The sequence below is a fragment of the Heptranchias perlo genome, chromosome 30 (genome assembly GCF_035084215.1).
Source record: "Heptranchias perlo isolate sHepPer1 chromosome 30, sHepPer1.hap1, whole genome shotgun sequence".
Lineage (NCBI taxonomy): Eukaryota > Metazoa > Chordata > Chondrichthyes > Hexanchiformes > Hexanchidae > Heptranchias > Heptranchias perlo.
In genome coordinates, this window is record NC_090354.1 from 9,334,878 (window position 1) to 9,750,927 (window position 416,050).

The 416,050-nt window shown below is 43.9% G+C and overlaps 4 protein-coding genes and 1 long non-coding RNA gene across 12 annotated transcripts; 2 read left to right on the top strand and 3 right to left on the bottom strand.

Moving 5' to 3' along the window:
• Positions 1-24,727: 24,727 nt before the first annotated feature.
• On the bottom strand, positions 24,728-57,603 carry LOC137300112 (uncharacterized). Its single transcript, XR_010958029.1, has 3 exons — positions 57,517-57,603; positions 55,399-55,519; positions 24,728-24,937 (listed from the first exon to the last, which is right to left on the bottom strand). It is a non-coding gene; the product is annotated as an uncharacterized lncRNA (long non-coding RNA).
• A 1,307-nt stretch (positions 57,604-58,910) lies between these two features.
• LOC137299885 (thyroid hormone receptor alpha) lies at positions 58,911-315,251 on the top strand. 3 transcript variants are annotated; one of them, XM_067968857.1, is made up of 10 exons: positions 58,911-59,392; positions 138,582-138,644; positions 214,983-215,200; positions 262,398-262,462; positions 284,741-284,841; positions 287,053-287,200; positions 293,796-294,001; positions 299,729-299,875; positions 302,163-302,421; positions 303,410-315,251. In XM_067968857.1, exons 3-10 carry the CDS (start codon positions 215,148-215,150, stop codon positions 303,658-303,660), a joined length of 1,230 nt encoding a protein of 409 aa, XP_067824958.1. In that variant the 5' UTR covers positions 58,911-59,392; positions 138,582-138,644; positions 214,983-215,147; the 3' UTR covers positions 303,661-315,251. The 3 variants fall into 3 exon arrangements, with proteins under 3 accessions (XP_067824958.1, XP_067824959.1, XP_067824960.1); XM_067968858.1 differs by lacking the exon at positions 58,911-59,392 and adding an exon at positions 138,173-138,446; XM_067968859.1 differs by lacking the exons at positions 58,911-59,392; positions 138,582-138,644; positions 214,983-215,200; positions 262,398-262,462 and adding an exon at positions 266,138-266,208.
• A 10,846-nt stretch (positions 315,252-326,097) lies between these two features.
• Positions 326,098-347,744, bottom strand: nr1d1 (nuclear receptor subfamily 1, group d, member 1). Its single transcript, XM_067968856.1, has 8 exons — positions 347,305-347,744; positions 340,806-341,072; positions 339,643-339,731; positions 338,272-338,416; positions 335,698-336,344; positions 333,613-333,798; positions 328,408-328,618; positions 326,098-327,674 (listed from the first exon to the last, which is right to left on the bottom strand). Exons 1-8 carry the CDS (start codon positions 347,321-347,323, stop codon positions 327,478-327,480), a joined length of 1,761 nt encoding a protein of 586 aa, XP_067824957.1. The 5' UTR covers positions 347,324-347,744; the 3' UTR covers positions 326,098-327,477.
• Positions 347,745-358,879: 11,135 nt separating this feature from the next.
• msl1a (MSL complex subunit 1a) lies at positions 358,880-375,247 on the bottom strand. 4 transcript variants are annotated; one of them, XM_067968853.1, is made up of 9 exons: positions 374,448-375,247; positions 371,818-372,041; positions 370,073-370,452; positions 369,117-369,173; positions 368,259-368,323; positions 363,310-363,377; positions 361,730-361,854; positions 361,442-361,514; positions 358,880-360,221 (listed from the first exon to the last, which is right to left on the bottom strand). In XM_067968853.1, exons 1-9 carry the CDS (start codon positions 374,979-374,981, stop codon positions 360,131-360,133), a joined length of 1,617 nt encoding a protein of 538 aa, XP_067824954.1. In that variant the 5' UTR covers positions 374,982-375,247; the 3' UTR covers positions 358,880-360,130. The 4 variants fall into 4 exon arrangements, with proteins under 4 accessions (XP_067824954.1, XP_067824953.1, XP_067824956.1 ...); XM_067968852.1 differs by having other exon boundaries at positions 361,715-361,854; XM_067968855.1 differs by lacking the exon at positions 369,117-369,173.
• Positions 375,248-386,072: 10,825 nt separating this feature from the next.
• Positions 386,073-409,539, top strand: casc3 (casc3 exon junction complex subunit). 3 transcript variants are annotated; one of them, XM_067968860.1, is made up of 13 exons: positions 386,073-386,230; positions 391,246-391,273; positions 392,033-392,085; positions 394,958-395,116; positions 397,019-397,170; positions 399,048-399,224; positions 400,390-401,093; positions 403,196-403,257; positions 403,694-403,874; positions 404,467-404,565; positions 405,865-406,070; positions 406,832-406,994; positions 408,840-409,539. In XM_067968860.1, the coding sequence occupies exons 1-13, from the start codon at positions 386,084-386,086 to the stop codon at positions 408,851-408,853; spliced, it is 2,145 nt and encodes a 714-aa protein (XP_067824961.1). In that variant the 5' UTR covers positions 386,073-386,083; the 3' UTR covers positions 408,854-409,539. The 3 variants fall into 3 exon arrangements, with proteins under 3 accessions (XP_067824961.1, XP_067824962.1, XP_067824963.1); XM_067968861.1 differs by having other exon boundaries at positions 406,832-406,954; positions 408,840-409,538; XM_067968862.1 differs by lacking the exon at positions 406,832-406,994.
• Positions 409,540-416,050: the final 6,511 nt, after the last annotated feature.

Consider the following 416,050-nt stretch of genomic DNA (forward strand, 5'->3'; position numbering starts at 1 on the left):
CCTAGGCCCTAAGTTCTGGAATTCCCTCCTTAAACCTCTCTCTCCTCCTTTAAGATGTTCCTTAAAACCAGTTTCTTTGACCAAGCTTTTGGTCACCAGTTTAATATCTTCTTATGTGGCCCGGTGTCAAATTTTGTTTGATAAGGCTCCTAGACCAAAAATAACAAATTGTTTCAAGTACTTTCAGACAGCTCATTGTCATGATAAAATGCTACATAAATGCATGTCCTCCTTCTTTTCCAATAGTCATTGATGCACCCACGCTCCTGTTTGGGCTTAAATAGTTGAGTCGCTTTTCCAATGTCTCCTGCTTTGCTCCACACTGGACCTCTGCTGACTCTCTCTGGTATGTTAACCGCAATGCTCGCTGATCTTCATTGGCTCACAGTCCAGCAACGCCTCGATTTTAAAATTCTCATCCTTGTTTTCAAATTCCTCCATGTCCTCGCCCCTCCCTATTTCTGTAACCTCCTCCAGCCCTACAACCCTCCGAGATCTCTGTGCTTCTTCAATTCTAGGCTCTTGTGCATTCCCGATTTTCATTGCTCCACCATTGGCGGCCAAGCCGTAAGCTGCCAAGGCCCTAGGCTCTCAAGTTCCCTTCCCAAACCTCTCCACTTCTCTCTCCTCCTTTAAGACGCTCCTTAAAACCTACCCCTTTGAACAAGCTTTTGGTTACCTGTCCTAATATCTCCTTAGGTGTCTCGGTGTCAAATTTTGTTTGAGAACACTCCTGTGAAGTGCCTTGGGACATTTTACTACATTAAAGACGCTATATAAATGCAAGTTTTTTTTTTTTTATTTGTTCATGGGATGTGGGCGTCGCTGGCAAGGCCAGCATTTATTGCCTATCCCTAATTGCCCTTGAGAAGGTGGCGGTCTCCCACAGTGCTGTTAGGTAGGGAGTTCCAGGATTTTGACCCAGCGACGATGAAGGAACGGAGATATATTTCCAAGTCGGGATGGTGTGTGACTTGGAGGGGAACGTGCAGGTGGTGTTGTTCCCATATGCCTGCTGCCCTTGTCCTTCTAGGTGGTAGAGGTCGCGGGTTTGGGAGGTGCTATCGAAGAAACCTTGGCGAGTTGCTGCAGTGCATCCTGTGGATGGTACACACTGCAGCCACTGTGCACTGGTGGTGAAGGGAGTGAATGTTTAGGGTGCCAATCAAGCGGGCTGCTTTGTCCTGGATGGTGTCGCGCTTCTTGAGTGTTGTTGGAGCTGCACTCATCCAGGCAAGTGGAGAGTATTCCATCACACTCCTGGCTTGTGCCTTGTAGATGGTGGAAAGGCTTTGGGGAGTCAGGAGGTGAGTCACTCTGACCTGCTCTTGTAGCCACAGTATTTATGTAGCTGGTCTAGTTAAGTTTATGGTCAATGGTGACCCCCAGGATGTTGATGGCGTTGGTAATGCCATTGAATGTGAAGGGTAGGTGGTTAGACACTCTCTTGTTGGAGATGGTCATTGCCTGGCACTTGTCTGGCGCGAATGTTACTTGCCACTTATCAGTCCAAGCCTGGATGTTGTCCAGGTCTTGCTGCATGCGGGCACGGACTGCCTCATTATCCGAGGGGTTGTGAATGGAACTGAACACAGTGCAATCATCAGCGAACATCCCCATTTCTGACCTTATGATGGAGGGAAGGTCATTGATGAAGCAGCTGAAGATGGTTGGGCCTAGGACACTGCCCTGAGGAACTCCTGCAGCAATGTCCTGTCGCTGAGATGATTGGCCTCCAACAACCACTACCATATTCCTTTGTGCTAGGTATGACTCCAGCCACTGAAGAGTTTTCCCCATGATTCCCATTGACTTCAATTTTACTAGGGCTCCTTGGTGCCACACTCGGTCAAATGCTGCCTTGATGTCAAGGGCAGTCACTCTCACCTCACCTCTGGAATTCAGCTCTTTTGTCCATGTTTGGACCAAGGCTGTAATGAGGTCTGGAGTTAAGTGTTCCTGGCGGAACCCAAACTGAGCATCGGTGAGCAGGTTATTGGTGAGTAAGTGCCATCATCAACAATCTGCCAATTTTTTTTTAATTGCGCATTCAATATAGAGTTGTGTTACCATGGGGACCAGCCAAGTTGAATGTGACTGGACTGCACAAAACACAGCTGTGAGTTCCCAGCCATCTGTGTCCTGAACCCCATTCCTAAAGCAGTGTCTAGTACAGTGACAAACTTAGTAATGTGTCTGTAGCTCCAACTGATCTAAAGAGAAGTGGGATCAGTTGAGTTTGCAGTCCACCAGAGCAGCTGTTCATTTCTTTAATAAAAAATACTCCCTGGACAGAGAAAGGCACCAATCCTCCATTACCCCACCCCACCTAACTTTCACACCACCTTTCCTGAAGATGCCATCTCTTCTTGGGCTATAATTCCATTAACACTGGCAGGCCCTCCAGTGCCTTACCAAAGTTCTCATTCTTCATATGTAAGTCTTGACAGGGACTGTTATGTTTTCCAGCATTGTGGGGCATCACAGCCAAGCCTGATCCTGTGTGGACTATCCAACAATGGGCACTGTATAGCAATGAGGAGTGGGAACCCTGGCCTCTGCTGACTCCCGGCAGGCCTGGCTGTTGGGTTCGGCCAAATCGGGCCTCCCGATTTTTGGAGTTACAATTGCGTCACGACACCAATGGCACAATTGGGCTGTGACGTTTGAATATAAAGTAGGCTCCCACCTGCCTGAGGCAGGTGGCCCTCCTGCGTTTGTTTTGTGGTGAGTAAAAATGGCAGCGGGCGGGAATGTGTCAGGAACGTGGCACGAACCGCCTGACCACCATATTAACGTCCCAACTATCCCGCTCGTGCCTAATGAGCTGGGTTAAAATCCAGGCTATTATCAGCAGTAATACTTCAGCATCTGATAACTGAACTGCATCTTCAGTGTTCTATCTGGAGCCGTCTGTTTCAAACTGATTGCTGATTGAGACCTTGTCAGATACTGATTTTTAAGGAAGTGTCTCTAAATTACATGCTCAAACTCGTGTGAAAGATTGACAATTATTGAATGTTTAATTCATCCAAATTTCATAGTTGTCCTTTTAAAAAATTAGGTGACACTGATTGTTAGTTTGGATGGGCCATCCATTAATTTTAATAGTAGTGCCCTCCTCTCAGGAGGTTTTATTAGTGACATGGGGCTTTGTTCAATGCCACCATTTATTACATAGAAATATAGAAACAGGCCATTCGACTCAAAGGGTCTGTGTCGGTGTTTATGCTCCTCACGAGCCTCCTCCCACCCCTCTTCATCTAACCCTATCAACATATCCATCTCTTCCTTTCTCCCTCATGTGCTTATCTAGCTTCCCCTTAAACGTATCTATGCTATTCCGCTCAACTACTCCTTGTGGTAGCGAGTTCCACATTCTTACCATTTTTTGGGTAAAAGAAGTTTCTCCTGAATTCCTTATTGGATTTATTGGTGACGATCTTACATTTATGGCCCCTACCTTTGGCCTGAATCAAATAGGACACTTATTGAAATAAACGAACAGTTATAAATGCTCCTACTACATCATCGCGATTTGGGCAGATGGCATGGCGGGTTATACTTTTGCTTGCACACCCCACCTTCCCGATATTAACACTATCTTCCACCTTCCTCAACTTTCCTTTTTCTTGTATTTTCCGTTGCACTTTATGCATCGTCCTCCCTCATTTATTTTATCAAAACTCGCTAATTTGGCTATTAAATGGGATTTGGTTAAAAAAAAAGTTAAATGAATTACACTTAACTAAAAGAAAAAGCATGCCAACTGTAGAGAGGTTTCAGCTGCCATTTCCGTATGGATTTTGGATGCGGGTGGCATTCGGATCAGAGAAGCTGATTCACTTAAACAAGGTTATTTTTCCACTGATCTCCAGGCGATCCTTCCTGATCTGTTATGCTAGCACCGGAGCTTTGCACTGAACAGCTGTTTGGCTCAATCTGCAGCTGACAGTCTCAGGTTTCTTCCATAATCAGGATTATTTTCCCCAAAACAAACACAAAGCAATCTATCAAGGACTGCAACACCAAAACACACTAATACACAGCTGCAAGGAACCTAAGGCTCAGGCTGGCGTCATCGTATACAATAGCCCTTTTCCTTTCATTTCTCCCACCCCCCCCTCCCCATCTATTGTTATTAACTGTGTTCGTCACCTGGCTTCTCAACCCTTTTGCTATCGACTTAATTTATGAACACATGAAAACGACAGGCAGGAAAAGACCAGCGGGTCCATCAAGCCTGTCCCACAATCATGATACCTGGAGCCTCAGGACGAGACTCTTGATTCCCTCCCACCACAACCTCCTCCTGCCCCCGCAGCCATGTAATGGGTTACCTGGATTTCAACTTACACTAATAGGGAGGAAGAAAAGTGTTTTTCATGGATCAACAAATAAAAATAGTCTGGGGGAAAAAAAATCCCATATTCGCACATAGTTAACACGTTCTTTTTACGAATGCATTCGTGCATTGCAACTGGAACAATTCTTCCCCTTTCGGTTTAGTTGAACTTGGTCCTATTTGCTTCAAGCCCCACTAGGGATTTGAGTGCATAATCAAGGCTGACATTCCAGTGCGGTACTGGGGCAGTGCCTCATTGTCGGAGGTTTCGTCCTTCAGATGAGACGTTAAACCTGAATAAGGAGAAATTCTCCAAAATTGGACTTAGATTGTTGGTCTACTAGCGATGACTGTCTCCTTTTCTACAGCACATCCCCTACAACCTGGCACCACATGACAGGCAGCTCACAAAGCTATATACTGAAACAGATCTCATCATCACTGCCACAGGCTGCTTAGCAAAGCACCAACAACAACAACTTGCATTTATATAGCGCCTTTAACATAGTAAAACGTCACAAGGCGCTTCACAGGAGCGATTTTCAAACAAAATTTACCACCGAGTCACATAAGGAGATATTAGGACAGGTGACCAAAAGCTTGGTCAAAGAGGTAGGTTTTAAGGAGCGTCTTAAAGGAGGAGAGAGGCACAGAGAGACAGAGAGGTTTAGGGAGGGAATTCCAGAGCTTAGGGCCTAGGCAGCTGAAGGCACAGCCGCCAATGGTGGAGCGATTAAAATCGGGGACGCGCAAGAGGCAAGAATTGGAGGAGCACAGAGATCTTGGAGGGTTGTAGGGTTGGAGGAGGTTACAGAGATAGGGAGGGGCGAGGTCACAGAGGGATTTGAAAACAAGGATGAGAATTTTAAAATATTAAAATTTTAAAACCAATGCTACTCACTCACAGAATCAGACCACTGTTGTGTTCATAAGCCACTATGCAAGGTTCACTGCCTGTGACTCCGTATTATGTGCACCTTACACTGATTGTATTATTCCTCTTTGTACTTTTAGCTCTCCGTTCAATTTATTGTCTAATACTTGACCTAATTCTTGGAGAGGAATACATGTGTATGTGGACAAAGTACAGCAGAACATCATTAGGATGTTGTGAGACTCTAGCCTACAAGTTCAATGGCGTTTTGCAGATGTTAAATGAGCACCTAAGCCTCCATATGCAAATAAGGGGCCTAATGCCTATTTGAGGCCCTCCCCGCAACAATGGTTTGCCCTGAGGCAGACAGAGTAGCACCGTCTGCATGCAGGAAAACCAGGTCTACATGCGGCCTAACAGGTGGCCCTTAAAGGGACTGCTGCAGGCTGGCACCAAGGAGGTAAGTTTGTTAAAAATACTTAACTGAACGTGAACACATTCAGACCACCTGAGCCGCTGCCAGCCACCGCTTGCACCCCCTCCCCCCCTCCCCGGATCGCGACCTCGACGCCCTCCCCCTGATCCCGCCCACCACTACCCTCCATCCTGATTTCCACCCTCCCAGTTGCGTCCCCACCCCCAACTCCCGATCTAGCCCTCTCCTCCTAGTCGCTTTTCTCTTTAGCTAGATCTTCCAAAGAAGTCTGTATTGCCAGTTCTGACCTGGTTGGTTTTAAAACAAATATTTAGCAAGCTTCCAATTCGATAATTAGTGCAATGTGGAGACTTTCTTGCTTGTCTTCACATTAAATCATTCTCTGCGCTCCTCCAATTCTTGCCTCTTGCGCAGCCCCGATTTTAATCTCTTCACCATTGGCAGCCGTGCCTTCAGCTGCCTAAGCCCTAAGCTCTGGAATTCCCTCCCTAAACCTCTCCGCCTCTCTATCTCTCTGAACTCCTTTACGATGCTCCTTAGAACCTATCTCTCTCACCAAGTTTTTGGTCACCTGTCCTAATATCTCCTTATGTGGCTCGGTGTCAAATATTGTTTGATAACTCTCCTGTGAAGCGCTTTGGGATGTTTTACTGCGTTAAAGACGCTATATAAATGCAAGTTGCTGTTGTTGCTGATGTTGTTGACAGTCAGGCGAGAATTCAGCTGTTTTATGTGTTATTCAAGCTCTTGTGTCACCATGGGGAACCATGACTGTGTTGGCCCTACATCTTGATTTTCTGTTCTCACATTTTCTGTTTCATTTGGGTTTGTTTATGTCTTGTGCAGCAGCAAAATATGTGTTTCCTCTTAATGTTGCCCTGGCAACCTCCCACAGCAGAAGTGGAAAGATCTGCAGTGCTGAGTTGTGAGCTAAGATCTTAGCTTATGGACAAATGGAAAACAAATTAAGACTTCAGAACCTGATACCAAACTTTGTCCCTCATCTCCTCTCCCCCCTCCCACCCTCATAATACCCTAGAAAGCTCAACTCCAATACTCCATTACCCCTCGTAACTCAACAAGCTTGTTCACAATTTCAGCACTTTTACCCTTTGATGTTATCATTGGGATTCAGGGTTGTTAGAAACGCACAAGGGAGCACTGTGCATGGTCGGCTAGACGGACCAACGGTCTTGTCCTGCCTGAAACAGTTACTATGTAATCGTTCATCAATTGACAAGCCCACAAATATATCGGGCCAAAAATTACTGGAAAAATAATGGCAGATTCATGGCGCCCACTGTTATTAATGCGTAAAAAGTCCAGCAGTTTGTGGAGAGAATGAGATACGCCATGAGTTGCGAATTGCCACAGATTGATGGATGATTTGCGCCGCTCCGCCATTTTCCTTGCGAAAACATGAGCTCGCCATCAACCTTTGCACGAGTTTTAAGAAATTGCTGGATTTGCACCATAAATACGAATGAATCTGGCCGCAGATATTTAGGGTTGCTTTCTCATGTCGTAATGATGTAATTTGTGATCCTGACATGAAACTCAACCTCTCCAGACCAGAAAGGGAACAATTGAATCTGTGGAGTCTCACACCTGCAGGTAGTAAATTGTTCCTACAGGTTTTTTTAAAATTTTACATTTTTTTTCTTACTTTTCCTTTCTGTCTCTTTTTTTTCTCTCTCTCTCTTAATCCAATCTTTCTTTCCTTCCCTTTATTTCTCTTTCGGTATCCAATTTGACTCTAAATCACTATTTCCTTCTCCGTTGTTCACTCAGTTTCTTTACCTATCCTTAAAGTTCATTGGTTAAGGAGATAGACCATTGGACCAGACATTCAAGAGGTCCCAAATGCCCCATTCACACTTCCAACAATTTGCGGCACAAAAATAATACGACTTGAAGGGTGAGGAAAGAAATCCAATTCACGCTGCTCAACACGAGATGTGCCCTCCAGCAACTTTTGGCCCTTTGTTAATACCACAGATGCCATTGTTCATTCAACCCATTAGTTTTATTTAGCAGAAAGAATTCTTTCAGCAATATTGTTGTCATGACATTGCAGGAACATAGAAAATTTTAGGAACAGGAAAAGATCTTTTGGTCAATCAAGCCCATCCCTTTTTCAATTAATCTCAACCCCCATCTTCTCACTTTATCTTCTACCCCCTTTTTCTCCAAAAACATAGCTGGTTGGCTCTTAAAGCCATTTATACTAATTTGTTCAATAGCCTTTGCTGGTACCACCACCTTTTGAATGACATAGTTCTGCCTGATTTCCCTATTTATCCCTGATATACTCAGAAATTAATGTGAAGGATTTGTGTCAAACTGCATTAAATTAATTCACCTGTAAGTGTTCATTGGCATCATCAATTTGCTGCCTCTCCTCTGGCATTGTTTCCCCTTTCAAAACAGCTGATTTTACCCATCTCCTTAAAAAGCCCCACCCTCAGTCCTCTTCAACTACCATCTCATCTCCAACTTTCCTGGAACATGCCATCAACATCAGCTCCAAGCCCACCTTGCCCACCTGTTCTAATCCCTTACAGTCTGGTTCCAGTTCCATTCACAGCACCAAGACCACTGTGATCAAAGTCATCAACAACATCTGTGTGGCTGTCGTACTTTATCCATCCTTGTCCTTCAACACAATCAACCAGATCATCCTCTTCCATCATCTCTCCTCCATGGTGCTGTTCTTGCATAATTCAACTCCTACCTGTCCCAACATAGCTAGCAGATGTGTAATGGTTTCTCAAATGTGCCCCAAGGTTTCATCCTTAGCCACTTTCTAATCCTCATCCATATGCTGCCTCTTGTTGAGATTATCCTTAACCACGGAATCAGCTTCCATATGCATACCAGTATGTTAGCTTTATCTCTCCTCCACCATCCATGATTCAATGACTGGTGCAGTGCCATCCCACAGCTTGTCTGACATCAAGTCGTGGATGAGTGAGGATATTCTGCAGCTTAACATTGGGAAGACTGAAGCCGAACTGATTGACTCCTGCCAAAAACTTCACAGCTCAGCCTCCATCATATTGCTCTTCCTGGCTCCTCAATCAGGCTGAACCAGATAGTGTGCAGCCTCAGCGTCCTTTTCAATCCCGAGATGAGCTTCAGACCCCATAAAACAGGGTACAGCAGTAGAGTGGATATGGTACAGGAGCAGTAACCGAGATGTCATGAGTTCAAATCCAACCATGGAAGTAATAAAACAAATCCAATAATTCTGGTAATTTGTCGGCTGGCACTAGAAAAAGTGACCATGAAAGTTGTTGGGATTGTTGTAAAAACCCAAGTGGTTCATGAATCTCCTTCAGGGAAGCGAACCTGCTTACCTGGTCTGGTCTTCACAGGACTCCAGTCCCACTCTATGTGATTGACTCTTAAATGTCCTCTGAAGTAGCCTAGTATACAATTGTAAAAAGTAAAAGAGAAGTAACTTTGAAGCCCCACCACCACCTTCTCAAAGCACCTAGGAATGGGCAATGCATACGGCCTCGCCTGCATCACCCACATCCCAAGAACATACATAATAAAAAATCCACTTCCTGACCTATGTTAAGTCCTGCTCACCTCTCACTGCTGTTCTTGCTATCCCTTGACACACACCATCAGCTCTTCCACCTCTGGTCTACCCTCTCGCTCTGCTCCACCATCGCTGGAATAGCCTACAATGGGGCACGTTGGAACTCACTTCCTAAATCCCTTTACATCTCTTTGTTGCATCTCCCCACCTTTAAAAGCTCCTTTAAAACCTACCTCTTTGACGATAGGCATCTCCCCTGACCCTCCTTTCAACTCCCGTTATAAAGCACTTTGGGACAGTTTGCTATGTTAAAGGACTTTATAAGTGCAGTTTTGTTTTGGAACAACATTTTCTTCCTATGGACCCATGGCGAAGAATCACTGAAGAGACTACACGATAACATCAACAAGTTCCATCCCACCATCAAGCTCACCATGGACTACTCCTCAGAATCGGTTTCTTTCTTGGACACACAAATCTCCATCAAAGACGGGCACCTCAGCACCTCACTCTACCGCAAGCCCACGGACAACCTCACGATGCTCCACTTTTCTAGCTCCCACCCTAACCACGTCAAAGAGGCCAACCCCTATGGACACGCCCTGCGAATACACAGGATCTGCTCAGACGAGGAGGAACGCGATGGACACCTACAGACGCTGAAAGACGCCCTCGTAAGAACGGGATATGACGCTCGACTCGTCGATCGACAGTTCCGACGGACCACAGCGAAAAATCGCATAGACCTCCTCAGAAGACAAACACGGGACGCAACCAACAGAGTACCCTTCGTCGTCCAGTACTTCCCCGGAGCGGAGAAACGACGCCATGTTCTCCGCAGCCTTCAACATGTCATCGATGATGACGAACACCTCGCTAAGGCCATCCCCACACCTCCACTACTCGCCTTCAAACAGCCACCCAACCTCAAGCAGACCATCGTTCGCAGCAAATTACCCAGCTTTCAGGAGAACAGCGTCCACGACACCACACAACCCTGCCACGGCAACCTCTGCAAGACATGCCAGATCATCGACACAGACACCACCATCACACAAGAGGACACCACCCACCAGGTACATGGTTCATACTCCTGTGACTCGGCCAACGTTGTCTACCTCATACGTTGCAGGAAAGGATGCCCCGGAGCATGGTACATTGGCGAGACCATGCAGACACTGCGACAACGGATGAACGGACACCGTGCAACAATCGCCAGACAGGAGGGTTCCCTCCCAGTCGAGGAACACTTCAGCAGTCAAGGACATTCAGCCACCGATCTTCGGGTAAGCGTTCTCCAAGGCGGCCTTCGAGACACACGACAACGCAAAATCGTCGAACAGAAATTGATAGCCAAGTTCCGCACCCATGAGGACGGCCTCAACCGGGATCTTGGGTTCATGTCGCGCTACACGTAACCCCACCAGCGAAAAAAAGTTATCTGTTTTTAACACAACGGGTCATTCTCTGTCTTTCTCTTCCTTTCGGATGTTTCTCTCTCTCTCTCTGTCTTTTGTTCTGGCCGTTTGTGTATTCGGTGGTCCTGTAGGTAACATCACTCTGTATGAACACTTTGATTGCCTTGACAACGGGCAGTTGGAAAGGTTATCTGTAATCACCAGGTATTGTTCTCTGACTATAAATGTGGTAACCTTCCATGGAATCCCACACTTGCTCACCTGACGAAGGAGAAAGCTCCCCGAAAGCTTGTGATTTTCAAATAAAACAGTTGGACTATAACCTGGTGTTGTAAGATTCCTTACATTTGTCAACCCCAGTCCATCACTGGCATCTCCACATCATTCAAAATAGACACAGTGCTGGATTTCCAGATCAAAAGATGTTTTTTCTCAGCATTCAATCTGCTGAAGCTAACAAGTTTTGTTTCAGAAGCTGCCTTTGATCTAATGTAAAATATGAACTTTATGTATAGCATGAGATGGGATGGCTGGGCAGGAATGATTGATCCAGACTAGCATACCATAGTTGTCTTTGTATTATAAAGTGTGTAAACAGTCTAATGTAGCATGGCATCATTTGTATTTAAAGATATATGAAAGGCACTTTTGTTTGATGAAATTAGCTGGCAAGCAAAGTTCCATTGTTAATTGTATTTTAGGGATTTTGTTGTCAAAGCTTGACAGGGAAGTCTAACTTCAAAGAACATTTTGGGCTTAAAGGCTGCAAAATTGGACAGTTTGAGAGGGGTCAGTGGTAACTGGTGGTCTGACCAGTCCTTTAGAGGAAGCAGATCGTTTCTGAAAAAGGAAACTTGGGGGTACAATTTCCATGGGGGGTTCTCCTGATCTTCCCCCTTAAGACATGCAGAAACCCCGGAGTAACAGTGTAAACACGTTAATATCCATAATAAAAACTCCCCAGTGTCTCACTTGCAAGTTGAACAGAAGGAAATAGCACGCTGTGAAAAATTGAGTATTTAATGTAGTGTGGAAAACCAGAGTTATTTAATGCTGTTGCAAATTTCGAGTCTGCACTAGATATTCCCTCAGGATAATTTACTCTCAGGCTGGAAGGTCAGCTGGGATCAGTGAGGCATCTCCGTCGTGGGTGGAAATCCCAGCTCCAGAGGTGTGTCCGAATTGGGGGGGAGGAATGGCTAACATATCTGCCAGCCTGATTGTTGGCACAGTATTTGACAGGGAGGGCACCATCGCACTAATTCTGATCCTGTTCACCCATACTCCCAGTAGGAGCGACTGGGTAACAATTAGGAGCATAAACCTTGGCCAATTTTCTTCTATTTAAACTAAGGGTGCTGAGGGCTAGTTTAGAGACCATATCCTTACTCCTGCTGAGATCAGCTAACATAAGACAAACCACGGATCAAAACTGGAACCTTCCTGGTCTGATGGGCTCGGTTAATTGTTACCTTCACCAGCTGAGGCAAGGATACAACACTTTCAACGTTCTTCCCACTCCCCATGTACCCTACAACCACAGGCAACCTGTTAGGCCTCTACCAATGCGTCTTGATTCATCAACTAGGAGAGGCACAAGAGTGGGAAAGGAACAATATTCTCTCAAATCTCACTGTCCTTTGCCGAACAACGACTCACAGCAATGCAATTGAGATCATAAATTCAGTGAGTTGTGGAGGGGGGGATGCAAAGAAAAACAAAATCAAACTTTTCCTGCAAAACTGCTATGGCATAACACACTTGTACACCAATGCACTGCACCATTATAATGCTCTGTGAGGGTAACCCCTCAACTAAGGTAGCTTGAGTACATGTAAGAAATACAGCTGGAGCATATAAACAAAGGTTCAATTAGAGCTGCAAGATCTCTACCTTCCAACCTCCGCCCTCCCCCTCCTAAAAGCACGGACATCGGCTAGGGTACCGTTCCACAAGATGCCAGCCAACTGGTGTTATCTCACCCAAGTGGCCAATCTTCATATGTGAGCATTGACAGAGTGATCAATCAGGGGAGCATCACAGCCATGCCCATTCCTATCCACACATGTACACGTTCCAGCAGGAGTCACTCGGCAGTGATGAGGAGCGAGAACCACGGTTGAATTTTTCACTGTCCTGGCTGAGATCAGCTAACTCAGCAATGATTGAGAATTAAGCTTGGGGCCTTCCTGGCCTGCATAGCTCACTCCATTTACCAAATGAGCCAGTGGGGAGCGTATATATATATATATATATATATATAAATATTTTAATTACTAGCAGATTACCCATGGCATTGCACATGGTGAATTGACGGTGATGGGGAAGGTAGTGCTTTCTTCCTGTAACACAGGTACAGGAAGTTCATGCTGTACACAAGACTATTGTATCATATGTAGACAAATCTATTGTTTTCTCAGACATAAGATTATTTTAAGACAAAAATGCAGTGAAGTGAGTTTTGTTTACAAGACAACTCTACACTGTTATAAAATGACAAATTTCAACAGTTTATCCCACAAAAAAAATCATCCGTACAGCGTTCTGAGATATATGTTGTGCAGAAAAAGAATTTTCAATACTGATATTTTTCTCTCTTCGATCAGAGGAGGACACATTTTGGCATCTTCCTATTTGCCTGTTTATTTCACTGTGGGCAAGTATCCCAGTAGACAGATTCCAGGTGTGTCACATTATACACAGCACTGGTTCGCAAAATGTCATTTTATAACAGTGTAGAGTTGACCTGTAAACGAAACTAACTTCACTGCATTTTTGTCTTAAAACAATCTTATATTGGGGAAAACAAATGATTTTACGACATCATTTTGCAGTCAGCCACTTGGAATACTGAGCCCCCCCCCCCTTGGGATTGCTTCACTGTGAAATATGGACACACTTAAAATAATTAGACAAACAGGAAGAATGCACAATGGATGTGGGGTGAAAACGGCAGTGTTATGAGGTGGATTTCTCCACAACAGCAGCACATGACTTGGCACAGGCTTCTGTTTTTGAGTAAGCTAATGCAATTTGTATTTTGGTAAATTGGATACAGTTGCTCTACAAAGGAGCCTAATTATCTGGTTAAATGTCTTGCCAGAAACAGTTTCTGGGCTTGTAAATAGAAAGATGTATAATAACATGACAAATAAATATTTTAAAAAATCAAAACTAAGAAGAATGAAATGCAGATAAGAGTCTCGGATACAAGGCAAGCTCATGGACAGCCAACATGCTGGGGTTTCATTGCGACATATTTGACTTGGACTAATCCCACCTTTTCCAGCAACCTACTCGATCGAAGGTTTTCTCATGTGACAACATTGGCCCTTTAAGCAGGTATTTTCTTCGAAGGTTTGTTCTTCTCACCGAGGATATTTTAGTTGATATGTCAACCAACCATCCCAGCTGGCCTTGCCCTCCAATCTTCCCAAAATTAGGAAAAAAGTGGATGGCAAGGTAAATTATAATATAAGCCAACAGACAACTCCCTTCTCACACAAGAACATTATAACTTGGGGGTAAAAGCAACACATTTTAAATGATGGTTATTAACTGGGTTGGGGATTTCAGTGAGACATTTCAGGGGATGAACGAGAACATGGGACAGACCACAATTGCAATTAATCCTCTCCCATTCTGCTGGACTTAAACAGGCAGAACTGTTAATTTGAGGGGACGAACTCTTGTACTTTTGGCATAATGTAGTAGTTGCTTCAGTAAAAAGGAACATCCAAATCTGGGTAAGATTTGTTATTGCCTGTGAGCTAGTTCATAAGCAAGTCTCCTTTTAAATTTTATAAGATATAAAATAAAGTTTTCAATTTAAACAACAACAGCAAACAACAACCATTTATATAGTCCTTTTAACGTAGAAAAGAGTGCCAAGATGCTTCATAGAGACATAAGGTAATAAATGGACACTAAGCCAAATAAAGAGATATTAGGAAGAATGACCAATAGCTTGGTCAAAGAGATGGCTTTTAAGGAGGAGAGGGAGATTTAGAGGTTTGTGGAGGGAATTCCAGAGTGTGGGGCCTAGGCTGTTGAAAGCATCGTCATCATTGGTGGAGCAAAGGGAGGGGAGATGTACTGGATGCCAGAGTCAGAGGGATAGAGAGTGGAGGAGGGGTTGTAGGGCTGGAGGAAGTTGCTGAGATAGGGAGGGGCAAGGCCAGGAAGGTATTTAAACATCAGGATGAGAATTTTGAATTCTGAGGCATTTCCAGACCAACAGCCAATGTCGGTTAGCAAGGACAGGAGTGTTGGGCAAGTGTGACTTGGTGCAGTTTAGGATATGGATGGAAGAGTTTTGGATAAGCTATTGAAAAATCTTTGTTTTTTAAAAATTAATTCTTTCCTTAGGAAATGTAAGATTTTCTATATAATATCCTCAGATGGTTAAGTGCTATTTAGTTGTGATGCAAGGCGTCCCTACATTGTTCTGACAATACACTTCGATCATTACCTCAGAAAAGCAGCCTACCTATGTGGCATTTCCATTCTCTTTATCCTGAAGAAAGGACAAATACCACTAAAGCTCAGTCTGGTTGTAACTCTCAACAGTAATCAGAGAAAGCTAATCTTCCTTTCCTCCCTCAACACATGATTTTAATCCAGGCTTCACTGATAAATCATTGGTCAAGCATTCATAAAAAATCTAGGATTTGCTGTACTCCCAATTATTTATGTTACTGTCCTGTTTCCCCCTCTGGATCCCCACTTCTCTAACTTGCTGGCATGTTTCCTCCTCCTCAGAGGACAGAGAAGAACTTCTCCACAATCCATCAGTAGAGCACCATAGCTGGCCAGTTGGAGATAGAAGAGGAAGGATCCTCTAATCTAGCTACAAAGTGCATAACCTGAGCAGGCTTTTCTAATAGAGGTCTTTAATATAATGAAAGGGTTTGATCGGGTGGACGCAGAGAAAATGTTTCCACTTGTGGCGGAGTCCAAAACTAGAGGTCATAAATATAAGATAGTCGCTAATAAATCCAACAGGGAATTCAGGAGAAACTTCTTTACCCAAAGAGTGTTAAGAATGTCAGATGCGCGACCACAAGTTGAGGCAAATAGCGTAGACACACTTAAGGAGAAGCTAAATAAGCACATGAGGGAGAAAGGAAGAGAAGTGTATGCTGATAGGGTTAGATGAAGTAGGGAGGGAGGAGGCTCATGTAGAGCATAGACCAGTTGGGCTGAATGGCCTCTTTCTGTGCTGTAGTTTCAATGTAACTTGATGTCTGCACAAGAACTGTCATAGCGTGGATATCTAAGCTCAAATGCCATCCCAGGTTAAGATATTTGTTCCTATGATTGGGATCCGAATAGTCTATCCTTGACCTGCAAAACAACTCCAGAATTCTGGGACATTAAAAAAAAATTGCACCACTCTATGTAGAATCTTGCAAGAAGTAATTTTATGCAAAGCAAAGAGACAAAGCTGTCCAAAATCTTAAGTCAGATCTTGTTCTTTTCACCCTGTTCTTCCTGCTCCCAGCATAAGGAAGATATCTAAAGGAACGATTAGAGTGTTGATAAAACAAAAAAGAACAAAACAAACCAGAGTCAGCTGCCAGAAAGTAAGTCTACAGCTTTGAATTATGAAACAGTCCTTGCCAAGTTTCTGCCTTAGTATTATGTGGTAAAATGAAATAATATTGCACATCAGGTAAATATAAAACCGAGCCAAAACCCAAATAGACATGGATTTAAGAAGTAAATTGACAAATTTTGAATCAATATGTTCTTATCTTTCAACAATGAAATTGCTTTGGAATAAATCTATCCATACAGGAATGTGATATGACCTTGCTACTTGTTACAGGCGCTGTATGGCTCTCATTGTAGGCCTGGTTTGCAGCTGTGCGCTGGTTTCTGCCAGGAATCATGATCCATGACTCATGAGGCATAAGGGCTAAGGATAGCTCTTATCACCCAATAGCCAGCCTGGTTAGAATAAAGGCAACACAGAGGACTGGTGCAGAATGAAAGAGTCATGACTGCTGCCAGGATAGCGGGCACTGATCTGCATGTTACGCTACCTGTAGTCACACACCAGCTGTACTTTGAGGGAGTGGAATCTCTTTCGATTGATAAAGATGCCAGGCAGGTGATAGGGAGCAGGCAAGGCAATGGGCACGCAGTTTATGGCACCTTGAACCTTGAGAAAGCCTGCCATGTGGGCGAAACCTAGTGCTTTCTTGTCCTGCTTTGCCCTGTCCATAGGGAAGAAGATGTAGGTGTTCCTTGTGGCGTAGAGAGCCTTGATGAATGCCCTGATACATTGGTGTACTGTGAGTTGTGAGATGTGGCTAATGTCACCTGGTACAGCGTGAAAGGAGCCCGTGCCATTAAAGTTGAGGCCCACAGGCAGTGCTGTCCATGCCCCAGTTCGAGACTCGAACTGTGGCTGCAGCAGGTGAAGTGAACCTACCTGAGACTTTGCTCCTGAGCAAAGGATATGGATGTAGATATGGCCTCCTGTGCAGTTCCCTCCTCCTCTTCCTCCCTCTTCTGGCAGCTGCTCCTGCTCTGTGGTATCTTCCTTGCAGCTCCACCTCGTCCTCGAAGGCAGCCCTATGAGACCAGCAGCCCTATGTCTGCAGCCAAACTATTTCTGAGGCAGCCAAAAACCGTGCCAGACCTGCAAAATCTTTCTCTGCTTGGACAAAGTGAACTTTCCAGAATAAAAAAAAACACAAAAAAACCTCCCACAAGTTAACCAGCAGCCTGAAATGATAAACCAGCAAATAAACCTGTACGTACTGCATGATCCCTTTAAGTATCGCCGGTGAGGGGGTCTTTCTGCTGGTTAGCGCCATACTATGCTGTGCAAGTTCAGCATGTGGCAAGCAGGGCATTCTAAAGTGGAAAACAGGTCTTGCAAGAAGCGTAGGACCTTAATTTGAATAAAGTATTTCCCTCTTTAAATGTTCCCGACAAGAGTTCCTGACACGAGCGCAACCACCTTTACCAATACGGAGGGTGGCACCCTTCTGTCTGGAAATGCATGCCTGCTTCCTACCCATCATATTGGGAACTTAGTAGGTCTGTTAGTGCCCAAAAAAGGCACTGTGCAGCTTAATTTCTAGACCAAATTACCTATCTGTAAATCAGATATCAATTTGAGTACGAGCATTTAGAAATGTTCTCTTAAGAGCCAATGTTTTAATTAAGTAACACCAGTTAGATCCAGATTGAGCAAGTGTGTAGCTCTGCAAAATGGAGTTAGCAATGAATTGTTCAATGTTTAATCTGTGTTTAAACAATGTTTATTGTTTAATCTTAATAAACCTAGTTATTATTCTTTAATCATTTGATTTTGATTACTGGGAACTCTAAAAACAATTTAACAGAGCAATTTAATTATAAGTACGCTTATCATCTCAAGACAATGCACAGGTAGCAGGAAGGTATGCTGAGAGGAGATAGGGCTACTGGCTCTCCTCTAAAGATGTGTTAGTAAATTTTTGTCAAATACACACTCCTGGAACATTGGGAAATTGTGCAAATGCAGCCCATGATGTTTCACCCCACATGGACCGGAAAATGAAGGGCTAGGTACATGTGGTTTCCTGATATGTGCTGTCCGTGGATGAAGCTCCACGTCAGGAGTACGCAATCGGAAAATACACCTTGTGTTACTTAACTCCCGACTTTCCACCTCCACCCGATGGCTAAAGGGAGAATTGAAGAAATTCATGATATAGCGATTGATAGATTCAGTGGCCAGCACTGTTCATAGTATGGTACAGCACAGGAGGAGGCCATTCAGCCCATCGTGCCTGTGCCAGCTCTTTGAAGAAGCAATCCAATCAGTCCCATCCTTCTGCTCTTTCCCCACAGCCCCGTAAATTTTTTTACTGAATACTGAAATTAGAAATTAAAGAACAATAAGATTATAAGAAAACTCAAGGGCAAGAGATAGACGATTCAGCCCCTTAAAGCTAATCATTCTAGCAGTAGGATCCAATTCCATTTTGAACCTGTTTGCCTCTACTGCTTTGCCAGGCAGGTTATTCCAAATGTTTCGCATTCTTTGTGGAAAGGCATTTTTTCTAAAACTTGTTTTGAATTTAGTTTTCAATCATTTAAATTTATCTGATCTTGCTTGCCTAACTTAGCTTAACGTAATATTCTGAGTTCATCTTATCTCTATCTTTAAATACCTTATAGACCTCAGTCCTGCAAGCAAGCTTCAGAATCTAAGATTGGATTCAAAGAAACCAAGTTGGTAAAACAATGATCTTCTGTCCCCAATGTCTTTGGCATCCATTGTAAAGGGTACTTAATTTGCTAGTGACACCTAGTGACACAATATCAATATTGTTAAAGCTAAAGTTGCATAATATAATTGGAATTGATCAGCATAGCAACACTGCAAAAATTACCATTGGGACACAGATGAAAACCCATCAGAGTTGCCTTCCTTAGGAAACCTGGACCCCTCTATAGTTTCCATTAGGTTATTCAACATTAATTACCAGTTGGTCTGGAACCAAGGACTATGGGTCTGTAAGTGAGTCTCTTACTTGCTGCTATTAATGTTACTCTGGCAGACTGAAAATGTTGTTGAAGAAGGAGCAGGGCATGAGCAGGAGAAAAATCAAGATTATTTTCCCCCCACTCAGCTTAAGATTACACCACATGATGTCTGAGTGTTGAATTTGCAAACCAGGCCAGTCAGGAGGTGAGATGTCTTTTGAATTTCATGGACAATCTTTTTTTCCTTCTTGTAAAGCTGGATCATGAACTTTAATCTACATTAATTCTGTCATGTGTCCCACAGCATGTTGGCCAGAGGCTGCAGAAACCTATTGAGGTTAATTCGAATTGCTAACAAAGACACTGACCTTTTGAACTGAGGTGACCTGGAGTTCAGTCACTGGTCTGAACTGGCCAGAACCGGTTTGAATTCGTTCCGCTTCTTACAGGGACAAAGGAACTGTGATGAGACACCAGTCCTTATTTAGAAAAGGGGTATGAGGTGGATGCTACCTAGGCCCTTGGAACAGAGCCAATCAGGGGATGACATCGATCACTCCAGCAACTTTGAGCCAACCAGAGAAGACAGCATCATTCGAAAAGACGGACTTGGGAATACAACTGAAGAATTGCTGGCTTGGTCCCAGTGTGTTTTTGAGGGAGACACCGGAGACTAACCCTCGTGGAAGTGGGAACCCTACGTCAGGGACGTAGAGACTACGTCAGGGATGTAGAGACGACGTCGAGAGTGAGGGAGCGAATTGCCTGGCCAGCAGTATCTCTCCTTTCCGGGTAATATAATATCCTTTCTATTCTGTGACACTCAGGGAGTGTTATCAGAGAAACCTAGTGGGTGTGCGTTTAAATCCTAGTTTGAGTATAAAACTGTATAACCTGCTGTAAACTGCATGCCTATATCTAACTAGACGTATAAGCGGTATGTACATGATCTAATAACGTTAATAAAGTGAATTGAGAATTAAGAGAGAATTGACTCTTCCTCTGTGTACTAAGCCAAAACCGTTAACCGGTGACTTCCGGTCAACAAGCATTAAATAAATACTCCATCATCTCGGGCCACTCTGCTGGCACTGGTTTAATTGAATTCTATTTGAATGAAATGTTTTAATAAAATCTTTTCTTTCTTCCAAGGCTTGCAAGAGTCTAGAAGGAAGGCTAAGTCCACAAAAAAGGAACAAATAACTGCTTCTTCTCTCTTTGCAGAATAAATTCCTTATTCACTTATTCAAAGTATTCACCTTAGCTGATATTTTTCTAGGGTAGAGATAGAAAGGGCAGGTTAGGGGGGATATTTTTTTCAGCTTAGACCATATTGACTTTTTGTATTTATGTTTTCAGATGTACTCTTGCCAGTAGGTGACCTTTGAAGAATCGTTCAAGATGTCATTGTGATGGTCTCTCTGAGAAAGACGATAGACTTGCATTTACTGAGCACCCTGTCCATTTGCTCTGTTTTTGGTGGTATTGGTTGAGGTAAGAATGTTGGCCATGACACCATGCATAGCCTCAAACTTAGAAGAAAGAGGGTGAAAAGACAGTTTAGATTTAACAATGTTGAACTTCCACAGGGGCATCCAAATCATCCTTGAAAACCCGGGAGAAATGGTTCAAACACGTTTCCGTGAATCCTCTGCTGAAACTTTGGCGGACAATCAGGACAACTCCTGTGGAAATTCAACCCTCACTACTTTATGCAGAGAGTGATGAGCGCATGGAATGGACTATCAAAGGAGGCAGTGGGGGCAGAGTTGGACAAGTACCTGGAAAGAATTTGATAAGAGAGGCATTGTGGCACATGATATTTCCTAGCCATTGGTACTGGTCAGAAGGACCGCAGTGATCTTTTCCGGTCCTGTATATTCCCATTTTCTTTGAACACTGGGAGGAAAATGTTGGCCAGAACATCAGTGCTCCTTTCAATATTGAACAGTCCACCTGAATTCACAGATAGGACTACAATTTACATAAATCATCTAAAAGATGGTACCTACAGCAAAGCATCGCTACCTCAGCACTGCATTGCGGTGTCAGCCTGGATTATATGCTGACGTTCTTGTTGAACTCAAAGCCTCAGGAGCAAGTGTGCTACCAACTAAACCAAACTGACACTCGAATGGGATGGAAATGTGCAGTGATGTTCATGATAAACGGACCTATAATAGTCAGAAGAAGTATTTTAAAGGGTAATCTTCTCAAAATAGGAAGCTGAGTAAAGAAGAGAAAGTAGATTATCTGTAATTGAGGTAATTGCTGTATAATAGCATGGAATAAACTGAACAAGCAGGCAGCTTCAAAGTGGAAATACGTGGAAAATTCATCTGATGTGCTACGAGGAAATGGTTAACTGACACGTGGCTGGCCTGTTTAAGAATCAAGACACAGGAACAAGAAGAAACTATTTGGCCTTCAAGCCCATTCCATGCCTTTACTCTACCAAACCTTTTAATTATGAGTGACAGTAATACAAAGTTGTGGCCTTCATTCTCTCATCAGGTGTCCCTGTCCACCACAGGTCCTACTGCGCCCCATGACACTCAAGCTTTCAAGTCCTTCCACCCACGTTAGGTGCCCCCAAGTCCCCCTGACCAATGTGACTTTCGGCTCCCAGCTGTCAAACATGTCTCTGGGACTCCTTCCTGCCTGATGTGTCTCCATGTAAAATATATCTGTTCCCTTCAGCGGCAAGAGATTCAGGGGAAGTAGGGATAGCTCAGATTCCCTAGTGTTTTGAAACTGGCGTTTTGCCTACATTGAGAAGAGGCTAGTTTTAGAGCAGCAGCAGGTTTGGGAACAGCAACCCCCCTCCCCTCCCCCCAACACTTTCAGGCTGTATTCGCAGCACCATTTTTTATTGGGAGAGTAAAAGCAAGAAGAAACAGTGATATTTTATATGAAGGTACGTTAGGTGGGAGGGGGAGCGCTGAGGTGGAATGGCAATTGGGCATATGTCTCGAGCACATTATAAATTATGCACAGATTGAGCAATTACGTAAAAACCTTACACAAAGTCAAATTAATTTGTTCAAATTCATTGTTTGTAAATAACAATTCTAAAGCAGTGGCCACTTTAAGAATGTGATGTAACTCCTTCCAAACACAGCGAAATAGGCTGAAAACAGATGGGATTCCTCAATCACAAGAATCTAGCAGCTCCTTCATGTATTCCGATATTTCTAGTGACACAATGTTTCCACCAGATTCACAGTTGAAGGGACAGTTCTATTATATTCCGAAGAAAGAGGGCTACTTGAGTTCCAAAGGAAGGCCAGTTCTTGTGACCTTCAAGGAAAGTTGTGACTACAGGCTAGTTACTGGGGCCTGCCAGTTCTCTCCAGTTGTGGTTCTACAGACTTCGATGCAATGAATTTTCACCATTCCCCAAAATAACAGGAGACTTCCAAAGTGGCCATGCAACAACAACAACAACAACAACAACAACCATTTAGATGGACTTGGTGCGTGTTAGGATACCAGCAGCAGAGTTTTGGATGAGCTCAAGTTTATGGAGAGTGGAAGATGGGAGGCCAGCCAGGAGAGCATTGGAATACTCAAGTCTCAAGGTAACAAAAGCATGGATGAGGGTTTCAGCAACAGATGGGATGAGGTAGGGACGGGCGATATTACACAGGTGGAAGTTGGCAGCCTTAATGATGGAGAGGATCTGGGGTCAGAAGCTCAGCTCAGGGTCAAATGGGATGCCGAGGTTGCGAACAATCTGGTTCAGTCTGAGACAGTGGTTAGGGGCGGGAATGGAATCTGCGGCTAGGGAGTTTGTGACAGGGGTCGAAGACAATGGCTGTATGCAAGGGTTGTATCAAGAATCTGGCAGAAAGTGTGAATGTGCCACTAAAAATTAAAATATGTGGACATTATTTTCTCCAAAACAAGATGAATGCCCATATTCAGCACACATACATGATTCTGTTTAATTGATCCTTTACATATTTTGTTCCCTTTCCTGTCTCTATCACATCTGTGAGAAAGCACCGCAGAGCTGTGTAGTTCATTGCTGCAGCACAACTAAGTACATATTTCTCATACTGAAAAGGGTGTAGTCTCTATGAAAAAGTGCCTGGCAGACTTTCATTTTGCTTTTAAAAGAGGTAAGAGATCTGAGATTGGAATCATTTTTATCATGATGACAAAGGGTAGGTTTGGAACATGAGTTCTTCTAGCGTTCAGCTTCATGCAATAGGAATGTGTATCGGGGATTTAGACACAAGGCATCATGCCCTGCACAAGGTTCCATCTATTGGCGGATGGAAAATCATGCGGGGCACACTGACCTCTGAAACCCTGCAGTCACGCAAAACTCTGTGCCAGGAACGTTATTTCCTCAAAGTCTACCCCATCACATCCAAGTGACACAATGACACATTTCAATTTGAACTATTCCATTATTTGTTTGCAACAAGTGAAAAAAAAGATTTGCCAAATGTGAAGAGAGTGGGCTTTTTGAAATCTAGGTCCAATGGTTCTTATTAGCATCACGTGCAGCCCATGAAACTGGGTTGGGAAATTCAGCAATGTTGCTAATTTATTGTATTCATAAGGCACAACGTGCATCTGTGCACATGGGCTGAATGAGTGTAAAGATTTGTACAAAACAATATTAGCATTGCAGCATTTGTGCTCATGTAAGTTGTGATTGATCATCGTCCATCATGGGAAGATGGAGCCCTTGGAGTGTCAGCATCGGCACTGAGTTTTGTGTGGAATTTACTTTATCCTTTAGTGTTGTCATCAGCAGAAAGAAAGGAAGAACTTCCATTGATATAACGCCTTTCACGGCCTCAGGACACCCCAAAACACTTTTCAGTCAATTAAGTACTTTTGAAGTGCAGCCACTTTCGTAATGTAGGAAAGGCGGCAGCCAATTTGTGCACAGAAAGGTCCCACAAACATCAATTTGATAATGACCAGATAATCTATCTTTTTAGTGATATTGATTGAGGGATAAATATTGGCCAGAAAAAAAAGTCCAAATATCCATTCTACAAATCTTTCTTTTAATATCTTTTATTGACATTTTTCTACCCATTTATTAGTGACAATCAGCGCAAGGTGGTCGTCTAACTATGTCACCCTTTTGTGGGTTAATTTAAGAACTTTAATCTCACCATTTGTGAGCGACTACAGATATTTCCCTGGTGAGAGGGTATCACTGCTGTCCTTGGTACAAAGATCAATGCGTTCAGAACTTTTGATGTAATTACATTCAAGATTAAGACAGTTTCTGCTTCAGGCAGTTCTGAATTTTCTTTTAAATTTACTTTTATAATGAGCTTTCGTTTAGCTTTTGGCTTTGAAGATGGTGCAGATGTTATAATGTACTCCTATGACAACCTTAGGAATGAACATCAAAGGCACCGTTATTGAACAGTGATTCAAAACAATCATATGTGCAACATAGGATGGTGAGGCCATGGAGAGTTAATAGCAGATCAGGCCAGTGTTCAACATATTATATGTTATTATGGAAAGTTCTTCTGGTATTGAAATTAATGGGCGCGACTTGTTCAAAGTGATTGTTTAACGCTCCAAAGCAGTTGATGTTATTTATCTCATCCATTTGGAAAATGTGGCGAGTCAGTTAGTCACACATGAATTGTTCACTTCATTTTAATTTCATTATGTCGGAACTTCCTACACAAAATATCTGGCTTGAGGCAACCCCTGAGCATCAAAGTTTCCAGCGTAAAGGATGAGCACTATCAAATGCCATCAACAATTCCAACCTTTCACTTCAGCTTCCTCTGCGATTCTTGTTCTTTAAACAATGCAATATCATCTGTATGATATTCTGAAAATGAAATGCATGGAAATCAGAAGTAAATAAGAGGTCCCTGATCCGATCCGCTGTCTGTGCTTAGCTACCTACTCTCAAGCTGGGAGGGTGGAGCAGTGGCAGTCGTACAATTGGACTTAACACTGCTGAGGTGGGAGACCAACTAGGTTTCCAGTGACCCTTGCGGTATGTATGCATGGGTTTGGGCATTGGATGAGAATAGCCTCACTGTCGACCTCACACATGAAGAATGTCCACTTGGGCAAGGTACCACAGGGCAACTGATTGTCAGGGGTCTGTAACCCAGCATGATTCAGCATCTTCATGAGAGAAGGGGAGGGAGAACATTGCACTGTAACCTCAAATTTTAGATCTACCAGAAGCTCATGCAGTATCTCAACTGCCTGACAAATAGGATAATCAGATATTGAATTTCAAGACATGAAACAGCTTACCACCTTTTTGTTTAGGATAGCTGCAGTCCAGTGAAGGGGTGGATTGATGGATTGGGGGAGCACAATCATGAGCACTTGGAGGTGGTTGAGAATAAGATCAAAATCATGCAGATGATTCAGCAAAGACATGATAATTGGGCAGAACGCAATGCTTGTTTCTGAATATTTCTTTCCATTGGCCTATGGAACCAACCAAATATGTTATCTTTGGAAATGATTGAAATGCGAAGGAATAAGTTTTAAGACAGATGATAATTGTCTAGGTTAAGTAAAGTTACATTGGACTTGAGCTCAGCTTGCCTTGAGGAAACCTTTAGAATCATAGAATTATACAACACAGAAGGAAGACATTCAACCCATTGTGCTGGCTCTTTGAAAGAGCTATCCAGTTTGTCCCACTCCGCTGCTCTTTCCCCATAGCCCTGCAAATTTTTCCCCTTCAAGTATTTCCTTTTGAAAGTTATTATTGAATCTGCTTCCATCACCCTTTCAGGCAGCACATTCCAGATCATAACAACTCGCTGCGTAAAATTGTTCTTCCTCATGTCGCCTCTGGTTCTTTTGCCAATTACCTTAAATTTGTGTCCTCTGGTTACCGACACTTCTGCCACTGGAAACAGTTTCTCCTTATTTACTCTATCAAAACTGTAATGATTTTGAACACCTCTATCAAATCTCCCCTTAACTTTCTCTGCTCTAAGAGAACAACTCTAGTTTCTCTTGTCTCTCCACGTAACTGAAGTCTTTCATCCCTGGTACCATTCTAGTAAATCTCCTCTGCACCCTCTCCAAGGCCTATATGGAGGTTGAAGTAAATATAATGACCAGGTCACCTTGATACAGGAAACTGCATCTCAGGTTTATCCGGTTATTTAACTACATTTTACAGCTGTATTTTTTATGATTGAATTTGGTCAGTTTTCTGTTACATTATGCAACCACGAACAGGAAGGGAACTGTGCAAGTCTCAGACCACGATGAAAGGGGCTGCATCTGGTAGTAGTAGATAGCAGGATTATAGGGGTAGTTAACTGGATTAAAGCAGCCAGGAATGGTGATGTATTGTGACAATTTAAAAGAATGTATTAATTTATTCACAGGATATGGGCGTCGCTGGCAAAACAGGCCATCCCTAGTTGCCCTCCAGAAAGTGGTGGTGAGCCTTCTTCTTGAACCGTTGCAGTCCATGTGGTGAAGGTACTCGCACAATGCTGTTAGGTAGGGAGTTCCAGGATTTTGACCTAGTGACGATGAAAGAACATTGATTTATGTCCAAGTCGGTGTGGTGAGGGAAACTTGGAGGTGATGGTGTTCCCATGCACTTGCTGCCCTTGTCCTTCAAGGTGGTGGAGGTCGTGGATTTGGAAACTGCTGCCAAAGAAGTTGCTACAGTGCATCCTGTCGAAAGTAAACACTGCAGCCACGGTATGCCAATGGTGGATGGAAGGGATGTTTAAGCTGGTGGATGGGGTGCTGATCCAGCGGACTGCTGTGTCCTGGATGTCGTCAAGCTGCTTGAGTAGTTGCAGCTGCACCTGTCCAGGCAAGTGGAGAGTATTCCATCACACTCCTGACTTGTTTCTTGTAGGTGGTGTAGAAGCTTTGAGGAGTCAGGAGGTGAGCCACTCGCCGGAGAATAACCGACCGCTCGAGTAGCCACGGCATTTATGTGGCTGGTCCAATTATGTTCCTGGTCAATGATGACCCCCAGGATGTTGATGCCATTGAACGCCAAGAGGAGGTCGTTGGACTCTCTCTTGTTGGAGATGGTCACTGCCTGGCACTTGTGTGGCACAAATGTTACTTGCCACTTATTAGCCCAAGCCTGGATGTTGTCCAGGTCTTGCTGCATGCGGATATGAACTGCTTTATTATCTGAGGAATTGCGAATGGAGCTGAACACTGTGCAACCATCAGTGAACAGCTCCACTTCTGATCTTATGATGAAGGAAAGGTCACTGATGTAGCAGCTAAAGATAGTTGGGCCTAGGACGCTGCCCTGAGGAACCCCTGCAGCAATGTCTTGAAATGGCTGAGACTCCAACGACCACAACCATCTTCCTTTGTGCCAGGTATGACTCCAGCCACTGGAGAGTCAATGGGGCTCCAGACCTTATTACAGTCTTGGTCCAAATATGGACACAAGAACTGAATTCCAGAGGTGAGGTGCGATTGACTGCCCTAGACATCAAGGTACCAAGCAAAACTGAAATCAATGAGGGTTGGGGGAAAACTCTCCATGAGCAGGTGTGATCTCCCAGGCCCCACAAGAAGTCCTTTTGCTTCCCCAGCCCCGGCCTTGCCTCTCCATCCCAGCACCAAAGCCCCTGCCTGGTGCTATCTTTATGCCGGGCACCGTTCCCTTGGCTCCCCAGTGTCCTCGGGCTCCCAGCCCGATTTTTGCTTCCGCCCGCCAGCCAGGATGTCACTCCTGCCGGTTTCTGGTGGGAGACTGATTTGGATTATTTAAACGGCCCAGACCTCACATTAAACTCTCCGTGGGGGCTTCCCTCCTACCCTGCACCTCTGTACAACACCCCCTCCCCTGCCCCCATTGGAAAGACTAGAGAAGCTGGGGTTGTTCTCCTTAGAGCAGAGAAGATTAAGAGGAGATTTAATAGAGGTGTTCAAAATCATGAAGGGTTTTGATAGAGTAAATAAGGAGAAACTGTTTCCAGTGGCAGAAAGGTCAGTAACCAGAGGACACGGATTTAAGATCATTGGCAAAAGAACCAGAGGTGAAATGAGGAGAAAATTTTTTTACGCAGCGAGTTGTTATGATTTGGAATGCACTGCCTGAAATAGTGGCGGAAGCAGATTCAATAAGAACATTCAAAAGGGAGCAGTATAAATACTTGAAGGGGAAAATTTGCAAGGATCTGGGGAAAGGGCAGGGGAGTGGGACTAATTGGATAGCTCTTTCAAAGAGCTGGCACCGGCACAATGGGCTGAATGGCCTCCTTCTGTGCTGTTTCATCCTATGATTCAATGATTGGGCTCCCCTCGTTAAAATCAACATCCATATCTTTAACATTTGCTTTTGTTGTTTATTTTTCTTTTCTTTGTTTTCAGTAACAGATGTATCAGATATCTGCAGAACGCTGAACAAATGTGGATAGTATCAATGATACAGGAATGAAAAAGAGTATCGTTAACTGCAGGTTAATTGTCCAAGAGACATTTTGCTTAGACTGGATGATCCCAGTGACAGGAGCAAGCCACTGGTCTGGTGTCTCAACATCAACCTTGCTTACAGTGTGCGTGGCCCACCACAATTTATGGACATCACAGTGACCTTTCTATAGAACCAAGGAGCCAGAAAAATAGGATAGAATCAATGACCCTTCACTCCTTATTCCATCAGTGAATCGGTTCCCAATACAAAACATGCTTGATTGATCTCCTTGTAATGTCTTTTGAGAGCAGGAAGGTTACTGGTTCCATTTGAGTTTATAGAGCCCCAAGGAGTTTTTGAAACAAACAATTTCATTTAAAGTCAGAATCATGTCCGTTAGAGGCTTTTTCTGCTATAAATGTGTCTGCACTTTTTCCTTACATATACTGTAAATCCAGGGTATAAGCCGCACATGTCTATAAGTTGCATCTCTGTTTTACATAGAATTAACAGCACAGAAACAGGCCATTCAGCCCAATGGTCTATGCCGGCGTTTATGCTCCACACGAGCCTCCTCCCTCCCCTTTTCATCTAACCCTATCAGCATATCCTTCTATTCCTTTCTCCCTCATGTGTTTATCTAGCTTCCCCATAAATGTTTTGTTTTACAATTGCACTGTAAACTAATCTCCTATACTTATTGGGTAGGGACTAAAATTGGCATGAAAGTACAGTGTGTACACCAGTATAAAGTGGGGCTGTGTGTTTGTAGCTTTCTTATATACGCGAAGGAAAGTGAAGTAAGGCAAAATAACTGAGATTCGATTACAACTGTTACCCTGTATGATCTTAAGCATTGACTTCAGTGGAAAGGTAAACCGGGCGCAGTGTATAACCGATCTGCCATCACCAGCCGACTGCCACCGCTGAAAGTCTACTCTTGGCATCCAGCTCAGATCACAAGGTAATCCTATTGTTGCACCCTCGGGTGACGATATTGTATGATTAGATATTGGGCGGTACGGGCACACTCTTGAATACAAGATGCAGGGACCATTTTACGTTGAAACTAAGATAATATATAAGGTAGAACCGAAATTTGTAAGAGGCGTTCTCCACTTCTGCATTACAGAGAAACTTCACACCCATGTGAGGCCTTGATAAAAGCCCTCCAAACTTCCATGGATTTTAAAGACTGTTGCCCACATTATGATCTAAGGAATTGATCTCATCTTCAAAGGGCTGCCCAACTTGGTCTGTACTGTTGAATTTTATGCTTCATTCCAATCTAGCCCAACACAATAATACATTTCACAGTAATGAAGAACATCTTTGCCTTCTCATTCCCAATATCTTGACACCACTCCTGCACTTTGAAGTACTCACAGTTCATTTGAAAAATCCTTTCAGCGTTGCTTTTGAATTCAAAAACCAAGAAAATCTAGCAATTTGCTTGATCTCTTGTTTTTTGTTAACCTGAAAAATTTTTAAAAGTCTGGATATATATGGATGTAGATGGTAAATTTGAATGCAATTGCAGTAGCACATATCATTTGTTGTTTAACATCTATATGCAAACTCAATGGGCCCGATTTTAACTCTCCCTTCCGTGGTGGAAACCGGGCAGGGCAGCACTTAAAATGAGGGCAGCTCTGATCCCGCTGCCTACCCGCCGTCTCCCGATGTTAACCTGCTCTTTTGAGCAGGACACCCACCCCAAGCTGGCAAGGTCTTGTTTAAATTTGAGGATAGTGGCATTGGGATCCAATCTGCCATTTAAGTCCCAGGCCTAAGTGGAGGAGCAGTGATGGCTTCCCCATCAGGCCAGATCTGCCGGGAGCTGGATCGTAGGCCAGAATAGGCCCACGCAGGTAAATCTTTAAAATTTTATTTTAGGTATCCTTGTGAGCCAGGAGGAGCAGGCTCACTGCTCCTCCCCCTGATTACGCCCAGAACCCCCACCCCTGGCCCATTTCCTGACTACTGGGGTCCGTTCCCACGAGTCCCTGGCTGCGAACTCCTGTTGCCCCGATTCCCGCTCCCGCCCACCGGGAATTTGGGCAGGAGTCGAAGAAAATTTATGCAAATTACATCCCCAGATTCCCCGGCTGTGCCGCCCGCTTTGGGGCTCGCCCGCACCACACCCGCCCCGCCTTTAAAATCGGGGCCAATGTATTTAATTAAGTTTATTGTAGGAAAGACAGAACCATTTAATTGCTTGACTACTGATTTTGCTGGACTCAGAGAGAACAAAATATATTTTACCATATCTTTTTCGCTCATTACTTGAGCACAGTGCAGCTGTTCCTACTTAAGTTTGACTTTAATGATATACTATCTGGCCTGAAGTGCTCAGATAATATCATCATAACTGGGCCTGGCTGGTAGCCCATGGAATTCTTACGGTCTAGGCTTAGACCTTAAGAAGTGCCACTGCCAGAGCCCCTTTGTGGGCCTCTTATCCTTGACAACATATTTACCCATAATCCTTGGCAAGAACCACAGGTGTCCTGAAAAGCCGAGAATCAGATTCATTTCAAAACTTTTATATTATTATTATTTTTTTTGCCGCTCATATAAAATGTGAAGATGTCAGGGGCTGGGGGAAACAGTTTGCTCTTTTCTTTTTGGAAAGCAGTCAAGGACTACAGCAAAGATCTCTCCCACTCGACAATGTGTCTTCATGCCAAACCTCAGAAGTAGTACTCACCCTGAGTTGGTGTAATTTTTTCTCCCCCCCTCCATTTCCTACACCAGTGATCACTATGCCCCCTTTGCGAGACTGCAAGCTCAGAAACACTGGCCAGGACTTTTCGTTTTGGCAGAATCCCCGCACCTCTTCGTCAGAGCAAGAGTTCCGCCGAGCCCTGTCCTGGACAGTATTCAAGGGTCACAGTCATTTACATATTTTAGTCAGGGTCCAGCCAGGATTCCCAGTTTCACTGAGAAACCTGCCACAGGAAGGGAGGGAACAATCACTGCTGCAGGCCTTAGGCACCTGTTGCACTGTATCAGGGTCAATTACCCATGGGGCAGCTTAAGAGGGCACTTGCAAAATTTGTAATAGTTTTTTTTCAGCAAAATTGGAAGGGCTGGGAGTTCGTTCCAGGGCGATTGACTGAACTCCCTCTGGGCCCTTTAAAATTTAAATCTCCCTTCCACACGCCATAGCAACACTGGATTCCAGGAATGCACAGACATTCCTAGCGATTGATGGGAAATACATTGGATGATGCATTGTAGTCATTTGCATTCCCTTTAAATACACCTGCCCATAATTTGAGATGTTGGGATCCATTAAAAGGTCAATGTTGAGCCAAAATAGTGAGGCGATCCTGCCACTTTACAAATCACTGGTGCGACCGCACTTAGAATATTGTGCACAGTTTAGGTCGCCACAGTACAAAAAAAGATATTGCAGCTTTTGAAAGGATAGGAAAGAGACCAAACAGAATGATTGAGGGGATGGAGGGATTGGATTCTGAGGACCAATTATGTAAATTGAGCATGTTCTCGCTGGAAAAGAGAAGCGTGAGAGGTGATACGACTGCTGTTTTTAGGATTCTAAAGGGACTAGATAATGTAGACAAGCTATTTCACCTTGTCCAGAACAGCAGAACCAGAGGACACAGCCTGCGCTCGAAGGGGGGTAAATTCATTTCAATTAACAAGAGGTCAATCTATGGAAAAGGGTCCCGAGGGAGACAGTGGAAGCAGATAGTACGTAAGAACATAAGAAATAGGAGCAGGAGTAGGCCATACGGCCCCTCGAGCCTGCTCCGCCATTCAGTAAGATCATGGCTGATCTTCGACCTCAACTCCACTTTCCCGCCCGATCCCCATATCCCTTGATTCCCCTTGAGTCCAAAAAAACTATCGATCTCAGTCTTGAACATTTTGGGATACAGCATATGAGTAATTGAGACATGATGTGGTAAATGTAGCATGCTTGGGACGAACTGGTGACTTTGGACCTATGGTTCCCACAGCTCTCCACCATTGGGGTTTTCCTTGGGTCATATCTGGGTCTATTGTCGCCTAATTGATAAAGATTGATTGCTATGATTAGTCAACAACCCCATTATCATTGTATCATGTGACTACCAGGAAGGTAGAAGGCGAAATAGAATCATAGAAAGGTTACAGCATGGAAGGGGGCCATTCGGCCCATCGAGTCCATGCTGGCTCTATGCATGAGCAATCCAGCTAGGCCCACTCCCCCGCCCTATCCCCGTAGCCCTGCAAATTTTTTCCTTTCAAGTACTTACCTAGTTCCCTTTTGAAAGCCACGATTGAATCTGCCTCCACCACCCACCCTGGTAATTTATTCCAGATCATGACCACTCGATGGATTAGATGGATCTTTCTTCGTCTAGCCATTCCTATGTTCCTATTTTCTGTCCAAAATCACTTCCAGCTGAAAATCTTGCAAGCTGGTGCTGCAACTTTGGTCCATTTGAGTTACGCTGAGGAGCCATAGTAAAGCCAGCAGAAAATCCTGTGCTGAATTATTCTTTGTTACAGACTTGTGGACACAAAGAACTGGGTCTGTCGTCCAGTTGGGTGGGACTGCGCTCACCTGGTTCCATTCTTATCTATCCAGTCGTAGGCAGAGGATCACCTGCAATGGCCTCTCTCTCCGCTCCCGCACCGTTACCTCTGGAGTCCCCCAAGGATCTATCCTTAGCCCCCTCCTATTTCTCATCTACATGCTGCCCCTCGGCAACACCATCCGAAAACACGTTAGGTTCCACATGTACGCTGACGACACCCAGCTCAACCTCACCACCACCTTTCTTGACCCCTCTACTGTTTCTTATTTGTCACACTGCTTGTCCAAGATGAGCAGAAATTTCCTTCAATTAAATATTGGGAAGACCAAAGCCATTGTCTTCGGTCCCCGCCACAAACTTCATTCCCTTGCCACCGACTCCATCCCTCGCTCTGGCCATTGTCCGAGGCTGAACCAGACCGTTCGCAACCTTGGTTGACCCTGAGATGAGCTTCCGACCACGTAACCGCACCGTCACCAAGACCGTCTACTTCCGCCTCCATAACACCGCCCCTGCCTCAGCTCATCTGCTGCTGAAACCCTCATCCATGCCTTTGTTACCTCTAGACTTGACTATTCCAATGGTCTCCTGGCCAGCCTCCATTCTTCCACCCTCCATAAACTTGAGCTCATCCAAAACTCTGCTGCCCATATTCTAACTTGCACTAAGTCCCGTTCACCCATCACCCCTGTGCGCGCTGACTTACATTGGCTCCTGGTCCGGTAACGCCTCGATTTTAAAATTCTCATCCTTGTTTACAAATCCCTCCATGGCCTCGCCCTTTCCTATCTCAGTAACCTCCTCCAGCCCTACAACCCTCTGAGATCTCGGCGCTCCTCCAATTCTTGCCTCTTGCGCATCCCCGATTTTAGTTGCTCCACCATTGGCGGCCGTGCCTTCAGCAGCCTAGGTCCTAAGCTCTGGAATTCCCTCACTAAACCTCTCCGCCTCTCTATCCTCGTTTAAGATGCTCCTTAAAACCTACCTCTTTCACCTGTCCTAATATCTCCTTTTGTGGCTCGTGTCAAACTTTGCTTGATAGCACTCCCGTGAAGCTATATAAATGCAAGTTGTTGTTGGGTTACATTGCTCAAATTTATGTAGGATCATGGCAGCAAGGAGAGAGTGTAGACTTCTATCAATCTGAGCTGGATTTAAAAACCAAAAGGCAGGGTGTGGCAATCCACAGCACCATCCAGTCCTTCAAGCCAGAGTATTCCATTAAATAGAAATTATAACGTTGCCAATGAAGTTTCATTATCTTTTGAAGCAGAGGGGGAGGAAAATTATTTTAAAATTATGCTTTTATTCAATAGCACATTGAACTTAAAAATTATTTTAAAATTATGCTTTTATTCAATTGCACATTGAACTTAAAAATTGCCTCAAATGAGATATCAGATTGTCCAGTCTATAGCTATTACAGCTATTTTGTTGGAAATGTGCAATTACACATAACTACTGCCTGACATTAGCGTGCAATTCTTTTCTTTCTTCTCCTGTTAATTTACTGTCGTAAGTCATCAACTGGTCTAAAAGATGTAATAATCTGAAATAAATGGTTTAACATCCAGAGATGACCCACTGGACCCAATTTTTTTCTTTGCTGGCAGCAACTGAATTAAAAATGCTCACTAAAACCCCATTAAGGCTTTGGCAGCAATTTAGAGAGCATGAGCTTCATGTTTAAGTGGAGGGATTCATTGAAAAGGATGTAATGGTCTCCAGAGAGGTAACAGTCTGAGCTAAATTTGGCCCCAAAAAACAGGCTAAAGTCTCTGAAACAAGCTAGAATCTCTGAAACAGGCTAGAGTCTCTGAAACTGAGCACAGTAAAATATCAAAAGTGAAAGCAAAATGCTGCGGACGCATCTTTTAGACCAGTTGATGACTTACGACAGTAAATTAACAGGAGAAGAAAGAAAAGAAAGAAAATGCTGGTCAGGCAGCCTCTATGGAGAGAGAAACAGAGTTAACATTTCAGATCAATGACGTCACGACTTGAAGTGTTAACTCTGTTTCTCTCTCCTCAGATGGTGCCTGATCTGCTGAGTATTTCCAGCATTTTCAGAAAAGAAAGTGGCTGATTGATTTCATAAGAGTGGCAATCTTGGTCAGCTAAGATATTTGACACATGCACAAACCCATCACCATGCTCAAGAACTTAAAGACCAAATTTCTAAGGAGAGCGCTCCTGTGAAAGGATGGGTAGTTGGATGGAGTACAATGGGAAGAAAAAAAAAATTGGATAAGGCCTATTATTGGGTGCGGATAGCACGATCTGCAATTAACCCGTGCCGATGATCCCTGCGCAGGCAGAATGAGACATTTGTCCTGTCTGTGGACTTACCTTCAAGCAGCGTTGAAAACTAGGCCTTAAATGACGATTCAAGTAAATGCACACTTTCTACCAGCAAGGGGAGCCCCAATGTCTTAAAGGGAGGATGGATGCTAAATTGGGCCATGTAGTGCCCGTTTCCAGCGTGATGTGCGCCAGGCGCTATCTTGGTATAGGAGTTAGCACATGCGCAAATACCGAACGCTGGTTAGTAGCGTTTCCTAACTTCACTCCTGCACATCCTGGCTCTAAATGTTGAGGTATGTCCCTGCGTCCTAGTATTCGAGTATAGGAGACCTCCAAAAATAGTTACAATTGCATCAGCAGCCAGAAGCAATAATCCAGCCACTAACCTGTAAATCCTGCATGGTCCCTTTAAATAGCGCTGGTGGAGGGTCCTCCAAGCACTCTAAGACATGTTCAGATGGTCGTGGTTAAGACTGTGCGTTAAGTTCCAAAATGGTGTCTATTACTTTAAGTCAGCGTTGCACACTGATTGTATCCATTTTCTCCTTACTTTACATGCTGCTGGCGTTCGGTATTTGCGCATGCGCTAATACCTATACCAAGATGGCATCCGCCACACGTCGCGCTGGAAACGTGAGTGCGCACCCAAAAAACCATCTTGGCACTTCGGGAACCCATGTAGCGCCGACACAACGGGCGCTATATGGCCCAATTTCTAGTCCAATGTCTCTGAACTGGGACACGGGGTTGGATGCGGGAGTGTGACTTTTGAGATAACTTTTGGGGAAGTGATGGTCTGTTGAAAATCCAAATGTCACCTGTTTTCCCCTTTGAAGAATAAAAATCTATCAATTGTAAAATAAACCAGAATACATCACTTTTAATGAAAAAGTTCAACATTTCCCAGGGCAGCATATCCTCTCCCCAGCATACCACAAATGCACCATCGACTTGGTCACTTCAACATTGGGAACACCCTCTTCAGGCTTTTGTGTACTTGTTTTTTTTTGCTCCAATAAAGGGAAGGAATGTTGGGTATATCTATAGTTTATGTTACAAACCCTGCTTAACTTGCTGTTCTCACAGGTCATAGGCCTGTTTACAGGGCACTTCTTCAGTTGTCAGCTTTATGGGGGCTTTCAGAGTTTTTTTGAAGGGGTTGGTCAGCTTTTGCTAGTTTCCTAGGTCAGCTTGTATCCAAACATCTGTTGGAGACCAGTTGTTTAGAAGTATTGTCAAAGGACACCTTTGCCTCCTATTCTCTTATTGGCCAATGCACTATGTGTGCCCTCTCCCCTCTCCCCCACACAACCTTACTTGTGCATACAAGTATATGTGTTCGTGCGAGAGTGAATGAGGTGGGGCAGTGAGAAGACATACATTTTTTTTAGTGAACAAATCCACTAAGATTAGTTATTTTATAAAAGACTAAACTACTTGTTCAGATTAAAAAGTACAAACCTGTGCTTGCATTTTCCCATTTGGCAACTCTGATCTTCATTTGTTTACACTGAATTTCACTCAGTGCTTTAAAATGGGGAATATTAATAGGACCCCAGAGCCTGACAGTAGTATTAAAATCCCCTCACCACCTATTAGACCTAGATTTGCACATCACAATTCTGCTCCATAATATTTGAACCAAACAGTGAGTTTTTTATTCATTACAATGCAAGAAGTTTTGAAGATCACGCCCCTAGTCTGTAAAGCCACAAATGGAGGGAAATGTAACCATGCACAGTGACCATACAAAGGCTGCAACAGTGCTCCTGGAGGTAAAATAAAGCACTACAACAAAAACTAAGATTGTTTTAATTTATCGGCTGACAGATGGAGTATTTTCCTGCCCATTTCTTTAATGCCATTTTGGTGAAGTAGAAACCACAAAGAACATAAGGTCAAGACTGGTAAATGTTATTAAACAGTTAGCGTAGATTAGCAATGAAAATTGCTCGGGTAAACCCGTTCAGTTGTAAAGGAGGTGCTTATGCCAGCATCTGAGGAGTGGGTGTAATCTCAGGGTTTTGCTCCTTCTGTGTGCTACTTTTAATGGATTAGTCACAATGTTAGTACTATTCTAACCCAGTTTAAGATAAATGGGTTAATGACTGGTAAAACAGCACACAAAGGAATTTAAAAGAAACACACTAACTGTTGCACTATAGCACAGAGGAAATTAAACCCCTTTGCTGGATGTATCGTTTTATGGTCTTCATCCAACAACAACTTGCATTTATATAGCGCCTTTAACGTAGTAAAACGTGCCAAGGCGCTTCACAGGAGTGTTATCAAATAAAATTTGACACTGAGCCGCATATGGAGATATTAGGACAGGCAACCAAAAGCTTGGTCAAAGAGGTAGGTTTTAAAGAGCGTCTTAAAGGAGGAGAAAGAGATAGAGGGGTGGAGAGGTTTACGGAGGGAATTCCAGAGCTTAGGGCCTAGGCAGCTGAAGGCACAGCCACCAATGGTGGAGCGCTTAAAATTGGGGATGCGCAATAATTGAGCATTGAGCCAGAATTGGAGGAGCGCAGAGATCTCAGAGTGTTGTAGGGCTGGAGGAGGTTATAGAGATTGGGAGGGGTGAGACCATGGAGGGATTTGAAAACAAGGATGAAAATTTTAAAATCAAGGCGTTGCCAGACTATGGAAAGGCAAGACTTTTGCACTCATGTAGACAATATTTAAGGGAAAACTAGATAAATACATGAGGGAGAAACGAATAGAAGGTTATGCTGATTGGGAAAGATGAAGTAGGCTCATATGGGAGGAGGCTCAGTTGTGCCAAATGGCCTGTTTCTGTGCTGTACATTCTATGCAATTTCAATTGTAAACTGGATGCAAGAGGCACAGACTTTATTTCCTTTTTTATATCACCTCAGCATGAAGAACATCACCTTCCCTTCCTCCCTGTCTCTAGCTTGAAATTTGCAGGCCTTTAGCTCAAAGTCCCCAAGCCTCAAACCCAAGCCCATCATTTATTTAGCCGCTCTCCTCATGGCCCAACATGGACATGCAGTAGCCCGTGCAACCTTCAAGCAGATCCTGAGAGGAAATCATATCCCCATTCAATTGGTTCCTTGCATAGAATCGTATACAGGAACAAAGGCGGTAGCTGGAATCGCCTCACATCCTCTTTCTCGTCGTTATTTTAGTGACATTCCAGATGGTGCTTTACTACATTCCAGATTTTTACCTGACCAAACTCAATTTCAAAAGGAAAGATGCTCATCATCATCCTGGAAGCATGCTTGCAAAAGTTGGCAAAAGCTTTTCTTGAATTATTTTAAATCCAATGCTTTGCCACAGAAGATTAATGCTCTGTAAATTGATAGTCTTTGATACTGTAAATCTGAGGTTGCAATCTACAGTAGCCATCAAGTGACTGGGGAGAGATACATCAGGAAAGGGCTGCAGGAAGTTGGATCCATCTTGGAATGAAATTTGCAATTTGAGACAGAGTATGCCGTGTGTTTCCAACAAAAATAACGCATCTTTATACAGAATGTATTCCAGCAGCAATATCCACAAGGGAGTGGAACAAACGTAACAAATTAATTTGTAATTTCAGAATAGCATACAGTATTTCAGAAATTATATGCGGTTCTGTCCAATTTGGCTGTAACTATCAAACAAACTTACGAGACAAAAAAAACTATGATCTGTCAGGATTAATTCCCCCCAGTCTGTACTGAGTTAGTTAGGCTGCTACAGTTGGTTTCAGCACCCCCGGGTTAGTGGAGAAAGACAAAAATAAAAATAAAAAAATGGCCAAAGTTCCCTCTCCCATTTGTTATCCGGTGACCCCTGCTGGGACGTGCACTTGGGTGGACATTGGGTGAGGAGAAATTTAGGCTCAGTAGCGAATAGCCTGCTGACATTCACTGTCCAGGCACGCACATGAAGAATGGCTGCTTGAATAAGGTACTGGAGGACTGCCAGTATTCATTGGACCACAGCTCAACAAGAATCAGTACCTTGAGAACAGTGGGCCAGGAAAAGTAGAGAACACTGGGTGAAAAAAACTGCAAGAATTATTTTTATTAAATATTTTGTCACAGTGGAAACATGGAGGTCCCAAAATTGCACAACTGTTCTGATGGACTTCTATTCCTCCATGGCCATCAAGGGAAGGGGCACAGGGCCAAGAGTGGGGACTCGCTAAGTTGGGAGCTCCCATTCCTAGGGCCTTAGTTAGGACCCAGTGTACAATCGGTACAGGTACTCACCAGGTGTATCTAACCAAAAGGGCAGAAGTGGGACCTACCTGGGTGTCCAGCCTGGGGTTGAGGCCTAGACCCTAAAAGATGAGGGGAATTTTTTTTTTGGAGGTGGGTGATTTGAAGTGACTTCCTTTGTAAAGGGGGCCACCCAAATTGTTTACTACAGGACTGGACGCTGCACCCATCAACCCTGGGCTGGCCAGCGACTGCCACTGTTGCTGGAGTCTTCAAGGGGAGGGTGTCGCAGATGTTTCCACACCGCCAAAGGCCCGCTCTTTCCTCTGACCGCACGAACTTCGGCAGGGCCAGTGATAGAGCTCCTTGGCGGGCGGATCCCAGCATAATTGCCTGGATTGCACCACCACTGATTTTGGGTCACACTTTCTAGGTGACTTGGAATGTTTGTATAATTACAGCTCCCAACAAAAACGTGCCATACTAATTGAGTTGACTAGATGCCATTGAGGGGATACAGAAGAGATTTGCTCAGATGAAACCAGGGTTGAGGGGTTTTAGTTATGAAGAGAGATGAGAGAAACTGGGGCTCTTTACACTGGAACAGAGACGATTAAGAGGAGATCACATAGAGGTGTTCAAAATTGTAAAGAGGTTTAATAAGTAAATGGGGAAAACTATTTCTGCTGTTCAGTGGGTCAGATAACTAGAGGGTATAAATTTATCTAAAAAGGACAAAGTGAAAGCGTAAGAGCATTTTTAAAAATTATTATGCAGAGGGTTGGTAAGACATGAAATGCTCTACCAGAAATACTGGTGAAAGTAGAATCTTTAATAGCTTTTAAAAGGGAAGTTGGTAAATATTTGAAAAATAAAAATTTAAAAAGGCTTTGGGGAAAGGCAGATGAATGGAATTAAATTGCTATCCCTTTCAGAGAGCTGACACAGGCATGATGGGCAGAATGGCCTCCCATTGTGCAGTAAAAGTCCATAATTCTAGATATAAGGCTAGTAAGTACCAAATCAAAACCCAAACAGATGCATTAATTTAGGGCTGTGTTATGCCAGTACAAAACTAAGTAATCACAGAAAAACAGCATTCAATATAACCATAAAACAGTACGTGGTATGTTAAGCATGTTTTGTGTATCTAAAAACCACTTCAATGCTATGAGGGTTTTTGTGACAGAACTCAATATATACCTTTCATTAGGGATCTGTGGGGTAAGTGAGACTGGAATTTGATTGGGGGGGGGAGGGGATCAGAATCACAAATGCTTTTCTATAACGGGTTAAAAATGCAGCACAGAAGAGTTTGGAGCCAAAGTCCTTTAGAATAAAGATACTGTTACAACAGAACATTACAGTGAGGAATGGACTATTGCTGAAAGGCTTTTCAGTACTTTCCTGCATCAGTTTTGGGAGCCAGGCACATGACATAGCAGAATAGTTGGGATGGGATTACATTTTCTGTCTGGAGGATAACGGCTATTCAACACACAGTTTAGTAAATAGAATATGATGCACTGGATTATCAGTCGCACAGTTCATTAAACGATAATGAACTTAAACAGTTTATTGTGGCTGAATACTGTGCAACAAATATAGATGCAGTACAGCATCCAGTGTTCCAATGTACCCTAGCTCATATCAGTTCATATAGGATCCCTGGATAACTAGAGTTAATCCATTCAGTATTTAATCCCTTTGCGATTACTAAAATAACACAAGGAGTGAAAATGTGACATGTGCAAATTATCCATCATGCTTACTCTTGATTGGTTGAACAAATGCAACTTGCATTTATATACTGCCTTTAATATAGAAAAAGATCTCAAGGAGCTTCACAGAGAAGTAATCTTAAAAAAAAATAGACTCAATTCCCATTGGTAAAAGGATAGTTTTCTAACTCAATGCACTGCTCAAAGCCATCCTTTGAAATGTCTCACTGTCTATTAGACAGAGCTGGATGTTACTGAATTACACCAGAATGAAGCACTATGTCGATGATATCTATCTTTCAGTCAATTTTCTGGACACTGCAGCAGCCATTTTGAAACACGGTTCAGTAACAGACACGTGATAATACAAGAGGCAATATAAGCAGTTTTGGGAAAACACAATGTGACAGCTTCATTGCAGATAGATCAGACATTTGCACCAAACTCCACAATGTTTGTAGACTTGGGACAGTTTCTAAGTAATTCAACATTTGAATTCATCCGACTTAATTCAGCTCTCATAGGTTACAATGCAAATAAGTTGCTAGCAAATTCAGTATGGAAGAACAGTAGCATTTCTCATTGCAGTAAGACATTCTAAAATAACGGTCAACACTTTAGTCGCAAATTTTTTAAAATACATATTTTTTGAAGTTTGATACAATTATTAATCTTTAAAAAAAATCTTCCTATAATCCTTATCCAACCAGGTACGGCCTTCATTCTTACTTTTTACAGGGCAAGAGCTTCATTTGTGTTGTAACAGCTTCAAAATACCTGTGTTTACATCATTGGAAAGATAAATGCTATAATAGAGAGTAATGTACAGCAAGTGTCTCTGATACAGTGAGCTGAACTGTGGCACTGTGGGAACACATTGAGTCAGGTTCCCCACAGAGGTGAAAAGAATACTGCACGGTTACCTTGTGCTGCTCTCTAATGTGCCTTCAAGGTGCTGCCTATTGAATGGCATTGGCAGAGATCTGGGAGAAGATTTCCAGCCTGTCCAATTGCCTAAGGAAGCTGACTTGCTCAGGGATGCTATTTCACAATGTAAGCGTGCCGTGGGAGGTGTGGTATCTTGCTATTGTACATTTCTTCTGTAAGGTGTTAGGACAAAACAAAAGAGGTCACATTTAACAGCATGCTTGACGTACTAGGTCTCGCGTTCTATTTAATGTTAGCTCATTACAAACTGGCAGAATGGTGCAAAGTCATTTTTCCTTTTTACAAATAAAAATGCTTACCTCACTTATTGACCGAAACAAAAGCATCATAATGGCTTCAATAACTTTTTTCCCTTAAAACTGTAATTGCTTGCCTGTTCCTGTTTTCACAGCTCTTTTATGAGGCTATTTTCACCTTTATGGTGCTTAGATGCCAACACCATATTAAAGTAATGCCTATTAATATTTATTGCTTCCAGCCGCTGTCCCACCACTAGCCATTTCAAAGAAAAATTTTGAAAAAGAGGCCCTGGTGAAAATGTTCTGTAATTGTAGTCGGGCAACTCGAGGAGGCCAGCGATCAGTTAGTTGAGCTGTCCCTTGAAGTGCAGTTTTGCTCCTCGTTTCAAAATGCTTTGAAAGCGAGCAGCAGGCCCCATAATTTTCCCCTTGATGCTTCAGTGACAGCCTCCTGTCACTTTCATCCTGTTGATTTCCGTTCTTCCAGTGCACGTGACAGTTAAATCCACGCCCGGTCTGATCCCTGTTCGAACTTGGCATGGCTTGCACTACCGAGTTCAGATTACAATGCAGTCTCAGCATGAACTTGGCAATGCAAATACATGAGACACATTGCAAAGGACTGGCAGTCTGGATTGATGTCAGCAGTTCATAGTAAAAGTTGCAAAGTGGATAGTTTGGAGTGAAACGTACAATGTAGTACTGATAAAAAGAAAACAAGAACATATAAAAAATGAAGCACAGTAGGTTGACCAGAGGTGACTACAGTTTCAGGTGTGACCCTTCATTAGAACTGGTTGGGTACCATGGAGAAGCTCCTTATATAGGATTGACCAGGATAAGTCAGGTCATTGCTAAGAAAGGAAAATAGAGGAAGTGAAAGCAATGGGTAGAAGATAAGGGTTCAGGTCTACTAACTACTTTCACAAGGGTGCTGCTATTGGCTGATTTTAAAAAAGATTCATTCATGGGATGTGGGCATCGCTGGCAAGGCCAGCATTTATTGCTCATCTCTAATTCCCCTGAGAAGGTGGTAGTGGGCCTTATTCTTGAACCGCTGCAGTCGGTGTGGTGAAGGTACTCTCACAGTGCTGTTAGGTAGGGAGTTCCAAGATTTTGGCCCAGCAATGATGAAGGAACGGTAATGTATGTCTAAGTCAGGATGCTGTGGTGACTTGGGGAGGAACTTGGAGGTGATGGTGTCCTAATGCACCTGCTGCTCATGTCCTTCTAGATGGTGGAGGTCACGGATTTGAGTGGTGTTGTCGAAGACGCCTTGGCGAGTTAATAGATTAAAGGATTTTAAAATGCTGGAAAGAGGAGTGAGCACTTGGAGATGTATCAAACAAATATAGCAACCAATTACCAAATGAACAGCAGGGAATTACTGTCTCACAATAACAAAAAAGACTAACAATTTTTGAAAGATCAATGTTGCAAAAGAAATGTAGCATTTATAATGTTAAATTAATTGAATGCACCGTTATAATAATCTTTCACCAGAAAAGTCTCTTAATTTACTCCAGACGGCATTCACAACGGCTCATCTGGCTAAGACAGTGAGTAGCTGAGCCTCACAGACTATGTATGTTCCAGATTTGATGTGTCGTCTGTGTCAAGTTAATGGATCTCATTTAGAGCAGTTGGAGGACATTACAATCCTCCTCAGGGAAGTGGAGAACAATTAAACATCAATCAAATCAGACTGGCTTCCAATTCCAGATCGCTATCCACAAGCCACTGGGTATGTACGGACTTTGAATTTGGATCAGACTCAGCTGTGATGCATCCCACTATTAAATAGCCCATCGACAATTACCTTCTAGGTTCACACACGAAGAAGTGCTCCTCGGGTGAGGTACCAGAGGGTGCCCAGCACCTACAGAATTGTACTCCAGTAAGGAGTCAATGCAGCCGATTTTTTTGGCGTTTGATTACAGACTTTTACACATCTATATTCTATGTGGCTCCTGAAATAATAGTGAATGCACCTTCTCAGATGCCCTTCACTGGGACACAGTTCTCCTGTATTCGTAAACTGTGAGTGAAGCTCAAATTACTTCTAAATTTATTCAAGCTCCAAGGCTGGGATACAGCCTTGTAACACTATCCGATCAAGCTCTTATTTACAACATTTATAAAACACTGGTTTGGACCCAGCTGGAGTATTGTGTTCAATTCTGGGCACCACACTTTAGGAAGGATGTCAAGTCCTTAGAGAGGGTGCAGAAGAGATTTACTAGAATGGTGCCATGGATGAGGGACATCAGTTTTGTGGAGAGACTGGAGAAGCTGGGGTTGTTCTCCTTAGAACAGAGAAGGTGTGACGGGAGATTTGATAGAGGTGTTCAAAATCGTGAATGGTTTTGACAGAGTAAATAAGGAGAAACTGTTTCCAGGAGCAGAAGGGTCAGTGACCAGAGGACACAGATTTAAGGTGATTGGCAAAAGAGCCAGAGGCGATGTGAGGAAACATTTTTTTACACAGCGAGTTGTAATGATCTGGAATGCGCTGCCTGAAAGGGCGGTGGAAGGAGATTCAACAGCAACTTTCAAAAGGGAATTGGATAAATACTTGAAGGGAAAAAATTTACAGGGCTAAGGGGAAAGAGCAGGGGAGTGGGACAAATTGGATAACTCATTCAAAGAGCCAGCACAGGCATGATGGCCGAATGGCCACCTCCTGTGTTGTACCTCCTATGATACTATGATGATGTATTAAATCTGCTCCCTTGCCATTTGAGAATGCTTCTTCGACTATCATCTGCAGATTTTGCTAATTGGGATTGTACATCGCCACCGTGGCATTGATCATCAATTGCCAGCGCAGTTATTATTAATTTTAAAAAGGAATTCTTAAAGATTCAGTATCATGGGCTGTTGTGACAGCTCAGTGGGTAAACGCAACACCTGTTGTGGTACTGAGAGAAGCTTCCGACACCTATAAACAGCATTTGTGTCGATGTCATGTAAGAAAAAGACAGGAATTGGTTGAGATGTTCCCCCGGCCAAAAGCTGTGCTGCCACTCACTCAGACACACACATCAGGGCAAACCAGTCTTGCAGTGGGGACTTCAAACAGGCGTTAGGCCCCTTATTTGCATATGCAAAGGGCCTGACGCCAGTTTCAGCCATGGGTACTGCATACCGATTTTGTGGCCTTAGCCAATATGACGGGAAGCAAACTTCCAGCTCGTAATGAGCGTGCATTTCCTGCCTGCCATATTGGAGACTTAGAAGGCCATTTTGCACCTGAAAAATGCAGATTGTTGAATTTCTAGACCTACCAGTCTCCTAGACGACAAGGGATTTATCCCCATCATAAGGGGTACAAATGGATAGGAAACCACATTTGAAAAGGAAAATTGCATGGATTTTTACAGTTGCTTTCACGTAACGTACTTGTATTTGCATAGACAGAAATATCCATGTGCTTCACCAAGGAGAAATAAACACTGAGCAGTAGAGTTAGGAGAGATGACCAAAAGCATGGGAAGAGAAGACAGAAGGGTTTAGACAGGGAGTTACAGAAGGCCTGGCTGAGATACAAGAATGCACATAAAAAAGGCCATGTGGCCTCTCAATCCCACTGCTTCTATATCATGAACGTTTACCCTATTATTGACTCCACCCATTAAAGTGAGAGGGAAAAGTTCTACATAAATACTCCCTGATCCCCAAATGTAATCAAGTAAAACAGAATATTTTACTCCCATCTATTCACCATTGGCCCATTGACCTCCGTGGATAACATACAAAATGGAGGAAAACAGGGAAAATGCCTTCAAAGAACACACAAGTAAAAGAAAAAGAAAAAATTCATCACGCCTCCACAAAAGTTCTTGTCATCAGGAAAACAACAGAGTTCCAATCCTGTTCTGTTAAGGTGTGGTGGGAATAGGTCATTTCAGCCTTAATTGGATTAATCCCCCAACCTCGCTGCTTAGCCTAGCCACTCTTACACATCGGGGCTCGATATTAGGAGGGAGGCGGGTTGGCAGCGGGGGGTCGACTGGGCGCGTGGGTAACGCGCCCAGTGAAGTCAGGGTGCTTCGCTCGCGATCGCAGCCTAATTGAAGGCGCTTACCTTGGCTTCTGGGTTTCCGTTCCAGACCCGCACTGCGCACCCGCATCACAGGCTGTCAGCAGGAAGAGCCCTATTTAAAGGGGCAGTCCTCCAATGCTCCTCCTGCAGCTAAGAAACAATTTAGGATCATGGAACAGGCCAGGGGCAAGGCTGCTCCAAGGTTCTCTGACTCCTCACTCCAGGTGCTGCTCGATGGGGTCAGGAGGAGGAGAGAATTTTTTTTCCCATCGGATGGGAGGAAGTGATCTCCCTCCACCACCAAGAAGGCCTGGCTGGAGGTGGCCGAGGAAGTCACCAGCAGCGGCAATGTGTCCAGAACCTGGGTGCAGTGCAGGAAGTGATTTAATGACCTAACCAGGTCAGCCAAAGTAAGTATACTTACGCATTCTCCCACACTCCATCTTCCACATCACCTCCACCACCACACAACTCCTTCTGCACTGCCACCACAACGCTCTCGCATCACTCCTCACATCCACTCAACTATCATCCTCACCTTGCCTGCACGTACTCACCGCCCCAGTTCCCATTCGAACATTACCACGCAACCCAATCCTCATACAATCTCATGGCTATGTCTCACACGCACCCTCCCATGCATCTCCCTCACGCTCACCCCCACCCACACCAATGCATGCAGCGGGTCACCATGCAACCATCATTCAATCACGCCTCTGTGTTTTGTCTTGATAGGAGAAGAGATACCAGAATGCCCGGGAGAGGGTAAGGACCGGAGGGGGCCCGCCACACCAGGTGGCCTTAACAGATGCGGAGCAGCAGGCACTCGAAATAAGCCGCACGCTGGAGTGCCTGTCCGTGGCGGATGCCGAGACTGGGAGTGCACAAGCGGCTGGTGACAGAAATCTAGCACTCAGCACTCATGATAGCAAATGATCTTAGTATCACTTGGCATCTGCAGCACCTCAACATCTGTCCACATGCTTAATATTGCTTTCTGTTCTCTTGCAGGGCCATCTGCGACCGCCGTGACGGCAGAGGGCGATTCCTCAGAGCACCTGCCGGCCTCTGAGGGGGCATCGTCACATCTGAGCCAGCCATCCACCAGCGCAGATACACACACCTTGGTGGGTCCCCATCCTCACTTATTTGGGCTTGCACATGGCGAGTCACCACGCACATGTGAGCGTGAGCAGATCCTGGTGGCAGGGGCAGCCATGGAGAGTCCGTGTCGGTGGGAGCACTCTTCTCCAGGCTCTGCTCAGCTGGATCCAGATGCTGAACCCTGGGGGCCAGCCGTGAAAAGGAGAGTCATCGAGGGGCAGCAGCACATTGCCGAGGTACTGGAACAGTTGCCACGCGCACTCTTCACAATCGCGCAGAGGATGGAGGAGTCCAACTCCTGCATGAGTGGAATACTGTCACAGGGACGTGAAGGCATCTCTGAGATAGTGTCGTGGGTAGGTGCGGGAACGTCTGCGATGGAGGAAAGGCTAGCCTCCATTGAGCGTCAAGCACGGCTCAACAATGAGTCCATTCAGGCCCTGACAACGGCCGTTCGGATTCAGGGTGAGCAACATTCTGCCGCCTTAAACAGGCTGACAGATACATTACAACTGGCCTTCCAAGGCTTCACACAAGTCCTCCAAACTGTTGTCCAGCAGGGTGGAAGGAGTGATGTGGGCCTGGGCCAGGAGAGGGATGATGGCGAAAGGGGACATGGAAGTGAGGATGCCACTCAAAGCGCACCCACGTCTCACCTGTTGCCCCCCTCTCAATCAGAACCCGCAATGCTGCCCCCTCTCCAGGTGGCCGAGTCTGCCCCTGCACAGGTGCAGGTGGAGCAGTCTTTGGAGGGGCCCTCACGGCACCGAAACCCAGAGGGCGTCCACGCAAAGCATCTCATTGGTCAGGGCATGGACAAGAGCAACCTGCCACTACCTCTGCTGAAGCCACAGTGGTAGCACCACGTAGGGGTTCCCGTAAACGTAAGGTGAAGGTTTTGTGAGCACAAAGGGGATGCACAAGGGTGTAAGACAAAATGTCATGTTTTTGATTTATTTTCGTTTGTTTTGCAAAAAAGCATTAAAAATTGTTATCACCACTACTGCCACGTCTTTGCAAATCTTGTCTGGTTTGTGCAATAACGCCCTTTCCTGAGGATCACCACGAAGACCCACAACTGATGCCACCCATTGTGTCACTGCAGAGTGGGTGTAGGTGTATTTGCAGGGCTCTTTTGTGCAGACGACTGAGAGACGCCGGCGATGTCCCCGGTGGCACCCTGGAAGGACCCGGAGGAAAAGAACTTGAGGGCAGTGGTGACTTTGACAGCGACAGGTAAGAAGATGCTATTCGGGCCAGCCGGGAGCAGTTTGGCATGAAGGAGGCTGCAGATGTGTGCGACTACATGTCAAGTGGCTCTGAGCCTCCGTGTGCACTGCTGCTCAGAGAGGTCCAGGAAACTGAGCCTCGGTCTGTCGACCCTGTGGCGAGGGTAGTGCCTTCTGCGACGCATCTTTCTCTGCGGTTGCCCTCCCTCCTACTGTGCAGGTGGATGTGTCACAGCACTGTGTTGTGCAGCTCCACGTGTCAGAGGTGGACGGCGTGGCCGGCGAGGCTGATGATGCTGTTCGTCCTCTGAGGAGGTCATGACTGCAGCTATGGCGGCTCCCATCCGGAAGATGTACATTTGAGGGGGTCTGCAAGGTAGGTAAATGTGTCTGGACAGCGGGGTTGAGGTTGCAAGTTTGTGAATTTTAGTGTTAGGAGGAGGGTGGTGCAGGCCAAACTTTATCCAAAGTGACAGAGTGGCCTCCTGCAATGAGTGAGGGTCTCCCCCCACCACCTGTCACATGGACCTTTGCTGCTGCCACAGGCTGATGGCTGCAACACGTCCATTTCAATTTGGAGTGTTTCCTCCAGTAGGGGAAACGGTCTCAGTTTAGATGGAAATCCCACCCCTCCTAAAATATCCTACAAATCAGGTCTGCTAACTACCTGAACTATCAAATTAATTGGTTTAAGTGGGATCCCACTGACTTTAATTCCCGGCGGGAGTCCCGCATGCAGGGGCTGCGTGCGCATCTCAGCGCGTCACTGGGAAACCCGGAAGTGGGCGGGTTGGAGCCGGGCTCCCGACCCGCCCTGGGAATCCCCAATTTTCGGAGCCCCCGCCGCCCCGGTAACGAACCCACCCGCTCGGATGTCCAAAAATCGAGCCCATCATCTCCTTCTCTCCCTGTTTTCTTCAAACCTCAACCCCCACCCACCCCCCTAATCAATCAACTGAGTTTTACATTATACTGCAAAAAAAAGTTGTCAGTGCTTTGAATTGTGAATTCATTGATAGTGATTGAAACACATCACACATAAATCAACATCCTTTTCAATAAAGTATGCTTCAGGAACTTAGTGTAATACAACTGCAACTACAGAAAGTTCTTGAGTGTCGTGACTGAAATAACTTACTAGTAATCCAATTGCAGCCTCAAAAACAGAGCCACTGGTGAACAAATATCTGCCAATTCCCGGCTACCGTTGGGAGTCCCCTGTATTTTAGCCTTTCATCTATTTGTCAGGACTGGAGACAAAACCTACAGGATTGTTTAAGTAGCTGCCCTCTTGTCAAAATATAAATAAATAAGGGTCTCGTTGCTGTAGATTGATTGACCTGTTCACTGCTCAATAGAGTAAGAACGGGAAAAGTCGTTTATGCCTAATGAACCAGTTCTTTTTATTAATAATCTAACCACGTCCTTCTCACCAAACCCCTTCTCTCTCCCCAGAAACATACACAATTTCCTTCTGAATCCAATTATATCCCTTTCCTGTAACTTATTCTGAAAGCCTGTTGGCCTTTGGATAAAAAGGTTTGGTCTGATTTCCCTTCTACCTTCCTAAACGTGTCCCCTGTTATTTGAATCTTTTGCTTATACTGAACAATTTATCTGTATCACATTTTTCTCCTCACTGCATTATAAGTCTGTAATGTTGAGGTAAATTTAAGTTGTTTTTTTGTCTCATGGAATGGCACCTGTTCTCACTGAATGTTCTGATTAATAATTCAGTTGACTGATGAGCACTTACTCACCTGATCTTTTTCACTCTAACTTTTTATATTAGTTGTCTTTGTCTATTAACAGATTAAAGCTGCCAGTTGGAATGCTGTCAACCCACTGGAGTATTAATACAGTGGAAGTGCAATGAATGGACTGCTGTGTACAACACAGGAAAACTAAACTGTTACTGTTGACAGGAACAGGTCTTTCATTATACCCTTATCTTTTGTTACAAGCTGTAATCCTCTGCAATCATTCAACCAATTTTAATTGATCACCTGCCAAAATAAATGTTGCATCAATTGCATTTGAGCAAGTCCAGCCATTATATTAATGTAACTGTGTGAACCATGAATAGCAAATTAAGTGGCATAATTCCTGGTTATATAGGTCAAACTCATTAAGCTCATGTGACCAATGAAACAGAGAAATTTATACGCGTTCTCTTGGGACTCGGAGTGTATTCATTCCTATTTGCTTGTTAACAGGGTGTGTTAACTCTTATTTGTTGCTCAACAGTAGATTCAGCTGAACTCTTCTTAAAGGGGCACCATCTTCATGGAAAAGTGTTTGGCAAACTGCTCGTATTTGTTTCCCAGCACATGATGTGGTGATATAAATCATGTTGAAATGCATCATTGTGCCAACAGGACACAATGTTATTATGACAAAAATGGCTCATGACTCTTTTGGCTCTTCAAACAAAAATGGTTGCCAAGTATTTGTTCATGAAGATACAGATCAGCCATGATCTAACTGAATGGCTCGAGGGGCTGAATGGCCTACCCCTGCTCCTGTGTTCCTTCCTAAGATAGTGCTCCTTTATAAGCCTCTTACTATATAAATATTTCCCTCAATTTCCTCATTCTTTTTTGACCCAGTTCAGGACACGAATGTCAGGCAGTGATCAGCCATCAGAAAACTCACTTGCAGTGCACCATGAAGGACATAGTCACTATTTCCCTTGCAACCAAAGATGAAACATTATTTTGGTCCTGAAAGGCATTTTTGACTGAGCTGTGCAGCAAGAAGGTCTTACAAGGCAAGTCATGATGTTTATACAGATAGTACCATGTGATGACTCCATCAAGTGCGCAATTAAATTGTGCTGGTTGATGATTTAAGGTATGAATTGGTCTTTCAAATCAGTAATACAAGTGTGTAGATAAAAGTCCCAATCTGTACAGCTTTTTTCAGAGTGGAGATGAGGAGGGAACAGAAAAGGAAGCTTGTGAAGAAACTAAATTTCAGACAATCTAAATTTGAGGGCATGAGATTATGCATAAAAACATTAAAATGGGAAGAAATATTTAGAGGGGAGGATGTTGAAGAAAATTGAGAAAGTTTTAAAGGGATTTTTTAAAAAAGATACAAAAGCAATTTATCCCTGCAGGATGATTTGATAGAAGTATTTAAGATGATGAGGGGTTTGGAAAATGGAGATTCAAATACATTTTTTTTTACCATGACGTAAAGGAAAATGGGAAATTAGGCAAATTCTTTTCAGTAAAAGTGTGATAAACACATGGAACAGATCAGCAATAAGATAAATTCTTGTTAACAAATAGGATTCAAGATTATTAGACTTAGAAACGTATCAAGGTAATTTTGTGGGTAATTAAATGGCCGACATGGCCTGCTGGTCTGCACTTGCCTGAAAATTGTGGCCATGTAAGCAGGTTATACCTAATTTAACAACAATAGTGCTCTAATTAGATATCTAGACAATTAATAAATTATTATAGTTATTATGAAAAATTATATCTCCTCCGGTTAATATAATTCACAATTGCATTACAGAGTTGATTGTCATGAAGAATACATGATTCAGAATGTTGACATGCTTTTTTTCATGCCTTTATTGCTTTTTTTGTGTGGGCACAATGTCATTCTCTGTGAACACAGATAAATGATTAAGCTTGTTGCCTTTAGTCTCTTCTGCGAGCCCAGAGTTAAAAGGGTCAATTTTAGGATGGCCGAGCGGGTGCGTTCGTGGCGGGGGGGTTGCTAAAATCGTGGAATCCCGGAGCAGGTCTGGAGTTCGGCTCCAACCCGCCCACTTCCGGGTTCCCCAATGATGCGTGCGCAGCCCCCGCATGCGACAGAGTGGCCTCCTGCAATGAGAGAGGGTCTCCCCGCAACCTGTCAAATGGACCTTTGCAGCTCCCACTAGCTGGTGGCTGCAACATGTCTGTTTCAACTGGGAGTGTTTCCCCCAGCACGGGAAACACGCTCTATTGAGATGAAAATCCCACTCCTCCTAAAATATCATGTCCATCAGGTCTGCAAATGACCTGAACTATCTAAATAATTGCTTTAAGTGGGATCCCGCTGGCTTTAATTGCCGGTGGGAGTCCCGCATGCGGGGGCTGCGCGCGCATCTAAGCGCGTCATTGGGGAACCCGGAAGTGAGTGGGTTGGAGCTGGGCTGTGGACCCGCTCTGGGATTCCCCGATTTTAGCAACCCCCCCCCGCCACGAATGCACCTGCTCGGCCATCCTAAAATTGACCCCTAAGTCATACAGGAAGGTTGCTGGTTCAATTCCAAATCAGTGCTAAGGTAGCTGATCTCAGTGAGGGCAGTCGTAAAGGCTGTACAATTAGTCTCACTGCCCCTGGGGTAGAGAAGGGAAAATTAGCGAAACTCCTGCAACCTGATTGATCTCCAATGGCTCTTGCAGAAAGAGTAGGTGTGAGGACAGGAATTGGCTTGACTGTAATGTCCTCCACATTTGGATAGCCTATCAACTCTCATTGGCAAGTCTCACACATTATTCACACAGAAATAATGGCCATTTAAATGAGGTACCAGAGGGTGACTGAAGCCCATGGAATCATACCAAAGTAGGGAAAGGAAGAAGAAATAAATTGGTTTCCTTTGAAGAATGAGCCATTCGCAACTCCTGAAATAACTGAACCTGATACTCCAATTCAGTTTTACAGTGGCTTCTGGTGTTGGGATCTATTTGTTACCATTTGGTATCTGATTGTAGAATCCACCTGGTATCTGTCTAGTACAGGGATTTATTTGGTATCGGTTGATCTGCAAATCTTGTATCTGTGTTTTCAGCAAAAGATAATGACTGTCTATATAAATCTCCATTTTTTGATGAATATTGTACATTGGAGCCCCTTCAGTGTGAAGACAGAGCTCCTTGTAGTTATACGATCCAGAAAGTGCCAAAATAATATTTTAAAAATTAACTTAAAGTAGGAATTGCAGCAACATTGCACAATTCCTTCAAAGGAAACAGCCCAACATTTGTAATAGACGCTAATTCATCTTGACGTATGAATATAAAAGAACTATGGACCTACATTTTGTTTCTTAGCCAAAATGTTCACGGTAATCTTTGAATCTTCAAGCATTCACCTTCTGCCCTACTTAATTGCCTTTCTACGATATTCAGAATGAAAATTTAATGTAACATTTTTGCTGAAGTATGACATAAAATTGAAAACTTAGCTTGATGGATAAAAGACTTTGTTGCTTATAAGACCGAATTAATCTTTGCTAATAGTTTAGGCTATCCATTTTTTTACTTGAAATAGAACACAAATTTAGATTCATGATGGTTTTAGGACTTAGATTTGCCCGTAGCCAGTGGAATCACAACGGGACAATATGCCTGAAACAAGAAAATAAAGAAAGGAAGGAAAAGAAAGGAAATGGAACAAGAAAAAGAAGGAAAAGAAAAGAGAGGGTTTGTATCTATATAGCACCTTATCATGCCCTCAGAACATCCCAAAGTGCTTCATAACCAATGAATTACTTACAAAGTACAGTCAGTGTTGTTAAGTAGGCAGCCAGTTTGCATACAGCAAGGTCTCACAAACAGCAAATGAGATAAATGACCAGTCAATCTTATTTTTCAAGTGTTATTGGTTGAGGGATGAACATTGGACTTAACACTGGGAGAACGTCCTGCTTTTCTCTAAGTAATGCCATAGAACCTTTTACATCCAATTAAACAGGCAGACATCTCATTCAAAAGACTGTGCCTCAGACAATGCCGCACTCCCTCAGTACCTCACTGAAATGTCAGCCTCAAGCCTTAGATTTTGTGCTCAAGACCTGTAGTGGGGCTGAAATCTACCATCACATAAATCAGAATCATTACAATTAGCCCCAGTCATTCTGCTGCAATCTGTGAATCATGTTCTGCATCATGTTGAATGTGTGTCACTCCCTATGATGCTATTTGACTCTATCTCACACCACTTCCCATGTTCCATGATTCCATTTTGCTTCAATCTACACTACCTCACTTTATTTTGCTCTACATAACTTCCTTTTGCTTCACACAATTTTGTTTTGCTTCACTCCACATGGCTGGCCTTCACTGTACTTTATTTCAAGTCCGCATTTGCATTGCTTGAGAGCTCAAGCTGGAAGTGCATTCCCATGCACTTGCACATGCCTTACTGAACAAGCCTCTGGCTGTCAACCATATGGACAATAGGAAGGCTCGGTTATTTATAGACCTCTTTTCTGACTTAAACAGAGCCTATTTGTAACTGCTTACAAATAGGTGATCATTTTGCTAAAATTAAACTGTTGGTTACCCAAGTTAGACTCTCCATGGGAACCACTGACCTGTTCCATAAAGCAGGAAAAATACCAAGGGAGTCTCACTATTGTCTGGTTAAAAATTGTTTGTATCTGAAGAAAACTGTAGAGCTTGTTCAGTGACTACTGACGTAGAATTTCCACAGCCAGTTTAAAACATGGCTGGGTAAAATCAAAATTTATTGAGTGACACTGAGGACCCTGAAAATGAAGATTTCTCCAAGACAAATTAAGGATTGCTTCCTTTAAAAATATACATAGAAGTACTTAGCTGTGATGGTACTTACCCGCAGAGCTACGATGTGCAACATAGCAACTTTCAAATGTGTCCATATTAGTTTAACCACAGGAAATAGATTGCAACTGCCCTTATGAGACATGCCGTCAACTTCAGACCCAGTTCACTAGCTGAAGAAGCAGAAAATCAACCATAGTTCAAGAAGCAGTTAACAGAATCAAGAGTTGCAAAACTTTTTGTGGGATATCTGGAAATCTAAAATAAACAAAAATGTTAGAGATGCATAGCAGCTCAGGCAGCGACCGAGAAAGACAATCTAATAAATTGTAATAAGTATATGGGTAAGCATAATCTTGGCTCAATTTGTAGCACTCTTACTTCTGAGTTAGAAGATTACAGGTTCAAACCCCTCAGTGAACATGAGTACGTAACCTAGGTGCAGTACCGAGGGAGTACTGCATTGTTGGAGGTGCCTGCTTCGAATGATACATTAAAGTTAGGATTTTCTGTGTCTGTGCTGCCTCGCTCACGTTTTCTGTCCATTTGAATAAATGGGTGGAACATCATGGGCTGGGTGGTACAGAAGCACAAAATCCCAGCCTAAACCGAGGCTCTGTCTGTCTGCTCAGGCGGATGTGAACGAAGGAGAGCAGGGAATTCTCTCGTGCACCGGCCAACTTTAATCCCTGCACCAATGCCACCAATCCAGATTAACTGATCATGAATTAATTTGCTGTTTGTGGAATTTTGCTGTTTGTGTTTGCCTACGTACCAACATAACTACACTTCAAAAAGATAACCATTGATTATAAATCATTCTGGGACAACCTGAGGACATGATCAATATAAGAGCTTTCTTTCTATTGTTTCAGGTGGGAGTCTTCATCAGAACTATTCTTAAAATAGTAGGTACGGTACTGTAGTGGTTATGTTACTAGACTAGTAATCCAGAGGCCGTAGACAAATAATCCAGGGAATGTGAGTTCAAATCCCACCATGGCAGTTTGAGAATTTGAATTCAGTTAAAACAAAATCTGGAAATTAAAAGCTGTTATCAATAAAAAAGTGCCCATGAAGCTATTGGATTATCGTAAAAACCCAACTGGTTCAATAACGTCCTTCAAGGAAGGAAACCTGATGCCCTTACCCAGTCTGGCTGGATATGTGACTCCAGCCCCAGACAAACAGGGATGACTCTTAACTGTCCTCAGAAATGGCCTGGCTAGCCACTCTGTTGTATCAAACTGCTACAGAAGTGGTTCAAGATGGCAGCCCACCACCACCTTCTCACGGCAACTAGGAATGGGCGATAATGCCAGTCTTATCAGCGACCCCACATCCCGAGAATTAATTTTTAAAAAATGAATTTCTTATGAAGGGCTCTACCTGAAACCCAAAGGCTGGCAGATCTGTGTGTGGTCCCAGCATTTTTTGCTTTTATTTAAGCAGTGGTATATAACCAGTTAAAACTTACAGCTTCTCTGTCTCACCAACCTGTTTATTACTAACATAAATTAACCAAAGGCTAACTTGATGAATTTTTTATTGTGACGGAAAGAAGCTTCATATCATTTGAGTTATGAAAACTCAGACAGCATTTTGTAATTCACAGCATATATCAAATAAAATGAAAACAATTCAATCTTGCTTATTTCTGCAGAATTCTGGACACAATTCTCAAAAGTTCCTTTAATGTATGTTGGCCAATTTATAGCTAGGAAGTGAACAGTCCTGTTCAGCCTAAGGGAGTAAGAGGTTGAACTGCCATGTCTTATTTCCAGGCTTTCACCCAAGGAGATGACATAAAAAGCCAAAATGTAGAATTGGTGCCTTTTTAAATGGATGGATATCTTTTCATTAAGAAATATTGTTATGACTAGTTGATGATTATTAAGAAATAATCCGAATACTGAAAATTACTAATAGAGTGCTACTGAGTGCACAGCTCCTGGAATAATTTATTGTTGAGATGTACCCTCAAGAAAGTAGTATCCCATAAAACAGAATAAAAAGGGGAAAAAAAGAATTTGGCACTTGTTTTTTTTTCACTTCTACCTTAAAACAGGAACTCATACATAGGAACAGGAGTAGGCCATTCAGCCCCTTGATCCTGTTCTGCCATTCAATTAGATCAAGGCTGATCTATATCTTAACTCCATTTACCCACCTTGGTGGCGCCAGCAGCCCTGCTGTACCTCACCAATATGTCCACTCTGCACTTGTAGCCTGCCAAAGTTCATCTAGTCCCAATTGGCTGTGGTGTGGCCCTAAAGGAGAGATGGAAGAATGTTTTTGGCATCACTGTCGAACCTAATCATGTCCTTGTCCATTGTCTGCACGCACGTACTTTCCAGCAGGCCATCAGTGAATAGCCATCAGGACCCTAAATCTACAGGGAAGTTAGGGACAGAGACAGAGGGAGCATGTGTGCATGTTAACCCATATACAGACTGAAGTAATATTGAAAACAGACCATTACAGGATTTATAAAACAAAACATGCAAGATATATGTTGGGCTGTAACCAAATAACCCAAACTAACAATGGTCAGTCATGCCCATTTCAGCCAAGTGTGGATGTAGAGAGATGAGAAAGTGAGGGCCTGGATCTTGAAATTGATTTGCTGGGCATGTACAATCAATAGATCTGGACAAATGGATGTGTGGGTCTCAGTTGGAGAGGACTTGGGCATAGAGACCTGGATTGTATGGAAAGGGTACAGAGGAGATTACGAGGATGTTGCCAGGACTGGAGAATTTTAGCTATGAGGAAAAATTGGATAGGCTGAGCTTGTTTTCTTTGGAACAGAGGAGGCTGAGGGGAGATTTAATTGAGGTGTATAAAATTATGAGAGGTCTAGATAGTGTGGATAGGAAATACCTATTTCCCTAGCAGAGAGGTCAATAACCAGAGGACATGTATTTAAAATAATTGGTAGAAGGATTAGAGGGGAGCTGAGGCAAAATGTTTTCACCCAGATGGTGGTGGGGATCTGTAACTCACTGCCTGAAAGGGTGATAGAGGCAGAAACACTCAACGCATTTAAAAAGTACGTGGACATGCACTTGAAGTGCCGTAACCTACAAGGCTAGGGACCAGGAGCTTGAACGCGGGATAAGGCTGGATAGCTCTTTTTCAGCCGGCACAGACACGATGGGCCGAATGGCCTCCTGTGCCATAAATTTCTATGATAAATAGTACAATTATATAGACCAATTGGAATGGCCAAACTTGAGGGTGGGGAATTGAAGCTCGGTATATTGTGACCCTTGCACATTCGTAACGTGCACCTACAAACTGGACAAAACGCCTTTCCACTGGGAATGTATCTGCAAAGGAGACTTTGTAAACAACTTTGATTCTATTAGTGTAACATCTGATCTAAAGAATGCAACAGGAATTCAGGTCCCCGTGTGTGTCGATGAGGTTTCCGTTTTCAATTCGAATACATGTGTATGGGTTCCAGTGGCTCTGAAATCAGCACTATTCTTCCAGTTTTAAAGATATCTCAGTACGACCGTCCTGGTAGCCTCCAGATGGCAGCTGTGGTCTTATTACTGACGCACTCACATGGGTATCGAGCTCCCGGGTGTTCAACCGTGCTACCCCAGCAGAGCAGGGCAGGGCGACCCCACACCTCTCTTTCACTAGATATTTAATTTAACCACTGATCGCGGAAGCTCGTTTTAGCGCTTGTTTTTTTTAAAAAAGAGGCTCTCTGTCCTTTTAAAGTCAGCGAGAGAGCGCCAAACCGTGGAGAAAAGATTGGGTGTATGAGAGAGACAGGCAGGAGGCGGAGTCTGGAACCTACTTTCGGTTTGACAGCGAGGAAAGAGAGAGAGAGAGAGAGACTGAGATCAGGACAAACAGAAATCAGAGGTGAGAAACAAAAAGGAGGAGGACGAGGGGGGGGGGGGGGCGGATAAACAGCTACAAGCTCCGATACAAAGTACCCCGAGTGAAACTAACCAACACCTGACACTCTGAAACCTACCAAGTCCGGGAGAAACTGACAAGCCCCGGGAAGACAGCAGGAAACTGCGGTAAGTGCATAAACATCAAACTAGCTCTTGCTGTAATTTAAACTTGGCTCAAGGATTTAAAATGATCTTGCGATAGATGGACTGAACTTCCGAAACAAAGTGCAGTCAGTTCTCCGTGGAGACTTTTTGCTGATGACATCGGAACTTGATACAGTTTGTTTGTTACAATGTATGATTTCCTGAAGTGGATACTTCCCCCCCCCCCCCCCCCACCCCCGCGAATCGGAGTCTGGGGTCGAAGCGCCGTCGCCTGTCTGAAATCAGTGTGTGTGTGTGTTTTTAAACAAAAATATAAGAAACGCTTTTACTTATATCATGATTTCAATTGAACAGACCCAGGTACATCACAATTGGCGCCGGTGTTCGATCGCGTCGGGGGACACCTCGAGCTGCGTGACCTTTAGCGACCGTGCAACTTTTGTAAAATAATATATAGTTCGCTCCGAGTCTCAACACCCGCCCGCCCACTACACACACACACACACTATGAGCATTGGCCCTGTGTACATGCATGGAGGCCGATGTCATCACTCGGACACGTGCGAGTTGCTGGGGGAATCTTCAATGGTCGGGAGGTTAGATGTCAGTGTCAGTGTGTGTGCGCCTCTCATGAGGCTACGGAAATAAAAAAGCAGCAAACTGTCGAAGAGACGCAGAGCGGACCTGTCAGCAGCTGCAAAAAAAAAAGAGAGAAAAAGGGGTCAACATTTCAGGCAGAGACCGTTGGTACCAAAGATCCCACAGCGAGACGTTAAGACGTCTTTCATCTTTCAGACGCTGGCAGACCAGGTGTGTATTTTAATTCAGAATTCCAGCATTTGCACTTTAAAAGAGATAAACTGGCCAAACTCCTGTGGCGTTCCTCACAGTAAGTTGGAGCGTGCACCGTATTATAAGGACTGGTGGCCATCATTTCATGTAATGCACAATGTATTATTCTGCTGCTAAGGTGTAAGGTTGTGTAACCTCCTGAACGCTTTAATTTCTATGCCAACTTGAAGTCAGAGATCAATTGCTCTTTAGCAGATCCTCAAGGTCAATTTGGGTTCAGCAGAAACTAGCAGGAAATGACTGATTCTCTTTTTGAAAAAAAACTCTGATCCAGAAACTGTAATAATTTATATGGCACGTTATCATGCTGAAGCACTTCACACAATAAATTTATAGGCACAGCGGAGCAGCAGTCAATAAAGCAAGTGGAATATTGAACTATGCAGTCACAACATTAAGCACCAGGTGGAGAAAGTTGTGTTTAAACTGTGCAATGCAGTGGTCAGACCAAGCTCCAGATTATTAGGTCCAGTGTTGGTCTGCGATATACAAGACTATACAATCAGGCATTGCAGGCAAAATGCAGTAAACTGACCAGGTGTCATCATGCTGCTGTCACTTCATTCAAATTTCACAAAAACAAAACAGAAAATCAGAAGTACAGAAATAAAACCATACCACCTCCTTAATAGTACAATGTGAAACCCATAAAGAAAGAAGCTTTTGCCAGGCTTGCCATCTTAGAACTGTGCTACCCAAAGGATAAAATACTTACATTTATATTAGTGTTTTCTCATGTTGACACATCTACAAAACGCCTCACACAAGGAGTGCAGTGATTGTTGTTATGCAGGTAAATGGGGATCTGTAGTTGTGAGTTTCTATTTGCTTCCTGATTGACTTTGTTACCCTCATAGCATTTGCAGATGTTCAGGAAAATATTATCAGCTGTCCCACTACTTAAACTCTGTATGACAGCAGAGACTGATAGTAACGACCATTTGAGGTTGCAAAATACTTTTAAAATGTTGCGGTACTTTGTTAAAGCAACAGGATTTGGAGAGGACCTGCATGTAAAATGTAATTTTCTTTATTTGTTCTTGGGATGTGGGCATCACTGGCAAGGCCGCATCCCTAGTTGTCCTGAGAAGGTGGTGGTGGGCCTTCTTGAACAGTTCAATCCTTGTGGTGATGGTGCTCTGACAATTGTGTTAGGTAGGGAAGAAACTTTTTAATACAAGATAATTCCTTGAGAAAGTATATTCCATAGTTTCCTGATGGCTTGTTTGGTAAATGCATTGCCAGGTGTGGTACGGGCCAGGTTTGATATTGTCTATGTTGAGTTATCTAACTAATGCAGCAGAAGGAATAGGACCACTACAATTGGCCTTAGTTCCCTTAGGCTAAGGAAGGGAATAATCAGGTAGAGTTCCCACTCCTGACTGTTATACAGTGACCCTGCCCTAAAGTATGCATGCACAGATGCCAGTTGAGGACAGGTTCAGGTTGAGGTGAGAAGCCCTTCATGATTTGATAGCTTGTCAGCATTCACTATCCAGGCTCACACATGATGAACCGTTTCTTGGGCAAGGTGTGGAAGGAATGCCGGGACTTGTGAATTGTACCCCAATAAAAGTCACCACCTTCAGGAAAGGAGGGGAACGTTTTGTTGAAAAAGATGTATTCCATGACTTAACAATATAAGCTGTGTTAATATTTGAATCAATAGTCAGTTATGAGAAAGTAGAACGCTCACAAGAATAATTTTGGCTAAAAGCATGTTTGTGTTTGCTGCTTACTTATTTTTGAGAGCATCTATGTCCCGTAAAGAAATTTTGTAGAATGTTAATCACAGTAAAAATATTATATGAACGACATTACTAATCTCGAGACAGATCTCAGAAACCACTGCGCTGAAGGAATCTTTGAATAAGACTTAGTGTATATCTGGTTATTTTCTGCAAACCAATGGCTGATATACAGTGATCATGCTCACTGTATACTGCCTTTATCCTTTAATATGATAATCTCTGGCAGTAAATGTTTTGGGACTGGGAAATCTAAGGCTTAAGAGCTCATTCTGTCCGTGCTCAGCACCCCTGTGTTACGATTCAGAAAAAACAAGAGTTCTTATTCCCGCTTGCCAACAAGTAACTCCTGTTGGAAATTGCATATCTGTTGAAAGTTGAGTGACAACAGGAGCAGGCTTAACTGTGATGCCTCCCATACTCAAATAGCCTGACTCACTGTCTTGGTTCCCCCAAGAAGACTGGTCATTTGGGTTAGGTAAAGGAGAGCATCTGGGGTGCATGAAGTGATACTCCAGCAGGAAAAGAGAGCAGAAAATTGGAGGGGGAAAAACCCTCTTCACCCACAAACTCCACCTGTATTATAAAGAACAGAGCTAACTGACTCTATGTCTAGGCATGGTCACGGCAATGTTGATAAAACGCATGAGTTCCATTCTCACGGTGTACAACATCACCCCAAGCCTTCAGTAAGTTGCTGCCTTGAAACATATTCCAGCCTCTATGGCATCCCATACAAAAATATCCTTTTTTACAAGGAATACAATGTTTTAAAAAAAAGGACACTTTGTCTAGAAATTACTTTTGGTGATAAGAGCCAAATGCTTAACACATTTGCGTAATATTCCTCTGTCCGCTATTTCAATGGGGTCATTAACATCTCCGCTGAAAGGGGCAACACAATGGGCTCGATTTTAGGGTCGGGTTTCCGGCGGGTTACCAGCGGGGTGGCCCCGAAAATCCCGATCTCCGGTCATGTGACCGGATCGCGACGAAATCCCGGCCACTTCCGGGTACCGCGCTGACGTGCGGGGCTGCGCGCGCAAGCCCCGCTGGTGGGAATCCCGCAGGCAATTAAAGCCAGCGGGGTTCCACCTGAGAGTACTTACCTTGCTCGTTGTGGTCGGTTAATGAGCTGAAGCAGCTGTCAAAAGAGGAAGTGTGGGATTTCAGGTTCAAGGCAGTGAGTTTCCCACACTGGGGGAAACAGACTCCCTCCAACCAGGCGTGTTGCAGCCAGCAGCCTGTGGCAGGTGCCAAGGTGCGCTCCACGGGGGAGAGCCCTCACCCACGCAGGAGGCCACCGCGTCACATAGGGCAACCCCTGCCCTCCACCACCCCCCGCCAAGCCAGAGGACAGACCGACACGAAACTGCAGCCCCAGTCCGAGGAACCACACACCTACCCTGCACAACCCCTCAGACCAACACCTGCCAGATGGGTGGTGTGTGGACACCCTCGGAAGACGAAGAGCATGACCAGCACCAGCAGCCTCGCAGTCCACGCCGTCCGCCGCACAGACGTGGAGCCCCCCAACACGGTGTTGTTGCACGCCCACCTGCACAGCAGGAGGGAGGGCTACCGCAGAGAGAGACGCGTCGCAGAGGGCACTACCCTCGCCACAGGGTCCACAGACCGAGGCGCAGCTCCCCGGACCTCTCCGAGCAGCAGTGCACAGGGAGGCGCAGATTCGCTCGACATGTAGTCGTGGAGATCTGCAGCCTCTTTCATGCCGAGCTGCTCCTGGCTGGCCCCAGCACCAACTGCTTACCTGTCGCTGGCAAAGTCACCACTGCCCTCCACACCTTCTCCTCCGCATCCTTCCAGGGTGCAGCCGGCTACACCGCCGATGTCTCTCAGTCGTCTGCGCGGACGAGCCCTGCAAATACACCTGCACCTACTCTGCAGTAACACGATGGGTGGCATCAGTGGTGGGTCCTCATAGTGATACCCAGGAGCGGGCATTATTGGACACAACGGACAGGATTCGCGGAGACATGGCAGTGGTGGTGTCAATATAATGTGTGCTGTTTGTTGCTCTGAAATTCAATATGGGTAACACCCATGACAAACCCTCAGACACCCTTGTGCACCCCCTTCATGCTGATGAGACGTTTGCCTTACGCTGCCTACTGCACATATGTGATGCATGCCCTGTGGCTGCAGCACAGGTGGTGGCAGGTTGAGTGAGGCTGGCCGTGAGGGAGGTGCACGAGAGGGTGAGTATGGGATGGAGCCATGAGATTGTATGAGGATTGGGTTGCGTGTTAGTGGCAGGGTGAGTACTGGCGAGGTGAGTAGGTGGAGGTAAGATGAGGACGGGGTGTGAGTGGGTATGAAGGGTGATGTGACAGAATAGTGTTGGCGGTGCCGAAGGAGATTTGGGGTGGGGGCAGTGTTGTGGCAGACGGAGTGTAGGGGAAAGACTTCGTGTTCTCACTGTGGCGGACCTACTGCGGTCATTGCAGTGCCTCCTGCACTGTATGCAGGTGGGCCATATGTTGGTGGCGCAGGTGACCCCCTCTGCCACCTCGAGCCAGGCCTTCTTGGTGGCAGAGGCAGGCCGCTTCCTCCCGCCCGCCGGGGGGAAGATCTGTGTCCTCCCCCTCCTCCTCACCCCATCTGATGATAGCTGGGGTGAGGCATCATTAAACTGGGAGCAGCCTTCCCCCTGGGCTGCTCCATGCTGCAATTTGTCCCATTGGTTGCAGCATCTGTCAGTGGAGGACTGCCCCTTTAACTAGAGAGCCTCCAGCTGACAGATCGTACTGCGCATGCGCAGCCCGACCGACGCGCAGGCCAGCACCATGGACCCCGGAGGAGCAGGTAATTGATTCCTATTAGGGTGTTGCCTGCTACGATCGCGTTGGCAACCCACTAATTTCGCCGTCCGCGTTTTCGACGCTCCCGGAGGACCACCCGCTGGGAACCCGCAGGCCTGCTAAATTCGACCCCAATGTCTCATGAACACGATAAGTCGTCAGCCACTATTACCAGCAACAGCTTCTGTGTCTAAATATTTTTTTTCTGTAACATGGCAGAGTAACCACAAACATCTTAAATAATAATACAAGGATAGACTTGAAAGTTGTTTTCCTCAGGAAATTATCCCCCCTCCAAATTCTTTTCCCTTTCACTCCTTAGGACACAATTATGCAGGCACCAGCCATCCTGTGGTACCCTGCTAAAATAGTCATTCTTCTCGTGTGAGCCTCATTAACAAGTGTCGGCAGAAATTGGCATCTTAGCCAAGCCTGATTCTGTCCTGCTGAACATCGACAGATGTGCACTTGCCAGTAGTAGCTGCTGAATAACAATGAATAGTGATTCTTTCCCACCCCCTCATACTTAGCCAAGGCCAGGGGCAGCAGGGGTGCTACCTTTACTACCACACACTGGCCTCCGAACCTGGGACATTCCTGGTATGCCTCAGTTCCAAAATAGTCAGTGCATTTAAAAACAGAGTCATATCGCGCTCCCATTGTTGTTCCATAAGAACACATTCAAAGGTCTATTATAACCATACCTGAAAATTTACACTTGCCAGAGTTGAGTTAATTTACCCCTTAGCTGGACCTGAACAGTTTAAGCCTCTCACCAGGTTGAGTGATATCAATGCATTTATCAGTTGCAAATGCAGATAAAGAACCCAGTCCTTCATGGGTTCTTTATCTGCATTTGCAACTGATCTTTTCCAACTTATAGCATCTTTTTCTTACTCCTAATTTCTACTAACACCTACCAGCAGTGCACTGTATTTATATTTTCAAATTAAGTTCCTCCAGTTAAAAGTTTGAGTAAAGTTAATTTGGGTGAATTTCAAAAGAAAACTCTACTAGTGGGAATAACTTTTAATAAGAGCTTAATGCATTTGATTATATATGCCCCATCCTTCCATACTATGGTATCGAGCTTCTGCCACCCATTGCCATACCCCCTCCTTCAGCCAAGGGTGGAAGATGCTGGGTTGTAAACTTTTTTATAGGTACTATCAACACTACGTGATGTTACTCTCTAATTGCCTTTTGGGGCGAGATTCATCTTGCTCACTTTTCCTTCCCTTCGCCCCTGCCCTTTCCAGTTCTAACTATGCATTTTGAAATATTAACCTTTCTTTTCTCTTTTCAAATGCAATGGACCTGCTGTGCATTCTCAATGCTTTCTGTCCTTGTATCATATTTCTGGCCAAGAGCTAATCAACCTAGTTCAGGGGGAAACAAATTCAAATAACAGTTAATTGGGATTATACTCTGACACTCTGCATGGGAGATCTCTGGATGGGCTTGCTAGCATATATTCAACTGAAAGGGCCAGTTGATAAAAAATTATATCTCAAGAGTTTAATTTACCCTCTTTGCAGTGGGCCATGATTTCTGAAATTGAATCTGCTCTCAATTAACATTTAATTCAAATAGCACTTCATCTTTCCATAGAATGCTCACTTAGCAGTTAGTCACATTGCTCAGAAAAGAATCTAAAAGTATCCGATCACTGTTCAGGGGATGGGTGGGAAAGTTTATGCTAAATGCCCTGCTCAAAGAATTCCACTCAGCCGCTCCACGTTGGCCAGCAGAAGTTTACAATGTGGTGGATCGTGTCACTACACCTTACTTTTGCAAACCTGTTGAAGTATTTTGCAAGACACTTAAACACATCTGTTTTTTTTATACAGAAGACACTCAGGCACTTAGGCTACACTATTTGTGATCAAGTGGTTTTGGCACTTGGTGCTAAACCAGTCACAAGTTCAAGTCCCAATGCTACCTGTAATTCAAACTCATCAGCGTCTTGTTGAATTAATTTTTCAAACTCACTGGGTCAGTTTTTGTTGGTTTCCCAACCACACCACCAGTTGGAATACGCATCTTAACTGTACTGTTCCATTTTAACATTGCCCTGCTTCCCCAGTTCAGTTGTCCCTCAGCCAGCTGATTCAAGGCATGGTGTTGATCGCAATCTTACCCACTTGCAGAGACTGAGGTAGGAATAACTTCCAGGTGGTTTAAAAACACAAATAAATAGCTAGATTACTTAACAGATTTTAAAAAACCACAGAGGCCATAATTGGATTCAAGGGCCAGAAGTTGTGCAGAGCGGCATGGCAACGCTGGCTGCAGCTCCTGCGAATTAAATTAACAAATGTATTTACTGCGGGCTCTGTGGCCTCGACTTGCTTGATTTTGAACTTTTAAAAAATTGTGCGCTATCAACTCATCCTCTGAGCAGGGTAAGTTGATGTGCAAGGAACAGTCTGTGAGAATAGAATACACGCCCCACAAAATCTGTCAGGAAGAGAAGTGACGCCCACAAGCAGGTAAGCAGACTTCATTCATTTAAAGCTTATATTCTGGAAGTCATTGTAAACAAAAATTTCAAATTTTTAAAATAAAAAGCCAAAGAAATAATTGAATTAAATTAAAGAGACAGAAGGGAAAAATAAAATTTTTAAAAAAATGTTTAAATTTTTTGTTACTGACCAAAAACTATTCAAATAAGGAGTAATATGAGACTCCACATTTTTAAAATTTAATTTTTAGTTGTTTGGCTGTCATTAAGACTAACCGCGCTTTTAAAACTTAGTTTAGACCTGGTATTTTTAAGCGTACCTGTTTGGTGGCGTAATTAGTTACTTTCCAGCCGGGCGGATGATCAAGTTTGCGATTTTTCAGTGATTTCAATGATTGCAGTGTGCGATGGCCCTTTAATTCGAAGCTGTCAAATTGCTGGCGCACCAATAGGAGCAAGTTCACAATTTCCGCGTTTTAGTGCGCGTGTGCAAACACGGGAACTTGCTTTTTCGATTCGCCATTGAAAACGGAGAGCGCTGTTGAGCTCCTCTGTTATTTCGGGAGCAAGTTCTGCTCCCAAGACTGACACAATATTCACTACAAGCATTCCCTCAGGTGTCCACGACACCTAATTAAGCAATAAATGTAAGAATCCCTCAGCAGGCAAAACAGATGTGCCACTAATAATACACCATGTCCTGAGTGGCCTCTGTTTATTCAGTGCACAGGAGTAGTTTGTTATACTTAACGCCAGTAAATGAAAATTCTGAGTAAATAACTGGAAATCATTCAATATATGCTAAATCATTTTCTGCCTAGACCCATAATTTTCACTCTTGTGAACGGAACCGTTTTGGCTGTAAACTACTGTCAAGTGGGTCAATTATTTTGCCACATTACATATGATAACGGGTTTGTTGTCTGCATTCTGCACATGCACTTTACCCCACAGTGTGCTATAAGATCCTTTTTTTTAGTAGCTTACCAAACTACAGAAAATTAAGCAATGTCAGGGCAAAACTCTTAATATTTTGGGGGAAATCTTTTCCTTTCTAATTCAAAAGCCCCCTAAAAATCTGTGCAGTGTTTCACAGTGCTGATGAGGAAATACAATATTGTTACAAGCAGGGAATTGACTGTAATATGAATACACACTCCCTCTATCTGGTTTAGTTTTCTGAGCACAATTGTACCAGTTATTGTTTCAGTTTTAAGCATGTGACACCCCGTGTTGAAGTGTTGTGAAAATAAGACTTGTGGAATTTTTGGAACCTATCATTGAGCAGCATTTAAGCATTCTTCCATAAAACGAGAAAATTTTACGCTTCATTTTCCAATAAACTACCTTTCACTCTCTCCATCCATTCTACCCACTCCCGGTGTTCCTTCATTTCCCACCAAGAATGCAAAATTGGGCAGCCATAAAGCCAGCAAAGTAAATAGGGTAGTCACCTTTTGCCAATAACAAGGGGCAGAAGAGGGGAAGGACATGAGTTAACTTGAATTCTAGGCATTGGTTTTTTTTAAAAATTGTTCTAGGAATGTGAGCAACACTAGCTAAGAAGCTTTTATTATCTAGCCCTAGTTTTCTGAAGGAATTAAGAGTCACCACATAGAATTACATATTACATAGAATTGCATAGGATATACAGCACAGAAACAGGCCATTTGGCCCAACTGGTCCATGCCAGTGTTTATGCTCCATACACGACTCGTCTCATCCTGCATCATTTAACCCTATCAACATATCCTTCTATTCCTTTCTCCCTCATGTGTTTATCTAGTTTTCCCTTAAATGCATCTATGGTATTCTCCTTGTGGTAGCGATTTCCACATTCTAACCATTCTTTGGGTAAAGAAGTTTCTCCTGAATTCCCTATTGGATTTACTAGTGACTATCTTATATTTATGGCCGCTAGTTTTGGTCTCCCCACAAGTGGAAAATTCATCTCTACGTCTACCTCATCAAACCCTTTCATAATCTTAAAGACCTCTAACAGTCTTTAAGAGTGGGACCGGAGTCACATGTAGCTCATACAGGGCTTGCAATTTCCTGAAGGACATTAGTGAACAAGTTGGGTTTTAAATATCAAAACAGGAGCGTTCATGGTCATTTTTTTTCATTTAGAGCCATGAGGTGCAGGAGTGAAGTTAGGAAATGCTTCTACACGCAAAGGGTGGGAGACGTTTGGAACGCTCTTCTGCAGACGGCAGTTGATGCTAGCTCAATTGTGAATGTTAAATCTGAGATTGATAGATTTCTGTGAACCAAGGGTATTAAGGGATATGGGGCTAAGGCAGGTATATGGAGTTAGGTCACAGGTCCGCCATGATCTCATTGAATGGCGGAACAGGCTCGAGGGGCTAAATGCCACTGCCACTTGCTGCCTCCTGATATGCGCCACCTTCTCCTGCAAGAAAGTGAGACATGTGTCTGGGTGATGTGCCTGTCATGGTTGAATAGCTGCCAGTGCGTGTGGCTTGTGAGTTGTGAGTGGGCGGCTTGAAACATGGTAATGTGTAAGGGTGAGAGGAAGCATCTGATTGGAAGAGTTGAGTACTGATGGAAAGAGTTTGTTGGTATGTGGGGGATGGGGGTGTAGTGCGTGATGCAGTTGGTAGGAGACGCCACTTGACAGTTGACCTCACTCACCTTGACCACTCATGTCAAAACATTGAACTTCTTCTTGCACTGTATCCATGTTCATGATGCTGTGCGCCTGGCATTGATTTCGTCCCCGCTGCCTCCCACTGCCTTTTGAGTATATATCTGGAGGGCCTCTTGCCCTCCCCCTGCGGATATAGGATGTCCCTCCTTCTGTCCACCTCTTGCACTCAAGGTCTCTAGTGCATCAGCAGAGAACATTGGTGCATGTGAGAATCCCTACGTGGTCAGTTTTCGGTAAAATATTAAGATGCCTACGTGGCAAAGAAGCAGAATGCAAAATGGTTAGAAAGGGTTAATTAGTTAGTAACTGAGATTGGTACAGGTGGCCTGGCCTCCTGCTGGGCCATATGTTTGCTTAGTCAGCAGGTTTGCATTGTCTTATCAATGTAGAGTCTTTGATGTGATTCAAGGACTGGTCTGAATGTCTCCATGTTTATGGCAGATCAATATAGGTAACGAGCTTAGCCAAAGTTGAAAGACATTCCAGGTTGGAAGGTGAGGAAGTATCCCCTTTGATGTCTAACAGCAGCATGATCAGCACATGGACGATCTATGATTGGCCGGCAATAATGTAACCTCGCATGGCAACCTATGCCCGGCTTATGATTGGTGTTGACCCTCGTTAAGTATGTTCCAACTCCTATTGATCTGTATAAAAACGTGTGGATTTCTGTATGTTTCTTGTTCTTGCTCTGCCAGCATAGAGGGACTCTATCAGGAGTCCAAATCAATGCTGCAGGCTAAGAACCCTGCTATTAAAGTTGTGATGAACTTTAAAATGTATTCGACTCAGTTTTTACTGAACCAGACTGAGGGGAAAGAATCTGGATCGTCACATGCACTCTCGCAGGCCTGGTACCAACTCCGATCGGCAGATTGGTGAGGTCTGGCATGCAGATTGTAGGATGTGGGACTTAGTAGTGCGCAACCTTTATTCAATGTTATAACATAACTCATCAGTGTGTAAACATAGGGATGGGACCTGTATCTGTGTTTTACGTGTGCGATGTCTGATCTCCGTTCAAACTCCGCGCAGACAGTAGACTGTTATTTTCAGCAAATAACAGGTACCAGATACCTTTAAGAGATTTCTAAGAAACATCCTACCTTTAAGAGATTGAGCTCCCTCTGGTACTGGAAAGTGCAAATTGCATTGATTCCACATGCAAGGCCTGGAAAGGAAGGCTGATTGCAGGTAAGTCCTCGGGTGGGTCCAAACTTGCGTCCTGCCTGCGTAGGGTCCATCGGGCGCGAGGTCGTACCGCATCCGCTACCCCCGCCCGAAACGGATCCTTATCCAATTTTTCCCCCAAGATGTCATTAAGGTTTATGACACCAACTGTATTCCACAAGTGTGTTAAAGCCTTGTGACACATTCTCTGCCATTTGTTATTTTCTATCCTGCTGTTGACGTGCCGACCAGTACAATGACATTGTTGTACTGACTCCTTTTTTTCCCCCCCCTCCAAGGGCAGGTCTGATGTTTACATTTTTGTCCCACGTCCCTATTTGGCCCCAATATTCCAAAGTACCTTCGAAAAACTTATGTATTTTAAATGGCAATTCCACTCTACAAGAAATTTCACCCTGACTTACCGCAAATAAATTTCTCCAACTTATCTCGCGGACCTACATTGGCTTTCTGGTCCCAAGAAGCTCAAAAAAAATGTGGACTTGTTTTTCTCCATGTTACTAGGAGGTGTTAATGACACCTTCTTCCATTTGGATCCCCCTCTCCATTCAACCTGCAGCGGCTGAAAATTTTGATTTACATGGAGGGGAATTAAGGACAAGCAACAAAACCAAAACTGCCGTGAGCGGTGCAATGTCGGAGGAACAGAGCCCGGTCTCTTCCGTCAAGAAGCAGCAGGACCAGACGGGGGATAGGTCGGAAGCTCGGGGACAAAACAAAAGTAGTAACAAAAACAGTGGACGTCTCACTGAAAATCAATTAAATATACCGATAAAACACCAAGGTTTGGAGTGCGAACGCAAAAACATTGGTAAAAATAACATTTGGGGACCCTGATTATTTTAGGAGGAGGATCTAACTAGTTAAGTTTATGCCGAGTTTTACATTTCTGCTGTGCTCAAATTGAGACCTACGGCGTCCGAAGGCTACTTGTTTTCCTTTTGCGGTATGCCCCCTCTCTTACCTCCAGTAATTGTAGGGCCCAGTGAGGAGCCAACATCTGTGAGAAAACGGCATTTTGTTTTCTGCGCTTCCCACCTCCATTCGTGGGACCCACAACACTTGCCATTGAGATCGGGGAGGTCAGGGTGTTTATCTTGTGTCTGTGCCAATAGGTGCAGCACTGCAGGCTTGCCATTGGCAGCATACCGTCAAAGTAAAGGTGCCTTTAACTTCCAAGGCATGATGATTTTCAGAGGGGCTGATACTGTGTAGGTCGCTCTGTGTTTACCGTATTTGGCCCTGACAATTGGAATTAAACGGATTACATCAGAGTTATGATCTGCTCAGATAGTCTGAAGTACCTGTTGATCTGCTGGGAGATGTATTTGTTCATCAAATAGATTGTTCAATCTTTTAGAAAAGTTTCACAATTCTGAACAAATATAACAGTGGTTTAAAAAAAAATCATCAAAGTATAATGATAAAAGGATGGTGGAAATCTGAAATAAAATGAGATAGTGCCGCAAATTGTACAGCAGGCCAAGCAGCAGTTTGAGAGAAAATGATAAGTTTAACCCAATCTTCTCATTCAGACGCTGACCAGTCTGCTTTTATTTAAGAATATCAAACTTCTGACGACTGGACGTGCATTTTACATTGACGTTGCAGGTCTTGGGCACTTTGTGTGCAAGGTGAGTAGGTCGGCTTGATGCAATCACAAGTGCAAGAGGTGCAGGATTGCTGAGCAATGTGTATCTAACTGCTTGCCTATGTTTCATTCATTGGCATATGCTTGGCTGACCCTGGAATACAGGCTAGGCAAGGGTATTAAGGGTTACGGAACCTAGCTGGGTAGCGTTAAGATACAGATCAGCCATGATCGAATTGAATGGCGGAACAGGCTCGAGGGGCTGAATGGCCTACTCCTGTTCATATGTTCCTGTATGGTGTCCACCAATTCCTGAGAACCTTTGCACGATCTCTAAACACTGCAGGAGTTTGGTTGTTTCCTTGGACCAGACCTCAGTATTGTGATTTGAGTAACTTTATGTTGTTTATCATTGTTTTTTATTTTTTGGTGGGGAAATCATAGTCTGGGCAGAGGATAGAACACTAATACACGAGCACAGGGATCAGTTTCAAAGATTGGATTGTTGATCAAGGGACTGCTGAATCAGGATTGATGACTAAGTTATCCCAGTAATACACCCATGCAGAAAATTTGCACTGTGGAAAAATAAAAATGGAGCGTAATGAAGGACTTGGAAATCTTAAAGAAAATTGACGAACCAACAGATTGGGCTAACGCATTAGTATCTGTTGACAAAAGGAATGGTAAATTGCAAATTTTTGGACTACAGAGACCTAAGAACCCCTGGTGATTCCTGTAGAAATTCTAGCACAGTTTGCTAATGCAAAATATTTTAGTGAGTTAATGCATACTAGAGGGCAACTGAAACGGAATGAAGTAAGTTCCAAGTTACCCGTATTCACTATGTCTTATGGGAGATACAGATTCTTGCAGTTTCTCTTTGGCATTGGTTCAGCTGCAAAGTATAACAAAAAACATCCCTATGATATATGAATACATTTAAGGTGTCAGCACATCGATGGGTGACATAAAAGTTACAGGATTCATCCAAAGAGGGTGCTGACTTCAGACTTACAAGAACAAATGCATGTTCGAAGTCATGGAGCTGACATTTGCTGGTGGTTATTACCAGTAGTGAGGGCACTCTACTTGACTGTATGAAACGCTCAGGTACTTAAGGGCAGCAGGCTCATGGGAACACCACTACCTGCACGTTCCCCTCCAAGTCACACATCATCCCGACTTGGAAATATATCGCCGTTCCTTCATTGTCGCTGGGTCAAAATCCTGGAACTCCCTACCTAACAGCACTGTGGGAGAACCTTCATCACACAGACTGCAGCGGTTCAAGAAAGCGGCTCACCACCATCTTCTCAAGGGCAGTTAGGGATGGGCAATAAATGCTGGCCTTGCCAGCGACGCCCACATCCCATGAATGAATAATAAAAAAAAGGTACTGAGCACATGCTATGTCTACAGTGGAAGAAAGGTGTGCAGAGACTTCAAGGTGTGATCAACTACCTGGGTAGAATCATACCAAATCTCCCAGGAAAGAGTATCATTTTGTAGAAAACCATAAGCAAAGACCACTGAATAAAGCTGGAATCAAGAATAGGAAGAAGCATGGGAACTGTTAGAGATCGCTTATGCAAGAGATAGTTCTGAAGTTGAGAGATCCTGAAAGACCAAATAAATATTTCAACTGATGCGTTAGACGCAGGATTAAGGGTCGAGCTGCTGCAAAAGTCTGATGAATTAGCGACAACCTGTTGCTTATGCCTCATGTTCACTGTTCATGAGGCAAAATAGATACAGATAGATCAGGAACTGCTTGTGAAAGGTTAATGTCTGTGGATATACCATCACTGTTAAAATAGACCATAAGCTGATCATTTTCTGTATTTGTGACATCATTGAATGATTGTCCTTTGCAAAGCCAAGGAACTATGATCAGGTGGCAGACGAATCATCTGAAGAGGTGAGGTTGTGAACACCAATGTGCAGCACTGATTAATGGACTCCTCAACTTCTTCCAACTATCTCCAGACATGGTTATATACAGAACAGTGTGTTTAATAATAAATAGAAACTGGTACAGCTCAGCAACACAACATCACAGTTTTCTCTATCTATTTTCTTCTTTCATTCAGTTTATGTCTTATATACCCAACTTCCCCTCCCCTTCCCCAAGAGTTGGAGCAGTCACAACCCCTCATTCTCATTAGCCATCTCCTCACAACAACAACAACTTGCATTTATATAGCGCCTTTAAAACATCCCAAGGCGCTTCACAGGAGCGATTATCAAATACAATTTGACACAGAGCCAAATAAGGAGATATTAGCACAGATAACCAAAAGCTTGGACAAAGAGGTAGGTTTTAAGGAGCGTCTTAAAGGAGAAGAGAGGTATAGGGAGGGAATTCCAGAGCTTAGGGCCGAGGCAACTGAAGGCACGGCTGCCAATGGTGGAGCAATTAAAATTGGGGATGCGCAAGAGGCCAGAATTGGAGGAGCGCAGAGATCTCGGAGGCTAGTAGGGCCGGAGGAGGTTACAGAGATAGGGAGGGGCGAGGCCATGGAGGAATTTGAAAACAAGGATGAGAATTTTTAAATCGAGGCATTGTCAGAATGTAATTGGGAACCAATGTAGGTCAGCACAGGGGTGATGGGCGAATGGGACTTGTTGAAAATTTGGATACGGGCAGTTGAGTTTTGGGTGAGCCCAGGAGCAATGTACATTAGGCAAATTTAAGCTAATCATCACTGATGCTAGAAAAGGAAGAGACCTTTGGGATTCTCAAACAATAACGCAGGGATGGCCATAAATCAAACAAAATTGTTCTCCAGCAATTCAAGAGCACTCGGACTGTAAGAAGGAGTTTGCAATAATAAATGTAATAGAGGAGGAAGAGAGAAATACCGCAGAGCTTAGGTTAAAAAAAAGCTGCTAAAGATGCACGAAGGACATAGAATAGAAAAATGTAAAAAAAATGTATTCGCTCCAAATTACATTAGAATTTGCTCGTGTGGTAATTGCTAAAACTGTAAACTAACCCAACAAGCAGAACCACTGAAACCTCACTCCGTGCCACATTGACTGTACAAGAAAGTTTGCATAGATTTTAATCAACTTGCAGGGGAACGATTAGATGATAGTTAATGACTCTCATGCAACTTTGAGATGTTGACAGCACACATGATCAGGAGCAAAATGGTGATAAATTGCACAAAAGCTATTTGCTCAGGTGTGAAATACATGGTGAAGTGTTTAGTGACAACGGGCCACAACATCCCAAGTTCTGAGTTCAGACAGTCTACAGAAGAACGGGATTTCATTCCCACACCTTCAAGTACAAATTACCCACAGTATAATCAACTTGTACAGATGTCAGTGTAAACTGGAAGGAATCTGATTTAAAGTAGTGTAAATGATGTGTATAATAGTCTTCTATTTACCACAGTAAACCAATTAAAGAGTTACTGCTCATGGGAAGGAGAACAGGTAGTCTACCTTTATGTAATACAAGTACATTGTATTACAGGATTACTATTAATATATTGAAGTGGAAGATCGTAGGGAATCATTTAGTTTTAAATAAATGCACTTGTTTTATTTGTTTGGAAGGAAGGAAGATGTAACTACATAGATTTCAGAATTTAGAGATATTCCTTTAACAGCAGCTGTTGTTGCTATTAATCAAATGGTTAGATCCAGACTGGAGATGTCAGTCTGTAAGGTAGCTGTGAGCTGCCATTGTATGTAAACATTAGAAAAGCCAAGGATGAGAGAAGACCATTCAGCCCACTGGAGTCATTCCTCTAGCATCCAACGGTGTTTTGAATGCCCCATGTCCTTATCTTTGCTCCCCTGCTTGGAGGATTATTCCAAACCGTAGCACAGAAAAGGTCCTTCCAGTATTTGATCTAAATCTACTTTTCATCCCTTTATACTTTTGACTTTTGGTGCTACTATCTTGCCATTTTAATATACTTTATATGCTTTGAAGTCCCTCCTTCACCATCTTCTGTCTAACGATTGAGCTTTAACTTTGCTCGTGGGTCGTTCCCTATTACTTGTGGAATCATTCTTGTTGCTTTTCTTTGCACCCTCTCCACTGCTTGCACATCCTTTTTAAACGTAACAACCAGAACTATGAACAGATTTATGGTCGTAGTCTACCCAGTGCATTATAGAGTCTCAGCACATCTCAGTAGACTTGTAATACACTTATCTAACTATATATCCTAACATTTTATTAGCTTTTATTAATTGCTTCACACATTGACCATGACGAGCCCACTATTACTCCCAGGTCCCTTTCTGAGTTATACTGTGTGAATGCTATTCCATTCATTTAGTACTTATGTTACATATTATTTCATCCAATGTGCAACATTATGCATCTGCCAATATTAAATTTCATTTGCCATCTGTCTGAGCATTTGAATAAATAATCCCTCACCACCGTTTGCAAATCCTTAGTTGCCCCTTTTGACTTATGCTGTTTTTCCTATTTTAGTGCCATTCACAAATTTGATAATCTTGCAGTTGGTTTCAGAATCCAGACCATTTATGCGAATGAGAAACAAGAGAGGTTCAAACGCTGACCCCTAGCACAACTCCACTTAATACCTCCCCCACTCACTAATACTCTCCGTTTCCTTACCCTTCAGCCAACTTCCATACCAAATCCCATTCTCCAAACTGGATTCCCAGGTTTTTCCACTTTCCAATGGCTTCATTAGAAGTCCTTCATAAAAGTTAAAGTAAACTATATCCTAAGAACTCCATTGTCACTGGTTGTGGGAGGGTGGGAAATCGGTCAGCTCTCGCGCTGAGCCGACGATCAGATTGGGCCTCGGAGTGGGTGGGAAAGCTGATCCCGAGGAGGTCAAGCATGGGTTAACAGCGAATTGCTGTATTTTTGTGGACCCAGGAGGAGCGCTCCTGCTCTTGCTGGCCTCAGAAAAATTCTCCCCCAAATTTTTTGGTGCCTTCCCTTGAGCTGTCCACTCGACTCAGCTGCATGGTACAAGCGAGTGTAACGTGCACCCCGCACGCTGCACCTACTTGTGCTATAAAATTGCAACTGGGGTCCTACAACCTACGTAGGGTCCTGATTGCCATGTTTAAGCAGCCAGAAACAGGCGGGTTTGCTGCTCGCCCATTTACAGGCCCACCTGAATATTGCATGGTGAACAAAAGAAGAAAAAAAGGAGGGCAGAATAGATTAATGCAACTTGGCTGTCCATCGTGGCCCATGAAGGATGCAACTTGTCACTATTAGCCATATTTATGTCTTTGTAATGATCGAACATCTCAGATGTACACCTATGAATTGAAGGTCATGCACCTGAGACTAGTCTAATGTCCAAACCTCTGGTGTAACTAGACTAAAGACACCAAACGAGGTGAGAACACATACAGGGCGTTAAATTGGGCCACGTAGCGCCCGTTGTTTCTGCGGACCCATCTTGATATAGGAGTTAGCGCAGGCGCAGATAACGCACGCTGGAATCATGTAAAGTAGGAAGAAAATGGCTTCAATCAGTGTGCAACACTGATTTAAAGTGATAAGTCCCAAAATGGTGTCTAACACTCAACTCAACGCATAGTCTTAACCCCGACCATCTGAACATGTCTTAGAGTGCCTGGAGGACCCCCCACCACTGGCGCTAATTAAAGGGACCATGCAGGATTTACGGATTAGTAGCTGGATTATTGCTTCTGGCTGCCGAGACATTTGTAACTGTTTCTGGAGCTCTTCTACACTTGAATACTAGGACGCGGGGACATAGTCTAACATTTAGAGCCAGGACGTGCAGGAGTGAAGTTAGAAAATGTTCCTACACGCAAAGGGTGGGAGATGTTTGGAATGCTCTGCGGTTGATGCTAGCTCAATTGTGAAAGTTAAATCTGAGATTGATAGATTTCTGTGAACCAAGGATATTAAGGGATATGGGGCTAAGGCGGGTATATGGAGTTAGGTCACAGGTCCACCGTGATCTCATTGAATGGCGGAACAGGCTCGAGGGGCTCAATGCCACTGCCACTTGCTGCCTCTTGATATGCTCCACCTTCTCCTGCAAGAAAGCGCGACGTGTGCCTAGGTGATGTGTCTGTCATGGTTGAATAGCTGCCAGTGTGTGTGACCTGTGAGTTGTGGGTGGGCGGCTTGAAGCAGTGGTAATGTGTAAGAGTGAGAGGAAGCATCTGGTTGGAAGAATTGAGTACTGATGGAAAGAGTTTATTGGTATGTGGGGGATGGGGTGTGTAGTGCATGGTGCAGTTGGTAGGAAATTCCACTTGACAGTTGACCTCACTCACCTTGACCACTCATGTCAAAGCGTTGAACTTCTTCCTGCACTGCATCCACATTCATGATGCTCTGCTCCTGGCATTGACTTCACCCCCCCCACTGCCTCCCACTGCCTTTTGGATATATGTTTGTTTGGAAGACCTCTTGTTTCCCCCCGCTCCTCCGTTGCAGTTATAGGATGTCCCTCCTTCTGTCCACCTCTTGCACCAAGGTCTCTAGTGCATCAGCAGAGAACCTTGGTGCACGCACTCTCACAGGCCTGGTACAAACTCAGATCGGCGAGGTCTGGCATGCAGATTGTCGGATGTGGGATTTAGTAGTGCGCAACCTTTATTCAATATTTTAACATAACTCATCGGTGTGAAAACATAGGGATGGGACCTGCATCTGTGTTTTATGTGTGCGATGTCGAATCTCCGATCAGACTCCGTGCAGACAGTAGACTGTTATTTTCAACAAATAACGGGTACCAACTACCTTTAAGAGATTTCGAAGGAACATCCTCCCTTTAAGAGATTGCGCTCCCTCTGGTGGTGAAAAGTGCAAATTGCATTGATTCCACATGCAAGGCCTGGAATGGAGGGCTGATTGCAGGTAAGTCCTCGGGTGCGCCTGCTCCGGGGGGCCATTGGGCGTGGGGTAACAGCACATCACGCTACCTGCGTCCAAAAACAGCCTCTATCCAATTTTTTCCCCCCAGAATGTTTAAACTCTCCTCATAGCCAACAAGTGAGTGATTGATAAATTTATGAAAAATAACCGTTCCAACAATTTATTTTCAAAATTCATAGCATTATACGGATCTGGAAATCATTGTGATTTTTTTTCTCTGCGATTAAATGTCTCACATAATGTAATCAGTAATTATGTATGTGTTCAACCTCAGTTATGCTGCTTGTATTTGTCTGTGAATCCATGACATCATCCAGAGGCACTGAAAAGGGAGAGCAACAGAATTTTGGTGATTTGGCTGAATATCCGGATTGTTAACTTATAAATAATGGCTTTTATTTTCTTTAAGTAACCATCTATTTTTGTTTTACCCTCTCTTTTCTATTTGTTCTCCTCCTACGATTCCACAGTATTAGAAACCCTCTGGAAACTCATCCATTAATAATACGTGAGTCCAAGCAGTTGTTGCTAACAGGCCAGTGTACCATGGGGACATCTCCCTGTCGGCACTCATGCTATTCTCACCGGCTATTTGCTTCTTCAAAAGCAGCTCGCAAACCCGCTACTTCTACCACCTAGAAGGAAAAGGGCAGCGGGCGCATGGGAACACCATCACCACCTAATTCCCCTCCAAGTCACACACCATCCCGACTTGGAAATATATCGCCGTTCCTTCACCGTCGCTGGGTCAAAATCCTGGAACTCCCTGCCTAACAGCACTGTGGGAGAACCTTCACCACACGGACTGCAGCGGTTCAAGAAGGCGGCTCACCACCATCTTCTCAAGGGCAACTAGGGATGGGCAATAAATGCTGGCCTTGCTAGTGATACCCATATCCCATGAATGAATTTTAAAAAAACAAACACATACCAATAGGAGGGGAAGAATCACCAAACAGTGATTTAAGATTTGAGGGTTTTTCCCTCACACAGAATCAGTGAAGCTAAGTGTAGTACCATCACTGAGCTAACTCAGCACTGACCAGAGGCCAAATCTGGGACCTTCCTGATCAGTCATACACTAGGCAGTACATTTATCCACTGAGGTTTAGGAGGCATCTTAACTATTCAGTTTTAGTAAGGGGCTCGCTGTCCAAGTTTAAAAAGTCCGCTGTTAAATTTACTTCTAAACAGTATTCTAATGACAAGCCAGAGGTCGGTGGCACAGTGCTTTGCATTCTCTCTAATAACTTGGTTAATAGCTGACCCAATTGAACAGAACAGTTCAAAATTTCGATCGGAGCTGCCCTATTTACATTGCCCTGGATGACTCCTCACCACAGTGCTGCATGTCGAGGGGCACATTAGCTCGCTGACTCCAGTTTGCTCTGGCATAATCTGAAGCAAACATATTAATCGATTCAGTGACACTGGCAGATACAAAGTCCGGAATTGATGCTCTATACATCACCCATAGGTTCCGCTAACGTCACGAGAATTCACGTTATCGGAAAAAAAATTCACAGAAAACAAAAAGATGTTGCAATTAATCATAACTGTTTACTTTTTTTCCTTTAAAGGGACTGTCTCTTTAAGGCAGAAATAGGAAAGCTTGAAATCGTGTTTCACATTTTCCTCACATTCCAATGCAAGGTTTTTTTTTCAAACTGTGAGTTTTTGCTATGTAAATACCTGATAAGGGAATAAAATTTTGTGGCAGGAAAACAGAAGTTGGCTGTCGGGGTCTCATTCTGCCGGCCCCTGCGCTCTCCCAAGGGTCAGATACACTGGGCTCAGGCTGTGGAGGAGCAATGTCACTGTTATATAATACAGTTATGCAAGACCTTGAGCAGTTGCTGCAATGTCATTCGATGTTCAAGGCCAGCGCAGGATAGAAAGCAAAGCCCTGTGCTGCAGCAGATTATTGGACAATATTGGAGTTTTCCCTTCACAGCAGGTGCAGGTTTATAAGCAGTGATTTCTGGGAAGATTGTATACAATCCGGCCACTTTGAATTATAGAACCTCACAGCACAGAAGGAGGCCATTTGGCCCATTGTGCCTGTGCCGGCTCTTTGAAAGAGCTATCCAGTTAGCCCCACTCCCCTGCTCTTTCCCCATAGCCCTGCAAATTTTCTCCCCTTCAAGTATTTATCCAATTCCCTTTTGAAAGTTACCATTGAATCTGTTTCCACCTCCCCTTCAGGCAGTTTATTCCAGATCATAGAAACTTAGAAAATAGGAGCAAGAGTAGGCCATTCGGCTCTTCGGGCCTGCTCCGCCATTCAAAATGATCATGGCTGATCGTCTAACTCAGTACCCTGTTCCCGCTTTTCCCCCATATCCCTTAATCCCTTTAGCATTAAGAAATATATCTATCTCCTTCTTGAATACATCTAATGACTTGGCCTCCACTGCCTTCTGTGATAGAGAATTCAACAGGTTCTCCACCTCTGAGTGAAGAAATTTCTCCTCATCGCGGTTCTAAATGGCATCCCCCGTATCCTGAGACTGTGACCCCTGGTTCTGGACTCCCCAGCCATCGGGAACATCCTCCCTGCATCTAGTCTGTCTAGTCCTGTTAGAATTTTATATGTTTCGATGAGATCACCTCTCATTCTTCTAAACTCTAGTGAATATAGGCCCAGTTGACCCAATCTCTCCTCGTACGTCAGTCCTGCCATCCCAGGAATCAGTCTGGTAAACCTTTGTTGCACTCCCTCCATGGCAAGGACATCCTTCCTCAGATAAGGAGACCGAAACTGCACACAATACTCCAGATGTGGTCTCACCAAGGCCCTGTACAACTGCAGTAAGACTTCTTTGCTCCTGTACTCAAGGATCATCATAATAACTCACTGTGTATACAAAACATTCTTCTCATCTCACCTCTGGCTCTTTTGCCTTCCCTTTAGGTGGAAAAGCAACTGAGGCTTTGAAGCCTCCTGTTATAATGTCAGTCTTTGTAACAATAGATTGTCAAAAATAGTTTGAGTGATGGACTAAACAGTCTAAGATCGCAGTCCGACTTTCTTTGTGATGAATGCATTTACAGCTTTTTCTTGAAGTGTTTCTACTCTTCTAGGTGCATGAATAGTATGCAAATTATCAGGATATTTTGTTTAGTAATACTCTACGGTATTAGTAGTCTCAAATTATTTACTATGAACTTGGGGCGGGATGGGGGAGAGGGGGGGATTTCCTGCCTTTGCTACTTTAGTGAAAAAGTCAGCATGAGCTTTGAGAGGGAATCATTACACCCACGCTGACTTTTTTGCTCAAATTAGTAAAGTCAGATAATATGGAATCAAACCTGCTTCCTTGCTTCAAATTTGGGCCTCACGTTCTGCTCCAATTACAACTTGGCCTAAATATTCTACTCCCTTGCCCAGTGTTGCATTCCCATTTAACTGCTGTACTTCCTAGTCTGTAAACTGGACCACACATACGCAGCATTGTGGGACATCTAGCTTTTAAAAAAAAATACTGTAATGATTTCACCAGCAGCAGTGCCAGATAACTACAGACATCTCCCTGAAACATAACTCCACTCCCACTCTTAAGTTGAGGGGAATATTGCTAGTCTCTGGTGTTTAGTTACTCCTAATGACCTGTTGTTTTGCTCTATTTCACAGGAGCAATAAACAAAATTTGACACTGAGCCAAATAAGGAAATATTAGGACAGGTAACCAAAAGCTTGGTCAAAGAGGTAGTTTTTAAGGAGCGTCTTAAAGGAGGAGAGAGAGGTGGAGGAGGCGAGAGGTTTTAGGGATGGAATTCCAGAGCTTAGGGCCTAGGCAGCTGAAGGCACGGCCGCCAATGGTGGAGCGATCAAAATCGGGGATGCGCAAGAGGCCAGAATTGGAGGGGCGCAGAGTTCTCGGAGGCTAGTAGGGCTGGAGGAGATTACAGAGATAGGGAGGGGCGAAGCCGTGGAGGGATTTAAAACCAAGGTTGAGAATTTTAGAATCGAGGCATTGCCGGACCGGGAGCCAAAGTCGGCCAGGGAGCACAGGGGTGACGGGTGAGCAGGACTTGGTGCGAGTTAGGATAGGGGCAGCAGAGTTTTGGAAGAGTTCAAGTTTATGGAGGGTGGAAGATGGGAAGTCAATAGAAAAGAAAATGGGCGCAGTGTAAAACGGCCTGCTGATTTGCTATTAGCCCGTTTTGTGCTACTGGTTGTTGACCAATTTTTACCCCATTGATTCATTCCTGAGGTACAGCTCAATGGGCAGTAGTCATCCGCGAGCACCTCACTTAATTGGCTACTGTTGATGTGTTGAGGCTTGATGGTGACTGTTGGCAGACTATTCAACCAGAGGGAGCCCAGCAGGTAAGATCAGCACCCAGGAGGAGTTGTTGGATCCTTAACCTAGGAACACTGAAGCCATTTATAACACACCTACTACCATCTGGCAGAGATCAGCCAACAGTGCCAACTGGGAATCGAACCAGAGACCTTTTTGATTTGCACAGTTCATCTATTCACTGGATAAACTCGCTGAACCACCCATAATTTCCTGTTTTAAAAGTACTTCATCTAACCTGCTAGCATATTTCCATTCAATGGGAGAACAAAGTGAGATTAAGAACATAAGAAATGGGAGCAGGAGTAGGCCATACGGCGCCTCGAGCCCGCTCCGCCATTTAATCAGATCATGGCTGATCTTTGACCTCAACTCCACTTTCCTGCCCTATCCCCATATCCCTTGAATCCCCTAGAGTCCAAAAATCTATCCATCTTAGCCTTGAATATATTCGATGACTGAGCATCCACAGCCCTCTGGGGTAGAGAATTCCAAAGATTCACAACTCTGCGTGAAGAAATTCCTCCTCATCTCAGTTTTGAATGGCCGACCCCTTATCCTGAGACTATGCCCCCTAGTTCTAGACTCTCCTGCCAGAGGAAACAATCTCTCAGCATCTACCCTGTCAAGCACCCTCATAATCTTATAAGTTTCAATGAGATCACCTCTAAATTCCACAGACTATAGGCCCATTCTGCTCATCCTCTCTTCATAGGACAACCCTCTCATCCCAGGAATTAATCTAGTGAACCTTTGTTGCACCACCTCTAAGGCAAATATATCCTTCCTTAGATAAGGAGACCAAAACTGTACGCAGTACTCCAGGTGAGGTACCACTAAAGCCTTGTACAACTGTAATAAGACTTCCCTACTCTTGTACTCCAACCCCTTTGCAATAAAGGCCAACATGCCATTTGCTTTCCTAATTGCCTGCTGTACCTGCGTACTAACTTTTTGTGTTTCTTGTATGAGGACACCCAAGTCTCTCTGAACACCAACATTTAATAGTTTCTCACCATTTAAAAAATATTCTGTTTTTCTATACTTCCTACCAAAGTGAATATCCTCACATTTCCCCACATTATACTCCATCTGCCACCTTCTTGCCCACTCACTTAGTCTGTCTATATCCCTTTGCAGACTCTTTGTATCCTCCTCGCAGCTTACTTTCCCACCTAGCTTTGTATCATCAGCAAACTTGGATTCATTACACTCGGTTCCTTCATCTAAGTCATTAATATAGATTGTAAATAGCGGAGGCCCAAGCATTGATCCTTGCAGCATCCCACGAGTTACAGCCTGCCAACCTGAAAATGACCCATTTATCCCTACTCTATTTTCTGTCCTTTAACCAATCCTCTATCCATGCTAATATATTACCCCCAAACCCCATGAGCCCTTACCTTGTGTAACAACCTTTTATGTGGCACCTTATGGAATGCCTTTTGAAAATCCAAATATACTACATCCACTGGTTCCCCTTTATTTACCCTCCTAGTTACATTCTCAAAATACTCTAATAAATTTGTCAAACATGATTTCCCTTTCATAAAACCATGTTGTCTCTGCCTAATCATATTATGATTTTCTAAGTGCCCTGTTACCACTTCCTTAATAATAGATTCTAGCATTTTCTAGCAGAGATTCATGATCGTATCAAGAACATTGCTGAAGGAAAAAGAGTTACACATTTACCTTGGGTTTGTTTCAGTCAGTATTCCCCATTAGATGACCTGAATGATCTGGGTTTGAGGGGTTACCTGAGGACACCAACAAAGGAAAAAGTGCTTTGCTATTTTTCAAGAATCTAAGACATTTTCTTCGCATCCATTGTGAATTGAGAGAACATCCACCCTAGCACTGTACCTGGAGCAAAAAAATATATATTTTAAACCATCCCGATAAACTGTGCATGCAGTACACCATCCTCCTCAGTCATGTGTTATAGGTTTCTACTCACTTTCAACACTGCCAGTGTCAGTCATCTAGCTAACTGGATTTGTCACAAAACATGGACCCAGCGTTGTCACAAAACACAGACCCAGACTGGTCACAAAACATGGACAAGACTCATCACAAGACATGAATGGATCAACTACTCGTCTATTTCTATCTTTCACACACAGGTAAATGGAAAGCAGTCTTTGAAAAGCATGGAAAAGAAGCTCTTTGCACTTGAGAGAGAAGGAGAAGTCATGCAGGGTGTGCAGGATGAGACAGAAGTCAGAAGGGGAAAAACAGGCTATGGTATGAAGAAACCCTGCGTGACGTCTCCTCCAGCCAGTCTCCATGGCCGCGACTCTCCCCCTGCTCGTGATGGCCAGCACGTTATGTTTGAGGGGGGGGGTGGGGAGAGGGTGTTCAGGCGGGTTCTTCCTCCTCCGGTGGCAGCTTCCTGGCACACGTTGTGGGCGATCTTCTCCCGCAAGAAAGAAGAGAGTGTTAGTGAGAGTCTTGTGAGGTGTTTGGAGAACGTGCCTGCCGTGATGCAATAGTTGATTTGCTGTATGTCAGGTATGAGGTGTTGGAACTGAGGGTATGAACAGCGACGAGAGTGTGAGGAGAAAGAGAAGTAGTGAAGTGTGGTGCAGTGATTGTAGGAAAGTTAGGGGAAGCGGGGGAGGAGAGTATTGTGAGTAGTGAGGCTGTAGGTGGTGGAGGTGTGAGCAGAGAGTAAGAGAGCAGTATTCTTACCTTGACAACTCTAGTGAGGTCATTGAGCCTTTTCCAGCATTGCTGCCGTGTCCTGGATGCTAAGCTATTGGCATTGACATGCTCTGCGACCTCTTCCCACTGTCTCCTGAGTTGATGCCTGGAGGGCTTCCTGCCCCCTGGGGGGGGAAGAGGGTGTCCCTTCTCTTGTGCATTGCCTGGACCAGAGCCTCCAAGGCAGCATCAGAGAACCTTGCTGCCCTCTCAGTGCTTGCTGCAGCCATCTCTCTCCTTTTCAAGCGTTTCCATCCTTCTTCAGCCAGAGTCCACCTCCCGTTTAAGGGGTGCTGGCTGCTTTTAAGTGGTGTCAGAGACGCCCGATATCTGGCAAGCAGCCAATCAGTAGCGCAGGTAGTGCTGGCTGCTCGCCTGTGTGATTATAATTAGCAGGCAGCACGAGTCTGAGTCAACACTAACAGGCACATGCAGTGCAGGCCCCGTCCCCTGCGAACACGATCGAATTTCTAGGCCATTTTATTTAAACTTTTACAGCGTTTTTGTCAGTGAACTGTTTAACTAGAATGTAATCAAATACAATGACTCCTATGTACAGTATACTTTAACAGTACATTTCGTTCCTCCGTGCGTGGTCATTTTGGTCAAATCCCAAGTTACTGCGGTCAAAAGGCTTAAAGGCAGAGCAGTAATTACTGAAGAGATATGAGGGAAACGTAAAAGGGATTGGATTTCACCACTTGGCCATGGACATTCTGTAAAGGACTGAGCAGTTACTACCTTATCCTGCTCATTATGCTCTTCTCAAATACATAAATATGTGTACTGTTTTGCTATATTTATCTTTAAATTTTTGAATAACAAACTCATCCGTAATAGCATTGCTAACTGACAGTTTTGAAGGGAAATCAGATTGTGACATGCTCAGATATCTTCAGAAGGTGCAGTGCTGGGATACAAGTCTATTCTTCAATGCCACTGAGTTCTTGATAGTAGATGCTTTGAAATAGAGAGCACTAAGTGCAGGCCAGGGACATTTTCCTCAAGAAGTGGGGGTTTGAGAATTAGGAGAATGTGGCAAAAGATTATGTATTTTTGTCTAGCTTTAGTGCCAGCCTTGGCTCAGCGGTAGCACGTTGACCCCTGAATCAAAAGGTTGTGAGTTCAATTTCCATTCCAGAGACTCGAGCACATAGTGTAGGCTGACATTTTGGTGCAGTACTGAGGGGAGTGCCGCACTGTCGGAGGTACCGTCTTTCAGAGGAGACGTTAAACCGAGACCCCGTCTGCCCTCTCAGGTGGACGTAAAAGATCCCACGGCACTATTTGAAGAAGGGCAGGGGAGTTCTCCTGGTGTCCTGGTCAATATTTATTCCTCAACCAACATCACTAAAACAGACGATGTGGCCATTTATCTCATTGCTGTTTGTGGGTCCTTGCTGTGTGGACATTAGCTGCTGCGTTTGTCTACATTACAACAGTGACTACACTTTGAAATTAATTAGTTGGCTCTTTAGGACATCCAGAGGATCTGAAAGGGATTATTTAAATGCAAGTTCGTTCTTTCTTTAGTTTTATTAATGGCTGTTTTTTTTAGTTCCTGTACATCAGCAGTTTAACAAAAAATGCTTCAGATCTCTGTACCAAGCTTATTTTAATACATCTGTTGTACATTCAGTCCAAATAGTTTTTTGAACTATAGGCTTGGGAGGAGGAACCAAGCTAACTTTGAACAAACACAGATGGTGTGATGTGTTCAGTTAAATGCATGACAGTCACTTATTTTGAATCCAATTGTCAGTTATGCAAAATCCAAACAAGCAACGGAAACGAGCAGAAGGTTATTTAAGTGGGTGATCTGTTGAGTTCTGAGAAGGTAGTTGAACTGATTTGGCAACTTCATGGGAAAAGACTAATTAACAATCCAGTAATCAGAAAAACATTGTAAGAAAGGACAGGACTACATTTATAAAATTTATTTATAAAATAATAGCGTAATATTAGATTGGGATTCTTATTTTGTTTACTCAAGGAGGTAGATAAGACTTCCTACTGTTGGTTTATAACTATTATATGGTCATAGACTAATCACTTGTTCATTGTTTGTCCAATAAACGTACTTGATATTTTAAACTTAAACACAAGGTCTGATGTGATGCTCTATCACTTTCGAAGACTGAAGTGAGACGTTATGAAAGCAGTACCTTCTGAAGTCCAATACCTGCAATTACTAAAGTGGAAGTGCTGGTCATTTCTCATGTTACTGAAAGGTTATCTAGATCTCAAGGCAAGAATAGACACTTTTGAAGGTATGGGGAGCTGGGACTCACCCATGAGAGTGACTTAAGACACCAGACCCAAAATAATCTAGGGTAGGAAAATTTTAAAAGATCCAAAAACATAACCAGAGAGTTTTACCAATGCTGCTCTCATTTACCTTCTATTGGTCAGTTCTGAGGAGCACTGCCAGAGATCGAGGAGCAGTTTGTCTCCTTACTGTCCTGGCTGCAGATACTACTTTGCTGAAGGAAATCAAGAAATACCCTGAAAACAATTCAGCTCTGGAACTGAAGTGCATGTTATCAAAATTTAATATCAAAATATTGCTGGAACCATGTACAGATGTCATTATTTCATGTGGAGAGGAGAAGATGACAATTTTTGACATTTTTGTTATACTGCCTGCCGGCTTTAGTTTGAGATTGTGTTTAGTTCAAAAAAATGAGATGACCAGAGAAAGATGCATTGAACGATGGTCCATGGGCTTGTTCATTAGGTTGGAATTAGGCGTTCAGTGGGGTACGAGCCCCTGGTCAGTTTATAGAATGAAGAGAAGTACAAGAAGGTACTAACATCTGGTCTGACTGATGTCACTTGTTTTTCCTTTGTTGTTTAGTGAACCATTAAAAACTAGACGCAAAACCTGATGACATTCATGTTAGATTTGAATATGATCAAACAAATCATCGACGGCCTAACAGATTTCATACAATGAATATGTTACTACAGGATGAATCAAGAATATTTGTTGTAATGTTTGATTTTTTTCACTTGCAGTCAACTGTGCATTAGTATCCATGGTTATGTGGCTAATTCTGTTTCATGGCACACCCACCACAGCACTGAACTTCATTCTGCCATTAGCAACAGAATTTCTACACTGTGCCACTACAGACAGCTTAAGGAGAGGGAACCCCCTTCAGTGTAATGCGCATGTGCCAAAACCAATATTTTTAAGTCTTTTATGGCTTCACAAGGGCCTGGGAATCTTAATACCATCTTGAAGGGAGGACATAGTGGTGCTAGATAGCAATTTCTATATTTAGAAGGCCAAAATACCATAAATAAATCATGACATAAGGAGTACTGTGCTAGACTGAGTAGTGGTCCCAATGCCTAGTTTTAATTTTGTTCTCAGCCAGAGAGTGTACTGGTGAAAGAAAGACTTGCATTTATATAGCGCCTTTCATGACCTCAGGACGTCCCAAGGCACTTTCCAGCTAATGAAGTACTTTTGAAGTGTAGTTACTGTGGTAATGTATGGCCATTCCCTGCTTCTTTGACCGAGTAACAGTTGCAATGGTGCAAAATGTAAGATTTAAATAATCATCTGGGCACACATGGTCCCCGTAGGAAGCTGAGTTGCTGGGTTGAAGCAGCTAGCTTAGATATTGACTCCAAGTACAGAGCCATCTACAGCACAGGCTGAGCAATCACCTGTAAATGCACATGGACACAGCATTGACCTCTGCGATGTGGGCAGGGGAGAAATATCCACAACCAGCTTTTTATGCTTTAAACACTGTGAATGTCGCACGGTACCTCACAGAAGTAAAAAAGAGGCACCTAGACACTCAGGGAAGAGTTAGGGGAAGTGATTAAAGATTTAGTCAAAGAGGTGGATTTTGAAGAGGCTATGGGGTTTTGGGAGTGAGTTGAGAATTGCAAGGTCAATATAGCTCCCTCTATCCCATGGAGGGCTTTGTAAACAAGGACAAGTACTTTGAAATCAATGCATCGGGAGATGGAGAACCAATGAATGTTGGAAAGGACAGGATTGATAGGTGAGTGTGCCTAGTGCAGGATAGGATGCGGGTGATGGTCATGGGGTTGGTGAGTAGAGTAATAGAGAACCTGAGCCTAGAGTTAACAGAAGCTTAAATGAGTATGTCATTGGTGAATTTGACCAGGATGGTCTCAGTGCTGTAGGGAACTGGACTGAAAGGATTTGAACAGGGAATGGTGGGGAGAGGAGAGTATGGTACTGGGTAGCAATAACGTGTTAGAGGACCTTTTAGAGTGGGCAGGAAGATTAGAGATGGAGCAATAGTTAAAGAGAATGGAAGGGTCAAGGTTTTGTTTTTGGGAAGGAGGCAATGATGGTACTTTTGAAGAGGGAGAGAAAAAAGTGCTTGTGCAAAGAGACCAGTGAACCAGCTAGTAGTGTTCGATTGTAAATAATTTATTTGAAATAAAGCCCTATGATTTCTCTATAATCATTTAACAAACCAAATGTAAAAAGAAATAATTGTAGGCCCGTACTTTCCATTGGTGTTGATAATAGCAGAAACACACATAGCAAGGTTACAATCTTGCTCCTAGAAAGTTCTAGAAAATCACATCTGCAGATGCTCTACAACAACATGAGCATTTTTATTGCTTATCCTTTCTTGGGAATTTTGTGTAAATCGAGGTGAGAAATATTAGTGCTGGGGAATGGCATATTTTACTTTTCAGGTACTCAGCATCACCATCAAAAGCTATCATGTCAGTTATTGCACCATGAGATACGAGGGATCATTTTGCAAGCTTCAAGGCCCAGTCAGAAGCCTTGCTAGAGGTAAGCACAGGTTGGAAAATCAGGACTACAGTGTTGTTGCCTTATCTCGGTTGCCACATTGTGAGGTTCCACAAGCCTCATAAAGTAAAAATAATTCCACACTCTGCCTCAATAACATGCCTCACCCCCATTACACCAATCTGACATTTTTTAATTTCCCACACCAGCCACCTGATGCCTTCCATGAGTGGGATTGCCAATTAGTGCTAAATTAGGGACAGTTTTGTGCTGTGGGCCCCATGTCCACAAGGAATTGATGGCCCAAACTCATTTCAATAGGAATCCTCTCATCCAGCAGCCTGAGAAACGTTGATCCCCTCAGTCTGGGCTGCATTAGAACTAGGGTCCAAGAGGCCAAAGGACACTGTACCACCCAATTCCCCACAATATTATACCAAATCTGCAAGACAATCTATACTTGAAGGAAGTTAAGAAATGCTCTTCTGGAATATGTACAGCAAAAACCCAGACAATAACATCAAAAGGAATATTATACAGTGGGCATATCTGAGCAAAGCAAATTGCACCCTTCTTCCCCCATCTTTTAGTCCTTTTAACTTCAGTGTACACCTCTAAAGTGTTGATAGAAGTGGAAAGTGGGTAAGGTTGGCACACAGCAAACTCATTAGCCAGCACAGCTGGCACAACCGGAACAGCAGGATAGTTGGTGCAGTTGTTATACCAACCTCAGCTCACATACTTGGTACGATCATATAATGTATTTAGAAGCAGGTGGGTCTCCACAGATGACCTAATTTGTATGTAAATGTAAAGGTGCTCCCAAAGCTCGTTAGTACATTGATCTAATTCCATTTGGATTACCTTGGCCTGAGTGGAATCTATTAGTTCACAATCTACGCGTTCTGTTGCGAACATGACACCTTAAGCTGTTTGCTTGTTTAAGACTCTGCGTATTATCTTAAAAATAATCTTTTATTTTTGTTTATATTGCTGACTCGCAGAGAACAAGAAGACCGAGTTTCAGGGCCACTTCCCATTGAAAAATGTTGGTTATTGTATCCAAAAAATATAATCTTGTTTGGTCTTCTCCATTTGCTTCTCGTGGAATTTAAGGCAGATTAGGGCTGGGCTTGGGCAGACATCCACAGGCTTGTATTACACATCTTGTAAAAGCTGACAGCAGCATGCCTATAATATGGCAGTTGCACTATTTGCATGGGTGGGATGCATCACTTGTTCAGGAAGTATGCCACATTCATGGCACTATCAAATGTTGGCTCGTCTGCTGTTGCAAGCACAGTTTATCCAGTTCACAGTGTAGAACAATTGGCAAACCCACACAGAAGATACGTTGTCTTTTGCTGTTGTTAAAATAAATTCACCTGGCTGTAGACTCCAATTTCCGAAACCAGATAACAATCCATCCTGTGGAGCCAAATTTCTGAACCCTTCGTCTTGTTCGATGATGGTGCCAAAGCAAATCGAAACAACTAAAAAAAAGTACACAAATCCTTATTGAGCTGCAAGTCAGAAGGGGTAATTTTCAACTTACCGCTAGAGAGTAAAACTGCCATTGCCGGTCAGGTGTCCATTATAGAAACTGCCCGATTTTACCTACTGTTGTGCCAGAACTGCAATGCCAGGTTTAAATTCAAGCGGTAAGTTGAAAATCACCCACAGAATGTCTGCAATTCCCTAAATGCCCTTAACAATCACACTTAAGAAAGAGAAAGAAAGCCAGTGTGCCTTGTAACTGGCCCAAGCATAGATTTCAAGAATGTTGAGCAATTAAACTTGGCAGCTTTAAAGGGACACCCAACTACGCACTAACAGCAGAATAATACCTTATGGCGTGTTCCTGTCCGCAGCTTGCTGGTTTGATGGTAATGAGGCCCGCGGCCCAATATTGGGTGTGCCTCAGGCCTCACCATTCAGGCACAGGGATTTCTCCCAACGGCCTGAGCCTGAATTTCTAGGCCTATGTGTTACATGATGTAATGGTAAAACAATAAATTCTACCACTTACTATAAGCAATGCCACAGGAGATCTGCTAGTTGCGTTAAAATATTTGCCAGCAGTCTCTTATGGATTATCAATTATGCTGAATGCATTTCTAATTGTACTTACGATATATTATTGAGTATAATCAAATCACACCATACAATTAGAATGTAATTTTTTTTTGTAAATAAATCATTTCGCTTGGATCAAACCCCAAGCTGTTTATTTCAGTGATACATTTCAGCAGTGCAAAGCCGCCCTTTTTACATCAGTAGATCCAATGTTATATAACAAAATGCTTTATATTGAATCGTAAAATGTTTTTGAATGCTGGACTGATTTAAAATTGATTGAAAACACTACTTTTTCTGATTTAATGAAAAGACTTACGAATCAAGTCTGAGCCTTATGACTTTTTCGAGGGATTCGTGAGGGATAATGGTACTGGAGGATGGGCAAATCGATGATGTCGAGGGATTTACATTATGGTGCATGCTTTATCTGATTGCCTGTCCATGGATATCAGCTCATCACCATGTCAATTCAAAATTTTATTTGTCAGATTTTAGCTAAACTTCCTGTCACATTGCATAATCTGCAATTGGCTCCTTTTTTGAAAGCAGACATGCCGAGAACTGTGTTTTTTTTTTAAAAAAGAAGCACTGTTGCGTCATCTTTCTTCCTCCAATCTTCTTCATTGGATCTGTCTTCCACACACCACCCTCTGGATTTTTCAGATGTGCTTGAACCAATCCTTTTGATCATTCAGGAACAATACTAAATTGTTGCCTCTTTTATTCAAACGATACAAAATTTCCTTTCGCTTTTTCAAACATTTTTTGTTTGCCTTCCTTTTACGATCTTGCTGGATCTGTGTGAGAATCTAGGCAGCTTGGATCAAAAAAAAAATCTGGCTGAATTGAAATGTAAGTTTGCTTTTGGGAACAGGCAGCGGCTGCTGTGAATGTGCAGAGCCCAAAAGAGGAATGAGGCTTGTGCATGAACTGCGATTTATTGAGTGAAAATGAATCATCTCGTCTTGGAAACCCGAGTATATCCTACGGACTGTTTAAGCTTTTCTGGAATAAATGTTTAAAATCCTCCGATAACCTCCCCTATCTTGAATGCAAAATACAAGCCCACCAATATCTTAAATACAAAATGCATCCCTTTCCTTCACTACAAGCAGCCATTTTTGTGAGCATTCAGGCCGTGATTTCTTGCACAATGATGAGTTCACCGAGTTAGTTCAAACAGGAGTCTCTCTGTCTCTCTCTCTCTCTCTCTCTCTTTCTCTACTGTACTTATAATGCTGTTTCACAAGACCATTTGTTTAAAAAATGAAGAACTGAATGGTTTTTGTGCTGTCTCCAAGAATGCCTGTCACTGCGTCACACCAAGGTCTGTTTAAGCTGCTGTATGAATGGTCAGAGAGCACTAAGAGTTGACAAAGATCTAACAGATCGTTGGGGGTCACCGGGGCTGTCCACTGTATCCAGACCTCTGCAACATACCCTTAGAACATATTTTGACGAAAGCGATAGAAGCAAAGTAAAATGGAGTAAATATCAACGGAAAAGTCATCCAGAATTTGAGATGTCCTGATGACCATTGCTAGCCAAAATGGTGGAGGACATGGAAAAATTATTGACAAATGTTAATCAGAAAAGAGATCACTAAGTCAGAAATAAAATTCATTTTTGAACACAAGGCTCCGAAAATTCATGGAGATTCTTCCAGTCTCCCGTCATAACTTTGCTTCAACAATGGTTTGTGGCAGAACATTTCAAATTCTAATCACCCTCTGTATATGGAAATGTCCTCGAACCTCTCCTTTTAATTTTCGTCATTATCTTCAACTTGTGCCCTCTCATTACTATCTTGCAACCATTGGAAATAAGCTATTACTATTTGCCTTATCATAACCGTTCATAATCCTGAAGACCCCTTAACCTTCTTAGCTCTGTAGAAAAAAAAATCCTTTCTTCATAGCTCTAACTCCTCATCGCTGGTGACATCCAAATGAAACTATACCGCACTCTATAGGGCTGATTCCCTAGTGAGGAGCGGGGACTATCCCATGGCACTATTTCGAAAAAGAGCAGGGAAGTTCTGCTGGTGTCCTGGCCGACATTTATCCCTCAACCAACGTCACAAGAAACAGATTATCTTATCACGTTGCTGTTTGTGGGACCTTGCTGTGCGCAAATTGGCTGCCACGTTTCCTACGTTTCCTACATTGCAACAGTGACTACACTTCAAAAGTACTTCATTGGCTACAAAGTGCTTTGTGACATCCTGCAGTCGTGAAAGGTGCTACATAAATGCAAGTTCTTTCTTCTTTCTTTAACTGTGATGTGCAATCATTTGAAATCCTGAGTGTACAGTTTACAGTTAATTGGTGGCTTTTAATCTGCTTTTGTGCTCTCATTGAACTATTTCATTGACAGTATCACAGATTAACTCAGAGGCCTGTCCCGTGTATTATCTGCTAAGCTTTTGGCATCTCCCAGAGGAGTAGCTCATTTGACAAGAGCATGATAATGCATTTCACGGAGCAGAATCCAACTCTTAGATTCAGGATATTGAAACCCTATTATTTTATTTTAATAAGAGAGCAGTTAATTGCTTGTTATTATCCCAGTATCAATTTCAGGGCTGTAGGCAGAAAATCCATGCTTTTGATGCTTTTATCCCTAAATGCTACACAGAATCCAGACACCTTTTAACACTGTGCAAGTAATGATATGGGAACTAGAGCCTCGATTATAGAAAATTTACATAATATTTATAATATCGCTATTTAAATATTTAAAATAAAATTTCTTGTGACTGACCTCTGTCAAATCTGCTGTCTACTGTGTGATCATGGCACCTTCAGTCTCATGAACACCCTGGAATTCAGATGCATCCTCTCCCGACTACTTTGTGGTTCATCCTGGCTAGCTGAGGCATAATGTTCTAAGCTAAACAATCACAATACACTCACAATACCACGAGCCACTGCATGGTCCAGTCTCTGCTGCATAACTAGACATCTAGACTGCAACTCCCAGAGGCCATCACAAGGCCTCAGGCCTCCTCCTAACCTGCTTCACCCTTTGCCACTCCCTCTCGGCTTTAACTCTGACCTGGCTACCTCCTCTTTCAAGCCCACTCTCCCGATTTACAGGCCCCGCTTAATTCATTCTCTTCCAATTACACCCGCCTTTCTCGATACTCTCCCTTCAAATGCTTTCCCACCCTCCTATCCGGGCTTTCTGCTATCGCCCTGTCTGAGTTTCTCCCTCTTCAGTCTCTCACTTTGCTGTTCACTCCCTCCCTTTCCTCCCTCCTGGCCCCACACATGTCCCAGACAGCACCCTTCAGTCCTTTCCCTCCCTTCTTGTTTTGAAAAGTATAGTGAACAGATTGACCGCTCCAATATAAATCTAAATGCAAGTTGTTAATAAAAAAGTTATATTCAATCACAATTTATCCAGTGAAGAAGTAAGCATATCCGTATATAATATATAGAAAAAAAATTACATCTGCGAGCATTTCCTGTCCACCTTTTCCATAATAAATTCCTACGTCCATATTTATAATGGAAATTTACCATGTAAACTTATCACACTGTAATTACTCTCCCCTCCCAGTGGAGGCATATTCTGGGCCCTTTTGTTAAACGCAAAGACAAATGTAATTTTGCACAATTAGACTTATTTTAAACTATTGGAGCCAAACTTACTAGAATTATTAGATTATTCTTAATATTCTGTTTAATCGTTTTGTCCGTGAGGAAATCAATTGGTTATTTAGAAATTTGACTGAGAGGAGATCTCATTGAGATACTCAAAATCCCTAATGGAATTGACAAGTTGAAACTGTCCCCCAAGAGGGACAACAAGGGGGCACATGGGACGAAGCTCAGAAGAGGGAAGGTGAATGGACAGATCAGATAGAACTCATTCACACAGAGGGTAGTGGATGTTTTGGAGTGGGACTGCTGTGTCGGTGAGTGAAGCTGCTGATATCAGTAATATAAGGGGGAGTTGTACAGGCATTTGGGGAGAAGTCAATTGGGGGGATGTCGCTGGTGAACTATGTATTCTGTTTCTGAACGTAGGGGCCAATTAGATGGACCAAAATGGCCCTTTCTCTTCCTGAACATTCATGTGTTACTATAGTTTGGAATATTCACAGCACACTATTATTCTGTTCGTTACTAAAGTTTGAGTAAAATCTGTTACTTTCACATAAGTGCATGATTTAATGGTTAGTTAAGCGGTCAAAGTCTGACTTTTTGATGTGGTGCAGTTTGATGACTGGTGCCATTGACAGTGAAGCATTGCAGTGGACATTTAAGTATATTGCCGTTGGTATATTGCCATTCTGCTGAGTCTGGTCATTCTGCAGAGCCAGAGTCCCATTTCTTCAGCTGTATCTAACCTCTGTTTTTTGAGGTGAACAGCCTACAGTTCCATTAACTTGGTGTAAGCACTATCATGACTGACCAAAGGGTCACTTGCCTGTCATGCAGAACTGCTGGTATCAGCAGTGCACTGTGACTGCAGTGAAACTGTATTGGCAACCTTTTCAAATCAGACCTACATGGGCCGTTTCTTTTAGCGATGGCAGGTTGTTGCATTCATGCAGTGTGAAAACTGCGCATCTCATTCAAGATTTGTAGATGTTTGTGGTGTGTCACTAAGGAAGGGGCGGAGACAGTATCAATGCACCCGAGGCACCAGCATAGTATTGTTTTACACTCAATTTTCTTTCCTCTCCGGGGTACGGTTCCACAGGTATTGAAATTCTCTGCTATTCAAGGGCCCATTCATCAAGTACAAGCCCTGACGGTGAATGATGGCAGACTACTTGATGTCTGTGCATGCACACTTCTCAGCGTAGGTCACTGGATAACATATTGGTGGAGACGATCTGTCTGATTTGCCTCTCCACAGTTGGTGTGGCGCCAGCATTACTTTAATGCAGCTTGTGGGGAAATGCAGTGACCTTTGTCCCTCTGACACACATTACGTCATCCTGAGCACATTGGTCACATTGGTGTACAAGACACACTCCAGATTTAAATCTATTAAAAACCTGTGGAAAGTGTGGCTATTAAAGAAAGAACTTGGATTTATGTAACACCTTTCACGACCTCATGATGCCCCAAAGCGCTTTACAGCCAATGAAGTACTTTTTAAAGTGTAGTCACTATTTTAATGTAGGAAATGCGGCAGCCAATTTTGCACACAGCAAGGTCCCACAAACAGCATTGCACCATATTTTATTACAGGTCCGTGAAGAAGAAGGCTAGTGAAGAATTGCCATCTGTCTAAAATTAGACCACATAACATCTTCACTCTAGAGGCTAAGTCAGCAACTCTGTACCAGATCTTTTTAATTCTACAAGATCTCTATCGACGCAAAGTCTTGCATCTAACAAATGACCATTGTGTCATATCTCCTCACTTGTCACGCCTTCCAAGTGTCACACCTCCAAAGCATCATGTCTGCAGGACCGTATGTAACGATTGGTTTAAACAACCACTTATCTGTTAAGTGACCACTCAAATATCTGACTGATTAAATGTGAACAAGTCAAAAAGTAGTAAAATGTACGAATGAGAAACAAATGACCAGGACAAAAACCATGAAACAAAACCCCTCAATTTCTTTTTCAAAGCTACACTCATGATTCAGCAAAAACCTGAACAATTAAATAAAATAAATAATTTCTTCACTACCAGATTCCTTCTTCAACCAGATTAGTTGTGAAATCTACAAATAAAATTTCTAACATGACAAATACCAATGATGTTACATAATTGTGGGGAGAAATAATCACTAACCATGAACATAATATTGGTTAATGTTAGAAATGCCTGCGAGAAATTTCCCCCACTTAGGCCTGTTCTTCTGCCTAGAGCCTGGGCTTCAGGTGAAAATTTCATCACCACCTGGTGCGTGTGATGCATGTTGTCACTATCACATTGCCTCTGTAGAACTACAATACTCAAGAGTATAACACAACAACATTCAGTCACAGGGAGGATTCTGTTGCAGGAGTCAGGTGAGCCAGTGACACCCGTCAGAATAGACTCTTACAAATTTGAGAATATCCAGTACAAAAAGCCAAGTGAGAAAGGTAATATCAGCTTATGTGTGTGTGTGGTCCATCATGGGAGCTGTAGTTTTCACTGTGATACTGCAGAACTACAATACCCAGAGTGCGTTGTAACCAAGCAGAATTTACAAATAACAACTGTGAAGCATGAATGGCAGGAAAAAAAATCAGAAAGAAAAAGATTTAGCAAATTTTTTTGGCATGTTGTACGGTTGAAGCCATCAGACATAAAATGTTGAATTAATGGTATTGTTTCGGTGATTTCTCTTTTGCATCACATGGGGAGCAGATATTTGGACTGGGCTGGAGGGTTTGATGAGGTGCTTTGATGCTGACCTTGGACAATGCAACGGCAATCAGTCAGCCAGACCTAAATTATGGCCAATGACCATGCCTTCAGGTATTGGTCATTGGAGACTCACCTGTGGGGAGAAACCCTCCTGCACAGAGTCACTCCAACAGCAGCTTCAGCAGGGACTATAAATCCACTGTGCATTGCTGCATTGTGTGTGTAAAAAAAAAAGAAAACCAGTCAATTCCTGCTGGTTTCTGCTGACCTTGGGATTTACGAGAATTTGTCAATCTCCAAAGAAAGCAACTACTCTCTAATTGACATCAATATGTGCCTATTTATAGTAATTAGACCTTGTGACCTTAAAAAGGTTACATACAGCTGCCTCTTAACAGCCAAATAATATATCTTTTTACATAGTACAATACTTCTTTCCTTACAAAACAGCACATTCTCCAACTTACTGTGAACAATGATACGGACATCTGACAGTCATATTTTGAAAATATAACGCGCATCACACTTTAAGTGTGTCCAACAAAACAAACCTGTTATACTTCTCCCCCATTTTGTTGCTCTGTGAATACTAATGATTCTTCCTCCGATTCCCCCCTCCTATTTCTCCCTATGCGCATCCCCGATTTTCAGCACTCCACCATTGACGGCCATGCCTTCAGCTGTCAAGTCCCTAAGCTCTGGAATTCCCTCCCTAACCTCTCCGCTTCTCTACCCCTCTCTCCTCCTTTAAGAAGCTCCTTGAAACCTACCTCTTTGACCAAGCTTTTGGTCACCTGACCTAATATCTCCTTATGTGGCTCGGTGTCAAACTTTGTTTGATAACATTCCTTTGAAGTGCCTTGGGACGTTTTACTACGTTAAAGACGCTATATAAATGCAAGTTGTTGTTGTTGGTAGACGCAGCAACTAGTAATGAATCATCTATGCCTGTTTACTGGGTGGTGTAACAACCTGGATAGCCAGGTGGTGACGGATAGAATACTAAAGCCTGGTCTTCAGTTGCTTCCAAGCCTTTATTCACCGAGATCCATATTACCCACTCCACACCCTAGATAAGCTCTCATGTAAATAGAAACAAGAGCATCCCCAATTAATACGCACCACCTGAATACAATTAGCACTAATTGATATAAATCATATGGATACAATTAACAGGTGGGTCCTCTATTTGCCCATTGTCAAAGACTAATTAATTATATTCCCCTTCTTTCCAGTCATATTTTTGTGTAGCTCCTCAATGACCCAGTTGGGAATCACTGTTTCATGCAGTTTAACACTAAGTGTAGTGACACTTTAAATCACTGCTAAAATGTCAGCTGTGGCTCGGTGGTAGCACTCTTGCCTCTGAGTCAGAAGGTTGTGGGTTCATAGACCCGCTCTATGAAGCTTAAGTATGTAATCCAGGCTGACACTCCAGTGCTGTACTGTCGGTGTGTGCCGTCCTTCGGATGAGGTGTTAAACTGAGACCTGTCTGCCCTCTCAGGTAGATGTAAAAGATCACATGATACTCTTTCAAAGAAGAGCAGGGGACTTCTCCCTGGTGTCCTGGCCAATATTTATCCCTCAACCATCATTAAAACTGATTATCTGATTGCTGTTTGTGGGATCTTGCTGTGCACAAATTGGCTGCCTTGTTTCCTGCATTACAACAGTGACTACACTTCAAATGTACTTAATTGGTTGTAAAGCACTTTGGGATGTCCTGAGGTTGTGAAAAGTGCTATGTAAATGCAGGTCTTTGTTTTTAGTGCAAAGCCATAGAGACCAGAAGGTTCTGGATTTCATTCCTCTTTAGTGTTGAATTAGTTGATTTCCACCGGAGCAACAATTGGGGCACTATAATTGGCATCAGCAACACTGGTGTAGGGAGGCTGTTGCTCCTGATTCCTGTTGGGAATTGCACAAAGACAATGAAAAAAACTGAGATATGAGCTACACCTCAATACATCCAAGTTGTCAAAAGGTTTTCAACAGTGGGTTAGTTCTAGAGTAATGGGATGTTGCACCTACGACAAGGGAGAGATAGTTTTTTTATTCCCCAGTGAAAAAGTGAAAAGTTGCGTTGACTCTGCAAATTACCAGCAATCATATTAAATGTGACAACACTGCAGGCGGTTGTTAGTTGCTGACTGATGGCTAACTTTGTTCCGCAATTTATTTTCAATCTGGATATTTTCGTTGAAAACCTTCTCTCTTCAAACTGCAATTGCTCATTCGCCTTCACATTCTGGTGTCCAGAAGAACAATGAAGGCCTAGTTTTGTTCATCAGTGCCCACAAGCAGATTGGGCAAACTTGGCAAAATGTATTTAAACTCAGGGCAAACACAATATTGCTTTAGCCCTGTCATGAAAGAAAAGAAACAAAGAAAGACTTTCATTTATATAGTGCTTTTCATGATCTTGGGACTTCCCAAAGCCCTTTACATCCAATGAAGTACTTTTGAAGTATAGTCACTGTTGTAATATAGGAAACGAGGCAGCCAATTTGCACACAGCGAGGTCCCTCAAACAGCAATGTGATAATGACCGGATAATTTGTTTGTTTTTAGTGATGTTGGTTGAGGGGTAAATGTTGGCCAGGACACCGGGGAGAATTCCCCTGCACTTCTTCAAAATAGTGCCATGGTACCTTTTTATATCCACCTGAGAGGGCAGACTGGGTCTCAGTTTAATGTCTCATCTGGCACCTTCCAACAGTGCAGCGCTCTCTCAGTACTACACTGGAGTGTCGGCCTGGATTTTGTGTTCAAGTCCCTGGAGTGAGACTTGAACCCACAGCCTTCTTGACTCAGAGGCGAGAGTGCTACCACTGAGCCATGGCCAACAGCTGATGTCATTGTATTCTTCACCTCTATTCCACCAGCCCTGATACTGGTAAGAAGTGGCCTCACAATAAAATCAGTGAATTTGTCATAGGTCCTGGGCCTCTTGCAAAGTGGAAAGACGTCAAAAAGAAAAGGCTAACCGCAGAAATCATCTTTGTTTTCTTATGCACTGAAACATGTAGTGTTCTATACGAACATGTTTCTCTTTTCCGCTGTTGGATGTGAACCAAATGTTTTAAAATTTTTCTCAAAGAAGATCTGGAATGGACTTCGGAGAGGGGGTGGTGGATTTGCTGCAGAAATGCTTTAAGGGAAGGATCATAGATTTCTGTGGGAGGATAAGCTAAATGGGCCAAATGGCCTCCATCATCTGCACTTTGTGATCTTTGGGGCATAGTGCATGAGTCTGGCTAGAGTGCCATCGCACTCCCCAACACATAATGAGCCAGTAATTTGGGAGCATCCATATCTGGGTGCTCGGGCAGTGCAGGGTAAATGCCCTGCGCCAGAATGGTGAGGTCAGAGGCGCCCCTGATATTGGTAGATCGGGGGGTTGGGTATCTGGGGGAAGGGGGAGGGGGAGGGGCAGAAGCGACAGTGATTGGGAGGATCCTTTAATGCGGGGTCGGGAGGAACACTCCTGCTCCTCCCGGCTCTACATTCAGGTAAGTTACTTATCTTCTTTGTTACAGACATTCTGTAGGGTTGGTTTCTCTGAGTGCAGCCCGTGATGGCCCCTTATTTGCACATGCAAAGGGGCTAATGCAAAGGACGCATCTTGTTTGTCTTTGCCCAGTATGACGGGCGGCGTACTTCCGTCTGGAAGTGTGCGCGTGCTTCCTGCCCGCCATTTTGTGATCTTAGGTGTCTGTGCAATGTCCGATAAAACGGACGGTGCTCGATGCAATTTCTAGACCACTGTCTTCCAAGGGATGAGCTTCAAACAGAACCTGAAGTCCAATTTGGTCTAATTTGGATATTTACTAAGTAACTAATTTATTAACAAAATGGGGCCACACACGACAAATATTAACTATTTTTCTCTTTTTTTTGACCCAAAACACCCATACATACAATTTGTCTCTGGGTTCTCACTTAAGAACATAAACACTTATGTCTGCACCCACATTCAACCCTAACTGTACGTACTAGTTTGTATGGATTGACCCAAGATATTACAAATTATGTTGGTCTGGCTGTCAGCAAAACCAACAGAAGATGTGGTTTGTTTTTCCCTAACATTCCGGCCAGCAGCTTATTTACGGAATGTTCTGGGTTCGAGGTTTGGGTTGTATTGAAAATTCTTGAATGTTCGCTGAAGCATTTTTGCACTACAGGATAGATTTGCCACAGATGTGGACGTTTAGGCTTTAATTAGTTGTGTGTGAAGTCCATAACAGAATTTGGCATCAGGATGATCCTCTTCACCCACAAGGAGCAGTGGTGCATTGACAGCAGTGTCTGCACACGCTCCTCTGGGCCTGCAGCGTAGTTTTACTTTGTATAGTTTGGGACTGTGCCGTGTGCACCTTCATGAGTCTGTGTGTGCGCCATTGTGAAGAGGTGTTCTGTATCACAATGCTCACTGTAAACGCTTTTACAACCTTGGAAGAGATAGTGGCCGTACACACAGTTTTCCACCGCACTCCCACCAAAGTAATGCCGGCGGAGCGGGGGCAGCTGCGAGACGTATCCTGGCTAATGCTTTTTTTGTGGCATGTTGGCACAGTGTGGCTTGGGTTTCAACCATATTGTATCACATGTGACTCTCCGCATGGTAAGTTCCCTGTCGTAAAAGATGTCAAGCAATTTCTCCAACGTACATCCATCTTCTACGTAAGGTGTGCACACCTTCTAAGTTCATCCAAGGCTTTCCTTTTTCCAAAGCTTCAACTATTACTTCTGCTTCCTCATTTCCAACAATGTTGAATTGTTGGTAGGTGCGACAGGGATATCTGCTGGTTGCAGTTTTCTGCCCTAGCTGGAGGGGGCAGGGGAGTGGTTGGTTTCCAGCCATCACTTCTCAGGAGCAAGAGTCCACCGAGATAGATAGCAGGGGGGATGATTTTAAACCCCAAGAACAGGTGGGTTGGGGGCGGGTGGGAGTTGAAAATAGTTGTTTTTTGGCTTTATTTCCGGGTTTAACATCACGCATAAAAGTACAGACTTCCCACTGGGAATGCAGAGTCTGAAAATTTTGTGGTTGTGACCCATAAAAACAACTATTTTCAACTCCCACCCGCCCCCAACCCTCCCGTTCTTGGGGTTTAAAATCACCCCCCAGGTGTCCATTCATATGGGACCATACAAAGCCAGCTGTTGTAACCCTATGTTATTTATCTTGACCTCATGGAAGTTCACCGTGCTTCTGTTGTGGTTGGCACACGAGCCATTGGTAACTCTATGGCTGGCATGCCAACCACCTCTGCTTTCCCAACTCAATTTCTGCAGCAGATTGTTACGCTGAAGAGGACGAGGCTTTTGCTTCTGCTGATGTCCCCGATGGTACGTGTTGGCACTTACATTAGAGGGGCTCCATTTGCCTTCGATTTTCTAGTTCAGTTACTATGGGCAATGGGAGTCTGGGCTGTTTGCGAAAGCTGCATCAAAATCTAATCACAATGCCGGCTCTGTGAGTTCCGCACTCCCAAACGGGTTCAGCTTCCGTGCTGAGTTTCACACCAGGAATTTGGTATGCAGCGCAGCCAAAATGGTTGACAGATTGATTGCCACAGCGGCTCCATTCTGCCGGCTTCCTCTGCCTTGTGCCGCCTGTAGCCCATTCTATCTGATGTCCCAGCGGAAATGGAGAGAGGAGGTGGAGCTTTAACATATGACAGCATTTTATACTGCTCCTCTGCGGAAAGCCATATATATATATACATACATATATATATGTATATAAATGGGCAGCTCTACTCAATACACACACATAGATCCACATATTGAGCCCACATTACCGCATTGAGACTCTTGAGTAAACACGCAGAAGATAGATGGAGTTTCCAGTGTCTGCAGAAAAGAATCCAAGAAATCTTAATGCAAAACAGGATCCTAGTGGGGGAGGAGTGTTGAACACAACAGCGTCTGTCCTCCCATGTTGCCTTATTCAAGTAGCACTCTTATTAAATACAGTACCAGCAAATCTCTTGCATTTAAATGACATCAAATTACAGTTTGCAAACCAGGGGTTTAGTGCGTGCTAGCCTTGTTTGCAGTGATGCTCCGAACTGATGTTCACCTGTTGTCCATCTGCTGAGATATGGGACGCAGGACAAATTCACCGAGAATCTTGTGGATACTCTAGCAGTAGATTGTAGTACAGCGTTGATAATATGAGCCCCTGTGGCCCATTTAAAGAGATAAATGGAGCTCGGAGTCATCCACAAATTGAACCCCCATTTGCTGCCTTAAACTGTATATTTACAAATTCCAATTTGGCATCGCTGAAACCAGACCGAGCACAGATCAGGTGCTGAATTGTATGGCTGTGGATGAATGCCAGGACAAACTGGTAGTGGAATCACAACTTGAATATTGCCCACCCCTCCTGCACTTTTGCTCCTCCTGATCACCATGCCACCCCTCTATCATCTATTACTGCCCCTGTGCAGCTCACTAACTTCACTTGTTATTTTGCTGAAAAAAAAGTGTTTAAAAATGTCATGCATGCATGTTCCGTATAGGCAAACATTTGGTGAATGCTGTAAGTGTGCTTATTCACATACACGGAAAGTGTTAAGAGACTGGCCTCTCACCTCCTGAGACCTGGATTTATATTCAGCCCAGACTGATGGGATAAGAGGCTTCTTTTTCTGTCTGTTGGCTTTAAGGGTCCCAACTGAAACAAAGTTGAACAGTCTCAGCCCAGTTCCTGATGAGGGTGGAACCACACCACAAAATGGCACTAATTCAGCTCTAATAGTATTTGATCATTCTCAGTGCACAGAACATTGCACTAACTTTGCACCCCAGTGATTTCAGATCTGTTGTCTTCTGGTCTGCAACAGAATTATAATTTATCCAAACTGAAAAGGGCACTTGCCTATTAGATACGGAGAAACTATTTCCTCTGGTGGGGGAACCTAGAACAAGAGGGCATAATCTTAAATTTAGCGCCAGGTCATGTTGAGCACCACTTGGAGGAAGCACTGAGGGTAGCAAGGGCACAAAATGTACTCTGGGTGGGGGACTTCAATGTCCATCACCAAGAGTGGCTTGGTAGCACCACTACTGACCGAGCTGGCCGAGTCCTGAAGGACATAGCTGCTAGACTGGGCCTGCGGCAGGTGGTGAGCGAACCAACACGAGGGAAAAACTTACTTGACCTCGTCCTCACCAATCTACCTGTCGCAAATGCATCTGTCCATGACAGTATTGGTAGGAGTGACCACCGCACAGTCCTCGTGGAGATGAAGTCCCGCCTTCGCACTGAGGACACCATCCAACGTGTCGTGTGGCACTACCACCGTGCTAAATGGGATAGATTCAGAACAGATCTAGCAGCTCAAAACTGGGCATCCATGAGGCGCTGTGGGCCATCAGCAGCAGCAGAATTGTATTCCAGCACAATCTGTAACCTCATGGCCCGGCATATTCCTCACTCTACCATTACCAACAAGCCAGGGGATCAACCCTGGTTCAATGAGGAGTGTAGAAGAGCATGCCAGGAGCAGCACCAGGCATACCTAAAAATGAGGTACCAACCTGGTGAAGCTACAACTCAGGACTACATGCATGCTAAACAGCGGAAGCAACATGCTATAGACAGAGCTAAGCGATTCCACAACCAACGGATCAGATCAAAGCTCTGCAGTCCTGCCACATCCAGTCGTGAATGGTGGTGGACAATTAAACAACTAACGGGAGGAGGAGGCTCTGCAAACATCCCCATTCTCAATGATGGCGGAGTCCAGCACGTGAGTGCAAAAGACGAGGCTGAAGCGTTTGCAACCATCTTCAGCCAGAAGTGCCGAGTGGATGATCCATCTCAGCCTCCTCCCGATATCCCCACCATCACGGAAGCCAGTCTTCGGCCAATTCGATTCACTCCACGTGATATCAAGAAACGGCTGAGTGCACTGGATACAGCAAAGGCTATGGGGCCCGACAACATCCCAGCTGTAGTGCTGAAGACTTGTGCTCCAGAACTAGCTGCGCCTCAAGCCAAGCTGTTCCAGTACAGCTACAACACTGGCATCTACCCGACAATGTGGAAAATTGCCCAGGTATGTCCTGTCCACAAAAAGCAGGACAAATCCAATCCGGCCAATTACCGCCCCATCAGTCTACTCTCAATCATCAGCAAAGTGATGGAAGGTGTCGTCGACAGTGCTATCAAGCGGCACTTACTCACCAATAACCTGCTCACCGATGCTCAGTTTGGGTTCCGCCAGGACCACTCGGCTCCAGACCTCATTACAGCGTTGGTCCAAACATGGACAAAAGAGCTGAATTCCAGAGGTGAGGTGAGAGTGACTGCCCTTGACATCAAGGCAGCATTTGACCGAGTGTGGCACCAAGGAGCCCTAGTAAAATTGAAGTCAATGGGAATCAAGGGGAGTCATACCTAGCACAAAGGAAGATGGCAGTGGTTGTTGCAGGCCAATCATCTCAGCCCCAGGGCATTGCTGCAGGAGTTCCTCAGGGCAGTGTCCTAGGCCCAACCATCTTCAGCTGCTTCATCAATGACCTTCCCTCCATCATAAGGTCAGAAATGGGGATGTTCGCTGATGACTGCACAGTTTTCAGTTCCATTCGCAACCCCTCAGATAATGAAGCAGTCCGAGCCTGCATGCAGCAAGACCTGGACAACATCCAGGCTTGGGCTCATAAGTGGCAAGTAACATTCGCGCCAGATAAGTGCCAGGCAATGACCATCTCCAACAAGAGAGAGTCTAACCACCTCCCCTTGATATTCAACGGCATTACCATCGCCGAATCCCCCACCATCAACATCCTGGGGGTCACCATTGACCAGAAACTTAACTGGACCAGCCATATAAATACTGTGGCTACGAGAGCAGGTCAGAGGCTGGGTATTCTGCGGCGAGTGACTCACCTCCTGACTCCCTAAAGCCTTTCCACCATCTACAAGGCACAAGTCAGGAGTGTGATGGAATACTCTCCACTTGCCTGGATGAGTGCAGCTCCAACAACACTCAAGAAGCTCGACACCATCCAAGATAAAGCAGCCCGCTTGATTGGCACCCCATCCACCACCCTGAACATTCACTCCCTTCACCACCGGCGCACTGTGGCTGCAGTGTGCACCATCCACAGGATGCACTGCAGCAACTCGCCAAGGCTTCTTCGACAGCACCTCCCAAACCCGTGACCTCTACCACCTAGAAGGACAAGAGCAGCAGGCGCATGGGAACAACACCACCTGCACGTTCCCCTCCAAGTCACACACCATCCCGACTTGGAAATATATCGCCGTTCCTTCATTGTCGCTGGGTCAAAATCCTGGAACTCCCTTCCTAACAGCACTGTGGGAGAACCGTCACCACACGGAATGCAGCGGTTCAAGAAGGCGGCTCACCACCACCTTCTCGAGGGCAATTAGGGATGGGCAATAAATGCCGGCCTTGCCAGCGACGCCCACATCCCGTGAACGAATAATAAAAAAAAAACCAGGAAGCACTTTTTCACACAAAGTAGTGGAAATCTGGAACTCGCTCCCCTAAAAGGCTGGGTGAAATGACATTTTCAAGACTGAGATTGATAGATTTTTGTTAGGTAAGGGCATCGAGATATGGAACAAAGGCAGGTAAATGGAGTTGAGGTGCAGATCAATCATAATCTAATTGACTGGAAGAACAGGCTCGAATGGTCTACTCCTGTTCCTATGTTTGTATATTTTTTTAAAATGCATTTGGCAAATCATTATTTATTCTGCAAGGCCCAAGAGTTAAAAGAGCTGTGTAGCTATAATGAGCAAATTGCAAATGGTAAAAATCTGAAGTGAGAATGTAAATTGCTGGAAATTAGCATCCAAAAAGAGCAAAGACCGGTTAAAATTTGAGGTGTAGAACTTTGGTCGGTCTGCAATTGAAATACTAACCTGATGTTAACAGACTCGGTGTATATCCAGAATTTTTTGTTTTTATTTTAGAAGAACTATGTGTCATTCAAATCAGAATTAAGGTACATGCAAGTGACACAATGATGTGTTTCCGTGCTCATTCCCTCAATTCTCTGAAGCAGCAACTCTGTGTGACAACAATTTGTATTTACATAACGCGTTCAACATTGAACAGCCCAAAGTTGCTTAACAGAGGAGGAAACGAAGTGCATGTTGAGACATTGTGGGGGAGTTAGGCGAGGCAGCTGAAAACCTGGTTGAGGAGGTGGGTTTTGAGAAGGCTTTTAACAGAGGGGAAGGAAGTAGAGGGATGTGAAGGGGATAAGGGAGGGAGTTGCAGACGGGAGGTTGAAAATGCCTTGCCACCTATAGTGGAGCAGAAAGTGGGGGGTGGAATGCATCTGAGACCAGAATCAGAGAACTAGAGAATGCAGAAGGAGGTGTAAGGCTGAGGAAGGTTGTGGAATTGGGGCGGGGAGAGCCTTTTCATTGCATACAGTTGTATAGGCCTAACTCACAAAATTCACATCTGGCACAGAACAGGACTCACTGGTAGTTTAGTGGCCTGCTTTTGGGGGTGGGAGAGATGCCTGTATATAATTTTTAAAAATGAGTGCTTCCAAATAAGAGTTGTAATATTTTCACTGATGGAGTTACAAGACATGGTATATCTGATATAATAGTCCAACAGTGTTATTAACAGGCATTCTGCACGGTAACACAGAGCAAAGGAACAACTAAACAAAAGTCAAGCACATTTCTTTTTGGAAACGCTGCACTTGTAACAAGGCACCTTTGTTGCCACACAACAGGAAATGGGACAAAAAGTTGCATCAAACTTCAGAACCTTTCAAAAAATGGTGCAAACAGCCATTTTTGGCAATTTGGGTTCAAATCCTGCCCTTTGTCAGTGCTTATTTGCAAGTCTTTGTGCAGCAGTCTCTTTAATCATTTGTTCAGCAAATCAATCTAAACCCAACAAATGGAAAACACTGGAGAAAAAAAACATAGAATCATTGAAAGGTTATAGCACTGAAGGAGGCCATTCGGCCCATTGCATCCATGCTGGCTCTATGCAAGAGCAATCCAGCTAGTCCCTTTCCCCGCCCCATCCCTGTAGCCCTGCAAATTATTTCCTTTCACATACTTATCCAGTTCCCTTTTGAAGGCTATGATTGAATCTGTCTCCACCCCGCCCTCGGGCAGTGCATTCCAGATCCTAACCACTCGCTGTGTAAAAAAGTTTTTCCTCATGTCACCTTTGGTTCTTTTGCCAGTCACCTTAAATCTATGTCCTCTGGTTCTTGACCCTTCCGCCAATGTGAAGGGCTTCTCTCTATCTACTCTGTCTAGACTTTCATGATTTTGAATACCTCTATGGAAATTGCATAATCTTCCAAACATCCTGGCTCTGTTCCAAGGAGAACAACCCCAGCTTCTCCAGTATAGCCACGTAACTAATGTCCCTCATCCCTGGAATCATTCTAGTAAATCTCTTCTGCACCCTCTCTAAGGCCTTCACATATTTCCTAAAGTGCGGTGCCCAGAACTGAACACAATACTCCAGTTGTCGCCAAACCGGTGTTTTATAAAGGTTCATCATGACTTCTATACTTTTGCACTCTATGCCTCTATTTATAAAGCCCAGGATCCCGTATGCTCTTTTAACCGCTTTCTCAACCTGCCCTGCCACCTTCAACGATTTTTGGATGTTTGGAAGATTATGGCCAGTACCTCTGCAATTTCCACCTTTCCTTCCATGCATATTTTATGCACAATCAAGGAGGATTCCAAAATGTGTTGTTGACTTTAGGTGAAATGTAGCAGTGGATCTAATCTTTTGTGCAGCGCATTGAACACTAACAAAATTGAGAAAACATTTTATGCCAGGGTCAAGACTTCGGAGGGTGGGGGGGGTGGAAAAACCGGATAGGGCCTATTAGTGGGCAGGGGTAGCGCGATCTGCTATTACCCCGCGCCCAATGGCCCCTGTGCAGGCAGGATGAGACCTTCGTCAGGCCTGAGGACTTACCTTCAAGCAGCGTTCCGAATCAGCGTTGACATGAGGATTCAATGCAATTCGCACTTACCACCAGCAAGGGGAGCCCCAATCTCCTAAAGGCAGGCTGTCTCTTAAAAATCTCTTAAAGGTAGCTGGTACCTGTTATTTGCTGAAAATAACCGTTTGCTGTCTGCAGGGAGTCTGAATGGAGATCAGACATTGCACATGCAAAACACAGATGCAGTTCCCCTTCATATGTTTGCAAACTGATAAGTTTTGATTAAAGGTTGCGCACTACTAAATCCCACATCCCCCAATCTGTATGCCAGACCTCACCAATCCGCCGATCTGAGTTTGTACCTGGCCTGCGAGAGTGCGTGCACCAAGGTCCTCTGCTGATGCACTAGAGGCCTTGGTGCAAGAGATGGACAGAAGGAGTGACGGGGGTGGAGCGGGGGCAGAGGCCCTGCAGACATATACCCAAAAGGCAGTGGGAGGCAGCGCAGGAGAAAGTCAATTCCAGGCGCATAGCATCATGAACATGGATGCAGAGCAGGAAGAAGTTCAATGCTTTGACATGAGTGGTCAAGGTGAGTGAAGTCAATTGTCAAGTGGCGTCTCGTACCAACTACACCACTAGCCACGTCCACTGCTCCACACACTACGCCCCCCATCACCCACATACCAACAAACTCGTTCCATCAGTACTCAACTCTTCCAATCAGATGCTTCCTCTCACCCTTACACATTACCACTGTTGCAAACTGCCCACCCACAACTCTCAGACCACACACACTGGCAGCTATTCAACCATGACAGGCACATCACCCAGACACATATGCCGCTTTCTTGCAGGAGAAGGTGGCGCACATCAGGATGCAGCATGTGGCAGTGGCATTTAGCCCCTTGAGCTTGTTCCGCCATTCAATGAGATCATGCTGGACCTGTGACCTAACTCCATATACCAGCCTTAGCCCCATATCCCATAATACCCTTGTTTCACAGAAATCAATCAATCTCAGATTTAGAATTCACAATTGAGAATTCACAATCATCAACTGCCGTTTGCAGAAGAGCGTTCCAAACTTCTGCCACCCTTTGCGTGTAGAAGCATTTCCTAAATTCACTCCTGCACACCCTGGCTCTAAATGTTAGGCTATGTCCCCTAGTCCTAGTATTCAAGTATAGGAGACCTCCAAAAACAGTTACAAATGTCTCGGCAGCCAGAAGCAATAATCCAGCCACTAACCTGTAAATCCTGCATGGTCCCTTTAAATAGCAGTGGTGGGGGTTCTCCAGGCACTGTACGACACATTCAGATGGCCGGGGTTAAGACTGTGCGTTGAGTGGAGCGTTAAGTGCCAAATTGTGTCTATCACTTTGAATCAGCGCTGTGCACTGATTTTATCCATTTTCTCCTTACTTTACATGCAGCCGACGTTTGGTATTTGCGCATGCACTAACTCCTATACCAAGATGGCGCACGGCGCACGAAACATGCGTGCGCAGTCAAGACGCCATCTTGGCACCTCGAGAGGCCGCGTAGTGCTGAAACAACATGTGCTACATAGCCCAATTTAGCACCCTTTGTATTTAAATATTATACTTGGATTGGGAAGTCGATACAAAATGAAGAAATGGGAAGCGGTTTGGTTTATATGGATTCTGCAATTGGATTGGAATTTTCCTTAGCGTGGATTATTTGTTTGTCTTGTGTCAACCGTAATGCCAACAAGAATTGCACTCAGTTGATGTTTTTTCTTCAAACACAACTCCAGTTCTAAAACAAATTGTCCTTTTTTTTTCTGAGGTCTTTTAATTTTTTCCCTTTCTCGGTACATCTCCTCATGTCACTCACTGTTCTCTTAACGAAGATGACAGGCAGGCCGCTAACAGTGGGCACAAAGTTGCCCCCTGTGTTCTGCACTGATTGATTGGTACGAATTTGGCAGTTGCCTACAGAGAGGCTACATTATGGCTGCTATGGGAAATGAAAAATGTCACACCAGTGCAAGATGTGGCACTCATCTGAAGTTGGGACTGAGGTAATTATTCGGATGGAGCTGAGGGAATTTTACTCTGTGTCTAACTATGCTGGAGTTCTTGACGCTGAACTGGGAAACATGTTATATCACTCTTATCTTGAGCACAAATATCACTAGAAGTGCTACAAAAGAAACAAAAACATTTTGCATTTACTGTACAAAATATTTTAAAAGACAAAAATGCATTTCAAATACTTAAATAGCATATAGGTGGCATAGTTGTCTCTAGGAGTTCAGTAAATCAAAATGTGAATGCTTGAATCGTAAAGCACAGCCAGCTGTACAGTTATAGATTTTGGGATAGAAATTGGTATTTTTTGGATGTAAAATGGGTGCAAAGCATACCAGTTTAACAGTGGGACAACCTGCGCCCAATTTGCACAGGTGTTGGTCCCACTGCCAAATTCGTGGGGCACATTTTTTCAGGAGTTGGGGCTCTTGAATATGTAAATTAGGGGCCCAACGCCTGTACTAGGACCCCGTTGACAAATAGGTCACCTCATGACCTCAGAATTCTTCAGCCCAACCAAAGGTAAGTTTTTGAATTTTTAAATTTAAAAACACCTTCCTATGGAGCCAGGAGGAGCAGGAGTGCGCCCCTTACTCCACAGGCATCGTGATCACCCCCCTGCCCCACTCTTAGCCTGCCCAAACCCACTTCCCGGCGAGGCAGGCAGCCCGAAGTCGATGTCTCCCTTCGGGCAGGCTGCCTGTGGAGGCAGGACCAGCGCTGGAAGCTCCCTCCAATTATTCAGATGGGGCCCGAGGACCAATTTCTATCAATCCTCGGGCCTCTTGCTTCGGGCGTGCGCTGCCTTCGAGGCCACAAGTCTGGGCCCAGAAACAGGCCCCAGGCTAATCTCTATCCCTTTGTGCTTCCAAAGGTGAGTTGTGCCTGTGGAGAGGATTTTGAACTGTAGGACATTCACTAGGATTAAATATTAATAGTTACAGGTCTATTAGAGGCAGTGGTGGGAACAATTGAGGTGATGTATTAAGGGCTTCAGACAAGAAAAGAATTGCACAACATGAAAATACTTTGGTTTTATTGCAATTTTTATTATAGTGCAAATTGATACCAATTCATTAAATAGGGTCAATGGTCATACTGTGTGACTATGGCTCCAAATTTCGACCAGGCTCTCCCAATCTCCTGCCTTAACTTCAATGAGAGAACAGCAGAACCCACCGAAAAATGATCTAATCGGCAGTTTTCAGCTATTTACAGCAGTTCTCTGGGGATTCCGCCCACTCCCCGGGGAAAATCCAGGGTGTATATTTTTTTATATATAAAATCAATATGATTTGGGGTATTTTCCATGAGATTGCGAGGGCATCTTCAAAGATTGGTCAGAATCACCAGAGAAATCAATGAGACTTGCCAGAGCCAAGGCTACCTTGTGAAGAATCAAATCTAGGAGAAAAGTACTAAGCAGAAGGAGGAAAGAACAGCAGCAGTGCTAGACCTGCAAATCCTAGTGGGGAAAAAGATTAAAAATTAAGTGACATTGAACCTTTCTTCCATCTATTCTGTTGACAGAAAGATTCCTGTCACCTGTATTATCAGGCCTAACTTGTGATGCAACACGGGAATTATTATCCCCTTTCTCTATGTGTCGTGCGTTGCTCTGGCCTTGATCTCTTGCCATTGAATAGTTAATCACAATAGGAAGTTTTTTTCTGCCTTGTTCTCATCCCCTTGGCAATGAAAGGTTACCGTATTATTTCCATGTGATTTAATGTTAGGTCCAATCCACAGGTATTATCACTCTAATGACTTTAGATATGGTCATACTTTGTTCTGCTAATTACAAGGAATAACTTCCCCATAGCGCATTTGTTGATCTGCCAGGAATTGAGAGGGGCAAAATATCGCAAGAGAATTTTGAAAGGAATGTGTCATTTTCTTTCAATGTTGATGCCTATCCAATAGACAGTACATAATTGTTACATGGTTACATACAGCACAGAAACAGGCCATTCGGCCCAAAAGGTCTATGCTGGTGTTTATGCTCCACATGAGCCTCCTCCCACTTTTCTTCATCTAACCCCATCAACATATCCCTCTATTCCTTTCTCCCTCATGTACTTATCTATCTGTTTAAATGCATCTATGCTAGTCGCCTTATCTACTCCTTGTGGTAGCGAGGTCCACATTCTAACCACTCTCTGTGTAAAGAAGTTGGTGCAGTAGGACTTGTGCTGAGTAGCATATCCAATGGTTTATTACCCAGTTTGGTGCACATAACACTGGCTACTGTATGTACTATCCAATCACTTGTGGCACAGAAATAATATTTTAATACATCCAAATATTGGAATCAAGAGGCTGACTTCGCCAAAAGTGACCACACTTCAGGTAGACTTTTTCACCAATTCATGAGTTTTAAATAATTGTCTTAAAAAATAAAGTTGCTCCATTGGGACAGCAACAATTTGCTCTATGTCCACAATATTAGTGAAAATTTCCAATTTACATTTAATGAACAAGTAAATGAACACATCAACATAAAGAGGATTGGTTTAGAAATGGCTGAAACAATCAGAAGTGAAAGAGAAAAGTTAGTTACATCAAAAGGAAACTTGCTGGAACGGTAGGGGCCAACACTCATTCATTAGACTTACACCACAGGAGCAGGAGCACTGTCTGTGTCCATACCAGAGTCTGTGATCCTGGAACAGCTGACATCTACACATGGACCATCCATCAACACAATGAAAACCTTCCTGCAATGAGAATGAGAATTTTAAATTAGAAGTATTAAAGGACTGAGAGCCAATGTGGATCAGGGAGGAAAGGGGTGATGAGTGAGCGAGACTTGGTACATGATAGGATACGGGCAGCAGAGTATTGGATAAACTGAAGGGTGGAGGATGGGAGGCTGGCCTGGTGAGCACTGCAATAGTCAAGTCTGGAGGTGAGAAAGGTATGGATGAGAGTTTCAACAGTAGATGGATTGAGGTCAAGGTGGGGGCGGAGGTGGATGGTGATACGGAAGTGGAAGTATTTGTGGTGGAGAGGAAATGGGGCAGAAGCTCAGGTTGTGGTTGAATAAGGTGCTGAGATTGCAAACAGACTGGTTCAGCTTGAGGCAGTGACTGGGGAGGGAGATGGAATCGGTGGCAAAAATACGGAGTTTGTGGCAGGAGCCAAAGATAATAGCTTCGGTCTTCCCAATGTTTAGCTGAGTGTAAACTTAATTACTCAATAGGTTTGGAAATATAGCCAACTGTTACCCTGATACAGCTTCAGTGTCCTAAGACACCAGATAAAATACCACCAGTTTTTACATAACTTTTTTGTGAAGATTCCTCAGATGATGTCTGACCACCAACAGCCAGGTCAATAAGATTGTGCAAATAACATTGCTTGAACACCTTTTGATGGGTTGTACCTGCCACAAATGTACATAGATCAGTTCATCAGAGAACTGATGGAAGGCCATGCAAGAGGGCCTCTCAAGTAAGACTAATTAGGGAGGAAATAATTAACACGAGCAGCTAATTGAGGGAAGGGATAGTTGGGGTGCTTAGGAAGATTGGATCTGTGAAAGAGAAGCATGAATCAGCTGAACCTATGACTGGAGTCTATGCAAGATGAAGCTAATTGCATGGAAAGGATTAAATGAGCTGACAGCTGAGGGAAAGGCCAGGCAAGGAAATTAAGCAGATTGAGATTTGTCTGAGGGAGATGTAGAAAGGCTTAGTTAAAGGCATGAAGAAGGTCTCTAATAGCACAAGAGAGGTTACAGAAGTTAGAGGAATGAAAAGGTTAGGAGGCATACTGGAAATTAGGAAAGAGTTTATACAGCATATAAGGGTAGCATCTGGCTGATTACATAAACAATGACCAGACTTGCTGGCATTCACCACATCCTTCTGCTGTATCCCAACTTACTTTGCCAAGTGATTCTACTCTGATTAGCCTAGACCCTCCTGGCAAAGCACCTCAGGCCACAAAGGGTCATGGAGTCTTTATAGGACTTCAACCAAATGCATGGACAACTTCCTGAGCCAAAAACTCATAGGCCCTGAGATTCTGCAGAGGTTCCACCAGTCTCCCACTGTAAGTCTGACTGGACACCTGGGGATCCCCCAAGAAAATGACAGAGACTTGGTCTCCTCAGTACCTTACAAGAGACAGAACTTTTGTCCACCCATAATGAGGCAAATGATGGATTGGAGGACAGACTCCTTTAAGCCAAGTATTCCCTCTCCTGACCTACAGTCGGGACCCAAGGTTTGTGTGCCAGCTGGTACTATGAGTGTGTGAAGGCATACCAGCCTCCATAACGGCATATGTGGGCCCAAATAATGGGATCCAAGCCAGGTAAATGGCATGGACTTCCAAAGACGGCCAGGATTTTTTTTTCTTGTAAAATGTTTTGGAGATCAGCCCACTTGTTCAGGAGGCCAACAGGACGATTCCTGGGGGGTGGGTGTTCTGAGCAGCATTGGTGTTTCAGTGGGCATTGGGCAGGTACTAGAGATATTCCCAATGTGGCACTTGCCACCCACCTGTCCCACGGTAAGGAGGTACCCTGTAATCACCAGTGGGGTCAGTGCTAGAGGACACTATTTGGTGCAATCTCAACGTAACTGCCAGAATCGCAACCCAATGAATTTCAAGGGCCTGATGTTCAATCTTATTTTTCAGTAGTGTAGTAACTATCATTTACTATTCACATCTAGTTAAGTATGCCTGCAGTGACCTTATTCCTCGACCATTTCTTTTTCACGCCCAACTTTGTTCATAGAGGAATATTAGGGTAACCCCGCGTTGGCCAGCCATAATTTGTTAAAGTTTACATTTATTGTTTGTCCTTCCAAGAGCTTCAGGAATGTGCTACACATGTGTACCCATAATCCTTGTCTGTTATTGACAGCTGATGATTGGGTAAAGCACAGTAAAAGAAGGGTGGGGGGTCAGAGGCAATGTTTCAAGAATGACCCGAAGCAAAAGAATTAAGGAAGGTGATTTTGGGAAAATGTAGCCAAAGATCGGGCAGTCTGGTGATCTACTATGAAGCACGGCATTGCACACTTCAAACCTAGCACAGCATGAGTAGCAGAATAAAAGCATTGTCACAGGAAAACCAGCAGCCACAGACAGCTGTTGACGTGGGATACATGGAGCCATCAATGTCCTTTGTGCATTGGTCCTTGGAGTCTTCCTGCAAGCACCAATGACTATGACTCTTTCCTGTGCTTGTGCATTGATATTTTTGTTTTGAAGTGTCGTGTATTATTACTATTACAATGCACTCACCATGTGTGGGCATCTGACCGGTTTGACAAATCACTTTGACTGTCACAAATTCAGGCTTTGCTTTAGATATTCTCTTAGTTACAGGAGTGCTGGTCACTCCAGTAAGTGGTCTGAGGGATGTGCCCATAATGACCAATGCCTAACAATATAATAGTGTAATGCAATCGGACCCCCTTGTGATCAGGCTCACTTCATTCAATAAACACAACATGTCTTTGCTTAATAATACAAAATAAAGTACATGCTGGGGGAAAAACATTGGATAGGGCCTGTTATTGGGCGGGGGTAACGCGATCTGCTATTACCCCACGCCCAATGGCCCCTGCACAGGCAGGACGAGACTTTCGTCAGGCCTGAGGACTTACCTTCAACCTGCGTTGGAAATCAGCGTTGAACGAGGATTCAATGCACCGCCTTGCCACCAGAAGGGGGAGATCCAATCTTTTAAACGCTGGCTTTCTCTTAAAAATCTCTTAAAGGTAGCTGGTACCCATTATTTGCTGAAAATAACAGTCTGCTGCCTGCATGGAGTCTGAATGGAGATCAGACATCATACATGCAAAACACAGATGCAGCTCCTGTCCCTATGTTTACAAACTGATGAGTTATGTTCAAACATTGAATAAAGGTTGTGCATTACTAAATCCCACATCTTCCAATCTGCATGCCAGATCTCACCAATCTGCCGATCTGAGTTGGTACCAGGCCTGCGAGAGTGTGTGCACCAAGGTTCACTGCTGATGCACTAGAGACCTTGGTGCGAGGGGTGGACAGAAGGAGGGACATCCTATATCTGCAGGGGGGGGTGGTGGCAAGAGGCCCTCCAGACAAATACCCAAAAGGCAGCGGGGGGACGAAGTCAATGCCAGGCACACAGCATCATCAACATGGATACAGTGCAGGAAGAAGCTCAATGCTTTGACATGTGGTCAAGGTAAGTGAGGTCAACTGTCAAGTGGCGTCTCCTACCAACTTTTTTTTTATTCGTTCATGGGATGTGGGCGTTGCTGGCAAGGCCAGCATTTATTGCCCATCTCTAATTGCCCTTGAGAAGGTGGTGGTGAGCTGCCTTTTTGAACCGTTGCAGTCCGTGTGGTGAAGGTTCTCCCACAGTGCTGTTAGGAAGGGAGTTCCAGGATTTTGACCTAGCAACGATGAAGGAACAGCGATATATTTCCAAGTCGGGATGGTGTGTGACTTGGAGGGGAACGTGCAGGTGGTGTTGTTCCCATGTGCCTGCTGCCCTTGTCCTTTTCTGTGGTAGAGGTCGGGTGCTGTTGAAGAAGCCTTGGCAAGTTGTTGCAGTGCATCCTGTGGATGGTACACACTGCAGCCACTGTGCACCGGTGGTGGAGGGACTGAATGTTTAGGGTGGTGGATGGGGTGCCAATCAAGTGGGCTGCTTTGTCCTGGATGGTGTCGAGCTTCTTGAGTGTTGTTGGAGCTGCACTCACCCAGGCAAGTGGAGAGTATTCCATCACACTCCTGACTTGTGCCTTGTAGATGGTGGAAAGGCTTTGGGGAGTCAGGAGGTGAGTCACTCGCTGCAGAATACCCAGCCTCTGACCTGCTCTTGTAGCCACAGTATTTATGTGGCTGGTCCAGTTAAATTTCTGGTCAATGGTGAACCCCAGGATGTTGATGGTGGGGGATTCGGCGATGGTAATGCTGTTGAATGTCAATGGGAGGTGGTTAGATTCTCTCTTGTTGGAGATGGTCATTGCCTGGCACTTGTCTGGTGTGAATGTTACTTGCCACTTATGAGCCCAAGCCTGGATGTTGTCCAGGTCTTGCTGCATGTGGGCACAGACTGCTTCATTATTTGAGGGGTTGCGAATGGAACTGAACACTGTGCAATCATCAGCGAACATACCCGTTTCTGACCTTTTGATAGAGGGAAGGTCATTGATGAAGCAGCTGAAGATGGTTGGGCCTAGGACACTGTCCTGAGGAACTCCTGCAGCATTGTCCTGGGACGGAGATGATTGGCCTCCAACAACTACTACCATCTTCCTTTGTGCTAGGTATGACTCCAGCCACTGGAGAGTTTTCCCCCTGATTCCCATTGACTTCAATTTTACTAGGGCTCCTTGGTGCCACACTCGGTCAAATACTGCCTTGATGTCAAGGGCAGTTACTCTCACCTCACCTCTGGAATTCAGCTCTTTTGTCCATGTTTGGACCAAGGCTGTAATGAGGTCTGGAGCCGACTGGTCTTGGCGGAACCCAAACTGAACATCGGTGAGCAGGTTCATGGTGAGTAAGTGCCGCTTGATAGCACTGTCGATGACACCTTCCATCACTTTGCTGATGATTGAGAGCAGACTGATGGGGCAGTAATTGGCCAGATTGAATTTGTCCTGCTTTTTGTGGACAGGACATACCTGGGCAATTTTCGACATTGTTGGGTAGATGCCAGTATTGTAGCTGTACTGGAACAGTTTGGCTAGAGGCGCAGCTAGTTCTGGAGCACAAGCCTTCAGCACTACAGCCCTGCACACCTAGCTGTATCCACTACTCCATGCACTACACCCCCCATCACCCAGATAGCAACAAACTCTTTCCATCAGTACTCAACTCTTCCAATCAGCTGCTTCCTCTCACCCTTACCACTGTTGCAAGCCGCCCACCCACAACTCACAGGCCACACACATTGGCAGCTATTCAACCATGACCGGCACATCACCTAGACACATGTCCCGCTTTCTTGCAGGAGAAGGTAACGCATATCAGGAGGCAGCAAGTGGCAATGGTATTTAGCCCCTCAAGCCTGTTCCGCCATTCATTGAGATCATGGTGGACCTGTGACCTAACTCCATATGCCTGTGTTAACCCCATATCCCTTAATATCCTTGGTTCACAGAAATCTATCAATCTCAGATTTAGAATTCACAATTGAGCTAGCATCAACCACCGTTTGCAGAAGAGCGTTCCAAATTTCTCCCATCCTTTGTGTGTAGAAGCATTTCCTAACTATGCTCCTGCACGTCCTGGCTCTAAATGTTAGGCTTTGTCCCCTAGTCCTAGTATTCAAGTATAGGAGACCTCCAAAAACAGTTACAAATGTCCCACTAGCCTAGAAGCAATAATCCAGCCACTATCCTGTAAATCCTGCATGGTCCCTTTAAATAGCGGTGGTGAGGGTCCTCCAAGCACTCTAAGACACGTTCAGATGGTCGGGGTTAAGACTGTGCGTTGAGTTGAGCGTTAGACTCCATTTTAGGACTTATCACTTTAAATCAGCGTTGCACGCTGATTGTATCCATTTTCTACTTACTTTACATGTGTCCGGCGTTTGTTATCTGCGCCTGCACCAACTCCTATACCAAGATGGAGTCCAGTGCACATCACGCTGGAAACGTGCATGCGCAACCAAGACGCCACCTTGGCACTTCGGGAGGCCGCGTAGCGCCAAAACAACGGGCGCTACACGGCCCAATTTAGCGCCCGCTATGTTTCCCCGTATCAGTGGGTCGCCTTTATGACTCAAATGAAATCATTTCTGACTACCTTCTAGCATTTCCAATTTTTAAAATTTTAATTATATATAAATAAATGCTATTGTTAAACTTCCCTCGGGGACAAGGCAGAGATGAGAGATGGCAATTTGAAAGAAATGATCTGGTGTAAATCCAGGTCCATGTTGGGCCAGGAATATTGTGACCCTTAAATGGATATGTTTTTTGCAGACCTGGGCTGTTAATGTTGTAGTGATGATCAACAGTTTCTAATGCAGTTTCCACCCACCTCTGAGCTACACTGGATGTTGTTAAAAATTAAGAATTTAAATGACCTTCAGCCTGATTTCTGAACAGCCGAATGCGCGGAAACTGATTTTCAGAGATGTGATAAAATTAACACGTCATTTTATTTTGTTTAAGAATTGTTGCAGTTAACTGAAAATACCATGTATTTTAGTCGAGCCAAAGAAACTCGGGCTTTGTCAGAGTATTTAGTATTTATATTTATTGCAAGAGTAAATAATGACGTTGGCGAGTGGAGCAGTTTGTGAATGGTTCCTAACGCCTTCTCTATCAACACTCTGTTGGCAGGAAGATTTTTGCAAGAGTTGCTTATTTTATTTCTGATTTCGTTTTGGTGCCAAGAGGCTCCGACAGTTGGCGAGCAGTTGACGTTCACATCACTTTCACTGGGGATAATTGCTAATCAAAGCTGAAAAGCTGAAGTGATACAAATTCATGTCAAGTGACCAAAGTGACTTGAAATTGAGCCTTTTCAATGTGAATGTCTAAATATTTGCACTGGTATGCAATTCTTATTTTAACAGAGATATTCATCTGTTTGTTTTAAACAAAAAAAAATGTCAGATGAATGAGCTAAGTGTTTGAATGTTAATATTCAAAGAGCCTAATTTCAAAGCAAAAGACCAGAAATTGGGCCAGATTTAGATCATTTCAGATTTTGCCTTATTTTCTTTTTTAAAAAAAGTTGTGAATGGCCATTTTCCATAATTTTATCTCATGTTATCTGATGACCTGACAGTTGTTGTCTTTGGCTAGAGCTATAGTCATCGGAGATGACTTAAGTTTCTCAATCTTGCAGGTTCAATGGGCCTTTGGGGAACAGCAGATTGCTGTGCTTCCTGTGGGATTAGTGTGTTTGCGGGGGCACAGGATGTCCAGCTAATCATTAGGGGTATGGACTGTCAGTGAGACCAGAGGGTTGAGGACAATATACCTTTTTTGTGGTGGCTCAATAGGTGGGATTTCATACTTGGCAACTTAGTGGGCTGGTGTTTGTCAGCAGTTCGTGGTAGGTATGCTTCTAATTCAGAGCAGTCTGGTTTAAGTGTACATCTGATCTCGGTGTCTAGTTAGCGGGGAAGGGGAGACATCTCAGTGCATGCGTGTCCTCTGGTGGTCTAGGGGGGACTCTGCAATGGCTCATTCTTCAAATCATTCTTTGTTGTTGGCTTCACAATTGTTGCAAATTTCTAGGTCTGCGAAGCTGAAAGCAAAAGGATCGGCAGCTCCCACACTTAATAAAAGGGAGAATAAAAAAAATGGTCATTAAGCTTCAATGTGAATAGCTTCACTTCAAGCCATCTGTTGGAAGGGACAGTTCATTGTATGTGAAATGGAAAATGCTGGAAAAATACAGTCATCTTTTGAAAAAGAAAAGATAGGTTAACGTTTCAGGTGGGACCCTTCAATGGAACTGGCATGGTCAAGTCCTTTTTAAAGCACTTTGAAAAACAAAGAGGGGAAGGGAGATCAACAGGCTGAGTTTGAGATCTCAAATCTGCTAAGCACTTTCACAAAGATTATGATTTTTTGTTACTGATAATGTTCCAAGGAGCCCTTCCATTTCCATCTGATCTTCGCTTCTGCAAGCACTCATACCCACTGTCTTTATCTGTAGTTCCACATTGAGAGAAGCCAGCTATTTAACAATTATTCCTGTGCCAAATTGTAATCTAGGAATGTTCTCATGTTGTGCAACTGGTTGTTGTAGCACTGGTTGACTCAAGAATTGTATGGCTGACTAATTGGCTCAGTAATTGCAAACTTGTGGAGCAAGTTTAAAGAAAAGTTCGCAAAACCTTTATAAATAGAGGCACAGAGTACAAAGGCAAGGAAGTTGTGATGAACCTTTATAAAATACTGGTTTGGCCACAACTGGAGTATTGCATCCAATTCTGGGCACCACACTTCAGGAAGGATGTGAAGGGTGCAGAAAAGATTTACTAGAATGGTTCCAGGGATGAGGGGCTTCAGTTAGGTGGATAGACTGGAGAAGCTGGGGTTGTTCACCTTAGAGCAGAGAAGGTTGAGAGGAGATTTGATAGAGGTGTTCAAAATCATGTGGGGTCGAGATAGAGTAGATAGGGAGAAGCTGTTCCCATTGGCAGAAGGGTCGAGAACCAGAGGACACAGATTTAAGGTAATTGGCAAAAGAACCAAAGGCGACATGAGGAAAAACTTTTTTGCAGCGAGTGGCTATGATCTGGAATGCGCTGCCTGGAAGGGTGGTGGAGGCAGATTCAATCCTGGCTTTCAAAAGGGAATTGGATAAATACTTGAAGGAAAAGAATTTGCAGGGCTACGGGGAAGGGCGGGGGAGTGGGATCAGCTGGATTGCTCTTGCAGAGAGCCAGCACGGGCTCGACTGGCCGAATGGCCTCCTTCTGCGCTGTAACCATTCAATGATTCTATGAAAACCAATCTACTAATGAGGAATGACTGCAATAAATGAGAGAAGGTATTTGCTATGGGACCTATATCAACCAAGGTCCCGCTAATAGTTTCAGCCATTCTATTGTTCTCGATTTCCCAAGAGGCTCCTCTACTTCCTCCCAAACATCCTTCCTTAACCAGGTGATTGATTGCTTGTGAGCAGCTCACTCCTCCCTCTGTCTGCATCACCCTTTAGCTCTGCAGTTTCCCATATGACTCTGCCTCTGGTGATAAAATGTCCATTTTGCAGTCACTGCCCTCAATGTATATTTATATGAATATTCTTATATGAATATATATATATATTTTCTTAAAAAATGTATATGAAGACATGTTTTCAATTGCAACAATTTACATTGTTATAGTAAGACAAGAGTGTTAAATCCACAATCCGCAATAGAACACTGCTGTATACCTTAGTGTGTTCAGTATTTTACTGTTTACTAGTGTTGCAAATATAATCTTCCAGTTGAGGTACATTATAACATTATTCCTCTGTAGACTATTTTTTAAAGCCGGCCACATGGATTTTCAATTAATTTTGTTGCTCTTGGCTATGCCCCTTCATGAATACAGGACCTTTAACTTGTCGGTGCTGCATGAACTCTGTGCTGCTAGTCCAAGAATATTCTGTCCCAGAATCTCTCCTGATTTCTGTTGTCCTGCCCTCTGTGTTATGTTTTGAGGTCTTTATCAGTCATTTTTTTTTCACTTTAGTCTCTTTGGGCCATGAGAAAGCGAGCGGATTGGGGGAGCCTGCTTCCGACATCCACCAATGCTGGTTTGTACCACACACCAAGTAATGTGTGCAAGGGCAGGCTGCCCAAATGTAATCTGGCCTCGAAGCTAAATTCTCTGCTTAACATTGATGGAACTAACTGTATCTGTCTGTTAAAGTTCATAAACTGGATCACGTTTATCTTTTTTTTGTCTGTCTACCAATCTTTGGAGCACAATATGTTGATTTATGAATAAGAATCGGACATATTTAAATGGGCTTTGCACTAATTCAGGGAGGAAATGAACCCAGGGAAAGTCGCATGTCACTTTCTTCGCAATTACATAACATTTAAATGACAGAATGATGTTTTTGAATTGTTCTGGCATTTTCAGATGTAAATTATTTCATCACAACATAAACTATGGCACAGTGTTAAGTGTAGTCAACTGATACTGGAAAGTTAAGTCAATGATTTTCTAACAATGGCAGTACAACCTTTAATAATATAAAAGTTCTACTATTTAAGATATTTGCTTTAAATTGGAGATATGGCAGAGGACAGCTGGGAAGAGTAGGTAACTTCTGCCCGGCCGTGGTAAGTTATATCATGAAGAGGATCCTTGCAGTGTTGATCATGTGAGTAAGAGAAAGAAAAGAAAAGCAGAAAGATCTTGTAGTTACATTGCACTTTTCACATCCTCAGGAATTCCCAATGTTCATTACAAACAATAGATTACTTTTGAAGTGTAGTCATTGTTGTAATAGAAGAATCATAGAATCATAGAAGTTTACAACATGGAAACAGGCCCTTCGGCCCAACATGTCCATGTCGCCCAGTTTATACCACTAAGCTAGTCCCAATTGCCTGCACTTGGCCCATATCCCTCTATACCCATGTAACTGTCCAAATGCTTTTTAAAAGACAAAATTGTACCCGCCTCTACTACTGCCTCTGGCAGCTCGTTCCAGACACTCACCACCCTTTGAGTAAAAAAATTGCCCCTCTCGACCTTTTTGTATCTCTCCCCTCTCACCTTAAATCTATGCCCCCTCGTTATAGACTCCCCTACCTTTGGGAAAAGATTTTGACTATCTACCTTATCTATGCCCCTCATTATTTTATAGACTTCTATAAGATCACCCCTAAACCTCCTACTCTCCAGGGAAAAAAGTCCCAGTCTATCTAACCTCTCCCTATAAGTCAAACCATCAAGTCCCGGTAGCATCCTAGTAAATCTTTTCTGCACTCTTTCTAGTTTAATAATATCCTTTCTATAGTAGGGTGACCAGAACTGTACACAGTATTCCAAGTGTGGCCTTACTAATGTCTTGTACAACTTCAACAAGACATCCCAACTCCTGTATTCAATGTTCTGACCAATGAAACCAAGCATGCCGAATGCCTTCTTCACCACCCTATCCACCTGTGACTCCACTTTCAAGGAGCTATGAACCTGTACTCCTAGATCTCTTTGTTCTATAACTCTCCCCAACGCCCTACCATTAACGGAGTAGGTCCTGGTCTGATTCGATCTACCAAAATGCATCACCTCACATTTATCTAAATTAAACTCCATCTGCCATTCATCGGCCCACTGGCCCAATTTATCAAGATCCCGTTGCAATCCTAGATAACCTTCTTCACTGTCCACAATGCCACCAATCTTGGTGTCATCTGCAAACTTACTAACCATGCCTCCTAAATTCTCATCCAAATCATTAATATAAATAACAAATAACAGCGGACCCAGCACCGATCCCTGAGGCACACCGCTGGTCACAGGCCTCCAGTCTGAAAAACAACCCTCTACAACCACCCTCTGTCTTCTGTCATCAAGCCAATTTTGTATCCAATTGGCTACCTCACCTTGGATCCCGTGAGATTTAACCTTACGTAACAACCATGCGGTACCTTGTCAAAGGCTTTGCTAAAGTCCATGTAGACCACGTCTACTGCACAGCCCTCATCCATCTTCTTGGTTACCCCTTCAAAAAACTCAATCAAATTCGTGAGACATGATTTTCCTCTCACAAAACCATGCTGACTGTTCCTAATCTGTCCCTGCCTCTCCAAATGCCTGTAGATCCTGTCTCTCAGAATACCCTCCAACAACTTACCCACTACAGATGTCAGGCTCACCGGTCTGTAGTTCCCAGGCTTTTCCCTGCCGCCCTTCTTAAACAAAGGCACAACATTTGCTACCCTCCAATCTTCAGGCACCTCACCTGTAGCTGTCGATGATTCAAATATCTCTGCTAGGGGACCCGCAATTTCCTCCCTAACCTCCCATAACGTCCTGAGATACATTTCATCAGGTCCCGGAGATTTATCTACCTTGATGCGCGTTAAGACTTCCAGCACCTCCCTCTCTGTAATATGTACACTCCTCAAGACATCACTATTTATTTCCCCAAGTTCCCTAACATCCATGCCTTTCTCAACCGTAAATACCGATGTGAAATATTCATTTAGGATCTCACCCATCTCTTGTGGTTCCGCACATAGATGACCTTGTTGATCCTTAAGAGGCCCTACTCTCTCCCTAGTTACTCTTTTGCCCTTTATGTACTTGTAGAAGCTCTTTGGATTCTCCTTTGACTTAGCTGCCAAAGCAATCTCATGTCCCCTTTTTGCCCTCCTGATTTCTCTCTTAACTCTACTCCGGCAATCACTATACTCTTCAAGGGATCCACTTGATCCCAGCTGCCTATGCATGTCATATGCCTCCTTCTTCTTTCTGACTAGGGCCTCAATCTCCCGAGTCATCCAAGGTTCCCTACTTCTACCAGCCTTGCCCTTCACTTTATAAGGAATGTGCTTACCCTGAACCCTGGTTAACACACTTTTGAAAGCCTCCCACTTACCAGACGTCCCTTTGCCTGCCAACAGACTCTCCCAATCAACTTCTGAAAGTTCCTGTCCAATACCATCAAAATTGGCCTTTCCCCAATTTAGAATTTGTAATGTAGGTAAATGTGACAGCCAACTTAGACACAGCAAGGTCCCACAACCAGCAAATGAATGAATGATCAGATAATCGTTCTTTGGTGATGGTTGAAGGAAGGATTTTGACCAGAATGCCTGGAGAACTCCTGGTTTTGCTCTTCTTCAGATAGTGCCATGGGACCTTTTACGACCACCTGAGAATGGCAGACCAGGCTTAAGTTTAATGTTTCATCCAAAAGATGGCAACTCCGACTATGTAGCACTCCCTGGTACTGCACTGAAGTGACAGCCTAGATTATGTGCTCAAGTCGACATTGGGAAATAAACCCACAACCTTCTGACTCAGTTAATGCTACCAACTAAACCAAGCTGACAAGAGTATAAGTCTAATTTCGGTTCAGCTTGCGAGCTTTAGGAAAAGGGGGAAAACAATCAATTGAACAAATGGATTTGGAGAGGTGGTGATGGGTTAGCCAAAGGATGAGAGGAGGACCGAAACAGCCATGTGTAACTTTTAGGGCAGCAATGCTGCCTGCAAGTAACCTGATAAACGCGCTTTGACATGAAGTGCATCATCGTGTAGTGCGCTTGGCAAACAATTTTTTAAAATGGAGACAGGACTCCATTAAAAATATTGCTGCATCTTATTTCCACATCTTGCCATATTGATGTCTAATGGATTTTGCACATGGACAGGAACGATGTGTGACAACTGGACATTTTTAAGCGGGTCTCAGATTGGAATGCTTTTGTGCACCAGGCTGCCTGTTGTTTTAACTGTCACTCATTAGATGTGGTGTAAGGGCTAAAAGTAGTCCCACCACTGCATGGCTGGTTTATCATGAAGCTTCACATAAGGGCGCAATTAATAGACTTATCTCATCTCCAGCGCTTTCACATGTCAGCACATGACTGCATCCCCATGGGGGCTGTTCAATATGGCCTTTAATAGATTCTAAAGATGAAATTGGGAAAGACAGAGGGCAATTAATGTGTAGAGTAAGGTCGTCTGGATTGCAAACCTTCGTATGGGTTCTAAATCCCTTAGGGTTGGAAAAGAATATGTTTTACTCACAAAATAGATATTTAACATTTCAACACAAAAGGAGCCTGGAGGCTTTTCCTTTTGCTGTTTAAGTCACACAGTAATTATTAGTGGGTGCAGAGTAAACAGATAAATTCTGCGGGCCTCGTCCAGTTGGCACTGGATTGAACAGAAATTGCCCTGGGGGGAGGCGGGAAATGAAACGAGTGAGTTAAATGTGATGAATCAATCTGTGTTATGTTTTGAGGAATTTACCAGTTGTTTTATGTTGAGAGGGTTAGAGGAACTAGGGTGGGAGGAGGCTTGAGTGGAGCATGAACACCGGCAAATACCAGTTGGGCCAAATGACCTGCTTCTGCGCTGTTGATTTCTATATATTTTTTTTTCACTTTAGTCTCCTTGGGCCATGAGAAAGCGGGCGGACTGCGGGGAGAGAGGGGATCAGGACGGGGGAATGGGACTGGCTCCTGGCATCCACCGATGCTGCTTTATACCACACACCAAGAAGTGTGTGCAAGGGCAGGCTGTCCAAATGCGATCTGTCCTTGTAGCTAAATTGTCTGCTTAACATTGATTAAACTAACTGTATCTGTCTTTTGAAGTTTGTAAACTGGATCACATTTATCCTTTTTTCCAGCCGCTTGTGCCTCTTGCTTCAGGGAGGTGCAAGCGACTGGTCTTGTGGACCTTCACCTGTGACAAGAAGACATGGGACCATGGAGTGTGTTCAAATCCCTCCATGGCCTTACTCCTCCCTATCTCTGTAACCTCCTCCAAGAACTCGGCGCTCCTCCAATTCTGGCCTCGTGTGCATCCCCGATTTCCTTCACCGCACCATTGGCGGTCACGCCTTCAGCCATCTAGGCCCTAAGCTCTGGAATTCCCTCCCTAAACCTCTTCGCCTCTCTAACCTCTCTCTCCTCCTTTAAGATGCTCCTTAAAACCCACCTCTTTGTCCAAGATTTTGAATGGTAGAACAGGTTCGAGGGGCTGAATGGCCTAATCCTGTCCCTATGTTCCTATTATGTATTAGTCTTGACTTACTTTGGTACTTCTTCCTGATCTAATCTGTGCTTTAGGATTGTTTACCCTGCTAGCAACCTCTAGCCTCCTGGTCTTGGTTGTGTTAACACCTGTTAAGTCAAAAAGAACCCCTACCCTTTCCAGGACCTCATCTACAAGTTCAGACAGAGACCTGTACATGAAGCGAGCTTTTCTTGTGCGTGGCTGAGACATAGTAAACTTCAGAATCACGTTTTCTATGGTGAGCTCAATGTGGATAGGTATTACATATGGTGGATAAGAAGTATGAAACTGGCATTATCCAAGGAAAGGTCCACTGGAAAACACTTGCGATTTCACTGGGAAGAATGTTAGCATTAATAAACCCAAAAAATATGGATATTAATGCTCTGCAAGGCGTCAAGTTGGCTCAGTTGGTAGCACTCCTCCTCTGAGTCAAGAAGTTGTTAGTTCATCTCCCAATGTAATTTAGGCTGCTACTTCAGTGCAGTACTGAAGGGGTGCTGTATTGTCGGAGGTGTCAACTTTCATGTTAAACCGAGGTCTCGTCTGCCTGCTCAAGTGGATAGAGAAAATGTCATGGCACTATTTGAAGAAGAGCAGGAGAGTTCTTTTGGTGTCCTGGCCAAAATTCCTCTCTCTTAACAACACCATCAAAAACAGATTATTGCGTCATTTAGCCATTTGCTGTTTGTGAGACCTTGCTACGTGCAATTTGGCAGCTGTGTTTGGCTCCATAACAGTAATGTACTTCATAAATAACCGATTCGTTGCAAAGTGCTTTGCTACAAACTGAAGACATAATAAAGTGCTATTTAAAGGCAGGTTCTATCTTCTTTCTGAGAAACAATGTGGAAAATATATTTGAGAGCAGCTACAAGGATGTTTGGTGTAGGAAATGTAAACATGTCGCTTACGGTGGTCCTCTGGAGTTGGGGGGGATTTTAATCCACCTCGCCTGGCGGGAGCAGAACAGGTGCACAGTTGCAGTAGATGCGCAAAGACTTACCGTCCTCTTTTTGCTCGATTCCATCCATCGCCACCGTAACTGGTTACTCAGACTGGCAAAAGGTGGGAAGTGGTGTTCCACAAAGGGAACCTCTGTCGTTCACCATTTACATAAACGATTTAGACTCGGGAATCGGAAGTGCAATTTCAAAATTTGCGGACGACACCAAATTGGGGGGTATAGTTAATATCAAGGAGAACTGTGACAAAATACAGGAAGACATTAATAAATTTGTAGAATGGGCTTGTAATTGGCAAATGAATTTCAACATGGTACATGTGAGGTATTATATTTTGGTAGGAAGAATAATATAATATCCAGCTACTGCTTGGATATTAAGAGTCTAAATGAGGTAGAGGAGCAGAGGGATTTGGGGGTACAGATACACAAATCACTAAAAGTAGTGACGCAGGTTAATAGGGCCATAAAAAAAAAAGCAAACCAAGCACAGGGGTTCACTTCTAGGGCTATAGAATTGAAAAGCAAAGAAGTTATGTTAAACTTGTATAGAACCTTGGTTAGACCACACTTGGAGTACTGTGAACAGTTCTGGTCTCCGTATTATAAAAAGGATGTAGAGGCACTGGAGAAGGTGCAAAAAAGATTTACTAGGATGATACCAGAACTGAGAGGTTATACCTATCAGGAAAGATTGAGCAGGCAGGGGCACCCAATTAAAATCGCATCCCACCTCGCAACCCCAACCTGGGGTTGATGCATCTTATTGGGGCAAAGCTGTCTTTGCTTTCGTGACCTACTTTTGGTCCTGAACTGATAAAGTGTTCTGTTCCCCAGCTGAGATCCCTCATGTTGAGAGGCTCATAAATCCCAGCGTGATCGGCCCAAGTTAGAGTATGGTGCTTTATTGGATGTTTGGGTTTTTACCTTTTCCTTGACTGCCCAAGGTGCAGATTTCATCTGGCACTTATAAACATGGCCAGCAATGCAGGTCAAATTAAAAATGACTGGCAGCGCACGTGTAAAGTGGAGGAGAATACGTTGTTATTATCAGAACTAACACAACATGATTGTGTTTGTCCAGTGCTGCTATTACACACCAAAAAATTGGACTTTGATTTGGTTGAAATCCTGATCCTAAACTAGTGTAACACTTAAGGGCTGACTTTAACTCCGGGTGGGAAGCCGGTGGGAATGGACAACAATCCATTCCCGGCGGAAAGTGGAAGCTGGCCAGTGGGGATGGACGCCTCATCCACTGGAAAACCAGCCGCGTTAAAATTGCAGATCAGCGGGAAATGGAGCGCCCCATTATAACTGTTCTCTGCACCCCCCCCCCCCCCACAACTGCTCTATTCCCACCAATTGGAGTTAAAATCGCCCCTTCACCGTGTAAGCCATCAACAGGGCTGGTTGATCTGAGCAGAATCCAGACTTATACCTGACAGAACTCAGTAAAAACCTCTAATCTGGGGTGAGTTGCTGTACAGATCTTTTTATGAAATGCTTTCAGCTGACAGTAGCCAAATGCTTGTGTAATTGGGTGGCCAGCACTCCAGGAAGTCAGCAATTGTTAACAGCAATTATGTCTGCTATTTTGCACGGCCTTAATTTTGAAATGATTGAGTCCCATGCTTTATATTCTCTACTCTAATCTTTTCCAGTTCACTTGTTTCTGTGCTGACTGCAGCTCAGAGTCAGGTCTCGATTGGGCACAAAACTGAGGCTCTTTTCTTGAGGTCCAAAGAATAAGTTCACACTTCAAAACATTTTTATGACACATGTGGAAAGTGTTTCTTGAATTTTCATGCTGTATCAAACTCTCCCTATTAGAAATGAGTTTAACTTTGAGGCCATAGTGCAAAATAATACTAAGGTGACTAGCAATCTTAAAAAGACAAGTCTAAAGGCATTGTGTCTTAATGCGCGGAGCATTCGCAACAAGGTAGATGAATTAACAGCGCAGATAGATATTAACGGGTATGATATAGTTGCGATTACGGAGACATGGCTGCAGGGTGACCAAGGATGGGAACTGAACATCCAGGGGCATTCAATATTTAGGAAGGACAGGCAAAAAGGTAAAGGAGGTGGGGTAACGTTGCTAGTAAAGGAGGAAATCAATGCAATAGTGAGGAAGGATATTGGCTCGGAAAATCACTATGTGGAATCTGTATGGGTGGAGCTAAGAAACACCAAGGGGCAGAAAACGTTGGTGGGGTGGTCTATAGGCCCCCAAACAGTAGTGGAGATGTAGGGGAGGGCATTAAACAGGAAATTAAAGACGCATGCAAGAAGGGTACAACTATAATCATGGGTGACTTTAATTTACATATAGATTGGTCAAACCAAATTAGCACTAATACTGTGGGGGAGGAATTCCTGGAGTGTGTACATGATGGATTTCTAGACCAATACGTTGAGGAACCAACTAGAGAACAGGCGATCCTAGACTGGGTATTGTGCAATGAGAAAGGATTAATTAACAATCTTGTTAATTAATCCTTAGGGAAGAGCGACCATAACATGATAGAATTCCTCATTAAGATGGAGAGTGAAGTAGTCGAATCCGAAACTAGGGTCCTGAATCTAAATAAAGGAAATTACGAATGTATGAGGTGTGAGTTGGCTAGGATAGATTGGGGAACTTTACTAAAAGGGATGACAGTGGATAGGCAATGGTTAATATTTAAAGAACGTGTGCAGGAATTACGACAATTATTCATTCCTGTCTGGCGCAAAAATAAAACAGGAAAGGTGGCTCAACCGTGGCTTACAAAAGAAATTAGGGATAGTATTAGATCCGAAGAGGAGACATATAAAATTGCCAGAAAAAGCGGCAAGCCCGAGGATTGGGAGCAGTTCAGAATTCAGCAAAGGAGAACAAAGAGATTGATTAAGAGGGGAAAAATAGAATATGAGAGTAAACCAGCAGGGAACATAAAAACTGACTGTAAAAGCTTCTATAAATATGTCAAGAGAAAAAGATTATTGAAGACAAATGTAGGTCCCTTACTGTCAGAAATGGGGGAAATTATAATGGGGAACAAAGAAATGGCAGAGCAATTAAACACATACTTTGGTTCTGTATTCACAAAGGAGGACACAAATAACCTCCCGGAAATGTTAGGGAACCAAGGGTCTAGTGAGAGGGAGAAACTGAAGGAAATCAGTATTATTTAAAAAATAGTGCTGGGGAAATTAATGGGGCTAAAGGCTGACAAATCCCCAGGGCCTGATAATCTACATCCCAGAGTACTAAAGGAAGTGACCCTGGAAATAGTGGATGCATTGGTGGTCATCTTCCAAAATTCTATAGACTCTGGAACAGTTCCTACAGATTGGAGGGTGGCAAATGTAACCCCACTGTTTAAAAAAGGAGGGCGAGAAAAAACAGGGAATTACAGACCAGTTAGCCTAACATCAGTAGTGGGGAAAATGCTAGAGTCTATTATAAAGGATGTGATAACAGAACACTCGGAAGGCATTAACGGGATTGGACAAAGTCAGCATGGGTTTATGAAAGGGAAATCATGCTTAACAAATCTACCAGATTTTTTTGAGGAGGTAATAGATAGGGGAGAACCAGTGGATGTGGTGCATTTGGATTTTCAGAAGGCTTTTGATAAGGTCCCACACAAGAGGTTAGTGTGCAAAATTAAAGCACAGGGGATTGGGGGGAATATACTGGAATGGATTGAGAATTGGTTGTCAGACAGGAAAAAGAGAGTAGGAATAAACGGGTCTTTTTCCAGGTGGCAGGCAGTGATTAGTGGGGTACTGCAAGGATCAGTGCTTGGGCCCCAGCTATTCACAATATATATCAATGATTTGGATGAGGGAACGGAATGTAACATTTCCAAGTTTGCAGACGACACAAAGCTGGGGTGGGATGTGAGCTGTGAGGAGGATGCAAAGAGGCTCCAATGTGATTCAGACAAGTTGGGTGAGTGGGCAAGAACATGGCAGATGCAGTATAACGTGGATAAATGTGAGGTTATCCACTTTGGTTGTAAAAACAGAAAGACAGATTATTATCTGAATGGTGATAGATTGGGAGAAGGGGAGGTGTAACGAGACCTGGGTGTCCTTGTACATCAGTCGCTGGAAGTGAACATTCAGGTGCAGCAAACAGTTAGGAAGGCAAATGGTATGTTGGAGTTGATTGCAAGAGGATTTGAGTACAGGAATAGGGATGTTTTACTACAGTTGTACAGGGCCTTGATGAGACCACATCTGGAGTATTGTGTGCAGTTTTGGTCTCCTTATCTGAGGAAGGATGTTCTTGCCATGGAGGGAGTGCAACGAAGGTTTACCAGACTGATTCCTGGGATGGCAGGACTGACGTATGAGGAGAGATTGGGTCGACTAGGCCTATATTCACTAGAGTTTAGAAGAAAGAGAGGTAATCTCATCAAAACATATAAAATTCTAACAGAACTAGACAGACTAGATGCAGGGAGGATGTTCCCGATGGCTGGGGAGTCCAGAACCAGGGGTCACAGTCTCATGATACGGGGTATGCCATTTAGAACCGAGATGAGGAGAAATTTCTTCACTCAGAGGGTGGCGAACCTGTGGAATTCTCTACCACAGAAGGCAGTGGAGGCCAAGTCATTAGATGTATTCAAGAAGGAGATAGATATATTTCTTAATGCTCAAGGCATCAAGGGATATGGGGAAAAAGCAGGAACAGGGTACTGAGTTAGACGATCAGCCATGATCATTTTGAATGGCGGAGCAGGCCCGAAGGGCTGAATGGCCTACTCTTGCTCCTAGTTTCTATGTTTCTATGTTGCCCCAGTGATTGTGACAACAAAGATCGTAGGAAACGTCCGTGTAAATGAAACTCGGGACATGGAATGGACATGCTTCAAAATTAGATAAATTGCACATCCACACACTTGATGTACAATGGGGGTGGAACATCAAGGTATTTATTGATGTTACCTTAAGTTGTTACTCTGTGGTCTTCCCTAATGGCTGAGTGTGGAAATGTGCTTGTCGTGCTGTACTGAGCCATACAAAGCAGGAAGCTACCAGATATCATCCTGGGCTCAGTGGTAGCATTCTTGCCTTCGAGTCAGAAGGTTGTTGGATTAAGAACATAATCTATTCTGACACTTCACTGCAGTACTGAGGGAGTGCTGCACTGGCAGTTGTGGCGGGAGTCTTTCAGATGAGACATTAAACCGAGGTCCCGCCTGCCCTCCCAGACAGTAAAAGACATCATGTCATTATTCCAAGAAGAGCAGGGGTGTTCTCCCCAGTGTCATTATTCTCATTGCTGTTTATGGGACCTTGCTGTACAAAATTGGCTGCCCAGTTTCCTTACATTACAATAGTCACTGCAGTTCAAAAGTACTTAATTGGCTGTGAAGTGCTTGGGGATGTCCTGTGGTTGTGAAAGGCGCTATAGAAATACAAGTTTGTTCTTTCTTTCCCTTTCCTTTTGATCATGGTCCTTTTGGTCCGTGCTGAGTTAGATAATCCCAGCATTGGTGGTAACGAGGCAATACAATTGGCCCCTAGGCAGGGAAACAAATCAACCCAGATTGTTGCTTCCTATTGCAGTCCAGTGACTTGTATATAGATGTTGGGTTGGGACAGGATTGGGTTCTACTGTGATGACCTCCCACTGGCAGGAAAGTCTGCCGACACTAAAGGTTGGATTTTCCTCGTTGGCAGATTTACTGCCAGAAGAGCATTCGAACTGCCAGTGCAAGAGCATTGATTTTCCTCTGTGTGCACCTTCATTACATATTCATGCTGGCCTCCAGGCACTAATACTGCCCTCTATAGGCAGCCTACTGCCGCAGCAACCTTTTGGGTCTAGATTTTCCTCTGTCCATTGGAGGAGGGTTGGTGTGGGACTTCTGCCTGGTACCCTGACCCCCCCGCCGTGACCCCAACCCATTTTCTTTAGTGGCGGTCATTATCTGTGCAGAGCAGGTTCCTGGCGAGAGATGTCAAAGGTATGTTTGTGTCACTGACAGAATATGTGCAGAATGATTTAGAGAAATGCTTGTATGAAGGAGTCGCAGAATGACCTCTAAATGAGAGCCTTGGTAGTTGTGAAGGAGAACTACGAGTCAGCAGGTGACTGAATGGAGTTTGTTGCCAAAAGGAGGACCATGACGGGAGTTGGCAGCGTCCTTGGATCTTTCTCAGCTGAAGGTCTCCCTCATGAGCTGTGCCTCCAGCTGTCTGGCAACTGGATCAGCTCAGTTACTGCTCTGTGAGGGAGGCGCAGTCTTCTGAAGCATTGCGGAGAGGTCAGTGTGAAGTAGCCTGGCTTAACCCTGCAGACGAGGAGACAGTGGTACCAGTGAGTAGAGGCCAGAGGCCGCCTGCGGTGCCTGTTCAGCCTGGCATTGTGGGGGTGGCCCTCCTGTCCCCCCTCCTCCTTGTTAAGTCAGGGAGCGAGTGGGAGGCCTGGGGGAGATCCCATTGCTTCAGTTTGCTGCTGTGCTGAAGAAACACAGAGAAATACGAAGGAGAAAGGGTTTTTTTTTCCACAGAGGAAAGTGAGACACATTCTATCTTTTGAATGAAATTGCTCGTCACTAGGCAACGCATTTTGTGGCATCATAAATATCAATGTGTGCAGAGGCAGATCCATGTACAAATGAGGTTTTAAGTTACATATTCTTCTGTTGCAGGAAGATACTGGGACAGCTTCCGAAAGGAGAAGAAAACGCGGGATATCTGTAGGACTGCAGCAAGTAGGCACATTTGTGTTTTGTACGCAGTCTGTTATTGTTCTCCTAAAAAAAGCATGGAATAAGAAAAGGCAATTCAGCAATCAGACCTGCACTTTTCAAAGTCCTTGTATAACCCATTCTGTTACAGCTTCTTCTCAGTCCATGTGGTCTAATGAGAAGAGATCTGTAAAATTTCTCCTGCTGCCTTCCATCCCAAGAAAAAATGTAAATAAAGCAAAATTTAAGAATTGCTGCCCTTTTGCTTCATATACAACTGTGGTTTTAATGTAAAGACTTCAAAATGAGTTCAGTTTTGTGCTGTGGTTTGAAATTTCCAATATATTTCTCCTGTTACTTTAAGAATGTTCTGGGATCACTGTCTAGGTGTTACATCAGTAATCCACTGGCTTTGCTTAAATACATAACCAGAGAAATGTTTCCAAAACTGAATGGGGAAGATATTGCCGCTGCTTGTTGCCTCCCCAACAACCGGGGCGGGGGGGGTTGAACGGGCCGGGCGGATTTTACCTCACCCAGCTCAGTGGGAATAGGGCCTTGAAAATGGAGCGGCTTCGTTTCCTACTTTCTCCCACCTATTTTGGATTTTAACGTCGCTGATTTGGGGGTGGATGAGGCACCATAACAGGCGGCTCATGAATTAATGCAAATTGAGGTTCCATGACGTCAAAGGGACCCCGGTTGCATTTTAACCAGGGGCTTGAGTGGGAAAACGCAGGTCGAAAATCGTGGCAGCAATGAAAAATATTTTAACTTCTAACAAGAGTGGGCAGTGATGCCATAGTTTGTGATAAAAATATACAAAGAAGAAATTGATTGAATATATAAAAGAAGTGGGCATTTAGAATAAAAAGGGCGCTCACCACTGCGATCATGGACTGCACTCTATTCATGTCTTGTGTAATGGAGTCACAATGTGGCAGGGTACAGCTCCCAAACTGTCGAAGGGTTAAAATGTTAACAAATGTGGGAAACGATACTCCTGGCACGTTGCTTGAGGGTGACGTACAAGGTTTTATTCGGTGCAATATGACTTGATTTAATGTGTGTTTGTATGTATGTACCCACCAAAGCTGCAGCTTGCTTTAAGACATTTAAAAGAATTTGTGAAACTTTCAGCATTTATATTTAAGTTAATTAGGCTACTTATCAAATTTGAGAGCGCAACGAAAGCTTTTTTGACCAAGTTTTCCAAATTGAAAATGTAGGGTGAAGGGTCAAGGTTCATAGTGCATTTCATATCAAGGTTGAAAAGGGGAATTGGAGAAGTCAAGGTAATAGAGATCAAATGACTCCAAGTTTGGCTTTTAAACAAACAAGGCACTAAATCGGGCCGTGTAGTGCCCATTGTTTCGGCGCTACATGGCCTCTCCAACACGCAAGGTGACTTATTGGCTGCGCACGCATGTTTCCAGCGTGACATGCACCGAACGGCATCTTGTGACATGAGTTAGCATAGGCGCAGATAACGAACGCTGGAAGCATGTAAAGTAGGGAGAAAATGGCTTCAATCAGTGTGCAACGCTGATTTAAAGTGATAAGTCTCAAAATGGTGTCTACGCTCAAATCAATGCAGCCTTAACCACTGTCATCTGAACGTGTCTTAGAGTGCCTGGAGGACCCCCCACCAGCGCTATTTAAAGGGACAATGCAGGATTTACAGGTTAGTGGCTGGATTATTGCTTCTGGCTGCTGAGACATTTGCAACTGTTTTTGGAGGTCTCCTATACTTGAATACTAGGACTAGGGGACATAGCCTAACATTTAGAGCCAGGACGTGCAGGAGTGAAGTTAGGAAATGCTTCTACATGCAAAGGGTGGGAGAAGTTTGGAACACTCTAATGCAAACGGAAGTTGATGCTAGCTCAATTGTGAATTCTAAATCTGAGATTGATAGATTTATGTGAACCAAGGGTATTAGGGGTTTTGGGGCTAAGGCGGGTGAATGGAGTTAGATTACAGGTCCACCATGATCTCATTGAATGCGGAACAGGCTCGAGGAGCTAAATGCCACTGCCACTTGCTGCCTCCTGATATGCGCCACCTTCTCCTGCAAGAAAGCGTGTCTGGATGATGTGCCTGTCACGGTGGAACAGCTGCCAGTGTGTGTGGCCTGTGAGTTGTGGGTGGGCGGCTTGCAACAGTGATAATGTGTAAGTGTGAGAGGAAGCATCTGGTTGGAAGAATTGAGTACCGATGGAAAGAGTTTGTTGGTATGTGGGTGATGGGGGGTGTAGTGCATGGAGCAGTGGATGCGGCTAGTGGTGCAGTTGGTAGGAGACGCCATTTGACAGTTGACCTCACTCACCTTGACCACTCATGTCAAAGCATTGAACTTCTTCCTGCACTGTGTCCATGTTCATGATGCTGTGCGCCTGGCATTGACTTCGTTCCCCGCTGCCTCCCACTGCCTTTTGGATATATGTCTGGAGGGCCTCTTGCCCCTCCCCCCCCCCCCCCCTCCCCTGCTGCGGATATAGGATGTCCCTCCTTCTGTCCACCTCTTGCCCCAAGGTCTCTGATGCATCTGCACTCTTGCAGGCCTGGTACCAACTCAGATCTGCAGATTGGAGGATGTGCGATTTAGTAGTGCGCAACCTTTATTCAATGTTTTAATATAACTCATCAGTGTGTAAACATAGGGATGGGATCTGCATCTGTGTTTTATGTGTGCGACGTCAGATCTCTGTTCAGACCCCGTGCAGACGGTAGACTGATATTTTCGGCAAATAACGGGTACCAGCTACCTTTTAAGAGATTTCTAAGAAACACCCTCCCTTTAAGAGAGTGGGCTCTCCCTGCTGGTGGAAAGTGCGAATTGCCTTGATTCTATGTGCAAAGCCCGGAATGGAACGCTGATTGCAGGTTAGTACTCAGGCTGGCCGAAACTCGCGTCCTGCCTGCGCAGGGATCATTGGGCGTGGGGTAATAGCGCATCACGCTACCTACGCCCAAAAATGGCCCTTATCTGAATTTTTCCCTCACATTTTCTTGATGTCTGGTTATAAAGCAGCTTTGAGTGAAGCTTGAGAGCCAGGTGCTTGCATTGCTTTTTGACTGGAAAATGTTGGTGGTACAGAGGAACTGCTCCTTCCACATCCTCTTCTCCCCCCTCCCAGTTCCCAAAAGAAGACTCAAAAGGAGCAAGATTATTAAAGTGATACTTTTCAAAGGCTTCCACATGAGTAGAATCAATTGTGAATGGCAACATTCTTCACTGAGTATTCTAATTACACAAGGAGTGTGTTAAGATGGGAAAGTTTCATTAATTAAGAAAACAGTAGAGTGCATTTTAAGTTGCTGTCACTGGACACTGTACTTTATTGGTTCCTGGCTAATCTGATGTTAGTGTGACGAGCCAGACTTAATTTCCTTGCCCAAAATATTGTCAAGTGTGCACTGTGTGCTGTCCTCTATAATGGATTTTGGATAATTCACATGTTTTTCTTTGGATTAGAGTCCCACCTGTTACATTATGCTGCTTCTATTGGAGCTTAAAGCTACTCTCCTCCTTAACTGCTTTTTTGTACAATTAAATTGAGCATTGCTTGCTGTGTGATTTTTCTATTCATCAAAATGCATTAGGCCTAATTGCTTCCAGTTAGCTTATTCTTTTTAAGAAAAGAGATACAGCGGCTGATCTTTGGGGGCGCAGTGCCCCCATGTACTAGCGCATTCACGGCATGGTAAAGTGGGGACTTGGGCAGACATCAGTTGCAAGCAGGCTCCGTCCATTGCAGCATTGCATTGCAGGTGTGACGCGTGACGCAGGACGATCTCACCAGAAAGAGCTGGGAGCTTCGTCTCAAAGGAAGGGTGATCTCCCTCGCTACTTTCTGGCCTTCACACAGAATCAGCATTCACTCATAAAAATGCCCATTTACAGTGGGCGCCCAGGAATTGCTAGGCAGCTGTGGGAGGCATGACTATCTTTTTCCATCCCTTTAAAGTGAGAACGTCTAGCTTCGAAAGGACGCTTTGTAAGTTTTTCTGTGAGAATGTTTTCTGGCATATTGAGTTGGTGAAAGGGTTCAGTGCCAAGAGTTCTGCCATTGCGATATTTGGATTAGCTCCTGCAAATTGTGGTGATGGGTTTCCTATGGGAATCTGCCAGTGTTACATTCTCTACAGGAAGAGGAGGAGTGGAGGGATATGAGGCAGATGAGATTGCACCAGAGGAAGTCTGTGCCCCCCACTGTCACCCTGCACACCACACATACAGGAATAGGTGAACATAATCATCCCATCATGCCTGTGCCGACTCTTTGAAAGAGCTGTCCAATTTAGTCCTAGCTTTTTCCCCATAATCGTAGTTTTCTTCAAGTATAATCGCTGTTGTAATGTAGGAAACACGGCAGCCAACTTGCACACAGCAAGAACCCACAAGCAGCGATGAGACAAAAGACCAGGTAATCTGTGAGACATGTGCCGCTCTATGTACAGACCCGGAAATCAGCCCCAGTGTATCAGCTGTGGCATACGAATTCCAAGGTCTTGTGCATTATCTACATTGCCTTCACACAGCTATCTGTTTGCTTCCCATCCTGGTTTATCCCACAGCAAGAAGACACTGTCTTCTTTACTGTTGGAATATTTTTATGAGTCCAACAGTTTTGTTGGTTCTTTATTGCTGGGGGTGAATCTGGATTCAGTGGAAGCTGAATTTATAGTTGGTAAAGCAGCCGACAGACCTCTGCCCCCAGTTCTGGTGGAGGGCCTCTTCCTTGGAACAGCTCATTGTGTCTGATTCTCATGCCAAAACCAAGCTGAGCTGTGGCTATGGGTGGAGCAGTCAACTCAATAGTAGTATTCATCTACAGAGAAAATATTCAGATTGTCGTCCTTTACAGTCATCAGCTGAGGTACACAGGGGTTTTGATCAACATGGCTTTAACCAGAACTGGGGCTTATCCTTAGGCTCTGAGCGTTAAACTTGAGAGTCAATAACTAGTGACTGGATGGCAAACTAAAAGAAAAAAATGCATTACACCAGGAATGTCCAAAGTGTTTGCCTTGGTGAGCCGCTTAGGTGTGCAACATGTAGCCCGATGGGCCACATATAAAGTTTAAATAATTATTCCCATTAATTTGCATATATCTCAAGCTGCCCGTACTAACCAAGCATACTTTCCGACCTTTGGATGAGATGTTAAACCGAGGCCCCGCCTGCCCTCTCAGGTGGACGTGAAAGATCCCATGGCACTATTTCAAAGAAGAACTGGGGAGTTCGCCCTGGTTCCTAGCCAATATTTATCCTTTCAACCAACATCACTAAAAAACAGATTATCCGGTCATTATCACATTGCTTGTGGGACCTTGCTGTGCACAAATTGGCTGCCCCGTTTCCTACATTGCAACAGTGACTACACTTCAAAAGTACTTCACTGGCTGTAAATCACTTTGGGACGTCCAGAGGCTGTGAAAAGTACTTTATAATTGCAAGTCTTTCTTTCTTTAACACATCTTCATGTTCAGAATTAGCATTTATCCACTAATTAGGGAGCAGTGCTGAGGATGACATTTTCAAACCGTGCGCCCTGTAAAATTCAAATAGGAGAAACCAAATCGTAAGAAATATTAACACAAATAGAAACTGAATTACTGGGATTCCCACATTCCCAGATAACCCAGGCTTCTGGGGTGCAAATGGTTTTGATACTCTAGGATTACGACATACGGGCCAATAAATTGACTTAATTTATGGAGAAGACTTACGTAGAATTACATAGATTGTACAGCACAGAAACAGGCCATTCGGTCCAAAAGGTCCATGCCCGTGTTTATGCTCCACACGAACCTCCTCCCACCCTTCTTCATCTAACCCCATCAACATAGCCTTATATTCCTTTCTCCCTCATATGTTTATCTAGCTTCCTCTTAAATGCATCTGTGCTAGTCGCCTCATGTACTCCTTGGGTAACGACTTCCACATTTTAATCACTCTCTGGGTGAAGAAGTTTCTCCTGAATTCCGTATTAGATTTATTAGTGACTTTTATATTTAAGGCCCCGAGTAAGTCTCCCCTGCCAGTGGAAACTCCTTGTCTACGTTGACCTTGTCAAACCCTTTCATGATCTTAAAGACCTCTATCAGGCCACCCCTCAGTCTTCTCTTTTTTTCTAGAGGAAGAGCCCCAGCCTGTGTTACATCGATCATAGCTCACTTAGATGGAGGAATCGCCAAGCAAGTTCAGCGTTTTCCTCTCTCCCAGGATATACCTGGACTTTCTCGCTTACCCATAGGTTAGAAATCACAGCGACTTCCAGCGGCATCTGCAATATGTACAGCCTCAGTTTCAGTCACTAGCACAGTTACTTTTTAACCTTCGGCGCAAATATTCCACAAATCCCTGGATTAAAGATCGGAAAATCTCTCTGCTCAAAATGGGGTGTCTGGAAAAATCACCATAGTGCAAACTTTAGGGACAGACATTTCATCAACGTAAATAAAAAAATTAGCGATTCATTTCTTGCAAGCTTCTTCAAGCTTGTATTTTACCTCACGTAGTTAATAAATTGTGTGAAAACATTTCACTTTAATATAGATTATTTGGACACTAAGTTCATGTTTATGTAATTGCAATATAATGGGTTTATTCCATATAATTCAAGACAGCCGTATTATAAACCACATTTCCTGAGCATTGCAATTACTTAATTGTACAACTCCCTAGTCAATAAAAAGAAAGAAAGAACTTGCAATTATATAGTGCCTTTCAAAACCTCAGGACGTCCCAAAGCATTTCACAAGCAACAAAGAACTTTTGAAGTGTAGTCACATGTTGTCATGTAGGGAAACGCAGCTGCCAATTTGCACACAGCAAGATCCCAGAAACAGCCAGGAGATAAATAACCAGATAATCCGTTTTCACACTGATGGTTGAGGGATAAATATTGGCCTGCACACCAGGAGAACTCCACTGCTCTTCTTTGAATAGTGCCATGGGGATCGTCTACATTCACCTGAGAGGGGAGACAGGGCCTCGGTTTAACATACGGAAGATGGCACTTCCAACAGTGCAGCACTCCCTCAGTACTTCACCAAAGTGTCAGCCTAGATTATGTGCTCAAGTCCCTGGAGTGGAGCTTGAACCCACAACCCTCTGATTCAGAGCTGAGAGTGTTACCACTGAGCTAAGGCTGACATCTTAAATTGTTTTTATTCAGCCTGATGTAACACAAGTATAATAGTAAAAAGATTGCAACAAGTCTAAAGTTGATTTGATCCACCCTTTAATAATTTGCGAAGTGCCAGATTGTGGTTATACAGAAAATGCTCTCTACCCAAATAGATGCAGAGATGGGCTAAAAATTTATGAAAAGGAGGTACTAGAAATGCTAGCTGTACTTAAAATCGATAAATCACCCGGTCCGGAAGAGATGCATCCTAGGTTGCTGAGGAAAGTAAGGGTGGTAATTGCGGAGGTACTGGCCATAATCTTCCATACATCCTTAGATACTGGGGTGGTGTGAGAGGACTGGAGAATTGCAAATGTTACACCCTTGTTCAAAAAAGGGTGTAAGGATAAATCCAGCAACTATAGGCCAGTCAGTTTAACCTCAGTGGTGAGGAAACTTTTAGAAACGATAATCCGGGACAGAATCAGCAGTTACTTGGACAAATGTGGATTGATTCGGGATTTGTTAAAGGCAAATTGTGCTTAACTAACTTGATAGAGTTTTTTAATGAGGTAGCAGAGAGGGTAGATGAGGACAATGCAGTTGATGTGGTGTATATGAACTTTCAAAAGGCGTTTGATAAAGTACCGCATAATAGTCATCAAGATTGAAGCCCGTGGAATAAAAGGGGCAGTAGCAGCATGGATACAGAATTGGCTAAGTCACAGGAAGCAGAGAGTAATGATGAACGGTTGTTTTTCGGACTGGAGGGAAGTGTACAGTGATGTTCTCCAGGGGTTGGTACTAGGACCACTGCTTTTTTTGATATATATTTATGACTTGGACATGGGTGTACAGGGCACAATTTCCAAGTTTGCAGATGACACAAAACTTGGAAGTGTAGTGAACAGTGAGGAGGATAGTGATAGACTTCAAGAGGATATAGAAAGGCTGGAGGCTGGTGGCATGGGCAGACATGTGGCAGATGAAATTTAACGCAGAAAAATCCGAGATGATACATTTCGGTAGGAAAAATGTAGGAGCTGTAATATTACCATCTATTTGGTGTTTCTATCGTAGATTTATAACATAGAAATCCCAGGGAAAGTTTAACATCTCAAACGTAACATTTCTTTGCAAACTGCTTTTGAGTTGATCAAGATTGGAATGCCTCAGTCTCTATTTTCGTCTGGTTCAAGCAGTAACTGGCTAGCATTTAATCGGACAAACAGCCCTTAATGAGTAATCTGTTACCACAAATTGGCAGCAAAGCAGAGCTCGATACATCCCCTCATGCTGTGCATTCACATAGCTGAAATATTGCACACATTCAGTAAAAGCGATGTCGTAACATTTAATTTGTTCAGAGCCTTGGGGAGCTGCTTTGAAAATGAGTCCAGGTTGCTTGTTACTACGGCAGCAGAGTGATCAGAGTGGGGTTGTTCAAAAAGTTGAAGCTCACTGTCCTGAAGGAATATGTAAAGGTATCTTGTTTTTGATCTAGGATTGGATCAGACTATGGGTGTTGGAATAAGATCAGGTTCATCAGGGTTCAGCCTGGAGTGAATTCTTTTACAGACTGTTTTTTGAAATGCATTTGTAAGGGAAATGTTGGCCTGCTGGCCTTGAACAGCATCAGAACGTAAAGCACTGTCCTCATGTTTACAAGGATGATACCAGAACTGAGAGATTATAACTCTCAGGAGAGACTGAACAGGCTGGGGCTCTTTTCTCTAGGAAAGAGAAGGCTGAGGGGTGACCTAATAGAGGTCTGTAAAATTATGAAGGGGTTTGATGGGGTAGACGTAGAGAAGATGTTTCCACTTGTGGGGGTGTCCAAAACTAGGGGCCATAAATATAACAAAAGCAAAATACTGCGGATGCTGGAAATCTGAAAGAAAAACAGAAAATGCTGGAAATACTCATCAGATCAGGCAACATCTGTGGAGAAACACAGTTAATGTTTCAGGTTGATGACCTGAACGATATATCATCGCCCTGAAACTTTAACTCTGTTTCTCTCTCCACAGACGCTGCCTGACCTGCTGAGTGTTTTCAGCATATTTTGTTTTTATTTTAGGCCATTAATATAAGGTAGTCACTAACATAAGAACATAAGAAATAGGAGCAGGCGTAGGCCTTACGGCCCCTCGAGCATGTTCTGCCATTCAATCAGATCATGGCTGATCTTCGACCTCAACTCCACTTTCCCGCCCGATCCCCATATCCCTTGATTCCCCCAGAGTCCAAAAATCTATCCATCTCCGCCTTGAATATATTCAATGACTCAGCATTCACAGCCCTCTGGGGTAGAGAATTCCAAAGATTCACAACGCTCTGCGTGAAGAAATTTCTCCTCATCTCAGTCTTGAATGGCTGACCCCGGATCCTGCGACAATGCCCCCTAGTTCTAGCTCTCTAGCCAGGGGAAACAATCTCTCAGCATTTACCCTGTCAAGCCCCCTCATAATCTTATATGTTTCAATGAGGTCACCTCTCATTCTTCTAAACTCCAGAGAGTATAGGCCAATTCTACTCAACCTCTCTTCATAGGACAACCCTTTCATCTCAGGAATTAATCTAGTGAACCTTCGTTGCACCACCTCTAAGGCAAGTATATCCTTCCTTATATAAGGAGACCAAAACTGTATGTAGTACTCCAGGTGACATCTCACCAATGCCCTGTACAACTGTAGTAAGACTTCCTTACTCTTGTACTCCAACCCTCTTGCAATAAAGGTAAACATGCTATTTGCCTTCCTAATTGCTTGCTGTACCTGCATACTAACTTTTTATGTTTCTTGTACGAGGACAACCAAGTCTCTCTGAACATCAATATTTACTAGTTTCTCACCATTTAAAAAATAATTCTGTTTTTCTATTCTTCCTACCAAAGTGAATAACCTCACATTTCCCCACATTACATTTCATCTGCCACCTTCTTGCCCACTCACTTAACCTGTCAGTAACCTTTGCAGGCTCTTTGTGTCCTCCTCACAGCTTACTTTCCCACCTTGCTTTGTATCGTGAGTAAGTTTGTATACATTACACTCGGCCCCTTCATCCAAGTCATTAATATAGATTTTAAATAGCTGAGGCCCCAGCACCGATCCTTGTGGCACCCCACGAGTTACAGCCTGTCAATCTGAGAATGACCTATTTATCCCTACTCTCTGTTTTCTGTCCTTTAATCAATCCTCTATCTGTGCTAATATATTACCCCCAACCCCACGAGCTCTTACCTTGTGTAACAACGTTTTATGTGGCACCTTTATGGAATGCTTTTTGAAAATCCAAATATACTACATCCACTGGTTCTCCGTTATCTACCCTGCTAGTTACATCCTCAAAAAACTCTAATAAATCCAATAAAGAATTGAGGAGAAACTTCTTTACCCAGAGAGTGATTAGAATGTGGAACTTGTTACCACATGGAGTAGTTGAGGCAAATAGCATAGATGTCTTTAAGGGGAAGCTAATTAAGTACATGAGGGAGAAAGAAATAGAAGGATATGCAGATATGATTAGATTCAGCAGGGTGGGAGGAGGCTCGTGAGGAGCATAAACACTGGCACAGACCAGTTGGGCTGATTGGCCTGTTTCTGTACTGTAAATTCTATGTAATTCTGTGTGACGTTCGGCTTTGCCTCGCAATCTTCCTTTGAGAGACAAAACATGTGACTTCTAGAGGTTCGAGATGATAGTGTGAATATCTGATAGCGGAGTGCTGCTGTGGTGATCGATTAGGCCAGTAGCCTAAGTGACCACAAAGACTGACTGAATGTACAGGAGGAGGTAGAATTCCCCAATGTGTACAGTTTGCGTGATCTATGATCTGTACTGCATTACAGAGCAGTGCAGCTCAGTACTCACCGGTGATTAAATAACTGCTCAGCCTCTTCTCCTTGACATGCTGCTCAGAATGTTCGCGCTATAAAAAAAAGTTAATCTCTTTTATTTTGTTCTGTTTACCCGAAAGCAGCACTCTCCATGCAATTCAAACTTAGCAATTCAAAGTGCCAATGAGCATCGAGCAGTATTGCTCAGCAGTGCAATCATCGAGCCATCCTTCGGATTCTTCATAGCTAACCAATTAGGGTCACTTAGTGCAATATCATTGCTATTTCACATACCAGGTTGTGGAGATAATGAAACAACCAAGGCAATAATTTTGCAACAATGGGAGAATGCCATTAAAGTGATCGCGACAACCAAACTGCACTGATCATTATAAACAATTGCAGAAATATTGCCAGATGCTTGTGGTTCTGGAAGGCAGATTTTGATCATTGTAAGTGTTGATTATTACAAACAGTATAACACTGCTAAGGACATTCAGCACTGAAAGGGTCATTGGGCGGGGAGAATGATATACAGTATACATTTGATCCCAAGCATTGATTTCACTGGTAAAAAATGTACTCCTTGGATTAAAATGGAAAAAAAAAGTGTTTGCTTTCCCAATTGGAGGGCAGGGAGTAGACGAGGTGACAGTTTACGCAAGCGGGCAATAAACAGTGTTTGCTTTTACCCCGTGCCAGATGGATGCTGAAGTTTCCTCCTGGGGTTGGCCAGGCCAAGGAGACTCTCCTTCACTTTTTCTTTTTGTTGCCTCCCATCCCACGGGGAAGTGCCTGCCCACCGCTCAAGTGCTTTCTCATGAAGACATGGCCGAGATAAAGAACTCACTGTACGGAGAACTGAGGATGTAAACCCACGCCTTCCCGCATCATGACGTGGTCTGTTGCCGCTCCAGCTCACTGTTCCAGTTACTTCACTGCCCAGCGTCTTTTTTGTTAAAGGACTTCTTTTTTTGTGAGTTTTTGTGTTGGCCAAGGTGAAGGATGTTAGTGTTAAGAAATGAAACTTTCCATTTTAGGCACACAGAAGAAAAAAGAAGAAAAAAGTGGATAGGGCCTATTATTGGGCGGGGGTAGCGTGATCCGCTATTACCCCGCGCCCAAAGGCCCCTGCACATTCAGGACGAGAACTTTGCCCGACCTCAGTACTCACCTGCAACTTTGTCCTACCTCAGTACTCACCTGCAAGCCTAAATCCAGGCCTTGCACGTCTATTCAATGCAATTCGCACTTTCCACCAGCAGGGGCAGCTCCAATCTCTTAAAGGCTTTACCAATCTGCCGATCTGAGTTGGTACCAGGCCTGAGAGAATGCGTGCAACAAGGTTCTCTGCTGATGTACTAGAGGCTTTGGCGCAAGTGGTGGACAGAAGGAGGGATATCCTATATCCGCAGTGTTGTGGGGGGGGGGCAAGAGGCCCTCCAGACATATACCCAAAAGGCAGTGAGAGGCAGCGGGCGACTAAGTCAATGCCAGGTGCACAACATCATGAACATGGATGCAGTGCAGGAAGAAGTTCAGTGCTTTGATACAAGTAGTCAAGGTGAGCGAGGTCAACTGTCAAGTGGCGTCTCCTACCAACTACACCACTAGCCGCATCCACTGCTCCACGCACTCCACCCCCCCATCACCCACATACTAAAAATACTCTTTCCATCAGTACTCAACTCTTCCAATCAGATGCTTCCTCTCACTCTTACACATTACCACCGTTGCAAGCCGTCCACCCACAACTCACAGGCCACACACGCTGGCAGCTATTCAACCAAGTCAGGCACATCACCCAGACACACATCCCGCTTTCTTGCAGGAGAAGGTGGCGCAGATCAGGAGGCAGCAATTGGCAGTGGCATTTAGCCCCTCGAGCCTGTTTTCCGCCATTCAATGCGATTATGGTGGACCTGTGACCTAACTCCATATACCCGCCTTCGCCCTATATCCCTTAATACCCCTGGTTCACAGAAATCTATCAATCTCAGATTTAGAATTCACAATTGAGCTAGCATCAACTGCCATTTGCAGAAAAGCGTTCCAAACTTCTCCCACTCTTTGCGTGTAAAAGTGTTTCCTAACTTCACTCCTGCACGTCCTGGCTCTAAATTTTAGGCTATGTCCCCTCGTCCTAGTATTCAAGTATAGGAGACCTCCAGAAACAGACAAATGTCTCAGCAGCCAGAAGTAATAATCCAGCCTCTAACCTGTAAATCCTGCATGGTCCCTTTAAATAACGATGGTGGGGGTCCTCCAGGCACTCTAAGACACGTTCAGATGGTCGTAGTTAAGACTGTGTGTTGAGTTGAGTGTTTAGTCCCAAAATGGTGTATCACTTTAAATCAGTGTTGCACACTGATTGTATCCATTTTCTCTCTACTTTAATGCTTCCAGCATTTGGTATTTGTGCATGCGCTAACTCCTATACCAAGATGGCGTCCGGCGCATGTCATGCTGGAAATGTGCGAGCGCAGCCAAGACACCACCTTGGCACTTAGGGAGGCCGCGTAGCGCAAAAACAATGGGCACTACATGGCCCAATTTAGCACCCTCAGTGTCAGCAGCAAGAGCGCACAAGGTCAGGAATGCTGGTACAGCACATGCTACCCTGGCCCAATGATGTGCCTCAGCACCCAAACTCTAAGAGCACCCCCTATTGCACTCGTTTGAGTAAAACGAGCACTGATACTTGATTAATCCAAGGAGAAGTTTCACTGTTCCACTTAGCTCCTTTCTACGTAGATAGTAATATGGGTTCAGAAACTTCTTTACCCAGAAAGTGGTCAGAATGTGGAACGCACTACCACATGGAGTAGTTAAGGCGAATAGCATAGATGCATTTAATGGGAAGCTAGATAAGTACATGAGGGAGAAAGAAATAGAAGATTATGCTGATAGGGCTAGATGCAGTAGGGTGGGAGGAGGCTCCTGTGGAGCATAAAAATCGGCATGGACCTCTTGGGCCAAATGGCCTGTTTCTCTGCTATACATACTATCTAATTCTATGTAAGCCTTCTCCATAAATTAAGTCAATTTATTGGCCAGTATGTCGTAATCCTAGAGTATCAAAAAACCATTTGCACAGCAGGAGCCTGGGTTATCTGGCCTGTGGGAGTCCCAGCAACTCAGTGTATAATTCTATGCAGTTCCTCATCTGCTGGGAGCACGTTCAAACTGAACCATCTCTGATGCCAGACATTGGGATCACTCAGCTTGAATCTGCCTCAAACAGTCCAGCTGCAATTTCTTAAGTGTTGGAGCATTAAAGGATTTTAAAAGATCTTCCGATGTATGATTGATTGCAGATTTATTCGAGTTGTCATCGTGTGATTGGATGTATGTTAAATATCCGTGGTCTTTGCTTTGCTCCATTCATCTTCAGTGAATCCTGTTAAGATATCACTTTGTTGTTTAACTGGCAAGTGCCAAAACAAAACCTTATTTCACATGGCTTATTATCACTCCTCCCTTCTGGGGCAATGTCTTCATGATAAAGTATTTGCCAAAACTCTTGTTTGGGTGTAAAACACACATTATTGTATCAGTTGCACTTGATGTCACCATACTTTTTTTTTAAAAAATGACCTGCAGCGCGAAGGGTTTTATTCCCTCCCCAGTCAAGAAAAACATTTACTAAATGCTTTCTTTCATGATGACTGTGCCCATTTAAAGGAGAGTTTGGCAGGCTTTTTAATGCATATTAGATAAAAACACATAATAATTGCACTTGCATAGTTGTGGTAGCAGTTATGTCATTGTGACATTATGGCTTTGCACCCTGTGGTTCCAAGCACTGCGACTCAGTGCAATTGCATTTAGTTTATTTCCAAACCCAGAAAGTTTCAATAGCACTTTCAATTAGAAAAATGCCCCTGATGACACTGATGCCAGATCCAGACCAGAGTGAAACACAGGCCCCAATATTTATGGGAAGGCGGAGAGGGAGCGGGGTGGGGAGTACGTGTCAGCGGGAATACCAGGTAGGTGGAGGGCCTGCCGAATTTAACGGCAGGACCTCATTCAAATTTTTGTACTTTGTTTCCCGCCCGGCAGCCGGCCAGATTGAGAGGCTGGCCAGCTGCCGGTCGGGAAAGCCTGTGGCACAAGGCCGCAGCCGGGGACCGTTGGGGGCAGCGAGGTGGGAACGATTGCAGAGATGAAAAGATTGTGAGGGGGGGAGAGTTCGCGAGGCGGGGGAGAGAACGTGAGGGGGGAGAGATCGAGGCGGGGGGGGGAGAGATCGCGAGGGGTTGGGGTTGGGGGTGGGGGTGGGGGTGGGGGTGGGGGCCGGCCGATCACAGGGAAGTCGGCAGATCATGGCAGAAGATGTGCTTAGGGGGCTGAGGGAAGCACTCCTGTTCCTCCTGGCCCACAGCAATGCTGGAAAAGCTCCCACCTCACTTTAGTTGCCAGGTTTCCTGAGCCCTGGGAAACCTGGCCCGCAGCCGTTAAATTCAAATGGCTTCCAAAAACTGAGGAACAGAGCCTCGTTCAAATATTCTAATCACAGACCCGCCTCTCCAGAGTGTGTTACTCAATCACCCCCAAAACAGCTGCGGCAAAACCGGAAGTAGGTGTGTTTGTGGCAGATTGGGGTCAGGCTTCACATTTTTACCAATTTATCTCCCCCCACCCCCCAACACTCTCCCACCTGCCGTGGGGTGGGGGTTAGAGCTCCCCCCACAGTTTCTCAAGAGTGACCATCCCACACCACAGCATGCTCAAAAGGCCTGTTTTAAACCCAGGAATACTTCACAGTGAGGGTGTCAATCTCTAGTCTCCAAGGCCTGGCAATCTGGCCCTCGAACCCAGGCAACTCAGTCCTATTTGTGCTTATATGTCTTCTTTGCTGATTAGTGCGGTTTGAGTTTGCTGGGCCTGGAGGATTGGAACGGGCTGCTTTTGGTACATTGCTGAATACTTCCGAAATCAGAACACCAAGATTTACATCGAATTACAGCACAGAAATAGCCCATTCGGCCTATGCCAGTGTTTATGCTCCTCACGAGCCTCCTCCCACCCTACTTCATCTAACCCGATTGGCATATCCTTCTATTCCTTTCTCCCTCATGTACGTATCTAGCTTCCCCTTAAATGCATCTATACTCCTCGCCTTCTCTGGGTAAAGAAGTTTCTACCTGAATTCCCTATTGGATTTATTAGTGACTATCTTATATTTATGGCCCCTGATTCTGGTCTCCCCTATCAAACCCTTTCATAATCTTAAAGATCTTCGTCACCTCTCAGCCTTCTCTTTTGTAGCGAAAAGAGCCCCAGCTTGTTCAGTCTTTCCTGATAGTTACAACCTCTCAGTTCTGGTATCATTCTTGTAAATCTTTTTCTTGCACCTTCTCCAGTGCCTCTATATCCTTTACTTAATATGGTGACCAGAACCGTTCATAGCACTGTAAGATCTGTTGGTAGTCACAGCTTGAGATACATGCAAATTAATTGGATTGAAACTTCTATATGTGCCCCGGACCCTCAATGGCACACCACACTAGCCCGCACGGAAACAAAGGCTTGGACACTCTTGTTCTACAGGAGTAATCTTCTTCCTCAATACTCGTATCACAAAGCCACCAGACAGGATGCTTGCTGACAGCAGACAGGCCCTACAAGGTGTTGGACAGTTGGAGCCCTGTAGAGTGTCCGTTAGGGACCGATGATCGAACTTAGTGAGGACAGCCTTAAATATAAAGACATGGATTCCAGTTGGCTCGCAGGATTACAGTGATCATGTAGAACCGCAGTTATATTCCACAAGGCTTCCTCTATCTAATAGACCACAACTGTTACCTCTGAGAGGTTCATGTCTTTTTAAATAAATCTCAAGACACAATAAGCGAAGTCCTTTGCACTGGTGGAACTTTCCTTTACACTCTTTTTCCATTTTTGTGCGTTCCTAGTCACTGTTATTATCGGTTGGCATGTAACATTTGTTTGTGTTGGCTACTAAACTTATTTAAAGTCAACTTGTAGTTGTATTGTTCTCTAACAATGATGCCAGAACTGAAAGCCTCGAATACATTCTCAAATGCTAAGTGATATACAGCTGCGCGTGCTAATTTGAAGTTCTTTCATGCTTATGTTTTCTGGTGCTGGCCCACAAATTGCGGAATTTATGGAATTCACTTTCACAGTGGGATTTGAACTCATGACCTCTGGGTTGCTAGAGCAGTAGCGTAACCACTAGGCTACCATATCCAATAGCCAGCTTAACTTGGTGCAATAAGGCTGATTTTCCGGGCTAGACACTGGTGGCTTTTTTAAGGGTTTCCTCTTCCCTGACAATACCAGACAGTGAATGGAGACATCTGCAGAGTATCTTTTCATCACATTCATTTGAAAATGGTATAGAATGTTATTGATGTTGAATATTATGCAGTTGCCAATGCGTGAGTATCAGACACTAGCAAGGGAGTTCAGGAGTTAAAGAGCATTGCATGTGTGGATCAGTGTTCTTCATCAGTCTGTGCGCCTAAATGATGGTGCCTCAGGGTCCTGGTCCTGTAGAAACCAGCCAACTTTTATAATAAGGCGGATGCCACAGCAGCTGGAATGGCACAAAAACAACTGTAGCATCTGGCAGCTATTGGGAGCCACCCTGCCTCCAGAGACACCTGCAAAACCCAACTCTTTGGGGTGAGTCTCGGACCCTCGGGGGTATCAGTGCTGCTCATTTAACTTTGTTGTATGGTGTCAGCCATGGCCCAGTTGGTAGCACTTTTGCCGCTGAGTCGATTAGTTGTGGGTTCAAGCCCCACTCCAGAGACTTGATCACAAAAAATCTAGGCAGGCACTCCCAGTATTGTACAGCCATCTTTCAGATGAGACATTAACTTGAGGCCCTGTCTGCCCACTCTGGAGGATGTAAAAGATCCCATGGCACTATTTTGAAGAAGAGCAGGGGAGTTCTTTCGCCCTGGTGTCCTGGCCGATATTTATCTCTCAACCAACATCACTAAAAACAGCACTTAATTAGTTGTAAAGTGCTTCGGCACGTCCTGAGGATGTGAAAGGCGCTATATAAATGCAAGCCTTTCTTTCTAAATGTAACTCTGAGCCCAGCAACATACTTGCTAAATGCAAGTACAAAGCTTACTAACTTTCTTTTGTGCTGCCATCAACATTGGAGCTGCCATTAGCAACACAGCTGTAAGGCAAATGTAGCGTGATTGAGCATCAAAAGTATTGCTTATACATTTCAGACTCAGTGCGGGTCATTTTAACATAAGTCGCCGGGCAGGAAACCAGCGGGATCGGGTGCAACGCTGGTTCGATGGAGAGTAAAATTGGGTGGGGTATAAAACCAGCGTTGTACCCAATCCCGTCAGTCGCCTGACGGACCGGTTAGGTTAAAATTGTCCCCAGTGAGTCTGATTTTAGTAACCGTTGTGCCCTGGAAATGGGAGCTGATGGGGCGCAATTGATCATAAAAATGGACAGAGATCAATTCCGATAGCTCTCCACCCATTTAGCATCATATGTGAGTGGGGTGGGTGATAAAACTGGCATCTGAAATAGATGGAAGCTTCTTCATGATAATAAAATTAAGAGGAAGTGACATTACTTTGCGAAATTTACATTGTGAATACACTTGTTCTTTGCCACACCATTATAGCTCAGGCATCCACAGAACCGAGGCTTACCATTTGAGCGCTAAAGCATTTAAAGGGATAAGATTCTATTAACAGGTATATTTTGAACTCTTTCTTCTGCTCTTCTGACTATTTCCCCACTGTGTAGGAGAGATTTTGGAGACCCCACTTTTGCAAACATCTTTGCCTTTTGGACTTTGGGTTGCCCTCTTTATTTGACTTACTTAGAGGAGTGAGAATGCAAGAATTGTAGTAAATAGAGCACCATGCCATGGTGGACAGATTACTCCTTGTCTGTCCTTACCTCCCAACCAAGTATGCAGGTAAATGCTCCAATTCCTGGCCTTGTGAGAAGAGTATTGCATATAGAAGCTACCCTTCACCAGGGAGGCAGTGATCGAGTTTTGTTGATCATTGCAACTGCTCTGCAGCCAACCTCTAGGGCCAACGTGGTACTGCCTACTGACGTAACGGTCACTGAAGCCCGTAACACTTTTGCCTCAGGCAATCAAGCTAGAGTCCATCCAAGAATAAAGCAGCTGACTGATGTGTTGTGTTGTTTACTGGAGCGAGCAATTTCATCACTTGGGACATTAAGTGGTGCTTTCACTGCATCTGGGTTCGCTTTGCTGTGACCTGATTGTCATTGTTCTTCAAACTCAATTGGATTACTTCCACATCCTCTTGTGATGGGACAAGATTGTTTATAAAGAGCCTTGATCTGTTGTCAAGAGCTGTTCTGTTTATTCAATTACTTTTACAGTTCTGCACACATTTATTTTGTTAAGATTGTATCTGTAGATGTGTTAAGTGGTTCAAGTATAATCTCCTCTGTTTACATTTTCTCTTTTTGTGCCATTGTTTAGCCATGACAGTCAAGAAATGTTCAAATAAAAGATTCGGGCTTTGTGAGTTGGTGGCTGAAGCTTGTTTTCACTATTTCAATGATACCTGTCCCCAAATGGAGGCTGTCACATGTGGATGAACCACAAACCAATCAGACTTAAAACAGTTGTTTCCCCCCTCCCCCCACTTTTCTCTCCTTTGTCCGTTCCCTCTTTCCCTGAAGGTTTCCCTACATTGTCTGCCGAGAAGGGTACAGAGCAATTGAACCCAGAGGCAGTTCTTCCATCTCTTAGATCGACCAGCGAGTGAAAGAGGCTGTCACGAGGCAGACAAACTTAATCTTCCTTAGGAGAGGACACCTTCACATTCAGTGATGATAAAACAGACACGCCATGTTATCATGCCACAGCCTCTGGTACTGCACTGTGATGTTGAGACAGCCTTACTTTCTCTTATTCACAATCTGTCTTGCCTTGCTTTGTTTTATCAATAATCTCTGAATACTTGTTCCTTCTAAGTTCCAAATATGTCAACCCAGATACTTCCTCGACTGTGATGAAGTCAAGGCTCATTGCAATATATCATACTCATGAGAACATAAGAACAGAAGAAATAGGAGCAGGAATAGGAGCCCCTCGAGCCTGCTCTGCCATTCAATCAGATCATGGCTGATCTTCGACCTCAACTCCACTTTCCCGCCCGATCCCCATATCCCTTGATTCCCCTAGAGTCCAAAAATTTATCCATCTCAGCCTTGAATATATTCAATGACTCAGCATCCACAGCCCTCTGGGATAGAGAATTCCAAAGATTCACAACCCTCTGTGTGACGAAATTCCTCCTCGTCTCAGTCTTGAATGGCTGACCCCATATCTTGTGACTATGCCCCCTAGTTCTAGATTCTCTAGCCAGGAGAAACAATCTCTCAGCATCTACCTTGTCAAGCCCCCTCATAACCTTATGTTTCAATGTAATCACCTCTCATTGTTTTAAACTCTAGAGAGTATAGGCCCATTCTACTCAACCTCCCTTCATAGGACAATCCTCTCATCCCAGGAATTAATCTAGTGAATCTTCGTTGCACCGTCTCTAAGGCAAGTATATTCTCCCTTAGATAAGGAGACCAAACTATGCAGTGCTCCAGGTGAGGTCTCACTAAAGCCCTGTACAACCTGTAAGACTTCCCTACTCTCTTACTCCAACCCCCTTCCATTAAAGGCCAACATGCCATTTGCTTTCCGAATTGCCTGCTGTACCTGCATACTAATGTTTTGTGTTTCTTGTACGAGGACACCCAAGTCTCTCTGAACACCAACATTTAATAGTTTCTCACCATTTAAAAAATAATTCTGTTTTTCTATTCTTCCTACCAAAGTGAATAACCTCACATTTCCCCACATTATACTCCATCTGCCACCTTCTTGCCCACTCACTTAGTCTGTCTATATCCCTTTGCAGACTCTTTGTATCCTCCTCGCAGCTTACTTTCCCACCTAGCTTTGTATCATCAGCAAACTTGGATTCATTACACTCGGTTCCTTCATCTAAGTCATTAATATAGATTGTAAATAGCTGAGGCCCAAGCACCGATCCTTGCGGCACCCCACTAGTTACAGCCTGCCAACCTGAAAATGACCCATTTATCCCTACTCTATTTTCTGTCCTTTACCCAATCCTTTATCCATGCTAATATATTACCCCCAACCTCATGAGCCCTTACCTTGTGTAACAACTTTTTATGTGGCACCTTATGGAATGCCTTTTGAAAATCCAAATATACTACATCCACTGGTTCCCCTTTATTTACCCTGCTTGTTACATCCTCAAAAAACTCTAATAAATTGGTCAAACACAATTTCCCTTTCATAAAACCATGTTGACTCTGCCTAATCATATTATGATTTTCTAAGTGCCCTGTTACCACTTCCTTAATAATGGATTCCAGCATTTTCCCGATGACCGATGTCAGGCTAACTGGCCTGTAGTTCCCTGTTTTCTCTCTCCCTCCTTTCTTGAATAGCAGGGTAACATTTGCGACCTCCCAGTTCACTGGGACCATTCCAGAATCTAGAGAATTTTGGAAGATCATAACCAATGCATCCACTATCTTTGCAGGCACCTCTTTTAGAACTTTAGGATGTAGGTCAACAGGTCCGGGGATTTGTCGGCTTTTAGTCCCATTAGTTTGTCTAGTACTTTTTCTCCAGTGATATTAATTGTTTTAAGTTCCTCACTCTCATTTACCCCTTGGTTCCCTACTATTTTTGGTATGCTTTTTGTGTCATCTACTGTGAAGACAGATACAAAATATTTGTTTAACATATCTGCCATTTCCTGATTCGCCATTATAATTTCTCCTGCCTCAGCCTCTAAGGGACCGACATTTACTTTTGCTACTCTCTTCCTTTTTACATACTCGTGGAAGCTCTTACAATCCGTTTTTATATTTCTTGCTAGTTTGCTTTCGTATTCTACCTTCTCCCTTTTTATCAATGTTTTGTTCATTATTTGTTGGTTTCTAAAGCTCTCCCAATTCCCAGGCTTATTACTCTTCTTGGCAATATTGTAAGCCTCTTCTTTCAATTTAATACTCTCCTTAACTTCTTTAGTTAGCCACAGGTAGATCACTTTTCCCGAGGAGTTTTTATTTCTCAATGGAATGTATATTTGTTGAGAATATTGAAACATTTCTTTAAATGTTTGTCATTGCTTTTCAGCTGTCAAAGCCCTTAATTTCATTTCCCAATCTACCTTTAACAACAACTCACCCCTCATACCTATGTAATTGGCTTTATTTAAGTTTAAGACTCTACGTTACTTTCAAACTCAATTTGAAATTCTATCATATTATGATCACTCTTCCTCAGAGGTTCCTTTACTGTGAGATTACTAATTAACTCTATCTCATTACATAAACAAGATCTAAAATACATGATTGGTTCCATGACGAATTGCTCTAGGAAACCATCTCGAATACATTCCATGAACTTGTCTTCCAAACTACCTTTGCCAATTTGGTTTGTCCAGTCAATATGCAGATTAAAGTCCCCCATGATGACTGCATTTCCTTTGTTACAAAGTCCTATTACTTCATGACTAATACCCTGTCCAATGGTATTGCTACTATTAGGTGGAGTATAAACTACTCCCACCAGTATTTTCTGCCCCTTGTTATTTCTAATTTCCACCCATATTGATTCAACTTCCTGATCTTCCAAGCCAAGATCCTTTCTCACCACTGTCTTTATGTCATCCTTTATTATTAGGGCTACAACCCCTCCTTTTCCATCCTGTCTATCTTTTCTCAATGTCATGTACGCTGGAATATTTAGTTCCCAACCATGGTCATTTTTGCAACCATGGGCTCGAATTTAGCAGGCCTGCGGGTTCCCAGCGGGTGGTCCTCCGGGAGCGTCGAAAACGCGAACGGCGAAATTAGTGGGTTGCCCACGCGATCGTAGCAGGCAACCCACTAATAGGAATCAATTACCTGCTCCTCCGGGGTCCACGGCGCTGGCCTGCGCGTCGGTCGGGCTGCGCATGCGCAGTATGATCTGTCAGCTGGAGGCTCTCTAGTTAAAGGGGCAGTCCTCCACTGACAGATGCTGCAACCAATGGGACAAATTGCAGCATGGAGCAGCCCAGGGGGAAGGCTGCTCCCAGTTTAATGATGCCTCACCCCAGGTATCATCACATGGGGTGAGGAGGAGGGGGAGGACACAGATCTTCCCCCCGGCGGGCGGGAGGAAGCGGCCTGCCTCTGCCACCAAGAAGGCCTGGCTCGAGGTGGCAGAGGGGGTCACCTGCACCACCAACATATGGCCCACCTGCATACAGTGCAGGAGGCGCTGCAATGACCGCAGTAGGTCCGCCACAGTGAGAATACGAAGTCTTTCCCCTACACTCCGTCTGCCACAACACTGCCCCCACCCCAAATCTCCTCTGGCACCGCCCACACTATTCTGTCACATCACCCTTCATACCCACTCACACCCCGTCCTCATCTTACCTCCACCTACTCACTTCGCCAGTAGTCATCCTGCCACTAACACGCAACCCAATCCTCATACAATCTCATGGCTCCATCCCATACTCACCCTCTCGTGCATCTCCCTCACGGCCAGCCTCACTCAACCTGCCACCACCTGTGCTGCAGCCACAGGGCATGCATCACATATGTGCAGTAGGCAGCGTAAGGCAAACGTCTCGTCAGCATGAAGGGGGTGCACAAGGGTGTCTGAGGGTTTGTCATGGGTGTTACCCATATTGAATTTCAGAGCAACAAACAGCACACATTATATTGACACCACCACTGCCATGTCTCCGCGAATCCTGTCCGTTGTGTCCAATAATGCCCGCTCCTGGGTATCACTATGAGGACCCACCACTGATGCCACCCATCGTGTTACTGCAGAGTAGGTGCAGGTGTATTTGCAGGGCTCGTCCGCGCATACGACTGAGAGACATCGGCGGTGTAGCCGGCTGCACCCTGGAAGGATGCGGAGGAGAAGGTGTGGAGGGCAGTGGTGACTTTGCCAGCGACAGGTAAGCAGTTGGTGCTGGGGCCAGCCAGGAGCAGCTCGGCATGAAAGAGGCTGCAGATCTCCACAACTACATGTCGAGCGAATCTGCGCCTCCCTGTGCACTGCTGCTCGGAGAGGTCCGGGGAGCTGCGCCTCGGTCTGTGGACCCTGTGGCGAGGGTAGTGCCCTCTGCGACGCGTCTCTCTCTGCGGTAGCCCTCCCTCCTGCTGTGCAGGTGGGCGTGCAACAACACCGTGTTGGGGGGATCCACGTCTCTGCGGCGGACGGCGTGGACTGCGAGGCTGCTGGTGCTGGTCATGCTCTTCGTCCTCCGAGGGTGTCCACACACCACCCAACTGGCAGGTGTTGGTCTGAGGGGTTGTGCAGGGTAGGTGTGTGGTTCCTCGGACTGGGGCTGCGGTTTCGTGTCGGTCTGTCCTCTGGCTTGGCGGGGGGTGGTGGAGGGCAGGGGTTGCCCTATGTGACGCGGTGGCCTCCTGCGTGGGTGAGGGCTCTCACCCGTGGAGTGCACCTTGGCACCTGCCACAGGCTGCTGGCTGCAACACGCCTGGTTGGAGGGAGTCTGTTTCCCCCAGTGTGGGAAACTGACTGCCTTGAACCTAAAATCCCACACTTCCTCTTTTGACAGCTGCTTCAGCTCATTAACTGACCACAACGAGCAAGTTAAGTACTCTCAAGTGGAACCCCGCTGGCTTTAATTGCCTGCGGGATTCCCACCAGCGAGGCTTGCGCGCGCAGCCCCGCACGTCAGCGCGGTACCCGGAAGTGGCCGGGATTTCGTCGCGATCCGGTCACGTGACCGGAGATCGGGATTTTCGGGGCCACCCCGCTGGGAACCCGCCGGAAACCCGACCCTAAAATCGAGCCCCATGACTCTGTAGTGGCTATTAGGTCAAACTCATTTACCTCTATTTGTGCAATTAATTCATCTGTCTTGTTACAAATGCTCCATGCATTCAGATAAAGAGCCTTTAATTTTGACTTTTTACCATTTTTTCCTGCTTTGACTTTACTTGTTGTTGCATTATTATTGGTAAACTCACTGTCCCTTCCTGCCATACTCTGCTAATCTTTACCCAAGTCACTACATTATTCTGTTGGCATAACTTTTCTCATTAGATTTCTAAATTTCCCCTCACCTGACCCCTCCCCCCCGCCTTTGTAGTTTAAAGCCCTATTTACAGCGCCAGTTATTTGATTCACCAGGATGCTGGTCCCAGCCCGGTTTAAATGGAGCCCGTCCCGTCGAAACAGCTCCCTCTTTCCGCAGAACTGGTGCCAGTGCCCCATGAATCGAAACCCCCTTCCTCCCACACCACTCTTTGAGCCACGCATCTAACTCTCTGATCTGTTTGTCCCTTTGCCAATTTGCACGTGGCTCAGGTAGTAATCCACTCATTCTTTCCCAAAAGAAACTGTCGAAACCCTTTCTCTCCACCAGTTTTTCCTTCCTTCTAAAATCTATCGGCTTTTAAAACCTAAGCTTGGCATCGTCTCATCACGACTTCCTGAGTTACTTCATCACTTTATTCTTTTCAATCTTGATATTGTCCTGTGCTATCGACCGTGGTTTTACGCCTTGCTTTGTCGATTTAAAAAGTGACAATGAAAGCTGGTTCTGGACACTCAGGTTGCCTTCTGTAGATGTGCCAGGCTCTTTATATCCTGTTCATCTGCAGATCTCTAGGGATAAACTCAAAGCAGGTATCTTCAAGCTCTGAGCAGTACTGGGTGTTTGAGCAATGCTTCTGCTCGTGTGGCACCATTGGGAGGTCGGAACTGTATCAAAGCAAGATGCACAAACTTTAAGGAGCTCACGTGTTAATCAGAGCCAAATGCCACAGGATTATTGAAGAGTAAAGTTTGAGCTGACCCGACATGGGAAATGTGGAGATTGGGATATCTATAAAAGAGTTCTATTTTTTGACTGATAATTTGGCAGCAGAACACAAGTTGTGCAGTCATGCTTTCTTTGTGCCTGTGCATGTATGGACACAGGCATGTGTATGCATGCACATCTGTGGATCTGACGTACTTATCTCTACTGAATAATGAACACAATCCTTCTCTCCTAAATACATGTGCTCGGCCATATTGATCTCTATGAGAACCTCATCTTTCCAATGAATATGGTAAGGTTCTGCTTTCCTTTACTATTTTAATTCCTTTTGCACCTCTGAATGTCTCTGCAGCTTTAGGATCTACACCCATTGTCTGTCACGTATCTGTAAAGAAATTATAGCCTTGAATACACGGAATAATATCAGCATACGAGTGTTTCATCTGATCATCCACTATTCTTCCCTATGCTGTCTGTCATTTGTCACAGGGTATCACTGCTGAGCCAAATCTTGTCCTCACCCAGTATCCACATGAACACTTTCCAGCCGGAGTCACTGGATAATGAACAGGAGCAGGAAACCTGTCATGTTTTCCTGCTTCTCTAGCCTTGGGCACTGAGGCAAATTGTAGCACCCCACCTCTGCCACTGCCCAGGCTCAGATCGGCCAACTCAACACAAATGGGTGATTGGATCTGAGGCCTTCCTGCTCACTATGGCTCCGCAACACACCTGTCCAGGAGCTGACCTGAATATTTTCAAGCAGAATGGAAACATGTACAATTTCATTTCCCAAATACATTTTGTGTTAATAAACAGAAAAAATTGTAGTCTTGTTGCAGACCTGCTCCTGCGGTCTGCGAAAGGGTGAGAAATTCCTCTGTGGATTATAGTTCAAGCACATGCTAAGCCTACAAAGATGTGCAATGATTTTGTCAGCATTAATGGTTGCTCAGTTCGACTCATAGTCCCAAAATTACTCCCAGGACTGAAACAGTTCAACACACAGATCCAGTATTAACAGGATTTGGCTCCCTAACGGATTGTTAAGCAAAAATGCCAATTTACCTTTTCTTGCCTGCCAGTCTGCTTTCTTTAATAACACGAGCTATGAACAACAACAACAATTTGCACTTTATGTAGCACCTTTAATGTACTACAATGTCCCGAGTTGCTTCACAGGAGTGTTCTCAAACAAAATTTGACACCGAGCCACATAAGGAGACATTAGGACAGGTAACCAAAAGCTTGGTCACAGAGGTAGGTTTTAAGGAGCGTCTTAGAGGAGGAGAGAGAGGCGGAGAGGTTTAGGGAAGGAATTCGAGAGCTTAGGGCCTAGGCAGCTGAAGGCACGGCCACCAATTGGGGAGCGAAGAAAATCAGGAATGCACAAGAGGCCAGAATTGGAGGAGTGCAGAGATCTCGGAAGGTTGTAGGGCTGGAGGAGGTTACAGGGATAGGGAGGGGCAAGGCCACGGAGAGAATTAAAATCAAGACATTGCTGGACCGCGAGCCAATGAAGATCAGCAACACAGCGATTAACATAGCAGAGAGAGTCAGCAGAGGTCCAGTGTAGCGCAAAGCAGGAGACATCAGAAAAAGCAACTCAACTATTTCAGTCCAAACAGGAACGTGGGTGCATCAGTGACTCTTGGAAAGGAAGGAGGACATGCATTTATGCAGCATTTTATCATGACAATGAGCTGTCTGAAAGTACTTGAAACAATTGGTTATTTTTGGAGTGTAGTGACTGTTCTTATGTAGATCTACACAGCAACCAGACTGGTCTAGTAACATCCCACAAACAGTAAATGAGGTGAATGACCAGTTAGACAGATCAGCCATGATCTGATTGAATGGCGGAGCAGGCTCGAGGGGCCGTATGGCCTAGTCCTGCTTCTATTTCTTATGTTCTTATGTTAATTTGTAGTTAGGTGATATTGGGAGGGAGGAAAGAGCCAGTCTGACTCTGCTTCTGCTGCTGGATGTTGGTGCTGATTTTAATATATTCACTAGAATATGGAAACAGTAGAGGAAGAGGATAACACACCAGTGATAGAAGGGAAGCTAAAAATAAATCAAGGGGAGGAACTTATTGTATTCAATATTAGTTTTTTAAAAATGGTAATGGAGAAAATAATGGGACTTAGGATAGATAAAGCTCCAGGACCTGATGGTTTCCACCGCATGGTATTAAAAGAAATAGGTGAAGAAATTGCAGAAACATTAGTTTATTGAATGGCGGAGCAGGTTTGAGGGACTGAATGGTATCTTCCTGTTCCTGTGTCCCTAGTGCATCTGTGATGTGGGTAATGCAGTGGTGAATTACAAACTGATCCTTGCCAAGTCTCTTATCCTGGAATGGGCCCGTAGCAAAAAAGTTGAGTGACATCATTACTTCTACCACTACTGGCATTGTGGTGCTGATTTTGGTCTTTGGTTGCAGGTCGGGTTTCAGGAGATGACACAATTCATCTATAGCTTCCTTTCTGAGAGACTAATTTGACCTTAATGAGTTTGAGGTAGTTCTATTTCCAATGGTTGGCATGCTGCCAAGGGTAGCAGTGATTCATGATAGTCTTCCTTCTGTGGCCTTAGATTTCCCTAGTCCTCTGCTGTTCTTCCCCGTTCTCCTCCTCCTCCTCCTCCAACTGTGCAGCAACATGATATTTGCTGGTGCTCTGTGGATTGAAATGGTTGAATTGCTCTTTACAGCAGCTACAACTCTGCTTTGTACCAAGCTCCTGCTGACTCTCCCCGCTGCCTTAACACGTCCGCTTGCACCACTAACACAAAGTAGGCTGGGAGGCAAACATGAGTACATTTTCCTTTAATCGTATGTTACAAATGAAAAAAACCCATTAACGTTGGCTTGTTTAACACACGCTAATCCAGTTTGGTCAACAGGTTTCAGAAGCACGGGCAAAACACTCAATTGTTCCATTGATGATAATGCACCAAATTACTGTACATCATTGTATGTTAGCTCCAATGCAGAAGGAATTTCACCTCCCCCAAGTGAGGACAGCTGTGGTCCCCCACCCATTACTGAACCGTGCTGGTCCATGGCCCAGGTGACAAATGATTACTGGGACAGGATACTGAAGGGCTGCCAGTGCTTTTGAAACCGTCCCACCGCACAAGTTCTTATCTTTAAGAGATGTTTAAAAAGAAAGACTTGCATTTATATAGCGCCTTTCAGGGCCTCAGGAGGTCCCAAAGTGCTTTACAGCCAATCAAGTCCTTTCGCAGCGTAGTCGCTGTTGTAATATAGGAAACGCAGCAGCCAATTTGTGCATGGCAAGATCCCACAACAGCAACGTGAACGCAAATAAAACTGCAGAAAGGGTAAATGAAACTGTGCACTAATCACAGAATTGTAGGGGGCAATCTGAACCTAACTCGCCGGGAGAGAAACCTGGGTGCAACGCTGGTTGTACACCCTGCCCATTAGTACACTCCAATACAGAGTAAAATCGGGCAGGGTAGAAAACCAAGGTTGCACCCAATCCCATCAGTTTCCCGACGGGCGGGTTAAGTTAAAATTGCCCCCAGTGAGTCTGATTTAGGTCCTTTTGAAATTCCTGCAACTCATTCCAGTTGTCATTTCCTGAAGTTCGCCGCTGCTCCTGGGATTGAAGCTACCTTGTAGCCAACGGTTTGCTAACTGTCAACACGTCAATGAATGAATAAAAGGTTAGAGGATTTTTAAAAAATGAAACATATGGTACATGAAAGCAGTACTGGGCACACGCAGCAGGGGATAAGTTTTAGACAGAAACAAATGTTGCGCTGTATAAAGAGTAATCACATCATCCTGGATATTAACTCGGAGCCGGGGAGAGAACCAGGGTGGGGTGGGGTGGGGGGTGGAGGGGGTTTTGGTTGGGAAACCCAGGAGTAAGGGTTTCTTACATGTCGTGGCAATTTTGATGGCAGGACATCTTTTAAATATTTTCAACAGGTTCCGCGCCCGACAGTCAACTCGATTGACAGGCTGTCAGGCGGGAAAGCAACTGGGGAGTGATCAGGGTCTTCGGGGTTTGGATGGGGGGGGGAAGTCAGGGAGCAATCAGGGTCCTCCAGGGTTTAGATTTTGGATGGAGGGGGTCGGGGAGAGATCAGGATCTTCGGGGTTTGGATGCGGGGGTCAGGGAGCGGACAAGGACTTCAGGGTTTGGATGGCGGGGCGATTGGGGTCTTTGGGGTTTGGAAAGGGGTAGGGGAGAGATCAGGGTTCTGGAATTTCTGGAATTTTTACTTCCCACCTGACACCAACCCACCCATTCTTGGGGGTTAAAATTCCACCCATCTTGTCTGCAACATGGGACCTGACGTCTTTTGGACCAACATAGGCTGAACGGCCCTGAAGTGACCTTGAAAGACTGGCTTAGTAAAAATTGACAGATAACGTGCTATGTAGCAGTTCAAAAGCATTTAGCAGGTATGCTGCTGCTGGGGGATGTGGGGAGGGAGGAGGAGAGAGAGAGAGAAAGAGAAAGAACTTGCATTTATATAGTGCCTTTAACAACCTCAGGACCTCCCAAAACACTTTACAGCCAATGAAGTACTTTTGAAGTATCGTCACTGTAATGTAGGAAATGTGGCAGCCAATTTGCACACAGCAAGGTCCCACAAACAGCAATGTTTCAAAGAAGAGCAGGGGAGTGCTGGACAATGTTTATCCCTCAACCAACACCACCAAAAAATAGTATCACTTTGCTGTTTGTGGGACCTTGCTGCCACTTATACTTACAACAGTGACTTCAAAAAGTACTTCATTGGCTGTAAAACCTTCCTTCCTTCCTTCCTCCCCTCCTTCCTCCCTCTAAGATGGCTGTCAGGATATAAGCTAGAATGGCCCAAAGGAAACTCTCCCTCCAATTTCTCCTTGATTCACCCTGGGAAAACATCGAGAGGTATATTTTACTGCCTGGGACAGAGAAATAAAATCTGGTGATGAGAAACGTATGTCCCTTACAGAACCCACTGGACTTTCCTTCCAGCCATTGGTAGATTCTTGGGGCCTCAATAGTACAGCACATCAAACCTTACTTTCCATCAGTCTGACATACCATACACTGGTGCTCCCGTGGACCATTGTGCCACCTACACAATGGCCTATTTAACAAAATGTGGGAACCAATGGTTAACTATAGCGACGAGAGATACTGTTATAGATTAACCATTCTCTGGAAGCTTAAGATTGATATATTGTCTTAAAGAAGATGGTGAATTGATCTGTTTTAGGCCTCAGTAATGATTTTGGCCATAAAGTAGCGTGTTTGGTGTATGATCTTTATGTACTGTGAATAAGAATTGAAATATTTCTGCATCAAAAATGATCTGAATATAAATATAATTTAGGAAAACAACCTGAATTCTGTTCTTTTTTTGTAAAAGACTCTGATACACAGGAATCCATTTCCCATCCCTGGTATCACTGCACAAGTATTTATCCTGCCTGACCGCAGATTGTATTGGCTTCAACTACAAGTAAAATATTAGTCTGCTCATTTCTACAGAGCAGTATTATCCTGTAACAGTCGAAATCTGTTGAACAGAACATCTGTAGGCAGAAGAGTCAACATGGGGGAAATGGTAGGAGTGAGATTTATGATCAAAAAGAGCGAGACAGAATTCAAAGCTGTTTAAACATTTGGAGGTTTATTTCAAAATGTGAGATGTTTTTAACATAATAAAATGTCTCAAGGCACTTTGTTCAGGAGTCAGCGGTCCAAGTAGCAGTGGAAGAATTAGGAGAGTTTACTAAATATCTGATTAAAAAGATAGGTCTTGAGGAGGGAAGTTGCAAGGTAACGAGATCCAGGGAGGGAGTTTCAGAGGGTGGGAGCTGAACGACTGAAAACTCTGCCAACGTGCGGAATGGAGTGGGAGGAGATTCGTAGGACCATAGGGCATGAGCTGGAGGAGGTTGCAAAGGTAGGATGGGCTGAGGTCAAGAGGGAGTTGCAAACAAGGACAAAGATTCAGAATTTGTTGTGTCATATATGACCAATGGATGACATTATTAAACCAAACGGAGTGAGTCTTCTTCCAATTCAGTGAGGCTTGGTAGATCTCTGACTGGGATCTGTAAGGTGGTTCACGATAATTCCCATACAGTAGTGTTCACCTTTAGAGATGATTAATTTAGGTAAAATTTTAGTCACAGTATGCCACACAAATATTAAATTAATTTATGAAGCGAAAATAAATGAAGATGTCCGAGCAAAGAGAAACTCAAGTTAACTTTGTCTGCAATGTCATCTATTCTGCGTTAGAAGGATGAGGGTTTTGTTCACGCTGCAGGACCTGAGCACATAATCCAATCTGACACACCAGTACTGAGGGAATGCAGTATTTCTGAGCTGCTGTGCTTTGGATGAATCATTAAACCAAGATCCTGTTGGCCAGTTGAGGTGAATGTTAAAGATCCCGTGGCACTTTTGAAGGAGAGTAAGGACTTCTCCTCCTTGTTTCCTGGCCAACATCCTTCCGTTAACTAACATCACCCCAAAATAGATTAACTGGCCATTTGTCTCATTGCTGTTTGTGGGAATGTGGGATTTTTGCTGGTGCAACACAGCTGCTGTGTTTGCCTACATAACAATAGTCATTGCATTTCAAAGTAATTCATCCATGCCTTTGTTACCTCTAGACTCGACTATTCCAGTGCTCTCCTGGCCGGCCTCCCACCTTGCACCTTTAACTTGAGCTCATCCAAAACTCTGCTGCCCGTATCCTAATTCGCACCAAATCCGTTCACCCATCACCCTTGTGTTCGCGAACCTACATTGGCTCCCAGTCCGACCATGCCTCGATTTTAAACTTCTCATCCTTGTTTTCAAATCCCTCCATGGCCTTGCCCCCTCCCTATCTCTTTTACCTTCTCCAGCTCTATAACCTTCCGAGATCGCTGCGCTCCTCCAATTCTGGCCTCTTGCGCATCCCCGATTTTCATCACTCCTCCTTTAAGACACTCCTTAGAATCATAGAATCATAGAAGTTTACAACATGGAAACAGGCCCTTTGGCCCAACATGTCCATGTCGCCCAGTTTATACCACTAAGCTAGTCCTAATTGCCTGCACTTGGCCCATATCCCTCTATACCCATCTTACCCATGTAACTGTCCAAATGCTTTTTAAAAGACAAAATTGTACCCGCCTCTACTACTGCCTCTGGCAGCTCGTTCCAGACACTCACCACCCTTTGAGTCAAAAAATTGCCCCTCTGGACCCTTTTGTATCTCTCCCCTCTCACCTTAAATCTATGCCCCCTCGTTATAGACTCCCCTACCTTTGGGAAAAGATTTTGACTATCTACCTTATCTATGCCCCTCATTATTTTATAGACTTCTATAAGATCACCCCTAAACCTCCTACTCTCCAGGGAAAAAAGTCTCAGTCTATCCAACCTCTCCCTATAAGTCAAACCATCAAGTCCCGTTGGCATCCTAGTAAATCTTTTCTGCACTCTTTCTAGTTTAATAATATCCTTTCTATAATAGGGTGACCAGAACTGTACACAGTACACAGTATTCCAGTATGTTTGATAATGCTCCTATGAAGCACCTTGGGACATTTTACTATATTAAAGGTGTTATATAAATGCAAGTTGTTGTATGTGAAGCTCTTTGAGATGTTTCCAAGCAACGTGACATTTCTGAGAAATGTGATAAAGCACTACTCGAATGCAAGTCCTTCTTTCTCTAGTCTATGTTCATAAATAGCTGGCCTATACCCCTTATTATTTTTTGAGATGATTGTCATGTCTCCTCTCAATTTTCTTTTCTCCAGCAAAAATACATTTATTTGCTCAAGCCTTTCTTCATAACTTAGTCCTCTAAGATTGGAACTATCCTAGCCACTCTTCTCTGAACAAGCTTGATCAAACAGTTTCCCATACTCCAGAACTGGTCAACCACTGATCTGTACAATGTCTGCATAACTTGTTCTAACTTGCAGCCCAGTGCCCTCCAGATGCATCCCAGTACCCAATTTGCTTTACTGATGATTGCATGACACTGATGGATGCTTTCAGTGATCAGAAACAACTTCCAAAACCTTTTCTTCTCCAGCCGATGGAGATCTTTCCATGTTAGACATATGTCTATGACTTCCTGTTTCTATGTGCATTACTCTACATTTACTCCCATTACTAATCACCTGCCATATCTCGGCCGCACCTTCATAACTGGTCCAAGTCCTACTGAAGACAATCAAGACTTTCTATTTGTTACCTGCCCGCATAACTTCATGCCATCAAAAAATGTAATATTATTATAATACAGACACTGCCCACCTAGCTTTGTGTCATCAACATAGTTAATAATATTACACTACAGATACCCTGCTCCGTGTCATTCACAAATATTGTGAACAGAGTCCCTGAGAAGGTGGTGGTGGGCCTACTTCTTGATCAGTGACTATTTTACAACTGAGTGGCTTACTAGGCCACTTCAGAGGTCATTAAGAGTCAACCACTTAGTGTGGGACTGGAGTCACCTGTAGGCCAGACTGGGTCGGGGTGGCGGACTCCCTTCCCTGAAGGGCATCAATGAACCAGTTGGGTTTTTACAACATGCTTTCATGGTCATTTTCTCCAGACAGCCCACAAATTATCAGATTTATTCAATTCAGTTCTACAACTTGCCACAATAGGATTTGAAATCACATCGCTAGGCCAGAACCATAACTACTACGGCCGTATCCGTTTTATGTTTATTTATAGCGTGCTGTGGAATGCAGTCAAACACTTGTACCCATTTATAAGAGAGCTGATCTAGGGTGTGGCATGTGTTGTTGTGTGGAACTCTATGAATAGAGGCTTGGAAGCAACTGAAGACCAGGCTCAAATATTCTATCCTTCACCACCGGGCTATCCAGTTTATAACAAATCACAGATTGCTTTGGCTCCTGGCAATTAATTGTCCTGTCTTAATATAATTACTCTTTCCCAAATAATTAAAAAAATCTCTGAGATTCATATTAAAGCCAACATGGGGTTGGGGGGAAATCCTCCTAATTGTAGTGGGAAAAGTCACATTCCATCCAACTTTCCTTCTTACTGTGAGCTTCTAAATGTTTAACTTGTACTTTCTGGCAGTGGAACCCTTCACTTGTGTGAATTATTTGCCTGGAACAACTGTGGCAATTCAATTCGTAACCTTATTGGTTAATTTAGTTCGCTCGCCTCAAAGTCTCCTGTTTTCAGTGAAGACAGGACTCTCCTGTCCAAAAGAACAAACGTTTAAAAGTTAACAACAAAATCAACAACAAAAAATGAAAATTAAAGAAAGACTCACAACTTGCACTAGGCCAAGAATCTGTTTGACAAGAGGCACAGCATCACGCCTCTCAAAATAAATGTTTTCAATCAAACAACGAACCCGTTCATGCGTTACAAACAGCTCGAGCTGCTGTCCGCAGCTGTTTGCATTGCACAGGCCTTTCCCCAAGTTGCAGATAGCACTCATTGCTGCATTTAACATATTGCAATCCATACTGAAATCTATTTAGGCTGGAAATTAGGCTGTGAGATGTGAGCTGATAAAATGGGTTAATACCTATGTATAGCAGACTAAGGGATTTCGTGCAAACGCTTACGTTAAGTATATCTTAACATCCACAGCTGTAATTTTTGGGCCTTAGTTTGTAAATTCAGCTTTGATCTACTGCCTAGATTATCATTGAAAATGTTATGCATCCAAGTGGGTGGGCTTATGGTCAGAGGAGCAGTTGATGAATTTAGCCCCTGCCCCTCCCTACTGTAGCAGCACAAGTAATGCAGGAAGCGACAGATAACTGATTGCATGTCCAAGGCCGTAAATGCTGTTTTGCAGCATGGCGAGGTGAATGAAACCTAGTCTTACATGATTACGGTTGCACAAAAGAAGTACTATTTAAACTATTTCAAATAATACATTTCTGGCATTGCAAACATACTTTTCATATTTCTGTAAAGTGAATCTATCAATATGTCTCTACGTTATTCTATCACTTGCAGCCAATAGGGAGAGAGTTCTAATATGGAAGTAAGTGCTGGCATCCAATGCTTAAAAGCTATAGCAGGATAACTGTTGTCAACAACTGGAACAGATGAGAATCCTTCCTGGTCTACAGTACCACTTCCCTACAAAATAACAGTGGCTATACTTCAAAAGTGAATAACTAACTGTGAAGCACTTTGGGAGGTCCTGAGGACATGAAAGGCATTATATGAATGCAAGTCTTTTTACTAAGAGTCTGCTGAAAGAAGCTTGGGTTTATTGTACTGTCCTAAAAGTTTACTTTAACTTTACACACATAGAAATATATACCCCCTTACTCAAGAAGACTGGGACTTTCCCCGTTTTATTTTTCCTTTCCTCATCTTTCTCTCTTCCTCTCGTTGGGCCACAGTTCCAGCAGCTCTCGGGCAGCTCAGCCAAGTTGTCATTTTCCATTCACACCCACATCCTTTCTGGTGGGGATCACTGGGACAACGATCAGGAGCAGGAATTCCAGCTGATTTTTTTTTTCCCCTCCTGAATACTGAGACCCAGAGAATGGACCCAACTCCTGCCTTGGGAGAAGATCAGCTAACGGAATGAAACCTGGGACCTGCTAATATTAATATCAATCATTATTTAAGGTAATTGGCAAAAGAGATGAGGAGAAAATTTTTTATGCAGCGGGTTGTTATGATCTGGAATGCGCTGCGTGGAAGGCTGGTGGAAGCAGATTCAATAGTAACTTTCAAAAGGGAATTGGATAAATAGGAGAGAAAATTGCAGGACTATGAGGAAAGTGCAAGGGAGTGGGACTAATTGGACAGCTCTTTCAAGAGCCGGTATAGGCACAATGACCAAATGGCCTCCTTCTGTGCTGTAAGATTCTATGATTCTGGCTTAGTGCTACATCAGGCTGTGACTTTATCCATTAAGCCATTAGGGAACTGGTCTTTTAAAATGAATTGCCAGTGAATAAGTGCTGCAAATTACTTTACTATCATTACAGGTACGCCACACTTCTAGAGTGTGCTAAAGAGCCTCCAGAATACATGATCAAACCTCCCAGGAGAATTTTGAAAATATAAATTTTTTTTTTTTAAAAACTAAAATGGCAGCACATAGGCTGCTGGTCGTGCCACACTGGGCCTTACCCCGGCCAATCTCCATGCCCATTTCCGGGTAAACTCCATGGTGCCCGGGACAGGAAACCCATCAAAATTATTGGAACGAATCCGAAGCCAGAAAATCGGCTAAGGTGGTGGTGCTGGGGAGGGGGCGCAGCTTTTAGACGAGCAGAATTCCCATCACACCAAAGGTGCGCCCAGGTTCTGCAATTGTGGGAATTCCAGCCCAGTCTGTCTGATGCGTGTGAACTGTTTGACGAGACTGTGAGGTTGCTTCTAGTTGCAAGGATGTGCAGGAGCAGCAGCAGAAATTAATTTTAATGTGCTTCAAAACTAGGTTGATTCCGATATTGTCCGTGATATTCAAAGGTGGCATTTGATCCTCTTGGCTTTGCAGCGACCGATTTAATGCTGAATAATGAGCGATTGTGAGAACTGAGTGAGGCTGTCGCAAGGTTTGAGCGTCAAGATGGCAGCTCCAGTTTTATTGCGTTGCTTATGTCAAGTTCCACACAGATCAAGTGAGTTGATGATAATGAGTGAAAATGTAGCCTAGATTTCTTGTTGTATTGCACCTGATTTGGGGGGGCAGTAATTGGACAGGTAGAGACAGGAAATAGATTGGACATCCGGAATGCTGGATCCCCGCCCATCTGATTTTCCACCATCATTTCTGTTGGGCAGGTGCATGTAAATGAGGCAACAATGTCAATGTCATTGTGACCTGTCATAAACAGAGTAAATCACTTTCAAGTGTGGTGTAGTGGCAGTTACTGGAAAAAATGCTCAGTTGTGAAATTGTGCATATTTGGATTTAGGAAGTACTTAAGGTTGAAGATTATGAAAGGGTTTGATAGGGTAGACATAGAGAAGATGTTTCCACTTGTGGGGGAGACCAAAACTAGGGGCCATCAATATAAGATAGTCACTAATAAATCCAATAGGGAATTCCGGAGAAACTTCTTTACCCAGAGAGTGGTGAGAATGTGGAACTCGCTACCACAAGGAGTAGTTGAGGTGAATAACATAGATATATTTAAGGGAAAGCTAGATGAGCACATGAGGGAGAAAAGAATAGGTTATTTTGATAGGGTTAGATGAAGAGGGGTGGAAGGAGGCTCGTGTAGAGCATAAACACCAGCATGGACCGGTTGGGCCGAATGGCCTGTTTCTGTGCTGTAAATTCTATGCGATTCTCTCCAGGCTTTACTTCTTCCTAACTTTCTGCTTCCCAGAGATTACAGGGCTGATTCCACAGACCTTTCTGGTCCTGGGGTGCAATACGTATCACTAGCGCACTGACTTGACCTCATCTGAGCTTGTGAGGTTAGGTCATTTTAATAATTAGAATGTTCCCAGGTACACATTGGCTCAGGCGAAAGGAGTGCAGTGACTGGGGAGCAGGATATCTGACGCAACTCAGAAGCCCTTAAGGACTGCAGGGGAAAATGAAAGGGATGTAGCCACTTAAAGGTATGTAGCTGCATAGGGGAGAGAAAACGCTTCCAGCCATTAGAAATGCTGAAATAGTTTTAAAATATTTGTCGGCATTTCCTCTTGTCCTGCTGACTTGGTTAACTCAGAGGCCAAGGAGTAGCTGGTTTCAGGAAATGGCACAGTGGAGGTGCTCTCCTGAAGTTGGCATTGTTAGGGCAGTGTAGAGGGAGCTTTACTCTGCACCTAATGAACTTATAAGCTAACTTGGGAGTGCTTGATGCTGATGCTGACACCAAGTGCTGAAATGAGAAGTATTCCATTCCCCATCACTAATATCCCCATTCCCGTTGTCATCACAGAATTCACACGCATTTTGTTTTTGTGTGTGAATGAACAACTGAACCAAAACTAGAGTGTGAAAGGCTGCCTGAGTTCACTTCGTCTCTGACATTTGGCTGTCGTTTACCTCATTTCACTTGCTGCCTGAATCCAAGTACTAGTGGGGAGTATAAATGAGCAAATCTGCATTACAAATCAGCTTTGGGATCAAATAAACCTGTCTCTTAGATAGAGTTCATGCCAGAACCAATTCAGAGGCTGTGAAATGTAAACTCTCAGGCATTTACTGCTGAATTAATGCCTCAAACCATTGGGCACATCACCAGTGTAAAGTCATGGTCCTTTTGCTCCTCTCATCAATACTGAGGTCCATTGGACACTTTGCACAGAGCCTGCCTCAGGTATTGTGTCAATTTATGAATTCTTCATCAACCAACAACAATCACAAGAATTCCCACTGCAATTACTCACAACCTAGATAATAGTGATAGCTTTCAGCTGCCTACGCCCTGGAATTCCCTCCCTAAACCACTCTGTCTTTCCACCTCTCTCTCCTCTTTAAGATGTAAGGAGTCGTACAACACCAGGTTATAGTCCAACAGCTTTATTTGAAATCACAAGCTTTCGGAGCTTTGCTCCTTCGTCATGTGAGCAAGGAGAAGGGAGGTGGGTGACGGCCTCTTATCTTATATCTGAGCCATGCAGTTGAATTTGCAGTGCCTGACGAAGGAGCAAAGCTCCGAAAGCTTGTGATTTCAAATAAAGCTGTTGGACTATAACCTGGTGTTGTATGACTCCTTACATTTGTCCACCCCAGTCCATCACCGGCATCTCCACATCATGGCTCTTTAAGATGCTCCTTAAAACCTCCCTCTTTGACCAAGCTGTCCTAATATCTCCTTATGTGGCTCAGTGTCAAATTTTGTTTGATAATCGCCCCTGTGAAGCACCTTGGGACGTATTACTACGTTAAAGGCGCTATATAAATGCACGTTGTTGTTGTTGTAATAAGAACTGCTTATAAACCTGAGGACTCCTTACATTCGCTCATCGTCACAGCATCGCTCTCTGAGCACAAGTAAAGCAATAACTAAATAAGACAATGCTGCATTTCAAGCCAACGAGACTCATGAGGCAAACGTATGGTGGCCAGGCACTGCAAATTCAACTGCATGGCTCAGATACAAGATAAGAGACCGTCACCCACCTCCCTTCTCCTTTCCTCGTGGACTGGTTCTGAACTCAAGTCCCAGAGTTAAAGAGAAACTGTCTTTAACCAAAATTGTTTGGGTCGGGCGAGATGAAGGGCCAGAGACCCTTGTGAGTTACGGACCCTCCAACTCCCCTTTATTTCTAAACAGTCACCCACTCATACATGCCATCAAGTGTTAACCGTATTTCTTATCCTTTGCAACCCAGGTCGGCTCTTACATGCCACTAAAATCACCTGCTGGTGATTGAGTGCAGATTTACAACATTTGCGAATTTGAAGCTCTACTGGAAATCGCACTTAAGCTGTTGTTTTGGAATCAATTGAGAAAGAAGCTGGGAGTAGTGAGTCATCTGTACGAGCCCTCAGCTTTCATACGAGCAGCTGGAGACAGGCGAAAATGGCTCCATTTTCTTTGGAGAACTCATTCTGTCTTTGCAAAAATGCAGCAGTTTAGAGCTGATTTTCTCTCTTTATTTTTGTGTGTTTGTCCATGTTTGTGTGCCCATGGATCTGTATGTGCCTGTGAGGTAGATCTTGACCTTGTGCGATAATGTAAAACCCGTGACAGTGAGTCAGCAGTCCGTTTTACATCTCTCTCGTTGACTTCAATGGAAATAAAAATCGGGTGGGATGTAAAACATGCTGCCGCCTCGCTATCACCCGTTTTATACCATCGCACAAAGTCAAGATCTACCCCTGTGCGCCTATCTGTGCCCATGCTTATCTATTTGTATTTGTGTCTAAGTGATTCAGGATGTGTGTGTGTATGTCTGTGCGTACCATGTGTCTTTGCATTTGCACATGTGCTTGTGCATGTAGGTTTGTTTTTGTATGTTTGTTTATGCATGTATATGTATTTCTGTCTGAATGTGTGAGTATGTATGTGTATTTCTGTCTGTACCTGTGTGTGTGTATTTCTGTCTTGAGCATGTGTATTTCTGTGTACGTGTGTATGTATATTTCTGTTTGTACGTGTGTACGTGTATTTCTGTCTGTACTTGTGAGTGTATGTGTGCATGTATTTCTGTCTGTATGTGTGTATGCATGTATTTCTGTCTGTACATGTGTGTGCATGTGTACATGAGTGTGCGTTTGTATGTGTATTTCTGTCTACGTGCGTGTGTGTGAGTGTGCGTGTGTATGTGTATTTCTGTCTGCGTGTGTACGTGTGTGTATTTCTGTCTATGTGCGTGTGTGTGAGTGTGCGTGTGTATGTGTATTTCTGTCTGTGTGTGTGTACGTGTGTGTATTTCTGTCTGTATGTGTGTGTGTGTGAGTGTACGTGTGTATGTGTATTTCTGTCTGTGTGTACGTGTGTGTATTTCTGTCTGTATGTGTGTGAGTGTACGTGTGTATGTGTATTTCTATCTGTACGTGTGTGAGTGTACATGTGGATGTGTATTTCTATCTGTACATGTGTTTGTGAGTGTACGTGTGTATGTGTATTTCTATCTGTACATGTGTGTATGAATGTATGTGTGTATGTGTATTTCTATCTGTACATGTGTGTATGAATGTATGTGTGTATGATTATTTCTGATACTGTGTATTTGCGTGTGTGAACGTCTATTTCTTTTTGTTGTTTTCTATAGAAGTATTTGCCACTTTTGATGTCTAGCAGGAGATAAGGGGACTGGCAAGTCCAATCATTCAGACAGTGCCTCTTTCAACCTCTTGGAATTGTTTGGACATATCCTCTGACTGCTTTGAAAGAAGGATACAGTTTTCCTGCAGAACAGCTCAGTTGACATCATGCTGATCCTCGCTCTGTAAATAGTTCCTAGTTATGTCCTCTAACATTAACAATTCCCACGTTGCTTTGAACTCAGCTGCCCTTGTTGGGGGTGGTGTGGAGGGGGGGTGGGTTGGGGCAGATTAACATCAGCCCAAACGAGACTGTATTGTCATTTCTGAGAAGCACTGAACAGCACTGTGTGTGTATATTTTGGCTGGAAGTTTAATGCAACTCGGCAGGTGAACTCAACTGGGAAAGAGGACTCACTCTGTGCAAGGGCTGCTGCTCCACTGTTGTTATGTAACAGTGGACTCAGAAAAACAAGTAAAGTGCCTTAAGTACCTCAATGAGGTACATTTGGCTCTTTAACTATCATCCCGCCGGCTTTAATTGCCGGCGGAACTTCCAGATTCGGGATGCCCGCGTGCACACAAGTGCATCTGTGGGGAATTTGGAAACCGGCGGGTTGGAGCCGGCTTCCGAACCCGAACGGGATTTCCCCGATTTTCGGAGGAGCCCAAACGGGATTTCCCCGATTTTCAGAGCCCCCCGCCCCCAACGCACCCGCAATTTCCAGGGAAAATCGAGCCCATGGAATCAGATTTAAGATAATTGGCAAAAAATCCAGGGGGGAAATGAGGAGATTTTTTTTTACGCAGCGAGTTGTTACGATCTGGAATGCCTGAAAGGGCGGTGGAAGCAGATTCAGTAGTAACTTTCAGAAGGGAATTGGATAAATACTTGAAAAGGAGACATTTGCAGGGCTCTGGGGAAAGAGCAGGGGAGTGAGACTAATTGGATAGCTCTTTCGGCACGATAGGCCAAATGGCCTCCTTCTGTTCTGTGTGATTCTATGTCGAAGCTGTAATCTCTTTTGTATGGTTTGCTACATTATCTGAGCCCCTCAATGGAATTGCTATTTTATAATCACATCTGATTATCTATATTGTCTATACGGTTCCTCCCGAGAATCAAATGACCGATGGAGAATGTTACATTCCAATAAATAAAGCACCAAATAGTTTATATAAATTGTTGAATATAGTGTGAGTGGTGCAGTGGGTTAGACTCCGGACTTTCATCTCTGGAATCTGGATTCAGATCCAGCCAAGGCTGAATGAAAGTCTCCTTTGTCAGCCGGATGTAAAGGCCCTCCATGAAATAAGTTTGGGTTGTCTCGATCCAGTTCCTAGTTGACATTGTCCCGCGGCACAAAACTGCCCCTAACTTGGTCGTAAATTGGCAATCTCGCTCAAAGAGGCCACAGGGCGGTTCCTTCAGACCATGTCACTCAGCAGCACTAGTCTCGCCCGCCTTGATGAGCACAAGCTCGCAAACAAAAAAAAATGTTGCTTGCAAAAATGGCTGCATTTCAAACAGTGTGTCAGAATCGGATTGGGACCTGGCCCTTTTAATTGGGGGAAGATTTCCTCTTTTCCCCATGCTGTTTATAAACTGGTTTATGATTTCATTATGAAAACACACAGTGGAAATCTTCCTCCATTGAGGGCACATTAAACGTTATTTAAAAAATTATATGTATGAAACCCTGAACTAAATTACCACTAACCCCCAACTGTCTGTAATTCTACATGAATTAAATTGAATATAGACTTCAGCAGCCGATGTTTATTGGAATTCCTCATTGCCCCACTCTATGCTACTTGCTCTGCCAAAATGAAGTTTGAAGCTGATGTGTTGAAGTTATCAGCGTTCTGTAATCTATCTGTCATTTTGCAACTCTGAAAGGTTGTCTAATACTTGAGAATTGCAGGTATAAGTGAGTTCGTCAAGTCTTACTCACTGGCTCAATAAATGCACCATCAGACTGTGCGATCTGTTTTAACATTTTTTAAATGGGTGTCAAATGTCACCCATTTAGACAGAGACTTACTGATGTTTGTGGGAAAATGTAGCCTACCGACATTGACAGTTCTGCTCTCTACTTAGTGCATGTAATGTTTTTGGGCCTTGCAGGATGGCGTGCACCCACAGCTGAATCATACCCTGTCCAGAAACGCTCGGATCTAGACAGACATAAGACCATAGGTACAGCAGATGGTTCTTTCTGCTCAGCACAAACAACTTGAGTCATAACAATACTTCCAGACACAGCAATAGCCCCTCTTTAAATTGTTTGTGAAGCCAAGGACTCCAGCTCCACCAGTCTTTGCCTGTATGTGGAAGTCAAACCAATTGAAAACACGCAAAATTAGAATTGAAACTGGGATCATCCGGATTGCGGTAAAAGTGGAGCTGAAGCTAAAGACACCTGCATCCCATGTGAATTCAGGGATAAGTAGCCTAGGCATCCATTTTCCTATGTGTTCTAGTTAGGATGATGTGCCAAAAATAGAAAATCCTGGAAGTGCACAGTATATCAGTAAGTATCTGAAAAGAGAAAGATAGCTTTGCTTTGGACTACAAGGTAAATTCACAGATCCCATCTCATTTGGGAGTGCAGATCGATGAATTTACCCTTACTTGCCAAGTTATCCATTTTCTTAGTAATCTAACAGATGGGTGGGTAGCTCAACATCTGAACACCGCATTGCCTAATGGTCAAGGAACGTGTTTCCTCTTCTCTCTATTTCTCTTGTGCAGCCTCATTGTTTTTTTTCCTGTGGTTAGTCTTAGACAATCCAAATATAGGCTGGGGAAATTGGATCCTAGAAATGATGTTTGTGCTTACGTTGTGGACTGTGCATTGCTACGGCACGAGTACATCGTGGCTGTTGTAGTTGAAAGCCTATCAATTAGGACACCCCTGTTGGAAGGGTAAGGATGCCACTTAGCAAAACGTCATAAAATATTTCCCTATATGGGAGTGCCCCCATTAATTGTCATCAGCTGCACAGGACAGTTCAATCCAATACTGGTATGGTCAGATATGGACCAATATGGTCACATAGTGGTTAAGTTACTGGACTAGTAATCCAAAGGCCTGATTAATAATAACCTGAGTTCAAATCCCACCATGGCCATTTAAGAATTTGAATTCAATTTAAAAAGTCTGGAAATAAAAAAACTGGTGTGAGTAAAAAGTGACCATGAAGTTGTCTAACTGGTGTTGTTCAGGGAAGGAAACTTGCTGTCCTTACCCGGTCTGGTCTATATGTGGCTGCAGTCCCACACTAACATGATTCACTCTTAACTGCCCTGTGATGTGGCCTAGAAAGCCACTAAGTTGTATCAAACCACCAACACATCATTCTCAAGGGCAACCAGGGTTGGGCAATAACTGCTGGCCTTACCAGCAACATCCACATTAATCGGAATGAATTTAAAAACGAAAGGGTTTGTAAGAGATGAAACAAGAGGGGTGATTTTAACCCTACCCACCCGCTGGAAACCTGGCGGACGGGCAGTTATAATTGGTCGGGTAACTTACCCTCCGGCGTTCCACACCGATCCTGCTCTCTTCTATTTTAACCTGCTTTTCTGAGCAGGCGGCAAGGACACCCGCCTGAAGCGGGCAGGGTCCTTCTTTAAATATGCCATGGCATCTTCAGGCCCTGACTGCAATTTTAACTCTGGCCTGAGCCGGGAAGCGTGCCCATCAGCTGAAGAGAGTGGGAAAACCAGACGAGGCCCAAATTGATATGCTTTATTCGTTTCTCCTCTGGACCCCACAAGGAAAGTTTAGGCGTAACCTACCCCGGACCCCGTAGACCGAAAGGAAGAAAATACGAGGCAAATTTCTATTTTGAAAGAAAGAGCTGAAGAGATTTCGAGTCTTAAAACCCGCTCTGTTAACAAGTTTGCTTTTCAGTCTTTGCACTGAATGGTTGCCAAAGTTCCTGCTCGAACAAAACTTTCACAACTCAGTAGCTGCCAAATGGAAGAGAGTTACTGAATAGTTATATAAGTAAAGCAATGTTTGGTTTTCCAATAAATTCAGTCCAGCTGATTTGCCATTTGACCCAGATTTCAGAACAACAGGTCCCAAAGCGAGCATTATTGCAAAATTAATTGTTTGCTATATGGGCATGTGAAATAGTCCTGGATCTATATATCACTGATGATATATTCCTGCTTATTAATGCCACACTGCACAAGGCTCATGATCTCATTGCAGTACAGGACGATTGTTGTTATTAAGACCTCAGGTATGGATAATGGCTTGTAAATATCCTATAATATCCTATGATAATTGGCACTGACTGGAGCCAGGCAGGTAGGTAATTTGACTTCTTTTTGTGGGCGAGATGCAGGGTGTTTATCCCACATCCAGCCATCAGATGAAGCACAGTAAGGGAGTCTGAAGGAAAGTCTGGAGCCTCAGATTGGGAATGCGTGACTGTTAGGGCAAGTTGTTTATTATCACTCAGATCTGTGCAAAAACTGTTGTCTCCACTGCTCCCAAGGCCTTATGCAAGACTGATAATTGGACAGCGAACTGGCTCCAAGTGGGATTTGCCATGCTTCGCTGCACCAAATCATTTACAAAGTTGTTGAGAGGCGAGCCACATTGGTAATGCAACACAACTTGTTGTCAGCTGTTAGAATTAAGTTGTGACATAAATGATGCATTTTGGTCTAAGCTTTAGTGTGCTATTATTAGGGTCAGCTGTGGCTCAATGATAGCACTCTCGCCTCTAAGTCAGAACTGTATGGGTTCAAGTCCCACTCCAGAGATTTAAGCACAAAATCTAGGCTGATACTCCAGTGCAGTACTGAGGGAGTGCTTCACTGTCAAAGGTGCTATCCTTTGGATGGGATGTTAAACTGAGGCTCCCTCTCAGGTGGTCATAAGAGACACTATTTTGAAGAAATGTAGGGGAGTTCTCCCCTGTGTCCTGGCCAACATTTATCCCTTCACCACCACTAAAACAAATTATCTGGTCTTTATCATTTTGCTGTTTGTGGGACCTTGCTGTGCACAAATTGGCTGCCGTGTTGCCTACATTACAACAGTAATTACACTTCAAAAAGTATTTCATTGGCTGTAAAAAGCTTTGGGACATCCTGAGGTTGTGAAAGGCGCTATTAAAATTCAAGTCTTTCTTTCTTCAATTCTGTCACAGTAAACAATCACAGAAATCATGTCATAATATCATAGTAATGGCAGCACAGGAGGAGGCCATTCGGTTCATCGTGCTTGTGCTGGCTGTTTGACAGAGATATCCAATTAGTCCCATTCCCCTGCTCTTTCCCCATAGCCCTGTAGTTTTTTTCCCTTTATGTATTTATCCAATTCCCTTTTGAAAGTTACTATTGAATCTGCTTCCACCACCCTTTCAGGCCGTGCATTCCAGACCTTTGCAACTCGTTGCATTAAAAAAAAAGTGTTTTTTCATGTCACCTCTGGCTCTTTTGCTGATCACCCAGCCGATCATCAGGGCAACGAGTCAGCCATCCCCTAGGCGATTTGCTCGAGGGAGGAGCCAAGGCATCAATTTAAATACAAATATGGTAGGTGATTTTTTTTTTCACATCAAAAGATAAGAACTTGCTTTTATATTGCACCTTTCAGGACGTCCCAGAGTGCTTCACAGCCAATTAAGTACTTTTGAAACGTAGTCACCCTTGTAATGTGGGAAACGCAGCAGCCAATTTACGCACAGCAAGATCCCATAAACAGCAGTGAGAGAAATAATCAATTAAACTGTTCTAGTGATGTTGAGGCATAAATGTTGGCCTTGACATCGGGAGAAATTCCCTGTTCATCTTCCAGTTGTGCCGTGGGATCTTTTATGTTCATAAGAGAAGGCAGACCGGATTTGGGTTTAATGTCTCATCTAATGGCACCCCCGGCAGTCCAGCACTCCTTCAGTACGGCACAGGAATGTCAGATGAGATTACATGTGGGAGTGGGAGCTTGTGCTCACGACCTTCTGTCTTAAGAGGCGAGAGTGTTACCACTGAGCCAAGGCTGGCTCTTTGTCAGATATGTGTCTTATTGGCAGCTTTTTGAATTCTATAGACAGTTCTTTAAATTCTTGCTGGCTCCCCAGTTGCTGGTTTGAAGTGATTTATCAGCTTGTCCGTTTCAAATCAGTGACTGATCTGGAATTCTTAAAGAGACAAGAACTTGTCTGTAATCTTTGAATTGAATCTGTCTGAAACTTCTGTATATTGTTAGTTCGCTAGATACTTCCATAATTGGTGAGCAGATGAAAAGAACAACTATATGTAAAACATTAATTAAAATTTAGCTCAGCATTGAAGTCACAAATCATTCATTATTTTCTGTTACAACAAGGACCTAGCTAAGTTTGAAAGTTACAGTAAAATATATGTTATGCTACTGCTACGATTCATTTGTTCAATAAATTTGTTTGGCAGTGAAAGCCTAAAACGTAGTCCAGTGCGATCTTATTCTGCTGCTGCGGAGGCACAGTAGCTGAAGTGGTCTAAATAAGGATTTCCTGTTTGTTATCTCAGGAATGCTAGAAACTCACCGCGATATCAGGGCAAGTGACAACGCTCTTCAGGACTTAGGGAGACAAGGCTTCATTGTACTTCATTGGCTGTAAAGCGCTTTGGGACATCCTGAGACCGTGATAGGTGCGATATAAATGGAAGTCTATTCTTTCCTTAAGGCCTGCCTATAGGACTGGTCTAAAACTTGGAAGGCAAATATATTTTGAGTAAAAAAGGTCAGAAGGAACCCAGCAACGTAGCGAAAATCAAGGGATATGGGGATCCGGTGGGAAAATGGAGTTGAGGTCAAAGATCAGCCCTGATCCGATTGAATGGCGGAGCAGGCTCGAGGGGCCGTATGGCCTACTCCTGCTCCTATTTCTTAGGTTCTTATGAAAAGCTTGGGCCTGTGATTTTGCCACGCAATGAATAATCAATCTTGCCATCAGGGAAGGCACTTAGCAACACCCAGCATTGCTGCTCTCATGTTCCTCCTAACAGCCAGCTCAAGAACAGCACCGGTCGAAGCCTCCCAGGAAGCCGCTGTATACGTAGCAGAGGGTGCAGCGAGTCCTGAAGGAGGGCCAAAAGGGTTTTTTTTTAAACACCGTTTTTGAGACCAGTGGAAATCACTCTATGCCAGCTCTATAGGTTACAGCTCAGAAACAGATTTTGTTTTTAATCTAAAAGCAGAATACGACGGATGCTGGAAATCTGAAATAAAAACAGAAAAGGCTGGAAAAGCTCAGCAGGTCAGGCAGCCTCTGTGGAGAAAGAAACAGAGTTAACGTTTCAGGTCGCTGACTTTTCGTCAGAACCGGAAGAAGTAAAGATTTAACAGTTTTTAAGCAAGTACAGAGCCAAGGAAGGCGTGGGGGTGGGGGGAAGGAAAGAACAAAAGGGGAGGTCTGTGTTAGGGTGGAGGGCAGGAGTGATTAAATAACAAAAGGGATGATGGTGCAAGACTGTCGGTTGTCTCAAGCTGTACTTTTACTCCATGTCAAATTCTCCTGTTAAGATTTCCAAATTTAAATATTCATTACATCGGCACAAATTTTAACAATGTTTGGCAGCGGTATGAGCACATGGGTGTTTGTTAAGTAGTTCACCTCGCAAGAATAGACTGCCTTGTGCAAATATCTGATAGTTAAGCTGCCTCCATTTTGTGATAGGCGGGGCAGGCAGATAACCTAGCAATGCTGGTTTTAATTTTTTTTTAAGCCAATTGTTCTCTGTCATTTTTCTCCCCTCTTCTCACCTCCCCTTCGCTCCTGAAGGTGTTGACTCCACGTTGGTTCCATGGATGCCAGTTGTCCTCCATATCCCCAAAGTGGCCATTACTCAGGCATATGGCTTGGCAATGAGCATTGACAGGTTATTTGATTGTGAGAGGAAAAATAGGCCAAGCTCAATCTTGTTCTCATCTGATTTCCATACACGTGGATTCCAGCAGAGGCTGCTGGACAGGAACTGGACCCCTGGCCGATTTTCCCCCACCTAACCCCAGGAGCGTTGAGGCCTACCGTAGCACTCCTACTGCTGCCCCAGTAAGATCAGCCAACTCGGCAAAAATGGGAACTGCACCATGGTTCTTCCTGGCCTGCATAACTCAACCGCTGGCTGGACAAACTCCCTGAGTCATCGCTGGAGGCGGCAGGCTTCGATTATTCCAAGCAGGCCTTCTTCCTAGATAACAGTGAAGAGATATTTATAGTAATCACTGGAAGTTCCACATCGAGTCTGCTATTAGGGTTGCCAACTCTGGTTAGATGTATTCCTGGAGGTTTTATCACATGACCTCCTTGCTCCTACTACGCTGCCCAGTTAAACAGCCTTTTCTCCCCATCTCCGGTACTTTTTATAACTAATAGACGGATGTGTTCAAAGGAAATTTAAAAAACACACAATGTTTTTAATGCCCCTATGATTTTTCTCCCGGGTTTTGCTTGCAGCGGTGTCCAGGAGAACAATCTTCAATTCCTGGGAGACACCAGGACAGTCCTGGAGAGTTGGCAACCCTACCTGCTATGCCTCCACAGTTAGAGCAAGGTGAGCAGTCTGGGATAGTAATTGGGGAAGGCTCAGCAGCCAGAAATCAAAACACAAATCATGAGTCTCAAACTGTGCGTGCACGAATTTGCCTGTGGAATCTGCGCGGGAAATGGAGAAAAAAAAGTCAGGCTCCACAACTTCAGGCGATCAGGCCAGTTCTATAATACAAAGAAGATGTTACTTTTTACTTTCTTTCACTTTCAAATCAACAGCATGTCAATCAAACACATGACACATTCTAAACTCTTCACTAAACCCCCCGCGCCCCCCCCCCCCATCACCTGTTCCCTACCTGTCCCAACCTTCCAACATCCTCACGCCCCATCTGCGTTCTAGACTTCTGCTTTGTTCTCCATGCTGCTGCCTCCTAATCTCATTCCTGCATCCACAGTGAGTGTAATTTGATGGGCTATCCCTGCCCCTTCACTACTGGTAAAAGAAGAAGGTCACTTTCACCAGTGCTGAGGGTTGTAGGGATACAGCCTGCTGCCATAGAACTCCCTGTCTTGTTGCAAAAATGAGACCTAAACAGAAAGGTGAGTGGTCATGGAGCGGGAGGAGTGTGGGTGGGATTGGCATAGGGTGTGAAGTGATCAGGAGGGGGAGTTGGGAGGTGATATTAAGCTGGGAAAAGTGGGGAGAGATGAATGTGTGTGTTTGAGAGCGCAAGGCAAAAGGAGGGAGGGAGAGAGCACTGGGATAGAAACACAGAAGAAGACACGATAGTTTGGAGCCCTCGGCTTCTGTACAATCACTGTCAGAGCACAGTCCCCAAGAGCAGCAACAAAAATGTACTTTCACAAGTTGGATGTAATCCTGGAGGTTCAATCACATGACATTTGATCACGCAACATTTGATCAGGTGACATTGTCGAGGCTCACGCCTGTGGAACTGTACCCCGGTGAGAGTCAGTGCCTGTGGAACCGTACCCTAGTAAGAGTCAGTGCCTGTGGAACTGTACCCCAGTGAGAGTCAGTGCCTGTGGAACCGTACCCCAGTGAGAGTCAGTGCCTGTGGAACTGTACCCCAGTGAGAGTCAGTGCCTGTGGAACCGTACCCCGGTGAGAGTCAGTGCCTGTGGAACCGTACCCCGGTGAGAGTCAGTGCCTGTGGAACCGTACCCCGGTGAGAGTCAGTGCCTGTGGAACCGTACCCCGGTGAGAGTCAGTGCCTGTGGAACTGTACCCCGGTGAGAGTCAGTGCCTGTGGAACCGTACCCCGGTGAGAGTCAGGAGAGGAGGGGAACAAATTGGGGAAAAGAATAAAAAAACAAAGAAAAATGCTCTTGAGAAGGGGGATTATTATATCAGAGGAGAGGAATGTCCCTTTAAATGCTGGGCTATTCACATATACGTTGTCCCTTTAAGAGGTGTAATGTTGCTGACCTCTCTGCTATGTGGTCCAAAGCACATAATAAAGTTCTTATTGTTTGTCAGGAGCTGAAAGTCACTGATTTGGATTCTTTCCTCCTTCATGTAGGTTGAGGAGGTCCGTTTAAATTTCAGGTGGAAGGCCAGCCACAGGAGGCCCCTCTTGTCTCCGAGCCACGGGGAGGTCAGCGCCACCTCAGTGAGGTTCAGGAACGGCCTGTCGACTCGCAAGCCACTGCGGCAGGTAGTGCCGCCGCAGCCTCACCTGCTTGGCAATGAAGTAGCGGTGTGTGTGTCCCCTCGTTGGCGTGCAGCATGGCCACCACTTTCCGACTTCCTGCAGGCAAAGCTGGAGGCAGCCCGAGAAGTGAAAATGCGCAGGCACCAAGCGCGAACGTGAAGCCGTTTTCTCCGGCGTTGCTAGCGGGCAGTGCCCGGGCTGAGCGGGGGGGGGGGGGGGGTCAATCTTCCATTCCGGGCGACTTCCGGGCAATCTGGGCGACTCCCAGGCGATCCGGGAGTGTTGGCGAACCCTAATTCAGATTGGTATGGAGCGAGACTCCCCCTAGCTCCCTCCCTTCCCCCTCACCCGGAGGAGGGCATCTTGTTCCATTTCGCTTTGTTGGGTCTTAATTCCGTATTTACACTGGGTTGGTTTAGCGCGGGTGAGGGACAGAAACCACCACGTGCCATTGCTAAACTTGTAGTGTAAATGCGGCCTTAAGCAGAACATTCAACACTCTTGTCAGGGCAAAGGGCCAACCAGTATCCAGAGTCAGTATCATGTGATCTAAACCCCTTAGACGTCCCCTCCAAACACACACACTTACACCAAAAGCAATCAAGTTGACTAAGGCACATTCTGAAATCACTCTTAAGCTATCACAGTGTAACCCATCAAACCACAATGGTCTCTGCACCTACAGTGTGAAAAAAATGAATTAAAACATCGTCGGTCTGCAAGGGACTTCGGTGGTATGTATGAAAGGCATTCTTATTTATATTCTACTGGTATGAGCTGCACTGTTGCCAATAGTTAAGCGTCTGTTGCCAGAGCTAAATGTGGAGTTGGAGCTGCCTGTCTTGTCAAGTAATTAGTAGCTCTACACTGCATTGTCTTCAAATCCTACATAATGATCCCCCTATTATAATTTCATGGCTAAGATTTTCTAATTGTTTTTGAACTACTTAAAGTGACTTGATCCTGCAGGAGCAGAGATTCAGGCCCTGAAATATAAAAACGAGAAGTGCTGGGAGTGAACAGCGAGTCCGCCAGCCTCTGAAAGAAAAAGACAGGCCAACGCTTCAGGCTGACTGCTTCATCAGAATTCAGTTTTGTTAAATGGTCCCACCCGAAGCATTGACCTTCCAGATGCTGATCGATGCTAAGTTGTGCACTTAGGAACACAGGGCGAGTAGCAGGCCATTCAGCCCCACGAGCCTGTTCCTCCATTCAATTAGATCATGGCTGATCTGTATCTTAACTCCATCTACTCGCCTTGGTTCCGTAACCCTTAATACCCTCGCCTAACAAAAATCTATCAATCTCAGTTTTGAAATTTTCAGTTGACCCCCAGCCTTTTGGAGGAGAGAGTTCCAGATTTCCACTTCCAACGTCTTCTGATTTCCAGCGTTTGCAGTTTTGCTTTGTACTTCTTCCTGTACCAATGAAGAACCATTTTTACTTGAAATGGTGCCTGTTGTGGTGACACAGTAGTGTGTAGGTGTTAAGATGCTCACTTGTGGTTGCAGGAAGTGATTAAAGTGGGATTTATTAAGAAGGGGATCTCCCGCCTTGGGCCCTGTGTAGCCTTTCGTTCCATCCCTGGATTAATTCTACAGCGGGTATTGAGACTCCGTTGGCAGCAGGAGCCTGGTACACATGTACTGTAGTGCAGGCAACACCAAGAGCTCTGCTGAAAGACTGCAGCAACAACAACTTGCATTTATATAGCACCTTTAACATAGTAAAACGTCCCAAGGCGCTTCACAGGTGCATAATCAGACAAAAATTTGATACCCAGTCACATAAAGAGATATTAGGACAGGTGACCAAAAGCTTGGTCAAAGTGGTAGATTTCAAGGAACATCTTAAAGGAGGAGAGAGGGACAGAGGGGCGGAGAGGTAGAGAGGTGGAGAGGTAGACTACAGCAGGCTCATGTCACATGCTCAAGTCTTTAGCAAGTATCACAAGATCGCAAGTGGCCAATAATTCTTAGCATGGCCCAATCCTGGACTCTGTCGCCAAGCGCTGTTTTAGCATCAGTGTTGTCTGACATCTGACGTCAGGGAATGCTACTTGCAGGCTTTGAGGGATGTAAAGAATTCTTTCGGCACCACACTTGTCAGCCTCCCGACATGCCACAACCCAGCTTCAGCATGGATTTGGGTGTTTTTCTGTTGCTCAAATGTCCTAAAGCTACCGGCGGAGTTTCCCCGATGTTGCCCGGCTCCGAGTAATCCCTCCTCTTTCGCCGACCCAGCGGCGGAGCCGCTCATTTCCTCCTCTCGTCCATTGCGCTAGATGTGACCCTTGTCACCCCGCCCTGTTACCCTGGTCCCATCCAAACCACTTTTTGATTAATGTCCCAGAGCAGATTAACACTCAAATCTGATGTTACCACAGAGGGGGAAATTCTGCATGTCCAGGACTGTCTGGCACCTGAGCCTAAAGTAAGGAATTCTGTCTGGTCCAATTGTGCCCAACACTCAAATCCAGTGGTCACTATTACAAGGACGTTCCGTTTGTCTTGGCACTGTGTGATGCTCATTATGATTTTAAGATAGCATTTCTCAGTCAGTCAGTGCATTGCCCAGTGTGTAACTGAGCCATACTGACACTGAAGATAAAAGGAAATAAAACTCCCAAATGCTGGAAATCCGAAACTAAAGCAGAAAACGATGGAAAAACACAGCAGGCCTGTCAGCAGAGAGAAAAGACCGGGTTGATAGATTGGAAGCAAAGGGTTGAGGGTTAATGGGAGTTGTTCATACTGGAGAAGGGTTGGAAATGGAGTATCTCAGGGGTCAGTGCTTGGTCCACTTTTGTTCTCTTGGACTTGGACACTTTATTGATATTTTCTGATGACTCAGAACTAGGAGGGCAGGCAAGCAGTGACGTTTAACTGTAAAAGACCACAGGAAGACACAGACAAGTTAGTGGAATCAGAGGTGCAATTTAATGTGAGTTAATATCTTTCAGGAGAAAAACAAGTTACATATTCAATGGAAAGATGCTGAAGGGTGTGGAGAAACCTAGGGGTTCACATACAGAATTCCTTGAGGGTGCGAATGCAGGAAGATAAAGCCATCAAAAAGGCCAATCGTACTTTGAGTTTATAAATAGTGGTATAGTGTACAACAGCAAAAAATTTAAGGCAAATTTGTACAAGGCAATGGTGAAGCTACAATTAGAATACTGTGTGTAGTTTGGACCCGCAATTACAGAAAGAACATTAAAGCCAGAGCATAACGCACATTCACCAGGATGTTACTGCGGATGAGAAACTATACTTAGAAGAGACTTGAGGCTAAGAGGAGATTTAATAGAGGTTTTTAAAATTATGAAAGGCTTTGATGGGGCGAATTAAGAAAGACTGCTTCCTCTGTTTGCGGGTCACTGATGAGGGTTATCAATTTAAAATTGTCACTAAACGAGGGAAGAGAAAGATTCGGAGAAATTTCTTTAGACTGAGTTGTTAGAGCATGGAATGCTTTGTGGGTGAGACAGGCACCATTGCATCTTTTAAGGGAAGAGTAGCTAAACATTTGAAGCGGAGGAAGATACAGGGCAATGGGGAAAGAGCAAGACAGTGAGTGGGATTAGTTTCAGATTGTCCAAGCAAAGAACTGACACAGTCACGATGGGCCAAATGGCCTCCTTCAGGCCTGTAAACTTCTATGCAATGGGTTAGATAACCTGCAAGCTGCTTGATAGAAAAGCAGGGAATTGTTAGGTGGTACAAAAAAATAATCTCAGTGAGGCTACAAAAAGAAACAAGAGAATGTGCAAATTGCTGAATTAGTGAAAAGGCACTGGAGAGGTCCACACAGAGAAAAGGGCAAGAAAACAGGAGGAATTGGATGCTGGAGGTCTGAATTAAAAACAGAAAATGCTTGGAACACTGTAGATCCACCAGTCTGAAGAGAGAATAAAACAGGCTCACACTCAAGATGCAAGCCTCTGCCAGACTGTGTTCTGGTAAAGGGCCTGCAGTCAAAATATCAGCTTACCTCCCCTCTCACATGGACAGCAAGAGACTCGCCCAGCACCTCTCGCTGTAAAGAAAACGGAGGATATATAGCTCAGGTCTGAAGTCGCTCAAGTCAAACGGAGGCCTGCAGAGCGCCCAGGAGAAAGATGAGATGCTGAGAAATGGAAGGCCCCAGGTTTAATCCTCAATCTGTGCTGCTTTCAGCTGGTATGGCAATACGAATGCTACCATTGGCTTCAGCCGAGAGAGTGGGAAATAATCCTGTTGGCTAGCCAATGACTCCTGGTGGAAAGTGCATGCGGGTGGACATTGGGTGAGTGCAGAATCTGATGTGGCTGTGATACCTCCCACGGTTGAATGGCCTGCTGAAACTCGCTGTCTGAGCTTTCACATTGAGCCCCCCCCGCCACCCCCGAAACCATATCCCAGTGTGAGTCAACACCATCAGGAGAGGAGAGGAGGTGGGGGAAAAAAACAGAGACAGATTAACTGGTCATTCATCTCATTTGCTCTTTGCGGGATCTTGCTTGTGCAATTTGGTTGCTACAGGGAAAGAGCAAGGCAGTGAGTGGGATTAGTTTTGGATTGTCCAAGCAAAGAACTGTCACGGACACGATGGGCCCAGTGGCCTCCTTCGGTGCTGTAAACTTCTACGTAATGGGTCAGATGACCTGCAAGCTGTCTGATACGTAACAACAGTGACTGTACTTCAAAAGTAGTTCATTGGACGTGAAGAGCTTGGGGACATCCTGAGGATGTAAAAGAAGTTAAACAAATTCAAGTTCTTCCTTTTTAAAATAAAACACACTGCAGCAGTGGCAGTTACTGTTAAATAAAGTCAACTGTTGCTATAAACTGTGCTGCGTTTGGTGAGATTTTAAGGAGATCCTCACAGAAGCAGGGTGTGCCACCATGGTGGGTTGGCATCGTCACTTGTACTTTGCTACAAGACAGACTTGTCAGTGCCAGGAAAATGTTAGGCATGACACTTGTCCTCAGAAAGAATGGGACCAACTGCAAACTCGTTTGAAATGCCGTAGTGTTTATTTTTTAGAATGAGAGGTAGATGCATTTAAGGGGCAGCTAGATGAGCAGATGAGGGAGAGAGGAATAGAAAGAAATGCTGATAGGGTTCGATGAAGGGGGGGGGTGGGAGGAGATTCGTGTGGAGCATAAACGCCGTCATAGACTAGTTGGGCCGAATGGCCTGTTTCTGTGCTGTAGACTCTGAAATTCTATGTAATATATTAATAATGGGGCACATTTTAAAATCAAAATGAGCAACTCTGGTCCAAATGGGTGAGTGATGAAGTGCTTCCAGCACCAGGCATGGGGTCCCTTACATTATGAAAGCCTCCTTTCTAATTATTGTTTTCAATCTTCAAATTTTGTTCATGTGCTTGCATCTATAATAGCAAGCCGCCCCAAACCTCATTTCTGCCCTCCCTGCACAGACTGTCCTTGGCAGTTTTCCAAACACATACTGTCTGTTAGAGAACTTCTCCACAATAATGATTTTGCAGATGTCGCCAATGCTGAATAATCTAAAATATCATTTTGAGAAGTTCATATCCGCCGTGGCTCAGTTGGTAGCACAAATCACCTCAGAGTTTGAAGGTTGTGGGTTCAAGTCCCACTCCAGAGACTTGTAGCACATAATCTAGGCTGATACTCTAGTGAGGGAGTGCTGCATTGTTGGAGATGCTGTCTTTCAGATGAGACATTAAACTGAGGCCCTGTCCGCCCTGTTGGGTGGACTTAAAAGATCCCGTAGCACTATTCCAAAGAACAGCACTTTGGGATGTCATTATCACATTGCTGTTTGTGGGACCTTGCTGTGTCCATAATAACTGCTGTGTTCCTACATTACCACAGTGGTATCCTGCCCAATATTTAATTCCTCAATCAACATCACGAGAAACCAGATTACCTAGTTATTATCACATTGCTGTTCGTGGGACCTTGCTGTGCGCAAATTGGCTGCTGCGTTTCCTACATTACAACAGTGACTGCACTTCAAGAGTGCATCACTGGCTGTGAAGTGCTTTGGGATATTGTGAAAGGTGCTATATAGATGCAAGTTCTTCTTTATGTTACATGTCCCCATGCAGCGTTTTGTGTGTTTAAAGAGAAAGAATAGTGTTTGTAGCCACCGCTTAAGTTACAAGACAAGGTTCCACCTACAATTTGTGTAATTACGTAATTTCACATATTATAGGTTTTTATTCGGACATTTTGGAGTTATCAGCTTTTTGGAAAGGTGGTCAGCTTTTGCTAGTTTTCCAGCTTGGCGTGCATGCATCTAAAATAGGGACAGGAATGATCTCTTGTAAAACCAAACATCTCTAAAAGCTTGAGAAATGGTAGGTACACGGTCTTAATCATGGGTTTGTGTAAATCTGGAAAAATAAAGCAAGCAATTTGGATTTAACGAAGGATGGACTCTAAACTCTGCACAAGGCGCGAGCACTCCACCTGGTGGTTAAACTTGTATTGCATTATTAAATATAAATGAGATTATCACACAGCAGCCTATAATCTGGCGGGTGAGGAGTACTTTGCAGCATTTCCCTGCATTCATTGTTGCCTATTTACCTTCTTCCTGTGAGTCCAGGGAGTCAATACCTACTGTATATGGTACTGAGGGAGAGGGGAAATTGCAAAGTATGTGACCTGGAGTAAACTAATCTTTGCACTCTTGGCAGATAGAAAGTGAGTTTGCTATCGAGGACTAGCATTTCTGTGGGACATATCATCAAACCTGTGGTGTTTGTGTTCGTTGGCTGGCTGACTAGGAATACTTTGTCACCTGATCACACCATTAACTCAAACTATACATTGTGGTTTGAACTTTCTGCTTTATCCGTGTGAAAGATCTTCAGGTAAGCTTTTTAACACCACTTCTGTAATATATCCAAGAATTCAATGTTCCATTCTTCTTAGAATATAGCACACAGAGATTAACAATGAAGCTAGAATGTATTAGGAAATAGTTCACACACTGAGAGTGCGTTGTGGCATTAACTGAAAGAGCTGTCAGTCTCAATCTGTGCTTCCACTGTACAATAGATGCTTTCATCCTCACTCCTTTTATCCCTATCTCTGCTTGCTTTATCTTTCTCAAGTTTAGTGTTTGATTCTCAGTATCTCAATCTTCTATCTCCTCTGCCCTGCTACCTGCTGTTATGATTTGATCTTGGCATCGGCTGAATAGACTCTAGCTCTCTCTTCGTCCATTTCTGTCTGTTAGTCTGTCTTCTTCTCTCAGTGATTGTCATTCTGCCTGTCTGTCTTTATTTATGTTTTGCAACCTGTTTTTCTCTCACTCAGCAGATCTCTTTCTCTGTCTCACTCTTATTCTGTCCTTTGCCCTGCCGTGTTGTTTCCCTCTTTCTCTTGTCTCTCTCACTGTCTCTTTCCATCTCTCTCGTGTTTTCTCCTTACCTCTTTGTCTCTTTGCTTCTCCGTGTCTCTTTCATGTTCTCTCTCTGCTGCCTCTTTTCCTTTCTGTCTCTCAGTTCTCCTCTCTCATTCCGTGTTGTCACACAAGAAACAGAAAATTTAAAATTTAAAGTAGAGGCAGAAAAAAAACACAAGCTGAGGAAAGGAAATGAGATCAAAATAGAAACTAAAAGCAAAAAGAAAAGTGTTGACAAAAGAGAACTGAAGGAAACAGAACATAAAAAAATTTACAGGGCTACGGAGAAAGAGCAGGGGAATGGGACTGATTGGATAGCTCTTTCAAAGAGCCGGCAGAGGCACGATGGGCCAAATGGCCTCCTTCTGTGCTGTACCTACTATTCCACGATTCCATCAGCCCATGTAAAACTAGGAAACTAACAACAGCTAACAGCTCAAAAACAGGCCTGAATCTAGTCCTATGACAGTAGTTATACTGACAGCGCAGTGGGGCAGAGCCTTGTTATTACCCAAGCTACAGGTATACCCAACATTCCATCAATTATAGAGTGGAAGATACTAGCAAAAATTGCAAGGATTTTGGCTCATTTCTTGCAGAGAAATTGTAGGACTGCTGTATTGATACTTTCTAATGCCAATTATGATCTGTATAAATAAGTCAATAATCAGTGCATGAGGTATTCTTCCCCCTCCCCCAAGTTCACAGAGGGCTCCCTTTCTTCTTCCCCCGTCCCCAAATTCACACTGGCACTCTTCGCTGTGCTTCTCTCTCCCCTCACGTTACTTTCTAACCCCATCCCACACTGTGCACACCGGCATTCTTGTCCTGCCCATTACTCTGTCCGTACTGGCGCTCCCCTTCCAGGTTCATACATACACTCGTCGACTCTTTCTCTGCTCCAGAGAATAGCTCCAAGGCATGTTTTACATCATTCAGAGCTCGTAGATGGGTGTAAGATCACAGCCAAAAGACAATGCCACACGCCCTGAATGCTGCGCTGTAATGTATCAGCCTGGATCGTGCATTCAAGGCAGTAGTGGGGTTTGAACCCACAGCCTTCTGACTAGGGTGAAGAGTACAACCAACTGAGCCAAGCTGACACCTGAGCAAAAGGTTTAGAGCGGAGACTGTTTGAGGAAAGGAGCCTGCAATAAACAGTCCCCAAGATGACTATAATGCTCCTTTAAAGAAAAATGAGGATGACAGTAAACAGAAAGAAGAATATAATTTTCCCTTTTTTAAAAAAAACAAGTGAATGCTTTAAGAGGCTTGAAATATCTGAAAAATGTTAAAATAAAAATTTCTAAATATGTCCTCAGCTGAACCCATTGGAACCGTGCCAGGTCACTGAAATGTCTGACTTGTACCTTTCTCAGAACGCGTTTTGCAAAAAAGAAATTTTCCCTAAGTGTTTTTGATATTTTTTTTTCTGAAGCTTGGCTTTCATGAAAGCAACTTTAGCGAAACAAATTGAGCCTGGCTAAATCGATAATCTGCGTACTTGGCTGCCGACACGAGGCATCTGGCAGAACACCAAGGAAATAGATGCAGCTGGGCCTGGAGAGTGGCCAGGGAGAGGCTCGGGATGGGTAAAGTGCTGAGGTGACACGAGGAATTGCACACAGGTTGCAGTTGTTCACTGCTAGACGGCTCGAGAGAGATTGAAATCCCTCCGTGCCAGGCGTCCCTTCTATTACTGTGGCTCAATGCATGATCCAGTCTGTTTCGTGTTGGAATAGCAGACCGAGAGAAAATGAGCTTGGGGGCCCCCATTTTAAGATCAAACATGCTGGATTGCTCAGTCCTATCGTTGCTCCATGGTTCAGGGTTAGACATTTTGTGCAGCCTTTTATTTAGTTATGCTCCTTTTGATTTAGGTAAATGACTGAGAAATTTTAACATTTTGTTTTAGGGAGCTGACTTTTGTTTGTTTTTGCTATTCCCTGTTGACTTTTTAAAAAAAACAAAATTGGGGCCACATTTAAGATGAAATCTCCCATTCTGCATTGATCTCAGCTGGGACATCAAAGGGCACTACAGTCAGCCAATCAGGCAAGGCTCCTACTCCTGATCATTGGGTCCTGTGGATTTTTTTGCGAGAAGGTGTGTGTGCGCAGAGATCGGTTGATGACAGGGTAGGGCTCGGAGTTGCTGTTTTGCTCCTCCCACCACCACCCCCCCCCATTCTGTGATGGAGGGGCCTGGTGACACTTAACAGCCTAGGCTTACATATGGCGAGTGGCCGTTTGGGTGAGATGGTGAAGACCTTCCAGTACCTGGTGGATCTATAAACCAGCAAGAGTTAGTGCCTCAGGTGAGAAGAGGAGGAAATTAGGGAGAATAAAGTGAATGAAACCTTGCCTCTCCCACTCCAGCATGGTGCAGTGATTGGCATTGCCAGTGACATTAAGCTGCAAGGCAGTGGCTTCTAAGCTAATGATGAACACTGATCTGGATTATGTTCCTTCATCGTCGCTGGGTCAAAATCCTGGAACTCCCTTCCTAACAGCACTGTGGGAGAACCTTCACCACACGGACTGCAGCGGTTTAAGAAGGCGGCTCACCACCACCTTCTCAAGGGCAATTAGGGATGGGCAATAAATGCTGGCCTTGCCAGCGCCGCCCACATCCCGAGAATGAATATAAAAAGAAATAATGCCAAGGGTTTACTATCCATGATGTACACAGTGGGGCTGGGAATATACGGCACCAGGTGTGAGCAGTGCAGCACACTGAACCCTGTGCCCACCTTTTAAACAGGATGCACCATTAAAAAGCCCAGGAGAGCAGGTCAGGCAGATGATTGCTAATAAAGAAAAGCCATCTTGTGTGCAGCAGCCCCTTGTGGCCAGTCCAGCCCAGCAGAAGGGATTCATCATTGAATCGTCTGCCGTACGGTCCCCCGTGCGCTTTAAGAGAGGTGGCAACAGCCCCTGAAATAAAAGAAACTATTCAAATATACTGTGTAAGTCTGTGTCCCAGTTAAAGGAGACTGTCGGCTGAATTGGGAAACTAAGGCCCATATCGCAGGACACCATCAAGGTTAGATAGAGTAAAAGAGTCAAGCTAAATCAGGGCATAGTGATTTTTCTAATTTGTTAATCAGCCCTATGTGGGGTGCCGGCCAGGGCATCCAACACATTGACGCAGGTTTCCAGAGAGCGTCAATAACTCCACTGGACTGACCTTACAACTGGAGTCAGACAAGACTAAACAACACAGTGACCATCTGCACTGAATGTAATGCTCTGCAGTCATATCGACTGACTTGATTCTGAGGACGCAGACATGCTCACTTATAGAAACAGGAGAAGGCCATTCGGCCCCTGAGCCTGTTCCGCCATTTAATTAGATCATGGCTGATCTGTATCTTAACTCCATCTACGGCCTTGGTTCCATAACCCTTAATACCCTTGCCTAACAAAAATCTATCAATCTCAGTTTTGAAATTTTCAATTGACCCCCAGCCTCAACAGGTTTTTGGGGGAGAGAGTTTCAGATTTCCACAACCCTTTGTGTGAAGAAGTGCTTCCTGACATCACCCCTGAATGGCCTAGTTCTAATTTTAAGGTTCTGCCCCCTTGTTCTGGAGCCCTTGACTCTGTCTGGGCTCAATGGAGCCTGTGCTTCCTTTCAGCCCACATCCCCTGAGACTATGCAATAAATTTGCATAAACATTCTGGAAACTCTATATCATTTGCTGCTACACCGCCACACATTCGTGGAGTGGGCAGACTAGGAGGCTGGATACTGGGGAATCTAGCTATTCTCTTTGAATTTGTTTGATGTCACTAGTCACCAAGACAACCAATATGTCAGAGGAACATTGTGATGATGTCCATTCCAAAACTGCTCATTGAACAGCGTTTCGTGCTGTTATAGAATCACAGAATAGAATCATAGAAAGGTTACAGCATGGGAGGAGGCCATTCAGCCCATCGAATCCGCGCCGGCTCTATGCAAGAGCAATCCAGCTAGTCCCATTCTACTGCCCCATCGCCGTAGCCCTGCAAATTTATCACTTCACATTTTTCTGCGTTAAATTTTATCTGCCACGTGTCCGCCCATGCCACCAGCCTGTCTATACCCTCTTGAAGTCTATCACTATCCTCCTCACTGTTTACTACCCTTCCAAGTTGCGTGTCATCTGCAAATTTTGAAATTGTGTCCTATACACCCAAGTCCAAGTCACTAATATGTATCAAGAAAAGCAGTGGTCCCAGCACCGAACACAACTGTGCATCTCCCTCCAGTCCGAAAAACAACCGTTCACCACTACTCTCTTTTTCCTGTCACTTAGCCAATTCTGTATCCATGTTGCTACTTCCCCCTTTATTCCATGTGCCGCAATCTTGATGACAAGCCTACCACATGGTACTTTATCAAACACCTTTTGAAAGTCCGAAAACACCGCATCAATTACATGACAAACCCGCTGCCTGGATCTCTTGGGGGCAGTGGGGGAGAGCAGTGGGGGGAGAGGGGGGTGAGTGGATTCACGTACATCCTCGAGAAGCAGCCAAGATCCAAGTTCATATAGCCTAGTGACCCAATGAGTGCCTGCTGGCAATCATGCACTGTATCCACAAGCACCTGACATAATACCACCTGTGAACTGGTAACATTCTGAATCCAGCTCCGGAACGGTTCACTTCTGTCAGGTTCCCCCCATGGCCTGGAAAGACCATGAAGCATAAAAATTCAGGCCAGTGGTCATGTTAAGAGCCTCAGGCAGAGCGAGATGCCTTCGCTGGATGCCTGATCTGCATTTGGATGTAATACTTTGCATTCATATCCAGCTAGTTGATTCAGAGGATGTAGACAGACTCCCATGAGTGTCTGATGCCAAGATCTGTCAGGATCTATGGAGCCTGCGCTCCCTTTCAGCTCCCCATCTCCTGGGCCTATGTAATAAACGCGCACAAATAGCCTGAAAGCTGTATACCATTTGCCGCCCTGTCACTATTTCAACTCCAGTTGAGACGGAGGCAGAGCACCGGAGTTATTTTAGTACCAATAATTGGTACCAGCGGAAGTGATTCTACAACAGACAGGACTTCATTGGGCCGAACAAGTCTGCTCCATCAAAACAAAAAGCTTGCGAATGACTTTTTGCCTCAATTTAAAGCTGGTGGAAAATGTCGACTCCTGTGTAAAGTGATAGTCAACACTGTTCGGTCACAATTTCACTGTTCTCCAGGTTTAACAGAAGCCACCAGCTTGAAATTGGAATTTGGTGGGGAGGGTGTGTGGGGAGAATAGCTCCCCAGATTGATAACCACTGCAAAAAAAAAACAAACACGTGTTTGTGTGTGTGGTGTGCGTGTGTGTGTGTGTTTGTGTGTGCGCGCACACGTGTGTGTGTGGTGTGCGTGTGCGGTGTGGTGTGCATGTGCACGTGTGTGTGTGTGTGTGTGCGCGCGCATCGGATGTCATTTCAGTGCATCCAAGTTGAAAATGATTAAGCGTTTGATTGTTTGCTATGATCTAGTCTTAGGGATGGTAGAACGTCTCCAAGTGATTTTACAGCGCCTTATTTTTAACCCTTTAGAGTACAGAATTCCTTTGAGTGTGAAACAAACGTGGCCAGCGTGGAAAGCTTTCTTTTAAAAAAAAATTAAGTGTGTAATTCTAAAATTCAGGACATTACAACTGTTCTATTCAAGATTGGGGCTTAATTAAAAATTGGAATTAGTTAAAAAGAAATGTCACTGTTAGTAAGAATGATGATTCTGTATTTGTTTTTTAGTAAATGAGCTTCAGGGGATGATTTGCAGAGCCAGAAAGACATGTTCTGACATTGATCTTTGTTTTTAACATTTTTTAAGATTATAAATCATTTGCTGAAGCCAGAGAATGAAGACCAGACCTGGTCCCGATGAGCAGAGGTTTCTCCTGTACAAGTTGCAACTTTCAGCGTGGGTTTCTCAACACACGTCCATGCCGCGTGCTGTTGGTGTGCTATGATCTAATGGAATGGCGGAACAGGCTTGAGGGGCTGAATGGCCTGCTCCCGTTCCTATGTTCCTATAATGTCACTGGCCTGCTGACTGCGCGTGCAGCAATAAAGATTGAGCGGTCTGTCTTTAGCGTTCCAAGGGACTAGTTTCGTGCACCAGGAGCCCATACCAGGAGTTCCATCCTGTGCCCGTTTTTCTACCAATTAATGGGCAGAAAATGACAGGCCGATGAATTGGGCATGTCTCCAAGTCCCCCAGCTCTGCTCTGGGAGTGCCAACGGTGAAAGTTTACCCCTGTATTTCCGTTTCATTAAAGTGAGGGACTTCATGTATTCCAAACATCAGAAATGCAGGTTTTCCAGGTCTTTGTGGAGATTTTCAGAAAGAACTTACATTTACATAATGCCTTTCGCATCCTTAGGACATCCTATAATGTTTCACAGCCAATTAATTATTTTTGAAGTGTAGTCGCTGTTGTTATGTAGGCAAACGCAGCAGCTAATTTGCAGCTAGCTAATATGATTTTGTCGTGTAGATTGAGTGATAAATCTCAGCCAGGAACCAGGACAACTCCCCAGCTGTTCTTCAAATAGTGTCATGGATCCTTCAAGTCCACCTGATCAGGCAGCTGGGCCTCAGTTTAACATCTAATCTGACAATGAAGCACTCCCTCAGTACTGCATTGAAGTGTGAGCTTAGATTGTGTTCTGAAGACCTGCAGTTGGACTTGAACCCACAAACCTTCTGACTCAAAGGTGAGAGTGCTACCCACTGAGCCAAGCTGACGCTCTGAAGAAACAGCACCGGTGACTGGCTGCATAGCCAATTGGTGAGCTGCAGAGGTTACAGAGGGACCACTATCTGACCCTACTACTAATCCAGATCCACCCACAAGGTGCCAAGGGTCTCCTTTGCTAGAACTGCTGTGGACTCACTGTTTCCAGAGATGATGCCAATCGACACTTGTGCAGGTCTATATGATGCCAAGGAACTACCATTGATTTGAGTGCCAAATGACTGCATCTGTACTACACAGGCCGCTGCGCGAGGGCTACTGCTCATGGTGCCCATCGACCTGTGTGAGCATTGAGCAATGGACTTCTATGAAGTCTCCAAATCCTTCCTCATGGTTGCTTGCAACCGTTCTCCAACCAACGTGAAGATGATCATGATTGAAGTTTGGAGCCAAAGCCTCCATGTCAGCAGGTGGAACATTCGTGTGAGAACGTTCTCACTGTGCTTGCGCTGGGATCGGAGAACAGAAAGAGGAGTGCAGCCTGAGAAGTCTACAGCTGCACTCCCACCTACCAGCATTGGCGTCTCCTAGCTGCTGCTGAAAAGCGGAAGGTGGGCCAGTCCCAGCATGAGCCCCAATACCAGGTTTGTTTGGGCGTCCCTTCGCTTGGACGCCCAACAGTCCGACGGTGGGGGGGGGGGGGGGAGGGGTGCCGGGAGGCCTGAAACTCCTCTTTCATTTTATTACCATTGTTATGCTCAGGTGCCGGCCTCGTTTATATGCTGATGGGGAAGCCCTGGAAATGCCGCGGTAGCTTGGTGGGGATAGAAACCTAACATAAAGGGTCTCTACCCCTCTTTGCTGCCCCTAGGAACTGAGTGTTCCCCAAGCCCAGAAAGGTGAAAATCTTCCCTTGTCACGGTGTGAAAATACCCTGCATTTTTCTCTGATGAAGGAGCAATATGGATGCATGTTATTATTGTTGCAGCTGCTGCTGAGTCACCGAGTTGTGTTTGTTGCACCAGTCGAAGAAAGCTAAGCCGCAAAATAATTGCTGGTGAATCTGTCTCACTCTGACACCTCCGTGTAAATAGGGCCATTGAGGCAAATGTGAAAATTCAGTGGTGGCTTTAAAAAGCCATCAAGTGTTTGAAAGTCGGTGCCAGAAAAAGACTAATGAATGATGAGCAAATACTTTGTGATTGCTGGATGTGACTAAACCTGCTGTGGATTCCAACCAGTTGACGGGCCATAATTTAATTATGTAAAATATTGAACACTTACCATTCACAGGAACAGTATGTTCCTTGTTATATGTATTTTAATGCAAATCTGTGTAACATGAGTATGGGAAATATGTGCAGGCGATGAGTGGCTGGAGGCATAGGAAATAAAAAGCACTGAACGTGAAAAATAAAAACAGAAAATGCTGGAAAAGCTCAGCAAGTGAGGCAGCATCTGTGGAGAAAGAAACAAGAGTTAACGTTTCAGGTCGATGACCTTTCGTCAGAACTGGAAGATGAATACATGAGTGTGACTTGATCACTGAAATATGCATTCGAGGAGAAGCTGTTATCAACAGGGCGAGTGAGGTGCTCAAGGATATTTAATTATAAACTGAAGGTGGTTATTTTAATCCTGTCTAACTCATTTGGGAAACATTGGCAAAGAAATTCGATTTATGAACATACGAACAATGACGGACAGGAAAAGACCGCCTGGTCCATCCAGCCTGTCCCACACAATCGTGATACCTTGTGCATCGCCGCCCGAAACCATGTGATCCGGGAGAGGCGAAAAACCAGATTAAGAACCCAGGCCAATTTGGGGGGGGGGGTGGTGGTGGAGTAATCTGAAACTAGCCCAGGAGATCACGCTGGCCCTGCGCTCGAAAAACAAGCACAAAGTCAGCAGAGCGACAGCTGAAAGCCCGAGCCAAATTTGGCTTCGGGCCTCGTTTAAGTACCGCTGGTGAGCCGCTGGGACCAAGTGGACACTCCGCTGCAGCTGGTCGGTCGGGGGAGGTTGGGAACTCGTCTAGCTCCTATGTTGAGCCAGCCGGCAGGTCTGGTCTGTTGGGGGGGGGGGGGGCGGGGGGGGGGGTGGGTGAGGTTGGTGGGAGTCTAGAATGCACCTGCAGCGGGCTGGGGGTTTTTTTGTGCGGCCAAGGGGAGCACTCCTGCTTCTCCTGGATCCACACAAATAAAATCTGAAAACTTCCAGGTCATTTTTTTGAGCTGCCTCCAGCGGTCCTTTTGAGGGTGTTGCTGGTTAGGCCGCACACCGTCTGGCACAACTGGGTGAACAAATGTAAGGAGTCTTACAACACCAGGTTATAGTCCAACAGCTTTATTTGGAATCACAAGCTTTCGGAGCTTTCCTCCTTCGTCAGGTGAGTGTGGAGGAAAGAACAAAAGGGAAGGTTTTCCAGTTCCACATCATGACATCTAGGTGAGGCACGCGCAGTGCAAGCTGCACCCATTTGGTTCACATGCAGCTGAATCCAGGAAAGTGTCTTCAGAATGTCAGGTCAGGATTGTGTAATTGTGTTCCTGGAGATTATCTCTTGTGGATGAGTGAAGAAAGTTTATACTTGTTGTTACTCACCTCACTCAGCCGAAGTTGGCAGGCGTCCATTGACTGTACATTGTATGTTGGAAGGGATGTCGTCTACCTGTGTAATTAAAAGTCTTGCATTAGTGCAATGTAACACTGTAGAATTCTCTTCAACAAATCAGATCGCAGGACCGAAGATCACTGTCCCTTCAACCAGTCGCTGTGCTGAGCACTGCCCACATTCACGTCAGCCTCATCTGCCAGCAGATTTACCCTGAGGTGAATGCCAAGCCTCACAGAAACTCTGATGTGGAGATGCCGATGATGGACTGGGGGGGACAAATGTAAGGAGTCGTACAACACCAGGTTATAGTCCAACAGATGACGAAGGAGGAAAGCTCCGAAAGCTTGTGATTTCAAATAAAGCTGTTGGACTATAACCTGGTGTTGTACGACTCCTCACAGAAACTCACTCTTCATAATTCATACGCCCACATTCCAATCCAGTGTAACCTCCATTTACAGCACCTCCAGACCCATCTTTTGTTTCTTTACTTGTCCCATTACCACCCTTTTGCCTTGCAACAACATCCCTTTTGTTATTTAATCACTCTTGCTCTCCACCCTATCACAAACCTTCTCTTTTGTTCTTTCCTCCCCTCTCCTCCCCTCCACCCAACCCACTTTTCCCTGGCTCCGTACTTGCTTAAAAACTGTTAAATCTTTACTTCTTCCAGTTCTGACGAAAAGTCAGCGACCTGAAATGTTAACTCTGTTACTCTCTCCACAGCTGCTGCCTGACCTGCTGAGTATTTCCAGCATTTTCTGTTTTTATTTCATTGTATCCTCCAACTCATCATGAGCAGAGCCATGGGATATACAGGAACTACACAAAGTGAATCAGTGTATAATGTTCCTTCAACCCTCCAGAGAGTATGTTTTTAAAGTAAAAAAAAAGTCTTCAATTCATTAAATGACTTCTAATAGCTCTCCAAGGGCACCTCTCTCCTCCCCCTGATTGTGACTTCAGTCTGCTGATTCCATCCTCATTTAACGTGCCAGACATGGGGAGTGGGGGAGGTTATCAGGAGTGTCACTCCTCTTGAAATTAGTTTAGATATTTAGAAAAGAAAAACTTTTTTTTATTAATTATCCATTTCCAGTAGAAACAGTAGGAAAGATTTCCTCTGTGGTCTATGTGTCAAAAGAATGGTGAATGCATTCTTTATCAATCGGCTTACGCTTTCATGCGGAGAGGACGTCAGCCCCCAGTATTAGAAGTTTCACTGCCAACATTTCCAACTGTTGGGAGTGAGAACAGAAATCATTTTCAGCAATCAATACCGAAAGTGCTGGAAGTAGGCAGCACATCAGTCAGAATCTGGAGAGCGACCCGTTAACAAGGCAGGTGGGGCTCTTCCTCAGAACTTTAACCCGTCTTCCCTTCAGACATTGACTCCCCCACACTGTGCCTTTCCAACATTTTCATAGAATCATAGAACCATAGAATGGTTACAGCACAGAAGGAGGCCATTCAACCCATCGAGCCTGTGTCGGGTCTTTGTAAGAGCAATCCAGTTAGTCCCATTCTTTCTCCATAGCCCTGCACAATTTTTCTCTTCAAGTATTTATCCAATTCCTTTTTGAAAGCCACGATTGAATCTGCTTCCAACGCCCTTTCAGGCAGCGCATTCCAGATCATAACTACTCGCTGAGTTAAAAAAGGTTTTCCTCATGTTTGCCAATCACCTTAAATCTGCGTCCTCTGGTTATCAACCCTTCCACCAATGAGAACAGTTTCTCTTTATTTATTTTATCTAAACCCTTCATGATTTTGAACACCTCTATCAAATCTCCTCTTAACCTTCTCCGCCCTAAGGAGAACAACCCCAGCTTCTCCAGTCTATCCACGTAACTGAAGTCCCTCATCCCTGGAACCATTCTAGTAAATATTTTCTGCACCCTCTCTAAGGCCTTCATTTTCTGTTTCAGATTTTTAGGTGTGGTTTTCATTTTTTTATCTCAAGTAATTTAAAAAGAAAATCATTGCCTGTGCCCAGCCTCGAGTAGTTTGTGGTTTAAGCACTCCCCTTTCAGTGGAGAGCCTCAGAGCCTACCCCTTTGAGAGGGGACTGCTTTCTGCGTTATTTCGAGAGATTCCATCCTTTTGAGCCATGACTCATTTGATTAAGGCACGTGCTTTTCCAAAATTTAAAATGTCACCTCTCCTGCAGGACAGGAGAGGAGTAGGAATTCTGTAACAAGGGCAAGTACACCACATTATAAAAGTAGGTTTGCAGTGGGACCGTTTGAAAGGAGAACAATGCGCTACAAAGTTCTCACTATTTATGGTCACAAGTATGAGTCTTAGGCCAGTCGATCGCTCCCCTTCCCCCTTCTCAGCTATTCTTGTGATGTTTCGTCTGTACACAGCTGATGTTGCGTCCCATGGTAACATGCTGACTGTAGGCTGAGCAGCAGCACTGTTGACAAAATTCTGGAGGAATCCAGAACTCCCTTCATCTGCCCTCTCCCTGTGGGCAACATGGAGATCAAGCTGGAGCTCATTCCCCATTGAAAAGCGTACAGATTAGAGAAGGGCCATTCAGCACTCTCTTAGAGGAAGGGGTTGGGAGGGGTGGGGTGGTAGGATTGGGGTCATTATACTGAGAAACAGACGACTGCATTCGGAATGTAAAATTCAACCTTTATTTTTGTTTTCCATTTCTTCACAATTTTTTTTGCTGTTTTATATATTTTGAGTTTGCTTCATCAGAACTTACTACAAGATGGAGGTAGTCTGTATGGCAGTATTTATAAATATCTATTACCCTGTGTGCCTGTTACCCTCCACGCCTGTGCACAGATGCATATGAGTGACCTACGTATGCTGCTTATGTGTCTGTATAGCTGAATGCTTGTATATCTGTATGCCTGAATGCTGGTTTGCCTGTAGACCTATGTGTCTCTATGTGTAAGTGCTTGTTACGGATTTGGGCTTGATGCTAGATATTTTACTTGGGTTCAGTGTCATTAACTACTCTCATAAGTAAGCCTGGCGTCCTCTATGATCTGGAGTGTGCCTTTATCTGCCCACTATCTAATTAAATGAAATTATGACCCAGGGATTGAGCAGAGAACCCTTACCAATGTAAATGAACGATACTTAGCGGAAGCCACTATATTTACAATCTTTGCTATCCTTCATGACACATATATCAAAAAACAATAAGGGCAGTTCTCATGATTGATCTTTCAACATGACTTGATCCCTGAAAAAGGTTGTTCAGCTCTTACATGGTGCAACACAATCTAAGAGTCAAACTAGCTTAGATCCACCGCTGCTCAGAGAATTTGATTGGAGGTTGCTGAGCTAATCATGGATAGCCCAATGTAACTATGTCTTTGGAAACCCTTGGCTACAGAGCTGTCCATCAAAAGGACTACAAACAAGCATTGGTCTTGTCTCTACTCACAGGCCTGGCCCATGTCTTCACCCCAGACACAGTTGTTAATCAAGAATTACTACCTCCAGAAATCAATCACCTAGGAAGTTGAGACTTTGAATGAGTTGGTTAGTTTCATTGATCTGCACAAAATACTTTGAGCCCCAATCTATATATAAGGCTACAACTTGGCCAGGCATATCCAGGACCTCCATAACTACGCCCTGTCTTATGTTGAGGTGTAAATATCAGCCAACAGTAATGCAAATTCTCTCCAGCTTGCAGAAACAGCCAGCAATAACTGACATAAGAACATAGGAAACAGGAGCAGGAGTAGGCCATACTGCCCCTTGAGCCAACTCCGCCATTCAATGAAATCATGGCTAATCTTTGACCTCAACTCCATTTTCCTGCCCAATCCCCATATCCCTTGATTCCCCTGGAGAACTAAAATACATCTATCTCAGCCATGAATAATCTCAACAACTCAGCATCCACAGCCCTTTGGGGTAGAGAATTCCAATGATTCACAACCCTCTGATTGAAGAAATTCCTCCTCATCTCAGTCTTAAATGGCCGACCCCTTATCCTGAGACAATGCCCACAAGTCTAGACTCTCCAGCCAGGGCAAACAACCTCACAGCATCTACCCTGTCAAGCCCCCTCAGAATCTTGTGTGTTTCAATGAGATGACCTCTCATTCTTCTAAACTCCAGAGAATATAGGCCCATTTTACTCAATCTCTCATCATAGGACAACCCTCTTATCCCAGGAATCAATCTAGGGAACCTTCATTGACCGCAATCGTGTGTGAACTGTTACCAATCCAAATCAATAATCTAACAGGGACAAAAGTACTTTTTTGTCACAGGGCCTGTAGCCACCGAATGCCTGAACACCTGTACGCAAGTATATCACATTGCAGAATTATGGGACAGAAATCCAATGATCTGGATCTGGTTAGCTTGGCCAGGCCTGAAGAAAACTGACTCCCACAGTGTTTGCTCAGTGCACGTGAGTTCGTTCAGGGTATTTTTTGACGCAGTGGAATTTGTGTTTGTTCAGACGGAAATTAATTTCTCTGGCCAACAAAATAGGAAAACACCTGCTAAAACAATCAACGATTTCTGAGGTTCTCATTCAAGTGCTTTTGTGCCTGGGCGAGGGAACGGCGCAAGGGGGAATTTCATGTGGAACGGTATGTCAGTTTTACCGAGCCTGATTCTGTTAAAAAAAATAGCTGCACAGGCCTCAAGACTTTTCTGCCCACGCTTGTAAGTTGGCTGGTACATTATGTTAAATGTGCTGTTGGACGTCCCCTCGTCCACCTGACTGAGTGTCTGGCTGTTGTGTGCTGGGGTTGGCTATTTCCTCCATTTGTGCTACGTTTTTCTTAGTCTAGTGCGAGTAACTTTACAACTCCACACTTTGAAGTAGGTTTGCCATCCCTCCAGGATTGTCCTGGAGCCTCCAGGAATTAAAGATGAATTTCCAGGACACTGATGTGACCAAACTTGGGAGAAAAAAAATCTTAGGGGCATTAAAAAAAAATGGTGTCTTTTTTTTCCAATTTCTTTGAACACTTTCATTTTATTAGTTATAAAAATATTGGTTATGGGGGGAAAAATGGCTGTTTGACTGATAGGAAAGAATCATCCAATCGGACAATGAAGAGTATGGTCACTTTATAATTAGCGCGGGAAGGTGGTGCACAGCGAGGATGGACGTGCCGGGCCGCCAATGGTGGGAGTGTGGGGGTGGAGCGTTTGGAGGCAGAATGTGATTGGATGTGATGAAACCTCCAGGGAAACATCCAAGCAGAGTTGGCAACCCCACTTTGAAGTAATCATTCAGATTGAGTCGGATTCAAACTCAACCGAGTCTAAAAGCTGCATCAAAAAGAACAGAGTGATGCATGACCTGGTTTTCTGCCGCAAAGCTGAATGAATATTGATTCAAAAACCCAACAGATAATCACTAAATCATCAGCAAAACTGACGTATACTGTGTCAATATTGATGTGATTTGCATCCATAGACAAGTAGTGGAACCTACCTGATGGTTGCCTCTGCTCTGGGACTGTTTGTATGATTGACAGCAGCATGTCATTAGTTAAACTGGCTGAACAGTGATGGGCACTTGTTTTTAAACTCTGAATTTCAGTGAGGCTGCGCTCCTGTAACACTATAGCTCCAGTACTCCCAACCTTGCTGCCATCTTGCAATCTCATCCTTGCTGAATTGGCCCTACAATTTTCCCTTCCTCCCTCGGGTTGGGCGGTTGTGGGTGGGGGAATGCTTGACTTCCCTCAGAACCAGCTCGGCCGAGATTGGTGTGGGCAATGACAAGCATGTCATGTTACCATGCCTCAGTGCCACTGAGCCTCCCTTCCAGTGTCCTCATATTTTTTATTTATCCATTTGGCAGCAGTGAGTAGTTAAGAATTTGGAATCACAGTTTTATTGCCAATATACTTGAAAACAGTCCCAGGTAATGTCCGATGTGTTTAAGTCTCAGTTTGTTTACAGTGGTAGAGATATGGGTTTAATGTGGTTGTTTATGAATGTGGGCAGGCAGGATGCTGGCACAATGCAGTTTTCTGAAATGTGGTCGAACGCTAGTGTCCTATTTAACTGTACTTTTCTTGCCGAAGTATAGCTATTTGCTTATATTTTTTAAAGGAAATGGCAATGTTCAATTCAAGCAATTTATTGATCTCTCCTTCCAGTCTTGGTTTGAATGAGGCGAAAACGTACTGTTCGACTGGCAGCGAAGTCGCTCATTCAATACTGCTGTGGTTTGGAGTGTTTCTACTGCATTAAGCTTCAGCCTTCTAAATTTACATCTATTGACCCGGTGTCCTGAGCTGTTGGGAGTCAGATTTCCAAATAAATAACACCTCATAAGCAGTTGTGGCTGTGAACTTCAGGGCGATGATTTGATACAGTTTTATAACCCACGAGTAGTGGAATTAATGCACATTTCCAAAAAAGCCTATGGGACCGACATTCTTCTGTTTGTGAAACACAGACGTAAAGTATGTTTTCTGAACTTTTAATAGATCTTCTCGCTAAATTCCCATACTACAGAGAGATAGAAGACTTTCCCCATCACACCCTATGCCACCCCCTCCAAAAGGCACTGGGCTCAGATAGGATTCCTTGAAGTTTCACGATAAATTCTTGACCCTGACGATTACATATATGCAATCAGTCACACCTTTTGAGCAAACTCTCAGAGACCGTTGGCACCACCTTTATTATAATACTTAGTATAGCTGGTAGCCATGGGGGTCTGGTGTGGGTGAATCTCAGAACGATTGGGAGAACCCCTGTGCAAATTCTACCCCAGCATATCATTGCTTTATTAAAGTAGTGAGGTATCCAAATGGAGATTGAACTTGGCTCTCAGGATACCACTAGATATGTCACCTCGTGGATTTTTGGGGCCACGGTTTTAATAACAGTATTTTGGGAAGTGTGCGTGGGGGATGGGAAAAGGAGACAAAGGCTCCATGAGCTCTTTGGCTCTTATCATTGGATAAAGCTCCTTTTTTATACAGAGCTCAGTGTAGCAATGCAGCTATCATTGAAGAATTTCTGTTTAGTTATTTCTGATGGATCACAACAAAAAACAATTGACTTTTTGTGCTTTGTGCTTGCTTAGTACTCTGACGTAAGTGAATTTTGTTGACTTGAATTTGCACTCCCCCCCACTCACTATGCCAGAGGCAGTGAGCTTGGGGCAGGAGGCAACAGAGCGGTCTGATCTTCCCATTCTGGTGCAACTGCTGCTGTTGCAGAGAGAAGATCCAATTGTGGTATCCTGATAGCTGGAATCAATCCCCATTTGGCTACCTCTCTAATAAAGCAAACATATGCTGGAATAGAATTTCAACAGAGGTTCTCCCAATCCTCCATTGTTTACGTTGTTTCTCCAAAGTTACAGCAGAGCTGCCAACAAAGTTACGGCAGAGCTTCCAACAAAGCCATGGCAGATGGTCAGGAGAACACCCACGGAAGTTAATGGGGCTGTCTTACGTGGGACATAACACTGGCTGTGTTGTTATCAGACCCATGTTTTCATCTCCATTTTCAATCCTTAACTGTGCTAAGTTAATTGATCCTGACCAGTAGGGCAGGGGAGGGTTGATGCTGCTACAATTGACCTCAGCAACTTCAGTCTAATGAGCTGAAGACCCAGCCAAGGAGCCTATTCTTGGTCACTATCCAGTGAGCCCAGGTAGAAGTACTTGTGTGTGGACATTGGATGAGGACATAGTTAGTCTTGATTGTCATGACCCTTACAGTTGAATAGGTCGCCAACACTTACCGTCCAGAGTCACATGTGAAGAATGCCAATGTGGACAAGTTACTAGAGGACTACAACCACCCATGCAACTATATCCCAGCATAAGATGCCACCATTGGGAAGGGAAAGTAATGGGAGAAAATGGAGGTGGGGGTAATTTGAAGTGGAAAAAACTGAGAAGTGATTGGTAACCATGACGTTCTCTACATTCAGAAATTAATATTTACGTAATGCATTCTCTGTTTTGTGTTTTTTCTCTGAAGGATTTGATTGTCCACAATTCTGTCTGGGCTGAGTTAGGATCTGCGGATGGGAGTTCTGTTGCAAAGCTAAGAGAAGAGTAGTTTATGAGAGCAAGAAGAATGTGTGTGGCAGCCTGGCTGTGGACATTCATCCCCCTTGAGAGACATTGAATGGAACAGCCCTGAATGGAACACACATCCAGCGAGCTCCCAGCTCTAACGAAGGAGGATGTGGAAAGGTAAGAGATCGGAATTTGAAACAAAATAATAAAAAATCTTACCCTATGACTGTACAGTGGAATAATATAATAATATGCCAGAATTAGGCTAGATCACAGAGACGCAAGGGTGGGCGGGGAATGGATGTCAGAGACAAGGGAACAAGCAGGAAGAAGAGTCCTTGAGCTACAGAATGAGTAAGTGGAGGGGTCTTGAAGAACCCTCCCTACACTTTATGCCCTTTCCATGATCCCAAGATCCTTCCGGCCCTTTCTATGTATCTCAGACCCTTGGCTCACTTCATACCTGTGAGATTTCCCCCTCATGTACCCTTCCCCTTCCCTCACTTCCTGTCTCTCTGGAATCACTGTTGTCCTCTCTACATTGCCCAGATTTCCCTCCCCGCAAAACCTGTTCAGCAGCTTCAAAATCCTCTCGCAGCATGCCCATGAGGTCCCCAATCCTGTCTGCAATTCCAAGGTAACCCTGGCTTATCTGAAATCGCCCACAGTCTCCATTTGACATGATGCTATCTGTAATGTCCAGTGTCAGATATAGCCAGTGGCAAGGAACCACTCACTGATGTTCAATGCTGATTTGTTTTGTTCATCAGAACATGCAAAATCCAAAGATTCTAAGTATTATTGCCGATTATATCCAACACAGAGAAAACACTGGTGCAGACTTGCTGGGGCTGAATGCCCTGTGCCTGTCCTGTGTGATCCTATGATTCTATGATCAGGAAGCATAAATATTTAGTGAAGAATAAGGCAAAACTGATGGCTCAAATTTTTTGTTAAAATAAGTGTCGGAATATATTTTTGCACAAAAATGGCGCTCGTGCAATCTCATATAATCACAACATTGGAGCTTTAATTTTCATTGGCCGTTGTTTAACATTACCTGAGGTAGTGTGGATTGTATCATATACTTTAGCAGCACCTTGTGCACTAAATGTGTCTCAGTCAATCCCATCTGATATAGAGACAATTCATTTAATATGTGGCCTGTATAATATTTTATATTGAACCAGCTGCATTGTCGGAATTAGTCAATAGTCATGATTGCCTTGAAATTATGCTGTAGGATAATTTTTTTGTTGTCTGGTTACGCTCCTGTGAAGAGCCATAGGGCATTTAACAGTGTTAAAGGTGCTATACAAATGCAAGTTGTTGTCGGAACATTAATGTAGGCACATGTTCACATGCAGTTCCTGCGTCTACTATTTAATGGAGTTTAAACTACAGTTCTATACTTGACTACTAAATTGGTAACATAACAAACAGAATAATGTAAATATTTGTATTCCTTAATGCTGTCTAATCAAGTAGCACAGTACCAGGCTTAGGAGAGTTTTCAGTGTCTTATTTGAACTCAGTGAAATTCTGTTGGAGCAGGAGCAAGACCAACCAGTCGTTTATGGCCCCTGGAGCATAAGTGCCCTTTCCAGCTTAGAGAGACTATTGGGCCTACCTCAACTTCATTATATTTTGGTAACTAGTACATGTAACCTCTTCTTCAAAGCCAAAGCCCCTGCTTTTTCAGAAGATTATGAGGTGCGTCCTCTCCTTCCCCAAGCCCAGTGACTGTGCTGAGAACGATGGTTGATGGTTGGAGAGGGAAATGATGCCTGGGCACCAGGTTTAGTCGCTGCCCCGTGTGCAGTGGCTGTAGCTTGTCAAGTTAAGTGACCATGCCAGTTTAGTTACCATTATTCCACAGAAGTACTTTTGGCCAGAGACGTCACTATTGGACAAATCCCAGGTATGAGTCAGCCATGTACCCAAAGGCATCGTCTAGCACCGAAAACATAAACTGGAAAGCTGCGTGGGTCACACAGTTCCGGATGCTTTAATCTGCTTGCTGTCCGATTACTGATGATGCAGCTTTTCCAAGTCACTGCTATTCTTCATTGTTATCATTAAGTGAGAAAGCTATTTCTTCTCCATCAAAAGCAAAATACTGCAGATGCTGGAAATCGGAAATAAAAACAGAAAATGCTGGAAAAGCTCAGCAAGTCAGGCAGCATCTGTGGAGAAAGAAACGGAGTTAACGTTTCAGGTCGAAAACCATTCTTCAGAACTGGAAGATGTGAAAGAGTTAACAGTTTTTAAGCAAGTACGGAGCCATGGAAAGGTGGGGAGGGGAGGAGAGAACAAAAAGGAAGATCTGTGATAGGGTAGAGTAGAAGCTACATCTTCTAGTGACTACAGGAAATGCTTTCAGCCAATCGCCAATCAAAAATTACCTGGAAGTGGTGGTCTCACACCAGGAAGATGGGCATTAACTGCAGGAAGCCAACTGTTAGGGTTCCCTGATAGCTTACTGAGTTTATCCAGCGCAAAGCTGAATCTTACAGACAAGGAAGATCCTAGGTTCATTTCTCTCCTCTGCAGAGTTAGCTGATCTCAACCATGCTGATAAGAGAGAAAGAAAAACCTGCATTCATACACTGCCTTTCACATCCTCAGGATGTCCCAAAGCACTTCATGAACTCTTTTCTTGAAAGTATAATCATTCTTATTGTGTAGGCAAATGTGGGAGCTAATTTGCACTCAGCAAGGTCCCACAAACAGCAATGAGATAAATGGCCAGTTAATTGTGCTTTGGTTGGCTGCGGAATTAAATTGGCCACGAGTTCCCCTGCTTTTCTTTGGGAACTTTCACATCTACCTGAGCAGACGGACAGAGCCTTGGATTACCATCTCATCCAAAAGATGGCGTCTCTAAAAAATATAGTACTCTCTCAGTACTGCACTGAAGTGTTGACCTAGACCATGTGCTCACGTCCTAGGGTGAGACCTAAATCCATGACATTAAGGGCATCCCTACTGACCTCAGTGTCTCCGGGTTAGAGAGAGGGAATTGGTCGTGGTGGTGGTGTGGATGTTAGCTGAGAACAGGATTGGGCACTGCTGTGATGTCCCAATGGTTGAAAATGTTTCCAGTACTCAATGTCAAGGCTAGTCCATCAGTAATGGCCACTTGGACAAGGTGCCAGAGGGTAACCGTCGACCTTTGAACTATAGCTCGGCAAGGAGTTAACGCTTTCATTGGAGGAAAGGATGGGAGAAAATTGGCATGGATAAATAATAGCAGCTGGTGTGAAGTTCCACTAATAGCTGCAGGCTTCTCAAGTGAAAACGAACTTTGGCAGCCCACAGTAACACCAGTCACATGACTGAAAAGAGCTGACTATCGTGTCGGCTATTTTCAATCATTAGAAATTACCCTGGCAGTGGGAGGCTGGTGAGCGGTGCCCTGTGAATGGGTTTGTGTACAATATGTGGGACCCTACTGTTCCCCCAGTTTTGCAACGATGCAAGCCCGCGGTGGCTGCCACTGGCAGAATAAGGCGCACATTTTCCTGTTCCTGTATCAGGGGCTGTTGAATCATCTGGGTGCAGCAAATAAAATAAAATTGGTCGAACTCTATTATAGGCATGCACTCCTTCCCGCCCGATTATCCTGTATTTGCGGTACCCAGGTTCTCCAATATCCCCAGGTTCAAGAACAGGAGAATCTGCCCCTAAATGTAGCATTAATATACTCTATTTTCCCTCTCTTTCTTAAGGCTCTTCTCTCTTTTTCTGCTCTTCCTTTCTGCTCTCCCCTTCTCTTCTTTTTCTCTCTCGTTCTCCTCTGTCCCTTTTATGTCCCTTCTTTTCCCCTATCTTTCTCTTTACAGTCCACCTAGCTGCTGATGTGAGAGCTGTTATCACCTTTTCACTCGCTTTCTCCATCACCTCAACTGAAAGATCTGGGCCTAGAAATTGGACTTTCTTCAGGCGCTAAGCAGCCAACTAAGGCCCCAATATGGAGGGCAGGAAGCGTGCGTGCACTTCATAGGGCGCTGCCCACTATATTGGGTAAGGACAAAAAATATGCATCCTTTACCCATGCCTGAAGCAGGCATTAGGCCCTCTGCATGTGGGGCCTAACGCCTGTTTGAGGTCTCCTCTCCAACACTGGTCTACCCTGAGGGCTGCACTCAGGGAAACCAAGCCTAGGGATCGCCTACCAGGCCCAACCAAGAAGGTAAGTAACTTACCCGAATGTGGAGCTGGGAGGAGCAGGAGTGCAGCATCTTCTGACAATACAGCGAGCTGTGGTACAAAGCCATTGCTTTTCTCATGAAAGCCTTGCTGTTTGATTTTGAGGGATCTAGTTGTTTTGATGCCGATTAGGAAGCACTTTCATCAGTTCACTGCAGTATTTATTTTAATCTGAGCGTCATCCAAGCAGCCTTCATCAATTTGAAACAATTTTCTGATGCCAAATCATGTAATCCTAAAGCTTTTCGTGATGTAAAATGGATAGTCTGTTAACACAGAGTGATTCCATTGGGCCGGATTTTGCTGTGAAAATAACGGTGAGGCTGTTATTTATGTGCAATTCGGACACATGCGCAGTTAAACGAGAAAATCTGGAAGTTGCTGTCCAAGATGCGCTGCCCCTCCATAAACTGCGTGGAAACGGCATCTCCTGACTCCCGAAAGAAGTGAATTTTCTGTATTGATGTCGTAGATAAGGACTAAACTCGCCACAAAAAATTAGGGCTTGTCCATTCCAGTCTCGGCACCCTTTTAATGGCATGGTAAGCCTTAATTACTGCCAAACAACCCCTCTGGCACTGAAAATTAACTTTTACAAGTGCGGAGTCTCATCACTTCAGCTTTTAATTATTGTTGAAGAGTTAAAAAAAATGTAAATACATTTTTTTAATCTGAGCGTCATCCGAGCAGCCTTCATCAATTTGAAACAAAAAATGTAAATACATTTTAAAAAAAATTTTTCTTTCTGTCTCTCTTAATCCAGTCTTTCTTTCCCTCTCTTTATTTCGCTTTCTGTACCTGATTTAACATTGAATTCATTATTCTATCTTGCACTTCCTGGTTCAGACTCTGCGCTGCTCATTAACGATTCTTCAATCTGGTTGGTTAAGGAGGCACACAGTTGCTTGCCCTGTTCACACAGGTTCCAGATGCCCTGTAGTGGGCCCCGTGCTGAATGGATCTCTAATTCACAGTAATTTACCGTGCAAAACCCCATGGAAAGTCTCTGGGTGAGTGCAAGTTCGTTCACCGCTCACAGCAAAATCCGACCCATCGTTAATTTGCAATGAATGGCATGTCAACCCGTGTAACCACATCCTCAAGAAGCAACAGCAAATAATAATCACCTGAATTGGATAATTCATGAAATTGAGTGTCCCACATTGTTGTTTCTTCACAAATTAGTTTTTGGCACGGGAGAAGGAAGATCCAGATTAAATTACAAATCAAAGATATATAAAAATATTTTTTAAATCTTTAAAATGCTTTGGGGATAATTTTGACTTCAGATGACAGAGGAAAATGCATGATATCGGCTGGCCTACCCGTTAAACACCTCTCCCGATTGACTTCAATCGAGACGAAAATCAGGAGGGATGTTTAACATCCGATATCTCCCGTTTTACACTACCGCTCTCTGTCTTACTGATCCGGGGGAGGGAGTTACTTATGTTCTGTTCATCATTTGTCTTCCCATCTTGCTACTTTTAGGGTTTTACTGCTCTCTGACCCAGCTTCCAACTGGCTTTCTTTACCATTGGTGAAGTTCCTTATCTTGCTAATGGTAATCCCGTTTCTCCCCATCTCTCCTGAACGCCCTGGCTTTTGCCAGTGCTTTCAGGAGAGATGGGGAGAAACCAATAATAATACCAATAATAATCTCTGCCACATTTATTAAAACCTCAGATCAACAACATGCCTGATGAGGAAGCTAAGGAAGATACTAAGCTGTTTCTCGTCTCGTCCTGCAAGTGCATTTTGAAGCGTTCCTCTGCGGTTAAGTTCTTGCATAACCCCTATGGTAATCTCTGGCGTCTTTACCCTGATTTTTGGCTCCAATACAGCATCGAGTGCAAGGGACACTTGGAAACTTTTCAATAGCTGGTCATGCTTCTTCAGGTGCCACTTCACTGGCTTGCTGATCTTTGGCATGTAATCTTTTCCTTTTGTGAAATATTTGTAGGATGGTCCCTTTTTTCTTACTTGTGGTGTCCTGGGTGCAGGTACCTTTCGGGCACCCTGCCCAAATGGGCGTTCTTCACATTTGAAACGAGGCAGTGAGTTTTGACAGGCTATCCCACTGTGCGTTCCTCACAGCCAAGCCCAACATTCGACGTCCACACACGCACATTTCCAGCAGGAGTCACTGGATAGCAATCAGGAGTGCGAACCCTGGCCAATTTTTCCCTCCCTAACCCAGGGTCGTGAGGGCCAATTAAGGCACCTCCGACTGCTGCCCCTGTTGAAATCAGCTACCTCAGCACAGACCAGGGATCAAATCTGCGACCTTCCTGATCTGTATGACTCAGCTACTCACTGGATCAAATCAAAGAGCTGTTGGGGGAGCTGACCATCAGCTGATTTGCTGCCCACTGAGTTTCTGGGCCTGCAATCTGGGCTGTTGACCGAGCTGTTCCCTCTCACCTTTTTGTTTTGATCTCCAGCAAATGATCGCAATAGGATGCTGTTTGTGGGCAGGGTGATCCCAGCTTCCAAAAGGCAAGTGAAGGAGCCCATTAAATCAGAATGGAACTGTTGGTCCTGCAGCACTTTTTACCCCCTCATTACCTGTAGGTCAGTGTTTGGCCTCCAGTTGGCAGCTGCCCAGAGTGGCATGATTGACATCAGGAGCTCGCAGTGTGGGAATCATTGGTGTGCAGACCCGCATCCCATCACCCTATGGTGCATGGAGCAGCAGTGTTCCTGAGCAAGACATTGGTAAAGAATTTGATCCTTGACAAAACGTCAGAGAGTAACTCTGAGTTGTGCAAATGCCACAGTCTTAACCCTCTGACTTATTGATTCTCAATTGTGTGGGGGATGAAAATGCTTTGTTATCTTGCTTAACATCCATTTTGCGATTCTCCGTATTTCAGTCTACCTCGTAATAAAATGGCCAACTTTCATAGTTTTAGTTCATTTTATAATGCCTGTTGGATGTCAATATGGCTGGGGTTCAAAGCATGCCTTCATACTGATAGCATATATTGTCCATAGAGGGGGATTTGAATCCATCTGCCCGACAGAAACTGGGCGGGTGGGGAGTTAAAATGCTCTGGGTTACTTAACTGCCCAAAAGCCGTCTGGATCCCGCCACATCCAATTTTAACCTGAATCCGGCAGGGTCCGTCTAGTCTGCTAATCAGGGTCTGATGACGTCAATTGGACCCCGACAGCATATGAACTCAGGCCTGAGTGGGGGAAGGCACCACGGCTTTCGCACCAGGCTGAAGCAAGTCAAAAGAGGATAAAGGTATAAAGAGGCCATTCAAGGTAAGTTTTTAACTTTCCTTGGTTGGGGGCCAGAAGGAGCCATAGTGAACCTCCGGGTCCCACAAGGACAATGTAAGCCTCCCCTGCCCCCTTCCCTCCGACGAGAACATTCTAACACCCCTTCCCCATACATACCTACCTGGATGAGCTGTGGGCGCCCATGGGCTGCCTGGTTTTCATGAGGCTGGCAGCCAGCTCTGGGCGGGAAGTGGACCAGCGGCATGGTGATGAGCCTTGGCGGTTAAAACCACCATGGCCTCTCACTGCAACAGACCGACGGGAAACTAATTGATTCCCGCGGTTTTCAGAAACCCGCTTGGAGTTAAAATTGATCCCCATCATTTCTCAACAGATGAAAAGAAAAATTGTGTATATATCAGTCGTCCGCAGCCAACGAGAAAGACAGGTTAACGTTTTCGGGTGTTGCCTTTCATCAGAACCTTGAGGGTCTCGGCTGAAATGTTAACCTGTCCTCCTGTTTCAGATGCTGATGGACCCTCTGTATATTTTTAGTATTGTTTCATTTCACCTTTGTTTATGCCACGTTTCAAAATAAGCTTGTGCCCTACTTACATTTTGAACTCCTCAGCCACCTTATAACTGAGGGACGTCATGCGCCAAATGGGATAATTTAGTGCTAATTACACACATCAGCTGAGTGAGGCTCCAGTTTTGTTTGGGTTTTTTTGGTATAAAAATTAATTCTGCGCCTGCTGACAAATGCACAACGCTGTTTGATTAACCAGCAGAGGCGGAAGGTAGATATTAGAATACGGAAAGTCAGTCCAACTTGACAAATAGTGGGTGAGTTTAATGTGGCAAAGCTCTTGATTATTTGTTGGGAAATAACACTGTGCGTTTACAGTTCACCACATTCAGGCATCGAATTTCTGAATGGCCTTATTGCCTTTGGGATCAGTGGGTCTGGAGGCCTGTCCAAGATCAACAATGCCAAGTTTCTCAAGCCTGTACGCCCTGGATTAATTTATTTACAATATTCATTAAGATGTTTGTAGAGGGTAATCATGATTACAGGAGCAAAGCCGTTTAGTTAGGAGAGACTATTTGGGGTCTGTGGTAGGATCAAATGAAAGAGAAAAATAGACTAAAGGCATGGAAGATTAAAAAACACTGAACTGTACGCACGCAGTAGGGAAATGGAAAAGTACATGAGAGGAACCATTGCCATCAATCATTAAATATGGCAATATTCGGGTTACTTGGGAAGGGGGCCTAGCAATGCCTGAAGCCTGATTCTACCGTTACCTAACAACGTCATGTGCCAGTTTATCTTCCTGTGCAGAAATAACCGATGAAAAAATAAATTCACATCCCAATGTCTCAGCTGGTAAATGCACTGTGTGACGTGATACTGTGCCATACAATAACCAAAAGACCACATAGAATTACATAGAAATTACAATACAGCAGTTTGGCCCAACCAGGCCATGTTGGTGTTTACCCTCCACACACTCTTGGGTTCAATTGCCGGCAGTTGCTGACTTTGCTGATCACAGCTGGGACACCACAATTAGTTTGGGCACTCCTGGTCTAGGGAGGGGAAGAAAATGCACCAGAGATCCTGCTTCTGACTTCTATCCAGTGACCCCTGCCATAAAGGATATACATGTGAATGTTGACTGAGGACAGGATCGGGCTTGGCTTTGATGCCCACCATGGTCAAATAGCCGCTTGGCATTTACTGCCCAGACTCGCGCATGAAGAATGGATACTCGGGCCAGACACCAGAGGGCTGCCCACAAAATTGTATCACAATAGGGGTCAGCGCTTTGAAGAGCAGAGGTCGATGAAACAATTTTAAAAGGTGAGTAACATTGCTATTTTGCAAAACACTTCCACACAATAAACAGCAGCCATGGTAAAGGGAAATGATTCCATGATAATCTGACCACTACTTAATCTAATCAGCATTTTGTTACTTGTGGGTCATTGCAGAATATGTCCTGGATTCCATGGTCATCTGCCAGATATCCTATTCTTCACAGTGTGATTCTTGTGACCAGATATTTTGCCAATCTTGTAGAATCATTTCTTTTTTTTTTGCTCATCTTTCTTCCAGTTTCTCCTTCCTCTTCTGAAAGTGCTGACTCTGGCTGGTGTAGTGTTCGAAGAGTGCCTGATGTCCTCTGGCAACTCACTTAAATAGCACGTCTTCATGTGTGCACTTGGCCAGTGAGTGTCGACTGGGCATTTGCCTGTCGGGGATGGGGGTTAGTCACCCCCAGCCTTATCCTGCCCTCACCTGATATCCATTCACGCTCACATTCCAGCGGGCATCAGATAGCGATCAGATCTGGGATCCCAGGCTAATTTCCCAGCCCATTATCAATGCAGCTGAATGCAGCCCCTTACTGCTGCCATGACTGAGATCAGTTCGCTCAAGCCAGACTGCAAATAAAAGCGGGGACTTTCTGCTCTGTAGGGCTCAGTGTCACGCAGGGCAGTGCATCGCCACAGCTAGACATCAGGAGCCGCATTTTTTTTTAAATGCAAACAGCTCGGAAACACTTTGTGAAAATAGCATCAGTTTGGTGATTTTGTCCCTGCAGATAATGTGACAGAAGCTACAGAAAGAACGGATCTGTAAATTGCTGCTTCTACACTGTCAGCTCAAGAGGATGGTGCTTTGTTGGATTCTTGTCAATTAGAGGAGCTATTGTGAAGTGCAGCTAATCATTTTTCTTGAAAGAGTCAATCAGTGTATAATCAGAGTTACCTTTAAATCTCCTTGAACTGCCTCCACTCAGTTCCATTCTATCTGTCTGCTCGGATTGCCTGTCAGTTCTATATAATCAAAACTGACATGTTTAATATTTGGAAAATTTTGCATTATCTGCACTTCACATCTGTAATAACTTATTTACATTTTTAATTCAAACTTTCATGAGCAAGGGGATGTGTCTGCTTGTGAACATTGATCTGTCACCTAGAATAAGCTGGTTGTATATTTTAGTCAGAATTTGTAGGTGATTTGTTTATTTTCAGGCTGAGTCGCCTTTTTTTTTCACCCAGAGAATGGTCAGGATGTGGAACTTGCTACCACAAGGAGTAGTTGAGATGAATAGCATAGATGCATTTAAGGGGAAGCTAGATAAACACATGAGGGAGAAAGGTCTGGAAGGATAGGGTTAGATGAAGAGGGGTGGGAGGAGGCTCGTGTGGAGCATAAACACCAGCACGGACCAGTTGGGCTGAATGGCTTGTTTCTATGCTGTACATTCTATGTAAATAAGTGGTTTCTTAGAAAATGGGCTTTCTAGAATTGATGCCGCACATCTGTACACATGTTTGTGAGTGTCGAACTGTCACTTCAATAAATGAAAATGCTTTGCGGTTCCCTTGATGAGCCCCTAGATATATGTCGCTCAAGGTTTGGGACTAAGGTGTGCAGGTCAAGGAGGCCCTAGGTTCGATCACTGGTCTGTGCTGATCTCAGCTTGAAGAGGTGACGGGATAGGGAGATGAAAACTTGAGCCAGGTGTCCTGCTCCTGATTGCTACCCAGTGACTCCTGCTGGAATGAATCTTTATGTGGATGCTGGGTGAGGACTGGACCAGGCTGCTGTTTGGCCACCCACATGAAGAATGACCACTTGTATTGGGTAGCAGAAAGGTGAGAGGAGCTGTGGGACCATGCCCCAGCTTGAGTCACTGACTTCAAAAACAAAAGAGGACTTTTTTTTAAATGCACTGTGTAGTTTTATATGTTACAAGTGAATTCCTCCAATTCAACTCCCAGCTCCTTTTTAAAAAAAAAATACACATTCTAGATCACCAAACATGATTGTACACGTCTCCAAAAAGGAAACAGGGATTTAACAAGTACAGACATTGCGGTGACCAAGGCAGAGCAGGGAAACCACACTTACCAACCAGCAAGGAACAAGTTGCTTTACCAGACTCAGCTTAGTTGAATAATGCAAACCAGGTTAGCAGCCTGTGACTAATAGCAGTGTGTGTCTCCCTCTATCTCTGAACCTTTGATTCTTTCTCGGTTTTCCACCCTGTACATCTCCTCCCTACTTCACTGGCTGTGTCCTCTTCTCTGCTTGTGATTTGTTTCTATTTTAGAATTCAGTCCTTCTGGTTGATGTTCAGTCCCAGACGATTCTTTTCTGCGAACACTCCCCAGCATCTTATTCTCTTGGCATAGTAAAATGCTTGGATTGGCTTTTCTGATTTTTTTTTTGGTTGCTTTTAATTGTAAATATAATTACTTGTGACTTGCTTGTTGAATAGAGCAGAAATTATGTAACAACTGGTTGAGCAATTTATCAGGTCAAATATCTTCATTTTAACAGATAAAAAATGGAGTAAATGGGAAAGACAACGATCCTCATCAACAGGACAATTAGCACAGGAGCATAACCCTCCAAATCCCTGACCTGACTGAACTTCAGAGACCACAAACAATTACCTTTAACTCTTAAGCTTGCATTACCCTCAGTGCAAGCATAAGTCATGCCAAGACACCTTAATGCATCAATGTACTGCTCCTGTAAGTAACGCATAATCAAAATGTACCATAGATTCACTATAAATAAATAGCAGCTCTCCCGTGGTGTTGCTCAACAACAATAACAACAACTTGCATTTATGTAGCGCCTTTAACATAGTAAAACTTCCCAAGGCGCTTCACAGGAGCGATTATCAAACAAAATTTGACACTGAGCCACATAAAGAGATATTAGGACAGGAAGGAAGTAGGTTTCAAGGAGCATCTTGATGGAGGAGAGAGAAGCGGAGAGGTTTAGGGAGGGAATTCCTGAGCTTAGGGCTAGACTGCTGAAGGCACGGCCGCCAATGGTGGAGCGATTAAAATCGGTGATTCAGAGGAAAAGATGTTTGATAAGAATAAGGGTTGTTATGCCGTGTAGGAGATAACATCAAGGCCATTGATTTGCAGAGACTGAATCAGTCAAATTCATTCTTAAATGGAATCCTGGGATTTTTATTGATGCATTGGGAATCAAATTGCACAACTCTGTCCATTATTCTTTGAAAACTGTAAATGAGTGGCCTTTGTATTCCTTTACACACACACACACACACACACATACACACACACACACAAACACCAATTTTAAAGCTGTTACACACAGCACTGGGTGGAGATGGGGGCATCCAAGGACTAGCAGCACTGGTTTGTAACTTTCTAAAAGAGATCTGCAATCATTAAGTTTGGTGTTTTGTGATTGGTGTGTCTCTGTGTCTGTGTCTCTATCTGTCTCTGTCTCTCTCTCATGCACACAAACATTAGTAATTAGAATATTTACTGTCAACAAAATATGGGCAGCAAACAGGTGATAATTAGAGTCTTTCTTTGCTTACAAAATTCAAGTCATTTGTTTGTAAGGAGCTCAAATTAGAATGAGAAAAGACACTCAATGTACGTCTCCCCCTGGCTTTCTCTTTCTTTGTCTCTCTCTATATCTCACAGGTATTAGTAATTAAAATGTTTGCATTTTATAACTATCGGAAACATGGGTGGTAATCAGGTAATAATTAATGGTTTTGTTTGCTTTCTAAATTCAGCTTATTTGTTTTATTTTAATTAGAATGAGGAAATACGCTCTCTCAAACTTAATATGCACTCTGAGGTTTATGTTTATGATTCAAAACTGAAATAGATGTGTCATATTTTTATCTCTTTCTCATACACATAAACATAGCCTCTTTGTTTTTAAAAAAAACTCAATATTAATTGAATCTGAATAAAGCTTTTGGAACTTGACCTCTAGCTTTTCTTCAATACGAACATGTTGGTCTCTGGTCTGCACTGCCTCCTCTGATGGCACAGCTGTAATTGAGGCTTCACCATATGGGAAATCATATGATGATGAACTCATGAATTACTAGTATGTGGCACAGTGTGTCAGACTGCCAAGCCCCTAACAATGAAATTATCCCTGCTTGAAGCTGCAGTGTGAACATCGAAACACAATTAAAATAAAAACAGGACATCTTAAAGTTGCCATCAGTGGTATCCTGGAGTTCTTTTCCTCAACTTTGCTACATCCCTCACCAACTTCAAAGTCCTCCTTAAAGCCTAGCTTCTCCACTACCTCCGTTACCTTTTCTAACTCATTGTCCATTACCTCCTTTTGTGAAGCACCTTGAAACATTCCAATATGCTAAAGTTTACATCAGTGTTAGAAGAGAATGACATTTCGAGCATTTCGAGTGGAAATCCTTCAAATTTAAACAAACAGATAATGTTACCTCAAACCATCAGCTTATCTGTCTATGCTGCACTAAAAGGCACATTCCATGTCTGTCCAAGGTTTGAAGCACTGAAACCCAAAGCATCCTAAGATTACAACACCTAAAAATCCACTCTTACCCGAGGGTATTTTTGCCCTGAATAAAGAGAAAGGTTAGATAGCAAAGTGAGATCACAAGTTCTCCCGACAGAGTGATATTCAGGTCTGTAAATTTGGTAGGTTTGACTATTCAGTAACAACTCCTGCCCCAGTGTCAGTGGGAGATGATGAGATCAGGGAGCAGGAAATCCTCTGATAAGCAGCTACTGTATCTTTAAGCCCTGCTCCCTCAGTACTAGTCGCAGGCTATTCTGATGCACATCAGTCGCAGGCTATTCTGATGCACATCAGCAAGGTGAACGAGAGAGGATATCTGATCTGGAAGCTGCTGTTTCACAAGCTGCCTGTGTCAGACCAGACTGGATCGGAGGCTATTCTGAATCCTTAATCTGAGACTATTTGCAGGGAGAGGGTGTGCCAAAATAAATCATTCCCGCAGTAAGCTGAAGGAGGGGAGGGGGTGGAACTACATCAGTGGGTAACTTCCAGTCGAAGGATTTAGACAGGCTTTGATCTTGAGTAACAGCTGATGTTACGGTTATGCATTAAGAGGTGGGCTTACACTTGGAGGCAGTCTCTCCAGCTGTTGACTTATATGGAATTGCATTTGCACTGGAAAAACTGGGGAAATAAGTTACTGACATGCTTGTGAAGTGAGGGGACTATGTTCTGACTGTAATGCTGGCTGCGGTGCTGTCGGCAGTCGGTGTAAACAACAAACGGAGAGCCAATGTTGGCCGGCTATCAAGGAAGCTGCACTGAATTATTTCAGTAAGTAAGCGGAACCCAGTCAGGATGCTGGGTGTTTGTTGGCTGTGCCACGTATGGAAATATGTCTGGGTTTTTTTTCTCTCCCCCCCCCCCTGTATTTTGGTTCGTTTTATTTGAGTGGAGAAATAGCAGTGGTTCTCTGCCAAAAGCAAAATGTTGATCCAAATTTTTTCAGAAGATTGCGTTTTGAGTTAATTCACCAGATCTGTCAAGTCGTTTGAAGAGAGTCTTTTATTATGTTTTTTTCTGACTGGCTAACGGATTGACATGTTATTCCTCTAATTGCTGCTCGTGGCATTTTGTACACAAATTGGCCACACTTCAAAGTAATTTATTGTATATGAACTGCTTTGCGATGCTTCTGAGATATGATAAGACGCTGCATAAATCCAAGCCTTTATTTGTTTGCACGTCTCTTCCACAATGACATGTGTTTAAATGGGATTTGCAATCTGCCCGGCTGATTTTTCATTACAAATCTCCACCCCCCACTCCGCCTCGACCCCCAGGTTATTCTGAATGAGGAAATCTCCTGCTGTGCGTTTCACTGATTCTGCTCTGTAATTTTTAGTATAGGCAGTGTGCAGGAAATTAGTTTTGTGACACTGCTGTACTTCGGTTTTTGTTGACAGTAACAGCCATGCAGACCGAGTACCCAGAGGGCCTTTTGTAAGAATTTGTATTATCAGTGAAATCTTTCAAAGTTCTCTAGATTCAGGAAGTGTCCCTCTAGATTGGAAAATTGCACGTCACTCCGCTTTTTAAGAAAGGAGAGAGAGGGAAAGCGGGGAATTATAGACCAGTTAGCCTAACATCTGTTGTGGGGAAAATGCTGGAGTCTATAATTAAAGATAGGGTGACTGAACACCTCGAGAATTTTCAGTTAATCAGGGAGAGCCAGCATGGATTTGTGAAAGGTAGGTCGTGCCTGACAAACCTGATTGAATGTTTTGAAGAGGTGACTAAAGTAGTGGACAGGGGAATGTCAATGGATGTTATTTATATGGACTTCCAGAAGGCATTTGATAAGGTCCCACATAAGAGACTGTTAGCTAAGATAGAAGCCCATGGAATCGAGGGAAAAGTACAGACTTGGTTAGGAAATTGGCTGAGCGAAAGGCGACAGAGAGTAGGGATAATGGGTAGGTACTCACATTGGCAGGATGTGACTAGTGGAGTCCCGCAGGGATCTGTCTTGGGGCCTCAATTATTCATAATATTTATTAATGACTTAGATGAAGGCATAGAAAGTCTCATATCTAAGTTTGCCGATGACACGAAGATTGGTGGTATTGTAAGCAGTGTAGATGAAAACATAAAATTACAAAGCGATATTGATAGATTAGGTGAATGGGCAAAACTGTGGCAAATGGAATTCAATAAAGACAAATGTGAGGTCATCCACTTTGGATCAAAAAAAAGATAGAACAGGGTACTTTCTAAATAATAAAAAGTTAAAAACAGTGGATGTCCAAAGGCACTTAGGGGTTCAGGTACATAGATCATTGAAGTGTCATGAACAGGTGCAGAAAATAATCAATAAGGCTAATGGAATGCTGGCCTTTATATCCAGAGGACTGGAGTACAAGGGGGCAGAAGTTATGCTGCAGCTATACAAAACCCTGGTTAGACCGCACCTGGAGTACTGTGAGCAGTTCTGGGCACCGCACCTTCGGAAGGATATATTGGCCTTGGAGGGAGTGCAGCGTAGGTTTACTAGAATGATACCCAGACTTCAAGGGTTAAGTTATGAGGAGAGATTACACAAATTGGGGTTGTATTCTCTAGAGTTTAGAAAGTTAAGGGGTGATCTGATCGAAGTTTATAAGATATTAAGGGGAATAGATAGGGTGGATAGAGAGAAACTAATTCAGCTGGTTGGGGATTCTAGGAGTAGGGGGCACAGTCTAAAAATTAGAGCCAGACCTTTCAGGAGTGAGATTAGAAACATTTCTTCACACAAAGGGTGGTAGAAGTTTGGAACTCTCTTCTGCAAACGGTGCTACACGGCCCTATTTAGCACCCTATTGCTCATTTTAAGCCAAATTTAAGAATTTAATCAAAAACACATACATCCAAACCCGATGTAAGCAAATCTTGCTTTGTCTGCCAGGTTACAAGAACCTTCTTGTTCATCTCAACCTGTTCCATTGCTATTTTTATTTAAATAGCTTCTATACAATATCCTTGCACAAGAATGAAAATAACAATTAAATCACGGAGCTGGCTTGCATTAGAGTGCCCTGCAGCAGATTCTAATGTATTAGAACATAAAATTGTAAATCTGCCAAATAATGTTTGTAGCCAAGCACTCAAACAGTTAGCTGACATTAGGACAACATTTGCTTGTTTTGTGTTTGAAGAGACATTGGTGGAAAGGTTTGGTTATAGTTTCATTAAGAGGAGCTTTGGAGGCTCAGTGGTGCTGCAACCCAGATATCAGAATGGCAAAATAGATAAATTGAGATAACACTTGCACTTGTATAGATCTTACTCCATCTAATGCCTAGAAATTATTGTGAGAAATGCTATTGTACAAACACTTAATAAAACTTCTCTCTCTGCTAGTTCAATATAAACTAAAAGTAATGAACAGAGGAATATAATACAAGCATATTAAGCAACCTACAATAACATCAGTCACAGTCATTTCCAGTCTTCAATATTTTAGGGCCCTTCCCACAATGGGTTACTTACGAGAATGCAGTGACAATTGTTGTGTATACAACAATAACATCCATAAATATAACTTTTTGCAAGATCCCCAATACCTTCTGAGGAAAAGTTACTGGGCGCTAAATTGGGCCATGTGGCGCCCATTGTTTCAGCGCTACACGGCCTCTCGAGGTGCCAAGATGGCTTCTTGGCAGCGCACGTACGTTTCCAGCGTGATGTGCACCGGATGCCATCTTGATATAGGAGTTAGCATATGCGCAAATACCAAACGCCGTCTGCATGTAAAGTAAGGAGAAAACAGATACAATCAGTGTGCAACGCTGATTTAAAGTGATAGATGCCATTTTGGCGTTAACGTTCAACTCAGCCACAGTCTTAACCACGAAAATCTGAACGTGTCTTAGAGTGCCTGGAGGACCCCCACCAGCGCTATTTAAAGGGACCATGCAGGATTTACACGTTAGTGGCTGGATTATTGCTTCTGGCTGCCCAGACATTTGTAACTGTTTTTGGAGGGTTCCGATACTTGAATACTCGGACGAGGGGACGTAGCCTAACATTTAGAGCCAGGGCGTGCAGGAGTGAATTTAGGAAACGCTTCTACACGCAAAGGGCGGGAGAAGTTTGGAACGCTCATCTGCAAACGTCAGTTGATGCTAGCTCAATTGTGAATTCTAAATCTGAGATTGATAGATTTCTGTGAACCAAGGGTATGAAGGGATATGAGGCTAAGGCGGGTATATGGAGTTATACGTGGTGCTATGCGCCTGGCATTGACTTCGTCCTCTACTGCCTCCCACTGTCTTTTGGGCATATTTCTGGAGGGCCTCTTGCCTTTCCCCCCCCCACCCTCCACAGATTGGAGGATGTGGGATTTAGTAGTGCGCAACCTTTATTCAATGTTTTAACATAACTCATCAGTATGTAAACATAGGGATGGGCCCTGCATCTGTGTTTTACGTGTGTGATGTCTGATCACTGTGCAGACAGCATACTGTTATTTTTAGCAAATAACAGATGCCATCTACCTTTCAGAGATTTTAAGAGACATCCTCCCTTTAAGAGATTGTGGCTCCCCCTGCTGGTGGAAAGTGAGAATTGCATTGAATCGACTTGCAGGGCCTGGATTTGAACACAGCTTGCAGGCAGGACGATCATTGGGCACGGGTTAATAGCGGATCACGCTACCTACGCCCAATAATAGGCCCTATTGAATTTTTACCCCGCTGTTTCTTAACTTTTCCTTGCTATCACAAATACTTTTATACTCCTTTAGTTCCTGGTGACAAAGTAACCATATTAATCTACAGTTAAGAAGTGCACTCCTTTGTTCTGAACATATTTATTCCACACACACAGCATTGGGCCGGATCTTCCTGGAAAAATAATGGCGTGTTAACGACGCACGCCATTATTAATGTGCAAATCGGCCAGCAAGTTCAGGGGAGTAAGAGATTTGCCGTGAGTTGTGAATCTCCAGAACTAGCTGCTTGACCTACACCACTCTGCCATTTGCTTCACACAAACGGCATCTCGCCCTTAGCCTCCCCGTTATTTTTAAGAAGGATTTGCACATTAATTGGCCGTTAAACTCGCCACAGAAAGTTAAGTCTGGTAACTAACAGCGTAAGTACCTTTTTAACCATGTGATAATTGTTAATGCAGTGCCAATGAACTTCTTTGGCTCAGAAATTTAACAGTTTAAACTATGGAATCTCATTCCTTCAGGTGGTAAATTGTTCTTAGAGATTTTTAAAATGTCAATTTTTTTTCTTAATTTTCCTTTCTTTCTCTTTTTTTTCTCTCTCTTAATCCAGTCTTTCTTTCCCTCTCTTTATTTCTTTTTCTGTACCTGATTTGACCCTAATTCAACCTCCTTCTCCGTCATTCCTCTGTTTCTTTCTCAATCCTTAAATCTCATTGGTTGAGGAGATAGACCATGGTTCACCGTTCACTAAGGTCCCAGATGCTCCATTGCCCTCGCTGCCCTGTTATCAGCTCGTACTTCCAGCAAGTTACGGCGCAAAAAAGGTTTGAGCTGAAGAGTGCAGAAAAGGGTTTAACTAACAGGGCATGCCCAGCAAGATCTGGCCCATTATTTTTACTGATTTTCTTATTGTTCTCTATCATAGATTCCATTCATGGTATACAGTATACACGCTGTGGTATACAGTGTACACGGTGTGGTACACAGTGTAAACAGTGTGGTACACAGTATACACGCGGGTACACAGTGTACACGGTGGGGTATACAGCATATTGGGTGGGGTTTACAGTGTACATGGTGTGGTATACAGTGTAAACAGTGTCGTACAGTGTACATGGTGTGGTACACAGTGTACTCAGTGGGGTTTACAGTGTACAGGGTGGGGTATAGAGTGTACATGGGGCGTACAGTGTACACGGTGTGGTGCACGGTGTAAACGGTGGGGTACACGGTGTACACGATGGGGTATACAGCATACTGGGTGGGGTTTACAGTGTACACGGTGGGGTACACAGTGTAAAGAGTGGGGTATAGAGTGTACATGGTGGGGTGTAATTAGTACTTTGAGGTAGTGATGGGAGTTTTTGCTGAGTTGTAGACCACCTTGAAGTCTGATTCCCGGAATTAGCAGTGCTGCTAATGTGTACTGTTGTGCTTGTCTGCTTGCTGTGCTTTGATTGTAACCTTTTATTTTTTTAAATTAGTTAAACTCTGCAGTACTAATAAGACTTTCCCCAGCCAAAAGAGGTCATTGTTTCCCTTTGATGTAGATGCTGACAGCGTACCGTGAGAGTTTTGATCTGTGCGCTGGGTTAGGATCCAGATATAAAGTGTTGCGATGTTATGGCCATTTACCTTGTATGAGGGTGGCAGGCAGAAACAATAAGATTAATGCGGACAAAAGCAAAATACTGGAAATCTGAATTCTGTGAATGACGGAAACAATGACAAGATTCAAGTTCGAAGAATTTAATCGAAGTGACGTTTAAAAATAGTGAGCCTTGCGGTTGACAAAAGTAAACGTGAAACATTATGTTCCAGCTGCCAGATGTAGTGTTGTACTCGGGGATTATCAGCAACCACAACAATCAATTGAAGAGATTGAGGGAGCTGGTAATTAATGAATGAATAATTCTTTCCCTGGTGAATAAACAGGAGCTGCTACGTTGTAATATAATGCCCATTAACTCTTACCCTGCTGGTTAGGTAGGAATTCCTTAAGTATTTTAACAAACAGCTTTGACTCTTACCCTGTTGAATGAATGAGAATTCGGTTATTAAGACAGCCAGCACTTTAATCTCACTGTGTTAATAAGCAAGAGCTCCTTACAGTTACACAACAAATCATGTGATCAGCAATTTAACCCTTAGTTGCTGAATAGCCAACAACTCTTCAAGATAAAAGGAAACAAGTGAATGTTGGAAATCGGAAATAAAAACAGAACGTACTAAACACGTACAATAAGGTCCTTCCGCACCTGAAAAACAAGGGCGGTAAGGAGGTGACCTTGAAGAGATCTTATGAAAGTGCATTAGATATTAAACGATATAGAAAAGATAAACCCAGAGCACTACTTTGCGATAAGAGGGCACAGGTCCAAACTGGTGAAAGACAAATTTAGGGCTGATGCCAGGAAGTTCTTTGCACAAAGAATGAGTTTGAAAAGGACTGTTGAGTCATTTATACCTTTGAGTCACCTTTAGAAAACACTGATTCGGCCACAACTGGAGTATTGTGTCCAGTTCTGGGCACCGCACTTTAGGAAGGATGTGAAGGCCTTAGAGAGGGTGCAGAGGAGATTTACTAGAATTATTCCAGGGATGAGAGACTTGAATTACGTGGATAGACTGGAGAAGCTGAGATTGTTTTCCTTGGAACAGAGAAGTTTAAGAGGAGATTTGATAGAGGTATTCAAAATCATGAAGGGTCTAGACAGAGTAGATAGAGAGAAACTGTTCCCATTGGCCGAAGGGTCAAGAACCAGAGGGCATAGATTTAAGGTGATTGGCAAAAGAACCAAAGGTGACAGGAAAAACTTTTTTACACAGCGAGTGGTTAGGATCCGGAATGCACTGCCCGAGGGGGTGGTGGAGGCAGATTCAATCATGCCCTTCAAAAGGGAACTGGATAAGTACTTGAAAGTAAAAAATGTGCATGGCTACGGGGATAGGGCGGGGCAGTGTGACTAGCTGGATTGCTCATGCATAGAGCAAGGGCAGACCCGATGGGCCGAATGGCCTCCTTCTGTGCTGTAACCTTCTATGATTCTACGATTCTATGATTGGTCAATCATAGGAACAGGAGGAGGCCATTTAGCCCCTCGAGCCTGTTCCACCATTCAATGAGATCGTGGCTGATCTGTGGCCTAACTCCATATACCCACCTTAGCTCCATATTATTCCTAATTCAGAGCACCAAGATTTGTTAACCCACTCCAAGCCTCCAGGCCTACAAAATTCAAAGAAGACAAACCAGCAAATAAGAAGTATAACCACAAATAGGACTGCAACAACATGAATCTCCTCTCCGCCCCCAAGGATTGGGCAAAAGTAAACCACATGGCGGCTCATCACCACCTTCTCAAGGGCAATTAGGGATGGGCAATCAATGCTGGCCTTGCCAGCGACGCCCACATCCCATGAAAGAATTTTTAAAAACATGGTGGAAGTTGATAATACACAAAACCCACCCATCTCAATGTCACTGTTTGGTCACAAAATGTGCTGGGGGCAGAGAGGAGATTCATGCTCTGTGCTTACTTATAATGGGTAATTTTCTGCCCTTGTGCTCCCAGCAGGGAGCGCTGCCAGCCAGAAGCACATATCGGAAATTTGGGTGCAGCGAATTCTGTGTGTACAAATTAAAATTAATGATCCAAAAAGCATGCCTGATTTTCCGATAGGCGGCAGACATAGCTGCTCGTTGGGAAACCCAAGTTGAAGGTATAAATGCTCAACTTTCATCATTTCAGTTGGAATAACACCTCCATTAATTTCAGCAGACAGGAACATCATACAAGCACAATAAGCATTCGTCCACTAGTATCGCCAAGTTATTTCCAAGCGGTTGAACTAATAATCAACAACAGCAACAATAACTTGCATTTATATAGTGCCTTTAACATCCCAAGGTGCTTCTCAGGAGCGTTATCAAACAAAATTTGACACTGAGCCACATCCAGGCTTGGGCTGATAAGTGGCAAGTAACGTTCGCACCAGACAAGTGCCAGGCAATGACAATCTCCAACAAGAGGGAGTCTAACCACCTCCTCTTGACATTCAACGGCATTACCATTGCCGAATCCCCCACTGTCAACATCCTGGGGGTCACCATTGATCAGAAACGTAACTGGACCAGCCACGTAAATACTGTGGCTACAAGAGCAGGTCAGAGGCTGGGTATTCTGCAGCGAGTGACTCACCTCCTGACTCCCCAAAGCCTTTGCCCCTCTGATGGTTCAGACGTTAAGCGCACTTAGTTATACAGCCCAGAATAGTCCCACGTTTGCTCCCTAGTCTCTGCTGCTAGCTGATCGGAGCTAGAATGGTGGTAGCAGGAGTTATAATTGGCTTCAGTGGCCTCAGGGTGGAAAAATCATAGGGCCCCAGCTCCTGATCACTGTCAAGTGATTGCAGCTGAAAGCTCATGTATGTGGATGTCGGACGAGGTTAGAATTGGACCCAACCACGATGCCCTTGAAAAGCCTATCGACACTCAACTGTCTAAACTCGCACATGAAGAATAGCCACTTGGGCACAGTGCGAGAACACAACCACAGCATGAGTCAGGAGCTTTGAGGAGGAAAGAGGTCTTTATTCACTCTGTCCTATCTCCGATCCAGATTTAAACCAGTCACAGGCCCTGAAATTACACCTTGGGACAGTAGCATAAGATCACTTAATGCACTTATCTGAACTTTGTGTCTCTGTTCTTTTAGTGGAGCCACTAACCCATCTATTTTATAATGGAGGGAGGAATGTCAGCAAATGTGTTAAGCACTCCACATATTAGTATCTCACAGCATAATTTGTGTTTTAGGCTCCTTTGTTTCCCAGTCCCTTGGCCTAAGTTCAAACTCACTTTATAGAACAGTGCATGTTGTAGGACCTTATTTTCTTTACTATTACCACCAAGCTCTCGTCAGAGCAGAGAGACAGCATTCATCATATTTGTTTCAGCTGAATTTGAATCCTGATTCCAAGGATGGAAATATCAATGTGTCCTGACACATTGTCCCATTCACTCACCCATCGTGGAGAGAATACCTCTATTCCATCTGTCTGAACTGCTTTTTGCACCCAGGCTTAACACAATCCAAAGTAGTGAAAGATCTTCATCCTCTTTGCGTGAGCTGAATTTGAATTTACATCCGAGAGAAGGCAGGTTATTGTTTGGATAGATTTTTGGACTAGATTCAAACCCAGGGCCTTATAATGAAAAGACGGTGCTCTGTCACAGTGTCTTTCCCAAAGCCTCGGGTTCGAGTTTGTGTTCCAAGGTTCAATTGGTACTCCTGTAAACCAATGAGTTTATTCACAAGCTGTCAGATCACCTCTCACTGTAGGAAAGTTTTTTTTAAAAGGAACTACAGCATATTTGCTTACCGTCATATAACCACCATGTTGGGGACACACACGCTCCCATGTCTGTTATTTTAGCAGATGGATTAACCCGTTACCCCCGCATTAAAATAACGGACAGAGGGATGTCACTTGAATGCATTCAGCGTTTGTCGACTAACTTCACAACCAGTCATTTCTAGGCTTTCTCATTCAATTTTTACTGAAAAACATTGGATCATAGAACCAGCATAGGAAGAGGGCGTTTGGCACGCTGGGCCCATGTCATCCATGGCTCAGTGGGTGCACTCTCACCTCTATGTCCGAAGGTCGTGGGTTCAAGTCCCATTCCAGAAACTCGAGCTCATAACCCAGGCTGATACAGCAGTGCAGTACTGCGGGAGTGCTACACTGTTGGAGGTGCTGTCTTTCGGATGAGACCCTAGATTGAGGCCCCGTCTGCCCTTTCAGGTGGACGTAAAAGATCCAATTTTGATGAAGAGCAGGGGAGTTCTCCCCGGTGTCCTGGCCAATATTCATCCCTCAACCAACGTTATCTGGTCATTATCACGTTGCTGTTTGTGTGACTTTGCCGTGCGTAAATTGGCTGTCGCGCTTCCCACATTGCAACAGTGACTATACTTCAAAAGTACATAATTGGCTGTAAAACGCTTTGGCACGTCCTGAGGTCATGAAAGGCACTATATAAATACAAGTTTTTTCTTTCTTTCTGTGCTGGGGCTAGCTTTTCAACTAGAGCTATCTAACGTACTCTCCTTTCCCTGCCTTTTCCCCATATCCCTTTATATGTTTCTTTTTCCAAGTACTTAGCAAATTCTCTTTAAAAAGACATGATAGCTGCCACCTGCGGCAAGCCATCCAGAGTAGAAATTCCAATTGGTGCAGTACATGTACAAACATTGCTGCATAAAAACAACAAACACAGGAATATAAGATGAACACATAACATTTGTCCATCAGAATTTCTACCTTTCTGTATTGTAATAACCCTCCGTGTGAAAACATTTCTTCTAATTTCCCCCTTGGATCTTCTAGTGACAATCCTGACTTTCTGCCCTTTATTACTGATTTGCCAACTAATGGAAACACTGGGGGTAATTTTAACTTTTATTGCTGGCTGAAAAACGAGTGATAGTAAATTGGCCACCCATTTTACACTTCTCCCGATTGTCTTCTCCATTGTCTTCAATGTCGGGAGAAAATCAGGAGCGGTGCAAGTCAGGCTGCCGATTCCCTACCACCTGTATTTCGACCGGCGATGATAAATTAAAATCACCCCCACTCCCTCTCACAACTTTTCATTGTTTTGAAAACTTCTATTAGATCTGCCCTTTCAGAGGCTTTCAGATAAGTTCTCTGCTGCACGTAAATCAGAGAAAAATCATGAGACATCTTCCTTTACAAAAAAAAGTAAACAATATTCGGAGATGCCATCAATATTCCATTAGCGAATTTTGTCTCTATGTAACGCGGGCTCTTTAAATTCGGAATTGAGGGTGAAAGTGGAAGAGGAAATCAGACACGGTGTATCACAGGCTGCTGATTCACTATGAGCCCATTTTGCGCTGCTGGGATAGATCAATTTCACCCCTTAAAGTATAAGTCACAGTCAGGGCTCCTTTGGCTGCAGCTGCCCCCAGAATCGCTATGCGTGGAGGTTGATAATTAACACCAAAAAAAATCTCTTCACTCAATAGTCGTGAGATGAAGAATAAAATCTAGAATAACACATATTGGGAGTGCAAGTGACTGAACTGTGCTGTCTAATTTATATGCTGCTTCTGGCGTGTGTTGTACTGCATCCAAGGGTCAGTTGAAAAATTGAAATCCAACACCAGCAGCATAATAAACAGGAGAACATTATATCCACACTCCTGGCATGGAGCTCTGCTCGATGGGAGCACACACTGGGAATTTAGACGGGCTCTCCCCACAGTTTTCCAGCCATATGGGGCCAAAACTCGGGAGTGGGAGTTGATAAAATTACCCATTGTACCACTGGGTACTATATTGAGGGTAAGGTGAAGGTAGGTCATGTGAGCTTGCTGCCTACGCAAAGGGAGTTCACACAAATGAGGTTCCATCGCGTTTATGGAACATTAGAAAATGTGAAATGAGATAAGGCGTTCTTTTCGGCAAAACATTTAAAATTTGGCCTGTCCTCAATTTATTTTATCTCCTGAAGGAGACAAGTAACCACAAATTTAAACAAACCTCAACAAACAGAACACTCTGAAATGTGCTTCATTGGTGTACACCAGTCAGTTTCTTAGTAAATTAAATATTTTTTGATATGTAAAACTTTTAAAACCCGCCTACCAGTGCCTGTGCGCCCAAGAAAATGAGCGCAGTTTGAAGAGCCTTCCCGAACCAGCGGAATCTCGCAATGTCGATTTGGGGGCGTGGCCAGTTTTGTGGACGGGGCCTGATCCGGGCGAATTGAATCTTAAACCAGCGTAAAAGATCGCGGAAAACGCCAGAGTAAGTGGTTTTGGGTGTAACTCAACATTTAAAATTCCCCGATCTTTTGGGCTGGTTCGACCGATTGCACTGGAATCTGGGCGCAAAATTAACAGAAACAAGGGGAAACTCTACCCCTTTATGTTTTTATCCTTTAGCCTTCAATCCAAGTTCTTAGTCAGATATTTGTGCAGTTCCGTTTTTTTTTGGTTGATACAACATAAATTGCTCTTTATTGAATTATACTTCACACATCTACTGCTGTGTGAGAAAGAAATGCTTCTTACCTCTGGTTATGCTTGAACTTGCCAAACTTGTGCTCACATCTTCAGGTTAAGTTGAATATATTTTCCATTGCTTTCAGCATCTAAAAGACCGAGATCATTGTCCTTTCTCGGCGTTCTTTTCTCAGTGGAGAGCAAGTTCAATTTTGTGGCCTATTTCTGTACCTTAAAAGTGTTGAATCCCAGAATTATTTTTGTTCTTTTTCGAACGCTCCGCTATGTCATTATAAAGGCTAAAATAACCTTTTTCATCTCGTAATTCACTGCTGTCAAAATATATCCCTTTGCTTGATCCAACTTGTTGAAACAACCTCATATGGACTGGAAGTGTTCAAAGTATAGTTGATTAGCAATGACATTGGTCCTTGGTAGCCTGGGGTCTGCAGCACGGTTGTGATCTCTGCTACGGTGGATCTGTGTTTAAGCTGACCTGTCTCTTTAAGACCAGGTATCATCTGTAGGCAAGTGGGGCAAATGGGCATATCCTGAGATCAATTAGAAGCTAATTCCTTCCTTTTGATTGGCTGCTTCTTGTAAATCCTAGGCTTCTCCATTTGGAGAGAGGCCAAGTTATAAAGATCAGGAAAAAATTGCATTTCTTGTTTTCTTTATATATTTGACACTTTGAAGTGTGACTAACCTGCACTAGGCGCAAGCATATATTATATATATATATATGTAATATATGCTAGTTGATTTCCCATGATATTACACACAGAATTTAAGACCTAGTGCAGTCTTCAGGTTAGAGGCTGGTGGATAATTGGACTAGGGAGTGCAGATGTAATTCAGTCTCCATTTTAAAGTTATACATTCTGTCTTTATTTTTATATATATATCCGTTATGAATTCCATTGTCCACATTTGTAATAGAAACTGCCTATGTAAACATATCATGCTGTAATTACACCCTCCCACTGGTGGTGGCGCTGCAGTACCTCCATTGTTGGGGGAGGGGCTTGTAATTACAGCGTGACATATTTGTATCGGCAATTCTCGTCATAAATGTGGATATAATAATTTAAAAACTTGACAGGAAGTGTGTGCAAATGTATATATATGTAAATATATAATTAAAGATTTCCTGTGGCATTTCTCACTGTGAGCCAGTTAACTCACAGTTTTATAACAATTAAGGGTGTTTACATTATGTAGGGTTAACATCGGGGTCACTGATTTTCATAATTGAGTAAGTCAAATTTCATTTTTATTAAATGGTATTCTTGGGTTTTTCCTGGTGCTTTGGGGATTGAATTCCACAAATCTCTGAAAATTGTAAATGGGTTTTACATTGTATTTTCCATATATAATTGTATATTTTCTATATTTTGTTATTTTATTTTTTATATTTGTATTTCATTTTTATCCGTTGCCATTTTTAATGCTGAGATGTAACAGCAAGATGTACCAATTGGAAGTAGGTATCTGGTATGTAACAGTACTGGGGATGGGGGAATGGGGTTTGGCTGTACTTGAGGCCATTCGGCGGTGGTTGTAGCACTGAGGAATGTTACTGGGGTTTGGCAGAACTGGAGTGGGGATCCTGAAGTTTGTCAACACTGTACGGGGGCTGAGTGGCCGGGTCCTGCTCCTACTTCTTGTGTTCTTTAGATTTGAGGTTAGGATCAGATCAGCCATGATCTTATTGAATGGCGGAGCAGGCTCGAGGGGCCGATTGGCCTACTCCTGCTCCTAGTTCTTATGTTCTTATGCTCAAGTTTGGCAACATGAGGGACTCTGTGATCTGATATCACTGTAGTGTGGAACTTAGAATACGGCAGGACTGTGGAAGGTGAACCTGAGTTTTGGTACAACTGGGGGTTGAATGTGAGGTGTGACTCAGTGGTGGATTTCTGGTATCTGTCAGCAGTGATGGGAGGGACAGGGAATGGGCCTGACAGCACTGGGTGGGTGGGAGTGGGGGGGTTTGTGACATTGTAAGGGATCTCTGTAAACACTTAATTTGGTGCTTTTGTGATTGATTCACGGACATGTATCTCTGTGTCTGCCACCTGACTCACTGTTTCTGCCTCTCTAACAAAATGTAAATATTCAAATTACTATCACCAAAATACAAGTTTGGTGATAGTGATTATTGGAGCTGTCACAATTCAACACAGTTTTTTAAAAATTTGAATAAAAAGCTCAAATTAAGAAGAGGAAAGATACTCTCTATGTCTCTGTGTCTGACAGATGTTAGTAATTATAATGTTTACATTTTCTAGCTGTCAGCATAACATAGGCACTAATAAGATGATTATTTACTAGCTGTTCTAACAGTCAAGACAACAATGTAATAATTAGAGGCTGTTTGCTTCAAAATGTCACTTTTCTGAAAACTGAACTCAAATTACAATGAGGAAAGGCTCTCTGTCTCCATCAGCTTAATGCGCTTTTTGAAGTTTATAGAGCACAAAACAAAACTATAACAGGTGTGTAATCAGTAACCTGTCATTTTTCTCACTCACACGCATGCTCCCTATTTTAAAAAAGAACACTCAATATGAACTTTACCTGAATAAAGGTGCTGAATTTTGACCTAGCTTTTCTCCAAATAATTTTGAAAAACAACTGAGCTGAAACTGCTATGATCGAAAGAAGAACATTCGATCAGTTCAGCTGATTTAAGAGTACAGATGATGACTGGGAAATTAGGTGAATTCACATTCTCAGACTGCAGAATCCAAATTCAACTCATAGCATTAGAGCAATGGTCAAAAATATCAAGGCCAAACACAGGGCTTGAAGAGAGAAGGCATTTTGAATGATTTGTGGGGGAAAAGGTAATATAGCACCACCCAATGGTCTAACTGTGGAATTACACAGTGAAGGTTTCCATCATAATTATGGAGATCGGGACTTATAACGGAAAAAGGTGACATAAAAGTGAAACAAAAATATAACAGGAAGTAAGATTTTGTGGAGAGGAAGTGTGACATAAGACGTCTAATCAGATATAGACATTTAAAACCCAGGATACACAGAAAATGGTAGGCAGTATGTAGCAGATTGAATGTAGGTATGTTGGCGTTTAGCAGCTGTGGAGATTGGGTTATAGGATTTTGAAGCAGTAAAGTGGGTGTTGGGTTTTGGTAATATTGGGTGTGGTTCTGGGGTATGGCAGTATCGTCGGGGGAGAGGAACCTATAATTGGTAGCACTGGAGAGTGAATTTAAGATCTAACTTACAAGGGGATTTTTAGGATCCAGTAGTACTGGGTGGGGGGTTGACAGTAGTGAAGAATATCCCAGGGTCTAGCAACACTGGAGGGTGCAGCAGCATGGCTGAATTGAGAGAGGTCTCTAGGTCTGGTAACACTAGGGGCAGATGTCAGGGTTTGGCAGCACTGTGGAAGGGAGGAAATCCCAGGGTCTTGGAGAACAGATTGGGGCTGGGTGCTAGAGCAGAGTGCCTAGAGATAGAACTGGGGGGTTGGGGAAATCCCAGGTCTGGTGGTGCTAGAAGTGCCCTAGATCTGGGAGCATTGGTGAGAGGGGGTTCGTGAGTTTGGGAACGTGGGAAGGGAGTATTCCAAGGGACAGCAATTGGGGGTTCCCAGGATCAGGGAGCACAAGGAGGGAGTTTCCAGACTTTAGGAAATATGGGAGGTTGGTCCCATGGTATGGGAGCATTGGGGAATGGATCCAAGGGCATTAGGGAATGGGATACTGGATTCCAGAAACATCAGCGACAACTGTCCTGGCATCCAAGCGCACGAGGGGAAGAGGAATGCGGCAGCATTGAAGGGTAGGACAGTCCAGGAAAACCTGGGCAGACCTTTCCTGGCCTGTCCCGGGCCATAAGTCTGTCAAATTAAATGGCGGATGAAGTTGTACTCGAAAGATTGTATCAACACTTTCAACATACCTTTTGTCATTTACCTAGAAAGAGTTTAAATTCTTCCTCTTGTTCCTTGTTGATTTGTTGTTGATGTTAACAATGACTTTTTGAATTCTGACAAACAACAAACACAGCAACAGAAGCAACAACAGCACAAAGCCACAGGAATGTCCCAGGGAAACTGTTCCCCTTGTGCGCAGGTGGGAGCAGCTGAAACTGATCAAAATTACCGGACCATGAACCTCCTTCTCCCTGAAATTCATCATCCGAGTAAATCTGCCAACTAAAAAGCGATCATTTTCTTTGCACATTACGAGCAAAGCACATGAGTGGCAGTGAAGCAGGAAGGTCTCAACACTGCTCACCTTACAAAGCAGTTCCTTATGTATTAGACCGTGGTCAAGATTCTCTTTCACGGATTGGCTTTACAACCCATCTCACTGGCCATAAGAGACGGAAATTGGCATTATCCTTAAAGGTACATGCAGTCGTCGTCGAAACGACATTCCAGCTATTGTAAACAATATGTAGTAGGGAGGTTTCTCACTGAGGAATCTGCTTGATGCCAGTGTTCTTCCTGCCTTCAGTTTATCGCTGCAGGATATTTGGAACCTTCATAAGCTCTAGGAAAAATTTACTATAGTCAAGGAATGACCAAGCTAGTGGACCAGAAATCATAGATCTATTTATACCATAACTCTAGGCAATCCGTGAGGGCATCGTGCCCATTCCGAATGATTCATCTGATAACTCATCCAGTGCAAAAGTGGCTGTAAATAAAATATATGTGCCGCACTTGCGCAGTGTTTGTCAAGCTTGCTTGCACTGTCGGTTTGAAATTTTCTACACAACCCACAGAAAATAACCTTTAACACCAAACATACTGTCAGTTGTACCTACACGACAAAAAAGATTAATTAACCCATTAAAACGTGTTTGCTGATCATAGATCAGTGAATTAACATGTGTTTTTTTTTGTAAATAATTCCCTTCTCTCCATTGGTCTCCTGAACACTCTGACTCATGTGCCGGGATACAGTTCCCATGGGTACCAGCAGCCATCCCAGTGGGCTAAGTGATGTGGGCTGGCAGCCTATTCAACTGTGGGCCACATGATAGTCTCGCCCAATCCTGTCCTTGTGTAGAATCCACACGTGCACTTCTCCTGCATGGCTCCCTGAATGGGAACCTTGGCCGATGATTTTATGTTTTTCTCCTCTCCCTAGCCCGGGGACGCCGAAGCCTGTGGTCGAACCTCGGCTGCAGCCCCGGCTGAGATCAGTTAACTCTGCATGGCTCAAGACTGAATTTGGAAACCTTCCTGGGCTACGTGACTCAGTACCGCGCTGGGCAATGCATTACCCCAGTGAGTCACAGGGGCGGCTATCTTGGGTTGGTTGCTGGCGGGAGCTGGTGGCATTGCGAATAGGGCAAAGGGGTTCCAAACTGTGGCTGAAGAGCCGCATCCGGTCCACGAGCCCTGGCAACGCAGCCCATGAACCTTAGCAATCCACCTCGCAAAGTCCAGGTAACTTAGTTCTATTTGCGCGTTTGCTTCTTACTCACTGATGTCTCCTGTTTGAATTTAATAGGCCTGGGGGTTTGGGAAGGGCTGTTCTGTGCAGTTGCATGATTGATAGACAAATCCTAAATCAGAACCCCAGGGTCTGTTGACATCTGAAGCTGTGACTTCCCCTCCAAGTCACACACCATCCCGACTTATACATATATATCGCCGTTCCTTCATGGCAGCTGGGTCAAAATCCTGGAACTATCAGCACTGTGGGAGCACCTTCACCACACGGACAGCAGCGGTTAAAGAAGAAGGCCCACCACCACCTTCTCCTACATTACAACAGTGACTACACTTCATTGGCCTGTAAAGCGCTTTGGGATGTCCTGATGTTGTGAAAGGCGCTGTATAAATGCAAGTTCTTTCTTTAACTAGGGATGGGCAATAAATGCTGGCCATGCCAGCGACACCTATATTCCAAGAATTATTTTTTTTAAATATGCAAAATCATAAGAACATTGATTTAAACCTTGCGTGTGGTCCAGCAAGGATCCACTTTTTGCATCTAAGAGGCCCAGGAGGACAAAAGCAACCTGGACATTCCTGGAATGATGTCCATTTTCACCCGGATGCACGCACCGTTTGTTCCATCGTGAGCACTCCAAAATCAGTTAGCTCTTGAGAATAATTTCCCCCAGTATATGAATTGTGCGATCAATATATGACTATCTGGATTGCAAATGTATCCTCCCAACCTCTCACCTGCTGATTAGTGACTTGCCAACAGGCAGTCAAATCTGATCTAGAATTTCCCAGCATGTGACTGGTCTTTTGACAATGGCCGAGTTCCCAGTCAGAATCAACAACCCACGCAGAAGAGCTTTTTATCTTTGCGCAACGAGATTCTCTTACACCTCCCAGCTGTGGACAGTAGCACAACACCTTCCCCCTACCCCCCCCGCCAGCTCCCCTTTGCAGTACCTGCTGTCACTTGAGCTGGCCGTAGTCTGACACTCAGCAACAGATAGAGCTTGACTGTGCAGACGGATTAATCGTCCACAAACAAAACTAAGGGAGTGGGGTCGTGATTGGGAGAGGGGTGCGGGAGTGGGGGAGTGAATGACTCATACCGAACTCCCAGGAAATGAAAGAGATCACAGTGCTGTAATTCTTTTGAAATAAGTGCTGGCAGCGGTCGTCTAGAGGGTTTAGTTTGCACAGGCAACAGCGAAGAGTGGATAAATGTTCTGGAATTCTGTGCACTCTGTTTTATAATGTTTAAGGGTAGGGCTGCATGAGATCATTTTGGATCAAAAACGCATTCTGAACATTGCAGAAAGGATGCTTGGTTCCTCTGAGGGGTTGTTTTGTGGAGATTGTCACTAATATTTCAAAGGGGAGGGAATGAGATACATGTACGCTGGGGCAAAGCCCGGTTCCAGCAAAGGAGGACCAGGGTTTGTTTGGAGCCAGCTGTCTTCTGTTTAGTACCTTCCCTTATCCCATAACGCTGGAAAAATCGGGACAGTTTTATTAATTATTGTCCAAAGCAATCTTCAGGCGTATCTTCAGATTGTTGGTAGATTTCCAGCACAGCCACTATTTCAATATCAGCAAATAACAATGGGCCTGGTTCCAAGAATGACAGCAGTCGGATTGTATTTATGCTCATGGAAACAGCTCCTCCCCGCTGCACACTGGCTTCTAGTTGTAATTTCTCACAGCAATCTTTACCAACTTACTTTTCTTTGCTGGAAACTCGAACCTGCGTCAATCTCACACACTTGCGTTTTTTAGTCACTGTTTAACTGGGCTGTGTTATCGGGATAGAAACATTGACCTCAAATTGGCCCATTTCAAGTTAATTTGCAAACAGAAGCCAAAATCAGAGCCTGCCTTTCTTTCGCTCCTTCTCTTGGCCCCATTCCTCCTGAGACCGCCACCGAGAACGACAGGGTGTGTAGGTCCTTTCGGAATGGATGAACTACGATGGGTCAAATGGACCTCCCTCATCCATTTTGTGAACGTGAATACAGTGGTCCCGAAATCTGCTGGCCGCGATCCCAGCAGCTGTGCCAGGATGTCATGACCACCGGTGTTGTCCAGCACTGACCCCGGTAGAGTTCGCAGGGGGTCACTGGGAGAGCGCCTCATTTGCATGGGGTCAACGTTGCACCCGGGCATCTCGGACCCCTGTCTGCCCCATGTTGCTGGAACCCCTGGCGCCCGCCTACCATATTGAGGGGCAGTACCCAGCCCCACCCCGCCCAAACCTGGAGATCCCTGTGTAAGGCGACTGATACTAAAAACAAAATTTTAATTTACCCACTCCGGCTGTTCCGGAGGCCAGTACATCTCATCTAACTTGACCGTACCTGTGCAGCCTTTGGCCGAGGTGGGGCATCGTAACTAAGACCAATCCTGCCCTCACCCATGATCCACAAGGATCTTTCCAACAGGGATCACTGGGGAGGAACCAAGGAGCTCTTGCAGTTCATGTCATGCGAACCCGTTCAACTGACTCATTGCCTTGCGATTCACTGAAAGGTACAAAGAGCTTTTAAAAACTGGAAAACGGATAATGGGACCAGTGAAACCGACAGTAATTCTGTTCTGAGAAACACTGAAGGCTTTGCATTATTGAACCATTCTACAAATATGATTTAAATTTATGTACAAATAATTCAAGTGGTCGAAACTGCCCAGTCAGTGAGTGTCCCACTTATGACAGTCCTTTTGAAGAGTCTAATGTGGCATGAAAAATATTACAGAGCTTTGTCAAGAGAAGGTTTCTTTATTGATTTGGTGCTTTCTGCCAATGTCCAAATCATGAACAAGGTCAACACTGGGAGGCTACGGAACTTTGATTAAGGGTAGGTGTGTGTTCATGTTATATGTCAAAACGTCCTCTTCAGTATTGCTAAATCAACATGATTCCAGAAGGTTCCAATTCATGTTTCAAATTTTTAGCACCCACAGCAAAATGCTGGGTTGGGGGGCTGGTTTTATGTGATTTCCCCACTGCTTGCTCACACTGCCAATTGTTACTGGTCATTTGATTGACCGAGAGGAGGGGAGGGGTTGTGTTAATCTGCCTGCTGGTTGTTCTATTTTGTCACGTATATTTTTAAACTATCTTTGCAACCTTGGCAGCTGCCTCTTTCCAAACCGTGGAATAGTTCAACTTGACAAAACTGATTGGATAGCTGAGGATTACAGATCCAGTAAGATAATCAGGTGAGTTTATCAAGGCATCGAATGAGATACTTATGGTCTAAAGTGGAGGTTCTTTGGCCTGTGGTAGGGTATAGTTTGTTCCTTTATGGTGGAGATTGATTGATTGGTGTTTCCTTTCATTTTGGCTGGGCCTGCAGTGTTTTTCTTTAATTGATTCCTTCTGTTCTGATGCATTTCCCTGTATTGGATTATAATCCTGTGGTTGTTTTGTTCTGTTAGGGTCCTGGCTTGCTGCCCCGGGATATTTTGGGCCCTCCTTCCTCTGCTTCTGCCTTGCCTTCGCCCAGCGTTTCCTCGTCAGATGACGAGTCCTCTTACAGATCCGCCTCCTCTGGAGAGAGGCAGTCCTCTCTGAGTGGCAATATGGTGCAAGATGCAGCCGGCCACAATATGCGGGAGACTCTCTGGAGAATGTTGCAGGGAACACACACACCCCAGCCCGACCTGTCCATGCACTTGAACCTTTGCTTCAAGTAGTGACCTTGATGATGTTCCTTATGGTGCCATGACTCTGGTTATACCTGAGCCGCTCAGGCATGGTGGGGCTGCGAAGAGGATGTGGTCAGACATGTTTTTGAAGAGGGCGGCCCTTGTTCCCAATCAGCCACCCTCGAACATTCCTGGTAGGGTGGAAAAGTTGGCTGAGGAGGTTGGGGGAGCTGTTTGACCTCCGCAGGATGAATGCATCGCGACAGCTGCCTGGGAACCTGACACATACTCGCTTGATCCTTCTGGTGTGATCACACACAAGCTGCACATTAATGGAGCGAAACCCTTTCCTGTTTACGAAAACTCCTGGCTGGTATTGTGGTGCCCTGATGCCAACATGAGTGAAGTCAATAGTTTGAGGGAAGTCAGCCATTACTGCAGATCTCAAGGCTCTCTCACTTTTAGTGTTCTCATCCATAGGAAAAGCGATGTACTGATTGACCCTGGCAATTAGTACGCTGGTGACCTCCCTGTTGCACTTGTGGACTGCAGCCTGGGAGATGCCCTCAATAACAGCCTGGAAGGATCCTGAGGCAAAGAAGTTCAGGGCGGTGGTCACTTTTACAGCCCCTAGCAAGGCATGGACCCCTGGCCCAGCAGGCAGCAGGTCTTTCTTGCAGGAGACTTCAGAGGTCAGCAACAACCTGCCTGGAGAAATGTAGCCTCCTTGTGCGCTGCTTCTCAGGAAGATCCAGAAAGGTTACTCTTGGCCTGTAGACCCTGTTGGCTGGTTCAGGCCTTCTACAAGCCACCCCCGCCGCCCCCACACCCCCAAACTTGCTCAGCCACAGTCTCCTCACAGGCCCACCAGGTGCCTCTCCTTGATGTTGAGGCCTCTGCTGCTGCCTTTGGTATTCCTGCTCTCCTTCCTCCTCCTCTTCCTCCACCCAGTACAGTGCAGTAAGAACGGCGCCCATAATAAGCTCTGAAACCAGCAATATCCAATGTCAGAAATCACTACAACTCCAAAAAGCTCACTGGCACACAGTCGCCAATGATCTGATTACTGTGGCTGAATACTCTTTAAATACTGCCTGTGGGACCGATCCTGCCAGGTTGAATTTGAGCTTCCAATTTCTAACATTGCGTCAGGGTCCAAATTGCATCGTAGGTCCCCAATTTGCATTCCATTCACGAGGCTCCCACCTGCCTCCGTTGGGCGCCTCCGCCAAGTAGCAACCTTGCGCAGACAAAATGGCGGCGGGCGCGAATGTAAGCGGCAATGGGGCGGGAAGTACATCTGTGCGATTTTTACCGCTCGCACGCCCCGTTCCCGTCCAGCGCAGGGAGAGGGGAGGGTGGGGGAGGGGGGTTAAAATTCTGCAAACAGCTGCAAGCCTGGACAGTTAAATAAAGTCTACAGGCAGGCACGGTCAGGGTTACGGCGTGTAAAGTCCTTGAAATTACTCTGTGTGGATGTTAGCATGCAAATGTTTAATCCGTTCGTTTGAAATTCCATTTAGCGGTGCTTTAACCCGTTCATTTAATTTTTTTTATTCCATTTATCCTTGTGTCACCCAGAGAAATGTAGGGGGAAAAAATTGGATAGGGCCTATTATTGGGCGGGGGTAGCGCAATCCCGCTATTACTCCGCGTCCAATGGCCCCTGCGCAGGCAGGGCAAGACTTTCGTAAGGCCTGAGGACTTACCTTCGAGCAGCGTTCTGAATCAGCGTTGACACAAGGATTCAATGCAATTCGCACTTTTCACCAGAAAAGGGAAGCCCAACCTCTTAAAGGCAGGCTGTCTCTTAAAAATCTCTGAATGGTAGATTTGCTAAAAATAACAGTCTGCTGTCTGCACGGAGTCTGAACAGAGATCAAATATCACACACATAAAACACAATTGCAGGATCCATCCCTACGTTCACACACTGATGAGTTATGTTAAAACATTGAATAAATGTTGCGCACTACTAAATCCCACATCCTCCAATCTGCATGCCAGACCTCACCAATCTGCCGATCTGAGTTTGTACCAGTTCTGCGAGAGTGCGTGCACCGAGGTTCTCTGATGATGCACCAGAGGCCTTGGTGCAAGAGATGGACAGAAGGAGGAACATTCAAATCCGCGGGGGGAGATGGGGGCTGGACAAGTGGCCCTCCAGACAATCACCAATGGGTCAAACATCTAGATGGGACAAGTTTTTTTTACAGGCAAAAGATGCACATTACTGCTGTAGTAAAAATTATTTACCACTGATTACCACGAGAATGGATTGGGCTATTGGAGTAGATGGCCTTGAAATCGGGCTGCGTAGCACCCGTTTTTCAGACGCCGGCCCAAGGGGGAAGCAGAATCCGGGTGGGGGGGGGGCGGAGGCAATCTGGGTAGGGGGGGGGGTACGAGGAGCACTCCTGCTCCTCCCGGCTCCACAATAAGGTCAGTAAAAATCATAAAACCTTCCCTTTCGGGAGGCAGCCTCCAGCAGTTCCTTTAAGCTTGTCCCATCTAGATGTTTGACCCATTGGTAATTGTCTGTAAAAGTAAACAGATGAGCTACTGCATTAATGCCAGCTGGTGTGGTGGCCAGTTATACAGAGAGACGGCAGAATCCTGGATCAAAAGAATGAATGAATGTTTCCGGGAATAATGTATTTTTATCATGTTGATTGTGAGGCGATTTAGTGGATGACACGGAGCCTCATTTGCGATGCGAAGATATTGTTTCCACTGCAAAAATGTCACAACATCGCAGAAATGTCGCCACAGTGGTGACCCTTCAAATACTGTTAGATTTTCAGGCTGTGATGAATACCACTTGTTGCCTGCAGCTCGCTCCAGTGAAAATCAAGTTAAAGGTGGTCTTTGTGTCCCACCGTGGTCACTTGGAGTTCACTCCGGGATAGAACAGCATCTGCATTCTAATGGAGTTCCCCACATAGACATGTCCCAACCAGCTGCAGTGTACCTTAATGGTGTGCATGACTCACTTTAATGGAATTCCAGGGAAACAGAGCTCACTTTATTTAGGATAACCGATGCGTTATGGATACTACAGGCGCTAAATTGGGCTGTGTAGCGCCCGTTGTTTCGCTTGGTTTGGCCACCAAGGGCCTGAGAATACTGACCGCAGTACGCACGGTGCATACTGCAGTCAGACGCTAACGAATTTTGGACACGGGGCCTTAAAAACACGTTTGGGGCCCTTATTTGCATATGCAAAGGGCTTGGGCCCTAGACGCCTATACAGGAGCCTTTTTCAATATGGCGGGTGGCGCACTTCTGGCACGGAATGTGCGCATGCACGCCGCCCGCCATGTTGGATGCTTAGGAGTCCGTTTCATGCCTGTTAAAACAGGCACGGCGTCAACAATTTCGAGGTCAAAGTATCTAAGAAGGAATGAAATGGAAGGGTGAAAGAATGAAAGAATTATACTAGTTTTTCTGTTGCCCTAGCAACCAATGGTGCATTGACATGCCATGTACTAAAGAGATTACAGAAGGTTTTGCACTAACAGCACACTTTCCTCTGCCATTCAAGCAAGTACAAAACCCAGCTTCTTTGTGCCTTTCAGCTCATAAACAGAGTGTAACTCCACTCTATTCCAACGTGATGCTGTTTATTTTAATCTTATTGGCGGGTAGGAACCACATTAGTGACCAAAACTTTTTTTTAAAATTTGCTACAGCGTTGTTTTTTTTGTAAATATAAAAGCAATAAATGCTGGAAATGCAGATCAGGACGGACGGTCAGCATCTGAAAGAGAAAAGAGGCAGGCCAATGTTTCAGATTGGAACTGACAAACAATCTCAATCAAAACACTAACCTGTTGACTGACCTCCTGGGTAGTTCCAGCATTGTTTTATTTCAGGTTTCCAGCATTCGTGAGGTTTTTTTTGTGCCTTACACGTATTTTTTTTGCTGTAGACTTCTGCTTTGTTAGAACCCAACTTGATGCTCTCAGCCAAATGGTCACAGATAAGGAAATGACTGCTAACGGGCTGTTGTGCACTCCAATTTATATAGCATCCTTAACGTAGTAAAACGTCCCAAGGTGCTTCACAGGAGCGTTATCAAACGTTGTAATGTAGGAAAGGCGGCAGACAATTTGCGCACAGCAAGATCCCACAAACAGCAATGTGATAATGACCAGATAACCTGTTTGTTAGTGATGTTGGCTGAGGGATAGATATTGACCAGGACACCGGGGAGAGCTCCTCTAATCTGCTTCGAAATAGTGCCATGAGATCTCTTACGGCCACCTGAGAGGGCAGAAGGTTTAACGACTCATCTGAAAGACACGGGGAAGTCCGTCGCACCAAATTTTTGGAGCTTGGGAGGGACAAGAGAAGAAAATTCAGAAGAGCAGAGATCATTGTATTGTTAAAAATAGAGGAAGAAAATAAAGTTTATGGCAGAGACAGGTTGGAGGCTAGAGAGGGAGATGGAATGCCTAACAGATTACTTTATAATCAATTCAACATCAAGAACAACATGGGATTAAATCACAGTGGATTTTTTTTTCTTTTGGCGAGTATTATAGTGTCATTTGGATGATACAGCTATTTAATTCGCTCTCTTCCCCTGTTTTCCTTTTCTTTCCCCTCACCTTGTGACAGTGCACGATCCTGACCCAGAGTGTGAGTCGATGCCCTTTTCCCCTTCCTTTTCTCCCCCGATTTTCCTCCCGTCCCCTCCTTCCATGAAGCCACTGACTCCTTCCTGACACACCAATCCACAATGGCCAGCCACTCTCCTGCACCTCGTGCAGTTGACCATCATTGATCTGCGAGCTTAGACAGTGAATGTTTGCAGGTTCTCCGACTCCTGAGGCAGCACAGGCCTGATCCGTTCCTCATTCCACCTCCATACATAAACACTTTCAGCGGGAATGCTGATGGATTTTCCTCTTCCTAGCCCAGGAGGCTGAAGTCAATTGTAGCAGCATAACCACAAACCTGACGGATCAGCTCACTAAGCGGAGACATACGATCAAACTTTGCATTTTCTTGGTGTGAATGGCTTAGCTACTAACTAGATATAATTACTGTGCTGTCAAGGAAGCCTCATGCCCTTTTCTTATATCTACCAAGACCATTTGTTGACTGATTGTTTTCAGATCCCTCCGTGGCCTCGCCCCTCCCTATCTCTGTGACCTCCTCCAGCCCGACAACCCTCCGAGATCTCTGCGCTCCTCCAATTCTGGCCTCTTGCACATCCCTGATTTTAATCCCTCCACCATTGGTAGAAGTGTCTTCAGCTGCCTAGGCCCTAAGCTCTGGAAGTCCCTCCCTAAACCTCTCTGTTTCTCCACCTCTCTCTTCTCCTTTAAGATGCTCCTTAAAACTTACCTCTTTGGCCAAGCTTTTGGTCACCTGCCTTAATATCTCCTTATGTGGCTCGGTGTCAAACTTTATTTGATAACACTCTGGTGAAGTGTCTTGGGACATTTTACTACTTTAAAGGCGCTGTATAAATGCAAGTTGTTGTTGAGTAATTTGTCCTCTAACTTTCCCCCTCTATGGACAACCTCCTCAGCTCCACCCAATCACTTCCAAGAGATAGTCATCCTGAGACTGGAGCTAACTAATGTACTAAGCCCCATGGGGCCAACAAATGGGCTCCTGAGACTGAAGCTGGCTGAAGTACTAGGCCCCAGGGCACCTGGCAGGAGCTGGAGTGCAGGCGGTGCCTTAACTAGAGTTGCCACCTTTTGCCAAGTCCAAAACGGGACTTGGGTTGGGGGAATGTGATGTGATTTGTTTTCTGATCTTTTGTTTTGCGGGTTGATAATTCGTTGAACACCATAGTAACCTTAAGAACCGATGCCTCCATCCTCGTAACACACGGAAATAAAAAAGATCACATTTTTAAGTGTCTGGTTTGCAATTTAGTGATTTCCTGCTCAAGAGTGGGAAATTTCTGGTCCAAAACTAGACAGACAGTAATCTTGCTGCCATTGCCAGATGCTCATTGGGTGATAAACACAAAGATAGGCCCTAAATATTATTCATTCCTTTCAGTAATCTCAAATAAACAGGTACAATGAGCAAACAATCAATGCTCTCAAAGTTATCCTTACCAAAAATAACATACCATTTGTAATTTCCTTTGAGTACTCCATTTTGTTTTTATTGGTGTTACTCCAGCCAGAATTCTTGGAGTGTGTAAATGTTTCCTCGTTCAAAATTAGATATGTATTAGAAAAAAATAATCAAATTCTAGAAATTTCAAGGGTAGGGAGCAAGAAAGGTTCATTACAAATATATTTGACAAATATATAACAAAGCCGGTCTTTGTCAGAGCCTGACTTCATTGAGAGTTTCCCACATTAAGCTTTTAACTTTCTTCTATAGAGAAACTGTGTGATGTAATCTGTGGGAACATTTTCCATTCGTCTCCGGAAGCTGTTTTTTTTTTCCCAGTCCAGCCCAGAGGCCGAAAGTCTCCCTTCTCAGTTGCTTAATTCCAAGGCTCTGAAGTGAAATGAATTCAGGCACCATCAACCCAGGTCCTGTCGGGTACGGAATAACAGGGTGAAGTTGACCACAATTTAATGCTGCATTGACATTTTGTTGGTGAGGCACTGCTGTTCTAGAGCTGGGGTAAGCATAGATCATCAGGGCAGAATAGAGCATGCGTTAGCCCGCAACCAGCTCACAGTTTCCTCGGCTGGAAATGCTTGGTGCCGGAACTGGGCATCAGAAGTATTCCCTTTGGCTGAATTTCCTGAGCAGTGATATTCCTCATCCTGACAAAAATTTGACTTCTCCACTCCTCCCCCCCCACCGCCCTCCCCCCAACAAAAAAAAAGTATGTAGGAAATTTTCATCTTGCATGTGCCTGGGGAATCGGTACTCTCTAGGCACAAGGAAGAAGGAAATGGGGCAGAGGACCATTACATCAAGTCTCCGGCTCCATTCTGCACTTGAAGTGGGTACAAGCCCAGCAGGCCTATTTAAGTGAAGCTGGAAGGGGCGTTCCCAGCATGACCCCCAGATTCCCGTGGATAATGAGCATCTGCCGGGGTCCTGGGGACAAGCAGAAGAGTGCGCAGACAAGTTCAGATTTTTATTCAACCCTTACTCCTGTTCCCCAGGACGATTAGAAGCACTGGGACCTTCTGGACGCTGCTCTCCAACTCAGCCCTGATCTTGGCAACGCAGGTTTGAGAAGCCTCCAACTGAACTCCCAATTTCCTCCAAGATCTTCGGACTCTAGGCCCAGCCAGGGGGCAGGCCAGCGCCTGCAGTATCCCCAGGCCGCTCATTGGCCCAAAGGAAGAATAGTGACTCAGAGGCGAGAGTGCTCCCACCGAGCCAAAGCTGACGCCAAAAGCTCGGCAGTATGCACCTGCCATTACCTGCAGCAGCTTTGAAAACAAAAGAGTTAGAAAATGTCAAGGTGATCACAGTTTAAACATAACTGTAGGCGATGCTGCTGCAATCTGGCAGAATGAACTTTGGCTCAGACCTGAGGTGTTTCACTGGAAATTCAGATCAATAGAACATTGAGCTACCGTTAATCGAAGCTGTAGATCCCTACGGCTGTTTTAGGACACAAACCATCTTTTTGAATTGTCCTTAATTCCGAGCAAGTTTGTAACACCAGAACAGCTGTGTTGGCAGCTTGTAATTATTTTTGGTGTAAATCAATTGTTATTGAATTTGACTAAGTCTGTAGCGCCGAAAGTGCCATAAAAATGTCACCAAGAACTGTTGATATTTGGAAGGTAGAAACTTCTTAGGTTTTCCCACTGAGCAGAGGTCGCTGGGGATCAGAGAGGCAAATGTAAAACTTTGTTTTTCCTCATTTAAAGGGGCACTGTCACCTTGCATGTTGCTTACACAACAGTTGTTGCCCCCCAAAAGTAGGTCACTGCACTTTGAGCTATTTTGACTTGATAAGCCGCTGTACAAATGCACGTATTATGTTTGGATAGATACATCAGCAACCTGATGATGTCACCATTTCAGCCTTTGCATCTGCTGCCACAAATTTATGGTGGAAGAATTACTGACATGTTTGGTAATGCATAGAGGCTGTCTAGAATTTTCAGAATTTTCTCAAGAGTTCAGGAAGGCCCTATGCTAAAGTTTTGAGAGTGTGAGTGGACAGTCCATGTTGGTGGACCTCCCTTAACATGTACTGTACTGTATCCATCACAAACACCACCTACTTCCACCTCCGTTACACCGCCTGCCTCTCCCCCCGACCTCAGCCCACCTAACACTGAAACGCTCATTCATGTTGCTGTCACCCCCAGAATTGATTACTTTAATGCTCTCCTGGTGGTCCACCCATCCTCCACCCTCCTTAAACATCAGCTCATCCAAAACTCTGCTTCCTCTATCCAATCCCACATCAAGTTCCACTCACCCATTGGCCCTGTCCTTGTGGACCTACATTGACTCCCAGTCCACCAATGCCTCAAGTTTAAAATCCTCATCCTCGTGTTTAAATCCCCTCACAGTCTCATCCCTCCCTATCTCTGTAACACTCTCCCGCACCTTCTGTGTAATTTCCTTCCTAAACACACACATCTCTCTACCTCCCTCCTTTAAGACCCTCCTTCGAACCCATCTCATTGACCAAGCTTTTGGTCAGCCCTCCGAATCTCTTCTTCTTTAACCCTGCACCAATTTTTTTTGTTGAATATGTTAAAGGAGCTAGATAAATGCAAATAGTTGTAGCCATAGTAGTATGATGTAGATTGTGTGCATTTATTCCCTTCATAGATCTGACGTGCTCTTCAGATGGGACACACAGGTCCTGGGGTACAGGGCACATTTTAGCCTCCTGCCCCAAACCAAGGATCAAAGAGGGAAGGAGTTAAAACTCTGTGTGCACTTACATTTTAATAGTTTTATAGATATATATATATTTAATCATTGTTATCGGGGGGTTGGGGGTGATCGATCAAGACAGGGGTCGATCAAGCGACCGGGATAAGGGATGATTAGGTCATCGGGATGGGGGGGAGGGGGGGTGTCGGTCAGGCAATCGGGGAGGGGGGGGAGGGGGGGAGGGGGAAGTGGCGTCTGGCGACAGCCCGTGGTTTTAATGTGGAGCCGGGAGGAGCACTTCTGCTCCTACTGGCTCCAGATTCAGGTAAGTACATTTTAACAAATCTACCTCTTGTGGTGGCCTCCATCGCTCCCTTTAAGGACTGCTGGTCAGGTCGCATGTGGACCTGGGGCCGGCTGCATTCAGGACAATTTTGCACAGGGGGGGCCTCAAACAGGCATTTGGCTCCTATTTGCCTTTTGCAGGCGTGGGCCCTGGACGCCTTTTTTTTTTGCGTACATCAATATGGCGGACGGCGCTCTTCCTGCCCGCCATATTGGAAACTTCGCCGTCCGTTTAGCACCTGAAAAACAGGCACGGTGCCATCAAATTTCTCGGCCGATTTGTTGATTTTAGTATTTGTTGATTTTCTGGCAGGCGTTCCTGCAATGATCCCTGGGATTTCCATCCCAAAGTTGTGTTCAATTCCTCTCAATCTGCAAATGAGGACATTATGCTTGCAGAACCCTGAAAGATAATTTATTTGTACATTTTAGGCCGGGTTGTCAAAACAGATCAAATAAGCCAACTCATCCATGGTCACTGAAGTGTGCAGAGTACACGGAGATACAAAAGTGGTGGAATTAGATGCCACGTGACTCTGCCTTGCAGCAGAGAGGCATAATTAAGGTTGAGTTTTAATAAAGTTATGAACAAAACAGGAAGTCTATGCCCCAGAGAGTTGGTGAAATGACCCAGTAACCTGCAATTAATAACTTAAATGTTGCAGTTAGATTTTATCTTTCTTTTCTAAAATCTATTCTTAATGAAAGGGGGATTGTCAAAGCTTCTGCTCCTCCCCCCACATTTGTTCAGTGAATAACAGCCCCGCATGGAGTTGCCAACTTCAGCTGGACGTATTCGTGGAGGTTTGATCACGTGACATCTGATCACACGCCTTGAGCATATGGGACTTGCCTGCAGTTTGCAATTGTGATTACAATTTACAGCGTAAAGGGTGGGCCCCCTGTACTGGAGTGTCTTTGCTCGCGGTTTTGTGCGAGATGTTCGGAGAATCGGGAGACCACCCGTGTGCTGGCGGAGGAAGCACTCCGGCGTGAACCGCAGGCGCAAAAAAAAAAATGACGGGCTGACTGACTGTCCCTTCTGCCTTCACGGTCTCTTTCCCGGCACTTAGCACACAGCAGCACGGTTAAACAGGAAGGTCCGTGCTTGTCGAATCACTGGTGCAAACTCTCCTCCTAGCACCCCCTGACATTTTCACTACCTAACATTGCCCGTGAGCAGCGGTGAGTGGACGGGACTTAAATTGCAGGGCAAGAGAAAAATACTGACAACAATGATTTTGAAAAAGAGCAAAAATATACTACAGGGACTTGGAAATTTCCAAATTGTAGTATCCTTTTAAATACAGTGACTTCCTTTTATAAGCTCCCAACTGGATGCCTGACTGGCACGTTGCTACCCTCAGTGACAGCACTGACGACAACTCATTTCTGTTGACGTGTAGTTAAAATTGGTTCAGTTAGTCCAGACTGTGCGTGTCTGCGAGAATTGTACTTTCCCTTTTTTATTTATTTGCTTATTACCTTTATAAAACCCCAACCCCCCTCCATGCCAGTATAGAATGACAGAGTCTGCCCCAGCCTATCTTAATAGGACTGCCTTCCCCTATGCCTGTATGAGGGGACAATATCTGCTCCCAGCCCCTTTTCTGATGCAGCTTCTGAGCTACAACTGTGAGCAAAGCCACTGATTATCCACATAAAAATGGACAGATTGCAGAATCTGAACTCCCAAACCACCAGTAATAAAGCCAGAAAATGTGCAATAAAAACGGAATTTAATCTATTTACTCAGCATACACCAACGGGCCTAATTATGAACAGGCAGAATCTCAGAATACGATCCCAAAACTCCAGTAAAAATCCACATAATAAAATCAGGATTTGTTTTATTCAGCAATGATGTACTTGTGGCCCGGACTATAAGTACAAAAGTGGCCCAGGACACGTTGGAGGCCAGTTTTGCTACCATTTTGTGCGTCATACATCTGACCTCCATTTGGGAGTTGTTCACTGGAAGCTCCCTAAACATACAGGAGCCCACCACATTAGTACAGGAATTGGTTTTATGGAGCCCTCGGTTTTTTTTTATTAGCCTGGTTGTACTGCCAGCCTGGGGTCTGAAGTGCACAGAGCAGCAGCAAAAACCCATCAACCAGCTCACTCTGTACCTTGGAGCTGTCTGCTCAGGAGCTGAAATGACACTGCCTGAAGCAGGCATTGTCCTCTCAGATGGGCATGGGAGGGAGAGAGGGGGCAAAAAAATGTAGGAAGCAGATAAATAAAAGGAGGAGGGGAGAAAAATTACTCTTGTCCACACATAATCCAGACTGCACGTATTTTAGCTACACATCAGCAGAAATTAGATTAGAGCTGGCACGGGCTCGATGGGCCGAATGGCTTTCTTCTGTGCTGTTATGATTCTATGATTATTATTGACACCACTGGAGGTAGCCACCAGCACTTTATAGTCAGGCTTCCCACTAGGCCTATAAAAAGGAAGGCCCTGGATTTAAAGGCACTGTATGACACTTGTAATATATTTTCGGTCTTTTCTTAATTCACTTGGTTGGTTTTACCATGGCAACTAATGGTAGTGTTTGAAACAACTCCCTGAGACTGACAGATGCTGTGGGGACTGAGTGCACTAAAGTCTAATTTTTCCGTTGCAGGTGGCCTGATGGAAAGAAAAAACGGAAGAACAGTCAGTCCTCAATGAAATCCACCAGCATGTCAGGTATTGTCACACTCTCGAGAAGGTTCCGAAAGTCACAGTAAACTCCCCACAATGAGCAGTAAGGCAGGAAATTACTGGTTGTAATAAGGGAATAACATTCCCAGAGCAGTCGAGAGACTGAGAATGATCCAGTTTTGTATAAGGAAGCAACTTAGAATCATAGAAAATTTATGGCACAGAAGGAGCCCATTCGGCCCATCGTGTCCATGCCGGCCGAAAATGAGCCACCCAGCCTAATCCCACTTTCCAGCACTTGGTCCACAGCCTTGTAGGTCGTGGCACTTCAGGTGCACATCCGGGTACCTTTTAAATGAGTTGAGGGTTTCTGCCTCTGCCACCCCTCTCAGGCAGTGAGTTCCAGACCCCCACCACCCTCTGGGTGAAAACATTTTTCCTCAGCTTCTTTGACACCAACCTCACGGCACAAATCAACCAGCCCGTTTCAGGCAAACGCGGTTACAAATGAGCAGCTCGCCTGATTTTTGGCTTGGATTCTTCCAAGTAAATCCCAACTCAAATGGGAAGGAAAGCCTGCAGGGAGAGCAGATGAGACGTTAAACCAAGGCCCCATCTGCCTGGTCAGGTGGACTTTAAAGATCCCATGGCACTATTTCAAGAAGAGTCGTGAGTACTCTCAGTTTCTCTTTCAACCAACACCACCAAAAGCTGATTAATTGTTCATTCATTTCATTGCTGTTAATGGGACCTTGTTGCTTGCAAAATTGCTGCTGTGTTTGCCTACATGATAACAGCCATACACTTCAAAATAATCCATTGTGTGTGAAGCACTCCTGGAGGTTTTCAAGAGATATGATCATGCACTATATAACTGAAAGTCTTTCTTTTCATGTTTTATTCAAAAAAAACCCTCATAGATATTGACAAAAACTATATTCAGAATAATACTGAGCAATGTTTTTCTTAAACATTAGGTCTTTACCTCCAGAGGGAACCCACCAGGTCAGTGGGAAAGCAGAGGGAACCCATCAGGTCAATGGGAAAGCAGAGGGAACCCATCAGGTCAGTGGGAAAGCAGAGGGAACACATCAGGTCAATGGGAAAGCAGAGGGAACCCACCAGGTCAATGGGAAAGCAGAGGGAACCCACCAGGTCGATGGGAAAGCAGAGGGAACCCACCAGGTCAATGGGAAAGCAGAGGGAACCCACCAGGTCAATGGGAAAGCAGAGGGAACCCACCGGGTCAATGGGAAAGCAGAGGGAACCCACCAGGTCAATGGGAAAGCAGAGGGAACCCATCAGGACAATGGGAAAGCAGGGGGAACCCACCAGGTCGATGGGAAAGCAGAGGGAATCCACCAGGTCAGTGGGAAAGCAGAGGGAATCCACCAGGTCAGTGGGAAAGCAGAGGGAACCCACCAGGTCAGTGGGAAAGCTTCCCAAGAGCAATGGCTTCCTCAAACATTGATCAGCCTGAGAGCCAGTCTGAAGCCGCCTGGCAGCTCATGGGCTCCTCACTGAAAGGCAAGGTTCATGCTACCAGCCAGGAGATGATTATATATATTATATACTTTTAAAGTACCAAGTACCAAGCTTCTGTTTTTCACTATTTGATAATTATAAGATCTCTTACTATAATTATTGTGTTTGATGCGTTGCCACATCTGTGTTGCCCTCCTTATTCCCACTGGGCCCTTCCACCAGTCATGCTATGGTTTGATGTAGTCTGTTCCAAATATTCATTCATCCTGTTCTTTGGAACAGTTTGTACCAAAAGAGAGGAGCAGCATATGTTAGCAATAAAATCAAACGTGTGGATCTTGAACACTCCTTTTCAGCGAGGAGCCCACAAGCTGTCAGAACAAGGTTTTTACCATTAAATCAATGAATGAATTGAAGGGACAATCAATTTTTGTGGTTTCTTCATCTCTTGGGTTACCAAATGAAAGCCAGCACGGATTTGTTAAAGGCTAATTGTGTTTGACTAACTTGATTGAGTTCTTTGCTGAAGTAACGGAGAGGATTGATGAGGGTAGTGAGGTTGATATGTATGTGGACTTTCAAAAAGCGTTTGATAAAGTACCACATAATAGACTTATTAGCAAAATTGAAGCCCATGGGATTAAAGGGGCAGTGGTTGCATGGATATGAAATTGGCTAAGGGACAGAAAACTGGGAGTAGTGTTGAAAGGTTGTTTTTCAGACTGGAGGGAGGTATACAGTGGTGTCCCCCAGGGGTGGGTGTTAAGACCTCTGCTTTTTTTGATATATATTAATGACCTGGACTTGGGTATAAAGTACATAATTTCAAAGTTTGCAGCTAATTCGAAACTCGGAAATGTAGTAAGCAGTGAGGAGGATAGTAACAGACTGCAGGAGGACATAGACAGACTGCTGAAATTTAACGCAGAGAAGTGTGAAGTGATTCGTTTTGGAAGGAAGAATGAGGAGAGGCAGTATAAACTAAATGGTACAATTTTAAAGGGGTGGGGGGGGCAGGAACAGTGAGACCTGGGGGCTTACGTACACAAATTTACGAAGGTGGCAGGACAAGTTGAGAAGGCATACAGGATCCTTGTCTTTATTAATTGAGGCATAGAGTACAAAAGCAAGGAAGTTATACTAAACCTTTATAAAACACTCGTTAGGCCCCAGCTGGAGTATTGTGTTCAATTCTGGGCACCACACTTTAGGAAGGATGTCAAGGCCTCGGAGAGGGTGCAAAGGAGATTTATTAGAATGGGACCCCAGGGATGCGGGACTTCAGTTATGTGGAGAGATTAGAGAATTTGGGATTGTTCTCCTTAAAGCAGAGAAGGTTGAGAGGAGATTTGATAGATGTGTTCAAAATCATGAAGGGTTTTGATAGATTAAATAAGGAGAAACTGTTTCCAGTGGCAGAAGACTCGGTAACCAGAGGACACAGATTTAAAGTAATTGGCAAAAGAACCAGAGGGGAGATGAGGGGAAAAAATCTACTCAGCGAGTTGTTATGATCTGGAATGCACTGCTTGAAAGGGTGATGGAAGCAGATTCAATCATAACTTTTAAAAGGGAATTGGATAAATACTTGCGGCAAAAGATTTGCAGGGCTACGGGGAAAGAGCAGGGGCATGGGGCTAATTGGATAGCTGTTCCAAAGAGCCGACACAGGCACGATAGGCCAAATGGCCTCCTTCTGTGCTGTATCATTCAATGATTCCTTGATTTTTGGAGTGTTGTTTGCAAAGTTGAAGCAGGTCTGTTTTCACAAGTATAGACAAAAAAAATAAAGGTTTGATGAATCCCCTCAAGTAATCCTACTTCAGTGAGCATAGTATGACCCCTGGTACAGACCGACAGGACAGAATTCAACTGTGGCCAAGTGTGTGTGTGAGGCAGAGGGGGGGGGGCGTGGGGGAGAGGGTGGGGTGGGGGGCGGGCGACAGTGGGGAACTCAGGCAAGCTCATCCTGTTCTCACCTGATGTCCATACAACACACGTTTCAGCAGGGTCACTGAATAGCACTCAGCTGCAGGAATCTGAACTGATTATTGTCCCCTCCCCTAGCCCAGAAATACTGACACCAATCTTCTCAAAAAGGATCTTATCATAATCCTCAGAATCAAACTGTTCCATGAGGTATTGCTTATATAATTCATTCTGTAAATTTCTAATGCAATATTGGTTAATGGGTGATAATCAATTAAAATGATTGGCCTTTTTCCCTTGAGGACTGGACCCTGGAGACATTGTGAAGTTGTCTTTGGCTTTAGCTTCTTGGCTGATTCTCCATGGCTTTCTCGCAGGTAAGTCCAGGGGTTTGGAGCTATTTTACCTGCTAAGATGGCGTTGTGTTTAACCTGGCCTGTACCTCTAAGCCAATTCCTTTGGGGAACTGCTCTAAATAAGCATATGCTGAGGTCAATTAGAGTCTAATTGCGAGAAGTTCCTCTGGATTGGCAGGTGCTTGTAAATCCCCGGCTCTTCCCTTTTAGGGAGCGGCCAGAAAAAACCAGCAGGAAATTACTGGCTCACTTACTCTTGTTATACTTTTTTTCACATATTGTTCAGCTGTAATTTGCTGATTTATGAATGATATTTCAGCCAATCAGGTGCAAACATCATATGCACACATGTATGAAGTGACACTTTCACGTATGTTATTTTGTAGTGTGACGGACACAGGAACGTACTTCTTGCAAGTGTCACACTTACTTCCTGTGACACTTTCCCCATCACAGTGTATCCCCCAACACAGATTGGTCATTCACTTCCCTGATATTTGTGGGACGTTAGTGCCGCATTTACTAAAATAACAGTCACTGCGCTTCACAGTAGTTCACTGGTTAGGCCTCAGCTAGAGCATCGTGTCCGATTCTGGGCACCACGCTTTAGAAAGGACGTCAAGGCCTTGGAGAGGGTGCAGAGGAGCTTTGCTAGAACGGTACCGGGGATGAGAGGTTTCAATTATGCGGAGAGACTGGAGAAGCTGGGATTGTTCTCCTTGGAGCGGAGAAGGTTACAGGGAAATTTAATAAAGGCATTCAAAATTTTGAGGGATTTTGATGGTGCAGATAGGGAGAAACTGTTTCCACTGGCAGGAGGGTCGGTAACCAGAGGATGCAAATTTAAAATAATTGGCAAAAAAGCCAGGGGGGAGATGAGGAGAATTTTATTTATTCAGTGAGTTGTTATGGTCTGGAATGCGCCGCCTGAAAGGGTAATGGAAACAGATTCAGTAGTAACTTTCAAAAGGAAATTAGATTTCTACTTAAAAAGAAAAAATTTACAGAGCTATGGGAAAAGAGCAGAGGAGTGGGACTAATTGGATAGCTCCTCCAAAGAGCCAGCACAGGCACGATAGGCCGAATGGCCTCCTTCTGTGCTGTATCGTTCTATGATTGTACGTGAAGCTCTTTGATACATTTTGACAATGTGACCAGTCATTATCTAAAGGCAAGTGTTATTTATTAGATTTAATTTTATAGAATTGTTTCTCTAAGCACTGTAAATAACAGATGTGGCATTTTTGTGACTAGCTTAGAACTGAACAGTGGCACTTTTCATTTAATTCCTGATTGATAAGTCCTGTAGGGTTTGTTTCGAAAATATTGTTTTGAAGAGCGCAGATAACACAGCAGTTTTTTTGCGACTATCCGTGTGTATCAGTGCATCTCATTATCATTCATGGCAGATTCCCTTTGTGTGAGGAGCTTGACAGGATTGTGGAGATTGAAGCAGTACAAATTCACCAAAGAGAATTTCTGACGTCTGACTTGGGGTTTCATCTTCCCTGCCTCTATTTTGTTTGGCAATTATCAGAGAAAAATCAGAGCTGCTAATTTGTATGGAGCTGAGCATTCATGGGAATGGGTCTTAAGTATATTAATTGATGGTGGGGTCCACAAGCAGCTCACTGTGAAACACGTGAACCAATCCCCTTAGATAGAAGGTATTGCTCCTCATCATCCTCCTTGTGCTGAAGTTAATTTTCATGCCACCTGCACCTTAAAACCTCCCTGAGGTCTTCCCTGCCTCCTGCAATCTCTCAGGCTTTCAAAACACAAACTTGGTGCCACTATTTCCTGATTTACCCCCTTCCTCTTTCATTCTTTTCAAGGTGTTAGCTGTGGCTCAGTGGGCAGCACTCTTGTCTCTTAAGTCAGGTGGTCATGGGTTCAAGTCCCACTCCAGAGACTTAAGCACAAAATCTAGGCTGACCCTCCCAGTGTTGTACTGAGGGAATGCTGCACTGTCCATGGTGTCGACTTTCAGATGAGATGTTAAACTGCAACCCTATTTGCCCTCTCAGGTGGATATAGAAGTTCCCTTGGCACTATTTTGGAGAAGAGTAGGGGAATTCTCCCAGGTGCCTTGCCCAATATTTATGTCTCAACTGACATCACTAAAACAGATTATCTGTTCATTTATCTCATTGCTGTTTGTGGGACCTCGCTGTGTGCAAATTGGCTGCTGCATTTCCTACATTATAACAGTGACTACACTTCAGAACAGTACTTCATTGGCTGTAAAATGCTTTGGGACATCCTGAGGTCAGCTGCCTAGGCCCTAAGCTCTGGAATTCCCTCCCTCAACCTCTCTGCCTCTCTCTCCTCCTGTAAGAAGCTCCTTAAAACCTTTCTCTTTGACCTCACCTGTCCTAATATCTCCTTATGTGGCTCAATGTCAAATTTTGTTTGATAATACTCTTGTGAAACCCCCTGGGATGTTTTACTACGTTAAAAGCACTATATAAATGCGAGTTGTTGTTGAGGTCGTGAAAGGCGCTATATAAATGCAAATCTTTCTTTCTTTTAAGCCCTGGTGGTGGGCTTTGCTGTTTACCTCGCTGTCTCAATAGAAATTGCAAGAGATTTAGATCATCGCCCTGTTCTGTTTTTAGCTTTTGATTTTTTTTTTCACATAGGCTTGTATATTTCATTACATGCTTGTCTACTTTGCTCACATGGTGTTTGAGTTTGCCAGTGGGGTAGCACTGGGTATTTAAGGGATTGAAACAATGGTTGGCTGCGGCCCTAGGGGGTTAGTCAGGTTAAACTGTGGAAGATGTCGATCAGCAATTGGATAGTTGTGCTTGAATGCATTTTGTAAAACATCATTGGAGATTTTGAAGAAATGGTTGGTTATTGTGTAACAGAAAAGACATGCATGCCTATTTTTAAAACTGAAAATGCCTTTCAGTGTTCAAAGCATGAACATGCAAAGAAGCTCAAGTCACGTTGCAAACAACATAGCGCCTACTTGGTCCAAAAACCCAACTTGCTCCGTGGAGCAGGTGCTCTGAATTAGCCATTTAACCACAAAATCAAGTTACCTCAGGGGAGCGGAGCGAACTCAGACATGGGTCAGTTCTTAACTCTCACCTCTAAGTCAGAAGGTTGTGGGTTTAAGTCCCACAACAAGACATAAGCACGTAATCTAGGCAGACACTTACGTGCAGTACTGAGGGAGTGCTGCATTGGTGGAGGTGTCATTTTCCAGCTGAGATGTTCAACTGGAGCCTCGTCTGCCTGCTCAGATGGGTGTAAAAAGTCCCATGACCCCACTCGAAGAAGAGTAGAGAGTTCTCCTGGTGTCCTGGCCAATACTCTTCCTTTACCCTACGCCGCCAGATACTATTATCTGATCACCATTTGCATTTTGTGGGACTTTGCTATTTGCAAATTGGCTGCCATATTTGCATACATAACAACCATCACTGCACTTCTAAAGGGTTGGCTGTAAAATGACCCGGGGGCATGGTGAGGGGCTATATAAATGCACGGGGTGGGGGGACGGAAGGAGGATAGCAGGGAGGGTAGAAGGGAGAGGAAAGAAAGAGGAGGAGAAGGGGAGAGAGGTTGGAGAGGGTAGCAGGGGAGAGGGAGACATGGAGCGAATTTTATACGCATACAACATATTTCAAAAAGGCATGCAGAGATATATATGAAGCATCAAATATTCATTTTAATTTCACATCTATGGTATTCTCTGTTACAATTTGTTTAAAAATAATTAAGAAAATATAAAAATATTTTCCTGATGGATAACTGCACCACTATGTTCTACTGTTGAGGCACACAGATCAGGAAGGTTCTCCGTTGAAGTATTGGCCTGTGCTGGGTTAACTGATCAGGACTAGGAGCAGGAAAATTGTCCTCAGGATTAGGCAGTGCAAAGATCAGCCAGGATTCCCTGCTTCTGACTGTGATGCAGTGGCCTCTGCTGGGGACTACGTGCATGAGCAAGGACTGGATCCCTCCCCAGTTCACCGTCTGGGCTCAGCCTTGCAGCATGGTTACCTGGGCAAAATACCAGACGGCTGCTAGCACCCATGAAACTGCAACTGAGCTGGAGTCTGCACCTTCAGTGAAGGAGGGAGAAAAAAAATGTCAATACTTCGTGCTCCTGCTTCTCATTTTTATAAATCAACACTTCAATTAGCCTTTGTGTTACATTGCAAAAATGTGTTGTGTTCTTGGAAAATTATTGAGGAAATGCTTACACGTAGCCAGTGTTATTTATGACTCAGTCTGGCAAATGCTACTAACTTCCAGTCCCGTTGGCACTGTATTCAGTTTTTAATAAGACAGTTTCATGTTCATTTTTATGCATCCCTGATGAAGGGGCATCTGGTGATTTAATTGCCCAGCACAAAATCGGCTCAAATGGGCTAGATTTTCTACTCATTCATGGTCAATGGGTGGAATATTTAGGACCATCAGTGTGGTTTCTATGTGATTGTAACTTATACACTGGGTATTATGGTACCCGAAAGTAGTGCTCCAATACATAATGATGAACTACTGACCTGAGTGGAAATGTACATGAATGTGGTCTGGTATTTGTATCGTAACAACAATCCATAGCAACCACAAGCATTTGATTTAATCGCGGGACTCTCATTGCCTTTGCAGAAGTGGGTCGTGCATTCTTTTGAACCGACAAGCAACATCATGCTGCTAATAGTTTGAAGCGTTCCCCGGTATAAATAGATCGCACTCTTGCAGCCTGCGTGCTATTTGTTGACCCAGTGGGTGTGATGAGATGCGAACGGGTCGTACTAGAGAGTGAGTCACCTCTATTTTTACGTTTCAACTTGGTGTGAAAGTGCTTTTGGAGGCCTGGGGGACTCATTTGAAATATTGGCAGCAGTTATTTTAATAATTATTGTTCAAAACTAAATTCAAGTTGCTAAACGTGTAAATCAATTGTGTGTTTGTTTCAACTAGTAAGCTCCCCGCCATGAGCCAGCAACTTTGTCCATTGAGTCTTTGAGCCACACCAGAAAGGTCCCAGGTTCAGTCCGTGGTCCATGCTGATTTAACTGATCCCAGTCAGCGTGCTGGTAAGGGCACTGTAATTGGTGGCACCGCTGCTGGGTTAGGCAGGGGAAAAATGGGCCTGGATTCCCAGTCCCGCTTGCTATCCGTCAACCCCTTGCTGTAGCTGCACACGTGTGACTGTCAAGTGATTGATTGAACGATCAGGCTTGTCTGCGAAGCCCCCCGCAGTCAAATAACCCGCCGACACTCACGGCCAACGCCCACGCGTGAATAATAGTCATTTGGGCAAAGAAACAAAAGCGCAATCAACACACGCTGGAAAACATCAGGAGACCAGAAAATTGTCAAGGAGAAAAAAGAATCACCGCATAAATTGTACGGAAATGTCGTGATACTGAACAAAATATCAAAGAAACAAAAATAAGAAGTTGGTTAAACGATGCCATCCTTCCTGTCAAGGATTGGGGACAACAAACTTAGGATGTAATATAATATTTTGGAAGATTGTTTCATTGGTTTTGCAAAGCTTGCTTCAGGAGATTAAAACATAATCAGGGATGAGAATAGGCCATCTGACCATTTGAAGCTCATTCCTCCAGTAGCCGTTGCAGCATCCAGCTGCATGGTGAACCTCCCTAATATCCTCCCTGGCCGATTATTCCAAATATTTATCACCCTTTGGACCGTCACGGACTCAGAGGAATTGGGTAAAATGCGGGAAAGAACGGATTTTGCCTGCTCTGTGGAAGGAATGGGCTACATGGACCACTAGGGCATTTCTCATCCGACAGATGTTCTTTCTTTTGCATCGGTTGGATAGTTGCCGAGGTCAAATCGGAAATTCTTTTAAAGAGCCAGAGGCGAGATGAGGAGAAATTTTTTTACGCAGCGAGTTATTCTGATCAGGAATGCACTGCCTGAAAGGGCGGTGGAAGCAGATTTAATAATAACTTTCAATGGGGAATTGGATAAATACTTGAAAGGGAAAAAATTGCAGGGCCATGGAGAAAGAGCAGGGGAATGGGACTAATTGGATGGCTCTTTCAAAGAGCCGGCACAGGCACAATGGGCCGAATGGCCTCCTTCTCGCTGTATCATTCTATGATTCTAATTTGAACCCTGGCCCTGATGTTTGGCTGTCACAAGGCAGTTAACGTTCCACAGTTTTTGATGGTTTCTGAAACCGTCAGTGAAACCCAGACTAGTAATTCATCCTTCGACAGGTATATAATATTTATTAATAAAGCAAAATACTGCAGATGCTGGAAATTTGGAATAAAAATAGAAAATGCTGGAAATACTCAGCAGGTCGGGCAGCATCTGTGGAGAGAGAAACAGAGTTAACGTTTCAGGTAAATGACCTTTCGTCGTTATATATATTATTTATCAGGCTTTTAAAATTAAACTCGTTTTCTTAGGCGCAAAGGCACTAGTAGGCACGGCTTAAATGTTTTTAAATATTTAATTTACTGAGAAACTCACCAGCGTACACCAGTGAGAGTGGTAAATGCTACAGTATAGTTTTTTAGAGTCATTCTCAGTGATTTTAAACAGTTGGAGAACTGGACACGCATGTTAAAAATGCTTATTGTTTCTAATAAACCCAATAATAAAACTGCACCAGGTTACCACACTTAAATATTTCTTAACAACATCAATGAATATTTTTTATTGCAAAAAAACCACTTATGCTCTTTTAAGCTCCTGGATTGCGTTGATCAATGGAAGATTTTACGTTTATGATTTCTTAATGCATTTTTTTTCGTTCATGGGATGTGGGCGTCGCTGGCAAGGCCAGCATTTATTGCCCATCCCTAATTGCCCTCAAGGGCAATTAGGGATGGGCAATAAATGCTGGCCTCGCCAGCGACGCCCACATCCCATGAACAAATTTTTAAAAATCACAAACATAAAATCTTCCATTGATCATTTTAGCGGAAACTCGCAAGAAAAACCCAGCCAGTGCAATTTGCACCCAAATGCTGATTGTGCCCAAAGAGGAAATTCAGGGCCTTAATGTTGAGGCTGGGTGGCAGAAATAGGGAAATGTTCCATTTCTCGTCATGGGCATCCATCAGCTCCATTACAGCAATAATCCACCAAAAAATGTCAAAATATGTTAGTGTGAAGACTCTTCCATTTGAGTTCGATGCAGGAAAGGCTCCTTTTAATGAAAACCCTGCCCCCGGTTTTCACCCTGGGGAGGAAGTGACTGCAGTATTTATGCTGCTATTTTATTTTATTCCTCTCTGGAATTCTGCTGCGCCAAGCGGAAAATATGGCAGGAATCCACGCCAGTTTCCACATCACACTTGTGAGACAGCGCAAAGCATTGCTTCAGGCTGCTGGATAGACCCAGGCCAAGGCTGCCTAGTTAAAAGCAGAATTCAGCCCCGTAGAGGGACGAAATGGCAGAGATCAAGAAGGAGGAGAGAGAAATCCATCCTGAGAGAATTCAGCAGAGTTAAATAATTGAAGCCGGTTCAGTGGAGAAAGAAATCGTGACAGAAAAGGAGAGAAGAGCACAGAAAATTAAGCAGCAAGGAACAGTAAAGATACTTAAGTTCTTCAGCGAATAACCTCAGAACCTTTGGAGTCCACTACATCGTGGGAGTCACAGAATACACACATGGCGACTTGTTGTAGTACATCCTGTAGATGGTACACACTGCAGCCACGCTGGTGGTGGTGGAGGGAGTGGATGTTTAAGGTGGTGGATGGGCTGCCAATCAAGCGACTGCTTTGTCCTGGTTGGCGTTGAGCTTCTTGAGTGTTGTTGCATCTGCACCTATCCGGGCAAGTGGAGTGTATTCCATCACACTCCTGACATGCCTTGTAGGTGGTGGAGAAGCTTAGGGGAGTGAGGAGGTGAGTCACTCGCCGCAGAATACCCAGTCTCTGACCTGCTCTAGTAGCCACGGCATTTATGTGGCTGGTCCAGTTGAGTTTCTGGTCAATGGTGACCCCCAGGATGATGATGGAGGGGGCATTCGACGATGGTAATGCCACTGAATGTCAAGGGAAGGTGGTTAGACTCTCTCTTATTGGAGATGGTCATTGTCTGGCACTTGTGTAGCACAAATGTTACTTACCACTTAAGAGAAAGTAAGCTGTGAGGAGGACACAAAGAGTCTGCAAAGTGATGTAGACAGGTTAAGTGAGTGGGCAAGAAGGTGGCAGATGGAGTATAATGTGGGAAAATGTGAGGTTATTCACTTTGGTAGGAAGAATAGAAAAGCAGAATATTTTTTAAATGGTGAGAAACTATTAAATGTTGGTGTTCTGAGAGATCTGGGTGTCCTCGTACAAGAAACATAGGAAGTTAGCATGCAGATACAGCAGGCAATTAGGAAGGCAAATGGCATGTTGGCCTTTATTGCAAGGGTTTGGAGTACAAGAGTAAGGAAGTCTTGCTACAATTGTACAGTGCTTTGGTGAGACCACACCCGGAGTACTGTGTACAGTTTTGGTCTCTTTATCTAAGGAAGGATATTATTGCCTTAGAGGTGGTCCAACAAAGATTCACTAGATTGATTCCTGGAATGAGAGGGTTGTCCTATGATGAGAGATTTAGTAAAATGTGCCTATACTCTCTGGCGTTTAGAAGAATGAGAGGTGACCTCATTGAAACATATAAGATTCTGAGAGGGCTTGACAGGGTAGATGCTGAGAGATTGTTTCCCTTGGCTGGAGATTCTAGAACTAGGGGGCATAGTCTCAGGATAAGGGGTCGGCCATTTAAGACTGAGATGAGGAGGAATTTCTTCACTCAGAGAGTTGTGAATCATTGGAATTTTCTACCCCAAAGGGCTGTAGATGCTGAGTCGTTGAGTATATTCAAGGCTGAGATAGATAGATTTTTGGACTCTAGGGGAATCAAGGGAAATGGGGATCGGATGGGAAAGTGGAGTTGAGGTCAAAGATCAGCCATGGTCTTATTAAATGGCCATGCAAGCCGGAGGAGCTGTGTGGCCTACTCCTGCTCCTATTTCTTTCTTATGTTCTTAGCTCAAGCCTGGATGTTGTCCAGGTCTTGCTGCATGTGGGCATTGACTGCTTCATTATCTGAGGTAAAGCGAATGGAACTGAACACTGTGCAATGATCAGTGAACAGCTCCACATGATAGAAGCAAGGTCATTGATGAAGCAGCTGAAGATGATTAGGCCTAGGATGCTGCCTTGAGAAACTCCAGCGATGTCTTGGGTCTGAGATAATTGACTTCCAACAACCACAGCCATCTTCCTTTGTGCTCGGTATGACTTCAGCCACTGAGGAGTTTTCCCCCTGATACTTATTGACTTAATTTTACTAGGGCTCCTTGTGCCTCACTTGGTTGAATGCTACCTTGATATTAAGTGCAGTCACTCTCACCTCACCTTTGGAATTCAGCTCGTGTCCACATTTGGACCAAGGCTGTTATGCGCTCCTGGCGGAACCCAAACTGAGTACTGGTGAGCAAGTTTTTGATAAGTGCCGTTGGAAAGAGTTGTCAACAGTGCTATCAATCAGTTTGCGGATGATTGAGAGTAGGCTGATAGGGTAATAATTGGCTGGATTGGATTTGTCCAGCTTTTTGTGGACAGGACATACCTGGGCAATTTTCCACATTGTCAGGTAGATACCAGTGTTGTAGCTATAGTAGAACAGCTTGGTTACAGGTGTGGCTGGTTCTGGAGCATAGGTCTTCATACATGGTGCGATACAGAATACACACTGTGATACAGAGTACATGGTGCGATACAGAATACACACTGTGATACAGAGTACATGGTGCGATACAGAATACACACTGTGATACAGAGTACATGGTGCGATACAGAATACACACTGTGATACAGAATACATGGTGCGATACAGAATACACACTGTGATACAGAATACATGGTGTGATACAGAATACACACTGTGATACAGAATACATGGTGTGATACAGAATACACACTGTGATACAGAATACATGGTGCGATACAGAATACACACTGTGATACAGAATACATGGTGCGATACAGAATACACACTGTGATATAGAGTACATGGTGCGATACAGAATACACACTGTGATACAGAGTACATGGTGCGATACAGAATACACACTGTGATACAGAGTACATGGTGCGATACAGAATACACACTGTGATACAGAGTACATGGTGCGATACAGAATACACACTGTGATACAGAATACATGGTGCGATACAGAATACACACTGTGATACAGAATACATGGTGTGATACAGAATACACACTGTGATACAGAATACATGGTGTGATACAGAATACACACTGTGATACAGAATACATGGTGCGATACAGAATACACACTGTGATACAGAATACATGGTGCGATACAGAATACACACTGTGATATAGAGTACATGGTGCGATACAGAATACACACTGTGATACAGAGTACATGGTGCGATACAGAATACACACTGTGATACAGAGTACATGGTGCGATACAGAATACAAACTGTGATACTGAATACATGAGGCGATATAGAATACATGGAGCAATACAGAATACACACTGTAATACAGAATATACGGTGCGATACAGAATATACACTGTGATACAGAATACACGGTGTGATACAGAACACACACTGTGATACAGAATACATGGTGTGATACAAAATACACACTATTTGTCATTGACCAGAAACTTCACTGGACCAGCCACATAAATACTGTGGCTACAACAGCAGGTCAGAGGCTGGGTATTCTGCGGCGAGTGACTCACCTCCTGACTCTCCAAAGCCTTTCCACCATCTACAAGGCACAAATCAGGAGTGCGATGGAATACTCTCCACTTGCCTGGATGAGTGCAGCTCCAACAACACTCAAGAAGCTCAACACCATCCAGGACAAAGCAGCCCGCTTGATTGGCACCACATCCACCACCCTAAACATTCACTCCCTTCACCACCGGTGCACAGTGGCTGCAGTGTGTACCATCCACAGGATGCACTGCAGCAACTCGCCAAGGCTTCTTCAACAGCACCTCCCAAACCCGCGACCTCTACCACCTAGAAAGACAAGGGCAGCAGGCACATGGGAACAACACCACCTGCACGTTCCCCTCCAAGTCACACACCATCCCGACTTGGAAATATATCGCCGTTCCTTCATCATCGTTGGGTCAAAATCCTGGAACTCCCTTCCTAACAGCACTGTGGGAGAACCTTCACCACACGGACTGCAACGGTTCAAGAAGGCGGCTCACCACCACGTTCTCAAGGGCAATTAGGGATGGGCAATAAATGCCGGCCTTGCCAGCGACGCCCACATCCCATGAACAAAAAAAAATACAGAATACACGGTGCGATGCAGAATACACACTGTGATACAGAATATATGGAGCGATACAGAATACAGTTAAGGCCCAGGAGTTAAAATCTCCTGTGCCTCACATTGCCAAGGTCGGGACGGTTTGCCCCTTGTCCGCACGACCGCCATCCCGAGTTAAAATCGGGGCTTATGTTTTTTGTGCTTCTCTCCTTACGACAGTAAGTAATGCTGGATTGTGGCTGTGATGCCTGCACCCCCCGACAGTTGAATAGTCTGCTGACGTTCACGCTCTTTGGGTTCACACATGAAGATTTGGGCGAGAATCAAGGGCAAGGCACTCATGGAACTGTACCCCAAGCAGGAATCAAGAGAGGAAAGGAGAAAATCCGAGGTGTAGCGAGGAGAGGGAATTAAAAGACGTGGTGAAATGAAAAAAAGCCAAAGCCGCATCGGTAACACATGGGCTGGAGTGCGTTCCAATGCAGTAACACATTGAGGGATTGAGATGGTGCCATAAACCACATGAGCAAAGGTTGAGGTTTAATGCTGCTTTTGGGAGGTCTCTTTTGGGAAACGTTTCCTCTGTGCAGCAAAATTGTAAGTGCGTTCTTTATAAACACGTGTGCCATCCTGGTGCACACAGGAAAAAGATCTGTCCCCTACTTTTTACTGGTCGTAGATGTCATCTTGATCAGCATGCTTCTGTGAGTAATGGTGCCATAAACAGCAACAACTTGCATTTATATTGTGCCTTTAACATAGTAAAACGTCCCAAGGCGCTTCACAGGAGCGATTATCAAACAAAATTTGACACCGAGCCACATGAGGAAATATTAGGGTAGGTGACAAATAGCTTGGTAAAAGAGGTAGGTTTCAAGGAAATGTGATGTGAACATGTGATTTGAATTGAGGCTCATTTTAATGCCAGTTACAGTGGAATGATGCGCCCTGCGTAGATCAAATGGCAAAATCCACAGGCGCAGACAATTTTATTCGTTTTCGTTTCCTATTGTACTCAGCGGGTTGGTCGAGCTGGCCTGCTATATTGTTTTACAAACCAGCTTGCAGGATACTGCAAAAAAAAAAACCCAGCAAATGCTGAAACGAAAACAGAAAGAAAAGCTGGAAACGCTCAGCATCTCTGGAGCGAGCAGGCTTGGCCACCGGAGCGAGCAGGCTTGGCCACCGGAGCGAGCAGGCTTGGCCACCGGAGCGAGCAGGCTTGGCCACCGGAGCGAGCAGGCTTGGCCACCGGAGCGAGCAGGCTTGGCCACTGTTTCCGGCCAGAATGAAAGATAAAGTCACCTTTTAATAGAATCAAAGAAAAGGGAAGGATAAGGGGAAAAAAATCTTGGGGCCAAAATTCCTGGATCCCGGCTCTGTCGCCAGATGTGCACCAGGGTGGGACTTCCGGTCACTGTTGAATCCATCCCAAATCCTGGAACCAGGGTCAGTAGCGTAAAAGGGGCAAGAGCTCCTGCACCATTTATAGTGCCTCGTGTACGTCCACCCCACCTGTGGCCAGGACAGTCAGAGTAGCCCTATAGGGGGTGAGCTATGGCAGCTAAACATGTTGTCCTTTTCCCCAATGGCAATTGATTTCTCTGATTCATTGATTTGCCACTGGGAAAACCGGCATCAGACCCCCCCCCCCCCCATCGCAGTAATGGTACATTAAATACCCCGGCTTCAGGGGGGCGTTCTTTAGGGTGGCTGTAGTAAAGGCAGAACTGGCAGGATTTCCAAGAGCGGACGATGTTCCCGCCAGTCGCGCCTCTTTAGATGCCGTCAGGATGGAAGGGGCAGGGGCTTCAGTCATCCCTCCTTTTGGAGTTTCAGGGGGCAGAGACCTGGCAGAACCAGATCCACCGTCTACCTGCCGGGTTTGTGACCTCCTTGCCACCTCCTAGGCCAAGGAAGTTTCATCACCCTCATCTGGGGGGAGGGGGGGGGGTATCTGATCTGAAAGCACTTTAAAACTATCTTGTTTTGATTAGTTTAAATTGTCTTCTTGTGTTTTATTGTGCCTTTGTATACATGCTCTTGTCTTGGCGGTGGCTCAGTTGGTAGCACTCTCGCCTCTGAGTTAGAAGGTTGTGGGTCACAGTCCCAGTATACAGAGACTTGAGCACAAAAATCTAGGCTGACGCTCCCAGTGCAGTACTGATGCAGCCTAGCCTTTGCACAATCGGAGGTGCTGTCTTTTGGATGAGACGTTAAACTGAGGCCCTGCTTGCCCTCTCAGGTGGGCGTAAAAGATCCCACGGCACCATTTCGAGGAAGACCTGGGGAATTCTCCCCGGATGTCCTGGCTGATATTTACTCCTCAACCAGCATCACTAAAAACAGATTATCTGGTCATTATCTCATTGCTGTTTGTGGGACCTTGCTGTGCACAAATTGGCTACAACAGTGACTGTACTTCATTTGGGACGTCCTGAGGTCGTGAAAGGCGCTAAAGAAATGCAAGCTCTTTCTTTGGCAACAGGACCTCGTGTTAAACAAACCCTGGCAGCTAAATGGACCGTCCTGTGTGAATACATTACGGTTTTCTAGAATTCATCTAAGGGTTTTAAGAAATTTATGTGTGTCAGGTCCAATTATTGACGGTGCAACATCACCAAGCACTTCCAGCAGTTGTCCATATTCTACACTTGTACCTACCCCTCCCTCCATCCAGTAGTTTGGCTCTGTTTCTCATCTCTTTCACTGAAGGAAGATATTTTGAGATATATGATTATTATGGGGGGGGGGGGTAGAGAAAAATGAGGAATACACGGGGAGAAATATAAACAGCACTGTAAAGTGTAGATTAGCAGCCATTTTGAGCATCAATTCAGCACTTAACCCAACTGTTAGACAGATTTGTTTGGAGTTGGGGGCAATGGCTTGGTAAAAATTATTAATTAAAAGCATATTCTAAATGATCTGTACAACTGCCATGCTATTGTATAAAAGTCATTGGATAGTGAAATGGTTTTTCCATTGGGAGTTTGCTTTGTGTGTTCCATGTTTTCTTTCTGTTCGTAGGGCCGGACCCTAATTGCCTGACTGATGATGGTGACTTTACTTCATCCATCACTGGGCTGTACAGTTAGGGGCAATTTCCTTTAATTACACAGCAAGTAGCCATTTACCATCTGTCACTTCATGCCCAGACAGCCTGAATCATTGAAAACTTGTTAGCATTCGTGATTTTCTCTTATTATCTTAAAATATTGTACTTTTGTGGCCTCCAGTATGTCATTCTATCAGGGAAGCAAGCAGGTATATTGCCTTGTGGATCAACAGTCAGGAGAGGCTTTCTGATTTAATGCCATCATTTATCTCTCACACCCCCAGTGTTGCATTCACATTAAAATCCCCGAGCAAAGAAAACATTAGTTAATTAAGTTTTACTGAATTACAGGTGCAATAGAACATAAACTGCATCTCAAGATAATGGAAAAATATCAATGACTAACATGAGAGAGACTGATTGACTGACTTACCTTGTCGTCACCAGCTTGTAATGTGGCAGTGCTGATCTCCGTTTCTATTATCAACAGTGTCCAAAGGTAGTACTTGTGATAAAGTGATAAGCACTATGCACAATCCCTGCAGCCTCCTTAGCTCCCCCTACACCCTATCATGTATTCGTCATTTTATCCACTTGGTTTACAAATTTCTTCATCGCCTCACTGCACTTGATCTCTACAACCTCTTCCAACCCCACGTCCCAGCTTGCTCCTCCGATCTCCAAACTAGCTACTTTGTGTCCTCCCCTCCCTTTGCCTTCATACTCCTGCACTCTGGAATTCTCCGCCTAAGTCCCTCCACCTTGTTGCATCTCCAGCCAGTTTCAAAAGCTTCCTCTTCAATCACCTTTGTCCCTTAATGGGGAGTGGGGATGTTAGATTATTCCTGTGGTAAGCATAACCTAAAAGGCAGAAGTGAGTAGCAAATAGTGTCCTGCTTTGTGCTAGCATCATTTTGCACTAAATTTAGTGCAGTGAGCAATCTTATCCGCAGAGTGCTGGAACGCACATGGGGTCAGATTGTAGGAAGCCGAGCATTCCCACTTGTGCATTAGTACAATTTTCCCCAAGTTTTTAAAAAATTCATTCTCAGGATGTAGAAGTCGTTGACTAGGCCGGCATTTATTGCCCATCGATAGTTGCACTGAACTCTTCTGAATAATTTCCTCTTCATTATCCAACAAAGTTTCATGCATCATATTGCAAAGAGCCAGAGATTGATGGACCTATGCATGATTTAATTGACTGAAAACTCCATATCATTTCTTTTTTCCAGCCAGTGAAAATTCATCTTATCAGATAGTGCACAGATTCCATGAAAATGTGATCAATTGTGTTCTCTTGGTGGTTTTTTCCCCCTCTCCAACACAAATGAAAAAAGCCCACTGTGAGATATGTGACCACTGACGAGATGTCCAGTTTCTACATAAACTCTGGATGCCTAATCTACAGCAGTGTATAAGTAAATTATTTTAAATTTATTTTGCTGGTTCATAGAATCATACAATACTTACAGCACCGAAGGAAGCCATTCGGCCCATCGAGCACGTGCCGGCTCTTTGTAAGAGCAATCCACTTAGTCCCATTCCCCCACTCTTCCCCCGTGGCCCTGCAACTTTTTTCCCTTCAAATATTTATCCATTTCCTTTTCGAAAGCCACGATTGAATCTGCTTCCACCACTTTTCAGGCAGCGCATTCCAGATCATAACTCCTGGCTGCGTAAAAAAGGTATTCGTCATGCCACCTTTGGTTATTTTGCCAATCACCTTAAATCTGTGTCCTCTGGTTCTCGACCCTTCCGCCAATGAAAAGAGTTTCTCTTTATTTACTTTATCTAAACCCTTCATGATTTTGAACATTTCTATCAAATCTCCTTTCAACCTCCTCTGCTCTAAGGAGAACAACCCCAGCTTCTCCAGTCTCTCCACGTAACTGAAGTCTCCCATCCTTGGAACCATTCTAGTAAATCTTTTCTGCACCCTTTTTAAGGCCTTCACATCCTTCCTAAAGTGCGGTGCCCACAATTGGATGCAATATTCCAGTTGTGACCGAACCAGTGTTTTACAAAGGTTCAACGTAACTTCCTTGCTTTTGTATTCTATGCCTCTACTTTTAAAGTCCAGGATCCCGTATGCTTTTTTAATCGCTTTCCCAACCTGTCCTGCCACCTACAAAGATTTGTGCACATATACCCCCAGATCTCCCTGTTCCTGCACCCCCTTTAGAATTGTACCATTTAGTTTATTTTGCCTCTCCACATTCTTCCTGCCAAAATGTATCACTTCGTACTTCTCTGTGTTAAATTTTACCTGCCATGTGTCCGTCCATGCCACCAGCCTGTCTGTGTCGTCTTGAAGTCTATCATTATCCTCCTCACTGTTTACTACAGTGTTTTGTGTCATTTGCAGATCTTAAAATTGTGCCCTTTACACCCAAGTCCAAGTCATTAATATATATCAAAAAAATCAGTGGTCCTAGTACCAACCCCTGGGGAACACCACTGTATACCTTCCTCCAGTCCGAAAAACAACCATTCACCACTACTGTCTGGTTCCTTGTTACTGACTGACAACCATTGCTCCATTACGTAACAAATTAATAGGAATCCAGTTTTAGCCAGAACAGTTTTGCACAGGGATCACGCAACAATCACTGAAGACTCTCAGGGCCGAGTTTATGAATGTTCACCACAGGCCGTGCACATCATGAAGTCGAGGGCAGCGCACCGGTGACTTCCCCAATATGTGCGGCCAGTGGACAAAGTTCCTCACCAGTAGCACGCACTCATAAAACCAACTCTAACAAGACAAAAAGAAAAAACTGCAGTTGCTGGAGAGAAAGAAAGACTGGCATTTATAAAGTGCCTTATCACATCTCTCAGAGTGCATCACATCCATGAATTAGTTTGAAATACAATGGGGTAGATCTTGACTTTGTGCGATAGTGCAAAGATACCCTGCTGGGTATTTCTAGCGTGTTCGGTTTTTACTTAAGCTTCTGACTTGTTCGCACGACAGTGAATGGGATCTTAACTTCCACAGTGAGAGATTGCTGTCAGAATGAGCTCTTTCTAATGGACATTCTTTTGGGCTTTCGACTCTGACTTGAAAGCAACATTATCTGGTTGGCATTGGGATTCATTCAAACAGCAGTACAGGTGCCTTCGATTCTCAATCACTTGTTTAATGAGTCTCATTATTCCAATTGACATGAGATGGAATTTGTTCTGTAAAACCTTTAATTAACAACTGTTTCCTGTGAAGTGCCATTACCATTGCAAATATTTATTAAGATAAGTCTGTGAACCTGATGTCACGATTTTTTAATTGTATCGTGAGCACCCTGCCCGCGATTTACTGCCCCTTGAAATCAATGGGTGGAAAACTGGAGGCAACAAACGGGCGGATTTTCTGATCTGCACTGGTGGTGGGTGAGGCTCCTTACCTCCAGCACGTCCTCAGAATATTATCCCCATTATGTGGTGGGTTGTAGCCTGTTATACCGTATAGGTAAAGGACCGGAGCCCCAAAATTTTACATAGAGTGGGGCTCTTGGTATTAATCCAGCTCCCTCCTGCTGTCCTCGCTGTGATCAGGTAGCTTAGCACAGAGCAGAGATTAAACCTGGGTTTGATCCTGCTCTGTATAGATCAGTAACACACCAAGAGGTGTCAGAAGTGGCTCAGTGGGTTGCACTCTCACCTTTGAGATCAGAAGGTTGAGGGTTCAAGTCCCACTCCAGGGACTTGAGTACATAACCCAGGCTGACACTCCAGTGCAGTATTGAGGAAGTGCTGTACTGTCAAAGGTGTTGTCTTTCAGATGCGATATTAAATCCAAGGCCCTGTCAGCTGGATTTAAAAGGTCCTGTGGCACTATTTGAAGAAGAGCAGGGGAGTTCTCCCTGGTGTCCTGGCCAATATTTATCTCTCAACCAACATAGCTAAGACAGATTATCTGGTCATTTATCTCATTGCCGTTTGTGGGATCTTGCTGTGCACAAATTAGCTGAGTTTCCTACATTACAGTAAAAGTAATTCATTGGCTGTAAAGCGCTTTGGGACGTCCTGAGGTTGTGAAAGACGCTATATACATGGAGGTTCTTTCTTTACCTGCGAAGCCACCGAGGAAGCGGAATTTATGAACACACATTTGAACATCACTGTATAACTGCGATGTGCATTTTCTTCATTTCACTGTGTGCCTCTGTTGTGTTCTGATTCTTCGTGTGTTTATCTTTCAGGGTACATTCCCAGCTATCTGGAGAAGGATGAACCCTGTGTAGTTTGCAGTGATAAGGCGACAGGGTACCATTACCGCTGCATCACATGCGAGGGCTGTAAGGTGAGGACGGAGGCAAATAAACACCATTTTACTCTGCTGAATATATGGTAATGTTTTACTCATTTGTAACAAGAGTGCAGAATGTGTATTTTTTTCAAAAAGATTTGCATTTTTCCCTATTCACCCCCCACCGTCCTGTCACTCAGCACATCCCAGAGATTCTTCGTCTGTATAGCTCAGTAACATGCCACGCCATGTATTTGCCCACCTTTCGTTCTGAAGGCGGTGACTAATACAACAGATGCAATTCCTTGTATGTCAACAGTGCTCTGGTGCCTCACGTAAGTGAGTGTTCTTCAAACAGGAATCTCGGCAATGAGTGTCAATGTGTATTTCAGTCTTGTGGGGTGGGGGGATGTCAGGTTGACGGTGTGGCTTTTGACTTGCTGGCCTGTATTGATCTTTCCCAGACGTCATGGAAGGTCCATGGTCAGAAATCAAAAGCCGTGTTGCCACTGTTAAAACAACTGCCTGTGCAATTTATCTGTTGCCACTGGTAGACAAAGGATTCTCAGGGCTATTTCCAAAGTATAAATTCAATGTGATATTCAGGTGAGACCTGTTACACACAATCCACTCCACAGGATAAGTGAAGGGAATTCTACACCAATACTTCCATTTGATCACAAGTCTGTATAACCCAAGGGCAGCATTAGTTTCGGAGATTGCGGAGTGTTAATCAGGGGGGTGGAGTATGGACTGTTATAGGCCTGCTCTCACCAGACCAGATGCCAAAGATGAAAAGAGTATAAGCAATTAGTTAAACCCTGGAGCTCAGTTTCCCTGGTGGTGTAGTGAATAAAGTCAGTGGAGAAACGAACCACACAGACCAGTTCCCAGGTTCAGTCTCAGACCTGAGCCAGGGCAGCATTAGGGACATTACAAATTGGTCTAGGTAGGGAAAAAAATAAACCATCTTATTCTGCTTTGTAATGTACAGCATCTGAGAATCTCACAGACTGTACATGACTGATAGGAACAGTTATAACATAAGGGAGGGGTAACTATTTGAAACCGGCATGGACTCGATGGGCCGAATGGCCTCCTTCCGTGCTGTAACCTTTCTATGATTAGTAATTGGTGAACTTGCGACAAATAGTAAAATCGGAGAGATTTCCTAAAGAGTAAAGATTTGCCACTTCAAGATAGCTTTTAATATAAGTGGCATTTCTGAGAAGATGTATCTTTTAATCCGAGAAACATGGCAAGTACAACTCGTTAACACTGATACTCTACAAACATAGGAACAGGAGAGGCCATTCAGCCTGTTCCGCCATTCAGTTAGATCATGGCTGATCTGTATCTTAACTCCATCTACCTGGCTTGGTTCCATAACCCTTGCCTAACAAGTCATTCAGTCTGACTGTAATTTGCTTCGTGATTATCGTAGTGGAAGGAAGGCTGAACTATAGCATTACAGAAATTAAAATAGTAACATCGGGGAGATTGGAATCAAAGCCACAGCACAAATTACTTGTAGAAAGGAATAGCAAAACTGCAGAGCACAACAGAAATTATAGAACTCAAATTACAAACCCAATTATCTTCACTGAATGACATATCGGAAAATGTGGAACCTGATGCTAATTAATCACCAATTTACTTGGATACACCGAAATGATAGGCTGCTTTTTTGAGCATACTAATTACACAAGGAATCGCACAAATTGAGTCATTAAAATTTTAAAAACAAAATTAATCTAATGGCATTTACAGAAACAATTTGGGGAAATTGAATCAGTAATATAACCAGAGAAGTCACTCCGCTGTCTGAGTTAGGCCGTCAGTGCAAATAATGCATGGCCCAGACTCCAAATCTTGCTGCAGTGAGTGGAATATGGAGTCTCATGAAACCCATGACAACCCTCCCTCCTCCCCTGATGTTTCTTAAATTGAAACTTGGGGTTAGTGAGACTTTGTTACTGGACAGAGAATTCAGTTTTTTAAAAATCTGGAAATAAAAAGCTGGTATCAGTAAAAGTGACCATGAAGCTGTTGGATTGTCATAAAAACCCAGCTGGTTCACTAATGTCCTTTAATGGAAATAAAAATCGGGAGAGATGTCAAACGGGCTGCCGATTCACTAACACCCGTTTTACACTTCTGCACAAAGTCAAAATCTCCCCGCCCCCCCACCCCCCATAACTTTTCCTTGGGCTGCCGAGTTACAGATATCTCCGTACTTAAACTTTTCTCTTTCTCTGTTTTTAGGGGTTCTTCAGGAGAACAATCCAGAAAAATCTGCACCCTGCCTATTCCTGTAAATATGACGGCTGCTGCGTGATCGACAAAATCACCAGGAACCAATGCCAGCTCTGCCGATTCAAGAAATGTACCGCCGTCGGCATGGCGATGGACCGTAAGAGCCTTTGTTTTCATATTTCTGGCTTTTCGTGTTGTGGTCTTGTTGTTTATACCTCGAGCGAGATGAAGGTGGGATATATTCTAACTTTCATTCAGTGAACAAGTTCACCAGCCCAGTTTTGATGGGTAATCCTTCTCACACCTCCAGCCAACTTTACCCTTTCTTTTTCTTTCTACCACAAGGAGTAGTTGAGGTGAGTAGCAAAGATGCATTTAAGGAAAAGCTAGATAAGCGCATGAGGAAGAAAGGAATAGAAAGTTATGCTGAAAGGGTTAGATGAAGAGGGGAGGGAGGAAGCTCGTGTGGAGCATAAACACCGGCATAGACCAGTTGGGCCGAATGACCTGTTTCTGTGCTGTACATTCTCTGTAATTTCTCTCTCTCTCGCTCTCTGTCGTGACTGTTCTCTTTCATCAATATTGTCGTGTCCAGTGTTCATCAGAATTTTGCAAAAAGCTGTCCTACACGTGCTTCCTCCTTCCTACAACCTCACCGTATTGAAATTAGCTCACCACACAGTCTCCTACTGTAACTCATTCTTTCCCAGAAGCTCAAAACTGCGGAACTCCTTATCTCCCTTAGTCATCCCTTCTTCTTCCAGCCTACAGATCTTTAAAATCTAAGCTTGGTGTCACGTAATCTCTACTTCTCAATTAATTTCATTCACCTCATCTTCTGTCCTATTTCTTTTATTAACCTTGGTGTTGTCCTTCATTATGGGTCTGGGCCTTCAGTAGGTTACTTACGCTTTTAAATGAAGGGTGTACCATGGGTCAGACGAGAAGCAGAGTTTCCCCTTGCAGCTTCCAGGAAGCCCCTTTCCCTCTCAGCCCCTCCCCTCCCCCCCCCCCCCCCCAAAAATAAGTACTGCATCACCAGTTTCATTTCCTGTGATTTCATTGGTAAGGGAAGGGTTAATCAGACTGTCCTGAAGTCTGCTAATGTTATACTGCTGTTGACTTCTCTTTACATTGTCCTAAGATTAACCTTTAGCTTTTGTCTGTTGGGCGGGGAAGTTTAAGTCAATTTAGATGCAGTGGCCACTGGACTGTTGAACTAAGACTGACCTTAAAGCAATGGTCAGTTTAGTCACTTCAGTAAACCAGTGCGTACTGCAGAGAAGTTTAATCAGTTGATAACAAGTGCAGAAAAAAACTGTTAGTTAAAACGTCTGGGTTGACTGGTACGAAATGTTACTGAATCAAATCCAGACTCATAATTAAAAGTTTCACTTGGTGGAATAGCAATTATATGTAACAATAGTGAAACTGTCGATGAATGGGGAGTTGTATTGGTCTATGGAACAAAGCTCTCGTTGAAACTAAAATTATTGATAAGGGACAAACTCATTCAAATTCTCCATATGTGGAGTTATATTATGTAATGCAGAATTGTGGCGATTGTCACGTGGAAGGAGTAAGAGAAATGTATAAAAATTGGCTGTTCGTAATGAGTATTTGGATTTGATAAGGTCTTACTCAGCCTGTATTCCGAGATCAGAACTGTAACATGTTTGAGTCCCTCAAATAAACCCACAAGGTTTTATTGTAAGTAGTGTTTTTTCAGTGTATGTTTAAGTAGTGTATACTTAATAAATCTGTGACACCTGATATTCAATGTTTACAAACCCTATTGATTTGAGGGGTAATTTATAAGTAAAAGCACACCTATCCTCTCTAACAGTATGACCACTCACAGGAGATGTTTCAGTGTCAAACCTGTTAAAATTCAGCCTTATTTGTGATGTTGAGTTGATTATGGGGACTGGGTGGCGCAGTACTTTATTGTTTTAGTCCTCTCTATTTTTCTCTTTCCGACCAGCTGTCAGCTCTAAATTACAACATTTTTCCTGGCATGAACATGTCGGTTGCACTTCATCCAACATCTGTGTTGAATTTGGGCTGAGCCCAAGACTTATCAGCCAGACGTTCTATCAAAGCTCCTTCATAACTGGCTAGCTATGGGCAAGAACAGAGCTAAAAGATAAATACTGAGGAGTGGGGAAGATATTACAGCATGTTCATCCCCTACCTGGACTGAATCCATCTTACCTCACCTCCCTCACATAAGGATTTGGGAATGGCACCATTTTAAAAGGCCTTCACCAGATGGCCTGAACACAGAATATCGAATGTACATTGAGGAAAAATCCACCAGGATTCCTGCTCCTGATCACTTTCCTGCTGGATGAGGACAGAATTGACCTCAGCTCCTATGTTCCCACCAGTCAATAGCCTGCGCAAACTCAACATCGAGGATCATATGTGAACGATGGCAACTTAGGCTAGGTACCAGAGGGTGGCCAACACCTCTGTGACCCTCCCTCTCCATGAGTTGGCGACTTCAGGAGAGGAAGGGAGAAATGAGGGGAATAAGTAATCGTATCCTTCGATGGCTGAGCAAATTTAACCCATGAGTTGCTGAACCCTTTAGACCAGGAAGGTCATAGACCAGTCCCCGATTTCCGCTAATCTCAGCTAGGGTGGCGGTAGGGGCATTATAGTTGGTTTCAACGTCCAGCATTAGAGCTCGGAAAATTGGTCAGGGTTCCTGCTCCTGATCACTATCCAGTGATCCTGGCTGGATGTGCACAGATGTGGGCATCAGGTGAGGACGTGGTCAGGCTTGGCTATGTTGTCGTTCTAATCGAATAGCCTATCGACTTACCGTAACGACTTGTGCGGAAATAATGATCATTTGGCTGAGATCGTGGTGTCTGTGGAACTGTATCTCAGTATGGAGTCAACGCCTTCCGGAGAGGGGAGGAAAGTGGTGAGAAAAGAAGGAGAAACAAATTATAATTTGTTAAAACATCGTGCCTTAACCTGGAGCCTTTTATTTCCTCCTTTTTGAGTTTTTTTTTCCGACGATGATTTCAAAATTACGCAGCTGTGGAAAACTCTTCTCCAGTGATTCCTTTTCCCCTCGGCTTTGCAAAGATATTCCTGTACAATTCCCTCACTGTGGACGGTCCCCCCCACCTTACCCTCTTTGATAGATGTTTTCACACTACGACATTGTACAGCCACCAGTGAACACCTTGAGTCATTCACATCAGTGCCACAGGCCCCCATCGCTGGGCCTGGCATGGACCAGCCCACTGTCTCATATCAAATCGTGGGGCGGGGAAATCTTTAAGCTTGTGTACCTCACCGACCCCATTTACCATCAATCACATGTTTCACTCAAACTCCCCCCCGCTGATACAGAATCATAGAAAGGTTCCAGCGCGGAAGGTTACACCATCGAGTCCGTGCCGGTGGCAGAATTCACTCGGAAAATAGCTAGATACCCACTCAAGTTAAATTGGAATCATTTGTACTATTCCTGCATTAAGTCATAAATAAGGCCCTGCTCTTCCTATCCTGGCAACAATGGCGACTAGAATTTTGTCCTCGCTTCTTGGTCAATGAAGATAAAATTCTGCCCTATTGTTTCAGTCTAGATTCTGTGATTCAATAAAAGTCACGGAGACATCACAGAACTGCCAAAAAGCAGCTTCATTCCAAATGGTTGGTGGTGTAAATGGAACTGCTGCTCCGCTAGAAATCAATTTTGGAATTCGCTCCATGTTGCTGATATAATATATTTTATACCCAGAACAAGTTAAACAAACGGAGGAGTGGTGGGGCAGTAGAAGAGGGCATTAGGGCTCCTACTTGCTGTGCTACAGACTGGTAGACCACAGGCCTCTGTCTGTGGTTTTCCACATGGCGAATTCCTGATCTCGGCCATTTGGCCACAAGGAGGCACTGAGAAGAGGGGAGATTTCTCCTCCTCAACGAGAAGCCCAGTCTTGTGCTCCTCCTGGAGCCTCGTCATGGAGCCGTTTTGAAGGAGTACCGAGAGCAAGCTGCTGGCCAGGCTTTTTGCCCAGAGAGAGGGCAACACAAAGAAACAGGAATGAAAATAGTACCAGAAATAAGGGAGATGAGGTCAAAGTGGATGATTTCAACCCAAATAATGGCGTACTCAATTAGTTATTGTATAAAGAAGGGTTTGAATGGACATCCCAATGGCTCAGAGATATCTCTGGCCCTGATTTTTACCCGGAGACGGAAACAGAGTGTGCAAGGGCAGTAGCGGGCGAGGAGGGCGGTAGCAGGTGAGGAGGATGATAGTGGGCGAGGAGGGCGTTAGTAGGTGGCGAGGGCGCTGGCGGGCGAGGAGGGCACTGGCAGGCAAGGAGGGGGTTGGTGGGTGAGGAGGGCGTTGCGGGTGGCGAGGGCAGTGATGGGCGTTAGCGGGCGAGGAGAGCGTTAGCGGGCGAGGGGGGTGTTAGCAGGCGGCGAGGGCCTTAGCGGGTGGCGAGGCCGCAACATCGGGCGACGTGGAAGCCCACCCGATTTTAATGACCAGGCGTGCGGCCCACCTGCATGACTCAATTTCCTGGCCACTACATAAAGGCTCAGTCCACCTCTGCAAGGGTGGGGGTGGGGGCGGGCTGAGGGATAGGAGTTTGTTGACTGAGGAAAGAGGAATTTAAAACTTGTTGACATGGCTGCGAAGAGAGGGACAGTGGTCCCCAGGTTCTCAGATACTTCCCTGGAAGCTATGGCCGGGTGCAGCGAGGGCCAGGAGGGATGTGCTGTTGACACCTGATGCCACCACGAAAGGCAGCCTGGATAGAGGTGGCAGAGGAAGTTAGCAGCAGGAGCATCATGCCAAGGTCCCGGATCCAGTGTGGGAAACGGTTCAATGACCTGACGAGAAAAATAAATAGGAAAGTAAGTTTTCGTATTCTGAGCTTCTAGTAAATACCCTGACTCCAATTACAGTTTCTGTATGATGGATGAGGATCATGTCGAAACGTCAGGCCCTCAATAAGTTGACTCACTTTAACATGTATTTGAAGCCCTGCTTGTGAAAGTGTGAGGCCACCCGCTCCCCCCCGATAGGTCCACCCCTCTCGTTCTGTGGCGTGATCTCTCTTCGTGACTCCCTTGAGGTTTCACACTGAGGTAAAGATTGAAATGTGAATTTGTCTGCAGGCCAGCTGTTGCTTGGCAGATGTGATCGCATTAGTTAGCTGCAAAAACAAACGAGTGAAATGACACTCGGCGCATATAAATGCCCTATTGCCGGATGCTGTGGAGATCCTGGCTTGGAAATGGCTCAATATACTGATGTGTTATAATCATATCAAGAAATGTCTGAATTCAATTCTATTTAAAATCCACCCAGGGAAAGCAGCAGCAATTTTATCACCTTTAGATTTGAGCGCCTGAGCACAAGCCAAGCACTTAATGCACTTACAAATCCTTAAACCAACAGAGCGGCTGGATGACACAGTGCAGTGTACTGCCAGGCCCACTCTCTCATGTATATTCTTTGGACCAACTGTGACTGTAAAAGAATGCTCATGGGCAAGAAGGTCCTAAAGAGATGTGGAAATCCTCGGAAAAGCACGGGGACTTGAAAAATCTACGTTTACCATTCATTTCCATTGGTCCTGATTGTGGGACTCTATAGGGTGAATTTTGTGATGCAGAGCTCCCAGTGTGGAGTCTCTCTGGTCGGGAGCACGGGCCTCAGTCTCAGGTCCAGAGAGTCTGTGCATCCGACTCACAGCACTCCAAAATTCAGCAAAGCAAAAGCTTTCAAAATGTTTTTGAGGTGGTGCTGCTGACAGGCGCCATTATACCGACAAATACCTCGTGACGGCATGGTGACCAGTCCCACACAGAAGCTCACAATTGGGGCAGGGCCTCTTCTCCCGTAGCACCGCTCACCCATGTGATGGATGACTTGGCCTTTAGGAATTGGCTTCTTAAAAGGAAGTAGCACATTTGGTCTAAAGGTTTTCTTTTTTTTATTTGTCTTGTTGCCTAACCTTATGTGCACTTTCATTGGGTGCATTACTTGTTGCTATGTGGGCCTGGTTTTATTGCACTGTAAGGATTTTGGTTCCAGCTATTCTCTCACAACAGCAGCCCTCTCATACTAACTGGTCATTAATAATAGATGGTGAGGGTGAGCAACCTATTCAACCATGGAGTCAATCCCCATCATGTCCTTACCTGACATCCACAGTGTTCAATTCCCAGCGGTGCTCACTGGATGCCATTCAGCAGTGGAAACCTTGGCCGTATGTTTTTTTTTCCTTCCCAAACCCAAATCGGCAGCACCATCTCAAAAACACTTCGAAAGTTTTTACTTTGCTGAATTTTGGAGTGCCGTGAATCAGATGCACAAACCCTCTGGGATTGACACTGCGACCCGTGCTCCCAACCAGAGAGGCTCCATGCTGGGAGCACCGCATCACACAATTCACCCTATAGACTCCTGTAACCAAGACCTAGGGTTCTCAAATTTAACGGTGATAACACTACTGCTGCTAAGGCCAGTCGTAACTACCCAATTCATGCTTGGCTGACATCAGGTAACTCAGCACAGATCAGGGATTGAGCTACATCTCAGAATAGCTGCTGTGGAGCCATTGGGGAGCTCTGCTTTATTATTGGTTATTAAAATGTTTTGGTGTTTCTCCTTGTATCATTGTCGATGTGGGCCTGCACTGGGCTCCCTGGATATGCCGGGTGGCTGTCGAGAGGGACTGACTGTGAGTTGGTTTTTCCTTCCTAACTAGTGGTGTTGGACGACAGCAAGCGCATCGCGAAGAGGAAGCTGATCGAAGAGAACAGAGAGAAGCGACGGAGAGAGGATGTGGTGAAGAACATGCAGAACAGGCCCGAGCCCACCACCGAGGAATGGGAACTAATCAGGGTTGTTACGGAAGCGCATATGATGACCAACGCGCAGGGTAGCCACTGGAAGCAGAAACGGAAATTTCTGGTAAATGCTTAATATCCATAATTGCACCAATGTTAAGAACAGTGCTGCTTTCCTTGTCTTATTCTCGGGCGTCTTAGATTTCCTGGGCCCAGCGAATACATGAAAAATGGGGTGGGCTCCATTATAGCAGTGAGCTCCTCCTCCTCTCCCGATTTTCCTGTATTCGCTGTGCCCAGGCAGTCAAGTAGCCCCAGGTGCAGGGCCTGGAGAGCACAGCTCGAGGACAAAATTGCCTGTACGGCACTATTTCCAAAGCCGCCCATACTCAATGGACACCTGGGGCTGCTAAGGAATCAAGTGCAAAAGTTCACGTGAAGGGCAAAGTAAGAGGATTAAGTGAACAGTTTTAAGGCCATTTCAACATCGATTATTTTAATTTTGTTTTTTCCTGCTGCCACTTAGGCTTTCATTAGCTGTAGTGGGAATTTCTCCGCTGCCTATATTTCTTTCCTTCCGGCTCCATTAGTGCTTCCCCAATCAGAATATCCATGTAGGTGAGGTTTTTGGAGAGGGTAATCAAAGATCAGCATAGGGATTGCAGACAGTTCTCGCTGCATCGGATATGTTCAGTGCCCACCTGGTGAAATTATCACCTACCCTTCTGTGGACACTGGTACTTATACTTATCTTGATGGAGGCTCCAACTCTCAAGCTAGGTTGCAATTGCAGGCATGACAGCATAGATACACATGAGGGCCTGACTTAACCATTATGCTGAGATGGTTCTTCAAAGACTTCTCAATCACATGTCATTCTTTAGAAAGAAAGACTTGCAATTATATAGCACCTTTCATGACCTCATGGATGTCCCAAAGTGCTTTACAGCCATTGAAGTACAGTCACTGTTGTAATGTTGGAAACACAGCAGCCAATTTGTACACAGCCAAGGTCCCACAAACAGCAATGTGATAATGACTAGATAATTTGTTTTAGAGGTGTTGGTTGAGGGATAAACGTTGGCCAGGACACCAGGGAGAACGCCTCTGCTCTTCTTCGAATAGTGCCATGGGATCTTTTTACATCCACCTGAGAGGGCAGACGGGGCCTCGGTTTAACATCTCATCCAGCACTCCCTCAGTCCTGCATTGGAATGCCAGCCTAGATTATGTGCACAAGTTCCTGGAGTGGGACTTGAACCTACAACTTTCTGACTGAGAGGTAAGAGTGCTACCCACTGAGCCACAGCTGACTTAAACTGTTATGCTGGATGGTTGTTCAAAGGCTTCCCAATCACAGATGTCATTCCTTTACATGGTACTGGATGAAACATGACCTGTGAGAGTGATTACCAACCAACAAAATCCGATTGCGCACACCTGCCAATATGTCACCAACCATTATTTGCTGGCGTTACCTCGCGACACCTGCGGGAAAGTGTCTTCACAGGATCTGGGTCAACAACAACAACTTGCATTTATATAACACCTCTAACCTAGTAAAACGTCCCAAGGCACAGCAGGAGATATTAGGACAGGTGACCAAAAGCTTGGTCAAAGAGGTAGGTTTTAAGGAGCGTCTTAAAGGAGGAGAGAGAGGTCGACCTGCAATCCAAGTGCAGAACTGTGCCATCTACTGTAAGGAAACTGCTACTAACATTCACCACAGGAGTAGCACAGCCACCAGCAGTATCAGTCATCTGTCATCTCAAGCCGGCCTCCACCTCCTTCCAGCCATGCTTCAATGGTGACTTATGGAGATAGGGCTGTAGAGTAACAAGAAGAGCCAAGCTCTTCACAATCACCTCATGCAGCACCACCTCCACTAAACCAGCCATCAGACGGTGGTCAGACGCTGGGCTGCTCTGCCCCTTGCCTGCAGATTCGTGCCTACACCTTGGGTTCTCTTTCCCTCCATTTTTACCAGTCGTTTCTTAACTCTGACCCACTTCAACCTTGTTACGGTCTGTCCGTGGCATCGAGATGCTCTTTGAGCTTTTCCCAAGGCTGTAAGAATTTATGCCCCCCTAGTCTGCCAGGTCTCTTTAATTGTCGGTATCCCTTTAAATTTCACCTGCACACAACTACCCACACCCACCATTTGGCCTCCCTGTACCTGTCCAAATCTGCGCTTATAGCTGTGACGAAATGTGCAAATGACAGACCCATAAAAATTACTACTTTATCATTCTGGCAACATTTGCATCAGTTGTTAACCATTTTGACCTGACTTACACCAGTGCACGGAAATCAGCCTCTTTACCTCTCACTTTCTCACTCCCTCACACTCATATCCCGTCTCCACCAAGAACCCAGAGCTGGAAGGCAATGAACTGAGGCCCACAAGCACAAGTGGGCCATGCATAGGGAGGTGGGCCTCCAGCCTGTATTTTGATTTCCACTGGTTTCTACAATGTTGTCTCCTGACTCAAAAGTTCCATTGTGCTCTCAAAGTCACAACGTGCAGAAATTCCTCTGATTTAAGGATATAAATTTCTACTGATGTAAAAAATCCAGATTTTGTAGTGAATTTATGCAGAGGGTGCGGATACAGAGGGGAATCAAGAGAAATGGGAATCGGGCGGGAAAGCGGAGTTGAGGTCGAAGATCACCCATGATCTGATTGCGTGGCGGAGCAGGCTCGAGGGGCCGTACGGCCTGCACCTGCTCCTATTTCTTATATCCGTATATTCAGAGACCTCAGACAAAGAACCAAATCAGGAAAAAACTGCTCAAATTGACAACCTAGAAGGTAATTGTATATCAAAGATTCCCTTCTATTCCATAGACCAAAGACTACAGACTTCTGCCAACCTTGATCCACTCTTCACATATCATGATCTAGTAATCCGATAGCCCCTACTCAATCTCCATGTTATTTCAGATTTCAAACAGATAAGGATTGTAATAAATAAAAGTACTGAATGAACATCCCAGAAAAGCTGACTGCTGCTAGAATTACAGCATAAATCTTTTTTCACTGGCAAAGACTGATTTCCTTTTGATTAATTATGTTCTGAGGGAATTGGTTGGTCATTTCATCTCTCGGCCCCGTATTAAAATCCAGCCCAGACGGAAATCACCCAATAGAGTAGATTGTCCTCTTCACTGTGTCTGGGGAATGCTCAGTTCCCAGGTGCAATGAAGAGGAAATGGGGACAGACAGCTGTTTTACATAGAATTACAATGCGCTTCTGGCCGGCCTCCCATCTTCCTATAAACTTGAGCTCATCCAAAATTCTGCTGCCCGTATCCTAACTCGCACCAAGTCCCGTTCACCCATCATCCCTTTGCTCGCTGACCTACATTGGTTCCCGGTCCGGCAACGCCTCGATTTTAAAATTCTCATCCTTGTTTTCACTTCCCTCCACGGCCTCGCCCCCTCCCTATCTCTGTAACCTCTGCCAGCCCTACAAACCTCCAAGATCTCTGCACTCCTCCAATTCTGCCCTCTTGCACATCCCCAATTTTAATCGCTCCACCATTGGCGGCCGTGCCTTCAGCTGCCTAGGTCCTAAGCTCCCTAAACCTCTCCGCCTCTCTACCTCTCTCTTCTTCTTTAAGATGCTCCTTAAAACGTACCTCTTTGACCAAGCTTTTGGTCACCTGCCCTAATATCTGCTTATGTGGCTCGGTGTCAAATATTGTTTGGTAACACTCCTGTGAAGCGCCTTGGGATGTTTTACCAGGTTAAAGGCTCTATATAAATGCAAGTTGTTTTTGTTGTTGTTGAATTTACAGCTCAGAAACAGGCCATTCTTCCCAACTGGTCTCTGCAGGTGTTTGTGCTCCACAGGAGCCTCCTTCCACCCTACTTCATATCACCCTTATCTGCGTATCCTTCTATTCCTTTCTCCCTCATGTACTGTTGCACCAATTTACGAGACTTCATCAGCAAGAAATGTCCTTGAGTGTGTTTCTTTGCTCTTTGGGCAGAAATGTTTTGGAAGAAAAATCTTGATTGAGTATTTTTTATCTACTTCCGTTGAATTTTTAAAAAACCTCTTTGTTTGGTGAATTCCAATGACATCTTTGGGAGAGTTGGCTTGGCGGTCATATTGAATCTGACAGAGTGAGAGAGTCAAATTTACATCAGCACACACACAAAGCGTTTGCAAGATGTTATCACTTCCAACTATGTTCAACTCAGTTTTCTCACATCGCAGAACTGCTCCCCCAAGGCAATGATGTAATAACAACAACAACTTGCATTTATACAGTGCCTCTAATGTAGCAAAACGTCCCAAGGCGCTTCACAGGAGCGTTATCAAACAAAATTTGACACCGAGCCACGTAAGGAGGTATTAGGACGGCTGACCAAAAGCTTGGTCAAAGAGGTAGGTTTTAAGGAGCGCCTTAAAGGAGGAGAGAAAGGCGGAGAGGTCTAGGAAGGGAATTCCAGAGCTTAGGCCGTCAATGGTGGAGCGATGAAAATCGGGGATGTGCAAGAGGCAAGAATTGGAGGAACGCAGAGGGTTGTAGGGTTGGCGGAGGTTACAGAGATAGGGAGGGGCGAGGCCATGGAAGGGTTTGAAAACAAGGATGAGAATTTTAAAATCGATGCATTCCCGGACCGGGAACCAGTGTAGGTCAGCAAGCACAGGAGTGATGGGAGAACTGGACTTGGTACAAGTTAGGATAGGGGCAGCAGAGTTTTAGATGAGCTCAAGTTTATGGATGGTGGAAGATGGGAGACCAGCCAGGAGAGCATTGGAATAGTCCAGTCTGGAGGTAACAAAGGCATGGATAAGGGTTTCAGCAGCAGATGAGCTGAGGCAGGGGCGGAGACGAGCGATGTTACAGAGGTGGAAGTAGACGGTGATGAATAGGTGCTTGGAAGCTCATCTCAGGGTCGAATAGAACGCCACAGTTATGAACGGTCTGGTTCAGCCTCAGACAGTGGCCAGGGAGAGGGATAGAGTCGATGGCTAGGGAACAGAGTTTGTGGCGGGGACAAAAGACAATGGCTTCGGTCATCCCAATATCTAGTTGAAGGAAATTTTTGCTCATCCAGGACAGGATGCCAGACAAGCAGTGTGACAAATGAGAGACAGTGCTCTTTTCAAAGATAGGGTTCCGCGATTACAAAGAGTTACCATTAAACTCAGACATCTCACTGAGGCTTCTTTTCTCCTGTCGATTTATTGAATATCTTTAGAACGTGGATGGCCTCATCAGGCAAAGTATTTTGGAACAGTAACTGAGCCTGACAATACGAGGGAGCAGGGCGAATTGGTACAGAGTACGAGAGAGCTGACAGAATAGGTACACAGTGCCAGGGAGATAACTGAATAGGTACACAGTGCCAGGGAGATAACTGAATAGGTACACAGTGCCAGGGAGATAACTGAATAGGTACACAGTGCCAGGGAGATAACTGAATAGGTACACAGTGCCAGGGAGATAACTGAATAGGTACACAGTGCCAGGGAGATAACTGAATAGGTACACAGTGCCAGGGAGATAACTGAATAGGTACAGAGTACAAGGAAGCAGAATGAATATGTGCACTTGATGCTGAAGCACACTTAGGTTAATGACAGAAAACGCTGCAAATACACGGCAGATCTTTCAGCGTCTGAGTTAATGTTTCGGGCGGGAGACCCTTTTACAAAGATTCCCAGCCTTTGCAGGTTTTTCCTTTGGCTCTCTTAGGTTTAATGACCGTGTTTACTGGTACAGAATCCTTGATAATGTCAGCCTCAGTCTCCCAGTAACCTTAACTCCCATTATGCTGTTCTCCAGTTTAATTTCCAGAGTGCCTCTCATTGATCACAATCTCTGCCTACAGCCAGAAGACATTGGCCAATCTCCAATGGTCACGACACCAGAAGGAGACAAAGTGGACCTTGAAGCTTTCAGTCAGTTCACCAGGATTATCACCCCTGCCATTACCAGAGTTGTGGATTTTGCCAAAAAACTGCCAATGTTCTCTGAGGTATTTTTATTATTGAAAACTTGCTAATCTTTGCATTGCCTTCTTTTAAACTCATTAATGATCGGGGTGGGGAGCGGCACTCCGACTGTTTCGCGATTTTCGGTCTTAAAAATTATTTTGAGAACACACTACGGATCGAATCTCGTGATATCTAGCGCTCAGCATTGCTAAGTGCTTGAATTTATAAAAATCATTTTAATTTCAGCCCAGATTCCCATCAGGATCGCATCAGAGAATGTTGGGAAAGTTGGGCGGTGAGACCTCATGCCACCTCACTGCCCTGACTGGGATTGCCCCCCCCACCGCCCCTTACCATCACCGCTGGTCACCGATTCCCTGCCCGACGCACACAAATGGCAGAGGGGAGGGGGCAAAGCCTGAGGCCCCAGCGGATTTTCCTATTTTTCCGCCCCCCCCGTCCCAGTTACGACCGCTTCCTGGGCCCACCATGTGCAGGATGGCAGTAAGCCGCGGGAAGTGGTGGTCAAGACTCAGAGTTTCCTCAATGGAAGGGAGAGGGCATAATAGTGGTCTCCCCTCCCTCCGGTCGGACCCACAGATCTACCTGCTGAAGGCCTCAGTCTCGGGAGCCTTCCTTCCAACCAAATGGGAGTTTCTGCACCGTTAAGGTCCCTTATCGTCTCTTCTGGTGCTGCAGCGGCTATGGTTGCCAACCCTCCAGGATTGCCCTGGATTCTCCAGGAATTATAGAATAATCTCCAGGGCACTGCTGCGAGCAACACTTGGGAGAAAAATCATAAGGGGCATTAAAAACTGTGATTTTTTTTTTCATTTTCTTTGAACACTTTTGTTTATTGGTTATAAAAATATCAGACATGGGGGGAAAGAAAAGGCTGTTTGATTGACAGTCAAGAATCATCCAATCGGGTAATGAAGAGTCTATTCGCTTTCCAATTGGCTGGGAAGCGGGGGGGGGCGCATGTTGGGCGACCAATGGCGGGGTGTGGGGGCGGGGCGGTTGGAGACCGGAGGTTATGTGATGACACCTCCAGGAATACGTCCAATCAGAATTGGAATCCCGAGCAACAACATCCCTGCTAAATAAATAATTGCTATTAAAATAATACATCTAAGTGAAATAGTTCCCGTCGAGGAAGGTAATAACACAACAAAAGCTTTACCAGAGGCCCATACGCAGCAGGCAGGCGGCCTGTTGAGGCTTCTGCTAATGCCCCTCTTGACCTGGGCATGAGGAGGTGAGGAATGGCACTCCAGGGCTGCTTAGCCTTCCTGCCATGGTTCAACGCAGCATGTACAATGACAGCACTATTAATTTGTTGGGATTATGGTGTCGGTCGTCACTTGCCTCTTCCGGCTGGGCCAAAGCTTGAGAGGCGTCTTTTATTTTATTAAAAATGTCAAAGGAAACCTTTTTGAAGAAATTTTACACCAGCACATTTTTCAATCCACAGTGATTTTTTTTTTCTATCTTTGTACTTGCCTATTCATCACTTGCGATCTCTGGTTTTGAATTATTTCCTTGCCCTGTTTGATTGCCTCTCCTATAGGGGAGGAATGGAGATACGTGACAGAAAGTGTGCACCCTTTGACAGGTTATCTGATGAAGGGCCTCGCAAGATACTCTACCAGATTTGTTTATAGAGGTCCAGGCAGCGGTGTGACGAGTGATGCAATTGGTAATTAGCAGGTAAATATTCCTCGGTCACTTCAATGAATGAGAAATTGGAACAGTTTTTGTTTTATATTGACACTGACTTTGTTGCTCGCTATAGTGACCAGAGGAATAGACACCCGCAGTCACCAAATTCACCTGGACCAAATTTCTCCCCAATTTTCCTTTGACCCTGATAGAAAGTGAACATGCATGGCTGGCAGGTGAGGGCAGGACCAAGCTTAACTGTGCTGCCCCCCATGGTCAATTAGCCTGGTGATACTTACCGTCTAGGCATGACGTGAAGAATGGCTACTTGGACCAGAAGGCACCCTGTGCCCCAGTATGAGGCAGTGCCTTCAGGGAAAGAGGGGGAGAAAAATCTGGGGGGAGGGAGGGGAGGACAATTTTACATTTCTAAAGAAGTAAAGGCCAGTGGAAAAAGAGAAGTAAGATAAACAGTGGGGACAGGGTTGCCATGGTGACCATGTGTTAGTGAGATCATAAACTCATTCTTATAGATGGCCCTAATTTAATGACCAAGGAAATCGTCCCCCAGTCTTTCAAAACAGAAAATAGGTTCTGTTACTAATTTCTTGCGGAATAAGCAACTTTCTGCTTTATTTTGCTGTGTTCCGTCTTGCCCACTTTCAGCTGCCTTGTGAAGACCAGATCATTCTTTTGAAGGGCTGCTGCATGGAGATAATGTCTTTGAGAGCTGCTGTTCGTTATGATGCAGAGAGCGAGACGCTGACACTAAATGGAGAGATGGCCGTCAAGAGAGAACAACTGAAAAACGGAGGGCTTGGAGTGGTCTCCGATGCCATATTTGAGCTGGGCAAATCTTTAGCGGCCTTCAATTTGGATGACACAGAGGTGGCCCTACTCCAGGCAGTTTTATTGATGTCCTCAGGTAAAGGTCCTCAGCATTAAGCACTGTCATTCTACAAGGCCCCTTTTCTTTTATTTGAAGCAGTTCTACTGGTCTCTTACTGCTCTGTAATCCACCTTATTTAGGTTGTTAGGGTCAAAGGGTGACAGGGCAACAGCGACCCCAGTACGAGATTGCGCATTTGCGACTTCAGGCTCGAGAGGCTGAATGGTCTACTCCTGTTCCTATGTGGCTTCTGGGCTTCACTGTGAAAATCATGTTTATGGCCTGTCCAGGTGGCTGAACAGGTGAAGTAAGATGTAGCCTGGTAGTTGGCCATCTAACCGCAGAGTGTTGGAGGAGGTTAACTTGCTTCATAATGGCCACAGCTGCTTTCACACACAGAATCCCATTGACATTGAATTCAGAGATGAACCGATGGCTTGCATTAGAGGCGCAAACAAGTATAAAGAGCTGGGCCTTGATTACAGGGTGGGGTTGGGGACATCAAGGCAAATCCAGGGGAGAGAACGGGACATAACCCATGCCAAAAAAAAAAATTAGGAGAGGACAACAACTACTTGCTTTTATCTGGCGCCTTTAACATAGGAAAAGGACTCGAGTCGCTTCACAGAAGCGTTATCAGACCAAAGTAAGCCCACTCATCCTGCACTCCTTGTAGAACTCAATGTTGAAGGAGGCTCAGTGAAAGTAAATCTCCAGAAAAAAGAGGGGAAAAAAGGGTGGGGAGTAAATTTAAAACAAATGGATTTTAGTCCATGGGTTAAACATTTCTTCAGAACTATTATTTCCTACATTACAACAGTGACTACACTTCAAAAAGTACTTCATTGGCTGTAAAGCGCTTTGGGATGTCCTGCGGTCATGAAAGGCGCTATATCAATGCAAGTTCTTTCTTTTCTTTATTGTAGCCTGGCATTTTTGCAAATTGTTGTTTTTTTTTTAAATGGAAAAAAATAATTAAAGGTTTGGAAAACCACGAATGACAAACTCTTGTTATTCTTTACAGATCGAACGGGACTGACTTCTATAGACAAAATCGAAACGTGCCAAGAGTCCTACCTCCTAGCGTTTGAACACTACATAAACTATCGCAAACACAACATTCCACACTTCTGGCCAAAGCTGCTGATGAAAGTTACAGACCTACGGATGATCGGAGCATGCCATGCCAGCCGTTTCCTCCACATGAAGGTTGAATGTCCCACAGAACTCTTCCCTCCCTTATTCCTGGAGGTGTTTGAGGACCAGGAAGTGTAGGCCTGAATGAAAACCGGGCAACAAACAAAAATCACCGGCTTTATGTCCATTGTGGATCATTTTGTCTATCTAGACTTGGCCGAAACTCAAAGAACCATTCCATTAATGCGGGTACCAGTTGCAAATATTTTGTAAGTCATAGTAAGGTGCCCCTTGATCCTTGTGCTCTGTCTTGCAAAGGAAGGTCGCGCTGACTAGCTGTGCGTTGCTGCTTTACAGCTGATTATAAAAACAGCCAACTCCAAAACGAAATGGCCCACGGTCCCATCTTCATTTCTCACAAGTTCAACTCAGTGCAACGTGTTCAGTGGTTTATCATTCAGCGGAAGTATCGTTCCACTTTTGATCACCGCTGTGCGTGGAAAAGAGCCTCATATCATCACCGATGTCACATTTCTTTTTTACTTTCAACAGTTGAGAGAGAGAAAGAAGAGAGAAAGAAAATCAAGGCATATTCTGCCTTACCTCTAGTGACACATGGGAGGAACTTCAACACGAGAAGGAACAGGAGGGGGATTAAAAAGCTGCAGAGAGGTGTTTATGGCAGACTTATAGTAAGTTTGGCAAGCACGACAGAATCTGTTCGCCTGCACACAAGAGCTGGAAGCTAGCGTGCCCATCTGTAATCCAGAGCCATTTTCAGCGGGAGGGCAAAAAAAAAGGCAGCTCCGTGCAAATTCGCCTTCCTTCTTGCTACATCTGCGATCCTCCTGGTTCCATCAGTGCTGAGGCCTCCTTTGGTCAGGTGAAGCCTCTTAACAGCACCGAGCTCACCCGTGGAGAGCGAAACCCACCATTTGTGTTTTGACAAGGCGTGCGGTCAAAAAAGAACCGCACAGAAAGGGAGGGGGGGAAACAGAAAAGTGGCACAAGATTCCCAGGCTCAGGAACGACGGGGGAATAAGCTGCCCACGAACATTGGAGTAAAATGTATCAGTTAGTAAAGCCTGACAAACACAAAAAATGTGTTGCTTGGGTTTAATATGTGCCTGCCAGGGAAGGGGAAGGGGAGTTTAGTTCCTGCATCCTGAGCCTGAGTGGTTTCCTTGGTAGCCCATCAGTTAACCCTTTAGTGGCTATAATCCAGGTGACATTGTTTTTACCACACTCATTCCGTTTACATTTCTTCTCTTCTTGAAAGACACAGCCATATAAACTACAGAAAATTCCCACATTCAAGTTCTTTAACAAACTACAAAGGACGTCTTTTGAACGTATAATGTTAAAGTAACCCCTGTTCAGTTGTCCCACTTGCCTCTGGTGGTCAGCAAAAAACAAAACAGTGTTAAGTACAAGAGACCTTTGAAGTTTGAAAAGTTCTTGTGTGTGATAAATGGCCTCATGTTTAGATGTTAGTCAGTGATTTACAAATACACAGAACTGAAACTGGAAAGCCAGGTGCAATGGGGTGTGCAATTTGCATCAGTCATCATTTCTTAGAAATTAATATTCCCTGTTCTATATCTGTCCCGAAAGAAAGGGTGCTTTGCATCCACCAGTTAGAGGATGCAGTTCCCAGTTCTGTGACTGTTCGGTAAAGTTTGCCAAAGGCTATTTGATACCTAGCAGCAGGAGGATACCCTCCTCTCCAGTTCATACCCTAATGTTAAAGGATATCGTGCAGAGATGTCCAATCTGCAGACCTCCAACCCAGGCACCTTATATTTCTTATTTGCTGGTTTGTCTTGTTTGAATTTTGTGGGCCCTGGGTGGGGGGGGGGGGGTTTGGTAAGAGCTGTTTTAACACTGTTTCCTCACTGGTGGATAACTCCTAAATCAGAACACACAGGATGTGTTAGCGCCAGCAACTTGGGATAATTGTAAATCAATTGGAGCGTGGATTTAGACTTTTTATGTGTAGCTCCCCCAAGGCTCAATGATACACACCATGAAGACAGCTCAGCAACGCTGGCTGTTTCAGTTCTGTGTTTAAGAATCACGGGCTCTAAGCGACAGGCTCACTCCCATGCTCAGAGTTTGCTGTGTAGAGAACTCCGGTACAATCCCCAGACAATCACAAAAGCCACCTTGTGCTACATTATTATAAATAACATTTTCTTCAATATTCACATTCTACTTGAATACTCATTAATGAAATATTTAAACCAGGGACTTACTTTCATGATACACTTTATCACTACATGTAAAACCGCACATTACCAAAGAGCTCGAATGCTCGACCAGTGCCCTCCGGTAACACTGCTGCTAACTAATGACAATATAAGGCCACTCAAGGGTTAACATTGAGATTTGAAAGTGAAGTGAAGGATCTACTCAGGTACAAACTAAATATAACTTTTAAAAATATATATTATAGATAAATATTTCATTTGGAGCTGTAACGAGGTTTTGAAAACTGAAACCATGTTTTTTTTTACAATGTGAAGATGCCCCTAGTGTAAAAGAGAAAGATTTGCATTTGTATAGCACCTTATCACACCTCTGAGCACGTCACATGCAGTGAATTACTTTGATGTGACTGCTGTTTTCGAAGCAAATGTGGCAGCCATTTTGCCCACAATAAGACCCCACAAAAAGCAATGAGGTGAACCTGTTATTGGTGGTGTTGATTTGAGGGAGGAACGTTGGCCAGGCCACCAGGAGAACGCTCTCCTCTTCTTCGTATTGTACTGTGGGATCTTTGATGTCCCCTTGAACAGGTAGATGGGGCTTCCATTTGACATTTTTATCAAAACAACGCCACCTTTGACAATGCAACACTCCCTCACTACGGCACTGAGTGTCAGCTTAGATCATGAGCTATGGCCCTCATACCCACAACCTTTGGACTCGAGTCCTAAGAATTCACCATGTTAATCATAATAGCATTTTGTAAATGTTTGGTTTTCGTGAAGGTAATTAAGTCCGATGCAGCTAGCACTTTTAAAGTGAAATATTTGTACAGGTTAATTTTAACCCTTTGCGAGCTGAATGGCCTTTTTACCTTTTAAAATATACAGAACTGTTCTTGTACATAGAACATCTATAAAAAAAAATATTTACTGTAACTATTTTAATCATTAAAATTCTAAACCGGCAATGGGAAATTGTACAAAGCTCTACAATATTTGTAGCATCTACAAAGTTAACTTCATATTTTAGTCCATTGAGGTAGATTTAATGAACTAGCATTCCCAGTGCAGGGCTTTGTGTGATGGGGATTTGCACTATTCTATTGTACGTGATTTGTAAAATCTACACCAATATCGAATCTTGTAGGTCAGTTTGCACCTGAAAGAGGAAAATCAGGTTTAAGACTTCAGACAGAGATCCTTCACCGTATGCTCAGTTCTGATGGAGAGTCAGGGTTGAATCATTAACTCTTTCTCTTTCCGATGCTGACTAGCCCACTCTGTATTGCCAGCATTTTCTGTTTTAATTTCCAGAATTCAGGCTTTATTTTCTCCATACAGTTCTGGTTAGATTTGGTGCTGAAAGGCTATTGGAATTTGCCTTCCAGCAGCTGTTCCTGGGCTCTTCCACCACGAGTGGTATCTGCTTCCCCACTGCCCTGCTGCCACTCAAATCCCACCTTTGGAGATTTCCCTTTAGGACCAGTTTTTGTTGTGTCATCTTTTTATCGCGGTCTCTACTTTCTTCTGGCTCCGGCATCTTTTGCTCGGCCGATCCTAATTACCAGGACCAGCTCTTCAACAACAACAACTTGCATTTATAAAGCACTTTTAATGTAGAAAAGCGTCCCAAGGCGCTTCACAGAGGCCTAATCAGACAGTGGCCGCAACCACAGTTATCTGCTGCAATTTCCCCACATCCTTTTATATTCTTCCTTTTTCAAATACTTATCCCTTTTAAACGGTGTTTCAGTCTCAGCTTCAATAGCCACTTGTGGTAAAGTGTTCTACTAACCCTATGTTTGAAATAAATTCTTCTATCTCTCCCCTTTTTGCTAGTGATAATCCTGAGTCTAGGCCCATTGCACCAACCAGAAACCAATCTTTCAGTGTTTACCCTCTCACAACTTTTCTTAATTTTGGAACCCTCTATTAGCTCACACTGTAACCTTCTCTCTTCCAGTGAAAAAGCACCAATTTTTCTGATCTTTCATAACTAGGACCTCTCATTCCTGGTATCATTCTAATGAATTGCTCTTGTACCCTTTCCTTAACTCTAATATCCTTCCCATAATGGAGAGCCCATAACTGTACACAAAACCCCTCCTGTAACCTAACCAATCTCTTGTATAAATTTAATATCACTTCCTTGCGTTATATAAAGCCCAAAATCTCATTTGTTTTTTATGGCCTTTTCTCCCCTGTACGCCCATTATTAAAGATCTATACACTGCCAGCCCTAAAACTCTATTCCTCCAGCCTGTTACAAATCTTACATGTTTAGAGTATCCTTCCTAAGAAAGGAAAAAAAAATCCCAGTTAATGAACGGTCATTAATGCACAAGCCTAACCTGTATAACAGCACCATGTAAAACTGAAATCACATTTCCAATGTAAGGATACTTTCACTGACAACACAAAGCCCAACACTGCCCTGGTTTTAAATGACTCGTAAAAGTCTTCTGGAACATAATACAAAAGGCAACAACAGCTCAATCCCTTCTTTATCAGATATGCAAGCTTCTGGTTAATGTAGATGTGCAGCATGCAATAGAATGGCCTTTAGATTATATATAAAATGGCAAGGAAATGTCTTCGTATGTGTAAATCTATGTTTGCAGTGATTTTCCTTCCTTCAAGCCGTTTTGGTGCACTATCTTGTATCTTTAGCAACACATAATTCTTCAACAGCTGATGAAAATCCAAGATCGTATCTCGGAGTATCCTGAAAAAACTGGTCTTCAACACTGCTGAAGACTGGGAGGAAATTTGAAAGGATGTCTAATAAGGGCAAGTGATTTATTGCGGTAAAAAATTAGCAATTGGGGAATACTATTTTTGACCATTAGTTTCTCCTCTCACCAGCGTTTTAGTTTTAATCAGCAGTGTGATTTTAAAGTGCCAGTGTCCTGCATCTCCTGACAGTGAATGAAGATTCCAGCAGGTAGGGTAACAGCTGCCCTTACAGTCGCCAAGAGCCGCACTTCATTCAGACTCTAATTTTAAATAGTGCTGGTAAGCAGAGCACTTGCTACACCAGCTGGAAACTTCTCTCGCTGTTGGGCAGGCCTTTCAAAACGCACTCCTGATTAAAATGGAAGTGACTGCAGGTAGAGAGACTGACCGCAAAACGTTGTCCTGCAAAAGGAACATCGTGGCACCACCACCTATCACTTGCCCGAGTTAGAATAGATCGCCAAAATATATTGAGATAGCTCTCACTGCCTTTATAAAATTCGTGCCATTAAAGTCTAGTTTGGCTGAGAGAAAATGGTGATAATTGAACAGGGCAATGCCACATTGATTACAAATTATGGTTGATGACCCAAAGCTTCATTGCAGCTCTTAAGTTAATTATTGGTCCTCATCCTCTACATTATATAAGAGTCTGTTTTTTTGTGTTTTCCAATTGTTTGCTTCTACCAGTTGAGATGTGGATTGTTAGGTCGTTGTTAACTATTCTGAATTTTTGCTTTAGCACTGCCCAGAACGGATCTGTTTCCTATAGAACTTTGACGTCCCTTCGTTACCTCGGCCTAAGACAGGGCTGTGCTTCTTCAAAGCTTCTTGTGGTGAGATCTGCACCCTGGATAATTTTTGAACTCCTTTCTAGGACTTTTTTTTTTCTAGAATAAAAACATCTGCAGACCAAATGGGCAGCTGTTCTGAGGCCCAACTTTCTCACCAAGGCCTAACCCTCTACTACAACGTACCAACTAGATTTCTGACTTGGCATAAAGCGACGGGGTGTGTTCAGTGAGTTCTTTCAGAAACCAGAAATAGTGTTTTTATGTGTAATTGGTTTTTACTTATCTCAGCGCTGTTTTAGGAGCAGCGAGACACTGCAAAATAATTCTGTTGGAGACGTCCAATCCAGGTTGCGGGTTTCTCACTGCCACCTTGGAGGTGAAGTTCTCAACTTCAGTAAATTTAGTGAGAAAGTGGGCACGTGTAGAAAATGGGATCTGATTTTGTGCTCCCAACTTTTAAGCTAAAATTAGCAAAGTTGGCAATTCCTCCCCCCCTCCCCCTGTGCTGAATTATTTTGTACACTTTCTACACTATCAGTTATTCCAGTAAGGTTGCTACCTTTGGCCAAGTCCAAATCTGAACAGGAGGGGGTTGGGAGGAAGGCTCAAATTTGCTCAATCGTTGATGAGAATTCATTGAAAACCTACAGAGAGACGTAATAATTGGGGCGGGGGTGTGGGTGGAAATTACCTAAATTTTAAAGATTGGTGTGCAGTTTATATTTTGGAAAAAGCCCGCTTAAAAACTGAAGTGTTGGGTCCAAAAGTGGACCAGGTGCCAAGCCCAGACTGCAGTGATATCTTGCAGATTCCATGGTACTCTCTGACTGACCCTGGACCTCATCCGAATGGAGACCCGTGGGATTCTAAGCTTTGTAAATCTCACCACAGAAGGCTCGAAGGGAATAAAGGTCCTGTCGCAGGCCTGGTACTGAGCTGCTCTATTAGCTGTGCAATAATATGAAAGGCTGCAAAAATTCTCCTCAAGTCGCTTCATAATTTCTCCCGCACGTATCGCAGACTGTGTTTACATGTTGACAAACAAAGAACAGAATTCGTATCGCGTCGCTGGAATAGGTGGGAGAAGAGCCCAGCTCACCTGCAGTGTCATTTGCTCTGAGAAATTGTCGGTCGTGATGGCAACGGGGCTCAAAGGAAAATTGACTAGAGTTTCAGTCATCTTTAAACGATGTACGAAAACACATGGGGGAGGGGATGGCGTACAATCCGCAGGTTATGGTGTTCTTATGGAGCCTGAATGCAGTAAGATAATTAAATTGGTTTGGGGGAAGGGAGAGGTCACAGGCCCCACAAAGTGTAGGCCTTTGCTCTTGCGAACTATGAGAAAAAAGAACAAAGTTCGGTTTATTTAAATGATACATTTCTGAAACCGTCTTTACACCACAGGTAGAGCTTGGGGGCAGTGGTTTATTGGCTGTGAATTATTACCTTGTCGCTAATCACCATGATGCCGAATGGATTTGGATTTGGATTTAGATTTGGATTTGATGTGGTCACTTTTTTTTAAAAAGAGATGATAAGATAGAAGTTGCTACTGCCGTATTAGAAAATGAATACTGAGCACACTCATGTGGCATCTTTCTGTGCAACCTTCCAACGGATGTGTCGGCCTGTTTATTTAAATCGGTCAGTTGAACAAGCGGACGGAGGGATGTCATGCGAACGGGTTAAGTACTGGGCCACTAATGTCGACTCTGATTTTCCTCCAGCCATAAGGAGCCATTGTTTTCACGTAGCCCACTTAGAGCAATGAAGAAACTTCAATAAAATCCACTGAAACAATGGAAACCTTCTGGTGGGAAAAGATTAAAAACAAAAGGCAACTCAGATCCACTCCTTTAGTTTATCCATACTGTTAGAGAACAAAACTGCCGCATGTATTTTATTTCCCAATTTTTCTCCCTTCCTTTTGCAAAGGCCTTGCTTCCGTACAGTTTCAGAGGCGATGTCGGCCCCTCATTCCTCGTGTGTGAGCCTAGAACGTGAGTAGTGGCGTGCTATTCAACCACGGGGGGCATCGCCACAAGGCTCACCCGGTCCTGATCCAATTTCCAACGAGCTGACAAAATCCTGCCTGGTTTCCCCCTCCTCTCCCCTTCCCCCCCCCCTTCCCCCCCCCCCTCTCCCCCCTTCCCCCCCCCCCCCCCCCCAGCCGTGGGAGACTCTTCCACGTGCCAGCCTGAGGGAAGTTAATTATCTCACACGTGCCTCCCGGAACCTGGGATGGGGAGAACTGAAGCAGCATGAATCTCTCCTGCCAACAGGGGCCGTCAGGAGTGTGAACCCGAGATTTAACCATCGTCAGAGCTCTTTGAGGTTCGCATAACAGGCCGAGACGCAATGTCAGTTCTTACCCCTGTTCCCCCCCCAATCCCCCGCACTCCGCCTTCTGCTACCCTATCTGATGGCTTTCCATCTTTAATGCCTGCTCAAAAGAAAACTTATCCCAACTGCAGTACATGAGCTCCAAGGGCCAGGCAGACACAGGACAGGAACCAAGGCCATTTGATTACATTTTGTGTGTAGGTTTATTGTACGTAATGTGGATATTTATGTTGTTACAGGCCCAAATTACAGAGGTAGCACAAAAGTAGTCGTCAGGAAAGCAAATAACTCTGTTGCAGACTGGGGCAAAAATGTTGATATTACAACGCAATGCACCTTCTCCATACAACCTTGTTATTTAGCAGCATGTCTCTCAAGCAATGTGACAGGGAGAGAATACCCTTTGTGTAGTGAGTGAACACCATCCAGTATATGCAACCTATATAAGCTATATGCGTGTGTATATGCCTCTTTTGATACTGCAGTTCAAGGCTATTATATAACAAAGCAAGATCATTTACAAGAAAATCCTTGAAGTAATTTATTAATTACCAGCATAAGAGTATAACCTAGAAATTACTGGTTGTGATATTGGTGTGTAAGCACTTCACATCTTTAGTATGACACCGTTAAAATAGTGAATGTCACACAAATGCTTTAAGCACCAGTGCACTAATATCACAAACAGTAACCTGTAGGTTTACATCACTGCCCTGTGCAGGGTTTGCATTAGCGTCAGTAATTATTTCTAGTTGCTTGGGCTGTGAGGGTGAATTTTTTCCTTTAGCCTTCCTGGTGCTAGGGGGAGGGTCTAGCTTTGTGCGTCAGGAATTCAGGCACACTCCTGATTTGCAATCCTCATGCTTTTAATCCATTAATTTCAATGGATGAAAAATTATGGGGCGCATGAATCGGGTGTGTCTGAACTCTCAGCACACATTCCTAGTGTGCAAATCTCTGCACTACGAGTGCGAAAGGTGGAAATTTACTCTCTAATTTCTTCTTTTCACAAATAAAGGGTTAATAGCCTTGGTTTGTGGAAGGGAACCAATCCACATGACAGAGCACCCAATATTTAACTTCCATTCAATGGGAGTTCACCAGTGTTAATGAATGTAAACTGTCAAGACCACCTGTAAAAGGTTTTTTTTCCACACTTCTGAAGCACTTAAATTGTAACTGGCAAAAGTTTCCCACCTATCCAACTGTGTATGGTCCAAAGCTTTGTTATAAAGTGTGACAAAGATCTTGTGATGGCTGTTGTACAGACTGGGTGATAAGAGCATATGACTCACTTGCTTTATTCACTGAGTGGGGGGGAACGGGGGACTGGTATCCTGAAGAAGCATATTTTCTGTCAGCTGTTCACCAGCGACGGGGATGTCAGCAGCACAGACTCCCCAGAGGAAGCACAACGGTGAAAGGTGGCAGTAAAGACGAATTGGGAGAGGGTGGCTTGCACTTTGTAGATTTGAAGAGAAGGGGATGTTTGTCTTAGGTGAAGATGACAACAAACTGAGGTCAATGACCCCGAGATGAGAACAGGAAGTGACCTCGTATGTTCAGTAGATGACATGACATCACATCACTTCAGAAGCCAGACATGCTTAAACTGTGGCAAAAGCATAACCAAAGAGTGAGAGTGATTCTATTGTTTTTATTTTGTAGAAATTTTGTTTTAAACTGAATGTCAGTTTTGGTAAACATTGGGTCAGGACAGGAAGTGATGTCATAGCTATGGCCATGTCTCTGGAGAAAGCAGCTTGACTTGTTCTGTATTTCCACAAGTTGTATCTTGGAGCAACGGCGAAAGAAACCGCCCAGCATGCCATTAGATGTGAAGAACAGAAAAAACAATTAGCTGTTTGGGCCTGATCATTTTATTAACCTCAGTGAAACTGGCTCATCTTAGTTGTCTGCAGACTCCTGGGGACCAGCTGGAGAAGACAATAAGGTACTTTGCTGTTAGAATTATTTCAGTAACATTTGATGAACCTGTAAGAAACTTTTTTCTTTTTAAAAAAAAAAGGAGTAACTGTGGGAGTGATCGTTCTGGAAATACTGACTATGAAAATCATCTGACCTCTTGGATTAGCATTTGTCAGTCAGGGAATAAATGGTGCCTTTTGTCTATCTCCAACAACAATTATATGGCTCTTTATAATTTATTGTTCCCATCTAAGACTTCATATTTCCACCATTCCCAATGGAGGGGTAACTGTGATGCGGGAAACAGATGTTGTCACTTTTTCCTCCCTTAGTAGATTGTTGCCATGAAAACTTAGTCATTCATGTGGCTTGGGGATATAGCTCACACACGGGTTGTTTGTTAAAGGAAAGCATCATCTTTTTTTTTGCTAGATTTAAATTTTGGCTGCTCGCACAGGTGAAAGGGCAATGCTTAGAGACTCTGCTGGCAAGCAGTTTCTCCACTGGATAGAGATGCCTTTTTAGATTTAACTGTGGATTCCTTCTCCAGGACATTGTTTCAGACATAGCTGGCCATCAGTTCCCCTCATTGAGAAAAGGGTGAACTTCACTCCATTTTTTGGTTATAAATTCAGGCTTCTCCCGGGGGTGAAAGAAGATTATTCTGAACCTATGTCAGCTGTTGGTTCTCCTTTTGAACTGGATTTGCAGAGCCCAGAACTAAAAAGATGCAGTTGGATTAGTGTCCCTTGAGGAAGTGATATGTAGCCAACAAATACAGTTAACTTCAATATAGAGTGATACAGGAAAGTATGAAACCTGAATCTGTGAAGGGGGGGGGGGAAATGTGAGTAACTTCCTAACATTACAATCTGCTTTATTTCACAATAAACCAACACTCCCAAGGTTTGTGTAAGTGCGGACAGAGAACTGATCCAAACAAATTGTGGGCATGCTGTTGACTCTTTGTGTGAGGTCACGTCTGGTAGAGAGAGCGCACTGATGCACAGTCTACATGTGTGGTGCAAGTTAGTGAGCAACTAATGTTGTAGTTTAGGTAGAGCTTTGTACATCATTTCACTTTAATATTGATAGGGATTCTCAAAAAACCATCTCGGGCCTCTGCTGTGGGAAAACCGGTCCTTCTCATACCTAACCCACCACAGTAGGCCCAGCACAGCTCCCTTTAAAGGGTGTACAATATCCAGTTTCATTTTTTTTGGAAACTGGGCAGTGTATCTCCCACGTAAGGACCCGGGGCCACTTTTTGGTTCTGTTCATAAGAATTTTTTTTCGGAACAGATCTCGGCCAAACAAACCGTACCATTTTTCAGGCTTCTTATCTGCGGATGCTGACCGATTTATAATGTGCTACTTGCTTATCACAGGCCCTGTCCTGAATGTTGTTCTTCTGTAATTATTGCTCGTGAAATGAGTCTGTGTTCTTTTCCTTCACTGTGATGTAAATAAGGCAATGAAACTGCTGGGAGGAGAGGCCTGCCTAGAACGGGTTCCCACAATTAAGATTGTTTTTGTGTGTCAGATAGCTTTGGCTGGGAAACATCACTGAAGTTATTGACAATCACTGAGTGTGTGTAACGTGAGATTAAATCTTTGTTTATGGCTAGGATTTTAAAGGAAGATATTTTTATGGTTAATTGTTGCTGATCTATTTTACTATATATATATTTATGTAATAAACATGTGACAGAAATGTCTTTTTCCTGTGACTTAATTCATTATGTGCGATGCACTCAAAAAAAAAAAGAAACTTCCGTTTATATGGCGTTAGGACGTCCCAAAGTGCTTTACAGCCAATTAAGTACCTTTGAAGCGTAGTCATTGTTGTAATGTAGGAAATGCGGCAGCCAATTTGCGCACAGCAAGATCCCACAAACAGCAATGAAATAAACAACCAGATTATCAGTTTTAGTGACGTTGGTTGAGGGATAAATATTGGCCAGGACACTGGAGATAACTCCGCTGCTCTTCTTCGAAATAGTGCCATTGGATCTTTTACGTCCACCTGAGAGGGCAGACAGGTCTCTGTTTAACATTTCCTCTGAAAGACAGCACCTCTGACAGCTCAGTACGGCACTGGAAGTGTCGGCCTAGATTTTGTACTCAAGTCTCTGGAGTGGGATTTGAACGCTCAACCATCTGACTCGGAGGTGAGAATCACGGCTGGCACTCGTGCTCTAGTAAATTGACATCAGGTGAGGACAAAATAGGGGCAGGTGTGATGTGTCAAATAATCTGTTGACCTACGGTTCCCAAAGCTTTCCACCACTTCCTCGTATCTGGGTCTGTTATCGACTAATGATAGAGATTTATTTGCCACAATTAGTCAACAACAACATTATTGTTCTATCATGTGACTACCAGGATGGCAGAAGGAGAACTAGATGGATCTTGGTCTTTTTTTAATCTAGTAATTCCTAAGTTCCTATGGCAGTCTTGAGAACAACGTTCCTTCGGATTTTTATCCCTCCACTCAGTGCCAGCTCACAGAGAATAGGCGTCCAATGGTATGTGGGCCTGAGTGGGAGTGACGATCGTTCATATTGGTTTTTCATTGAATCCTTTTGATTTTGTGTCATGCTTAAAAATGAACACAGCTGCATTTCTTCAAATGGGGGTTTGTGATTGTCTCACTGGTGCTCAATGTGCCACAAGGAATTTGTCCAGCAGAACTTGCATTTATATACAACCATATCACACCCCCAAAACACTTCGCAGCCAAAGATTTATTTTTTTTGAAACATACATCGACAAACTTGGCAGCCATTTTGCACACACCAAGATCCCATAAAAAGGGGAGGAAATGAATGGGCGTTTTTCAGTGCTGTTGGTTGATGGGGGAACGTTGGCCGGGACACTGGGGGAACGTTGGCCGGGACACTGGGGGAACGTTGGCCGGGACACTGGGGGAACGTTGGCCGGGACACTGGGGGAACGTTGGCCGGGACACTGGGGGAACGTTGGCCGGGACACTGGGGGAACGTTGGCCGGGACACTGGGGGAACGTTGGCCGGGACACTGGGGGAACGTTGGCCGGGACACTGGGGGAACGTTGGCCGGGACACTGGGGGAACGTTGGCCGGGACACTGGGGGGACGTTGGCCGGGACACTGGGGGGACGTTGGCCGGGACACTGGGAGGACTACCCGCTCTTCTTTGAATGGTGCCAACGGCATCTTCAACTTCCACCTGAAGGGGTGGACTGGGCCTTGGTTTAACAGCTCACCCAAAGAACTGACACTTCCTGAGCATTCGCTCCGTACTGCACTGAAGCAAAGGCCTTGATTTATGTACCTAGATCCTGGGGGGCGGCTTGAACTTTCTAACTCGTAAGGAAGATCGCTGGCAAGTGAGCCAAGCTGACACTTGACAGCAGTGGGCACGTTATCTGCTCAGTGGAAGGATTTGAAGTGCTGGTGAGCGGAGCAGAGCAGAATGTGCAGCAGGTGTTCTAACATCAGCCCCTCTCCACCTGGTTTAGTAGTGAAGCAGGTTTCCACATTGTTACTGTACTGACTGCAAACCCACTTCGCTAATAAACAGGTGGAGAGAAGCAGAACATCAGCACTTTATAAAGCATGCTCCAGATTAAAATTAAATTGTTGGTGAGGGAAGTAAATGATGAGGACTGATCCACACCAGCCAGGAAAACAGCAATTTCTGACATTGAGTTACATCGAGTCTACAGTGCAGAAACAGGCCATTTGGCCCAACTGGTCTATGCCAGCGTTTATGCTCCACATGAGCCGCCTTCATCTAACCCTATCAGCATATCCTACGGGTGCTTATTTAGTGTTCACTTGAATGCATGTTGTGTTAAGTCATTTGTCCTGGTGATCAGAAATCTCACTCCGAACACACTGATTGATGTTCAAAGCCCAGCGTTCCCCTCCACTGGCAGTGGTGCACTGGTAGGTCCAGTGCATTCTGCCACTGTGCAGTTAATTGGTGCCATGTTAGTGTCTGCCCCTCTATAACTGATCTTTAGTGAGTCCTACTGTACAGGTTACTAACAGGGCATAAGACAGCGCAGAATGAGAATGTTCCATCAGCTGCATTCCTTCCACAGACCAGGTACAACCCATCTGCTGTTCCACCCAAACATTTCAATCTCCTGAGCAACAATTCTACATGTTTCTCATTGCCCCCCTCCCCCGAAGCCGTCAATCAAAACTCCAGGTTTATCCATTCGCCTTGCAATATTTACCCTGACTGGATGCCATTTTCGGTGTTAGGATTCTGGTTTTTAAAGTATAATTTTCCCTTTCAAAAGTTTTGCAGCACTTCCCGTAAGAGAACCCTGTCCTTTATAGTCTGGAGCCTATACATTTTATGTGACCTGTCCTTGCAGAGGTCACTTAGTCCTGGGCCCAGGGCTAATGATTACTCCCATTGCACTAGATTCTGTACTGGGAGTTATGTAGACTCATCCACCTATTTGCAGAATATCAGAACATTGATCAGAGCTAATCCAGGCTGCAATAACAAGTGTTTATTTAAAATTTAAAGTCTCAGAAGCATTTGAATTAGAATTATGATTGTTTTTGCACAAACAAAAATGTTCTTTGCAAAGTCCATAAAGGTTTAATTACCCTTTTGCATCTTCTGTTGATGATAATTACTACACAGACTTTCTGGGTACACTGTTGCAGTCAAAGCCTTCTTTTCCCCTCAATCCCTTGCTTGGTTGATAACCACTTCTTCCCTGGTCAAGATCAAGAAGTGAACTCTCCAGTGGTGAAGGACCAGCTTTTTTATACAATAGTTTCCTTTTGAGGTCAGATTTCCAATCCAGTTTAGGCAACGTCAACATTCATATTGACCAGTCTGTGTAATCAGGAGAAAGGCGACATGATTACATCCAGACAACAGTTCACAATGTTTGACTTCCACCTCCGTAATATCGCCCGTCTCCGCCCCAACCTCAGCTCATCTGCTGCTGAAACCCTCATCCATGCCTTTGTTACCTCCAGACTCGACGATTCCAATGCTCTCCTGGCCGGCTTCCCACCTTGCACCCTCTGTAAACTTGAGCTCATCCAAAACTCTGCTACCCGTATCCTAACCCGCACCAAGTCCTGTTCACCCATCACCCCTGTGCTCCCTGACCTACATTGGCTCCCGGTCCAGGAACGCCTCAATTTTTAAATTCTCATCCTTGTTTTCAAATCCCTCTGTGGCCTCGCCCCTCCCTATCTCTGTAACCTCCTCCAGCCCTACAACCCTCCGCAATCTCTGCGTTCCTCCAATTCTGGCCTTTTGTGCATCCCCGATTTTCATCGCTCCACCATTGGCGGCCGTGCCTCCAGCTGCCTAGGCACTAAGCTCTGGAATTCCCTCCCTAAACCCCTCCGCCTCTCTCTCTCCTTTCAGACACTCCTTAAAACCTACCTCTTTGGCCAAGCTTTTGGTCACCTGTCCTAATATCTCCTTTTGTGGCTCGATGTCAAATTTGGTTTGATAACACCCCTGTGAAGGGCCTTGGGACGTTCTACTACGTTAAAGGCGCTATATAAATGCAATTTGTTGTTGTTGTTGCTAGTTATGTATTTCAAACAAGACAACAGCCTCCTGTTGACAAACGTACAATCTCTTACAAACATTAATAATCATTTACGACTGACACTGATTCCAGGACGTGTATCAATACTTAAAAGACGCTCGTGTCAATCAACAAACACAGCTGTCAACACCTGGATTAACATTTTAAACTCAATGGCTCAAACCCCACACAGAAATTCCAGCTGACTATTGCTGGCTGCTATCTTAGATGTAATGGAACAGGATGGAGTTTGGTGTTGGTTATTTTAAATTTTATGAACCGTATCAGGACATATATTTTTAATTTTCGTCACATTTGACATGACTTCCAAGGTAGCTGCAGCTCAGGACCTATTATGTCCCACACACCCTGTAATTAATTCTACTTACACTCCTAATCCACAGCACTCCCCCAGACAAATCTTCGTCCAGCTCTTTGTTAAAGGTGTGAACAAACTGCTTTTGCTGAGAATCTAGTCCACGTCCGTGACGTCTTCGGGCCCTGACTGCAATATTATCTCTGACCTGAGGGGGGAAGTCATGTCTGCGACATGTCAATGAGGCCCGGTGGTTAAAATCACTGTGACCTCATCCTATTGTGGGGGAGCGGGAGATTAACCCACCACCTGCTCAGAAACGGGCTGAGTGTTAAAATCCACCCCGGGTTTTTACAACAACCCACAGCTTTTATGATTTTTCTCCCCAGTGATCGCCCATAAATTGGCTGATTTATGCAGTTCAGTTCCACAACTGGTCGCAGTAGGATCTGAATCCATGACCTCTGGGTTGTTAATGCAACTACACCACCACATCCACGGTACAACCCCTGAGATGGCAGCGCCAAGTGACGCTACGGGCCCCGCACACCGAAAGCGCCCGTTGCATAAACTTGGCTTGTACTCCCTCGAGTAGAGGAGATTGAGGGGTGATCTGATCGAGGTGCTTAAAATGTTAAAAGAATTTGATAGGGCAGATACAGAGAAACTATTTCCTCTGGTGGGGTAATCATGAACAAGTGGATGTAATCTTAAAATTAGAGGTGGGCCATTCATGAGGTAAATCGGGAAGCACTTTTTCACACAAAGAGTAGTGGAAATCTGAAATTCTCTCCCCCAAATGACTGTGGAAGCTTGTAAGGAATCTTACAACACCAGGTTATAGTCCAACAAATTTATTTTAAAATCACAAGCTTTCGGAGATTATCCCCTTGGTCAGATGAATGAGTGAAAAGGTTCTCAAATCGCATATCTTATACTATGCTGGGACAGCATCACACCAATCAAAAGGTGTCGTTGTTATTCAAACAGGCCAGTCACGGAGAACAGCACGTCCCAGTACACTGGATATACATTGTGTCAATTACACAGACAGGCAGAAAGAAACCCAAAATGGCAGAGAGAGAGAAAGAATATTAAAAAACATATTTTTTTTCCCCCTTTTTTCCCCCTTTGTGGAAGCTTGGTCAAATGGAGCTTTCAAAACCGAGATTGTTAAGCAAGGGTATTAAGAGTTATGAGACCAAGGCAGGTAGATGCAGTTAAAATACAGATCAGCCATGATCTAATTGGATGGCGGAACGGGTTTGAGGGGCTGAATGGCCTACTCCTGGTTCTATGTAACGTTTTCAGAAGAATTTTTTTTAAACAGTGAATGCTGATAACATTATTCGGGACCTTGGCTTAAGAGTCATTGAGGCTGATGGTGTGAGGGGGCAGCAGCTGAGTTAACACATGCCACTGAAGCTCCAGTGCTTTGAATGAATGAATGTGTTGTGTTGATGCTATTTCACACCGTCAGGCCTAGGAACTCCCTCAAGCGGATCTTAGTGACTTAATCTCTTACAAACTATCAATAAAATAATTACTTGTTAATGTTTTTGCCCCTCATTTACATAATCACTTCCATATCCCTCAATCCACTCTGGTCTCACTGGAAATGACTCTCCTTTCTCACACCTTTTTAACACAAAATAGTTAATTAACAACCTAAAAAAAAAATTGAAAATCAACATAATCATGCCCTGATGGATATGTAAGTCGATACACTGCCCAGATTGAAACTGAGACAAACACACCAGGTAGATCCTGAGTTTGCTGGGGGGAGTGGAAAAGTCGCCACCATCATCGTCAATGACAACTTGCCTTTAATGTAGAAAAATTATCCACTGGGCGCAAAGAACAGAACTGACACTGAGCCCAAGGTGGAGACAATAGGAGGGGTGAGCAAACGCTCGGTCAAAGAGGTGTTTTTTTAAGGAGGCTGTTAAAGGTGCAGTGTGGGAGGGAGAACTGGAAGTATTTTCAGCTTTGTCCCACCCTGTAACTGAGAGGGCAGTGAGCGACTTGTTCCTGGGCCTCTGATGCTGCAACTTTCTCCCTCGATCTTTCCAGTCCCCCCTAAGCCAGGGAATCTTCAGAGGGGGAAAAAAAAAGCTGTTTTGTCAAATACGCTCCCATCTGGTCACATTCACCAACTGGAAACTGGCATGAAAATACTAACAGAAAGGTACCACAAGAGGGCACTCTGAGTCCAGGTAAGAGAATGAGATTGGCTCCTGTACAATTATAGAATTTTAACCCAGATCATGATTTTTTTCCTTCAATATTTGTGTAAATTTCTATTTATTTTCTGCATTGACTCTTAAAGTATCGCTATTTAAAGCGCTTTGAGACGTCCTCAGATCGTGAAAGGTGCTATATAAATGCAAGTTCTTTCTTTTAAATGTCTGCTTTGTAATTAACTCCACCACAAATATTCTTCAATCCCAAACTTGAACACAATGATTTATTTATTTTTTCTCTCTCCGAATTCTCACCGTCCTCCTAACTTCCCTTCCAGCGGCGTTGACTCTTTTCTGGGGGTCCCACTCCAGAGATTTGAGCACATGATCCAGGCTGACGTGTTCGGCGGTGCTGTCTTTCGAGCCAAAGGGGGGGGGGGAATTGGTCAGGGTTCCTGCTCCTCGTTGCTATTCAGTGACTCCTAGTGGAAGTGTGTGTATCTCCGATGAGGTCAAGATCATGCTTACCTTGATCCGCCCGCGACACTATTAAGGCCCCATCATGGCCACTTTGATGACGCACCAGAGGATCCATATTCCAGGAATGGGTCAATGCCCTCGGGAGAGGGGGAGGAGAGAAAATTGGCAGATAAATAATTTGGCACGGGAAAACAGAACCCTCATATTTCCCATTAAAGCCGCAATATTTCCTAGAACGCATATTTAAAACAGCTCCTGTACTCTTCTGGCACATTTGCGATGAATATCTTATTGACTAATCTAAACTAGGTCCTTTATTGATTGCTCATTGTTCTTTAGCTCTGTGATGCTGTGTCCCCTTGGGCTCCTGGAAAGTGATTCGTACAGAAAGAAAGACTTGTATTTAGACAGCACCTTTCACACTCTCAGGATGTCCCAAAGCTCTTTACAACCAATTAATTATTTTTGAAGTGTTTTATTTTGTAGGCAAACACAAAAGAATGTGTGCAAAAAGGGCATTGGTTCTACCCAATGCTTCAAATGGTCCCGGATTATCGTTTCTAAAAGCTTCCCCACCACCGAGGTTAAACTGACTGGCTTGTACTTGCCGGGTTTATCCCTCTCCCCTTTTTTTGAAGGGGAGCGGTATAATTGCCCTTACAAAGAGCCGGCACGGGCTCGATGGGCCGAATGGCCACCTCCTATGCTCTAACCATTCTATGATATGGGAACTCTGAGGGTAGGGCAGATCCCAACTTCGGTTTACGCAGGACTTGATGGAGTGTGTGCAAAAAGCAAAGAGCGCACTGATCTTCATCCTGACAGCAGTGAACTTCTTCCTCATTTGCAACATGGAAAGAGGAATACTGGGTGACTTCATTGACTTGGTCAGTGACCCCTCCTGAATACAGAAGAGGAAAAACAGAACAGCTTTCCAATTCCCAACAGCAGGACCCTGACATCAGCACTGGAGAGGGGGGATAACTCCCAGCACAGCAATAATGCCAAAAACACTGGGAAACAATGTTAGAACGGATGGAAACTAGTCTCCATGTTGCCACCAGTAGCAAAATCTCATCCACTTATACTTTCCACAATCTCCTTTGCCTTCCCCAACAAAACCTTACCTTTTTTTTGTGTGTTCTTATTTGAAGCAATAAACAAAATATTTGGATTTTTTTTTTATATTGTTTATGTTCCCATTTGTACCCGTCTACTCTAAAGCCGATCGGTGATTGGAGCATCCAAACTGGTCATAATACCACTTTGTATTCAGCTAAGAGGAAAAGGAGGCACGAATTCAAACAGGTGAACGGTCAATTTGGGACTGAGGACAGGGTGTTTACACAAAGACTGATGAACATTTGGAATGGATTTCTGGATACGATAATGGAAAGCAAGATCTTTTGGAGTCATTTAAGATATAGTTGGATGCTGTAGGCTTTTCTAGATTAATTAACTAAAATGGGGCCAATAGGCTTCCTTATCGATGGAGGGTAAGGGGCAGCAAGACTTGGTTCCAAAGGTTATCCTCTCTCTTTATGATCCAGTCCTCTGCTGCTGCAAAGTGCTCCCTCTGGAGACAGCAACATTCACCCACTGAAGAGAATTAAGTTTGAACGGCAGTTTATAAAGAAGGGGAGAATGTTTGCAGTTCTGCCTGAGGCTTTCTCACTAATCTAACAGTATTAAATAAATCTGGGAGCATTTTTAACAGCACACGATTCATTGGAAGGAGCCCAAATGGCCTTTTTAATTTTCATACTTTATGTTATTAAGACCATGATTCAGTTACCAGACACTTTGACAGCTGAGTGTGCCATGGGCAGGGCTTCCGGAATAAACAGTGTTATCTATTTTAATGGGACATTGAACCTTTGTAAAAGTTTCTACAAGGTTCTTTAGACGGTTTATGCAGGGAGGAGTCTGCAATTCCATGCTCAGTAACAGGACTCTGTCACCACAATGGGCCGAATGGCCCCCTTCTGTGCCGGAAATCTCTCTGATTCTCAGATCACCGATCATTAGTTTCACTGGAGATCGTGGGGGTCAATGGAAGGAAAATCTGCTAGGTTGTAGAACAGGTGGACGATCCACTCCGCCAGGTTACTGCCCAGACGGCAAAGCTGAAAATGACCCCCATTGTGTCTGTGGCAACCTTTTGCAATGAGCAATCCAAACCTATTCCCACTGCCCCATTCCCTCCCTTCCCCCCCCCCCTCCTTTCTGCCTCTGCTTCAAATGTTTATCTGCTCTTCCCTTAAAAGGTGCACTAGCCTCAGGCTCAACCATTCGCCGTGGCAACACATTCCCTGCTCTAACATCTCTCCTTATAAAAAAAATTAAACCTCCAAACCCCACTGCTCACTCTCTTACTGATCATTTTAAATTGATGATTCCTCCTGACTGACTTTCTAACCAGGGGAAATTAGTCTTTCTCTACTCACCCTGACAGAAATCTTCATAATTTGAAAAACCTCAATTAAATTTCCTCTTTTTCTTCTCTGCTCCAGTGGAAATAGTCTCAATATCTCATCATTTCTCAGACAAAACTATAAAGGCAAAAGGCCCTGAAGTCTCATTCAGTGGACTATCCAAACCTCAGTGCATTCCTCATACCATATTAATGATCATTTCATTTTTGTTTAGTTCCTTCATACCAGTGTGATGTGTTGCCATGAACTGGCATCCACTGAACTGTAGGATTGAGACTTCAAGACTTGTTGTGCAATAGATGATCCTTCCCACCTCTAGCTCCAACCTTACTCCATCACCAACTTCCTTCCCTTTCTCTCTTTTATTGATGCTACTACAGTCATTGCTCCTCTGACCTTTCCTCTCTTATTCCTCCTAAGCTCCCAGTACGCCATGCTATACTCTCTTCTACTCCCCTGTGCTTAAAGCTGCAGTTCTGACGAAAGGTCTTCGGCCTGAAACGTTAACGCTGTTTCTTTCTCCACAGATGCTGCCTCGCTTGCTGAGTTTTTGCCCGAGACCTGTGTTAGTGCTAGCTGGATTCCTGAATTGCGGGTCTTCTGCACATAGGGCATTGCTTTTGAGTGTCAGCCGTGGCTCAGTTGGTAGCACTATTGCCTCCAAGTCAGAAGGTTGTGGGTTCAAGCCCCACTCCAGAGATTTGAGCAGATAATCTAGGCCAACGCTCCAGTGCAGTAGTGAGGGAGTGCTGCACTGTCAAGAGGTGCCATCTTTTGGATGAGAGGTTAAACCGAGGTCCTGTCTGCCCCCTCGGATGGCTGTAAAAGATCCCAAGGCACTATTCAAAAAAAGAGCAGGGCTGGTGTCCTGGCCAACATTTATCCATCAACCAACTTCATTAAAACTGATGATTTGGTCATTTATTTCATTGCTGTTTGTGAGACTTGCTGTGCGCAAAATGGCTGCCACATTTCCCACATTACAGCAGTGACTTTTTTTAAGTACTTAATTGGCTGTAAAATCGCTTTGGGACGTCCTGAGGCCATGAAATCCGCTTTATAAATGCAAGTTTTTTTTCTTTGTGCAGCTGGCTTCAAGGGACAACGACGCACTAAAACTGGCTACTGGGAAGACCCATTTTTAGTGATCTTTACGAGTCCTAACAGTTTTATATCAGTGCTGCAGGAACCCTGAGGCAATGGAGCAATAAAAAAAAACTATTTGTGACTCACTGCACCGTCTCTTACTCTAACTCATTCTTTCCCACGATCTCAAAACTGTGGCTCTCGTTACGTCCCTCCATATAATCCTTGCGCTTTTTTTTAAAAAAGAACTTTGATGTTGCATAACCGTTAGTTGTTGATTTTAACCTGGTTTTCCTTCCAATTCTTTTCAACCTTGGTGCCATCCTGCACTCTGGGCATTGACCCTTCACCCCGGTTGCTCAATTAAAACAAACCCAAAGGTGAAAGGATGCCAGATTCCCCTATGGAATACCAGAGTGCTCCCAAGCGACTCACATTCACAGTGACATGTGCTAAATCCTTTCAACAACGTTACTGTAAAATGACACCGAGCTTCATTTTGTTATTTAATTCAGTGCATTCGTTATTTTATTTTTATAAATTGTTAATGAATTCATCTGGATTCACATACACATTAATTATTGAACTACAATGAGACAGATGCAGTAAGTTTAATTATCAAAAAACAGATCCTGCCTTGCTGTAACACCCGCACAGGTTTACTGTTGTTCGCGTTTGAAACGTTCAGCTTTTACCCTCTCCTCTCTCAAAGGTGCTGGGATATGGACGCCAGCAGCTCCTCCAGTACCTCACCCCCAAGTGACCTTTCTTTGCGTGGGAGCTCCCTGGGCAGGGAGTGTCAGCAGGCTTTACAACTTTGAGCAGCTTTAAAGCCAAGCCCAATGCCAACACCTACACACACTTTCCAGCAGGTATAGTAGTCAGGGGTGGAAACTCTGGCTGTTTTTTTTTCTCCCTCCCTAGCCCAAGGGTACTGAGCCCAATTATAGCACCACTGCTACTGCACCAGTTGACTCAACAGACCAGGGATCAAGTCCGGTCTGTTTAGTTCACTCAGGGCAACTGATCCATTGAATCTTCAATCCAGATCTTAAGTAGGAGTAAACCACAAATACACAGCAACTTCCTCACAAACAATATCTGTCGTTTGAACATAAGCTTCAAGAGACACGCATAGCAACACGAGATTGATCATTTCGTTTGTTTTCTATAAAATGCCTGGAGCAGTTTTAGACTTCAGACTATTCCAAAAAGAATACAGTCACAAGACAGTGGATGAAATGTTATTTCTGTTTTTTAAAAAAAAATGTACAGGTAAGATGGGCTTCAACTGCTCTGTTCTGCTGAAGCTGAAAATGGGGAACACTGAGCAACGGCTGGGAGTCCCTTTTAGTCTTTTACCTTCTGTCTTGGTCAGGCTGAAATGTCAGGAACGGTGTAGCTTACACTGTTTCAATTGGTAAAGTTAGGATCATATTCAACGAGCTTGCGATCATGGGATTTGCTGTGGATTCTGACATTCTGAACCAGTGAGTCAAGTCGAACATCTGGGAGAGGCATCAGATCAGAGGGGAATCTGGGCACTGCAGAACATTGCATGTTCACTGTTCTACGCACAGATCTTCAATTGCCTTCATATGTTACTCCAAACCAGCAAGCAGATAATCTCACAGCTAGATCTACTATCAAGCTAAGTACGCAGACATATCCTAGGGCCAGAAGGATGTTTTAAATATATTGATTTGTAGAACATTCCTTTTATAAGAATATATTACACTCCCTTGACAGCTGAAATATACACATATTTACAAGGTGCTTTGCAATATGTCATCTGAACGTTCATTTGAAATATAAATAAAAATGCCTTAAAAATGTATCGGAGATAAGTCTGGTGCAGCTGCAGTTGGACGGGAAACTCAGGGGTCTATCCGGAAGGCCAACAGCTTCTCTGAGTGCATGTTGTTCAAAGTGCGGAGGTCTGGCAGTTTTAAGAGCAGTTTTGTGAAGCGGGAAGCCTCGTTGGGGTAGTTCTTCATAATCAGCGCTCTCAGTACTCGGATTAGCGTCTCTTGGAGCTGTTCCACCGAGTTGATATTTTCGATTCCAGAACGATCTGAAAACAGAGAGAGAACGGGATGGTAAAGTCGACACAAAAACTGTGTTTAGAACAGCCGGACTGAAAATAATTGGTCCAAGAGTGAGCTCACTGCGCACTCCTCATTCTGCCTGCATACCTTTGTTTTTAAATCTTCTCCCCCGAAAGCTGATGGAGGGACGGGCGATCAGCACAGCCCAACCCTGTCCTCACCCGACAACTGTTATTTATTCGGCAAAACAACAAAATGTGTCAATAAATTCTGATAATTAGTCAATAAACTGTGTGTTGGGACCAGTTGACAGGAAAAGGGCAGCTGGCTTTCATGCGATGGCAGCAAGTTATGGAGAGTCGCTGTGAACCTGCTAGCAGCAGTTATGTTTTCAGGGTTCAGGTGTACTCCAGATGTCAGGGAATTCCCTATCCAGTTGCTATTTCCAGACGGGCTGACAAAGTTACTGTTGGCACAGAACTAGGTGACAAAGCAACAGCACAGGGGCTTGCCTGAAGGCTCGAGGGGTTTAAGCAATTCCATGATGTGCTGTTGAGCTGCACATATCAAGTTTGACACTTAGTCGGCACTGAATTAGCTGATCTCAGCTGAGGCTCCAGTGGAGCCATTACAATTGGCTTCAGTGTCCATACTAAAAATGATACAAAATCAGACAGAGTTCATGATTGACTGTCATTAGAATAAAAACTTCAGTTGCCTCATCTCGCAGCTTTGCAGCTCGACCCAGTCAGTCCTTACCTGCAGAGACCAGCACAACTGCGGTGAACAGGCCCAGCTCTTCTTCACTGAGGTGCAAGGAGCTCAGTTTATCACTGAAGTCGAACGTGGAGTTGAGCAGGTCTCCCATCCCCATTCCCCGCAGCTCTTCGATGGAGTATGTGGTTCCACTGATGAAAGTTACAGTCTGTTCCTTCATGTTAAAGAGTGATGCAAACCTCACCATCAGGACCTGCCACACAATGGGTCAAAAACAATTATATAGAAATTCCTTTCAGAAGTGGGCTTTCCCTGCAGAAGATATAAACTGTTCTCAGTGAAAACACATCATATGGGTATTTTGCCTTCATACTGCTGCTATGATTTAGGGTGCCTAGCAGTCATTTCTTCTGTTTGAAAAACTGCTTCGGATTCATTGACATGGAAATGTTTTCTTTGTTAATATTTATTTTATTCCTTGCTTTAACTGTTCTCTGGAATTTAGAAGAATGAGAGGTGATCTCATTGAAAGATATAAAATTCTTAAGAGGACTTGACAGGGTAGATGCTGTGGGGCTGTTTCCCTTGGCTGGAGAGTCTAGAACTAGGGGTCATAGTCCCAGGATAAGGGATCAAGGCTGAGATCGATAGATTTTTGGACACTAAGGGAATCAAGGGATATGGGGATAGGGCGGGAAAGTGGAGTTGAGGTAGATCAGCCGTGATCTTATTGAATGGCGGAGCAGGCTCGAGGGGCCAGATGGCCTACTCCTGCTCCTATTTCTTATGTTCTATTGCTCATCTTTGTGTCTTCAACCCCCACAATCCGCTCTATCCCACTGGTGAGAGTGGGTGAGAGACTGCATCCAGGCTTTCACTTGTGCTTCTTTTCCCTCTTTGCCCGCTTCTTGGAAACTCGCCAAAGAGGAGTGGTGGTCAAGGTCCTGTGCCCTACTGCTCTTCGGCCAGCGGGTTAATAAACCCATGCACTGTGCCACCAGGGTGAATTAAAAACTTTAACTAATTAAATATATAAAACAAGGTTAGATAGGGATGGCAGGGCAGGTGGTGTGTCGTAACTGCAGCATGTGGGAATTGGTGGTGAGCAGCTTGATCCCAGGCAACCCCATCTGCAATAAATGTCTGCAGCTCGAGGAACTTCGGCTCAGAGTTGTTGAGCTGGAGTCCGAGCTGCAGACATTGCGATGCATCAGGGAGGGGGAAGAGTTCTCTGAACACTTTGACACGGAAGGCAGTCACACCCCTTTAGGTTAGGCAGTAGTTTAGATTTGGTCAGTGGTCGGGGACAGGAGGATGTGACCGCGAGTCAGGCAGGTACGGGGACCCAGGATACTGTGATGGAGGAGCCTCAGCCTTTGACCTTGTCCAACAGGTATGAGGTACTTGCTACCTGTGTGGATGAGAACAAAGACTGCAGGGAGGATGGGCAAATTGACCACGCCCCAAGGTACAGGAAGCCATTCAAGTGGGGGGAGTAAAAAGGAATGTGGTAGTGTTAGGGGATAGTATAGTCGGGGATAGACGCTGTTCTCTGCAGCCGCGACCGAGAGTCCCAAAGGCTGTGTTGCCTGCTCAGTGCCAGCGTTAAGGATATCTCCTCATGGCTGGAAAAGAACTTGGTGCATGAGGGGGAGGATCCAGTTGTTGTGGTCGACGTAGGGACCAACGACATAGGTAGAACTAGAAATGAGGTTCTGCTGAGGGAGTTTGAGGAGCTAGGGTCCAAATTAATAAGCAGAACCTCGAAGGTAATAATCGCTGGATTATTACTAGGGGCAGGGTTCGGGGAAATTTATAAATCTAAAGAGAACAGTCAAGGCCATAGAGCAGTGTAGCGATTTGGGTAAAGATAAGCAGAGTGTGATAGGAAGGGACAGAGAGTTTTAACAGTAATAGTACATCAGTGAATAAGGTCAAATCAGGGGAAAATAGTAAACAGTTAAAATTAAAGGTGCTTCATTGGAATGCACAAAGCATTCCTAACAAAATGGACAAATTAATGGCACAAATAGAGATAAGTGGGTTTGATCTAGTAGCCATTACTGAGACGTGGTCGCAAGATGACCAAGGTTGGGAACTAAATATTCCAGGGTACTTGACTTTTCGAAAAGACAGACAAAATGGAAAAGGAGGGGGGGGGTAGCCCTGATAATAAAGGACGATATAAAGAAAGCAGAGAGAAAGGATCTTGGCTCAGAAGATTAGGAAGTAGAATCAGATGGGTGGAGATAAGAAATAACAAGGGGCAGAAAACACTGGTGGGAGTAGTTTCTAGGCCCCCTAACAGTACTTATACAGTTGGACAGAGTATTAATCAAGAAATAAGAGGAGATTGTAACAAAAAAATAATAGTGGGGGACTTTAATCTTCATATAGACTGGGCAAATCAAACTGGCAAAAGTAGTTTGGAGGACGAGTTCATGGAATGCATTCGAGACAGTTGCCTAGAACTATACGTCATGGAACCAATCAGGGAACAGGATGTTTTAGATCTTGTGTTGTGCAATGAGACAGGGTTAATTAGTAATCTCATAGTAAGGGAGCCTCTGGGGAAGAGTGATCATAATATGATAGAATTTCACATTGAGTTCAAGAGTGCCGTACTTAAGTCCGAAGTTAGAATCTTAAACTTAAACAAAGTCAATTACATAGATATGTAGGGTGAGCTGGCTCAGGTTGATTGAGAAATTAGATTAAAAGATATGATGGTAGAGAAGCAATGGTGAACATTTAAAGAAATATTTCATAATTCTCAACGAATATATATTCCATTGAGAAATAAAAACTCCACTGGAAAAATGATCCATCTGTGGCTAACTAAAGAAGTTAAGGATAGTATTAGGTTAAAAGAAGAGGCTTATAATGTTGCCAAGAAGAGTAGTAAGCCTGAGGATTGGGAAAGTTTTAGAAACCAGCAGAGGATGACCAAAAAACTGATAGAGGGAGAAAACAGAATGAGAGTAAACTAGCAAGAAATATAAAAACAAATTATAAGAGCTTCTACAAGTATATAAACAGGAAGAGAGTAGTGAAAGTAAAGGTGAGCCCTTTAGAGGCTGAGACAGGAGAAATTATAATGGGGAATAAGGAAATGGCAGAGATATTAAACAAATATTTTGTATCTCTCGTCACAGTAGAAGACACAAAAAAAAATACCAGAAATAGTGGGGAACCAAAGGTCTAATGAGAGTGAGGAACTTAAAGTAATTAATATTAGTAAAGAAAAAGTACTGGAGAAATTAATGGGACTAAAAGTCGACAAATCCCCAGGACCTGATGGGCTACATCCTAAGGTTCTAAAAGAGGTGGCTGCAGAGATAGTGGATGGATTGGTTGTGATCTTCCAATACTCCCTAGATTCTAAAACGGTCCCAGCGGATTGGAAGGTAGCAAATGTAACATCGCTATTCAAGAAAGGAGGGAGAAAACAGGGAACGACAGACCAGTTAGCCTGACGTCTGTCATCGGGGAAATGCTGGAATCCATTATTAAGGACGTGGTAACAGGGCACTTAGAAAATCATAATACGATTAGGCAGAGTTAACATGGTGTTATGAAAGGGAAATCGTGTTTGACAAATCTATTAAGAGTTTTTTGAGGATGTAACTAGCAGGGTAGATAATGGGGAACCAGCGGATGTAGTATATTTGGATTTTCAGCATGGATAGAGGATTGGTTAATGGACAGAAAACAGACAGTGGGAATAAATGGGTCATTTTCAGGTTGGCAGGTTGTAACTAGTGGGGTGCCGCAAGGATCAGTGCTTGGGCCTCAGCTATTTACAATCTATATTAATGACTTAGATGAAGGGACCGAGTGTAATGTATCCAAGTTTGCTGACGATACAAAGCTATGTGGGAGAGTAGGCTGTGAGGAGGACACAGAGTCTGCAAAGGGATATAAACAGGTTAAGTGAGTGGGCAAGAAGGTGGCAGATGGAGTATAATGTGGGGAAATGTGAAGTTATTCACTTTGGTAGGAAGAATAAAAAAACTGCATATTCTTTAAATGGTGAGAAATTAATAAATGTTGGTTCAGAGGGATTTGAGTGTCCTTTACATGCACAAAGTTAACATGCAGGTACAGCAAACAATTAGAAAGGCAAATGGTATGTTGGCCTGTATTGCAAAGGGGTTGGAGTACAAGAATAAGGAAGTCTTGCTGCAATTGTACAGGGCTTTGGTGAGACCTGGAGTACTGTGTACAGTTTTGGTCTCCTTACCTAAGGAAAGATATAATTGCCTTAGAGGCGGTGCAACGAAGATTCACTGGATTGATTCCTGGATGAGAGGGTTGTCCTATGAGGAGAGATTAAGTAGAATGGGCCTATACTCTCGAGTTTAGAAAAATGAGAGGTGATCTCATATAAGATTCTGAGAGGGCTTGACAGGGTAGATGCTGAGAGGCTGTTTCCTCTGGCTGGAGAGTCTAGAACTAAGGGGCATAGTCTCAGGATAAGGGGTCAGCTATTTAGGACAGAGATGAGGAGAAATTTCTTCACTCAGAGGGTTATGAATGTTTGGAACTCTCTACCCCAGAGGGCTGTGGATGCTAAGTCATTAAGTATATTCAAGGCCGAGATCGATAGATTTTTGGACTCTAAGGGAGTCAAGGGATATGGAGATTGGGTGGGAAAGTGAAGTTGAGGTCGAAGATCAGCCATGATCTTATTGAACGGCGGAGCAGGCTCGAGGGGCCGTATGGCCTACTCCTGCTCCTATTTCTTATGCCACATGTGAACAAAATTACCATGCCGATGTTCCTTCACAGCTGTTGCACACCAGATCGGAGGCAAGCTGTCAATCACAGTGACTTCAGACCCAGCAGCTTTGCCCTCGCAGTCCAGCATACGAACATCTCCTTTACACTGCGCGTGCCTGATACAAGTACAGGCAATGCAGATTCAGAGTGAATCCAAATCCACAGAGGTTTGGATAGTACTTTCACCCATAAGGATTAATTATTTAATTAAAACTTCAGCTCAAGCTGAATAGATTCAAAAACTGATGCTGCTAAATTTCTGCCCTTTAATTCACCCAATACTACAGACTGCACCATATCCACATTTGCCATGTACTACGTTGACTAAGTTAATTAACTTTTGCTATCCCACGTTTAGGTTCTAGAATCAACCTAACTTCTGGTATTTAACTTTTCACAATATGAATTGCGACACTGTTCATTGCATTTACCTGAAAAGTGGATCATTTAAATTCCAATACCTACCTCAAAGGTGCCAGCTTTCAACAGAGTGACCTGGTCGTGCTGGGACAGGTCCTTGAAACCAGGAATAAGTTTTGCAAACTCCACCACTTCTTTGACAGCCGGCGTGAAACTCAAGGAAAAGTCCTCCCAGATCTGTTGCACTGATCTACTGCCATCTACATGTGGCCGTATATTCATTGGGCAGGCCTGCAGAGAGAGAGAGAGAAAAAAAACGTTACGTTTATTTACGTTCACTTTTTTTGCATGCTCGCTCAAATGGTGAGGGCAAGAAGTTGACGCACAAACACCAACTCTGCTCTGTGGTCAAGCTGAGAGAAGGTGAGCTTACAACAAAATGAGAAGGAAGTAGGTACTATGTTCGTCAGAAGTGGCATTCCCTTCCTCCTTGCCATATGTCAATTAGCTGGCTAGCTTACAGCACACAGCTAATGGGAGTATTGGCCACCACTGAGAATCTGCCCTGAGGGTTCAGAAAAGTGAAGGTAGCCCTGTGAGCGCTCTACTGCTGATCTGATGCAAACACCCTCCAGACATAAGTTATTTTATTCATGAATGATTAGTAAAATGGAGGTTGTTCTCTGTAGCACCCCTTGCAATTACTGAAAGGATTCATTGTACTACTGGGCCACATAGAGAAAATGGCACATTCCAGGAAGCATAAGTAACACAGGAATGTCATTCAAACAGCCTTACAATCTCCCTGTATACTTTAGATTTTAATATCAATGTTTATATGATTATGCTAAAATCGCTAGTTGAGATATCGATGAAATATTTTATCAAAACTCAACAAATTAACATCCACACAATGAGAGTGTTTATTAAATAATTTTAAATCCAAATAATTGTGATTTTTAAGCTTTTTTTTCCAAACAACCTTTTTGCTTCAGAAAATCGGTGTTCTATCTGGCAGGATGTTGATCAGAGTGTAACAGGGCAATTGCTGGGATATGCTGTATCCAGCTCTTTGTAACAACAATATCAAATTGTGATTTATGGTGACCTTGTAGTTTCTACAGATTGGGCCAAGGAGAAAAAAGTGCAACTATGTGAATAAGATAAAGTAACATTTTATTAATCAGAGTCTCTGAAATGAATGCTTTAATGTTCCTTTCATATTCATTAAATGAATGAATGAAAGTTTTGATATATTTAAAATTATGTATTTCACATTAATCTTCTCCACAGGAAGAATATTCAAAATAATAGTTCATTTTTGCTTTTTCAGATAAAGAAAACCAAAATTTTGAGTTGTACAGCAATTATAGAAAAAATAAAATTATTTTCGAGGAAATAATTTGGTGGGGGAAGGGGGAAATAGAATGTAATACCAAGACAAGGCTTCCAAAGTGTTTCCAAAATGGATGTGAAGTACTCTCTTGTGACATCAGGTTGTTACTCAAACCATCATGCAGTGTAAACATGATTCATTAGGTTTGTTAGCAGGATAGGAAAAAAGAATTTCAATGGGTTCATCGTCCTTTAAAAGAGGGTCTATACTGTAGGAAAGTGCATTGAAGTGGGCAGTATCAATTGGTTCACTGTGAAAATAGATGTTTCTGGGGAAAGAGTTAAGGGATATGACGCAGATGCAAGTAGGTAGGTGGATGGAGTTGATCTATATTTTAAAAAAAGGATGAGCTTGTTGGGCCTAATGGATTATTCCTGTTCTATTAAACTGTTCTTCACATTTCTATGTACTTTTTTTAAAAAGTATTTGTTTTGTAGATTTATAGTTAAAAATAATAATCCCTATCAATTATGAGGAATTGTAAACAATTTTACAACACCAAGTTATAGTCCAACGATTTTATTTTTAATCCCACAAGCTTTCGGGGGCTTTCCCCTTCCTCAGGCAGTGTGGAATTATGAGGAATGTTCAGTCTTCGTACACTTGATCGAGTCTCCATGGAGTTCTTAATTTTGCGTTGGATGTACAGTGCTTATTTTAGTTTATTTTTAGTATTTTATAGGGAGAATCATTTACTTTCTACAAACATATTTAATGTGACTCCTGCTCAGAGAAAACCTTTTAAATGTCTGCCTTGTTTCATGAAATCATGCATAAGCTGGGCAATATCTTACCAGAATAACACTGTTCGCTCCTTTCCATGGGCAGGTCCTTTCATTGCCAGTCTCTATCTCACCGTTGGCACTATACAAGTTTCTGGTGTGCAATTTGTGCCCATTGGCTTGATTCTGATAATGTCCATTGATGTGCCCGTTGGAGAAGGAAGATGGGTAACACATGTTCTTCAGTCCACTGCTACTGTTTTTGTGGAAGATGTTGTTCTCTTGATGATAGATGGTGTTCATGCCATTGATGTGGTACCCGTTCAGGCAGCAATTGGCATTGTGGTTCACCAACTCTGTGTTGTGCTGGCAGGCTGCTGTTGTTTGCTTTAACTTGTCATGGGCATAGATGAAGGTTTCTTTATGTGCCCTGGAAATGGAATAGATGACTTCTTCCATTGAGGCTTCGGTGCTGGGACAGTATAATTGCTGCGGGTTGAGTTGCTGTTGGGGATGGAGAGTGGGGGATGACTGCTCCTGCTGTGGTGGTTGGACAGGAGCTGGCAGCGGAGGCTGAAGTTGCCAGTTTTGTTGCTGGGGCTGGATTTCATTCTGCAGCTCCCCATTGAGTTGGTTGTTCACCATGTTATTCATGGCACTTTGCATTTCTGCCAACATTCGCTGTTTTTCTCGCTTTGGAATGCGCCCAAAACGCACAGCTACAAGAAGAATCAGATATTCAAGAAACAGGTTATACTATATTCAAGGTGTTTCTTCACTGTTCACAATTCACAATTGGGACAACACCACACACTTGGCACTTCTGTTACTTGGCTTTAATCCAGCCATCCCAACACTATGTGACACAAGTTTCTGATCCCGTTCACTAGGTGAGGCACTATACACTATAGTGGTGAACTGCACTACTTTAAAGGAGTCAATTTTGCAGCCAATAAGTACCATTCCTTTCAGCTTGGCTTGGGACTATTACTGAGGTGCAGGGTTTATGTAAGAGCACATGCTTCTCAACTAGGAGGCAATAATGTGCATGTAAGTGGCTGTAATCGAAGGGGAATAGTGTTATAAAAGTTAAAATAACATGATAAATACTTGGCTACCCTTGTCAGGGGGTGCTTTCTCACCACTCATTCTTCAGCTCCACAGAAATATCAGGGACAGGAGATAGCAGTTCCTGGTGGTGGTTTGTACGGGAGAAGTGAGAAGCTAAAGAAGTAGGAGGGATCAGAAAAATGAAATAATATTGAATTTCCTCAGGTTATGGGTATCATTCAAGTGACTGGCACATAGACCCACTGGTAGAAGAAGAGAGTTATATGGCTACACTTGTATCAAGTGTACACATGAAGCAGTTTTGGCACTTCAGCAATGAGTTTTATCAGTTCTCAACTTGAACCATAGCAGATGGCTTGTTGAAGGTGGGATATTCCAATAAGGGAGAAACTGGAGAGAAAAGAATAAAACTGAAGGAAAAATAAAGAACTTGCATTTATATAGCACCTTTCACATCTGTTCCAAAGTGTTTTACAGCCAATGAAGTACTTTTTGAAGTGCAGTCACTGTTGTTTTGTAGGTAAAAGTGACAACAATTTACCCACAGCAAAGTCCCACAAACAGCAATGAAATGAATGACCATATAATCTATGTTTGATGATGTTGATTGAGGGATACTAGGTTGATTCCAGGTATGGAAGGGTTGTCTTATGAGGAAAGATTGAACAGGTTGGGTCTATACTCATTGGAGTTTAGAAGAATGAGAGGAGATCTTATTGAAACATGCAAGATTCTGAGGGGACTCGATAGGGTAGATGCTGAGAGGATGTTACCCCTCATGGGGGAATCTAAAATTAGGGGGCATAGTCTCAGAATAAGGGGTCGCCCGTTTAAGACGGAAATGAGGAGGAATTTCTTCTCCCAGAGGGTCGTGAATCTTTGGAATTCTTTACCCCAAAAAGCTGTGGAGGCTGAGTCATTGAATACATTCAAGGCTGAGTTAGACAAATTTTTGATCAGCAGGGAAGTCAAAGGTTATGGGGATAGGGCGGGAAAGTGGAGTTGAGGTAAAAATCAGATCAGCCATGATCTCATTAAATGGCGGAGCAGGCTCGAGGGGCCGAATGGCCGCCTACTGCTCCTATCTCTTACGGTCTTATGGATAAATGTTGGCCAGGAGACTGAGGGAACTTCCCTGCTCTTCTTCAAGTAGTGCCATGGGAACTTTCACTCCATTTGAGTGGGCAGACAGGGCCTCAGTTTAACGTCTCATCTGAAAGGCAGCACCTCTGACAATGCAGCACTTCCTCAGTACTGCACTGAAGTGTCAGCCTATATTACATGCTCCAGTCCTGCCGTGGTGCTTGAACGCACGACCTTCTCACTCGGATGGAAGAGTGCTACCACTGAGCCAAGGCTGACACAAAAATAGCTTCTGTTCACACGACAGTGAGGCCCCAGTCAAGCAAGTATGGAATGGTACTGGCCACCTACATTTCCACGGCATCACTGCCTCACCCGTGGACTCACGAAGCTGCATAAAAGCAAATTTCTCAGGATACAAACAGGAAGCTGTATTTATTTCCTTAAAAAAATACATTGAATAGGAAATAACAGAAAGAGAAAGAGACTCACCGTCCCTGGACATGCCAACAGCAAGACACTTCTTAAAGCGGCATTGCTGACAGCGGTTTCTGTTGATTCGCATGATGGTACAGTTCTCATTCTTGAGGCACTTCTTGTACTGGATGTTCTGCTGAATGCTTCTCCTGAAGAAGCCCTGCAGGGGAAAACAAAAATACCTTGTGACAAGCCATCAACAAAAATTACATTTTTAGCTGACTAGTCAATGGTTAAGGGAGGTTTTTTTTTTAAATTAAGAAAGGTGAAGGGCCAAGGTCCAAACTGCAGGACACCGCCACGGTTCAGAAGAGCAAGGGAGAAGACAGATTAAATCAAGAAGCACTGGCTGAGTGACTGCACACTTGGATTTTAAAGATAATGAACGCCTCACAGCAGAAAGCAGCCATCATCTTCATGGCCATTCATGGACCCACCAAAAATCAGACTAAGATTGTGATTTCTGTGCTTGCGTGTAATCATCCGATCAGGCAAAAAAAAGGGCTGGGGAATGAAACATCATCCAATGATAGTATTGAGCTTTCCCAATCAAGTACAGAGTCTGTACCTAAATTGGCAATGTAGTTCAATGCCAACCATTTCAGACTATATAGCTACAACATTTCATTCTTCTTTCTCTCAATCTCTAGCTTCTTGTAGCTGGGACAATCATACCTATAAATGCTGAGTTCAAGTGGGTTTTATGTGTGCTCAATCATTTGCTTTGCATACTAACAGGTGTTAACATTAATTAAACTGAAAAGTTTGATTGCCTTGTGTATGATGTGTGTGTGTGTGTATGGATGTAAATAAGTATTAAATATGAATATAGACTTGAATGCATATATATACATTTATCCATGTGTATGTGTTTGTATATATGTTTGTACATATATGTACACATGTCCCCTCCCCTAATTCTGTTCCTTCTTCTAAAAGTAGTGACTAATATCTTGGCCAAGTGGCCATTCTTTATGTTTGAGTCTAGGCAGTGAGTGTTAGCAGGCTATTCAGCTGTGATGGGGATCACACCTGAGAGACCAATCCTGGTCTCACCAGACATCCACACATGACCATCTTTCAGCAGTGTTCAGTGGATCGCGAGCAGAAGTTGGAACTCTGGCAGACTTTACCCTTTCTTAGCCCAGAGACCCTGAAGCCAATAATCCTGCCCCAACTGAGATCGGCTAACTCATTGATTAAAGCTGGGAACTTCTGTGAATGGCTCAGCAGCAGGTCTCACGGTGCCTTTGCTACCTAAGCCATTAGGAGCATATTGTATGCATGTGTATCCACAGGCCCGTGTCTATACATATTCATGCACATATGTTGCATTGTGGATGCATAATGGTATGCTTTTCTCCTGTACAAATGGGTGTAACTTACCTTGCAACCTTCACAGGCGTGCACTCCATAGTGGAAACCAGAGGCCACATCCCCACACACTTTACACAGCAGAATCATTCCACTGATTTCTAGGTGAACGGAAACAAAAAGAAATGATGAGAGATTTCTTCAAAATGTAAACAGCTTCCAATGGTTTATTCTACAATCATCCCTAGAAAATTGCAAATGGCTGATGCCTTTAGTATTAGCTTTAAGCAGGGCCAATAAGAGATTGTGGGCATGCAATGAGGATGTGACTTCACTCTCCTGGCACCGCACAGTGTGGAACTTGGCCACATGGGCCAAGAATAAGGACCAGGTTTGAGTCCCTGGTCTGTGCTGTTAGCTGACCTCAGGTGGGCTGGCGGGAGTGGTATTACAATTGGCCACAATGGCACCCAGATTAGGGAAGGAGAATCAGCCAGGGTTCCTTCTCCTGATTGCAATCCAATGACCTCTGCTGGAAAATGCACCTGTGTGAGCCGGATGGAGTTCACCCATTGGCCCACCGCCCACCCAGTTGAATGGCTTTCCAACACTTGCAATCTAGGCTTGTACATTAAGGATGATCACTTGGGCCAGGTACAGGGTGAGACCAGCATCCTGGGAACACTGCCCAGCTTGGTCAGCATCTGCAGGTGAAGTGGGGATGTAATTGAGGGGGAAAAAAAGAGAAGATGCAGCTCCCTTGTAAATAATCAACCATTCTACCTTTTAAAGAGCAAATGCCACCATCAGATAATAGAGATAAACCCAAAGCAAGTCAAATTTTTACAGCTTGCATGATAAACCAAACCATAAGCGCGCATTTATACAACACCTTTCACGTAACAGAAATCAGAGCACTTTACAAGACTGAGAAGAGGACACTAATGCAGGAAACAGGATAGAATAAGAAGGGAACTGAAAGCACAGTTGAAGAATTAGTTTTTTAAAAAGCTTTTGGAGAAAAAGAGAGAGGTAGAAAAGCCATCTGGTTTTGGGAGAGCTTTAAAAAGCAGAGTTTAATGAGTAAAATAACTAGCCTCCAAAAAATACCATTCCTTATTAGTGTCTGCCCAAAATAAGAGTTCTTTATTAGTGGGGGGAGGTGGGGGGCATGCCACTTTAATTACACTCAGCAATGTCACACAGAATGAGGACAAGACACTGGGATTACTTACTGGTGATTCCAGAGCTGCATTTAGTGGTGGAAATGGTGTTTCCATCATCCGTAGAAAGCTTCAGATTGCTGAAGGACCCAGTGGTTGGACAATCCTCTCCGGATCCTGAAGAGCTACTTCTGTAGTGTTTGCCATCCTGGGAGCCTGAGCTGTTGGGAGACAGTGACAATGGGGAACACGACTGGAAACTACTGTTGGAGTTGTCACTGTACAACAGTACTGGACTTGAAGAGGTACTGGTTGGTCCGATATAGGTGATCACTCCACCTGGAATGGGAGGACAGGAAAATAAACACAGAGTTCGTGGAGTTAAGAGTTTTTAACATTATAGTGCTGCCCCAATGGCTCAGCTCCACGGTTAGAGAAAAGAAAATTAGCCAGATTTCATGCTCTGGCCATCAATGAGGAGGGTATCAGGCTTGGCTGTGATGCCTCCAATGACCAAATAGCCTTCTACCACTCCCTGTAAAGGCTCACAAAAGATTATATTTGGTGCTTCTGTAGTTTGGATCACCAGAATCCAAATCTACAGATAGGTTAACCAAAAACCAACAACTTGAATTTATATAGCGCCTTTAACATACTAAAACGTCCCAAGGCGCTTCACAGGAGCGTTATCAAACAAAGTTTGACTCCAAGCCGCATAAGGAGATATTAGGACTTGGTCAAAGAGGTAGGTTTTAAGGAGCGTCTTAAAGGAGGAGAGAAAGGTAGAGAAGCGGAGAGGTTTAGGGAGGGAATTCCAGAGCTTAGGGCCTAGGCAGCTGAAGGCTGACCTATGCTTACACTACTAAAACTGGCTCCCTTATCCCCATTAAAGAATCAGGGCAGTATTTTTGTGCGCCTACAAATCTGTTGTTTAGAACAGGAAGCCAGATGTGGCAGTGTAAGGGCGAAGAGACGGTGATCTCCCAGGACCTGGGCATGAAATATAAAAGCACCAAATAATGGCCGTATGCACAAGGTACTGGAGAATGCATATTGTTGGTAGAACTATACTCCATCAAGCAGTCAACGTGATCAGGAGAGGGGAGGAAGAACAAAAATTGGCAAAAGAAAAAAACTGAAACTACAACAGCAGAATTCCATTCATTGAAAAGACGGCAACGACAATGAATCTTGCCCCAGGAAAAATGACACAGAACAAGACTTGCATGTACACTCCCTTCTTTTAATGGGATAATTACGTATTGACAATCAAATCGCTTACTATATCAAGTTTACAGCTTATTTTTTTAAAATCCACTCAACCAAAATGCACCTAACTCAAATAGCAGGATGTCCTTGTTACCGTAATCTCTGGCTAAACAAGTGCCCTGCTATTATTCTGCCGAAACTGAAAAAAAAATCAGCACTGACTCAGATGTACTGGAAATCTACAAAACAAAAACAGGAAAAGCTGCAATTATTCAGCAGGTCAAGTAGCATCTGTGGAGAAACAGAAGTCAGTCAGTTAACGTTTCAGACCTGACTGACTTGTTTGGAACCCACAGATGCTGCCTGTCCTGCTTTAGTGTTTCAAGGCTTTTCTGTTGACTGAGATGGGGTTTTGGGGGCCCCATGCATTGTTGTAGGATTTTGCTGATCTCTGTCCTTATTGCAACATTCCAGCCTAAATCATAACATTATACCTCAGGCACCCTGTAGCTGAGCTGAAGTTTTATTATGTTTGGCCGTGCCAAGGCTTACATTACATGTTTACAGTTTCACCAATGGGATTGCTGCCAACTGTTTGAGACTCATTTGCTGCAAAACAAAAGTGCAGCAAAACACTTTTATGGAACACATCATAAAACTGGGCTTGGCTGCAAATTTAACTGGGTTTGGCTGCAAACTTGTGTATTTAAGGTTTGTGCAAACCTCAGCCCATCTGCTGCTGAAACCCTCATCCATGCCTTTGTTACTTCCAGACTCAGCTATTCCAATGCTCTCCTGGCCACCTTGCACCCCCTGTAAACTTGAGCTCATCCAAAACCTCGCTAACAATATCCTAATTCACACCAAGTCCTGTTCACTCATCACCCATGCACTCGCTGACCTACATTAGTTCCCGGTCCGGCTCCATTATACCTTAAAATGGGTTACATAAATTTACTACAGCGTTGAGTCTACAGCCATGGTAAGTAACTCAGACAATTGGCCACTAATATGAACAAAACCCCAACCAACCAACCCTGCATCAGCCAGGAAATGGCAAGTACAACATATCATTATCTTGCCTTTGACTGAATCCAGCCCAAACTTATTGAATTCAAATCTTCCCTTGTGACATAATGCTAAGTGAAATGACTTTGGACAATATCAATCCTGTTCCTACTGAGTTAGGTCCATAGCACAGAACTGTGCATTTCACTAATTTGACAACAGCACTCAACAGCCAGTGTTCAAAACAGAAATGTCACAATGGAGCAGTGGGGACTGCTCTTCTCCTCCCTCTGCTGCTATAGGTGCTAATCCTATGTTAGAATATGGTTCCATAGGTGCAAACAGCCCTCTGGTACCTTGCCTACATAGCCTTTCTTCATGTGTGAGCCTAGGTATGAGTGTCAGTGGGTTATTTGATCACAAGGGACATCACAGCCATGGCCAATCCTATTTTAATCTAATGTCCACACATGCACGTTCCAATAGGAGTCACTAGAGAGGAGTGTGTGCTTTTTTTTTCTTCTCAAGTTAACTGCATTACCCTCAATGAGGACTGCTCCTCGAAGGCACTCTGCTGTTGTTTTGCACTGTAAGTAATCTGTACTATACCCGACTTGACAATACATAATGCTAAAACAGGGTGCGAACGGTGAAAAAAAAATCTATTTTTACCACTGGTATCCCTCACCTTCAACGGTACAAAATTTATCAAAGTTAAATTACAGGGGGGAAAAAGGAAAATGGTTGGGAAGGGATGGGGAACTACAGTCCAGAGATTGGGAAATCGGGATGTAGGAATCCTATCACAACCCTACAACCCACCAAAAATTGACTGCTCAGTGCAAAGTTTAATGTTATACTCTCCACAATGCATTAGGTGTCCCCTAGTAGAAATTAAATTTGCTGCATCGAGCAAACTTGGGGAAAATCCGCAAATCACACTGTTTGCAGCAAGCTGGTATAATTGAAAGCCGGTGTTTTATTTCATTTCAGTTTCCATTTCTCTTCCTTGCCAGCCAGCAGGGCGCGTTAAAAGGGCAAACAAACAAGACATCACGTTACTGCGCTTTCCAATACCCAGTGAATGAAGGTTATTCCTGAGGCTTGGATATTAATAGAACGGTGGGAGATTGAGTCACGGGCTGATCCACGTGTCTCTGCAACGGAACCGTCCCGCCTCCAGAATGCACGTGTTGGGCAAATGAAAGGGGGGAGAAGGAGGAGGAGGAGGGCAAGAGCTGGGTCACCTCCCATTGCCAGATGTTGGGACAACGATCACGTGTACTCTTCCAGGGAATGTGTGTGTTTCAAACTGGAAAGGGGGCGCCCCTCAAACATTGCTCCCAGGGGCAGTAAGGGGTGGAGGGGACAGGGGCAGTAAGGGGTGGAGGGGACAGGGGCAGTAAGGGGTGGAGGGGACAGGGGCAGTAAGGGGTGGAGGGGACAGGGGCAGTAAGGGGTGGAGGGGACAGGGGCAGTAAGGGGTGGAGGGGACAGGGGCAGTGAGGGGTGGAGGGGACAGGGGCAGTGAGGGGTGGAGGGGACAGGGGCAGTAAGGGGTGGAGGGGACAGGGGCAGTGAGGGGTGGAGGGGACAGGGGCAGTAAGGGGTGGAGGGGACAGGGGCAGTAAGGGGTGGAGGGGACAGGGGCAGTAAGGGGTGGAGGGGACAGGGGCAGTGAGGGGTGGAGGGGACAGGGGCAGTGAGGGGTGGAGGGGACAGGGGCAGTAAGGGGTGGAGGGGACAGGGGCAGTAAGGGGTGGAGGGGACAGGGGCAGTAAGGGGTGGAGGGGACAGGGGCAGTGAGGGGTGGAGGGGACAGGGGCAGTGAGGGGTGGAGGGGACAGGGGCAGTGAGGGGTGGAGGGGACAGGGAGGGGTGGAGGGGACAGGGAGGGGTGGAGGGGAGAGGGAGGGGAGAGGGAGGTGAGGGGTGGGGGGAGAGGGAGGGGTGGGGGGAGAGGGAGGGGTGGAGAGGGGGGAGCGGGGCAGTGAGGGGTAGGGGGGAGAGGGAGGGGTGGAGAGGGGGGAGCGGGGCAGTGAGGGGTGGAGGGGAGAGGGGGGAGCGGGGTAGTGAGGAGGGGAGGGGTGGAGGGGAGGGAGAGGGGCAGTGAGGGGTGGAGGGGAGAGGGAGGGGTGGAGGGGAGAGGGAGGGGCAGTAAGGGGAGGGGGAAATCTTTGCAGTCAGACCCATTTGGTTTGTGGTACAAAAAAGCACGGGATAAAGAGTTGCATTGCCACCGAGAGCAGCCCAGCACGGAGTGCAACACTCGCACTTTGCTCATTTCGCCCCCCCCCCCCCCCCCTTGACCTGGATTTTTTTTATTACTACCGTACTGCAGCACGGGTTTGCTCCACTGCGATCCGACATAAGTCACCGCACCACCACAGGGCGTAGACACGCATTCCAACCGAGACCAGGCTGAGCCCCAGCACAAAGCTGGAAATAACACTGGCAATGCACATTCCCCGCCCCCTGACCTGGTTTGCTGCTGCATCTCAGGCTGTTTCTCCCCCAGCAAAACACGTTCTCACAGTACGATTAACTCTGCAGGCGCCGGACGCTCTGAATTGGGCGTTTGTCTCCTAAACATGTTTAAAAATACGTGGGCCGAGGTGCAGTGCGGCGCAAGAGACCATTCCGCACCCGACTCGGTTCACTTCAAATACAACAGCTGGTATCTCAAATATTTCACATTTAAATCAACTGGAACTCTCGTGCTGAACACAAAACACGAAGTGAATTTAAAACTACACATTTGAATACATGTAAAGTATTAATATTAAGTAGTGGTCAAATTGTCTATTTTTTCCCACTGGGATTTTGCTTATTTTTTCCAAGGATGGAAAAAAATGGCAGTGGCTGTTGTGTCAAAGAATTTGTCCAAAGCCGGACCTCTTCAAATTGGTATCAATTTGCACCTCTGGTAGTGAGCATGGCACCGATTGGGACGGGGAAACCATGAAATGAATGGGGGTTTGCTTGTTTTCAGAGAGTAAGGAAAGTATGAATAAGCTAAATACGTCCACCTAAAAATATCATTAGCCTGATTTTTTTTTTACTAGCAGTGAGCACGTTCATTGAAAATGTAATTTCAATGAGTGCCCTGAGCTAATTTATTGAGATCTCTGACGTGCTGTGAAGAGTTTTATTTTCCTATTTGCCACAAGTTTTTAAAAGAATGTATGTGTATTTAATCAAATTCCACAGTGGCAAACCCAAATTGAAAATGCTACTGTTTATTTCGCCTACTGGAAATACTGCATGCCCGCTCCATGTGTGCAGTACTCCTCAATCTCTGCACTAACAGGTGTAAAAATAAAGGAGTAAATGCATTGCAAACCTCATAGAAACACTTAGAGCAATGCGTCAAAGAGTGGGGCATACAGAAATGAGCAGATCTGGGTTTCCTTCTCTTTACTTGGACATTACGTCATTCGGGGAGGGGGGTCAGGCTCCGAGTCCGTTGCTACTTACTTGGCTTGGCCCTGCTCACCGCTCTATGTATAATTGTGTAATTGAATGGGCGGGAAGAGGAGGAGCATATACAAGGTGCACATGGCTAGGGAGCAACGTCCATGTGAGTTTCAGCAAAAATAACCCGCACCTTACTCAGACTGTGACCTACTTTGCAGGACTTGGAAAAATCAACAAGGGAAAAACATGGCTCACTACATTAACATCCCAGTAACACTAACACAGAGCTGTCACGGTCATAAAACATGATCTCAATCACTTAGCACACTTCAAAATAAGCAAGAGACACGATCAATCGTGGAGGAAGGACACACTGCACTACAATAATGTCCCAGTAACACTAACACAAACATCCGTCAAAAGAACACGTATCATCTATTACTCTGCGAAATGATGATAGAATATAAAATGTGAAGCCCTTATTAATAGCTGACCCCGCCAACATAATAGTCCGGTCATTTCTAAATAGTACAGCCAACTTTTCGAGCAAGTAGTAATTCTAGTGTAAAAAAAAATGGACAAGGTAATGGTGAAGTAGGCCAGCTTATCTTGTACGGTATATATTGTATACACAGATATCCAGGAATGTAACCATAGAGACTAAAGCTTAAGCTACAGCAATTTGAAAATATTAATCCTTATCTGCCCAAGTCACCGCCGTCATTTACTTAAACACACATAATCAGGTTATATTGTCACGTTACACAGCAAGCTCTAGTTTAGCGATTTGGTGTCAAAACACATACATTACAATGTTTGCGTCAACATGGTGCTTTCCAGACTTCAGTAACATGACATGCAGGAGTTAAATATCATTTACAGACACTTTGAAAGTAAAGCTATGTATTAGCAAAAAAAAAATAATCTTTTTCCATACCTGTGTTGTTGGAATCCATAACTGTCCTCCTTTGGGATTTTTCTTTTCCTCCTACTGACAACAAACTATTTCTAACCTGCGCGCTAACTGTTGGACAATTTGCCTGCAGGGTTTTATTCACTGCTGGATGTTGCGTGTTGGGAAGGAGTTGTTGAGTTACTGTCCTTGAGCCAGGAGTTTCTGATTGTCAGTGCAGTTTTTTGCACAGCTCCTACCGAAGGTACCGAAATTCTACTGTAAGGACAATCTGGCAGAGCAGCAGTTGAGACAACCTCTCGGATTGGTTGGCCTGTGTGTGTAACAAAAAAAAAGAATCTCCTTGACGGGGCAGGAAGAGCTTCTTTAGATAACCTCTCCCAGATTGGTCCTCTTGCAAAATAAAAAATCTGCCCTCCAGGAGGGCAAGAGGGTCTTATCCTTCCCCCCCCCCCCCGACCCCGACACCTTGAAAAAAAATCCCTCTGCAACGGGGGTAGGAAGCGACGGCTGTCCCTGGAAAATTTGCACTGGCGCAACGGGAAGAGAGAGTTACTTTTAGCAAGAGCAGCCGAGCAGCAGATGAGAGAAGCTCTCTGATTGGAGGCAGTTATTGTTTCCAATACTTTGATTGAAAGCCAAAGATCAGGCAGAGTACCAAGTGTTGTGATTGGCTAATCTTTAGCTTTCATCGAATAGTATTCTCAGTGGCGTTTGTGTGGCTGAAGTAAAGGTAAATAAGACTTTCATTGGTATATTTTTAACCTTAATGCACCTAATCTTTGCTATAGAATTGGTTCGTGCATTTTTTTTTAACGTAAATGTTTGTGGACCGACACTTTTAATTTTTTTCCTTGGTCAAAACTAGACATATACAACGGGGAAAAAATATTTCCTATGCTGATAAGACATTACAGAAATGCTACTGTGTGAAAAGTTACATGCAAAAGATTTTTAGCACATTCCTACAGGTAAGTTTGAACTCTGACAGGGAAAATACACTTACTGCTTTTTGGGTGGATGTTCCATATTTTTACTCCAATCAATGTATTTGTGTATCTAAGGTTACACTCACACTACAACTGCAGTGTTGGTGCAAAGCCGTTTCGCTTCACACTGATGCTAAGAAATGGTAGTGTAAATTCTGAGTCAGGGCTCAATCTGACTCGGGAGCAAAACAGATTGATCCCTCCTATTAGGAGGGACTCCCTGCTTCAATCTCTGACTCCAGGTTGACATTACAACTTAAGTATCAGTATGAAGTAAAACACACTGGCACTGCAGCTGTAGTGTTAAATGCAGCCTGTGATTGCATTATAAATAGATCGAATTAAGAAATCTCAATTAAAGTGAATGAAAAATCCTTTCTGCATTATTTTGACAGGAAAGACTTGTGTTCCATTGTCTTAATAGGGAAATCAGAGTTGTCACTGAGTTTCAGAAAAGTGCAATGATGGGTGTGTGAAATGTTCTTACTATGTTCATTTCAGTTGTTTAAAACACCCAGCAGTACAATTATAGATTTTGTCCTTCAAATTAGCTTGTGTCAGGAGGTAACATCTTGACCTGCATAACACAAGTTTGATTAAAGGTCCATCACTGTTGATGATAGTGGTAGGGGCTTTTTGAAGTGATGAATTAAGAGCAATACACAAGAAGTATATTTTCATATTAAGTCATCTTGACTCAAGCATGATTTTCCCTGCAGTGTATTAGTATCAGCACTTTCAACACTGGGAATAATCTTCCCTAAATTATACTCAGAGAGGAAACTTTGTTATATTGTCCCAGTAGGAATAGCCTTGTTACATTGTACTCACAGGGAAATTCACATTATAGTGCCCTGTTAGGAAGTGACAATTACAACTCCCATCAGTAAAATGTTTGTTGTTGTTAGAGAAATATTGCAATTAATATGTTGTTCCTGATAGTAAAATCCTTGTTATATTGTAGTCACAGGCAACTACTTGTTATATTGTCCCACTAGGAAAATAGCTGATGATTTTCCCTGTAAGGAAACATATGTAATGTTGCTATGAAAGGGATGCATATGTTACTTATACCTAAAGTCATGATGTTTTATCAACAAAATATAGAACTGCTATTAATTTCAGCAGTGGTCTAATTAATTTATTACACCTTCATGGTATAACTGAAATGCAAATTCTCTTGTCCAGGCTCGGGCCAATCTATATTTAGGTCAGTGATATCAACCAAAGATAGACCCATCAGATGCATTATCCAATTGGGACTTTTCCACGCCAGGAAAATTGACATAGTTAGTCTCCATGAGACTGATTTTTCTTTGAACAAAACAACAGATATCTTCTCTCAGGGATGAGACATGCATTATGTCTTCTCTCCACCCACTCTCCCCACCGCAGTATTTGTGAGCTGAGAGCTTTAGATTAAAAGTAGACCCCCTCACTGCAGTGCTGTTCACCATTAAAGTCTGAAAGTGAAAACACCCTGCAGGTTCTTCATTTGACCAATTTCTTGGAACCTCAACTTGATTTATCAGAGAAAAATTGAAAGAATGGATTCCCCCCTCCATTTGATAAAAGGAAGAAATCTAATATATCACAAATGTAAAAGACCTGAGAACCATGATTCATCTTCTGGGAACCTGACTGTACATGTGTCGATCTCTGTCATGCCTGAGTGTCATTTCAAGTCTTAATGGAATGTTCAAATGTTCTGATTCTCATTCAACAACACTTAAGGCAGTCTGTCTATAAACTACATTAACCTGACGGAGTAAAATCGTTGAGATTATTATGAAACCTGAATTAATTAGGTTTGTCTTCCTCTTGATGGCTGCAATTCAGATTGTCTACTTTGGAGCATTTATGCAGTTGTATGTGTAAACAGATGCGTCATACATTCTGCATTAGCTGGAGGGCCTGATGTTCATGGCAACATCTTGAAAGAATTATATTATGTCCTGTTCAAAAATTGGATGACATATACAACAACAACAACTTGCATTTATATAGCGCCTTTAACGTAGGGAAACATCCCAAGGTGCTTCATAGGAGCGTATTCAGACAAAATTTGACACAGAGACAAAGAAGGAGATATTAGGAGGGTGACTAAAAGCTTGGTCAAACAGGTAGGTTTTTAAGGAGGTTCTTAAAAGAGGTGACGAGGTGGAGAAGTTTAGGGAGGGAATTGCAGAGCTTAGGGCCTAAATAGTTGAAGGCATGGCCACTAACGGTGAGGCAAAGCAAGTGGGGGATGGGTAAGAGGCCAGAATTGAATGAACGCAGAGTTTTTGGAGGGCCAGAGGAGGTTGCAGAGATAGGGAAGGGTGAGGCCATCAAGGGATTTGAACACAATAAGAACTTTAAATTTGAGGCATTGGTGGACCGGGAGCCGATGTAAGTCAGCGAGCAAAGGGGTGACTTCAAGCGGGACTTGGTGCAGGTTAGGCAGAGTTTTGGATGAGCTCCAGTTTACGGAGTGTGGAAGATGGGAGGCCGGCCAGGAGATCATTGGAATAGTCGCACCTGGTGGTAACAAATGCATCGATGATGGGGCTATACCGGGGGTGGAGGAGGGGGGAAGGAGGGGAGGAGGAGGCGGGGAGGGAGGAGGGGGGGAGGAACGATCAGGGTGGGAGAGAGTAAAGGTTTTATTAAGGACAAGGGGATCAAAGGCAGAGGTGAGAGAGAGATTGAACAGATCGTCAGGTGTAGAAGTATCGTGGCAAATGGAGGGCCAAAATCTAGACAGTTGGGAGTTTTAAATTGTAGTTGTAAGTGACTTGAGGGAGAAGTTTTTCCAAGGCTGAATGCAGAAGGAAGTGGGTTGGAAGGAGGAACGGGGATGTGAGTGATGAGGGACACAAGAAAATGAACAGAGGCGGCCTTGTCTGTTTGAGACTGTGGGAATAGGGAGGCTACATGAGATGGCAAGGTCGAAGGGGTGGCCATGAATATGGGTAGGAAAGTTTATGTGGAGGGAGGACAGGAGGGTAATGAACTCCGAGGAGAGAGGACAAGGATGAGTTAAGATAGAGGTTGAAATCACCAAGTTGTGGGGGGGGGGGCTCCCTTGTGCAGAAGGTGAGGAAAGAAAGGAGTGTGATTATCTCAGTGAGAAACTTGGTTGGGGCTTAGACGGGCCGTAGAGAACAAGGATTTTAAAAAAGAGGGGTGGAACAAGGTAGGGGGCTGAAATGAATGGAAGATATCAGAGGAGTAGAGGGACAGACCAAGGTAAGATTTGGTGATAAGGGCCACAGTGCCACCATGATGGTTTGGGCGGGGGAGGTGGTGAAAGATATAGCCAGACGGGGAGGCTTCAGTGAGGGGTAAGATGTCGTCATCAGTGAGCCAAGTTTCCATCAAGACCATGATGTCAATGCAATCACCCACAATAAGGTCATAGATGACAAGGGCCTTTTTCGCAAATGAACGGACATTCCAGAAGGAGATACGAAGGAGGCCATGATTGTTGATCTGCTGGCAGAGTCAACGAGGTCAGCAGTGGGAGGGGTGAGTGGGACGGGAAGGAGGTTGGCAAGCTTAGCCCGCATCAAGTACACTGGGTGGGAAGGTCGGCGAGAGAGTAGGATCAGGCAGTTAGGAGGCAGTGATGATTGCCACATTGGGCCCTTTGGAGAATGCCAAGAAAGGCACAGAGGGATGCTGTGGGTTTATCCATGAGGGAGCCAAGCCTGGGAATGGCAGCAGGAGAGTAGGAAGATAGAGGAATAGTAAAGGGGTAACAGGAAGGGGAGGAGTTAGGAGAGAAGGGCCCAAGGGGTAAAGAGAAAAGAAAGAAAATGGGAAGATAGAAGTTGTGGGCTCGGGTCTGGAGCAGCAGTCAAAATGCGAATGGACGCAGAGAAAGTTCAGGTTAAATAGGCATAGTAAAGATTAAGATAGATGTGTCCTGGTTGTAAACGGAGCTTAGGGAGGAGAGAGTCCAAAGTTAAAGTCAGAAGGTGGAGTCAGCTTGGAGCCACCGACAAACTAATGTTGGAGATAGGTGTAGAGGGCGGGTGAGTCCAAGAGTTGTTTGAGGGGCAGAGTATCATTGGATGCACTGCTAGAGGTTTCTCTGTGGAAAATGGAGAGGTTTGGAGAAGCGACCAAGAGCCAGCATAGGTTGATCCTGGGGTCCGTGGGAGGTACTAGATTAGTATCCCAGCAGAGGGAGTGAATGGAGTTAGCGGCAACGGGAAACAGGCGGAAAGCGGCAGAGCAAAGGTCATTCGGCAGCAGTGGAGCAGATCCCAGAGCAGGATGGGAACCAGTAGAAACAGATTGGAGCTAGCTCAGCGTATAGTGAAGAATTCCCAGTGGAGGAGCAGAAAATTTAGGACGCAGGCGCAGGCCAGATACTAGAATCAGTACGGCCCAGCAGAGAATGTAGTCTGCCTAGAAAGCAGCAGTGACGTTGGAGGTCACTATAAGGTCCAGAAGCCAGTTGGGAAATGGACTTCGGCCCAGGAGAAAATGGATTTCTGTCCAGGACCCAAGCAACAGCAAAATAAAGGCTAGAAACCAGCAGGGCACTGAAATACAGTTAAACGCTCAGCAGCAGTTGGGGGGTGGGCTATGGGCATGAAAAAGTTAGCTTAAAACTTGAAATGACTGAGTAGCAAAGCAGAGTCACAGCAGCCGAATCTTACAGTGTAGTCCAGTAGAGCTGTGTAGTCCTGATGACAGAGGAATTCATGGGACCCCGAAATTAAATTTGAGCAGAGTTCCAGCCGTTGAAAAGAGTGCAGTGAAAACAAGAACATGCTGGGTCGGGGGATCACCTGTGGCTTGAACTTGTAGTTTGGGCTAAAACACACTCACTATTAGAGCCGAGGGATCTTAAGCAGTGGAAGAAAGGAGGATGGCGAAGGTTAGAGTTACAAAGGAGAGGGGCTTATTAAGGAGCTGCCAGCCCGGGATCCATCTTTGAAAACCCATACAGATGGAATAAACTTTTCTGACACTTACCCATAGATCTCTCCAAAATTTCTGGTAGAGCACACTTCAGGTTACATTAATATCAGTGGCATTTCACATACACTTTTGCTGTAAATCTGCACTTACCTCCATGGTTTGGTTGTATATATGTAACATCAGACTGGCACTTTTTCTGAAGTATCCCTTTAATCTGTATTTATTGGAATAATTGTGATGGTGTAGAGGGACCCAGTCAGCTGGCCATTACACTGTCAAACTTGGTATTGTTAAAGGAGACCAAAAGGGAGGTCTTAGGAAACCCTAATATACCCAGTTATACACAGTTTACATTAATGTGAAGTAGTTTCGGTTTCACACTGACACAAACTGTACTTCATGTACTTCAGTGTGAAGTTACCCAAAGCTCATTAACCAAGAGAATCTCCACAAGGTAGACTCACAACACTTAGGCTTTGCACCCACTGCAGCCTGGTGCAAAACCAAATCGCAGGGAACAATAAGTGAAAATAATGTTTTAAACCTAATTTTTAATAAATGTTTTTAATGTTATCAAAACATTGACTGCCTCCTGATGGCAAAATGTCGCCACCAATCGCAAGCTAGTGATCAGAACTGTGCAAATGTGCACTGTGCTTTCTGCCAAAGGGTAATGGATCCCTACATGCAAGTATACTTGTGTACAGCTCTCTTGCCCTTGGGCAGAAAGCAATGGAAGAGCCAGTATAACAACTCAGGCTTGCCAACCCTGTCACTGTATACAGACATCAGTTTGAGACTGGTACCTGTAGTATAACAATACCCAAGATGCATCATATCATTTTGAGTGTATTTACACTGAGCACAGTGAACTATGAACAAATCACTCTCAGGTTTGCTGCTGGTTTGGAGAACATAGGAACAGGAGTAGACCATTTAGCCCCTTGAGCCTGTTCTGCCATTCAGTGAGATCATGGCTGTAGCATAACTTCTACCCCCTTGTATAGCTGCAGCATAACTTCTACCCCCTTGTATTCTAGTCCTTTGGATATAAAGGCCAGCATTCCATTAGCCTTTTTGATTATTTTCTATACCTGTCCATGACATTTTAATGGACCTTTAAGTCTCTTTGGATCTCCACTATTTTGAGCATTTCACCATTTAGAAAGTACTCTGATCTATCCTTTCTAGGTCCAAAGTGGACCTCACACTTGTCTACATTGAAATCCATTTGCCACAGTTTTGCCCCTTCACTTAATCTATTAATATCTCTCTATAATTCTTTGCTTCCATCTATACTGCTTACAATGCTGCCTATCTTTGTGTCATCAGCAAACTTGGAAATGTGACTCTCTATCCCGTCATCTAAGTCAGTAATAAATATAAAGAACCATTCTTCCAAATCCATTCTCACTTCCTGTTTCTGAAACTAGTTTTCTAGCTCTGTGATATAGAATTATATTCAAATTGAAAGACGGAAACAGGTTATTTGGACCAACCAGTCCGTGTTGATGTTTATCCTCCACACATGAGCAGTAGTTCTAATCCCATGTGCCTGCCCTGTTTCCATATCCCTTTATCACCCTTTCCTTCTTAAATGTTGACATGATTTGTGGCTCAATCACCAACTCTGGTAGTGCATCCCACAGCCTCTCAACTCCCTGTGTAAAACGGTTTCTCCTGCTCTCTGTCCTAAATCTCTTACATTTAATGTTCTGGACCTCTCAGGTAGATCGAATCGGGCCAGGACCTACTCCGTTAATGGTAGAACGTTGGGGAGAGTTATAGAACAAAGAGATCTAGGAGTACAGGTTCATAGCTCCTTGAAAGTGGAGTCACAGGTGGATAGGGTGGTAAAGAAGGCATTCAGCATGCTTGGTTTCATTGGTCAGAACACTGAATACAGGAGTTGGGATGTCTTGTTGAAGTTGTACAAGACATTAGTAAGGCCACACTTGGAATACTGTGTACAGTTCTGGTCACCCTATTATAGAAAGGATATTATTAAACTAGAAAGAGTGCAGAAAAGATTTGCTAGGATGCTACCGGGACTTGATGGTTTGACTTATAGGGAGAGGTTGGATAGACTGAGACTTTTTTCCCTGGAGAGTAGGAGGTTTAGGGGTGATCTTATAGAAGTCTATAAAATAATGAAGAGCATAGATAAGGTAGATAGTCAAAATCTTTTCCCAAAGGTGGGGGAGTCTATAACGAGGGGGCATAGATTTAAGGTGAGAGGGAAGAGATACAAAAGGGTCCAGAGGGGCAATTTTTTCACTCAAAGGGTGGTGAGTGTCTGGAACGAGCTGCCAGAGGCAGTAGTAGAGGCGGGCACAATTTTGTCTTTTAAAAAGCATTTGGACAGTTACATGGGTAAGATGGGTATAGAGGGATATGGGCCAAGTGCAGGCAATTGGGACTAGCTTTGTGGTATAAACTGGGCGACATGGACAATAGGAAATAAGGGTTTGGAATACAAACTGTTGAAAACCACGGTTATGGTCAAGGATCGGCAGTTGTTTGAAACCCTTGGCTGCTGGGGGTTTCACATTGCATGTGTAAGTGTGATGGGGAGCCAGGTAGCTCATCTGACTTCCATGACCACACTCCAACTTTAGCATTGCAGAAACCGTTTTGCTGGGATGGTAAAGTTGGCTTGTAAATACATGCTTCCTGTTCCACAAAGACGTTAGATTTAGATAATGCTGCACGGAAATTTGACATCCTTTTGCATTGCTAAACAGAGCATGACCTTTAAGCAAAACCGAAAAAGATGTACATTAATGGGTCCAAATGTGGCGTTGCACTTAAACATTTTCAGCAACTTATATATATATATAAAAGTTATTATTTTACATAATTTGTATTATGTAAAAAAGAAATCGGTGTGGAAGCTTTTTGAGTATGCAAGATTAAAATTGATGGTCTGCTCTGTAAGGGGTTCCGTGTACACTTTGCAAAACGAGGCAGTGTGATTTCTGTGTAAAATAAGGACTCGTGTGTGTGTGTGTGTGTGTGTGCGCCCGTGACTAGACTGGCACCGCAGCCCCGGCATAAAAGCAAACAAGAACCAAAAAAAAAGCACGATGTCAATGAATTTTGGAAACAAAATCTTTTATAGTTCAAAAAAAGTTATAATTCAGATTGCAATGCAGTTAAAAATACAATGTTTTAAAAATGCATCAGACTGTGCAAACGGAAGTTTCCAGAGACTTTTATTAATCTGACTGCACGTGTAAAATTGAAACCCATGAATGTGTTCGGAGAAAAACAAAATCACGTTGCAATGCAGAATACAGCGTGTGGGCTTGTGTTGTGCTATTAGAAAGAGGCTGATTTAAATGTAGGTCATGCTGCCGGATCCCTGCTCCTGCTAACCTACTGTTCGCGTGACTTGCATAAAAAGTCTCGACAACACATGCACTGAGCTGATGGTGTTGCTAAAAGCAGCCCCTGCGCTAAAAGCAAGCTAATCGCTTTCACTCCCACAGCAAACCACACTCAAAAAGACAAATGTTGCAGCATTCTTCGGCAGGCTGCCCAGATTTAAAAGGTCCTGTCAGGAATGCAAGGCGGTCAGCGATATATTTATTTATTCAATCGGTTTCTGTGGATGTTTTCGCAGTGCAAATAACTGTGTGATGTTGGTTGGAAAAAAAAATTGCGGTAATTTTTTTTAGGGTTTCCTGAAAGATTCCAACTCTTCCCCCCCAATAATAGCAGCAGTAATTCCACTCGGTGATTTGACATTATCAAACAACAACCTTTTAAGGAAACGCCATGTATGTGAGAGAGAGAGAGAGCAATGAATACTGACCGCCCGCCCCCTTTAACGTGAAGACATTTCAGAGGCAGCTAGAGATCGCTGCTCACACGTGGCTCCGGCATGTGAGGTGACAGCTCCTTATGCGCCAGTTTTCCCAACAAGTAATTACAGCAGACTGGTGCAGAACGTGGGTGCTCCATAATAAAGAGGGGAGTGGGCGTCTGGACACAGCGGAAATCATATCGAGCGCTTCACCTTTGCCACAAACCATTCGAGCCTCCCTCTCTACAACCCTTCATTAAATCATGTTCTTAAATTCTGTTGACAACCGTCCTGATTTATATTATTTTGGGGTTTTTTTTTGGGGGGGGGGGGTGTGGAGGAGGAAAAGATGCTATTATTGTGATAAAAGCTGACAAGACTATCTAATTATTTCCAAAGATTACAGAAAGGCTCACAGGGTCTTTCACACAACTACTTGTGGTTCAATTTTATTACATTTTTTATTTCGTTTATTGAAAATGTATCTTGAGTCTTTAAAACGAGTTGGTAGCTTTAATTTTGGCTCATGGTAGTTTTATTTTTCGGTTGAACATTGATTTATTGATACTGGTTTAAAATTAAGAGTACTAGAAAAATGCTGCGTGCTCCCTTTTTTTTTAAGGTAACCTAGTTTTAAAAGATAGGATAGTGTGCTGCTACGTTAACCGTATCCCAGCAAGAATCAGTGTCTTCAGTCGAGGGAAGGAGAAAATGAAAAATCATGCAGGTAGGGTTCTACCTTCAGTGTTTTAATACTCGACTCCCCTCAACCCTCCACCTACAATTCCCCTTCAGGGACCAAGGAATGGAGCCTGTAGTTCAACGTTTGCTTCCAAACTGCACCCACAGGAGATCTCCTCATGGATAAGTTCATTGCATGCTGTGGTACCAGACCATACAGACCAGGAGCAAAGGCTGATACCCACTCTTAAGTTAGCTGATCTCAACAGAAACTGTACTGGGCCACTACACTTGACTTCAGCTATCCCTGCCTAGAAAGAATTGGCCAGGGTTCCTACTCCAGCCCACTAGGGATATGGAGCTAAGGCAGATAAATGGTGTGGAGGCACAGATCAGTCATGAGCTAATTGAATGGTAGAGCAGGCACAAGGGGCTGAATGGCCTATTCCTGTCCCTATGTTCCTAGCCCAACCCTTCCTGGAAAAGTGCATGCGTACATAGGTTTGAACTATGATTTGATATCCTCCCACCAAGTTCAATAGTCTGCCGAACCTCACTACCTAAGCTACTCAGAGGGCTGATGACCTCAGGGAACTGTAATATCAAATTAATCTGTCAATTTGGCTCAATGGCAGCTCTCTGGCCTGAATCGGAAGGTTCTGGGTTCAAGCCTCACGCAGGACTCAAAATTACATATTCTAGACTACCATTTCAGTACAGCAGTGATGGATTGTTGGGAGGTGCATTCTTTCACATGAGATGTTAAACCTAGGCCCTGTCTGCATGTTCAGATGAGCCATAGCACATTTTTCAAAGAGCAGGTGTCCTGGCCAACATTCTTTCCCTCAATCAACACCACTAAAACAAATTAACTGGTCATTTAATTGATTGCTGTTTACGGGACTTTGGGCTGCACAAACGAACTGTCACCTTTGTTCTACGACACAACAGTGATTACACTTCAAAAGTAACTCATCGGCTGTGAAATGTTTTGGGATGCCCAGAGGACACTACATAAACACAAGATCAAGGGGGGCACTGCCTTAGTGATTTCAACTTTGTGTCATCAGGGATGGAGTTGCTTTTGATGCAGGTTTACACCAAATTTTAAACTATATATTCTGGATACCAAACATATGTAAGAAAATGGTTCTGTGCGAGTATGATGTGAGTTTACTCAAGGAAAGTAACAGCACTACAGAAGTTACCTGCCATATTTATTTGTGCATCCACCAAAACATAAGTTACAATATTCAAACTGGAGGGTTGTTTCTTTAAACTTGAACTACACAGAAATTTTCCTGAAAGACTTGCCTATATTCTTTCAGTACTTGTGTGTTCATAAACTGAAAGGTGATAGTACTGGGGGGAAAAAAAAACTCATTTAGCACCCAGTGATACATCAACCACAGGTTGGGCATAGCATGAATCAGAAGAATTCACAGCATTCCCTCCTTTAATACATCTCAGTCCAGTCTGATATAACCACTACCGACAGGGGATTTTCCATTCCTCTTCTCTACCACGATGGTCTATCTACTGTTCCTCCCCTCTCACCACATATAGAGTTGCTGACTCCTGAGGTGTATGTTGTGAACTTAGATCTACTGGATTCTGAGCCACTTAAAATTAAATTTCACTTAAAAAGACCTTTAACTATGAAAGATGGCAAAGTCCAGTTGGGCTCAGCTAGATTCAAACAGGCCCCAGAGTGAAAAGACTTTGTTTTCTGTAGTTTGTACTATTCCTTTGTCAGCCACAAGACCCTCCCATTTTCTCTCCCTGGGCTGAATCTCAACACGGGTCCCAGGTGAGAACAAAGCTCATTTACATCTCCCGCTTAACTGATCTTCCAGCCCAGGTCCCAGCGTTTAGAAGGGACAGTGATCAGTCACATTGAATTAGTCAACCCTCCCCAGGCTATAAGGAATGTTGGCAATTAACAGGTCTGAACTACAGGTTCAACAAGCTGACAAAAGGGATACCATATCCTTAGTCAACTTGTCAGGGCAGGTATTATCTGGAAAAAACACAAATAACTGATTCCGAGAAAGCAGAGCTCCGTTTGCAACATCTTTACGTAACACAAACTTTAAAAAAAAGGTGCGAGATTGCTGTACAAGATCTCAAATCTTTCTGTACAAATTCAAATCTGCAGAATGGACTAAAACAGACCAAAACTCACTGTCCGAATTCAACAGACAAATACAGGAAAAATAATTGATTTTCACTTCAATAAGAGAAGCGAAAGTATAAAGGCAAGAGACGAGACTATTCAGTTATTGATATAGCGACGATCAATTATAAACATCAATATAAACACTGAATGAGATTCTCAGGCAGGTGGTCCTTCAGAAAACCCACAGAGCTCTCCGCCGGTCGGCACCCTAAGTGCTGGCTTGCAGTACAGTTTGCAACTCAGGCAGTATACAAGTCAGGTTTTTGTCCAAAGCATCTATTTGCGGCATGTTCGATGTGGCGTCTGTTTCTTCTGTATATCTATCCTGCACCGGCTGCGCTCATCCAACCACGGTAACTCGAAGTTCCTGTAGAGAGGAGGACAGTAAGTCCCAGACAATTTCACTTTGGGATTATACAGGTCTAACTTTTAAATGCAATTTCTTTCCTCTCCTAAAAAAAAAAGTGCTCATTTTCAGACAGCTTACTGTACCTTCAAGAATGTGATGCCAACATATCTGGGATGATCCCAGATCACCCATGCCAGCCCCAACCGCCAATGTTGCAGGAGGGGATACCTGGACCCAGGTGATTTTATACAGGATGAGCGTTCTTTGGAGAGGGGGAAATGTATGGAGATTATAATTTGTATATTTTGAGAATGGTTTTCATTGTTGATGGTATTCAGTTGGTTTATCTTTTAAGTCTTCAACAACGTTATAAAATTAAAAGAAAAAGCAACTAGAAAATTTCACATGCCCAAAATAAATACTTTCATGCACAAGACAGATAGATACAGATGAATGAGGCCATTTGACCCATCTAGCTCATCAAGCCAGAAAGAACCTTCAGTCTTCCTACGGCAACATCCAACGGTTTCTTAAATGGTTCCAAAGGTTTTTTGCTTCTATTGCTCTACTTGCCAGTCCATTCTATACGTTGATCACTGTGAAGAATTTCTTTGATATATATCAGTCTTAAATATGCCTTTTTTTTAAAAATCAGTTTGAACCTCTGCCCCATTGCCAATCACAGTTTGATTTGTATTTGAGATCTATCTTTTGTATACTATTTACCATCTTGTATACCTTCAAGGTTGCCTAATTGGCTGAAAAGCAAAATTTCCCCAGTATTTCATTATGACTGATCCCTACCATTAGGGGATTGAGTTTCCTGGCTCTTCTCTGTACCTCCACTCCTGATAGAACAAAAGTGATCATATGTGAAATGGATTTGGGCATTCCCAATCTAACTTTTAGTGGATGTAGTCCCACAGCACAAAATGGCACTAATTGCAGATCTCACTCAGATACAATGCAGATACAATTGCAGATACAATGGCTGGTGGGAGAGCTGGACAAATGTCATTGTAGTACAGTAGGAGTTGTTTTGCTGAGGTTGGGGCTGGGAGGCAGAGTAGAGAGAGCTTTACATTATCCATCTTGATCATAAAAATACACACAAAAAGTTCAATGTATAAACAAAACATCATTAATGATCGTTAAATAACAATGCCAGGCACTGGATGAACACGACAGCATATATATAAAAAAAAGGTTATTTCATAGCACGTCAATGAAAAACTTACTGTTGCGATAACTTAGGTAGAGGTCTCCCAAAAGCCACCACAGGTAGAAATGGGGTAATTACCAGAGATTCCACTGCAAAATAAGGAGAAAACAGTTTTTTTTTTTTGCAAACTAAAATAGTAAGATCCAGTTTTAAAATAAAGTTTAAATTTGTTGGGGGTCACTTGTGGTTTACCAAGGCTTTGTTCCCTGGAAGTGAGTGTCCCATTTATGCGGTTTTTCTCTCCAACACATCTAGAAGTTGATATTATCTATTACTGTTTGGAACTCACAGTATTTAAGCCTACCATCATCTGGTTCAGGGAAAAAGGACAGGATTTCTGGCTCCGATTCCTGAATTCCTTTCTTTTTGTACATCCGCAATTGCAAACGTTGCAGCAGCCTTTGTTCCCTGATCCGCTGAATATCCCACCTGAAGAAAAAAAAACAATCGAGGTTACAGAAACCATCAGAAGGGCACACGATTCCACTTGAAGTGGCTCTACAACATGCTGCAACTCCCGGTGCTGTGGAATCTGCCCCACTCACACTGCAGGGAAGATTCCACAGCAATACCCCAAGGAAACAATCACACACGCACTACTGGCCTCTATGGGTGGCCATGGTCAGAAAAGGAACTGGTAGCCAGTGCTGCTGGGACCTGGCGTTTACATTAACTGCTGCCCTAGGGGACAATCCTGGAAATCTATTTCCCCCAACAGCAATAGAAACAATTCTTTTACATTACAGTGCTATCAAACCCAGGCTATCAGTAGCATTGCTGAAATATTAATTTAAAAACTCAATACTGTCAAATGAGCTAACCAGGTCATACTCAGGTGAAATAAACTTTCACTCTTCCTACGTTGCATTCTAGGTGAACCTCAAACTTTTTTTTTTGCAGTAATGAAGTCTTCAAAATCTACTTAAAATAAGATTGACAATGGTTGTACAGGTGCATTGAATGTACAAGTTCATAATTTTTTTGCAACTTTCTCAAATGTAGTAGCAACCTGTAATTTTTTTAAAATCATCCCAAATACCACTGATATTCTTTGCTATGACAAACGGCAAAATAGCTCAGGTGTGAACACATTGGATTCAAAGTCCCTTAAAGTGTGTGGAAATTACCTTCTCTAGAAACTGAACTGCCTTCTGTATTTCTGTGAAAAGTAGGACATTAGAATTAGGGCTTTCCCTTATCCCCAGTGGACAAATGTACTATTTCTCAGCCTTGCCTCCAGACCGAGTATCTCACAATTAGAAAGTGTTCCATGTCAGTAGAATAGGAAGATATCTGCCTGTGATAAAATAGGTACCACTCCTGCCTCTTAAAGTACACCTGCTGTTTGATTACGAGAGACTAGCACATGATATCAGACATGTGGACCAGTCCATCCTGCTTTCCTGAGTAAAGGTCAGTGTGGATGTAGAAAGATGGAAATAATAAATGGACACAAAAACATTCTATTGCAATAACAGCATGTGAAATTCCTCTTAACGACACACAGAAAAATGCCCACCGTTCTCTAATTAATCTGAAATCGCATGTTTAAAAGTTGTGGCCTTCTCTCTTACATTAGAAGTTAGGAAAGTTGAAGTGGAATTCACCCCACAGTCCTTTTCGCTTCAGGAAAAACTAGTGAACACAGTGCAGAATGGCACGACTTGAGCTCCAGAGTACTATTTCAATACATGGGGTCAAGTGTGACAGACAGCATTTAAAATCCCTGGATTTAGCTGTCAATCTGTTTAATCCAGCTGCATCAGCCTGGTGATTAGTGAATTAGTTAATAACTGGCAAAAGCATAAGCTGGTCCTAAAATTGGCACGGTTCCTATTATCATTTAAAATACAAAGTTCTCAGATACACTGGGATGTCACTTACCTTTTCCTTCTTTTTTCATCAAGCTCAAGTTTTGCATGTCGCTTTGCAAACACACAGTCATCTAAATTCTAAAATAAATAAAATAAGTTAGTAAACTATTTCACTTTTAAAGCACTACATTTAGTATTCCCAGATTTCTGTACAGCTCACAATTGAAGCAGCCTGTAATGGTGACAGTCAACAAACATTTGATAAATATTCCCTGTTTGGGGGGGGGTGGGGGGGAAGAAAAGAACAAAGTAACAGGAACTTCTATGATTCTGCTTGGCAGGGATAGTGTTACTGTACTGTATACAATCCACATTTAGATCACTTGTGTGGGAAACAGACATTTACACATCAAAGTGATACCAGAGGTCTTGACGCATTTCCTTACAGTACCAAACCATTTCTCCTCACCTGCAACGTTTTGTGGATAATTAAATCACCAAGTAATTAGTTTTACAATAATATGCAGTTTTTCTAAAATATTACACTCAGTAAGGCTACCATGCCAAAATATCTGGAGGTCAACAGTTCCACTTCAATTTGTTAAAAACTAAAATAGCAAGAAATTAATTTTAAAAGAATTAAATGGTGCTGCATTAGCTGATCTCAGCTAAGTATTCCAGTTCCTGACTACTCTGCAGTGACCCCTAAAGAAAATGCATGTATGGGGACATCAGGTAAGGACAGAATTGTGATGAGCTCCATAGTTGGATAGCCACCTGGCACTCACTATCGAGGTTTACAAATTAACGAACAGCCACTTGGACAAAGAAAGCAAGAACCAGGTGTGCAAATGTAACCCAACGGTAGAATCAGTGGCTTCAGGAGAAGTGGGGAGATGAAGGAAGAAAATTGAAAAAAGTAAATTGCCTCTGCAGATACCAGTAAAACAAGTGATATTTGCAAATGAAAGGTATAATAAACGAGGCTTTGGAAACCAATGGAGTTATCATTTCAGGCATTCTACACAAGTGTGGCAGCACAAAAAAGGGAACTGACTGCTTTGAAGGATGTTATAATGACAAAATGCATCCTGCTAAAATGCAGATAAATTACTAACATTAGCTAAGTAATAGTCTAACATCAGGAAGTTCAAAGCGTGCTGATGTCTCATTTTCATCTGCTACACCGGATACCAAATTCTGCGGGAGATACTTCAGGAAGCAAAATGAAAGCCCAGAATCCGTTGTTGAAATCAATACTAGCAAAAGCAGTTAACAAAATGAGGAGATAGTACAATGTTGAAGCGCTGAAAGGCAATGATCAACATCTTCAGTCTGAATGTGTGATCTGGATACTTCTTGCATTATTAGGAATGTCTCCTAGTTGTTTCCAAAACTGGCCTTTTAACCCTAATCTCCCAGCACAAGGCACAATCTAAAAACTGCACCAGTGAGGTAGTCTGGTCTCTTTCTTCTCCTCCCCCCCCCACCCCACAAACATATTTTTTTTTAAAAACATACAGGGCTATGCAGTTAAACCTCAAGCCAAATGGTGTTTTTCCTGCTATGACTTTGATCCAGATGATTTGGTAATAAAACTGACACTCCTACTGGAAAATCATATCCTTTGATGTCAATGGACGTTTCCTATGAGTCATGGACGATCAACAAAACATTTGAAACATCTCAAGCTCCTATGAAGCATATATAGTTTGTGGGGGAAATACAACACCTGAATTTTCAACTTCAGCATACAAGCAGCCCGTGCCTGTCACTGATGCCCAGAGTACCACCTCTGGAGTAATGCATAGCCACATTTACTACTCAGGGCTCATCATAATTGCAATTATTTGCTTAAATCATCTAAAGTTTAATTATTGAGATTAAATTGTTTTAAAATAAGAACAGTAATGAAGTTTAAAAGGAGGCATAGTCACTTTTCGCTGAAAAATAGTGATGTTTCTCTTTTCGCTTTAATCTAACCAGTGGGAAATGAGACTTTCAGAAGGCGAATGCATCATGGCAGACATTTTACCTAAATTATATTTTGTGTCACATTGTAATGTTGCAGCAGCATATTCCTGCCACTAGAGGTTCTCCTAGTTATCTGTGGAAATAGAATTCCTTTACTGAAAGGTTACCAATTCTGTTGCATTGCAACATTATACCAATATCACGGATCTGAAAATCATTTACTGATAATCCCGGCGATCAAACCAGTAGTAGTGAACTTCATTTTAATTAATTATATAATGTGACTTGAATCTGTACAAGTATGATACAGTGCAGGACATCTCAAATTATGAGTTTCATGTATTTTACGGTGAAAATGTAGAGTCATTTTATGTTGCAACCATGTGAAATGTACAAACAAAACTCCACAAAGTAACGAAACACAAGTCAGTGTTGAAAGAGTTAAAGACCGTGCACCAGTGACAGCCAGGTACTCGCCCAGCAGTGACAGTGCCTGCTTCCAATCCAGATGACCAGTGGTTGATGCAGTTGATAGACCAAGACTGCTGACGGTCAGCTCCATCTGTCATAGCAGTGTTGTGTTTTTAATCTCCTCAAACGGAGCAGCAACCTTATTTATAATCTTTGCCCTTATGGAGGAGAGAATAAAAGGGAGCCAGCACAAGCCTGGAAGTGGGTTGCTGTTAGTCCACTTGTTAACAACATGTTAACATTCATACAGCCCATTTCACAGCAAAATGTCCAACAGTTCTTTACATTGTGTGTGGGGGGAGGACTGTGGTCTTCAAGCAGTTAGAGGAAGTAACCATGATTAAAGAGATAAATATTAGGGAGGCTCAAAGTTTGGGGGGGGGGGGGGCGGCAGAGGTAGCAAGGCAATGAGATTTAAAAAATTATAAGAGTGCACGAGCATGTACAAGTATTCAAAAGTATGTTTCTGCCAGAAATTCATTTTATAATTTTACAGGAGGTTTTAACAGTTACCTTTCTTATTCCAGAAACTCAGTCAATTAAACTCAACCATTTTTAGTCAGAAACCATTAAAAAAAGAGTACTTATTCCAAATGCTTACAAAAATTAGAAAAGGCATCAACTACTGCTACTAACTGTGGTCACTGCTGTATATCTGAAGGCACTGTGAAGCTCTTCACAAACTTTGGCAAGGTCCACCATCTTTATATTTAGTAAAGATTTATTATTATTCCTTTCCTATTGTCCAAGGTCACACAACCCACATTTTCAATGAGGTAGCCTGGGTGCTGTGGACATATCTGGGGTAACTTTAACCAAACCCGGCCCCAACAAGAAACTGACAGGATCGGGATGGCCGCCCGCTTTACACCTGCAAAGGGTGGAGCCATCCCACAGTGCAAGTACCAGTCAGAGCTGGGTCCTACGACAATTCAATCATGTCGGTAAATCATGTTAAATCTGAAAGTCGATAAATCCCAAAAGGTGGCCATAAAGATAGTGGATGCATTGGTTGTCATCTTCAAAAATTCTATCGATTCTGGAATAATTCCTGCAGCATGGAGGGTAGCAAATGTAACCCTACTATTTAAGAAAGGAGGGAGAGAGAAAACAGGGAACTACAGACCTGTTAGCCTGACATCAGTAGTAGGGAAAATGCTAGAATCTATTATAAAGGATGTGATAACAGGACACTTAGAAAATAATAATAGGATTTGGCAGAGTCAACATGGATTTATGAACGGGAAATCATGTTTGACAAACCTACTGGAGTTCTTTGAGGATGTAACTAGTAGAATAGATAGGGGGGGACCAGTGGATGTGGTGTATTTGGATTTTCAGAAGGCTTTCGATACGTTCCCAAACAGGAGGTTGGTGAACAAAGTTAGCACACATGGAATTGGGGGTAATATACTGGCATGGATTGAGACTTGGTTAACAGACAGAAAACAGAGAGTAGGAATAAACGGGTCTTTTTCAGGTTGGCAGACTGTGACTAGCGGGGTACCGCAGGGATCGGTGCTTGGGCCACAGCTATTCACAATCTATATCAATGATTTGGATGAGGGAACCAAATGTAATATTTCCAAGTTTGCTGATGACACAAAACTAGGTGGGAATGTGAGTTGTGAGGAAGTGCAAAGAGGCTTCAAGAGGATATAGACAGGCCAAGTGGGTGGGCAAGAACAAGATAGATGGAATATAATTTGGAAAAATGTGAAGTTTGGTAGGAAAAACAGAAAATCAGAAATGTAGAATATTTTTTAAATGGTGAGAGATTGGGAATGTCGATGTACAAGGACAGCTAGGTCCCTTTGAACAGGAGCAGTGAAAGCTAACGTGCAGGTGCAGCAAGCAATTAGGAAGGCAAATGGTATATTGGCCTTTATTACAAGAGGATTTGAGTACAGGAGTAATGATGTCTTATTGCAATTATATAGGGCCTTGGTGAGACCGCAGCTGAAGTATTGTGTACAATTGTGGTCTCCTTACCCAAGAAAGGATATACTTGCCATAGAGGGAGTGCAACAAAGGTTTACCAGACTGACAGGGATGGCGGGATTGTCGTATGAGGAGAGTTTGAGTAGACTAGGCCTGTATTCTCTAGAGTTTAGAAGAATGAGTGGTGATCTCATTGAAACATACAAAATTCTTACAGGGCTCGGCAGGGTACATGCAGGGAGGATGTTTCCCCTGACTGGGGAGTCTAGAACCAGGGGTCACAGTCTCAGAATAAGGGGTAGGCCACTTAGGACTGAGATGAGGAGAAATTTCTTCATTCAGAGGGTGGTGAATCACCCCAGAGGGCTGTGGGGGATCAGTCATTGAGTACATTCAAAACAGAGATCGATAGATTTCTAGATATTAAAGGCATCAAGGGATATGGCGATAGTGCAGGAAAATGGGGTTGAGGTCGATCAGCCACGATCTTGTTGAATGGCGGGGCAGGCTCGAGGGGGCGGGTGGCCTACTGCTGCTCCTATTTCTTATGTGAAAGTGCTCATGGCAAAATGTATGGACAAAATCAGTCTAGAAAGCAAGAAAAACCAATGCTCCCACATTTTGTTGCTATACCTCAATTATTTCATCGGGCTGCAGGTCTATGAGGGGCTCCGCCGAGTGTTCTTTCCAGGATGGAACTACAAAGAAGAAACAAGATTTTTTTTTAAAGAGACCAGCTTTAAATATCTGCTTCGAAACACTTTACCGTAGGGTTCAGTCAAACTTACTCTCAGTCAGCACTGCTAATACTGTACAGAATGGGATCCATCACACTTATTTAAACCACAATACTTCCTGCCTTTTATCACACCTCTAAGTCACAGACATAGCCCACAAAAATCAGGAATGCTGGTGGGTATGCCATCTTGAGCTTCAATTTTCACATCTCCACAGCACAGTAACCCACCTCTTTCTCCCTCAGCCCACTCAGAGTATTTTGGCATTTTATTTTATTGGTATAGATTTTGAAAAAGTCAAAAGTATCATAAACAAGGCAGAAATAACCTAGCTCTTTGCTCCAGGCAAACACAGCAAGCTTTCAAATACAAAAGAGCTCTGTTGGACTCACTGTGCCACAATTCAGATTTTAATACAAGTCTGCTCTGGTCAATCATTAAAAATCACACTGGCAGATGAAGGGCGCTGAGCATTACTCTATTAATGTGCTCGAGTATGTACACATGGAGCTCTGCCTTTCCCCCAACAGCAGGAAATAAACTTGGTTTCCTGCTTGTATTACTCTGAAAATTGGGCTACTGTGTAAACTGGGCCAATTCTTCACTTCTTGGTGCAGTGTAGAAGAGGCATTCACATACTTTCTGTCTTCCTGGCTGTGGGATTCGCTGTTTAGCACTTCCTTCCCCCTTCCTGTTTCTTACTCCCCAGAAAGACAATGCTACAGATCCTATAGTTTTAATGCAGTAGCATTACCTTCACGGTGGTTGCTGGAATAGCCCCATCTCCATAATATTCTCTTGCATTCTCTGCCTGGGGAGCAAAAGTTTATGAATCTGGGAGTTACCAGTGCATTCTGCGCAGGCAGGACAAACAATTTTTTTTTTTTAAAAACTGCTTCAGCTCACCCAATAGCTCAGTGAGTTTATCTATGCAACACATAGCAGGAAGATTGTACGCTCAAACCTTCAGTCTTGCTGAAATTAGCTGATCACAGCCAGGGCAACATCTGCCCTTACTACCCCGGGTTAGGGAGGGAGGGTAATAAAAAACAAAGCCAAGGTTGCGATGTTTGGTTGCTATCCAATGACCCTCACCCACTAGAAGTGCACGTGTGCAAATCCTGGGGGACATTAGGACTGGACTCGGCCACAAAGCCCCACTGAACAGCCTGACACTCGACTGTGTCCCACTTTCGTACACTGTGTTGAGGTTCACATGCAAGATGGACCATTTGGGCAGGATACCAGAACTAATTGGTACTATATCCCAGCAAGGGTGTAAAGACCTTCAGGAGACACGGGGAGAGGGGGAAAAAAAAACACTAAAAAATTAGGTCATACCAGATGACCCGCGACCTCTGCATTTTCAAGCTAAAGACTAGAGACTTCTGCTACGACCTATTAAAATCACACAATAAAGATAGCGACAGAGTGCAAGGTTTACTCTATTGCATTGTGCCTATTAATGTGGAGGAATTACATGGTCACAACCTTCATATTACATTATATCTAGATCAACTGGATTGACAAACCATGCCAGAAAACAAACCTGAACTGTCTCTCACCTTTCTGTTCTATAAACAGTTTGCCAACAACAAAAAAGGCACCTACTTAAAAGGTCTTGGACTTTCTCCCCCCCCCCCCCACCCCAAATCAGGCCACTTACAGAAGATATTAAGGCCTCCAGATTGTCATGCTCTTTATACTAACTTGCTACAGTTTCTTCCTTCTTGGGTGAAGGTTCTCGTAGAGGAGAAGGTGGCCGCTGATGCCACCGACACAGGTACATCTCGGTGGTACAGAGGTACGGCTCCTCTTCGATGTCATTAGAATTAGCCTGATCGTTGCTGGTGGGCAGACCTGGAGTCTTTAATGTGGTCGAAGGTTTGTAGACTCCCTCAGTCTGATATTTGGATTTCTCCGGAGTTTCTTTACTTCGCAGTTCTCGTTTTGAAACTTTGTCGGGTAAAGGGCTGCTCGAGGCCTGTCGGAGTTGAGAGGATTTGGCTAGTTTTGTCCGCACTCTTGAGAATTCAGCTGCAAGCTTTTTCACTGGTGTTTTTCTTTCTGTTGTTCCCAGTGCAGATTTCCTGAATTCAATAGAAGGTTCGTAAGTAGTTTAGTTGTTTAGAAGGTTCATAAGTAGTTTAGTTGTTATAAAATTACTGATCAAGATATATGACGACATATGTTAAACACAACTTCATAACCAACACAAGGGCCAGGGACACCTATTCTATAGCCAGGAGGAGATAGAAGCTTCTATTCGATATGAGAGAGAGAGAAGGAAAAAGTATCTGAACAAGTCACTTTGACCTGCAAGTAGAAAAATGAGGAAAAAAAGATTTTGTCCCATCCTTAAACAAAGCTTTCTATATTGCAATTTGGGACCTACTGGCACAAATCACATTACACGCACTAGTAACTGTGACCTAGTAGTATTGCAGATAAGATTCTTATTTCCCACTGCCTCGGATCAGATGCTGAACTCCAAGCACCTGCTGAAATTCTAATGCACCAACCACACAGCTACTTTTGCTGGTGTTCAGTCTTGCTGTTGAGTGGGATACCCTCTCTAGCTGAAGAAAGGAGAGGGATCAATGTCACAGGGGTTTTTATTCTTGACCCATTTTTACCTTTCCTCAGAAGTTATGGTCAGCTAGTACAGGGGAGTGGGGAGATAAGCTGCAATAAGTAACAAGCTCAACAAAAAGACTTATTACGTATTACTTATAGTCACTGCCTGATTTAAAAACATAGATATGACAAGGAGAGAGAAAAATTTGTGAAATCCAGCACATCCCCCCTCCCTGCTGAGGAAAAAGCTGGACTCATCAAGAGTTCGTGCACAACCAGGGTTAGGAATGTGAGATTTTTAGGATCCAGAAAAGGCTATTAGGTCCAAAAAGCTACCCTTTTTTTGAGTGATCTTAACCCACCTACTTGAATTCTCAGCATACCTTTCAATTCCCTCTCCCTTCACAATAGTATCCAATTTCTACTTCACCCTAAAAGATTAAAGGAATCATTCGACTGAAACAGATGCATGGGGATAAGTTACTATAACATAAGTTGTCCAGTTCCAGTCTTAAGTGAACTGACACCCTAAATTATCCCGTTGCCCTGGACACCATAATAACTCTTAATAAGTGATGTATTTTTGCAATGCTGAGCCACCAGCTATAATGGATCAGATACCATTTTACATTTCAGTTTGAATTTTATTTTCATAATTTTTCTTTTTAAAATAAAACTTCGATAAAGGTCACTGCATTTTCTTTCTTGTAATCCATAATCCAACATTTGTCAAATTTGATGTGTGTGTGTGTGTGTGTGTGTGTGTGGGGAAGACAAATACTCCTGCTATTACAAAGGCCTTACTAGCAGCTCCATACGGCCTTCATTAAAACAAGTAATTAACTAATCTATGAGGCTGCTTACGAAATGCTGAGTACCTTTTGTAACCCTTCCCAGAGTGTGTTTCTGTTCGATTGCTCTGCGCTTGAGCCAGAGGCTGTTCGGGGGTCATCTGTTGAAGCTCTGGCTGGATTTTCTCCAGTTCTGTTGCATTCTTCTCCTCATTCCCGTCCACAGTTTGAACAAATCGGTGCTTGTCCTTTTCATTCTCTTTTTTCACCAGCTGCATCCTCCTTTCCATGCGCTCAAGACGAGCCAGAAGCTTAAAAAAAAATTTACAGACCTTAAGTGTCCTGTATTTTAAACAGGTATTTTTAATATTTATTACTAGTCAATCTCCAGTGGGATTGCACATAGGTAGTCAAAACCAAGTGCAGTCTTCTGGTGAAGCAGGGTTACAGGGCAGGAGATAATGCAACCAGAGTACGAGATGTAATTCAGCCTCCATTTAAAGTCATACATTCTGTCCTTATTTTCCTATTTCTAGTATAAAGTCCCATTCTTTTCAATCTTTACTGAAGTAAAAAACTTCATTGTTGATACTGCGTTACACCACCTCTCGCCACCTGAAATTAGCTATTTCATGGACATAACGATTAAAAAAATATACAAAACCTTTTTAAACTTTGAAGTCCCAAGATAAACTGAGTGTACTGCAGTTTTTCATTTGCTCAATAATCCTTGAAGGAAACCATTTTGTCATATAAACCTCTAAATATAATGCCGCAGGTTTACTGTGCTCGGCTATAGAAAAGTGAATAAATTCTAAATATTACAAAACATTTATGGAACTATTTCCTTTGACTCAACACATCATATTTTCCATGGGAAAAGTGCTCTGCTCCACAACAAGATTAAGTCCTTCACATCCCATCTCAAATCTTAAGGTAAACACATTGCATCGGTGATGTTGAATCTATAACTGAGCAACTTTCCCAATAGGATTTTTCAAATGTAATTCCTAGTAAATGGTGATATTCTTCCTGGGAATAAGGTTAAGGTACACAGCCAACGCCTACAAGTTCTTTCCATTTACTGATCTTCTTAGAATTTATTTTTGTGTTCATCATTGCGAGACCTGAGGAACTGTACACCTCTGATTTCTGGCGACATTTCCCACGTCAGCTTAGATTACAAATTTAGTGATACTTTTGAGCTGTGGCCCATGCTCACTGAGAACTGCATTGAGACTACCGAATCTCATTTTATATAGGACTTGCAAACAGCAGACAGAAGCGACTTTTCATCCCATCAAGTCGGGTGGAATTTGAACCCAGGTTTTTGAGGTTATTATCTAACCCAACCAACTTATTCCCTGCCCCCTTCCATTTTATCTCCTTTCAAATTGGAAAGCTAAGGGATATTCAACCCCCTAATTAAGGCAATTAAAGTAACCCACTTTTTCAGTAAGATATACAATTTTAGGACAAAATCCTAATGGAAATGCTGAATGTATGAATCATGATAATGCAACATTAAATCCCCCCTCCAAAATATATTCTGCAATATGTCTTAACTACTGTTGTTACAATTTTCAAATAGCTGATATTAGATGCATTAGTAGCATCCTCATTATGAACATGCGCTACAGTACTTAGTCCAGGAGAAGTTTAAAATCTACATGGAGCAATAAAAAAGGCTTTTATATCAGCCCGAATTTCTTGCTTCCCCAGGATTCGGGATTAGTAATTTACCACTGGAAATGTATAAATCATTAGTTGAAAAATTGCTAACCTGGTAGATATCTTCCACAATTTATATTTTTGTGAATAAAACAGATTTCTACAGCACTGTTTGCACAGGACCTCTGGAATCTAACTAGGAATGAAACTGGAAATGGCTTGAGCACAAGATGCTCTTTTCGGAGAAAAGCATTATACAACCAATGTTGCATAATTTTAAAAGCAAGGTTGATAAAAATTTGTCAATAAACTTACTAGGTCAAGTGAGCACATTAACATTTACACAGATGACAGCACAATGTATTTGTGCCTATATTTATTTCTTAGCTATAAATTGAGCCAAGTTTGGTGGTTTACACAACTTCAATAAATACCCTATTGCAAAATAGACAATGTAATCAAAAAAATGTCCCGTATTTATTGATGACTGGAGCACAAACCATTCAGTATTATTCAATTCTTAAACAGAACAGTTGAAGCAACATACTTGTACATATGAGGCATCTCTGTAAATGGCAAAAATACTGAAGAGCACCATGGGCAGTGCTAATTAAGACCTATAAAGGGAAACATATATGCAGAAATGTAGCATCTGAAGCCGCCCTTTCGTCTGTGGTTTTTAAAGAAAGAAATCGAGCTCTTTTCCCCCAAAAGACTTTGAATTATAGGCCAGGCAGGAAGATAGCGTGAGTGAGCTAATGACGTCATAATTCCGCGACGAACTGGCTGTCCAGCTTGACGCTTGCCCACCTCCCTGGAGCAGCTTGGGAATTGTAGTCCGGATCGTTGCGTCACGCCGTCCACAACCAACGTCAGGCCAGGTCCCCGAAGACTACATCTCCCAGCGAGCACCGCGGCTACAGCCGACCCTTCGCCCTCCACCATTTTACAGAATCTAAGATGGTTTCCCGAAGCCCCAGCACATAACGCCCGTCATTGTTATAATCAGGCATTTTAATGCGGTTCCGCCATTTTATTTTCCTCACCGTCTCTTTCTCCGCTTTCAGCTCGTCGATCTCCCTCTCCTTGAGCTGGAGCTGCTGCTGTTGCTGCTCGATCAGGTCGAGCTGCAGCAAGACGATCTGCTTGAGGCGGGCGCTCTGGCTCGGGCCCGGGCCCTGCTGCTGCTGCTGTTGGGACGATGGCGGCTGCTGTAGTTGTTGCTGCTGCTGCTGTTGCTTCTTCACTTTCCCCCAGTGCAAAGCCTCCAAGCCGGGCACCGGCGCAGCGCCTTCGCCGGGCCCGCGGCCCACACCGCCGCCGCCGCCGTCTCCACTGGTGATCGCCGCTCCTCGACCCCAGGCCGCCCGGCTCCCTTTGCCCGCTTTATTGTCGCTACCGTTCATCTTGCGGCCGGGTTTGGTCGGATGTTCCCCGCCGGATCCCATCGCCTCTCCGCCCGCTTCTCCTCCCCCTCCGCCATCATGCTCCTTTGTCCCCGCCGTCGAATACTCCGCCGCCCGCTTCTCGGCCTCCGCCACCCCGCCCGGCTGTTTCAGCAGGCCCGGCTTCATTGTCATGGCCTGTCGGGGTGTGCGCTGGCTGCGACCCGGACCTGGCAGTAGCTCGGTCCCGGCCCGGCGGGCGGCTTGTCCCCTTTTCCTCCGGCGGCCGATTTCCCCTCAGAGACTCGGAGCCTCTCCCGGGGCTCACAGGCGCCGCCGCCGCTGCTGCTTTATTTATTATCGGGGCGGAGTCGCCCCGCGCTGCGGCCAGCTGCTTTTATTCAGTGTTTTTTTTTTATTCATTCATGTCTGTGCTTGTCCCGGCCCCGCTCTCTCCTCATCCCCCCCCTCCCACCCCAACCCCCTCGCTCTTCCTCCCGGTTTGTTTTCCTCTCGGGCTCCGCTTAAAGAGATCGTTCCGGTCACTGCGCATGCGTCGGCTCCCCCTCGTATGGTCACGTCGCACGTACAGACCCACGTGGGAGGAAACAAACCCAGACCCCCCCCCCCCCGGGGTCTGATACATCCAGTCACTCCCCCCCCGGGGTCTGATACATCCAGTCACTCCCCTCCCCCCCCCCCCCCGGGGTCTGATATATGCAGTCACTCCCCCCCCCCCCCCCCGGGGTCTGATATATGCAGTCACTCCCCCCCCCCCCCCCCCCCCGGGGTCTGATACATCCAGTCACTCCCCCCCCGGGGTCTGATACATCCAGTCACTCCCCTCCCCCCCCCCCTCCGGGTCTGATACATCCAGTCACTCCCCCCCCCCCCCCCCCGGGGTCTGATACATCCAGTCACTCCCCCCCCCCGGGGTCTGATACATCCAGTCACTCCCCCCCCCCCCCCCCCCGGGGTCTGATACATCCAGTCACTCCCCCCCCGGGGTCTGATACATGCAGTCACTCCCCCCACCCCACCGGGGTCTGATACATCCAGTCACTCCCCCCCCCCCTCCGGGTCTGATACATCCAGTCACTCCCCCCCCCCCCCCCCCCCGGGGTCTGATACATCCAGTCACTCCCCCCCCCCCCCCCCCCCGGGGTCTGATACATCCAGCCACTCCCCCCCCCCCCCCCCCCCCGGGGTCTGATACATCCAGTCACTCCCCCCCCCCCCCCGGGGTCTGATACATCCAGTCACTCCCCCCCCCCCCCCCCCCCGGGGTCTGATACATGCAGTCACTCCCCCCACCCCACCTGGGTCTGATACATCCAGTCACTCCCCCCCCCCCCCCCCCCGGGGTCTGATACATCCAGTCACTCCCCCCACCCCACCGGGGTCTGATACATCCAGTCACTCCCCCCCCCCCCCCCCCGGGGTCTGATACATCCAGTCACTCCCCCCCCCCCCCCCCGGGGTCTGATACATCCAGTCACCCCCCCCCCCCCCCCCCCCGGGGTCTGATACATCCAGTCACTCCCCCCACCCCACCCCCTGGGGTCTGATACATCCAGTCACTCCCCCCCCCCCCCCCGGGGTCTGATACATCCAGTCACTCCCCCCCCCCCCCCCCCCGGGGTCTGACACATCCAGTCACTCCCCCCCCCTCCGGGTCTTATACATCCAGTCACTTCCCCCCACCCCAGGGTCTGATACATCCAGTCACTTCCCCCCCCCCCCCCCCCCACCCGGGTCTGATACATCCAGTCACTCCCCCCGGGGTCTGATACATCCAGTCACTCGTCCCCCCCCCCCCCCCGCAGTCAGATACATCCAGTCACTCCCCCCATCCCCACAGTCTGTTACATCCAGTCTCTCTTTCCCCCCCTGCAGTCTGATACATCCAGTCATTCCCCCCCACTGCTGCAGTCAGATACATGCAGTCACTTCCCCCCCCCCCCACCAGATCTGTTACATCCAGTCACTCGTTTCCCCCCCCCTGCAGTCTGATACATCCAGTCACTCCCCCCCCCCCCCCCCCACTGCTGCAGTCAGATACATCCAGTCACACACCCTCCTGCTGCAGTCAGATACATCCAGGCACTCCCCCCGCTGCAGTCTGATATATCTAGTCACACCCCCCATCCCCGCAGTCTGTTACATCCAGTCACTGCCCCCCCCTGCAGTCTGATACATCCAGTCACTACCCCCCCGCTGCAGTCTGATACACCCAGTTACTCGCACCCTCCCCCTGCTGCAGTCTGCTACACCCAGTCACTCCCCCCCACCCCTGCTGCAGTCTGATACATCCAGTCATTCCCCCTGCTATAATCTGAGGCTGATACATTCAGTCATACTCAGAATGACTTACAACAAGCCATTTTCTCAGCTACTACCCCAGTCGGCTGCTTTCTCCCAGACATTCATAGTCTGAGCTATGCTCTGCAGCTAACACTTGGACCCAGTCATTGTACTTATCCATATGCTGCTGCTCAGTGACATCATCAACAAACATGAGGTCAGCTTCAATCTCTATGGCAATGACACCCAACTGTTCCTCTCTGCCAACATCCTTAATTCCATGACCACTGTCATGCTGTCTGTCTGCCATTGAATCCTGTCTAAGGCAGGAGCAGGAAGCAGTTCAAGAAGGGAAGAGCAGAATATAAAGGTTGTAGTAATAGGGGATTCGATAATTGGGAGGGTAGATGGCATCCTCTGCTGTTACGATCGAGAGTCCCGAAGGGTGTGCTGCCTACCTGGTCCCCGGGTAAGGGATATCTCGAACTGGCTGGAAATGAACCTGGAAAGGGAGGGCAAAGAACTAGTTGTCATTTTCACACAAAGGATATTAGAAATCTGGAACTCTCTTCCCCCAAAAGGCTGTCGATGCTAGGTAAATTGGAGCTTTCAAAACTGAGATTGATAGATTAGTGTTAGGTAAAAGTTTCAAGGGATATGGAGCAAAGATGGGTAAATGGAGTTGAGATGCAGATCAGCCATGATTTAATTGAATGGAAGAGCAGGCTCAAGGGGCTGAATGGCCTACCCCTGTTCCTAAGCAGAAATGTCTTCAACTCAGCATTGGTAAGACCAAAGCCTTCCTATTTAGCACCCACAGAAACTTCGTCCTTCAGGCATGTCCCTGCTAACTGCTTGCTCAGGCTGAACCCATTCTCATCTACTGTCTCAGGCTTATGCTTAAACACAGTCACTCTTTCAGCTATTGTACCAGCTGAGGCCTCAACCCAGTCACTCTTCCAGCTCTGTCAGAAACAATTGCTCGGAAAGTCACTCTCTCAGCTACTATCCTATGCTGATAACTCACTTCCAGTCAACTCTCTGCTACTCCCTTAAGGACACTATTTCGCCCATTAACATTTTACTTATTGCCTTAGGCTGACACTCATAGCCACTCACTCTAAGGTTGATACTTCTTTACACCCAGTCAGTCACTCACTGTCTCAGACTGATATGTAAAACCAGAAAAAATTCTAGAATGCTCAGCAATTAAATTGCCTTTGCCCTACTTGCACACTGATCTTGTAACCTTTTGGGGTCCGAGTAATTGCTGCTTGCTGCACCATTTCTCTTGTAAAGTGCTTTGGAATGTTTTGTTGTGTGAAAGAAACTAATAACTACAAGTTATTGTTCTTGATTTTCCTTCTCTGTCAGACAGTGCCTGGCTTCCTGTACTTAATGGCACTGTTGAGATCTGGAACTTACTGTGCGTGACACCAATAATTGGAATGCCAATATGGAGTGCTTCCCCCCTCCCACCCATCCTGCTGATTGAGTACCTTTAACACACATTTGCCACCTCAGTAGGACAGCTGTGTCATCGAAATACTGATGCCTAAAAAATACAGAGTGAGATTGTTTTATTCAGTGCACAATATGCTCCACTATTCAACAGCAAGCAAACAAAGTGACATATTTTAAACTACAGATTAGCAATGGATGTCACTCCACTACAGAGAGGCGGAGGCAGGCAAATCTCCATTGACGCAGCATGAGAATGATGGCAACAGAATTTTCAAAAATAGACACTTTGCAGTCAACAGTCCAATGATGACAGAAACTTCACACCTCATTTCTAGTCTGCTAGCATACCCATTTATTTTGAGTTTCAAAACTAAAGATAGCTACTGGCGATTCAGGTACTTTGGAGCAGGTTAGGGTAGGTTGGGGGATTCCTCAATTAACACTTATTTTATGTGTTTGACCTTTTCTCATCAAAGCAAAAACTGAGACCAAATCATGTTGGAACTATGAAATGAAGATACATGTTAATCTGACTAAAATCCAATTGTCTGTAACGTTGAATCTTACTCAAATTTGCATCTGAACACTACATTGAACTCATTGCCCCATCTGCGTGGACGTAAAATGATGGCTGCAAGATGCAGATCTATTTGCACCAGTTAGTTTCTTATCACTTTACCACACAGAATAAGTTTTAGTCACTTAGAACTGTTAATAGTATTCAACTGGCTGAAATAAACCTGCAGGTGGTTTCATGTTGGTGTCTTTGAAACTGCTATTTATGACAGTGAAGCAGCCAGTCACAGCTCAAAGTGTATTGTGGTGTGTATTGGTGCATCCTGTTATCATTGTGGGGAGCAACCAGAATTAAAGACTTCATGGATGAAATTCTTTCTGTTGATAACTTGACTAAAAACAATTTTGAGTACAAAATGGCTCGATGACATCTTCCACTGAAATTATTTCCAGAAGGAATTTAATCCCTTTTACTTTCAGTTTTCAAGTGTAATTAATTTACTATTTAGAATATATTAAATTTGCTATGTATGTCACGCACTCCTTATTTGGACAGCATCATTCTGTGATACACAATCCACTCCTGCAGCTGCGCATTTCTATCACGAGATGGAGCTTCACAAGATCCAGATCTCTGTACCAATACCTACAGCATCACTAATGCACTGAGAGAAAGTCCCAACTTTCTGTTGGCAAAGCCATGGGAGATCCACTAGTGCTTTTATTAACTATGCCAATTTTCTCCTTTTTACTTTTTTCCTGGCCGCTGTCTGAGGCTGAACCAAACCGTTCGCACCTTCCAGTGCTGTGCAGCGAACTCGGAGGGTTTTAGGACTAGAGGAGGTTACAGAGATAGGGAGGAGGCGAGGCCATGAAGGGATTTGGAAACAAGGATGAGAATTTTAAAATCGAGGCATTCCCGAACTGGGAGCCAATGTAGATCAGCGAGCACGGGGTGATGGGAGAACGGGACTTGGTGCGAGTTAGGATACGGGCAGCAGAGTTTTGCATAAGCTCAAGTTTATGGAGGGTGGAAGATGGGAGGCTGGCCAGAAGAGCATTGGAATAGTCAAGTCTAGAGGTAACAAAGACATAGTCAAGGGTTTCAGCAGCTGATGAGTTGAGGCAGGGGCAGAGACGGGCGATGTTACAGAGGTGGAAGTAGGCGGACTTGGTGATCTAGCGGATATGTCATCTCAGGGTCAAATAGGATGCCAAGGTGCGAACAGTCTGGTTCAGCCTCAGACAGCGGTCAGGAAGAGGGATGGAGCCGGTGGCTAGGGAACGGAGCCTGTTTTCAGATGATGTCGCCGAGGGGCAGCATGTTGATGAAAAATAGGAGGGGGCCAAGGATAGATCCTCAGGGGACTCCAGAGGTAACAGTGCAGGAGCTGGAAGAGAAGCCATTGCCGATGATTCTCTTGCTACGACTGGATAGATAAGAATGGAACCAGGCGAACGCAGTCCCACCTAGCTGGATGACAGAGGAGAGGCGTTGGAGGAGGATGGTGTGGTCAACCGTGTCAAAGTCTGCAGACAGGTCGAGAACGATGAGGAGGGAATAATTTACCACAGTCACAGTCACATAGGATGTCACTTGTGACTTTGATAAGGGCCATTTCAGTACTGTGGCAGGGGCGGAAACCTGATTGGCGGGATTCAAACATGGAGTTGCTGGAAAGATGGGCACGGATTTGGGAGGTGACAACACGATCAACGACTTTGGAGAGGAAAGGGAAGTTGGAGATGGGGTGGTAGTTTGCAAGGACAGAGGGGTCAAGGGTGGGTTTTTTGAGGAGGGGGGTGATGACGGCAGATTTGAAGGGAAGGGGGACAGTACCAGAGGAGAGGAAACCATAAACAATATCAGCTAACATGGGGGCCAGGAAGGGAAATTGGGTGGTAAGCAGTTTGGTGGGAATAGGTTCGAGGGAGTAGGAGGTGGGTTTCATGGTCAAGATGAGCTCAGAGAGGGCATGAGTGGAGATAGGAGAGAAACTAGAGAAATATGCAAGTTCAGGGCTAGGGCAGGAGGGAACCGTAGTGGAAATTTGGCTTGGTGGGCTGGGGGAAGGGAGGGAAGCGGCAAAGGGAACTGACGGGAAGGTCTCAATCTTAGTGACAAAGAAGTCCATAAGCTCCTCGCACTTGTTGTTGGAGGTGAGGGTGGAGGATGCAGGGGAGAGGGGTTTCAGAAGACAGTTTGTAGTGGAGAAGAGAAGCTGAGGGTTATCTTTGCATTCCAGGATGACCCTGGAATAGTGAGCAGTTTTGGCAGAAGAGAGCAGGATCCGATAGTGCTTCATGTGGTCCAACCAGATCTGGCGGTGAATGGCTAAACTAGTTGTTCACCATAAACATTCAAGTCTGCGTCCCTTGGACTTAAGGGAGTGGAGATGAGGGCCATACCAGGGGGATTGACCAGGGAGAGAGAGGGTAATGGTTTCAATGAGGACATGGGCATCAAAGGTAGAGGTGAGGGTGTGATTGAGCAGATCAGTAGCTGCAAAAATGTGGTGGTGAATGCAAGGTGAAAGACTAGACAGTTGGGAATTTGAAAGTGCCGTTGTAAGTGATTTGGGGAAGAGTTTTTTTTCCAGGGGTGAACTCAGAAGGAAGTGGGGTTGGGAAGGGGAACGGTGATGTGAGTGGAGAGGGATACAAGGAAGTGATCAGAGATGGCCTTATCCATGATTAACATGATGGGAGTCGAGAGGCCATGTGAGATGGCAAGGTCAAGGGGGTGGCCATAAATATGGGTAGGGGAGTTTATATGGAAGGAGAAATTAAGGGAGGACAGGAGAGCAGTAAACTCAAAGGAGAGAGGGCATGATGAGTTGAGATGGAGGTTGAAATCACCGAGGGTGAGGAGTTGCTCGGTGCAGAGGCTGAGGGAGGAAAGCAATAAAGATATCTCGGTGAGAAACTTGGTGTGGTACTTGGGTGGGCGGTAGAGAACGAGGATTTTAACAGAAAGGCGAGAGGGGTGGAACAAGGTGTGATGCTCAAAGGAGGAGAAGGTGCCAGAGGAGTAGGGGGACAGACCAAGGTGTAATTTGGAGATAAGGGACACACTGCCAACATGGTGGTCTGAGCGGAGCAAGCAAGTGATGGAAGATAAAGCCAGGTGATATAGTACTGAGGGAGTACTGAATTGTTGGAGTTGCTGCCTTTTGGATGAAACATTAAACCCCATCTACCTACTGAGGTGTACGTAAAAGAAGCAAAGAATGAAGCAGAGCAGGGAGTTGTCCGAGTGTCCAAACTAACATTCTTCCCTCAACTAACCCCACCAACAACAGATTATCTGGTTATTAATTAATTTGCTGTTTATGAGACTTTGCTGTATGCAAAATAACTGCTGGACAACATTTGCTTAGATAACAACAGTGATCACATCTTAAATATATATTTCATGGATCTGACATCTCTCAAAGCCACTATGTGCAAAAAAATAAAGCTACAACCTGAACTTCTTCAGCTTGATTTTATTTTTTTAAATCATTGTTTATAGTTTAACCATAAATAAAATCAATACAGTTGGTAATAGCCATTGTGATCCTGACCATATGCTTGTGCTCCAAACTTCATGTTGGACAAAGGTTCACTGTATTATCACCACCTACTTATTAAAACTGAATAATGCATACATAAAATACATAAAATACAGTTCAATAGCAATATGCATTGTCAAAGTTCACTTAGCGCTCACCAGCTTTCACAGCAGTAAACAGGTTGACTTATGCCCTCTATTGGATTGTATGTTGGAGCTATTTATTGTTTAGTCTATCCAGCTGCTTTTCTAGGTATCAGCCTTGATTCAGCAGTAGTACACTTATCAGAGAGAGAATGCTGTGGGTTCAAGTCCAACTCCAGAGACTTAAACGCATAATCTAGGCTGACACTTCAGTACAGTACTGATTGAATGTTTTACTGTTGGAGGTGCTGTCTTTTGGATGAGACATTAAACCAAGGCCTTATCTTTCCTCACAGGTAAACATAAAAGATCCTATGGCATTTTTTGAAGAAGAGCAGGGGTGTTCCCCCGGTGTCCGAGACAATCCCTCAACCAACATCACTTAAACAGATTATCTGGGGATTTATCCCATTGCTGTTTGTAAGACCTTGCTGTGCGCAAATTGGTTGCGGTATTTCCCTACATTACAACGGTGACTACACTTCAAAAGTATTTAATTGGCTGGGAAGTGCTTTGGGATGCCCTGAGGTCTATGAAAGGCACTATATAAATGCAAATTCTTTCTTTCTGCCTTATAAAAATGTTGTGTCTAACGTGCGATTGGTCCATCACAATTGAGATGTTACATCTTCTATGTCACACTTTGGGTACCGGCATTTATGCAAATTTCATGCAGCTGATTGGTTCAAACCATGTACTCATAAAATACCAATGAACCACAACTGAAGAGGTGGAGAATATATGAATCAAATGTGAGCAAAGTGGATAGAAGAACTACCAGTGAGGGATGACTAAGGACATTTTAAAACAATAAATAAAACATATCCAGTTACTAAAATCTATCAATAAAAGAAAGAGCAATGTAATTGCTCCAAAAAAAATCCTTATGGAGCCATCTTGATTTCTCCACTAAACAGCAGACTTAATATTGGAAATAAAAAGTTTGTGACATAATAAGGGCATAAAAAATGACAAAATTTACAGGAAAATGATTAAACTTACCTACACAATAGCATTTTCAGTGTCCAAAATACCTCCAATGATGCTATCTGTCAGAGGCTTGTGTCTGTTTGAGCAGCCTGAATCTTGAGTTCATGTGGGTTCTAGGGTTGTCAACCCTCCAAGATTGCCTTGGAGTCTCTAGGAATTAAAGATTAATCTCCTGGACACGGCTGTGAGCAACTCAAGAGAAAAACCACAGGGGCATTAATCTAATTTTGAGGTTTTTTTGTCATTTTCTTTGAATATTTTTGTTTATTAGTTATAAAAATGTTGGAGAATTTGGAGAAATGTTTATGAAAGGAATACTGTGTTCATAAAATGTGATTGGCAAATCTTTGCAGTTATCACTCTTACGTTCACATATCAACATGGTTCTGGAATATGCTGAGATAAAGTCTAAGATAAAGAGATTTTTCCTGCCAAATAGCTGGCTATGGCATTGTATTATCAGCAGAGGTCATGAGATCAAATTCCATCACAAACTGAATTCAATAAATTGCTAATTTTGGCCTGCACCAGGAATGCTGCTAGATTGTCAGAAAGCCCAACTGGTTCAATAATGTCCTTCATGGAAAGGGACCCATCAGTCCTATCCTGTCTAGCAAACATATGACTTGCCGGTAGACTTGGGGCCTTCCACGACCGGTGGGCATCGCAGGGACTGTAGGTCATAGTGGACATAGGTAATAACATTATTATTTAAGTTTATAAGTTTTGTTTGTGTTATGGTTTAGTTCCTTATTAGTTGTGCCCCTCTAAAAAGGGGGCACTTTTGTCTGTTTTTTGTTTGATGACACTGGGACAACCCAGTGTTTCCTTGTTGGTTAGTTAACTTAACTGGACCAGTCACATAAATACTGTGGCTACAAGAGCAGGTCAGAGGCTGGGTATTCTGCAGCTAGTGACTCACCTCCTGACTTCCCAAAGCCTTTCCAACATCTACAAGGCACAAGTAAGGAGTGTGATGGAATACTTTCCACTTGCCTGGATGAGTGCAGCTCCAACAACACTCAAGAAGCTTGACGCCGTCCAGGACAAAGCAGCCCGCTTGATTGGCACCCCATCCACAACCCTAAACATTCACTCCCTTCACCACCGGCGCACCGTGGCTGCAGTGTGTACTATCTACAGGATGCACTGCAGCAACTCGCCAATGCTTCTTCGACAGGACCTCCCAAACCCGCGACCTCTACCACCTAGAAGGACAAGGGCAGCAGGCACATGGAAACAACACCACCTGCAGGTTCCTCTCCAAGACACACACCATCCCGACTTGGAAATATATCGCCGTTCCTTCATCGTCGCTGGGTCAAAATCCTGGAACTCCCTACCTAACAGCACTGTGGGAGAACCTTCACCACACGGACTGCAGCGGTTCAAGAAGGTGGCTCACCACCACCTTCTCAAGGGCAATTAGGGATGGGCAATAAATGCTGGCCTTGCCAGCGACACCCACACCCCACGAACGAATAAAAAAAGTTAGAAAAGGGATACATATGGCTTGGGTCACGACATGGTTGACAACTTAATTCCCTCTGAAGTGGCCTAACAAACCACTCGGTAGTAAAAACAATCGCCAGAAGACCCACCACTACGTTCTCAGGGCAACTAGGGATGGGATGGGCAATAAATATGGCCTTGTCAGTGTAGCTTACATCCCAAGAACAGGTTAAAAAAAACTTCAGCATAGTCACACCCTTAGGAACAGGGCTTAGCGGGCAAGTCGGAGGCCCTCTTCATGGGTCTGCTCCTGGGCCTGGCCAAGGTAGCCATCCACAGGTCCAAGTTGCACGCGGCCCTTGGGAGAGGAGGGGGTGGGGGGGGGGGGTCGCTCTGACTGCCTGCCTGCCTCTCTTCCATGGCCCGGGCGGCCCTGGAGAAGGAGCACGCGCTGTCCGCCCGGTACGCTTGAGGCCTTCCACAACTGGCACCGCAGGGGAATGGAGTGTATAGTCGATAGCGAAAATAGTATTATTTAATTTGATAAGTTCCCTTTCTTTGGTATGATTTGGGTGTTGATCAGTTGTGCCCCCTTTAAAAAGTGGGTACTTTTGCTGGTTTATTTGGGTTGATGACACTGGGGCAACGGGGTTTAACTAATTTGAATAGGTCAGTGGGAGTTTAAAACCTTGCTGTGACTACTATTCCCAGAGATAGTGGGTGGGGAATGAATGGTCTGGCTGAGCAGTGTGGGATTTGTAGTATTACCTGGCGCCCGCTGCCTCTCGGGAACTGTAGTCCTTCTGGACGTCATGCCTACAGCTCCCGACATGCACTGTTGCCAGTGGACTTCCGGCTGCCTCAACACGGAAAGATGGCGGACAGGCGGCGGAGACGTGCGTCCCAAGACACCGATGAAGAGGATGAGGACGTGTCCGGGCCTGAGGTGGAGATCGTTCCCTCCGCCCCTCGCGTCTTAGACTTATCCGGCGTCCAGGCTCGCGAGGCCGAGTCTGAGTGTGTGAGTATCCTTGGTGGGAGTCGGTAAGCGGGTGGGGAAGAAATAGAGCGGGGCTTGGGGCTCCTGACAAGGCCTGGCGGGATATGGCTACGAACCCAGGGTTTAGTCAGTGTCCAGCCTTTGGGGCTGGTGAATAATTTAAAGTTCTGGTCGATTTGTTAGCCCTATAGAATACGGAGTTTATTTTTTTTAAGCTATTGGTTTGAATGGTTATGTTTAATTTTAAGTATAGTTTGATTTCGCACTGCCTGGAGAGAGGTTTCAGGATATGGGAGTCGGTGGAAGTTTAATTCTGCCCACATTTGAAGCTATTTTCTTCCGAAATCGTCTGGAGAGTGTCGCAGAAGGAGTAGTGTTCTGAGCTGTTGTGTGGTCATGTATTTTGTATCAGTATATGATCACTGATAGTTATACAGTGAAACCTGTATATTAGGGACACCCAAGGGACTTGCACCAGCTGTCCCTATTTTCAAAATGGTCATTGTATGTACAGTAAATTATTTGGGACTGTCAATGAGTGCCCCTTTTTTTGCAGGTGTACCTTTGTACCGGTTTCACTGAATATGTAAAAAAACCAAGCCTGGCCTCATTAGGGCTGGATCTAAGTTGCTGAAGCTCATATACAAGATAAGAATCTGTCTAATTTCTGGACTAGCTATGGACTTACTCCTAAGTAGTGCTGTGTGTTTTATGTTCTGTACTACACAATAGAAGATTTGCGGGTACCAAGTTTTGTCAACCCTTTGCGCTCTGGCTTTTCTCCAGATGGTGACTTGCCGATCTTGGTTGTATTGTTGGGTTCAGGTTTGAGGAAAGATGGTTGTACCTCTGGTCGTATTTATATCAATATTGAGTGGCATTGGCAAGGAATATGGAATTGTCTGTAGTCACCTTGGTTAATGGTTGCATCAGCTGAAGTTTATGGATGAGAGCTGGAAAGCTACAAAAGATATAGATTTGCAATCATTGGTGCCTGTATCGATGCTTGTTACTGACAGGTTAACGTTACTTGCATGCTTTCATAAGAGTTGTTAAAAGGATGTATTTTGGAGATGCTTTCAAGTTGTAAACATTTTTTTAAACTGAAGATTTCTGCAGATGCTCCATGGACTTAAGATGTTTAGATGGACTCTTATTTTATAGCAGTGTACATAGCTTACATAATGTCTTTTGAAATACATTAATTTTTATGAATTGATGTTTTTACTTAATTTTTGTTTACCTATTGATGTGTTTTAAAATGGGCTACACATGAGATGATGTGTCTTGTGCATCTAAATATAAAGTACATCATTTTCCTATTGGCTTTTTTTTCCATTAAAAGCATTAAAGCTTGGAAGAAAGAGTTGGGTGCAGTAGGAATAAAAACAGAAAATGTAAGAATACTCAGTTCCATCTGTATGTGAAAAGAGAAAAGATAGGTTCCCATTCAAAATATTAACCTTTCATCAGAACAGAAAAAGTAAGACCAATACAATAAGACTGACCAAAACAAAGGGGAGGGGTGAGCAACAGTTAGTGTCGCAAATACAGTCATGCTAACTGTAAAAGGACAACTAATGGGTTTTATAGCCTGTAAACATTTTTTTTTTAAAAGCTGGATAGAAATGAAAATTGCTGGATAATATGCATAGGCCATCTCGATCAAGCAACTTTTGTCTTATTGGGTATTGGTCTTATAAAAGAGTTTACTGGCCTTATTTTTTCAGTTCTGATGAAAGCTCTCCACTTTCTGTTTCTATTTCAGCATTTTTCTTTCTTTTTAGCTCCAGTGTAAAACAGTTTTATACACTGCACTAGCTCACAAGATCAAAATATTTCAGCTTACGTTGTATATGACATTAGAAATAATATATAAAGGATTCACTTCATATTTTCCACCACTTGTGGGCACAGTCAATCGGATCCCTTCTCTAGCTTTCAGTTTACAAGGTTTAGTTTTGCTCTCAGCAGGGTTTAAGAGAAGCTCAATAATGGTGCACATTGCGATGTGAATGAAAAAAGGGGGAAAGAGCTACAAAGCATTTTGATTAATATCATTAAACTTTTTCTGTCTTTCTGTACCTTTTTATGTAAATATTTATGTTAAATCACCAAATACTCATCAGAGGATCTGGCTTGTGTGAGGGAGATGAAATAATATACAGTGTCACAATCTTCAGTCACTGACTACTTGTTGCTGTTCAGTTGTCCAGATTCTCAGAGCCGTAGCAACTTCCCCTCCCTCCCCGCCCCCCCACCTCCAAAAAAAAAAGCTGTCAGTGATACTGAGTGCTTAGGCAGAACTTCTGAAGTCAGCAGCCATGTAAAGGATGTTAATCCATACTTTTAAAACTGTTAAAGGGGATCACCAATGGTGAGACTTCTTGTCTAATTGGTATATGTGGTATACATTTCATGTTGCTATGATCTGTGTTTCCTGTATTTGTTGCATCCATAGAAAATATGTGAAGAAGACAATAATAACATCATTTTGGAGACATGACAAATCCCAGTAATATGGAAGGCCTATTAAGTGCCTGTGGTGATGGTCTCCCACTCTTGCATTTACTGATTGCTGGTCTTTGTACTGCTTGTGATTGTAGAAATCATTGGAATAAATGTGCACTCAAGATTACCACAATTTTTAAGCTACCCAAGCTCATGACAAAGAGCTGGTTGTGGCTTCTTAAGATCTGTAACATCGGAGTTTCAAATGAAAAGGACCAGTGGACCACTGAGCCTGATCTACTTGGGGAGAAGCCTGCAGGATAAACTGTGAACTTATTTCTAATAATATAATGTGATAACAGGAGTCCACCACTTTTTTATATTGTGACGTTGCCATAATCGTTCAAGTTGCACAGAGCCAACTGCTTCACCACACTTTTGGATGGCTGAAGGTTTCTATGGACTTTGGCTAATTTAACCAGGAAGTCATCCATTACTTTCACACAGATCTCCAAGTACTGTTTGCTGAGAGAGTGCCAAGCTAGAAAATTGGAAAACCATTGTCTTAAGAGCCAAATAACACTACTGCTTCTTGTGTCATGAGAAGAAGTTTTCAATTTGAAATGCACACCAGACCAGAATTAATAGCCCTAACCACAGACCGGTGGGAGATGAATGATCATTGAATTGGCTGAGATGCCCGGGAAGTGTTTTTTAGGAAGAAACTAGTCTTCACTGGTCAGCTATTCATAGCACGTAATTACATTATCAGTTTCGGCCATATTGGCATACCAGTCCATTTTTGTTTTATGGACTAAGGACTTTTACAAGTTGCTGTCATAATGCCAAGTGTTTGCCTCAGAATCATCGATGGACAACTTCGACAATAGTAATTAAAGGATGTTTCATAACAGAAGCTCCCTAGCAAGTTCAATATGAGAACAAACAATATTAATTGTTTCATTAAAGTGTTCTTAATTCAGACTAGTTTTAGTCTGTCTAGATTTTTACCACTAAAATCACTTATAGTGGGATGCAAACAGTGTAATCAGCAATGCAGCCAGTTTGCTCTGACAAATTGTTCCAGATGGTCTTAACATCTCACTATTTCTGAGCTGTGAGTTGATATATATGGCTCATCATTCCAGTAATCCTTTAAACCTCCTTTCTCCCCCTCCCCCGCCCCCCCCCCCCCCCCAACAATTGTGTAGTAAACACATCCTTGAGATATTCCATGTATTGTAAAATGCATGGCTTGGAGAGACTTGAAGGATGTGTTATATACAGTAATGTTCTGTAAGGTTGGTACATTTTGAGTTCTTGATTCCTGTATTGAATCTGCAAGAATTGCCTACAGCACGGGACTCGGAAGCGCCAGCTGAATATTTCTGTATGTGTGAGGGATCCAAGAGAAATTGCTTTTTGAGAACCTACAGGTAAACATTTTATAGATTACTTGTGCTAGTACTTAGCAAAAAAAAACGAGACCGTACAATGTTTTGAGTGTTATAAGGTCAGTTACCAATGATAAACAGGAATTTGTTTCTTAATAAAAAGTAAAGCAACGTTTTCTGATAGTGAAGGTTCATTGTAATGTATGAAAGAAAGTGCCTTTTCATGCAGCATCCGTGGTGAAGTTATGAATGTGACATTTTTTTGGACAGTACAATGTTTGTACAGGAACAAGGTTTTGCTGGATATCAATATTGTAGTAGTATTTTTATAGTTGTCAGAATAAGTTGAATATGGAAATGTTCTAGCTGCTAGAATTCTACTGTGTATATTTAATTCAGATGATAATCATGGTAAACTTTTGGTAATATTTCTTTCCATATATTTAATGACTCCCATTGTAGGGTAACTTACATTGGTAGCTGTCACCTTATGGAGTTTTCAATTAATAATAGAAATTATCGTCCACTCCAATTGTCAGTTTGCCCTTTATTTAAAAATCTGAGGTTTGGATAATTTGTTTACATTTAATGGTTTACAATTTGATTTGAACCAGTGTCTCAGATGTTTCATAGGGTTCTGTGTAATGTCAGACTGGCAGGTTTTGAATCCAGGATTGAACTTGATGTGCGCCCCAGAAACTAAATAGGCACTGCAGGGTAGTTAATACTGTTGTTTTGTTCTGTGGCAGAGGTGTAGTTTGCTTAGAGTCATTTGCTCAATGTGTGAATTACAGGGTTACGAAGAATTTTCAGAGAGAGCCTATGCCGTCTGTGTAAACCATATGCTTGCAGATTTGGTGCGTCCATTTTCTTGCTATGGTGGGGATTTTTTTTGCATCTTACTAGAGTTGCTAATTGTAATGTTCAGTGCTAGCTCAGTATGCCAGCAGTTAAGGGTGTGGGAGGGAATCGTAAACCTCTTGGCAGTCTTTCTGTTACTAGCAGTGGTATATATTTTTGAGCTGTGTGTATGTATGTGTTTGGGTTTGCATGGGTGGAAGATGTAAAGATGTTGCTAAATATAAACTATAAGTAATACTTCTCAATCACAGATCTCAGGGCCCATATACATAAATTTAAAAAATAAATTGCTATAGAATGGATACTAATAGAAGTTTGTTTCTTTCGCAGGAGAGTGAAGATGGCATAGGAGGTGATGGTAAGTATCATGGCTAACAAAAACCTTATTGGTTTTAGTCAAAAGCCATTACTATATATTAGAGCATCGCTTCAGGTCCTACTTCTTGTCCTACCTATATCTAATTTGGATAACAATTCCACTAATTAAATGAGAGATCAGATTGCAGATAATTTACCTTTTTATACAGATGAAAGGCAACTCTTTGCTCTTCCTCTCCAAGACACTGAATAATGCTGGGGTATGGTTCCACATGCGGTGGCAATGAATGTTGGCAGGTAGTTTTCCCCCTGGAGAGTATTACAACATAACCTGATCCTCCTCGCCTGACAGTCACAGCACTTTCCAGCAGGAATCATTGTGTACTGATCAGCAGTATATGCCTTTCCCCCCCACCCCCTCCCTAGCCTATAGATGCTGTAGTCCTCATCCTCTACTCCCAGTGCTGCAGCACTGAGCCTAGTGACACTGTGGCCTTCATTTCCTCCTCCCCCAATAACTGCATTGCTGAGAACAGCTAACACAGCACAGACCAGGGATTGAATCAGGGGCCATTTTAGCCTGTATAGTTCAGTACCACACCAGATGGTGCATTTACCCATTGCGCTGCCAGATGAATCTGTCCAATTATGTTTTCTGGTGATTCAAAGTTGATGAGTCGGCTGTTGGTTTTAAAAAAAAACAAATTTGTTCCATGTTAATTTTATTTGTACTGTCATAATATGTTGCAGTGCTTTTACTTTGGTTACAAATTTGCTAATTTTTGTTCTTTGATTTCAGCTGTTGTACTTTCAGACTATGAAAGTGCTGAAGACAATGGTTCTCAGAAATCTGTAAGTCCAGCAATTGATAAGTGCAAATCCTGGAGCTGGGATTGGGAGGGATAGCATTGTATCATTCCTGTGCTGGTAGTGGGCAGGTGGTATTTTACGAGTAGTATACATGTGCTGCTGGTGGCAAAGCAGGATACTGTTGATGTGGCGTAGGTACAGTACTGTACCTTATCATACCTGTGCTGGTAATATGAATGTTACCATTCTTATTTGATGGCAAGTACTACCGGTTGCCAAATTTGCAGGTTTATTTTTGGTTTCTATTATTTTTGTGTGTTGGTGTGAGTGACAGAAGTTAGAGCAGTCCTGTGGTCCATTCACTCTTTGTGGTCTTTCACCAACTGGTTGCACTCTGCATGTGCACTCTTCTCTCCTGGCTCTCCTCTGCAGTTCCTGTTCCTGAGCCGTGCTTCTCACCTGATCTCTTTTTTATCTTTCTCTCCTTTGGTGAGAAATTGCCTGCTGATCTGGTTTCGTTGAGCCTGCTTCCTTTCTCCTATTCCTGAACAGCCTGTTTTGTCTGATGTCTCCCGAGTGGTCTCTGCTATTGTTTTGGCTTCTTTCGTATCTTTTTGATGAGCCTGTCTGTCTCATCTCTTCAAGTTCATTTTGGCTTGTTTCCATGCAGCATTTCAGCTGCACTTATCTCTGATCTTTTTACAAGATCCAACATGTTCTGCTCTTGATTCTTATTTCGTTTGGCAATTGGAAGTATGGTTGGCAGCTTGGTTTTGAGTGTTCCTCCCACTGTGTTTGTACATACAAAAATAATTCCATCAACAGTTTTTTGTTACACTGTACTTTTAGTTTTCATGTGATTGCATGAATTATGTAGAGTACATTTTTAGTGTAAATATTTTAAATCATTTGAATATTTAATAATTCAGGTAGCATACATTTTAAAATTAGGTATTTGGGAATAAGTGCACTCAAAACATTGAGGTGAATGTCAGAAATGGTGGTTTGGGGTGAGTGCCCTTTAAGGGTGGTCGGGGAATTGACCTTGGATAAGGCAGCAGACAAATGCAGTTTGTAACAGTGCAACGTGACCTGAGCTAATGTCTGATAGAAAATTGCACAGCAGACACATTTTGTATTTCAAATCATCTCTGATGCCCCAATTCTGCGAGCCAGCATTTGTGCAAATTTAGCTGGGCACATATTCAGAGACTGTGAAGGGAATAGTAGAAAAGGGCAAGAAATGTGCGGTTACCAGAGAGCATAAAAACAAATGTTAGAGAGTAGGAAGGAAAAGTGCTGACTTACTATTGAGCAAGAGTACAATAAAATCAATGTACTGTACCTTAAATGAGGATTTTGTCAGTTGTATTTACCCATGTGAATGTTTAACTATATTGTCTGCTAGCATCTAATCAGATATAAATCACTATTTTAAAAAAAAACTCTTGAATGTTAATCAAGTTCTGGAATACTACGAAGTTCCTGTTGCTCCCAACATGTACATTTCTGTATTGCTGTGTTCATAGTGAAGTGTTTGTGGATTTGTATTGTCATGCTACGACTCTATGGGTTGGGGAGACAAAAAGTTAACCAGGAGCCTTGCTACCTCAGTGATTAGTTATAGAAAGTGCACTTATGTGGATGACCAGGCTTAGCTGCAAAACTCCTCATAGTCAGGTGATGCTCACTGTTTTGGGTCACACATGAACAGTGGCCACTGGGGGGGGTGCCAGAGGGCTGCTGGCACCTGTAGAAGCCAGTGAAAGTCACCATACTGAGGAAAGAGGGCTGGGGTGTAATAAAGTGCCACAGCTTTTTTTGTTTTGAGGTGTGGGGGGAGCCTGACGAGTATTTCGGTCAAAACGGTGTTGAACACAAATGAGTAATGCTGTGATTTACATCATTGTGTCGTGCAGGCAAGACAGCTTTCTGAATGTTGTTCTTTGAAGACAGCTACCCCATTTAACACTCGTAGCACTTGTGGTCTATGTTCTTGCACTCAGTCACTTCTAATGCCAATGTCCTGTACGCATTTTGCATAAAGGACTACTTTAATTTGATTCATGCAATTAACACAAAGCAGTAATCACAATTTTAGTTAGTGGGGTTCACTTTATTATGTTTTTATTTTTATGGTACAAATATGTAAGATGGGTAATGCCAACCAAAAAAAAAGTAGCAGTCCCAGCTTTTCCCCCTGTCATGCTGGTAGTATCCATTTTCACCACAACATCTGTTTAGTGAGGGTATTCCAGAGTGTGCGGCCTATTTATCGAGCAGCACTACTTCTGTTTTTTGGTGTTATAAGGCAGCACTGTTGCCTCTGGAGGCAGCACAGTCGCCCCAGTAACAGGACAGACATTGCTGTCAGAAGCCAGGTTGCAATCTTTTCTAGTAACTGGCAGGCTGAGCAAGCCAGCATACTTTGTAAGGCCAGCACTTTTTTTTGCTCGCGAGCTGAAGCAGACCTTCACTGGGGAAGGTACAGCAGCTAGAAACACAATGTTGCAAGTTATGACTTGGTTAAACTTCAGGTGTACAGTTGTCTTACTGTTGTGGTGCTGTGGAATAAAAATGGAGTGATTCTGCATAAGGAATCCTGGGCAACCACTAGTTTTTGATGTGGTCCTACAGTGTAAATACATCATTGTACATCTGTTGGAAAGGGAGCAGTGCTGTTCTGATTTTTTTTGTGGCAAGTGTGATTCCTGTCAACGGAAGATGGATCTGTATTGGTGTGGGTGTTTATGTTTATGTGGGGGGGGGGGGGGGGGGCGGCGAGGGAAGAGGAGGTCGGGCTACGTCCGTTTTTAAAAAAAAAAGTCCATTTGTCATGATCGTATAAAATGTTTGTTTTGGATTGACTGAGGTGTGTCCTTGTTACCAATGCTTAACAAATCTGTGCCTGCAGGGGGATGAAGAGGAAGGTGGAGAATATAGTGAAGAGGAAGTTCCAAAGGAGGAAATAAAAAAATCAGGCAACGAAGGTGAGGAAGATGAATCATCAAAAGAAGGAAAACCCGAAGAGAAAGGAGAGATTACTGGAGAAAGACAGAGTGGAGATGGACAGGTAATGTGAATTGCCACCTGTTTTGTTTTGACATGGACGGGGGGAGCAGGTTTGAATCTTTAATAAGTCTAATAGTATTTGAGCAATTTATTAGCGGTAACAATATATACAGGAAGGACGGAGAGATGTATAATGATACAAAAAGAGAGGAGCACAGGCATGCATAGAATCATAGAAAATTTACAGCACAGAAGGAGGCCCTTTGGCCCATCGTCAGCCTAATCCCACTTTCCAGCACTTGGTCCATAGCCTTGTAGGTTTTGGCACTTCAGGTGCATATCCAGGTACTTTTTAAATATGATGTTTTCTGCCTCTACCTCTACCATAGAGAAAAGTAATAAAAAACATGTATTTTTATATCACCTCATCACTTCTCTTGGAAGTATCACAAAGTACTTCGCAACCAGTGAATTACTTTGCATTGCGGTGACTTGTTATGTAGGCAAACACAGGAACCATTTGACCAGTTAATCTGTTTTTGTTGGTTGAAGGAGCGATGTTGGCCAAGATGCCGGGAAAACTCCTTGCTCTTTTTTGAATAGCGACTTGGGATCTTTAACATCCACTGGAATAGTCAGGTGGACCATGGTTTAATGCTGCACCCAAAGGGCAGCACCTCTGACAATCCAACACTGTACTGAATTGTCAGCCTAGTTTATGTGTTCAATTCTTGAAGTGGAGCATGAAGCTACAACCTTAAAGTGAGAGTGCTACCAACTGAGCCAAGCTAACAGTAGTGCAAGGTACTAAACATAAATACAGAGCTATGCACACAGACTATGAAAGAGAAGCGAGATGATTGTGATGGTGTAAAGGCTACACTGAATTGAGCCCAATTAACAAGATACAAGTTTGTTGGTTCAAATGGCCTATTCCTTTTTTTAAAAATATGTTTGAGGAGAATGGGTGACCAATCGTGAGACCCCCCCCAGGAACTTCTTGATAACAGATGGAAGATAGCCTTAAATTCTTCAGGCCATTGTTTACAAATGAATCTGAAGAATTTATCCCTTTACAGGATTAGAATTTCAAGGGCAAGAAGAAGAAAATGATCTGTAAATTCAGTAATGGAATTCAAAGGAGGTGGCAAATAAAATCAGCTATGTCTTGATTGATATCTTAAGGTAACTGCTGAATGCGGGAGTTGTACAGCTGGAAGCTCAATGTAAAACTGCCGGAACTCAAGACCAGCTGCTGGAAAGAACCATTTTTAGCGGGTCTTCGAGTGAGTCATGCCATTTTACATTAGGCTTGCTGTGAGCTGCGCATGACCTATACTTCGGGAACCCAGCAGGTATTAGCACAACATGAAAGTGCTTTTTAAAATTTTTAAAAATGTTTTAAAATTAGAAATGATGTAGTAGAGGGGTAGAAATGTTTTCAGTGTGTAAAGTGGGCTCCCCAAAGGCTCAACTGAGCCATTTGGATCAAGAAGCACAGTTCCAGTCTATGCTGAGTTAGCTAATCTCACCTGGAGTGCTACAGTTGAGCTCAGTGCCTCTGAGTTAGTAACAGGTATATTGGCCAAGGTTCCTGCTTGTGATCGCTATCCATCAACTGGTGGAAGTGCATGTGTGGAAGAGTTTCAGGCTTGGCTAGGATGCTCCTGCATTAGTACAGCCAGTGGACACATGCGGTCAGACTTCACATATGACAATTGGCCGCATGGGTAAGATCTTCAGGAGAAGTCAATGGCTTCAGGGGAGAAGAAAATTAATAAGATTTTTAAAAAATATGTTGGGGTCAATAACAGTCCATATTCAGAGTGACACAATTTGGCAAAGTGACAGAAACTGGTTGTGGCTTTAGGCTTTTTAAAGACAATATATATGAAAACTGCTTTATTTACTGTTTTGCAGATTGTTGCTTTCATACCAAGTCTTTTTATTTTTTTCCCTGCAGGAAAGTACAGAACCTACTGAAAATAAAATAGGTAAAAAGAACAGGCGGCAACTGGACGATGATGAGGATCGGAAAAACCCTGCCTACATCCCACGGAAAGGACTCTTCTTTGAACATGATCTCCGAGGACACACTGAACCAGAGGAAGTCAGGTTTGTAATGGACTCTCTTCCTGTTTTTGTTAAGTTTAAGCCTGAGCTCTAATTGGACTGGAAAAATTAGAAATCTTGAATTGTTGTTGTAACATTCAAATCATTTTGGGGGAGGGTTCCATTCACGAGGAAAAGTATGCTAGCACCTGTAACTAAAACTGTAGGATGTTCATACCTCTTTTTGAAAAAGGGAGGTATGTAATCCAGACAGATGTCTTCCGCTAAGCATATACCTAACCAAAGGATTAACAAATAGATGAAGCCACTTCCCATTTAAAAATCCTGATTAATGGATAACCTACAACAACAATTTGCATTTATACAGTGCCTTCAAAGCCAAGAAAAATGTCCCAAGGCATTTCACAGAGGGGTAATTGGACAAAAATCAACATCGAGCCAAAGAAGGAGATATTAGGAATTGTAACCAAAAGCACAACTCCTAATATCTCCATATTTGGTTCAGTGTCGGTTTTTGTCTGCTTGGGAGATGATGATGGAGTGGTGGAGGGATTTAGTGAGGGAATTCCAGTGCATGGGGAGGCTTTAGGCACGGCTTCCAATGGTGGGCCGAAAGGAAGGCGGATATAAAAGGTCAGAGTCAGCGGAACAGAAAATCTGGGGGTGGGTGAGGGTGTAGAAGAGATTACAAAGATGGGGAGGGGCAAGGCAATCAAGAAATTTAAACACGAGGAGATTTGGAGGTGTGAGGGGACTGGGAGCCAATGTAGATCAGCATGAACAGTAGTGTCGGTTAAGCGGGATTTGTGTGGGACAGTACACAGGCAGTAGAGTTTTGGATTAGCTGAAGTTTACAGCCTAGAGTATAGGAGACTGGCCAGGAAGGCATCAGAATAGTTGAGTCTAAAAGTGACAAGGCATGAATGAGAGTTTTGGGAGCAGGTGGGTGGAGGCAGGTGATGTTAGAGGTGGAAGTGACCAAGCACACTGTTCTAATGCTTAATTTTTGCAAGTGTGCTTAATGAAACATTTCTTGCCTTTTTAATTTTGCACCTAGCCAATGTCAAGCAAAACGTGCATATTGTTTGGGACAAGTGATTAGTTGTCGCTTAGAAACTGGCAATTTTGCTATCTCCAGGATTTTTTTTAATTGGAGCGCTTCAATAAATCAAGTTCCACACAGTAAGTGTGGATATTTGTAGTTGTCACACTGCCAAATTACTTACTGTGGCAGTGGCTTAATTTTAACAATCAAAGGCCAGAAGCAAAATGGGAACAAAAAAAACAGGCTAACGTGAAAATTTCCTGATTTACAAAAGTTTGTTGTTCCCTCCTCTTTCCCTGCCCCCCCCCCCCCCCCCCCCCCCACCAAACCCCGATCAAAAAAAAAACCAAAAAGTGGTAGTACCGTGTTTATTACAATTGCTGTCACTACAAATACTTGGTGTTGGACTTTCCCATGTTCCTCATTGATACTTGATTAAAGGCGATGCCCATCTCAAACCAAGGTCTCATAGGCCAGCTGATATATTCCAGTGCAGACCCAAACTTGCTGCTGTTGGGTTGAATACATGGGAAATTTGTGTTTTTTTTTTACAAGCTGCCTCAATCTACGTTCATAAATTGAAAGCAAATGTTTTTAATTACTGTATTAGTGGCGCATTGGGTTTCTCCACGCAGTGAGTTTTGTTAGCTGCTGTTTTGTGAGCCTGCAAGACCTGCCATGAATGCAGAATTTAAGATTGAATCATGCAGTGTGTTCATCCACAGGTGTAGACCAAGAGGCACAAGAAATGTATGGGTTGTTCCTTTATGTATTCATTCTGGTGTGTTCAAGTTTCAGCATTGACTTACATGATTGTTGAAACCCTGACTTGTTCTGAACTGATCATTGAGAGTGTTTCTCTTCCTGTTTACAGACCCAAAGTCCGCCAGCGGAAGCTGTGGAAAGATGAAGGTCGATGGGTGCATGATAGATTCCAAGAAGATGAACAAGCACCTAAATCCCGAGATGAACTTATTGCCCTGTACGGTTATGACATTCGATCAGACAGAAATCCTGATGAAATAAGGCCGCGAAGGATAAGGAAGCCAAGGTTTGCATATTTGTGGGAATCATTGAAGCTTTAGTGCATTGATGGAAGGAAATGTATCTGAAATTTACAGCTGTGATCCCTCAGTTGCATGTATTTCCTTTTCTTAAAGAGCATCAATTTTAATTCTTATAATATATATTTATAAATATACTTCCTCCTCCCCATCACCTCCCCCCTCAACCACCATTCCTTCACTCTCTCACCCTGCATATCCCACCCCCAACGAGCCTGATCACATTAAGGACTATGGTGGGGGCAGTTGGGGGCCTTGCAACACTGGGAGGCTTGAGAGTTTGGAAGGAATGGTCACGGGGGTTTGGTAGCATTATGGGAATGATCCTGGGCTTCTGTAACACTGGGTGGGAGTTCTGTGGTTTGGTAGCACTTGAGAGGAACTCCTAGAGTTTGGAAAGGCTTGTGTGAGGATCTGAGGTCAGTCAGTCAGTGATGAGATGAAGTGCCTGGGCTGTGGCAGGACTGGGGTCTGTCAGCAATTGGTAGGATCTCAGAGCCTGGCAACACTGGGAGGTGGATTCCAGGCTATATGAAAGCTGGTGGAGAGGCGATGGGTAGGTCGCTATTTTCTGAGGCAGTGAGGAACCCCCCCCCCCCCGGAGGCAGGAACAGGTGAATGGCAGCAGGAGCACATGGTGGAAGTGCAAATGGACAGACGGCAGAGATGAATTTCCTATTTAAAAGAATTTGAGAGGAAAAACTACTTAGAAAAACGTATCTGCAGACTGCAAAAGCCTCAGTTGGGTGCCCAATATTCCACCTTTGTTGGAGATGGACCTCCGAGTTCTCAAATATAAGTAGCTAACTGCACCACCTACCTTGCAGACCAAGCGTGGAGGACTGAATCAGAGCCAAGTAAAGGCGAGAGGCAAACCGTTGCATGACAAAAATAGTGTGACAGGAAGTAAGTGTGACCGTTGCACGCATTGTGCGCATGTCCAAGACTTTTGTATTGATAGATGTAATACAAAAACTTTGTGGATGTTTTCTGTCAGTTTATCCAGTGACCAGTTGGAAGAACAAGCCTGCCCTCACATTTGGCTGAAATTGGTAGTAACGTATATATCTTAAATGTTAACTTGCTGTCACCTTGATCCTTAGATATATAATTCTATCTTATGTAATTCTGTCATTATTTATGGTTTGAAAGGTTTAGAAGTCCTGAAAATCGAGACTCTGATTGGATGGGTGAACCACCACCAAGGCCTTACCCGCGAAAAACTGCCAGTAGTGTACCTTCTACAAGAACTTTTAACCGAAGAATGGGAGGTCCAGAACGGAGATCTCCAGCAAAGAGCTACTCCAGAAATGCTGCTTATTATGAAGATCGTGAGAATATGAAACCGGTTGAAATAAACAGTTCAAGGAGTTACCACTCTTCAGGAGAGTTATCCGCCAGTGAAAATAAAATGGATGTGAAGAATGTCGAGCAGGGTCATACGAGGGAGAGCGTGATTGTGACGGACAGTTTACAGTCGGTGAAGGACAACGGTGTGGCTAGAGAGGAGGCCCCCACACAAAATCAGTCTCTTCCTGCCGAGAATGTTCAGGTACAGGAGAAAATGATAGAAAAGAAATCCTATTCTCGTATTCGAAGGACCAGGAACAAGGTCGCCGAGGTGGGAAAGCCACCGGCGGTGGAGGACATTCCCGTGCCAGAATTGGTCGCTCCAGCTCAGCAGACTCCTGTTCAACCTGTCCCTCCTCCAGTACCAAAGGCAGGCTCCTGGGAGACCCCACCTGTAGACTCTGCTATGACGGGGCTAGAGCACGAGATGACCCAAATTAATTTATCGGGAAAAAGCTGGACGCCGAGTAATCAACCACAGTACATACAACCGAGAGAGCTACGGGGTAAGTTCTGATTGATATTTCTGTTTTCTGCCTGATCATTTTAAAATGATTTGCACTAGCATCACAGCGTGCTGATCATGAGTATTCTTGATGGGATGGGTTAATGTTTCTTTAAAACAGTGTAATGTTGAGTTGAGGTGATTTTTTTTGTTGATGAAAAATGTAGCAATGGTCAATGCCCCTTATAATGGTGCAATGGCCATGGCTTGGCTTGGTTCTTTTCTCCAGGTCCCATCTCTTTACTCCTCTGGTGCTTTCTCGTCCTCTGAGCACTTCACCCTTTACCAGCCGTCTTGCCCCGTCTTCAAAGTCCTTATCATCTACTGCTCTCATAAACACCCTCTATCTTCCAGCTGCCCTTCCTCTGGCCTGCTACCACACATTACCGCTGTCAACTTACTCAGCAGTACCCCTTGCTTCCATCTTTTGAGGCCTTCAACCACACCAGGTCTCTCAAGGCCTTCTATCTCTGCTGCTCCCCCCCCCCCCCCCCCCAACCCCAGTTCAGTCCCCACTTTTGCGGGCCACAGACGTGAATGCAGCAGATGTTCAATGAGCCTGGTTGTCCACTGCCAAATCTGGTTGTACCAGCGTAAACAGTATTGTCTCCCTCTCCAGGCCAATTCCTCTTGCTACTCCAGGATAATCCCAAACTACTCTTCTCGACAACAAACTGCCACCTCTGACCCCTTTTCTCTGCTCCCTCCATCATCTTCATCATCATGTGAGGAGCTTATGGATTTTTCATCTCGAAGGTTGAGATCATCTGCATCTATCTTGGTTTAATAAGGTATTCCTAGGAAATGTATATTTTTTAACATTGAGAGCTCAATCAGCCATTGCAATACCATTAGAATTACAGTTCATTAAAAGAGGTGTGAGGTTTTTTTTTTGTTTATTTTTGTAGCTTTACTTTGAGTCAGTAGTTCATTTGGATGATGATGGTAGTTTTCTATCCCCAATATTGCTAGTGTCAGATACTTTGTGTGTTTTATACTCTTCACTCTATTAGCCACATTACATGTATTGCAATATATATTAATTACTTGTATTGCATTCTTCACTCTGTTAGGCAGCTGAGCAATTGAGTTTGCTTTTTAAAATCTTTCTGCCTTGGCAGTTTTGTATGAAAAGCTCTTTATAGCAGTAATATTTCCAAACTAATTTTTCAGAAAAAAAGACTTGCATTTATATAGTGCTTTTCACAACCTCAAGATGACCCAAGGCGCTTCACAGCCAATTAGTACTTTTGAAGTGTAGTCACTGTTGTAATGTAGGAAACACGGCAGCCAATTTGCACACAGCGAGCTCCCACAAGCAGCAATGTGATAATGACCATTAACAGTAGATGACCCATACTCATCGGTGGTGCAATACACTGTTCCATGTTGAGAAATTATGTCATATTAATGGAGGCAGAGCTTGTCTACAGCACTCAGTGAGTGCAAAACGACTCCATAACATTTAGTGATTATAGACCAGTTTTGCTGTTGCTAAGGAATAACGGTAAAAGCCACCTCCATTAGCATGATGTCTAGGATCATCTTGGTTAGCATGGCACAGCATCACAGTACACTTAATAATAAAAATTTAAATCTGTCCTTTTAGTTCCTACATGTAATCTGATTTATCAGGTGTGATCTGAAGCACCAGCTATATTATGTTTAATAGTGTAATTTATTGCCATGTTGGCAAGATGCTTATTGTACCAAATGTATGGGATGCAGTTCAGGAAATGATTCTAAACCATGCTATAAACATGAGAGAATGTGTAATTTGGACAAAATTATGCCAGTACAACAAAAAATCACGGATAAAAGTGTTCATTTATCAAAAATGAGTACAGGGAGAGAAACTGCAGTGAAATGCTAATTGTGTGACAATTAAGAAGTGCTCCACTGAAATAGAAATCAATCAACTGACAAAACAAATGTGCTATAAAATTATTCGTTCTGAGTTCTGTATTTAAAACAATTGCTGATGGCCCCTTCTTTAATGCTGTTTGTTGTATGTGAAGTTATGCTACTGAAAATATTAGTAATTAATAAATAATTGTTAGATGCTGTATAATGGGTAGGGATTGACTGCTGTGTTTCTTCCAGGAATTCCCAATTCACTACACATTGGTGCTGCTCCTGCTCAGTATAGCCGAGTGGAAGAAATGGTAAGCACACTTGATGTGGCATCTTTTTACCAAAATGTAGGCATATTATTTTGAACTGGGCTCCATGACTTAAGGGGTTACTTAATTATTACTACTATGTGTGACTGTTATAAGCATTAGGACTTCAGAAAAGCCCAATACACTTAAATGTCTTGGTCTTTCTTGCTGCTAAGTAAGGATGCTGACATTTGTAATGAATAATGTAGGTTTTCTGAGGTGGTGGTGGTGGGAGGGGATGAAACAGATTGTAATGGGTGGGAAAAGTGAGGGAAGCCACCATGAGTTATTGTTTCATGGAGTAGAGGAGTGCAGTTTTGACACCTCCTGATGAGTTGATCTTAACCTGTCAGGGAATACCTGTTATAAAAGGTGTTTTAAAAGGTATATAAAGGGAGTATGTAGCTTAAGTGGCATAAAATGGTTGAATGTGTTACAGGGTAGCCAAGGAAGACGGGCAAAGCGTTACTCATCTCAACGGCAGCGGCCAGTACCTGAAGCACCACCACCACCACCACCTCCTCCTCCTCCACCACCTGCACCAGCCCCAGGACCAGCCCCGGCACCAGCCCCTGCACCTATGCACATCGGCCTCATGGAAGGACACTATTATGATCCACGTAAAGGAATTTGTTTTTGATTTTGCAGTATGACACAGTCTTCAAATACGAAATCCAATTTAAAATGATTTTTTTAAAAAGATGTTGCGATTACAAAATAACAACTGAGATAATTCTAGTAAGGTCTTTTGAAGTTCACGGTTCGACTCGATCAATAACATGGGAGCAATCAAAAACCTGCTTTTAAATGGATTTATTACCAAACTATTACTGAAAGGCGTAAGGTTTTAAAATTAATCTTGTAATATTTTTCTGTTGGTTTGAGAGTCCTTTTTTTAAAAAAGATTGTTATAAGTCTGTTTCACAGCTGTAGTTCATAAATGAGAATTACTTTAGAGTTTACGTACATGCAAACACACAATGATATGCACACTTCAAATAGGAGAGGGAACTGCCAGAATGGCAGCTGTAACACATTAAATATGAAAAGCAGATTCTAAAGGATTGAAATGTTTCTTATGCTGATGCAATACTCTTGGAAAAATTAACCTTGCAGCAATTTATTGTGAATGATATAAGTACCCTAAAGCAGTTTTTAAATGCTCTACTCCTGTCCTGTCAGCATAATCTAAACCGTGCTTTCCGTCTGCAGTACAATTTCAAGGACCAATATATACCCACAATGAAAGTCCAGCTCCTCTGCCACCCCAAGGCATGATTGTCCAGCCAGATATGCATCTTCCTCATCCAGGTATACTACTGTTTTGAAACAAGAATGGAAGATTGACTATCATTCAGATGTACTTAGTGGGGTGGGGGTGAAGCATCTTAATTGAAAACCTATAAAGATAGACTATCTGGTTGAATTAGTGTCAGACTACTTCAGGAGGTAGCCTCAAAAACTGATTTTTTTTTTTCTTGATTAAACACTTTATACCTTTCTTTTGGAATCTCTATATATCTGTTGATTATACTAGATGAAACTGGCTTGAAGGAGCTATCGAGCCCGATTGTCTGAGAGAACTGAATTAGGTAACCGAGTGTTTCAAAGATCTTTAACTGGTTGTTTCAGCCAATTCACGCTTTTGAAGTTGGTGTCACTCTCAAATTATGATGACCTAACAGTTGTCTTTTTATTCACCTCCACATCAACACAAAATATTGCAAAATATACAATAATGAACAGAAATTAGTTGTACTTAAATTAATAAGAGAGCTACGGCTGACAAATTATTCTTTGAGGCTTGCTACGTTAACTTCTGTCTGAATAGGTTTAACAATACCTGAGTTTGATATTTTAAGCTCTTTTTTTAAATTTAAATTGTTTTGTTAATTTTTGTGTTCATCAAGGTGAGGGATATTAGTGCTGGAGGATGGAATACTTTCTCATTTCAGGCATGGTGTCAGTATCATGCTCCCAGGTTGGGCATTGCATAGCTAGGTGCAGAGTAAAACCCCCACTATGTTGCCTCAGCTCCAACCTCAAAAACTTGCGATAAAGCACTGGATTATTTCTATTTCCTATTCATTGTGGCCTTTTTTTTGAAAGAGACTGTCAATATCATATGAGTCAACACCAACTAGGAAGTGGCTTGAGACTGCTCAAACTTATTTCACATAGGAGTCTTACAACCATCAGAGAAAGGAGATGTTCCATCCTGCCCGGTCAGGACTGGAGTCACACCCAGATCCTAAAGATAAAAAAAACAAAGTGTAACCCAGTGCCCCGTATACTCAGTAATGCATGATGGTCATATTTGAGCCATTCTATTTCTCCTTTCTTCATTGCACACTGTGGAATTGGAAGATGACTTGGAAGTGCTAGATGCCTCTTTTTTTCAGGTCAGCACTGAAGTGGATGGAGCATGTTACTATAACATGCTGCCCTCCTGTTGGGCAGACCTTTTTGTGTTTTTTTTAAACTTTTCTATGTACTCTCATGGTGTCCAATGTCATAGTACTTTTTGTAACCATGTTTGTGAGAGTTCCTCGGAGTCTTTGTGAATTATCTTCTACTTATTCCTTTGGCTAACCCTGCCGATATTATCAGTTCCAGGTTTTAATCATCACCAGTCGCCTGGCCACCTAACCAACCCTGGTCTTTATGCTCCGCAAGTCCCAATGCCAGCTGGACAGCCACCTCCACAGCAGGTGCTGCCCCCTCCCTTCTTCACACCGGGCATGATGAACTTTGGAAACCCCAGTTATCCATACACCACTGGGGGCCTCCCACCTCACATTTATCCAACAACTCAGGTGAGAAAACCTGCAGGAAATGGTTAGTGTGTAAGGGTTTCTAGATTAGGACATGTGATCCTTCAATTATCGATGTTGGATGTTTTACCATCAGAGCAAAAATCTGAACATGTGTTTGGAGCAAATGCAACAGTTTACAAAATTTTTTTTAAAATGTGCTGCTTTTACTTATAAGCATTGGCTGCAATTTCAGTGCAAACATCAGTATTTTCAAGGGAATGGAGAGCAAACCAGTGTTTATGGACTGTGAAGCACAAGCAAATTTCTTTCTTACTACCATGCATTAGTGACAGCACATTAAAAAAAAACATTGGATTGAAAGCATTTTGCAGCATCGTGTGAGACACGATAAGATGCTGTATAAATGCAAATTCTTTGTTTTTCTTTATTAATGTAATTCTTGAGAAAATATATTTACACACTCAACTATTGTAAAAATTAGGCCACCAAAACATTCTTGCCTTCTGCACACAACTTCCTACTTGTGCAAGGATAGCATAATTTAAATTCATCATACCAGCTAAGTTGCCTTTGCTGTAAATACTTACTGTCTGCATTAAACCAGTGCTAATTCTGAGGCTTTTATTGTGCTTTTTAAGCTATTATTATGCATTATTTCACCCACCACCAAAAAGTCATACTCCAATGAGGAAAGCAGCTTCTTGAAAAGTAGACAGGTATTTTATGTTTGATATTGCATATCCTGTTTGTCATTGAAAATAAGAAATTTCTGAAATATTAACCGTTTGTTATGTGGTCAGGCCCAGTCTCAGGTCTTTGGTGGAGTCACGTACTACAACACTGTACAGCAGCAGGCCCTGCCAAAGCCATCACCTCCACGGAGACAGTCGCAGCCTGTTACTGTTAAACCGCCGCCACCTGAGGTACTTGATACATCCGTCATCTGGTTTCCATGCAGCTTAGGTACAACACCATCTGAAGCTGCAAATTACCATGTCGATATGAAGATAACTTGTATAAATTTGTGTATTCTCACCAATCTCTACTAATATCTTATGTCTGGTTAATGTTTTTCTCTTCATTTCTTCCCTCCTCTCTCCCTACTTAGAATATTTCCTTTTGAGTTCTCTTCAGCATCTGCCCCCCGACCCCCCCCCAAAAAAGATTCACTCTTCCACTCTTCATTCTGTTCTCTATGCTGTGCCCTCCCAAAACACCCGCACCCTGCTATAGAGGGTAGATTTAATTCCAGCTACCTGTACTGTTCTTGAACTAGGTGATTAGTCTCTTGGCTCTTTCTGTCTGTGTCCATCTCTCACTCTCTCTTCCCCACTTCTTTATAAATTATAAAGATTTATAAATTATGTGTACAAATGATTGTTTTTTTTTAAAAGGATTGTTCTGTACTGAGTGTTCAAAATGGGAATATCATTTAAAACAAAACTGTATCAAGGGCTTCCTTCTGACTCTGTCAATGGTGCGGTGCTGAGATATGCATTCTAGGAAGTTCTGCAGTTGTCCTTTGATACCAACCAGTGAGAACACCATGATTGGCCTTTGTTTCTCTGGATTAGGGAGTGGGAAATTTGGGCGTGTGAACTTAAGCATCGAGCTTTCCTGTGATGCCCTCACAGTGAATAGCTTGCTGACTTTCTGGGCTCACACATGAAGGGTGTCAGTTGGACGAGCCACTCGGAGGCCTGTCTTGAAGAATTCTGTGAAACTGTACCCCAATGTGAATTAATGCATCAGGAGAAGAGAGAAATCTTTTGGAGTGGGGAGGGGTTCAGAGATCCCGACTTATACCAATCATGATGATCCTTTGGTCAAAAGTGGCAGATTCCAAAAAAAACAAGATTTGAGTGAAGTATTAATAAATCAGATTATTTATGAATGTTGAATTGCTGTCCTGGTACAAAAGGAGTGGTGTGATAACTGGTGCACTTGCCCTGGTGCATGTCCTTCTCTTGGGCTTTACACAAATAACCTACTTTTAGTGTTAGTAGTGAATCAGGTTATCAGCCACAAGTACCTGTCATACTACTGTATTCAGCAAAGTAGCATGAGCACGTTTGTGTAGTGGTTTTAAATGTTAATAAAGTGAGAATTGCGACAGTGAGAATGATATTGCCGAACACTGCTTTACAACATTTTTTTCTAAAAAGAGCTATGATGGCAGACAAATCAATCTGCTGTCAAAATGCCTGCTAATGCCAATGTAGCCATAAGCCAAATTTCATGCAAGAGTGGCCAATGTGGGCTTGCTCTCCTCCATCCTGCACTATTCCCTTCATCTGGCAAAGTGCCTGGTCTATATTTGCCACTACCCCTGGTGACCTAAGAGCATTGGGTGGGAAATTGGACATCAACTTGTGTCACATAAGCTATCCCGAATGTGTTGGCAGTTACTGGAATGTAGTCCCACAGATGCGTGAAGCCCTCGTCGAAGCAACCATTATTAAAGTGTGAGCCTTAGCAATGAATGTCGGCAGGCAGGTTCACTGTGGAGGGCACACAGCCAAGTCCCATCATATCCTCGCCTGACATGCACGCGTACAGTTTCCAGTAAGGGTCACTGGATAGTGATCAGGAGTGGAAGCCCAGGATGATTTTTCTTCTTCCTAGCCCAAGGACTTTGAGGCTAGTAGTACTGCCCCAGAATGCTCATGTTTAATGTAATCAAATGCCTTTCATTAAAATTTAATAAGAATATAATTGTGGCATTTAATTTGTTTTAAAAAAGACTACATTTGTTGTTACAGTTTGTGTTTGGCACTTGTGTTCTGAAGTTCTCCAATTTTTTTCCAGGGCAGCCGAAATGAAATGCTGAAAGAAAGGAATGACGCTTAGCAACGGGCAGTCTGTCCATGAATTTAAACCGAAAAGAATCCACGTAGAAGTGGACAAAACTTGACTGATAATCAGAGTCCTCTGTGTACGGTGTTGGACGTCCTGCTGACTCGATGGTGTTACTAATGTTGCTAATGTTCACAGCCATCATTTAACTCTGGCTGCAGGATTTGTCAATCAGTCTTTGACAAAGCACGTCAGTGAACAGGATTGACTCCTCGGGGCTTGTCCCGCACCTGCTCATCAGTTTTGGTTCTTGAGCAGCTTTCTGTTACTGTATGAATGGTAACATTGCGGTAAACCAGCAATAAGTTCCACCAAGGTCTGATTTTTAAATTTGAGTCCCATGTGATCAAGTGCAACTTACTAGTTCCAAAAAAGTACGGCAATAATCTCCCAACCACTGAACCTTGATGTGGATTGATATTGATTGACTTGTAGTGTAAGCCAGTCTGCTCTGGCCTTGTCTTTCTGTACCTTCTGGTACGCATTTATCAAAAGTTTCTTAAGATACTTCTTTTCCCCTGTATCTAATGTGGGGAGGCAGTTAACTGATTTTGTCTTTTACAGGGCAAGAGAGGAGAGAAGTAATAAAAACAGAAAATGCTGGAAAAGCTGAGCAAGTGAGGCAGCATCTGTGGAGGAAGAAACAGAGTTAACATTTCAGGTCGATGACCTCTCTTCAGAACTGGAAGATGTTAAGAGGTAAAGTTTTTAAGCAAATACAGAGCCAGGGAAAGTGGGGAGGGGAAAGAACAAAAGGGAAGGTCTGAAATAGGGTAGAGGGCAAGAGTGATTAAATGACAAAAGGGATGTTGGTGCAAGGCAGGGAGGGTGGTAATGGGACAGGTTAAGAAACAAAAGATTGGCCTAGAGTAGCTGTAAATGGCAACAGCAGAACCATAACCAGCAGCTGCAGTCCAATAATTTTTTTAAAAAAGGGGGCAGTGGTTATGGTCTGGAATTACTGAAATCAATGTTGAGTCTGGAAGGTTGTAAAGAGCCTAACCGAAAGATGAGGTTCTGTTCCTCGAACTTACGTTGAGCTTCATTGGAACAGTGTAAGAGGTTGAGGACAGAGGGGTCAGAGTGGGAGTGGGACGGGGAATTAAAATGGAAAGTGACCGGCAGGTCAGGTCATGCTTGTGGACAGAGCGGAGGTGTTCAGCAAAGCGATCACGCAGATTGGCTTTCCATTTTAATTCCCCGTCCCACTCCCACTCTGACCCCTCTATCCTCGACCTCTTACACTGTTCCAATGAAGATCAATGTAAGTTCGAGGAACAGCACCTCATCTTTCGGTTAGGCTCTTTACAACCTTCCAGACTCAACGCTGATTTCAGTAATTCCACACCATAACCACTGCCCCCTTTTTAAAAAAAAAATCTCTTTTAAAAATTTATTGGACTGCAGCTGCTGGTTATGGTTCTGCTGTTGCCATTTACAGCTACTCTAGACCAATCTTTTGTTTCCCATTACCACCCTCCATGCCTTGCAGTGTCATCCTTTTTGTCATTTAATCACTCCTGCCCTCCACCCTATTACAAACCTTCACTTTTGTTCTTTCCTTCCCTTCCTCCCCCCCCCCCCCCACTCTCCCTGGCTCTGTACTTGCTTAAAAACTTTACCTCTTTAACATCTTCCAGTTCTGACGAGAGGTCATCGACCTGAAACGTTAGCTGTTTCCCCACAGATGCTGCCTCACTTGCTGAGCTTTTCCAGCATTTTCTGTTTTTATTTCAGATTTCCAGCATCTGCAGTATTTTGCTTCTGAGGAGAGAAGTAGCCAGATACAGTGCACGTACTGGCTTTTCCTGCAGGTAGGGTATTAATTCAGAAACCCACTTCTTTCTTTTATGTTGCTTAATTTTGCTCTTTTTTTAAAAAAAAATATTCCTCCTCTACACCCTTTCCCCAAGGCCCCACTGCCATATTATAGACCTTGCTACAGGTGTACTATAGTAGACGTTTTTTTTTGCGTGAAATCAAAAACCCGTTGCCTGCATTGAAATGAGTTTTTCTTTCAAGTTGCTGTATTATCTTTTGACAATTTTTTTTTCTCATGCAAAAAAAAAGAGTATTAGCTAGTGAAGTGCAGTTGGCTTGTGCTATTTCAAATCAGATTGTGTTTCAGTTTGTCAAGCCATCTGCCACTATGGAGGGAAGGATGACTCGATGACTTTTATCCCAGTTGTAATTACAAAACCAACCTGAAATCTTGATCTGTTCTATAAATAATACATTGTATATTTGCTGTACGGGATAGAGCTAACATGACCATGTGAATACCTCTCCATGTATCGACTCATCTAAAAGGCAGCATTCATGCTGTATAAGAGCACTTTACTTGGGTATCTCCTTGACTTGTTGGTTTGAGGCAATGTGACCATTGATACAGTGAATAGAAATGTAAGCAGAGAAAGACAGGGCTGGTCCAGGTGTTGAAAGTTCCGTCGGCCACTGATTTTTCAACCTGCTTTTAGGGTCAAGACTGTGAAAATTATTGATGTAAGTTTAATGAACCATTGGGGATTATGAGTAGTGAATTGTAGTGTTACATTATCCATTCTGCCATGGGAGCTTGCTAGCATTTATATCGCACTGCTTACCAGGAGGCTCTAGTGGCTAAAATAGGTATTGTATCACTGCATTTACCAGGCCACAGACCAGTATGTTTCTTTGTTGTTTACAGACCAGAACATTGACGCTGTTAACCTGGATTAATGTGTTCGCTACCCCTGGGGTCTGTCTAGCCTGTACCTGTTAGGCCGCTTTAGACAGATTGTTTATATGTTGAATGCTGACTAATAAGTGTGTAATTATTCCTTTGTAACAGACATTTTCTAGTTCAAAAGAAATATGTCAAATATTGCAGAGTGTAAACACTTTTCTAAATGTTACATTTAAATGTAATAAAGTTGTTTTTTTTTTCATTTTTGCCTTAAAAAGATTGAAATGTATTTGTGAATTCCACATATCAGTTGTGTGACTAATCTAGACCCCAGAACACTGTGATGGCTAGTTTTTAATCTTCTTAGAAATGGAGATTTGTAATCAATATTTTTGTTGCCATTTGGTGGACACAGTTTAATAAAGTGTGGAAAAAAAATAAAAGTTCTTACACTGGAGCTTGTTTTCCCAAAGTCAACTTCCAGTCTTTCAGGTTTCTCAGGTCAATTCTGTGCTTGTCGTTCTTTCCCAGTTAATTTCTTGTAATAATAATTACAGCCACACTCTTTTTGCCCCCAAACCAGGCATTTTCCCTCGAGTCAGGAATTAGTGCCTGAGAGTAACTTGGTTACTGACTATTTTCCCTCTGCAAGTGGTGTGCCTGACCTAAGCCTGGCATTCCCTTTTCATAACACAATTCTGAGACCAGGAACATGTGTGGAGCCCTGCTGCTGGACATCATACAATCTTGCCCAAAAATATTTGCTTTCCCAATGACCTGGTGAATAAAGGCACTCTGAAGATCTCTGGTCCAGCTTCCTGCTTTGTGCTGAATTAGCTGATATCATCCGCGGCACCAATTGACCAGGGAGTGGAACAGAAATCTGGAGGGTTACCCACTCCTGATAGCTGTCCAGTGCCCCCTGGAAGTGCATGTATGTGGATGTCGGGTGAGAACAGAATCTGGCTCTGCTGTGATGACCTTCACAGTTGAATAGCCCACCAGTGCTAGGAACAGGTGGAGGCCATTCAGCTCCTTGAGCCTGTTAAACCATTCAATTAAATCATGACTGATCTGTACCTCAATTCCATTTGCCGCCTTTGATCCATATCCTTGATGTCCTTGCCTAGTAAAAAATCTGTCGATCTCAGTCTTGAAAATTTCAATTGACCCAACATCTACAGCCTTATGGTGGAGAGAATTCCGTATTTCTGTGTGAACAAGTGCTTCTTGATTTCATTCCTCAATGGCCCAGCTCTAATTTTAAGATTATGCCCCCTTGTTGCCTTGTGCTAGATTTCCCCCACCAGAGGAAATAGCTTCTCGGTATCTACTCTCTCTCATCCTTTTATCATTTTAAACACCTCAATTAGATCATCTCTCAACTTTCTAAACTCTAGAGAATACAAGCCAAGTTTATGCAACCTGGCCTCACAATTTAACCCTTTAAGCCCTGGTATCATTCTGATGAATCTGCACTGCACCCCCCCCCCCTTCAATATATTCTCATTCGTGAAGAATGCCCTCTTGGGCAATATACCTGGAGGTGCATCGCTGACAAGAGCCAGCACCTTCAGGGGAGGAGCGAAGCAAATTGGCCGAATGGTTCTGATACTTGTAATATGAACCAGACCCTACTTGCAGCCACTTCTCCTTAACCCGTGTCACTCGGCATGCTTGCCATTCTTTAAACCGTCATTGATGAGCTGTGAGATGTTACCCGAGTCTGGATTATGGTGCTGCTAGCCTTTATTTGCTCCTTTTCAACAAATAAGGCAAGGGGACTATCTGATTCCAGCATCCATCAAGAAAGTGGAAGAGCTCTGTTTAATAGAACGATTGGTCCCATGATTATACCCCCTTCCTATGGGGAGCTGCCCAGTATGGCGCAGTTGAAATTGGAAGCTCATCGTGTGAGGAACTGCAGGTGAAGCCGTACATTTCATCGTTCTATGGTGCACCATGCTGAAATATTCCTGAGGGTGGTCCTCAGGAACCTTACTGCTCAGGTTTTTTGTCCTTGCACCAAGGATCGGTGAGTAATAGTGCATACGGACCTTTTTGGATAGGTCTTCAAACTTGTTTTTGTTAAACTTGAGATAACGTTAATTTGCTTATGGGAATTTGTGTGTTATGGTGGTCATGGATGACTTGCTACCCAGAAATGTAGTCTGAGTAATTGTACATAAATTTTGTATTGCCTCCAGCCCTCCTTAAGGACTGTTGTGATGTGAGGAATGGGACTTGGGCCAGAGGCTTGCGTTGCAGCAGTCGGCCTTTGTTTCAAAATATAGAGACCTAGAATCGGACTACAACTCCCAAGTGCCGTTAACAGGACCTCTAAACCACTCATGAAGAAAATGGAACCTACTTATTTCAAGTTGAAAAAGAGTACTCTGCTTTAAAAACAAATTCTTAGAAATAAATACAGTGCCTCCATTGAGTGTGACAGTATGTAAGACATTTGTGCCTGTTTACAGGTCTATACCTGCAAAACATGTTGCTACCAACACAGGATATGTTCTTGTACTGAATTTCTTTATTTTGGGACGCCCGGTATAATTAATGTGTTATCCCTGAGTTTGCTCAGAAACTGGCCTTTTCACCGCCTCCGGGACATGAAACAAAAGTGTGGTAATCAGGCAGCCAGTCAAGCTACGTGTGGTAAGCATAGAACTTTGCAGGATATGTCACGCGATGACTTGCCTTAGAAATTGCCAGCCTGTTCCTTGACCTTTCACCACACATGTAGTTAGCCTTGGTTTAATTGGTCTGCAAATTCCTCGTGTATGACAGACATTGATCAGTCGAGCTGATGTTTCAGTAATCCTCTCGCCTGCTGGTACAAAACAATCAGAAAATACACAGGGATGAATTATGGCAGCTTCAGGTACTATCTGATCAAGGGAAATAAGTAATAAAACTGCATTGAAGCCAAAAAGAAGCTGAGTGAAATAGCATCATAATTATTGCTTGTTACAAAAGAAAGGGTTGTTATTATTGATACAATTCAAAGGTTTCATGATTTTAAAACAAAAGTGTGCCTTGGAATCTATCTGCTTCATGTCACTGTGCTCTTACTGTATGGTCTTAATTTCCAATTTTCTCCCCTTAACAGCAGTAACTCATGTTGAGGTAGAGTTCCAAAGATGAGGGTCTCATGAAATATCCACGGGATGATGGGAGTTAAATCCAGTGAGCATTACAGCTGCTAAACCTCACCGTTCCGCACCTACAGGTAGAACTGAGTACAGTTCGAGCCGGCATTATCCATCAGTGAGAATCTGTCTGCACGTACTACTCAATTTACAGATAAAAAGGAAAATCCTAATTGTTGGAAATCTAAACTGGACAGCCACACACAGCAAGGCTACCAGCATTTGAAGGAGAAGGATAGGATATAACCCTTTTTATCCAATCTGCATTTCTACCATTTTCTCTAGATTGTATGTGGGTTAGGCAACATGATCCCTTGAAGTATTCCTCTCATATCCCACCTATCTACTGCAGTCACCTGATGATACTGGCAGGCATAACATCATGTAGGTAACTACTGGAGCCTCCATGAAAACAGAGTTTTCTGCTGCACTTGTCCCACATGAAAAACAGGGAGCAAAAAATAATTACCTATCACTGTGCTGCTGCTTATCCTGTTGAGACTGCCACGGACACAAAAGTGATGCACATTTCTTATGTTCTTAATCGAATGTATTTAGTCTGAACGTTTATAATTATATATTTACTTTGTGCCCCAGTCGGTAACCTTCCTTACAGGCCGGCATTTATAGAGAATGCTGTGAGAGTTAGAGATAAAATCCAGGTATCTGCTTCTCTGTATTAAATACAAGTTCTTTGTTTTCTGATTCACTGCAACCCCCTCCAATTGAGTAAGAAATCACATTTTTAATATCACCAATTTGAAACTGCTACTGCAAAACTTTTTTTTTTGTCCATCAATTTTAAATTAATTGAGTTTGAATATTCCTAGGATAAGCTCTGTGTTCCACTGATCCAGACTATGTGCTTTGTATGAATTTTGATATCCCACCTTGTGAATAGCAGATAATATCAATGATTGCATTTTCAAAACTAGCAAACACTTAAAGTAGTTTTACAAAGCTGCAGTATGCAGTTACAAGATCCCACCATGAATAGTCTTGATTAATTGGCAAGCTATAAAATGTCTTTATTTTCTCTGAACCATACATAGGTTCGATCGCCAGTCTTTGCTAAGTTAGCTAATCTTGCCGGGGCAGTGGTAGAGGCATTAAAACTGCCTGCAACACCCTTGGTTAGAGGAGGGAACGTTGGCCAAGGCTTCCACTTCTGCTAGATGGGCGTGTGTGCGTGAATGAGGACAGGATCTGGTTCGGTTGTGATGTCCTCCGCTATCTTCGCAACACTCAGTCAAGGCTCATACATAAATAATAGCTCTTGGCTGGAGCCCTGAAAGGTGACTGCCACACGTGGGTGGGGGTTTGGGGAGGGTAGAAATCGT

Coding starts and splice junctions, on each gene's coding strand:
- msl1a (XM_067968852.1), bottom strand. CDS start 374,981: ATGACAATGAAGCCGGGCCTGCTGAAACAGCCGGGCGGGGTGGCGGAG. Junction 369,174..370,072: donor GAAGGAAGAAACTGTAGCAA/GTTAGTATAAAG, acceptor TTTGCTCCCCAG/GCAGAGAATGCAAGAGAATA. Junction 361,515..361,714: donor TGATGGTAGGCTTAAATACT/GTGAGTTCCAAA, acceptor CTTATTTTGCAG/TGGAATCTCTGGTAATTACC.
- casc3 (XM_067968860.1), top strand. CDS start 386,084: ATGGCGGACAGGCGGCGGAGACGTGCGTCCCAAGACACCGATGAAGAG. Junction 403,258..403,693: donor ATAGCCGAGTGGAAGAAATG/GTAAGCACACTT, acceptor AATGTGTTACAG/GGTAGCCAAGGAAGACGGGC. Junction 406,071..406,831: donor ACATTTATCCAACAACTCAG/GTGAGAAAACCT, acceptor TTATGTGGTCAG/GCCCAGTCTCAGGTCTTTGG.
- LOC137299885 (XM_067968857.1), top strand. CDS start 215,148: ATGGAACACACATCCAGCGAGCTCCCAGCTCTAACGAAGGAGGATGTG. Junction 294,002..299,728: donor AGCAGAAACGGAAATTTCTG/GTAAATGCTTAA, acceptor CTCTGCCTACAG/CCAGAAGACATTGGCCAATC. Junction 299,876..302,162: donor AACTGCCAATGTTCTCTGAG/GTATTTTTATTA, acceptor GCCCACTTTCAG/CTGCCTTGTGAAGACCAGAT.
- nr1d1 (XM_067968856.1), bottom strand. Junction 336,345..338,271: donor TGTTGGCATGTCCAGGGACG/GTGAGTCTCTTT, acceptor TTCTTCTTGTAG/CTGTGCGTTTTGGGCGCATT. Junction 333,799..335,697: donor GAGCGAACAGTGTTATTCTG/GTAAGATATTGC, acceptor CTCTCTCTGCAG/GCCTGCCCAATGAATATACG.